The sequence below is a fragment of the Amyelois transitella genome, chromosome 21, assembly GCF_032362555.1.
Source record: "Amyelois transitella isolate CPQ chromosome 21, ilAmyTran1.1, whole genome shotgun sequence".
In the NCBI taxonomy this organism is placed as follows: Eukaryota; Metazoa; Arthropoda; class Insecta; order Lepidoptera; family Pyralidae; genus Amyelois; species Amyelois transitella.
Window position 1 is genome coordinate 4991256 of NC_083524.1, and position 563031 is coordinate 5554286.

The following is a 563031-nucleotide window of genomic DNA, read 5'->3' on the forward strand; positions in this document are numbered from 1 at the left end:
GGGACCGGTCCAAATAGTGTAGCTGGCGAACTGATTTACATGGTTCGAAAAACGGAGAAGACTGGGCGTCTGCGCTCTGTGGTACAAATGATAAGTGACAATATTTCGACTGGACTGGACTGACCAACATTGTATATTTAATTTTGAAAAGTATGGGAATCTCAAGTCAGAATAAAGTTAGTTAATTTATAAACTGGGATTCTTCGTATTAATTATTAAAATTGTGTATAATAAAAAATAATAATAATCGCATAGGCATCCTAAAAATAATTAAGAAGATCAAAAATAAATAATTAAGATGGCAATGATTGCATAATAAATACAAAGTTTCATAGCAATTTATATTAGTATATTCGACTCTTGGGACTGAGATTTTTCAAACTTATTGACTTAATTATTATCGAGTCGACACCGTTTAACTGTCCTCTGCACTTGTGCGTTGTGACTTTTGCCAAAGATTCTTATCTTAACCCATGCTATCTCATCTAATCATTCCCTTTCATGATTACTGTTCTCCACGAAACCCTAAAAAGTTCTGGCACGCAGTCGAATTCAAAATTCTCCAAGAAATTGCATCAACTGGCCCAAATAACTATTTGGCACGTAGAATCTATAAATGGCAACATTGTTTTAAGCGGATTGCAGAGTGAATTACAAATTTGAAATAGCTTCAAGTTGGCCAAACAATATTAAAGACTTTTTATTGTTTTCTTGGCGTTTTTGTCTCACTCCATATCTGTTACTGGATGATTTATCGCATAATCCTTACTCTGCCACCTCCAGTCAGTCAAATTATCAAGATATAAAGCCAATTTGATCCTTTTTCTCTAACTACATTAGTAAATAATCTTAGGCTTCGTCTTGTGACTATTGGCTCTGTTCACCTAGTAATGATACAGTCGCAATGTGTGTAATCTATCTTGTTTTTCTTCTGGGTAGCTACATTATGGACAACTCGGCCTCGGTCGTGGTCGTTATGTCCGGTTTGGTCGTCGTCATTCATCCTTAAGACCTATCCTTAAGATCTATCCTTAATACTGCTTTTCTCATATAATTTACTTCTCTTTACCTTATCTCAGAATTACTCGGCCGCATTCCTCAGTCATTTTATTTCGCTTTTATCGTCACAGTCATGTAACAAATCCGAACAAACAAATATCGAAACACACACAAACGTTACAACAAATTGCTGCATCTGACTAAATTCAAAACCATATCGTTTTTCCGACCACAACGTTTTAATCTACATCGATATTTTTCCGCCGCTGATACGTTTTTCATAAATGCAATTGGTTGGGTCGGAGCGTGGTGTAAGCCTAGATTAGTCGAGTCGCCCTGCCAACTAGGTATATTAAAATCGTCGAAAAGAACTGGGGTAACAACTTTTGATTATTTGAACCTATGATTAATTAGTTATCAAATATGTTCTTTGTATGTAGGTACATATATGTTTTAATATGGCTATGTCTACTCCGCAAGGTATATAGACGTGATTATTATGTATATATGTTCAGAACCCTCTCGGAGTTACACTCTTGCGGTGTTTTTATGTTACAATTTGGGGAAAGATGGCCGGCGTGCTTGGATTTTTTCAAAAGGTTGTGCATAATTAGACCTTTTTAATTATGTTCCAGCTGAAGGTGGCCTTTGAGTATTAGCTCTGTTTACACCGTAAAACACAAGTATTACATGTATATTGGTATGTGTTTTAAAACAATAATATACAGTAGCTTTCATCTTCCAAAAAAACATCGATGTGTAAAAGCGCTTAATTTAATTAATTTGCTTTGAACAAATTCAAACTAGCTTTCGCAAACAAAAATAACTTTTCTTTTTATAATATCAAAGATAGTATGGTTGTAGTAAATTAAAGTCGACACAGTAATCAATTAAGCATTTTTGGGCTCATCGAAGATAATTAAGATTCCAAAAAAGTGGCATTTTCTATGACTATTTTATCTGTAAGATTATTCAGAAAAATCTTTAGCTCGTTCCCATCTGCCCCATCCGTAATCTGTGGGAATACTTATAACAGCGATGTAATCAAAAAGAGAATTTAACGCATTTCACATATTAAAGTTATTTTCGCATCGAAACTTCGAAAAATTTAAAATGTTTCTCAACTTCGGGGTATAAGTAAAAAACAAAACAATAAAAATATTTTCTTTGCAATTCTGCAGCATTTTGCAGATTCAAAGTTGAACGAACTCAGCTGTTCGGGGCGACCAATGGCGTGCCCGCACGCGCAATGCGACGGCCTCATTGGCGGTGCACTCTTAGGGCGCTATCACACTGACACGAGAGATAATTGAAAAAAGGACAACATTTTTCACGCTTTCACGTGGTCAAGAGAAATGTTTTATTTTTATTTTTACAATAATGGACTGTGTTGATGCGAAAATCTACTTATATTATTCGATTGAGAGATATTCGCTTTTATTCCTAACTTCGATATGGAACAGTCCGAGAAGAAGAATTAACGATAGACACGACTAACCAATTTTCAATGAACTTTTGACAATTAATATCTACTACAATACATACTTATATTACAAATGAGTTTGTATGTCGGATTATTTGTTACCCTTTCACACTAAATCTGGTGAACGTATAAAACTTTACAGTAGTTTACAGTAACACAGCTTAAACAACAATTTACACGCAAGCGAAGTCACAGGCTCCACCGAAGCATAGAAGCGGAGCAACTGAACTAAACACTGAGCAAAACTAAGAGGTCGTTTCAAAAATAACCGTGTAATGTCCTGTTTCCGGTGATCTACATCCCCCATTTCCCCGAGCTACTATTTTACTGAACGCTTCTTGAATATTTCACCTAAATTTAAATTCATTTTGAGCTCTCGGCCAAAAATTTGAGCTTTATAAGTCTGAATACCTCGCAAACTTTAAATATGCTTACCGAGTATGAACTGCACTTCTTCTTTCAAACTTTATCATGTAAGTATAACTTAACTATCTCACTTACACCCGAATAAGTTCCGATGATATTGATATTACACATTTGTAATACAGACAAAATATAAGGTAGACGTAATAAATTAAACATACAAACGTTAAACTAAAATGTTTGGTTGTTTAAACGTATATTAGGTGAGTTCTACGAACAGTGCTACGATGCTACGAACTTATTAACTCTTTCGTAACACTGTAGTAGTCGTAGCATTTATTCTGATATTTATTTATATGTACTTTCATCTCACAAAAAACTGATCGTTTTGAGAATAAGATCAGTAAATTTCAAATCGATTAGAAAAAAATATTTCTATCAAAATGAGGTAAATTCATCGTAAGGTAAATTCAGATTTCTAGAATTTGTAGCGGGAGGGAAGATCTTCCGCAAGGATAGGTGTTTTGCCTAGGGAACCGCGGCTTCAACGTTTCAGAGTCGGATGCTGTAATATATGCTATAATCCATAGAAGGTTTGCTTTAAGTTTTTTGTCATGTGGCGATGTCGCCATAAGCCAAAAATCACAAATTTTCGTTAGCATTTTTTCAGAAACCACTAACATAAAATGGGCAACTAAGTAAAATATAATCTAATATTATAAAGCTGCAGGGTTTGTTTGTCTGTTTGAACGCGCTAATCTAAGGAACTACTGGTTCAAATTGAAAAATTTTTTTTGCGTTGAATAGACCATTTATCGAGGAAGGTTTTAGGCTATATAACATCACGCTGCAACTATAAGGAGCAAAGAAATAATGGAAATGTGAAAAAAAAACGGGGAAAATTATTCCTTGAGGGCTTCAATGATTCCCAAAATAACTATTCCACGTGGGCGAAGTCGCGGGCACAGCTAGTAAGTACTATAATTTAGCCAAACGACCTGTTTTATGTGCCTAATCCTCCATTTTCCCACTCAATAATGAACGAACGCTATTTCCGCAATAGGTCAGACGGGTCAAAGAACTGTAAGTATAACTCACCGAAAATAGAAGTCACCACGAAAATTGATGATGTCGGCATAAATCTCTTTGTTAAGCCCGCTTCATACTTGTCGAGTCGATTGCCCGAAATATTTAGTGGACATAAATCGAGGATCGAATCTTATTTCTTTTCGATCAACTGCAATACTGAATAAATGGATTGATGGCATATAAATAAATATAAACCGATGTTTTTGCTGACATTGATTTATAGGTATTTCCACTTGGGCTTCGTCCTGGTTACATCCTCGTCTCTCTGCAGAAGAGCTTTTTAACCATGATTCTTGATTGGGTTAGTCAGGTTTTTACACGAAGCAAGTTCCCACATCCTCCGTCACTGTTACACGGGAGCTCAACACATATTGGATCATGGTTACAATGCAGTTGCCTGAATGTGCAGATTTCCTCTTTTAATTTTCCTACACACGATATCAATACAATCGGGAACACGCCATGATAAGGGATACTTCAATACCGATCACGCATTATAAAGAAAATATATAATAAAACCAATTCCCAAAAGACATTATGTTCAATCGATGAACTCTTCGACAATAAATGCAATTATAAACACGGTGCAATATCCCTTAGCGCATTCAGGGCGGTACAGTCAGCAGCATATGAAACTACCGAAACTCATAGCAATTTTATTTGCAAATAACACGACAAAATGATTGTGTTTGGTATTTTATTAGACCATTCAAAAACTGACCTGCTGCTTTAAAATATATCCATACGGTAAACATCATATTAATTCAATTCGTGTGTTAATTGTAGCCGTGTGGTTCCCTGCACTTAAAAAGGACATCTCCATCTCTTTCCCATGGATGTGGTTAAAGACTATAGAACGATAGGCTAATAAAAGACTTGGGTATTCTTCTTATTCAATTCTAGACAGGAATTGCAGAGTATCATCCTACTCGCAAAATATGACTAACTTTTTCGAATGTGTAGTTTAAAATTTTTGCTTCTTTATTGTGGGAATTTCCAAGAATAAATATGTCTTATCTTTCTCCTATATATATCCTATCTTTCTCCTGGTAGTCTAGTTAACTTCTGTGGAAAATATCATCAAATTCAGCTTAGGAACATTTGAATTAATTTGTTACAAACAAAAATGCCAATAACCAAAAATACAAACATTTCGACTTCAGAACATTATTTAGGCGTTAATTTGCAATGAAATAAATAATTTTCCGCTTTCAACGAATCAAAGCTCATGCAGGCTCGTTTTGCTGCCGACTGTACCCCGGGCATCGGGGTGAAGGTTCCGTGGTGACCTGGATTCGTCCCAGATGCGTTCCCATGACAACGCAACGCGCATCGACCCCCACCCCTCCTGCACCGATAGTATTCGATTACTCTGTAACTATATTAGAGTGTGCCGTGTGGTTGCCGGCACTTAAGAATAGCACAACTACATCTCATTCCCATGGATGTTGTAAAAGGCGACTAAGGGATAGCCTAATAAACTTGGGTATTCTTTTAGGACCATGCATATAGTTTGAGAGTATCACTAGTACAAAGCAAAGTAGCTTCCCGCGTCTGTCCCTATGATTGCATGCATGAATGTATGTGTGCGTCTTCCTTTTTTAAAAGATCTTTAAAACTACACAACGGCTTTTCATCCAGTTTTTTAATAGGTAAAGCGATTCAAAAGGAAGGTTTAAATGTACAAATGCTACCGAGCGAAGCCGGAGCGGGTCGCTAGTCTTTTATATGAGGTATTATAACAAATACATACAGCTGATAACAAACCTATGTAGTTTATCATCCTTTCATTCACATTCAGCACTCTTTATGCAAGCTCGCCTGTTTAAGGTAAAAATAATATAGGTAGTCTATACTGAAATAAGGTCAAAGTTTTTCATAAAACAATTCAACATTTCATTGGAATATTTCAAAAGAGTTTTGCAAAACAAGATTTGCCATTACAGCGAAACATAACTTACTACTAAAATAGAACCAAGAAGCGCATTCACAGACATGCCATTTCTATATTTAGAATACAATTTTACTTATACCATAGAGCCTGAATAGTTGAATACACAATAGAATTTCCTTATCTTGGAATCACATTATCTGTTCCCAAGTTTATTGCTTTATAATAATGGATTACAGACGGCCTTGGTCAAAAGTAAATTAAAACACACCTCGACTCAGCCAAAGAATATAGTCAGCTATGAGTGTGTATAGAATGTATGAAAACATACAGAAGAGACATATCTATACATACCGTTTTTGTTTGCGAAATCCATTTTTCCGTTGTGTCCCGCCAATACCTATATGCAGTACGACCAAGAGTGCAATAAACCGCATATAAAATTAAGTCCTGCATGGAACTCTATGACGCGGCAATAGAGGTGAATTTGCAGTGAATTTGGGTTACTTGATATGCTATTCTGTACATAGTAATATCCCGTGGTCCCAACAGTGGGATAAATCGGTAGGACCATGGGTATCTACAATATGGACGAATGAAATGAATGAAAAAATCAATGAATGCACCTGTGCATTCATAGATTTTTCCTTAGACGAGTTTTTAATTTAGACAAATCCTTTTATTTTATATATCGACGATTACCTTTTTGCCCTTCCGTAATATTTTCTTCGGACTCAAATAGATTTTTCCAAAAGTTTGCATTCCGCCTCGCAACAAACCTAATAAATCACATAGTAACCTTTAAAAACACGTGTTTATCTATATAGTACACTTATCACGAGTCCCGGAATTCAAATAACCTGTAATGATAAGAAAGCCCCAACTTTGATAATAACGTCCGCCTACTGACTGCCTATCCATCAAAATAAGTTCAAAGCTTATAAAGTGTTAGGTACACGCAAACATATTGAGATAAGGGTAGTTTTTCAAGTAATGTTTAAATCTGTGGGATAGGTACATATTTTGCAATGGATCTAAGGTGAATATAATACTCTACTCTAACGACTTCATCCTATTAATTGTTTCACGACTGAGCAGTTGGAAATATTTATGTAGGTACAAACTTAACTTTTAATTCCATATAAGTCGAAGGTACCTATATTCGCATTTGTATAAGATGCTATACCGTGTGGTTCCGGGGCATTTTAGAATAGGACCACTCAGTATCTTTCCACATGGATGCCATAAATGGCGACGAAAGAAAAAGGTAATAAACTTGGGATTCTGCTTGTAGGCGATTGGCTATCAACCTGTCACTATTTGAATCCAACATTAAGCTTAACGTGGCCTTTCATTTATATATATATGTATGTATACACTTCTGGCGGACTATATTAGTGCAAATTTCAATTAAAAGAAAATCCTTAAAATTAATATTATTGTTTTCTACTTCAACCACCAAGTGTGCCCATAACCTAACTTAACCTCACATTGTTTCGATTCATTCCGTGTCCTAACGACTAGCAACATTTGGCCACATGTGACGGCCAAATCGCTGTTTAAGCTATCCTGCACTCTACTCTCACGGACATCTTTTTGTTTTGTTATTGTTTCACTTTTCTTGATTTATTGGGCTGTTATTGAATACATTTCCGATGAAATAGTGGGTCGACCAGTATAAAACATTTCATATTACTTAGTATTAAATTAATTTAAGTAATTTACCTTTCCGACATGTCTTGATTCCATTCTTATCTCTCTGGAGTGGAACCTGGGTCCATTTGCAACCTCAACTATATCAAACCAGTGTGTACGCTTTACGCTTTTAGCATTTTTAAAGTAGCTTATATTTTCTGGTTTGGTAACGAAAAAAAAACATTTATCTTTTCATTTATTGGCGTTACTTTAATATTCCTTCTATATACTCGTTACGTATTTTATCCACTTCTGTCACTCCACGTGTTAAAAGCATTTATTTCTAAGTAATTAAGTCGATTCTCTAAGGTTTAAAGTCCCTAAGCTATGCCAGTTTGCCTAAAGTGTTCGATTGTGAACTCGTACGTCACTCAATAGGTAAATCCCCGAGCAGCAAATATTCCAGGGAAGAAGTAAGCAATAAATAACAGACTGCATTGTTTGATAGAAGCTATTTGCTCGAATACACGAGCAGTCGAATCGTATAGACGTATGTACTCAGTGAACAGAGCAAACATGCTACTTTTAACTGAAAATGCCGTGTGGCTCCCGGCACCAATACAAAAAAGAATAGGACCACTCCATCTCTTTCCCATGGATGTCGTAAAAGGCGACTAAGGGATAGGCTTACAAACTTGGGATTCTTTTTTTAGGCGATGGGCTAGCAACCTGTCACTAGTTGAATCTCAATTCTATCGTTAAGCAAAATAGCTGAACGTGGCCATTCAGTCTTTTCAAGACTGTTGGCTCTGTCTACCCCGCAAGGGATATAGACGTGACCATATGTATGTTATGTATGTATGTTTAACTGAAAATATTTTATGAATAGTACTTTTTTGTACAAAGTAGTACCTAGTAGTACATTTTGATAGTTTGAAACGAATAATGAAAGGACTAATACGAGTATTTATATTAAACTTCCGAATTAATATATGATATTTAATGCGACGCGAATGCGATCGTTGTCGTATTAACAGACAGCTACGTCAAGCATTCTTGTTCAACTTATTCCATTATAAAAATTCATTAGTTTCTTGGGAGATAGGTACCTACATATAATATAGGAATTACTAAAAAATCTGTATAAATCTAACCAAGTACAAATAAATGCTAAAAGTATTGAGTGTGTTACCGTCAAGGTATTTTAGTATGAACAGCAATTGTGAATCGAGCAAACAAAGCAATAAAACATGTTTATAAGTTCTACTCGGTGCAGTTAAGTGCTACTTATTGCAACGACTGCAAGAGATGAACCACTCATCGTAAAGTGCCAAAAGTTGAGCGGTGTTATATGATGTACTAGCTTTTGTCCGTTACTTTTGCTCTCGGAGGTTTGAAAATAGTGTTGTAATCTGAATCAACTTTGTAATATACCTACTGACCTATGGGTAACACCTGCTTGAGAGCACATTTGAAGAGAAAATTTCCTCGGGACGGGAACTAAAAAGCGGTATATATAGCAAGCAAAAGTAAGCAAGATAAAGCAAAAGTAATGCTTATCCCTAATTTTCGCATGTCCTTGCATCCTCTGTCGATATGTATATCAGTTTCCGACATTTCTATTTCTACCTTCGTATACCTACTTACCTCGTATTGTTCGGTCGCCCGCCATTGACTCGTATATCATATATGACGACTTCAAATCAAAGGTCTAATAATAATGTGCCGTGTGGTTCCTGGCACCAATACAAAAAAGAATAGGACCAATCCATCTCTTTCCCATGGATGTCGTAAAAGGCGACTAAGGGATAGGCTTACAAACTTGGGATTCTTTTTTAGGCGTTGGGCTAGCAACCTGTCACTATTTGAATCTCAATTCTATCATTAAGCCAAATAGCTGAACGTGGCCATTCAGTCTTTTCAAGACTGTTGGCTCTGTCTACCCCGCAAGGGATATGGACGTGACGTTTATATGAATTTTTGTCTTTATTTTAGCGCGGTGCAATGGCGGTACGGTGATGGCGGATGGCTGCGCGGGCGCGGCGGCGGACGCGGCGGGCGAGGCGGAGGCGGGCGCGGGCGAATGTGCCGCCCGGGGCGCCGCGCTCGAAAGGGCGTATGTCCACGACGTGTACGAGCAAGCTGGAGAGGACGGTGAAGACGCCCCCCGAGCGCCGGCCCCGGGCGTACAAGCGTTCTTGTCCGAACTTGAGCCTGGGAGCCTTGTTTGCGATGTTGGTTAGTATCTTTTTTGGACTATGAGAACAGTTTTCTTGAATACTATACAACGGGACATTTACAGACGTGGCTTTGACGGCCCTCCGACAGAAGTCCAGTCTTTTCGTAAGAGCGCGCAAGTGACTCTCCGGTTGAACAAACCTTAGTCGCTCTGACGCTCTTTTAGCCTACTAACGACTCGACATTTATATATAATATCTATATATATTTTTCGAAATTGAGCGCTCTTTCAGCTTTGAAAAATTCGTCGCAATTTTAGGCCTTAACATTGGAAATAACTGTTTTATAAATTAGATAGCAATCATTTGTTTGGTTTATGACTCCTAATTGAGTTACATAGGTAGTTACACAGTGATTGATTATTTTGTCTGTAGGTACTATACATTTATTTTGAATCGCTGTAGATACCTACTTGTAGTACTTCTTAAAACCCACTTCTTTAAAGAAACGCCCACTACCTAGATACACAACCTAAGTTCTTTGTAGTCACTTTGATGATTTACTTACTAACATATACCTACTTATTTGTACACGATTATTGCATACCTTAAAACCATCAAACAATTAATCAAGTATTATTCGAACTAAGTATTATTAATTGTATTATTCAAAATACATGTTTACACAATTATTAATAACCCACACACTTTTCTGTCATCTTGTAAGACTGGCCCACGTACTGTAAGACGAACATAACAAGGCAATTAAGATTGTGCCTTTGGGAAAATAAACATTATAATATCATTAAATGTCAGACGTGGGAGGCAGTAGTTCGTTTGCTAGTAGATAAATACCTAATTATTACAAGAAAATAGATCTCCCCTACTAAGGTAGATAGGTATGATTTCAATAAGTTACGTTGTAAGCAAGTGTAGATATGGATAGTCAATAACATCAATTTCTCCAGAGATTATTTATATCCATCTTTTCGTTATACTTTATTCACTAAAGATACTGATAGCTACTTATTTCAATAGTACTTATTTAGTCTATCTAAGGACATTTTGAAGATTACTTTTCAGTATCTTACTTTTGTATTTTTATATCCTAACTTAATTATTATATAGCCAGAGCTGTCGCAGTGCCGGGAAATTCCTGTATTGAATATATGTATCTTACGTACGTTACATATAACAAATATTAAAAGATAGATAAACTCTTTATTGCACCAAAAAAAAAAAAGAAAATCCGGAAAAAAACACAGGTTTCAGGTACAAAGGCGGACCCACAAAGTACAAACATACCAAAGTATTATTAAGCAAAATTATTTTCCGATAAATTAATCCGAGAATAATTTTGGTTATATCTGATTTTATTTCAATTGTAAACAATTGCGATTGGTATTTAATCAATTGAGCCTGGGCATTACGCAGGCTTGCATCCGATTAATAAGTATCGATTTAATTCCAGATAAAATAAATGTCTGTTATTCGTCCCGCCCACGCGCCATCCGTATTTAGCGATGTTTGCCGGTGATGTCCAAACGCCAACGCTTGTTTTGATATCCCTTTCGACACAAATAAAGCAGTTTTACCAAGAAACAGGATTAAAATTTCCTTTTTCCTCAATCTTTCTCACCTGCGATTGGTGCTACTTGCCTACCTTTTTGATCATAATGTATCTTTTGTACGGAGGCAGCATTCATCTGGCTTTCTTTCATGTCTCGACTGATTATAACTGTTCTTCTTTGTAAATACTAAACCAACAATAAGAGACGCCCTAGAAACCGATACTCAGATTGAAACTATTCCCCGATGATATTTTGGGATACAGTTTCATTCGTTGTCAGATGTTGGCGAATGGAAGTAGAAGTCCATCTAGCCTCCTACTTTTCTGTCCTGTCGCCCAATCTCTCGATGACATGAAGTAACCGAACCCATTCATGAGTAAAACGAACGTCAGCTAACAGTTTAAGACTCATTGATACTGTGCTTAGACCTTGACTTGCGATGCGATTTAAAAGAAAAACAGATTGGCCATCGCATATGAAAGATCGCGAAAGAGAAAGAAGACAAGGAAAGTCGATTCCGGATAATAGGAAAAGGCTGAGCAAAAGAAGAATTAAGTAACATTTAAATGACAGAACTGATTGGAATATTGGACTCCACAATAGCAATAACCATGCGTACTTCCCTAACTTGTACACTTTGTTTTCAGGTTGCGGCAACGGTAAATACCTAAGTGTGAATCCGTCTGTGTTCTCGGTGGGAGGAGACCGCTGTTCCAGGCTGACTTCGCAAGCTCGCCAACATAACAATGAGGTGAGCTCCTATCTCACTCTCATCAAAGTGATGAAGTATTTTTCCGATCGCAATCTCGACTGGTAGCTGCAAAGTTCTGAATCCAAAAATCACACCCAATACTTATTAAAATGTGGGTCGCGTAGCATCTTGGTATGTGAGCTGATCCAACGTTCCTACTATAAGCGCGGCCCAGCCAGAGGCCAGAGCCATGACCATTTGCAATGCTGCACTTTAAAGATAGCATAATGACACCTTACACACCGTGAAATGATTTGGTAGTTTTAGGATGGACTGATATCAAAGGCCCATGGGTGTAATCGCATTAATTTCAACAAGTTTATTACGTGTCATGTCCAAAATGTATCAATAACAAGATTTTATTATCGTTTGGTAGATCCTTTCCTTTTCTATAGTTTCCAAAAACTACTTGCCACTAAGGAACATAGATGCCTTATTTCAGCTACATGCGCCCAATAGATTCAGCCGTGCATTGCCTTTCAGTCAGTCAATTACTATTTCATATAATTTTTCAGGTCGTGGTATGCGATAACCTCTGTCTACCGTTCCGGGACGAGTCATTCGACGCGGTGCTGTCCATCGCTGTGGTGCACCACTTCGCGACGGTCGAGCGCCGCGCCATGGCTCTCCGGGAACTGGCCAGGGTCACCAGGATCGGGGGACGGCTGCTACTTACCGTTTGGGCCATGGAACACGAGGGGAGAAACTTCCATTCACAGGTAATACAATTTTTGTTAGATACATATGTAGCGTTGGCGATGTTTCAGGTTCTACCGCTTTCAAAAAGAAAATCTTCCGCCAGACTAGGTGGTAGTGGTAGGTGGTCGGGGGTTGTATTCATGCTCCAATAGCGCAATTAAGAATATTTGCTGCTATTGGCTGATGGCGAAGCGTGCTTCGCTGTCGTTGGCTGATATGCCTTGTAGCTTAGAGCTGTCGCTACATTTGCAAAGGTTGCAAAGGTCAGAGGAGTTGCTTCGTGTAAAAGCCTAACTTACCAAATCCAAAATTATGGTTAAAGGCGTACCTAGAGATCTCTACAGAAAGGTGAGAATATTACCGGATCTAAAAGAAGATTGAATTCATGAGCATCATTTCAAGTTTTTGATTCCGCCCGCGACGCTTGAAACAGATTTATTACCTTGTATAATCCACTGTTTTGTACCATGACAAAATCATCAAATAATCCGTTTGTTCGTTCCAGGATGTATTAATCCCTTGGCATCGACCCGCTACCTTATGCCCACCTACACAAACTCCAAGGTTCCTTTCTGTCGATAACGATCAGTAAGTATCTATTTTCATATGACATTATTCTGATATTCATTAAAAATAAGTTTGTTTAGATAAAACATTACTTTTTGCTGGAAATAAACCAAACGAAATCATCTTTTTTATTAAAAAGATAAGAGCGTACAAAATATTTTCTAATTCATTCAACATTCAATAAAACTTCGCTTTAATTGAAATCATAAAAGCATCTTCTTGTTTACAAGACGACCAAGAAACACCTGCAAGTACATAATAAACCTTCATAATTGTTTGCAGATATGCCGAGCCATGGAAAAGTCGCGACGGGTCACCTGGTTCCTCATCTTTGTCGTCGCCAAACGAAACCTGTTACTCATTTGTGAGACGAGCGCTGCAACGATTAGCGGGACGTCGTTCGTTTTTGCCCTCCTGGAGTATGGGATCACGCATGCCACCTCGACCATGCTCACGCCCAGAGCCTCCCGCTGCCGACTTGCCCATTGAATTGCGTCGACTAGACGAAGTTCTCCCGCCTAGACTGATCACACAACAATCCGAATCGTCCACCATCAAATCCCAAAGCCTAACTAATATCGCGGATGTAGACCGTCGAGCTTTAGTACGATCTCGATCGAGCCTACCTAGCCTTGTCATTGATGAGAATGCCAAACTATTTCACGAAAACGCTATTGTTCCCGACTCAAACGAACCACGGAAGAAACCGCGATTAGTCAAACAAAAGAAATCGATAAACGAAGACGACGCAGACGAAGACCTAGACAAACCAACAGACATGAAAAGTTTAGTTGAAGAAATGCCTAATTTCAAAATTCATACACATAGATTACAATCTAAAAAACCCGGAGTATTCAAGCAAACATCGCTAAATGAAGAATTGATGTCAGTAGAACGACTAAGAGAAAAAGAACGCTTGAGGAAAAACATACAAAAGCAAGCATCATTGAATGAAGAATATCTTTACCGACGTCCGGGTGCTCTAGATTCAATCCGCGACTCCATATTTTCTACTTCAGCAACAACAGCTAAGAAATTTCAGTCCCTTAAAAATGGCCTCACTAGTAAATTCAAAACTTCTACAACGAATATAGATAAAGTAACAGTGTTTGTACGAATGCTCCAAGGTTGGAAGAGTCACGGACCAGTTCCTGAAGTTCCTACACCGAGTGATAATAATACTCCAACCGAAAAGACGTACCCAGAAAGACGACATTCAAGAGAGGATGGATCCGATTCATCTAAAGATAGCAGTTTGCAAAGTGATACTAGTGTTGATTCAGAAGATAGTTTTGCCTCCGTTATTTACGTCCCAAAAGCAGACGGTTCTGGAGATCCCTTGTCACCGACACCTCTTTCACCGGGTCCTACTTCACCAAGACTTAAAGTGTCTTCTGTGCCGACATCTCCAAGAATGAAAAGTTCACCAGGTCTTCCTTCTCCAAGGATAAAACAAGCTTTTCCACTTATTCGTCCCCCACCTTCACCTAACAATGTACAACCGCCATCTTCGGTAAATAAAATATTAGTGGCCCAATACAGCTTAAAGAATTATTCCACAAACACAGTTTGTGCAGTACCTCTTAAACCTCAATCTAAAAGTCAACCTAATTCTCCGCCTAAATCCGAATCTGAAGATTGTACTATTAAGCCTGAGTTGCAACATATAATAAATAGAGATATTTACATGGACGTCTTTGACGAAGTAGATCCTATACCACCAATTCTAGAAGAAGAAGAAACTCCAACTGAAGTAACCAAAGAATTGATTGCAGAAATCAACAAGGATATAGAAGAAATACATAAGCTTACAGCTGAAACAAATCAATTAAAGCCAAGAGTAGTACTTCAAGATGTTAAACCTTATCCAAAAATTACATTGCAAACAGTAGCTGAGTTACCTGAAATACCACAGTTCAAACCAAAGGAATCCAATAAATCACTTGCAACTAACACATTAGATTCAACAAGAGCTGTTGATAAGAAGAAGAAAGAAAGAATTAGACAAATTAAAGAAATGCTGAACAAGGGTATTCCCTCCGTTAATGTTGGCAGGAGACCACCGTTTCCAATAGTTCGTGCAAATAAAGCCGAACCAATCGCTAAAAGCCGTCCGACACTAATGTCTTTAGAACTATTTAATCCAGCTACTGATGACATGGATAGTGACTCGAGCGGTGTTTCATCGCCAGACTCGGTCGATAGTGTTATCAGCGTGGTACCAGAAGAACTTCGCAAAACAGCCATGGAAAAAGGTAATATTCTAATATTTGTAACTATGGAATGTTTTGTCAGTCCTAAATAATGTACGATCGCGTTCATATCTGCAGTCATAGTTTTAAAATTCTTACGGGTTAAAATAGCGTGCACTGTGGTTCCACTAGATACACACACACATGCATATTTAAAAAGAATAAATATTCCTTCAAATGAATACGGTCTTTAATACCAATGATTACTAAGTAAAACAGTTTATTATTCTATGACATATAACATAACAAAACAGAAAGAGAGGGTAATCAACGATGTCCGAACTGGGCCCGATAATTGTCGATCGAGATATCGTCGTCTCTCATTATTTGCATAAGATTTGCCTATAGAGGGAAGCCTGCGACTGCCAGACTTATGTCATTTCAATAAAGTTGAAAGTTTGTCTGCACACGACCCTAACATAGGTAGTGGTTCCTTTGAAAGTTATTGGGTAGCAATTTTATTACTTCGTTTGTGCAAGTGAGATCTAAGATATATTAGATAATCTCGCTTGCTCACACTTGCTTGTTCTAGTTACTAGCGGATTCCGAAGTTATTCAAGGAATTTCTGTCTATTAAAAAAAAAAATATTGTTACTGACAATTTTTAATGTTTCAAGGTGCCATTTGAACTAAGTAACTGACTGACTAACTAACTAACTGATATCTAAGAATTACGATACCCGTGTCTTCAAACACGGAAATCAGCAAGAAATATTAAACAAGAGGGAGCAAAATAAAACACTCAATAATTAAAATTAGTAAATTTTATTGAAACAGTTTACCTATAGTGTTGTTTACATATTGATGATTATATAAAGGTATACATACAGCATATTACACTAATTTACCTATCTCCTGTCATTAAGGTTACAGCTTAATTATTCGTTTTCATAAAGAAAAGATATTGAAGCTGTCCTTAAAATACTATCTAAGTAGTAGTTTTAATATAAACTGGCAGAACCTTTCACGCACTATATGGACTCGATACACAGGGTAGTTGTCTTGCACAAATGATATTGCATATCATTAATCGGATAAATACACCGCACAGTTGCTACCTAACATGGTTTCTTCCAGCACTTGCACATAATGAGCAGCTGTAGCGCGTCCTGCTATCTACACCTTTTCCCCAGGTCCAGCAGCACTCATCCAGCCCCACATATTTACAGATATGCGTCCAGACTCCATATTTGGCACAATATTTTTTTCTTCATACCCAGTTGCATTTCTTCGCCATAAATGAAGCCTACCGTGTTGCGATGACGTAAACGAACTTTTTGTCCGTAAATATCGCCGTGTTCCAGTCAAAATCCAAATACTGCCGAGCAAATTCTAAATGTTTTTGCTTATTTATTTCGGATAAATACGGCTTTCTTGCTGGCTGTCTGTGGAATAGTCCCTCACGGTGCAAACTCGACGAACAGTAACCACTGATGTGTCGAACTGTTCCGCAAATGTTCTGGTCGGTATGAAGCCATTATTTTCGTACTGTTCCACCATGGATCTCCGCTGTGTGGCGTGTCGCTGTGTTGATTAGCGGACGACGGTCGCTGCGCGGTCGACTTTTTACACTACCCTCTTCTTGATGGCGCGTTACCCAACGCTTAACCGCTTGTTGTTTATTGTGTTATTTGTGTGAATGTGTGAGTGACAGCGGTGACTGCAAGCTATAAAGTTTTGCGAACTATGACTGCAATTATGAACGCGACCGTACATCAATAAATAAAATAACCTAGTCTGATCAATGATAGACTAACACTTAGATCAGTCACATGTAATTTAGTTTTATTTATTTGTAACAATAAATGTTAATACTTGAGGGCGGTGTTTCTTTTGTAATTATTAAGCTGTTATTCTTTGTTTCAGATCAAACCAATCTCACAATAACGGAATCAAAAAAAGATGAAACAACACTAAAAGAGAAATCACCATCTATATCTCTAGCTCCCCAAACACTAATTGCCGCGGCAGCTGAAGTGGCACATTCTTTGGATGAGACGTGCGAAACAGTTATTCAATCAAGCCCACGATCTAAACGACGTCAACTCGAAAAACTTGAAAGCGCAGAAGCCATTGCAATCATTCAAGGTACCTCTAGTAGTAGCAGTAGCAGCAATTGGAGTTTAAATAAGCTTTCTCCAGGCGATTTAAGGATTCTGGAAGACAAATCCCGATCACATACCAGTTCTAGTGGAAGCTCATCAAGCCTAGAACGCCTCTCTCCTGGCAGAAGGTCAAAAGATCGATCTCCGAAGCTAGGAAGCACAAGCAATTCTACATGGAGTCTCAACCGACTATCTCCAAATAGACCAGAAGGGCGGTCGCTTGATGAAAATTTAAGTAAAAGTCACAGGAGTCCAACTCGTCTCCAATATGATTCTATTTCAATATCCAGTACTGATTCAGAAAAATCTATTTCGAAATCAGAAAGCTTCAATAGAATACAAAATGAACCATTAGTCACGTGCAAATCAGATATGTTAGCTAAAGAGGAAGACTGGGTGGTGGACCAACAAGATCGTGGCCAGCACCTTACTGAATTCGCGGAGAAGTTAAGTGAAAAATTATTACAAGAAATCGATCAATACTCAAAGAGAATAAATGAAGAAGACTTTGATTTGCCTAGCAGTAGTAGTAGTGAGAAGAGTATTTCTCTTAGACTGAAACGAGAAGAGGAAGACAGAAATACACAAAAGATATTGGATGAACTTTCAGATAGCTTGCAACACTTAGAAGACCCGTATGCAAATAAATTAAGTACAGAAATGCAAGGTCTAAATAAAGTAGGTGCAGAAATTCATGAGAGGACTAAATATCTTACTTCAATTAACGATACACAAGAGACTGATATAAACAAATTGTTTCCTAAATGTGGCACTAAGACAAAGAGCAAAAAGAGATCAAAAGATGTGGATCCTATTATAAACAAATATAGGGAATTGAAAAAGACAATGAAGGTGACAAGCGATGAAGATTTATACTTGAACAATTGTGCCAATATCCAATACAATGTAAAACCAAACACAGACGAAAAATTAACTGACATAGACACGAAAAATCCAGACGACGATAGTGCCATATGTTCTAGCAATGGAAATCCTGAGATAACTATAGATTCTGGTGCTTACGACACCAGCCAATCACTTGAAACTGGATATTCTTTAGAATCTGAAATTAGTGTAGACTCTTTATGTACAAGCACAGACAAAAGGTCGTCCCTAAAAGTCGGGCAGTCGACTGATTCGAGTGATTTGGACAAAATGGAAATAAGTCCAGAATCTATAACATCTCGATCTAGCGCGAGCACGGCGCCACTGAAGTCTGGATTTTCAATAGAATCGAGCGATACATCAGCGGGTAGCGACTGGAGCAGACGAGATAAAACTGGAAGTACTGCTTCATTGGGCTGCGCTAGTCTTGCTTCATTGCCATCATGCAGCGAGAGTTCAAAAGACAGAAAGCTGCTAGAAACCCGTTCATCATCTGAAGACACGGCTCCGGCGCCATCTGTCCCGGCGCGAGCTATACCTCACGCTCCTCTCCTGCCCTCACTCAGTGATGGTTCAGATAGTTTACCTTCAGAAGGGGGAGCGGTTACTTACCATAGATATTACCATGTTTTCAAACGAGGAGAACTCGATCAACTGATCGAGAAATACGTGGAGAGTCTCCACGTCGTGTCGTCATATTATGACCAAGCCAGTTGGTGCGTGGTTGCAGAAAAGGTACAAGTGTGGACCATTTAGGTTTCCTTTCGTTATTTCTAGGAAATCTCAATAAGTGTGTTGCTGGTCTGGTCTTGCGTAGAGCATTAATGAATTGAAATCTTATGAAATAGTGAACATTGTTACAAATATTGAACTTACTATAAACAGTACTTTATGCAGTGATTACATTCAAGTGACCTTCCTAACTAACTCTTAGGCCTAGCGTATGATGACTATACTCGTACACCACGGCAGAGGATGTTTGTACATTTTCTGTAGAGCAGCTTACCTTCCATACAATCTGTAAATATTAATCAAATGAAAAGCTATTGGTGAAAACAATTGTAAAATCCGTTGTCATGGTGTACCATCAATGTTCGCGTGACCACAGTGAGTGTTGAGGACATTATAAAAATTGATCAACCCTATGAATTGCCAAAAGCGAAGCTTTTGTTTTGAATAATTCTAGTAACATTATACAGGTTATCTGTTATCTCTTACTTTGTTGCCCAAAACGCAGCACTGTAGATGCTGTTCAAAAAGTATTATTTATTCAACAATATCAAATTAATATGTTTATTGATTGACACAATATTCAATGACTGAGAAATAAAGGCATATCTGTTAATTTTGTTGTCTTTTAACTTTGCTGGCTTATTAGATTATCATTAAGATTTTGAAATTCATAACTTATTGAATTGCACTTAGTAATGCTGCGACATATACTAAGGGCACTAGTATTCTATGCGGGAATAGGACTCGCATAAAATGAAAACTAAGAGCTTTAAATAGTGAAAATTAAATATAAATATATTATACACTTCAGTGGCTCAATATATATGATAAGCTATTCGTAGCTTGTTAACGATACTTTAAAAATCATGTGTACCTACCCAATGAGTACATCCGAAGACATTCTCTCATTATTGTACCCTTAAATGTACCTACCATCCTTCAAAACCAAAAATTTTATTAACTTTCGAGTAATTTTATTATTGAAGTCACCATCTTCTTCAATAAACTTAAAATAGATATTATTCTAAGACAATAACGAGATTAGTAAACTGTTTAAATAGTCTATTATTAAAGTCTTAAAATATTAATATTGTTTAGTTTTGTATGTACCTATAATACGATATATTTTTGGTTTTGGAATATGGTCTACTATTTCTTTCTAATATCTTAGCGTTAATTAATTGAAATAAAATGTACCATTACGAGCTGGCCTCTCAAACAAATGGAATATATGTAAATTATGTATGGGTCCATGTGAACATTTTTACATCAGATTGTGTTATCTTCAATGAACTCATACTAAATTTGGACCATTTAGTGAGGTTAGTGGTGTAGTGGCCGTAGTGGCATTAAGATCGTTTCCCTTGCCTACTGTCAACAATTGAGAGTACAAATACATGCATAAACCAGTTTGATTAATACTCAATACAAGAATGTACTTATTACTATTAAAAATCTAAGCCTTATGAAGGTTACTAACCAATTTTCTTCCGAATGTGTAAAGGCATGTGTAATGTACCCCATTAGCATTCATTTTTATACGTGTAATTATTTTATATGAAAAAAAAAATAATTTACTTTATAGAGTAATTTGTCACAAATCGATTTATTATAAGTGAAAATAACGAATTTTAAATTTCATTTTTATTGACGTATTATTTAATGATAAGTAATTAAGGTATGTAAGTTAATTGATACGACTTTAAACCCTACAGTAATTTATCTAACAATGTATTAATGGTACCCACACATTAAAATAAGTGTAAGTTTTGGTGAACAATAATACGGAAACATTTGCTTATGCGGTAAAAGAAATTAATATTGACAAAAATTATTCGGTATGTTATTGTAAATAATCGCTATAAGTATATAAAGCTATTAGAAATTAATTATGTTATCAAAATCAGTGAGATTAAAATTAATATATTAGTGTAGTGATCATGAACACACCCTGTATACTCCATATTATCTGCTATATGTACAAGAATCTCATATATTATTATAAAAGAAACTATTCAGTATACAGGGTAGGCATAGTTCTTGCATTGTCATTAGGATTATACGCAATTAGTATATAAATAATCAAAATGTAGAGACTAGGAGGAAATAATATAAACTGCACAACTGTTCATTCTATAAGGCAAGGTGTTTGCAGTTCAGTATAAATATTAGACCAATTAATGACGAATGACGAATATAATTTTTAAACATATTCAGTAGATAAATACAAATAAAGAGTACTTAATTAAAAAAGTTGATGCTGAAATATTTATACTACTCGTAATGCCTACCTATATGTAATATATTAGTCAACCAAAGTTGCTGTCTATTCAAAATTGATCAGAAATTCTTAAAGCTATATTTACTGAACTGCAAAGTTTGACAGCAAAAATCAACTTGATGTGATTTCTCAAATACACATTAGGATATTTAAATAAAATTATTAAGGATTTAATATTTTCTAATTTAAAATCTTGTTTGACGACATATGTATTACTCCGCCCGTGGGGCGATAAATTCATTTTCGAATGTTGTGACGTTTACAAAGCATATCAGTGCTGTTTGTCTATAAGAAATTGGGTATTTTTTCCTATTTTTGTATAATTGAATTGCGTAATGTATAATTTTCGTGAAACATACAGGGTGTCACTGTCACAGACGTGAGAACGCACATGCACTTAGAAAATGTATAGTAATTAATCTTTTATTCTCCATGTGACCAAAATTGACACCGATTGGGAAAATCAGTACTTACGAGGTTAATAATGAGCAAAATTACTCGGAACAATGTGACTTATCGAAAGAGCAAAATATTAAACATATTAACATGTCTCCATCAGACAAACGAAACTTCGAACAAGAAAAAACTCGGAAGGCCAAACATAATATTGATTATGAAAAATAGTAGTTACTATAATATACGAAATTAATCATTAGTTCCGTGCCACTTGTGTTTTTTAACTTATTTAAGATTGTTTTGTGTCTGAGCGAAAGGGCGTTGCCTGTTTTCTGCACTTAAAATGCATAAAAAGAGTGAGCAAAGAAAATTGATACGAGAAGTCTGTAACGTGTACCAATAACAATACACTGAGTTGCAAAAATATATACTCAAACACTGAGAATTTTGCTCGCTATTGTCCAATCAATTTATCATAATCTATTAAAGATTCTGTTATACTTCTTAAATCTTTTCAACATAATATATCTGTACATAAACAAACGTATGTTAACATTTTATATTGCTGAGTTTCACATTGGCTTGATCTGTGATACCTATTATAATAAAACACGGCACAGACCCGACCATATCTACGAATCTTTTCTTAAAATATCGTCTCAATTACCATTTTGTCTTAAAAGATGTAAAATACCTAAATATTTATAACGATTTTTATATAATAAACAAAAGCGATCATTTTTAAACTTAAACAGAGGATCATTGCGCTCTTTCTACATGGAGCCCAATAAGAACTAAAGATGTTTAAAAATGAACGTACAATTTCATTTCATCGGGCTGTGTGATATTATTTTTAACTGCCTGATATTCCGTAGTGGATTTTTTTTGCAATTTTTCATCATTGGCAACATTTAAGGGAAGTTTTATAATGAAAATAAAATTATACCACAGATTGTAAAAATAAATATATAAACTAAACAACGCATGTTAGTTAAGTCTTTGAAGTGAAATTGGTTAGCACAATGTAATAAGATACCTATATACTGATTTATGTTGTATGTTAAATTTTACGCACTGTATCAAATTGTTCAAGATATAATAAAAGAAAGATTACGCTGAACATTTCACAATGTGTCTGAAATTTGATTGCATGAAACAAGTTGTCAACTGAAGCAAAAATAAATAAATCGGACGAAGTAAATTCAAGTTTTACAAGCAGGGAATGTCACGTTAACTTGCAATAAAAAATAATAATTTTTTCGTAAACAAAAATAGTTCAAGAGCCTATGTCCAAAAATGTTAATAGGTACTTATGTAACAAAATATGTCAAGTATATGTGTGGTGTTTATGAGAAACACTACAATATATTTAAATTACTATTCAATAATCGGATTTTTAATCCATATTCTTAATCAACATGTTTGATGCAACCTTATTGATGCACCTAGCCAATAAGTCTCCGTTTTTACGAATCATCGAGTAACTTTTTTCTCTAAGGATACGAGAAAACAGTGTAATTGTAAATGTAACAGAAATACAGTAATACATTGTAAGCTTACGTCGTACTGTACCTATACATTATACTAGGTGAAAACCTTCACAATAAAATGAAGACTTCAATACTGGCGCAGTTTTATTTTTGAACCAAATCATTTTTGACATAAGAAAGCAGTAGTCAGTAGTATTAATCTAGGCTTAGGCAGACCTTACACGTGTAAGTATTACTTGCGATACTAACGTACACCAATCCCATTGCAAACACAGTTTATAAAACGTTACTGATAAATTGCTTAATTTCTGATAAGTCATTATAATATAAAATTTAAATGTTCCAGAAAGCGGAAAAAAAGAAAACATTATCAATTTTTTTATCCTATATATTTTTGTAGTGTTTTCAGTCAGCTGCTTGATGTGCTTAGCATAATTATGCCATAAACGAACCCCCAGCTTTAAATCCTTATATTATAGCCACACAGAACAAATACAAAAAATAAAATCCGATTTACGGTTAGAAACGTTTATTCCACTTACAATAATAATAAATAGTCACAAAGAGTTTTCATATAAACCTTAACACATCCAAGGACATTATATGCTACTAGCGTCATCCAACTTCACACGTGTTAACTTTACACTTAACCCATGATTCTCTTGAAGTTTGTCCGGATGTCTACTCTCTGAAGAAGAATCCGAGATTCGACCAGTGACACCAATCCAAGAGTAAGTCAAGTAACTACATGAAGAAACTTTCATCTGAGTTCATCACCCTATTAATAGAGGAACCTAATCCTGGATCATCACCAGAGATCGGAATAGGTAGATTGATTTTATGTACTTGCATCATGAATTACCATAGAAAGCATAAAATGGATATGCCTCTTTTCCGGGATTGCATTTCAGTACTTACACTTACAGTAAACTACATTGGCCGCGGGTAACATAGGACTACAATTTTGGTGAACGAAGTCGGGGGAAAACAGCTACCACTAATATATTCTTCATCCCACTTGTATAAATTCCGGAAAAATCTTTATAATTTACAAATCCCGCAATCCCGGACGGAGGTATGTCCATATTAATATATACGTTTCAGTTCATTGACCCCAATTCAATCTACCTATTCCGATCTTTAATCATCACACACATCCTTACAAACTTTAGAATTTGTAATATTAGTGAGATTAAACAACCATTTGCGCTAAGAAAGTTAGGAATTTATAATAATGTTGTAGCTGAGTCTGGCACAAAAGTATCCTTATGTTAAAGTAAGTAAAGCTTCATTTCCTGAGATAAACTAATGGAAAAAAATAATAATATACAGATCTTATTTGTATGTTGAGTGCATCAAACCAGTACACCTCATATATTAGTAGGTTGGTAAAGCGATTGGTTTGCGCTTATCGATGATTTTGAAGAAAGTATAGTATGTATTATGGTATGAATTCTGTGGTTCAGACGAAGTAGGCAGCGAGTTGCGCCATCTTGTCCTTGGGCTGCTTGTTGCGGTGCTTGTTGACGCGCGCGCGCCCGCCGCGGCCGCGCGGCGCCGGCGCACGGGACGACACGGCGCGGTGTTTCTCCACCTGACGAAAATCAATTAATCATTTATTGATAGACTTTAGGACGATCACGGCTCCACTAGTGTACGACATAAATGTTCCTGTTAATTTCCATTTTAGCGGTAATTTCGTGAAATCATTATAAACCACATTACCATTATCATAATTAAATGTGTGCTGTGAATCAGTCAAACAGTCACTAAGTTTACAATTTCTAAACTATACATCTGGGATTGATAAAAAGTTATTGATACGATTTGATTTGAATGAAAAGTTTATTATTAGCAATATTTATAAGCCCATTCCTTAGTCGCCTTTTACGACATCAATGGGAAAGAGATTGAGTGGTCCTATTCCTATTTTTCTATTGATGCCGTTAACCACACGGCACGAATTATACTATCATAAATAATCATATATGGTCACGTCCATATCCCTTGCGGGGTAGACAGAGCCAACAGTCTTGTAAAGACTGAATGGCCACATTCAGCTATTTGGCTTAATAATAGAATTGAGATATATATATATATATATATATGTTCACTAGTAGGTATACCGACCAGGGCGCTGAAGCTGGGCTCGCAGTACAAGCAGGCCGCCATCTCGGTGAGCGCGGCCGGCAGGCGCGTGCGCTCCGCCCTGTACTCCACGTGCACCAGCTGCGCGCCGCACGCGCCGCACTGCTGCTCGCACACCGACACGCGGGTCGCGTCCTCGAATATGTTGATTATCACGTCGCATCTGGATTTAAAGATTTATTGATATTTGTTGTAGATTTGATTAAAAACGGGGTCTCATCAAACACTTCGTACAGTTGGCTACAAAGTAAAATATTCCTCTCTCGCAGCTTAAACTATTGAAGATGTTTTTCTGTTTCGCAAAATCTATTCTTTAATTTAATTTTTATCAATTTTTGTCTGGAATTTTGAGGAGACCTTTTAAGTGATCCTTAATTACAGATAACTAAATGGAAATCACTTGAGTGCACGCCACTTCTAACCAGTCAATATTTTTGGGCAATTTTTAAGCAACAAACAATTTTATGTTGAAAATGATTTTATGAGGCTGAGAAACTTTGAGGTCTTTTTTCTTTGGGGCGCTGATTTCTCATTGAAATACAAACATATAATGGAAGTAACATGCGGTTTATAACTGTCAACATGCGAAAGGGGTACTCAAAAAGCAATGTTACCATATCATAAAATACCTATAAAACCTTGCAACAAATACACTTAGCTAACCCCATCGCTGTCGGATATAAATCGCTAACTTAGTGAGGTAGTCTCTGCTTACCCCTCCGGGGAAGAGGCGTGATTTTATGTATGTAACAAATACACGTATCAAACTAGGTCCGTGTGGTTCCCGGCACCAATAGAAAAAATAATAGGACCACTCCATCTCTCTCCCATGGATTTCGTAAAAGGCGACTAAGGGGTAGGCTTACAAACTTGGGATTTTTCTTTTAGGCGATGGGCTAGCAACCTGTCACTATTTGAATCTCAATCCCATCTTAAAGCCAAACAGCTGAACGTGGCCTATCAGTGTTTACGAACTGTTGGCCCTGTCCACCCCAAGGGATATAGACGTGACGATATGTAGGTAAGTAGCCGCACGCACCGGTTGCAGGCCAGCTTCCAGCGCGGCGCGGCGGGGTCCAGCACCAGCACGCCGGCGCACTCGCCGCAGCCCGACACGCCCGTGGAGTTCACGCCGTACGCGCACGTGGGGTGCGTGCACGAGTTGCAGCCGAACCCCTTCTTCATGTCCCTGTTCCGGTCAATATTTATTACAAACAAAAAATTTCAAAGGATTTCCATGAAAATTTTCCTTTTTTTTCTTATCTATACTTATATTAGAAAGCTGAAGAGTTTGTTTGTTTGAACGCGCTAATCTCAGGAACTATTGGTTCGAATTGAAAAATTATTTTTGCGTTGAATAGACCATTTATCGAGGAAGCTTTATAATAGCACGCTGCAACTATAAGGAGCGAAGAAATAGGGTGAAAAAAACGGGGAAAATTAATCATCCTTGAGGGCTTCAATGATGCCCAAAATAACTATTCCACGCGAAGTCGCAGGCACAGCTAGAAGTAAATATAATAAGAGCCTTTAGTTGTGTCCACGATTAAAAGTAAGTCAGAATTCTACACGCGTCTAACCGTAACCAATGCAGAGGAATCTAACCCATATTACATCCAATTGCCTGAAGGTGTTGGTTTCCTCACGATGTTTTCCTTCACCATAACGTTGACTTGCCCTTATACGAGAACACACAGTATTCCATTATTACATTACAAATTATACTTTTCGCGCTGGAATTAAGTAGAAAAATTTCCCAACTCAATTATTTTTTCTGATAATTAAACTATTTATTTTATACATACCTAAAAGGCGGATGGTTATAGCAGTAGGGGCACAACGGAAAGCTCTTCCCCTTGTTCCCTGAGGACCAGGAGAGCAGCTCGAAGTCGTCCAGCGGACATTTGAGCTCGCGATAAATCCGCACGGTGCCGTTTTGGGGGAGGCCGTATGTGTCGTCGCAGTGGGAACAATGCAGACGCGCCGGCTTAGCCTGTTACCAAATTATATGACAAAAATAATAAATATGGAAATTATTTTATTAATTTTTTATAATGAAATCTTTCAATATTTTATGCCCCAGGGCCTAAAATAATTAAATACACCAAATTTAAGAAGGCACAGTTAACGTTTATTATTGTCCAATATTTACAATTAATCGGGCTAATTAAAGTTAGCGGTTGTAAACGTTTTTTAGTCAGAACATCATATTACGTACTTAAGGATGGCTTGGGTACATTTTTTCAGTTTTCAAAAAGATTTAAGATTAATGGTAGCAGCACCAACCCTTTTTTTAAATATCTCGCTTGAACAAAGGTGTCGTTCTTCCCAGAAACCTTTATGAAAAGAAGTTCACCTCAACTTAAATATCTCACAAAATACTGGCAATGTCATTTCCTCGTTTACTTCTAAAACATGATAACAGATGGCAGCACTGACCGGTATATATCTCATGTAGCGGCGACATTTCCCACACCTTGACAATGCTTTTCCGCTGGCTTTGAGCAAGGAGAAAGACACTTCAAACAGTTGGTCCATAGCCTCAATTGACCTCACAAAGAACTGGAATTTTCTACGGAAGATCTCCGTAGTGTGCGAGAGAACCGCTTGGAAATCCGCTCGACCGACAGCGATGAGGTTCAGCTGTTGCTCAACGGCCGAACGCATCGTTGGTAACACCAGTTCTGGGTCAATCTGTAATGAATTTGTAAGAGGGTAAGTTACGCTCGTCCCTATATTATTCATATTTATTTTTATTTCTTTACGATAAATAGTAAACATTTTGTATCTGAATTCGTAACAAATCACTACATGGTATAAAGCAAAGGCGCTTTCCGCGTCTGTCTCCATGTCTGTATGTATGGTCGGGTCTTTAAAACTTCACAGCTGATTTTGATGCAATTTTTTTAATAGATAGACTGATTTAAAAGGAAAGGTTATATCTACACTAATATTATAAAGCTGAAGAGTTTGTTTGTTTGAACGCGCTAATATCAGGAAGTACTGGTCCGAATTGAAAAATTCAAATGGCTGGGTTCCTCGATCTCCAGAACATTATGGATGTAACCAGGATAGAAGAAGACTGTCATCTGTGCACGAGAAAAATCCGATTGATAATAAATGATTAAATCCTTGATTGTTAGTACGGATACATACATACATGCATACATAAAATCACGCCTCTTTCCCGGAGGGGTAGGCAGAGACTACCTCTTTCCACTTGCCACGATCTCTGCATACTTCCTTCGCTTGCTCCACATTCATAACTCTCTTCATGCAAGCTCGGCGGTTTCGGGTACTTTTGACATACAAAAAAGAATAGGACCACTCCATCTCTTTCCCATGGATGTCGTAAAAGGCGACTAAGGGATAGGCTTACAAACTTGAGATTCTTTTTTTTAGGCGATAGGCTAGCAACTTGTCACTATTCGAATCTCAATTCTATCTTAAAGCCAAATAGCTGAACGTGGCCTATCAGTCCGCTCAGGACTGTTGGCTCTGTCTACCCCGCAGGGGATATAGACGTGATTAGAATTGAATTATTGAATAATCATAAATCAGCGTTTTGCACATCAGTTAGTGCAAAAATTCCGCTGAGTTATGACCTTTTCTACTTGCTGCAGCACGCAAATGCATCTCAACTGTGTTTTTTTTTATAATGTTTTGTTTAACTCTGTATTATGTGTCTGTAGCATCTGAATAAACGTTTTTATCTATCTATCTATTATATGTATGTATGTATTAACTTTTTGATATCCGTGCACGAGCACGATCCCCAGGTTGGTGGGCACGAGCCGGCGGCCGCTGCCCACCGTCACGTAGTTGCGCTGGCAGATGTTGTTGATGTGCACGGGGATGGACGCGTCCGTGCCGATGCCGTGCTTCTCCATCAGAGTGATCACCTGCAGATAATACAATGGAGATGTGGAATGAAAAGTATCTAATGTGAAATGAACAACTTAAGTACAAATACAAAAGTGAGGTTGTACTAAAATATAATAATAGGTTACTATCTAAAATATCAAATTAGTATAACCTATTACTAGAGGTTATACTAATTTGATATTTTATGTATGTATTTATTGTTATTTATTGGCCATTCAGTCCTTTCAAGACTGTTGGCTCTGTCTACCCCGCAAGGGATATAGACGTGAAAATATGTATGTATGTATGTTTTTATTGTTATAATGTATTTTATGTACCTTGTATGTATTTAAGTATGTATTTTGTTTGTAATGTATGTATTTTGCAGTATGCATGTACACTTTATTGCATCACCAACTTAAAGTTTTTCAGCTGGTGAACTGGTAGAAAATATCAAACGGCATTATCTTCCGTCTGCTCTTTATACATTTTTCTATGCAATAAAGTTTTTCAATTAATAAATAGAAGCACTTAATCCGTGCCAGCAAAGTGGAACGCGATGTTTTTTCCCCAAATTAGTTCTTGTATAAAGAATATATCACTATGTACACTACACTATCTCAATTCTATCTTAAAGCCAAATACGTGAAGCCTATCAGTCTTTTCAAGACAGTTGGCTCTGTCTACCCCGCAAGGGATATAGACGTGACCATGTATGTACCTCGGACTCGGTGAGGTAATCGGGCGGCGAGGTCTGGCACTCCACCAGGCGGTGATCGTGCGCGCGCAGCACTTCCTCCTCGTGGAGGGGAGGCACGAACTCGTCTTTGCCGAACGCCTGAACAAAAAAAAAGATGGCGATTGTGCAAAATTTCGATCTTATGTTATTATTATTATTTAAGTATATCACAAACACAGAATGCAGCTCTAAATTTAATTCGAGACTGGTGTTTTAGTATTTTTTACTTATCTTTTTATTGATACGAACGTTATGAGAGAAACAAGTAAATTTTCTTCTAACTAAATAATACAGTGCGAGTGAGATATCACTAAGTAAAAATCTAATGGCATTTTTCAAAAGATATACAATTTTATCTCACCCTCCAATAGTAACTAGTATGTCATCAGATAGATACTTCCGCGTGATGTATACAATTACATGACACGTAAGTTTATTAAAAAAAATAGTACAATAAATTGCCGTGTGGTTCCCGACACCAATAAAAAAAGAATAGGAATATTCCATCTTTGTCCCATTGATGTCATAAAAGGCTACTAAGAAATTTAATTATAAACTTGAAATTATTCTTTTAGGCGATGTGCTAGCAACCTGTCACTATTTGAATCTCAATTCTATCATTTAGCCAAACAGCTGAACATGGCCTTTCAGTCTTTTCAAGACTGTTGGCTCTGTCTACCCCGCAAGGGATATAGACATGATGATATGTATGTATCTACAATAAACTGACCTGCCAGTGCATAATTTCCGTGTAGCCCGCGTCCACAAGAGTGTTGCCAGTGTAATAGAAAGTCTCTGTCCCAATTTGGAACGTTATGGTCGTGGAGAGGTACTTGCAGTCTCGCGACAGCGTCGCTATGAAATGTCGGGTCACGTAGTCGTAGATACGCCACATGTCGCCTTCTAGTTCCGATTCGGCTGGAACAAATTATATTGTATGTACTTTTTATTTATCTAATATTATACTATCTGTAAATCTTATGAGAATAAAGTTATTCTAAACCTTATTTGTATTTTACACTAAAAAGCTGACCTCTTTTATTAAGGGGGAGAAGACATTTTTATATACCAATTTTTAGAGTTGAACCAAGCCTAACACATCTGAGGAAACTGTATTTAAATAGTTTTCGCGTGATGCGAGTACAAAGATACAGACATAAATTCAAAAATCACATTTTTGGTTTCTGTTTACAATATATCTACCATTATGGATTTTTTATGTAACCAACATACTTCAAGAACTCACATCGTTCAATTACTATTTTATTATATACTAGAGGCCGCCCGGGACTTCGTCCGCATGGAAACCCTATCAATCCCGCGGGATCTCCGGGATTATATAAAAAATAGCTTATACGTTATTATGGGTCTTCAGCTACCTACATACCAAATCTCATCGTTATCGGTTCAGTAGTTTTTGCGTGAAAGAGTAACAAACATCCATATTGACATCCTGACATACAAACTTTCGCATTTATAATATTAGTAGGATATGGATACGAATTAAGTAGTAGGGATTAGTAAGAAAGTAGGGTACTAAAATTTCATGTACCTATTTAAAAAAAAATCTTTAAACCTAACCTAAGTAAAGGATTCCCACGAGAAGGCAAATAAAGTTATAACTCACAAGCGGCCCTCATGGGTGTGATAGGGGGGTGGTCGCCGGCGTCGTGCCCTTTCTTGGGCCTGTTGATGCCGCTCGAGATCAGCGCGCGCACCTCCGCCCCCCACTTGTTCGAGTTCTGCTGTTGCCGAAGAGTGCCGCTGATGGACAAAACATACATACATACTTACATATTATCACGTATTTATCCCTTGCGGGGAAAGGCAGAGCGAACAGTCTTGAAAAGACTGAAAGGCCATGTTAGGCTGGATGGCTTTATAATGGAGTTGAGATTCAAATAGAGATAAGCTGCTAGCCCATCGCCTACAACAAGACATCCCAATTGGCATAAGTCCACCATTATCTTCTAAATCCAATAATTCTTTTTCTGTGCAATAAAGAGTTTACAAACAAACAAACAAGACAAAATATTGAAATAAATAATTTAAATTATATCATATAGTTATACATTTCATTAATAAATAACCCTATAATCGGATTAAAAGTAATTGTTAAATTATTTACACATTCCATTCCAGTCATTTGCATCTCGTCTTGTGTTTGGTTATGGCAAATTTCTTTTCTAATTGGCAAAAATCTTCTCTATTCTTTTCAATTTCTGCTTTACTTCATGTCCCACCATAAAGTTGCTTTTTATAATATATTTTTTTAACTTACATGAGATCGAAGTTCTCAGAATAGCTTGTAGTCTCTGTACGTGGATACGAAATGTAACCCTGTGTGTACAGGCGTTCTGCAATCTGGAAAAAAAATACAAACATTACTAATACATTGTACTAAGTTCACATTTGTGTATGTGTTATACTAATTAATCATCTTCTTGTCATTATTGGCAAATATCAGCCACCTCCAGTAGCCAGGAGAAAGGTGGAAACAGCCGTGTGTTTCCAGCACTTTAGAATAGGACCGCTTCATATCCTCCAATAGAAGTCGTAAAGGGCGTCTAAAGGAATGGCTAATAAACTTTGGATTCTTCTGTTCTTCTGAGCAACCAACCTGTCGCTATTTAATCATATACATAAATATCTCAATTCCATCATTTAAACATACAGCTGAAAAGGGCTTTACGAGAATTTTGTAGACATGACATTATGTACCTTTAGTTGTTTAGTTCTTTTGCGCAATAATTAAAGGAATTCATTCAAACCTGCATAGCATGATGAGGGCCCATCCCCAAGCCAGCAGACGCCACTCTCATCAGTTCGACTGTATTCAGGGCAGCCGGACGAGGCTTCACTTTCTCTTTTGCTTGAATATTGACAACACTACAAAAAGAAAGCATTGTTATACCTATTCTTTTATTAATACTATGGTTCCTCAATTTATTTGTGAAATGTTTAAGTCACTTCTAGGATGAGACGATTTTCTCAAGTATTACAACAACAACAATATCGGAAATATATATTATACAACAATGTTTAGATGTATGACCTTTAAGCCCATTTCTATTTCTCAATATAAAATAGCATAAATAATACTGTTCAAAAGTGTTAACTAATCTGAAACTAATAACTTACGTTGCCTCCTTAATTTCCTTGATACCAGCAAGAAACATATTAGCAATATCCTTTTCAAAACTCCTCACTCTCTTCCACTCCAGTGGCAGCTCTCTTCCTTCCGAAGTAGATGCAGTTACCCTTAGTACCCAATAGGTCTCTGGTTTGAATGTCTGGATATCATCGTGACGTTGGACACAGAAACCGAGAGTTGGGGTCTGGCAAGGTCCGTAGGATATAAGGGAAGCATCCAGATCTCCGTATCTACCTGTCAATTTACATTTTCATTAAAAAACTGAAACACAATACAAAGTATATTGATTTATAATTTGTTTTACAGATATTTTTATGTATACCTCAAAATCATACATGTTTTTAATCTATATATTTACATACATACATATAATCATAGACATGAAAACAGTCAATGCTACAAAAGCAATAAATACCTTGAAAATATTTAGTCTGGAAGCGAGTAAAAGCACATCCAATCCTCAAATCTAATTCCTGTCTAGCATCTACACTCCGAGACTCATTCTCGTTGGGTCTGCCGAGGTTCAGCATGGCTGCCTTGATGTCCTTGTCCGTGATAGCAGAGAAGTGGGCTCGGTAGGTGACCAGGGGAGAACAAACATCCCCTTTCATATAGGGTGCTACACAACTCATCACCTGTAATAGCACGGTTATGTCACTCTTCACTCTCAGGGAACTAAATAAAATCACTTTAATGAAAAAGCTGTTTGCAGTAGAAATACCAATACATAGTGTGAATTAACTTTATGGTTAAAAACAATAAACATGTCACTCATAAGTGATAGCAAGCTTTGTAATGGAGTCTTTGAATCTTACCAAACATATTTACCTAATTATAACTAATACTTAAAAAATTATATTCAACATTTTAATTCGCATATTATATCTTATCTCAATTTATGGACCAATTTAATTTTATGTACTATGAATTTGAGCAAGTAGTTTTTACTTTCAGTGGTTTGCACATTTAGCAATAAAATTAGCATATTAGATTGTCTATAATTTATTAATGTGGCATAGAATGATAGACCAAATAAATAAATAAATGATTTTGATGTGACTATTTACATTCATACCTCAAAGCAAATGTTCTCCCCTTCCTTATCACAATCAAGCCATAGGATAAGATAATCACAACCCCTAGCTTCCTGAGCCAGAAAGGCAGGTATTCTGAGCCGAGGCATAGCCTCTTTCTTCTCAGTTGGGCAGCTGAAAAGCTCGATGGGATCCACTTTATCCCAATTATTATATTTGCCGGTGAAATCCAAACTCATAACGTGACCGCAAACTGAAGTCATCTTGAAGTGAACCGGCTCATTTTTGAAGTTACCATTCCATTCGTGGATAGAACATGCCGAATTTGAACCTACAAAGTAAGATTACGAATGAACTTAGAAGTACAAATGAGATTTTCAACTCTTCTTGCAAAAATTCAATAGCATAACTCTCACCCTTATTGGTATTGCATTTTCCATTACTGAGTATATTAGCGAGATTTTGGGCCAGCGACGGCTTCTCGGCCACCATCAAAGCAGTCTTCATAATGAATGCTTTTTAAATAACGTAAATGTGTTAAATTTCGTTAATAAAATCATTTACACTCATAACTCAGTCAGTTCTCACTCATCATCCCCTCTTTAACCTATATATTTTTTGTATTGTTTTGACATTGACAGTTAACTTTTGACATTGATAGGTAAAAATGCTGTAGGCAGGATATTCTTTCCAAGAATATGGCATTCGACGATAAGTATTAATCCCACGGATATTAGTATTAAAATGAATAGGTCATCTCTCAAATTTAGTTCATACGGAACTACTTACAGCAAACCCTGGAAGTCTGAATTGATTTATCCATCTTATATGGACTCTTTCATAAATTTACAGAATCTCTCATAAAGTTCCCCTTCCTCATTTAGCATGATAGACAACGTCTTGTCACTTACGCAGTCTGAGTATATGGGTAGTCCCACCCAAGTATTTAGCGCTCAGTTAAGACTCACGAGTCATAACATTGGTGTGCTAAAGATTTTTATATTAACCGTAGCGGTTTATGCCAAACATGGCAACAATTCATTTCTGTATTTTCTGTTCTGTCAAATCAATCCAATCAAATCAATCAAATGTTATTCGCACTGGTACAAGCTGTGCCTGGTTTTTTGAAATCCTTGAAATTTAACAAATAATGCGTGATCTTTTGATGAATTTTGTGTAGATGTTGAAAGCGTGATCGCACTATTTCATAAGAACGTAACGTTTTCATAATGGAAACCTATAATCAATCAAACATGGTACGTGTTCATTGCAGTGGGTTCATATTGCAGTAATTTGTTTATTTATGTAACTCTTGATCACTGATAATATGTTTTGAATGCTATAGAATATCGTATTGTTTACAGAACCAACCTCGAGTTGAGAACTTGGGGCCGACAACACATTTAAGAGTGATGTTGCCTTCTTCAATGGAAACAAATGTACCTCCTCAATTTATTGATATAAGTAAGTGCAGCACAATATGTTCTTATCTGTTATTTCTCACGCTTATACACATACCAGAGTCATGATTAACACAACTAATATATTGAGAAATTGGAAAATTTAATAACAAAACATCTTGAGCATCTTCATTATGTTGTATTATTGATATTTATATAATAGCTAGATAGAAAATAATATTGAGAATCGTGAACAACTTGAATAACCCTCCATTACACAATTAATGGAGGGTTATTCAAGTTGTTAAGAGATAATGAAACTGGCATTATAGGCAGGAAGAAGAATACATAGGTATTTAGAATAATGTGTGAAAAGTGTTTTTCATAGTTAAGCAGTTGATAAGATTTTACGCTTTAGCCAGCGTTATCTCAAGACTAATAGATTATGTTGTTTGATTAGGTTTCTTATGTTAATATTAGCTGTTTTTGTGTTTATTTATAGAATTTTGGCCTCTTAAATGAGGTGTTATTTAAACATTTTTGACAATTAGCTTACACATATGTTTGTCATCATTAACAACCCGCCACATCTTTGGACATGGTACATACATAGCATCTAAGACTTGTAGATTATGTACCTTTTTGACTGCTTAAGAATTTTCATGAAGATTAGCCCTTACCAACAAACAAAGTAACAAACATTACCTCTTTATAATAGGTAGTAGGTATATGTAAAACTGAATCTGTGATGCTTTTTCTAATAATTGATCCAGGAAAAGTTCATGTCCAAATGTAAAAAGGCAAATGGTCTGATTATTTGGAATTAAACAAGGGCTGCATTGTGGGGGGTCCAGGACTGCTATGCCTAATTGAATTTGATGTATTACTTACATGCAATGACACATGACAATATAAATAAGCCAATGCCATTCCCACGTATATATTTTCCTCCTAGGCCTACTGGAAGAAATTTCTTTAGTAATAAGTAGTGTCCTTGTAAAAAAGATTTTCTAAGCCTAAGTTGCTATGCTGCTTTTTCTCTTTATTTTATACACATATATGTATAGACAAATAAGTTACTATTTTTTAATTTACTACAGATACTATGCAGGACATCCCCCCACCGCAGGCGGACTTCTCCGCTCCACCGCCGTACGACGTGGCCACCAACTCCAAACTGCCCACCTATGAGGAGGTGCAGCGGGAAAAACAAATGGAGGGGGACGGCCCACCACAGGTGCCTACACTTAGACTTAGGCAATTTGAGTGTCAGAGAACCTAAAATGATTGAATTTGTCTATTCTTATCAATCCTTATGTAGTACTAGCTGTGCCTGCAACTTTGTCCGCGTGGTATAGTTATTTTGGCCATCATTGAAGCCCTCAAGGATGGATATTTTTCCCTGCTATTTTCACATTTTCCATTATTTCTTCGCTCCTTAAAGTTTCAGCATGATGTTATATAGTCTAAAGCCTATAAAGATATATGTCATCACAAAATGATCTTTAATAGATAAAGACGACAATCTTAATTTGCTAAACATGTACACCTACATACATTTGTGGTTTTATAGTTTCTGAGTAATACTATCCTTTGCCAGTTACAGGTGTGTAAATATAAATTGAATGAAACAACGAAAAATTTCCTATACTATACAATTCATACCTACCCGTGACATGTGGTTTATTCAATTGTTTTGTTTAATCATATAGTTATAACGACCGACTACTATATTATGAGTAATCAAGAATTAGTTTTGTTTATCTTTGTCTTAGCGTGTACCCCATTGCACTTCGCCGCTTTTCTTTGAGACATCAGCAATTACATTCAACATAAAACCACTCATCTTTCCTGGAGGGATAGGCAGAGACAACATCCTTCCACTTGTCACGATCCTTGCATATTTCTTTCGTTTTATTCTCTTCATGCCAGGTCCATTGGCTTAGGGTACTCTTAACCTGATGGCTTATTCACGAACATTGATAGTTAATATGTCTTTCTGCCTTCTCTATCTATATTTAAGGTAATGTAAAATATTAAAAAGAGAGGTTTTGTCTAACAAAACTGAACCTTATCTCCACAGATGCAAGGTCCACCACCACACCACCCCACGTTCGCGGCGTTCGTGACAGTGGACCGCGGAGACGCCAGTACTGATCAGCTCGACCCTGAGAATAGCCTGCTGGGAACAGATTTCATGTTCTTGACGTCATTCTTTGGTGAGTTTAACTGATGTTGTATGTAAATTATTGCTTTTTTACTTCTGATCCTGTAGCCATTGACTTATGTCATGCGAAAATAAGTTTGTATGTTACCTCTTCCTATTTAAACCACTTCTACATGAAAATTCAAGAGTACAGAAAGTTGGTTTTTAGTATGTTTGACATGTGTGTCAGAATGGCGGGTGTACCTCACGGATTTTAATATCTGTTTTGGATTAAAAACGTACCTGATGTGTACCTCAGTGTACCTCTCCTAAAAATCTGTGTACCTCCTTCTATGTAAAGATTTTAAATAAAATAGGTACACCCGCCATCCTGACGTCAGGACCGCGGGTGTACTTCTAGTTAGCATAAGTAGGTAAGTAAACTGTATATGTAGATTTGGTACCTTTTGTGTACCTGCAAAAGCAAATATTAATTAAATAAAAAATATTAAGGGTGCTGAGAAAATGAAAAAAATTTTTTTTTCTATGACGTCATTTTTAAGGTTACGTACCCAAAGGGTAAAACCGGACCCTATTACTAAGCCTCCACTGTCTGTCTGTCTGTCCGTCTGTCTCCAGGCTGTAAATAAACCGTGATAGCTAGAGAGCTGAAATTTTCACAAATGATGTATTTCTGTTGCCGCTATGACAACAAATACTAAAAATGATAGTACGGAACCCTTCGTGCGCGAGTCCGACTCACACTTGGCCGATTTTTATTGCATAAAAATAACTAAGTACAGTATTAATTACTTAAAATAAATTAAATTAATGACACCTGTTATAATTAATTTATTTTTAGTTACTTATACTGTAGTTATTTTTATAAAATAAAAACGACGTCAAAGAAAAGAAACTTTTTTTTTTCATTTTTTCAGCAACCTTAATATTTTTTATTTAATTAATATTTGTTTCTGCAGGTACACAAGAGGTACCAAATCTACATATACAGTTTACTTACTTACATATGCTAACTAGAAGTACACCCGCGGTCCTGACGTCAGGATGGCGGGTGTACCTATTTTATTTAAAATCTTTACATAGAAGGAGGTACACAGATTTTTAGGAGAGGTACACTGAGGTACACTTCAGGTACGTTTTTAATCCAAAACAGATATTAAAATCCGTGAGGTACACCCGCCATTCTGACACACATTGTTTGACAGATTTTTCTCCAAATAATTCTACTTTACAGTTCTAGTCTACTTGTCAATGTGCTTTTGTGTCCTTTGGTCAGCACAGTGTTACCATACATACCTGATAACAGAATTAACTATATAACAATACAAGCAAAATTGGCAAATCTTTTGTAATGAAAATCAGCCTAAAATAATAGCTTTAATAGATTTTTAAAATGTTTATACCGATTTTCTATTATATTTATTTATTTATTTTAGTGGCATTCCTGTTCAACTGGATCGGCTTTCTACTCCTGATGTGTTTCTGTCACACGGTGGCCAGCCGCTACGGAGCCCTGGCCGGCTTCGGGCTGTCTCTGGCGAAGTGGACGCTCATCGTCAAGCACTCCACCGAGCTCGCGTCGCACGAGAACTCCTGGCTGTGGTGGCTCATCATGGCTTTTGGTTGGTGATCATCATTGATACTTAATTATAAAGGGAAAAGATTTCTGTTTGCGATTTTTGTTCCCCCTTCTGGTGCTATTCCTGGAAACATTCTAACCTCATTGGGGTGGAGCCCAGGGTGCGTCTTTTGACCACGGTCCTGGATTGAGGAAGTCAGATTTTTAGATAATGTAAGAAATAGAGTGGCCCCACTCTAATGCCCTACAAATTATTTGATCCACAGATTCCCTTAGTCGCCTTTAACGACATCCACGGGAAAGAGATAAAGTCCTAAGTCCTACTTTAATGCCTTACAATTTATTTGACCCACAGGTATTCTTATCTGCATCCGTGCTGTAATCCAGTACCTCAACATCAAGCGCGGATGGCGTCTGCTCTCTGGCACGGCTCAAGAGCGACTGCTGTTCTTCTATTAGATGTCGCACTAGCTTTCTCTCTCACTCTCACCTAACGTGTGCGGTTGTGCAAGAAAGAGATGGGTGTAAATATGTTCGTTCGTCTAGATGTACACACGTTTAAAATGTTCTAAATGCATTAGAGCAAATGTTAAGGCGTGTTTTACTGTTTTAGAAGAATATTACGGGCTTAAATTATTTTTTAAGAAATCAAATTTCTTTGAAATTTTATGACAATATTTTTTATTGTTTTTATGAAGTAGTGTATGAACCATAAGGTATGTCAATTTGTTATGCTACAAAAGCAGTGATACTTTAAAAGCATGCTGATTTATAGCAGTAAACATGCAAGCTGTACAAGGATAAAATCTGTTCATATTATAAAATCGAGTTTGAGTTGCCAGAAACGATGTATGATATTTTATTTGCGTTCTATAAAATAAAATTGAATTATTTTTATAAAATCTGATAAAGCTAGGGCTTAAAAAGATGTCTATAATAATGATAATACAATATTTAATATCATTCGATTTATGAAGTAAATATTTCCGTAAAATGTGATTCGTCAATGTCCACACTAATGTTACCCAATCAAATTTCTTCATTCTACGCCTACCTAATATAAATTAATAACATTTTAAGTATAATTCGTACCGATAAAAATTTTAACTTGGTACTTACTAAAATAAACTAGACTTTACTCACTCATCTAAGATTAAATCAATATTTCTACCTATTTGGTCTTAACCAATTTAACATTAAAAAGAATTAACATGTCATCTTTAACAAATGTTCTCCACTGATTGTTCTTCTTTATTATAAAATAAAGTTTTATTAATTAATCCCCATGGAAGTGAATCCCCGAGGCATAGCCACTGGATTGTTTTGCTCACAATTATAATAATATTTTAGTATTTACGTCAATACCCACACTTAATTTATAACACCTCTTTTTGCGTCGGTGGTTAAGAATATTTTTATTTTGTAACAAGGTTATAATGGTCGTGCCACATCTGAAAATTCATAAGAAACACATCCAGCCATAATTTAGATTTTATTTGGGTGCTTACTAACATTTACTTTAAGTGTCATACTAACTCTCGAATAATGTGTGATGATAAAGATCATTCCAATAAATAAAGACAGGTACATTAATATCTATCCCTATACTGTAAATATTTTATTTGTACAGGGTGATTATATATTCACAAACTATGTAATTTTCACCTTTCTCAATAAATATTAAAACCAAAAATATTTTATGCAACTTCAAATTTTTGTGCAATAACTGTGACATATGGAAATGTTAAATAACTTGTGTAAGTATGAAATATTTTATATCATAATTATGTGAAATCAAATTATTGTACATTACATACATATTCTTATTCAGGTCTAAGCCAGCACGTTATTTCATCGCAAAAATTGAGATGTGTAAATGGTGCATATTAACATCACTCATACATTTGTATGATTAAATAATTCGATGTACCCTGCGCTGCTTGTGAATAATATGGAGTTAGCCACAAGAACATTAAAAGTAAAAATGAAAATTGAAATTAAGCCTGCGTTGAAATGAAAGCCTTGTGTTGTAATTATTACGGTTTAATTTAACAAAATATACACTGATTTTTTTCGCCATGAGCTGTTGTAATTCTCCCGTTTCAGAAATTCTACTTTAGGGAACACGACATAAAGCTTAAAATTACTAACGCAAGGTAAAGGTGAATTTACAACATAAAATAAACCATGGTACGAAGGGATTGTCGAATGAAATGGCAAGTGACAGAATGAAGGACACTAACACACGTAAGAAGTGGGATAACTTAGCGAAGAAAAAGTACAGTCGAATTGGATTTAGCTTGACTAATGTAAAACGTTTAAGAACAAAAGGACAAAAGTTATATTTCGATGCCTTATATTGAATAGGTGTTCAGTGAGACACATTGGAAATTATACATTTGAAACGTACATTTTTCTTTGTGGCCCATTGTACCCGAAATAATATGTATTGTGGCTAACCATGTCGCGTTCACATGGCGTTTGGTTCAAAGATTTTAGTAAAATAAGTGTATATTAATGTTTGAGGTCTTAAATGTGAGTCGCTTTTACCAATTTCGCACCAAAAACTGTATATTTTATTAGAATTTGATTTTAAATTAATATTATACTTTTGTTAGTGCAATGATGTCTAGTGCAGAATTTTTAGGTGTAATAAATATGTTAAATATTGGATCCAGAACGTGGTTTTAATCAATCATCTTTTCCATATTTCTTGGACAATTACGGTTCATTTTAGATTCGGATTAGTAGCAATAGCATCTCGTCATGCACGCAACTCGTCAGGCATGCGTAAAATGTCACATTCGTTACTCGTAATTAGAGAATAAGACGAGTTGCTACTAATCCTTCGATTCTTAGAATAAACTCAGAGTTTATAACATCAAAGGTCTCGATGCAAGCTGGTTGAGTTTCCACGGAGGTCAGAAAACAGGCGCTCTGAAAATGACGTTACTGCCCGACTACTTGATCGTGATTATATTATGTGGATCTGAAACCCTTTCCAGTGAAGATTGGACCGATACTCATGACGTGGTCTTTCAAAAGTTTCTTTATTCATTGTCCATCAAGGATTACCTTAAAGATCTTACTAAAGTCAAGTATCCTCTTCACAAATAATTATTAGGTGTCAGGAATTAACTATTTAAACAAACTATTTTTTTCGAATAACCATATCAATCATTTTTGAAATGTTATCTAAGAAACTTTCTTTCAACTAAAAAAAACTACACAAAAAACTGCTGCAGCTTTAAAAAACTGCATGCAACCGATAAAGGTTGAGTGCCAAAATGAAACCAGTCTGCCGCCAACGTCCGACCGGGGTAGACGCTGTCTAGCGGCTGAAAATTACTTTCCCCGTTCGAAAATAGTTCACTTCGTGTCCTTATGAAGAAATTAATTTACTTGGATATTAACTGTGGATCTGGGAATTACCTTAGTTTATTGGATAACAATTTCTACCGGATATTAGGTAAGTTTTTGTGAATTGCAAAGGTAATCTATCCTGCACATCTAGGTTTTACAATTTTATAGGGAAACCTCTATCTGTGAGGAAATGGATACAGATTATAAGGAATAGGTACCTTAGAACAGTTAAAAATCTTTTATTTTTTCGCTACAGAAAGTGTTATCTAATACTTTTTATAGCAAAAATCTTATGTCACCTTTCCAAATAATTTTTAATAACTTTAAACTTTTAATCCAAGAAATTAATAAAAATATACCTACACACAAAAGTATCACGTCTTTATTTTACGGGGTAGACAAGAGTCATAGTATCTGTATCTGTCCAGTTTTTATTTATTTACATAAAGTTTGCCTCTTAGAAAGTTCTTTTGTGGAACTAAAAATAACAAATATGTGTAATGTGTTTGAAACACAAGGTCCTAGATCCAAATCATGTCATGATGAATAGCTTACTTTTTCCGAACGACGAAAATGTTATCATTGAGGTGTCTCATAACATAAGTCTCGAACTTTCTTTGAGAAAAGCTCAATCTGTGTAATTTGTCCCGTATTGTATATACGGGACATAAATTTATCATCGTTTATAGTGTCGTGTGGTTCCCGGCACCTTAGAATAGAACCACTCCATATCTTCCCGTGGATGTTGTAAAAGGCGACTAAGGAAAGGCTATTTAACTTCCCATTCTTCTTGTAGGCGAACCTGTCACTATTTAAATGTCAATTTCTACCCTGAAGGGGATGTAGTCGTGACTTTATGTATTTTTTTATTTACTTAGCCGTATGAAGGAATTAAGAGGGCCACTTACAAATATTTCGACCTTGACCGCTAGCAGTCTGCCTGCATTCAACGTCTTCCTACAACGTTTGTAAAGACAGTTGACCACTTAGTAGGTTGATGTAGGTATGTCCCATCTGCTGATCAGACCAATATGAATACATTGAAAAATAGTAGCATTTAGTTTTGTTATGTTTCTTATTTATTACCGTGCGGTGACCTTCGAAGTTAGTTTAAAAATAAATGAAATACAGGAGACAAAGCAAATATCTGCTTCCACTTTCTACCAACTAGTATTTTTTACGTCCGAAATTCTCGTAGCAATGTTTCATGCGAGCTACGAAGGGGCTACGCTGCGGCTCTTTCGTGCTACGATCTTCTACGAGTCTAGGTCTTGTGCTACGATTTGTGCTACAAGTCTACGACATATTTTCTGAGCTGAGTTTGACATATATTGTTATCTTTTTTTATCTACATAGATATTTTCTTATGACTTTTACGTTTTTTTTTTCTCATACTGAATAGATAGAGCCTCATTTTGTTAATTCCTATGAACAGAATTTCATGAAAATGTATCACAGCTATGTATGTATCTACCACGTAGGCACGTCATTCACGGGCGATTGTTAATTTGATATTTCAACTTTATATACATAATAATATCACTTTATTGCCCCTTGCGGGGTTGATGACGACAAACTAAAACTTTGGAAAAGATCTGAAACTTTATAATACAACCGTATTGTACTACTAATACGGGAATTCCTGCTAAAACATGTGACTGGGGTGAATGCACTGGTTTTCCACAAGCGCCGATTTTACTTTGTTATTATTGGTTAACGTTAATAAATTAAAAACATTTCAGAACAGTATCTTTGTTACTTTTTTATAAGATCAATAAGTTGATCCTTTCATCACATTAACAAACCTTTTTACGATGCTCTTCCTGGAATGTTCAATAACAATTTATACATTTATATTTCCATACGATTTCGAAAGTCTGTCTGTTGCGCTTTCATGAAATGTGATCAGCTTTTGACGAAATTTTTGATAGATACCTAGTTAGTTACTTTTTTCAAGACCTATTACTACCGGCTACTTTTATTAAAATTACGCCTCCGCGCAGAAGCTATTTCTGGCTTTATCTACCTATAGAAATTCTTCTCATCCCAAACACCAAGTGAATCGTCCGATTCAATTCTCGCAAGGCACCGTGTCGATTTGGTTCACCCGTTTTGACTGTGCATTAGTTTTGGTGTAGGTACCTATGTGAATCACCTTAATTTTTAACCGACTTCGAAAAGGAGAAGGTTCTCAATTCGACCGTATTTTTATAATTATGTCAAAGCATGCATTCTTTAAATGCATATTATGGTAAAATCAATTTCTTGTTAACATGCGAAGGGGGTGAAAGCCCTAGTTTTGACGGGCGTCGTGGCGCCGTCGCGCCGCCGGGGTAGTGTATAACTTGAGAATTTTATGATCTCCATTATTACTGTATTGGTTACGCTATTACGTACATCCTTTTATTGCTTTCTTGTTAATAACAAGGGATTTTATAAAGAGAAAGGCTTTTAAACTCCTTTCTGTATTGATTCTTCTTGTAGGCGATGGGCAAGCAACCTATCACTTTTACAATTTTATCATTGACCATACAGCTGAACGTGACTTTCTAGAATTTTCGGGATTATTAGCTTTGTCTCTCTCTATCGTCTAAGAGATAAAGACGATTTGTAGGTCTGTTTAATTTTTGCATCCTCCACCGTTATCACAATCATCAAATTATTCGGTTCGTAAAAAAAAGGATTTAACATCTTTTTAATATAAATAACTCGAATAAGATCCCCAAAGTTTAATAATATACTTTTCAAATTAATGGAACTTACATGGTAACCACGAGTCAAACGAGGTTAAGGACAATTCGCAAATCAAAATTCGTCAATAAAATAATTTGTACTGCTCTATTTTTGCTGCTCGAATCGGTATCAAGTCAATTTCCCACTGTACCTTCACTTTGTCCCCCACATGGTGCACAGTTACACCCAACTGCATTAGGGGAGAGAGGAGGTATGACGCAAAATGACGTCACAGGGGCAACGTCAAAAAAAAATTACGTAACACCAACGTCAACGGATATTGCACAACCTTACTACAATCCCACAAATGCACAGACGGTTGCGTCTTGAATGAATTGTGTCCGAAACACCTGCCCTTATTCCCTAGACCAGAAGGTGTATGATCGCGCGGGAAAAATTATAATAATAGCAATAGTCTGGCAAGTGCACTTGGCTTGTAACGGTGTCCCATTATAACCAGCCTAATCAGAACACTAGCTCAAGGGCTAAATGAAATTTCTTCGGCCCGTCAACACGCGCCTTACTGATATTTTTTTCAGTTTTTCTTTTAGGGAAAATAAAATATGACATACACAAAATCACGCACGCGCCTTTACCGAAAGGGTTGACTACATCTTTCCATTTGTTTTAATCGCTGCGTACGTCTTTCGCTTCATCTTCTTTCACTATTTTCTTCATCAATCTGATTAGGTTTAAGTTAAGAGACTTGACCTAACCTGACCTTTCGCCGAGACCGATTGTTGACTTATCGTGAGAAATAATACCTAGCTGAGTATTGCTGAATGCTAGTTTTCAATCAGTTCAAAAGTTTATTGCTATAGCATAGTTACAATTTTTTCTGCCAGATTTAGTTTTGAATCATACCCTGAATAACTAACCTAAAATTTCCACAATTAAACTATTCGACACAGTAGTCATGTTATGACTGTAACTTGTCAAGCCTGATTGTAACTTTTCGAGTCAATCTAGGTCCAATTAATCTTAAGACCCTTGTCGTATTTGTGACTTAGCCTTCGTAAAAAGACATATCTAGTAAATTAAACAGAACAATTGGAGGCTTTATTTAAATTTCAATTATACTTTCAGGCAAATTTTAGGTAGACAGATATTTTTATGATAATGTGGCATTTTTTGCTGATCAGGAAAGATATAATCAAATGCCCCTGCTGTGCTTCTTCTTTATGAATTTTATTGAGAACTTAAGAGTGTAAATAGGTATGTTGAAAATTTTTTAAACAACTTTTCTACAATCTGCATTTTCGTTCTAACGTGGTCCTTCCCGTACTTTCGATGCAAGTGCATGGCGCAGTTACCTTGTTTGTTCTACGAGAGCTCCAATTGACAGATAACAGGTATTTACAGATGGACAGTCATGTCATCTGAACAAATATTAGCTAGATTTCCACTCAAAAACGATTACAGGTACCTTTATTGGTTTCCGCACAGGTTTCCTGTTGTAAAACATCCATACTTATACATTATCCATCCATACATACATATGATCACGTCTTTAACCCTTGCGGGTAGACAGAGCCAAGTCTTGAAACGACTGATAGGCCACGTTCAGTAGTTTGGCTTAGTGATAGAATTGAAATTCAAATAGTGACAGGTTGCTAGCCCATCGCCTAAAAGAAGAATCCCGAGTTTTCCATTCAGCCTCATCTCTTAGTCGCCTTTTACGACAAACATGAGAAATATATGTGTGAAGAATATGTAGCTGAACAGTTAATTCACCTTAACGCTCGTAGAGACCCTTTAGAAAACGGGAAGAGTTTTGACCAAATTACTAAAACAACTATTTGTCTGACACCGCCTTAGGAATATTAAATGGATTTATTTGTTACTAGTGGATTTGTTCTTTTGTCGCTTCTACGATATCCATTGACAAAGACGGAGTCGTCAAGTAACCACACAGCTATAGAAATCTGGATCATAAAGTCGTATCTTATATATGTTTGTATCTACACCCACACACATCACGTCTCTAAACCCTTAACGGGGTAGATAGAGTCATAAGTCACATGACTGGTATACCAGGTATACTTATGACCACCAGTATGGAAAATACCAAAAAAGATAAATTCGCGACAAAAAGGGTTATAACATAGCGGTTACACAACTTGTGACCGAAATTGGCTCACGTCCAAACCATTCTTTTGGCTTCATACAATTTGCATCCTAGCATGAACTGATAGTTTGGTTAGATTAATGTTGTATTTGTTTATTATCTCTCATATTTTTTATACCGTAGATCGTGGAATATCTATCAGAGATAATTAAATAAGATTAGACTGCTTTAGGGAGTGAGCGATCTTGTGATCTAGTAAGCAGTTTTACTTAGCTTTCATATATCTACTGAACTATTCATTAGATATATCTAAGTAATATCTAATATATCTATATATCTAATTTCATATATGAAAGCTTTTTAAAGATTCATTAGATATATTTAGTCTATACTAACAAAGCTCATGAAACTAGAAACGAAAATATTAGGTATCTGCTTATAATCATTATATATTATATATTAGAAGGCTTTGAAACTACAGTGCAGCTTTCTCCGCAATGCGGCGTTGCCTATGTCATTGCAAGTTCGCGTATAATTCCTACTCCTGTTTTAAAAAAAATATTTAACTAGGCGTATCAGTAAATGTAAAATTGTTAAGTAACGGGTACAAGAAAATTCCATTAACCGTTAAACAGATAACCATCAAAAATAGGAGGCATCTGAAATAAAAAAAAATACAATTTTAAATCTAACTTTTATCAAGTGCTCATGCTCAATTTATGTAACTTACTTTTTAAATTTCTCGTGTAAAAGCGAATGAAACCTTTGATCTTACTTACCTATTTAGATTGCCGAGTGAGGAGGCGGACAAACAGAGTTATTGAATTCGTGGATGGGGCTAATGCCAGGAAAATCCTACTTCCTAATGTCCTACTACACTATTTTTTAAGATAGAAATTACTTATTATGTTAGGGCTTTTTTCTTACAGATGAGATTGAAAAAATATGTGGCCTCATGGTGGCCCATGTGTCATTAGCATAACGATTTCATCAGAGCAGAAATTATTTAATATTCTCTATAAGCTTAATATGATACGTACACATAAGACGTTATATCTTCTAGATCATTCAAGATATAACGTCTTATGTGTACTTATAAACCTTCTTTACAAAGAGTTTTTTTTTAATGGCTTATAAAGTTATTAACCAATTAAGAGTAAGATTAGGAAAAAAATATAAGAATTGTCTTAAACATTTCCAGATTCCTACCAAGTCATATTATCTACCAGCCATTAACAATTTCCTGTTTCTGGATCATGGTCTTAAGCGACCATTGGGCTCCGCCACAGGGACGCAATCGCAATCTTTTACGCCAACGCCTCTTAATTAGAACACACCTTTAGACTTACATACGTTTGTCAAATCCTGACAATGTCTTCTAAATATCTAAATTCTTTGGTGCTTCTAAAAATCAAAACATTTGTACACAATAGATGCAGTAATGTTATTTTGTATTCACTATAAAAATCGTAAGTAACAATACGCCAGTGTAATTTTATATTAATAGGTATACGTACAAATACCAGGAAACATACGTCAAATAGGCAGACTTTGGGACCGCAATCAGGACACACCCACAAATACCAAAGATGATGATAATGAATTATTTATCCCAGTAATTGGTATATTGGTAACACAAACGCTTAGAAATTATTGTTTGAGATCGCCCACGTCAGAAACTGATTTCTAGACGGCCTCGCCTTTATCAAAGTTGCATTTTTTTCTTGCATTAGACTGGTACTCGTAAAGTCTACCTCACCATGCATGACGACATAATACATTTTCATTATCAGGAATGTTTTACATTTAAAAAGCTACATTATAAGAGGCGTGATATGTAGAACCTTAAATTGAAAATTAAGAATAGGTCCACTTAATTCTAATTAATTTTCATCAGTTAAATTACGACTGGGGCAGAGTCCACACACAATTTTCGAACGTTCTATACCCGTAGTCGTATAAAAGGATTTTCCCCTCAAATGGTGGGGCGAAGTGGCGTAATGCAATATTAAACCATTCTCATTTTCCAGAGCGGTTGACCCGAGAATGAAACGCGATGAGTCCTTAAAGACCATTCACCAGAGCCGCCGGTACAGCGCCGGGGGCACCAGCCAAAGCATCGGCATCGGATGGCGGCAGAACTCCATTACTATCAGCACCCTCGCTCAGCAATCAGCGTACTTGGCTGAGAAGGCTTTCAGGGATAAAGAAGAGTAAGCCTTGTTTATTGTGTCGCTATACAACCATCCAACGGCCTCGTTCCACGGTTACAAGAAGCCCAATTTGACTTACGTCAGTATATATTTTTGCTAACCGTGCTCTTACGGTGATAGAAATCATTGTGAGGGAAACAGCACATGACAACTAAAAGATTATATCATGATTCAAGTTGGCTTAGTTTCCCTGCAGGGTCACAGAGGGTACCTACACGAAATTTGACCATTTCCTCCATTTAACTTGACTTAGGTACCCACTCTAGAATCGTGGTATATCATCATAATCGAGGTATATAACGTATTCCTTGGGGAGGACCCCAAGGAATACGCAACCAGGAGATATGCCAGAAAGATAATGATAATTTTTCTATGCATAATCTTGTTTGTTTTTAGGGCTGATGAGAAAACACGCCCGTCTCCGTGTTCTTTGTTCAGCCTGGTAAGTACGAATGTTCTTTTAAATTGTACCTACCTACATTATTCACTGTACTTATATAAATAAAAGAATGTCAATAACAGTTTTACATTCAACGAAACAGTAATAAACTGTGTTTAGTGATGTGCCATTGGAAAAAGGCTTTAAATATATATCACTAGTCGCGGGCGGCCTCCGCGACTTCGTCCGCGTGAAATTAATCCCGCGGGAACTCCGGGATAAAAAGTTTTCAGCTACCTACATACCAAATCTCATCGTAATCGGTTCAGTAGATTTTGCGTGAAAGAGTAAAAAACATCCGTACTGACGTCCTGACAAACAAACTTTCGCATTTATAATACGAGTAGGATTAAATCTAGCCACCTATCAAACGATTTAAATATATTTGCCTTTTTGTTTTACAGTACAGATTTGCATTAAAATGGGAGCTGGCACTGTTGGCCCTAGGCGTTTTCATGGCCAGTCTCAATGGCCTGTTTGTGCCCATCGGGGTGATGGTGTACGGAGAGTTCACGTCGCTCCTCATAGACCGCACCGTGATGATCGGCACTTCGACACCCTGTTTAATTCTTGACATGTTCGGAGGTGGGAAGAAATTGTGAGTAACTCTCATACGTTTTTAAACCTGTGAATAAGCTACAGTGGAATAGATCAGAATTCATAAACTAGAAGAACTCGGATTCAATTTCGCTTACGACAACATTATTAACTACTTGCGTTGAGTTAATTTAATGCTAATGTTTTTTTGGAAAGTGAAAACATCGACTCATCCAAAATTTACATAAATTCTTCAGATTTCAAAAATAAAAACCAAAAAATTCTTATCTAAAGACAAGACTTTGCTAACAGGACAAATGCGACAAAACAAGAGAACAAGGATGCATTGATAGAAGATTCGGTGGCTTTCGGCATCGGATGTGCCGCCACCTCGCTTATGCAGTTCATAGTGGCTGCAATCAGCGTCGACCTCTTCAACTATGTGGCTCATAGGCAGGCAAGTAAATATTTATGACATTTCAGCAGGAATTACATCAGCAGCAAAGCGCCAAAAACTGGTTATGGTTATTTATGGTTTTTCTTAGAATGTGACTCTAATTTCATTCTGATTTGTAATCTTCGTGCCTACCTATTACGTCGCAACTTATCACTATTCGAAACTCAATTCTATCTTAAGTCGGACAACTGGACGGGGCCTTTTTAGTCTTTTTAAGAATGTGATGTATGTATGTACTTACCTATGTCTTTAAGACCATAGTCCTGTTCTTCTATCGATGTAAGACTCTTGACATTTTCCCAAAATTTTCTAGCTACAGATTTGTGACTGTTTGATTTTAAGTTAGCAGATCATCTTATATACGATTTTTTTCATTTTTAGGTGGAGAGATTAAAGAGTAAATTTCTGGAGGCGGTGCTGCGTCAAGATATCTCGTGGTATGACCTCAACACCACGATGAACTTTGCCACAAAAGTTGCAGAGTGAGTTATACTGCCTGAACTATCAGTGACAGAAAATTTCTGTGTCGAATTCAGGAAATCCTTTTTAGGTACTAGGAAAGCCCGTGCGTCTCCTGTTTTTCTTCAAATCATCGCTAGAGAGTATTTTACAGTTAGTTACAGTTTTATATGATAATTGTGTTGTGGGTGCGTTAAACACGACATGACAAATTTATATCTACGGCTGATAGCAATTTATTTTACTTTTCAGTGACGTGGAAAAGTTCCGAGAAGGCATTGCAGAGAAAATACCCATGCTGGTCTATCTGCTAATGTCTTTCGTGACCGCTATTGTCATTTCCATGATTTACGGCTGGGTCCTGACGCTCGTCATCCTGTCTTGCACACCAGTCATCATTCTGACTACAGCCATCGTAGCCATGGTAAAACAATAAAATTTACCATAAAGTTATTACCATCATGTTAAGATTCATTAGTTACCGACATTACGTTCAAAGTTATTTTTCTCATCATTAAGCTCGTCGCCACGTCGCCATGATTCAGAAATTTGAAAAAACACCTAAAATCGGTGTTTGAGTGAACAAAGAAGTAGAATACAGATTGGGTATCCCTGCAAAGGTAGCAAATGTCAGACATGTCATTCCATCTCACTCTATAGTGGTAGAAGAGTAAGTTAGTTTTCTTAAAATTTAAGTAAGTACATGTCCAAATACAGGTACAATCCTCATTGACGTCGAAGGAGTTATCGGCGTACAGCATCGCCGGCGTAATTGCTGAGGAAGTGCTGTCTTCCATCAGAACAGTTGTGGCTTTTGGCGGCGAGGAGAAAGAAGTCAAAAGGTCAGTCAAATTTGGAGATCCCCTGAAATCTAAACAAATGCTCCAGGGGCGATTTATTAATGTAGATAAGACATTGTGTATTTAATATCTTCCCTATTTCTTTTTAAGGGAAGTTGAAAGCATATATACCTTGCCAATATTCGGAAAAATACGGCAGATCATAGTTTTTGAAACTGCAACACACTTTTCTGACGGAACATCTGAGACAAGCTTTTAGGGAGTTATATCACATGTACATAGTGTTTCAGTTCCCTTACGGAAATTCGGTGGCATGCAAGTAGAACAAATCATTTTACAGTATGTTTTCTGAGTCTGATCTGTCTTAAGCAGTCTTGATGTTGTCTTCAACTTCTGACCCCAGAACAAAATCTGGTTCCGTCTTGTATTAGGTGCATGAGCATGCAACAAAAAAACGTTGTGAAATATATTAAACAGAGTAAGTACTCTGATATCTGCTGTTTTGTGGTTTCCAGGTATTCCGTCCGCCTTGATCCCGCTAAAAAGACGGGAATCAAGAAGGGGATCTATTCAGGTATCGGAAGCGGAATGATGTGGCTAATTATATACGCGACCTATGCCTTGGCCTTCTGGTACGGAATGGAGCTGATCATACAAAGCAGGAAACAAGAAGTGCCCGAGTACACCCCTGCTGTGCTGATGATTGTAAGATATACATATACGAGTATACACAAGTAACTATGTATGATATCGCCAGCCCATTTCTCAAGCTTAATCAGGGGCACATACCTACCTAAAAAACTTTTTAAGTCAAATTCAAATTTTATTAATTATTATGAGACATTTATCATGACTTAATTATTTTGATTTCAATCAAATTTTTAGTCAACATCATCCTCTTCTAATTTATCTAAGTTACGTGATTTTCCCACAAGTGAGACCATGTCAGTAGACCACAAGTTCTGCCAACAGATGTGTCAACTGAGCCAAACGCCAGGAGGATAATGATGGCTCACATATCGGTTAGAAAATATTTCCTCAGACGTATTGGCATACTTACCTTTTCTATTTTAAGGTATTCTTCAGCATCCTCACAGGCGCACAGAACGTGGGTCTCACCTCGCCCCACATGGAGGCCATCAACAGCGCGCGTGCGTCAGGAGGCGCCATATACGCTGTTCTGGACAGAAAGCCGACTATAGATGCCTTGTCTTTGGAGGGAGATAAGCCGCTCTTGACGGGAGAGTTGGAACTGAGAGATGTGTTCTTCAGATACCCGGCTAGAGCTGACGTACAGGTGAGTTTTAAAGTATATGTTTTTCACTTTATGATTTTTAAATGACATTTTAATATCCTTATGCTTCTGGCGTTTGAATATGTAAGTATCGACCCACAAGGCGAGCAGGGGAGAAACTGTTAAGAGATTTAAAACTGAGAGGTGTGGTCCTCTGATACCTGGCTAGAGTACCTTGTCTTTTCAAACATAATATCTTTCTCATACTTTTGGATCTTTTTAACTATCTACGATTTGAGTCATCACATCTCCTTGCTTAGCTGAAGGAATCAGTCGCTATGTGTTCTTAATTATCTGACTTAACCACTCCTGAGTCGAGATAATAAGGACTTTGGGCTCTGTGAAGGAGCGACCGGGGCAAACTCCAATATAACGTTATGTCCTTTTACAGGTACTTAACGGCATAAACCTGAAAATCAACGCAAACGAAACGGTTGCCCTTGTGGGGCAGAGTGGATGCGGAAAATCGACCGTGCTTCAGCTTCTGCAGCGAATGTACGACCCTGACTCTGGCAGCGTTTCGGCCAACGGGAACGACCTGAGAAACCTCAACGTGCGACATTTGAGAAATCATATTGCGGTCGTGGGGCAGGAGCCGGTACTGTTTGCTGGCACTATAAAGGAGAACATCAGGTATTTTTTGTATACTTATATTTATATTTGTGCCGTGTGGTTCCCGGCACCAATACAAAAAAGAATAGGACCACCCTATCTCTTTCCCATGGATGTCATAAAAGGCGACTAAGGGATAGGCTTATAAACTTGGGATTCTTTTTTAGGCGATGGGCTAGCAACCTGTCACTATTTGAATCTCAATTCTACCATTAAGCCAAATAGATATTTGGCTCTGTCTACCCCGCAAGGGATATAGACGTGACCATATGTATGTATGTATATTTATATTAGATACTTACTGTAGGTCAAAACATTTTTTTAAAATACATGTGACTTTTATTTCAGAATGAGCAACCCATCGTGCACCGACGACGAGATTATAGTGGCTGCCAAGCAAGCCTACTGCCATAGTTTCATAAAGAAATTACCGAATGTGAGTTTAGACTTAAATCTTTTTACTTCTATTGCCAATTAATGAATTGAGCGTTCGTTATTGAGCGAGAAGATCAGTGTGTGACAACCGTTATACTGATACTTAAGTACTCGTACTTAGCAGCAATATAGGTAACTTATAATAAGCACTTTAAAACCTATTTTTCTACACTCATATTTCCAGGCATACGACACTATGTTAGGCGAGCGCGGGGCGCAACTGTCAGGGGGGCAGAAACAACGTATCGCCATCGCTCGGGCGCTGGTCCGGAGGCCTAAGATCCTGATCTTGGACGAGGCTACCTCAGCCCTGGATTCCCACAGCGAGGCCAAGGTCCAGCGGGCCCTGGACGCGGCGGCCCATGGACGAACCACCGTCATGGTGAGCCACAGGTAGATAATATATGGTGGTAGGTAAGCAACGGCTGCGTTTTAATACACTTATTTGTTGAAATTCAAATTGGACTTTCCTAGGGGTCGAAGATAGTTTGGCCAGTCCGGGCCACTTGTCTGACAAAGAAAAATCTTGAAATTAAAGAAAATAAGAGGCAAATATCAGCATGCTAATACTTTAGTCTAAATTTGATGGCTTAATAAAATGTTGTAGGTAATAAATTGAACATTTATTGCTTGGAAGGTAAAAATTAAGATATTTTCAAATATAAACCGATTTTTTATTGATCATCGATTCTTATCATGACAGATTAGCAACAGTGTTGAACGCGAACCGCATAGTGGTAATCGACAAGGGGGAGGTAAAAGAAGAAGGTACACACGAGGAACTCCTAGCAAAGAAGGGGATGTACTACAACCTGGTGCTGGAGAATGACCCTGCGCTTGCGCCGCAACCGGCCACGGCTAGCGATACACAATTGGGGAAACGTAAGGATTGTTCATTTCCAACGAAGAAAGCGACATAATGATAGAAACATAGCGGCGGAGGGTGCAACTGGGAACTCACAAAGATGAGCGAGATAGAAAGAAGATAATTTTAGATAGATTCACCTCACGGGTTCCATAAACTATCGTATACGGAGAGCTTGACATGCCTCAGTTGCCTCAAACCACATATCTAAAAAGGCTTAACTAATTAATTCACCAACGGTTGTTTAAACAACCATGTCTTTTCGGTGAATGTAGAATTTCTTCTAGATACAGACTTGACTTGGTGGTGTAATTTCCCATGTTAACAGGGTCAGGGTAAGGGATTCCGAGTTGCTAAGTATTACTAACTCCAGCGTTATGGTCATAGTTAAACCCCAGAAACCTCTTCAGGTAGGATGCAACCGGTATAAACGCTGCAAAAACCATGATGAAAAACAACGATAAATATATGAAACACATTATCTTTCAGCACACGCAAAATTCCAACGTCGGAAGCTACAAAAGCTGTCCTCTGTCGACTCACTTAAGAGCACCACCTCCGAAGACAGTTCTGGTTCTGAAGAGAGCATACCTGTCGAGAAGATTCAGGAGGAGGTTAGCCCGAGCACGTGGGAGATCATGAAGCTGTGCGCCCCGGAGAAATACTGGATGTTAGGCGGAGTGGTCGCCGCTGTTGTGGTCGGCGCTTCGTTCCCTATGTTCGCTGTGCTGTTTGGTGAGACTTATGGGGTGAGTATACTTAAAGTAACAGGAATTTTTTAGTCATATCAAGGTTTTTGAGACCTAAACTAATATTCGACGGTCGTTTGACATAATTATGTAATTCTTTTAATCTTAAGACTTTTCATCTCGTTATTTGTTGACGAATGTTTTGAAGATGAACTGAAATACCGTTACTGATTGGTTTAATTCCAGTTACTGGCAAGCCAAGACGCCGACTGGGTGCGCAGCCAGGTAAACGTGATCGCGATATACTTCCTGCTGGTCGGCGTCTGCACTGGCACCGCGATATTCCTGCAGATTTTCATCTTCAATTTGACTGGGGTCAGGTTAACAGCACGATTGAGGTAAGAAACCTATCAAAATTCAAAAAAAAAATTGAGACACGTCAAAATTCCGTATGATATCCAAATATTTACGTACCTACCTTCAATCTTATATAGAGACCTTGGAAACGTATGAGACCATCATATAGTCGGAGTTAAGAATCAGTCTTCTAACAATTTACAATACCTACTATCTGATTTGCCAGAAATGCTACTGTCACTACTAAAAATATATTTTATGGAGACTTTTTATTTTAGAGTGGCTGCCTTCGCCACCATGTTGAAACAAGAGATCGGTTGGTTCGACCGGGCTGAGAACGGGATTGGAGCGCTGTGCTCAAGGTTGGCGGCTGATGCTGCTGCAGTCCAGGGCGTGAGTATCAAATCCAATAATAGATAATAATCAGAAGAACATACATACATACATAAAATCACGCCTCTTTCCCGGAGGGGTAGGCAGAGACTATCTCTTTCCACTTGCCACGATCTCTGCATATTTCCTTCGCTTCATCCACATAATTCTGCATATTTCCTTCTTCAGAAGAACATATCAGTTATAATAAATAATATGACACAAAAATGAGTCATTGATACTTCATCGATTAGAAACCCGTAGATTCTCCCTAACGCGTAGGCGCCTGATCTCGTCTACCGACGCCTTCGAGAGATCATCAATCCCGCCCGCTTTAACTTGTCAAGCAAAAAATCACTGAAGATACAAAAGGCCTACTGCTTGCATGTTTGAGATTATAAAAATCATAACGTTATTATGCATTAAAATATCTTCAACAGGCGACTGGCACCAGGATCGGAGCACTTATGCAAGCCGGCGCCACCATAGTCATCGGCATCTCCCTCTCCTTGTACTGGACATGGCAAATGACTCTCATTTCCCTCATCTCTGTGCCGATGGTGATAGGAGCCGTGGTGCTGGAAGGCAGAGTGCTGTCAGCCGGCTTAGCACAAGTCAGAGAAGCTTCGGATAGGGCCACAACGATAGCAACGGAAGCTATCACGAATATTAGGACTGTTAACGCCTTTTGTAAGTTGCTTCCGTTTCATGCATGCTCGCTTATACTCTGTAAGCGACCATTGGTAACAATGTCACCCCCAAAACCTGCTCGATTTGGTTTCACGAAAGCTTGAAATTATTTCCAAATTAAAACTCGTAGAACTACTATTTAAAGAAAGCTGTAATATGTACTATGAAAGCTCTAATATGCCGTGTGGATCCCGGCACCAATACAAAAAAGAATAGGACCACTCCATCTCTTTCCCATGGATGTTGTTAAAGGCGACTAAGGGATAGGCTTACAAACTTGGGTTTCGTTTTTAGGCGATGGGTTAGAAACCTGTCACTATTTGAATCTCAATTCTATCATTAAGCTAAATAGCTGAATGTGGCCATTCATTCTTTTCAAGGCTGTTGGCTCTGTCTAAACGGCAAGGGATATTGACATGACCATATGTATGTATATGTATCTAATATGTAATATGTAATGCATCAAAAAGGCGGTAGATGACACATGGGCCACGCCATGACAAAAGTTATGCGAAATAAATCACACAGCATCTGTAGCGGCATTAGATAGCCTTGAAGCTAATTCGCACAGCAATTTGTACAGTGTCTCTGTATCTAAACTTAGTGCAGGAGTTATTAGAATTTTTGTATGCCATCTGTAGGTGGCGAACAGGGCGTGCTCGCGCGTTTCACCAAAGCCAGCATACAGGCCCGTAACACAGCGATCAAGAGTATGCGCTGGCGCGGCTGTGTGTTCGCGTTCGGTCAGACAGCCCCTGTCGCGGGTTACGCGTTGTCATTATACTATGGAGGGACTCTTGTCGCCAACGAAAAGGTGTCCTACGTTGAAGTCATAAAGTAAGTTCATTTCTTTGATATACAGGGTGACTTTTAATTCAACTGCATAAATTTAACTGTTAAGTGTACTCATCTAAAGGATATTTAAAAACGTTAAAAGAAAAATATTGGTTCATATTTCAGAAAGTACGAAAAAAAATAAAAGTATCAAAATCCACGATCCTAAATACGTAATATCACCCGGCCGGCGGAAAAGCGACGCGTAAGATTCAGAGGTCAACGACACAATTCATTCAGCTGAGCAATCTCGACAACTCTGTACTTGATCTTGATACTAGAAAAATAATTTATTTTTCAGACATTTATTTCCATGTTTAGTTTTAATTTCTTTTTGTAGTATTGGTCTTTAATAAAGCGTGTAACATAGTTTTTAAGGGTTTTTTAAATGTGAAAATGATGACGTTTAATTTAAATAAAACGGCTCAGAAGCATGGGTATAGTCTAAGTTTAAAAGGATGCAGTTGTTTTAAATGTCACCCTGTAGATTCTTCCAAGATTGCCGTATCTCGTTACAAGCGCTTCAGAACTTTAAAGACTATATTATCCTATGGAAGAGGGCTATCAAAAGCGTGCGCTGGCGCGCTTGTGTACGCGTTCGGCCAGACAGCTCCTATGGTTTACACGAATTCATTGTACTAAGGACGGATCTTCGTTGCCAATAAAAAGGTGTCTAACGTTGAAGTGATCGAGTAAGATATTCTATTTTCAAAAGGCCAGACCTTGGTCTAGGCTTATCAGAATCGAATCAGTTACTTTACCATCATGACCAGACAGACTTAGACGCGACAGTAAAATCACTGTGCATGGTTGTGCAGGCTGCCTGTAAGTTTAAGTTTAAAAGTTCGTCCTTAATGCTCCTCACTCTAGTGATATCGAGATATAATGGCTCCTGTAATAGGCTCTTACTTCTCAAGGACTTTACGCTTGTGTGAATAAATTTCCAGGGTATCAGAAGCGCTGGTGTTTGGTGCTTGGATGATGGGTCAAGCATTAGCGTTCGCGCCCAATTTTGGAGCGGCAATTAACGCGGCCGGTCGAGTCATGACCTTGTTACAACGACAACCCCTCGTGGAGAGCACACATGCGCCGGCTGTCAACGAAAATTATGTTAGTAGATCTTGAGCAGGTTTCCTCACGATGTTTCTCACCTTGGTCATTGAGCATCGGTTAGCAATCAGTTATGTATGAAACTAGGCTATTAAATTTATTAGTCAAGCTCTTAAATGTTATACCACCGACGTTGTATAGAATTTTCAAACCAAATTAATACAAATATTTCTGTGTCTACCTACATTGAAATGGTTAAAAAAATTGTCAGTGCTCTTCGCCCAAGAGAACACAATCAAGTAAAATATTTATACCTACTTATTTCAATCCAGATCGCCCAAGGGAAGATCCAGTACAAGAGCATTAAGTTCCGGTACCCCACCCGACGAGAGGTGGAGGTTCTCCGGGGCCTGTCCCTGGCGATCCCGAGCGGGAAGCGAGTGGCGCTGGTCGGGCCCAGCGGCTGTGGGAAATCCACGCTCATACAGCTGCTACAACGGCTTTATGACCCTGACGACGGCAATGTGGTGAGCTGCTGTCACAGAACTTACTTGTTCGTAGAGCTTGTCACTAGGGTAGGCATTTGTCACGAAAATCTATAAAGTTTATACATACATACATACATATGGTCACGTCTATATCCCTTGCGGGGTAGACAGAGCCAACAGTCTTGAAAAGACTGAATGGCCACGTTCAGCTATTTGGCTTAATGATAGAATTGAGATTCAAATAGTCACAGGTTGCTTGCCCATCGCCTAAAAGAAGAAACCCAAGTTTTTAAGCCTATCCCTTAGTCGCCTTTTACGACATCCATGGGAAAGAGATGGAGTAGTCCTATTCTTTTTATTTTTTTTTAAAGTTTATCTTTTAATGTTTATCCTATAAATTATAGCCTTAATCCAAAGACCTACCACCGTAATATAATGCCACCGTAACAAAATATGTACTACCGAAATGCTGGTAACCTTAAGACTACGAGTTCGGGATCTAAATAAGCATGTTAAATTTGTTCGCAGTACCTAGACGACTACAGCATCACGGCCGACATGCGACTGACGACGCTGCGCCGCAACCTCGGCATCGTGTCGCAGGAGCCGGTGCTGTTCGACCGCACGATAGCCGAGAACATCGCATACGGCGACAACACCCGCGTCGTCACCATAGAGGAGATAGTCAACGCAGCTAAAGCGGCGAATGTGCATAGCTTTATATCGGCGTTGCCTTCTGTTAGTATTTTGAGTCAAATCAGTTTTTTCAGAATATTGTGACCCTATTAAAGTCCTGGGAGCAAGTCATTCGGTGGCCTGACAGCCATGAAGAAAAATGTGGGCTACACGCTTCCTCCAACCAAGCAAGGTTTTTTTTCCTGAGGAGAAATTGGAGACTTACTCGTTTCGCTCCCGTCACAGGCAAACAAGAAGTTTGTCTGTATCTTCCACATCTCTTTTGTTTATTCCTTTTTTCGTTAAAATTATAATTATTTGCATTAATTATTTAATTCGTTAAGACACAAAATCTTATATCTGAAACAGTTTAATATATCCTGTATTTTTTCACAGCTCTAAATAGGACTTCGTAGTATTTTCCAATTTATCTCTCTTTAACATCGACAATTCTATTACAGGCCTACGAAACGCGGGTAGGAGCTCGAGCGTCCCAACTCTCCGGCGGTCAGAAACAGCGCATTGCCATTGCGCGTGCGCTCGTGCGGAACCCCCGCGTGCTGCTGCTGGACGAAGCTACTTCTGCGCTTGACACCCACAGCGAGAAGGTAAGAGAAGAATCAAATGGTGTGAATCGCTGGTGGCGTCTTGTGAAATGCTACAACTAAGTTCATTTACTACGTTATGATCTAAAGGCTATATAAACTACGGAATCAGCCAATCGTAGCGAATGATAGTGAAAGAATAGCGAGTAATTGAAAATCCCCTTTTGTGTGATAAGTGCCAGCTGTGCGCAATGGTTCTAGCCATAAAGTCCATAATAAAAATGCGATCCATATTTAATATGGAAAATGATAGGAAGGTGTTCTTTGCAGGTAATTGAGTACGTTAATACTATAAAACAGAATTAGGTTGACTGAACTTGTTTTGCAGGTGGTTCAAGAAGCTCTAGACCGCGCCAGCGAAGGCCGGACCTGTCTGATCATCGCTCACCGCCTGGCGACCATCCGGAACGCGGACATTATCTGCGTGCTTGACAACGGCGTCGTCGCCGAAATGGGGAACCACGCCGAACTCATCAAGAGAAAGGGAATCTACGCGAGGCTCTACGAATTGCAGTGCGGTTTCGTTGAGGAGGAAGGGGAAAGCACTGAGGTCCTCGAAGGAAAGAAACCTTCCAAGTCCGACCGACCGGGCGGATCGCGACCTGCGACCCCACCGCCGCCTTCGGGCCAGCAAACATCACCCACATTATCCTCATCAGATACAAGCCAACGTCCCCCCAGGTCTCCAGCATCACGGCGCCCACCCACTGACCAGCCTCCTAATAATCCCTGAATTTGGGAATTCCATTCCTCTCTTGTCTTTGCGTGTTGCAACTTCCGCCACTTTGCTTTGAGTCCCAAAATACGCGTGGATCCCCATTCCTATCCTTGTCAATTAGGGACTTTCAATATGATGGCTGCGCTCTATACAAGGGTGATTCAACATCAATTCCTTCGGAAATTGTAGAGTGCCAACATCGCTAAAAGCGACCAACGCGTTCGCCTGTAAAAACGGCGGTGTGCAAATCTAAATTAATCCCGTGAAATGTTTCCCTTGACGATCATCAATGGTTCCTGGATAATTTGAAATGAGATTTTTTCTGAGAAATGCGTCGTGTAAATACCAAAGTCATTATAATATCTAGTCAAATAATCAAAAAATATATTACCAACTAGCAATAAAATAATTAGTTAAAATAAGTCCTTTTCAAACCTGCTTTTTAGGACTGTTTCAAAATCATTCCTCAGCCAATTGTTAAATAAATTTTGTCCTGATCTCAACAGTAGGTATTTAGCCTAGACCTTAGATATCAAACATTCCCCTAATCCATACCCCAACATTCCCTTGGAAAGACAATGTATCCCATAGATTTCTACATTGTTATCTCTACTCTACTCGATTGCGTTTAAAGTTTGCGTGAATGTGAGTCAATAGGCTGATTTTATACCATTTCAGAATTGGCTAATTAGTGCCTTCATCTATGCCTAATCATTGTGCCTGCAATATGTAATAATGATTTAACATTAGGCTTAGCTAACACTTGAGAAATTTTTCACTATTAACGCATTAATGATTTTTAGTTTTCCGATTCAAGTACCATGTGTTAGCCTTGCCTGGTACCTATGGCTTCAGTATTTCTAAAAGCATCTTTTTAGCATTTCTAGATTAGGAGTAAATAGTGAAAATACGTATCACGTATACTAACATTATTGTATTGTGTCGTTATCAAATTACGCGAAGTTAATTGTGCTCAAATGTTAAAATTAAAATATTTTTATATTGTTATTGTATTGGACGTGTGTTTTAAACGTATTTATATAGAAAAATATATCAATAAATATTAAAATTATCTTAGTTGTTTTATTTGTTGTCTTCGTTATCAAACGCTACAAGTTTCAATCGCAGATTATTATTTTGAATCTTAGATCAGTTTTCAACATATCTTTGGTAGGTAAGGAGTTTTCGCATACCTACTAGTCTTTATTCAGACGACGTTATTTAATTCAGAAACTTATTAAGACAAATAAAATTTCACATGTTTTTATAATATATATTTACTGATTATTTTTCACTTAGCTAGCTTAATTCCATAGGTCGAAATTACATTTAATAAAAAGACATTTAAGTCATAGCATTATACTAAAAGATTTCATTTCAGACCCAAGGCTACCCTGAAGGACACCCCTGGGAGTGCCATGCGGAACTTTACTTCGTGCATGGCAACCCCAGGCGTCATATCTATACAACAGTGTACCAGAGGCATTAAATTATAAGCGGTAAATATTGGCGGCGACTTTTCCGGTTTTACTTCTTTTGGAAAATCTGGGCAATTTCTATCTTTGGGCAAATCTGGGCAAAACGTGGAATTCCCGTATTCCAAAGAAACTTCTAGAAATACGCGCATGACAAACAACAAAAATTTTGAATATTTCAATGTAAAAGAATTAATGTTTTAAAATAAACTCAGAAAAATTGTGTAATGCATTTTATTGCGCGTATCATGTTATTACTTACGATATAATTTATAGCTTTACAAACATCACTTTTCATTAGACCAATATTACCTACAGTCTCTCTCATTCAGAAAATTATAAAAATTGTACATATCGTATATACAGGACAACTTCTCAGGTTACTGGTTTGAGGTTGACTTTTTAAAGCCATTGGAATAACAAATAGCCTATGTAAAAAATCAGTACAATTTTTTTTGTAAATGTAGCCTTGACTAATATCAGTTTATTAAACCCATTCTTCGCGATGAAAACTCTGAGTTAAGAGAGTTTCTAAAATGGTTTTAATTTTAATATAGAGTGATCTAACTCCACCGAAGACTTCATATTATTTAATCATCTTTTAGAAATAGAATTAGTATTATTTCTTGCAAAAAATGGCTTTAAAAACTCACCCATTCTAAAAAAGAGAATTGTATAATGAAACATATGAACATTTTGTACATAACATTTTACAACTATAATGACACTTTAATCCTATACACTTTGCTAAGCTTCCTTCGTTATAACAATTAAATAAAATTTAATTCGAATTGGGTATTCCTAATTTCGACACGGACACGGATACAAAAAAATATTGCTTTCGATAATAATAATGTAAATATTTATCTAAAGTAAAATTGAATTAGCAAATAAATATATAGTTTCTCATCATCTCAGTGTCCCCTGGTTGCATCCTCAGCAGATTTTAGACCCAGGGTCCACTATCTAACCAAGGTGATTCGCCAAGGTTACTGTTATTATTCACAAATATAGTTTTATAATTGAGCTTACAAAGACTTAATAAATAAATAACGTAATATTCTTAAAAACAATATATATATCCGCGTAATCTCTTATACCCAAAACTCGTTAAATAACTAAAGTACGGTAACAGATAATCGTCCTTATTCCTTTGGGATACAGGCTAATAATTTCTGGCGGCAACATTGATGTGTTCGAGCGGCGCGTTGGGATGGATGCCTCGGATCTGCTTCTCGAGGCAGTTGTAGTAGATGTCGCCCGAGAGCTCCTCTGTGCCGATTTCGGGGTCAGATTTAGCCTGCTTCGTAGCCTCGTCCACTTCTTGGCGTACTCTTGTGTCGATTTCCTGCAAAAGCAATATAAAACATACTACAGTGTGTAAAACAGATACTTTTATCAAACCATATTTATCAATATTTTCAAGTAAGTTTTTCGGTTTATTTTCTAAAGATACGACAGTCAGTCAGTCTCCAATATACATGTCAAAGCACAGACCAAACAGCTGGGTCTAAAAATTTTAAATATGGCAGATGTTTCTCATATACATAGTGTAAGACAATAGGATAACCCGAAAATCCTTCGAGAATTTTCGTTAAACACTGACGCATACCTACTTAATAAAAAAAATATTAATGTCACCTTCAACTGATCAGGCGTGGCCAATTCGTTGCTGATGATTTTCTCCTTGAAGGACGTGATGGGGTCCCGGGTCTGGCGCACCTCCTGCACCTCGTCCCGCGTCCGGTACGACGTGCCCGGGTCCGACATCGAGTGCCCGGAGTACCTGTACGTCTCCATCTCCATTAGCAGAGGACCTGGTTAACAAACATATTTTTACCACCAAGGGGAAAGATGAAGTCCGCGAATTTCTACGAATGTACGTATAAAATTAAATAAAAAATGGGGGGGCTTGGAAGGAATTAAGTCTTTTTTTACAATTTCCTGTTATTGTGTGAAAATTTTATAGAGCTGTGTGTTTCCAGGTTCTTTAAAATAGGACCACTCCATCTCTTTCCAATGGATGTCTTAAGGAGACTAATGGATAGGCTAGAATCGATGGGATGTAAGTGATGGGCTAGAATCTCAATTCCATCATTAAACCATACAGCTGAATGTGACGTTTCAGACTGTTAGCTCTTAGAGATTGAAGACCTGATCGTAATAATTAAATTCCAGTATTATCCAATTAATTTGTGTGGGATATTCCTATTTAATTTTTTTATATACATACATACATAAAATCACGCCTCTTTCCCGGAGGGGTAGGCAGAGACTACCTCTTTCCACTTGCCACATTCATAACTCTCTTCATGCAAGCTCGGCGGTTTCAGGTACTTTTGACCTGACCCTTTACCAGGACGTCCTTAATTTGATCAAGATACGTTCGTCTAGGTCTTCCCACTCCGACCTTTCCCTCCACAAAAAAACCATATTAACAAAGCCCAAACAACTTTTGAGTGTAGTCTGCAACACTGACCCTTGCCGCTGGTGCAGTAGTCGATGGCGAACCTGGTGGCCTCCCTGGTGGCGATGACGTCCATGCCGTCCACCCAGATGCCGGGGATGTAGTCCCCGCGCGTGTAGTACTCCGTGCTGGCGGCCGCGCGGTCCGCACTCGTGCCCATGCCTTCACAATATACATATTTCATTCATTCTATGCTCTGATCAGAATCACTACATAGTATAAAACAAAGTCGCTATTTTAGTCTGTTTGTCTGTATGCTTAAATCTTTAAAATTACGCAACGGATTTTGATGCGGTTTTTTGCAACAGGTAGAGGGATTCAAGAGGAAGGTTTTTATGTATAATAATATTTATAATTTTGCACCCGTGCGAAGCCGGGGCGGGTCGCTAGTAAAATATAAAATTGACAGTTGTGATACTTTAAGATCCATTTTCGAACGGACACACAATTTTTTTCAGCTGGATTGTTGTTTTATATAAATGATACGAATGGAAACATTGGACGGGGATGGGCAAGACAAATTAATGAAATCGAAAGGTTAGTGGGGTTAGTGCGAGTTTTACTCGATCATACGTGTCGAAAAAATATACACGAATTTCTATGGAATCGCATTCGTGCCGTCGCGTTACCGCTAGGTGGCGCTGATTATATCACGTACAAATCCGCGTTTACTCGCTCAAATCGTTTGATAGAGTAAAACTCGCACTTACCCCATTGATCAAGTGTACCTTAAACTGACGAGTGTTAGTACTCTTGATCAATGGGGAATTTTTTAGTCAGGATTGGGAATGCATGAAGGGAATTTTTTAGTCAGGGATCGTGCAATAAAACAGTTGGAAAAATATACCTCTAAATACTGATATTTCCGTTCTACATTAAAAAAATTAAAATATAAAACAGTTTTTTAATTCCTAAGATTATCCATTTTAAGATTGGATACGTGTATCTATAACTCACCGTATCCGTTGTTCTCGCACACGAACACGCAAGGCAAACTCCACAGCTTGGCCATGTTGTAGGCTTCGTACACCTGGCCCTGGTTGGCGGCCCCGTCGCCGTACAACGCGAAGTTCACGCCGCCGTCGCCTTTGTATTTGTGCGCGAGGGCTATGCCCGCGCCGAGTGGCACCTGGAAATACATTAAATTGTTAGAATTTAACTTAAATTAAAAGTAATTTTTTTAGATTTATTAATTGATCTTATATCCTATATTAACAATAAATAAATTGTAATCTGTTAAGTTCATATTCTTTAAACTAATATTAACAGCTAGATAAGTTTTTTCTTTCTTTCTTCACGTTAATATTAAAATTCAAGCACGAGCGTTTCATGTCCCCTAGCACTGAGGTCAAATGCTTATCTCTCAGTCATAAGTCATGGGTTGTTTTTTTTTTACTGCCGGTGAGAAGTGGTCTTAGATTTATATAATAAATACTTCATTTATTATAAAATTAGGTTAATATGTGCTGTGTGGTTCCCGGCAACAATACAAAAAAGAATAGGACCACTCCATCTCTTTCCCATGGATGTCGTAAAAGGCGACTAAGGGATAGGCTTACAAACTTGGAATTCTTATTTAGGCGATGGGCTAGCAACCTATCACTATTTGAATCTCAATTCTATCATTAAGCCAAATAGCAAAACGTGGCCATTCTTTTCAAGACTGTTGGCTCTGTCTAGCCCACAAGGGATATAGACGTGACCATATGTATGTATGTATTAGGTTAATATCCTATGGCTTATAACACTAGTCTCTATCTAACTACAACTATCTCAAAAAGTGGGATTTCTTAAGACAACTAAACAACAAGAGACATAATCCTTATGAACAAATACACACCTGAGCGCCAACAATGCCGTTGCCGCCATAGAAGTTCTTAGCGTACAAGTGCATAGAGCCGCCTTTCCCCCTGGAGCAGCCCGAGCGGCGGCCCGTGAGCTCGGCCAGCACGCCCAGCACGCTGACGCCCATGAGGTGCGTCCAGCCGTGGCAGCGGTACGCGGTGATCACCGAGTCCACGTCGCGCATCGCGGCTCGCATGCCCACCGCTACCGCCTCTTGACCTGGAAAAGGAATAAAAATTTTTAATTAATTAATAAGTATGATATTTTTTCATGTTTGTAATGTTTGGGTTTAGTATCTTAAGCTAGCTAGATCAACTTAGATTTTTATTTGTATAACTATAATTGGAAACTGTTTAATTTACTGTGTGACTTATCAACACACATCCTAAAATGCAGGTCTGGAGATTTAAAAATTGATTATATAGGTTCCATAATTCTCATGAACGATAATTTGCGGTTTTTTGTTTTAAATGGCCAGAACTGTGGATATATCTTAGTTAATATAACACAAAACATTGTTTATGTGTTCTATTTCTTAATGGTAAATATAATGTAACAATTGAAACTAATAAATTTTAAAATTAACACTGTATTAATTGGTAGCTGTAACAGGAAAATATATGATAGGATACATATTGTAACACTACATTCTTGTCTTTTTAATACAAGGAAATCATAACTATGTAGGTATAAGGTAGAGCCTCATAATTACCTGAGTACAAATGACAGAAGCCACGGATAATCTTTTCCTTGTACAGATTCCCCGCAGCCGTTTCAATTCGTCGTAAAACAGCCAACATTTCATATAATTTAATAGCATCTTCAGCAGTTAATGTCGCCGATAATGCAGGGCCTTTATCCAACTTGTGGAGTTTATAAGGCTGGTGACAAAATATTGAATTTAATGTAAATTATTCCTACATACCTGCTTAAAACTAATTTATTAAACATTTTTAGTCTTTTCAGGTCTATTGCTCTGTCTACCGTGCAAGGGACAAAGACGAGATTGTATGTATGTATTAAACGTTAGAATGGATGTACTGTAGATTTTAACGGTGTAGTTCTTGGTACTTTCATATAGAACTCTTCTCATTCCAAACAATGTTATGAAAGCAACTAAGAGAACAAGCACATTCTCCTTGTACAGATTGATATAGTTAAGTGATAATAAAGAAATGGGCCTATAAACTTGGGCAATGGGTTAGCAACCTGTCACAGTATGAATCTCAATTTCAAAGAGCAATTTGTGTTGATTGCAGCCTCCAAGTATTTTCGACTACAGGCTGCATTGAAAGAAGTGTTATATATGTATGTAGCAATACTTACTTATAGTAACACTTTGTTAACTATTGACTCATTACAATGTGTTGACCCTATCTAGTAGACCCTAATAGAGGAACTATAACAGCACAATTCATATTTTCTTTCTCTCACAGAACTTAATTTTTTAAAATAATCCTGTGTTATAAAAGGACACCAAGGGTAAAGCTAATAAGCTTGAGAATATTTTTTATAGGTGGTGGGCTATCACTTTTAAAATTACCTACCACTATTAAAAAATCATTTCTATCATTAAGCCATACAGCTGAAAGTGGCCTATCAGCCTTTTCACTTTTGGGTCTGGCTAGGTAGCCAGGTTAAAAGATTTTAAGGGATATTACTTAAAGTGATTATACATATGTATGTAACCATAAAACTATGTATATAATGATGAAGTCAAGTAGTAGCCTGCCAGTTTTTCATTCTTCTTAATTAAAACATTTCTGGGCTAAGGTAACAATTTATTTTACATATATATAATTATACTAGTTGGTAGAAATTATTATCAAAAGTGATAACATTGCCTTCAATTGTAGATTAGTTTGCACTGGGCCAGCCACGTCTGACGTACGCGGCATACAAACAAGCGCGGCTCTCCTGACATTTGAAGGTTAAGTTACATAATTATTAAAAATAATAATAAAACCAAAACTAAAGTAAACTAGTAAATCACCCGTGTACAAGATACCTGAATGACTTATTTTAACATAAGTATTTAATAGAGTTTCTCACCTTAATTTCAAATTTTGCTTCAGATTTAGTGCTGTATTTGGCAGAGGCTTTAGCAGCAACTGGGGCCGTCGTTTTCTGAAATATTACAATTCAAATTAGTGCAAATGCAAGGGGATCTTCGAAATTCACCAAAAGAAAGAAACCTAAAACTATTAATATTCATGAAAAGTAAAATAAAATATTACTTACCGTGAGTGTGTTACCTATGAACACATTAACTGCAGAGGACATTAATTTACTCATTTTTTCAATAGTTTTTCCTATGAAACCCAGATTTAAATATAAATCCTCAAATGGGATTTCTTTAACAAGTGAAAAAGCGTAGTAAATAGATAAAAAAGGGCTCAAGAAATATCCCCAAACCCCGAAGCTTTGTTGCCTCTGGTTGTTTAATGTTGATTTGACTGACGGATTTGACTTTGATTTGACATTTACCCGAAGTCAGTAGGTGAGGTACCGTGGTATGTCTATTCTAGATACTCGGGTAGGTGCCGATTTTGCGTGGACTTCTGAGATTCTCTACGTGTAATGATAACAAAATGATGATTTAAAGAATAAGTCCTTATAAAACCATAAACGTTTAACGCATAATTCTACCATTACAAACGTCGATAACACTAGTCTACAAGGTTCGGGCAACAGAACACTGACCTATATCACGATGTAGCACTAGCATTACTGATTACAAATATGCTTACCAAAATCTGTCTAGACGTCTGGTTTTTTTTTAAATATTTTTTTTTTATAATTTACCCGCATACAGGCTAAGATAAAAATGTAGATGATAGTCAACTATTTATTTGAGGGTATCTTTATAATTCATATGATATGATAGATAGACAAGTATAAAATGAGGGTATCTTTATTTTTCTTATGACACTACTACACAACAAATACTGGCTTTGCGTATTTTCTGTAATAACTTGGTTATATTTAAAATTTGTTATTAAAATGAGTGAAAATTCTGATAAAATAAGTTGTGTGAATTCCCCTGATACGTTTTGCTTCATTTGTGGCAATTTTACACCCGTAACTCAAAGGAGACCAGTAAGTGAGAATGTTAAAGTGATGTACGAAGCGTATTTCGGTTTTACAATTGGTCACCAAAATAAAAAATGGGCTCCTCATATTTGCTGCATTACTTGTGTTGCTAGTCTGAGAAAATGGATGACTGGCAAGCGTTCTTCGATGCCGTTTGAAATGCCAATGATGTGGCGTGAGCCTACTGATCACAGCTTGGACTGCTACTTTTGCTTAACTAAGACCAGTGGACATTCCAGGAAGACGAAAATCAATATTGTCTATCCTGATACTTCTTCATCTACAAGACCTGTTCCGCATGGCCAAGAATTTCCAATACCGGTTCCACCACTCGATATTGCTTCCACTAGTGCAGATTGTATCAGTAGTGCACCTTCAGCATTTGATCCAAATTTTGTGATAAGTACTAATGAACCCCACTTGATAAATCAAGCTGAACTTAACGATTTAGCCCGAGACCTTAACCTTACAAAAGAAAACGCTGAACTTTTGGGCTCCAGGTTACAACAATGGAATTTATTAGCAAAAGAAACAAAAAAAAGTGTGTTTAGAGATCGTAACAAACATTTGTCTACGTTTTTTACTTCTGAAAACAATGTCTGCTTTTGTACAGATCCAGATAAACTAATAGAAAATTTAAATATTTCTCATCAGCCCAATGAGTGGAGATTGTTTATAGATTCCTCTAAATCGAGTCTTAAGGCGGTTTTGTTGCACAACGGAAATACAAAACCATCGATTCCTGTAGCTTACGCTTATAATATGAAGGAAAATTACGAAAATATGTCCCTTATCCTTAGATCTATAAACTATGATCGTTATAAATGGCAGCTATGTGGAGATTTAAAGGTCATAGCTTTGTTACTGGGTCTTCAGGGAGGTTTTACCAAATTTTGTTGCTTCCTTTGTCTCTGGGACAGCAGAGCAACTCAAAAGCATTACATTGTCAAAGAATGGCCTAATAGAGATTCTTTTGAACCAGGAAAAGAAAATATAAAATTTGTGCCACTTGTTGATCCCAAAAATGTTCTTCTGCCCCCTCTTCATATCAAGTTGGGACTAATAAAAAATTTTGTAAAAGCTCTGAACAAAGAAAGTACTGCTTTTCTATATTTAAAAAGCGTTTTTCCTAAATTGAGTGACGCTAAACTGAAAGAGGGTATTTTTGTGGGTCCGCAAATAAGAAAACTGATGAAAGATGAAGACTTCGAGAAAAAGTTAAATGACACCGAATTACAAGCTTGGAAGTCATTTCAAAATGTGGTCACAAACTTCTTAGGGAATAGAAAAGCAGAAAACTATAAAGAACTTATAGAAAATCTGCTGAAAAGCTACCAAAAAATGGGCTGTAGAATGTCGCTGAAAATTCATTTTTTGCACTCACATCTAAGTTTCTTCCCCGAAAATTTGGGAGCTGTGAGTGATGAGATGGGTGAAAGATTTCATCAAGACATTCTTACGATGGAAAAAAGATATCAGGGTCGATGGGACTCCGCAATGATGGGCGATTACTGTTGGTTCCTTACAAGAGAATCAGATTGCGAATATAAAAGAAAATCTCCACATTCAAAGGGAAAAACAACTTTAGAATAGATTATATACATTATTAATAATTTTATGTGTTTATTTTTTATTAATTACAATGATTTCTTGCTATTTTATATCTCGGTTTTTTATTTTTTCTGTAACAAATTGTACAATTAATAAACAAAAAAAAAAAAAAAAAACCTGACGTCTAGGCAAAATTCTAAGCTCAGATTCGAATTAAGCGTGGTCGTTTTACCTAGAATATCATACTCTGGTCTCTGTTGCTCTCCTTAACTTCAATTTTGTTGGGTAGTGTAATCAAATCACTCCTGTAAGTCTTCCTACATAAGCTTTCATTTCCTTGTCTATGAAAAAGTGCGTAAAGAGTTGTTACTTGTCAATGTCAAGATATTCATTTATCAGCTGTTGAGTTGAGGCCCCGCAGCCCGAAACCCCCGAAATGACTTGTTATGTCATTTCGTTTATGTGTCAGTCATTGCCATTGCTTGGCCATTGCAAAGAAATTGTACTATGTATAGTATGTCATTGTCATCCATTCATGTTTCGTAGTAATTTCGTCATAGTTTGTAATTCGACAAGCTTGAATCTTCAATTTTTGCTTGATCACTATTGTGAATGACGAATAATTGTCGCTTAAATTGGTATATAGACATGATTCAACGTCATTGCTGTGTAATTGAAGTGTAATCTTTGAAACGTACAGAATAAAACATTTGCGATACAGTATGGAGTTTCCTCATATTGGAAAGAATTGTTCCTATCAAGCTTGTAATAAATTGGGTAAGATCATGTAAATCAATATTCCAATTGTAATCTTTTTCCCACTTTTCATGCATGTGGTTAATTTTGATTTTTATTGTTAAGGTTTTTTGGTGATTTCACCCTCATTTTTTTAATTCTTTACAGATTTCCTGCCTATGAAATGTGGTGCTTGTAGTGAAGTCTTTTGGTGAGTTCTCGTTTAGCATTTTAAACTTAGGAAAACTTAATCTGTTTTTGTTCACAATATCTCAAGGTAGTTCAGATTTTGAGCAAAAAAATATATCGATAAGAGCAATTAATGTGACAGCTAGATTATGAACTGAATCAACAGCTTAACAAATTGATAAACTATTATAATTTTCAGCTCCGATCATTTTGCATATGCCAAACATGACTGTCCTGAGCCTAACACTCGTGATGTACAAGTTCCTGTATGCCCATTATGTGGAGCTCCGGTCCCAGGCCGCCGAGGGGAGCCTCCAGATGTGGCAGTAAGCGCGCACATTGACAATCAATGTACCTCGGACCCAGCAAGAGAGAGAAGGAAAAAGGTTATTTGCATATTTTTTTTTCTTATCAGTCTACCTATTGGCTAATGACAACTTTCTATTCACAATCAAAGAAATAATAAGTTGCAAATATTCCTTTGATTATATCTTTGATACAAGACACTGAAAAACTTTTATACACACATCAATTGACTTTTAAAAATGTGTTTGAGTAATTGAAAATTTTCTCAATTACAGATTTTAATGTATGCCTACCCTGTTCTTCCTTAAAGGTTTCATATTAATTGTATATTTTGTCATTGTTCCAGGTGTTCACCAACAGATGTTCGCACAAAGGCTGCAAGACGAAGGAGATGGTGCCTCTGGTTTGCAGTGAGTGCTCACTCAACTACTGCTTGAAACACCGGCACACAACCGACCACGCCTGTGAGGGGAAACTAGCAGCGAAGAGAAGGCAGGCTGCGTTAGTATCTCCTTTTCCATCTTGTTACTAAATCTCATTCTTAATTTTGTAAATCAAGTTTAAATTTTTTTTCCTACTTTTCTCGGTACCATGTCATAGAAAACCCTTTTCATTGATTTTTGTACTTTGTTAATAAAAATTCTTTGATATCATGCCAGCTTTAAAGAGATCCTTAGAATCAGTGATTAGTATCATTATACTTTACTAATTTCACTACATTTGGGTCTAAAAAGGGTTTTATTAGAATAAACATTAACTAGAGATATTATGGTTATCCAAACATTATAATAAAATAGTAACTTAAATGTTGTTGAAAGGTATGTGTAAAATATTTTTAAGAGGATTTACAGTATAAGACTTACATGGAAGGAAGTTTATGTAAATAAAAAAATCTTATTTCAGGAACGCGGCGAAGGCGCGACTAAAAGCGGCTGAGAACAGAGTGAACGCGAACCCGCCAGCGGCGACACCTGTCACTAGCTTCTCCGAAGTACAGGGGAATATGGTAAGCGTTTTTTGTTTGTTTATTTCAACTGAAAGTTAAGAGTGTTTACCACTTTTATAAGTTACACAAGATGTACTTACTCAACAATTTTGTATGGCGAGAAAATATTTGAGTGGTTGAGCCCATCAGAGCGAGTCCTGTATGCAACATTTTAAAGTTTTTTTAAGTTTAATTTAGTTGGTTATGTCTGTAATAGCTTTCGACATACTATACACACATGTATAACATCTTGAGACCGTACGGGGTAGACAGAGCCAATTGAAGCCCACCATCACTTGCATGGCATGATAGAATTGAGATATGATAGGTTTCCAGAAATGCCATAACATACTTTTAACTCTGCAGTAATCTTAAGTCTAATGTTGTTTGTCCAATAAATAACAAAACTTATTTGGATTATAAAAATATTGTAGTAATTTGCTTGTGCTGGGACCCAAAGTTAGTATTCTGCTTCTTTTTAACTCCTCATTTTTTGTTATTTACCTATACCTACATTTTTTTTCAGACGGAAGACGAAGCCCTGGCCCACGCCCTTGCATTGTCGCTGCAAGAACAAAACTCGAACATTCGCGATCGTGATAACAACTTCGCTCGGGCGCTGACGAGGCAGCGAGTTGGAGGGGAACAGAACTCAAGATGCACCGTATCCTAGCTAACTTCACGTTTGTTTATACAATTTGGGCACCCAAAATCAGAAGCAGGAATACAAAGAGAAGATGAACCATTATATGCCTTATATAGAAGCCTAGTCCAATTTTCTTAGTGCACTAGAGGCATGACTCGTCATTAGATGCAGATTATACTGACCTGTATACATGATTATGTCTAGAAGACAAATAAAATTTTGACGCGCGTATCAATAGGTACTTATCGTACCACATCGCAATGGTCGTCAAATCTGGGGCACAGAAGTGCCTCCGGTAAGACGAGCCGAGCGAAGCGCAAGGGCACCTAACCTACATTACCTCGAAAAGATTGGTCGTATTTTTAACTTATACAAGACATCGCTGACCTAAGCTAACAGGCGGGTAAATATAATTCGTATTGATTGATTGATCTTTGACACATCGATATATTTGCCAGATCACTATGTAGCTGGACGCATCTTGAAACGCCAATGACCATTTGGCTTGGGTTGCAACATTTATGTTGCTGTAATTAAATTTTCAATACTATGGTCATAGGTTATATTACCACAGAAGTTTTATCTAAACTATAACCAAGGCTAGGTACACCTTGAGTTAAATACACAGTCGATCTAATTATTCATATTCATAATAGACATTCCAAAAGAAATTTTAATTTAATTGAATGATAACAGAAAATAATAATTAACCGTAGTAAGTAACATTCATTCTATGATTAACCCTATTAAATTCTATTATTAGTCTATAAAATTTATAGTTTGAAGGAGTTATGATTACTCATTTTCTATGAATTAACATATCCATGGAAATTATTATCAATTTTGTTGGATAGATATAGTTTTGTTATATTTCAGATTGTAGTCTTCTTTAAAATAAAAAGGCTTTAGTAATGTAGTAGAGCGGAGGCTTATTACTTATAAAATCAAAACTGTACTCTGAATAATAAATTGCTTATAACTTATATCACATTGTAATTGTAATCAATATTTAACTTTGACGCATAATAAATTAATCCTTGTTAGGTTAAGATTTTTTTATCCAAAAGTTACGTATTTTCTATCATTAAAATATTTTTGTGCTAAACTAGATGATTTAAAAGATTTCACAGTTTGAGACAGTCATTTTCTATGTCACTATATTCTAATTATATCAATAACTTATCACATAATGTAATTTAAGTGTATTTTCTCATTATAAAAAAAGCTATTTACGACTGAGAATGTTGTAAATGGCATAAATTTTTAACTAAAACGATTTTTCCATAGTTAAGCTACGGCGCGCGGTTTCCCCCTCTTTTGATCCTCTTGTAAGCCAAATGTGATTTTTACCTAAAGTAAACTACTGTTTTACTGCAAATAAATTGTGACCTCAATTTGTGATAAGTACTTAAAGCTGACGCTAAGCTGATATTAAAAACGCGCCCAGTTGTAACTGGGACTTTCAAAGTTCGGTTCAAAGTCTATTACCTTACATACATACTATCTTGTTAAGGCATATTCGTTGTAAGTTACTAGCTGGGCTCGTTTTCACTAGACCTAATGTACAATTTGCACATATGCAACGAGTGATAGTATATTTTTAAATAGTTCTGTAATATTGTTATGCTTTGTCTTGAATTAACCTTTTAAGCGCTTGGCTAAATATCAATTGTCGTGCCCCTAGCGCGCAGCTACAAATCGATAAAATAATACCTACAATAAATAAGGAGGAGTAATCGTTGTATCGATAAAAAAAAGTCAAAAAGTTTTTTATGTTTTTATTTAAAATCAGCCTTCTTGTATCACAATCATTCATCTTTAAGGTAAAAGCTTATCTCTAAGTGAAAATTAGTAAAATTTCCGAAATCTAACTTATTTTGACTAATTCTTTGTGACAGCCGCGCTGGACTAACTAGAGAAATGTGTTGCAAGCATAGCCGTCTAGGGATGGGAACTAACGTCAAATGTTGGCGTTATACAAAGATTCTGAGGGATACTTTTCTTATGAATAATAAGGGAAAAAAATAGTAACACAAGACAATATGTTAATTAACTTTATTTCGTATGACACTGTTTATTTCATGCTGAATGATGCATTATACCTGATTATTTAACTGTTTGTTATTTTGTTTTTAAAATGCGCATTGCATTGTATCCCATCCCTATGGTCATATTTATGCGACACGCGCGATAGACACCGAAGAAAAGTCCGAGCTGCCAATTACTTATTTTTGTTTAAGTTTTTTCAATGCTTAGAGCTATGAAACATAATTTTAAGTAATTGTTGTAATAAATAGCTCTATTCAATAATAGTTTTAGTTATACCACGAAGTTAATAGGACGATAATAGAACAAAAAAATCATGGATATTCTCTGTCGCAGAAATACGACACGGGCGGTAGGGGCACGGCAATATTTGTCGCATATATGCGACTCGCGCGGTTAAAAGGTTAAAATAAAGAATAATGAGACGACACCTAGCTTTGAGCTGTGTTCACTTTCGTATTAAGAATTTAATATTTTTGAGATAAATGTTAATATTACTTTACAAATTGTGTTTTATTTTGTATATTCTTTAATCCCCGCTTAACATTAGTCAATGGACCAGGTGAAAAAATGTACACTTTGAAATGGTTTAAATTAATTAGTAAATAGTTATCTTACCTAGTGCCGTGTGGTTCCCGGAACCAGTAAAAAGAAGAATAGGACCACTCCATCTCCTTCTCAAGGGTGTCGTAAAGGCTTCTCATTCTTATAAACTTGGGATTCTTGTCGTAGGCGAGCTAGCAACCTGTCACTTTATGTGACTCTCAATTATATCAGTAAGCCAAAAAACTGAAGGTGGCCTATCAGTATTTTCAAGACTGTTGGCTATGTTAACCTGACAAGGGATATAGACGTGATTATATGTATGTATCTTACCTATCGGAGACAACCCTTAATTACTGTAGATTATATATTTCAAATAAACCATTAATTTTCCTATTTAAAATTAATTTTATTGGCACTGCAGAAATATGAAGACGTGTGATATAATTTCTCATGTTTTATTGATAACAAATACATATAAATTCAACGCTTATATATTAACATAGGTATGTATAGGACAACGCTTTTTCTATCACAGAATATTTTTTTTTTATTATAACTTATTTTAGATACATTTACTTTGGCCACATTTTTCTAATAAAAGCTTCTTCCATCTAGTTATTTAATCACTAGTTAAAATTATTATTGATTGGAACAATTATAAAAGCCTTAACAAATTACAAATATTAGGTAGGTACCCAATTAAATAAAAATCGCACTGTCGAAATTTAAAGATTTCCCGAAATAAAAAGTGAAAGGCGAAAAACGGGAGTTTATGTTTTACGCAGACGGGGCTGCGGGCAAGATAAGTATATTCGACAGTGTTTGTGATACAGTTCGTACAAACTACTTATAAGTAGTTACATGAACTGTGTACATATTTTTTTGCTACAAATTGCTAAGAAGCGCCTTATTATGCAAAGTTCTGAACTTGTGGTTATCGTTCAGATAACTGGTGATGAATTCCGGGGGGTTCCTCATGAGAAACAGCTCCATGCTCATATATTTGGCCGCCGTCAACCGCTTGCGCTCCGCGTTAGACCGGCAGAGATTCTTGTGCGCGTGCGCCGCGAAACTGGCGGCCGTTTTCTCCACCAGAGCTGGTGTCACGTGTTTGTTCGGGACGTCTTCTAGAGGAGGCTGTAATCGAAACAAGAGTTATCATATATGTAATTTTAAAACATGTTTCCTCCTTGGTCTGGTATTCCCTTCCCGTGCAGATTGTAAAATCAATTAAATGTCAGACACGAGATCCAGCAAGTAGTCGCCTGAGGATACTACTTGGTGAACATTGGAGTAGTCTAAAAGAGAAGAGTTTGGGGTCCGTGCGCGCGCTTTTACTCATATAGGGTCCCCGGGCGGTGATGAAGGAAACAGGGGAGACCACGGCAGCACGAAGTCGCAAAGATATGTCTGATAGGTACCGCCAGGGAGACATAACTATCAAATCAACAATTAAATAAAGAGACTCACTCCGACTGCGAATCACTCGATGACCACGGATGTGATTGTAACATGATTCGAAATGTGCGAGACAAAAAAGGTACCTTACCTAAATTACGTGCGCGTTAAATACTTGTATTATTTAAAAAGAGTAGATATGTGGCGAAATCTATACGCCACAAGTCACAAAAATAAAAGAATCACGCGACGCGAGCCGCGGTTCCAACGATGTTGTGTCGGAGGTTGTATATATAGCTCCAATCCGTGAAATCTTTGCTTGCGCGATTTAGGTTTTTCGCTATTTATGACTCATAGCGTCGCGTGATTCTATTTTTTATTTTTGTGACTTGTGGCGTATAGATTTCGCCACAAGTATAATGCAACGCGAAAATCAGTTACAACAATTAAATCAACTCGAATCTTACCTTGAATCGTAGCCATTGCCATATCTGGCTCCTGGATATCTCAGCTGTGGCGGAATCCTCCACATTTCCGCTATAGAAGAAATGTCCGATGCCGGCCAGCCAATGGTATATGAACAATATGGACACCGCCACGTTGTGTTTCAACCCAGCTGACGTCACCCCCCCGCTGGGAATCCTCAGCAAATCCTGGGCTGTGATGTTCACTTTCATTTTACGGTGTATCTGGTTTGGAGTAGAACCGTTTCTCTTCCACAGCTGAAATAAAGGTGATTTGACTTCCTTATACCTACATGTAGACTAAACCCATGAACGCATTTTGTTGTCATTGCTGGCTCACATTTAATACTTAGTAGGCCCATTATATTGAAGCACCCCCCATTTTGGGTTCTGAGAAACATCACTTTGCGAATAATTATAAATTGCAAGTCAAACAATAGGTATTTGTGAAAATGAAATGTGATATAATAGATTTGAATAAGTATTTTGTATGACCCAGACATAACTAACAAAGTTGTTCACGGTGGTATACTGAGTGTTAGTAAAATTGTCCTATCAACATATCCGCAATAAAAGTTTACTATTGATGTTAATCCTAAAATAAGACATACATACTTATTATCAAGTATATATATCACTCGCAGGGTAGACAGACCCAACAGTCTTGAAAAGACCGAAAGACCACGTAGGTACAGCTGTATGGCTTTATAATGGAATTGAGATTCAAAAAGTGATAGGTTGCTAGCCTATCGCCTACAAGAAGAATCCCAAGTTTGTAAGCCTATACCTTACTCGCCTTTTACGACATCCATGGGAAAGAGATGGAGTGGTACTATTCCTGAGTGCCGGAAACCACACGGCAGACAAGAAGACTTTTATTTTTTAGAGTGGTCTTATTCAAGGTCGGGATTACGGTAAACGCGTTTATGTACAATAAATCATTCCATTACTTTTTTTTCCTATTTCAATACAACCAATTGTGTGAATTAAAATTACTCTTTTTGCGGTTAGACACTTTTCCTACAAAGTAATTTATTTTTTTCAATATTTTTTTATTGTTGAACGGATCTTTTATTCGTAAGTATTGTATAAGTATAAAGATGAATTAGTGTCAGATACCGAAGGTTATGCCGCAAAGGTTATAACTAAACATTTCCTGTTGCCTTACCATCCATACTAATATTTTATGGAGAAGAGATCATAGTTTATATATGTACATCTGGCTGATTGAATGTACGGAAAATATGTTTAGATGATATTATCTTGAGAATGAACGACAGTAGGTTAACTTATTAAATATTCAAAAAGCCATTCCTTTAGATTGTGAAATAAAGGTAAACAATATTGAAATGTAATAATTTTTTAAGTTCAAATTCGGCTGAATGATGGAATTGAGATTCATATAGTGACAGTTTGCTAGTAGCCCATCACTTTAAAAAATAATCTCAAGTTATTAAGCCTATTTTTAGACCCATCAATGGAAAAGAAATAAAGTGGTCCTATTCTGAAGTGGCGGGAATCACAAGGCATTATACATTACCTCATTAATGTAGGGCACCACACGGGCATCATAAACCATAAAACCATCCACGCCTGCATCAATTTCCTTCAACTTTGCTTCCAGAATCTTATTAATTATCAGCTTCGATCTAAAACAAAGTATCTAGTTAAAAATAAATGTTTAGGGTGGACAACCCTTATCACTAAGGGGTACGAAAATAGATGTTTGCCTATTCTGGACCTACTTACTCAATATGCTCACAAAATTTCATGAGAATCGGTCAAGCCGTTTCGGAGTAGTAGGTACGGAACGAACATTGTGACACGAGAATTTTACATACATACATATGGTCACGTCTATATCCCTTGCGGGGTAGACAGAGCCAACAGTCTTGAAAAGACTGAATGGCCTCGTTCAGCTATTTGGCTTAATGGTAGAATTGAGAAATTTATATACAAGATAACGTACTTAATGGTAACTAAGCTTACTCTTTATTATCGCCATCGACGCCGGGTTTCAACATGGCTGCCGCCATGCCGCCGGTGGCGGGGGCGCTCCGTTCGTGGCACACCGCCACCACCAGCTTCAGATAACTGTTCAGGAAATGCTGATCCATGTTCACGTACTTGTTCCTGTCTGGCAGCAAATACTCTTCACGGTCCCCTGGAGTGACATGTAAAGATCCTTAGACTTTTCTCCATAGAAAGAGCAACGGTTACAAGTTTTCTATCCATACATATGATAAAATTGTAACTGACTGATGTCGTTACATTAAAAATATTAACAAAAAATCGATGTGAGAGATCTATGTGACCAACAGAATCCAAAAATGTGTTTTTTAATATTAAAGTACGAGTATAAATAGGTGATTCTCAGTGTGACTGTTGCACGAATGTTTGCACGATATATCGATATTATCTCGCGTTTCGCTGAACCGATTTTGATGTGGTTTTTCAGGAAAGTTTTTTTTACACTTAGGACAAGGTTTTAGAAACTTAACTAAATTCAAAAAAGAAGAATGTCGATTGGAGGCGGTTCTCTTATTAGGTTATTATTAGAATTTCTGTTTATTTGTACTTGCATCACGACTCACATCCGATTTGAATGCCAACTTAAAAAATTATTGGCCCAAATGGCTTAAAACATTACTGGTATACAAATATTTCTCCCCTCACCCTTCTTAGGTATCATAAAACCTTGACCCTTGTATTAAACACAGAGCTTTTATGTATTGAGATTGAAGGCGAACTAAAGCCGCTATTAGAACATTCGATACTAAGACTATCTTAGTCTTGAAACGAATAGTGTAATAATGGTTAGACTCTGAATTTCGACTGCAAGACCAGGCTCGACGAATCTTACTGTCGACGAGTCTGAATATCGAATAGTGTAATAAGAGTCTTAGTCGCGGGCAATAGCTAATGATAAATATGATAAATTAGTTGTTACCAAATTTGGCTATTATAGACGCGCAGTAATCCCATATGCCGCAGTTAAGACCCAAAGAATGATCTTTCAAAGCAAACAAAATTTCTTCTAGTTCAAATGTTGATATAATATTTTCAATCAGCACACATGCTTTTATAGTGCCTTGTGGTAAACCCAACTTTTCTTGAGTACATACAAATATTTCATTCCATAATTTCGCCTCAGAAGAGCCCTCGAGTTTCGAGAGATAAAAGTATGGGCCACTTTTCGCTTCATAAAGTTTTTTTGCATTGTGGTACATCAATATGCCGAAATCAACAAGGGGTCCAATCGCTTCTTTGCCATTAATCTAAAAGATAATGTGTGTTAATTGGTATATAATCAATTAATTCCATGATTAATTAATGTTGCATTGACAAATATAGCCAAAACAACATGTTATGACACATAACACTGAAAGGCCATGTTCAGCTGCATGACTTAATGATGGAATTGAGATTGAAATAGTGACAGGTTGCTAGCCCACCGCCTACAAGAAGAACCCCAAGTTTATTAGCCTTTCCCTTGATCGACTATTACGACATGCATGGGAAAGATATAAATTGTATGTAGAGTGTTTCGTAGTGTTAGGCTGTTAAGAAGATTATAAAAATTTGGAAAGGCATGTGATAATGACGGAGCTTTTGAGTCAGTAAAGAATGCTTATTTTATATACGTTAATCATACTCCCCCGGCCTTGTAGAAATTCAAAGAAATCTTAGTAAAGACTACATTATTACCAGAATGTTATGTTCTATCATGTTCCACGCTCTAGGTCTAAGCATCAACACTGGACACATGCTTATATTAAGAGGGGCTCCTTGTAATTTTCCATTCACAACAAGATTGATATTTTGGTAAGCCACAAGCTGATTCCTCCATGTTGGGCAATGGCCATCGTCAAAATCAACTTGGATCCCTTGAACATCTTCTTTGAGAGCAGCGACAAAATGAGACGTGTTGGATGCTGACACGTCTCCGAGATCTAAATGACGATTTCTGGAAACAAATGTATGGTGAATCTAACAAATATGGTAAAAGGGAAAGATATAGTTTTAGTTTACCACTACAGGGAAAGTGGCGTGATTTTATGTATATATGTGTATACATAATGTATATGTGTAAGTTATAAACACACATACATTTAATGTGTATACACATACATACATAAATTCACAGGACACTTTTCCTGTATACCAAGCTATTAATTGTAATCTCCTCTGGACTTGAGCACATAATATTCTCCTGTGGTATTGTTTATGACACAACAATGTTGATTTTTGAAGTGAAATCTACAAGTATCCTGGATTTAATAAAAACCTCAGATCATTATTTAATTTTGTGAACATGTTCTAGCACATAAAAATATTTCATCTTATTTAACAAGTTATAATATTTATTCATTCATATTAATTTATCATATGATTTTTTTTTATTAAATAATGTAAATGAGGCATGAAGAGGATCATGCAATTATATTATATATATAAGAACCTATAAGAAATAGTAGTGCCCTTTTTCTACTTGTATTTTTTATGTACCGTGATGCACATAAATATATACATAGAATAGAAAATAAAGAGTAGACCTAAGATAACTGAAGTTGAGATATTAATGCAAAGGTGATGAATGAAGTGGAAATGGACAGGCCCCATGATGAATAAACTACAAAAGGCACAATCGATCATGGACTGAACCCCAAGGTGTTGAACAGTGAGAAAGAAAGTTTAACAAGAAGAAGATGGGCAAATAATATAAGACATACCACAGGTACCACATTTGATGACTTACACAGGACTGCAAAATGTGTGAAGATCTGAAGGCCTTTTTTTAGAAGGGCATAATGATGCAAACTTTTATGTACATATATACAAACAATGAATGTAAATTATAACAGTAAAAGGATTTAAAATTGAAATATATTTTTGATTGGAGTAGCAATGAGTACATCTTTAACATGACATAATTCCTGCATAATTTTTTTGCTTCATACACATCATTATCAGTTAAACGTCAACCCGTGACTTCACTTCTGGCCAAGAAGTATCTGTGTATTAGCAAAATTAGAGAAGACAATTTGAAGAAGCCAAAGGTATTAGTTTGTAAACCTAAAAGTTTACTTACAGTAGTCTTGTGGGTAACTCAGCAATGGACCACGATTTGTCTCTCCTTTCAGGAGACTGTTTGATGTCTAAAAAAGCAGTATATTTAGCTTCTACTGTCCTTTGAAGACGTTTTCTATACAATTCTTCAATATCGGCGTCAAATTTTGAGTGCAAATCTTCTAAGAAATTTAAAGCATCTTTACTGAATATTTTTTGCTGTACGTCTTCCAACTTTGGTGGTGGTGATTGCAAAAGTAGAATATTATTCATTTCGTTAAAATTTGTTTTAAAGTCCGATTATGTTACAATAATTATTGCAACTATACTGAGTATATGAGGGTATTGAAGATTAGATGATAAGTCACTGTTTAATTTTATTGACTTTGGCCGAGGCTTGGTTGAACTTATTTATCATATCATTACTAAATAATAATTTACCACTGAACAGAACTGATAACGTTATCACAGAACATTATATTATTTCACACTGCTAGGTACACACATTTTTATAGTAGATAGTAAGTATAAAGTTTGTTTTTTGTTTTGATTACTTTTGCTTGACGTTTGACGTTTCATTTCATTTCATGGTTTGTTTGTAAATTAGGGATGTGCGTATTTACTACACTAGGTGTTGAGCCCTGGTATATATGTAGTAGTATGTAATCCAGTAGTTTGTACTTAATACTTGAAACTCAAAAGTATAAGGCATGCGCCTTGTAATTGTACTGCCAATTAGGGCTCAGCCCGTAATTTATTCGGAAGGCCTCGACGTGCCTTTAATAGAAAATGGATATTAATATAATTTTGATCATAGTCGTGTGTGCAACTTTAAAACCATCACATATTTTTTTGCCAACCCCATTCTATGCTTCAAAATACTTTCAAAGTATTTGACTCAGACGTGCGTCCTGTGATTACACTGGTACTTCTAACGGTAGGAAAATAATGTAACTGACAATCGTAAGAAGCCTGACTCCCATACCACTGTGAAACCTTTAATGGGGGCCAGCACAACAGACTGTTGTGAACTCATATTTATTCAATATATAATATAAAACGATATTTGTATTTGTATTGATATAAGTAGTGAATACTTTTTACAATACAATATCGATTTTTTTGGTACTAAGTACATAGTCGATTTTTCGATTAATCGATCTCAGATCGTTATGCCAACAACAAAGTATTTCATCTCTATTTGGTTTGTGACACTGACAGGAACTACACGTGAAAAAAAATTAATGCTTGGTTAGTAAATATTTTAGTTTGTGTTACGTTAACTACCTAAGCTAGGCTGGAAGGTGTATTTAATTTAACCGTTGGTACGTACATGCGCTGGTGGTGGTATTACTTACTACATTCTCTATTTCTCTTCTTACTGGGTTGACAGTAACCGAGACGGACCTACACTTAATAGAAATTAAATTGGATTAAGTGCGTTTTTGCCTAATTATAGGTCTACAGAACCTGAGATCGGTGCAGGTACTGAAGAAACTAGTAGACTGACTCACAGATTGGCAAAATATCTGGGTATTTTTTTATAGGTAGGCTGGCTGAGCTTCTGGCAAACATTGTAAATTGTACAATAATTGTACCTATATGGTACTACTATATAATATACTATACATACTGTGCCAAACTGAGTAAAGAAGGGAAAAGCTAAAGACAAAACAAAATACCATTTTACTGAATCCAAAATATCAACATTGTTTTAATTTACTATATATTTTGTGTCTTTTCAGTAACCTACAATTAATCTAGATGGAAGAATCTAAAAGCCAGGATGACATAGAAGTAAAATTTAAACCTAAAAAGCCTAGAAATTTAAGAAAAAGAATAAAGGAAGAAGAATCTGACGATGAGGAAGTTATATTGGCAAAGTTGGAAGAGGCAAAGGAAATACAGAAACTAAGGGAAAGGCCAAATGGTGTGAGTATTATTGCATTAGCTACAGGACAGAAGATAACTATAGAAGAGGAGGTCACATGCAAAGATCCTTTTAAAGTGAAAGCTGGTGGAATGGTCAATATGCAAGCATTAAAGAGTGGAAAAGTGAAGCAAGTTGATGATGCATACGACACAGGCATAGGAACTCAATTTTCAGCAGAAACAAACAAACGAGATGAGGACGAAGAAATGATGAAATATATTGAGGAGCAGTTAGCTAAGCGGAAAGGTTAGTTTACATATTTTGTCAATAGGTGATAATAATTGAGAATATTTGTTCACAAAATTTTGTAATCTGTAAACATACTTAGCTTTTTATACCACAGCTCCTAACTGTCAACACTAAAATTTTGAAAGTTGGAAGCTGAGAGCCATTAAGAAGGACCACAACTTTCAGATTGTTTCACTATTTAAATTTCATTTCTATTAATAATTAATAAAAGTATGAAAAACATTTACAGCTGAATTGGCTTGATAAACAAACTAGTTTTTCTGTGTGTAATATCAAGTTAATTGTTATTTATTTTGCAGAAGGACATAGCGATGAACAAAAGGACTCTGAAAATAATGACTCATTGAAGTACTTATCCCCGGAGGAGGCTGCCTTACTTTCTCTCCCTGAACATTTACGAGTCTCCTCCACTCATCGTTCTGAAGAGATGTTGTCCAATCAAATGCTGAGTGGCATCCCTGAAGTAGATTTGGGGATTGATGCTAAAATAAAAAATATAGAAGCTACAGAAGAGGCAAAAATGAAACTTCTTTGGGAGCAACAGAACAAAAAGGATGGACCATCTCAATTTGTACCTACAAATATGGCTGTGAATTTTGTACAACATAACAGATTTAATATTGATGATAATGCTAAGAAGAGAAGAGTGGAAAAAACTGAAAGTGTAAAGCCTGAAAACAGTGTAATAGACGCTAATGTAGATAAAATTGTGAAAAAAGCTAAAGGCGAAAGGGCGACTGATGACTATCACTATGAACGATTTAAAAAGCAGTTCAGGAGATATTAAGCTGCTCCGTACAATTTTTAATGAAGTAATTCCAATAAACTACATGATCAAGTGTCGTTATTCAAATTATTATTAAGTGATGTTCGAAATGTTGTATGTTGTAATTTATTATAAACAAAAACGTTTTATACACTATTTTTGTAGAAAAATAAAATATAAAGGGTGAAGAAGTATGTAAAATGCGTGCTTGCTAAACTTATTTTGTTATTTATAGTCTTGCACAACTGTATACAACTCTTAAACGTAATAAAGATAACATAAATACATACCCTTGCGGGGTAGACAGAGCCAACAGTCGTGTGAGATAAAGATAAACTCGATAATAAACCACCATAATGATCTACGTACGTATACATATCTTGTCCAGAAGTTAAGTGAGAGATAAATACTGAAAACTTGGACATAAATATTGAATTCTAATTAAAGCGTTTTTTAATATTAATTAAGATTTGGCTTTTTTTGAACAGTTTCGCCATAAAAGCTCGAAGGCGTGCCACGTACTGAGTGATGCCTGAAGTGGTGTAGTCATCATCAGGAGCGAGAAATTGGCCAGGCAACTGAAGCGGCTCGCCAAGCACGAGTTCGGGTGGACTGGCATGGAGATCTTCTTTCCAGGAACAGGCCCAAGGAGGACCAGGGGAAGAGATTCTGTCCACTGCGAAGAGTAGTGACACATGGTGGCGGCTTTCAACAGGCGTTGCAGAATGAGGAGTGGCGTCAGGCGCGCGCTGACATAATTTTTTATTTTCATAATTTAAACGACACGCTACATATTAATAAATATGTCACTGGCAGTTTGTAAAGGAAAATGATAAAAATAATTTGTTTATCCACCAGCAGCAGAATTGGACTCGAGCTACCTGTAGTTAGGCCTGCAGAGAAAGAAACGTTGTGAAGATACCTATGAATATTATAGTATAATTTGAAATAAAATAGGATAAATATTTCTATTTCTGCGGTTTATTTTACGTACCTATAGTTTGCCATAGACCTTAAAAAGTTAAACAATAAAAGAACTTCGACGCCACGTGTGAACAACTCGACAATCAAAGACCTATTCAAAAACTTCGACCAACAATGATGAGATCTCATATCACAGATGAGAGCAAAATAAAAATAGACGTTCTCACTTCACGTCACTAGAAGACGCCCGTAGCTCCGCCGCGTATAACGAACAATCCCATTATTTTGTTAATTAGTACAACCCTACATCACACAAGGAACTTACATGCCAAAATAACAAGATTCTAGACCTAGCGGTATGGGCTGTACTTTACTGTCAGTCAGTCAATAGTCATTCAGTAAACAGACAGATAAAGGATACAATCCTCTAATGTAAAAGTTTTTTTTATTATTTCGGACAATGAAAAACAAAAAAAAAGTTTTTTTCTTTGACGTCGTTTTTAGGGTTCCATACCCAAAGGGTAAAACGGGACTTTATTACTAAGCCTCCACTGTCAGTCTTGTGTTTTTTTTTTTCATTTTCTCATCACCCCTAATATTTTTCATTTATTTAATATTTGTTTCTGCAGATACACAAGAGGTACCAATTCTACATATACAGTTTATTTACCTACATATGCTAACTAGAAGTACACCCGCGGTCCTGACGTCAGGAATTCGGGTGTACCTATTTTATTTTAAAATCTTTACATAGAAGGAGGTACACAGATTTTTAGGATAGGTACACTGAGGTACACATCAAGTAAGTACGTTTTGTTGGCAATCGTGATTCCGGCGGCTGTCGACTTCGAAAAATTGAAAAAGATAGCGCCACTGCATCGAGCCGGAAGTCAAAAATACAACGGTGACGATTTACGAAGAGGGCGCTACTGTGGCGAGCTAACGAAGTGACCGCGCAGTCGCCCGAGATTCATTGCTTTGTCGGACTTCGTACTGTGAACTTGCTCCTCACGAAATATTGTCATATAGTTGAATTAATAGTGATTTAATAAAGTTCTACTTACTCAGTTATCGCCCGTATTATAATTATCTAACAGTTTTTAATCCAAAACAGATATTTAAATCAGTGAGGTACACCCGCGTTTCTGACACATTATTCAGCGGGATCGTGAGTCTGGTCAGTGTTTAATATCCTCCCTGTTTATAACAGAGAAGGCGACCAATTAGATACACTGTCATGCACAACGCTTTTATAATGGCGCAACAAACAACTGTTCAATGCTTTACACTTTTATTACTTCAACAAGTATTTATGTACAAAAATACGCCATTCATCCTAACATACAATAACTATGAAATCACCATACAATATTTTTAATGCACTCATTAATGAAACACGTTACATATGACTAATACATTATTTACAGTTTCTTAACATATAAATTAATTTAAACTACAAGCATAATAACATTCGCGATTTCCTCGTGGACTAACTATTATCAGCTCATATAATAGCATCCCAGTTATCTGTTTGTAAAAACTAAAGTTGCAAATAGTTGTGCCATCTCATCTGAGTGTTCCTAATGGCATCATCAATCATCCTTTTGGCGTGAGTCCTGGATGCGTCCTCGCTTCTACGACCCGGGGGTCCGCCTGAGACAATGATCTGGGTAAGTCAGGTTTTTACAAGAAGCGACCCCCGTCTGCCCTCCTAAACTTTACAGAACCTAATCCAATTTGGATCATGGTTACACAGACACAACCAGTTACCTAAATATCCAAGATTCCTCACGATGTTTCCCTCACCGTAAAAGCATCGGTTAACGTTTATATACTAACTAAAAAAATAGGTACAGTCGCCGCACATAAACATGAACCACAGTTTATTTAAATTAATCAAACTATAGGTTTTCCTACAGGCGACTGAGCTGCGGTAGGATTCGAAGGTACTAACGTTAAAACGAGCACGCTTGTTTGTATCCGGAATCTTAGCCGATGCTCTAAAACTAAGCATTATTATTATACCTTCCTACTGGCCATTGTCCCGGATATATCCTCACCAATATGGAGAGGATCGCCGGGTACGCCAAAAAATACTATGCACTATAACATGCAATCTTTTATCAAAACATTTTTTATGTAAAAAAAAATAAAGCAATGAACAGAGACAATCCCTCTGTCTCTGTTCTTTACGGGAATATGAGAAACGTTCCGCACATATCGCATAATCCCATAAACAACGCGTGCGCATATGAACTCACAAGAATATGTCTGCGGTTCCCTTTAAGTGCGCTTCATAGTCCACATAAGGTTAATCCTTAATATGACATTTATTGAGATGTAGGTTCCATCTCAATAAATGACATATTAAGGCCGTGTGTCTTTCACGATCGTTTTCAAGGCATATGTAGCCAGAGGTTCACCTAGTTCAGTCAGATAACTAAAGACATAGAAAGAGTATAGATATGTCTATTTAAAACTTCGTGAATAGACATCTGTATTTCGCGACGGCGGCCCAGTTGAGACACGAGCTAATTTGGGAGTAATAATTTTGAAATTTGTTAGTTTTTTGTTTCTAGTTTAAAGTCATCATGTGTGTTTTATTCATGGTTTGAAATTGGTTCGTTTTGTTTCTAGTTTGAAGTCATCATGTGTGTTTTATTCATGGTCGGTTGTGTGAGTCCTCGTAATGTTGACGGCGGTGTGGGAGCCCGCCTACCGTCAGTATCATTGCTTGCCGCGCTTGCCGGGCGGCTTCTGCAGCTGGAAGCTGGGCGGCGCGGGCGCGGCCGCGGGCTGCCAGCCGGGGCCTGCCATATATATACATTATTAAACTAGAGCAAGATCGTGGTAAAGGAAATATAAATAAATATATACGGGTATACGAGCCTGAAAGTTTGAGATTTGTGTTAAGAGATACTAAACCCAGTAGTATAGTATGTACCATGTTATATAGTAAGTATGTTGATTATACCTACATTATTTATTATCACTCACACCAAGATTTTCTGCTTAACCATTTAAGTCCTATTAACCTATTAAGTTAGCATTAAGTATACTGTATTTACAAATTGTAATTGTTACAATAGGTAAAGAAAAATATTAATATTTTATAATAAATACTTAAATAGATAAAAATCAAAGTTAAAAGAAAAGTTCCTATTGCCTTAGTCGCCCCAAAAGACATCCACGGGAAAGAATAATACATAAAGAAGACTTATTTTAGTGTTGGGAAAGACGTACGTTATGTCAAATTAACATTTTGCAATATTATAACGACTTACCGCTAGTATCTGCAGTGGGGAAAGTAGATATGGTGTTCGCCACGTAGTTGAATGGAGTTGGGCCCGCCAACTGTTGTATGTTGCCTGTAAATGGAAATATATTGGTGAAATACATACAAACATACGTTTTTATTCCTTGCGGGACAGACAGGGCCAGCAGTCTCGAGAAGACTGAAAGGCCACGCCCGGCTGTATGGCTAAATGATGATTTTGAGATTCAAATAGTGACAGGTAGATAGCTAATCGATTAAAAGAAGAATCCCAAGTTGCTTTTCCTTCGATCGAATTTTACAATCTGCACGCGCAGAGTAGCAGCTAACGCACATTATGTGTTTTCTTCGTTACCAGACTAGATTAATATGCCTTTTCCTTTAAGTCGCCTTTACGACATCCATTTTTGTATACTAGTTTTTAAGCTGGACAAAGCCTAACATCTGAGAAAACCGCCCGGTTCGAATCGGAGCAATATCGCGTGACGGGACTACAAACACACAGACAGAAATACTAAAAACATATTTTTCGCTTCTGCTGATATCCCTCACCCCATATCGATTTGTGCCAAAATCATATAACTTCAGACATCAGTAAGCTACAATTTTATTATATGTATACTAGCTTTTGCCCGCGGCTTCGCCCGCGCAAATTTATTTTAGATTATAAGGATACGCCATAAAATTTCTCCCATTTTACCCCCTTAGGAATTTAATTTCCAAAAAATTCTTTCTTAGTGTATCCCTCCTAATTAAAATCTACGTTCCTGTCAAATTTCATCTTTATTGGCTCAGTAGATTTTGAGATTTCGTGATTCCTAAATGAGTGTTTTTCGCTTTTATATATAAAATTCGGGTGTTTTATTTATGCATACCGATTACGCCGAGATTTATGGACCGATTTACGTGATTCTTTTTTTGTTCGGTAGAGTATACTTTCAAGTTGGTCCCGTTGTTACCTAGTCAGGATCTGATGATGGTATTCCAGGGAAATCAAGGGCAAACCTCAAATTTACAGGCAATTACGTTTTTGACAATTTCATAGATCTGTTTAAGTATTTGCGTCTGATAGTCATCATCCCATGTGAATGAGCTGATGATGGAAGGTACAACTCCTCAACGGTTAGGAGTTGAAAGAAAATTCTTACGAAGTTATACGTACATGTGAGGCTATTAGGTTGACCTGATAATAAAAAGTAAATCTCATTAACGTTAAGAATTTAGGTGAAAATGGATGCGGACAAATTTCGTCTCTTCACTTGTTTCCTTTTAGCTGTTTGTATGGGTAGTGTTAACACAAAATAGGGATTTAAAGGCGTGATGTTATTAATGTTATGCATGTATGTACATAATTATGTATGTTATTATGTATGTTAAAGAGACGACTGAAAGTTGTCATACAAAGTCTTTTTTTTTAAGGATGGGAAATCATCAAATGACCTCTCCCGCTCTGGGTGGAACGGAAGGGAGTGTCAGACTTTTACTGACTAACACGGTATCTCGTTAGAACTTTCCCGCAGCCCCGGCTCAGTTTATCCCGTTTCCCCCCCTTGGGGGTTGACATTTCAAAAATCCCTTCTTAGTGCTCACTTATGTTACTAAAGGAACCTCTGTTCAAAATCTCAGACTCCTATACCGAGCGGTTTCGGCTGTGCGTTAACAAATCAGTCACCCAATCGCACCCCCTAAATCACGATTGGAGGGTAGTTTGAAAAAACTTATAATGTCAAACATATTTACTTGCCTATGTACGTGTTCATGCCAAGTTTCAAGTTTATAAACCCAAGGAATAAGATTTTTCATAGAAACGTTTTTACCCCTTTTCCCCCCCTTGGGGGTTGAATTTCCAAAAATCCTTTCTAAGCGCTCCCCTACATATCCCAAGGAACCTACATTCCAAATTTCAGCTGTCTACGACCAGAAGTTTCGACTGTGCGTTGTCTGTCAGTCAGTCACTCAGTAACGGAAGAGTTTTATATATATATGTAGATGGATTAGTTAAGGGACTATAACACGTTCTCAATTATATCATAATGCCAAACAGATGAACGCGGCCTATCAGTCTCATCAAGGCTGTTGGCTCTGTCTACCCCGCAAGGTATATAGACGTGACTATATGAATGAATGTAGACGTGATTATATTATTATGTAAGCATGTATTAGTTACCAAGCGCTGCTCTAGGATCGCTCAACACCGCACTGCCGTAGGAGACATCACTCGATTGGCCGAAGTGGCTGGTCTTGGTCTTCTTCTTTGAAGATTCAGCGTCTTTCAGGATCTGGTCGAGACTTGTACTATCTGGAATGACAGGTGAGAAATTGATGACTGATGATGATGAATTAAAGCTTGAACTTGAACAAAAGTTCGACGCTGGCAAAAGCGCCGACCATATGGTGCGCTGGTTCAATGATAAAAGATTAAAAATTAGGTGCGACGCGTTGTTTGTAATTATACCTGTCCGTAATGTGACGATCTTGATTTCTGCTTTACCAAAAGGTTAAGCAGAAATCACGGCCGGGCGACGTGATAAGATTTAAGCTAGCGAGCGATGTGGAACATTTAACAATACTCGTAAATGCATGCTTCTATCTGACTTTTCTCCAAACACAGTCACATTACTCATGAAATATTAAAATAATGAGATATCCTGCAATGTGGACATTGATATATTTAATTGCAGATTACGTAAATTTAAAACTGATATATTCAAGATTCTCTGCACAGCATAGTCTGGCATTGTTTTTGTAATTGTTTGTGGTTAACTGTATTGTATGTATTTGTAATTTTAGTACTTTATTATTATAACTGCTTGCTCATAACAAGTTTTATATTAGTTATTAAGCTTAAGCAACTGCGCATACGCGTTTAGGATGCTAAGTTGGAACAATTTTAATTATTAAGAAACCTTGTATCTTATTAGTTAGTGTCTGTTGTGTTGCCTAATAAATAAATAAATAAATACTTTGCTAACAACGGGGTTTTGACGGACCCAATCCACACTAATATAATAAACGTGTTTTTTTTTGTTTGTTTGTCATCTTTCAAGTCAATACCACTGAAACAATATCCATATAATTTCGCATACATGTTGAGAATGGAGAACATAAGGTATAGCAAGTTAAGCCACGGTCGAAAGCTAGTAAAAATAAACTTACAAGAGCGCGTTTCAAACACGTTGCTAGGGTCCTTGAGCACGTATTTCCTCAGATTGAGGTACTGTTCCTTCTGAGCTTCAACTTGGGAATGCACCGTTTGCAGACGCCCTGCCAACGCCACTAGAGACTCGTGCATGCGACGAATACCCAATGTCAGTTCTGTGAACAAATAAAAGTAAAAATTAACATAATTAATCATTCATAGATTTAGTTCTGGTTACATCTTCACTTCTCTAGATAAGGTAGGTAACAGATTTCTAAACATAGCAATTTCAACCTTTGCAAGAGAACTTTTATCATTCCCTGAATGTGTATTGGATAGTATTAAACCTTATCTAATGCATAACTTCGAAAATAGTCATTGGTAGTTGTCAGCTACTTTCATGTCTTCGAAATGTGATCAACTGTTGCTCTAACTTCGCCACTAATACTTAAAGCTGAACCATTTCGAAAAACTAATGCACTTCTATACAGTTCAGAATAATGACAGAAAAACATAGCGTGCACCAGCTGTTTCTGATCCTGTGCAATTTTTTTAAGCCAATCAAGGACTGGTAATCTTTAAGTCAATATTCTAGCAACTTGTCATTTTTCTAAGAATCTAAATACTTTCCAGCCAAAAAAGTGCCGTGTAGTTCCCGGCACCAATACAAAAAAGAATAGGTCCTCTCTATCTCTTTCCCATGGATGTCGTAAAACGCGACTAAGAGATAGGCTTACAAACTTGGGATTCTTACTTAGGCGATGGGCTAGCAACCTGTCACTATTTCAATCTCAATTCTATCATTAAGCCAAATAGCTGAACGTGGCCATTCACTCTTTTGAAGACTGTAGGCTCTGTCTACCCTGCAAGGGATATAGAGGTGACCATATGTATGTATGTAAAAAATTGTTCCAGTCTTGTGACTATTGTCTCTGTCTACCCCGTAAGAGATAGAGATACATGACATGTTACCTTGTTCAGTGAGCAGCTTGGGCTCGGCCTGCATCTGCTTGTCGGCGACGTCCATCTGCCGTCGGAACGTGATCAGCTGTTGTTCTAACTCCGCCACTAAATCTTTCACGTACGGCGGCGGAGCGGGACTTTCTAGCTCTAAGCCTGTGAACATACATTGTTATTTAAAAAAACGTACTCGTGAACATTGTCGTTAGTCGTATATAAGAGATTTTGCATAATTGTAAAATTTTATGTTTTAAAAAACATATATAAAATATATAATCACTGAAAGGTTACGTTCAGCTATCAGTGACAGGTGGCTAGCCCATCGCCTACAAGAACAATCTCAAGTTTATTAGCATATCCTTAAGTCGCTTCTTACGACGTACATTGAAAAAATATAGAGTGGTCCTATTTTAAATTGCTGGGAACGGCATGCTTCATGCTATGTATACATTGCTTTATATTGTATAGTGATAGGGTAAGGGTTTAGGCATCATATAACCCATGAAACTATTCCTATTCTAGCGTTGGTCATTGTTTTCCTTCAAGTTACGGAGGTGAGACGGTCAGAGTCTGTGTAAATAGAAGTAACCTCGTCAAATCACCTAGGATAGGATAGAATAGTCCCGGGCTCTGCTGCAGGGCGTTGTAGATGCGCCGGGAATACATGAATAAAAATACTATGTAGAATAGATGTAAAAAAAAGGCAGACGGAGTTTTACTATACGGCAAAATGAAGCACCAATAGTATGCCGGCTCACTGTAAATATACAAGCCTCACGCACACACTCACCACGGCTGTCATTACGTCATAGATAAATTCCACGAAATGGAGAGTTTTTTGTCACTCACACATGCGTTCAACGCCGCCTCTACGATGCCTCACTTTATTTGAAGCCACACTTCGTCCGCCTTTTTATCTACATGTAAACTACGCAGTGCGACCCTGTGGTGAGTACCTGGCGTGTGGTGGTCCCGGGCGGCGCCGTCGGCGGCGGCGAGCGCGGCCGCGGCGCCCGCCCGCAGCCTGCGCGCCTGCGCACGCGCCTTGTTCACCTCGCCGCTCAGCGACAGCGCTAGCCGTAGTGTGGACTCCGCTTCTCGAGACACCTGTACATGTTATAAACTTTTTAAATCTGTCCTAACTTATGAAAAGATTGATTGTTTAATAATTAACCAAACATAAACACATATAAGGATGGAATATAATTTGAACAAATTGAATGGTAAAACCTATACATTCAGGCAATAGGCTATTTGACTGTATTAAAAATATACATTTCTTTTATGTCATCAGTCTTAATATAATTTTTTTGGAGCGATTTGTAATAACGCGAGATAAAAATATTGCATTATTTTAACAAAATCCGTCTCAGAAAATCAATGTAAGTATATCTTGGTAACCACTGATCTTAGATCATGATCTAAAACCACTTCCTGCGAATATTCAAATCCATCGGCATAGAAAAAAAACAGTTTCGTAGGAGATTTTATTGTTGTATTAGTGCATTGAGGCACTGCACAACATTTATAGGAACTCATTTTAATAATTTTCACACATATGACGTGGCACAAGTTAAATAAAACAAGAGAAAATAAAAACTTTTCGAAACACCAACAAGCTTTGTATGATATTTACACGAAATTTACGTCACTGCATGCCATGGCCGCCATATTGCTAAAAGTCGCGTTTTGGCGGCATATTTGAATATTTAATTTCCTTTTTTGATTTTTTAATAAAATAGCTGTAATAAAGGCAGAAAAGTATTTTTGTAGGGCTCCTTATAAACAAATAAATACCCTAAGATAGTTTTTAGAACTTTGTCAAATAGCCTATTATCCCATCCTCGTGGCAGTAATATAATACAGTTACAAGTATATTTACTACCTAAAGGTGCATACAGATTTTGTAACAATATTGTATTACAATACTGTACACATTAGAATAACAATGTTATATTACATTTAGTGTCCACATTACTGAAACATTTTTGAATAAAGTTATATTTTAACATATTAACTTATAATCTGTAAGCACCATTACAATAACCATGGCTAAACTTTATCACTATTGGATCAAGGTGAAAAGCACACCCTGGGCCGATGAGAGTTCTAAATATTTTTTTTGTAAATTGACATCATTTAATAAATTGCCACAATGAAATTGGTTCCACCGCCTCTTAAACACTTGCGCTTTTTAAAGCAGAAGTAACTTTTATTATATATTTGACTTTAGCAAGTAATTACCTTGTATCAAATGTTAAGCAATAGACACTGAAGCCATAGATCATAAAAGCCTTTACATTTTTCATCCAAGAGAATCATCATAAAGTATACAAAGATCATTTACCTTATGAAGAGGTTTGATAGACACCCGCATGACTTCAGAACTGAGTGATTTCTGTTTCTTCACAAACTCTTTGAATGAGTCAACTGTGGTTGAAATCTCGTTTGGCAGTTTAGTCTGCTTTGGGGGCTCAGCTGAAAACAAAATGTATATTTTGTAAACACGAAATGAACACGGGACAAAATGGCATTATAGTTATAAAGCAGTTTGATGTTTTAACTAAGATCAAAGTTATGTTCGTCTGTGGCTTAGCGGTGGGTCCGGATTCTTATCCCGAATCCCCAGGGCATGACAAGAAACAAATAATTGGTTGTTTACCCATATAAGTATTTTAAATATAGTATCGTTAAGTTTGCATTTCGTAACAATTCTTAAGCTTACTTTTAGGTTAACTTCATCTGTGCAATTTGTCTTGTGTGATAGAATACAAGAGTCGGTCAAACTCGAGTTTGACGAAAGTGAGATTTGCTTTTTACCTCTTCACATTTTATGTACCGACTTAAAGATAATTAGCACACGTTTTATTTTTTCATTCAGAAAAAGTTAGTGTGATTTGCAGTTAGAAGTTACATGCGAATCACGCTTCATCATGATCGTACAAGTGCGCAAGCTTAACTGTCAGATGACTAAAAAAACTGATTATTTAATTAGATATTACTCACTTTTTGCATCAGTAGCATTTGCTGCCCCAATGCCTGTAGTAGTTGCAGCGACACCACCAAGGCCCAAGCTTGGAGTAACTAGAAAAAATACAAAATGGTTTTATTATTCTTCTACAGTTACCTTATAACTTAAGCAACTAGAAATGTAATGTTAGGGGGTTGATACACGAACATTGATAGGACGAAGATGCCTTCTCTCTTTTTCTTACTGTTTGGTTAAACAGTAAGAAAAAGAGAGACGGCCTCAAACCTCAAAGATTAACGGCAGAGATGTTAAAATATATTACTTTGCAATATCAATGTTCGCGAATAAGGGGGCAGGTTAGATGGAGGTTGCTTGTAATCTAGCACCCCAGGCTCCTCTCCAGAGAGGTTGCGACTAACTTCAGGAGGAAGAAGCTAATACCACACAGTTTGAAAAGCAAACAAACTTAACAGATTTAACAGATTGAAAAGCAAACATCCTATATTTTTATTTCAAAACGCATACCCAGTTTGCCAATTGGTACAGTGATCATGAAATTGCATTGCATTCTTATTATGTAATTTGTGTTATTATAAAAAACCTTTTTCAAAATTTTATAAAGCATAAAAATTATATCTAATATTTTATTTTACCTAAAGTTGTCGGCTGTGTACCAGTAACTGAAGTTGTTCCTAAATTCAAACCTAAAAAAAGAAATAAAAATAAAGAAAAGATAAAAACAAAAGTTAAATAAATGTAATAAATAAGGTTTTTGTATGAATTAGTTTCTATAGGACAGACATTGTAAAACTTGGAATATTTGTTAAAAACTTAAAAAAAAACTAATAAACTGCATTTTGATCCTTGATATATAAGGTGTAAAAACCTTAAAAATAAATGATGAATGAATTATGAAAATCTCACTCTGCTATCATCAAATACCTACTTTTGATAAAACATCAACTACACACATTTTTCTCTACTAAATTAAGCACAAAATATAAATAAGAAAAAAGACACATTTGTAAGTTTACTACACAACTTGAACAAAATTCTCACCAGACGAGGGTTCAATGAATCTATAGCAATCTCTTTTAGCACACTTTAATTCCACTTTATCAGTTCCCTCCTCGGATCTTATAGGGCTGAGTTCATGGATGGGAGCATTCTGGATAGGGCATGGAGCTAACATTTGGAATGTCTGGGTGATAGGGATGAAGGGACCAGTGTAGGGAGAACTTTGTCGTGGGTGCATTTTACTGGAATCACAATTAATATATATGGGAAAAATTAAATAGATAAGGCTTGTCCCTATTGAATAAATATAGTTTTAAATACCATTACTGAAAAATAAAACTTAATCATTAAGACTTAATCATTAGCTGAACATGGCCTTTGTTTTTTTAAGATTGTTGGCTCTGTCTAGCTCACAAGGGATATAGACATGACTACATGTATGTAGGTATGTAATACTAAAACTGCTTTGACTATTGTAAAATAAAAATGTATCAAAATTTATTACGACATAATGACTGACCCTTCTATAAAGGTATGAACCACTTTATTTAACTGAAGTTGGGCATGTAGTACGTAGAGCTTGCAGCCCTGGGTGAATCATGACTGACTTGACATGTCTTCAATTACCCCATTTGCATACAACTACGAGAATCTAAGAGTCACCTTATCAATAAGACAGCCTATAAAATAAATATTTATTTCCTTTAAATAAATACAATAACAGGAAAAATTACCAGTGCTAGGCGCTGATAGGGTTGAGCCAGTGCCAAAATTCAGTCCACCACCCAATCCTCCACCTCCAAGTCCTCCACCTCCGAGACCAGTGCCACCAAGCCCTCCGCCTCCTAAACCAGTGCCAAGGGTATTTGTAGTCCCAAATGCAGAGGTGGTTGTTGCACCTGAAACATTAATGTGTAGGTTAGGTTGTAATTGATAACAATAGACAACAATATAATGCATCTACTGAGAAAATATTTCTTAGTTGCTATAGGGTTAAAAGGTTATACAGGGAGATCACGATTGCTAGTGGATGCATAGATATCCTACTAAATTTTGTCACTTTAGATGACAACACAGGCTTTTACATTTTTGTAAAAGTATTTTTAGAGCAGAAGCATTACAGAGAAAACTTTAATGAGAGAAAAGATTGTAAATTAAATTACAAATAAGACATTCCATACCAAATGCTGGGGCTCCAGTACCGAATGTGGGAGCAGTTGAAGTAGTCCCAAAGGCTGGAGTCGTGCCCAGTGCTGGGGTAGTTCCAAAAGCTGGGGTGGTGCCTAGAGCAGGTGTGGTTCCAAATGCAGTTCCCAATGCTGGAGTAGTCCCAAACGTGGGAGTACTACCCAATGCTGGGGTAGTACCAAATGCAGGCGTAGAACCCAAGGCTGGAGTAGTACCAAACGCAGGTGTGGCACCCAGCGTTGGGGTAGTCCCAAACTTAGGTGTAGTTGTTGCCCCAAATCCCGTTGAGCCAAATGCAGGCGCAGAAGTAGCAGGGGTCCCAAAGAGACCTGTTGATGCTTGTGTTGTAGCCGTTAAGCCGAATCCAGGCGTTGCTGGTCTATAGAAAATAAGGAATACGATGTAATTTTCTATTTTTAGGTTATGTTTATATCACTGCCATACAAAGGGTTCACGAAATTAAAAAGAAACCTTTATTTCTTTTTTATTTTTTGATAAGCAACAAAAGAAAGGAGGTTCAATACTTACTTAGCAGCAAAATTAAAACCTCCTGAAAGTCCGGTGTTGGCGGGAGCACTAGACGGGGTACCGAATGAGAACGACATATTGTATGGATTATCTGGCCGTAAAGAAGTAAGTTTATAGTACACACACACACACGTCAGATTATAGTAGACATAAAATTCTGAAACGACATTTTCGAATTAAAGAATGATAAAAATTGACTCAACGCAACGTTGAAGTTTGAAGCGTTGAAGCCAATTGTCTCGACTTGACACAGTGACATTGAAGAGACTTGGGTTTGACATTTACATCCAAAGCCAGTGTTTCCCACTAACTCAAACTGGGACTATCCCTTCCGACGTTCGCATTCTTCTTGCTTTATGTAATAAACCTACTTTCTTATAGCATTGATCCTCGCTCTTTATTGCATGTTATATTATATACAAAACAAATTAACAGAGACATTTTTATCAAAATTTCATTAAAATCAGTCCAGCGGTTTAGCCATGATAATGTCACACACCATTCATCATAACAATCAAATTGACGGGCTCAGCTAATAGCAGCGAAGCAAAAAATTCACGGATTGGAGCATTAATACAAAATCTCGCGGAATCATCGCTCCTGCTACAATACCGTACAAACAGGCAGACTTTCGACTTAATGTTTAGTGTCGATATGAAGTTAACTTCATGTCGATACTAATCTATGCTTGTACGAACGTTACCTGCAAAGTACTCTATACTCACCTTATTTGGAGGGTAGGTAGGTATCTTAATATTATTCGTGACGGATGACGCGAAACGTTATCGTGATTGTATGTGTTAAACAAATAATATTTCTCATATGTCATTAGTACTGTCATTCATTATAGGAAGCGGATAATATTTTAAACAAAAAATTTTACAATCATTTTTGTATTGTTATTGTAATAAATACTTACGTGTAATTGATATAAAATGAATCATTTGGCTAATGGCGGATTTCTGTCAAGGTCTTGCAGGGCTCTCTACAAGGCTACTCCTGTTGCGTATGGCATCGCCTTTACTCCGAGGTCATATCCTAAATCCCTGGTCATAGAAAATCGACCGAAGGTAACGGTGGCCGATGTTCTCTTTGATCGGCTTTATACAGGGAACATTCGAGCGGAATGCGGCATCACAAAACCTGGAGGCATATACGGGTTCACAACGTTTTGATTAATTTTTTAATAAACAATATTTAAAGTTTATTACATTTTGTTTTAATTATAACTTTAGAAAGTAACTTAAGTCCTTTTTTATTTTTAACGTGTAAGTAACGTGGACAGGGAAGGAAAATAGAGTTTGAATGATATTTTCATTGTCCACGCAAAACTGATCAGAATAGTTTTAATAGAGATCCTAGTCGAGTTTTTATTCAGGCAGCTTGTCAATGCCGTGAGGTTTCGGCAATTTAAAATCATCTCATCTCTTTCATTTGAAGCATAGGTCACATATCACATTTATGGTGATCAAACAGGCAGGTTAGATGTTTTCTTCCCAGAATTTCCCCTATTCCTCTTCTTCTCCCAATGTTCTTACAGTGCATAGGGAGCGATCATACATATAGTCCCGTCTATATCCCTTGCGGGGTACGGGACCGATCATCCTATTCCTTTGTGGTCAGCTGCCTGCCCAAAATCCAACTTCCACTGTGACAAATGCATCCCTCTCACGCATCGATCGCACACACACACTTGCGTCGAGACTGGGCAAATAAAACAAAATGCATCCCTTGTCTCGGCGCGAGACAACAAAGGGTGGCTACGCAAACTTATTCTACAACGATTCGTACAAATGTCGCCCCTAATGTCATCACTCAAGGTTCACATCAAACGCTAATTAATTTGCATTGAACACAGGAAGCGTTGAGTGAAGTTAAACTTAATTGCGTTTACAGATTTTACGGTAGAAATGTCGGGGAGTCTGTGCTATGCTTTGAGCTAGGTTTTTCTAGCGCTAACGAGTTAGTAACTAGAACATTTTTATTAGTAAAAAAGACTTAGTCTGCTTTATTTTTAATGTCATAATACCTACTTTTTATAGACACCTTCAACAATTTTTACTTACTTACGACAAACAAGCTTTAATCGATTGTATGACAAGCGAAAACAGATATCTTTCACTCATAAAAGCGTATTTCTAATTTGCATTATATGCAGTGACTTCTCGGTTAAAGACTGAAAATACTGCAACAATATTTTACATACTTGAAAAGACTGATAGGCCACCTTCCGCTATTAGCAATATTTTAAATACCAAATAATCATTAGCTCATAAAATATTCGTTCAAAGCAGTAGTCACCGACAGAAGTTCCTTCGTTAAAAACATTTCCAGGAATGAAATATCAACTTTTTCCGACCAATTGTAAAATCCACAGTTACGCGGCGGTGTATCTTCCAAGTTCGTAATTAAAAATCTCGAAAGTCAATTAAAGTTGCCCCAAGAAGCCAGGCTCCTCTGGTTTTCTGCGGATTGGAGTAGAAATGAACCGTGGAATTTCCAACTCTGTTATTATAAAGAAGGGTTTCACTGTAGTAAGTGATTATCGATTGCACAGTCCTTTAGCCTAAGTTCATCAATATCTGATTTCTGGCCCCGATAAGCAACTATTTGTTGCACAAGAAATGTGTGTTTGAAAACAGTTTTATTACCAAATAGAAAATACCTTACCTTAACCCGCTGTCTTTTTAATATATTTTTATTGCAAAATCATAACGGAATATCTCCACTTTAGCTTCAAAATTGTAACCAAATTAAAACTGCTTAATTACTTAACATTATATTGAACTATTTAGTACTTTACATATGCGACAAATGTGTAGGTAGACCATTAAAGCTTGATGATATAGCATTAGAACATACAAACTATTCCTACAAAATTACTTTGTGGTTAATAGCTGTGTCCCATACGTGTGCTCACTAATTTATTCTAAGTGCTGTTTTACATGTATATGTGTATAAGTATCAGAACAGAAGTTAACTATTGCATTACATATGTTTTGTGCATAACGTTGGTACTATTATATTATAATAATAAGATTGTGACTAACTGACTGTATACTTACAAATTTTGCATTGTATTGTACAAGTACGTTAAAACTTTATTCTGCAGTCGTAAATACTGCCAACCTGGATATATTAAAAATGTCTGTCCCTTTTCCGTCACCTCGGGTGATAACGAGGTTCCTTGTCTGATTTTTCCGTCGTGGATAATTGTAATCTATGCCAAGGGCATATCGGCTGGATTCTTCTGGATCGACGGCTTCAACCAAGGTAGCAGGAAGTTTTCCAGCACGCTCTTATTAATTGCATGCACATTGTAAACTCTTTATTGCACATAAAAAGAATAATAAATTACAAACCAGTTATTGGATTTAAAATAATATGTACATTGGCGGACTTATGCCAATTGGGATACACATTGCATGTCTAACATCATATATGTATATATATCTACATAAAAATCAAGCCTAAGTCTATATATCATATCACAAGTATATTTTGACTCTCGAGTCTTAAATGTATAAATCTATACGAATATTATAAAGCTGAAGAATTTGTTTGTTTGAACGCGCTAATCACAGGGAACTACTGGTTCGAATTAAAAATTTCAATTATGCCCAAAATAACTATTCCACGCGGACGATTTCGCGGGCGCAGCTAGTACCTAATAAATACCAATAATAAATCTTAAAATATTAATCCAATGTGTACGTACGTTTGTCACGTAGTTTCGCCAGTGTATACAAGAGTCCATAATGATATCTAAATGTTATCTTTCTGGAAAACTTGTGAAAGTTTGAAAAGTTAAATTTATAATTACCTTTACTTTGTTAAATATACATCTTGAACAATGGAAGGCCAATATTTTCCTAGTATTCTTGAAGTGAAGACTGCTTACTAATTAGTGTTAAAAGGTGAGCTAGTGCAACGCCTGAACTCAAAGAAATGTAAGCTAGCACGTAATTTATGTGTCTGAGTTTCCTTCGTTTGGATTGGCATGCTCCTTTTGTACCTTTTTTGTTCGCCTTCTTGATTTTAAAATAATAACAAGCATTCTTTTGACAAAACCGTAAGTTCTTAATTTAATGGTATAGAAATTGAGATACTGGATTTATTATTCGATAATCTTTCAGGGAACAACGTCAAAAATTACTTATTATTACTTATGGTAACTTTATCTATAAGTAATTTTTGACTTCCATATTCTCTCAACAGTCCAAATGAGCAAAGTTTACTCAGTTGGACTGTTGTCCACATATGTTAATAACTAATAATAGTTATACTCTGTCGCTAAAATTTTAAGACATAAATAATTTGATATGAATTTGCGCTAAAGTTTACCTGCCTTCTTTGTAACTAACTATCATATTTCTCCCAGTGGTTGCAAAGGGAACAACGGCTGAAAACATTTTGTTCGAGGGATCGGTAATGCAATAAAATGCAGGCAGACTACCACAGATGGTAAATTGTTACGCGTGCGATGAATAATAACAAGAACGCATACTTTGTTTCCTTGTATTAAACTTCCAGGAAGTTGGACGGAGCTGTAAAATTATGTACCAGAGTATTCTAATTTTCAGCATCTGTGTTTTGTTGACGAAGGATGGGAGATATCTTGTATATTTTAGGAATGGGCTGCTATTTATTATATAAGTAGGTAGGTATTATACTAACTAGTAATTAAATTTAATATTTTTTCAAGAAAACACTCTACAACGATTTAGAGTTATTTGGTAGGTAATGGTAAGTAAAGGATTTAGATATCACGGTAACAAATATAAAATTTTGATAAAACGAATATACTAGAACTGAAATATTGTGTTACTATCACAGGATGATTAAAATAACTCGGCTGAGAAAAACTTAACCAATTGCGAATACCCGAATTGCCAATTCAAAATTTACTTATTTACTGATACTTGTTATGTTAACGTGTTTCTTATGGCTAGGAAGTCTGTCATTTTTCTAGTGCAATAACTCTGCTGTATATAAACTTGCGATTTCTCCGCAGTCTGCTAAAACTATCAGACAATTTTATAGCTGCGAGACCACACATTTTACGTGCTACCGCGCAGGGAAATCCGCCACAGGTGTCGATCGATGCGACGAGACAGACCGACGGAACGCACTCATCTATTTCTAACTATGCCTTGCTATAATATAGTAGTAGATTTTTAACTAACCATGGTGAAAAGTTTACGACATAACTTTATGAAATACATATGTGTGTATGGGGCTTATATTATATCATATTTTACTGGACAAGCCTTGGTCCCCTCTGCAAAGTAAGATTTTGTGTATCTAAGTCCATTAAAATTGTTTTTGTAATCGATGTTTACCAGTGGGGCTAGCATGGAGCTAGAACAGGACAGCGATAGTTTATCGTGCTAAAAATTTCGATGCGCGTGACATGCTAGCCTTGCAGAACGCGACTTGGAAAGTATAAGGACGACGTGCAGGAGGTATGAAAAATAAAAGATTCTATTTTATTCTATTCGATGAGGATACTGTCTATTAAGGTATGATTTACAGACTGAAAATGAATTGGTTGCACAGCGACAAGTTTTAGTAAGAATACTGCAAAATGACATCACCACATCATGGTTACTCAAACGAAATAGTTTCCATACCTTTTTTTCTCTAGATATTGTTTGCATACATGACTTACTCAATCCAGAATCATGGTCGTAAAGGCACACTTGGGCTCCTCTCCAGAAGGGAGAGATTTACCCGGAACTGAAGCAAGAGGAAGAGGAAGATTGTTTGCCTGCATGTTATTGTAGAACAAATCGGTACCTAAGCCAATGGGTGAACAAAACAAAAAACCTTTTCTTTGCACTAGTCACCCTTAGTCTGAGGAGACCCGATGGAGGAAGTCTAAAACTGGATGAAAGACTATGCTAAAGCAAAAAAAAAATCTATCTCAAAACTAATGTGTGTAGAGGGAAGATGTTTCATGTAGTGATAAATGTAATGTTCATTCATTTGATCGAACAAAAGACAATTTTCGTTACAAATTCCATCACAAATATTGCAAATCTCATAAAACACCGTTATCAGATCTTCCTCATTTCATTCGCAATCATAATCATTTCTTCTCCTCCAATAAAAAGATATAACAGCAAGGCTCCGCCGTTTGTTTTTCTTGGCATTCGTTATAGATCAAAAAATAATAGATATGCTAGTCTGTTGCAAATTATAATAACCTTCTCTTTCGCCTGGTTTTAGTCCCGGTTGCATTCACACCACTCTGGAGAGGAGCCTGGGGTATGCCTTTAACCAAGTATCCTGGATTGGGTACACAATACACACATTACCCGAAGCGACTTCCATGACCTTCGCAACCTTTGCAAGAGAACTTGACCCGTATTGGATAGATCATGGTTACATACATACACATGCAATTGCCTAAGGGTTGCTACACACATAGGCGGGTCGGCACTGTCGGTTCGGCAGCATTTGTCGATCAACAAAGCCGACCCGAAGTAATCACTGCACTTGTTCGGCTTTATTCGGCTTGTGCCGATCGGGTAGTTCATTCGAGTAAACGCATCATTCGATTCGGCAACTGCCGAACGGTATTTGTGGAACGAAAAAGCCGACTCGCAACTACTACTACAACATTCGGTTTCATTCGGCTTGTGCCGATCGGGTATATACGTAGTTCATTCGGGTTCAATCGGCACAATTCGGTTTTCATTCGGGCGTCACGCGTCGGCGTCGTCTCTGAATGTTTGTGGTCATTTTGTACATGCTTGTCGTAGTATACACACGTAAAATGGAGTGGTCGCAGGAAAAAACAATCCAATTTATCGAGTGCTATCGGTCTTACCCGTTGTTATGGGATTCAAAAGACGAATTCTATAAAAATAAAATCAAAAGACATGATGCCTTAGTAGAAATTGCAGCAAAGTTTGAAGTCGAAAAAGTTGAAGTTGAGAGAAAAATTAAAAACCTCCAAAGTCATTTTTTAAGGGAAAAAAAGAAAGAACAAGACAGCAAAAAGAGTGGATCTGGGGCCGATGAATCATTTACTTCGAAATGGTTCGCCTACAAATCTTTATTATTTTTATCATCCAGAAATAAACCTCGCAAGACTATGGATTCGCAAATGGTAAGTTGTCTACACAATTATAAATGGCCTTTTCTGTCTATGTTAAGTGTATCTGTGTTATAGATTAGATTAACTGATAATATCCATTCTCCTTATCCATCCCATCCATGTAACCCTTATCCTTGCGAAAGTATCTGTCTGTCTGTTACCTTTTCACGTCAAAGCCGCTAAACCGATTTACTTAGTTGAAAATCTAATAAAGTGCGGGCGAAGACACGGGGCGGGAAGCTAGTCCAAACTAATATTATAAAGAGGAAAGATTTGTTTTTTTGTTTTTTTGTTTGTAACGAATAAACTCAAAAACTACTGGACCGATTTGAATGAAATTTGGCACAGAGATAGACTTAACCTTCAGGAGTAACATAGGCTACTTTTTATCCCACTGCTGGGCATTGTTTGTAGTCCACGCGGGTGAAACTGCGCGCGGACCGATGATTTTTTACTAATCAATGCCCAGCCTAAACCATAGAAGCTATAAAAGCGAAATTTGGACAGTAGCTTATGTTATTAATGTTATGCAATAAAAAATAGGTTTTTTAAATTTGACTTTAAGAAAAGACCAAATGAGGTTGAAAAGAAAAATTTATAAGAATCCTATTCAAAATTTCGCCACCTGTAAGTATCATTCAATAGCTCAGTGGTAAATGCCAAGGGTCATATAGTTGATGTCGATGTCGATGGTTCGATCCGTGGTACCCGTGTGTAAGTTTTTTTTTTTTCATTTTATTTATTTTTATTGATTTTTAGAAAATATTTCTTATATTCATTGACATTTTGATTAATTTTTATTAAAATTTGAAATTTTGCCCGTTTATAGTATGGAACGACAGAGGGCGCTATTAAAAAAATTAAAATGTGAATAATTGCGTTTTCGAATTAAATATTTTTTTTTATTAAAGGTGTATTTTTATGTTATTTTTTTAAACCGGTACTTCTATTTAAAATCGGCTTAACATGCAAAATTTTTTTATTAAAATTTGAAATTTTGCCAGTTTATAGTATGGAACGACAGATGGCACTGTTAAAAAAATTAAATTTGAATGATTGCGTTTTCGAATTAAATATTTTTTTTTATTGAGGGTGTATTTCTATGTAATTTTTTTAAACCGGTACTTCTAATTAAAATCGGCTTAACATGCAAAAATTTTTATTAAAATTTGAAATTTTGCCAGTTTATAGTATGGAACGACAGATGGCGCTATTAAAAAAATTAAAAGTGAATGATTGCGTTTTCGAATTAAATAAATTTTTTATTGAGGGTGTATATTTATGTAATTTTTTTAAACCGGTACTTCTAATTAAAATCGGCTTAACATGCAAAAATCCAATAGTTACATTACCGATAGGGATCCCAATGATACCGACGGATTTACCTAAGTATATACTTTGAAAGGTTACAGTTTCCTGTAAAGGTCTCATTTGCCCTCACTATAAATAAATCCCAGAGACAAACATTTTCGATTGTTGGCATCGACCTCAGAAAGGAGTGCTTTTCGCATGGGCAATTATATGTTGCTCTTTCTCGAGTAGGATCTCCAGAAAATCAATATGTTTTGTTGCCACTTACAAATACGACGGCCAACATAGTTTTCAGTGCAGCATTACGTTAAAATAAAGGAAATTTAACGCAACCGAAGCCCCGGTCGATTGCTATGTTATTAAAATGTTTGTTCCTGGGATTTTTTTTAAATTGCCTATGTTACTCCTAAAGGTTTAGTCTATCTTTCAAATTTCATCAAAATAAGTCCAGTAGTTTTTGAGCCTATTCATTACAACCAAACAAACAAAGAAAGTTTCCCTCTTTATAATATTAGTGTAGATTAGTGTACCTAGACTACATAGTATAAAACAAAGTTAGCATTTGTATTTGTTTTATTCAACGAAATTAATTGCAGTTTACATTATATTCAAACAGTTTATTCTCGAAAGTTTTTTCATACAAAACATAATTGTAAGAAATCCCCGTGCGAAGCCGGGCCGGGTTGCTAGTTAGTAGTAAATAAAAAACTAAAATCTATACTACAACATATTTATTTAATTATCAACACAAATCTAGCTAGCTACACTGATTTTAGTACATATTAATAAATTTTAATACTTATTTTGCCAAGGAACTTTTCCTTGATGCGAGCAGAAATACTCAGCAAATTCATCCCTGACAATTTCACCGGGCGAAAAATTGTACAGCATTATTGGTTCAATATTTGCATTTTCAGCGTTAGTTTCTTCAGCCTCTCCTACGTTTATTCCCACGTCATTTGTGGCATTTCTTCTATCACCTTGAAACGCGTAGTATTCGTATAAATGCCTCGATTCATCATTTCTTCGGAGAAAATTGTGTAGATGTAATAATGCCATCACAACCTTTGTTACTTTGCTAGGTTGTAATTTGAACGGTCTTCGAAAGCACCCATACACTTTACTTAAAATTCCGAAAGTACTTTCAACCATCCGACGTGCTCGACTCAAACGATAATTGAAAATTCTAATTTTCGATCCCTTTTTCCCTAAAGATGTGTATGGTTTAATAAATCTTTCTGTTAAAGGAAATGCATTATCAGTTATAATTACGTATGGTGTCCGGCACGGTCTCCCAGGAAGCTCACTGTCTTCTGGCACATTCAATGTTTCTATATTGTCCAATATAGTATTTGAAAAAACTCCGCCGTCTGATATTCGACCTTGGCATCCAACATTAGCATACAGGATATTATAATCAGAATCTACAAGTGCCATTAACACAATACTAAAGTATTCTTTAAAATTGTAGTAATCAGTGCCACTGTGAAATGGTGCTTCAATTCGCACATGTTTCCCATCTAACGCACCGAGACAATTCGGAAAGTTCCATTTATCGTTAAAACCCTTTGCTATATTTTTCCACTTTTCTTCGGTATTTGGCATCTGAAATGTAGAAAACTATTTATTTATAAGTAATTATTATTTTTTCAGATTGATTACACTGCTGAAGACAGCTTAGATAGTACGACTGCTTGCACTGAAACCTCAGATGAATGCCGAAAGCGTTCACGCAACGTGGGGAATGTCAACGAAAAAATTTCGAGTGCATATTCTATTATGACGGAGGTATACAAAAATCGGAGTGACAAAGATGAATTCTCCTTGTTCGGTGACCAAGTAGCTGTGAAGTTGAGAAAAATTTATTGTCCTTACGCAAGACTTACTTTGCAAAATAAAATAAATACCCTTCTAATGGAGGGGGAACTCGGAGTATACGACTCATATAATTACTATCGACCAGACACAAGTACCAGCTCTGCAACTAATGATGGTACTAATAACTTTGTGCCAGATTCTGACAAACAAGGATATATTTCCATAAATAACAATAAACCAGCTTTGATTGATAATTCTCAAGAAACGCAGCTTTCCGTTCCTAAAGTTATTGCAGAAGAACAATCACGTGATCCTTTAGCTTAATGTCGTGCATTTAGTTTGTTCAAAGCAACATGCTAAAAATGTGGTGTTTATGTTGATTTATGATGGATGATAGTTCTTAAGCGACGCAACTTTCCATTCCTGAAATTATTACGGAGTAATATTCGCGTGACTGATAATTTTTTAGTTAAAAGCTAGATGCTAAAGTTATTTTATGTTGACTTTATTTGTTAATTTTATTTGTGATTGATTTCGTAATACCAAAAAATGTTTCCATTTTTTTTAATAAATAAAAAAATAAATGCAGATTCTAATTTCGAATATGTTCCTTTAACCCAACAATTAATCACCTTGAATTATTTCTTACCTGCATAAAGCTCTTCAACTCTGTGATTAAAGCTTGACTTACTACAGGTACTATTTCAGAAACACTTTGCTGTGAAATTTTGAATGTCTGCATTAAACTTCCAAATGAGTCTCCAGATACATAATATCTTAAAGTAACTCCGAGTTTTTCTTTTGCAGTTAAAGCAGTTCTCCATTTTGTATCATTTTTGTTAATTGATGGTCCAATCAGTTGAAGAAGTAATTCAAAATCACTACTTGACATTTTAAAAAAATCTTTGAATCCACCGTTGCTTCTGTATTCTAAGTTTAACACATCACAGTCATCTTCTTGTAATCTATTAAGAAAATCTTCATTGTCACGATTTTGAAGGCCTCTTCGCACCCAGAATCTTCGAGGTTTTCGTAGTAAAGAGCCGGCAATAACGACAAAAGCTGCGGAAATTAACAACACGTCGTCTTCGTCCCACATTTTTAGCACTACTGAACAAAAATTGTTGCCAAAAGCCGATCGGCATAAGTCGGCAGTTGCCGAGCCGAGTGATTGTGTGCGGCTCCGAGCGGTTTGTGATTCCCGAACATTATCTGCATATATTCGATTTTACCGCCCGGTTTGGCCGATTGTTCCATTCGGCTGTTGCCCGGCCTTTGTAATCGAGCGGCAAAGACGAGCGGCTTTTTTCCCGAACATTCATCTACACATATTCGATTTTACCGCCCGGCTGTGCCGATTAATGCCGGCCCGATTATGTGTGTAGCAACCCTATAAGAGAACGCTGGATAAACAGGTCGCATATCAACATGATATTACCAATATTGAAGTACTAGTACAAAACTTAAAGTCTTTTGTTCAAGGCGTGAAAATCGAAGTAGTTGAAGATTATCAAATAACAGAAAAAGACTGGCTTTTGCCCAAAGACTTGAAAACGTTTGCGGGAACTATGAAAGTTCACCAAGTGGTTTGGTCTAAAGAGTCGGGGAACCGTTTGGCACTTCGTCATCTATCCTGTGTTGAAAGAGAATGCCTAAATAAAATCGTAATGTGCCCTCACGGCAAACATTTAGGTTTTCATGATTTAACTGAGACTCAATTACCTACTTTTGTAAATACTACAAATATGGCACAGCTGCGTCCAATACAACTAACAGAGAAGTTGGTACTACGTCCCAAACCATCCAAAGAAAAGAAACATCCAAAGAAAAGAAGTAGTATTATAACTGAACTATCAATACACTCGATCCAAAACATTGACATATCAGTTCTTAAGCCCTCAACATCCAAATCTCCCGTTGGAATGAATAATCAAAAAGAAGAAACTGGACAGGAATCATCAATGATCCCCAAATCACTACTGGAAAAGTATGAAAACTTCATTGAATTCAACACTCCCTCGTGTTCATTTTTTGATAACCCTGATACTGCATTACTTGAAAAGTATGAACAAAGTAACAGTGACAGTGAACAGGAAATCAAAACTAAAGTCAAGAGGAGACCAGTAAAAAGATTATCATCGTCTTCATCGACTTCAGATTTGAATATTTTTGATTGAACTGTTGATTTGATTTTTTAAAGTAAGTAGTTATTCGTTGGTTTCGTTTTTTGTTTTTTTAAGTACTCGACTTGTTTAATGCACGAATGAGCCTGATTTCAAATGCATATTCCCACTTAAATACAAGCTTGCTAATGTGTGGGCTATCTTTCTTAAAGTGTGGTAAAACTTGTAGCAACCCATTGGATCATTCGTGCGTGAATATTTATACTTGTGATATTTGCTATGTTCCTATTAAGTAGTAAGTTAAACTAATGGAGAATTATAGTATACTTAATTATAATGAAGAAGTGTTATCATGTGATAATAAAAAAAAAAACATTTGTTTACTATATATCTAGTTAAGAACCAATATATACATATTTAAAGTCATAAAAAGAGGCTGATTAGCGAATTAGAGACATAAGTTACATCTACGTACCTACTTAAAAATACTGTTTTATTAAGGCTTATAGTTTGCAATAATAAGTATTTAGGCAGAAAAAAACTGCATTCCTTTTTTTTTATTAGATACTATACTGTATTGTTATTAGTGATTTAAGATAACGTGATCTCAATTAAAAGGGTTTTAAAGTACTTAGCTCGTCTGATATAATTAGATGTTTTATAATGTTTCTTATCAAAAAATATAAGAGTTGATTTGTTTAATATAGAAGTTTTACTTATAAAATACTAAATCCCACTTATCACCTTTAACTACTTGCTACATTTGACCGGGTTAAGAGTCACGAGGGTACGTATCTGCCTTATTCCGTAAAGAAACTGTTAATTCGATGAACTCTCCAGTGTGTAACCTTTCTGTTTTTTTTTTAATTTTAACTTCTTATAACATTTTTATACCTAAACGAAGTTCTTTACCTGCTCCATATTTTGGTGTTAAGGCGCTGTGGCAAGCAAAACTAGCGCCACCAATGAAAAAAAAAATCATATCTCAGTAAGTAATGAATATCAAAAATGTACAACACCCGAATACTAAATTAATACGCGCTTTATTTTTTAAACATACTAGGAAAACTGTATGTCATTGTTTTGAGCAACAGTTTTCATCAAAGGAAAAAACGGCCGCTTTTAGCAATAATGCTTTTTGTTTCTCAACACAATGAAACAAAGTTTTCTTATTATTTCTAAAAAACAATGCATAATATGATTATAATACTTTAGTGTTCGGGTGTTGTACATTTTTGATATTCGTACTAGTTACTGACATATTATTTTTTTTCATTGGCAGCACTAGTTTTGCTTGCCACAACGCCTTAATGCAGGTAGTAAAATAAATATTAGCACGCTTTTATTATGGTCGAGCTGTAGGTAACTAAGTGTGTAATAAAATCTAAGAAGCTTAATTATAGCAAACTTCATTATTTACTAAAAATATCACAGTTACTAAAATGACTTTAAAAAAAATTAAACGTGCCTAAAATTAGTCACAGTTATTTGAGTAAAGAAACAATGAGAATAGTCTCAAAGAAAGATATTATAACAACAACTAACTGTATCTTCTTTAACTAAGAATATGAAAACCGAACTTAAAATATTACGGAACCCTTGTTCCGCAGCACGGTTGTTCTTAGCCGTATCATTTCAGTGGGTTTATTTCATTTCGGTGCACATTTAAATCATTTCGGTGGGTAATTTTCATTTCGGTGGGCTTTTATTATCATTTCGATGGATACTTATCATTTCAGTGGACACTTAAAAATTCAACCTTAAATATATCTGCAAGTTTCGATGATATTTGATGACCATTCACGCATATGTTATAAAATAGCTTAAAGTTTTATTTATTATCAAAAAATTGTAGAATAGCATTGAAATAAAAAATCTCACCGAAATGACAAAAAAAAATCACTTGTTGAAATCCACCCATTTATTTGGTACAGACATCCATTTCAATGTGGTACATGGTGTGCCAGCTGCTTCTCTCTGCAAGTCAATCAAGATAAATTGTAATGTTAGACCATCTAAATATGTCTGTCCGCGAACATTCAAAATACAGAACAAATGTGTATCTCTTGGATAGGCATGTTACATCTTCGTCTTCATCGTCACTTACTATAAGGTGAGATGAAACATAAACGCCTTATCAAATATTGAATTAAAAACACATAGCTGATGGTGGACTTTTAGTGTCTTCGAGACTATTGACTCTGTCTACCCTGTAAGGGAATAAATACTTTTAATATATGTAAGTTTGTAGATTAACGTGGAATATACGAGCCTACCTATTCAGCGGTGAAATGGAGCTGTCTTAATTTAACTTTACCATAACAACAATAAAGGTGGAACCCTCAAATTGTGCGAATTTAATTGTTTGCTATATCGCATAAACAGCCGCCTCCTGCGCCTGTTTAGTTTGACAAATCCGCTCGTTAATTGGAAGACGCCATCGCTTTGTTAGGTAGTGAGCATATTAATGAGAAAAAAGCGAGATTAAGCAATCATCCGTACTAAGATTATATAAAAAGAATAATTTAACAGTTTTGTTGTTAATGGATAAATAAACAACATTCCTAGGTAATTTAGATCAAATAAAGCACAGTCCTTTTGGAGTAAAAGTAAATTTCATGGAAGCGGAGCCGGGAAAAATATCAAATCCAACAATAATATAAAAATATAAACAAAAAATTACCATGCTTTGATCTCGAGATACATCGATCAGTCTCTTTATAAAATTGAAGAGCTAATGAGCGTAAATACTCCATAAACCAAGAGTTACCCAACCACGTAAGTGTTAAAATATACCTATACAATCATATGTTAACATGTGATTATATGTATGGTTGTTGTAAACTTTTATTTTTGTTTAGAACTTAACAAAACAATTAAGAAATTCATATAAACTCTATATTTTTGTTTTAAAAAAAATACTTTAAATCGAAATAAATATATGTAGATAAATCGCTTTCACCTCTGCCACTAACAACATCGATTCAAACGTTTGTTGGTAGTTACTCAAATTATCGTTTTGGGCTTATAGTATTATAACTACATACGAGTATATATCTTTGTGGGAATATATATATTCTATGAGTAATATTCTGCTTCCTGGGCTCATAGTTTGGATTCGTGCCAATGGTTGACCGGTAAGTAGCGCACATGTATAACGATATCATAAGATTATCTAGCACTTTTCTACACGACTGGGTACGTTTTGCAGCTTTATATAAATATTGCGTTGAACCCGTTCAGAATCAAAGAAATTAAATTTATTCATTTACTTAATTGATTTATGACTTAATTTATGAGATACGATATCGAGTTTCTGTATTTATTATTTACATGTATGTACCATGTATGTACTTACTTATTTCAAATTTGTAAATAAGAAAATAATATAAATAAACTTTACTAATAATAAAATGGGTACCTAATGAAAGTAAAATAAAATATATCAGTTCAAAATTATTGACTTAATTAAGTATTAAAATACGTTCAGTTTTGATAAACTAAGGTCCGCCCGCAGCTTTGTTCACGTGTCAATTTTTGCCTAATTGTTATTCTGGTGATATAATATTATCGGGAAGTGTTAATCTCGTCCGGAAATTTTTCGTGAATGAATGACAAATGTACTGTACGCAGATAACTACTGCAAAGTTTCGCAATTGTAATGACAGCGTGGTCATAAAACAGTCTGAGATTAGGACAATGGTGTAAATTTTATAATGACTATTTAAAAATAGCTGGTTCTTTTTTTTTAAGTTTCGTCGATCGTTTAATTAAAATAGAATATGTTTACCAAAGAGTACAGTATGTATCTATATTGTGAAAATAAAACAGTAAAAACTCCTTTCCTCTACTCTTTCCGGGAAAGCGGCGTGATTTTATGAATGTATGTACAAAAATTCTATATTGCCAAAACACTCAAGCATGCTCTGAAAATACCCATCTTCGTATACAAAAAAAAATCATTCAGAAACCTTAATATACACTTAGAGGCACAGTGAAAATAATTACAGCCGCCGCTAAGTGCCCGTCAGACAAATGACTCAACTTTCAGGGCAAAAGTCTTTATTTCTGAGCAGATAAGGCTTTGTTGAAGAGCAAATGTCCGAGTGAGAAAATTGAGTACATATTTTCTGTTCAAGTGCTTTGAACTTTGTTATCGGCGTTAAGCGTGCCAGTGGAAATATTTTTTTTTTCAGGAATTCTTTCTTATCCTTTGTTTTTATATATAATCTTCTTAGTATATAAAAGAGGACACTGACTGACTGATTAACTGATATCCTTGCCAAACCCAAACCGCTGCGTCTAAACACATTAAATTTGAAGCGTAGGCTCCAAATAAACTTGAAAGCCAATAAACTTGGGATTCTTCTTGTAGGTGATGGGCTAGCAACCTGTTACTGTTTGAGTCTCAAGTCGATCATAAAGCCATACATACAGCTGAATGTGCCCTTTCAGTCTTTAAAAGACTTTCAACTCTGTCTACCCCGCAACGGATATAGATGTGACTATATGTTCCATATCTGGTCTCTGGTGTAGTAAGAGTGGATTCGATTAATGGGAACGAAACGAATTTTGTAACACGCGGGCTGAGCTCCGGGAGTACTCTAGTATCATACAAATATAAGTTACTTATAAGCACTGTACATATTTGCCTAAAATGTGCAGGTTTACTAACAATGGCAGACTTTATAGGCTCTTAATTTAAAATCCTTCATCAGCCACCTAGTTTAACATTACCTTCCAGTCTTATAAGTTCTGACTCTATCTACCCCATATAAGATAAACACGAGATATATGTTTGTACCTACTATTTCCGAAAAACAAACAACCACGCTATCTCTGTTATCGTAGTTTACAAAACTAAAACAATCCCAACAAACATTTCACTAAATTGTGCGGATCGCAAACTGTCCGTATGTCTAAAAATCTTTACGTTGCCTCGTTCCTAGACGGGGATCGGGGGTTTACCGTTTTCATTCCAGTTATTGTAAACTTCAGGTCAGCGGTTTGGTTATTCAGCAATATTATTTGATTAGAAAAATCTAAAGAAATGTTATTGTTATTGACGAAATTCACCTTTTCTTTGCGTAGTCTGTTTTCAAACATTGCAAGAAATAAAAATCACCTAAATGCAATTGATAGTAGAGAATAAAAGAAATTAAATTACAAATGACTAATTTTCAATTATTTGTGGGGATAGTAATATTTATTTTCATTTAAAAATTAATTTATTGAGTAAACATTTGCCCAGAAGCCATTTATGACTTTTAAGATTATTAGATATCATTACCGATTGAATTAGGTGTTTCATTTACTAATTTATAAATATTATTCGATATCATAAAATACATTTTTTTAATACAGTTTCTCCTTCCTACTGGTGTTACTTCTAGTTACATACTCACTACTCTAGAGCCATGGGTACACCTTAGGCACTGATCCTGGACAAGTGAGCGCTGAGAGAAGTCAAATGACCAAATATCCCTCACATGGTAAACCGATCTATAGGTCACAAGACAGAAATGATGAAATTGAAATTTAGAGATAGCGTTAATTACAAACGGAAAGCCTGATAAAATAACTAGACGCTATCATCAGCTAGCTCCCAAACTAACATGGAGCTTATTCAAAACAAAAGAGGAACTAGTTTAATCGCGGCCATTAATAACGGATCTTATTTCAATGCGTTTAAGTCGAAAGTCATTTCTATGCAAATTTTAAACCGAACATAATAGGTGCTTCACTCACGGCGCTCAGTAAATTTCGCTGAAAAGTCTCCCTCTGATTTATTGAGACTTATCGGACTGAATTTTGTCGTCTCGCATGGGAATTAGATAGAATTAATGTGTTAATTAAAATGTGCATGCGAGTAACTTTTTGATAATAAAATAGAAATGGTTTGGAGATTAACTTGTGAAGTTGAAACATTAGTAAAGTGAAATCATAGACATTCGATATCCTATAATTTCTTCACTATTAGTGTAGCTTATTTTATCGGTTATAAAACTAAAGAATACGATTAATTATATAATTAAATTATTTACAGCCTATCAACACCACAGGTATATTTGATGATTCATAACAGCTCTAAATTTTTACTTAAAATAACAAAACCAAAATATAAACCCAACAAAAAATAAAAGTTATGTCCAATGAAAATTAAATAACATTATAAAATCTTTCTGATCGAATGAACACCAAGAGTTGTTAATATATCGTCTTCAGCTTCGGAAGCTTCCAGGCAGAAAGTTTCGAAATGTTATCGCCCGTCTCGTAATTTTGTAGCGATAAACGCCAATAAATCAACTCCTAACTTTTGATATTGACTGCAGTGTGTACCAATTCATTTTTGAAGTAATTTTATTAATTATTTTCGTATCTCCTTTGAGGAATAAGAGTTTGTGGAGTCAATGTTACAGAGAGTTATGTGAAGTTTTAATCTGAAGCTTTAGTGACAATTTACAGTAGAACTTGATGATAGTAAATTTGACTATGTGATAAAATTATTTTAAAAACTTGCCTTAGCTTTTTACTATATGTATAACTTCGGTTGTAAATCGTTGCGAATCAGATTGAAATAACGCCAGGATTTAAAAGGTACAGACAATGTATAATCACGTTTATTTTCCGGATGGATAGGTAGAAAAAGTCTGTTATAGACACCGAAACTTTTTGGCAATATTTACGACACGAATTATTAAAACCTTGTCACACGACATTTTCATGAATAGATGAAGCAATCCTTTGAAATTACGCTGCTCATCAACAAGAAATTTCATAGATTGATTTATATTTTCAAGCAAATTACAAGGAGATTGTGGAAAGAAATGTCTAATAGGAAAGGCCTAGACGAAGGTACCTTGATCAAATTAAGGACGTCCTAGCAAAAGGTCAGGTCAATAGTACCCGAAACCACCGAGCTTGCATGATGATACGATACGAAAGAAGTATGCAGAGATCGTGGAAAGATGCAGTCTCTGCCTACCCCTCCGGGAAAAAGGCGTGATTTTATTTAACAAATTTAAATTTTTCAGTCGTTGTATTTCAGAAACGGTATAATTAAAGACATTTTTCCTTTGAATTTTAATTTTCACATTGAACATTCGTTTTGTCTCGAACTCAACGCAATTAACTACTACGAAAGAACGTTTTAATAAAAAGTAACTTAATTAGTAGAGCACCTTCAGTTATCTAACTAATTATAAGACTGGGCAATAAAGTTAGCCATCGCTATTCTAGATGGTAGTCGGAAATTTGCATGCAATTGCAACATTTAAAGATACAGGTGAACTATATCTACTATAAACTAACTATACTCCTTACCCGGAGGGGTGGTCAGAGACTAAATCTTTCCATTTGAAACGGTATCTTCATACTTCTGTCGTTTCATTCACATTCATAACTTTTATCATGCAAGCTCGTCAGTTTCGTGTCCTCTGGACCTGACCTTTTGCCAGGAGGTCCTTAAATTAATCAAGGCACGTTCGTCTATGCATTCCCACCTCCAGCTTACTTTTCACACTCTCCTTGTATATTTCTAGGGTTAGATGGGTTCGAAAATAGCATTTAAAGTAAATTAGTGAATTTGAATAATCTTTAGAAAAAATATCCAAATATTTTTCCAGGGCTGTTCGGGATTGATTTGTGCCCAATGGTTTTATTAGTGTTCCAAACGATTTTCCCTCAAATGTATCTATCGCCTTGAAGTCCGCGATTCGCTCATTCAGTTGAACAGAGGAACTAATTGGATCATGATCATCCACGTGTGGTTGAACTCCGTTCTGTAATGTGTGTGATCCTTGGATTGGCCATGGTGTAATTTTTTACACGTCGGTCCACTCCGGAGGATCTGTGTTCGATTTCCAGTTTCATAAAAGTTCTCTCGCTTTTGTAATCACACCATTTTTTTAATGATTTTTCAGCTGTAAGCTTCGAAATGAGAACCCACTACGAACAGAATCTTCCAATGCACGCTATTTTATTTTATTTTTGTAAAGAGAAGACGAAGTTCATCAAAAAATCCCTACGGGTAGCAAACGGGTTCATTCAATTAATTGACAAACCGACAAACAAAATTTTACTAACAACCAATTTAAAACCTTCAGTTGACAATGACTGTTTTCAATAATCCCTGGACAATACGCCGCGGGCCAATTAATTACGTCCATCACTGACAAATGCATCCCTTAATCCTAATTGATTGGCTACCGTGCATCCCTCTTTTTGTCCACATTTGTAAAGCTACACTGTATAGTTATGTAAATTTAAACTTTAATAACACCCGCTTCGGTAAATATAGTTCAAAAGTATGAAATAGAACTATATTAATTAATAAATAATACTAAGATTTCTATGAATAGAACGAATTCAGTCTCTTCATCTACCTTTTGGCAAAATTTCTGGTAAGGTACATTTTAACCTCTCAGTTTGAGATGCAAATGCGCATCCATGATCCTGAATTGGGTGAGTCAAGCCAACTCCTATCTGACTTCCACAACCTTTTCAGGGAATCAAAATCCATATCATGGTTAATCATCCACTTCCATTATGCGAGGGGCACCTCACTTATCTCAGATCTGACCTTACAATAATCCAAATTCTATGAAAAAAATAAATAAATGACTATAATATAAGCGAACCGTAAATATCTCCAGTGAAGCAAAATTTGTTTGGCACAAGTACCTAATTATTTTCATATGTTACTAAAGTGCTTATTTTAACTTTTTCTTTCATAACCCTTTCGTCAACTTAAGTTAGAAAGTAATGCCAGTAATATAAAAAAAAACTTTCATACGATATATTGCCCTATCTACTGTTCCCCTATCTCATAGCTAAAATAAAGGTACGAAGGAAAATTCCATGGGGGACGCTGACTATCGATTTTTGGTACACTATAGTGCAAACCAATAGGCGCTTGTATCGTGGGTCTGTAGGGTAGGGAGTAGCCCTCGGCAGGGTTGCCTATAAAATTAATCTTCAAAAGTAGGAAGGTAGTGATTTACGTTAATGTAATAACTACGAGGTTTCGCTCGCAATTTTACTTGCGCAATTTGATACTTGCGACGTAGACAGAGCCAACAGTGTTTCTATGTCACCGAAAATGTAGACGTAAGCTAATAGAATTCATCTCTCGTTCAGAATCCTACGAAAGTTTCATAATTTTCCGAGGTAGTTTGTAAACTTGCTGTTTTTGGTGAACTTGTTGGTTTGTCCGGTGACATATACACTATATTTACGCAAAATTTTATGAAGATCGGTTTAGTGGTGTTAACGTGAAATAATGACAGAGAAACAAACACACTTTCACATTTATAATATACATACATGTGTATGGATTAATACAATAGTTTGGATGGATAACAGTATGGACTGACTATATGTGAAATTAAAAACTATTGACAATGCATTGTATCCGGGGATCAGCGGGTCACAGTCGTATTCACCATCCCGGGTAATCCATCGGGACTATTGACAGTTCGTGACTAGAATCCGGGAAAGTTGTAACGACTCCTGTTTGAGTCCCGGCCTGGCACAAAATATGGTGTAAACAGAACTGCCCTCTAGTTGCCGACACTTTGAATTGGACCACTACATTTTTTCCCCATGGATGGATGGTCGTGAAAAGCGACTAATGAATAGAAGCACATTCATCTAATGCAAGATGAAAGCTGGTGGAAAAATCGTAGTGTGTGCCAGTTTCTTCTTTCCAAGTTTGTATCTGTACTTATTTTTTTGTGATTCCTGTTTAAATAGAACGGTCAATCAAGAGCCTTTAATTCTTAGAAAAGTTTTCAATTTGATTTCGTCCAATGTATTACAATCTTGTTATTATTTAATCTGATCAGCGAAGATGGAGAGGCAATAAACTGACTAAAACCTGTTGTAAAGACTATAAATACAATTATTAAAGGTAATATTTACTTATACTTTAGAGTACACCCAAATAAAATGAAAAATCCAGGTAATGTCTGTTTCTCGAGAATTCTAGGTATTCCTGTCTTATTGCACCCTAAAATGACTAAATTTCAAACTCTGGGCCCAATATTATGGGCTGTTCGTTGAGATATCCGTCAATTAGTCAGTCAGTAATATATTTTATCAGAGTGACAACCCTAGTAGCAGACCATTTGGCGTCCTGTGCATCGAGCGCTGATGACGCGATCGCGTGATGGATCCGCTCACATTTCACCCCAAATTCTCAATCAATTCCTGTAGTTCTCACAAGATGGAATACGGGCGTGAGAGATTGTGTTACGATATTATCTTTCAATACAAAAACATATTTTTTCTTTGGAGAAATGTCTAATAGATTAAATATTAAAAATAAAGACGCAGGATTGATTTTGACAGTCTTATGCGTCGCATAGCTAGGCGCTATAAGGTAAAAGCACCTATTACGGAGGTATTTCGCAACATTTGAAAGTAAGAAGCAAAAATAAGCATAAGTAAGTATTTTTAAAGGTTCCAAACAAAATTATTATCTAAAATGGAATTTAAATTTTGTATTGCTGTTGAGTCTAAGTATCCTTTCATGCGATTTCTTATTTAAAAAAAATATTTAAAAAGGCAGGTCGATTTTCCCTAATACGGAGGTATGATTTTGGTCAGAGCCTATTACTGCGGTAGACGGCTCCTAATACGGAGGGTCAGGAAGTACATTAATTTAGGTTCCGTACAAATAATATGTATAACAATAATAGAAATGTGTAAGTACCTTTATTGTAAGTTTTTCGTTCATTGACTATTTAATTACATTATTTCACTTTAATGAAATTAAAGACGACTTTGAATTTAAAGTATATTATTTATTTAAAGTATATATATGTATACATATATTATTATTTAGTGTTTTCTACACGCGTGTGTACAGCTTTCACGGATTTAACAATATAAAAAAATGCAGGTTCATTTAGGAATTAAGTTTTATTTTTTATTAGAATTAGTTACTTTGGCTAATAAATAATGACGAACAATAACAATCATCTAAAATCTTTCAAAAATCAACAAGTAGAGGAACAAAAAGTAACAATAATGAAATATTTATAACATCAGTCTTTCAAAAACTAACACTCCGCAGAGGATAGTAAACTGTAACTAAAAGTTTTACATATTAAAAAATAATCACTTTAGTAATGGTAAGTGAACTTAATATAAGATACCTAAGTAAAGTTTAGGGTCAATTCAGGCTGCAGTTACAGTGGTCGACAGCAGCCCGAAGAGCATTTACAGCTTCGGAAGAATTTTAAACGTTCGCTACTAGACTAGCTTCGCTTCAAAACTGCTGGCTGTCGTCAGCAACCGACGCCGCATCAGTCACCAACAGTTTTATTTTTTCGAGCGATTACTGGTCTATAAAATAATGAAAATAAAGTTTAAAACTCTTTTAAAACTTGCGTCAATGCTGCCCGCTGCCACTGCTGCCTGAATTGAGCTATGAAAAAATGAAAAGAACAATTACGTAGATTGCATTAATTGATATTAAAATATTTAATTATTTCAATGTTTTTGATATTACAAAAAAAAAAAACATTTATAAAAAATAAGAATCAGAAAAAAGACGATTTTTTTATTTATTTACGAAACCCTAAAATCTTGTGATTTTCTGTTTAATTAATAAAGCCATAATAGGAAACCATATTACCTAATACAGAGTTACCTGGAAATAACTACCACCGTATTAGGAAAACTACTCGTGTTTTTAATAATCCTAATTCTGACCCATCAAAATTCCGATTAACAAAAGAGTGTAAATTTTTAATCAAACGACAACTATTTTGTGGCTAAGATGTGTAAAACTGAAGTAACAGTTATACACAGGATATTATTTGTGATAAATTAAAACACACCTCTCAATTTTTACCCCTCCTAAGAAACTAACATTTTGTACTCAACAGTTTTATTATTTAACTAGATTTCTAATTGAGAACACATACCTCAGAATATGGTTATTAATTTATGAGATTAATAATTATTTCAATTGAACTTTTAACTAATTCAAAAACTTAATAATTTGAAAGTTATAAACAATTAAATTTTATCAGTATTTTTCCTATTACGGAGTTATACCACCGAGTTAGGATTAGTCTATAAAATTCGTATCCTATTACGGCGGTATTTTATTTCTTATTTTTTGGGTAAAAACTGAGTTACAAACGTGAAACATGCTATTTAATTTAAAAATTTAAAAGTAGGGAAATGCTATAAGTTATTCATAAACAAACTTGAACGGCCTATTAATACGAAAAATTGCCTTTGTAAATATTAGTGTGCTTACTTTTGTTGTTCCGCGTTTGTATGAAAACACCTGTCCCGTCGATGCCGTGACACAAACTGATTGATTTTGTTGTGTTGCCAATGTGTTGTAGTTGCAAATGTTAGTTAAGTCGTGCCGTAATAAATTTAGAATAACACATTTGCGTTATGATGTACTTACACTGAATAGAACAGGAATAAAACGAAGAAATATAAATACCACCGTAATTGGAAGCGATTTCGACTACCGCCGTATTAGGAGCTTTTACCTTACCGCTGAACAAATTTTGGTGAAATCTTAAACGTAGATTGGTTGGACTGATTTTCGTTAAAAAAATTTACTACAACAATTAATTTATTCTTATACATTAAGACAAATTTAAAGGTTTCCTTATTTTATTGTAACCTTCACATAAAGCAACTCTTAAAATTATTTAAATGATACATTATACAGAGAGTAGCAATTTCTTTTTTAATACTTAATCATCATGAATGTTTTAAATATGTTAATTATTGTTTCTAAGTTTATTGTTTTACTTCGGAAAATTTCAAACATGTATTGAGATAATTTTAAAGACTTTACTCCCTTGCATCAGAACCTATACTCTATAAAAGGGTTAAAGCGAAATAGTTCTAGAGTTTTCGTATTACTGCAATATTTATGGCGGGAACTACTCGTGCGATGAAAACTTCGATTAACTTTCTTATTTCTAGATAAATAAGTTTTATCTCGTTTGGTGCGACGGTGGCGAATATCAATAAGGCTACATTACGAACTAAAACGAAATAATATAATATGCTACGAATAATGTAAATTTATTTTGTTGCAATAAAGAGTTATTATATTGTATATGAATCTCCATTCCAGTAAAGCCTGAAGAGTAATACGAAGACCACCTTCTGATTATAGTTTTTCTTAATATGATATTTCCTGATCTTAATGTCTTTTTAGTCGCTTTACGCTTGGCAAACGGTCTTGGTCACAATGAAGCGAAGACAGATTTCCTCACGGTAAGCGCTGTCTGGTAAGCGATTTTCCCCTGAGGATTTTCGTCTCCAGTAAGTGGGACGGTTTTGACCCAGAAGTACCGTGGAACAAGTGACAGTAATGAAACCGTCTTCACTTGGTCAGTCAAGCAAATAAAAATGGTTACATGTAGTATAGACTAAATATTATCTATCAGCATCGAAGACCCATCTAGTAGTAAACCAGTGAGTCAGCATCTCTCCCACCAGGAACTGCCAAAGACAATCTGATGAATAAAACTCTACTACATATTAATAATTTAATGCAAATTTCGCTCTCGTCCCTATAAATATTCATGTACTCGCCGTTGCAATTAGACAGATGGACTTCCGAGTATTATGCAAATTCTGCTCCTTTTTAGCCGAAATAATATTAATAGGTTCGTATAAGTTAGCCTGACTTTGACAAACTCATCTCACTTTTTGCCGGAGAAGCTACGTTATTTTTATAACGATTTAGGTTAAAATTGAATTGTGCTAGTTTTTATATAGGTAAGTTTCTCTTTTTTAATTGAAAAATTGATCGGTGATCATAATATCAAGATTTCTAACATCTCTAATTCCATTATTAAGCTTAACGTGGTTTTCTTGCCTTATTCTGATCAGTCTACCCCGTATGGGAAAAAGAAGTGATTATAAAGATTTATGTGTATTTCCAATTAATATATATGCCGAATTTCAACGCTCTAATATTTACTGGACCCAGTTTTTGTTTTTCTACCTTTTCTATTGAAGATTCCTTGATGTCAAATCATGTTCTGGCCTTCAAGCTTCGACTTGTCGCGTCTTTCGTCTACATTTAAATCAATAATAAACTAAACCTATTCAGGCTCATGTCCGAAGAGTACAACATGTGAAAGATAAATCGATTCAAGAACCCGATTCAATTCCGGCTCGCACTGCATTGAATTATTCGATAATCGAGTCTGTTCTCGCGATAGCCAGTGAATATTCATATCTACGCTCGTAATTGGACTGACGAGTAGAGGACTGTAGTATTTCTCTTCCACGCATAAAACGAGAATCGATTACAGCACTTACCACCTTTAATTCAATGGAATAAGGTTACATATCGTGTGTATCATACTGTCGCGTAAGTTTGCAAACATTTCAATGTATCCTCACAAATATATATTTGCGGATATTTTCCTTTCTGTAATTTTAATATCTATGTAAGTTTAATAGAGTGAATTGTAAAGGTATTTAGCATGATTTCACCTTAATTTTGTCACGGCAATGGCAAATTACTGTGGAATTCTCCAATCCAGTGCTTGAGATAATTACGGATTACAATATAGTACAAACTATTGTTGTCTAAGAGCTATTATAATCTGCACTGTAGTGACATTATGCTTGTCTAATAAATTAATTACAGATCATTAAATGTAATACTATCGTTTACAATTAATCATTGATAATCCGTATTAAGAATATCCGAAACCGACGAGCTTGCATGAAGAGAGTTATGAGTGTGGATGAAGCGAAAGAAGTGTGCAGGGATCGTGGCAAGTGAAAGGATGTGGTCTCTGCCTACCTCTCCGGGAATGAGGCGTGACTTATGTATGTAATCATTGATCCTTGATACACAGACAGAACACATAACGAAGTTTGTTTGATACAAAAACTTAATACTGAACAGAATTTCGTGTGATTCTTACTAGGAAGTTATAATAATTGATGGCAACAAGTGAATTATCAAATAGATACACTTCATAAAATGTTGTCTGTCAAATAATGCAGTTAGCATTACGTCCGCACAATGTAAGAACATTGTTTGTACAATGAATTTCAAATAAATAAAATTGGTAGGAGGCTGATCCCATAATGAGGGATCAGACGTGGACCCTCTGGTGGCGTATATGGTGCTGTGAGAAGAAGAAGTTTAGTATATTCATAAATCTTATAAACTTTGAATTATTATTAAGATGATTGGATTACAACCTCTGAATTCCATCCATTTGGTGGTAGCCTTAGAATCTTTTCAAGACTTCTAGTTCTATCTATCTGTAACTGATAAAAATATGTAGGTAGGTCCACACATCGCATAGATCCAAACGTCCTGAATCAGCCTCCAAGCGATAGTTGCCGATACCAGACAAACAATATTAAAAGCGAACCTTTGACAACATCCAACAATATTGCCAATCAACTCCACAAAACGCAGCCAGAACTAACCGAGCCACCCCATAGACACCCCTAGTATTTACACCACCGACATTTCGTCGCCATTTATATTTAATAACGGGGGTGAACAAATCGATATGGCTGTCTGGGAGGGTAGGACCCTCAAAATCCTTGCATCAAAATATCTGCATCTGAATGGCCGACGTGCGTCGAAATTGTACATCATTCAATCGTTGAGGCGTTAAAAATAGCCTCGTACATGCAATATATCAATGAAATCATATATCTCTTAAGTTAATAAGAAAAAGCAAACAGTTTTGCCAAGTGCAAAAATTATGATCCAAGTTAAAAAAATCAGATTACCTGCAAATAAGCAGATTTTCTTTAACCTGATGAGTATAGCAAGTTTTATGACCTTACAGAATCTGTTACTTGCACTAAATTATCGTCATGTTTTTTGTTCCTCTAAGAACCGATAGGCGTGAGAATCGAAGGCCACGTTTTGATGTTTTCTTTGATACCGGCGGCCTCTGTGACGCAGCGGTAGTGCCCTTGTCTGTGTCACCGGAGGTCCCGGGTTCGAATCCCGGTCAGGGCATTTCTCTGATTGGTCTGGGTATTGGATGTTTATCTATATACATAAGTATTTATTATAAAATATAGAATTGTTTAAAATATACGGGACAAATTACACTGATTGAGTTAGCCTCGAAGTAAGTTCGAAACTTGTGTTACGAGATACTAACTCAACGATACTATATTTTATAATAAATACTTATATAGATAAACATCCAAGACCCAGGCCAATCAGAAAAAGTTCTTTTCTCATCATGCCCTGGCCGAGATTCGAACCCGGGACCTCTGTTGTCACAGACAAGCGTACTACCGCTGAGCCACAGAGGCCGTCAATATACATCTATCACATATCGAATACTTTAAAACCATTCCATTACCAAGAGGTATCTTTATCTGCTTTCCGCGATTCAAACTTAATGTGCTGACATAACATCTTGAGCTGTCGGTGACATGCTTATGCAAAAGTAAATCCCGTGAGACACATTCAATCTTAAAAAGCAAATATTCCATTTCGATTCCGCTCGTGTATTCCTTTTGCGATGTAATTTTAATCTGTCGTTTGTCAACACACGTTTAATCTTCGGATATCTGTGTTAAGTGCAAATTAACATGCCTGGAGGCGGGAATATCGGAGGTCTCGCGGTCCTGATCTTTAAGATATGGGATCCGAGGTTTTGAATTGCGTTCAAGTTGAATTAACGTGTGCGGATAATCGCTACTTCCCTGTTACAAGTGGGAAAGTTAAGAATTGATAAAGATAAATTTTCAACGTAGTTTACTCTAATTTGCGAAGAAACTTTTGAATTTTGATTTGAGAGAATGATTAAATTAGTTTTAAAATACCACGAATGAAAGCCACCAATTTTTAAACGGTTGCACGACAGGTTTGTTGCGCTTTTGGACATAAAGTAATTTTTAGATTTTAATAAGAAAATTATAGTCTTTTGTGGTATTCAAGGCCGATTTGCACATTACTCTATCACATCGCATACTATTTAGTAATAAAATGGCTTTAGAAAAAAAGAACGTAACCTCAGAAAAAAGCATTTCAGTACCGCAGTGTTGGTATCATAACTAGATCTACTGATTACGAATTTTGTCCTTTATATTTCCAAATAACTTCAATCGAAATTTCGAGATAAGCAGAAGCCTGTTCACCTCTATTTCTTGGATCGTATCGAACCTCGATAACTGAGATAGCCGTACACCCTTGAGAATCGAGGAGAGGCATATATTGGATTTTGTTTGAGTTAGCTTATACTTCGTGTAGTTCGTGGGAAGACATACTGATATAAATTCCATATATTATTAACTTTGTGGTTCTGGTTATTGAGAACAATGTATAGGGTCACGGAGGTCAAATGGCAGTCGTTACGTCTATGACATTGCCCAAACGCAGACCTAAGTTTTACTCCTGGGGTGAACGTTGTCGAGTCAAAATACAAGGCCACATTTAGCTGAACGTTGATATATTTATAGCATTTTTGTTTTGATACGTACTTTTGCAAACCCTGGGCTCAGAAACCGATAACTAAAAAAGCAATTAAGAATTTGTGATGAACCAGAGTGCACAGATACTCGTAAAGCGAGCAGACCACGTCGCGATCGATAGTTTTGCCCTCGGGAATGAGGGGAGAGGGGTCGATACATGAGGGAGCTTGTCTGTCCAATCCGAGTATTATCAACATTGGTTTTATGCGTTTATTTTTAAGCGGTTCGTTGATGAACCAAACTTGGATGCTTATTACAACACTACCGTGCGGTATTTTGTACTCGGCAGTTTAGAGTAGGACCACTCCATATATTTCCCATAGATGTCGCAAAAGGCGAGTAAAGGAAAGAATAATAAACTTGAGATTCTTCTTGTAGGTAATGGGCTAGCAACATGTCATTATTTGAATCTGAATTCCATCATTAAGCTGTAAATGTGGCTTTTTAGTCTTTTCAAGACTGTTGGCTCTGTCTACGAGTAGGTACTTTGCAAGGGATATAGACGTAAACATTCCTACACTGCGACGTTTACTCACCGAAGTCAATCGTGATGAGTAATTGTACTTAACTTTTTTCTTTTGTTCAGGCTGCAGTGATACAATTATTTTATAAAATTATAAAGGTGTATTTTATTATTTAGTTATAATTTTTCTTTTAAAGATCAAACGATTTGTATTTTTTCTGTTATTATTAGCGAGGACCTGTAAATGACACTTTGTATCCTTACCTGTTTTCCTTATAAAACTAAATAAAATTATATGTATGTAAGTAAGGTAATGAGAAATACGGAAAATAAAATTTTGTTAATTATGTATTTTTATTTCACTCTCATTCTACAACTGTATGAAATGTTTTATACAAATAAAAATATTATTATCACAGATAAAGCCACAGGCAGACCAGGGTTCGATCGATAGTTTTACCCTCGGGAAAAAGGGAAGGGGAAGACATGTCAGGGAGATTGTACGAGTACAATGTAATCAGCATTAGTGTTAAAACCTTCGTTTTAAAGCTCTTTGTTACTAAAAGTCTTATCAATCTTAAAGTTAAATTTTTAAAAAGTTTTTTAATATGAATAAAAATAATTGAATCTTATCAATCAATCTTATCAATGGTCTCGTCATCTCTTCTCCCGCTTCCATCGTAAGAGATGACTGAGGACATAATGCCGCCAGAAGGATGGCTTGTTCTTAAGATCATTAACTTCATCATCATCATTATTTTACTGGCGTTAATTCTGGTAGCATCCTATCCATATCCATAGTAAACAAGATCGATTCAATACGGGTAAGGTTCTCCTGCAATGGTTCAGACGAGAGTCGTTTCAAATTCAAATTCAAAATTTTTATTCATTATTATAGGATACCATTTATCGCTTAATAATTGTCGTATGGTTTAACAACATTGGTTGACGTCAAATAAATTACTTTCATCAGAGAGATCAGAGTTCGCTGATGATTATCCTGGATTAGTTACAATTCTCTGGGTAAGATTGCTCTGTACTATATATCTATGGATTTGAACCAAGCATTGAATATAATCATAAGCTCATATTACAGATTTACAAGGAGTAATTGAATAAGTCATCACTGAAGCAAATAATTAGGTTAATTGGGCCGTTCAAGCCTAGCCTGCTGTCAGTACAGTACTTTATATCGGCTCGTGAGGATATTAATTTTAACATACATACATACATACATATGGTCACGTCTATATCCCTTGCGGGGTAGACAGAGCCAACAGTCTTGAAAAGACTGAATGGCCACGTTCAGCTATTTGGCTTAAGATAGAATTGAGATTCAAATAGTGACAGGTTGCTAGCCCATCGCCTAAAAGAGGAATCCCAAGTTTATAAGCCTATCCCTTAGTCGCCTTTTACGACATCCATGGGAAAGAGATGGAGTGGTCCTATTCTTTTTTGTAATGGTGCCGGGAACCACACGGCACTTAATTTTAATGATGATAGAAAATTGTCTGCGGTAAAACAGCTATACCTATTCTGTTTCTGAAAATTTCCACGGGATTGAGAAATACAGGAATTTATAATGAATACAGTACAACAAGGGCAGAGCCGCTAACTAAAATCGAGTGTCAACATATTTATAGTTTAATTTGCATTGATGTGAGTTTCTCTCAAGTGAAGATGTTTCAAGGAGAGCACGTTTCCAAATACGAGTACAAAATATAGCAGACGACAAAGGCGAATTCTTTATATATGTTAAGTAAAGGCAGCCTCGGGACACCAGGATACAAATGGTGGGAATGAACGACTGGAGATATAACGTGATTCGTTCAAACTCGTCACTTTAGCTATTTTGTGATTTGCATGTATGGATGATTATTTCCCTTAGGGAAAGAGGATAAATCACACAAAAGACAGCTAATTTTGCAATAATAGAAGAGTCTTGATTACGATAAAAGTTTTTGAGTACCTATGGCCTAAACTGATGGCGAAATATATGAATCTTAATTATTTATCAAAAATCACTGTCATCGAAAAAAAACTCGTGCTAGTAATTTTACAATAACACATATTGATTTGAGGTGATGAAAACGGAGTAGTCGCGTTACATCTATAGATAAGTTAAGGCTACACCTGACAAACGCATTCACCTCTCAAATAAGAAATGGGGTATCTCCAATGGTTTGGGTGATTTTTTACCTGACCGCGTCACTTGCTCGAGGCGAGTCCTCTTTGGGTAGTACAATAAATACTATTAAATAGAATAGACGAAATATCTTCCTTCTTGGCATTCAAGTACGAAATTATATTTATCCGGAACTTTTATATAAGAAAATCTAGAACTTTACTACGAATATTTCAGAATGTATTTGTTGTATGTGATTGTCTGTTCCTTTTTGATTATTAGAAAGCATTTTATCAAGCTTCTTCTTATTCTAAGATTCTAAACTGTCAAACTTGCTTATTGAGAATGATGATGAGGATGGTAGAAGAATTATAAATAGAAGTGGAAAATTGAGTTTTGGCCTACCCTTCCGGGATATATTTTGTGTGTGTATTATTTTTCTGCCTGCGATACAATCTCGATTCTCAAGGTCGGCAAACATCAACGCTGTTTGAAGGTTGAAAGTTTAAAGAAAATAATAAAAAGTTTCAGCAGGTGTTTGAGACACAAATTTCCGAGTACAATCTTCGGCTATCAAGATGGACAATGAATGTCTGTATTCTATTAGCATATAATTCGGTTACGTAATCAAAATTTATGGCAAACAACCTGGAAGCCACCAGCAGACAAGATGTGAATATGGTATATTCCACACTGGATGTTCAACTTCACTTCACACAAAATGATGTCAAAAGTACAGATTGTGGGATAAAGTAACAGAGGATTGCTTAGGCAATAGGCTAGCAACCTGCCACCATCCAGGTGAAGTCGGCCTTCAAGTCTTTTAAATTAAATTGATAAAGATGTGATACCTACTCGTACATGTATTTACTTACTTATTCCCCAGGTATTAACCTCAGCAATGAAGAACACGTCGCTAGGAGGTCGTGTCGTCTAGTACCAATGAAGTTTCTTTTCTGTACTGTTCCTATTTGCGTCACGCTTACGCGTTGCACGTGCGTGACGCAACGGACCGGTCACGTGCACTTGTTAAACGTGCAACTTATTTCGTGCGTCATTCAGCTGAGTTCTCTTTATTGTAAAGTTTTCAGACCTTGTATTGCACATTTTAGAATGAAAAGAAAATCTTTGTAGCTTTTAGTAGGAGTTTGTATATTAAGAATGATTTCGAAAATTACCGGTCTTTGATGAAATTTGGAACAAGGACTTTTTGTAACATCTATGTAATCTAAGCAAAAGGTAAAGGTTATACTTATAACCATATTACCATAAATCGACGACCTTGAAAAAAGATATGAATGTCGATGAAGCAAACGAAGTATGCAAAGATAAAAAAGTCTCTGCCCATTCGACGGAGATGGAAGCGTGATGGATTTAGGCCTTAGCCCGGGGTTAAAAATTGGTATGTTTGGTTTCATTATACTCGTACATCCAACATACTTTTAATACTCCTCGATAAGCGTTTATGCAAAGATTTAGGGTACATACCAACTCTTGTCTTTGATTTATGTATTGTCATATTATTTCAGCCACGTAACGTATAAATGGTCGAACTTAAATTCGTGCGCTCATCAGTCAGTCAAATATTTTTACAAAGAATCTTTTTTAATATTAATTCGTAAATTCGCCTTTTAATTTTTTTAACCGAAGGGCTTGTCAACTATTTAAATCTTTTCATCATTAGCAGAAAATTTGCTTAACGTCTCCTACCCGTGAGGGATGAAGACGTTACTGTATGTATAGTATGCTCAAATTTGGATTTGTTGACAATCAACCAATTGAGTAATGCTACCAAGTGAGAAATTAAGTTAGAGCGTCAGTGGTCGAACGGTTAATGTAAACGTGATACATTGGTCTTTTCGGAGTAATGTTCTTACATTTATTCGATTGCTAACTGATGCTCTTACAGTGAGAGAGACGTAATGAGGAAACCTGCACATTTGGGAATTAGATGTTTTACCATGATCCAATGTGGGTTTATTTTCCCTGCTAAGATTGCAGTAGTTAGACCAGACGGGAGTTGCTTCGTGTAAAAACCTGATTTACCCAATCCAGGATCAAAAGCTTAAACTATTAAATACTTATTTTACTTAATTATTAGAAGGTTAATCTGGAAATAAAACCCCATTTCAAACCAGTTTCTTTATTTCGTGTTCATCATTTTAATACAACATACAAGTAAATTATCATCGGATATTATTTATCAATTCTTACTGACTAACTTAATTACGACCTGAGTAACAAGTAGGTATGTATGTATGAGTATATCGCAAGAGTCCTGCAGACGTACTAGGAAAGTAAGATTTCCAACCCACACATCAAAAACTAAACGAAAATCAACAATTTTTAACCCTTCTTAATGGAATGTACGGTAAAACAGATAAGAATTCAATTCCAGGTTTCGGCAATAATTTCTTATTGTGTCTCCATGATATAAGACCGGTCTGCCGAGTTCAATAAGACATTAACTGCATGAAAATCCATTTCAAAATTCATTATTGCAAAATTTGCCTTGTACAGAATTTTGTTAACAAAAAGATTTATTTTTTCATAGAAAGTAAATGCCTAGTTGAGGCTCAACAAGACCTGTGATTTGTAAGAAAATAAAACATAACCAAGGATGAAAAAAAAAAGAAATATTTAGCAGTCTTCTACCGAAGTAAGGTACTTTTTGCCATCGTAAAAATACTAAATATAAACTTATAAATGCAACTGGAACAGTTTTAACTATATTTCTATCCTTGGTTGTAACAGAAGAAATATGAATGAATTCTTATTTATTATTTTATTCAAACGTAAGTGATATGATTCTTGCTTCTGTTCAATGCACACCAAATTATTGAAAAATGTATGCTTTTGCAGTTGAATACATATTTTTAAATCAAAAATAGAGCATATTACTTTTACAACCATCATTCAAAACATTTTAATGTTGTAAATAGCGAACAATTGAAGGGACAGATAAAGAGGATAATAAACTACAATACGATGAAAAAACACATAATGAAATGCGACCGCTGTGACTAGAAGACAATAGTCTCGGAAACTCGGGGAAACAAAATTAAAGATTATCCTTATATAAGAACCACGAAAGTTACATACAACTAAACTCATGAAACTAAGAAGAAACTTAGGGCTAATCTAATCGAAACTTGGCTGACTAGCGTCGCAACACACAAATAAATTATGTTGAAATAAATAGCAATAATAAATTATTAAACAAAACATTATATTTTAAGGTCCATGAACGTAACAATTCAAGATGGACCGATTTAAATGTCGGTAAATATACAAAAAATGTGGGTTGATATCAATGAGTGTGCGGAAGGCAGAAACAGGTGAAGTATTGGATCAAAGATGTTCGGAACTGATGAATATAATCTAATGCAACATGAACACTAAACAACTAAATCATTGTCACGATCTGAAATGCATTATTGATTATTATAAATGATTAGTTTTGACTAAAACTTACTTCTGTTTGCGTTATTTTTATACTTAATACTTTACTACTGTTTTGGTTTACGGACACTTTAAGGAAACACTGTTATTGTGCGATAAATAAATAGAATAAAATCATTTAAGTCTTTGTTATTTAGTATTGAAATATTCTACAACCAAATCGTGACAAAGACATCTTTTACCACACGTTAAGTTTAAATTCCTACACAGATATAAACCTTAAGTATCGATTAGCATTCAAGATCATTATGAAAAAATATATCATTGGAAATATTTTTCAACCTTTCTCCTTAATTTCAAACCACCCAAGAACAACTTAATTATGCATGTGACAACCGATTTTTATAACTACATGTTTATCCCTAACAACACTTTGGCAACAAATAGTATTTCATTTTTTGAGATTTCACCATCAATTTTAACAGTAATGTCAACATTATTGAAGTTAACATTACCGACTGTTTGTGATCTTTCATCGATTTATTAAGAATCGTCTTAAGAGATAGAAGAAAGACAGGATAATATCGATAGAAGACTTGTGTATATTAGCGATACCACTGATGAACTGGATCTTCTCGCTGTATAATTTGGCTACCTTAATTTTGCTTATTATCTCTACCCATCCAGTTTATCTTGTGATATCGCAAGAATAAACTCAACGTCTACCTAACTGAGAAACAATATCCAGGACTTTGTTTTGTATTTTTTTTTCTTTTACTGTGATCAGTCTTAAAATTGAGTCATACTTTCTAACTAAGAAATGATGAACCCTTATATTACCTTAAATCATTGCTAGGCCAGAACTATCTGTATCTGCTGTGTGATTTTGAATAGTGATTTAGATAGTGGAAGTATAAACTATTTTAAGGGAGATATAAAAAGGTAGTATGTTAGTGTAGGAGACGATTTTATTGTTAACATTATCACCACGCTCAGACAGCCTAAAATACATGTCCTCAAATTCTTAAATCTTCTTAAATTCAACAATATTTTGCTTCAATATTGATGAACGTTTGGTATCATTTTTAAAACTGCTCTTCCATTGATAATTTTATGTATATATTAAAATGTTAGGATATTAGAAGATCTGACCGTGGTGTTTACATATTATTGTTGTTCTCATTTAACTTTCTCAATTATTTATTTCGTCACATTACCCACATATCCATATATTACGTTAAACGGGAAAGGGATTTTTTTAACTGTCTAAGGAAAAGGCTTCTCGACTAGTAAGGCTCTCGGGGAAACTAATTTACACCATCCTTAACGCATACTTATTGGTTTTAGAGTAATCAACATTGAATAGTTTTTTTTTTCATTTTAATATTAATCTTAATACTAAAGAGTACAAAAAATAAAGGAAATATTATGAATATATGAAAAACAACAAGTTATCAGCGAAAACCATCGCATCTCATATAAGAACAACATTGTATTTTTTCGTTACAGTAACATTAATTGTATTATCCTCGCTTACGAAGTAGAGATGGGAAGTAATAAGTCATCCACTCGATGACTCTCGCTTCAGGCCATCAGAAGCATCTCTCTCCTTTGGGTTATTCCTCGCAAAATCGCGACTCCACTTACCAAAATCATTGGAGCCTTTTGCGGGCCACCCAAACACTAAATTCATTATCTACACATCTTGATCGTTTCCCTTTGATTATCCTCAAAGTATCAAAAATATCTGCTAAAACAGCCCTTTCCCTTAGAGAAAAACTCGATAGAGTAGTACATTTTGAACAGTCTCAAAGTAACTAATGAGTAGGTAACAATTATCAAACGTGTTAAAATGGGGATATGCACGAATTGAAATATTGAAATTAACAATTATCATTAATTTAGGACGTAGTTTAAAGCGATACCTACACAGAACACTACTGCAACGTCTAACCTAGATAAGGGTTACGATACAAGTGAGATATATTAGCACTTAATTTAAAACAGTATGACAATGCATCATATTGAATAAGTGAAACATACAAAGGATTCCTTAGTTTGTACAAAATTCAAATGAATTATCAACTTTTATAAAAGGTTTAACACATTCCATCAAATTTAAGGCCACAGCGCAAAATGGTGTTTCAGTAGATTACAGTAAGATTACTGAATTTTACATTATGTTTTTAAAGATGTCATTATTTCCTAGACTGGCCTTACTTAGAGAGTACGTATGTGCTTACTGTGTGAAGTATTGCTTCTTCCAAGATTGAAGACATAAGCCTCGCGTGTCATTGCCAAATCATAACGCTGTGCAAAGCTTGTTTGTGCTGAATTTAACAGCCCAAATTACCTCTTATATCTACGATGACTAACTACTATTAAGGAAAGCACGGCTTGAAATTGATTTACATTAACATCACTACTCGTATTTTAAAAAATATTGGTGACAGACTCACACAGTTCAAAGCTCAAGGTGTGTCTTAATCACTAAACTAACATAGACAATGCGATATCTAAAAATACACACTACTTCGTATGCTAAGTAGGATATAATTTATTTTAGTTCATCATAAGCATGTGTTCTCCTTATATCTGGCAGGATGGCATTAAGTGTGTAAAATCGATTTCTGTGTGGACAATTTAAGCATCATATAACTAATTTAGGTTTAAACTTACGTGCATACACATATTACTTTAACATTTAATTATCTAAAAGCAATTTCTTTTGCGACTAGCTTCGTATAGAAAGATTCCAAACTTTGCCTTTCTTACACCGTCATCAACCAACGTCTTTACTACAACACCTTAACATGAAATTTGAATTTGGTCTATTAATTTTGCCTATTTTCAAATGTCACCACTTAGTGGATGATATGTTATATTTCCGACTTTGAAACAAATTCACTATTAAAAATTTTATCATTTTAACATCAGAATATTTCGAAACTGTATCAATATTGTCAGATAGAGCAAACAAACTATTTGTTAGTTTCAGTATAAGTACATCACTAACCGTTACCATTTCTTCGCCTTCATATTCAAACATTTAATAATAAGCCTTACTTGATATGTCATTAGCTACACCATCGTTTACTCTATGCCATTTCATTTGGAATCTTTCCCAGTGTAAAAACCATTGGTATTTAAAACTAAAATCACACACTTTATAATTGTAATAAATTACCTAACACTTTACGAAATAATTAAATATTGAAAGTTGTAATTAATTTATGTCTTCAGCTCCCATTATTTGAGAAAGACTCAAAACTTAATCTCACAAAAATGAGCAATCCGGCATATATCAAAACCATAGAAATAGCAACATTAATTACTACGTTATAGGTATAAAGAAAAGAAACTTGTAGAATCATAGTAAGAAGTCGATATACCTATGTATAATCAATATTTAAGTACCATAAATATTATACAAAACACCTAAGAATTTCAAAACTTCGCCATTCAAAAATTATCGTCATTGTGAAAATAAATACTATTATTTGCAAACGTTTAACTAACTTAAGCGATATTAAATATTTTTTTACAATAAAATGTATCATAAATTCAAACGTGAGTCAAATTTAAACATTCAGCGTAGTTTCTCTGAGGATGGATGGTTTGTGCTCATATGTGCTTTGTTTACATCATCTAAACTTACAACAATCACAATTTTGAGAATTCACGTATAGACAAGAATCTCTATTTACCAATGAGGTATTATTTTCACTCGCTCGCAAAAATTGTTTTTCATATAAGTCTCGTCTACCACGACATTAACGAATTTTAATTCTCATTCATTATCAAACTCAACTTCAGTCATTGATACAGTAAAATCATTGAATACATCTCTTTCAAGAAAAAATACATCAAAAATTAAGTGAAATACCAACGTTCTGTGCAATTCACTAAATTATTCAATTAGCGAATCAATTAAATTCAACAATGAGACAACTTCGTCGCTTTTAATTACAATAATTTTATAAAAGCGATGACAAAAATAAATGATTATCAAAATTTGATAATCCAATGTAGAAATGAATACAATTCCTGAGCAAATATACACGTACGTGAGTTTGCATGCGCGCGCGTCGACTATGGCTGCCTATGAAACGAACGTAGAAGCGACAATGATATTTACAAACTCCGCACGGACTAACGTATCGTTAACGCAAGTTCTATAAAATTCAACGACGCTCTACTACGTAATATAATAAGTGACCAAACCGTTAACCACATACAATCTGACAAGCTAACATTGATACTTTACTTACTACCTTGATGAATACATTAACAGGTGAATTTATTAACTGTCACAAAATTACCGATTTCAAACAATGTTAAAAGTAGACATACAGCTATCGATATGGTTACTGTAAACCCTTATAATTCGAATCTAATCCTGTCAAATTCGGATATTCCCTCCGTTCATACTGCTTCAACAATTCCTAGCCAGTTTAAATGCATTCTCATCTAACAACGTAGCTTCAATTCTAAATAACATCTTACAAATAGTTACCTATCGTTGATTCAAAATTTAGTTTCATTATAAAAATACACACTCTTTCACGCTACATTCATCACTCAATTTTCTTTATCCCATCGTTTCAATACTTGTTCAGATCCCGGCATTCCTTAAAACTACGTAGTAATATTACCAACATCATTATTCTAAGTCTATTTACATTATTTTTCTACACACTTCCTGAATGTTGTTTATAAAATAAAAAATGTTTTTTCGGGAATGATGGGACGAGGTAAAAGCTTGAAATTTCATCAATGATCAGTTAAGACTACATGTTTCTTAAGTTTGTTAAGAATGTAAAGGCAAGAGAATTTTATTACAGGAATATTGAAGAAGGAAAGTACAGCAGCAGTTGTGGATTGATTGATAAATATTAAATATGTGATAATATTAAGATTGGCAACTGAGACTGATGTGAATGAACGAGATTTTTTTATAATTAAGAACTTAAGTGTTGATGAATCTTATTGATTAATTACAGCACAGAAATCATATTATAGGTGTGTCAAATCTTAATTGTAATCTTAAGAAAACTTGCTGAGTATAAAATTATAAACAATTTTGTAAGCCTAGCTTCGCTTACGTTACTAGTAGGTGCTACAGTAGTAAAATGTTCCCTATAGTAATTGACTTGGAAATAGTGGGTTTGGTTAGCGCAATTTTAATTATATCCAAAGCAGTGCTGCTGCTGAGAGAAGGGAATTTTCAAAGAATCCTAAAAAAGGTTTCAATAGCTACTTCTTTCGTAGAAAAGTAAAGCTTGTTTGGAATTTTAAGATCTTACGTTAGATATACAAATAGTTCCTTATCACGAAGTTTATAGCCTACCTTCATAAGAATATGTATTTATTTAGTAAGTTTTTCATGGCCTTGCCAACTGAACTATAAAAACGATGAATTTAAGATATGAAACAGAAATGGCGCTTCATTAGATTGATTTTATAGAATTAGAAGAAATCAGCAGCCATTTTTGTCACTCCTTGTACCGCCTTGAGAGTACCGCCTAATTCACTGAGAAACTGCGTCATGGGTACTAATTCACTAAAATATTCATCTAAATCTAATTTGTTGCCAGTCTATTTTTCACATGATAATAAAGGCCATCGATAGGTTTTTTTTTTCATTAATAAATAGATAACTCATATAATTCGTTCTTGTTTTAGAAACAACAAACGGTTCTCATTAGATTGAATAAAAACATCAAAGTTTCAAGTACAGATTTTGAAATAAATATTAAAAGATTTGGATCTAATATGTCCTATTTCTAAGGTTCTTTATTATTCTTGTAGGCTACATTTAGTCAGGCGTGTTTCAATGTAAACTAACCAAAAATAAGCACTTAACACTAAAGCGATACTTACTTCTCATGCCATTTGTTCCCAATCACCAACTGTGAGTTTTTTTTTATCAAAATGCACACACAAACCCATGGAACACTCCACTATCACCATCACACTTATGTTTGTGCCAAGCAATCGCCACAGTGAGAATTTTGCCTGCCTAATTTATCAGGCGCTTATTGTTGACAAACCTTCAGCTTCTTTTGAACAAATTAGCGTAGGTATATCAGAAAAGTTTCCCGTACCAGTAGTTACAAATTTATTTTTTTAGCATAAAGCTAATTACATTAAAACAAACTGAACTACAAATAATCGAGACAAAGCATGCGAAACTGAAGATTTACTGTAATAATCATAATTTCATCAGAATGTATTTAATTTTGTTTTAATAGTAATCTGTTTTGGTATTGCATGGATATTTGAATATGTATAATCATGTCAGCCTGAAGACTGGATTCATTAGCACAAACATGCAGATTTGGACAATACGAGTCAGATACAGCTAACTTAGTTTATACTAAATTAGGTGTAACCAAATCTACGCTACGGAAGCTCTACTTGGGCAAAAAAAGAAAATCAAAATAAAACACACAGTAAAACTGCAATGAATTGGTATTATTATAAAAAAGCAATTATACAACAAAAATAATTCAAAACAAAACGATGTACATTAATTTAAAGAACAATTGTTTATACAAATAATTAAAAAAATATAATAATTATAACAACAAACATCGACAAAATATATTTAAAGACAAAACATTTTCAATTTTAATCAGTCGAACCTTCAGAAATGCAATTTAAAGAATGAAATGTTTCCAGCAATGAAATCATTTTGCTAATAAGGTACATATTATGCAAATACATTAAAAATATGTGAACGAAAAATAAGATTAAAGTAATCATTAAAATTGGAACTTAAATAAAAATCATTTTCGCTATAAATAAAAGTAACCAAATTTCAGTTTGACATAAATTTATCAACGGTCAACAGATAAAAATTACAGATGGTTAGCAAATGTAAGAATGGATAAGAAGCTCAAAGGAAAGAAGAAGTGAAAAGTGCTGACCTCACGCTGACATATATTTGACAAAAGAAAATAAGGCGGTGTTTTAAAAAATCCTTTAAATGTGTGAGCTTTAGTGGATGGCGTAGTTGTCTACTTTAATACTTAATGAAGAACTAACACTATTACTACTTAATTAAATATAATACGTCGATCTGAATTAAGTGGAAGCGTATATTGTTACCAAACTAATTTTATTCGCAAAGTATCAACTTCATCAAGTTGGATGCAAGCGCTTAATTTCACGAATAAAATCATGTATAATTTAAACCTAAATATTACACAATAGTTCTAACATAACCTCAGTTTATTAAAACAAATAAAAATAACATAGAGGTACATAGGTATAAATTCATATTATTAAGTAAATCATTCTTTCTATAGATAAATGAAATAAAAACATGCAGTCGAAATAATTTGTGATAAAAAACTGAGGTGAAGCAGATCCATCGACGCCATGATTGAAATAACATACTACGATTAAGTAAGTTCAACACCAGTAGATTAAGCGCAGTACAATACGACCTGATCTCAGGTATAATTAATTAGGAACAGGGCAGTCTATAATAAAATCATTGGTGACAAATCACTGAAATTTTGACACTAAGATTAGATTCTTATTGCAATTCACCTAATCTAGTGGATACTTATTAAGGGCAAATAACTAATAAAATCGAAGACACGTCAAGACCTTCCCTTTCTGGAAGCACGATTCTTTGCAATGTCATAGAAGTAACGGGAAATAAACAAGAAATGGGCCGTCCATCGACATGATTAGTGCTTAAATTTATCATTTATTCGATTCACCGATCAGAGCAAGTAAATTCGTTAGGTTTATAAAAATGATTGGGTATAAAATTTATTGGTCCTCTTTAGAGTCGTTGCAATAATGAGGTCGGACTTGCACTATAATGCCGTTAGATTTCAGACCTCGATTAGATTTATCATATGAAAATATGGTACATATTTACAAACAACTAAATATCACTTATTAAATCACAACATGATGTTATGGCACATGTGACGCAGGTGTAGCAAAGCATGGGTGCTTCAGTGGCGGTCGACGTGTCTTCAATAACGATTATAAGGAATATCATCGAATCAAATCGCAAGGACTCATTTCCTAACAAAAATGCAGATCAAAAGAACAAAGGCCCACGATCGAGATGGTATTCCGTTTCAGATCTCTTTATTGTCATAGATTCAGCAAAAAATACTAAAAACCATTATTCACTAAATAAAAAACCAAAACTAATGAAATCAAACTAAAATAATTCTGCTAACACACACACACGGCAATAAAGAAAAAAATTGTAGCACAATATTCATAAAATACGAAAAACCTAAAATGTACACATGCACCGTAAGTCTACTTACTACAAAAATAAAATTGTTTCCATATAAAAAATATCTTACCAGAATAACAAAGTGTATAATTACTTTTAACACACGAGCTTTAATATATGTAATACCTAATGTCCGAAAAAATCATCAGTTAATAAAAAATCTAGCGAGACGACGATTTTCTAAAGTACGCTATGAGTTACTACTGTCCAATAAAAAAAAAATCAAATACTAGCATGTATAAAAAACGAACAACATTATTATCAACCAAATGTTACTAATCGTTAAAACAATGTAGAAACTAAGATCCGTGGGCTCTCAGTGACTAGGCGGTAATGACATCGGTCAGTCAGTGCAGATAAAAAATATTGTCCGACAATGTAAAAAAAACTTCAACTTGTTTATTTAGAAATAACGTAAATCTAAAATGCTTTATAGTACTCAATTCTTCGCCTGTTTTTAATAAAATACTAGGGTACTAAGACTTCAGAAATAATTGAAGTATATAAAACATTTAGACTCGATCACTCTTTGTGATGCTAACTGTTCTAATATTTCGCCATCAATAGTTCTTTAGTGAGATTTCTAAGGACCTATTGCAGTACGCAAGGAACGCCGCAGTCAACTTCGTCATTGATAAAACCCCTAACATCACATATCCCTAAAATTTTGTAACTACATTATGAGGGGTAGTAACTAAAGATTGTCCATATCAGCTCAATCAATTTAACACTTACCTAATAATAATGTAACAACATCTTACTTAGTTTCATAATCATATTTCAATCGACACAGAATAAGTGCTAATTAAAAACAGGAAGTGCCATTGTGCCGAAGAATTCCCTTAAAACTAACAACAATCCGCTCGATGCTCTCTTATTACGATAAAATCACACGCTTAACGCCTAACAATTTGTTAAGTAATAGTTAAAATATTGGTCCAACAAATGGGCTAAATAATACAAATGCCCTTAATATTCATCCCTAATTTAACGATGTGGGATATGAAAAAATATTATTCAATAGATTAAAAATGATAGGGTCGAGAACACCGTTCGCAATGTTTGGATCAATCCAACGGAATAATCTCTATCCTTCAATAGGTACTCGAATAACAATGTCAATACTATCAACTAATCTCATTACAGTTTTCATTAGAAATACAGAGATCTCATTGATCGAGGAAAACGTAAAATTCTCATCGTTAGTCATATGATCACATCGAGACAGCCGTAATCTTACACTTGCACTAATACATATTGCAAGTTCCATTCGTTTACACTTTGTATCATCACTTGAACTAATCAAAAATTGACACATATGGCCAGATCCGTTGATTTCATCACCTTAATTACTTGCGTTTGTAAGTGTCGATTTTTGGCTTATGGTTCGGTCATTCCGATCTCCTGTGATCAGAGCGTGAGGCTCACATACCTATAGGCGGGACTTGCACGTAGCGATAGATGTACAACCTATAGTCTTTGCTGGCGAGCACGACCGAGCCGTCGTCCATCAGAGCGACGTCGAAGCACTGCGCATGTTTTACCTTACTCTCCAATGCTGACACTAACTGCCCGTCTTGTGTAAATATTGTTAAATTGAAGTTGTTGTGATTATCGGCAATAAGAATTTCACCAGCAGCGTTGATGCCCACGCCAATCGGGTAATTTGTCACTCCCTCTCCGCCAATCTGGCGCAAATAAATGCCTTCATAATTAAACACTTTTACACAGTGCGCACGGTTGTCGCTTATAAATATTTCCTGTTTGTCATTTACGACCACGCCGTTGGGGAACTCTAGGTGTTTAGAACATCCGAATTTCTGTAACACGTTGCCGACTTGATCAAAAATAATAACGCGCATCACTTTGCATTCTACGACGACAATGCGTCCTTTGTTGTCTACCGTGACGCCGCGAGGGTGCTGTAGGATGTTAGCGCCGAATTTGCGAACAAATTGACCATACTGGTTATATATTTGAATTTGGTGTGTTGGAGATCTCTCAGTGACAATTATATCTCCAGATGTACGGACTACAGCCACTCTGTTCGGGTACAAGAGCTGACCATCCCGTTTGCCACATTCGCCAAATTGAAATTTGAAACGACCTTCTTTGTCAAATATTTGTATACGATGGTTGTTGGTATCGGCAACGATTATATCGTTTTGGGCATTTACTGCGACTCCACTCGGTTCAGTAAACTGCCCCTCCATTACCCCAAATTCACCAAACTTGCAGTGATAAATCATTTTTTGTCGTTTTATTTGAGATTTAGGGGGGAAAATGGTGGTAGAGATTAGTTTATTCGTAAGGTCTAAGATGGGATCATTATGTCCAGCAGATGTAAGAGAATAAGGATCCGCAGCAGTAGGTGGGAATAGGGAGTCGCAGCCACCGTTTGACCACTTTTCGTATGGATTGATTCCATTTAGGTTGATGTCTCCAATTGTCGTAGAAAATGGCCCTAGACTGGTGGCGCTGTTAAATCTTTTCGTGATAATATTTGATTCGAATGGTGAAGTAGATTGGCTGGTGGGGCCTAGTAAACCATTAGTGTATGGGCGATCTAGTACGCCATTGAGCCCAGCTGGCAGGTGGATGCCGCCATTGAGGCTGCCCGAACTTCCATTGACGCTGCTGCTACTAGATGAGGATCCACCATTAATTAAGGAGCCGTTTGTAGGACGCGCAATTGGCGGTTGTTTAGTAGGTCCTATATTTGCTTCTGTACTAGTGCGCACGTAACCAAACGTGTTTCTAACTCCGACTTGTATCGCTTGATAGTTAGAGACAAATTCCAGCTCGCAAGCAGTTTGCACACTTTGTTCAGGATTAGAACTCATCAGTGTCTGTAGTTTTGTGTCTAAAAGCTTTCTGAACATTAATACGTCTGCAATATTAGCGCATTTAGTCAGTCGTTCCACAAAATCACAGGTTTGGTAGATCTTATCAACTGTTTCTTGAGCCTTTTGCCCGACAACAGTAAGAGCAATTTGCTTCGTAGAAAATACACTTTCTAGTTCCTTTAACAGTTCTTGCTTGCGTTCTTCAAGCATGGATCGGTAAAATTGAAACGTGTCATTAATTTCATTTTGAGCTTTATGATATTGGACTTGTAATTTGCCTGCAGCGTGTTCAACAGTCTTGACTACGTGCCTTATTTCAGTGGCGCGAGTTTTAGCTTCATTTACTGATTGTTGCATAAGCTCTAACTGTTTAGGCCCAGCATCTGCTAAATGCTCGTAATCATGTAAAGCAGCAGGATGTTCTATAATCGTGCATTCTTTGCATATTGGCACACTGCAGGTGCGGCAGTAAAATTTGAGTATGTCATTTTTGTGCCTTGGGCAGAAGGCTGTCTTTTCTCCACTCGATGATAGAGATCCAAGCATACCCTTATCGTCTTTCAGATCAGTAAATGCCAGAACACGATGGCCTTCGAAGCAGTGCATAAATTGGTGCGCCATGACGCAGTTTGGGCAAAGGAAATTAGCGCAATCAACGCAACGCGCTACGGCGTCTGATTCCTTTGATTTACAGCCCGTGCAACGAGCCGAAGGCGAGTTGGTCTGACGAGTAGATGGCAGAAGATCAGCGTCCTGTTCAACGGCTGCTGCTATCACCAAGTTGGTGAGGAGACCGGGTACACCACCAGGAGGGAGCGAGCTGTCTACCCGGCAAGTAACACAGGTAACTTTGTCTGGGTGCGTTTGTTCCCTCTCCAGACAAGCTCGACAGAAGGTGTGAAAGCAGTTTAATACTTTTGGGTCGACGAATGTTTCTCGGCAGATTGCGCAGGTTGTATCGAGTCCGTCGTACTCGCGAAGGTCACATACGGCGGAATCACTTGCAGGGGGCGAAGAGCCACTGAGGGTCAGGGGCGATAAAGAGCCACGCTCTAGCGAACCTATAGAGTTGGCACCGGGCAGCGACTCAAGGGACGGGGTGCGTGAGGCCATCTTCAGGAAACCGGCATCCCTGAAACAATTTAAATGAATATATCAATATCATAAAAAAATAAATGTCCAAGGACATTCTAAAATATTCAAAGGCTCGTTGAAAATCGAGCAGTAAAACAAAAGTAACAAGTTCAGTTAAGAATATCTCAACATAATATTACGACTCCAAATGCATTTTCCCATTTACCCAGCCCCTGACCTTAGATACAGTAGAGCCGAGTCATAAACGTGATAAATAGACAAGCTTTGCTCAATATTTTTGGTGAATTTACGAGCACCGAAGCGAGACACCGGAAGGAGCCGGGTCTGGCGGTGAAAACATCGCTAAGGCGGTATTCCATTGCAACGTAGCATGAATGTTTATGCCATATCAGCTACGTTTGTTGGGTATTACAAGGTAACATCGACCTTATGGAGGTTTGAGCTGGACAACTGTTTCTAGTAAAGACACGCGATCTAACTACATAGTAGACGGGAGCAGTTGGACTGATCGGCACTGAAAATAAAGAGCTTTAAATTGTAACTCTTTGATGGAATTCCATAGAAGATCTCAGATCTTCTTTATCGTCCTCATAAAGACCCCAACACCGAAAACTGCAAGCCCGGAACGTCACTCTGCTTATCTCTGTGCGATGCAGTTCTTGCAAAGGGCCCGTCACCATAGCAACACAGAGCGAATCGTAAGGGGATACTTCGTATTCGAATTAGGGTGAGGGTGGAAATTTATTTTGACTCCCCCTTGTTTAGCAATGCTACCTAAGGGGAGATATTTGCGAGGTGAACGCCCTTGTTTTGTATTAGGTAGTTCAAAATTATAGTACAGAGGCGGCAAAATTGGACGCATGCTACTTGAAAGTTGGACAATGCTACAATTATCGCTACTCTGTGTCCGTAATTCGAATAAGCAACTAATATTTTATTTATATTTAATTTTAAGATATCGTAAAGCTCCAAGAAATTTGTGTCCCTCTGCAAAACAGAAATTTTAATTAAAACGAAGCCTTTTTGAATTGAACCGAGTATTTTGCTTTTAGCAAGCGCTGGAAAGCCACAGAGGACCGAAAATCAATTTTCAAATCACAAAAGCGCCGTTAGACGCGACGGCTCTGAATGTTTGCAATCGGCGTAAGCCCGATGCATCACGGGGAGCCTATATATCTATCTAATTCCCTATACGTTTGGTTGGCTGTAGAGGAATTTACGTGATCGATGCAAACCCGGCAATACATTACACGACCGGAGTTAGTCCCCCGTGACAACGGCGCTCGATTGCATTGCCTGGCGATGGTGCATTTGGAATTACCACATTGGGAGGCCGATGGCATCGGCTAACGATAGCCGACCAAATTTGTATGCTCCATACTGATTTACTGCTTTGGTTATGAAATTTATTTCATAATAGTTGCAGTGTACTTTTCTTCACTTTTTTTGGTATTGCATTTTTGTATTACTTATAATATTCAGGGCTATCTTCGTATGATTGATCAACGTAAAGTCGGTATATTTTTAAATAGAAATTATTACACAAATATGCTCAATCACAAGTTTAATACTAAGGCATTTGAATAATCACCCACCGCGGCTTGAAACTTTTCGCACCTCCTACATTCATTGAAATCTATTTTTAGCAGAATACGCTATTAATATCAGCAAATTCATTATTGTTCCCAATTTCTTATCAAATTGAACGGAAAGAATCGTTTCTGACGAGCAAATTTGTCATTTCCTTTAACGAAATAAAGGACGTCAAAGCATCGCTGGATTTTGGGGAGATAAGAAAAGTTCATTGTTAATTATATCGTGTCACAGAGTTTCTCGGAGGTTTATCACGCTTTTTATTAATGCTACTCTATTCGTCATCGTTTATGATAATTTGTATGGATGTTACGCATTTTCAACAATGTAGCATTTTTAACTAATTCAATAATCATGTGAGCAAATATTTTTTACATTTGAAATTACAATTTAATTCAGAGTTGAACTAAATTGTGTGTGTGTGTGGTTTTTAAATTCCGGGAAAGAGGCGTGATTTTATGTATGTTTGTTAATAAATAAGAACGATTAAAAATGCATCTAGAAAAAAAAAGAAGTTTTACTAGAACCTTTATAACACAACCATTACATTACTACATCTTTCCACTTGCCAAGATCCCTGCCTACTTCTTGCGCTTCATTCACAGTCATAATTCTCTTCATGCAAGCTCGTCGGTTTCGGTAGTCTTGACTTGACCTTATGCCAGGACATCCCAGTTTCTGATCAAGGTACGTCTAGGCCTTCCTTCCTTTATTTATTTTTGTCAATCAATCTGCTTTCATTCATCCTGTCCATCTCTCTCATCCAAGCCTTTCTATTCCTGTCACTTTACCTAGAGATAGTCACTTTATATAGATACGTAATAGCAATATGACTATGACTATGATACGTTCTAGGATTGTCAATTGCACAGATAATAATCAAAATGTACAAGGTAGCTGCTGACACTGAGTCAGCTGCATATTGGACCGTGTTCCCAGATCAGACGTGATTTGTGTATCGATACGCCTGTGCATTCATACTCAGCGTTTTCATTCTCGTGACACACCGGGTTTGACTTTCACGATCATTGAACAGCAATCTTCAATGTTTAACCGAATATGACGAACATTTTCGGTCTTGGATGTTTATCTCGATATTGAGTTAGTATTTCGTAACACAAGTCTCGAATTTATTTCGAGGCTAACTCAATCAATGTAATTTGTCCCGTATATATCTATTTTATTTATTTTAGCGGCTTCTGAGCCCCGAAGCATAGCGGTGGAGAGTGCAATCGGGAGCACCCAAAGATGAGAGAAAGGGGCCATAACTTTATTATGTCATATGTCATGCCAGGGTTTTTAAGTTATAAGTCGATTGTTTATGTAATATAAATGTTCTACAAAATATTATGTTATAACTACTTTCATTATCATAATTTTATAACCAAAACCTTATTGTACAGAACAAAAGGTGGACTTAAATGAATGCCTAATAACTTTCTCCCATCAACTAAAAGATAGATATGTACGTAGTTCGTTTCACCAGTAATGATTACTTGTTTCTTAAAATGAACCAAAAATATATCATCCATTCTTACGAACCGTGTGTATAGCAAGATGATGTCTGTCTATGTCTACCTGACTCAGAGATGGAACATTGAACGCTAATGTATTGTTTGCTCAACATGTATGCACTGAATGTATCCGCCATAGATATTATGTCACAGCATAAATTGTAGAACAAATCTTACAAGTTCAAATCAAATTCGATACAGTGATAAAATATAGACTGTTATCTGTCTGATTGAAACGAAAGTGGGAGTAATATTTACGGGACAAATCATATATATTGAGCTAGTCCTAAAAAAGTTCGAGACTTGTGTTATGGGATGCTATCTCAAAGATACTATATTTATAGATACACCTCAGAGGCTCATTCGACAACTGCGCTTACGTCAATGAGAAGAAATGATAATTTCAGGTGATTCTACAACCATAAAGAGAGTATTAAAAAACCGTATAAAACTATAGTACTAAATAAAATCAATAATGACATAGTCATTATGATATAGCAGTCGAGAAAATAAATAAGAATGATTTGCAAACAGTCATTAAACAATTACAAGTTTAAAGTTATTACAGGCTGAGGCTTTGTACATTATACTATAGTTAACTAGCGATCCACTCCCGCTTCAAACGGTAGCATTGATACATACATTCCTCTTGAATCACTATGTGTTGAAAGAAAAAACTGCATTAAAATGCGTTGTGTAGTTTTAAAGATCTTAGCATACATACATACAGACATAGGGTCTGGAAAGCTTTATACCATTAAATAAATAAACTACGTATATGAAACCGATACAAAATTACAAGAAGCGTCGGCGTTAGGTAATATCGTTAGGAACCCAATTTAAGTTGAACATTGTATCGGGGCAGGTCACCACAATGGTCGAAAATTGTATGCCATTGTACCGACAAATCTCCGGCAGGTTCTCCCTCGGGCGAAGATATGGGATCGTCTACTAGATGTGGCAATTCTCAGTTGACAAGTATAAATTGACATGTGACTATGGCAAGTGACCCATTGAGCAGATTACTTATTGTTAGAAATGTTACTTCAGAATCTTTTTTTATAATATTAAAAGTGAACCATTAGCCCTAGTGAATCTTACTATGATCGTGGTCAAAGACATGGAGCATAAATAGGCTCTACTCCAGGTGAGAGTAAGGACATAGCTTAAATACTTGTTATTTATATTCCAAGTAAATAATTTTTATGTAAATGATTGCTAAAAACTTAAAGAGTTGGTGGTGGAGATTGTAAAAGTAACGTTGTTGCATAATTTTGTCATGACGTAAAATTATTGAAGGCCAAAATACTTATTTTGGGTCATTGATCTCACATAAAGTAAAGAACCTACGTAAAACTCGAATCATTGTACGAATACCAGGATGAATAACAATGGGAATCTTCTAGAAGCTGTATATCTATGGTCCATTCCTTCTAGCGCTGCTGTTGGGTTGGGAGCCCATTAATTGCGATCGGGTCCAAGCAGATTACAACCCGGGTAGGTTCTTCGAACTGTTGTAAATCAGACCTCAATTTGCTAAAGTGGACTCTAAAGACGAAATGCTAAAGTTTACTTTTCTAGAAATTATTTGGGACAATTGAAATCCTTGGGCGAGAATCGTGGTGGGCTCGGAAGGTGAAGTATTTTATTTAATGACAACATTTGCTAATTTTGGTATTTATATTGATGGTGGGGTGTCGGAATTGGAGTAAGCTCTTTAAAGTTAGCATACCGACTATTGGCTACAAATATTAAATGCGGTTTCTTTTTGTCTGTCGTCATTTGAATTTTTATGTGTGGAGATATCCTCTCTTTATTAGTCTTTAATTTTATTGCATTTCAAAATTCATATTGGAAACATTCTTTACCGTATTGTACAGAATTCATTTCGACGTGATATATTTACATGGCAACCCGACGAGCGCCTGATTTCAACCAAAGAATCACCCGTCACTTGACTGGGCGTAGACAAATTTAGTGTTGTACTTACCGGGAAAGGCGCCATTCGTCCGACCATTCTGCCGGATGTTCGGATACACGGCACCTTTCCCGGAATATCCCAAATAGGTATCCGTGGAAAAAATATATTGCCAGTTACTTTGTTATGTAAGACAGTTGGTGAGAAGTGTGCATTTTTATGTATGCTGTACATTTGGTTAGGTTGTACAATTTTATGTTACAATCAGATTTTATTACGCCTGTACATGTGAGGAGACGTGTGACATTTCAGTACACCTACAACATTATTTTTATCGTCTCAAGTAAATAAGACCTCACACGAATGGCAAAAACATTACAGACTAAGTTGAACTGGGAGTAGCGTTACTTGACAGCTTTATATATTAATGTAATAATGCGCATTAGAATTTCACGTTTATTTTTTTTTATTTCTAGAAGATACAATAAGAAAAGGAAGCATTTACACAAAAAATCCATCCTAGCTGACTCGAATTATTTTTTCGTAAAATAGATAAACTACAAGAGAGCTAGTTGGAAGTAGATACATCTATTCAGTTAAATAAAACTGAAGCTTCATAATACAATAAAAAAGTACGAATAAAGAAAAGAATTGTAGAATCTAAAACCTTTTAAAATAGAGTAGAAAGTGTGAATATTTCGAAATACTAAGAAATTGCGAAGTTTGAAACCTTACACCCGTTAGATAGGACTTTTCAATAGATTGAAAGGGCAAGGGCGTTTGACGACGAGTACCCATATCATTACTTCGTAACTTTTATACAAGTTTCATCGTGTAATATTATAAAAAAATCTGTTTTGGTCCTACAATAAGTGGAAATTGCATTTGTGTATGGTAAGATTAGAATTCTGAAAAAGAGTTCATTTTTCCAATGGTAAATAAGTTTGCAAATGATAATCTCTTTGTAAATGATAGTAATTTTATTTCAACATTTAATAAAAAAAAAATTGGTTTAATATTTAATTTCTGCATGTCAATTTGATCACGAAACAAAGACTAAGTTTTGTCACATATGTATAGTTGACATGGAATATTTATTATGTGAAAAAGAATAAAGCTCGAAATAGACCATCGATTCACTCCTATCCTAAAAAAAGTTAAAATTCATGACGAACACAGGACAACGTATTATTCACGCTGGCAACATCGCCACGTTTATGACGTCACGTATTAAGTTAATGTATTACTGGCAACCCTATTTTTTGCATGTACACGAGAGTTATGATATCTTTTTGTGTGTATGTATACTCATAACTTTTTAAAATTGCGTGCCACTTTCTTTTGAGTCCCAGGTCGCCATTTAAATATTATTTTTTTGTTTCTTTTTGTCTAACATTAGTTTTATATGTTGTGTTATCAACATTTGTTAAGCTTCAAAATAAAATGTACATTTCATACTATTGGTTATGTCTACCCCGTTTGACAAAGACGCGGTATTTGTGTGCGACCACATATTCAAAAGGATTTAACTGTATGCATTTTAATTTAACCCATACAATTGTTCAAATCTTGAATACCAATTACTATATTTATTTTTTGTTAACCCAAAATATTTCAAGTCAAGTCACGGAACTCCAGAGTTGTATCAATGTCCATATTTAATGAAAACTTTCGGCATAATTCAGTCTTCATAAACCCGGCTTAATTTTTACGAGGCGTTCCCCCAGTGACGGTGCCATCTTTAATATTGAATGACAAGATATAAAAGTTGTTCAATAAACCCGCAGAATGCAAATTCAAGTCCTTTTATAAATAAATAATGTATGAACAGACGATATCGAGCCTCTGTTATATCATAAATTTGCTTTCATAAAGTTTTGTAAGGGACTACACGATTTATGTAATATTAGACTTTTTGAAGTAAAGAAGTGTTGGTTACTTTTAAGATTAAGACTATTTCTGTGCCAAATTTCATTAAAATAAAACATATCTTTATAATATTTGTATGTAATATAATAATAATACTTTTAAACGTGGGAGTAACCAAAAATCCTTTCATCCCTAAGACAGTATAAAAATCTGTATGCTTATTTTCAGCGAAATACGTTCAGAAGTTGCACTTGAATAGCTCAAAATAGCCATCTTTAATTTTTATGTACAGAATATTTATTATATTGCTCTTATAAACTTTCTCATAGTGTTTTATGAAATAGAATTAATTTTAACAACTGAAAGAAGCTAGGTTGAGATATGTAAATTATAACTTTTGGAAGGTTGAACGTCTAGGGATTATTTTTGCATACCTTTATAAACCTTACGAGAATTTTCACGATACATTTTTCTGTATAAAGACAGTAAATTAAAAAGTTATAAGTTTTCTTTATAAAGAAACTGGAAATAACAAGCTTGAAAAGAAATTTCTTTACAAGATAGTTATTACTTTACTAATTCAAGAAAGTTTTTACAAAAATTAATTATGAATGTGACAGGCGACGTATTACACCGAAAATTATTAAAGTTTTTCATTCGAGGGATTATGGACAACTTTGCGTATAAAAACACAAAACTTGGAAACATTTTTTTATGCTTCATATTAATTACATACAAAATTTCACGCCTCTAAGAAAGTCGGGAATTCTAACAGACATAATATAGTGTGAATGTTGAATCTGTTTACTCTGTATGGGATAAAGATGTGATATATGTATGTACATATATATGTCGTCATGCTATATCTTACATAACGCCGTCTACATGACAATTAGTTTCCCACGTGCACTCGTAATGTGTACTAGATCATTAGTCCCACGCGTCGGCTAAACTGTGGATGTCTATGACCTAAGGCTATACACACATTGGCAATTTATAAATCGAACTACCGCTCCCGTGGGAAGTCGAAATAGTATTGAGTCTTTAATAACTAAAATATAAAGTCGGTGGTCAATGGGTTATAAGGATTAAAAATGCGACAGGTGCGAAGACAGATCTTACCGCGGCAATGGTGCTAATGTCTTTTTAGAGTTTTAGTTTGCCTGTTATGCAGGGGAAAGCTTCGTAAAAAAAACCTGTATTCAGGCAACTGAATGAGTCTAATATTGGTCACGTAACCCTGCAACGGTTACGGAGGTAATACGGGAGTTATTTCTTTACAAACCAAAAGGTAAATAAACAGTTGTCGCATATTTATCCTTAACTATCCTTTACCGCAGCTACACCCACGCAATTTAGCGTCAACTACAAAAGAATACAGGTTTTTCGCAATTTCTATTGGAACTAGCCTGTGTAAAAGGTACTCTAAGACCTTCTCCAGACTCTTAATTATATTTCAAGAAGATAGGTTCAGTAGTTAACGCGTGAAGAGATAAAAAGAAATTTACTTTCGCATTTATAATATTGCTTAGGATTTGTCTACATTCTAGGTAATATGGCGTCCACACGTAGTGCAATCTTTAGTGCTTGCCTAACAGTTAACATATATAACGAAATTAATGACGCATTATCTGATAGATAAACACGATTAACAATGTACAGTCATGTAGCGTTAATCCGTCATTAATCATTGAATTAAATGTAATGTTTATGTACATTCTATACACGAGGATAAATGTTTACTTTACACAATGAAGCCTGTGCCTTTCGAATTAAGGATTATTTATTTGTAACAATTTAACGGAAACTGTTTGTTGATGTAAACGGTGAAATAACTTTATTATTGGAGGTTAAATTTAACGTTTGCACTGTAGGCTTTCAGGCGCTGCGGTTATCATTAATTAGGTCAAAAATAATTATCTGATGTAATTTTTACTTTATTCTGACGCAACTTAAAGTTAGAGCTCTGTAATTATTATTTTTTTAAGTTTAAATCTGCCTAATTAACTGTTTATAGTGTAAATTTTATACCAGGATTTTTTATTATCATTTCCTTAAACGCTGTCATTCATTCATTATTTAATAGAAATTTCTTATATGTCATATACGAAATAGATAATGAACGAAGTCCTCCAGAAAATATCATTGGCACATCAATATACTGCCTTACACTTAGCGAGGAACATTTATGCCAATATTTCAGCTTCCTGATCCAAATAAAAACTTTACGTAGCTTCTCAGTTCTACATGTCCTCTTTTAAACACCTTATGTAAATATGTAAAAAAGCAGCCATAGCAAAATGAGTTCCAAGAAGGGCATTCATTCACGGGTGACATCCCAAAAGCGTTTTAATTAATAATTTCGCTGGAGTAATATTAATTATAGCTTATAGACAATTATTTTCGCGTGAACGTCACAGTAAGGCGATTACTTGGAGCGATAGCGCCACACGGCGGCGTAAATTGGCGCCATTAAAATTCTAAGGATTCTAAATTCGAATTTGTAGCAGTAAATCTGTGTGGTGTTTTGAAAATGGAACGTTTGAAACGAGACAAATTGTGTTTTGATTTGTTTTTTGTTGTTACTTGATCGGATGAACAAAATATCGTGATGGTTGTACCATAGGTGAATGACGCTTAAGGAAGGAGCGGAGTTGAAGTGGTGAAAATGTCTTTCAAGATTCTAAAGCAGTATTAGTGCTTAAGGCCACAAGGTACAAACAACTGAGCATACTACAGCGAGAGAGACACGTATACACGTAAAGTAATTGTGCAATAAGGCAATTCAAAAGAAATTATTTCTTTCTTTGACGGCCGAAGTAGAAGAAAATTTTTTCCCCGACGACGCAAGCACGAAATCGGATTAGACGTGTAAGACTTGTCGCCAGCGGCTTTGCCACTTGTTTACATGTTTTATGTCGATTCCTATAGAAGCGCCTTAGCTCCGTGTTCATGAATGAGTTAAAGAGTTGGATATAATATGTATGTACACACATAACGGCAAATTATTATGAAACGTCCATTTAACTCCGTGTTGCCTTTTGGATGTCTGGCCCGTAATGAATAAAGATACATACATACAGTCACGTCTATATCACTTGCGGTGTAGACAGAACCAACAGTTTTCAAAAGACCGAAAGACCACGGTCAGGTTTATTTATGGCTTTACGATGGAAAAGAGATTCAAATAGGTGGCTTTCTAATCTAGCCTTCAAGTGGAATCCCAAGTTTCATATGGCTTTCTCTTAGTCGCTTTATACCACACGAGTGGTTCTATTCTTAAGTGCCGGCAACCACACGGCAAGAGTAAATATGTTTGGAAGAATACATAAGAGATTATATCTATGTTTACCTCAATTGTCCGGGACACCAGACTGTTTCACTTCTTTGCAAATGCTCGAGAAACTTACCTGTAAAAAATAAATATTAAATTTGTTAGAAATGATTGCTTCACTATATACTTCTTACCCAGACGGTCATGTTGAGTCTATTTGTTCTAAGACAGCAACAAATATTCTTAAATTATACTCTCATAAATTACAAATTCTATCTAACATAAATATAATAAAGAATTCTTTAATTACACTTTTATTTGTATTCTTAAATGGATCCTAGCTTATTTTCAGGGTATATTATAAACATAATATAAATAATCATTTGCAAAAAAAAAACTACTTCAAAATTTTTAAAAACACGTAAAAATAAAAGAACTAAATAAAATAATAATATGCATGAAATAAAGAGTTACATTAATTTGAGTTCTTCAAACACATCTCAAGCATTCTAAGGCGTAAAAGAACAGTAAAACAAACTCCTCGGTTATTAAAAGCGTAAAAATAAAACTCTTAATGCTAAACTCATTAGAATATTGGGAGTTCGAGACAGTAATCCTGTTATGGCGGGAACTTTTTAGTACCGAAGCGGTATTGGACACTCGAGAGGTTTTTCACTTTTTAAAACGGCCGGTTCGAATATTGGTTGCGTAATGGGGAAATCGGTTTGATGAAGCTTAAAAATATGTCATTTTATTTTGCATTTCAAATAAATAAGACCAGTGATATGGGTAGTGAAATATCTTACCAATGCAATTATGAAATTTTTTTTAAACTTTTATATACCTCTTCAAATTTTTTCGTTTAATATTTAATTTAAGAAAGGGCACTAATGTAGGTACTTTTATTTAAGTGAGCGTACTTTACGAAAATTTAATTTTGTTTATTCATTAAATTTTAATTTGTATTTGTTTAAATCCGCCATCTTATCCAAAAAATCCAGACATAAATTTCATTTTCCAAAACTTGGTTCATTCACTTATTCAATCAAAAAAGTCTGAATGAAATGTGGGTAATGCTACGGGCGTTTGTTTTGAAAGAAATTAAAATTCCAAAAGTGTGCGGAATAAATTCGTGCTTAATTAAGCTAAATACTCTAATTAGGAGGTATTTTTGGGAGTTTCTGTAGTGAATATGAAATGGTTTTGCATAATTGCTTTTTTTTTTTCTTAAAGGCCGTATGATACGCTGGGATTTTGAGAATCGCAGTCAATATAAGATTTTCAGTTTATATATTTTATCACGATAGGAAAAAAGATGTAGTCACTCTGGAATCAAACAGTTTTACATTTTGTAAAATATTGTAGTAAGTCGGAGTATATTCAAGATCACGGGTCAAAATCCAATATTTACAGGGATATTACAACTTTGGGAAGTGCCTAATATCGTATGTAAACTTGTGAGCCAAAACAGACTGCGCAAGAATACCGAATTCAAATCACGGACTGTAAACGTACGTGTTAGTTCAGAAATTGAGAACATACGGGTCTAATTTATAGTTGGGCGCGCCTTTACTGTGGCACAAATTAAAATTAATCACAGATAGGGCTCTTCAACTAATATTTCAAAGGTAGAAGAAACAAATATATCAAAAATAGACATGATTTCATTCTGGCGTCTTGATTGGCAATTACCAATGTTGTGACACCAAAAGACGAAGTGACAATTATTAAGTGATGTTCGAAATGTCCCATAATAATAAATAAAAAAAAACATTGATTTGTTTTGAGTTCTTATAGAATCACCTCGCCAGGCAAAGGACCGAGATCTGTCTGTGATGAATGTTAATCAAAGAGAGGTGTGGATCTTTTACTTGAGACTCGTTATTTTAGTTACTCAGATTTCATTGATGTATCATGAATTTTCTATTCCCTGGTTACTATGCAACAGTATGGAAGTATCTAGCGAACGTCCTTTGATTTACTGTAACTAATTTTGTAATTTCGTTGACTGAAAAATGATAGTCAATAACCATTTTATTAAGAACCCTAGCCACTATACTGAACATTACACATTGAAGAATTGGGTTAGACCAAATAATATAAATTATCTTTTAAATTAAACGACGTACAATATTGGCATAGCAAAAAGCATATTTTGAATTATTTCATTAAAATATATGATTATGCACGAGAATTTATTTTGGAAGACTTTGTCTGGAAGATTTTTCCTTTGCTAACCCATTTCCATTATGTGGTATCAGGTCTGGTCTCGTTATCGGCATATTTTGAATCATGGTCAATTAAGTTCTTATAAAGATAATAACCAACTTATGGGAGAACCTATTTATTACAGATTCTTAAGGAGTGTTCAACCAAAACACGAAAGAAATAACTAAAGAAAAACCTTATATATTTTGTAATAAACTTAAATAGACTGCCTAGAATGTCTAGGATTTCACTAATTTTAGGACATTATAACATTCTTACAATTATTACGTCGTATTATTTTATTTAACCGACTTCGGTCGGTTAAATAATACGACGTAATAATATTCCTACGTTTATTATTTATTATTACCCACAAACGATCTCTGATTAACCTAATGGTAGTCTGTTAGATAATGCTATTAGCATTACGTCCGCCTATTGTATTTACACATTGTAATTTATACAATAAAGAGTAAATAAATAAATTCATTATTACATATACTTTAATTTTTTATTGTCCTTTCCTTTAGTTAATACATTTTTAAATTTTGATTTTACCAACATTAATTTAAGATGGCAACTTATCTGTTTCACGTCTGTGTGGGTGTTGCTCAAACACCTGTTTTTAGTTCATTCGGACCGGGCAAACAGATCTAATATTAATTACTTCATGCGTCAATGATATCGATTATTTCGCTTCCTAAAACTATGCTATAAATATCAAGTTTGCTTTGTAAATACACCTTTAGTTACCTAATGTGGTTTGATGAGCTTATTAAGGTTGCAAAACGACGTTGGATGCACTCATCCTCCGACCAGCTTCGATACTTCAGAATGTTGAGATAATAAAAAATAAATAACCTGTATTTATACAAATTATATAGATTGAGTTAGCCTTGAAGTAAGTTCGAGACTTGTGCTTTGTGAAGTCTTTGCTGTTAAGATTATGAAACATCATCCTATTTATTCAATTCCCTTTTAAAACAACACAACGTGGAAAAATAACTACAGTTGATTAAAATGGGTCTCCCATTTTAATGTCATACGTTTTTATTTATTAGGAATAACAAACAATTATGTTGTAATAAAAATAATGTTCATGCTGTAATAAATGATGACATACCACACAGCGTTATCGCAGGTGACTTGACAGTGGGCTGATAACATCACATCAAATTTAAAACCAAAGAAAATAATTAAAAGGACATACATATATATACGGTAATTGCGCATATTTTCCACAGAAACCTAGATTACAATCCAGGTTACCTATTACCTGATTGCGATGTTTATATACTATATCTATAATCCACTCTCGAGATAAGTCGACGATAGTACGCATTCATGTCGGCGTTATCGGGTTATCACGCGTGGAAACAATCGATCGATACTTTTCAAACCACGTTTAATCTAAATCTGACCAATTCAAATCTTCGATTATTCAAAGATCAAGTGACAAGTTGTGATCCAATTATTACTATAACTTTTTGAGTATTGAATGTTATTTCATAAAAATGCATGCAAAATATACCTACTGGCTTTTTAAATCTTTTGATAGAAACATTGAGATTGAAATAGTCACAGATTGAAATTAAAATCGTTAAAGATAGGATAAGATGACTTGCCAATATGCTTAAGAAGAATAATAAAAATATAGAAGTAAAATAAAATTTAATTTGTGTTGTTCAATACATTTATAAAAGGTTTAAATTGTTATGCACTTCAAGTGAGAAGCTTTCGAGAGAATTCAGCACCAGCAGGTGAAAATACAGTGTTTTCTGAAATCTGATATAAGTTTACTTCGTCATTTTGTCACGTCATCGGGCCCATTTACTCCGACGGCGGAATAGAACATGTTTCGTGAAAGTAGGTCACTCAATGATACGTAGTTACGTAGTGCGATAAGAGGGAATAATTTGATAAATATAGTCTACTAGCTTTTACCCGCAACTTCGCCCGCGCGAATTTAGCAAATCCTACGAAAACTGTACTTTTTACCGGGATACCCTATTTCCTTTTCCAGACTCTCAATCATATGTATATACGCGAATTTCAAGATTATTGGTTCAGTAGATAACGCGTGAAGAGGAAACAAATAAATTTACCATTGCATTTATAATATTAGTTAATATTTTTTAAGTAAAAAAGACGTAGGTATCAAGATTGTTTATCTTTATTCCAGTACGTACAGACATGAACTTTAAGAGTACTTGTTGTAGAATAGTTACGAGAATGATTCGTAGGCCGTAGACGCCTACGATTGTCTACGATCTAGCTACGACGTTCTATGGCTTAGTTGTAAACTCGTAGCTTATATAACGCTAGAAAATTAATGATATTTTTTTACTTTTTTTAGGGATACAACTGTAAGAAGCATTGATCAATAGTAATTACTGCTTATTTTCCTTAAGGATGTACATGACATACATTTGATAAAATCACAAAGGCAAGCGAGCTTTAGGAACGTTGGAAAAAGCATGTATATTGGTTAAATCAGAGAAAATTTCTCTGATTTGGTTTTGGTCCAGCGTACCCCGAACCGAAAATTTGACTGAAAAGACTTGAATGAATATGGATGAAAAAAATAAAAATAAATATGCAGGGATCGTGGCAATAGGAACGATGAAATATCTGCTTACACTACGCCTGCAACAGCTGATAAACTTAAAATAAAATACATATATCAATACCTGTCACTCTTGAAACAACAGCAATATGTCATCCAGATAAACATTGATCGCGGTCTAATCTATATTCAAAAGCGTAATATAAGTTAATTATATCATAAAAACGGGACGACGCTCCCGAATTAGGTCAGGGAGTAAGATTGATTGATCACATAACAAGCAATATGACGTTTTAATACCCGAAGATGCCTGTATACATTAAGGCTCTATACACAGAGCGAGTCATTCGGCCAAAATTGGGAAAGGCCACTCGAAGTTCATAAAATAAATATAATCAAAAATACAGAATATCGCACATATTTACTAAATTTTAATACCTTACTAAAGCGTGCCTTGCAGTTCCCGGTAGAAAAAGACCACTAAGGTATCGGCTAATAAACTTAGAATTCACTATTTAAATCTCAATTTCCTCATACCGCTGAACATGGCCTTTCAGTCTTTGTGAGACTGTAGCCTCTGCCTTCCCCGTAAGGACTAAAGGCGTGATTATATGTAGGTATATTATTAAAAAGATTAGGGGTAAAAAATGTTATACCGACTAACGGACTAGCGGTCCCCGGGCTCCAAGTGAAGTGCAACATCTGAAGGTGCCACTGGGAATATGAGAAGATTCGAGAAAAAATCTCTTACAAGAGTTCTTGTAAGATATTATGCAGACTGTAAGATGTAGAGGATTTGGTTAGGATAATACGAGCCTAACGTTTGGGCCAGTGTTGAGATAATATTAGAATTTAATGGAGGGCAATCCTAATACCCTTCACGTCACCACAGGGAATTAACAAATTTTATCAACACATGTAGGTGACAAAAGTTTCCAGAAGTGAACTTTTTAAAACAATTGTCACGATTTCAGGGGTAACATAAAAGGAGCACGTTTCATTTTGAGGAATTGTTTTGAAATTGTTCACGTTATCGAGCTGAAGTATAACTGACAATATGTACTGGGTTTAATTTTGCTACTTTTATTTGGCAATGTGAAATTTGAGTCGAATAAATTCAGTAAGTCGTTTGTGAAAAAGACAATATGTAATATGGTCTTTTACATTAGAAATTACAGAAATAAATATAGGTAAAAATTTAATGTAAAAGGACATATTAAAATGCATAAATCAGTTTGGAAATATATGGTAAGTAATGCTTAACCTGAATAACAGAATCTAAGAAAACATACAATGTAAGACATGTTTGTAACATTACATCGTGTACGTGTGTCGTTACCTTTACTACTCACATGAATCGTTTTAATTAAGACGTCACGACTGGGATTAACACATTTAAGCAAGCTTTTGAGTGCGCATCGAGATGGAGACATACTAAATAGTTAAACAAAGTTATTTTACAGTCGAGGTGTACTATTTTACACTGTATCTACCCCAGATAGGGTCTAACCCAGATACAAGAAAACCTTGCCCGCTAGTTTTAATGAGTAATAAGGTCGGGACGTGTTACGACCACAAACTGTTGTATTGTTTGTGCCAGTTCTATTTACGTATTCAGTTTTTAAAAAAACTAGCATAAGGTGCGACTTTTGGCAACGGAATTGCCATCAGCTGACGTCGTCATTTTTTGTGTTCATAAAAAATAATAAATTGCCTCGAATTCGTTACAGGCGAAAGTCGTTAGTCACTTGAAAAAATCGGGAGTGAATGACGAGCACTCGAACCGCCAGCTGTTTCCGTCGCACAGCTGATCGACCGGATATTGGCTGTTAAGAGAGAAATCTGCCCTCTCACTCACACGTGAGCTTCTATCTCCCTTGCGGCTTTTAATTTTTCACTCTTCGGCCCATTAATGAGCAGACGATTTTCAATTCAGACTTTCGAGATGAGAACCGTTTGAATTTTTAATAGAATATCACGTTCTGTTATCTAAAAATAAATAAGTGTTCTTCGAATTAAATTATTATACTCTTCCGTTGTTATGCGAATAATTTTCGCCGTTTCCGTTTGCGTGATAGAAAACTTGAAACATAGTGAGTTGGCTAAATAAAATACGTTCCCGTGCCTCGAATCTCGTGTTTGAAAAGGTAACACTGGCCAGCACGCGATTAAAATGCGGTGTTCGAAATTTAAAAATTAAAAATGCAGAGCTGTAGTTTAATAACGAATTGATATTCCGCTTATCTTTGTGATGAATCGAAACGACAGAGAGCGCAAAATGCCATTTCATTAGTTACGTTTCGAGTAAGGGTTACAATTTGCCACCGCCAGGTGTCATCGCGCGACTTTAACCACAAAATTGGAGTAATAGAATACAAATTCGCGTACCTTCAATTGTATAAGTCCGGAACACTGGGATTTTAAGTGGGAAGTTTTGACAGCGGTTACAGGCTGCTGTTTGTGAAGTTAGGAAGTTTTAATATTTAATGGACAACAAAATGTTTGGAGTAATGAATTGATGTATATTTTCGTTCAAACAAAAGCGAGAACAACTAGGAAAGTTGAAATATTTGAGGATTCAAAGTTACGTAATATCGCCGGAACAAGGAGCTGGCCGTTTACTTTATTGTCTTACTAGACTTTTGACCATGGGTTCGCTTGCATGGAAATTTCCGGAAATAAAAGTTATAATCTATTTAACTATTGAAAATCTAGTCAATAAATATCCTATTATTGTAGCTTTTGCATATTTCGATAAACAAAAGAAATCTACTACATACATAAAATCAAGTCTATCATCCCTTGCGGGGTAGACAGAGCCAGCGCGGTCTCAAAAAGGCCACGTTCGGCTGTTTGGCTGAATGATAGAATTTAGATAGTGACAGGTTGCTAGCATCGCCTTAAAGAATCCCAAGTTTATAAGCCTACCCCTTAGTCGCTCTTTATGACATCCATGGGAAAGAGATGGAGTGGTCCTATTCTTTTTTCTATTGGTGCCGGGAACCACACGGCAATCTATGAAAAGAAATCTTTCTCGTCATATTAATAGTATTATTGATTACGTGGTGGAATTAAACCAATTTGTCGTAATATGTAATAGTAAGACATCAAAGTATTGGCGACCATTTTGATGCAATTTTCATTAAGCGCGGAAAAATTACAGGTTAACTTACACAAGTTAAACGCTTTATGGAAGAGATATGACGATGTGGCTTTATAAACGAATTTCTACTCTATTCTATGGTCGTAGAGTACTATTTTAAAGAATTTGCAAACTCCATCGCGTGTATTTCTTTATAAATATGGGTAACACAGTATTCAGTGTTTCAAACTACAGATAACTTGTTCTTAGGGAACAAGTTATCTGTAGTTTGAAACACTGGTTTTAATCATTTAAATCATTCTTTAAAAAAGGAACTACGAATAGGCAATTTATTTCATTCGCTAATCCATTCAAAGTGAGTAAAATTATAAGCGCGAAAGTAATATTTTATTTTTCATAACTTCCGATTTTTAAGAAATTTTGTATATTAAATGTAATGTTAGTTATCCGAGGTCAAACAAAGAATTTTTTAGAAATTCAGTTTTAATGGTTAACTATAACATTGTCATTTTAGCATTACTCATGCAAACTGAATGCAGGTTTTAGAAAATAAAATAGCACTGCGTCGACGTAAAGTATGCTGTTTAGCAGTATGCATATGCATAATTAACTACAATGGATCACTTTAATTGGTTCATTATTTCTCGTAAATTGTTGCATAAATTTTATTCTACGTATTTTTTTATTAAATTGCTTTCTTTAATTTCACTTTGCCTTATTTTTGCATTGCAATGTATATACATTTTTCATACAGAAAATTTTCATGTAGAAAAATGTGTATCCACTTCAATGCAAAATTAAATACGAATAATTTTTAGGCCTTAATATTAAAATAAAAGTTATCACGTCTTTTCATATCATATATTTGCCGCAGCCATTAGTTTATAAAAAAGCATAAGCAATTCAATGCCGACAACTATTAAAAAAAAAAACTTCACAATTCTAATTCTACTCGTGCAGTTATCGCGCCTACATTTTAGCCGGTTCGTGCTCGCCCATTTAGTTTCTTTGGTTCATTTAGTTGGTGGTTTGGCGATATGCACTTAAACAATATCGTTGGATACCGCTCGCCGCAGCAAGCAGTAGTATTGTCGACGACTAAATTAAAATGAACAGAAATCATATTTTTAAAGCCTTACAAAAATCACATTACGTTATGGCGCCTATATTTTTGCAGGTTTCGTGTTCGGCCATTACATTTGTTTGGTACACGATATGCACTAAAAGCAATGTCATTGGATACCGCCCGCCGCAGCCGCCTGGGACCAGCGCATTGCGGCTGCATGCACGCAGTACATTAGAACATTGCTGGAATACTACCATCTTATATTTGGATCAGAAAAATGAAATGGAAATGAAGATACTAGGGCATGGGGTTGGGGAAAATTTAGAGTGCTTTTTTGTTCCAATATAAAAAGGGTATAAAATACAAAATTTTTATTAGTTATTATAGGATACTTCATATCGCTTAATTATTGTCAAAACTTTCGGTTTCACAACATTGGTTGACGTCAAATAAATTACTTAAATACTAAGTTTACTGCCGCTTCCAAGGCGTCAGTGCAGAAGAAGCGGTAACAAACTGCACTGCAGCAAACTGCACAGTAGTATATATGTTATCTAGGTTAAATATGAATAAATGGTCTCACAATTCGTGTTAAAATTTTGAGAAAAAAGTAATTTTGTAATTGTAAAAAAAAAAAGAATGTTGGATACAAAATTGCGTTGTCCCTTGAATAAGCAACCGAAATTACAATTTCCACAAGAACTACGTCCATTTTCGCGTCATAAAAAACAAAAGCCTAATTAGGTCGTCCCATGATTTTTCACGTGTAGCAGTGAGGGGACAAATTTCGTTTACTCCTAGCGGTTACAGGGACAAATTTAATTCTGATCCCTTCATTTGCAAGCGGGCCAGCAAAAAACAAGGGACCAACAAAACCGCAACGTTGGTCAAAAATTAATACGTTAATGTAGGTATACATATAACGGGTACATATGTACATTTGTTACGCAGCGTTTTTTACAAGTTAATTAGAGACCTAATACAGTTTTATCGGCTATATGGAATTTGGAATTGTTATAAGCGTATTAAATTTATGAATTTATTTATGAAAGTGACAATGGAATCACATGCATCTTGTATACAAAATAAATAGTTTTATAAGTGACAAGGCTAACGGAACTGCGGTTTATTTTAACTTTAACAACATACACGACTTGAATTATAAATCTTACCAATAATTACTGAATATAAATCACAAAAAAATCTTTGTAGTTCGTGACTAAACAAAGAAATTAGTACAAAAGACGGCAGTTAATTGTAACCTCGTCGTCCAGTTAACAACATTCTAAACAGAACGCTGTGGTATAAAGTCGAAAGATTTTAATTGTTTAATTTGCTGTGCATTTAACACAGATTTTTTAAAATTTTAATTTTCATTACAATTTCTTTCCAGTGATATTTTTAAGGGTTAAATTTCTTATGTGTTAGGTAATTTGATTGTTTTTAATCGAAGCTTTTCATTAAGACAGTGAGAGGTTCTTGGCCCAATGTTTAAATGAAGGAGTCTTTTCATGGTAACATGATACCTCCGTATGTGAGGGAAAAGTAGAAACTGCAACTACGTATTTTTTTTTTATTGTATAATCGTGAAGACATGATATTTCAGTACCGGTTCCGCCGAAGCCTATACATATATAATGTATAACTAGGTACCTTTACAAACTTATCTTCATTTGTCAAATTTTCGGTTAGTCAGAATCGATTAACACCGGGTATAATCGAATACCATTTATCGAAATGCCGAGTCACATTCTGGCAATATCCGACCCCTGGGTCCGCAGATGTTCGGTGACATTTTAGCCCATTTGTGAACGCCGTATGCCATTTGGGATTAACTTGTAAACCTACGGGAATCGGATAAAAAATCTGATTTATAGGCTACAGAGTGATTAAGAATTTGACTTTATTTATTACTTACGAGAAAATACAGCAAACCAAATTACACACACACATTACGTCTTTTTTCCTCACGGGGTATACAGAGCCGAAAGTGTTACGTTCTGCAAGGTCAGAGAGGCAGCAGTTACGCTTAAGGACAATTATTATTATAAACAAAATTTAACTTGTAAAGGTATATATGTACACGTTTCAAATTTCATTCAGTATCGAGCATGAAACAAGTGAAATAAGAACCGTTATCAAGAAGTGTTTCAGTCGTACGTGTCTCGACTGTAGGGAACTTTAAGCTGTCGTTACACTGATAGCTTTGACTGCTACTTTAATAGTTCACATGTTTTCTTGAGAGAAACTCGCATTGCTGGGAATTCTAGTTGTTAGGAGTATTGCGATTTCAGTTAATAATAAATACACAATGTTCAGAGGGATTTGAAATGTCTTTATATTGTAAAAGTAACATTTTCAGAGCAGAAAACTTACATACATAAAATCACCCTTCTTTCCTGAAGAGGTAGGCAGAGACTTCATCTTTTCGCTTGAAGCGAAAGAAGTTCTAAATCTACGTAATATTCCTTAAAACAAGCAAACCAGCAGAGTAAAGTGAATTAGAAAAGTTACAATGTACTTTCGACACCACACAAGCTCACCAAAATTCGCATATTTTGAAACGTAACAGTGAAACAAGTTCCAGGCAAGGCAGTCTAATATGCTGACTGTACTTTACAATGTTACTTGTTTTAAATTTGGTTATTTAATTAACTGTTAAAATTTTATTACAGCTGTGTGCTTGAAGTTACAAGGTTTTGTTTACACGATATGCATTAAACGAGGGTTTAAATTTCATTCAGACCTTTAATTTGGGCAAATCTTGAATCAAGATTTTATCGTAATTTAAAAGAGCATGTTTAAAATTCAGTTTCGTTTTATGCAAAAGTGGCATTTTTTCGTGTAAATTAGATGAGCATTACAGATATAAGTTGCTGTTATTAAATAGAGGTCCTTGTGAAATTTTTCAAAGCACACATCTTATCATTACATTCTTAATCTATATTATTATTACTCTTTGCGATATTTCAAGAGACATGTACCTCTAGATGATAATATGAACCTATTAATTTATTTCTTACACGTGCCAAACATGTTTAAAGTCAAGTGTTTTTAAATCATATTAATCCTAATATTCCATAATCAACATTACGCATCCCATCAAAATTTTGGCTTCCAGCTCTTATCCCGGGATCACATCAATTTAATCTTAATATCGTTAATATTTAACTAGACATCAAACGGGATGAGAGGTTGCGTATCCCGTATTAACAGTTCAAGTAACACACGAGAAATATTGGGTTTAAACGCGTACTTAGTAACACTATGAAGCAATTAATGAGGAAATGTTTAGTGAAAGACTGTTTATAATTCAAAGTCTGAGTAAAGAAACAATTTAATATGGCATTATCTAACAAGAAAAAATATTTTAACATACAAAAGGGTCCACTGGTAGAGAATTCCTTATGGTAATAAGTCCAACTGTTGTACATTATTTTAGATGCAATAAAATTTAAATAAAAGAATATGCGACCATGGTTATCATTGAAACATAATTTTACGAACAAATATACATACATCCTTACAATACCATTCAATGTTTACTTCGAGTGTCGCAACTTCAACTCGGAATTGCGTGAGTAGGAACGGTGCGCATATTGATGTAACCATAAACTTCGGAAGCTCGTGAGGTACTTGCCGTATTCGAATTTCCACGACTTTTTATTGTCTGGGAATTTGTGTGACGAAGTTTGAGTGCACAACTTGTGGTATGATTCTTACTCGGCCTATCATATGGTAGCATTGAATACTTGTATCAAATGCTTTAAGAAATGTATGTTTTTAAAAGTGTTAGTAAATAAGGAAAATAAGTAAATTTTAATTTTTTAATTACGTAAATATTGGTTTAAAGTATGCTAATGATGGAAAAATTGCCGACGCGCGGCGGTTGAGTCATCATCGCGCAGTAATTAGGGTTGTGAATTGATATTTATTTTTATAGTATTAATTAAAAAACAGCATAGCAGCCATGTTATTCGGAATATTAATATTTCGATTTCTGTGATAGCAGGCGCTGTAGTGTAAATAATGGTAAAATAAATGTGCCATTTTTAAAAAGGAAATTCCCAGAATCCATATCAAGTTTTATAGGGAAGCTAATAAAACGGCACAAAGGTTTTGCTCTAACAATGGATCCAGCGTACATTTTATTTGATACTTGACACAAACATACGTCTCTAACGACCACGAAATATTTTACGATGATATATTTTTATTTTTACCCAAATCCATACTTTGTTTGCTAAGCAAAGATGAATCTTATGTAAAATTGTATGATACCGACACCGTTTTGCGAAATTTCATTCGATTGAAAAAACAACATGAGGTGCGATGATGAACCATTACATAGAAATTCAGATTTCTACGAAATTAAACTATTCAAAAATGCAGTTTTAATGGATATTATACAATAATATTATGAACAAATTTATAATATGTACATAATATTAATGACTTTTCACTTAATCGTGATTTAACACCATATATTGTTATATTTTAAATAAAATTTTGTTTTCGGAAGTCCAGTCAAACGAATACATCAGAATTTTGGTAAAAGGAGCAAAAAACGTAAATGTGAAATGGCGGCTCATGTTTATACCACTATAAATTCTGGTTAGAATCCTGACAGCCTTTTAAAGCTTGCCATAGTATTGCAGGTTGTAAACCCAAAGCCCCAGAGCGATACATTAACTGATTAAATTGCATCCAGGGCCGTCACGACATTTCGTCTTTTTCGAAATCAAAATTTTACGATATTTCTATTTACTTCGAGGATAAGAAGAAATTAATAAGCTTCACTCATTTAAAACACCGAATTGGCTGAGAAAATTTTACGTTTTAATAAATCACGAATAAATATTTTTAATAATACATAAGCTTGTAGAATGTAATGAATTCGAAAATTTGTCGATTACAAATCGTGTCAACACAACAATACGAACAATTATCGAGTCAAATGAACATGGAAACGGTAAGCGAAAGATTACGCTTTTGTGAAATCTATTACGAAAACAACTCTAAAAGGACTCGATCAATCATCGCCGATCATCCATCATACATTCAACAAGTAAAAACAAAACTGTTATCGGGCCAACCCTGAATTCGTGTCACAATGGCAACACCCTATAGTCTATAGGAAGCAAGGTGTGTGCGCGTGTGTGTGTCCCTTTGTTTGTGTGCGTGGCGGACCGTGTCGGGCGGAAGGGTGCGTGTGTGGTGTATAGTGTGCGCCTGTTCACGCTTGTGTGCGTTCTAGGGCTGGCAGATGCGACGTTCGCACGCAGCTGTCGGTCTCCCCTTAAGCTGTAAAGTACTGTATTAAAATATGGCACGCGCTGTGCTTTCACGTAATTATGCATTATTATTACAACTTTTTTAACGTATTATTACTCCATTGTTTGGCGCTGATACTGTTGCCATGTCGCTTTCAACGTGCGTGTTGTAGACCTGACCTAAACGTGTTTGATCCGTTCAACTTTTTTACTATTGTTGTTGCTCCTGCTTAGATCTAAATTTGAAATTATTCTTTTTAAATCGTTCAAGTATTTTTAGTATGTATAATGTTAAAATAACTAACTATTTGTAGCAAAATAGTCTATCAATCAATACAACGTGCACTTATATGTCTACGTCTTAACGAATTTTTATTCTAATTTGAAATTGAACTTCATAATAGGCAACTATAATTTAACATTATGACAATATGTGGATGGTTATAAACCATCCACATATTGTCTTAATGTGTTCTTCCATCTCACTTCAGTACTTGTACATGATGTATATCTATCTCTGTCCAAATTAACGTCGGTAAGCCCTTTCAGGTCTATTTTCTCAAACAAGCCATGAAAAATAGTCCCGCGTCTGAGAATCCTGTATGTTCATGATAATATATTAGGCTGTATACAGAAGCGAGAAGAAATATCATAATATCCGAGTAAGTGCGTAAACTTGTATGCAATATATCACATAACTATATTTGTCATAAATATAGAGTAAAATATCGACTAGACAAGACTTTTATAACAATGGCGGCCATTTTCTTAAGCAACGACTTTTATGAAAAGTTTCTATCATTAATAATTCTGCTTTTAGTGGAGAAGTTTTATAATTATAAAGTTTCTTGATACCTTTACAAGTTTATAACTTAGATAACCTAATACTGTGAATCGTAAATTCGTAAGTCTACTTACTATTTAGGTTGATTCGGGTTCGAGCTTGTCTGTAAGTTTTATATTTATAATTCATTTCAAAATTAAGTATTTATAGTCACGTCTATATCCTTTGCCAACCAGAGCCAACAATCTTTAAATACTGAAAGACCATTTTCAATTGTATAGCTTTATGATTGAATTGAGATCCAATTAGTGACAGATTGTAGCCCATCGCTTAAAAGAGGAATTCCAAGTTTATAAGCCCGTTCCTAATTCGCTTTTTACGACATCCATGGAAAAGATATGGAGTGGTTCTATTCTAAAGCGCAGAAAACCGCACGGCGAAAACGAAAATAAAAAACTTTTCCCATCAAATTCATATCATTTCCATAAATAAATTTCGGTCTATAGAAAAATCACTTGTATACGGCTTTTGTCACTTATAACACGGTAAACAAAAAAACCATTAACAGGATTGGATCGAAATACACATTAACAACCTCACGAATGTAGATTATTCATAGATATGTTTTTAGTCAATTTACTGGCTGTAACAAGGAGTATAATTACCAATAACGAAAAGGTTCTTAAATGTGATACTAAAAATAGATACATTCAAGATACAAATTTCTTATCTCTCGTGATATGTGTAATATTATTATTTAAAACCAGTTAAATTAAGAATCACGTACTTATTACCTTCTTTATGTTAATTTGTTTGTAATGTTTTTGTTATGTGCGGTAAAGAGGATTTAATTTTTTGTCGTTTGTTTCTTAAATAAAAACAAATGTCACATCTTTATAATGTAGAAAAATCCAGGCGTTTCAAAGACTGATTTTGATTTGATTGTTCTAGATATAGTCACGTTTATATCCCTTGCGGGGTAGAATGAGCTAACGGTCTTAAAAAAATCTGAAACGCCACGTTCAACTGTAATCTATTTCAACCATAATAAAATATTTATCATAATAAACAAAGATGTTTAAGTTTGATATAGAACTGTAGGTACTCCTACAATAAATATTTACATTATCACAACGCAAACAAAGTGTCAAAGTAAGGTGCGGTTTAAAAGTACGCCCAGACGATCACATTACAATCGATAGTCTTCGGTCATTAAGGCGAGGCTGCACGACGGTAAGTTCGAATGAATTTCGGATTTCGAACGTTTATAAAAAGAAAAACACTGGCCGAGCACTTTTTGTTCCCAAAATATGTAATCTTTGTATTACTTTTTTCCTTGTCAAAGGATCGTTGATAAATTTTATTGTGTTCACAAGGTTATGTCTCAAATTTATCCCGTTATCAAAATAACATCTAATTTCTATTTGAACTGAAGCTTTATTTCATACTTTACAATCCAAATAATGGAGTTTAATGGATTTCGAGGAATTAATTTAAACTTTTTAAGATAAAACAAGCAGACGCCTATCACAGCTAGAATTGGGAAAGAAGCTACAAATAGGTAGGTACCTATAACCTATTCTTCACAACATACAAAAAAAATATGGTCGAATTAAGAGCCTCTTCCTTTTTTGGAGTCGGTTAAAAAGAGTATGCATAAATAACTGTTCGAGTTTCGATCCCGAAATGAAGATACGTCGTGTAGTCTATAGAATTTTCCGCAGAACCCAGAGGATTATTTTATTACTCATTCCAGCCCTCACTTCATAAAATGCCAATGTTTATGTCTGGTTTCCTCTTATTTCTGCTGGCGCAAGCGTGAAAGAGAGATCCGAGTATTACCGAAGCAGGGAACACAAAGGGCAAATTGGTTTCGCTAGGCGCCCCTTACAAACGCACCCTGGATTTTGTATGACACGTGGCCGTTTTAAGGGATAATTCTGGGATAGAATGAAAAAGCAACTCATAGGGGTGCTGCCTGCCATTTGGTAAATATTATTTATCGTTGCATACAACGAGTTAATATTTTGGAAAAGTCTTTGTATAAAGAAATATGTCGTCGGCGGCGGAATAGGAAAGGATTCTTAATTATAGGATCACACCAAAACAGATATAATTGGCAATTATAGTCAGAGCATCAATGTGGGAAGGACTCTGCTAGATAAAGACAGATGAGTAAAAGCAACTCATTCATCTTCCTCTAAAATAGATTGATGTGCAAAATGCCACCACAATTTAAGTGCTTCGCGTACTTGGCTCACATTTTAACACACATGGATAAACCCGGTCTATTCTACATGAGTGCAGCAAGATTTTTCTGAAGAAACGCATCTTCGATTTTTCAGAATTGTATAGCGTTTGAAATTATTTGAAATTCGAATCATTCAATCGTTAATGATTAAAATATCAAACGATTTTACTGCCATATGTGTAGTATATAGTTAAATTGTCACGATTTGTCAACAGATGGCGTTCCCCAAAATAACCGTGAAGCATTTCAACAAATGTCGTATATTTCTAATAATCATTGTATTTAATCAAGAGCGGGTCACGTGCGGGGCTGACGCGGGTCCGGAGGGATCAGACGGGAGTTTACTTTGGTCCATTGTGTTATACAGTTTATTGGACTGTATGGAGATACTACGGCGGCGTATTCAATTGAATAACTTTATGTAAAGATTGTCGTAATGGGAATGAGTTTGTTCTTAAACTTCGAAAAGTAAATAAGAAAAAAAAAATTACACAAAAATTGTTAAAAATAAACTCATTCGAAATAATAAAGACGATGTTAAACATCTAATAAGGAATTTCAAATACGTGGGTGTTAAGTTAATGTAAAAAAAGATTTTGATGTGTTAACCTCCACTAAGACCTAAATTAAAAATACCGTTAGCCTTTAGTTTGCCTCCACGCCAGCAGTCACGGACAAACAAAAATAATCCCGACCCGTTCCAATATAAATGGTTTAAAAAATCGGAAAATACAGAAAGGAAATCTTTCCAAAGCCGTGGTAAAGGTAATGGAATCCTCAAGTATAGGAGATATAACAATAGAATGGTAGGTAAGCTTTTATCCATAAATAAAGATTCTAAGGCACTATAGCTCTGAAAGGATTCCCGATATCAGGACAGGGACATTAATTTTCTGCCTACTTAAATTGCAAAACGTACAATTTAAAAGAAAATTGCGATTTTATTTTCATCCTTAAGAGAGTTTCGGAACGTCTTTGTTCGATTCCGGTATTACTTTCTATAGGATATTTTATATATTAACCATTGAATATAATTTGTCATTTAGTTTGTAATTAGGAAAAACGAATTGGACTTCTTGGTACAGTTTTTATCTACTTTTTGACTTAAGAGTAAATCTTTGAAAATCGTAAGAAGTAATAGTTATTTTTTTTGCTAAACCACACGTTACTACATACATTTATATTCCTTGCGGATTAATGTCTCTCTATCAGTTTATATCTTGCCCCACACCCCAGAAACACTCGTTCAGTGCCACCTGTCATGGAAGTCCGCCTTAGGATTTAGCGAACCCTTCCGCTTAACCTGTCCTTAACATATTGAATCGAAGAACCGAAAAATGTGTACTCTATTTATACCCGCGATGGAAGTTTAATGTTTTTCCTATATTAATCTGGTGATAAAATATCGATATTTTGACTATAAATAAATTTATATTGTAAAAATATAAAAAAATGTAAACGAGTCAAATGGGTTAATATGACCAGCGATTCTAGGTATCATACTCGTATCCGTGTTGCAGGAAACATTTATTTTTAAAATTAAAACCACAATGTAATCTGTACAGTACACACAGAAACATTAGATTAGTTTTTAAGTAATTTATTTTACGTCAACCAATGTTGTTTAACCATACGTTTTGACAATTATTAAGCGATATATAGTATCCTATAGTAATGAATAAAAATTTTGAATTTTTTTTTTTTTTTTTTTAATTAAAGTAAAACAAATATGTATTAAAATTCTTGTAAGAAAGATTTGGATAAAATATTTGAAAAGAATTTGAAACCCGTTGAAAATACAGAAATTTTGCTTAATTACGTGTTAACAAATAAAATTTCGAAAAATAAAATGAAAAGTTGAAAAGTTGTTTCTTCGAGATGTAATAAATGTTCGTTCAAAAATTCTTAGAATAGGCTTAAGAAATTGCGAATCTTGTTAATTGGGTATGCCTTTGGCAAATTATTTTTCTTGTTATTATAAGGCTAATTATCTTGTGGGTATATTTTTTTAGAAACATATTTAATTGATACCTTCTTAGCCTTCAAATAGAAATGAGTTCTCGTACTTACCTGAAAAAGAGAAAAAAAACAAATTAGAATAATTGTATTTTGCTAAAAGCTGCGGTATCTTAATATTACGACAAAATTTACCTAACTTTATTATAACAACAGGTACTTATTTTAAATTTTATTACAAATAATTGTGTAAGTACCTACATGAAAAAAGAACATGCGAATTATGTTTCATGTCTGTCCGTAGGCACAACTACTGGTTATCACACCAAAGACCACATTACCCTGCGGCTTATCTTAGTATTTCACTTAGAAACTTAATTAATAAATGAACAGTATTGATCGAGTTATGTAACTAAGAGGCCTACTTAAGTTAGATATTCTGGTGACGCCATTTCTGAGAAAATACGATCTCGACCTATCCTCATAAATAAACTAATAATTAACACGACCCTGAAAGCCCCAGTGTAAACAGGACGGTCAAAAATTAATAATGTTAGGGCAAGATAAACTTAGAATTGATGAAACATTCCGTCGAATTATTTGCGGAAAAATTAATTACACTTTCCAAGTATTTCCATTTTGCCGATCCACAAAGTCGCCATTAGAGTATTAAAAGGAAAGGTGAATGAAAAAAAAGGTGGTCTAAATTTGTATTTCAACGCGGACCTTGGAATCGAATAAAACTATGAAATTCTTATTAAAAGAAAATATTACCAAGATTGCGTCAAAGTTTTAATTAAATAAAGATAATTAAATGAATGGTTTAATTTACAAAACATAAATAAATATATGACAAACAATAAAAAATGATAAATTTACGTGAATTGAAAATTTTCAAAAAGTAATTTGAATAAAACCGTTTAAAAATACAAGACATGCCATGGATAATCTTTTAATGTTTTCCTGCGTCATTATGAAAAAAAATATATATTAAATAGTTCGTGAAGCCGAGAGAGCCGGAATTGGCATTAAGAGTGGAGGTTTAGGGGCCGCTTCTGGCCGGTGGCCAAACGCCCCTTCGTTCCTTTGCCACTAAAAAAGAAAGGTGAAATACTAAAGCGTATACGTGGAAAATTTCTATCGCACTGAACGAACCATACGCCCGTGTGAACACTTTGAAAATGACGGCGTTTCTTTTTTTTTCTTAAAATATTCCTTCACTTTTGTTCCTCACGCCCAAAAACGATTCATAAATTAATAATTTAATTTAATGCATATTCATGCAACAATAGAAATTTCAAAGAAAAACTCTGAAGTTATTGCGGTAAAAAATTAAATTAGATAAGAAAACTTTTGCAATTTCAGAGTGTACACTATGCTTTATTAAAATAGCTTTTTTCATTTCTGACGCTGCCCTCTTTCCTATCTACTTAGTTTTATGAAGAAGTTTTGGGATCAGAGCTTTGTCCTTGACCTTTGACAAATGTTTGAGCCAATGAACAAATATTGGTCAATCCTTAACAATGTGGACAGTGTGAAAAGCTTACAAACTTGGATTTGGGGGATGAAGACAAAACACTTACATGCTATGTTAAATATAAATTTATTTATTGACTAGTTGTTCGCCGCGAATGAAGACGTCTTGAGAACATTTAATTTATTTTTTGTTATGTTCTCTGAATATTTTTTAACACTATTTCAAAACTTCACTTGTGATGACAGCAAAACTAAATTTTATGAGAATTTCTTTAACAAATTACTATTATTAACATAATTTAGATGAAACAAAAAATTGTAAGTTCCGTAAAATAAAATAGTAAAGTTCTGTAATTAGTAAACATGGCGCATGCTCGCTCTACAGTTACAATAAACTGCAGGGGCAAATAACGCCCAATCGGAGAAGGGATCGCCGCGCCCCGAGGGCTACAGCATTGTAAGATTTTATTCGTTCGGAAATTGGGATCAATGGGACCGTGTAGGTCCAAACTGACACCGGCTTAAGTAGAGTACGCAATTAAGGGTTAATTAAATTATGAAGGCAGATTGCTTTCCGACTTAATTAATGCGCCGAATAGAAAACTCGGATTTGGGCCCATAAATATGCTTATAAAGCTACCCTTTCTGTCCTCAAGGTAAAAGGTTTTGAAATTGATTATGATGTATTCTGTATTACCCGAAAAACCTTCAACATTATCGAATTACAAAAGTAATGTAAATGTATATATATACATTACTTTTGTAATTCGATAATTAAATATATATATATATATATATATTTACCTGTATATCTTGTATGTATGTAAGTAGTATACAATAAGTATCATATTATAGAGAATCTATCTGACATAAATAAGGCAACACTATAAGTACAATAGACAGGCTCCTATCATACAGTTAGCCAGTCTTTGTGACTAACTGACAGGACCTACGCTTGCTTTTTATGGTGCAGAACCCAAAGGAACGAATGTAGAATGAGAATATATTTCTGGAGAAACATCCATATTATAAGAAAATCAACGTGTGATACTGAATTCGTCTGTCCGCTCCGCTTCCACGGAGCGAACTTTAAAATAACATTAGTTTCTTTCCAACTCAAACGAGTTTACTTCCTCAAGGCGGAACTGGATTATGTAGGTATGTTTAGGTTTGATTAAACTATTTTTGAATCTTAAATTTTTTCTCTAGTGAAATCATTGAAAGGAGATTCTTAGATGTCATCTATAAGTACTCGTATGTATATATAACATATAGTATCGATGAGTTATGTTATGCCGTAACAGAAGTGTGGAACTTGAGATATGGCTCAGTGTGTGTAATTTGTCCGTTATATGTATATAATAAAATCGAACATTATATGCATACATAATCATTTTAAATGGATGACATAAGGGTAAGGGTCCATCAGAGATTTTTTTAAGGCTGGGTTTATTATTTCTAACACCACAATATTACTATCTTAGTTAACAAGACGTTGGACAAATGACGTTCCACAACTACAAAATATTACAAGCAAACTACTGCTCCTAAAAGCTAACTCCTTTATAAGACACTATAAATTCCGGCTTAACAACCGGTATCAACCACGTATACTGTCCACGAAATAACTAACAGCATATTAACCGTCCGCTTCCGACCAACAGGTGGTGGAGAGAAGCACGTACGCGTCGCCTATTCTAATTTATTTGTCTTTAGCTTGAAGGTCTTATGAGGTCGCGTTGTTAAGAACCTACCAGTTTTTGCAATGGATTTTTTATACAGAGTACATTGTCGCTAGGGCAAAGATATCATAATTGATATAGGTACATATTTGTCATTTATTTGAAGGTCTTGTGAGGTCAAGTAGCAAATTTTAAAGATAATAAGCTAAAAGTTGGCTGATAAATTATGGTTTTGCAATGGAGGAAATATCACTATTAACAAATTTTAGGAAAGTAACGACGTTGGCAAAGTTAGCATAATTTATTTTTTCTTTAGCCTGACGGCCTTTATTAGAGGTCGTGGTGCTAATAAGGGCTACTAGGTTTTGATTAATTATTTAATAACAAACATTGGTGGTTGTCTGTAAGTTTTTATAAAGTGCTACCCCAGGAAACAATGCCTTTCAAATGTTTCATTTTTTAAAAAGGCGTCCCCGCTTCGCAACTATTTCTTACAATACATATGAATTATGTGATTGGCCTTTTATTACTATTATCTTGTTTTGTAGCATTGTATGTAATGCTGTAGAATTTCTGAAATTATAATAATAAATAAAAAAGAGGAATTAGGAGTGGAATGATGCATAGTACCTACAGAAAAATAATTATATATAAAAATAATTTGATGAATGCACGAGTGCAGAGAAAACGTGGCAGTTTTTGTAAAGATGTCATTTTTAGACAATCTAAATAGTAAAATGACACGAGGACCTAAATACCATTTAAAACTTTAGTAAAATTTAAACATTCGCAGTTTTCCGCAATCTTCAATTATTGCCTACATTGTTAGTCTAGAGGAGAAGTTTCAGAATTTTTACAAATTCATTACGCAAATGATATTGCTACGGCTATATTTACACTTCAACTAATATAAACACACGCATCGGATATAGGTTGTAAAACTGAACAAATTTAGAAAATTAGGTCAATCTGTATTCAATGGCTGTAAGAAATTGATATTTCAATTTCTTTACACATGCCGTCATCCTCCTGCCGTTAAAACCGGCTGAATCCTCATCTCTGGAGTGGCCTGAGGTATTGTGACTACAATCTTGGACCCACTCCAAGGTCAGGTTTTTACACGAAGCGACTCCTGTCTGACCTCGGCAAGTATTTTAAGGGAAATTTAATCCAATTTGGACCATGTTTTCCCCCAAGTAATTTCTACATACCTACAAACATGTGTTAGTTACAACAAAAAGTAAAACTGAAATTAACCAAGTTAAGCCAAGTATGAATTAAGTGATAAAGAATTAAAGTAACATCAAGCGGAACCCATATAAAGCTTCAATATAAGTTTTTCAATACCCTCCTGAGCCGACTTCCTCCTATATATTACACAGTCAGTTTTCTACGCCATTAACGCGCTCCACTCGGCTTAGCATCGATTTTAATTTGTACCGATTCGAGATATCGACTCGAGTCGTATTCAAAACTACGTACTGTGATATACGCTCTAGTAATGCGATTTCATCGGTCTAGTTGGTATGAGAGTCTCGTTCAAGTTTTGTTATGCAATGTTTTCAATTAATATTGATTTATATTTATTGGTGTGTTATGTAAAGTTATACACTTGAATATTTCGTTTAAGGTTAAGGTTTTGTTTTTCTATTAGAATACACATGTCGAGGAGCCTCCGTTTAAGACAAAGTTACCCTTCATAAGCGTCTTCAAAGACCAGGCTTTTCCGTTTTCGATGCGACGATCAAGCTTGCAATCCTGTCTAGGTAGATGATACACGTCGACATATTGCAATGACTACCCATCTACTTCTATCGTAATTTAGGAATAATGAAATTATATTGTTATGTAGTCTCTGCATATGAATAATTATTGATGCTTAACAAAAAGCTATTGTATTCCTAGACTACTGTAAAGGACTGTCTCAAGACTAGCTCAAGGGTTCATATTTTGAACTGACGATTCCAATGTCCACCTGAACGTGGCCTTTCGCTCCTGTTTACCCAGAGAGAAAAAAACGTCCTGTATCTATATCATTTATAAATTAACACTATTCCAAACGCATACAAACAAACATCAACAATTTACAAACAAAAAGGAAAACTAACATCGATATTCCTTTGTGCGCTACGTTCGAATAATTTCCATCAGCACTTCGAAATTTGTCAGGCATGTCGCCATGCAAAACACGGCCTAGGCTGCTCCAAAAATAGTGTTTGTTTGAGCAACAAGTGCGACCCAATTGACCCCCCCACCCCCTGTTTGCCGACCGCGCCTTCTGAAAGCATTAGTCATTGCCTAAATAAAATAAAAAAGTTTGCAAATGGTTGCCATATGACAGCGGCGATCGATTAGACATGCAATATTTTGAAACTATTCTAGAACAGAATGTGGTAGAAATTAAAATCATTTAAAAAATGGTACTTTATTTTTAGGCTATGGACTAGCAACTAACAACTTTTTAAAAGTGTTTATAACATATACATACCACACTAGATATTTCACGATGTGAATATATATGACCTCGTTTGTTTGCGCAAAACACTCCATAACAATGAAATTATAGGATCAGACATTACACAAGTTTCCTAATGTGTGTATTCAATGATTTTACCGAATACAACACAAACATATATCAAAAGTAAATACCCCGGAGATTTCAAATTAGACGGTAGACACGCAAGCCTTTCTAATAATAGCAGGGCTTATGTCGAAAATAAATGAAACAACATAACTGTAATTGCGTAAAAACAACCAAAACATTTAATGAACACCGGAATATATAAACATTAGACTAAACGTAAACTTTTGATTAAAGTCAGTAACGACCAAAATAGAATAACGAGTTACTTGAACTGACCACAAATATATAAGGAGAACTAGAGGCCGCCCGCGACTTCGTCCGCATGGAAACCCTATCAATCCCGCGGGAACTCTGGGATAAAAAGTAGCCTATGTGTTATTCTGGGTCTTCAGCTACCTACATACCAAATTTCATGGTAATCGGTTCAGTAGTTTTTGCGTGAAAGAGTAACAAACATCCATACAAACTTTCGCCTTTATAATAGTAGTAGGATGTGAATGGGAAAGTTGGAACGGGAAGACCTAGACGAAATCGGGGACATCCCAACGAACGCCAAGAGAGAGAGAGAGAGTCAAAGGTCAAGAGTACACTGAAGTGACGAGCTTACATGCAGAAAGTGATAAAAGTGGATTCAGTTCAAGCGAAAGAAGATAGTTTTTAAGAACCGTGGCAAGTGTATAGATAATAATCTTCTTCTTCTTACTGGGATTTATGTATGTACTTATTTATTAACACCTCGTTCAAAAGGCGTAGTTTGAGGATCAAGCTTCAGAACAATACCTACCCTGAATATAAGTTAAGCCAAATACAATTACAAAAGGCGCATACAAACTTGTGGAATTTATTCCTTGTGGGAAAATCAGTGCCTATTACTATAACAGATCGTTGTCACGATAAAGTCATAGGTGCAGTACCAAAAGAGAACCACGGGCCTAAGTACAAGCAAAGATAAGAGGGACCGGTGGTACCAAAAGTATACAACACAGTGTAGATTCTAACAAAAGTTTAAAAGTAGCCGATAAAAATATACACGGCCTAAAATAAATTGAAATTGCTCACTGATATTGAAAATGAGGAGCCATCGAAGCGGATGATATTTTAGCGGTTAGCAATCAATTTTATTGGAACCACCACTTTATATATACGGACTACATGGGCATACAACGAAAAATAGATATTGTTTTACTGAATATAAATTTGAGTGGCGATGACTCGAATGTTGAGAATACCGGATTCAAATCCCACCGCGGCTATCTAATCAATGGCAACTCTGTTTGACAAGATTATTTCCCGACGATTACGTGATTTGGAAATTGTTATATATAACCACGATGTATATATATATTTCCATCACTTTAGATCTTTCTAATGTTTTATTATTCATTATATAAGTTTCACCTGACCCGTGTAGATGAAGCGTCCAAAGAGAGCATATAACACTGGCACGGTTTCATAATTTAAAATTGCGTCCTTTGTAACTTTTCCTTAAACAGACCAGTGTCGACCCTTTCAAAAATTAAGCCGTAATGAACAAAAATAATATGACGTCGCCCCCGTTACTCTCCATTTAGCCAACATGGGCTAAAGTAAGATTTTTATAACTAAAAGCAAATAATGGTAAGACCTAAACGGATGTTTAAATCTTACCCTTGATTAAATCGGGAACGTCCTAGCATGATTTAATTAACGTATAGAAATAGTATCGAATTTCAAGTATCGAATGTCAGTAATGTATTAAAAAAAATAAAAAATCTGTAAAACTCATTTTCATTAAACCAAGCCCATAGACCTATCCATAATCTAACCATAATAACGAATTAATTCACTCAAATACGTATAGAACACGCAATTTTGTAATTAAAATATGCAATTGCAGACGCCGCGACACCAAGTCTAAAACTCCCAATTAAAATCTAAATAAGCCTACAAAATCGGCCTCGCTACGTCGAAATTGTGTTCACAATTTAGTAAATTCATCTACATTTAGATTAGACGAGCGCCGCCGTAGTACGGGAGTCGGGATTAATTTTTCTCTCGTCTTTACTGTATTATGTTTACGAGGGTTATGATATTATGCGGGAAAAATATCTGATGGGTTTAAGAGATTTTTTTCAGGTTTCGTTAGAAAAAAGAGCTGACGAAATAGGGAAGTACATCGGCGTTATATTTCTTGCGGTAACTTGGTGCATTTCTAGCTTTTGCCTTAAGCTTTATTTCTGTGGGATATTTTTTTTAAATTCTTACCTTTGTGTATCCTTACGTTATCATATTAACTATCGCCAAACTCTATTTTTATTTCCGCTGTGCGATAATATTCCTGATATTTCTGACACCTTTTGAATTAGCGGTGTGAAAAAGTATAAGTAGAGTGACTTTCGCTTTTTATAAATATTTTGAACGAAATGTAGTATGAGTAGCGCGTGCTATATAACATTTCGATGTTCCCCCTTCACAATTGATACCGCGGAAGAAAATTAGAAAGAAAAGCCTAGAAATGTTCTAATTTGAATAAAGCGTATATCGCGTGGTGCATTCGTAAGTCAAATTTTACAACACCCAGCCACGACATGGTAAAAATTCATATTGTTCATGGCACCATATGTTTATGGGGTGTTTGTGTTTTTAACCTCACGCATTTCCTTGTGGGCTGTTGAATTTCAAATTTGGTTATATGTTGCACACTTGAAATACACTTTTTCTTCGTACTGTTTGAAGATTTGCTGAAGAACCTAGTTTTGTAAGACAAAATAGAATTTGTTTCAAAAGAATTAAAACATGAAAATGTAACGTGATATTTTAATAACGAGAAATTACTGGTTAAACGTTGGTATTGCAGCAACATAAAAACAGATTAGTTACAACAAACATTCTTTTGCAAGATATATGGTACCTATTAATTTGCGGCCCATTCATTTATAGCAAATGTATTTTCTGTTCACCTTTTACATGGTTCTTTTGTTGCGAACTGCTAACTATGTATATTTTCGTTATTATTAAATATGGGAATAAAAAAGTCTTTTCGCCATGGTGATCGCACAAAAAGTAATGTAAAATTCCGTAAATTAAAGCAACCATAAAAACAATTCTGGTAAATTTAACAACAGATGCAATAAAACCTTAAAAATTGTTTTAAAAAACCGTTACTAGACGCGCCGTCTTCGGCAGCCATCTTAAGATTTGAAATTCTCGAAAGGACAGGTCTGGGACCCCATGTTCTATTGTTCGAAATTCAAATAGACGCACCTGATCGTGTGAACTTGGTCATAGACAAATAGGGGTGTAGACCCCTGGCATAGACTTCTCACAGAATTCTTAGGGTAGAATAAAGGAATAGTTTAATGGTTTAACGGTCACGGATCCCTGAATTAAACTTACACCATTTTTTTTTCTTTTTAACGTTAGAGTAAGTGCATTGTGAGAGCAACTAATTTGTGTTATTTGCAACCATGATTTAAGTCGTGAGAAGTATTGTTGTGTGAGTACCTTTCTTATTTTTTGATAACGCAAACTGGTCTCATTTTACCTGGCTGTTGGGCGTTGTCCTTTTTAATTTATTCATCTTATTTTTTAATGGATAACAGCCAAAAAAACGAACGCACAACGAACTAATTTATAGTAAAAAAAATTGATTAAAGTATTTTAATGTAGGTAATGTACTCGTAAATAAAATTTCAATGTTTTAAAAAATTATAACTACCATTAAGAAATATTGCCTGGCCACGAGTTAGATTATAAATTCCCTATCTAGAACATAATCCATTTAGTTCTTTACATGGCTCCCACATCGCGATTTAACGAAGTTAATATAATTCGCTTAGAGCCCGCTGCTGCGGAACGCAAATAGACCTATGCGGAAACTATTTCATGGAAATTGAGCACTCATATTTATGAAAATTAACTTTTTTTTTAGTATATATAAACAAATACATAAAATTTCGCCTCTTACCGGGAAGCGTAGGCAGAAATAACTTCTTTCCACTTGCCACGATTCCTGCATTATTCTTTCACTTTACCTAAATGTATATTTAACTGAAAAGGAGTCACCGATAAACTCTGAAACTACTCAAACGATTTAATAAGTCTGTAATTTTGTGAGTATTTGGTGAGGTTATATAAATTTTACTATGACTGCGATATATATACCAGGGTGGCTGGATTGGTATAATGGTATATCCTCCTAAGTACTTAATGTTCTGCGAGTAAATTTTTCAATAATAACAAGACGGAATATAAATGTCTGAACATTTCGCCGCTTGAAATGATTCCGCCGACGTTACGAGCCCGACAAAGTAACGTCATCAAAAATCCACACTTGTCAAAATTACATTTCCGCAACACTCACTTTATATAGGCTTTTATTGCTCCCGGCGCAAGTCACAGGCGAGCGTAGGGCCTCGGTCTGTCAGTGGCGAATTAATAAATGCGTAACTAGTTAACGATATCGCCGGCTATTGGTGGGTATTCCATGAAATGAAATGTGTCAAATGAATTTTGGATAAATCACTAATTTAATGCAACGTTTTTGAGTTTATCACGGGACCGCAACGGCCGGTATGAATACGTAGGCACGACGTCAAACAACGCCTAGCCTGCATAGAAATCGGATTCTGATTCGAGTATTCCCATTTATATAAGCTAGCCGGAATGTAACTATACACATGTAGTACTCCGATGCTAAGGCGTATAATAAAACAAAAAGATACATATGGGATCCGATCTCCCAAATATTATTTTGTTAAAAAAAAAACCTTAAAAACGTTCAGGAGTTGGAAAAAAAATTTATAACAGTGATAATATTTTTCCAGCTAAGGTTTTATCACTTGAGACAGTCCAAGAAACGCTCCTCGCTAGGAAATGAACGTAATTAATTTGATTAATTGGTGAGTGGCGTCTTCCAGGCAAGATGAGTAATGGGAGATTCAGTTGGTGCCTTTTTCCTCCAGTGCCTTGCTGATGGCGATACAAGCCGAAATAGTCACTCATATTTCTTACAAAGAGACTGGATTGATGATTCCACTGTTTTGTAGATTCATTCCTGTTTTGTGTGCCTAAATGAGGTTTATACAATCAAGTTTACGAACGCGACTGAAACAGATTGTTTCAAATATGTATTAACACATTTAATAATCAATTGTGTATGAAAAAAAATTGATTCAAACCTATTTTAACAATGATGCGAACAAATGCACCAATAATAGGTCGTCATTTTTCCCTGTGCACATTTTGCATTAATTTTATTAAAACTGAACAGACAAAATTCATGGAATTACAAAAATATACCGGCGATGTATGAGCTCATCGTCGTGATACAAAAACTTCTGGTGAATGACCAGAAAACTTGTCTACGTGAGAAACGTCTGCAAACATGTTTTTCCTTAGAATCATACCTAGTGTGAATTGTACTAATTAAATATAACAATCGTGTTATCATGTCATTGGTTCACGTTATGTGCGTTGCAAGTACCGTGCACAATTTTTTTTAAACAAACAATATCTTGTTTCACTCCAAATTAATGACTAAAATTACATTCGTGTTAAATATAGTCGACTGTGTAATTCGCTCAATATGCAGGAGTATCTATATGACAGATATTCATTATCCAGTAAAGTACCAACAGGTAAGCTCCACTGATTTCAGCATCCTAAATCACGGGATCTGTTTCCCAACATTTCAATACATAATATCCATATAATCTACTGGCTTAATACTCCGAAATCTGTTGAATAGGACCGTTTATACGGTCGATAGCCCCTATAGTCGATATATTCATAACATCGATTACGAGGCGAATGTCCGTTCGAATATAATCGGTATTCCTAACGTGTGAATTGCGATTATCGGCTGATATCAATACTGATTAATGGTCGTTCTTATATTTGTTTTTTCTTATTACGTTGGTTATTATTTGTTACGTCGAGTGAGACGGAGATTCAATATAAGGTCAAAATGTGTTGTTGTTATAGAAGTAATATCTCAATGTTATTTAATTAAGAGTAACGTAAGTAGTACCTACGTAGTAAGTTTAAAGATCTTCAACATGTTGCTTTTTTATTTTTCGTTGCGAGATAGTTAAAATATAAGTAGCGAATTTCTGAATATTAACAAAAATATAATTTAAAAAAACTCACCATAGACATCCAACCCACCATAGATTTCTAATTTAACAATTTGTATAAAATGTTGAACAAAATAAAAACAAAGAAATAAATACGTGGAAGCCAGTCAAGAGCCTCTAAAAGTTTAAAAGGTAAACTTTAAAAGGTGTACTGAGGTTCAGTATCACATTTATATGACGTGGCCATTTATCGCCACTTCTACCTGAACTTCTTTCAAGACAAAGGAATGAGAACCCTCGAACGAAAACAGGTAAGAATACCCCAAGACGAGACTTCGACAAACCTGTTTTTGCTGTCAATAATCTTAAAAGCGAAAGGGTAGTTGAGGCCAGACGAGTTTCAAAAGGCAAACTCAATTTTGTATTGATATTGGTGGAGTTAGTCACAAACATCAATATCCTTACCAATAAACTGCAATTTAAACAATATCTTTTGTCTATGACAGAATATGGAATAACAACATGTGCAGTTGAGATATTTTCATGCTTTTAAAATTACCCAAACTTACACCTAAAAAGCCATAACAAATGAACATGAACCAAAATCCATAAGAATTGGAATAATCACAATAATATTAATGAAGAAGGAAAACATTGAATCGATTATTTGCCTTGCAAAAACTTTAAACTTTTTAAGGATGTAAAAAATAAAATAGAAAGAACCACATGCTCTATTTTATAACATGTACAAATTTAGTAAGAAAAAACAGATCACAAGAATAATATTACAAAATAAAAAACATTGAAACGTCAAGTAGAACAAAAATAATTGACTTGGTAAAACTAAAACTTCGTAGGATAGCAATAAAACGGAATGTATCACGTGGCCTAGTTTATAAATCTGAACAAAGGCAGGGAGAAACAACGGCTAGGCAAGTCATTAATCAAATCAAGTCGAATGGTTAGTTGAAATCTGAATAGCAAATCCGTAGCGCAGGCGTTGTGCAGAGAACATGTTGATGAAAGACGCGTGGAAATTGATGGAAAGCTCTAGACATTCTGCTCAGGACAGATATTGCAACTAACGACAGAAATTCTTTATAAGACAAGAAATTTTTGTCAAATAGTGTATGAGTTGAGATGTTAGAAACAATGCTAGGATAAATAGAAATTAATGTCTCTTTTATAAATATCTTTGGGTGTAGGTACTGTCATAAAAATTTACAGAAAAGGTGACGAAATTATCATTGTCACTTTGACTCAAAATCTACCATTCTTTCATCGTCAAAGGTTCCGATAGTTTATGGATCTGAAGGTGATGATGACTAATGGAGTGGACAATGAGTGAATGTTTAATGATAAGATTGCACTACACTTTTGATATTTGCTTTGTTGTATATTAAAATCTAGCTCCGTGCATGTAACCACAACCCTCACTAGGCGAGGAACTGGGACTAATAACTATTTGAACAATCGTGTGATAGAGCGCTCCCACGCGAAATCCGGAATTCGCCACTGAATTGTTAAGAGCTGTTTTGTTTTCTGTGCAAACTGAGGCGCTGATGGAAATATGTTTAATTCAAGATTTTGATTTACTCGTTAATCTTGTTATCATTTGAACAAAATGTGAATGGAAAGAAATAACAATTTGAAATAGAGCAAAAATCACTGGAAACAAGGTAATTAGTGTTAGCTATATTCAGATAAGTGTAACTAGGTAAAACAAAGCAACACTAAAAATGTGTGAATATCAAGTAATTGAAAACACGATATGTTATATTTTTAAAATACTAATCTAGGTAAATTTATGAATAATGAAAAAAAATAAGAGGTCTTCTCGCAAGAATTGAAATAATTGTAAAAGTCGATGTTTTGAATCATAATAGTCGGAATTTTCTTTGAAATGGCTCAAATTGTCACTCCAGGCGAAACGGGGCTGCGACCTGGTCAAATTTAATTGTATTCGATTGTACGTGACTATTCCTTCGCAGTGCCAGCTAAGCCATATTTAGGGTTACCACATCTAAGAGACTTTAACAAAGAAAATGCAAAGAATTTTGTCGATATTCATTCCTATAGTTACAGATAAAGGTAAAAATCCAAGAATTTATTTTCATCATTTCGGAATCACGTTACTTTTCTCAGTATGAAATATCTAAATGTAACAAAGAGGGATATCTAACAAGTTCCTTAGAGAATTGGTTTGTCTGGCATTACGTAAGTTATGCCTTTTGTAATCAAGCAAATCACATTTAGCTTATATCACGTTGTCAACCCTAAGACTGTCACTAGAAGCTGAAATACAATTTCTGTGAAAGGTAGTAAGTGGTATATTGCTTGGACAATGTCCCTGAGCAGTCTTGGAGTACAAATAAAAACACGTGGAGTAATTGAATTAAGGCTTCAGAGGTTTTAACAAATATTATAAAACTCGTTACAGATAATAATTAATATGGGAAGATAAGATGCTATAAAGTAAGACGATATATTAATAATATAGCTGATAATATTTTAAACAATTAATAATCTCATTGTAATTTTTACATCATGTGTTTCATAAATATTTTAACCCGCCATCGCTTTCACTCGAAAACTGTCTTACTTCCAGCATATATTTAAAATTTTGTGATAAACACAGCTAATAATACGAAAGTTAGTCACATAATGCTAAAAATTGTATTATTCTCCTTACACCGTGAAACATTAAGAAATCGTTAAGAAAAAAATTAACCGCGGTATCTCCTCACATGTTACTTTTCCAGATGTATATGGTTACTTTTGGTAAGCACACAAAGAGCATAAATCAATATTTAAAAAAGTAAAACAAAACACCAACCGGCATTCTTAGCAGTCAGCAGCAACTTACCAAAGCAAGCCAAATCCGTTCATTAAAACAACAGTCTTCTTTATAACTAGCTATAGATAAACACAACCTATTAAAATAAGGGGGCACGAATTAAACACTAGTCCGTAATACTACAATTTTGGACACAATGACTAGACTTTAGGGGCGGGAGCACACGTCCGTCCGGTAGAACGGCAGAAGCAAAACTGAGGGGTCCAAACTTTGGAAAAAGTTCCAAGTGGCAGCGCCCTACCGTACGTTGCGAGATGAGTCACAAAAAAAGACCCCTTAAATATTATCGACCTAGTGGTTCTCAAACCTAAAGTGCATCGTTTTGCTGCAATTGTTTATTATTGTATTTTTTTTTTCTAAAACTGCACTTTGGTAATCGAATTTTTATTTTTTTAATTTCAATTAAAAATGTAGTCAATTGAATGAAAAAACAATATTTGAAAATAAACTAAAATCAACAAATTTTTACTTTCAGTTTTCTTTTATTTTACAAGAAAATACAAATTTTGTATGCTATTTGAGGAAAATAATATATTTTTTGTATCGTACAATGTAGATATTACAATCATATGAAAATGTGGTGAGGAAAATAATATATTTTATGTATCGTACAATGTAGATATTGCAATCATATGAAAAACCTCGACATTTTTAAAACATAAAAGCACCTTATCAAAATATGATCTCATTTTTCGCTTATCAAATCACCTCGGGTTTTAGTCATGATTTTTTTTTTCAATTAGGATCAGGTTTTCAAGGTTATCGGGTTTCGTTCGTTGTCCTCAGTTTCACAATACTTGTTCTAAAATTATATCAATAAGATTAGGGTACTGTAAATTAATTTGATTCGTCAACAGTCTATATTTAGATCAGTTCGGATTTATTTAAATTCATATTAATTTAATCAAAATCAAAAGTTGGAGAATGGAATATTCGTAAAAGTATAATTTAAGATCAAATTTCGTTTTAAAGATTTAAATAACGAATAAATATAACAAAATAAGAATTTCTTTACAAATTACACAAGAGCTGGTAAGTAATAAATTGCTTTTGTCTAGACTTTATTTACCAAACATTCACTCTCATTATTATTTGATTGATCAAGATACGTCAACATAACGAATATTGTCCTGCGAATGACGAATTAATCGCAAAAGAAAAACAAAAGTGAATGAACGAATGCTTAACATAAAAGTTAGGCATAGACTCTATTTAATTTAATTTAGCGAACGCCGCCGGGGTCCTAGACAGTTAATAATAAAAGTTTGGAAACCACTTGGATCAAGTTTTGCAGCTGCCGTCCCCACGCATACACACACGATTTCAGTGCATGTGTGTGTGAGCGTACAATGTGTGCAAGTGTGTGCGTTAGGGGTGCCCGTTAATAATGATCGTTTTTTGTCATGATCAATCGATTTTTTGACGGTTAATTCTGTTTTGTTTGGAAATAGGAAAAAAGTAATTAATATTGATTAGTTAGGGACAAATTGGAGCAAACTTTTTTAAGCTATGATTAAAAAAATATTTTAAATTTGGTTAGTTTAGCTTTACACCTAACGCAATACTTAATTATTAACATATTAAAAAATTATAATTGTTCGAAAATCAAATGTATTATTTATTCGATAAATATATTATCAAAATCGACCAAAAAATTGCTTAAAAATTACGATTGTTGCATAAGATTTAAAAAAAATAACTTTGTTGTTATTTAATTATTTATTTTGAAAGATCATATGCAAGTTAATATTCTGTTAAAATTTTAAGTGTCTACCTGTTACTGTAATTAATATTGAGGAAAAAATACGAAAAAAACACGTTTATTGTATGCACCCTACCCCTTAATACTTTATAATTTTTAAGTATTTGTTGTTATTGGGGCAATACACAATTTGTAAAAAAAAATCCGCTTTCTATCACGGTTTTAAGATACAGCCGGGTCTCGATTTTACGTTTTAGGTATGGAATAGGGGCCCTAAAGAGTAACAAGAAGCTTTTTAAAAAGATTAACAAATACTTCAAATTATTAGAAAAATATTTTATAACGACTGTAATATAATTACCTAGTACGGGTTTTGACAAGCAACACTAATGACCTTTCATTAGTAAAATGAATGGTCATTAATAAGAAGTGATTGAAAGAAATTTTTTACCAAAACAAAATGATTAGGCGATACGCCTGCAATATCTGCATCTCATTTCCATCATTAAAGCATTTAGTTAATTATGGCCTTGTGTGTTTGTTTTTGTTAGTAATTATGCTATTTATATAATTTTTTTGCCATCACTCAAATAAGGATAAAATATCTATACTTACTAATATTATAAAGCTGAAGAGTTTGTTTGTTTGAACGCGCTAATCTCAGGTATTACTGGTTCGAATGGAAAATATTTTTTGTGTTGAATAGACCATTTACCGAGGAAGGCTTTAGGCTATATAACATCACGCTGCAACTATAACAAGCGAAAAAATAATGGAAAATGTTAAAAAACGGGGAAAATTATTCATCCTTGAGGGCTTCAATGATGCCCAAAATAACTATTCCATACAAGAAAAGTCTAGTTTCTGCAACTAGATTTTTGCAGATCTGTGTAAATGTCCAATTATTTTTAACGCTTATAATATATAACTGCATATTTACCCGAACTTTATATTTATTTATTTATAAAAAAAATTAAAACAAAACTTCCCAGCCAGCAAGTAATATGTATAACTTTAAATAAATTCTAGTTCCAGGACTGATAACCAACATTTTTTTTACACTAATTATTCTGATTAACTCCACATCATGTGGTTACAAAAAAAAAATCTTGTTTCCAGCCAGCAGAACATGTAGGTACAAATTATCCGTATGACAATTTCGACTTCAGTGAGTGAGGCATAGAGTTAAAAATCAGTTAGTTGAGACAGTAAAACAATGTCAGTGTATGGCACGCCAGTTGCATACGAACCACCTGTCACATGGCGACATGTTGAGGTAGGCCGGATATGCAATTACCTATAAATACCTAAACCACCATATAGCACGGGGTCAACGGCCGGTGAATGACCTTTAGTGTGACAGGTGACTTTTTGAATTGTGGGAATAATATATAGGTTGATGTAAAAGGAGCGTAACTAGGTGATGAAATTTATATTTTATTTGAATATTTTAACGTAGGTAATATGATTTTTTTGAAAATTATTTTAATTTCTTATTCACTGATTGTTGTCATAAACTAAAACGCCATGAAGATGATAATCAATTTAATTAAAATTAAAAGAAAAACTGTAGGTAGATCATCCAAAGAAAAAATTACCGAAATATAACAGAATAACAGATATTTTATTTGAAAATAAAACTAAAATAGGCATTTAAATGAAAATCTGTGTCAACTTCATATGACATTATTCAAGTAATCTTTGAAGACATGATAAAATGACGCAACTCTCATACCCATACTGCACTTCATCATGAAACCTATTTCCGATCGAAGACGTAGTAGATACTCGTACGAGACTTCGAATTTCCTTAGATAAATTTATAATACTTGGGGCGTAAATACATTCTTGCTGTAATCAAAAATATGATGAATATATAATAATCGAATCTTGTATGTCCCGGCGAAAGGTCAGGTCAGGAGTGGTCACCCGGAACCGATGACATTACATTAATAGACTTACAAATGGCAATGAAGCGGAAGAAGTATGAAAGGCTTGTAGCAAAAAGAAAGATAAAGTCTCTGTCTATCCCTCCGGCATGATTTTATGTTCCTAATACCTACATAAAAGACACAGGCCCAAATCTACAATTAACACGTATATCATTAAAAAAAACAGTAAATTAAGTTAGCTTCCGCCATAAACCAACAGAGGGCGTTACTGTAACACTCGAAATAATGAGGAAAAGTGATGAGTAACGAGTCAATGCACTACTTCTAAGTTAATGGTCGGTTCTATGGCCATAATGGCGGTTTTGTTCACGTGTTTACTTGGCCACACACGCCGCGGTCTAAGTACTAGAGTAAACATAACAGATAAGCGGGTTACGTGGACTACAAGCTACGTTGTCAGTCTTCAGGGCGTGGGATTAAGTTTTTATACTTAATATAGGTACTTAGGATTTGTCTCGATTTAAGTAAATTTAAGTGCCTCTGCAAGGGTTGCGAAGGTGAGATGGGAGTGACGTCGTGTTGAAACCTTACCCAATCCGAGACCATAGTGAAAAGGTAAGGCCGTAACCTGAATTAACGCCAGGAAGAAGAAGGAGTAAATACTTAATTTTTCAAAGAAAAGAGCAACATAAATTTATATATCAAATATGTACAAAGGCGGGCTTATTTCTAAGTGGAATCTCTTCAAGCCAACTTTAACACTACCAACTACCAATAACTAAATTTTGCACTGAAAACTTGCACATTCCGGTAACTGAATGTATAAGTATGTTACACTATGGCTTAGTGTTTATGTTCCCCTGCAAAGGTAGCGGGGGTCAGATGAGAGTCGCATCATGGCGTCATAAACCTGTTTATAATAAAGTGTTACATTACAACAACAAAGCAAACATAAGATTGAAAACACAATTCAATTATATTTGTTATACAAATAAAACAAAGGGTTCGTTACAGAAAGCAGGAAAATTATGGAATTTACCTCAAAGGATGTCTTTTGCGGAAAAAAAAACGAAATGATCGTTACGCAAGTCTGCAACAATCGCAAGTCCTTCCGTTTAGTGTTGTGTTACCCCCACATCGATATCGGTGGCCGTAACTCGATTCTTTGCATCACTATCGATTGCTAGTTAAGGATGTCGAGGTTGAGTGTTCTAGGTGGAAAAATGTTGCGGGTATGCAAGTGAGTATCATGTTTATCTAATTGAAATCTAGACGATTAATAAAAAAATAATAAAATAATAAAATGTTTATTTTCAAAAACTCTTTACATAAGTAACACAGTTGTAGATTGGTGCCTCCTTTTAAGCTTGACGCCTGTGCCAGGAGACGCCGCTCTTCTATTAACTACACTACTTATAGCTATAATCTCAATTAATAATATTAATAAATATATATATATATATATAGACTGAATTTGAAATTGATTAATGGAGCAAATTAATATATACACGGTACTAAGGAAGAAATGTACGAGTAAGTGTAGCTCCTTCACTTACCGTGCAGATTCAAGTGAAAAGTTTACTGCTGTGATGTGTGACAAGACAATGATGAAATTGAGATTCAAATAGTGACAGGTTGCGAGCCCATCGCCTACAAGAAGAATCCCAAGTTTATGTTATAAGAATCTCAATTCCATCACTAAGCTATACACCTAAACGTGGCCTTAATTTGGTCCAGTGACAATCGACTCTGTACTACCGTTAGAAATAAAGACGCAATATGTACGTTTTTCTCCTATTATTATAAACCATGGATTTCCATTAACTGAGATCCTTCCAGATATCCGTTTCGTTCTTCTCATCATTCTCAAGATATACTCTACTGGACGTTTGCTCCTTTTCCTCATTAGATAATTAATTAATATCATTCATCATTTTGACGAAGCATGTTGTGGACATATTATTGACGAATCATGCTGTAGTCGTGGAAACATTCGTTTCTTATTAAAATAAGTAATACCTACAATAAAAAAGTTTATTAAGTCAACAAAACATACTTTTGGTTCAATAAATGAAAGGAAAGCATGCAAGACCAATTTGATTTCCTTCTCGCTTGATACGCCAATAAAATGTGCTTCGTTCAAAATTCGGACGAACTCGAATGAGTAAATATAAAAATCGGTTTATTTTCGTGTCAAAATGCAATTTATTCCCGCACAATGATCGGAATGTTCGAGTTCCAAATTTAAATACGAGAATCGCTTTAGTGAACCAATGGCATGAAAGAATTGCTTTGTAAATATTGATTGTCTTTTATTATGTGCAAAATAGAATTTCGTTCAAATCTTTTATCTCACGGTTCTGTCGAAAATACCAGATTTTTTAATTATTTTTTGTAATTCCATTTTTTATTAAGGACGAAACAAAATTAGTACTGAGTTTATGTTTGACAAATATTTTATTTAGTGTCTAGACTAGAACACAGACAGGCAGTACATTTATTTATTGATGACTCATGCTTAAAAATAAAAAATAACCCCTGAACTTTCCGCTTATGCCTAATATTTGTCATATATTTTTAAGACAAAATTACGTCCTATTAATTGAACATGAAATTGTAAAAGAAAAAGGTTTAATCAAACTAAAAATGATGAAATTTTAATTAATACTGATTTGCTTAATCAGTATTTATTTAAATTTAATTTCATAATTCTCATATTATTTCACGACATCGTAACAAGCTTACTGCGGCACGCGATATCAAAATACGTTAAAAGTTACAGCTCAGTCGTACAAATTGTACGATTAATCGAATAATTAAAACGATTACTCGATATTTCGCGTGTATACGAAGAAAGGTATAAATCTTATTTGATTGACAAAACAATTACTTAAATTAAAAAAGATGGACGTCACGCGATCTTACAACAAATCGGTACAGTCGGGAAAGAAATGGCTTACTAATTTCTATTGTTAGTTCGTATCATGAAAATATTATAAATGCGAAAGTTTGTTTAAAACCACGTCACGTCTATATCCCTTGCGGGGTAAACAGAGCCAACAGTCTTGAAAAGTGACTAATAGACCACGTTCAGCGGATTGAGATTCAAATAGTGACAGGTTGCTAGCCTATCGCCTAAAAGAAGAATGCCCAGTTTATAAGCCTATCTCTTAGCCGCCTTTACCGACTTTCATAGAACGAGATGGAGTGGCTCTATTCTTTTAATTGGTGCCGGGAACCCTACGGGACGCGAATCTTGTCACTATGTATAACTCTTTCACGCAAAATCTACTGAAAAGACTTGGCTCAAACTTCACAGTAATACACTTACGTAGGTATGGGGTAGACAGAGCCAACAGACACTTTGTTTTCACAACCATCTATGTATTTCATGAATTGTATAGTTGCGAAATGAAAGTGAGACAGCGATGTACGAAAATTTTACTCCGAAGACACTGTGAACTGTATCTTCAGTTTGTTTTTCTTTACAAAGATTTGACAAGAAAACGTGAATGCCGTTAGTCACAATAAACCAAATAAGGCGTTAGGAAAAGGGCGGGAAGCGGGAATTCAGTTTATCGCGACATTTCTGGATCTGACGTTGCGTGCCGGAAATTCACAGGGTCCCAAAATATAGATGCTGCAGAAAAAAATCGTCTTCAACATATTCTAAGTTCTAACTTTAATTCACGATTGCATCTCGTTGGACTTCTAAAAAAGCCTAAATTGTTATAGTTTTAATTTAGATAATCAACTGTATCCATACAATTTTGTAATGAAAATCGGTCAGCCCAGAAAAACAGACACAGACAGGTGACAGGCAATCATTCGCGTTTATGATTTAGGGGGAAAATTATGGATAGTAATTTCAAAATCACACAAGTCTGGTTATGCACGAGTATATAGTAGAATGAAATTCTTCTTTCTAGTATCAGTTTTATTTCTTCCTGTAGATATCGTAGAAAGCGACACAAGAACAAACCTAGACAGATTTGTAACGATCGTTGGTAAATTCATAGGCTCCGGAAAAAACAGACGTGACAAAATATATTTTTTTTAGAACTAAAGTTGACAAAAGTTAAAACCGAATATTCATGTTTAAGACAAAAATGACAATTTTATCTTTAATATAATTTTTAAAATAATCTTCTGAACTCTAATCATTTTATGTCATGGTCGTGATTGAAAATTTTCGGGAACAATCTAATAAAAAAACACGGATTTGAACTTCGTAATCAAATTATTTGAGAAAAATATGAAACGAAGTTAAAATAAAAGAATGTGATAACCATATTTTTCTTGTTAATATTACATGAAGCTTATATGGCAATTGGATAGATGTAGTCAGTGATTTTATGTGCATGTTCGACCGCCATTTTAGTTTATTTTATATCACTTTACCTATGCCCCATCTAGTTTGAAATATAAAACAATATTGCAACATTTTTCAGTATGTATCTTTTAACAAAGAATAATTCATTTAAGTTAATATTGTATTTGTAGTCATACCACTGAACAGTTTGTTCGAGAGTGCCCCGTAAGGACGTGAATTCAGACGTGCTTGCAAGTATGTGTAATTATTCTATTTCTGACTCATATAATAATGTTAATTTCAATTTTAAATACTGCTTAACACTACAGATCAAGCAAAATCATACAAGTAGGTATATTCAAATACATTTGTAATTTTATCACAATCCTAAATAATGAAAGTAAGAAATAATTAATTACTCGCAAGAAACCCTATTATGAATTTCAGTTAACCCTTACATTGCCGAATTAATTCAATCCACACCTTTGTCAAGTACTAACAATGTCAAACGTTATATACGGCGAATTCATCATTCCAGTACTGTGACTGCTAGGGTTACCAAACGGGTTGACCAAAATATCTGGACACAATTTAAAAAGTTCGGTATTTTTTTATACTGGCATAAATTAGTATAAGGGACAAATAACACAGATAAAAAATACCTTGAGGAGTGAAATTACATACGACTGAAGTCGTGAAAAATTCATTTTTTATGATGACACTATAGCTATGTCAGTGTAATCTTTTTTTAAAATTGACAGTATTTACGCAGATAATTCGATCGATGTACTGAATTCGTCGAAACAATTTCGACGAATTCAGTACATCTGGCAACCCTAGTCAGGGTTAATGCATACAAGAGAGACAATTTGCAAAATTTCAGCCGGTGCGTCACACCTAATTATATCTTCAAAGGGTAGCTTTGTTGTCTGGCTTTGTCTGCATTATATATCCTGGCAGAATACGGTTCATATACATATATTATGTATGACGGACGACGGGGTAGTAATAAAATAGGTATACACTAACTGTGTAAGAGGTAATTGTTATTTAATTACGTCTCTATATTTTCCAATTAAATGTATTAAGCCATTTAAAAATAAAATATTTAATATAAATAAATAACAGTTATGTTGCTATGGGCAGGAGTGTAGGAACTATCTATTGTGAACATATATCAAAATGAAAAGACGATCATATTATTATGAGTACAAAGTTTGTAATTAGGTAATTACTTACATACATATATTCAGCTTACAGCGAAGCTAAGGGCAGAAGCTAGAATATTATAATAAAACTAGCTGTCCCGGCAAACGTTGTTTTGCCATATAAATAATTTTAAGGAATTTGTAGTTAAAAAAATGTTAAGGGTGGACAACCCTTATCACTGAGGGGTATGAAAAATAGATGTTGGCCGATTCTCAGACCTACTCAATATGCTCACAAAATTTCATGAGAATCGGTCAAGCCGTTTTTGAGGAGTACGGGAACGAACATTGTGACACGAGAATTTTATATATAAGATGTGGGTAGCTGTGAATAGACGTCCTATAGAGGATCGTGTTTATGTAATAAAGAGACATCGGAAACAATCTTACAGTTCTCAACTTTTGGGTTCAATTTATGCACTCCGTTCGGATGAACATACACTTATATAATACACGATAACACATATACCTACTTATTGTCATGATGTTACAAAAGCGACAGGTTACTTGCTTCTAAGTCCGCCTTTTGTTTGTTTATTCCCTCATTTCATTAGTCCATGCATCCAAGTCTTTCCCAATTTATATATCAGGAAAAGTGGCGCCAATTTATGCTTTTTTAGGCAATTTATATAAACGCAAGTTGAATTTAACATAAGCAAAGTGAGAGCATTCGACCGCTACCAATAACTTAAGACGCTACATATATCAAACCTGTGAAAACTTAAAAGGTTTTTGTCACACTGTAGTGTATAGCAGTTTTTATAGGAACAAATTAATAAAAATAATTTGTAATTATACTCAATATTTTTTGTGACTATTTTTCTTTGAATTCTATCATTAGTCCATACAGCAGAACGCGGCCTTTCATTTCATTTTTACAGTATTGGCTCAGTCTACCCCTCCAGGGAAAGATAAGTGATTATGCATGCAATAAAAAATCCCTATGTTCCGGAGGTAAGAGTCAGTGAACTCCGAAACCTATACCAACGTTGCACTGTACGTAAACAGGGAAACGCAGCCGGCGCCGGCGATCGATATGTCGTGGTAAACACGGCGGTTGCCATGGCGACGAGGCGGGAGATTTCGTCACTTCCTACCCCCTCGACTCCTCTGCGTCCCTGGTAGGGCTGGCACAAATTGTTTTTCCGATTATACTTAACCGTTGTTTGTTGTCAAGACAGTCACGTACAACCGAGCAAGGACTAAACTAGTAGCGGTAAACCTTACATTCGGAGTTGTGTAATTCGGTAACAATTGAGAGCTCCACGTAATAGCCCTAGATTGCTAGACTGGTTTAGGAAAGTTATAAATCATAACCTTGAAGACAGATAGGCAATATGTATTTTCTATTTACAAATATGAAATCGTATTTGAATCTCATAGGACGAGTATACCTCGGTACAGCTCCAGAAGAAATATTTATTCCCATAATAGTTTATACCCATAGTTCTGTCTACTTTAACACTTATATTTCTAGTTCCCGTTTGAATTTCGGTATATCCTCTATTACTGCTTTACTGCGGTCATTAAATATAATATACGTTCTAACTCAGTCAGCTAGGCAAGTCTTACAGCGATGTTTAAATAAGAAACAAAATAAAAAATAGTCAATAGCCCAAGCATAGTTTTCACCGATTGGAGCATCACATTATCGGAGACATTCTGGCGTTAAGCCCTGAAAATAGCTCCTGCTACAATATACAAGTATTTCGATCACGTTACTGCAGTCATATAAATATATTCTATCTTCCCGGTTGCACCCTCAACCCGCACTTCTCTAGGCCCCAGAATCAGCCTTCTGACTTCCATCAAATACGTCATGGAAAATGCTAAAAACTTTTATCTAAGTATATTTCCATGGTGTTTAAGCGCCAACCCTACTATGAGTTTGCCCCCTCATCGCCCAGAGGGCGCTGTCCGCGGCATCCTTTGTGTGTAGTGCTGTGACGCGGTATTGTGCATTCCCAATGTTCAATTGTTCAACATCCAATTGAAATGGTAATTGAACGTTTTCCTTAATTCGTATTAATTTGTATGCACATTGAGATTTTCGCGACAAACTACTTGAAAAATTATAAATTATTGTTATTCAAATAACCATGTCAAGTCGCATCCTCTCAGGATCTCACAACTTATGAACGGAGTTTCATTTGATTTGCATCAAAGTATGATTCATACAGGTTCTAGTTTAGGCGTATGGAGATGCAAGAAACATTTTAAACAAATATTAGAGATGTGTTCAAAGGTGTTCTCAATTCAAATGTTACTCACGAATCAAGATTCGCCAGAATAAAACTTACCTGAAAAAAGAAACGACAAATTAACAAATGAAACGAATGAATTGAAACAATTGACAAGGATTTACAAAGGTATTGTGTGCGAACCCTTTCAGCTTTCTGGACAATTCAATTATTAAATTAATAGACTATTTCATTTTGTAAGACTTGAGTTACTTCGAAATGACTAGTCATGTCATCATCATTAATTTTACTTCGTGTACTTGTTTATGGCGTATTTCCTGTCTAGATCGTCACATCTCTGTGACACGGCACGACTGGCTTTGTCCTCTTTATGGTGTTTATATAAAATTGCCTATATTGGTGATTCATATATAGATAACGAAGAATCAAGGATTAATATTCATCCAAACTTTGCAGAAGCATTTTCCATACTCACAGATATAATATACTCAGTTATATATAGTTTCTCTAATATTGTCTGTAACCTCAAAGTTGGAGCCTAAGGACCTTATGCTAATGAGAAGACGCGACTATGGTTATTAATTAAACCATATTTGCACTTTATACGTTCATTTGCATTGTGTGAACAGAATTATGGAGATGAATAATGTATTAAGTTAATGAAAGTCTTGAAAATTAATCATTATGTTCTGAAAATAACTTACGAAATATCAGCTTAGTCATATGAAGACAAGTCAACAAATGTAAGAGCAAAGTGGAAGCAGTACATTAGTTAAAAATGTGCGAAAAAGTAGACGTTGATGAAGAAAAAAGAAGTTATGCACTGAGTGACTTAAGACCCCTCCTTTTTCAAGGTTGTATTATTTTTTAAAAGTATGCAGTGATCATCGCAAGTAGAAAGATGTATGTAAGTACAAAATTAAAGGTGACAAATTTCCTACATACCGGGAATTCGCAAACATGCGGGTCAAAGAAAGAATATTTTACCCTCATGCAGTCAGTCATTCAATCAAGTTACCAAAAAATCAATGAATGAATTTGAAAAAAAGTCTTGAATGTAACTTGAAATAGCCACTTGAAGAGCCACTTTTAAGTTCCTTAAGAATATTTTTTTCATAAAATAGGGTAATTCTTCTTTAAGGACACTGAAATTCGCTGAAGTGGAAACATCAGCTTTGTGATAAAGTATATAACGTAACACTTGAGTGGGTTACATTTTTTAAACGTTGCTTAATATGAATTTGTTCTAAAATGGAGCACGTATAGCGGAATTAAATTATGTAGTTTACTAGCTTTCGCCCGCGGCTCAGCCCACGTAAAAAATACTCTTTATCCTCATCTGTAAGCTCTATATTTTATTTTAATATATTGGACACAAATGTATCAAATTTAATGGAGATCAATTCAGTTGTTTACATTTTTTATATTAGTATGAACTATTTAGATAGCTGGACGGCCGCCAATCATAAAACGTCATTTGACTATACTTCAGTATTAATTATCTTTCTTACTCAGTAATTACAACTGCCTCAAGGACTGCCATGTACGCATGTAAGTTAAAAGTATGGCAATAATGTATAATAAACTATTATTTTTTTTGCTCGGAATCAATGAGGTACTACAATCACGTAGGTACAGTCAATTGAAATTCAAATCATACTCAAAATTAAATGAAGTATTCAACGGCAGTCGAAAAGCCGCAAATTATTTGTTTCTGAACCCATTTGAAAAACCGTCAATGACATCGGCCGTACCTACAGTTTCCGAAATAACCGCAACCACATTACCGGAATTGTGTACAAAATCATAATTTGTTTAAATAAAAGTAAATCTAGGATTTTTACGATTCGGAATTTAACACTACTTGTATGAAATTAGATTTGTTGGAATATTCAAAATTTAACAAAATCTAGAAAGCAATATCAAAAGCGCATGAGAATCGCTCTACAATACTTTTTTTTAAATTTATCGTATTCTTTCAGTTAAACCAACCAGCGTTCCACAAAATTCCATTCTGAAACAAAATTAAAGTACATACTTATGCAAAACACTGTTCCTACCCTCGATTATTTCTTCTAAAAACAGATTACGACGAGAGACAAGATGCTCCTGTTACCATAGACAAAGAAGTGTCTTATCGCGCCACGTTGAGTGCTCCGAAAACGGAATACGTTATTCGAAACTCAAATGGCTGATGGATGAAACGGAATGAATAGAATTTTGTCTATAGCCTTTTAAGCGTTTGTTTTTGGAACGTCTCAAACAGAAGATAGACAGAGGGATTGATTTAGGGATTATTTACGAAACAAGCGTTGTCGGGATTTTATGTTCGACTAACGACAGATTATTGTGTAACATTCCTTTTATCTTAAGATCTTTATTTGAGACTTCAATTATAAATTAACAACACTAACGACCCATAATAAGTTTCTGCATTATTCCTCAAGTAATAAATTAAAGACAACATATTTATACAGGCTGTTATAGATTCAAACATAGCATTAATTAGTGATTAAACATTATTTACCCAATTAAAACGGGTATAATCCTCTCATCAGCCGGTTCGTTTTGATCCCGATAATTCATTTATCGATGTTTATTGAAAACTAACGCATGAATATTCCATGTTTTCAACTGTTTGCGTCCAAAACGAATATTTGCTTTGAGCCTGTTTATTTACGTTACGACAAAAAATACAGTAATGTGACATGTGCCGCATTGTATTTTTATACGAATTCGAAATTGAGGAGGTTCTCAACTCGTGTGAATGATTATGTATGATTGTTGCGAGATTAATTCGGCTTTGATGATCGGTTTTTCGTTTGAAACGAGATATACAATTTTAAAATATAAAATTAATATACTGTTAGAATGGTGTTCGATGAGTTCTTGCAATTTTCCAAAAAAAGGCATAGTGGTTGTCTTGGATATAATTTCTTCAGCTATTCAGACATGTGATTTGGAAGGCAACTCAGTGAAGTGAAGTCAAATAAAAATGAAAAAATTAACCGATGTGAAGCTTAATAGATTGTATTTTTGTAATTCATTTACAGCACGACTTATTTTAAAACAAACGTTGTTATTGTTAATTACGAATCCAATATCGCTTATCGTAAAACGCGGCGCTCTATGTAAACAACGCCGAATAATTAATTCCAAATTAACTCCATTGGTATAGAGAAATATGATTTACTGTACGGAATAGGTGGCACGATGCTATCTTGACGTGGAAATTACATCTACTGGAAACTCGTTAAGTTTTATTGCCTTAGGTAAAGTATTTCAATTCAATTTATGGTAGTTTCAAACCGATTTATAACATGTAATTTTTTTCATACTTAAATATTTTATGTTTTGTACTTACATAACTGGTGCTTTTGCCTGTAGAATTTGGAATAATAAAAGCTGTTGCCAGACATACTTTTCAACATTTCTCTCTTCAATTTTCGTTTTGGTTTTAGTTGTGTGCATGTTAATATCATCTTTCACGACGTCTAGCCAGTATTTATTCGGTCTGCCTTCTTTCCACTGGCCCAGGTTCTACAAACCTGGGACAGGCGCGGGGGCTGCATGGCTAGACACTTTACTTGTTCTAAGGAACAAATGAACAACATTAATATCTTGCAGGTTTTCACTAGAGTGATTCGGTATCAACGTAGGTATAAATTTAGCGGTGTTTGTACTTCCTACCTTCTGTTCTTTATTAAACCCACATATAGTTACCTGCCTGACCCAATCATCTGCTATTTTTTGTAGGACCTCACTGATTTAATTGTTGAGGAAGGTTTACCCCGTTGTGATTAGAATATCTCTTTTTTTACATAAATAATTTGAGTGTGTTTGATCTCATTCTGTCTGGTGGTAAGTAAGATGAGGCCTTAGGTGATGAGGCCTAAGGCACGCAATGTTTACTCAAGAAGTCGCAGAAGAAAGCTACAGGTCAAAAGCACTAATAATTTTTGAAAACAAGAAAAACATAGATTTGTACATATCACTACATATTATGAAGTTGCTCTATTTTCTCTATCTGTATCTATTCTGTTTATATCGGAAATCTGTGGACAGATTTTGTTCCTATTTCCAATGTAGGAAAAAGGGAGGTTTATGTCTATAAATGCTATCCTTGCGAAGCTGCGGCGGGTCGCAAGTAAACAAATAAATAATAACTTCAACCAAACACAACGAAACACAGGGATTTTGATCAGCAAATTTTCATTACAAACTTAAGATTGAGGGATATAAGTAGGACTCTCACATCAATCGGATAAATCAAACACGACTGGTTTAAGCCGACCCCGGACGGAGCGGAACCGGAAAGGCGCCAGAGGACCGGGATAAGGCTATTGTGTGATTTGTTGTTTCTATTGAGCTCCCGAATGGATCAAACGCCAAGTATTCGACGTACATAATTTACGGAACCGCTTTCTAAATGGAGCGTAAATTATCACAGATTTATTAATAGAAAGGACATTTAAGTCTGGTCGAGATTTTGATGTTTCATCGATTCAGCGAAACAAAGATAAGGTTACATCATTTCCATCAGCTAAACGTGCTCGACGTGTCTTGCGAATATAGGCTTTACCTCGTAAGGGATAAAGACGTTAATGTGTATGTAAATAATAAAAGTAGTGACAAAAGAAATGTTTTTATAAATTATGAAATTTTAAGGAATATCTTCTAGCTTTTTCCTGTCATAGACATTCATTTATTAAGATAACTGTGGGATTAATGTAATGTATGATAATGTTCAAAAAGGATTTTTTCATACAGACATTATTTTTTTATTTAAAACTTTGCACAAAAGAAATGAACAATAGGTAAAATTTTAATAAAAAGTGAACTTTTAACGCTTCATTTACGCTCAGCGCGCCATCTTTATTTCAACCCTTAAAACTATATTCAAAATTAAGACGATAGATGGCGTTAACAAGAAAAAGTTAAAAGCAAAACATTCTAAATGAGCGCAGACGCGGTATTAAAAATTAATCTCGGTGTTGTTAACTATAACGTATTTAACTTGCAAACGGGTGAAGTTTAGATTAATAATAAATTCAGTTCGTGCGAAATGAATATTTGAATTACGAGGCTCTTGGCAAACTTCGCGTTATCTAAGCTTGGTTGCAAAAACTGATGTATAAATAATATTTGGAAACATATCGTGAGTCGTGTTCGAAGTTTCTTCACGAATGAAATTGTTTAGTTATTATGAATATGAAATAAGACATCTCGTCTAACTTTATGTCTTCATAAAGCTATTCTTTACACCCTTTTTCTTTTGTATTTTTATTCTTTCTTGACAAAATAAACGTCTGACACAAAAATTTAAATACGTCACCAAAAATTAAGCAAGATTCCTTTAATCAACGGAGAACTTGCACCGGAACCGACTTTATTGTCATCCAATTACAGTCTTAACTTGCTAAGCAACAAAGTTGGGGTATTAATTATACAATCATTCCCTAAGTAAACATCAAAACCCTAAAATTTGTTTGAATAATTATTACTGTTGGATTTTCCTAAACAATGCGAGTTAGAAATGTTGGATTCCTATCAGAGATATGGAATTTAATTAACCACAAGTTTTGTTCTGTGATTAGGGTAATAGTTGTATGTAGGAATTGACATGATTTTGACATGTCCTAATGGCCCACACAAGGGGCGGTCACCTCATCGCACGAATATAATAATTGACTAGTAAATCTAGTAGCCACCATTAGGTACATAAGTTGTAAATAAATCGAAATCATATTGGTGACATATATTGTTAAATTGGTTTCCTGCTCGCTATATTGTTGCTGTTCTTGAAATGAATGATAGAAAATTCAAACAGTATATTAAAGTTGAGCTTTGTAGGAAAGCCTATTACAGCACGGATGATTATATTAATGATAAACATGTGTGGCCCGAGCTGGACATAATGGCGTCTTAAATGCTTGTGTATTTTTGACATGATCTGGACATAATTTGTACAGTATGTACATATTTTATTTTATATTTATTTTATTTGACGAAATATTCGTATTGACATAATCAGTTCTACATTCATACATGTTTTTTAATGTAGACAATGTGCATTCGTCCACGATTTAGATTTAAGAGATCTATATTTGTAAATTGACGTCCTATGAAAATGCTGCAGTGTAGTTTGTTCCGCCGCTTCTTCTACACATGCGCTTTGGAAGCGGTAGTAGTTATAATTAGATTTAAGTTATGTGACGTCAATAAGTGATACCTTGTATCCAATTTTGAAAATAAATCTATTCTATTCTATTCTATTCTATTCTATTAATGAGTTTCCATAGAAAAAAAAAAAATATATTTGTTGTATACATTTTTTTCTTCCATTAATCATTTGTTAAAACAATTGCTATATTTAATGAACAGGGAATCGGTTAATATAAAATCTTAATCTATCTCTCGATTACAATTTGGCAAAAACAAGCGATGGTTGGCTAATAAGATTCAAAGTAATGTACGTATCTTCGAAAAGAGCCTGGTGGTACTTAAACCTGTGCCTTTACGCGCAACACGCATTGGTAGGCCATGGGTATACTGGAAGAGATTTCTATTGAAATAAATAAGCAACTTTGTACTACAATTACTGTATTAAATGTTCCTGTATATTATTTTGTGAACATAAACCAATAAATAAAAAAATACTTACGTTTCGATATCGTTTGTTCGATATCTAATTCATTGTCGGTAGCCAGCGTGGTTTCTTTCTCAGAAACTGCAACAAAAGAAAAGTTACATTTAATTACTTGCATATAATTTCATAGATGTTATAGTTTAAATTAAAGTTTGTAAGAGACATTTGAAGATGAAACATTTTGGATGGAGAGGGACTTTAGCGCTTTTCCTGGTTAATTATGGCATCATATATATCATTATAATATAACTTAAATCTAAGTCACTATAGTGTTTAAAATAATAAATACTTAAAAGAACTTTTGCAGTGCGGCGCCAAGTAACATGGAACTGCATTGCACCTTCGCCATCCTTGTTGGATATTATGCAAATTCAAGTTACATAGAAAAGGAAATTTAATTATTAAATACACAGGAGTTTTCTAGCTAAAGATTTCATTTCTGATATGGGTCTGTTGTTGGTCATGTGTAGGTACTTTATGTGACAAAATTTTGTACAGATTATGCCTTTGGTCTTCTTCCTTGATCACTCTGGAGTAGAGCCCGGGCTAAGCTTTTGACCATGGATCGTGGATTTGGTTAGACAAGTTGATTGAGATCCTCAATCTGAATGGGAAGAGAAGCAGCTGATGGAAGTGAAGATTAAACCAATCTGAAAACCTTGGTCGAAAGAAGTTCACTGAAGAGTGCTAAACGAACTCGAGACGGATTACTCAGAACTAACAAAAAACCTGACATCTCCGCTATTAACTGTTCCGAAATTCGAAAAAAACTATAATAACTCAGATGATCCTATTTTGTAGGAAGCAGACACGTCTAAAACCGTTGCCTGGAACGCATGCGACCTTGGAATAGAAATAAATAATACAGTAAAAACAGATGCAGGTAGCAACGCACCCGAAAACTAATCCGAAAGGCATGTCTGCCTGCATCAGGCAGACGTGATAACCACATTTGAAATGTGTCTAAAAATATGTTAAATAGCGACCTTATTTCTTGAAGAATAAGGAGCAACAGCTGATGATGATATGCATGATAATTTTTGAACATGTGGTGGCCTCAGACGATGCAACCACATTTTTTTATCTTACTGCGGCAAAGACAAAGGAGGGTTATGGCCGTAGACTGTTTGCTTATAGTGTATTTGGTTTATTTCAATTTTGATTTGTTTATCAGCCATCCATCCCTCGAGTCAATGCTGAGCGTCAATCGTATCCCTGTGATTTCGACAAGAAAATTAATTGAAATCTGCTGGTGAAAATATCCCAACGTTACCAATACGAGTGTAGGTGGCTTTATTGAAAATTAATTAACAAGTTACTTCGCTATAAATTTTTGTTTGAATATAAAGTTTGGTAATTAATACATAATTGGCAATAATCGCGATATAGGTATTGCTAATCATTAAATAGTCAAAACTTTTCACTATTGACATAACATCAAGAATTATGCAGGGATCGTGGCAAATGGACAGATGTAGTCTCTGCTTTCCGAAGCAAAAGAGTTTCCGAGAAAGAGGCGTGATTTTATCTAAGTATCTATGTATTTTATAAACCAAATCCACCAAATTGCGATCAGTGGGTTGGGCTGTTCACGATAATTTTAATTGGGCATTGTCTTATCTCTATGTATATCTTCTGTTCTTATATTTTAGTCCGTTTAGTTGGGGTAAAGGAAAGCACTGAAGAAGAAATATCTAATAGTAACCTAAACCTACAACATAGCGACATCTGGGAATACGCACAGAGGACATACATACATACGAGTACATTCACGTCTAAATCCCTTGCGGGAAAGACAGAACCAACCAACCAAAATAGTGTCAGGTCGTAGGACAACCAGACGTTTTAAACCTGCAGATATTCTTACAATTAGAGCGTTTAATTTACAAACTACTTCTAGCCTTAGCTCCCGGGAATATTACGATATAAAGAACAAAATTTCTGAGCAACAAAATGTAATAAACATCCATTTATTCATCGATACTAGTACCTTAGGTTTTATCATGCCAAATAGTTCTTAGAAAAACTTCCCGCCATCTCAAAAGAATAAATCAACATTGGCAAGCGAATTTGATCTATAAACTTATTTATTTTGTAATTTGATCAATGGAATACATTGAATACAAATTGGAGATATTTTTAGTACCAAGTTTTCTTTGATGAAAAAATGTATTATTTCTCAACATTCCTGGAACGATATATACCTTTTGTTAAAAAAACTGAAAATGTAAGCATTTCGAATACAATTGTGCCGAATGAAAAGATGATGGTGACGATGGAAAATACATTTTCAGAGTAGACAGACTATGTTGAAGTAGGTATATATGTTCCGTTCAATTTCTTATATACTGATGGTATTTTTAATACATACATACATATATATGGTCACGTCTGTATCCCTTGCGGGGAAGACAGGGCCAACAGTCTTGAAAAGACTGAATGGCCACCTTTAGCTTAATGATAGAATTGAGCTTCAAATAGTGATAGGTTGCTAACCCATCGCCTTTCCCATGGATGTTGTTAAATGCGTATAAGGGATAGACGTATAAACTTGTGATTCGTCTTTTAGGCCATGTGCTAGCGTCCTGTCACTATTTTCATCTCGATTCAATCATTAAACCTAACAGCAGAACGTGGAACCTATCAGTCTTTCAAGACTGCTGGCTCTGTCTCCCACGCAAGGGATATAGACGTGATAATATGAATGTATGACTATATGAACGAATCTCATTAATTCCCGAACTGTCAAAAAAATAATTGGTGTAGTACTACAACATTTATGCATATCGACCGTCCATCTTTTCAGTCAGACTAATTGCATTAAGCCGATCAGTTTTGCATGACAAATTACGTCCAATCAACCTAATTGAATCATAGATATTGGACTATCATATGATAGACTTCGATGCATTAATCTATATATATAAAACTCTTCCGTTACTGAGTGACTGACTGACAGACAACGCACAGTCGAAACTACTGGTCGTAGACAGCTGAAATTTGGAATGTAGGTTCCTTGGGATATGTAAGGGAGCACTAAGAAAGGATTTTTGGAAATTCAACCCCCAAGGGGGGGAAAAGGGGTAAAAACGTTTCTATGAAAAATCTTATTCCTTGGGTTTATAAACTTGAAACTTGGCATGAACACGTACATAGGCAAGAAAATATGTTTGACATTATAAGTTTTTTCAAACTAACCTCCAATCGTGATTTAGGGGGTGCGATTGGGTGACTGATTTATTAACGCACAGCCGAAACCGCTCGGTATAGGAGTCTGAGATTTTGAACAGAGGTTCCTTTAGTAACATAAGTGAGCACTAAGAAGGGATTTTTGAAATGTCAACCCCCAAGGGGGGGAAACGGGATAAACTGAGCCGGGGCTGCGGGAAAGTTCTAACGAGATACCGTGGCCCCGGAACGCAAAGGGCAACTGAAGGAACGAGGTGGGTTTTAGTCAGTAAAAGTCTGACACTCCCTTCCGTTCCACCCAGAGCGGGAGAGGTCATTTGATGATTTCCCATCCTTAAAAAAAAAGATGGTGGTAGATAGGTGCCGTGTGGTTCCCGGCACTATTACAAAAAAGAATAGGACCACTCCATCTCTTTCCCATGGATGTCGTAAAAGGCGACTAAGGGATAGGCTTATAAACTTAGGATTCCTCTTTTAGGCGATGGGCTAGCAACCTGTCACTATTTGAATCTCGGTTCTATCATTAAGCCAAATAGCTGAACGTGGCCATTCAGTCTTTTCAAGACTGTTGGCTCTGTCTACCCCGCAAGGGATATAGACGTGATCATATGTATGTATATATGTAAAAAAAAAGACTTTGTATGACAACTTTCAGTCGTCTCTTTAACATACATAATAACATACATAATTATGTACATACATGCATAACATTAATAACATCACGCCTTTAAATCCCTATTTTGTGTTAACACTACCCATACAAACACTAAAAGGAAACAAGTGAAGAGACGAAATTTGTCCGCATCCATTTTCACCTAAATTCTTAACGTTAATGAGATTTACTTTTTATTATCAGGTCAACCTACTAGCCTCACATGTACGTATAACTTCGTAAGAATTTTCTTTCAACTCCTAACCGTTGAGGAGTTGTACCTTCCATCATCAGCTCATTCACATGGGATGATGACTATCAGACGCAAATACTTAAACAGATCTATGAAATTGTCAAAAACGTAAATGCCTGTAAATTTGAGGTTTGCCGTTGATTTCCCTGGAATACCATCATCAGATCCTGACTAGGTAACAACGGGACCAACTTGAAAGTATACTCTACCGAACAAAAAAAGAATCACGTAAATCGGTCCATAAATCTCGGCGTTATCGGTATGCATAAATAAAACACCCGAATTTTATTTTCTATTAACTATCACGAGGCTACATCATCCCTGAGTAACACAGGCTATATTTAATTCCAGTTGTAACAAGATTTCAGCCTGTGGAAGAAAAAGCCCTGTCGAGATCATTAAAAAACGCTATATATAACCGAATTACACGTGGGCGAAGCCGCGGGCGGAAAGCTAGTTTAGTATAATGGACAGCTATCATAGAGATTAAGAGAGCAGCAGGTTCTCCAAATGACATTTAGCATAGTGACAAACTGGCTTCGCAATGTATTCTGAAGGCATTACGGAACGCCTATAGACTACGTGAATAAAAAGTTCTAGAACTTGAAAAGAACTGGGTTTGCTTGTTTGATTGTAACAGTCTTCTTTATCTCTTTGCTCACAATTTGTAGTGTAGTTCACGGCGTAGTAGGAGGCATATACCAAATAATATTAGCGAAAGTAAGTTAATTTGCTTGTTACCTCTTCACGGGTTACGAGTATCAACCGAATAAATCTTCTCGAGTAAAGAAGAATCCAAAGTCTTCTCATTTCCTTTGATTGACGTTTAGAAATAGCACGGGAAGATAAGAAAGCCAAGCTATGTTTTTATTCGCTACCAGGCAAGTATGGAAACTTTAAAAAAAGATAGAATGAAAAAAATTACATTATATCACTATCAGCTTTTCTCCACACAAAATGGGGGGCAAAGATCGGTAATTTCCACTGCTTGCGCCAAATTACACCTCAGACTAAAAATGAGTAATTGATAAAACGGCGTTTGAAGATAAAGAAATAAAAAAAGGATATTGGCATTGTTATCTGGAATTCGTACAATGTCAGACCTCTAACGGTATAAAAGCTTATAGAATTTTGCAAATCCTAAATGTCCTTTATGAGAATTCCAGCCACATAAATACAAAACAAGAAAATATCACACAAACGAGCTTTGATGACAATTTTTACTTATGTTTATTAGTGGTTTCCGTCACAATAAGACCACTTTATATTTTTCCCATATGAATGTAGTAAAAAGCGACTAAGGGAAAGGTGATAAACTTGGGATTTTTCTTATAGGCGATAGGCTAACTACTCTGTTACTATGTAACTATGTAACTAACCTGTCAGTATTTGAAACTCAGTTCCGTCATTAAGCCAAACAGCTGAACGCGGCCTATCAGTCTTTTCAAGACTGTTCGCTCTGTCTATCCCGCAAGGGGACGTGACTATATGTATCTATGTATGTATATATGTATCTATATTTATTACTATTAAAGTCTATAATTTATTAGTAGCCTGTAAATCTGCCTAAATAAATAAATAACATACAAATATGGTTTGGAATCACTAAACTGAATCTTTAAAGTTTAGTTTCCTACGGCTTTCCCTTCATTCATTGTAATGCTTACAACATACATTACGACACAGCAAATCAACATACGTATTCGAATGTACCTCCCACGCTTTTGTGAATTTAGCTTAGCATTATTAAATTTATTTTGCCATCAAAGATGGCTTCGGAATAAAGAAATAAACGTATAACTTTCTGAGTATAATGAAGATACACTTGTTTTGGCGTAATGACTTTACTTTGGTTTCAATACGATGTTGAAAGAAAATTGAATAATACACAATGTATTGACATCGATAAATATCTTTATAGAAAAAAACGATTGGAAGCCATTAAAATATCTATTTCGTAAAACGTTTTTGACGCAGGAGAAATATCTTGAAGAACATTTTTTGTATATTTTGTTTCAGAAAAAAAAATACGGTCGAATTGAGAACCTTTTCCTTTTTAAAGTCGGGTAAAAAAAGATATGTTCTTCGTAAATGGCTAATAATTTAATGATTTCTTATATTTTTACAGCATGAGGTTCATATTGGAATAGAAAAGAACAATTTCTAAGCCCATCGTGAGCTAAGGATAAGAAATTATATGTTGTCAATAAATTATCACCAGCGAAAACGATACGGAGGCTTTGTCCGTCCTGTAAGAGATAATGCCTTTATCTAAAGCTAAGAATCTTTAAAACTTAACTGTACAAAAGATCTTCGTAATCAATTCTCTAACTTATAAAGCAACCCAAACGACGAACCATTTAAGACTTCGTTGATTTTCCTAATTGATACAGAAATTCTCTTTTTGCCAAGTTCCCCGGCGGAGTGCCATAGCTGTGTCGCTTTTATCATTAATTTCGCTTCCAAATTTGATTACATTGCGTGGATTTTGATTAAAAAGTTAGCTTTGTGACTTGTGTGGAGTGGGGTATTAACATATTTTTGAATGTATCCCGTTTTTGGGCGCAAAAGTTTAAAGAGCTTATTCTGGGAGTTTGCTTCTTTAAAAATTAAATAAAACCAGCCCTTTTTAATGATACAATCTTTTCAAGACATAATCCTGCTCTGAATTTGTTAAGAATGAATTACCTGTCTTAGTCGTCACTGACGATTACGTTTTATACGAAATGTAACAAGCCAACCAAAATTAAACAACCGGAGTCGTTGCCTATTATTAAGTATAAAAACGTGACGACATGGTTCATAATTTTAAGAAAAAGAGGTAACTAACTGACTGCGTCATATCAGCGCACAACTGATACACTACTGGTGCACAAAGAGAGGAATTTCCGATATCCCCCGATAGCGGAGGAGCCGCGCTCGTAATCTAGTAGATAGTTAAAAAGTAGAATATTATTTCTATACCCCGGCGTTGATCTCCGTAACATCCTCACCTCTCTGGAGATGAGGCCAGGGTTCACGTTTTAACTATGCCCCTGGCTGGATGTAAATAAAATGTAACACGAAGAGACTCCCTTCTGACCTCCGCCACCTTTTTAAGGCAATCGTATCAGATTTTAAATTATGAAGCTGTACTAGATAATGTGCCTATTACTTTCAACGCGCCGGTAATAGTAAAAAATATCTAAATAATATCGTAATGACATCAGAAATAATCACCAGTTCCCCAGATATTTTGTGTTATGTGTGTGTGTGACACGGGTCCACTCTGTCACACAGGGTGACATCCCCATTTCATTACTGAATCGGGCGTATTAAGCATTGAACCCTAATTAACTCTGGGTTCAGCCTAAATGATGTTATTGTGCCAAATAATCGTCTGTTTTGTACTGAAATACTCATGTATCGTAATGTTACAATGTGCCTGACAAATATGTTCATTCGCTAGATTATGCCCGGGGCTTCGCTGCCGTGGGAATCCGGTTTTTAGTAAGGTATGTATATATCTATTGTACTAAATAGTTTAGTTCCATAAGTTCCTTCAATTTCAGGTTCAGTTTTCTCAGTCCCTGAACTACATTGTAACTTACGATAATGACGTAGGTATAATTTATTCATAAATGATTTCTTGGAAACAATCATTTTCGAATAAAGGACTACATAAACAAGGCTTTTTTTATCTAAATACAAAGGGCAAAATTTTGTTAGTGACGGAATCAAAGTCATTACCAAGAGTTAGGCTTTAAATATGTCGCGAGATTTGTGATCATCCATCTATGAATATAATTGGGCCTTTACCGAGACGGCGGTTGTCTTGTTAGCTTAAAGGAAAAGTTTCACTTTGATCTCTTACAGAGGTAATTATGTAAGGAAGACGAAAATGTGATAAACTTGTGCAGAGCTAGCGAACAGATGGTGGACTCTCGGAATTTGGAGTAATTCTTAATGAATTCGATAAGTTTTTAAAACAATTTCATTATTTTCAGATTCATTTACTGATGAGCTTTTATTGGTCGGGTACTGAAGAAAAATCAATTTCTGCTACTATTCTTTTATTCATTCGTATTCACGTCTATATCCGTTGCGGGGTATACAGAGCCAGCAGTCTTGAAAGACTGATAGGCTACGTTCAACTGTTAGGCTCAATGATAGAATTGAGATTCAAATTGTGACAGGTTGCTAGCCCATTGCCTAAAAGAAGAATCTCAAGTTTATACGCTTATCCTTTAGTCGCCTTTTACGACATGCATGGGAAAGAGATGAAGTGGTCCTTTTCTTTTTTTACATTGATGTCGAAAACCACACGGTACTGCTTTTCTTCTCACACAGGTTGTCAAAGAAAATTAAAAGAAAAAACTTACAAACTTGGAATTCTGCCTTGATCTAATTAGCTTACAACATGTGATCTATTCCAATATTGCCATCCTGGTGAAGGTGGCCTTGGAGTCCTTATGAGACTATTGGCTCTGCCTAACCCGTAAAGATAAGTATGTAAATTTAATAAGTAATTCATATAAAATATTCCAACAGTCGCCTTAACAAAAGACGATAAATAAAAAGCGTCACAAACAGAGTGTTCGGTGATATCGATCGAGAAAATATCGTAATAACTGTGGACCGTGGGCCTAAATAAACATTGTTATATGTAATATGCCATGTTGCGTCTCCGAAACTCAGAAATACATAACTAGAGTATTTACACGGGATGGGAGAGTTAGGGTGAGTTCCCATTGAAGCGGTGCGGAGCTGATATGGGACTTGATAAAAATTATCAATAATGTTGGGATAACCACAGCTCTAAGTGTTTTTGCTTGAGCACGACGTAAAACGTCAAAATTGTAAGTTGTTGTTAATGTTAAATGTGTAAGTTTTATTACCCGTCTCAATGGAAACGCACCCTACTTCCATATTGATAATGTTCTATTGGCTTGTATTACGAGTAGATGCCATTAGATTTTTAGATGATGACAGCTACTAGGGCTTCATTACTGCACACAGAAAGAAATATAACAGAACAGGGCCTGCTGGAAGAAATTTATCTAAAAATAAGAAGGGCCCTTGTATTGAATTTCTCTTTAAGTTTTATTCCTACATACATACATATAATCACGTCTATATCCCTTACGGGGTAGACAGAGCCAACAGCCTTGAAAAAACTGATAGGCCACGTTCAGTATTTGGCTTTAAGATAGAATTGAGATTCAAATAGTAACAGGTTGCTAGCCCATCGCCTAATAGGAGAGTCCCAAGTTTATAAGCCTACTCCTTAGTCGCCTTTTTCGGCATCCATGGGAGAGAAATGGAGTGGTCCTATTCTAATATCCTATTTCGGTACCATTCAATACTTATTGCGCCTTGGTTAACCGGTGTAACGTGAATAAAAAGCATGTAAGTACAATTTAAAAATTTTAAACTGTTCCTGTTTTTAGTCACAGTCACTTCGCTTAAATTGCTTTTCGCGTGTCGACCGGGATGACACAAACACGCGAAAAAAGCGTAAAAACAAGTGCAATAAACGTCTATCAAACCGACAATCCAAGTGATAGTATCGAAATAGTTATACTTTTGTTTGGCCGAGTTCGTAGTTTTACTGTGATTTGGGCAATTTGTGAATCGCCTAGTGGATTGGACAGTAAAATGATGAGTGCACGTTAAATCAACAGAGAAGTTTTAACTTTTGATGTTGTTGTTATATACATATATCATCTTAATGGCATTGACACGAAGCTTTAAGGTGACTGTCACACACAAAATAAATAATATTTTTTTAAAATTCTTACTAGCTTTCGACCGCCGTACCCTATGTCCTATTCTCCGTACTCCACAATATATGTATGTTTGCAAAATGTCATGGAGATCGGTTCAGTGATTTTTGCGAGAAAGAGTAACAAACACACACACATCTGTACACCCTTAAAAACTAGTATGAATTATATTAATAGGACATTGCGCGAGACTTTCATCATAGTAGATGCTTCCATCGTTTTTATTTAAATTACTGAAACTTATCAATTTTCAACAAAAATGTGCAGCTGCTAAAATAAAATAAAATCTCAACGACTTTCAATGTCGGGAACATCAGTCCCTGAATATGCCCTTGATATGGGCCCATGCGGGTACATTTGCGTAGATAAGTGACAGCTGTTTGGATCTGGGCCACTTGTCACAGTTTAACGTCTTTTTTGCACAGAAGACGAGAATATAGATTCAAGATCAGATAAAAAAATATTTTAAACTTGCGCTTAGCAATTACTATTTTTAGGGAAAAATGGAAACTAAGAATAAAACCAAATAAATAAACTTATTTATAAAGATATAGAGTAGTCAATATCAACTCCTAACATAACATGTTACAAGGGTTCCTCTTTTTTGAGAGTCATCAACCTCAACAACATTTTACACAAAATATAAATTGTTCTCACTGACCGAGCCGCAAATCACTAAAAGTTTGTTAGATCCATTAACCCTTCGCTTAAAGTTACACAACCAGGTCAGTTTTAATTTAGATGCAACACTAATAAATACGGGACCGTCGTAAAAAGTAACACCTTCCCTAATTGCGATGTGTGGCGTGCACAAAAATATTCTAGGAATTTCCCAGCAGGCCACCAACGACCGAGGAGCTCCAAAAAGGGTTAAAACATTTTTCAACGCGCCTACAATTTTAGAGTTATCACGAAAACGAGGTAAGCCGATTGCTCATTTTAGACAGGAAAAGTTAAAATTTTTAATTAACATAAACTATTTTACCAATAACATGGCTGACGCTGGTTTCGCAATCGCATTTGACGCAAGAAAAGTGTTTTAAAGTTCATTGTTAATAAACTATGTTCATATTATTACAATAGACTTTAGATTGCTGCAACAATTACATTCTTCTCCTTCTGGTTGTAATTTATATTGTGAAGTCAGCTGTTTCATCTCAAATAAATCGCGTGTTTTGAATCAATTCATTAACAACCTCCATTTATAACAATCCACTTATGTGAGAATTTATCAGGGGTCTTAATAAAGTGGCCGATGTGACCTGCCAAAATGGCGGTGACCTCACGCGGCTTGTTTTTATTCAAATTTAGAATGCGGGACGATTTATATTTTTCATTAAATTCTGGCCAGTTGTTGAATGACTGATTGCGGGCTGCGGTCACATTGTCACAATACCAAAAATGTGAACAAAATTGTAGGGAAATATATCTTGATGGACATATGAATAAAATTGGCGGGAGAGTAGAAATGTAGAAAGGGGTCTCTGTTACTATATTTCTTTAATAAAAGGTAAATATTTAGTAAATTAATGCATAACATCTAAAGCCCGTTAATTACACATAGGTCAAAGTTTAAAAATTGTTGACGTGAAACGCCGACATTTGCAGTTTAAAAAGACATTTATTTTACTTCCTTTGTAGATACGAGTCAAAGTAGAGTGACCGTAAAAAATACATTAGGGTTATCTTATGATCAGATAAAAAAATTACCGTATCCATATAAGCACCTTTGTTTTGAAATGTTAATATGTAGGCAGTACGCCTGCCCACTATACCTCGGTGTTGAAAATACAATAAAATGTCAAATAAAAATAAATTGAATAGATAGTCGTACCTTTCCATCGTTTAATTGTCTACATAAAGAAAACAGAGTTTGAACATAAACTTGTATTCTCAGTAGAATGTCAATTAAAACAAAGTATGTTCCAATTAAAAGTTTTACTAAACACAATTTACATAATCCATTGAATTCATACTACCTACCCGAACTCATCTTCTATAATAACAAAGCTACAATAACTCATAAAGTAATGGAATATAGTGTACAATCGCTTGATTTTCCTCTTGTCAACTAGAGTTATACCTTTGCGTACAGACGGGTACAAAAGTGCTTATGAAGTCCTAACGAGTAGTGCACATGTGACGATACGGGCGCCCTCTATCTCAGACAATACCTTCATTATATATGCCATTAAAACACAACATTGGACCTTATCATTAAAGTGATAAGTCGCAAACTTGTTCTATGTAATCTGAGAACAAAGGGCGAGTTTAACAAAGAAAATCAACAGATGGCTCTGTGATAAAGATGGGGACATCACGAATGAAGGGTATTCATTATGAAAATAAAGGGTCAGGATCAGTATTTCGATGTGATAATTTTGCCGGGACAAGCCTCTGGGTTTCGGTTTGATGCATAGATTAACATGATTCACAAATTTTAATTCTTTTGATGTAATACTTGGCTATTTGCTCATCCTGAAATTTTAATGTGTTTTAAGTAGAATGCGCACTGATGTACATATATATCGTTGAAAATTTAACCTTTAATGATTTTACGAATATAATTTCTGTATCAAATAAAGTTGTATACTTTACTCGTATTATGAAATAACAAATATAAACAGTTCAGTTATATTTAAAAAGCAAAATGAATATTTTGATTTAGTTGAGATACTTGGCTTTGTTATGGCAATTATGTAAGTTAAATAAAAGATATAATAGCCGCTTTCAACGAGACATTAGATCATAATAACCCACTGGAATTATTCAGAAAGCAGTCAATCATACCAGTAGCTTACAAGCCACGCGTTAATGTCCTCTATCTACAACTACAGCCATATTCAATTAACAAGTCCCCAACTATTCCTGATAACTCCAAATCTGTAATAACGGCTATTAAAAACAGATTTACGCCCGAAATGTAATCAAGTTCCTTTAGCTATATTTTATTAAACATTTTTGTTGGTAATTATACTTTCACATGAACGATGTTTTTTGAAGACAATATTATTTATATGTGAGTCGGTTGCAGATAAAATTTAAAAGCTTAGAAAACTAGTTTCCGCCTGCTGGTTTGCCCGCTTGTGATTTATAGCCAATAAGTATGTTATTCTTGTAAAGTTTCAAAGTAATGTGCTAGCACATTTTCGCGTTTAATTACCATCTAAGTTAATATTGATTTCTGTTAGCGTAACTTAAAAATGAATTTAACTTTTTACTTTTAATTGTAACTTTTTTTTCGTTTTGAACAATTTACCCTGGGAAATGGTTTTATTATGGGGAACATTAAGCCTTATTATATAAGGTCCACGTAAACAAAGTCACGGGGACCAGTATGTCCCTGTAGAACCCTCAAATGCCTTTAACAACAAAATAACGGCCACAGGATAAAAAAGTGCCGGTTTTATGTGTACCTATATCCCATTAATAATTCATTCCTAATCCATGTTAGTAGTGAACTAGAATGGGGTTTACGTCGTTATCTCCCTTGTTTTATAAGTAAAAGTATTAAATAAAATTCCAAAGATTTTGTTTCAATGATTTTTCGGTGCAAAAAAATAAATTTTCAAGCCCAATAGGGTTAATAATGTACTTACCTATAAGCAGTGACAGTGTCTGTAATTTAATAGATATGCAAATGAATTGAATTTGTAGGGTTTTGGCATGTTGTTAAACTGAATTACGAAAAAAGATTTTATCTAAAACTTCAGTGTTTCAATATTTGGTGTAATAATTGTTTATGGAATGGCATATACGTCATTTTGCATAACTTTTTTTTAAAAACAAAATTTTTTACGAAATGCTGGTTATTCTAAAAAGAAATTGCAATGAAAATCGATCTTATGGCAAAAAACATGAACTCACTTTTAGTATTTTCCAATTTCTCGAAAGTTTGATGTAATGCTACTATGTATATATCAATTGCTAGAAATATTTTTTTTTCTCCATTAATTCTTAGTTAATTGGGGATGCAGCTGTAAACGATTATAAATATTCCAGAATAAGACTTAGCCTGTAATCAAAACCTATTTATTTCGTCCAGTGGTTTTTGAGATTTATTGTTAAAAAAATATTAACATTGAACATGTCTAACAGATATAAAATAGAAACATATTTATTATATAATAATGAAACTAAAGAGTGATCGTAGCAACTGGAAATATGACTCTCAGTTGTAAAGTCGAGTAACCAGCCCCGGGAAAGAGGCGTTACGAACGCACATACTCCTAAGATAGAAACAGCGGACAAAAGTCATAAAAACGATATGCTTATTTTACAAGCCCATTTAACGTTATTTATCTACCCACCTCTGTGTCTCCACAATATAAATCATGAAAGAGAACGCGCGGAAGTGCGTCGCGTTATCATCTGGCAGTCAGATACTAACTTAGCCCATATTTCTGTGGACGCGGAAATTACAACGCGAATTAGCGCGCGTGATTACAGCAAATACGCTGTGATTACATTTTGGTCTTGTTCGGGGCTCCTGTGGGACATTTGGGGCTACGTTTAAAATCCAGGGAAAACCGAGAATAACGTAACGCAAAGTATGATAGTGATACAAATAGGACAAAAAAAAATTATAAAATTAAATTGGAAATATAACAAGACTTGTCTTTCTACTTGCCACGATCCTTCCTGCAAATTCTTTCGCTTAATGCAAATATTGATAGAAGAACTAGACAAAATTAAACAAATCAGAGATTTCCTGTCGAAAAGGCAGCTCAAGATTACCTAAAGATGAGCTTGCATGAAGAGTGAGCGAAAGAAGTATGCAACGAATGATGCGAATGATGCGAATGATATGAGTAGAAAAATGTACGCAACATATAACTCTGCTATAGAGGCATGATATTTTTAATTGAAACAGCCTAAAATACCGCGTCTATTTTTCCACAATCCGCGGTTGGTTCATTACCGCTCAGGGCTAAAGTAAACAGGGAGAAAGAATTTTTTCATCAAAATTTGACTTACGCCATCTGTTCGTAATCTGCGCTTGACAAATATTTGCCTCCAGAGGCAGAGGATGTCATATTTATGATTTAGTAAAAAATGTACGACTAAATGATGGAAAAAGTGCTTCTCTGGAATGTTCTGATAGCGGAGCTGTCTAGATTTTAACTTATGTTATGAGAACATGACATACATTAGACAGATACGCATGCATGCATATATGTATGTATATATTAAATCACGCCTCTTTCCCAGAGAGGAGGCAGACATCATTTTTATGGCGTTTCTCTCAATTGTGACCTCTTAGAACGTAGCCGTACTGCTGAACGTGACCTTACAGTCCTTACGGGACTGCAGGCTCTGTGCTAGCGAGGGTGTAGGCTACCAAAATCTGCTGCATATAAGTTGATGGTGTAATTGCCGTAGCTTATTTATGAGATAAGGTTAACAATGCAGACATACGGACTGATTTGCTCGCAATCCTGAATCGCCAGTACCTGGAAACGAAAATAATAATTTAGTTCATGTTATTTGTGAAACATTATATTTGAATAAAACGATCTTTTATATACGAATATTAATCTTCTAATTGGTTTATGCATTAAAACAAAAACGCAAACCCCTCACACAACAGGTCTTCGATTTTAAGAGCATATATATTTTTTAATTTAAACTGTGAATACGAATTATTTTATTTCCATTGGATCTTGATCATATCACACACACTATCATGATTTAACAAAAACGTTAGAATTATAAAAAAAATCGCACAGGTGCCTGTATGGTCCCACCCTTTTATCACAAATGCTGATTTCTCACACCACATCAACTATGAAATTGTCACACACAATAAAGAAATGTCTCTAAACAACAAAATAAACATTTACCAAAAACATTAAGAGAACATCCCTCAATATCTTTTTAAGCTAATGCAGAAGTCGTGTTAATGGATAAATATGAATATTTCGGCATTCCCATTCCATTAATAGACATTATTATATGTGTCATATCATATACAAATGCGAAGGTTGCTCAGAGGAAGGAAAATATACATATGAGTATATTACTTAACAACATTTGGATTTCTCTTTCTACTGTTCGTCATATTTATTTTCCAGACAATGATCCATCCATCCATGTAAATAGGATTCTTCTTTATTTTGAATTTGAGTACGTTTGACCTCAATTTGCCTGACAGTAAGCAATGTCTGGGATTTTTCTTTTTCTAGGCAACCCTTGAAAAAGAAGTCGTAAATGTAATTAACGGTATTTTCAGCAATGTTATTATTCTTCTCTCTTAAAAAAGAAGATATCTTTCTTTTCACAGATTTGACCTAAATTCATTGCGAATTGCAACCCCAGTATAAATCTCTATTGGTCTTGATTCTTGATACTTTTCCAATATAATCCAGCTTAAACCAGTTAGGGCCAGATAGTGCGGTGATTCTTAAGAGAATCTTTGAGCCGTTGTAAGGTTGCTTCAAATTGAAATTCTCTAGAAAGAAGCTTATACCTTTATCTATGTTCGCATTATGGACTTGTCTCATAAATTGCGCCACTGCACAGCTATTGTTAGCAGATTACATAACTGGCTCAGTTTGTATTTTTAGACTTTTTCTCTAAGGTCAAAACAATTGGTAGAGATGCTTAATAGAATAAATTGAGTATGATTCAAGACAACAATACAATGTTAGCTAAAATCAGAAGAACAATGTTTTTGAATAAAATATTATAAAAAATAATATCGCGTAGGTACGTTCGGAACATAAAAACTATTTCGGCTTCCAAACAACAAATAAAGAAGAATCGCTTAATAGCAAAATAGTTAGGTAGGTACCACATATGTATTTTTTGTCATTCTTTTTTATAAAAACATTTTGCGTCCATATACTTAAACATGGAATGCCAATGTTAGTGGCTTCATCGACTAATATAATTAAGCAAAAAAAAAAAAACAATGTATGTCAATGTCATCTCTTTCAAAAATGGAAGCGAAGACAAGAAGGCGATGTGTTTTACTTTTTAAAAATCAAAGGCCAAGACAAGCGGTGCAATGGCAAGGCACAGGCACCCCACACGTGGCCGAACACACGGCTAGCTCCAGAAATACTCAATGTAAACACCGCAATATGTTCACAAGTAATGAAACGAACACTTGGCCCAAGTTATAAATAGATAAATAAACTACGCCGAACGCGTTGCTTTTTTTAATTTTAAAGTAAGAGGAGGTTTGTTTGTTTCGACAATTTTTGTTTACGAATCATAAAAAATTGTAACTCTTTATGGTAAAAAATTTTGAAGTTGATTCGAATTTATATTACCTATATGTTTTTGCTAAGAGCCTGACGAACGTTATTGTAAATCTTGAAACATAGGCATCTACGTAGACTTTACATATAAACTAAAAGATGTAAATATACATTTTAGGTTATTCACCGTATAACCGTAAACCGTATGTTTCTACTAACATAAAAGCGGTGAGCAATAAAAACGACGGTATAAAAGGTCCTAAAGCCGCGATTTCCTATCGAATGAAATGGTTTCCACAGCACATATGTTCATTTTTACTGTTTTATAGAAGCACAGGTCACATTACTTATTTATTTAAAATCAAAGTAATTCCTTACTGTGACAAATATCAAAATGATGTCGCCAGTTCAAACGATTTTTTTGATAGGCAGAGTTAAACTTTCTCTTAACCCTAAAACTATGGACAATTTAGGTATCCGACTCACACTTGGCCTAATCAAAATGATACACATTAAGTCATCCAGTTATACCTGGCCTTTGATTGTTAGGACCTTTTGATCAGTCTACTCAGAGGCGTGATTTTATGTATGTAAGTACTCGAAGTATACTTTAAGTCGGTCGCCAGCCGATCTTAAGTTAGATCTGGGAATACATATTTAAGGTCCAAACTGTAGGTAGTGAATACCCCTGGGTGTATTGTAATATTAATCCATTTATGTAGGGATTTTATCTTCTGGCGTCTGACATTGATGTCGGTCGGCTCGTCGGGTTTCTAGGCTTAACGACAGAAACCTAAATCACCTGTGGCCTCAATATAAAGAGTCAATCAAAGGTAAAAATATTGGGTCAGGAGATTCAATTTAACCTTTAATGTTTTTGTGGAAGACGATTAAAAAAATCTTTACAACTAAAACATTAAACACAAAACGTTCTATGTTAATATTATGAATATTTTTTTACGTAAAACAATTTTATATAAAGACGATGACATCTGTATACATAAAATAAACATCAATTTAAAATGCAATCAAGCGTCACAAAGTACAAAAATAATAGTTCCATAACAATAATAGTTGCAGCAAAACTATCTCCTTGGAGCAGACATCTAAAGGCAAAACGCCTTGTAGCCAGCGCCGTACAAGAAAAAAACATCGAACCCGGCCCACGGACCTTTGTTGTCGTGGTCAGTGCCTCGACTGAACAAAAATAAAACAAAACGGGACGAAACAGGTCGCGCCTGTGGGTACCAGTCGGGCAAGTTCCGACCACTTTTCCGATCCCACTTATCCACAATTTTAACATCGCAACACGACGAACACAACAATTTCTTGACGTCAAACATATACGGCTCAATTTCGAATGCCTCTGTTTATTTGGGAGTGTTCGAATTTGGAAGCATGTTCAGCTATGATTTAGTCGAGTTTCGATTTCTTTAGGAATTCGGGTGAACTGTTATGTGTCAATAATTTAATTATGTAATAAACCTGATTACCTACATGTTCTGACTAAGGCTGGGTGACATTGAAATCAAAATTATAATGAAAAAAAAAACAGTTACATATTGAAAATATCATCATTATAATAATTTTGTTTCGCAAACCTTTAATTTCCACGAAATCTGGCCTAAGGGTACGAAGTAAATTTAATGCCTATTGGTAGGATTAGATTGTAAATAAATCCAATTTCAATATAAAAGGCTGAAATCGAATAACATATTATACTGGCATTTCCAAATGAAATTTGTTTTATACTTGGAATTCGAATATACCAACCAAAAGGTCTTATTGGTACGAGTTAAAGAACGGAGCGAGCGATTAATATTATGAAAACTGAAGCAAATAAAACTGAACAAATGGAATTTAAAACGAAGTGTACGAGAGAAAAACTTACACCTATAAATAACAAGACATCAACCCACGGAGCAGAGACCAGACATTCCTTCAAGGCCAGCAAAACGACCAGAAAACATATGGCTTAAAAAAGAAACTTACAACAGACAACCAAAGTATGTTGATCCCTGCCGCCCGGCGACTGCTTTTATTTAACCTTTAAGTGTGGAGTTCAATTCTAGGAACAATTTTGAATAAAAATTAATAACAAGACGGAATTGCCGACAAAAAACTAGCGTCTAGTTTGTTCTGGGCTTTTCTTGTTCTTTGGGAAATTATAAAATAAAAGTTACCTTTATTTAAGTGTTCATTTTCATGTATACTTAAAGAAGTATGAATAGTAGCAAGGGTCGTTGTAGTTCTTAGAAAATTGGTAGGACCAACCGTCCAGTGGAAGAAGGTCTTCGATTCGCAACAGATTCTTTACTAGTAGAAGCTCTAGCTCAGTTGGCAGAACAGTCACCCTACAAAGGTCCCTTGTGGTCAGTGACCATCGCTGAGGATAGCGCAAGTACCTGCTCCGTATGACGTCACAGTCGCACTCGATATGAGAACAAGATAATATGCTGTGGAGTTAATATTATAAGCAAGTTATTGGATGCAATATTGCATACCTGATGCTCTAACTCAAAAATATGTATTGCAAATTTTAAATGCAGTTATAAAATCTTATGGTTTTGTTTAATCGTAATTCAAAACTACATAACATTTCAGGATGTTGTACATTAAAATTAAAACATTACATCAAGATAATCCAACAAAACTCGAACTTGGTTATTTGGTAAGTTTTTAATTAAATTTATAATATTAAGTATATATGATAAGTAAGTAAATATGATAATTGGTAAATTAAATTGTTCGTTTAAAGTTTCAGCATCGTTTCTACTGAACTGATTGAGATAATAAACGTAATTAGCTCAATATCATACAAACATACGCCTCTGTCTAAATGAAGTAGATAGATACTTAATACATCTTTCTATTTGTTATGTTTACTTTTTTCGCTTCATCCAAATTCTTTTCACGCTCATCATGGAAGTTTGTAACTTTATGTTCTGCACAATGATTTGTACGGATACGAATTAGGATATGTCATGAATCTACATTGACAATATTTTACGTTAAACTTCAAACGTATTTCGTTCAACGCAGCCCATTTATGCCTAAATGCGACGGGGATATCGCATTTAACCATCCATACGTTAACTATCTCTACCAAGAGACAACCCTCACTTGACGTCAGAGGATTTATATCCCAACGAAATTAACCTTAAGACGAAGCCAAAGATTTATATGGAGGAAATGAGCCGAGTTTTTACAAAAGTCTTTTACATTTCAAAGGGAAAAATTATTTGGGTGATATGAAGCGTGATTTTAGGCATAGGAATGTGCCATCTTGTCTTCATAGGGATGGCAGATTAGAGAAGCAAGATAGACAGAATTCATTCTATTTACTGCGCACGTCATGCTAAAATACCTGAAGAATATGGTTAAAACCTACAGCCCTGAGCACACAATAAATGTTATTTTTATCCTTAATACGTTTAGTTGAAGAATACTTTTAAATTATGACCATATCTTAATGAAGCATAATCGCGTTGGCGTCTAATGCTATAAATTAAAATACCACTAACTAAATTTTATTAATGCGTGTTTCCGCCAATAGACAATGAGAATAATGAAAAAGTTTAATAATTCTTTAAAACTAATCGATTCAAGGTGCAACAATATCGAAACAGATTTAATAAGTTCCAGTAAGCCAAAACAAAATAATTATCTGATTCAAAGGAAGTAATCTTACATACCGAAGTCGCGAATAAACATTAAGGCAGTCTTAATTACATATTATTTCGATATATAAGTAGGTATTTGACATTGGCGGGTGATATTTGACCGCGACCGACAGCCTACGATTATTATCACGTAATTTTTAACCTTGCCAAAAGAAAAAGTAGACGCCTTTGTACAGCGGACTTAAAACGGATATAATATAAGAACAACTTAATTATGGATAGGTAAAAGAGATGGCTGATACTGCTCAATAAGTATATGACAACATGTTAAAATCTTATAATTTTTTAGATTTGCTTTTCTTGAATGCTTTCAAACCTATGAAATAATAGATGTGGTGTAATATATAATAGAGTTAATAATTCTATGATCACCCACAAACTAACTCGTGCCCTTGGACCTTATTCAATTGTAATTGAGTCCATTTTAATGTCAGAATGAGTGTTTTGAAGTTGATTCATGAAGCCTCGATTGATGATTGTATTCTGAGCCACCTGCATCCGCTGTCTTGACTGTTGCCATTTAAATTAACTTCTCTATAACTAACTAGTGTTGCGAAATAGTTCCTTATAATTTGTTATTAAAATCTTTATTTACCTTCATATAAAGGTCGAAGATCATATAATTTATTGGATGCGTAAACTAAATGTAGGCGTGGGACAATTTATTCTTCTGTACTATAGGGACGTGATCAGAAATTGGATTAAACTTTACGAAATGCGCCGCTGCTACCCCAAAATACAACACGTTCTACATAGAATTTTAATGAAAATACAAAATATAAAAATTGTAACATGTCGTCTTCAAACTACAAACAGAATACGTAATAATATCCTTCATAATTTCAGTATGCGAAATACAACAACGCATATCTTTATTCATGACGCTTGCTTTATGTACCGGAAAATTTATAAACAAATCAGAATAAACTAAAAATTAAAATTTAGATTGCACATTCAGCATTCCATTGAAATGTTGCAATGCAACAAGCATAATGGCCAAGTGCACTGTCGACTTCTTTCATTTTAATAATCACGAGGTTAGTAGGTCAAGGCGCGAAGACATGTGTTAAAGGCAGAAATAACATAATGAGACCAATGGGACTACCAACAAAGGTGCAGGTTGTCCAATTAGTCTTCTGTGAATGTAAATACAAAAAAAGGGAATAAATAAGAACACAGATGAGGCTAAGTGACAATGAAAAAGCAGGATAGTTCATAGTTAAGACTCGTGCGAGAAATTTTTGGCGTTGCCATAACCAATGACTGTGGTAACCGCTTTACTTGCACGTAATGCTGTTGAAGAATGAAACAAATCTTAGAAACCCCAAAATAATAAATGACTTAGGATATGGTTTAATTACTGAAAGATAAGTACCAGGTATTTTTACATCTAGATAAGTTAAGAGTACGTAAAATAAAAAAAAACAGTCATCTTTCTAGAGGTATTAAATTATTCAAATTCCAAAATTACAAAACAGAAATATAATATGTCAATGCTTAACCTAGTTCATCGCGTATGAAGTGAAGTGATGCGGTGGTATGGCATAGTGCGACTTAGTGGTGTTATTCCATTAAGATATTAAATTTCATGCTCTCAATCTCAATTACAAACAGACCTACAATTTAAGTAAGAGTACAGTTTCAGTTATGTACTTACTATAAAGGAAACGTAAATATAGTAAATTGTGCAAAGTTATTTGTATATTAGTAATATTTATAGCAGTAAACAATAAAAAAAATGGGTAAGTCTTTGAAACAGTCATTCGTGTTAATAGGAATGTAACAGATAAGAATTCAAATTCAAATTTCTTTATTTTTCTCCACAATCTAAACATGACACAGACTTATAGTAAAAGTTACATGGTTTAACTTATTTAAGATTGTGAGAGTAAGAAATACCTCTATATAGATTTCAAGTGGACATAATTAATAATTTATTAATCACTCGATATCGAAGATAGAGTAATGTATGACATAACTAGCTGCACTCCGGGGCTTCGGTCCCGTGCTAATTTTAGAGTAAAAATTACATATTGGTTATATACTATCCGTGTAAAATTTCATCAAAATTCATCTAGTCAATTTTGCGCGAAAGTGTGACAAACACACATCCTTATAAACTTATGCATTTAAATATTAGTAGGAGTAGGGCATCTTTTTGAAGCAAGATATGACTAGGACTGAAGTACGGGTTTAATCATCTATTTCGATGTTTGGGTCTCGTAATCATAGAGAATTTAGTTAGATAAGCTTTTGCTGACCATAATAAACTTTGGGTTATTGTTCGTTTTAATGTCCTTAACTTTTCAAATTTACACCTGAGGTGGTCTAGAACCATTATAGACAACTAAAAACAAAATTAAGCATTCAGGCCGCATAGCAACCAGCAAGAGATCCATTTGAAATTCAAAAACGCAAGCAAAACCTAGGGTTTTGAATTATAACTTGATTTCCATACCCAAATGAGTTACTTGATTTTTGAAGTAAACGAAAACGAATGAAATTACAGAATTTAATATCAAATACGGTTAAAATAGATTCAAACCGAGTTGCTCAATCTTAAATCGTATTGCTCTAAAAAGTATGGAATCTGAAGAACATTAAAATTTAACTAAAACCAAGCTATCAAATGTTCGATTAGTTTTACGAGTACTTGTTTTATTATTTAAAGGAGTTCATAGCTTAAAGTTGATGTAACCCTTTGCTATTTTCCCTTATCTTTTTTTAGTAGTTTAACAAAAAAATAAGACCATATCTAATTAAAATAATTGTGCAAGACTTAATAATTTTAATTTCATGGTACTTTGAAAATGAAAAGGACATAAAATCCTTAACGGTTCTACGGCAATACAGTTGGCTTCAACCTTTTCAGCCTTCCTCGAAATCTCCAAAACGACCTCATGAAATATTTAACCACCCCAACTCATAAACTTCAACTGGTTCGAGCTAAATTTTGACGAAACATCTTATATCGTATTGAATTCGACCGCCCACATCTTCTACGTTTTTATGTCCCCGGTTCCCGAACCCCGACGCATCCTTTCCTTAGCCGCCATATTGGAATTCCATAATAACCCATCTTAATCTAATTTTAGCTTTAACGCCATTTAAATAAAGTCGAAAACACCTTATAGCGTGTTTACATGAAAAGGGCGTAGGACGAAATGAACTTAGGTGTGTTTATGATAAAGTCCTTTTTAAATTATCAATGATGGAGTCCCATTGTGGCACTGAATAGACTGTGATTCGGGGTTCGAATGATGTGACGTGTCATTTTTTTTTTATTTTTTAACCTGACACAGGAATACACCCTGTGGATTATTAATCAAGTGAGGGATAAAAAAATCCTGTTTATATAAAGGCAACGGAGGTATGTCCTTTTCGTGATCGACTGCGTTTAGTTGCGTCACGATTCGGAACAAAAACTGGCTTTGTATTTTTTCACCTCTGGGTTTACAAAGGTAAATAAAATCTCATATCCTAGAGATTTTAAGCGGAATCTTTGAGAACCTTATCAAATCTTTGTCAAGAAGCTTTTGAAGCAAGAACGAGGTTGGGCCTGGAATTTGCCAGAAATAAAAAGATCTAATGTTTCTTCTGAAGTTGACCTGTGTGTAAAATTTTGATTATCAATGTACTTTAAACTAACCTAGAGTTCTTAGACAAAATTGGGAATCATGTGCCACGATCAATAATTTTTATGTTTGTCTTCTTAGACCAAGAGCATATACAGTTGATTGAGATCTCAGTTGTGTTACAGTTTTGATTGGGTTGTGAAGATAATATGATGAATTTGGGTGAAGCAAAAGAAGACCACGCGGGATCATCGCATGTGGAAATATATACGTAGATCCCCGGGAAAAAAAGGCGTGTTCATATCTATGTTACAATGTTTGGCATAAACAACAAAATAAGTGCAATGTTTGTCATCCCGTCCGACCCTCGAATGTCATCAATGATAACATCGTATAAAAATGCTTTAATGAACCACTAATTTATTCACAGTTCGTACTGATGCCTCCGCCGCAGAGAGCGTTAAACCCAGTGCACAGAGCACAGTGGCCGAGTAAAAAGGTCAGTAGAATGTCGAGTGGGAGGAGTTCTGTGATATCCATAATACGTAATGTTTTACTTTTGATATCTTTATATCTTATCTCTAGATATTTTATCTCCAAATTATTTTACTAATACTAATTTAAGGCTGCGTCTTGGAACGAATTACATTTTTTTTACTTTGCTTGTACATTGAGCTTGATTACATCACAACCGTAATTAGAAAAAAGAAATCAAAAAAAGTCAAGTAAAGTAATATGAGCATATAAGTAGACGTTTATTCACATTATGCCACTTAGGCCACCTAAAGCTAGTTGATCAGTAGATTTAAATCAATTTGACCCAATATTCTAAAAGATACTCTATTTTTAAAATCTTTACGGCTTCAGATTTATTATTAAAAGCCTCAAGATTGGAGGTTTCATTGGTGAAATGGAGAATTTATAAAATGATCTTAAATAGCATTTAAATTATGCATGACAAATTCTGAGGGATTAGCTGAGATTTGGAGGAATCAAAATATCTAAATGTTCATTTATTTACGTTTCAAGAATCTGTAAGGAGATTAACAAAGAAGTAATTAATAAGAAATAAGTGAGTTCATTAGATTTAGATAAACCTTCATGTGTTATGATATAAATATACTTCCATGCTGGTCTAGAAGAAGAAAAACATAGTGTCTGCCAGCTGTGTCTCTTCCAGTACAGATTGTGAAAGCCAATCAAGAAAAAAAAATAATAAATTTGGTTGGTATTCTTCTTTTAACCGGTGTGCTAGCAACCTGCCACTATCTCTCTCATATCTCAGTTCCATAATTAAGTCATTCAGCTAAGCGTGCCCTTTCAGTCTTTAAAAACTGTAGACTGTGGGCTATATCCGAGGTATCCTTTGGGGGGTCCCAAAGGATAAAAATATATGTATTTATGTATGTTTTTGAGGTGATTATAGATAAATGGCACTTGTATAGGTATTTCAATTAAAGAAGAGGTTTTATACATATTTTTAAGGTAACAATACCTCATCCGTTTTTGAGCACTCCACCGCACGAGACCACACCATTTCCGCCCATTGAATTATCTAAATGTAAATGCCTGGTTTCGATTTTTTCCCATTGGAAGATGGCGCGGCGCATAATAATTAGGTTTCCTGACGAATATTAATGTACGTGTCTATTTTGAACGTTTATGTCCTTTTACTGTTCGGGAAGGTAGGAAAAGTTTAAAGATTAATACTATTTAAGACTGTTGGCTCTGTCTACTCCACACGAGATAAAGACGTGATTATGATATGTATGTACGTATTAATACTTTCAATGTAGAACTCTAATGTTTTTGAGTAACAAAAAGATAGACAACTTTAAAATTACATTCATACATACAAAATCACGCCTTTTTTGCAGAGGGGTAGGCAGAGACTACATCTTTCCACTTGCCCCGTTCCCTTTATACTCTAAATTTGAATATGTACCTATATTCATATAACTTGTATGTATGGGATTTTACAAAATTCACAAAGAAGATTTGTACCTGGATGACCTAGAGGTCTGACCCCTGTATCATATTTCTACAGTGTTCGCATTTAAAAACATATTTCATTTAAGAAGTAACTATAAATAAATATGTATGTGCTATTTGAACGACAAACGACCGTCATGACGCAATTAGAAGTAAGTATATAGAAACGCTGATAAATAATATCCAAATAAGTACATCCTAGTCATTAGAAAAAATACAACCTTGCTTCAAAAGCGGATTATGAGTAATAAAATTATCAGTTTTACTTCTTGGTTGTAGATATTTAGAATAAGTTAATTTAAATAGTTTTAAGAGCACATAATAGAATAGGCTAACTCAACCTGTGTAATTGGTTTAAAAAAAATATGTAAAGCATTGTCACCGTAAGACGGGAGTCGCTTCATGTGAAATCCTGTTTACTTACTCCAGGATTATTAAAGGTTACACGGGTACCATTTAAGTGAGTACGCAATCGGAACCAACGCCAGATGTATGATACATTTTCACTAAATGCCTAACAAAATTCATCATCATTTCTTTCAGTACCCAATGCTGGCTGATGTATTGGTCTTCCTCATCATCCCTTAGGAATGGATAAGAAGAATGGACCATGCCTCACCATGCGAATTACCCTACATGCCTTAAAAGCGCTGAAGCTTTAGACGATAAGAATAATTTTTGGTCACTCATCATTGTTGCTTAACCTCAACGACCGAAGTTAAGGCGCCTAAACCACTGCGCCACGGGCTCTTTTATAAATATCTTTGAATTCTCGGATGTAATGTTCCGATCTAACTAAACCTGTCAATAGCAGACGCAGTACGTACAATTACATAATGTTATAGAAATGGATGTTATGGTTTAGCTTGGATGTTTAATATCCTTGTTTGAGTTACGTGTGAGTAATGGCGTTTCATATATAAATGGTTTAGTATGTCTTTAATAAAAATACGTAATTCAAATACAAATGTCGCGTTTCAGTCTTTTTGAGACTGTTGGGCCTTTCCACCCCGTAAGGGATAAAGACGTGATATATGAATCTTCTTTCTCCTGGTTGTACTCCCGGTTACATCCCCACCACTCTAGAGGGGCCCAGGATACGTCTTTGACCATCCTGGATTGGATGAGTCAGGTTTTTAAATGACGCGCCTCCCATCTGACTTTCGCAATCTTTGCAGGGGAACCTTACCCACATTGGGTTACGGTTACACATTCAGTTGCCTGAATGTGCAGGTTCCCTCATGATGTTTTCCCTCAACGTAACAGCAGAGACGTGAAATATGTAGGATGTATATAAATAATATTAAAACTATGATCCAAGTTTGACCAAAAATAGTGTTCCCGTTAGATGTGCGTAAATATACAATGAACGCGAGCGGACTCGCAGGCAGAAGCTAGTGGTTAATAAATAATATAACAACCTAAGACGTTTTCGCTTATCATAAGGCCATATTTTACGAACGTCATGTTTTCAGGTAGACGTTTGGCAAATGGGACTTTTCTCAACCTGCGGTAAATGCAAAATGACTCCCAAACATTCTGGGAGTCGGCACACCGCATATTAGCCGGCATTCATATCACGTGTGGGAGATTTATGGAGTTCCCCGCGTGTTGGCAACACCAAAGGATATACGTCTAATATTGTAACGCCTGCGAGGGCAACAATGGTAGGTATTAATAAGAAGTATTAATGTTTTTTTCAGAAGTTGATCGGGGATTAAGAATAGGCGATATACATATAATAGATTAATAATCGGATTAGGAATTAATTGTGAATTACAAATAAATTTGAAGAAAAATGACATACTTGATTTAGTTTTTAAAAACTTCAAAATGTGACATTGATCATGTTCAAATGTGAGAATACTCTTAAATATGTATCTCTCATATATTTAAGCTAAAAATAAATGTAACAAAAAACTAAAGTAACGTGATGACATGTGGTGTAACAGTCCTAATAACATAAAGCCATTACATTCTACTTACGTGTGATTTTATTATAGATGTAACAGTTATTTCGCAATCGAGACTTGAGATTGACGCTTACCTGAAATAAAACAAAAAAGAAGAATAAGCTTGGTTTTCATAATCTTTGATTTGAAGTATTAAGTTCGTCTTTTGTACATTTTTGTGCAGTAAAGTTTAAGATATATGTATAAACCAAAAGTATAAATAATATATACCAAAGAAATGAAGAATGATCTGGAGTCTTTTAGGGTCGTCTTTAAAACTGATTCTGGTAAAAAATTCTGGACTATATAAAATTTGTCGCAAAATAAGTTTTGAATTTTGACTGCAGAGCAGAACAATACTTAAGAGCGAAAGAGGCAGATTAAAATGTACATTATTGCCAGCTGTATAAAAATATACATATATACGAGCAAATAACACAGATTGCTAGCCCCAAAGAAAATACGAAACCTATATTTCGCTAGGAATTAATTTTTTTTATTTTTTTTTTTTTTTTAACGGGACAAATTACACAGATTGAGTTAGCCTCGAAGTAAGTTCGAAACTTGTGTTACGAGATACTTACTCAACGATACTATATTTTATAATATAATAAATACTTATATAGATAAACATCCAAGACCCAGGCCAATCAGAAAAAGTTCTTTTCTCATCATGCCCTGGCCAGGATTCGAACCCGGGACTTCTGTTGTCACAGACAAGCGTACTACCGCTGAGCCACAGAGGCCGTCAAAATAATTATTGAGCCCCATGCTATCAAATCCTAGGCCAGTAATTATAAAATAACAAACAAAAAAGGAAGAACCCTTGATAACGACGTGATAAATGGTTAAAGACTAATGAATAATAAGTATTTGAACAAACCGAAGCAGTAAACAAAAGCGTCGACAGCCTAAGACACCATCTGTCAACCATAAACAATTTTATCCGGGCGCGACACAAAAACGGGTGCCCTGAGTGGAGATTTCCTCCTACCCGCAGATTAACAACTGTAAGGCCCTGCGCACATAGACCGCACACGTCTACACTACAAATCCTTTGTTTATGGTACATTAAGCTTTTTTTACTGTAATTTTGTATCTTAAGTAGGTGCATTGTTTATGTTGTAGTCGAACGTTTTAGAGACGGTGAGCCTATTGTGATTAAAGTAAGGATTGGTTGTAATTAAATATGAAAAATTTTAATGTTTTTTGTAATTTATCACATGCGAAAGTAATTTTGTTTGTTTGTAACATCTTCACACGATATTAACTGAACCATTCTTCTTGAAAAAAAGTCTAAGCTCATCCAGGTAAAAACATAGTTGTTCCAGTGGAATTTGCGAAAAACCTGCATTACTTGTAGGCAGCGCTAAATTCGCACGGGCCAAGCCGTGGGTTAAAGCTAGTAACGCATATTTTATTATTTAGCTATTTCTTACTTGGGCACAGATTTAACTCTTCGAAATAATTTCCCATAAATTCAAGCCAAACATCTAAAAAAACAATTTCAAAATAACCAGCCAAAAAATACATAAACAGGGAAAGCTTGAAATATATTTATCGCGGATTAAAAAAGGTTTATCTTCAAGGAAAAACAGTTTAATTAAAGAAAATAAACAACAAACATTTTTGTATAATATTTCAGGGCGATACCTAAGGCTGTTTTTACATAGAGTTTTATAAGTACGGGTTATATTTTTAATTGTTTTTTGTAAATGCACTGTTATCCTATAAGAGAACGTAAACTGCAGATCAGATTATTATTACATCCATTTATAAGTGAGAGTTTTTACACGAAGCGACTCCCATCTGATTTCCGAAACAGTTTAACGTTATCCATATTGGATCATGGTTATACACGTTACTTGTGTTATGACATTGGTTAGCAAATAAAATCAATCACAATCTTTTAGTTATTTGATATTTTATGTGGACCTTATTTTAATATCGACAAATTGCCATTTCTACTTCAAAAATTCAACATTAGGTGGTACAAATAATTTGATTTCTACGAGTAAATTGTCAAATAGCTTAGTACGAGTATTATATTACTATGTGTCAGCTCTCCACCTTGGCAGATCTTGAACCGAAGTTACGGCGAATAAACTTAGGGATAAGACGTTATTTATGTTTTGTGTTTGTTGTCCTATATATTATCTGAGGGAATGGAGTGGCTTTCTTGCGAGGTAAGTACCTACACAGTAAGTAGGTCATCCAATTTTGTTTCCTTAAGCGATTATGGGATTTTTTTCCGTATCTCTACCAGATTTTTGTATGGAGAAACAGTACACGTTAAAACTGCAATTTGTAATAAAAGACTCTTTGAATCCTTGTCCAGCAATGAATCATTAAGCATCTTCGTCTTTATCGTCGCTTACCATCTGGTAAGATGGATGACAAATGCCTGATTCAAAATTGAATAAAAACATTTTTAATTATCTGCTTTGATTGGTCATTATCAATTTATTATTAAATCGACACTCGCTGTACAGTCCATACTACTCTGTCTGAAGATATATTTTGTTATTTGTTTAGTTACCTTTTTTTTTAATTGATGGTTATTGTCCAATTCACTAAGAGTAACACAATATTGAAATATCAGTTTTAAGACATTTTATGAAAGAGATATACTGATAGCGTTATCATGTACAGCTCTAGCGGAAGACAACCCCTATTCAATTTGCTTAAAAATTTAAATTCCTATTTATTTTCAAACTAGCTTTTACTCGCAGCTTCACCCGCGCGAAATTTAGCACCAGCTACACGCGCGTTATTAGCGCCACCTATAAAAAATACTGGTTTTACGCAAATCCAAAAAGAAAAGTACCCTATATCCTTCTCCAGCCCAAGTTCAGTAGATTACGCTTGAAGAGACAACAACAAACAAGCTTACTTTCGCTATTATAACATAGTAGTGATTCAAATTCCACATTGCAATCACAAAATAGAAGACGTATACAGACAAGCAACAGGTCGGTATTTTCCTCACCTGAACCGCGGCGTCTTAAAAATAAACCCTGTCTATTTTTAATCTGTAAACAGCGAAACTGTTCTATTTCCTTACCACACAAGCGGCGATCAATGAAAGTAAGAGGGAATAAGATTCGTGCACAAACACTTTGAGGTTTTAGTGTTTACTAAATAAACGGATCTGACCAAAGATTATAATTATATAGATTATCTTAATCAAATGCCTATTAATTTGTCATAATTAGGTCATACAGCTGAACGTGGCCTTTCAGTCTTTTAAAACTGTTGTCTTTGTCTACTACGAAAGGGATATAGACGTTATTATATGTATGTAATTATTATGTTCTACCTGTGTACATACAATAATTTTATGCAATTATTGACGTTCAATCACTTCTGAGCCTTGGACACGAGCTCCCTAGGGATGACCCAAGGTCTACCTATGCCCAGGATATGATAAGGCAGGTCTGTATATTACAGAGCAATAACTGTCGTCTGTGACTTTGTATCAGGGAAAATCTGACCAGACATCGAATGTAACATTACGGTCAGTAATTGAGCTTTGCCAACCCCGTAAGAGATTCAGACGTCATATGATTGGATTATTATGCCAAACGCTTATTACTTAAAACTGGCATTTGTCCCGGACTTTGCTCACGTTAATCTAGTTACAAACAAGATATTCTTAAATCAATATCCTTTTATAATTCGAATCTTTCAGCAAACTTCAAACAAGCAAAGAAATTCCTGTGAGTGATTAATCACTAACTAATTACTTGGTTGCCACGTTGTGCAAGATTAGAAATAGCTGTAACCTATATTTAGAATAACGAGATGTGATGCTGTACGGCAGTTAACGACAGTTTCCCAAAATTCCCATTTTTATCATACATGAGAATTTTTTAACGGGTGATATTAAGTTGATACATTTGAGATTCGCTGTTGCTTGTCTTCCTTTAGTTATCACTTCATTTCTTTCATTCATTTCACGAAACGAAAACGGTCTGATTCGACGTAAAATTTCTTCTGATATATCTAGGTGGTCCTACCACTAATAATAAGTTATAACTAATTAATAATAAGGCTGAAATAGTTTTTGTATGCATCAATCGCCATTCGAATTTTCACGTCCTGACGAAACCATTTCTCAGGTGGCTTCGAAATAAGGGTTAAAATTTATCGATATGATTGTCGACATCGACCAATCCCTAACTTTAGCATAACAAAGACCAGGGCCGGACTGTCATCGACCATTGTTTAACCCAGACTTTAATTTAAATATCCCGCTCGGCTCAGACGAATTTTTAACTTTTTTTTTTTAACCCGGGATCTGCGTATGCATGCATTTGGATGGAATAATTTAAGGTTGCGTGGGCAACACCAACATGTGTGTACAATTGTAAGTGCATGCTTACAAGAACGAAATTAAAAGATAATGTACACCACTTAAACTATGACAGATTGTTTATAACTCTTTTATTGAATGTCAATGTTCTTAATCGAACGAAAATCCAGGCCAAAAGTAACCTAAACATATCTAGTTTAAAGTAGGTATTTAGTACATGATGCATGTATGTAAGTCTACCATTTGAATCTCAATTAGTCGTCTTTTCGAGATTGCTGGCTTTGTCTACCCCGCAAGGGATATAGACGTGATTACATGTATGCAGGTATCAAAATAAGAGTATTTCAAATTTTGAGTGAAATTTATCATTAACTTTATTATCAGTGAATTACTACGAAACGAAACGTATAGACATACAGTATATGCTATCGCAATCTGCACTACTGTAGAATCACAATTGAGGTCAAAAAAACTTCAATGCAGCATTTCAAAAACTCGTCCTCAATTTCAATTTTACACGGAGCATTCGTTGATTTAATAGCGCCGCGAAATATTTTGCTAAATGAAGGAAAACGAGGTTAAGGCAAAACATGAAGAACTACAGAAATCACGCAACCCTGCATTACTCGTGTGCACACATTCAATGTCATGTAATATTTCTGCTCATTAATCAGAGCATTTAAATTAACTTGTAAATATATATATATATTAAAGGAAAATTATATTTATATGCGACGAATTCACATTGTTTATGTAAGCCGTTGAAGCAATGTATGATGCAATTATGGTTTTTGTTACATTAAGTAAATTTTTGTTTTTCTGTTTATTTATTTTGCTCAATATAATTAAATTTCTCTTTGTCTATAGACTAGAAATTACATAAATATATTTTGTACTCAATATGCGTGTAATAAGGAAGTGTAAAAATGTGTAAATAAATAAGTTCTAATGTTGCGTAGGAAATTACTTGAAAAGTTTAACTTCTAGTTCATAAATGACTTAGTTCTGTGTATTAATGTAGTTTGACAGATTATAGTAATTAAAACAACCGTTACACATTCATATTTCATAAAAGAAAATAAACGCACGTGTCCCTTTATCAAAATACGAGACGTATGACTGGAACAATGGCATAATGTTACAAAGATATCAATATACAGACAGACATTGCAATCTCAGCCTTATTTCTAGATCAATGAGGTTTATACGGACGATATTTTATTTGTTTTAGTGCGTTCGGCATAACCTGTTTTTTATTCTGTGACGAGTAGTGACGTGCAAGCATCGATAATTCTTCATGTTATGTTAACGTGACATTTTATATTAGTCATACGTTTTTATATAATACCGGCTAGAAATAGCAATAACCAAGCAGACTGCCGACCGCTTTTTTTTAACAGCACCATTTTCGGATTTAACGTTCGCCCACACTCTTTTATAAGGTCCGTTTCAAGGGCAAGTTAAGAGCGATGAAATATTCATTCATTAATACCGAGCAAGAATTCTGGTTGAGATTTATTGGAAACGGTATACCGTTTCCATAAAAATATATTTTTAGCTGATTGAGTTGGTTTCAATAAGTAAAATTTTTATTGATTCTGTCCCATTTTAATAATAATCATACAATAGCTCTCATTTTGTCAGACATACAAAGCCAAAGTAATTTTATGAATGCACTACTTCTACGGCACTTCATTCAATCGGTAAAAATTTTGTTTCTTTTCTTAATCTGCCCGGGAATCTTGTTACTATGTAGTCATTACATCCGATTTGAGAACTCAAAATGATACGGGTTAACACTAGATAACACTTTAAAACGGCCAAAAAGACCCAACGGACCAAAAGTCCATTCAGTAATGAAAACTTGCGTGATAATACGAAAGAGGACAGGGGCTGTCATAGACACCCGTCCCATATCACACTTGACGTATTGTAATTTAAATTGTGCAGTCCTTCAGTGAATTTAGAACGAAGTTTTAGGGTTAAGATGGAATGCATTATGTAACAGGTGCGCAAGGAATATATTTCGGGAAAAATGTTTTGTATTTGGATTATACTCGCAGTACACTCCAATGTTTTTGAGTATTGTTGTGCCCGTGGAAACATGTTCGTGAAATGTATTTCTACTTGCTCAGGTGAAATTTTGGATATAAATCAAAATAGCTCTATTTGTGAGACAGATTTCAAATGATTAAAAGTTGAAAGGTGTGTGTATTTTTGTGTTCTTATTAAAAAAGTGGGTGAATTCGTAGCAAGAATTAAAGATGTTTTTCTGAAATCTATTGAACAAAGGTAAACTAATCGAAAGAAAACGTATTTTTCAAAGACGATTCCACGAATTATATAAATGTGGGCAGCCGGAAAATCCATTTTTGTGGCGAGCCCATTCAGCCTAAATAATATTAAAAGATTATCATTTCCTATAGAAGACACGTTGGCGAAATGTGAATTTTTTGTCATATTGTAAGTGAGTGTTAAAATTGATTTATTGTCATTTCGTGCGATATATATGGGTATGATTCACAAATTCAATCTGCAAATGGCAGCACAAAGTTAGGTATCAGTAGGTAGGTAAGAGGGACTTATTATATTTTATACCGTTTGAAGCTTTTGATGGATTAACATCATTTGAAATCACTTTCCAATAGCACTTCATATCAAATCTTCCTGAACATAAAACTGTTTATACAACTACACCTTTAAGAATTAAATCACAAGATTAGAAAAACGATGGAATTGTTATTCAGATATAGTAACAGATTGCCAGCCTAAAAGAATAATCCCAAGTAGAAGCCGGTCCCTTGATTCAAATTTTTATTGTAACGTAAATCTCCTCACATTCATGTTCGTCTTCAAACAAAAATTGAAACATACGGCGTACTCTCGGGAGCGTGAATATGTTAGGAGTCGTAAACTTCCAACACTATCTTGCCCATCTTAACATAAACATGAGCCAGAGTCTTAAAATCTCTATGTGATAATCGTGACGGCGCCGACGATAAAGTTTCGGCGGTTGAGGATCAGCCATATGAAAGGCAAAACGACCCTTGAAGTGGCTGAGAGACAGGTATTTTTTGGACAGGGGACTTATTCACGAACGTTGTTCACTCTTTCTACCTTATGACAAAGCCAAGGAAAGTGTCCCACCAAACCAGCTATTCACTAATATTGACAAGACATATACATAGTTTATTACTGATTGATTGTGTTAGTAGATTTGGGGAACAGAAAAAGACCTTATCTGAGAACTGATATATTTCAGATGTATCGCGACCATTTGAACAATGTAATGAACTAAGAATGGATCCCCTTCATCGCACATAAGAAGTTCAACAATGTAATTGATGCGCAAAATAAGACTGTGTTGCATTTGGCAAGCAAATTTTGTACAACAATTTGAAGATTTATAGTTTATGAAAAAAAAAGTACATACTCGTATTTCATGCTAGAATTAAAAGTATAGCTTTGACCTTTCTCCCGTCACCCATCTTTGAATTTATTAAGCAGTTTCCTTTTTGTTTAACATCTTTAAAGGTCAATGTGTAGCATCTTCATTATCACGGCAAAAGTCTATAAAACAGCGCAATTAAGATCTAATCTCTGTTTAACTGTAGAATTTCGATAAACAATTTAAACTTTGTCCTGAACGGAAGACGGTAAAATGTGGGCGCGTAAACTTTCCAACTAACGTTCAATTTATTTTAACTAACTGAAATAGCCTCGTTTCCGCTGCTCAGTTGAACGGGGGGTTAAGGGCAGTCAGTTACTTGAAATGACTTGCGCGTATTTATAGAGTAACGACTGAGAGCCGGCAACAGTGTATGACGAGTTTATGATGAAATGAGTCTTCATTGGAATGTAGGATTAAATTTATTCCTAGTACTAAGTACTGACGAGAGAAGATATATATAGTGTGCAATTAGTGGCAATCGGCTGACAAATTTCCAAAAAGAAATAAACATTTATGCTATCATCCTGTTCAAAACATAATAAAATAAAATGAACTTATCGATTAGAATAAGACTACCACTAAAGAAGAAATGCTTATAAAAATAAGAACTATGAGTAAAAAATAACGTTTCACAGATCAATAAAAAATTCACGTTATACCATATCCATACTTACTACCTCAACAAAATATTACTGAAGAAAATATAAGGCGCGCTAACACTTAACAAAATATTCCGTAACAGGTATAAACGGTAATATTCCAAAATTTTTAAGCGAACACGTCTTGAATGGATCGATTTTAAAATGCATTAGCGACGTAATGCCCGACACGGTCCCTCTCCGGTTACCTGCTGCAAAAAAGGGCAGCTATTAGGTATCCAATCCATTACAACGTAATATAAAATATTTATAGCGTTATCGTCTTGGATATTTATAGTTGCAGTTGTTTCTCTTATATCTTTTTATCTAGTGGATATGAAATCATCTAGTGATGCACACCCCAGCTCACCAAATTTTCTCTGTTTGATTTTCCGTTGCTGCGTTTATGGTAATGTACCATGACAGTATTAAAGCAACGTTTAAACAAAGGTATGTGATGAAATAGTCCGGTTGACACTGACATTGGTACTTAAATTTTACATCACTTTTATTTATTGCTCTCGAAAATAAGAATAACTCATATGGCCTAAAGTTAAACGAAAAAAAAGTTTAACTGAAATTTAAAAAGTCATTGAGTGCTCTACGTGCGTTTTTTTTTATAGCTTGAGTGGTGCTTCTGTAGCTGCAGATGGCAGTGAGCAAGCGGCCTAATTCGACGAGCCTTCGATCGAAAAATAGTGCTATAAAAGTGGAATGGACCGTCGATTTATACAGTCTGGGGGCTGAAGGTACACCATTTAATTTATCTTGTTATCATTCACTATTGCGGTTGTGGTGCCATTGCAGAACGTTTTCATCGCTGTGGGTGTTTCTTTATTCTAAGGCAACTAACTACCTATATTTAATTTTTCGTAGTCAAATTACATTTATTTGAAAAGTAATACTATTACCTTGAAATATGCAAATGACACGCGTGCTTTGTAAGAAAATTATACTAAATCTAAATAGACGGATTGATAAAAGAAAGATTCTGCAATGAATATGATAAACTTACTTCCCAAACTCACTTGAAGTTTCAATTCCCACAAAAGCGGAGGCTCGAGAAACACCTAGTCACAAAAACTTCGTCTAAAATAAGGGTGTACTTACCAATTAGGCTTCTCATCTTTCCTAATACAATTTAGCGCAAAGCACATTTCGTGACTGAACATAATCCTATTAACTTACATCTTATGATAATACGCTTCCCTATACCTACGGGAAACTCTTTAATCCCTATGATCCTAACCTTACATAATTCAGAATTATGAGTAGGGAAATGCCACAGGAGGGTAGTTTGGGAAACATGAAGAAACATTTGTGGCGGTGTAACATTTTATGGTGATTTATATTGTGTATACTGTATTTGTTATTGAGTAATGCGCTTTTGATGGGGTTACCGGTCTTGGTCAGTTTTATACATAAGACTCTTTTTTAAATTTCTATTTGCAATAAGACTTAAGTAGGTTTTTGATATTTTTTTATAATATTGATTTGTGTAAAATGTGTATAGAGTAGGAAAATACCTATAAATACAGCTCTGATTAGGGATTCAAAACATATTAGTGAATGTAAAAATCTACTAGACACTTTGTTCATTATTCTGAGTTTTAAATTTTAACGTCTAATGTGTGGTCTTAGACGGACCCTAGGTCTTCCCCAGGAAGAGAGAAATCTAGTTACACGATATAAATGATGATGTTATTAAAATCTTCTAAATGACCATACTGACCATAACTCAATGACCTATTAGATATTTTATATGAATAAAAAAGATTGTTGGAGCTATATATACCTATATGGCACAGACGCAGGCGCATAATAAAATCAAAGACCACCGCATCCAATTTTCCGGGTCAGTCACCCCAAAACCTTCATCTAAGTAATTTTATTTTGTTCATATCGATACAGTATAATTTATCCGTTCAACCACCGAGAGGTCAAGAACTTAAGACACCGCATTTTTCGTTACATTAATAATGTACAGACGCATGCAAAATACATGAGTATAATATTTTAACAAGTTTGGTGATTTTTTATCGGATAATAATACTGAATCTTTGTGTTGCTGACGATTCGAAATTACAACACAAACTACCTCAGAGATTACTTTACACGTGGTCAATGAAACGGGAAGAAACGTATAAATAAATAAATTATCTTGCGGAGTATCCTGGTAATACAATTAACTTTTCGCGCTGCGCCCACTTGTTTATTTAATGTTATTCATTGAACCTTGCTCGAAATCTGGCTTTCATGAGGAATGTAAGAGATTTGACGGACTATAAATAACTATGGAGTCAAGCTCAAGCTACTTCGTAACGCACGAAGTGATGATATTATTATATTTTTGACATTCGTTCCGACAATAGGATAAGGAAGGATAAGCTCATATACTTGGGATTTGGGAAGAAAATATAGAGAAGGCCATAAAACAGGTCCAAGTTGAGTCAAAAAAAATGTAAATAGTATGCTATTTACATTACTACTACATACGTAGTTGTTTTTTTTGCATAATCATCGTATAGCATAACATTTTACATTATGAAAATTTTAACGAAACTATGACTTTTAGTTATGCCAAAAATAAAAGTTATCAAATAATGCCAATAAAATTTCCGGAATCCAAAATGGCCTCATACAAACATACGAGTAAACCTTTGGCGACGACTGTACAATGTTCAGTGTGAATCATCCCGCTTACACATGGGGATGGTACGCAGGTAGATTAAAAAAACAGGTACCGTGCGAGCGAGATAAGACATCGGCTGTCTCGTTCAAGCGTATCATCAAATTAAGCCATATCACGATTTAGAAAAACGCTCAAAAATGTTGCCTTGAATTTTTTCTTTGTTTTATTAGGCGTGTGGACTAATCTAACATGACTGTTATTTTTTTTTTAAGGGAATGTGGTAAAATACAAGATGGGGGATATATTTTATTATTTACTGGGGCACTTTAGCAAGGCTAAGTTGGAAATAGAAGCACTCTTTTCCCGTGATGTTGTAAGAGGCGGCCAAGGTACCTTGAAGAAGTACCTTGCGCACTAGCAATCTTAATCTACATTCAGAGATTCACATCCACCAGAAAGTTTGATCGAATCAATTATTGTAAGCCTTAATGTGAATTGTAAATACGATAATAAATTTTTCATAACACCGCCGGCGCACGATTCTGCCCACATTTTGTACTGAACTCGCTTGAGTAACTATGGCCTTAATACCGTTGAGAGAAGCAAGGCCTAGTAAAAATAATAAAATGTAGATTTAAGAAGTATATTTCCCTAATGTCGATTGAAAATGTTTTTCTTTCAAAATATTCCATTTCCACGTGTTATCTGTTTATTTATCATTGAACTGCGTAGTTTTCCGAAATAAAATTAACAGTTACGTATTAGTTATGCGTATGTCATATATATGTATTGAAAACGGTCAGTACTCTCGTCTATACGTCAGTATGACACAATACCAATACAGGGGCTAAGCCGGGTTGCTCAGGTTGGGGGTCAACGAACTCTGTATCTTTAGTACGGAAATGTGGTGTTTATGGAAAGATCGGCGGCTCATTACGTTTTGAATCTTATAGTTTCAGCAATGAGGTTTATTTTTGAAAGATTGTTTGGAATGTGAATAGGTATACGTGGTGTAGTTGTTGATCATATGTGTCGTTTGTTGTGTAATTTTATATAAAACATTTTGTCAAAATTCTTGTTACTATCTCAGAAAAATACAACATTTCTATGAAGTCAGCTCGAATTTCCATAATTAAGTCGGATTGTTTTAGCGTGATTTAGGATGAACAAAGCAGGGTGCTGCAGTGTAGATAAAACATTTTACATGCTAATTAAGTCAATTTCAGGTGTTAATGTGTTTTATTTAAATTCATGTCAATGTATATTTGACGATAGATAATTATATTTTTGACGATGTTAATCGTAGCACATTTAACTAATATTTTATAAGTCATAGAGTAGTTACTCCTATTCTTTTTTAACCAAATGCGACAGAAAGAGGGTAACATGTATAGAGTGTATTTACTCTTGCAGTAAGCATTATGACTAAGCAAATCAGTAGGGTTTTGGAAACTGACAATCGAATTCGAGCTATAAGTTTTCGAGGAAAGACCATAAAACGAAATGATATTAAAGCGTAGTATTTTTTTTAACCAAAGCATAGACAAAAATAAACAAGTGACAGTCGACCATTCTCAGAAACACCATATTCTCAATATTCTCAGAAGTTCTTCGAAATTGTTTAATTTTATTTTGAAATAGGTAATTTATTATTACTAATAAGTTGCCTACCTTGATCTAAGCTAGATATTTTAAAGCTTTAAAACAGGTAACAAATTAAGTGAGACCTAAATTGACATCAATATTAGTAAGTTTTCTTTACTACAATTATCATTAATTACGAAACATTATAAATTAACAAAGTTTTATGTTATAAGCTCACTTTGTTGTTAAGTTATTCACGTTAATATTACGTTATAGTGAAAGGTTATGACTAGAAAACGTAGCAAGAGACACATTACTTTGAAAACAGATCTGCGATAATAAATTTCTGAAAACTCCAGCATTTTAATATGGATCTACGTACAGTCACGCACACACGTCGGTTACAAATAAAGAACTATTTATAATGCGTATAAAAACACGCCGGCAACTCGCCGCGTCCGTACCTCCGGTTAGATAAGGTGAATTATTATCATTATATTCACGTTTCAACGCTTTAAACCCTGTTTTACAGATCAACCCTTCACATAAAAACGTTCCCGGCACCAATACAAAAAATAATAGGACCACTCCATCTCTTTCCCATGGATGTCGTAAAAGACTAAGGGATATAGGCTTACAAACTTGAGATTCTTTTTTAGGCAATGGGCGAGCAACCTATCACTATTTGAATCTCAATTCTATCATTAAGCCAACTAGCTGAACGTGGCCATTTAGTCTTTTCAAGCCTGTCTCTGGCTCTGTCTACTCCGAAAGGGATACAGACGTGACCATAATATGTAGTCTATTTTAATTTCGACACCACCGCAACGGCCTCGATGGTCCAGTGATTAGTGCGTGAGACTATGAAGTTGGCGGTCTAAGTTCGAGCCCCAACAAAACAAGATATTTTTTTAATCATAAATATTTTTTTTGTGTTGTTTGAGTATTTTATTTAAAAAAACTGAAATTCAAAATACTACATGTAATAAAACGGTAAAAATATTTTGTCTGTACATTTAATATTTTGACTGAAACGCATAGAGAATGTGTTTTTTACATTTTTTGACTGTCTGTATCTGACAATATGATCAAGATTCAACTCGAAATTTACGCGGACGAAGTCGCGGGCAACAGCTAGTTTATAATATTAGTATGGATTGAAAGCCATTACTGAAATCAAAAAAATAATTTGACTCGCCATCGTCTCCACCTTAACATCCAAGTGCTAAACAGCAACCCCGTCCAACATAAAAACTGTTAATACCACATCTTTACAGCAGTGATAAAACATTGCCCCCTCCAAATTGAGACATTTTATTATTAGAAATACACTTTTGACAGTCGTAAAAGCAACGTCGATCTCCTAGTTATTATATCAGTTTACGATTTAATATCACAATGCCCAGTTTTATGCACGGAATGAAATTATTTCAAATAACGTTTCGAGAATTTCTATAAAACTGACTAGGATATGATGCTATGTATCATTGGAACTTCCGTTTTCCGCGTTGAATATGAGCCAATGTCATTGTCACTCTTGTTGTGTGTCAGGCAGAGTGGCGAATGTGACAAATTGTAAAACGGCTGATTCTCGCGGACGCTAAAATAATAAGGTGCGCTAATTTGCTAGTGCTACGTGTCAGTGAGTCACGTTTTTTCATCTGTGACGCAGTTTTCCTGTCGCTCTGCGTACGACCGTGACATTTGGATGTCTGACCGATTGTGCGGCCTTCGCGGCTTGCCTCGCGGTCATCAACTCCGCGCGTGAGTCGGTACATTACCTTACACTGCGTTTTCACTAACCGAACTAACTTCCATCCCGCTCACTCCTATGTCAACAGACAGAGAGATTCAATCTTTTGACCTATGTACAAAAAACACGTCAGAAACAAAAACTAAAGAAGTCGTTACAGTGGATGATATAAGTCGGTTGGTTACTTTGAATAATGGTCGTTAGGATGACGAAATGGAATTCGAGACACAGGAAACGCGTGGTATCTGTGTTCAGATCAATTATAATGTAAAACGAACCAATTTGTATCGAAGCAAACAATAGATCATTTTTTCAACCATAGTCGGGTTCACACACTATACATATAGAACTTTTTTACTTGGCCAGTATTGACTAATAAAGGGTGTGGAATGTTCTGACCATTTTAAAATCTCGTGCGTTTTTATGTTGAAAAGTAATATGGGCATAATAATAAGAGGAGGATAATAATCAGCAAAGAAATCGTAAGAGGCAAACAACTCTCACATATCCAATATAACTGAACAACTAAATTAAACGGACCGAGATCGGGCATATCCTGTCTAGTCAGATATTGATTTCGCTAGCGGACATCCGCTCATTTCGATGAACCCACGAATCTGTCAGAATATATAATTTACGGAGACTGTTGCTAACAAAACGTTTGTATTTAATATGCAGGCATTCAGTTAAAATATTCGTATCTTGATTCGACTGCTATGTTTCAGTTCATAGATAAAAAAAAAACTTTCCAGGAGGGGTAGGCAGAGAATACATATTTTCAATTGCGACGATCCTGCAGATTTTCGCTTTATCCTCATTCTCTCTTCATGAAAGCTCATCGGTTTAGGGTACTCAGGACCTGACAATTCGCCAGGACGTCCTTAACATAATGATTATTTTACCATTTAGGCATTTAACTTCAGGTATTGGAAATAACATGAAAGAATAGAAGGTTAATTAAGATAATAGTGACAAAGACTGTCATAGTTACACTAAGAAAGGCTGAAAACCCTCCACGGAAGTAATTTCAAGGAAATATGCCTTGTAGTACACTGCAATACCCGCAAGGTTACAAGTGAAGGTAGTCTGCATGGTTAGGAAATATTTCTCATTGCTAAGCTCTGTTTCAACTCCATCGCAGTATTTCTCAGTGAGTGGGTCGAGCTTAATTTATTTACTAATGACACAATGAATAAATGGGTATACGACGTGGTGGGTCCAAAAACAATGGGTTTGCTAGATCGTGGAGTCAACGGTCTTCAAAACTGAGATAATCTACCATTTGTGCCTCTACCTCTTGAATGATATACAAAATACGTGACTTGCAAGTCATTTTTTACTTCCTTCGTTAAAAGGAACACTTCTTAAAATAATACATATGATTTCACACGTCATGTTTGCGTTAATATCGCCCCAAGGAAAAACAGAATCTTGGCAACTGAACAGTCTGGATATATACTATATACGATAATAGTCATGAAAATAATCTGATAATAACAAAATCGCCATATTCATTTTGATTCAGTTGAAATTTACAAGAGGTATAATTTTTATTTAAAAGAATGTATAAAGTTATCATATATATATTGTACATAATATTGATATCATCGGCCGATATGTGCGTTTAACTGAGAATTTAGTGCAGTAAGTTTAGTGTTGCAAACGGTCAATATACTCAGAGGCCAGCAAAACATTCGGCTTGTGTTTAAACGCCTACCAGAAATGCACCTATATTACTTCCAATAAATTCGAAATGCCTGCCATAACGGATAAATGCTCACCAAATTGTGTATCATAAAATATTCTAGAAATAAGGCTATTTTGCTTTTTATTACATTCTATAAAAATAAATACACACCTTTAAAGTCAATTTGAGTCCAAATTTTGTAAATTATCGCCAAGGAGATGTTACCAATATTTTATTTTATTACTTTCGTTTTAGTTATCTATGCTGAGGGAAAAAATGACAGTCAACCGCAAATATTTTTTTCATACCAAATATAATATTGATTACACCAAACACAAGTTACATAATTAATGCATTATGCATATAATTATATATTTTTATGCAGTTACATAATTACTTTGTTGTCAATTATTGCAACACATAATGACTAAGGTATACAATGAAACAAACCATTGGTAGATGAGGAAATAAAAAATCTAAATTAAAACAGAAATTTTATTAAAGTGTTCATAAGATTAATTTAAGAATAATCAATGGCACTTCAAAAGGAACACAATAATTACAGTCTTATACAATCTTATCTTATAAGATTAATTTGTACTTAAAAATAATCAATGGCACTTTATATTTTACGTATATATTACGTTTATATTACGTAATCTTAGCTTGACCATAATATATTTTGGATTTTGGTTACATAATTTGATTACAATAAAGCAAATTTGAACTGTACATTTAGGTATCAATGTTACTGTTTTAGTGAAACAATATTTGGTGAGCATTTATCCATTTTGGCAATCAAAAAGAATATTTGTACACAACGTACGATTATTTTGACGTGTGTATACTTATTTTGAAGCTTAATACGTTTTACTTTGGGAAACTAAGTATAGATTGATTTTAATTTATATGGAGTTAATTTATTTTACTGGGTACTAAAATTTGGAAAACAAAAGCTATTTTGGTGAGCCCTTAAATTGTACCCAAAACATTCAACAAAGAGCGGGCGATGACTAATTTACTCGCAACTTATGAGTCAACCCGACACTACTAAATCGGTCCAAACGAGGCATAGGCCTGAGAACTGACTTGCGTGGCGTTACGCTTCTTGAACAAAGAAAAAAGGGGATGTAACGACACGGGCGATGACTATACTAGTCTCTGAGAATTTGTCTGCCCACTATAAATTGACTCACCCTCCCTCGCATGTGTCGCTCTAGTATACTCAGAGGTAAAGCCCCAGAGGTGAGTTCGGAGGTCTTTGGATACTGGTCGATGTTATATAACAAAATCAAAAGGGGAAGGTGCGTAGAAAAAGAGCATTGGTGACTGATTACTACGATTCCCATGTCTGTTTAACGATTACTTAGCAATTACTAGATGTCGTAACTGAGTTTTTTTCAATGTCAATAAACGAGAAAATTAATTCCAGCACGGTTGTAAGAATGTTAACGTTTTAATGACTCCAAATGTGTTACCAAGATCATAAAAGCAGGCCATCGACCAGAAGTAATGACATCAGACAAATTAAAATAATTAAGAGCAAAAAAATAATTAAGTCTACCAAGAATTTGGTTGGATCCATTTCAATTTCGTGAAATTATCGCTTTTATTCAGGTTAAATACTTCTAGAACAAAGAATTTAAGAACTGTAATTACGTGGTCGTAAAATACGTAAAAACCTTATTTTTCGTCTAATAACTAACCTAGAAATAGAATTATAAATCGGTCATATTAGTTCGTGTATTCATGAATATGAAAATAAGCTGTATTGATATCAAAGCAATATAGTGTTCAAACAATAATGATGGGCCAAACTTGCTATAAAATTCTTTACGTGTTTGCATGTATAAAAACGAATGAACTAAGTAAATTATATTTTTAGTGAGATCTGAAAATAAATCGTGACCATGGCAACGGTCGACATTTACTTGGAACTGCCCGCACCCTAATGTACTGGTAATTGAATGATTGTCCTTAATTGCAGTCCTCCAGACCTTTTAATAAATGGCCGGGGATGTGGTTTAACGGCTACATACTGTCGCCTGCCATTTACGAGGGAAATGCGTATCCCCAAAGTTCTTTACCACACAACAATGAGAAGTGAAATAGAAAAAGTATTTTTTTTTAATCAAAAACTAGATTGTGCGTTAGATATTTGTAACTAGTTTTTGACTTCTTGTGGAATATACACATGTCACATTTAAGAAAAATAAAAAAAAATTAAGAACTTTACATATTAGGTATATTCGGATCCTATGACACATATGCAAGAAAAAATGTAGGTGTCAAGTTCTAATCGAAATCTGTATCGAAAATTCCCACGGCCAAATAAATAAAAACCATGTATCGAGTAAATTCTGTCATTATTTATTTTATTAAGAGCAATTCCGATATCTTAAATGTTATTATAAAAACGTAAACACTGATAATTCTGACATTAATTATTATAAATGGTGATAAAGACTGTCGCTTTCATAGTATTGTTGAGGGTGGTCAGGGCTGTTATCAAACTTTAAGATAAACTTCAATAACATTGGGAAAACTACAGGTTCTTTACTGAAAGTTAAGTGCCGGTTGAACCTCTCTTAAGAAGAGCAAGGGATTCATCTAGAACCGAAACGAAGAACGAAAAGAAGAATTAATATTAACAGGAAAACCAAACACAGCTAATTGATGGTGGTTTTTTCTTTTAGTAGTAACAAATATTATATGTATAAAGAAATAGTCACGGGACCGATTACATAGATTGATTTAGTCTCAAGTAAGTTCGAGAACAGGTACTAACTCAATGATAAGTATTATTTTGTATACTAAATACATGTATAACTAGATAAACATCCAAGTCCCAGGCCAATAAGAAAAAGTTAGTCATTCATCATGCTCTGGCCGGGAATAGAACCAGGTACTTTTTTGGTTCAGAGTGAAGAAACCGACAACTATAAAAGTATACTATATTTTCTATGGTAATATAATCTGTGCATGGTCTCATTGTATTTGCAAAATATTATGTAACCAGCAGTTTTGTTTCCTAACTGAACTGGTTTATGTGACTAAGTAGGTTAAGCAATAACATAGTTCTACATTTGATATCAAATCTGGTCCTGAGTAGATCTAATTTCAGACAATGATCGAATGTTATTATAGCCTTTGAATGAATACAAGACAATAAATCACTTATATTAAAAAATACAGAAGTTGTTGTTTTGTATTACGGTCAACCGATGTAGTCCATTTAGCGTTCATTCCCGTGCAAATAAAGTGGCAAGAGAAAAAGGAAATTTTTTGTAAAACCCAGCGGTTACTAGTTGGTATATGATATGTCAGACAATTTAATAATAATGGACATAGTTTTAATAGTTGGTATTTATGTACTTAGGTATTTAGATTATATATTACATAAGCTGACGGAATATCAATCGGTCAGCGTTTGCTAAAAAAAATCTTTATGAGTTCATTGGTAGGTATTATAATTTGCATATCTTCAGTGAAGTCTCCATTTTATATATTTGATTGATTAGAGGGAGACGAATCATCAAAGACCAAAGGTCAAATCGTGTGGACTTTTTAATCAGTTACGTGATACGTGTCTATATGTACCTTGTCTTAAATATATTCATATCATACTATGCCAGATCAGTAAAAACGATACCCTTTGTATTATTTAAAAATTTGTCTCAGGAAAGTTAAAAATTAATTATTGCTCTAACTGTAAGGTAATATACGTTCAACCGCATATCAAGTTACTAACATGGAACTCTATAACGCAGAATAGAATTAATTGGGGAGGTTTATGAGCTATTGACTGTACCTGCGTCGGCAACTCAGAAACGTCATCAATATATCAAGCTATAGGTACTTATCTACTTCCATATTGTGTTGCCTAGTCATAGCAAAATGCAACATAACGATTCCTTTCTTATAGAAAGACTGGAACCAGGAAGGCAGTAGTAAGTAGGTAGGTAAATAGGTACAAAGGTTCCTAGTTACTTATTACGTTATTTTTATTATTGTATTATCTTACTCATATAGGCAAATAAACGAAATATAATCCTGAACGCAAAAATAACTTACGTATCTATTTATTTAACTACCTATAGAAATCAATATCAGACTGATAAAGGAGATAAGTAGCTATCTTTAAGGCATCTTTTGCCTATTCTATGGGGAAAAAATCATACTAGTTATATTACTCACAGATAAAGGTTCAGAATTCAGATTAGATATTCCTTATTACATTAGTTTGTTGACGTAGCCGTCACGAACCTAACATATGGCCGAATAACGGCTGGCAGCAACAAGTAGGTATAACCGATTCTATGAATTTGAAAGGCTGTATCAAATGGCAGACAAAAGGTTACAAATTATATAAGGCAGGGTCGTCTCAGTATGCAACAGCCAACAATCGCTTAATTACATACACACGAGACGAATGAAGTTATGCAATACCAAGTTGCATAAAAAAATTAGCAACCTACCAACCCAACTAATGCGCGGCTATCGAGGGCGTTGACCCAAAAACAGACATACATGCGACATAGTATGGCAACTAGTGCTTTTAATATGTAATTAAGCATGCAATAACGTTGTATTCCACCATTAAAAACTAACTTTTTGTACCGGCCATTATGAATTTCAAATTTCGAATGCTCAACACCTGATCTGATTGGACACAGTTCAAGAAGTTCAAACATACCTGTGGAACGCTGAATGGAGCACGTTCGTTCACCTTTAGACAATGTAAATCTTTTGTTTTACACAAGTCAACGTCTCCCAATCAATCCCAATCCCAACAGTTTATCTGGAAATAGAAACGACTTATATTAATGTGGGTATTGCCTTATGATTCATACGACCGCGCGGACGTACCCGTATATTTAAACCCCGCATGCCGAAGGGAGAAAAAAATAAAGAAACACATGTCTACATCAATAATGTAACTACAGATGTAAACAATGAACATGTGTGGAACGCAGCCGTTGTAAAAAGCCGATATAAAGGAGATACGCACCGTTCACGTTTCTAGAAACACACAGTCACAGTTTTTTTTGTCCACAAAGCACGTAAAATTTGTCAGAGAGCACAGTGGGGGTGATCGGTCCGGAACAAAACTAGTTTATTTTTCCGATCGCATCGCAGCTGGCGAGGCGACCGTCCATATCAGAGGTCCGCGCGAGACTAAACACGATTGAACGCGAGTAGCGCCCTCTCATCCGCCCCGCGCCGCGCATGTGTGCGTGAGGTTTGAATGTATGCGAGGGTGTTACCGCCCTGCGCCCCATCCATTTATTTATTTTCGAATATGGGGTGTATTCAGTGCATTCTATGGCTAGTTGTATTTACGACTGAGAAATCTATTTTGTTTACTCAAAGATTCAGCAGCGTTATGAAGCGCAGTACATCTTTTTAAACGGCCGTGAACCGACTCAGCGCCGGCGGTCATTGCCACGGACATTGATATAAAAATATTCACGACACACACACACGCACACTCCGTCACATCTGTTTATGTTTTCTTTTCAAATCACCTTTTTTATTATCGATATCGCCTAGGTTACTGTAAATAATTTACGTACTACATTGTCATCCAGAACCTAACTAGGGTAAACAGGTAAGTAACTAACTAACTTACTTGTAAAATAGAAAGGAGATATAAAATAAAATAGGTAGGCACTTTAATTATAAAGAAAACTGTAGTATCAAAATATATACGTCAATCTAAATATATAATAGGTATATACGGTTTGAAATTTTTTGATAATTACTTATTCAATATTGTCCTATATCCTATAGGAGGCGGTTAAAAATTTCTAACTGTCGGTCAGAGCTGACCGTAAAATCTGAAAACGGGTAGCTATGCCGGAATAAATACTTTTTACATGCTGTATTTAGAGATGCTGTGATATTATGAAGGTGTTTGTATTTCCAAAAAGTTGCCTATGTCACTTCTGAAGGAAGAAGCAGAATAGGTCCAATAATTTTATATTCTGTTTTTACTTAGTTATCAAAAAACAAAAAAAAAACTACTACTACAACACTAAAAACAAAAAAAAGTAAGGAGTAATTCCGGTTACATCCTCACCTCTCTGGAGGGGAGTTCGGGATGTGCCTTTGACCATAATCCTGGATTGTAAAGGATCAGATTTTTTTAAATAATACATTTGAGTGTATTTGACCTCAATCTCCTTGGTGTTATCAAGATGAATACACGAAACGACTCCAGTCTGACCTCTCGCAACGTTTGCCGGGAACATAAACCATAGGTATCCTACTTTTTTACCAATATTATAAATGTGAAAGTTTGTAAGGATGTGCCGTGTAGTTCCAGGCACCAAAAGAAAAAAAGAATAGGACCACTCCATCTCTTTCCCATGGATGTCGTAAAAGGTGACTAAGGGATAGCTTTTAAACTTGAAATTCTTCTTTTAGTCGACGGGCTGGCATCCTGTCTCTATTGCAATCTCAATTCTATCATTGAGCCTAACAGATGAAAGTGGCCTATCAGTCTTTCAAGATTGGCTCTGTCTACCTCGCAAGTAATACAGACGTGATTATATTTATGTACGTAAAGATGTTGATGTGTGTTGTGTTATTTTTCACGAAAAAACTAACGGACCGACCGATATCGTTAAAATTCAAAAAATACATTTCGCAAGCTTACAATATCAGATTTCAAATACCTATATACTTTTAAGAAAAAAAAGTACCACTCAATCATTCCTTTGTCTGTTACAAGTACAGTTCATCGCGTGGGTCACTATATATAAAAATAGTTCATCTGTCCGTCCTTGACAATGACACACTTAACGCTCGTAGTTGGCTCAGGCGAGCGGACTCGGAATTTCTCGCATGTATGAGATATCTCACTACTTGCCTTGTTTCGCGTGGAAATTTTAGGATAATAATTTTTATTGACGTCTTTATAAAACTACATATCTACGTACATAAAATCACGCCTATTTCCCGTGTATTATATGTATGTAAGTATATGTTTTACTAGTCTGCAAAAAGGAAAAAAGGATGATAAATTATTATATATATATATATGTATATATATACACAAACATACATGCAGTCACGTCTATGACTCTTGCGGGGTAGTCAGAGCCAACAGTCTTGAAAAGACTGAAAAGCCACGTTCAACTGTATGGCTTTAAGATGAAGCTGAGATTCAATAGTGGGAGGTTGCTAGCCCATCCTCTATAATAGGAATCCCAAGTTTATAAGCTTATCCCTAAGCCGCCATTCACGACATCCAAGGGAAAGATATAGAATGGTTCTATTCTAAATTGCAGGAAACTACACGGCATTGTTATATGTTCGAGTAAAAATAGTGTTAACATTTGTCATGAAGCGTTTACTATCAGAATGCAGTAAGCGGTAAATATCCGAAAAAAATATAACTCACCGTCCACAGTTCCACACGTATCTAAATTAAATTTTGGTTTTTCTTTGTACGTTGCAAGCAAAAAATGAGTTTTCATTTTCATAGCGTAAATCATATCTTCCGCTTTGTTCGAATTCGGTGTTAAATTTGCGGGAAGTTTATTGCCAAATATATCTTTTGGTATTTGTTTACAAACGTTAATTGTGAGAAAAGCCGTAAAAATGGTAGTTAACAAGATTATGCCCATTCTAGCTGTTGTCCGCGACTTCGTCCGCCTTAAATCAATTTTAACTTATTATCTCATGTCTGAGGTCTTATATTTTTGCAAAGTTTCATAAAAACCCGGTTAGTAGTTTTTGCGTGAAAAAGTTACAAACACACATCCTTATAAACTTTCGCATATATAATATTAGTAGGATTTTCTTTAGTTAATTTTACGTGAACGAAGATCTCCTTTTGAACTCCATAAGCAGTCTTCCGAGAGACTACTCTTAAAACTCAAATTCTATTAGTCCAAATTTAGATTTTTTGGTCCAAAGATTCTACGGGCAGGGAATGGCTTGTGGCATTAAGTCTACCTGTTGTATATTTTAAGTGCATTAAGTTTAAATAAATAAACTCACGTGAATGTCTAGTTTCTCGAAAGTAGCAAACAACAAACAACCCCTAGATATTTTGGAAAATACTCTCCTAGTTCTTCCTTACATTTATTAAAGCAATAATTCCAGCGTTCTACGAAACCGCAGTTTCCGCCTTGTCTTATTTGAAAAGTATCGTTTTACACTAGTCTTGACCTGAATTGACCTGACCTTTTGGGTTTGCACAATCTGTGTGATTTGTACTAGAACATGCCGGCAGCTTCGCTCACGTGAACTCTAATTTCCTCTCTTAGTGCACCCAGAGACCAGATGACAAATATCGAATCTCTAGATCCTGTTATTTGGGCTGTGTTTGTTGGAATATCAGTCAATGCTCTATCTTATGTATATAATTTAGATTAATTTACTTTTTTTGAAGAGACTGATAGGCCACGTTCAGCAGTATGGCTTAATGATAGAAGATTAATTAAGATTCAAATAGTAACAGGTTGCAAGCCCATCACCTTAAAAAAAGAAACCCAAGTTTATAAGCCTATCCCTTAGTTGCCTTTTTCGATCCTTGAGACAGAGATGGAGTGCTCTTATTATTTTTTCTATTGCTGCCGGGAACCACACGGCTTAAAAAAAATAAGTTCTGCGTAATTTGATAAAATTTTCCACAAAAGCCGACAAAAAGGTATAAATTTTATAGTCAATGACCAAACATCCTGCGGCGTCACGGCTGACGGTGTGCGAGTCAAGATGAATGATAATTTACATTCTAAAGGTCGCACACATGTGCCGCACACGCACACAGGTGAACAATTTTGTGTGTACGTGTACACGAGCATGTATGCATAATAATATGAGTACGGTCGTTGACAGAAGTGTCTGCTGAAACGATTAAACATACCGTTGATACGTCCGGGTTCAAAGATCAATTTATAAATGTTATGAGGATCGTAGGACTTTTTATAGCGAAATTATATACATATTAATAGATTTAGTGCATCCCGATAAAGTTAATAAACTTTTGCTTTATTTAGTAGTTAAAAGATTTATTTATTTACTAATTTATGTGCACAGAAAACATCAAGAATGATAAATACAAGAAACAAAATTACATAGGGTCTGCTTTAATAAATTTAAGATATAAATTTAAGGGAATAAAAAAATATTAAAATTCAGAACCAAATATAACAATTGCACAATCAATTCAAATATTTCTATTTTTAAGAACACTTGTGTTTCATATTTCTTCGTAGTAAACGTAAAGGTGTAGTTAATAAATTACTTCTGTAAACATACCAAAAATTACGCCTTTTTCAGGGACAAAAGTTAGTTCTAATGGATGGTGTCTATATGTCAAAGACAGCATAAGTACTTATTCTTGTACAACATTTGAACATATTACTTGTTCCACAAATAATGATGGCAGTAAATCATTACTTTCATACCAACAAAGCCTAAAATTACATCTGATTCGTCACGTACAATCTTTCACGTAATAATATCTGTGAATCCAATTTTGTTAATGGCTGTACTAGATGCACCCGACCTACCTCAAAGTGAGGTAGGTCAGAGATCTATTTAAATGGTATAATTTTAAATTCTTTAATGATATTCTTCATGTTTACATGTGATTGATTGTATTATATTAATCTTAAAGTGTACCAATATGAGTGATCGAGTTGGCTTGATAAGGTATAAACGTTTCTTTTTTTTCTTTTTATTAATCTGAAATGATCAACTTGTGGAGTATACTAGAATATTTTATCAATGCAAGCTTCGGTGGACAAGTGGTTAGGATAAAGTAGCAGACTCAGAAATGTACAGACATGCTTAGGCACCAATTTTCAAATCTCATCATAGCCATATTTAGTTATTCATATGGCTTTTTAGAGTTAAGGCTTACCAACCTTCATTTTCCAATTAGGTAGATAACTTAAAAAAATTAAAAATTGCCTTTAATCTGGCAGCTATTTTCCCTAACATTATAAAAGCTAAATGGAGTATTTTCAAATTACTTTTGGAGAGAAAATAGAATGGCGGAAAAATTATCGTTAAATGTTTATTACACTTTTAAGCATTATGAATAATGATTAAGGTAATTATTACTTTGAATTGAATTTAAGGTAGATAAGGGGTATCTAATAAAAAAGACATACGATAAAAGTAAAAAAAAAATGCTCATATAATTTTATAAGAAACGATCAATTCATATCTCCTCTCATGGGTCTACTGGAAGAGATTTCTTTTGAAATAAGTAGCACCTTTGTACTATAATAACTGTATTGAATGCTCCTGTATATCATTTTGTGTACATAAATAAATAAATAAATAAAAAAGATCAATCTTTGATATAAGCATAATGAAAATCAAGGCAATCTTGAAATAAAGATAAAATGCTCCTATATTATCTCTCTTTCTACCGTTTTGGTTAATCTCAGAGTAAGAGCGGGGTAGACATAGGTTAGATAGCTCCTCGGTTACTATTAGTAAGTATTTCTCTTACAATCAAATGTGACGGGATTAGTTATTTAGCATTTAATTTCTTATCTCTTTATTACACATCCACTTCAGTTCACTATTTAAACCTAAAGGTTGACTTTTAGATAATGCTTCTCTGTACTTCCTAGTGGATAGATACATATACTCGAGTCTATATCCCTTGCGGGGTAGACAGAGTCAACAGTCTTGAAAATTATGATAGGCCACATTCAGCTGTTTGGCTTAATAGAATTGTTATTCAAATAGTGACATTTCGCTAGCCCAAGAAAATAATCCCAAATTTAGAAGCCTATCCCTACTAGTGGATTAGTACAATAAACCTTATATAAATAAAAAAGTAGGAATAGGAAATCACCTCTAGTTTCTTCTTGTGTAGTATACGATATTTGGCTGTATATTGTGTTCCACTCAGCGGATAGTGTGAAAGGTCTGGGGTGTGGGCGGTAAATCTTCCGGCAGAGACTTCTGTTCACCTATGTAATCTATAGATGCGAGGGTGAAGATCTTAGATATAGTACTATGTTATGTTGCTGTTTTTTTATATTGGGTACCAGAGTACAATCGAATCGAAAATGCTTGTTTTCATGTTTGAAAATTTCGAGACATCCTTTCTTAGCACCTTTAAGACAAAATGGAACCTACATTACAAATTTCAAAATTAATGATAACCTTGTGTTATTTTACGTTATGTATTTAGATTAAAGATCGTTAATTTTCGATATTTTCATAGCTTAGTTCACGCGAGTTGCCGAGAAATCGATTGGCCATGAGCCAGAAAATAAAAATGCATAAGGTGCACATCACAATCGATCATTAGAGTAGCCTCAGCTATATGTTTCCGTAATGAATAGCTGCACTGAACCATAACATCACAGAAGAGAGAACTGTTGTTCCCGTTATCATAGAATTTTCTGGAAATCCTATTGAGTACCTACTCTAAAAAAGACACACATGCGAAACTTCAGTTTGCTTCGGTGGTAGTTAGTAGTTGGCAATGCACGCGCGACGCCGTTTTTATCGCGCGAAAAACTATAGCTGCCTCTTAGCATGCCATACTGCAAAGTCAAATAGCGAGAGTTTATTCGAGTTTCAAGAACCTAGCCCAATAAGGCAATGCACGTTACACCCTTAAACCTAAACTGAATATATTGTAAAAAAATTACATGTATAGAAAAAGGTTCAATTTCGATTGTTGTGTAAATTAAGTATGTTGTTAAGTTGCAATAAAATCACACCAAAACCTTAAAACTCAAATGATAAATCTGACGTATCTTTCCCTACCAATACCAATCATGCCCTGAATAATCAAAATTTGTTCAAACCCGAATATTACCTACTACTCGTAGGGTTGTCAGGTATCCGGTTAACTGAGATTTCAGAAGTGAGACTGTCCGGCAGTCAGGCTTATAGATCGCCTGCTTGGGTTTTTTACATTTACAAATCAAAGATACATCGTAAACAATTCCAATACCAATTGATACATACATACATAAAATCACGCCTCTTTCCCGGAGAGGTAGGCAGAGACTACCTCTTTCCACTTGCCACGATCTCTGCATACTGCCTTCGCATCATCCACATTCATAACTCTCTTCATGCAAGCTCGGCGGTTTCGGGTACTTTTGACCTGACCCTTTACCAGGACGTCTTTAATTAGATATTGATACCAATTGAATATACTAAAAAACAGTGACGTGATTGGAATTTCAAGAAAAAGGCGACTAAAATTAAGATGTCCTTCCGGCAAGCATGACACTAAAATGCGGAGTGTCCGGTGTTTATTCCCAAATGTTAGAACAAACTATAATTTCTGTCCGGTTGTTGCCCTCAAAATGGCAAGATAGGCACATGTTGGGGTTTTAGTGGGTGGCACGTTAGGTGACAGTAGTCCCATATTCTCTCGGGTGAAGATGATTTCCGCTTCGATAATAAAAAAATGCCGTGTGGTTCCCGGCACCAATACAAAAAAGAATAGGACCACTCCATCTCTTTCCCACGGGTGTCGTAAAAGGCGACTAAGGGATAGGCTTATAAAATTGCGATCCTTCTTTTAGGCGATGGGCTAGCAACCCGTCACTATTTGGATCTCAATTCCATCATTAAGCCGAGCAGCTGAACGTGGCCATTCGAGACTATTGGCTCTGTCTACCCCGTAAGGGATATGGACGTGACTATATGTATGTATGTATAATAAAAAAAAGTTCAGTCAATCTATAACGTATGGCGAACTGTTAACCCTACGTACAGCCACCACAATCCATCGCTACCCTATAGCCTTCCCTTCCGTACAGCCAGCCAGACGGCGAGACGTCGAGACGGGGGGCAGTGCTAAATGAAATCAGCGAGAGTACATACAACTAAGTACATTGTCCTGTGGCTTTAGTGCACTTTCATTAGAACGAATTGAAAGGTATAAATCTATGTTCATGTGCTTAAGAAGAAGAAGGTACATTCATATAAATTAAAGCACCTTGTTGGTAATTATACTGTGATATTCGGATGCCAGTTAGATTATATATACATACATACATATAATCACGTATATATCCCTTGCGGGGTAGACAGAGCCAGAGGTTAAAAAAGACTGATAGGCCACGTTCAGCTGTTTGGCTTAATGATAGAACTGAGATTATATATTGTAATGAATTAAATCAAAACCTACGATTTCATCAAAACTAGCGCTGGATTTGTTCAGATCTCCAGAATTTCAGAAGTGACAAGACTAATCTCTGCTAAAATAGACCTATTTAATTTATTTATTTATTTAAACTTCATTGCACAAAATACAAATGTATAGCACAAGTGGCGGACTAAATGCTAGAAGCATTATCTACCAGTCAACCATTGGGTCTGACAGAGAACTTTATGTGGGGTCAAACTAAATAAATATATTTATACCTACATAAAATATAAAATAAAATAATTATAATACACATAATATTGTTTATTTATTGTACTTTTGAACTACAACAAATAAACAATATACATAATTAAATAGGTGCAGCGATTACCAAAATGAGTGAAAAGACTTACAGGTATTAAATACCCTCGCGACTCAAGAGAAACCCGTATACCCGTGATTTGAAACTAGAACGACTAGAATTCATTCTAATACGAACTGAACTACTTAATTTTACCTAGAAATTACCTAAAAAACCACCTGCCTGTATGGACCACGACGTTCAACAGAGCTGTGGTGCAACAATAATTTTAAACGTGATGACATTTATATTCTGTGATCTTGTCTATCTTATACATACATACATACATACATATGGTCACGTCTATATCGCTTGCGGGGTAGACAGAGCCAACAGTCTTGAAAAGACTAAATGGCCACGTTTAGCTATTTGGCTTAATGATAGAATTGAGATTCAAAAAGTGACAGGTTGCTAGCCCATCGCCTAAAAAGAATCCCAAGTTTGTAAGCCTATCCCTTAGTCGCCTTTTACGACATCCATGGGAAAGAGATGGAGTGGTCCTATTCGTTTTTTGTATTGGTGCCGAGTACCACATGGCACTATCTATCTATTACTAGTCTATCTTATCTTATCCTTTATGTCTTGTTCAGATTTAAGTGAGAAATTTCAATCATAGACGATAATCATTTAAATAATTAAAGACATATCTTCTATTTATCGGTATTCTAAAACAACCGTCAAATTATGCGTGGTAAAAATTCCTCAATACAAAAGGACGCATATACTTATCGTATTCAAGGAATGCCTCGTCTGAACTATGAGGGACTAGGCTCAAGTTATAAAATAAACAGCGATTAAAAGGCTCTCTTGAAAGTTGTGATGAGAAACAAAAAACATATGTTGACAATATATTTTAAATTCGTCTGAATTGTCGCATTGATTAATTTTATAAGCATAAGAAATAATAATACAATTTTTAATTCAAGTGTATTCAAAGATTAAAATGTCATTTTAAATTACATCTAATTTCAAGGCTACCTTCCAAACCTGTATTATGTTTTTCTTTGAATCGACATTTCTAGACATTTTATACACCATACGATTATATCATATGTATAAATGCTTTGGTTTTATATAATAATATAAATATTTTGATGTCATAAAAAAAGAAGGGGGGTGAAAGGTTGTTTCCACGCGTTCCTTATTTTGCTCCCAAATTCTCAATTATGTTAATGTCGCCCTGGAATGTTGTACCATTTATTTGACACAGCCTGTGGATGGTCTTTTATATGTCCACGCCGTGCTTCCTAAGGGACGATTTATTACTGGAGAATATTGTTTGACACGGTACTTACCTATGTCAAAGAATAAGTGTATGTGTGACTATAAAGTGCCGTGTGGTTCCGGGCACTTTATAATGGGACTATACCTCTCTTTCTGATGACGTAAAAGGCGACAAAGGGTTAGGATAATATAATATCTAATAGTGACAAGTTGCAAGTCCATCGCCAAAAAGTACAGTCCCAAGTTTAAAAGCATTTCCCTTGATTGTCTTTTACCAATATGCATGGCAAGAGAAGCAGCTGGCATAAACTATATTTTTTCTATGCTGCTAGACCAGCAATGAAGATATTGTCACATACACGAAATTGTTAAAATTTGTTGTAGCGTTATAACGGAACCTTTAGTTTTTGTACATTTTCTGCAATGCACGAAGGAATACTTCATAAATTTTTATTATTAACCTGAAACCTTTGAGCGCAAGGCTTTTAAGTGGCAATTTATTTCATACCATTCCGGCCGATGTTCGTGGAAACTCCAAAGTTATTTCTGCAAAAAATCAAGCGCAGTGCGCTTCTTCAGAAATTTTCTTATAGACGCCTCATAATCACTTTGGAGCCTAGCGGAATTAATGCTAATGGCTCAAATGATTTTCTTATTTCATTCACCATTAGTAAGGTATAGGATTTTTATGTTTTCCCGCAAATAAGCTCTCAAATATCAAATATTTATCCGTTCCCCTGGATATTGCTAAAACCAAAATATGCTAATTGTCGCTTCGTTTGTATGGCTTCATTGGTGACATCCAATTATTTCCATGGCATCCTAGATTTTTCTGGGATCATCAAAGTTGACGAAAGGAATACGACGAATAGAAAAACAAAACAATTTTTTTCCAAATACTTCACATAATAATACCAAAATCACTTAAATAGTTACTGTCTAGGTCTGCGATCTGAGAATGCAATCTGAAATAGACTGGACATGCATACCAACAATCACGACTTTATCCCTTACGGGGTAGACAGACTTTTACAATCTGCACGGGAAGAGAGAAGAACTGGCCCACTCTATGTTCTGAATAAAGTCTAAAATGGATGAAATAAATAACCAAATTCGCTACCTTTATTCCAGTCGACAACTTCAAAACTCAAGTAACAACGTTCTACTTAATTAAATTATGGGTCATACATTATGGGCAACTTGAACATGCAACTTAGCAAAGTGCAAGTGCTTACCTACGGAAACTGTCTAACTTACTCACCCACTTGTAAACTTAACCTGTGCGGGCAGCTGAAATTACGTCGGGAATTTTTTGCAATTTTATTTCATAAACCGTAATTATGCCTCTACAAAGAGAGGGCTGTCGGTGAAGCAATTGTAATTTATTTTACCGCCGACTGTACTTTGCTTGTATCTTTAATAGAAGGAAATGTAATTTGCCTTGTGTGTGCTGAATGGAAAATAATGAGACAAATTGAAAATTGAAAAACTTTTTAATTTCAAGATTTAAATGACAATATGAAGTGTTACCAACACAAAACAGCTAAACGTGACCTTTCAGTATTTATTGAACTGTTAGCTCTGTTTACCCCGCAAGGGATATAGATGTGACTATATGTATGTAGGTTAACAACACTGGTGTGGTGCAGTTGTCGTGGTAACATGCAGGTGATTTTGATAACAAATATGTCAAATTATTTTGACAAAATATCTTAACAGAAAAGTACTACGCATATTTCATAGGTCATTCCTAACTCAGACATTTCTATTTTAACGGAACGTAATAGACACTTTACGGCAAACGGCAAATGTTTCATAATTGAAAAATACTAATTACTCAACATCCACACTCAGTTGTAGCAAACGATTTTAATACAATTTGAGCCTCACAACAGTTTCTAACTTTAAAACATTTACATTTGCGACGTTTAAAACTGAAACACATTCGGGCATTGTACGAATTTCGCAAATTCCATTTCCAAAGCTTTGTCACAAAATAAGTTACTTGTACCACTTAACGTCCTCGTAATATCAATTCGAAACACGATCTCTAAAACAATATTCGTTCATTAACGGTCCACCAGTGCGATGAAATTAAATTGTGTAATGTTAACCCTAATATAAACACAAAGGTTTTAATTAAGCTCGAAAATGCGAAATGTTTCATCGGAAATTCAGATTTATCGATATATTTACATGGTGTGTCACATCACTAGGCGTTCTGGTAAAAAAAATATGATTGAAAGGTTCGCTCCCTCGAGTTCTAAGTTGTTTGCGTTAGATGATAACGTAGGTTAAGCACGTTTGCGTCAAACCCATTTTTGCTAAGTATTTTTAAGCCGATGCAAAGGGCTATAAGAGGCTTGGAAATTTTGGTCACGAGAATGACCCCTTATTCCTACTTGTATAAATGTAGCTATCTTTTGAGATGAAAGAGAAAAAGGGTCGGCAAATATAATACTTTAATTCGACTTTTGATACAAATAAATATAAATGGGAAAAACAATTATTTTGCTTATTATTAAAATCTTTGATGTAATCATAAAAGTTTTTTCGAGATTGTTGGCTCTATCTACTTCGTGAAGGATAAGGATGTATGTATTTTGAAGACTGACTTTAAGAGCCAAGAAAATAAAATTACTTATATGAATAGTTAATACATACTAACATAAAATCACGCTTCTCTCACTTTCACTTGTACAATTCGTATATCTTTCTCTTCATCCACATTCCTCATTCTCTTCATACAAGGCCGTCAGTAAAGTAATTACTAGCATAATGGAGTCGAAATAATCAAACTTAAAGTCTAGAAAATTTAACGACTATTCGACATTAAGTGGTCCACAAATATCGATATCGATATTTAATGTCACGTCACCAAACTGATCGGCTTCAGTTTGGTAACTGGAAGCTATTAACGTTCCCCCATTCACTTAGCGTCTCTGGAACTAAACAATGCCGCCATTATTGGACTACCCGCATAAAAATAAAACGACGTAGCACACCCTAGCCTTGGTGGGTCAAACTGTCTGTGTTATTATTAACAAGAGAACGGCCGCGACTCCTCCCGTTCAAACTAAAAGTCCTGTTAATTTGAATCCCCACGGGCATTTGCGAAATATTCTTTTGGTACACCCCAAGATCACATATGTAATCCACATGCTGAACAATAGTCAATAAGGAAAAAGGCTTCTTAGCTTGGGATTTTCTCTTAGACGATGGGCTAGCAACTTGTCACTATTTGAATCAATCTTTAAGCCATGAAGCTGAACGTAAGCTTTCAGTTTTTTCAAGACAGTTGGCTCTGTCCACCCGGTAACGGATAAATACGTGATTTTTTGTATGTATCTATCCTAAACAAACGTATAAACCTAGTGGTTTGCCTTTTTTAACGATTAATTTCTATTATATCAAATAACATTTGATATGATGAAAATTAATCATTATATGAAAATTAGTAACTATTCAAAAATATATGTACTTATGTATAAACTTTAGGAACTAGTTAAAAATTTAGTATTTTTTTTTATAAAATTTTCTATTCCCATTCAGTCTCGATTTTCAATTAAAATTTGCACCAATTGCAGTGAACTTTTTAAAACTCGCATGGCTCTGTCAATGGTACACGAAAAACTGCAAACTAGCAGCACGGCAGAGTTCCGGATGGCTGCATATCGATAGAAGTGCATCGGAGTAGCGAGAAGCTGCGCATTTCCAAACCCTTTGACTGTTTAGCGGAGATAGCGTTCTAAACTCCGGGAGGTTTTTCAGCACCTATTCAGAAATTTTTGTCACTCACTTTGTTCACTGAACTTGATAATTTTTCACATTTTATATCTGAAACGTGCTTCAATTCTTTTTAATTACTTTAATGTATTTTGTATTTTTAAGTAGTATATTAAGTAATGAGTATGAAGCTGTTAATTACGTTTTTATGAGTGCGTAAGTCATTATGATCGCCATATTGTCGCATGATCAGAACGTGGTGTACCTACATATATACCAAAAGAGTTAATAAAAACAGGCGAGCGTTACTATCAAGGCATTGCTTAAATCGAGTAGGGTTTATTAAATCGAAGATAGACTTTTCTTATAGTAAAACCTAATAGGTATCAGAAATATAACAAGTGTGTTATATAGAATATTGTACAAGTATTTACATCACGTCATTGGTCGTCCAAGTACATTTAGCGTATTGTGTATTCCAAATTACATGCTCTTTTCCTTTGCTCATGTGAATTTCAAACAGTTTTCAAAATTGAATGCACTTGAACAAAATGCGATATTTAAATTTTTGCTAATTTAATTGCGCTTACTTAGTAAACGGTTGTTAGTTTTCTAAACAAATAAAATATATATCTCATTTTATTCAGGCAAAGAACTTTGTTCTACATCATACATGTTTAGTGGTATAACAACACATCATAATTAATTTAAATTAAACATTGAAAACAAAGTGTACATTTGGCATATAAAAACAAAAAGAAAAATTAAATTAAATATCCCAGAAAGTTTGGTTGTGGCTTGATGCCAGAACTCCACCTACATACCAACCTCAACTACCTACTTTCTTCATTTGTTGTGGTCATTGTTAAACACACTGATATCCAGATAAACTACTTGAATCACGACTGAATAAATACAATTATTTCAACCTCTTAATAATTTTCACTGTATTCCGATCTAAATATCAAAAGGCTACATTGATAGTTTCAAGCGCAGTAAATAGAATTCTAAAGGTTTGTATAAAAAGCAGAAAATATTGTTAGTTTCAAAGATATTTCCAGTTTCCTTTGGCTTTGATATCAGTATTTTTGTACGACTCAAAGATCTAAGAGGAGCACGATTTTCATTTTTCACTTTTCCATTCAATTTCCATTAAAAACGCAAACACAGAAAATAAATATCGAGATTTTTGCATTCCAATATCATCAGAATGCAAGGTAGTATAGGGTTGCCAACAACATATAATTATTTAAATTTTGCCAACTCGCAAATGTTTTGTTATGAATATTTTGATACCTTTAGTTAAGTTAATTCAATTTACCTTGTTTAAGTTTTCTTATCTTGCAAAATGAACCAGGTGAAAAAATGTACACTTTGAAATCATTTAAATTATTAAATAATTATCTAACCTAATGCCGTATGGTTCTCGGCACCAATAGAAATAAGAATAAGACCACTCCAACTCTTCCCTATGGATGGGATGGCGAAAAATAGGCGACTAAGGGATAGAACGTCACCACCTTATTTTACTCGATGGGCTAGAACGTGTCAATAGTTTAATCTCAATTCTTTCATTGGGACTTTCAAGACTATTTGGCTCTATTTACCTCGCCTGGGATATAGACGTGATTACATGTATGTATATATTAAAAACTTATATGAGTTGAGTGTATATGAAGGTTTGTAAGACGACAACTTTAGAGCCGACGGGTAGATTACCATGAGATTAGGTAGATACATACATAGAATCTTTAATATACATACATACATACATATCGTCACGTCTATATCCCTTGCGGGGTAGACAGAGCCAACAGTCTTGAAAAGACTGAATGGCCACTTTCAGCTATTTGGCTTAATGATAGAATTGAGATTCAAATAGTGACAGGTTGCTAGCCTGTCGCCTAAAAGAAGAATCTCAAGTTTATAAGCCTATCCCTTAGTCGCCTTTTACGACATCCATGGGAAAGAGGTGGAGCGGTCCTATTCTTTTTAGTATTGGTGCCAGGAACCACACGGCATCTTTAATATAATTTTCAAAATTAGTAGTTTTTTAAGAATTTCAACATTAAATATCACAGAAAAAAAAGAACCGAAATTTCTTACACTGTAGCATTTAACGACAAGTTTCAATTAAAAAATCATTTTCCTATTTTAATAGTGACGGTTGCCAACCCTACGTATCGGGGTTGCTGAAACGTTCAAAACGCGGCAAAAATTTGAATATCCGATACTTCGTGCCCGACCTATCCCAAGCACTATAAAACTTGATTTATGATAAGGCGAACATTTTCAAAGGTCGCCGTCGCAACGCGTAGTCACGTAGCGGCGTCACCTTTTTAAAATGCTGGTTAATAAGATGATAGACCTTTACGACAAATATTTACCTATAGTTACTGTAATTGGTTTGTAATAAATGAATAATTTGTTAATATCACGATTTTTAAACAAGTAATACAACTGAGAGGTTTTTTAATATAATATGTAGATATTTTTTGTAGAAACAGCAAAAATAGTTTTTGTACTTTTGTGATTCCATAGACATGAAGTTTGTTACAGTAGTAATCGAAAAGTTATTAATAATCATAAGTCATTAGGATATAGGGGGAAAAGTGACCTTTATTGGTATGGTATGTGACCAAAAACAAATGAGTACGACATAAAGGACCTAACTTCTTTAAAGTTAACATTACACAGCACTATTATTAAAATGAACACGTTAACTGTCACAAAGGGTTCGTCACAGAGCAGAGAAGACGTCATACATTTGCTCTGTGCGCTGATATATTCAAATAGGAAAGGACACAGGAAGATGTTCCATACGAGTGCGTCTACGACTAATGGGAGGGGGTGGAGGGGACAGGGGCTGTCTCGCTTCGGTACCAACGTGTAATGGACTACGACTGTAGAAAGAATATTATGGATACTTAAAAATAAGAAAGAGTTTAGCAAGTGAAAGAATTTATTTATCTACAATCAACTATAGGTATATATTAAACGTGTATTGGTGAAATTGATTGGAATTCGTGTAACAGGATAAGGAATAGCGTGATATGGGAATATTGTTATGTGAAAGATGATTTAGTGATAGGAATAGAAAATGGAATGCTTAGATAGTTTGGTCACGCGGAGAGGATTAATGAACTAGCTAACTAAGCAATAATATACAAAGACAATGTGACATATAATCACATCCATACATACATACATACATATAATCCGTTACGGGGTAGACAGAGCCAACAGTCTTGAAGACAAAACAGTTTTCAAGACTGTTGGCTCTGTCTACCCCGCTATAGGCCACGTTCAGCTTTCTGGAAAATGGAATCTTCTTGATCAAATCGAAAACGTCCTGTTGAAAAGTAATTTGACGTTGAGGTTGCCTGTCCAGATTAGCTTTAACCGATGAGCTTGCTTGAAGAGACTGACGAATATGGACGAAGCGAAATAAGTACATCGTATAAGTATCAGTCTTTACATACCCCGGGGACAGTGTTTGATTTTATGTATGTTTGTTACTCTCTAACAACTTACTGCTATCAAATTACATGCGGGTCTTATCCATACAAATCTTGCCACGACAGAGTAGCTGGAGCGAGTTTTAGTTTCAAGTTCAATGCTGCCCGGTCATTAGTTCGGATGCCACTTACCAGTACTTGGCCTTCAACTTATTACATATATTATAACGCATAGTTTAAATATAATAACCAATATTTCATAAGTAATGTTATCGTGTGAGCTTTACGCCCATTGCTGACTAATGAGTCTGAGTATAATCATCTTTCTAGTGTATGTTTCCTTGGGAAACAAGGAATCTTTTGTCACAGAACATAGGTATGCGCCTCCGCCAGGGCCAGGTATAACCTCCGCCAGGGCCAAGTATAAGGGGCTGGTTGAAGAAATAATAGCCTGACGTTGCAGACGACGCGAACCGGACAAAGTGGAAGGAAAAGTTGACTTGAGGCCCTGAAGCATTGTGGTGAAAGGTGCAAAAAAACACGCATAGAAAGAGGAAGATACACACGATTTACATGTTTCTAAGGGTGGAAACACCTTGAAACCAGAAACCAGTTAGTTATATGATACTCAACATCACCAAAACTATACGGTGCCAACGTTAAGGGAAAGGAACCAAACCAAGCTTTGAACATGATTCTTGCCAAGTGAAGTTGAAAGCTTGTTTGCTATTATTGCCTTGTTGAACATTAAAAGATGAAGTGGTTCTATTACGAAGTGGTATTTTAAATTCTGTGGCCTCTTCCATAGTATAGGGAACCACATTGCTAGTAAGTAGGTACTGGATACAGAAGAACATCCTACTTTCCTGGACAGGTAAAAAAAAACTTCGTCTTTCCACTTGCCATGACCATCGCTTCATTCCCATTCACCTCATGCACGCTCAACGAATTGGGGTACTCACGACCTGACTAGGCAGGGCGATCCCGATTTAATCACTTTAATAATATGTAGGTATATCTTTCATCACTCGCTTCATGCAAGTTCATCGGTTTAGGGTTCTCTTAACCAGATTTTTACCAGGACGTTCCTAATTTAATCCGTTCCTAAATATCTAGTATATCCAAAGAGTATCTGTTTTCGAATTAAATCGACTCGTTGCATCCAATAAATCTTAGTTCCAGCTGTCCAGCAACTATGTTAGCTACAAAATAGCATCAATACTGAACCAAAGCAATTACTTATCAAGTAAGAAGGTCTTAGACAGAAAGTCTTTGTGGAGAACTTGCCTTTACCCAACTTCGGCTAAGTAAATTCCTCCATCTCTCCATCTTTGTGTTTTACCTTTAAGTGAAGAATATAGTAGTAACAGAAATTACAACACGCTTTGTTGCTTTTGTTGGTTTATAAAACCACTCTAATTTTATGTGCAATATAGGGTATTCTGTCTATCTATACAATATTTTTAAGGCTGCGCTCCGAAATGATGAAGTTGAGAATAAATTTCTTGTTAAAAGACGATATAAGGATAAAAAAACTAGTACCTCGAAAAGGCATAAACGCGGTGAAAATAAGGACGTGAAGTATGAAGTATTCTCGTGTGAAGTTGAGTGACATGAAAAGGGGAATCTCGTCAGCTGAAAAAAATAGGTTGATTTAGGAATTATTCAGGCCTAAATATTTACTTATGTCAAGTAAATATGAATTGGTAGTACTCGTAGTGAGAAGTAAAAGTAAGTGGAAGAGGAGGCCAAGACAAATGTATACCAAATCAGGTGAAAGGTCAAGTCACGCGTACTAGATTTTTTGTTTAACAAATCTGTCTCATTATTATTTTTATTTCCTTTAAATTATTTTTCAGTCTTCACAGGTGGAACTTGTTTTCTTTCCGTAGAAATGAGGACCCAACCGGGACTAAGGTTAAGAGGGTGATCATATATCTTTCTTGACTAAACTTAAACATTATTAATCCTATTACTAATCCAAACTTCAGTGATACCATTAATTTTACAGCCAGGTAATCAGAGCCTGGTGAATGCAAATTGCAGTGAACTGGAATTAGCAGAAATTATCAGATTTCAGCATGGTTACTCCAAATTACGGGATTCGCTTTGGCCTCTAATAGTTTGCAATTTGAAATTCATTACTATTTAGTCTAATGTAAACTAGTTGTTGCATCTATTTTGAGATTACTTTCCAGAATTAAGTGTATACTAATCTGGTCATAACGAAAAAGCTTTTCTGATTGGCTTGGTGATTGGTTAAGTAAGAGCTTAAGTAATTGGGTGACATAATTGATGGATTCAATTTTATACAAAACAATCAAACACTTAATAAGAACCATTTATTATAGGATTTTTGGAAATTCTGACGGCAGCTGAAACTATTATATTAATAATACTAATATATTAAAATAAGATATTACATCTTAATCGGATTCAGTCAGTAAGACATCTCAAAGTCACTCGCAAAAGTTATATCTCGCATTACAGACATAAGCCTAACCTACCGAAGAGATTGCAGAAAAGGCGGAGCTCCACTTTGACTTAGCGTTTTTATGCAGCTCTAAAATGGGGTGTGGTGTTAGATGAGAAAGTTGTTTTTATTTATCAAATAAATAATGTAATAATGTAGCAATGAGAAAGTTTGTGAGATGTTAGCCGTCAATAAATTTTATTTTGTATCCCTACCTGGCACACACAATCTCTTGGCTCTCGAGAACCATGTTTAACTGGACAGAATTTAAATCCAGATATAGTGATAGATTGTTAGCTCATTACCTAAAAAAACAAGAAATCCTAATTTTATTCGGCTTTCCTTTGACTATTAATAGATTGAATTTATCATTCCACAATTGAAAGTGCAGCCTTAATCTTTAGCAAAAGCACCGCTGTAACTGCGACCACACCCTATCTCCACGCAAAGCAGTCACCACAAAGGGAGCCTATCCTTTACCCATTCAGTACATTTGATGAGAAATGCAAAACGGATGAAATTTGTTTTCGACAAACGGTGGTGCAGCAAGATTGAGTTCCGCTTTGTACTAAGAGTAATAAGATTAGGTGTAATCTCGTTCGTGGTCTTAATTTAAAATGTGGGGGTTGCAGGGTTGCTAAGTTTGTATTGGCGACTTAAACCAAGTTTGTTGCAGCTTTTACTGAAAATCTTAGGTGCCTGTGTAGAATGGAAGCGCTTCGTCTCTGACTGAGAATTGCGGAGACTGTGACTTAAGTGTATGGCATTAAATACTGTTGCAAAATTGTCAAAGTATCAAACGACTGCCTAAAAGTTATTCAATTTTTTCACAGAATACATACATACAATCGCTTCATACACCTTGCGGGTAAGACAGAGACAGTCTTGAAAAGAAACTAAACTTACTGTTATATCTTCTAGTATTATGACTGAGTTTAACATTGAAAATAATGAAAAAAAATTACAGCTTTTCTTAAGTTTTTGTTTTAACGATTATAAGAAAATTAAAAAATGGCATAGTACACAACATGTCACGAAAACTTCTTATGTAAGTGATGTTAAATCCCAGGTGTATACAAGGTTGATTGCAGTTGCAGTAGTTCTTACATAAGCGATTTTTTTTAGTTTCGTAAAAAATATTTACCATTAAACCTTTTTCATTAAGAGGCAACCGTACCTGTTTTAAAAATAGTATTTTTGTATGTGTTCGTAATACGAAGATTAGTTTAAATGAAAAACGGCGAGTCTGCAGAGGTAAAATCGTTTATGAGTGATATCTTTAATAGTTTGAACACATAGTTTTAGATCGCAGGAGATGACTAAAGAGTTTAAAACAAATAGAAACTGCAATCAAATTTCTGGAGATGTTAACTTATACTTTTCTCATATCATTAGCCTGAATATTAAAAATCATGTTATTTCTTCTTCTATTTGTAATGTCATAAGGTTTCGTATCTAAATGGTAAAAACGGGATCCTATTACTAAGCCTGTCTGTCTTACATCAAATTGTATGCTAGTTAGCTATGCTAGAAAGCTGAAATGTTGTCTGTTTATGCCTTTGTAGAATTACAAGAGATATATATATAGACTGGTGGACTGGACCCATATTGAACTTTTATTTCTTTACCTTAAATGTTTCGCAATTACAGTCCGTACGTGTAAATGTTTTATTATACGATTCATTACCCAGATTTGTGGCTTTAAGACGAGTTTCTACAGCACTGCTTAATTTACGACTCAGTTGGTGGTTGGTTAATTTAAGCCCGTATTTCAGTAGAGTGTTATATGACATGTAATTTAGCGAAAAATATGCAAGTGCTACTTATGGTTATAACTTCCTATTTCGCTCTTTATTTATGTATTATATTTGTTTTTTTTTTATTTATTTACTTACTTTGAATCCATAATTCTATGGCGGTTCCAAAGCCCAAATCATGTAGCCTAATATATAAAATGGAATCTCAATCAAAATTAATGTTCACATGTATGTATATTCCATAGATGTCGTAAAAGTCGACTAAGACAAAGGTTAATAAACTTGGGTTTGACTATTTAAATCTCAATTTCACCATTAAACTATACAGCTGTACATAGCCTTTCAGTCAAGACTGTCTCTGTCTAGCCCATAAGGGTTATAGACATGATCATAAACTTATGTATGTATAAATATTAACCAGTACCTGAAACACTCACAGTAACAATAAAACGGCGAATAAAATAAAGGTTTTTGAGCAACAGTACATTCGTTAAAAGTTTTGATTGGTGTTGTTGTATTTTTATTACACTTTGTGAACAAAGTTACCTTACCGACTTTGTGAGCACTAGTATTTTTAAGCTACAAAAAAGTTTTAATAAGTCAAGCTATTGTTTATACCTTAAAAATTCATAACACTACACCGAGATTGTTACATAAAAAGCGAGTTTACATTGACCTATTTAGTGGAAACTTAAGCAATTTGTAAGAGGATTAATAATTTAAGTAATCTGATACATATATTATTAAAAAAGAAGCGTTTGCCTGTTGGCATTATTTTGTAGAAACTGCTGAAAGGATTTTCATGTGGGTATTACTAATAATCCCAATCAATCGTCAATGTGCAGTTTGAAAGAATAGAATAATTCCATATCTGTCCCACGATGTCGTAATTGGCGAGTAAGGGAATAGGCACATTCATATATCGCAGCTTTTACCGTGATACATTATAAGTTAGGTAATCTGAGGTAAAGTTATCCAAATATGAAGAAATCAATAAAAAGAATCGATATAGCCATGTTTTAAGTTTAAAGAACTGTTTTTTTTAATGAAACCGGCTCTTACTGTTAAGAAATCTGTTGAAAACCAAAACACAGTAGGTCCTTTATGTGCCAAGTTTCTTGGGTTTAGTCGAAAACGTAGACTTTTGCTTACAACTAACTTACTTTTAATTTTGTTTTAAGACTTCTTACTGTATGTTGAAATAGTGCAAAGCTTACAGTTGAAGAAACTATGAAAACTTTAGTTTTCCGGCAACTGCTTTTAATATTTACTCGAAAGATATTTCTAAGACGAGAACAATTATTATAATGCAATTTTTAAAAACACAGACCTTGTATATAGAGTGTATGTACTTACTTATACGAGTAGTTATCCGCCTTTCAGAGATTATTCTTAGTACCTGAAACATGAGAGAAAAATAAGAAATTATGACGTTTATCTAATTGAACTCTATTAAGCATTCTCTACCAGTCGACTGTATCGATGTTTTGTTGTAGATATCCTATCGACGTAATCAATATGTGAGATTTATTTATTTATTAATAATATATTAACGTAATCTCGCCTTCCTTGTCCTGCTAATTCCTGGATTATTCCAAATTTATTAAACATAAGACAAAAAAAAAATTAAAACTTCTTTACAATAAGCACATAAAAATACTTAATTGAATTATAAATCACTAATTGTAAAAAATGAAGCACAAACCTTCCGTACGTAACCAACAGCAAACATGCCTCGGCTACAAATATTTACCCTTAAAATTTAACTAACAGCGGCGCAGAACTGGCGAAATTCACTAAATTTTTTCACTTAAGTTAAAAATTAAGCGGTGAGGCGACTTAATGAGTATCAAACGAGGTCAGGACCCACCCACTCACTGGTTTGTTCCATTTGAGCTTCAGACATTTGATCCCATTTTACATTTTGACTAGACTAGGGAAGAAATTTAGTGATATGGGTTCGCCTGACGGAAAATCTTTATGGGCTTTGTTTAATCACAATTTAAAATAAAAAAATCGGTTCAATTGAGAACCTCCACCTTTTTGAAGTCGGTTCAAAATATAAATATAACATTTAAACTCATAATTATATAAAATACCTGCGTTACTCAATGACTGACTGGAGGACATTCTACAGCCAAAACTATTAAGCGTAAAAAGTTGAAATTTGGTACCTAAATAAAAAAGGCACAAACTTATAAACCAAAAAAAAAAAACAAAAGAACATTAAATGATAAATACATATATGTACGGCATTTTTCAAGTGTAAATATAAAATGCTTTATTGAGCGTACCCTTATGCATGTAGTTTATAAAAAATGAGGACAAATGTAAGTTCCTATGCGAACATACCGTCTGAACCGCTGGGACGACGCTGTAATTTCTGTACAGACAGCTATTGCAAACATTTCGTCCAAACGTTCACTAACTTCACTCGTGAATTGTAAAGGCTTCATCATCAGGATTTTATTTAGTTTCCATCTCAAGAGAATCCTCTTCTACCAAAGCCACATTTGGTCTAAGCAGTCAGATACATATAAAAATAATTCGTTGTTTTATATTTTCTCTTATTTTTGTGTATATAATATTTATGTTAATCTTCATATATGATAATTATAGTTAGGCTTCGGTCGGGTTTCGTTTTTATAGATACTGTGATTTTAACTTTTCTTTCACGTATAGTAAAATTATAAATCAGTTAAATTATGAAATTTCTTTGAAAATAACATAAGACATAAAAGGTGGCCTTTCTTCTTCGAGACTGTTGGCTCTGTCTACTCTATGAGAGATAAAAACGTGGTTATATGTGTGTACGTAATTTCTTTGACGCGCAGCCTTCGATTTCTTTAATGTTTGGATTTGTCTATCGTGTATGGCATATATGATAAATACGTGTGTATGTATAGACATTTTTTTTTCTGTGCCACAATTTTAACGTAAAGTTTCTGTGTTCATATGTTATATTGCACTAGGTTTTGAACTAAACATCTCAGCCCTCATCACTTAACTTATATTTCACTTATATTTTAGTTCTTTAAATAGCTAAGCTCAATCTGTGTATACTTAGTATATAAGGTGAAATTAAAGTGACCTGTTTGTTGAATGCTGGTATGAAAAGAGACAGCATTTTGAATTGAATATGACTTAATTCCATTATTTTTATTATAAATCCAAATCTTGGTGGTACTGTTAATAAAATTGAGGGTTGTATGGCCGTACGTATGACGGAACGCAAAATTTATTATGTACGCGTGTTTTGTTTACATTTACGTTACAAGCCTTTGAATATGTAATGCGTTTGTTCTTGCTTTTACGGAATTCGCGGTACATTATTTTAACTTTATTACGCAGTGAAATTTAAATTAAAAATATTAAAAAGGTTTCATTTGCGTATAAGAACATATAAAATCATACTGTATTTTTTATGAATATGTTGAACGAACATAGACGCAAAAAATTACAATTATTATATATTTTTTTTATTATACATTTCTCTCTTGATTTGCATAGAACTTTTAAAGGCAAAAAACAAGTCCTTTCCTGTCAAATTTACTAAAGGTATATTGTACTTGTAAATGTAAGGCAGGTATTCCTAATTTCCAAAGTATTCCAATTAAACAGCACAGTGGCGCCCCTGGTGGGGGAGAGGGGCAACTCATGATTAATTGCAAACTCCATGTGAACACGCAAATACTTTCAAGTTGTTTTCCTTTACGTACTTAGCTAGTTAAGGCGCCGCATGTAATAACCCATGAAAATATTCTTATAACCCCCGACGGAAAAGAGAGTTATTACAAATTTGAGGTGTCTGTCTCTGGCATCATAGCTCACATACCGATGAAGCGATTCCAATTTAGTTTTTTTTGGTTAAAGGTAATTTACGTGCGAGTGTGACATGTTTGATCAAAATCGGTTGATCCGTTTAAAAGTTATAGGAATTGAAAGTGGTGAAAGAAGACCGAATGTCGGCGAATAACCTTCTATATTAATGGGTTATAAGTGTGCCTGAGTGTGTCTGTCTGTCTGTGTGTATGAGTTCTCTGAAAGATAATATTGATAGATTGATGATTTCATCACAAAGTGTCCCAAATTGTCAACAAGAATAAAGGTATATATACCTATAAATACGTAATCTACAAATACATAATCTAGAACTACTACATTTTCAATTTTACCAACAGCGAAAAGCTTACTATTTATCGAAACTGGATAAAACCGTTACGTTGTACGCAGTTTCGTGTTGATTCGCACAAAATAAAAACAGGATTTCGTGATTAGAGGGTAGAAAAAGTACGACACGAAACACGAAACGACTCGGAAATAACAATGTTTGGTTTGACAATCTCAATACCTGTAAAAATACATACGGGACAAATTACACAGATTGAGTTAGGCCCAAAGTACGTATGAGGCCTATTTTTTAGATACTAGGTCAATGATAGTGTTAATCAAATTTAAATAAATAAACATGCAAGGCCCAAGCCAATCAGAAAAAAATATTTTCCATCATAACCTGATCGGGGGTCGAATCCGGCACCTTTAGTTTCAGAGATCCCATCACTCCGCCGATTTTTTGTCTGAAACCCATACGTCATGGTGTTTAATTATATTTAGCTAGAAAAGTGTGTTAGTTCGACTTTAAATGATTTTTTGGTATAGTCCTAGAGTAAGTAAGTAAGTCTCCCTTACGAAGTATTATGAAGGAACGATTTTTATAACTCTTTGCTTAACTCCAATCCATTGGCCCTTAGGCTCCAATCAGAATAAAATCTTCCATTAATGTTGCAATCACTACACGGACTCTTTGAGAGGCTTTGAAAATAAATAAATTAAAGCATTCAGTGAGATTGAGCCATCTTCAGATTGGTTCTTATTTACGGCTATAGTACAAATTGCTTGGAGACCGTCCTAAGCACGAAAGCTTATGAAACGGACTTACTAATCAAAATTAATTTTTGATCAGTGTTAGCTACTAGTGAAATGTTTATTGATCAAGGCAAATTCCGTAAAGATAAAGATATAACGTTTTTTTACTATTAATTTTCTTAGTTATGTTTAAAAAGCTTTTGTTGGTGTAGCCGCTCGCTAACAGAAGTGGTTTATTGCAAATTTTATTTCCATTTTCTGAACTAAACCTAAACTTGGTAGTAATTTGTTATTTGTATATAGGCTAAGTACATTTTCATTTTATAGTTTAAATCAATCATGATCAAATTAAAAAATCCTTAATAAAACTAATTAAAGAAAATTAAAATAAATAATCCTAGCTAAAATATAAACCTACAAACTACATATCTTTTGAGCGAGATATTTTATTATTCTAGAATATCTGCCTGTCTGTCTGTAAGTTTGTACTAGCATCACGCTAAAACTATTGCTCCGATTTCAATGCGGTTTTTTTAGATGTGTTCGGCTTGGTTCAATTCAAATATTGAATTAAAATTTAATTTTTCAACGCCAACACCTCTAAGTGGTCAACTTTTTTATTGAGATTGATTGCAAACTATTGGTCACACATATGTCGCTTTATAGCGGAGGAGTCGTGGTTAACAGCTAAGTATATCATAATTACAACTTATTCTTAAACTAAGTTTAAAATATGTGTATATTTCGAGTTAACCTGTAAATATTTTTGCACGTCATAGAACACCTGGGCTCATGTTTTGGTCAAATTGACTTTTGACCTTGTCTGCCAGGTCATCCAGGCTATTCAATACATTCAATAGAAGCGTATATTCCTAGAAATCCCTCCGCTCAGTATAGGCGTCCACAGAATTGGATTTTATTGAATTTCTGTTGGAATTGGAAATATTTACCTCTCGTTTTGATAGAGAACGGTCGTTAGTACAGTTTGTAGTAGAGGTTTATTTTATATATATATATTTTTTTTTAAACTAAGTTATTGTTTAATTTATCTCTGACTGAAAGTTTGATAAAATAGTGGCAAATGGAATAATTTTGTCTCTGTCTAGCAATATTATGAGAGATAATTGTAATTTAAAAAGTATTTATTTTTGTATTATGAAAATTATTTCCAACGGATGTTGCTATCGAGTTGAAAGATCATCGTGATGTTTCGGTGTAAATTATTATTAAGTATTTTTCTAGCGTCAAATACAAAAATACATACTTATATTACGCTTTCATTCTCTCGGGTTAAACAGAGTCAATAGTGCCGAAGGTCTCATTCAGGGATAAATACTTATTAGATATTTTCAATACACTCATTTCATTGGTAAAACATTAAGGAGAAATAATTTACAGACGTTATTGAAAGAAATAGGGCGTCAAATTCAATATTGGGGAATGCCTTCAATATAATTAATGTTTTGGCCATTCCAAGAACTCTGAGAAATGGTAAAACCAGAGTGATTTGAGCCGAAATTATCGAACTTCAATTAAATAATAAATGAAGATAAAATTAAATGAATAATTGGAATTTTTTATAATCTGAAAAGAGATATTGTTGTATTATGCTAACTGATCTGACGACGAGGGAAAGTTGCGTGAGGAAATATTCACATTTTGCCAACTGAATGTGTAACCATGATCTAATACGGGTAAGGTTCCCCTGCGAAGGTTGCGGAGGTCAGATGCGAGTTCCTTTTTGTAAGAACCTGACCAACCAAAATTTTTTAAAGAACCTACTAACCTAATTCTGGATCTTGATTAAAAAGACTCTCCAAAGAGGTGAGGATATAAACCCAACTAGTGACAAGAATAATATTAGAAATTGTAAAAAATTAAAGTGAAAAATGCCTTTCCACTCTTTCATGCATTTGAATTGCCATTCAAATCTAAGATGTAGAATTGGCTACGAAGGCAGGTAGCTACGGCGTAGCACGTCTACGAATCTACGTCGTAGAACGAGAACGATGGCGTTGTAGACATAAACCCGATCGCTTTGGTGTAAGTACTGTATTTAACTCCTTAATTTTAAATACAGTACTTATTACTTTTGACTTAATTTATTAAAAAATAATTGCATTTTTTACTTTAAAAAAAAACTGGTGCGAGTATCGATTCGATTCTTTAGACTACAAATGCAAAACCTGACTTTACACATTGTAAAGCCAGGCTTTTGTATTTGTAGTCTAGCCATAATTTAATCCCAATAGAAAAAAGAAATCTCCTTCAAGACTTCACAAAAAGCATAGCCTGTTTTTATCACAGTGCAGTTCTGGATAGTGTTGTGAAGCCACCGATTTCAGTGTGTTAAAGAAAAGGCAAATTTGCGGTCAAATTAACCTTTTTCGTTGAGACATGTCTCAACAAACACAAGTTTATATGTCTAGCTTAGCTAAGAGAAAACTGGAGGAACAGGAGAAATTTTGAGACAAAAGAGGTAAATAAAGGATCGTGGTAAGGTTACAGTTAATCTCTATGCCTACTCCTCCAGAAGGGATTGAAGTTCAAACTGGTTTCAGTCATAAAAGATAAAAAAAATGAACCAAATTTTATTTACCAAAAAAAAAAAACAGCTTAAATCCTAAAGCAAAATATTTCGATTTTGTGTAAAATCAAACTAGAAAATCACAAAACATGTTAAACAAAAGAATTCCTGGTAACGTGTCCCGCAGTACGCCAGCGAAAAGGAAAAAAAATAAACGTTAAAACGTTCCGTTTCACGGTATTAATCCGTTTTTAATAAAACAATGTTATTGACTATCGGATAAGTTGCTAGCGAGTTAAAACATCGAGCTGTATTACATGATAATACGGATTTAAATTTATAGATTTTTATTTGTTTTATCTAGCGTAATGGATTGGAATAAATGATTTTATTTGTTCAATTGAAACCTGATTTTTAAAGAAGTTTTATTATTTTAGTTTTAGGTGGCCTTCAAGTTTAATCAGGATTATCATAGGATTGATGTTGGTATTACGATAAATCATAAAGACTGAGCTAACTCCAAATTAAGTTTCAAATTTGTAAGGGAAACTAAACATTCGAATCATCGTGACTGAACCGAAACTGAATCCTTGAGACTCAGAAGTACTTACTGTAAGAACAAGTAATTTTTTATACAATCTTGATATAAGATAAATTGCTTTCGTTAAATTTTAAATTTATTTGAAGAAATAGAAGACTACTATTTTCCCTCTGCACCATTCTATCGTCGAATACAGCATGGATAGGGATTCAAACCATGCAATAGATATCCCTACTCAACGCTCCTCGCTATATCCGCCCGCTCACTCACAACTTGGTCACTTCTAAGAGTGAATATTTAAGCTTGCTTGTACCTTACACCCACCCTAAATCTCTGTTCACTTTCCATCAGGCAGATTGAGGTTAATCGAACTCAAACTTTCAATAAAAAATTATATTCAGACCAAGACAACTTGATCTGATCAGAATATTCTAATCCTTCTAATTTTCCTTAGTAATAGAGTTAAAATAAGTACAAAGTCTTTTATATTTTAAGTTTATCCTGAAATGCCTGGTCTTAAGTTAATGACCTGTAAATTTCGAGGAGACAAAAATTATTACGAACGCTTCCAAGAATTTTTAGAGCGCGTTCAAGTAATGAACTAAAGGGGTGGGGGGAGATTAATGGAATATTTTAGTTTAACGTCGTTAGAAGCTACGATACGGAGAAAATGAAAGAAAAATATTTGTTGTGATATTACATAAGGGACACATACATACATATACTTACATAGAATGTCTCAAGTTTGCAGTCTCGAAAAGACTGTAAGGACTGGTTGCTAGTCTATTGCCTAAATAAGAACCTCAAGCTTATTCTATATATGTACGTTACTAGCGACTCGCTTCGGCTTCGCTCGGGTAGCATTTATGGAGCCACCCATCGCCTTAAAGAAATAACCAATTTTATTTTGTAAATAAGTGTGATTATCACCATTTTGGAAACAGAGTATCTTCTCTTCCTACTATCAAGATCCACCTAAATCATGACCTGGATATAATTACCTTATAAGTAAAGTAATTCAACAGAGTGGTTTTCGTCTGACCTCCAAACTTTTAACCTTTACATTCGTATGTTTTCGGCAAAATAAAGAGCACTACTTCATCTCCTATTAGTGTAGGAAAAAAGCAGTAATAATTGAGCCAGCAGCCGTAGCGTGGCACGCGCGACGCCGTTTTTATCGCGCGGTAAACTATCGCTGAACCGCTTCACTTCATAGTAAAATGCGAAACAGCGAAAGTCAGATCTTTACACGACATTTAATATGTCACTTTTTATCGGAGGTTCAGCTTAGAACCGCAACTGAAGATGCAATCGCAAACCCCCTGCTATAAAAGAGGGGTTCCATTAATCTTTAAGTCTACGGCGCCATCATAAAGTTTTAACAATGGCCGCCGTTCCATTTGCGCTGTTAACAAGGCTCTTACAATTAGCTGTATTCATCTGCAATTGGCTTATCATCCGGATTGTTCTCGGATCTTTGATATTATATAATAATAGGGATTTATTGATGGATTCGCAATAGGTATTAACAATTTTAAAAAATAAGTTACAAAAATAAGACTCTTATAAAAGATAGCGGCCCGCCCCGGCTTCGCACGGGTGGACATATTTTTCTACCTGAAAACTAATTTATTTCAGAACAAATTTATGCCTATGTCACTTTTGAAGGTCTATTCTATATCTGTGCCAAATTTTATCAAAATCGGACCAGTAGTTTTTGAGTTTATTCCACACAAACATACAAAAATACAAATCTTTCCTCTTTATTATTAGTGTGGATGTGGAAAGACAATTAAAGTGAAGTTAAAAAATATTCTAAATCCCGTTAACTTCCGTTCTTGAAGGAATTTTGGGAAATATATAAATTACTTTGAAAAATGATAAGTTGTTGCCATAGTTCAAAAAATTACAACATTCATGTGGTTTAAATAGTTCAATGTCAGACATGATACATATATCAAGTCTATTTATGAGGCATATAGAGAAAATATCTTTCCCATGGATGTCGTAATAGGCGACTAAGGGGAAGGCTAATAAACTTGGGATTCTTCATGTAGGCGCTGGGCTAGCAACATTTCATTATTTGAATCTCAAATCCATCTTAAGCCGAACATTAGCTTTGTCTACCCCGCAAGCGACATAGATCTGAGTATATGTATGTATGTAAAGTTCGGGACTAGTATTTCAGTTTCTTAGTGTTAATAATGCTTTTAGCACTATATACACGCAATACAGATTGTATCCAACAATACTGAGCAAAATGGTCTGAATTCAAATATAATGAAGTAATAACAGCTCATGACAATATAACCGAACTATTAAAAAGTTAATAATCTAGAAAATGAGCTGCACACGAGCGTCCTAAATGCTGAAATTAGCTCGGAAATGTGTCGGAAAATGCCTTCATTTTAACCCGGGGCCGCGAAGGCAACCGTTTATTTTCTGACCGGGGTCATTACCGAATGTGGGTACATAGAATCAATTAACCCTATGCACGCCCGTCTGGTAATATTTGAGGCTGCATACTAATTACGTTTGCCTTCGTCAGAGTTAAAATCACTGGATATGACAATTTTACGTACTTACTCGTACTCATGTAAGAAGGAAATTTATATCAAGTAAATGTTTTATTTTTTCTGAAACACACAATTGTTTTGATACCTGCAATATATTTAATTCTAGGAATTCTTATAAATTCGTCAAGTATTATTATAATTTTATTTTTATTCCTTAAACCCATCGGTTATTTCTTGGATCGCATTTTATTCGTTCATGCCTTATGCGTTCCCATTGAACGCCGTATGGTAGAAAACTGTTTTTGTTCAGAATACAATTTTATTCACTCCTAATTAAAACAATTTAGTTCGTCGTAGAGAACTTAGAATAAACACTCATTAATTAAAAAAATTAATAAGCTCTTCTTGCATTTTATTTCTTTGTTTTTTGTAATAAGGCGTCGCAGGGCGCCCGGGTAATATTACTAAATATTAGGTAGGTTCTAGTTATATTATCTAGCTAATATTAATATTAGTTCGGCGCGCCTGGGCGAAAAATATATATACTTATTAGAAGTCGGAAAATATTTTTGTGTGCGATGTTAGTCCAATGATATTCAGATGATTCCTTTATGTGGAATAAAAGAATAAATGGTTGGTTTGATACGCGTAAATACAATATAAGAATATAATGTCATTTTTATTGTCCTTTCCAATAATAGTTTCCAACACATTTACTAAAATAACACTCGGTATACAACAAACTATACTCGAAACAACCAAATACACAAGACAGTTCTAAATAAAAGATAACTTATTTGGCATCTTAATATGTTATTTTCGCATGTTTGTTGTTGAAATTAGGTATTTTTCCAAGAACTTTCGAATTGTTCTGCGGACCCGAACAAAAAACAACTCAAAGTTAATTTTCTTTGCTTTGCCGAAACAAAGAAAGATGGAGAAAAAAAAACATTTGCCTCCACCTCTTTGTACGGAGCGAACTATTCTGAAATTGTTCACAGGAATTAACCGAAACAAAAAGAATTTGGCACTTATTTTGGACGGCTTTGAATGCGTTGTGAACAAGTGCGGTAAATAAATAAGTATGCGGAATCACACAGATTGAGCTAGCCCCGAAGTAAACCTGGTAGTAGTAGTAGTACCTAACTTAACAAACAATTTTATGAGGCAGATAAAGTTAATAGTCCCGAAAACTGAAGGCCGTTTTAGGATAGCTATACATATCTTAATGATATAGTTAAGATTTTAAGAGTATGTCATGTTGCTAACCTATTGTCTCAAAGAAGGATCCTAAGTGTATGAGCCTTTTACCTTGATTTTTTAATTTTTTGCGAAGTTATCTAATAAGATATCTAGAAGATATTCCTTGTATCAATAGATACAAGGAATGTTTTATGTTGAATAATAATTTGCCATCTTTTTCTTATTCTTATGAGCTACTAAATATTAAACATTCGGGACAAATTACACAGATTGAGTTAATAAGTTCGAAACTTGTTACGAGATTCTAACTCATGGATGCTTTATTTTATAATAAATACTTATGTATATGAACATCCAAGACCCAGGCCAATAAGAAGAAGTTTGGTTTCTCATCATATCCTGGCCGGAATTTGTATTTGGGACCTACTCTGTCGCAGACAAACTCACATCCGCTTCCGACAATAATTAAAGAAAAAAACTGTAAAATTAAATCTTTCTTTACAATTTCAATTTATATATTTACTGCTAGCAAAGAAATTGATGAAATAGTAACAGCATTAGGGTTTACCATTTCAACATTTCCAGCAAAACCTTACACAATGGATGTAATTACTTTACCTCAGTCACTTAAGCCGCAGATCTAACTGCTCACTGGTAATAATCCGAGATTTCTACACGTTCCCAACACTACTGACCCGGGTTTTAAAAATGCACAGGATTTCCCTTTCGCCTAGAATAATCGGATTTATTTTGCACATTTCCCTGGGAAATAAGCAAGCTATAATTACCTAAATCCCTTACATTTGCCCGCAATGCGGTGGGCTACGGTAATTTGTGGAATATTGTAATTCTGGTAAAAGTCTGTGAAATATATGTCTTAATAGTGTGTCAATATAAGGTCAATAGTCTAAGTGGAATTGATTTCGACATATTGAGTTCAATTTAGTAATTATAATAGCGATGTGGAGCAGACCTCCCGATGGAATAGACACACTATTAGCACATTATTTTTTTAAGACTTGACCGCCTGCTAAGGTTATACAAAACAAGGTATACATATCTAAGCCTGCATCATTCTTCTAAACCCCACCCGTTTAATATAAGCATATATTTTAAATTAATCTTTTATGTTTTCTGTGTACATGAATACAAGTTATGTATTTAGCCACTATGGTAAAAGAAATCAAAGTACGATATAAAAAGCATCGGTTAGAAAAAAAAACATATACGAACGAAAATCGTTCGCACATATACACAAAGATAAATGTGGAAAAAAAGATTATGTTGGCACGAAAAAGACTGCAGAAATTGTCGTGTAAGTAAAATAAATTCAGAGGCGAAAAATGTAAGAGATAAGACTACTATGTTTGCGTTCAAATAAGTGGAAAAATCCGGTCTGAACCGGTTAAGCTTGGGACTGCCTGCAGCCGGCAGTGCTAATGCGGAGATTATTAAGTGCATGTGCACCCTTTAGGATTTTAGTTCGCTTAATAATTTTTAGCATATTTTATAATTAAGTAACATTTCACACACACATATATGTTTGTGGCTTTCAAACCTCGTGGCTTCACAATCAGCCCATACGGATTAGGATATTAAACACATAGTCCTCGGTAGTATTATGTATAATGTTATGTGATGAAAATATTATGTGCATATCTTGTAAATTTTCTCAATTATTCAACAAACCATAGTTTTTGCACACAAATCTACGAGTAGTTTAGCTAAGCTAACATACATATCTATTTATGTTTTTGTTATAGTATATCGAATTGTTTAGTTAACAGTTATTCCATAACATAATGTTGTACAAATTACGTTTATATGGTTTAAATCCTAACTAATATTAGAAATGCGAAAGTTTATTTGTTTGTTTGTTGTCTCTTCACGCGATATCTCCTGAACCAATCTTTTTGAAGTTTTGCGTATAATATATAATTAAAAGTCCTGATAAGGACATGGTATACTTTTCATCCTGGGAAAAAACTGTAGTTCCCGTGGGATTTGAGAAAAACCTGTAAGTATGTATATCATTGTAGGTGGCGTTAAATTAGTGCGGCTAAGCTGTGGGTTTCAAGCTTACTCAGGGACTAAGCTTAATCTGTGTGATTTGTCCCGTGTATATTTAGATATATCTATTTAACCACATACTGCGCGATTGACTTACAATTTAATTTCTTCTGTATCCTACTTATTTTGTAGTCCGAGTTAACGAGCGGTGTAAAGAAGTTTAATTATTCGTTCAGGTGTAGTTAGGGCAACACACAAAATTTTAATTAGAATTTTATGCTGTTGTAAATTATAAAATTAATTTATAATGTTGCCATATTTTATTAAAATTTATGTGTAGTATTTGTCATCATCGTATAATAACTTCTATATCCCTTTCGGGGTAAACAGAGCCAACAGTCTTGAAAAGACTGAAAGAGCATATTTCGCTGTATGGCTAAGTGATGTAATTAACAGAATTATCGCAAGTTTGTTAGCCTTCACTTTAGTTTCCTTTTACGATATTGTGTAGTGTGATTTTGGGATTTCTTTTTCAACCTGCCGTCATCTCTAAATCATCATGCAGGTAAATATTTCCTTCACTCCGAGACTTAGTCTACCCCGTTAGACATAACGACTCTATAAATAATATTCTCTTGTAAGTATAGATGCTACAAAATAACATGACAGCTCTTGGGCTTAAAAGAAACGTGCGAAATGGTTTGACGAATATAAAGAGTCATTCACAGCTGTAATAGAAACTTGATTAATGAAACTTCGCTTTACAGGATGTACGTAGAAATTATTTGGTGATATAATAAGTGATTTATGAACTTAAAGTTGTTCAAGGTGTCAAATGGAGGTCAGTTCACGACTGAGAACGAATTACGAAGTCTATTTTTACAGGTTATTTTGGCACTAATCTTAAAAATCTTTCTCTCAGAAAATACTTAATGCTTTGTATACACAGACAGTTCACGTCTTTACTCCTAATTAGGAAGACAGAAGAAAAATTCTCGAGACAGGTTTCTAGCCAATTGCTTAATACACCGTAAATAACATTACCAGTCTTATCAAGACTTGGCTCTGTCTACCCGCAAGGGATATAGAAATGACTGTATGTTTGTATCACAGCGGGAAGAGGAACAGCTGGCACACACTATATATTTTCTTCGTCATTACTCAAACATATATTATTAAAAAAAAATTAAACCATTTCGAATTCCATTGGAACATTTGTAGGAAACCTCGTGAAAATGCACGGATAAAATATAATTACATTTAGTAATTTATTTACACTTTTCCGTACTTCTGTTAGCTCAGCTTATATTTTCTTTAAATTTAAACATTTACACAATTTACGGAAGGAACGACTCGTATATAAATAAACATTTATTTATTATTATAATAAAGTAGGTACTTCGTATGGTTTACTTTTCGAAATGGAGAGCAAATTTTGATATTTCATAACTAATTGATGAATGTTGTTGAGACAAAAGAATATTAGCAAGACGAAAGAAGTTTTATTCAGGAAGGCAAACAATCATTCATATATAAGAGGGAAAGACAGATACTACATCTTTCTACTTATCACAATTCCTATAGTTAGGTTAGGATAATCTTAACTTGACCAAAACGTTTCAAATTTGATCACAGTAAATCAGATCACATTTAACTTCCGCTTCCAACATTTCTATCAGTTGTAAATTAAACGAACATCATTAAATAACGAAAATTTATATTTTAACAAATGAAATTCGCAAGTTTTAATTGCCTCTGTAATAAACATACCAGCAGGTAAAATTCTTGTAAAATAAAACACATTACAACGAAGCACATTTTGAAATTGTTTTATTTCAACGCGTGCTCGGGAAGAAATCTTCTATTATGAGTGTTTTAGTACTACAACCTTTTAGTGGAAAAGCTAATGAAGGGAAAGCTTTCTGAGTAATGGATATGGAGCTTTTTAGATGAAATTTAGACTTTTGTGCTTTTATTTACAATGCAGGTTGAAAAGCTGTGAAAAATAAATGGTCCGCAACGTTAGCCTACACTGCTTTTAGTTAAAATGACAAAAACATTTTTTGCTTTACAATTTCATTTTTATTCCTGAATGAAATTCAATGATATAAAATATTTAAACGGTCTAGACTACATAATTAATTATCCTTTTATCTGTCTGTGCAAAATAGGTAAATTCAAGGTAATTTCAGTATGGAAAGTTAGGAATTTTTATGAACCGATCTCTTAGAAATTTTGCATTCATAGTACGGAGAAGGACGTAGGGTACATTTCAGGCGGGCGTATCTGCGGGAGCACAGCTAGTTATAATTTTCAGCTAGTAGCCAGTTTTAGGAAGTGCATACACAAGTAGAAAGGCTGTCATGGAATGAGAGATAGCCACATTCGTTTCGCAGTTCAAATAGACCTCACTATTGCATTCATGGCTTTGGATAAAGCAACGCCTGAAAATTCGCAATCTATCCAATGAGTGGTATGTATAGAGCCGACATGTTCATAGTCTGTTAAGGTAAGCATTAAGAAAAAGGAATAAACCATTATAAATAGAGACATCCATATGACATCTTATTAGTGTCCGACCGAAGCTTCGGCTTCGGCTTCGGCTTCGGCCACCTTCGGCCAAAAAATCCACCTTCGGCGAAACATTCGGCTTCGGCCCAAAATCCGGCCGAAGCCGAAGGTTTCGCCGAAGGTCCGAGCGACCGTCGAGATTGAACGAACTGTTACGAAAGTCATGAGGCGGCGGGGAGTCACTGTCAAAATATCACATTGCTGATTGCATGCATCAAAACAAGTCCGTACGTGTATTTAAACGAGTGTTTTTTGTAAGAAATCAAATCATTATTTTTACCAGTAGGTAAATCACAAACTTTTATCTATACATATAATAAAACAGTAAAAATATTTTGTCTGTACATTTAGTATTTTCGACTGAAATGGATAGAGGGACACTTAGAATGAATAATAGAAAGCAAAAATATTTTTTTTTAATTTCTTGTCTGTCTGTCTGTATGTATGATCACGATTATCTCCGAAAGTACTAAACCGATTTACTTCAAACTTTCACCAATTGCTTTGTTTTAACTCAGAATAACATTAAAAGTTTGTTTCATCAAAATCGGTTCACAAAAAAAAAAAGTTATCGACATTTGAATGAACTCAAGGCATCAGTATAATAAGTTACGAAATTAAAAATTCAAAGTCATTTATTATTATACGACGACATTATACCTATAACATATAAATATAAGTGAAAGGCGACTAAGGGATGGGCTTACAAACTTGGGATTCTTTTTTAGGCGATGGGCGAGCAACCTATCACTTTTTGAATCTCAATTCTATCATTAAGTCAAATAGCTGAACGTGGCCATTCAGTTTTTTCAAGTCTGTTGGTTCTGTCTACCCCGCAAGGGATAAAGACGTGACCATATGTATGTAGTCTACTTTAATTTCTACACCAACGCAACGGCTTCGATGGTCCAGTGGTTAGCCCGTGAGACTGTGAAGTTGGCGGTCCAAGTTCGAATCCCAACAATTACAAGATATTTTTTATTATTAAAAATATATTTTTTTTGTATTGTTTGAGTATTTTATGTAAAAAAACTGAAAATCAAAATACTACATATAATAAAATGGTAAAAATATTTTTTTTGTACATTTAATATTTTGACTGAAACGGATAGAGAATTTTTTTTTACATTTTTTGTCTGTCTGTATCTGACTGTATGATTAAAATTCAACTCAAAATTTACGCGGACGAAGTCGCGGGCAATAGCTAGTTTATCTCTAAACCAACCACCTCTTTGATTTATCATCAACTTCTATATGAAACAGTCAATATATAAACCTTCAATATTGAGGTTTTGAAATGATTTTAATATTAATTGTAGCTTGTAGACAATATTGAACAAAATTAATTACTGAGTGCTGAGAGAATATAAACCTTCGGCTTCGGCTTCGGCTTCGGCCGAAGGTTGTGGCGATAGCCGATTAATCGGCTTCGGCTTCGGCTTCGGCCAAAAATAGACCTTCGGTCGGACACTACATCTTATATATCACCCTTTAATTAATAAAGACATTGTATTGAAACATTTATAAATGAAGAAAAGAATAAATTACTCACATATAATTATTTAAGGCCAAAAAAGGAGGTTTGACCAGATCTGATCTTATAATCAATTTTTACATATAAGTATTTTCTTCAGCTATGTTTTACGAGTAGTTTTATTGTTTCGTTATGTTTTTCATTGCTGGACAAACGTCTCTAGAGACGTCTATCTATCTATATGTATATATTTCTAGATAAAAAAGTCTTTATTAGGCTTTTTTTGTGATAATAGTTTATTTTACATACATTAAATGTCTGTTCTATAGCATGTTACGTCATTGTCACCATCCCAGTTTATTGACCATTGTTTGTGCTGACAAAAAACCGTTTGAAAAATGCCCCTTGAAAAATAGAGTGTCGCGAAGTTCAATCATAATCAATCATACAGTTTGAACGTCGGGATTGTATGAAAATACCAGGATAGTTCGGAAGACAATGGGTTCGGGGAATGGATTTGTGGGTCTCATTTTGGTGTGCTTTTGTCTTATATTGTTTTGTAAAAGTTATTCGTTGCTTCTTTTGAAATCAACCTGTTTCAAAGGCGTTTTTATTCCTAGATTATGTATGAAAGCGGAAACTGATTGATTGATTTACTGAATGAGTAGTGTCCGACCGAAGGTCTATTTTTGGCCGAAGCCGAAGCCGAAGCCGATTAATCGGCTATCGCCACAACCTTCGGCCGAAGCCGAAGCCGAAGCCGAAGGTTTATATTCTCTCAGCACTCAGTAATTAATTTTGTTCAATATTGTCTACAAGCTACAATTAATATTAAAATCATTTCAAAACCTCAATATTGAAGGTTTATATATTGACTGTTTCATATAGAAGTTGATGATAAATCAAAGAGGTGGTTGGTTTAGAGATAAACTAGCTATTGCCCGCGACTTCGTCCGCGTAAATTTTGAGTTGAATTTTAATCATACAGTCAGATACAGACAGACAAAAAATGTAAAAAAAAATTCTCTATCCGTTTCAGTCAAAATATTAAATGTACAAAAAAAATATTTTTACCATTTTATTATATGTAGTATTTTGATTTTCAGTTTTTTTACATAAAATACTCAAACAATACAAAAAAAATATATTTTTAATAATAAAAAATATCTTGTAATTGTTGGGATTCGAACTTGGACCGCCAACTTCACAGTCTCACGGGCTAACCACTGGACCATCGAAGCCGTTGCGTTGGTGTAGAAATTAAAGTAGACTACATACATATGGTCACGTCTTTATCCCTTGCGGGGTAGACAGAACCAACAGACTTGAAAAAACTGAATGGCCACGTTCAGCTATTTGACTTAATGATAGAATTGAGATTCAAAAAGTGATAGGTTGCTCGCCCATCGCCTAAAAAAGAATCCCAAGTTTGTAAGCCCATCCCTTAGTCGCCTTTCACTTATATTTATATGTTATAGGTATAATGTCGTCGTATAATAATAAATGACTTTGAATTTTTAATTTCGTAACTTATTATACTGATGCCTTGAGTTCATTCAAATGTCGATAACTTTTTTTTTTGTGAACCGATTTTGATGAAACAAACTTTTAATGTTATTCTGAGTTAAAACAAAGCAATTGGTGAAAGTTTGAAGTAAATCGGTTTAGTACTTTCGGAGATAATCGTGATCATACATACAGACAGACAGACAAGAAATTAAAAAAAAATATTTTTGCTTTCTATTATTCATTCTAAGTGTCCCTCTATCCATTTCAGTCGAAAATACTAAATGTACAGACAAAATATTTTTACTGTTTTATTATATGTATAGATAAAAGTTTGTGATTTACCTACTGGTAAAAATAATGATTTGATTTCTTACAAAAAACACTCGTTTAAATACACGTACGGACTTGTTTTGATGCATGCAATCAGCAATGTGATATTTTGACAGTGACTCCCCGCCGCCTCATGACTTTCGTAACAGTTCGTTCAATCTCGACGGTCGCTCGGACCTTCGGCGAAACCTTCGGCTTCGGCCGGATTTTGGGCCGAAGCCGAATGTTTCGCCGAAGGTGGATTTTTTGGCCGAAGGTGGCCGAAGCCGAAGCCGAAGCCGAAGCTTCGGTCGGACACTATGAATGAGATATCAACACGGAACCTCTGGGCGTATAATTTGAATTGTGGCATGGAAGCTTTAAGTGGTCTAGGGATGCACAAAAAGAGAATTATCTGAAATCCCCACGGGATTGGAAATTAACAGTTTGTATGTTTTTTTTTGTACGCGGAGGTACCACGTTTTTTGTACCACGGGCTTATGTTAGTTTATGTATGTTTGTTACTCTGTCACGCAAAATTTACTCAAAGGATTCAGAAAAAATTTTTCAGTAAAATAGAGAAATACACAGACTTAAGTTTACACGTGAGCGAAATAAAACATTGGCTTTACTTTTAGGGTTCCTATTAAAATAATTATTAAAAAACAGGGGTGATATCGTTTTTTTTTTATCTTAGATACACAGCTTTAAAATGATATAAAAAAGATCAGATAAAAATGTAAGAAATCGGTTACTCGGAAACATCACACACTTCATAATGTCATACTTAATTTCTCATAGCAGTAATGAGGGCAAATTTTTCCACGACTGCGTACAAAATTCACATGAAGGCAACAAATGAGCCATATGGCCGAAACGACCCATGTTATAAGACATTCCACTGATTATGGCGCCCTAAAACCGTTACGACCTTATGAACGTTAAATATCTTGTACTGCATACAAACTAGTTCATTGCTAGATATGACTTCCACGCGAGGAATAGGTTATATTTTTAGGTATCGAAGCGGTAGTGCGATTGCCTCACAAGGAAGGAACAATCTTCTGTCTGGAAGAATTTGTCAGGTTGATTAAGGTTTGTGATAAGCATCGACAACCTTGCCGTGTGGTTCCTGGCACTTGAAAATATGACCACTATATTTTCTCAATGGAAAATCAGTTAATTCGTTTAGTGCAAGATTCAGAGTACTGAATCTAACAGAACATCTTACCAACCAGACCAGTAGGTCTGGTTGGTAAGATGTTCTGTTAGAAGTCACTGAAAAGAACTCAGTAATTTGAGATTGTATTCGTCATTCGAATGTTCATCCTGCTAGCGTATGTGGTTCATCAAATCAAATCATTAATTTGCTTGAATGTATTAAAATGGTTAGTGACCGGTTACATATACCGGTTGGGTTCTCCCTAGAGACGAGCTCGGGGCCTAAATATGACCACGATCTACGAGTAGGTAGAAAGGTAAATGCACAAAATGACTCCCGCCTGACCTTTATAATCCTACTGAATTAGAATTGATTAAAAAATATGTATAACCACTTTTCAACATTCAGTTTTCGATATTCAGTTTATAACTTTGTGATTTAAGTTCTGATATAAAATCAAAACTTTTTGATGGATACCTCTTTGATTTAAAGCTACTTGAGATGACTTGCAGACTAAAGTACTTATTTTTAAGCACATAATTTTATTTTTAAGGGAAAAAGAGTCGTTGGAAGTTTTAAAATTATTTTTCGTAAATCGAGTACAAACTCGATGATATAAAGCGGGTTTATTTGTTACTTGTGGAAGTTAACGAGATTTTCCGTTTTACGCGGGCGTTTGTTAGTATATGACAAACTGAAACAAAAAACTACATAATACCTTAATTATTTTCAGCTTGGTTGATAAATTACCTGAAACAAAAGAAGTTTATGAATACTCGTGGAGCCATCAACTTAGCTTCTCGTTAATTGGGAAAGTTGGAGATCAGCCCCGTAATTACATATACAATTAACATACAGCCTTGGCCAAAAGTATTAGGCACCCCCAACTTTTATTAAAATAATGAAGTAAAACAACTTTTATTTTCTATATTTATTTATTTCTTAAAAATTAGGTTAATATAAACAAGAAAAGCTTAAAATTTAGTAGGTCCACCTTTAGATTTTATTACTGCACTGATTCAAGCCGGCATGCTGCATACTAACTTTGTACACTCATTCCTAGAAATACTGTTCCATTCTTAAACTAATGCATTTTTAATGCACTTTTTGATGAAATACTATGCTCCTTGATCCTCTGCTTTAAAATACCCCAAAGATGCTCAATTGGGTTGAGGTCTGGAGACTGCATCGGCCAATCCAGCACCTTAATATTATTTTCAACAAACCAACGCATCACAATCCCTGACTTATGACACGGTGCGTTGTCTTGCTGAAAAATGACGCCGTCTAGGTTGTTGTCACCGTAAATGCTTATTAGCGATGGTATTAGAGGAGTTTTCAGTACTTGGATGTACTTTTCACTGTTCATACGACCTTCACAAACAAACATTTCACCAACGCCATCGGCAGCCATGCAGCCCCAGATCATAATGCTACCTCTGCCGTGCTTGCCAGTAGGTACAACATAATCTGCATGGTATTCTGCGCCCATACGTCGCTACACAAAGGTCACACCCGGTGTCCCAAAAACCTGGTTGAGGAAAAAACAATACCTATTAGGAAATTGATTATAATTTGTAATATTAGAGTGGAACTAAAAAGGAAACGTTCTTAATTATAAGAAAACTACTAGAATTGACTCACCTTAAAGTTAGATTCATCAGACCACACCACATTAGCCCAATCTTCCTCTGTGAAATGTTGGTACTGTAAAGCTATTCTAGGCGCTTCTTTTAATTAGTTTCTGACAGCCTAGGCTTCTTCCTGGCTTTGCACCCTTTTAGGCCTGCTTCCCCGAGTCTTCTTGTGTCGGTTCGCGAACTTATTGACTTTCCAGCTTCATCTGACAACGCAGCAGCAAGCGCGGAAGAAGTTTTCTTCCTATTTTTCAGTGACTCTCGAACCAATTTTCTATCTTCGCGATCCGTAGTCACACGTTTTCGGCCTGCTCGTGGTTTGTTGTCGTGGGTACCGGTCTCAGTAAAACGTTTGATGGCCGACTGTACAGCGCAACGCGAACATTTCACCAACTTGGCGATTTCTTTCTGGGATCGCCCTTGTTCGTGTAAAAGTTCAATTTTCACTCGATTTTCAATAGTAATTTTACTTTTTTTGGGCATTTTAGAATTAATATGATGTCAATTTGTCACTCAAAAAAAATTACAGCTCGTTTACTAGTTGAAGTCTAGAACACAACTGGTCATATAATCACTGATGAGATTACAAAAAACTGAAATCTTTTGTTTTCGGTGACCAGGGTTTTTCATGACCTCAAAATATGCCACCTACTGTGCCAGGTAACGTTTTATGACCCTGACAATACATTAAAGATAAGTATTTATTCATTGTTTCAATAGTAAACATGCATTGTGTATTTTTAAGGGGTGCCTAAAACTTTTGGCCAAGGCTGTATGTATGTAAAAACGGCGGGATCAAACGGTCGGTAATAATTACTCCCGGTTACGTGTCGTGTTTTGGATTTTAATTACACTGTAATAAACATTATTGTGTATTTTTTGTATGTAAGTTACACATACATACATATGTACATATGTATAATCACGTATTTCGGGATAGAGAAAGCCAACAGTCTTGAACAGATTGAAAGACCACGTTCAGCTGTTTGACTTAATTGAGATTCCAATAGTTAAAGGTTGCTAGCCGATTGTCTAAACGAAGAATCCCAAGTTTATAAAAGCCTATACCTAAGTCGCCTTTTACAAAATTTATGGGTTCTATCTGTGATGTACCAATTGAAGCTTTTACTATTCTAAAATTTGCACCTTGACAGAATTTTTCTATGAGAATTGTAAGAAAATCATTACGTGCATTCGTTATTAATGGGTGAATTAGTAATTAATAGTTACGCTACGGTGTAAGCGGCGGCCATACTTGATGGCAGTTCACCCATTTTAATTACAATTATAGCCCTTTTATTACGGCTCCATTTGTAATGGCAACGAACGGTGAAAATTGAGTTTTGTCGGGGAATAGCCGATTTGTCAGATGGAAGATTACATTGTTTTTCATGAATCTAAACGGATTAAAAGACGAGAGATACAGGTTGTAAACAATCAGGTTACTGAGGTTCGTATTGAATATGAAAGGTTGATAGTTGTTTGTCAGTTAGTCACTCAGTAACGCAAGAGTTTCTGGGTTCGTAAAAAGTTTAGTATTCTTTCTTTACTATAGTAAAGTAAAGTAGCTATAGCTAAAACCAAAAAACTAAATATCGCAATAGACGTCGAGAGATTATTAAACTTTATGTTACTTTATACTTCGAGGCTAACTTAATCTGTGTAATCTTAAAATCGAGACATTAGTATGAGTTGGGGAAGATTAACTGTACAATATGAATATTTGCCGTAGTGGACATATTAATAAAATCAACGTGAAAAATATTGATATTCTTTAGGAGCTAGGCTTGCTCTTTGTTTATGATTTGAACAATTAATAAAAAAACATTCATGCTTTTAAGAGGATATATTGATAACAAAAAATAGGTCAAGAGTACCCGAGCTTGATTATGAATGTGAATGAAGCGAAATAAACACGCAGGCATCGTGTCCAGTGGAATGATGTGCTCTCTGGCTACCCCTCCGGGAAAGAGGTGTGTTTCATACACACCTCTTTCCCGGAGGGGTAGCCACACAAAAAAATGCTGGAGGGTAAAATTCCGTTGTAAATGTTGTTCCATTATTAATTATGTTACAGTCTCCACGAAATATCTAGCTTAAGATTGATGTTATGTTTTATGTTACTTCTTTGTGTATTTTATGAAGAAATAAATAAATTTTTACCTTTTTTTATTTTTTATTAATTATGTGGTGCCACTGCAACACACATTAAACTTGTATTTATGCGAAACAAAGTATCTCATCTACACACTTGGGGACAAAAAATATTTTTAATTTACTTCGCGAGGGAAAACAATGGCGGTCTGTGAAAGGAAACAAATTGCTTGAAAGTGGAAAATAATTAGTTTTTCTCGCGAAATACGACGGTTGAATGCGATGGTGGCGACAGGAGGCTGGCTCTGTTTAGTATTAGAATTTTATTATTAGAAATACATAGATCATGCTAGTAGCTATGCCGGCGAGAGTTAAAAATCTCGTTTATTTTCAGTTCCATCAAAATATCTCAATTAATGACTCCAATCTTCCGGTTATACGAATCATATGAGAAGCTCTCGCGTTTGCTCTGTCACACCGTTTACCCTTTCTTGACATCCTAGAAAATCGTATCCATATATAATTATGTATAAATAATTATACAAGTATATATATATAATTATATTCAGTATTATTCTACGAGGGAGGTACAAGCCATGCTATCGCCGAATGGCCGCCCTAATCTGTTATGTAGACAGTATTGTTCAAGGATTTTAATAGTTTCATTATCGACAAACTCGCACCTTACATGGTGTCCTTCCCTATGGAAACTTCCACCCTGCAGCGAATTTAAAAACGTTCTACGTATAAAGTTGAAAAAAAAATGTAAAGTACCAGTTGTCAGTAGAAGTGACAGTCATTCAATATGCCTGGTTCAATATTTATTAGTTATTATTATTTTATATCAGTTGTTGATGAGCCCGGGGTCCGATTTCCATCATGTTCGGTATCCTGTGCCGTGTGGTTCCCAGCACCAATATTATAAAGGATAGGTCCATTCCATCTCTTTCCCATTGATGTCGTAAAATGCGACTAAGGGATAGGTTGATAAACTTGTGATTCTTCTTTTAGGCGATGGTCTTGCAACCTGTCACTATCTGAATCTCAATTCTATCATTAAGCCAAACAGCTGAACGAGGCCAGTATTTCAAGACTGCTGGCTCTGTCTACCCCACAAGGAAGGAAGTGATTGTATGAATGAATGAATGTACGGTATCCTTAGCTTTAAGTATACGAGTATTACGTTTGGATGTTGAGTTAGCGTGGTTTAGCTGTAGTATGTTTTTGCGATGAATTACATCTCCTTTCAGCCGCCATGGCAACTCAGTTTCGCAACAAGTAATGAAAAAGACTTTTTTATTTTTTTGGCTACTAATTTCGATGGAAGATCCTGCAGTCAGTAAAAGTGATATAGATAGGTATGTGAGGCAATGAGATTGGATAAAAATCGAATGGAAAGTCTCGCAAACGCCACGACAGCGAAGACACAGGCAGAAGTCAAGTTGAAAATAAAGATCTTTATTTTTCGTCTGAAGCAAAATTTTCTCATTGTAAAGAATTTTGAGGACAAGGCCGCTTACGAAAGCTAATTATGTATATATTTTCCAACGAGACCAATTATTTATTCTGCAATCTGATGAAGGTTGATAAGGCTCGATTTACATAAACGAGTAAAAACGTACTTCCGTCAACAATGTAATTCCCTTTGTCTTCGCTTTGTGAATTCTAATGGCGACAGTCTCTATGTAAGGTAGTGGTATGTCTTCTCTATATATAGCAAACACTTAAGAGTTAGTATTACTGTAGAACGCGCATTTAGGTTGAATATATAATCCCAAGTGCCGTGTGGTACCCGGCACCAATACAAAAAAGAATAGGACCGCTCCATCTCTTTCCCATGGATGTCGTAAAAGGCGGCTAGTAACCTGTCACTATTTGAATCTCAATTCTATCATTAAGCCAAATAGCTGAACGTGGCCATTCAGTCTTTTCAAGACTGTTGGCTCTGTCTACCCCGCAAGGGATATAGACGTGACGATATGTATGTATATATGTATATAATCCCAACATCTACTAAATTAATCTTCTTGAAAAATCACATACATATAATTAAGTGTTTGGATAAGGACATAGGGTTTACCTTTCATACCAGTAAACACTACAGTTCCCGTGGGATTTGCGAAAAACCTTTATTCTTTTGTAGGTGGCGCTAAATTCGGTGCTTTTTTGTAAGTGGCGTTTAAACGCAAAGTTAGTTATTAGTACATTTGTTTTTTTTTTATTATTGTTCTGTAGTTTAATAACCAACTTAATGATTACTCACTAAAACTGCCTATAAAAGAAAAGAAAAATTACTCAATTGCAGTTATCTAAAATAAAAATAGTGTATTATTATCGAAACTGCAAAATGCAAGGTCAGGAAATAGAAAGGTATAATAGTGAAGGTCAACTAGTCGTTGAATATTTTTCTTCATTTTACGGTTATTCTATTAGAAATTGTTTTATTTTGTTAGATATGTAAGACGTTATTTATATAAAAAATCATAGCAGCGATTGTAAATCCATACTTAGTTTAATCTATTGTAATGCGCACTGCTTAAATTTGGAATACCGCCCCTCTTCTTCTCAGTTCCCTGATACTTTGACATTATTATAAATTTTCAATAGTGAATAGGCATTATTTAACCTTGTGTACACTATCAGGCAGACTGAGGTCAAAGGCACTCGAATTCTTAAAAAAAACTTTTATATTTACATACATACCAGACTCAAATAGTGACTGATTGCTGGTTCATCACATAAAAGAAGATTCCCAAGTTTATTAGCCATTCCCTTGACTGACTTTTACAATTGGCACGGAAAGAAGCAGCTTAGATGCTATGTTTTTCTTTCGCCACCGGACCACCCATAGGTACCCATAGGTACTAATGACTTATTATAAATTTGTTATTGTTACTGTTGACCGTGTCTAATCGCTAGGATACATATATATATAGTCACGTCTGTATCCCCTGCGGGGTAGATAGAGTCAGTAGTCTTGAAAAGACCGATAGGCCAAGTTTAACTGTTTGGCTTAATGATGGAATTGAGATTCAAATAGAGACAGGTTGCTAGCCCATCGGCTAAAAAAGAATTGCAAGTTTATAAGTCTATCTCTAAGTTGCCTATTACGACATCCATGGGAAATAGATATAGTGGTCCTAATCTTGTTAATTTTGGTGCCGAGAACCACACGCCACAATTCCTATTCAAAATCTCATTAATACCTATCATGTATTATATTAAAATATTAAAACAGCGAGTAAACCTGATCAAAAGCATATTCAAACATCAATAAATAAAAAAGTGGACATAACTCTTACGTGTAACTCGTAAACATCTTGTCCGCCTGTTCACAGTACCAACCTTGTAACACTGGCCTTAACTTGCTTTCGTTGCGACCTCAATTCTATACTTTCGCTGTTTTGACCCACTGCCGGGACCTTGATCGTGGTAGTGACACAAGTTATTCCTTTTTTTTTACATTTTCATCGATAATTGCATCGCTGCTTTGCTAAAAACTAAGTATAACCATCTTTATGCCTAATTCGCTATTTGATTTCTGGCACTTATAGGAAAAAGAATTGGACTACTCCAACACTTTCCCATGGGTTTCGTAAAATGCGATTAAGGTATAGATTAATAAACTTAGTATTCGTCTTTTAGGCGATGAGCTAGCAACCTGCCGAATTTGAATCTCAATTTCATCATTGAGCCTGAACGTGGCTTTCGGTCTTATCGAGACTGTTGGATCTGTCTTCTCCGTAAGGGATTTAGACGTGACTTTATGTATGTATGTAGTTCCGTTACTATCTTACTAGGCATTTTATATAGTACACACATAGACGGGACCAGTCGTAAAAGCGATCTATTTTTAGAAGGAATCGATTGCTGGGATTCGACGCGATTTTCTTGTTTGTTGTGCGTGAGGAATTCAATACCCTATCTACTTCGTGTATACAAGGCTTATGTATAACCTACTCTGTACCCCGCTTCCTAAAATAAGGGGCTTTTGAAAGTCGGAGTGATATTTGTACGCATTATTTGAGCTTGTGAGTACCTCTCACTTCCACTCCCATCTTACTTACCATCAGAGGTCAAATGTCTTATCATAGTTAGGGGAAATAAACAATAGATCTATAAGAAAAAACTGTAATCGCAACTCTGAATTTTATTATTCTAACTTGTATTTGGAAAATAGAGCTACAAAATAAATAAATTTGATATTTTTCTTAGAATATTTATTTATGCCGTGTGGTTCCCGGCACCAATACAAAAAAGAATAGGACCACTCCATCTTTTTCCCATGGATGTCGGCTTACAAACTTGGCATTCTTTTTTAGACATTGGGTTAGCAACCTGTCACTATTTGAATCTCAATTCTATCATTAAGCCAAATAGCTGAACGTGGCCATTCAGTCTTTTCAAGACTGTTGGCTCTGTCTACCCCGCAAGGGATATAGACGTGACCATATGTATATATGTATATTTATTTAAAAAGGTGACATTTTTACTACCAATAAAAATACTAAATAAAAAGTTATGCGACTTATTTTGTATGTTCCAACATTGCTACAACTTGTCAACTTTTATTTAGCGGTTTAGTTAACAAAGCCCTTAAACCTAACCGTAAGACCCCGGCATTAAGTTGCCATCAATAAAAACTAATGAACATAGCTGGCAACATTTGAACAACGTATTAAACCTCTTTAAACAAAGGAAACGGAGTTATGTTCGAATTACACGCGCATTTAGTTTTACAGCCCCAAATTAGGACGCACGCAATAAATTGTTGAAAGTTAGATGTTACTACCTGCATTAGGTACTTCAGTTATTTAAATTTTAGGGTATCTACGATGATATTTTTAAAATACTCATTTACAAAAAAAAAAAATATTAATTTGTGACCCAAAACGCCTAATCTTCTTAAGCTGATCGGTGATTGGTTTTGGTAAACGTAGTAGGGAATTCACTTATAAATTTCCCTAAATTGCACGGTAAATAACAAAGAGGGGCTTACTTCGATATGCAATCTTTCCCAGATAACCTTAAGAACATTGCGTGAGGAGATTAAGGTGGTCCTGTGCATAAATTGCAGGTGTCAGATGGGAGAGAATTTGTGGGAGAGTCAAAACCTGACTTACCCACACCTATCCAGAGAGGTAAGAAAATAACCAGGAATGACTAAAGACAGGAGAATGAACAATATTAAATAAGTTAAATTTTATTTTGTACTGTATTGTCATCTTTTTACGAAGTCTAGTAACAAGACATTATTAATTCATATAATCACGTCTATATTGCAGGGTAAAAAAGGACATACCCAAGTTTTTAAGCATATCCTTTAGTCGCCTTTTAAGACAGATATGGGAAAGAGATGGAGTTGTCTTATTCTTTTTATCGGTGCCGGGAACCACACAGCGCAGTAACAAGACACGATGCCATAAACACATCCCTAACAACCCAGATTTATGTTTTGGCCCAAAAAACACGATCGTTTGGCCCCACACTAATAGTGCAGCATCGAGACATTACCACTTAGGGGTCATAACATCCCCGATTGACCCCGGACCTTAATGGTGGGGCGTATGTGGTCTCATTTGCTTTTATGTGATCGTATTTAGGAGACCTAAACTATCACTCGAGGTCGGCTCATGATGTTATAAATTTGTTTTCATATTGACACTGTAATCATGAAGCTACCTACAACTACATGTTTGGTTTCCAGTTACTGACATTGAAATACTTATTTAGATTTTTGTGCTCCCGGCAAAGATAAGAAATGGATCACAACACTTATTTCTTCTCCCAATTCTATTAAATAACTAGAATAAATATAAGTTAAAATTGGCTAGCAGATTATTTATTACCTACGTAACAATATAAAGGTGAGGCGAAATCGCTACAAGTTACTAAAAACAATCACGCGACGTTATCAGCCAATAATAGCGAAGAGTCTAAATCGCGCAAGCAAAGATTTCACGGATTGGATCATAATATACCACCACCTCCGACATCTATACAAACAGCCAACCCCCCATATTTTCTATCATAATCGGCGACAACGGATGACCAAGAGTAAGCTTCTCCGCCTCTTTTATACGAGTATTTTGAAGTCAACTGCCGACATGAACTAATGTGCTGAAATTAAAGTGAGAGGGAGATCTTTCCCCCTTGAAAGAAGGTGTCCAATTCATTTGTGCACTTTAAGCTCGTGTTAAATACAAAAACAGCACTTGAAATTAAATGTAAGTGCTTTAATTTAGTTATTAAGGCAACCCATATTTGTCTATCATCCAGTTAATTGCTCCACGCATCTATCACCGAAGATGACTTCATTTAAATGACGATGCATAACGTACCAAATGTGGTATTCAAGGGACCCATCCTCTTGAATGACACAAATTGCTTAACTTAATCATAAATGATTAACATGTACAACACAGAAGGGAGATACAAATAAGTTCACATTGTCCGATTTAAGTAGTCGAGCAAATCTGTCTCTCATTATAGAGTGCGCACACGTGATAATGTGTGAGCTGTGTGGTTCCCGGCACTGAAGAATAGGATCACATCTTTTCCATGGATGTTGAAAAAAAAAAAGACTTCAAGGCAAGGGTAAGGGAATAGCTAATAAGCTGGGGATTCTTCTTGTAGGCGATAGACTAGCAACCTGTCACTATTTAAATCTAAATTAGATCATCAATATAGCTGAACTGCTGTCTTTTTATGACTGCTGGTTTTATCTACATCAAAAGGGGTATAGACTTGATAATGTGCGCTATAATTCACAAAACTACTAAGATTACGATTTGATTCGCTACATATGTATCTTAATGATGGAATTCAGATTCTGAAATAGTGTAAAAATTTCCAACCTATCGCCTAAGAGAAGAATACCAAGTAGTCTTCCTGATGACTGGCTCTTACAGTTATAAGCAGCTGGCACTTCGGTAACAGCAGATTACATTCACAGCTGTTTGAAACAAGCCTTGATGTAAATGAAGTTTTAGGGTCTCCATCTATAAAAATAAAATCTGGCCAAGTGCGAGTCGAACTCCCACACGAAAGGTTCCGTACCATCATCACGTTTGTTATGTAAATATTATTTTTTATATTCACGTTTCTATCTGTTTATTGAAATCAACCAAAAAATTGCTTAAAATATGAAGAAATGCCAAAAGTCATGCAATTTCTTTCAGTCAAAACAATGCCATCTAGCGCACACCGGTAGAACTAAAACTTTTGTTTTCCTAAGTTGAACTAAGTGTCAAATCTACTCGGCTAGCTCAATTTGAACTAAGCTTAGAGCGAGAGAGACAAAAGTCTTAAGCGGGTTGTAACCCCATCGTTAAGCCTGACGACATTGGTAATGAGTTTACAAGTTTAGACTGCACGAACACACGTTACATTGATGTGATACAATTTGTATAGAGACGCCATCTCGATGATAAGTCGTACAAAGAGAACGGCCATTTTTATAATCTATTTTAGGTTCAAGATTATACAAGATTTAATGGTTTTATTACCAAAAATCTATATTCTTCGGAATTTAGTGTATGTGATGATAGGTAATGAAAGAATAATGTAGATAAAGCGAAATAAGTGTGCGGGTATTACGATAAGCATATAGTTGCTGTCCCTTTGAGAAAGATGTATGATACTTGTACTCAGCTTAACTCTGAAGTAAAATAAAATTGAGTAAATGAATAAGTAACATTTCCAGGTAAAATTCTATTTAATTCCAATTCTTGAATCTGGAAATCGATAGACTTGTCTAGCCAAATATCTCAATGATTTATAACAAATGAAACCCATCCAAATAATGAAGTCGCCAGTTGATAAGTTTAAACAATTACCAGTAAGTGTATGGGCGTTAAGTAAATTAGCGATATAAATTAAAGTGAGCGATTTCCAGCGATTTAAGTAAAGCAAAACGGTTAATGTGTACATTAGACCGAAATTAATCAGTTCATTTCGTTCAATGTGTATAGTTAAATTATGTTAGAGGTAGGTAGAGGAGAGGAGGCTGTGTATGCAATAGATAAGGTAACACACTTTATTGTCCATTAACATTGCCTAGTTCTTCTTGGTTGTCAGGAATCATGGAAAATGCTTATAAACTTTTATATTATTTGTCGTCCTAGGCTTATTAGGTCGGCACTTATCAAAATCTCATAAACCAATATATATACATTCATAAATACATGCAGTTACGTCGATATCCCTTGCTGGGTAGACAGATTCAACAGTCTTGGAAAGATTGAAAGGCTACGATCAGCTATTTAGCTTTATCATGGAATTCAAATAGTGACGGTTGCTAGCCCATCGCCAATAAGCAGAATTCCAAGTTTATTAACTTTTCCTTAGTCGTCTTTTACGATATCCATGGGAAGATGGACTAGTTCTAATTTTAAGTGCCGGGAATCACACGGCGCTGGGAACCACATATATTAATATGACGTAACTAATGTGTTAGACTAACGGCTTTGTCTTTCGTACTACGAGTAGAGACGTGATGATTTTTTTTAAAGTGTGATTTTAAAGTTTTTGGATTGAACAGGTAATAATAGTAAGTACTTACTTACACATGAACATCATGAACAACACCAGTCGTACTGCATAACTCCGAAAACAGCGAGAATCCAATTTCATTTTCTAAAGAGTGAAATGTATTATATTTCAACAGGGACGCAGATATGACACGAAAAGCTAATAAAATATAACATCTGGGGCTACAACAGACGACACAAATTTTATTTCATACAAGTGGAAAATTTCAAAAGCGCTACGAAAACTTACAGCCGTCGGTTTACTTGTGTAGGGTTTCCAAATACTAAGTTATTGCTGGGACAAACAAACAAACAAGGTATTGCGAAATAGCGAAGAAATTACATTCCAGTTGCCAAATATGCTTTATTTTTATCACATTTGCCAGATTTGTGAGTTATTGGGATGTGTTTGAGATTCTTCAGTCCACCGTTGCGGTGTAGTGATTAAATGAAAGACTTTCCATAGACTGACGGATTGAGTTTGTTATGTTTGATAGTAAATAAAAATACTCAGCGCCATTATTTCATTGATAAAAGGTGTTTTTATTATTCTTTTTCACTCTTCATTTGTTATCATCCGGTATCACCCGAATAATAAAGAACATTACAGAAAAATATATAAATATTTTGATTTTTTTATTGAAAATTTTAATCTGTCTAGCTTTTCATAGACACAGGGACATTGTTTTACTCGTAGATAGTAATCTAATATCGTGTAGCGAGCTGGTACTCTTTACATGTTATGGATGGATTAAAAATACCCGCCCTTGCGGTGGAGTAAAAAACCAACACGGGTGTTTGCCAGCAATATGTCGTAAATGTAATATTCATAATGGACGTCCATAAAAGGCCCATAGCTTTAACGTATCATTTTCGAAACACTTTGCTAAGAAATAAATATTTATACACCTGCCCCAATATGATTTTATTACGTGGTTTATAAATCCTTTTTATAATTTGGTTTGTTTATGGAATAATATTAATAAGTAAGTAGTTAAAGTAAGTTAAACTAGGATGAATATGGAAGTTCCCGCCCTCCATAGTATGTTAATCTTTTGATATTTAATTCTATTTTAATCTAGTTTCGCTCTAAGCTTGAGAAAAATAAATTGTTTTAGATATTATACATAGTTTTTAAGATGTTATGCTTGTATGGTAATCCACCTATTGGTCGTTAGTTTAAATTCGCGTTTGTTTCGTGTAAGTTTATTACAAACCATATATCGTTGAGAAGAAAATTGTAGCGTTTGCGTAAATCTGATATAATGAGAGAGCTATAATTCAGTAAATATTCATTTAATTTGTTTCATCATGATTTTACATGAAAGAGTAACAAACATACTAACATCTGTATTCCTTAGCTATCCCGTTTATAATATTAGAAAGGCTTGTAACTTGAATTAAGACGACTTGATCGACTTGTTCTTTCGCAGCACGTAGCATTTTTCTATATTATCTTAGAGCCATGGTCACCCGACTGTGGAGCTACATACGTGACCTTGTGCGATTCAGAACTTCGTGCAGGAGTAATTTTGACATACGGATAGAAAATACAGGTGACGATGATAGGTTTCTCTCAGATTTAAAGTAGCTTAAGTTAGCTCAAAAGATAGCTGTGTCACCTAGCTTAAGTTGGTGTATGGGATGTGGCAAAGGTATCTCTTGAGCAGTGTGTACAAACTTCACTATAAGAGCCGGGGTTTTATCTAATTACTAATAGTATGTTGTTCGTACAAAAACTATTAGCACTTATTATATATTTTTTTAATGTGCTAATTTAGTATTTTCTAAAGACTACTAGATGCTAGTTCATAAAAGAGAATTTCACTTTCACCAATATTCAATCCTTTTCTTAGATTAACTTAAAAATCTGTGCGGGAAGCAAATCAGCTGGATGAAGCTATGGTTTGCTACTAAACCAGTATAAAAACAACTAACGAAATCAATCAAAATCTCAACTTTCTTTGGCTTATCTTCAACCTTTTTGCCCTTCCTAAAAATACGTTACCCAAACAAAACACACAAAAAACTTTGCTAAGCCGTCGAACAACCGCAACTTCATAATTAGGTGGGCACGCAGTAACAATAAAAACTAATGAAGCGCCCTCTATCGTCTATAAAAGACATCCCAGTTTGCCAGATTTCGTTTTATTCTGTTATTTCTCTAAGAAACTCAGCTGTTTTTGCTACAGTGATAAAGACCGAGTTTGAGATTATATCGAGCCACAGAGCAAGGGAGTGAAGGTCGCCGAGAGGGTGTTACAGTGCTCTGTGCTCGTTACGTTTTACAATATCGTGTCCTTTGACGGTTAACCTTGAATTCTCTTTGTTCGTTCCAGTCGGAGTTATTTTATATCTAGCCATAAAGTTGACGAAAGCGAATACTAGTATCAAGGGTGAGCTTAAACAAAATTGTGAACTAGCTTTTATGTTTGAAGGGTTGATCATGTGGTAATAGGTATCACTCTTTCTTAAGCAAATGTACGTCTTGACGTGCTCTTGAGATACCTCCTATACTCCCTCCCATCCTTGCCTTACAGCCTATACAAGTCCACAGCTGGACTAAATCCTTTGTCAGATTTCTAGCCTGGAATAAAATTTGTACTAGTTCTCATGTAATTGCCGTTGCATCCTCTTATCTTTTCCTTCCTTAACCTCCATTGTAAGATTGATTTATACACCTTAGAACCTGCCAAAATCAATTCCGTCATATAATCCCATTTCGACAGTTAATGTTGATAAATGACTCGCGGAACGGATTTACTGCGAAAATTGAGTGATCCGAAGGTAATCTTGAGGCCATTGACCCACCTGCTACACATGTCCTGACAGGATTGATGATTATAGTGATATAACTGTGTATAATTTAATTTCATCATGACCTTATTATAAATCCTTTACAAAGTAGACAAAGCTGTATGGCTTAATAATATATTAAAAATAGTGTCAGGTTTAGAATTAGAGTTAAAGAAGAAAGTACGACAAAGTATTTCTTCATTACTACATATTATGAAGCCTTATTTTTATTTTCCAAACGACATCTATTTCAAGTTCAGTCATATCAATCATAAGTGTATTGACTTAATTACATAAAGACTCATAGGATGATGAACATATAAACAATTTTATGAGGTTATTGTTATCCTTTTTTTTCATTGTGTACTTAAAAAGCTTTGACTGTTGTACGTTAAATGGCGTGTTTTTGTATCACACGATTATGCTTGTAAATAACTTTATGAGGTTATTGTCACGATACATATCTTATATTTTAGCTAAACGTCGGCCTTTCATCATATAAGTGTTTCAAGACTGTTCTGCTACCCCACAAGGGATATAGACGTGGTTATATGAATGAATGAATATATATATCTTTCGGAATGTAATCGAAACTTCGTAGTATGAAAATTTTCGAGGCGACTCCTAAAGTCTGGTTATATTCGGGTATCGGTCAAAACATTCGAAGCAAATAGTCGGATATATCCGTCCGTATCCCGTATTGCGAACACGCGTGTGCGTGACGAGAATATGGCATAGTGAACTTACAGCCCTAGCACACCGCTTTTGTTTTTAATACATACGTACATATTATCACCTCTTTAACAATTACGGTGTATACAGAGCCAATAGTGTGGCGAAGACTGTATGCCTTAATATGATACATACATACTTACATATGATCACGTCTATATCCCTTGCGGGGTAGACAGAGCCAACAGTCTTGAAAAGACTGAATGGCCACGTTTAGGTATTTGGCTTAATGATAGAATTGAGATTCGAATAGTGACAGGTTGCTAGCCTATCGCCTAAAAAAGAATCCCAAATTTGTGAGTCTATCCCTTAGTCGCCTTTTACGACATCCATGGGAAAGAAATGGAGTGGTTCTTTTCTTTTTTGTTTTTCTTAATATGATGATTTGGTATTATTTATTTAATGTGAGTGAGTATATGATATGAGTGACTATTAATTAGAAGTTGAAAGCCTGTCAGTCAGGCAACTGGATGAGAACCATAATCCACTGCATAGATAAAACTTGACGTATCCAATCCAGGGTCATGGTCAGACGCACACCCTGGGCTTCTCTCCAGAGTGCTGAGGAAAAAACGGGAATTACCAACAAGGGGACGCTTGCTACTACAATCTCAATCTACGAATCAGTGCAAATCATCATAAGAAAAAGGCGACAACTTTTTATTTGTTTGGAAAATGTACAAGCGCTTTTATATCTTTATAGTGGCGACTAGATTTCGTCATGGTTTTTGGTGAGTGAAAATTATATCCGCTAAAGATTACGGGTCGAAACAGTTTAGGATGAACGCACTGAATTTTTGTGGGTTTTTCGCTCTTTTATTGAAAACTTTTAAGAGGCTGTAAATGGGATTCGAATTTGTCTGTAAGCTGATGGCACTATATTAATGGACAAGGATTTTTTTATTAAGTGAAAATAATTTATCAAAATTACTGTGGTTTCAATTGATGGTATAATTTTGTGAGAGATATATTTCTCTTTTTCTAATGATAATAACCTCAAGTTAAGTAGTATAATATTAATTAAGCTGAAGTCATAAAAACATCATCTTCCGTAAACAGGTTTAATTTTCTGTTTTACGTTCATTCGATATTTTAATCACTGACAGATTCCTGCCATTAATTTAAACACCCACTTAAACCCGGTCGTAACAAGCTCATTCAAAACATTTGTAACAAACACTAAAACGTAATCGAGAAAATTATCGACATCTGTTAACATCCCTAATCTATTTCGTACGTCATTACATAACGCTAACTACGGATATTACCGCCGTCTTAATAGGGCTGGGAATCGGTTCTCGATTTAAGGTATAACTGCATCGATTAAGATAAGGCGCGTCGATTAATATTTACTGGGGTATTTATGGAACGTAAGGATTGCAATCGATTTTTGGAAGTAATGATGGGAATGCCCTAAGGGATTGTGGCGTGTCTCGCATATTCGTCCATCCAAACAGACCCCATAAAAGTTGACATAATTATTTGTTACAAACCTGCAGCTTATAGGTGAACACAAACCCATGGGAACAATCTTTTTCCCTTAAAAGTTCACCAATATAAGTAGTAATTATGTAAGTAATAAAAAAGAAATTTACTTTTAAGTTGTGTTGTATAAAAAAATTTTTTTTCCTACATACGCCAAAACCGATGTTTCCCACAGAGAAAAAAATAACATGTCTGAAGAATAAAAACGAGCTAGTAGTTTCTTCTCACCGTTAATGATTCACCGTCAAGTTCCGCGTCCCGGAGCGCCACAAATCATGGATACAGGAATGGAGAATGACCCTACGATGAGATAAGGCCCTGAGGTAACTCGAGGGACTTATTTTTCTCTTGTTAGCCGCGTGGTTTAAGTTATGACATTTGTATATGTAACAGTAAGATTATTATCTCTCACACAAACAACTTAGTTATATTTTCTAATCACTAGGTCTATAAAAATATGGTGGAATTGGAAACTTCTTTGTTTGTTTTTCTCATGTTTTGGATCATGGTCATATATTATATAGATTGTAGGTACTACATTGTATTCACTGTAATTTTGTGTTCTTTCGTATATACATGTCATCTCTAACGTCACACGCCATCACCCAATTACAGCGAAGAATACAACGCGCTCAGCTAATGGCAGCGAAGAGTATAAATTGCATAATCCATTGAGTTTCCACAGATTGAAGCATAGATAATACCTCCAACTCAATATCGTCAGTCCTCTGGCACCTACATACGTTTGAATATAAAAAAAATATTTTATAAAGCACGCTAACGCTCATCGCTTGCTCCACAATCTGTCCTTTGTTTTCCCCAAGCTTATAATAGTTTTTCCCATCTCTATTGTTCGATGTCCGGGGTAGGTGCAAATAAATAATACAAGGTAACCCTGGATGATTTATTATATTTTCGACAGGCCTATTGTTTCACGACAGCCGTAATTATCTTCACCTTTTTAGATAACAATTTCGGGATATAAAAAGGTTCCAGTTTTCCTTGCTTGCTTCAGAGGAGGTAAAATTAAATAGAGTGATCGCTCATTTTATAATATTACTTTTTTAAACTTTACGTGTTTAACACATTGGTCTCGTCACATGATGTTTGCAGACAAATCAAACAAATTGAGGAACCGCTGAAGTAAGTTTGGGACTTGTTTTAAAAAAATGGAATCGGAATAATTCAAGTGCATAGAATAATACTAAAATCCATCCTTCCATACTGGCGCGAGGCTACTTTTTTGGAAATTCCCACGGGAGCGAAGCCCCATGCAAAAGCTTGTACAACTTCATAGTCCTTTTTATTCCGATCCGATGGTAACAAATTACGTACTAGTGGGTCTAAATTATAACATTATAATAAAATAATAATAACGAACACACGTAGTTATAGATAAACATCGAATACCCAGGTCATTTTTTACACAATATTGCGTAATTTGCGACAATAACCTGCGTACTATCATCGTATACCAAATAGCATGGCCTCTAATTCATTTTGCGCAAAATAGCACTCTATTACGTTCTGATAAGGAAAAACTATTGTACGAAAATTTGCACGAGTGTAGAACCGAAAAAAAACCTCTACAAGGTCATAAGTTGTCATGCCTTGATGTGGGGTCACTGAACTTGTGGAAATAATGGCGTAATTAATAATATAATGGCTTAGGGTCGATGCCATGTGTTTTTTGGTGTAACGAATAAACAAGTAAAAAAACCCGGATTTACTCAGATCTATTATCAATAGTCTTTGTCTATCTGTTAACTGGTTAGGAGACGTGATTTAGGCCAAACATACATATAGTCACTTCTATATACCTTGCGGGGTAGGCAGAGCCAACAGTCTTGAAAAGGCTAAAAGGCCACTGTCAGCTGTAAAGATTAATGATGGAATTGAGATTCAAATAGTGACAGGTTGCTAGTCTGTCGTCTACAAGAGCAAACCCAAGTTTATAAGCCTATCCCTTAGTCGGCTTTAAGGACAATCATGGGAAGGATATAGAGTGGTTCTATTTTAAAGTGCCGGAAGGCAATAAATAGAGTAACTTAAAATAAATATCTACACTCGAAACATAAATTTCTTGTCGCTTTAGCAAAGATTTCACAGATAGGAGCATAAATTCAACATCCAATTCAAAATCTCAACATCGTCGGAGCCACGGTCCAAGCATCACACCTAGCCTGGCAGAAGATCTGCCCTTTGTCGCTACAAATCAACAACAAAGTCGAGCCTGAATCCTCACTCTCGCTACACCCCAAAACCAGAAAAAAAGGTGTTGTTATTCTAGCCCAAATTGGGTATGAGTCAAGTAATGATATTAATTCTATGACGCATTTGAGTATAAAAACACATACTTATAACACATTTCTAGTGATGTGTGAGTTCGTTGCCCTCTGTAAGGTCAGACATGACAATTGTAAGTTGAAAGAACTCTGAAAACGGTTACTTTTAACCGACTTTTAAAGTAAATTTTTCGAAAGTAACAAATATTCAGTTGAGAAAATTTGTAAATGTATTTTCATTAATTGTCTAAGTTTTTAGTAGAGCTTATTATACAAAAGTCTCGTTTATATTTCACTAGCTTTTCCCGCAACTTCGCTCGTGTGAATTTAGCGCTACCTACAAAAGAATATAGGTTCTTCGCAAATCCCACTGGAACTATATTTATTTAAAACAATCCTATGTCCTTATTTTTCCGTACTCCACACTACAAGTACGCATTATATTTCATTTATATCGTTTCAATGGTGTAACTGTGAAGAGGTAACAAATAAACCAACACACTATCGCATTCTTAATATTAGTATAAATTCGACGCAAACTTTCAGTATTCTTTAAAGGAAAAAATATTCTACTAATTAATAAATGAGTTTGTAAGAATGTGCGTTTGTATTTTTTCTCTTTCAAGCGAAAACTACTAAACAGATTTTCATGAAACTTTTAATATGTAGACATTGAAATAACATGTTATATAAAAATTTATAGAGATTTAAGGCGAACGAAGAGGCGGGCTATAGTTGGTACTAAATATTACCATAGTGTGTTTGTAAACGGAAGTCAAACTTATACATTTATCATGTACAAGGGCCATTAAATCCAATAATCCCTGGTCTGAGGAAACGTCCGAGATGCTATTAACACGAGAGCACTAACCGGTAAGTGTTCAAGACTCTGACAAATGGACGTTAGTTTGAGGCGTTAAGGGGATAGGTCAGTTTATTTTCAATGGAATCTAAAAATAATCCAAATATGTAAATCCGAAAAATTTGACGGCCTCTGTGGCGCAGCGGTAGTGCGCTTGTCTGTGACACCGGGGGTCCCGGGTTCGAATCCCTGCATGATGAGAAAAGAACTTTTTCTGATTGGCCTGGGTCTTGGATGTTTATCTATATAAGTATTTATTATAAAATATAGTATCGTTGGGTTAGTATCTCGTAACACAAGTCTTGAACTTACTTCGAGGCTAACTCAATCTGTGTAATTTGTCCCGTATATATTTATTTATTTATTTAAAATCCATACCACTTTATATTAAAAATTTATGAGAAAGCCTATCTTTTACGCGTTAATAGTTAAAAACTGCGGGAATTATTTTCACAACATATCACGTCTATATGCCTTACGGGGTAGACAGAGCAGTCTTGAAATGACTGATAGGCGTTCAGCTGTTTTATGATAAAAGAAAGAGTGGTCTGTTCTTTCTTCTATTGATGCTGGAAACCACACGACCGCGGATGTCAACCGGAAGTTGGTTCGTGTTAAAACTTGTCTTACCCCATCCAGTATCACGGTCAAGGTCGGCGCACTCAGGGGTCCACTCCTGAGAGTTAAGATGTGTTTGTAAATTTAAAACGACAGAAAATCCAAGAAAACATAGTTTTATTATTTAAGTCAACACAATGACACAAAGCGAGTCAATTCAGTGGGTTTTAATACTAAAAGCATATTGCCGCGAGGGTTGTCCAATAGACATAGCTATTAAGGAGCGGTGAGTGTTAGACTGGACCTCATGCGATGGTCGACAACTGTTCAAGCACCTATACGCTGTTAGGTCGATTATTGGAACGTTTACCCTTTTAGAGTAACCTTATAGATACAGTGCCGTGTGGTTTCCGGCACCAATACAAAAAAAATAATACAAATAATAGGACCACTCCATCTTATTCCCATGGATGTCGTAAAAGGCGACTAAGGGATAGGCTTACAAACTTGGAATTCTTTTTTAGGCGATGGGCTAGCAACCTGTCACTATTGGAAATTTTACTTCTCGACTTGTATATTGTATGTCAGTACGTCATTTATAAGGGTCATTAATAATGATTGTGTAAATAATTAATGAATACTTTTATAAATCATACATACTATGCGTACAAACAGAATATTTAATACATATACTATCTTTTGCCCGTAACTTCATCAACTGTATCTCTGTGCCATATTATTAGTAAAATAGGTTCAGTGGTTTAGGCGTGAAAGCATAACACATAGACAGACAGACGGACAGAGTAACATTCACATTTATATAAAGTAGGGATTTGGACGGATTCTGCAGCGCAGCGGTAGTATACATACATATATGTATCTCACTGAGGCACAAGGTTCTGAATTCGAAACACAGCTAAGGCATGATTTTTTTTTTATATGGGACAAATTACACAGATTGAGTTAGCCTCGAAGTAAGTTCGAAACTTGTGTTACGAGATAATAACAAATGATAAACATCCAAGACCCAGGCCAATCAGAGAAAGTTCGTTTCTCATCATGCCCTGACCGGGATTCGAACCCGGGACCTCCGGTGACACAGACAAGCGCACTACCGCTGCGCCACAGAGGCCTTCAAACTAACTTTTTCTATTTTTTGGAGCTAGCTCAATTTGTGCACATTTTATTTAATTAATTTTAAATTAAATGTACCGAAATATTCCGGTAAGTAAGTGTTAGTTGAACTAGAATAGTGATGTTCAACAGACAATGCTGTTAGCGGCACCGGTAAGTGTTTGAGAGGGCTTAACGTCGATGGTCCTGAGTTACGAGTAGGTACGTCGGTACACTGAACATTGGCTCATTTACCTTTGACATTTGCTGTATTGCAGTCAATCTAACCTCTAAATTCAAAGATAAATAATTTTTAGGAAATGCCTTTCAAAGTTGAGGTTCTTCTTGTAGGCGATTGGCTAGCAACCTGTCACTGTTTAAATTTTAATTTTATTATAAAGCCATAATGGAACGCGGCCTCTTAGTCTTTTTGAGACTGTTGGTTCAGTCTTTCCCGTGGACTTATTTACAAAAACAATTGACCTCTATAAACGATGACATAAAAAATTTATCGAAAATAATAGGGTTTGGTTTATAACTATTATTTCGTACAATCAATGACCAAAAACAATCGTATTCACTCGTTTCCATTCAATTAATTTATGTATTATAGTATGACCTATTCACAAACTAATATTAAAAATAACTTTTTTTATTTAATATGTGGTGTTTTAGTCTTAGACGCCTATACAAATTATAACGTGGCGTACCTGTTTCGAATAATTCTGTTAATTTTCGGCAATGAACAATGTACGGGCTCTTTCATTATGCTGCAAAATAATTTATTGGAGTTTAATAATTTCACTGTCATTATTATACGAAATATGATTCGCGCATTATCCAGCTAAAAATATAGTAATTACGTACGCTATTACGTGAAATTTATCCATTTTAATCACATGCTTTTCCCTAGATTCAGTTAATAAATTACAGTCGCAGAGTAATATGATTAAGCTGGCAACAGCAGATTAAATATTAATAGCGGGTAATTCAGCCATGTTTCAATTCGATATTTAAAATTCAGTTACACATTTCCTGATACTGGCCGGCAGGAGATATTCAATCATTTAGTGTCGCCATCGGCATAATAAAATACACGCATGACGTTTCATTCCACGAACCGACTTTTGAATTTGGATTGTTTAAAACTGTAAGCTTGTTCCATATTTTATCCGCTCCAATTTATTTTGCGCTACATTTCAATCTTTGTTTTTCATGCTGTGTGAAACATGTTAAAAGTATGATATTTTTCCAGGAACAACTCTGCGTGGTAAAATGATGAATTTTTATTTCAGATTTAAAAATTTTTTGTGATATTCATTTAAAATTTCACAATGAAAATGTTTTATCGATTTGATAAATTCAATGTTTGGATAACTTGCCATGCCCAGTTGGCAAAGTATTTTAATACAGCTGAAGAATAAAAATTTCTAAATTGGCCATATGATATTGTAAGTCCAAACGGGATAAGTCAGCTTTCATAGAAAACGTGTTTATTAAACACTACCTGTTTATTAAATTCGACCAGTAATTCAGTTTGTTGTATGGGAGCTCCCCTTTAATAATAACTTTATTTTTATTTAATTTTTTTATTTTGAAACTTACATAATATACAACTCAATATTCTGTGATCATTTTAAACGTCTTTTGTTACCGTTATTAATATTGGCAAAAAAAAAATACGTTTATTGTGTGATTGTTATTATAAATACATAATTTGTGAAAATTTCAAGATATCACGATTTATGAGATACAAGCCTGGTGACCAATGGACGGACAGACAGACTGATAGCGGAGGCTAAGTATTGGGGTTTTGTTTTTACCTTTTGGGTAAGTATCCCATAAAACAATCGAAATAAAATAACTGACTGTTCCGGCAAGAGTTATTATTTTATTTCGTTGTTTTAGGGTAAGTACTTACCTATTTACACAATTATCAATAGATTCGGCCTTGTTCAATTAATGCATAAGGTGATTTTTTTATGTGTAGGTATCTAAATGTACCTATGTATGAATTAAATATTATAATATTAAACTTTTTGGCATACCAATTCAAAGGATTAACAAACCGGCATTGACTACCAACCTGAAACAACGAAAGTAATAATTAAATAAGTAGGTATATGTATATGTATGTAAATACACAAGCCTGACGATAGATGGACGGGCAGACAGCAGAGGCTTAGTATCTAATGGGGTTTTTACTCATATATTCTCATCATGCATTTATTAAGTTCTTCTTGTGTTCTTCTGATACTTCTGAACTGTAGAATAGTGTAGCTTGTGGTTCCCAGCACTTTAATAGAATAGAATAAATTGACCTCTTTTCAGTAGAAGTCTTAGAAGATTACTAAGGGAAAGGGCACAATCCAATATTGGTGAGTTTTTCAAAAGTGCAAGATTGGGGAGGTCAGACGGTCGTTTCGTGCAAAAAACTGATTTTCTCAATCCTGGATTAAAGACAAAAGACGCGCCTTGGGTTCCACCAAAGAGGATGTAACCAGGCTTTACGGTAGGAAGAAGTACAACATAATACATAGTTATATATGGGTATCATTTAAGCTATCACCAATTTAATTAGTTTTGTGTTTCTTAAATAATAGGGTTTGTCCTCAACATAGTAGATCTGTCACCAAAATGTAGTCACCAAACAATGCAAAATCAGTTCCACAATAAATCACCTAAAATCCTGAGATATAAGGTCTAGTACCAAATAAATGTTTTTGTATGTATTATAATAGGTGTGTCCTAATAAGGATTTAACCAAACTAATTTAAAGAGATCACCAATAAATCATATTATGTTACTAGAAAATTGCATTAAGTTCAAATAAAAAATTAGGGTTGTCATCATCGTTTCAACCAAAAGATTCTGCTACTTAACTAGACTCCCAAGGTTCTAAATTTCCACTGGTAGTATAAATTATATTTAAATAGAATTTTTAGCAGAGTAGTAAATAAAATAATTAAAGATAAAATAATCAATATTTATTGTTGAAAATAATTACCACTGAACAATCAGCGCTGGTTTAAAATAGCTGGCTTATGGCTAGCAGAATAGTAGATAAAACACTTAATTAAAGTTAAAATAATCAATATTTATTCTTAAAAATAATAACCACTGAACAATCAGCGCTGGTTTAAAATAGCTGGCTTATGGCTAGCAGAATAGTAGATAAAACACTTAATTAAAGTTAAAATAATCAATAGTTAACTACTACCCATCGTTGAGGCCGGATTGGTCAATTTTTAAAGCGCGCCAATTTGTCTCCGCCCCTTTGATAATTTTTTCATTAAAATTATAAATTGATGTATTAAATTGGTAACGAATACTATTAATTTAATATCTGAACGAAATAAAATGTTACTACTGTATTGGTGACAAAATATCAAATAAAAAGGAGTCGCAGTCAGGGATCGATAATCGATTTATTTGGTGACAGATCTACCATTCTGAGCACAGAGCTATTATTTAAGTAACAAAACTATTATTATAAGAACGAAGTTTATATTCATGTAATTCAATATAATTTTATTGGTTATCGATCTCTTATTTTACACATATATTAACATTAATTTGATAATTCATACCTGGGAACAATATTTGTTTATCTGAGAACGAAAATATTTCGTGGCGATAGATCTATTTATTAGGTGATACAACTTGATATGCCATTTATGCTATTTATTAGGTGATATAACTTGACGTGCCGTGTGGTTCCCGGCACCATTACAAAAGAATAGGACCACTCCATCTCTTTCCCACGGATGTCGTAAGAGCCGACTAAGGGATAGACTTGGGATTCCTCTTTAATGTAAATCCCTGCCAATCTAAGGTCTGCCGCGCCGATGGATGCATGGCTAGGGGCGAGCCTAGTCTCGAGCGTGCCACTTCCGCCATGGGGTTGGGCGACCCCCAGGTAATGGCTAGCCTTACCCTGGCATGCGGGGCTCTGCTGGGGCGGACAAAATTTTTCCCTAGCGTCTCGTGGGAATCGCATGGATGCAAATCTTTTGAAAGAGCACCTAGATGGCGGCGATGGTGTCCGCACCCCATCACGTCTCGTTCCCGGCGGGAGCGGTATGCGGTCTGCTGAAAGCCGCTTTGCGACGATGAATGTAAGAGGAGGAATGAAGGATAAGATTGAGGAAGTATGCCAGATGATGGATGAAAGACGTTTGGATGTGTTGTGCGTGAATGAAACGAAGCGGAAAGGATGCGACGCGACGCAGCACGGCCCTTACACGGCGTATTGGTCTGGAATTTCCAGTACCAGCCGAGGCTGTCAAGGGGTCGGTCTAATTCTTTCTGCACGAATGGCTGAGTGCGTGAATGAGTATGAGTGTGTCAGCCCTCGTCTTCTATGGATTAGGCTGAAAGTTGGAATCACTCGGATCTTCGTTCTAGGTGTGTATGCACCTTGGGATGTGGGTTCGAGGGGTACAACATCAGCAAAAAGCGAAAACGAGGAGTTCTGGAATAGTGTAAGAGAAGTATTGAAAGTTACCAAGCCAAATGAGAAGATTATTATGTTAGGTGATTTTAATGGATGGGTGGGTGTAAAGCGTGATGGATATGAAAAGGTGCTTGGTGCGTTTGGTGACGAAAAGGTGAATGATAATGGAAGAAGTGTATTAGAAATTTGTCTAGAGTGGGATCTTTTTGTGTCGAACTCAATGTTTCAACATAAAGAGATCCACACCTACACAAGAGTGGAAGGTATTTTAAAAAGTATGATAGACTTTGTGATTGTAGATGAAAGATTGAAGAACAAAGTGCTGGATACCCGTGCATATCGCGGTGCTGGCATTGACTCGGACCATTTACTGGTGATATCCCGGATAAGGGGTATCTTCAATCGCTGGCGGCACAGGGTAAGGGAGCAAACCAGCGCTTTGGAAAGAGTAAAAGTAGAAAATTTGCAAGATATGGATGTAGGTAAGAAGTATATTAATAGACTGAAGGATGAATTTGAAGATTTAGAGGAAATGAGCGATATTGAAGATGGATGGAAGGAATTTAAAGAAAGAATTGTGAAAGTAGCTGTTGAAGTGTGTGGTGTAAGTAGAAGAAGGAAAGGAAAAAATCACAAAAATGCGTGGATGAGTAAAGATGTGCAAGAACTTGTGCGATTAAAGAAGAAAGCATGGCTGGATTTGTTAGCAGCAAAAGCTAACTTAAGAATGCAAGAGGTTATAGATGAAGATGTGAATGAAGCACGTAAGGAATATAAGAAAATGAAAGATTTGGTTAAGAAAGCTGTGATTAGAAAGAAAGAAGAGTATAAAGAGGATTTTGATAAAAGGCTATCAGAAGACTTTCAGTCAAATCTGAAAGTATTCTGGAAATCCGTAAGGTCAGCCCGAGGAAATACTATAACCAGAGAGCTGACTAGGATCAGATGCCAGGATGGTAGCGTTGTGAAAGGAGAAGAATGTGTACTAAAGATATGGAAGGACTATTTTGAAAGTTTATTTGAAAAAAAGGAAGGAAATAAGAAAGATTTCTGCTATAGCGAAGAAAAAGAGAATGAGATGGAAGGCGAAATTGAAATGTTCGAAATTGTGGAAGCACTTAAGAGTATGAAAGCGGGAAAGGCTGCTGGGTGTGATAGAGTGTCGGTCGAGATGCTTAAAGCAGGAAAAGGCGTAGTAGCTAGTCAGTTGTACTGCCTTTTCAATTTGTGTTGGAGAAGCGGCCGAGTACCAAAAGATTGGTGTAAGGCTGTTATCGTGCCACTTTACAAAGGAAAAGGGTCACAGCTGGACTGCAAAAATTATCGTGGTATAAGCCTGCTTAGCGTCGTCGGCAAATTGTATGCTAAGGTATTGATTAATAGAGTCAGGAATGAAACTGATGACAAAATATGGGATGCTCAAGCGGGATTTCGAAAGGGAATGGGATGTACTGATCAGGTCTTTTCCTTGCGGTGCATAGCCGAAAAGTTTTTGGCCAAGAGTCAAAAAGTCTATTGCACATTCGTAGATCTGGAAAAGGCCTATGACAGAGTTGAGAGGAATGAATTGTGGTCAGCACTTTCTATGCATGGGGTGAGCAGTCTCTTAATACGAGCACTGAAATCCTTATATGAGGATTCGAGTGCTTGTGTCAGGATAAACGGAGCGCACACTGAGTGGTTTAAGATTGAGAAAGGCGTTAGGCAAGGATGTGTTGCGTCACCGTGGCTGTTCAACCTATTTATGGATAGCTGTTTGACAGATTTGAAAGAGTCTAAAAGTGGATTAAGGATGAATGAGTTACTCGTCAAATGTCTGCTCTATGCCGACGATCAGGTTATACTGGCGTCATCAGCGGAGGAGTTACAGGAGATGGTAAACTGTATGCATGAAGCTTTAAAAGAGAAAGGAATGAAAGTGAACGTAAGTAAAACTAAAACACTGGTTTTTGAAATGGAGAAAGAAATGACAGCATGTAATATTTTGATTGGAGGAGAAAAAGTGGAGCAAGTGAAAGAGTTTGTATATCTAGGATCAAAGTTTACATCAGATGGCAAGTGTGATAGTGATATTGAAAGGAGAGTGAACGCGGGGAACATGGTGAATGGAGCTTTGCATGCCTTTATGAGCAGTCAGAAACTATCCAAAAAGGCTCGACTGGCTGTGCACAGGGGCGTGTTGGTCCCGACATTAATGTATGGGAGTGAAAGTTGGGTATGGCAAAAGAAGCATGAAAGCAGAATAAATGCAGTGGAAATGAGAGCGTTAAGGAGTATGATGGGTGTGAAATTGAGTGACAGGATAAGGAACAGCGTGATAAGGGAATGTTGTGATGTGAAAGAAGATGTAGTTACAGGAATAGAAAAGGGTATGTTAAGATGGTTCGGTCATGTGGAGAGGATGAATGAAAGCAGGTTGACTAAGCAGATATACAAGGAGAGTGTGGAGGGAAAGGTCGGAGTGGGAAGACCTAGACGAACGTATCTTGATCAAATTAAGGACGTCCTGGTAAAGGGTCAGGTCAAAAGTACCCGAAACCGCCGAGCTTGTATGAAGAGAGTTATGAATGTGGACGAAGCGAAAGAAGTATGCAGAGATCGTGGCAAGTGGAAAGAGGTAGTCTCTGCCTACCCCTCCGGGAAAGAGGCGTGATTTTATGTATGTATGTATGTATACAACTTGATGACAAATAAAAATTTTGGTGATAGAAAATATAGTTCCCGTTATATATTGCTCATTTCGGGTCGACAGAAAATTACCACACATATATAATTAAACCGCTTAATAATGTAACAATAACCATTATTAAAGCCGAAAAACGGTGATACGAAGTTAAGCTGGACGACAAAATGGTGAAATGGGCGAGCAATCAGCAAACCATTACGGCCCGGAAATGAATTCTTGCATGGTCGATTCGAAGCTAACGAGACATGGATGGTGAACGAATTTTTAGACGGATGCGGTATAAATAAAAAAAAAACTGTGCGTTTGTGAGTGAACGAACGGACTGTCAGACATCGCATACTGACTCTAAACCGCTGGGTGTACATAAATATAGGGTAGGACTCAGGGAAATAAAATGAATTTTTACATACATACATACATACATATGGTCACGTCTATATCCCTTGCGGGGTAGACAGAGCCAACAGTCTTGAAAAGACTGAATGGCCACGTTCAGCTATTTGGCTTAATGATAGAACCGAGATTCAAATAGTGACAGGTTGCTAGCCCATCGCCTAAAAGAGGAATCCTAAGTTTATAAGCCTATCCCTTAGTCGCCTTTTACGACATCCATGGGAAAGAGATGGAGTGGTCCTATTCTTTTTTGTAATAGTGCCGGGAACCACACGGCTGAATTTTTACATTAAATATAAATATATACGGGACAACTACATAGTTTGAGTTAGCCTCGTAGTGAGTTCGAGACTTGTGTTACGAGATACTACCTCAACGATACTATATTTTATAATAAATACTTATAAAGATAAATAAATATCCAAGACCACGTCAAACTTATAACATCATTGTTCATAGGGGGTGAAAATTTTTCCAGGTTCTTTAGATTTAAATCTACGCATATAAGTTACAGCAAACTTTTATCTTATCCTAAGTTAGATATAAATTAAATTAATGACTTACAAAATGAGTCTCAAAACATAACCTTATATTAGTTTTAGTGGACGATATTTTCCAAATATAAAAGTTGCCAGCTATAAATAGTCTCGGTGAACTATTAGTGTACACAATAAATATAAATTTTAAGTTTGCCACAAGAACTGTAAATTCTAAAGCCAAAGAAAGTACATAAATCGTGTGGTACCTACTGTGTAAAGTTTCGCCTTCGGGAGATACGTCAGATGATATAAGAGTGCGGACGTATCTACTAAGAAACTTTGCTACGTCCATATTTTTTAGGCTACCTAATTTTTCAACCGTATGTCGTGTGGTTTCTGGTACTTTAGAATGGGACCACCCCTTCTTTTCCCCATTGATGTCTTTAAAGGCGACTACGGTAGAGGCAAATAAATTTTGCGATTCTACGTGCTGAATTTTAAGACATCATTTCGAGACATGAAGCCATTTTGAACGCAAACTTCACACAGACGCCTGCGAAAAAAAAAGAATACGTAATTTTAAAAGCGAGAAAGTCAATTGTACCGCATCCAAATAATGAGTCAAACAATTTTAATCTTCAAGTTAATCGGGATGGAAAAAAGGCGGAAATAAATACGTTGATACAGCAGAGTACTCGTCCGCTGAATATTTAACAATGCTCCATACAAATTAAACGGATTAAATTATTTTATTAACCCCGAACTTTAAAGAGGGGTGTTTTACATCAGACGTTTTTTTACCATCGTCCTTCCGATGTTTCTCCGTCATGATACAGTTGGTTAATCAAGTTTACACGAAGTGACTCCTGAATGACCTCCGTGACTTAATTAATCTTACCTATCTTCGATTATCGGAATGAGATGTTGCAGTGTACTTTCCACCGCTACTTCGTCACTTTAGAAGCGGTATATTTAGTTGTTAGTAATTTTTTTAGGTTTTTAAACGTTAATTTATACACTTAAAACATAAATAAAGAAGTATATATTAAAAAAGAAAAATAAATCCAATAAGCCTTACGTCTCTTACTCCGCGATATACGCGCATACGGAAACTCCTCGAGAGCGTATTGCAAGTAAGATGTCAGTATAAAATATAGCCGTGGCACCAGACCAGCGAATAAGGGATAAAGTGCTCCCGAACATCTGGCTGGGACTCCGAGCACACAAGTGGGATCGATTGGAATTCAATAAAATTAAAGATTCAGGAAGCGTGCTTGGGTAAAGCCTGGTAAATGTTTAGGGTGCAAGTGAACGGCGGATGCGGTGTGGTGGTAACGTTCGTGATGTTAAACTGGAGGTCCCGTTTTTGAAACCCAGCCACGATTTTCCTGATGGAGGTACATATGTCTTGGGTATGTTCAATGTCGTAAAATCGCAGGACTAGGAAAAAGACTTCCCTTAATTTATGAATAAAACAATCTCATACTAAGACTATACGATATAAATCACAATATTACGACATACCTATGAGAATTTGAAATTTTTTAAGTTTATGTACAACAAGATATTTTTTTACATAAAAGCTAAAGAAAAGAATTATTAATTATTGCAATCACTTTGAAATTCACTGTTATTTGTTTTGTAATTTGACCAATCTAGAGGAATTTTAATTTTTATAGTATAGTTTTAAAACCACCATTGTTGTAACTTAATAACCAATAAAAAGGGTCTCTATGATACTTTTAGGCCAGTTCTATCGTTAAAATTAGCTCGTAAAAGGTTACATTACGGACTTATCAAATATGGGTTACGAATATGATCCAGATACAAAAATGGTATCACTGGGCGATGAAAATGTCTCAGAACTCTAATCATTCACTCTATTAATCCGCTCATAACTTAAACCGCACCTTGTGGCAAATCCAGCGGCCGCATTCCCACTTACGGCTAATATGTTTATTTACCAAGTACTCCAATAGGCCGAAACTGTCCTATATACACGCCTTATTTACGCCTACGCCCGTCAGATGTTTAGACTACCCTCAATTTGTATTCTCCAGATCATGAGTGTTTGCACGTCTTCTCCTTAACCTTTTTCTGGCAACTGTTTAAGGTGAAGCAGTACGGCTACCATGAATCTTGCCATATGTTAGCGATCGTGAAATAATATATATATAAGGAAATGATAATGAGTAACTTGCTAAAAACCATAGGTAGCAAAAACTGAATAAAAAAATACATATTTACCATACAAATTGGTTGATCAGCTGATCGGTCGTAGTATAGTACCATCTAAACATTGACAAAATCAATACATTTCACATGTATTGCTTTTGTCAATACATGTGACATAATTACTAACTTTATCTATTTCTGAAATTTTAAAAAGAAGAAATTCACTCGAATTTTTTTCAATTGTATGACGATGACGTAATATTTAAATAAAGATATTTTCTTTACGCCTCCAACCCCGCAGGGAATAATCCCGATGGTCCACGATTTCACAAATTACATTTTAAATAAATAAAAATCAGGGTCCTGTGGGATGGCAGTAACCCGAGAAAAGAAAACATGATTAATTTTTAAGATATCTCATTTTTTCCCTTAATCTCAGGGAGTTCACTTCCGAACTCAAAATAGCTTTATGCGACTACGTAATTTGTTCCATGAGATTCTCTAGCGTTACTACGGAATAGAAAAGGTATGGCTAAGATTTTTTGGCTATGTGGAGAGGATGAAAGCAGGTTCACTAAGCAAATATACAAGGAGAGCCTGAATGGGAACCGTGGAGTGGGAATGCATACTAACGTAACTTGATCAAATCAGAGTCGTTCTGGCAAAGGGTCAGGTCAAGAGTACCAAAGAGCTTCCATGAAGAGAGTATGAGAATGAAGCGAAAGAAGTATGCAAGCAATGATGCTTGCATGCCATGAGGCAAGTGGAAAGATGTAGTGTCTGCCTACTTTTTACCGGGAAAGAGTTCGTTACTAAAGAATTGAGCGAGTAACGTATAGACAACATAAAGTTGAAACTATAGAGCGTAGGAAGAAAAAATTTGGTATGTATGTGTGTTCCTTGGGCAGTGTAGTAGAGCGTTATAAGACGATATCCCGAAATTAAAAATGGCCAGAAGTAGAAGCGCCCCGGTGCTTCGATCCCCAGTGAATTAAAGGGGTAAATTCAAATTCAAATTTTTTTATTTTATTCAATATTATATAGGATACTTCATATCGCTTAATTATTGTAAAATCTTTTCGTTTCACAACATTGGTTGTCGTCAAATAAATTACATAAAACTAAGTTTACAGCCGCTTCCAATGCAAATTACTTTCTTAATTTATATGTTAAATTTAAGTACTAACTTATTATGTTATTCCAGCCCCAGTATAGTGGCGCGTGCGAAGCCGTTTTTATCGCGCGAGAAATTATCGCTGTTCGCTTTTTGTTGTGACGTGAAAAGGGATAGCGATAGTTTTTCGCACGATAAAAGAAGGCATCACGTAACGGTTATTTTTTTTTTTAAATCCGTTTAGTAGATTTTGCGGGAAAGAGTAACATACATACATCCACTCATTCTTAACTTTTGTGTTTATAATATTAGTAAGATTGGTATTGGTATAAATTCTCAATAGAGCCGTAAGGAACTATTCAGACATTCAACTTCATGATTCCCAGATTAGCAGCGTAATACACAATCCGACAACACCTAGACAATATTCATCAAAGCCATAATCCGTAGTTATTAAAGTTTTACAAGCCCCAACTAGCGTGCACGGCAAACTTGAGCCAAGTTCCAACGTCTTGTTTGATGTTTCAGTCTAATGGATTCCATCCGATGTGGCGCGGTGCTAACCGCAAGAGGAAATTAATTCGACCTATGTACAGATAAGTAACTTGGGGATTCATTATCCTACTTTGAGAGATAAAAATGTATAATAAGACATTGTATGTAATAAGAACTTGTGTGTTTGCGTTTGTTAAGATTTGCGAATTTTTTTTAAATTTATTTATTTACTAGAGTATGCCTAAGCTATGACCGCGTGAAACGAAAATCCAATGGGAATGACACCTTTTATATATGAAAAGATTTATCAAAGTTTTAGGCTTAACTACCATCTTGTTACGCTTGCTTGTCCTATATTAGCTTATTACCAAATTTACATACATACATATCATCACGTCTATACGCAAGGTATAGGGTAAGGGGTAGACAGAGCCAACAGTCTTGAAAAGACTGAAAGGCCACGATCAGCTGTTTTGTTTAACGAACGAAATGGTCTTTTATGACATCCATGAAAAAGAGATGGAGTAGTCCTATTCTTTTTTCTATTGGTCCGGCACACGGCACAAATAGGAAAAAGATTAATAGAAAATTTACTCACACTTAATTTTTGTATTTATCGTAAGCGGCTGATAAAACATAATAGATAACTATTGAATACTTATATGTCTATTGCTTTATCAACCCGATTATCCACCCTTAATTTGTAAGGACATGTTTTATGTGTCCCATAAAATACAGTATTTTATTCCGAAAAGACGCTATTGCGACAGCCTAATTGTAATCGTGGAAGCGTATGTATGTTATTTGAGTGAAACAGTTTAATGGGTCATAAAGCTGTAATCGATCGAATTTTTATGACTTGGTCTTTTAGTTACGTGTCTTTGGGCTGTGGATGATGTATTGCTTGTTTTGCAAAGCTATGTATGGAATATGGAATAAACTGATGCGAGAAACGACAAGGTGACAGAAAGACAAGTTAAAAAATTAAATCTTATGTCCCTTTTTTTAATAAAGCGTGTTACCAATGAGTTTCAATTTCATTTAAAACATGTTGCTGATAAGTCATAATGGCTCAATAACTAAAAAATTTTATTTTATGTCCATACTTCCTTTGTCTCTTAGAATTGAATTCTGAAAACAAAAAAGGAGTACTCCTATCGGCTAAACCGTCGATATTGAAATTTTTGCAACCGAACTAAAAATCAAAAGAGAAAATCCTAAAATGAAAAGTTAAGTGGAAAACAAGGCAAGTTTAATTTCCAAAAACCTTTCGTTAAATATTAGTGGTGCACTCGAGGCGCATAAAGGAATTCCCTTTCACGGCTGCCTGCATCTTGTTGAAATATTGAAGTCGCCAACAACGATGTGGTCCCACCGCGAGCGGGCGAGTACTGATATATAACGCCCTTATAATTAAATAGAGAATTTATTACTTTATTGTAAGGTTAGATAAACAGACGTAAATGTTTTAGTTTTGACGGCCTCTGTGGCGCAGCGGTAGTGCGCTTGTCTGCGAGGTCCCGGCTTCGAATCCCGGTAAGGGTATGATAAGTAACGAACTTTCTCTGATTGGTTTTGGGTCTTGGATGTTTGTCCATATAAGTATTAAATACAAAATATAGTATCGTTGAGTTTGCATCTCGTAACACAAGTCTCGAACTTACTTTAAGGCTAACTCAATCTGTGTATTCTGTCCCGTATCTATTTATATTATATATTTATTATTTATATACAGTATTTTATTTTTTATTTATATATATATATACTGTTCCTTTATTAAAAAGTTATTAAAAACGAAGCTAAAAAGATAATTAAATTTATTCTACTTGTTATGTTAAGTGTGATTAAAATAAATATAACTACTTTTTGTCTATCAAATCAGTCTTTAATAATAAAACTCTTACTGTCTGACCTCACCGTTACATTCGACATTAGTAGCTTAAATTTGAGAAATAGCTATTTCGAAACTATTGGGATGTGTCGTAAGAGCACTTAGAGAAGATATTTTGAAATTTCCACGGGAATGGTATTTATTTGAGCTTTTTGTTTTACTCGAGTCAAAATTATACAACCAATATTTTTGCAGGATAAATTTGACCGCTGTAACTGAGACCACGCCTTTACCAGTCGTTAGAGCTGAACCTCTCATTGGAAGCGGAGGCTTATTGCAACGTCTCCCGAACTTATTAAATTAAGGAATATTGTCTTCAGCTATTTTGAGGGAACCCTAGCTCGCAACGATAGCCAGCAGTTCACAAGCAATTTCATTATAGCGTATAATGGAATGGATACAAGATTTTACTTTTAATGTTATAGTCGCTTTAGAATATAAGATTAAAACTGCAACATTGTCGCATAATATTTAGATAAATAAAAAAAAATAGTTGACTTAAGCCAGAAAATAAAAATTTAACTATAAAATAATATCACTAGGATCTGATCCGATTATATTAGGATGGATAAGCCCTCTAAAAAAGATCGTCGGTGGTCGCATCGGTAATTTGCAGGTATGCACATTAGTTTGAATACTAGTGTGCTTGCTTGTGCTTGTAGCTCTTACGGGGAGGGAAAACATCGTAAGGAAACCTGACCTGAACATTCAGCCAACTGGATGTGTAACCATGGATTCAATACGGATTAGGTTTACAAGCAAAGGTCGGATGGGAGTTGCTTCGTGTAAAAACCTGACTCACCAAATCTATAATCCATGATCAGAAGCATACGCCGGGCTCCAGAGAGGTGAGGATGCAACCGGGACTAAAAACCAGGAGGAAGAATGGTTGCGTTGTCAGTCTATTTTGTGGTGGCGATCACTCACGATAGAATTAAGTTTCAGATGATAACTTGTATTGAAAATAAAAGCTTTGTAGAGCAAATTATCAGATTTAATATAGTCTTTACTGAGTACACGTGTATTTTCTACGACTCCTAAAGCCGTTTTGGCTTTAAGTAAGGTCACATCAATATGAGTACGTCAAGTGTGCCTCAAAGTTGTTTCGTAATTACACAAGCAAACTGAGCCGAACTTTAAGTTGCAACACAAACTTCCATTATTAATGTACAATGGACTTACTGGAAAATTTTCCTTCATATGTGTTGATGTCGCGAGCATTGCGCGAAACGCGACAGTTTGATAAACGACCGCCAAGTTTAAGGAAGAGAAATCTACAGACGTAAATTGTATTTTCATAGTTTGGATTGATGAGAACTGAGCGTTTTAGGAGTGTGATACAAATACTAATAAATGCTTTTAGAAGGTATGTTGTTTGGAAGAAATCTTCGCTCGAGTCGAAATCGGTACCTACTATTACTTACGAGTACTATACATTTGTATATTTTCTCATCATTTCAATACATTTGACATTTCGATATGCATTTCCAATGCGTAAATGAGTAATTTTCAGTCGGTAATTGTTTGTAAACCATTCGATAACTACAACGTGTGCGCGACTCGATAAATGATCACGTGGTTGTTATATGGTAGCAGGGTTGCCACTGTATACATATTTATAATCCGATCTTTATTCCTTACGGGGTAGGCAGAGACAACAGTCTTGAAAGTTGTATAATACCTACAGCTGAACGTGGGCTTTCAGTCTTGTCAAGAGTGATGGCTCTGTTCACCCCGCAAGGGATATAGACGTGACTATATGTGTGTATGTAGGAGCGCTTTCATTTCACATTACTGTTAAGTTTGTTGGGAAACTCTGTTAAATTTTATCCACTTATGGTTCTGAAATATTCAACGTTGATCGGATTTACGAAATGTGGGACCCTACAGCGGCTTACTGAAACCAATGATCCCATAAGCCATTATCAACACAGATATGCAATTACCTGACATCGGATTTTCCATGCTAAAGATATAGTATGTGGTCATATATTTGCATAATAAATAAGTATAGTCATAGTCCTAATTGTTATTTGTCATCTTTGAATCTCTGTATGTTTTTGTCAAATTGCACATATGCTAGCACAAAAATTGATCCGAGGTTTGTTAGATTTTATGTACCTTAACCTTCCGGTTCTACGAGCCGAATCATAAAGAGAAGAGAGCTGTGTTCTCGAGTTTATTCTCCAACAGCGCACCCTTTCTTGAGTCCCAACAAAATCTTTATACTGTCTTTTAGTTTTGTGTTACTCACCTCATATTCTAGCTAGAACTGACGATTTTACTGACATCTAATCTCAGTGATCCTTGTAACCTGAGTGATCCATTTCAGGATAATAGGGGAAAAGTCAGGAGAATCATAGTCGTCATCAAGGATTTTAAAAGATTCAAAGCAATCAGAAATTCCTGTAAGAGATTTCTCTAACGAAAAGCTCGCCATTCTAACGTCTTTAATTTTTATGTGCTGTAATCTAATGGTGTAATATGTTTTATCTTAGTATCTTTAAAGGTCTGTGTCCCAGTAGGTTCCGAGTTCAAATCTCGGCCAGAGCATGATGAGACACGAACTGTCTCTGATTGGCCTGTGTGTCTGGTGTTTATTTATGTATTTTTTTAAATTATGGTATATTGAGTTAGTATCTCCTGTCACAAGTCTCGAATTTACTTCGAGGCTCACTCAATCCTTGCAATTTGTCCGGTATATATTTATTTATTTTAAATATAACTTGATGGAGAATTTGGCTCTTAATTTTAATGCCTCAGTTGTAAGTATCGGCTGCTTGTCGAGCCGAACTAATTAAGGACACTTGGATGGAATGGACAAGTTTCATGCATCTATCGCAGCTTGCCAAATTGCTAGGAGAAGTTTGGAGTCTCAGGTAAATGACTTGCCACTTGAACTCTGCACTGTATGCAAGTATTATATAAGTATTTGTTCAAGTACACCATGTTGTAACGTTGAACTAATGAAAAGTTTGAATTTTTTTTTATTGATAGGAACATGGACATTACGGCTCTAATGTAAAGCATTCAAGGCGATTCAGGGTATAAACACATACGAGTACATTAAGTGCGAGAACTATGACCTAAGCTAGCAAGGTTCTCCTGTTGGATGGGACAACAGAGATGCGGCCAGACAGAAGAAGTATTTTATTGACGAACTCATTAACAATTGATTAATTCTGCAAATCTGGTTTATCGCATACACATACATACATACATACATACTTACATATCGTCACGTCTATATCCCTTGCGGGGTAGACAGAGCCAACAATCTTGAAAAGACTGAATGGCCACGTTCAGCTATTTGGCTTAATGATAGAATTGAGATTCAAATAGTGACAGGTTGCTGGCCCATCGCCTAAAAAAGAATCTCAAGTATGTAAGCCTATCCCTTAGTCGCCTTTTACGACATCCATGGGAAAGAGATGGAGTGGTCCCATTCTTTTTTTGTATTGTTGCCGGGAACCACACGGCACTGCCGGGAACCACACGGCACATACTATATGGTCACGTCTATATCCCTTGTGGGGTAGTCAGAGCCAAAAGTCGTGAAAAGACTGATAGGCCACGCTCAGCTATTTGGCTTACATAAAATTAAAATCACTTGCTTACGATCCCTACATCCTTATTTCCTTTTCACACAATTCCTAATTGGCGACCAGTCAAGAGTAGTACGAGTGGTAGCAAATAAAAGCAAGTGTTTCTCAACAAATTGAAATATTTTCGTTTCTCAAAATGTCGGAACATTTCTCTTCGCAGCTGTTCGGTAACAAAGCGCCAACTTTTCGATCCCGCATCGATACGATATCTTTGTCAAATTACTCTCCACGCGTTGGTTTGCAGAATATGGTACGTATTTTCCAGTGTAAACGGGTATTTTTCTAGAAACATCTAGAATGTTACCTTGTTTTCTCTGCGTCAGCTTGAGATAGGTAAAGTAGTTATTTTTTTACTAGTTTTTACTTGCGACACCGGCCGTCTTATATTATAAATTCCATGGAAACACTCTTTTCCTTTTTTGAGACCAAAGGTATGGTAAAGTATGAGAACGCGAAATTTTATGGACATTTTAACTACACTAAGGCCTAAATTAATGTTTTTCGTTCTATAAACCGAATATTAAAGTTATTAAATGTAAATAAAAGGTAATTTTTAATAAGCAAGGAAGTTTGTGTATATTATTACATTCTCTCAATCCTTATAGAGTCAGTCTGAATTTGAAAAAAGTGTAGATAAGTTACTTCAAGTTTTTATACACTCCCTAATTATTCTAGGTACTAAATAATCCTACGTCATTTACATTGTTGAGTTTGTCCCACAATTCGCAAAGGTATAAAAATGCCACGTTATTAACGAAACTATTTTGTTGGGTGAAATTTATGCGAAGGCTGTGTTTTATATATAAACATTATGGCGTATATTTATTTTATACAAAAGAGCAGTTCTGTTATCGTAGGCATTGTATAACTGGATCTATATAGGTTGACCGAGCTTACATAAAGCTTATCGTGAACCTACATACGGTCGTGACACACGGTCGGTAAGTACGTCAGAGTTTTGAGTTTGAGATTTGAGTATTCTTATTTTTCATAACTCCAGAATGTGGTAATGGTACATTAGCATAGCACGCGCGACGCCGTTTTTATCGCGTATAAAACCATCGCTGTTTCGCTTTTTATTACGATGTGAAATGAGACAGCGATAGTTTTTCGCCCGATGATAGAAACTGCGTTGTGCGTGCCATGCGACTGGGGTAGGTTTTCCGCAGGGAAAACGGAACCAGGGCAAACCCTAGAAGGCCATGCATGAGATTTTTTTTTGGTTAAATTTGTTGCGTATTTTCAATTGCATTACCAGGCGCTGGCGTCGGAGAAAGAAGTATGTATTTTATTTTTTCAATTTATCTATCTATAAAAATAAAAATTTTTTTTTTTTTGCGGAACTATCGACAATTGACCTCGGAAATATTACATCGATGTTATCGATACTGTCGATACTATTGCTTTTACTCGAGCGGTAATACTAGTTTCGTCATTCAGGCGTCGAAGTAGACAATATCGAGTGTACTAAATAGTAATCTATTATTTTAGATTGTCAAGCTTGATAAATTGCGTACAAATTTAATGAAAATGTACTGATAGACAGATAAATAGACAGCCGAACATCAAAGCGATCCCAAACGGTTCAATTTTCCTTTTGATGTTTCTGTCCAATCAATGGCTTTGTTTTCGTAATAACGAAATTATAAGCCAAATCTATAATGTAAGTAGGTATTAGCTTTTGCCTGGGACTTTGCTACCGTGCCCTTGAGAATATTAAGATTAAATGTCCACGTTATTTTTATGTGTAGCAAATTGACTGACTGATGAGACGATGACTATGAATTATGGCCTTCATTTTATAGTCTTTTTTAGACACTCGATAAAAAATATAGGTTAGGGTTCTTTCGTTTATCGTAAGAATTTGTTTGTAATTCCAAACGATATATCAATAATTTTTCCAAAAGCTTCTTATAGTTAGAATTGTCAGAGATTCTTCATTACGTAAGACGACTCTACGTGACGTGAGAAAAGGCAAAGAAAAAAAAACTAGAATTTTCGGCTGTTAATCTGACAGACAAACAGTTAAATATATTGATAATGACGATTTCTCCAATAACTGAACTTTACGTAAAAGTTGTACAAGGTTCAAAGCCGTGTATCCCGTGTTATCACAGGTTATATAACCACTTTATAGGGTTGGCTCGTAATCTAGGTACTGCCTGTTGCCTAACTACCACTGATGTAACGCGCTTATGAACTAAACTGGTGTGCTCCTTTTAAGACCTTAGAATTAAAATTAATGTTCATATGGAAACATGTAATATCAGGTATTTTTCCATACGGGGTAGACAGTGATAACAGTATTGAAAAGACTAAAGGTCATGATCAGATGGATAGCTTAATTATGGAATTTATTGCGGCAACAACATATTGTTTTATTGTAAAGTAATATATATAATGAAACATATGTTTTTAAATTTCTTCATATTCGTGGCATCATCAATGCAAATGAAACTAGTAAATTTGCTGAACACAAATGAGATTTCATGAGATAATCGGAAGCGGGTATTTGTTAGGCGTTTACAATCTTGAACCTCATTTTGCTTACCATCAGGCAAAAGGCACTCGATTTTCGTTAAAAATCATGGCTAAGCCACATGGTTTTTTAATTTGTCAATGTATGTTCATATATTTCTATAATCACGTCGTTATCACGAGGAAGGCACAGTCAACAGGCTCGCAAAGACTGAAAGGCCAAGTTGAGCTGTATGGCTATGATGGAATTGATATTCAAATTGTAACAGGTTGCTAGCCCATCGCCTAAAATCAGAATCCCATGTTTATAAGCCTTTCCTTTAATTTGTGAATAAGTGTCTTGAAGCCAAGGGTTAGTGGCTCAAAAATACCACATCTCCACACAATGCACAGTGTTACTAAACTACAGATTATTTGATCAGTGCAAAAGGGAACACACCAAGAAATCCCGTTTGTTATACACAAGTTGGAAAACATCCTCTGACGAGGCTGATATCTTTAAAAGTTTGGAGTTTACATGCTTCATGAAGTTGGAGTAATAACTCTGATAACTAACCAGTCTCTCGCACTGAGATAAAATTTAAACATTTTTGAAGGGTTAAAATAATAATTAAAACATGAAAAAAGACTATTGTTTATTGAGATTGTCTTATCTCTTTATTATGTTGTAAATACAAAATTGTGTAATCATTTTTAGTAATTTTGAACCTGATATAAGATTTGTTTTAGTATGCGGCAGCTTATGATAGCAAATGTGCAGCAATATTATAAGAAAATGTATGCAACAAGTAATAAACTTTCTTATCACATTTCAGGAAATATGAAAAACATTTTCAATTGAAAAAGACCATAATCAAATTTATGCTATTTGAATAACCGTCTTCATTTTCGCACAATCCGCGTAAATCTTCCAAGACAGTCTTATCTGAGTCGCCAGACTTCCTTCATTATACCTCCAGAATTCTCAGTTATTATTGCAGAGAAAGGGAATGCAATAAACCGAGAAAAAAACGTAGACTAAGCTTTACACTCGGGTGACGTTGAAAAGGCGTATTCGTCTCGTGCCGACCCTTTATATCTTTCACGAAATTTCCCTTGTCGCTCATTACAATATGAAAATCTTTATTACCTGAACGCAACATTTAAAGCCTAATGATGATTTAATAAAACATAATAATGTCATACAGATTTGAATTCAGAATTTCAATAATTAATTCGAATAATTTTTCACTGGTGGACGTCAAACTCAATGGCTCGAGTATTCTCATTGGTGTATTTTTCTTTACGGCAAGCAATTTAGCAAGGGCCGTTTTCAAACGGTTGAGTTAATGTTACTTTTTTATGACACGAAGTTTTCTATTACTGCGGAGTCTATAAAACTTTGTGGTCGGTTAACTTTATTTATGTAAAAGAATCTGTTTCAGGTGGTTCGACTTATTTATTATAATAGGTTTTAGTAGCTTCTGAACTGGAGCATGTTATAGTTTATTATTTTTGAGTTTACTTATGTTAGATAATTATTTGTAGGGTTAAATAATGCTCTTGTGCTGCAGACACTGAAACAAGGTTACTAATAGTAAGCGTAAAAAAGGTTGTGTACTAAAAAAATAAAAATAATGGTATTATAATAGAAATTATACGTGATGAAGATGACTTAGTTTGTTTTCGTCTTCTTTCAGCTTCCAGCCTCAACTGCTTTCTCAAAGTCGTAATTTTTCTACCAATTTCATTATGAATCCTTTAAAAAAAAACTTGAATAAATGTTTTTCCGTAAACCCCATATTTTTTTTGTGACCCCATATGTTTTTTCCACACACTATGCATATAACGCGAACAAATCATGTGTAAGCCCTTTTTTATTTACTTGCTTACCTAAAGTTACTATAGAACACTACCAGTGACGTTTAAATTAATTTAAATAAGCTGAGGCACCACTATCTAGCAGGATTAACAGGCACAGAAACCAAATTGAACTGTAAACAATCTAAATCCTTGTTATGATATAGTAACCCAGAGCCGGTTTACTGATATGTTCCGTTTGATTCCATTGATTACACCCCAAGAAATCAAAAATATTATTATATCTTTCTGTATCTGAATTACATTTTTATTCAGGATCAAAGGTGTTTTTATAAGGCGTGATGAGGAGATTTTCTGTGATATCACACTTAAAATTTCTAGCTTCTATAGGAAAGCTGGAAATTCAAATTCAAATTATCCGAAAAACAGTCGCGTGGCTCCAATAGGATTGGACCAGTTTGTCGTAAAATAAATTTGTAAGACGTGTTAACAAATACATATTTAAGATATAATATACATGATATAATTAAAACCAATAGTTTAGGATGTCAAAAGAGATATGGACCGTAGAGAATAAAAAAATACAAAATGTTTTTTTATTTTTTATTATCAATTAATAAATATTAGTTAATATTATTTAATTAGGTATAATTGGAATTTCACATATTAAGTAACATCACATAATAATAATATAAACCATATTTCTATTGACTAATCAGGGAGGTGTAAATCAACATCAACATAACATTATAATGCAATTACACGTGCCAAATGATCATAATGGGAACTAATGAACAATCCCAAAGGGAATGCCTTGTTTTAACAATATCAATTTGGGAAGGATCAACCGGCATTTATGTGGGTAAAGTAAATTCAGATATGGGATAACCGTCTATGACGAACTACTGAATTAATTTTGATAAGTTCAGAGTTTCAACAATGGAAGATGGTAGATAGAACAGTTGTGTGCTGATTTTGAGGAATTGAAAGGTAGGTGAGGGTTACCAATCAGAAGAGTTCTTTTCCATCATGACCTGACCTGGGATTGCACCTGAGACCTTTTGGTTCTGAGGTGAGAATCTGAAAACTGCGGTAAACATTCCGTTCCTGCACCCTTTCCAAGGTGAGGTACGAATCTCATAAATAACTCTTTTTAAATATTTACCTACCTAATTGTTTTCGTATTTAAAACCACACGGTTGTTGGGGCTTGTTTCTTCTAAAATTAAAAAAAAAATTGCTTTAGTGAATGTAAGTTATCTTTGGGTCGAATTCCTGAATTCACAGTGACAGACATACAAAAAAACATTATTTAATAATAAAAGAAACATTATTTAATCTACCCAGGTATTCTAACATTACAGATTTACAGGTGTTAATATATTAAAATCAACATTAATTAACAGTTACGAAAACAAGCTACGTCAAACAAATATGTATTTACGCATTTCTGTAAGACTAATTAAGCGTTTGAATTGTTCAATCTTCGTTTACTGAACATATTATTAATTAAAACGACATAATAACATTATACAGTATAACATAATGAACTATTACGTTGTAAAGTTATCATAAAACAGATTTCCAAATGTTAATTTATTCAGAAATAATTGAAAATGGGAAAATTGAAACCTTCATTATGGTATTAATGCAAATTGCCTCACTGTTTAATGAGATTAATTGGGTTTCAGCTAACAATAATACCTCGCTTCAAAAACATTAGTAAAATTATTTGTGTTAGTTACAAGAGAGAGTTATTGCTTCAACATGATTTTTATATTAAATTCTTTTTCCTCAGGGCGCGCCTTTGACCATCTTGGATTGAGTGAGTAAGGTTTTTATGAAACGACACCACGATAAATGCTAATGTAGGTTACATACATACATACACATTGACAGCTGCTTCTCTTCCCTTGCAGTTTTTAAATCAAAGAAAAGGCTAATAAATACACTTTGAATTCCTTTTTTAGATCTCAATTCCATCATTGAGCCATACAGTTTAGCGTGGCCTTCCAGTCTTTTCGAGGTTGATGGCTCTGTCTACCTCATGAGGGATAAAGACTTGATTATATGTGTATGCATGTACATCCGAAAAACAAAGGGGTCACAATTTATGCCGGCTGAAGCTAGTCCTGTCACTATTTGAATCTCAATTCTATCATTAAGCCTAGCGGCTGAGCGTGGCCTTTCAGTCTTTTGATGTCCGTTGACTCTGTCTACCCTGCAAGACGTGATTATATATACATATATGCTAAAGCTAGTAAACTATGAATTTATAAATATGAATTTATCAAATCCTCGGTTAACGTGTGCCTTTTACCCGGTATTGTGCGGTTATCTATTTGTTATTCGGAAATTAACATTGTGGTTGATATTCGATTGGAATAATATGATTTTTCTTTAATAATATTTGTTATTGTTTCATGGCTTAACCATAATTGTGGAGGTATCCCAACAAACTGCGTTTAATGAATGTTATTTATCAAATATAAATAAAGTGTAAATTGCAAGCGTAAGTTCGGTAAGATAATTTAGTGAAAAGAATTAAGTCGAAAAGCGAGCCCTAGGATCTAAGGCGTAGCGCCGAAGGGTACATATGGGTGCACGACAAGATGAGATAGAAATAATGTGCATTGCACACACTTTGTTTTTTCTTCGCTAGCAGACCTTAATTGAAGCTTGCACTAGGTTAAAGTGCTCCTACTTCCTTAGTCGCCTTTTACGACATTAATGGGAAAAACATGGAGTGGTCCGATTCTAAAGTGCAATGTAAATAACATTACATCAAGCGAACGTTGCCTGTTAGTAACTCAGTGATATTCCTGACATTGTTTTTTTGTCATTTGTTCACAAAAGTATTCGTAAAATACTAAAGATGTTATCAACGAATACTTCTTTGAAGACAAAGCTATTGTATGAAAAAGTTACCAAACTTTTAATGGGAGAAAAACTATTAACGAAAAGATCAGAATCAACTTTTGTGGAAACTTCGAGAAAACGCGTACAATGATTAAGACTTACACACACTATTGTCTATAAGTCTATTCTATTTTATTGTATGACTTTAGTTTTATCTATTTAGCGAGAAAATTCCATCTTTTTATAGATTTAATTTTGTATATAAAGCGTTTAGTGATTGAACTTGCATTTTACATTCTCATAGTAATTAAAATATTGGTTGTCGCAGTAAGTATATTTGGCATCAATTTTATCATTTGCACTTTATAAAAAAGACACAGTATAATCAACACGCAGAACAGTAACTACGTTACGGTTCCATGCCAGTCAGCCGTCATGAAGTTCCAAAGGGAATGAACGTTGGACAATTTCGATATGGACGCGTCATTGACATTTATATGGCTTTTGATTGATATCGAACTTATAACTTTTTAATCCATTTTTATCATCGTTGCGAAATATACAGGACGAATGTAAATTGAAACGCAACGGGAAGGCAACGTACATACGTTTCTTGATCAAATTGGGAATGTTCTGGTAAAAGATCAGGTCATGAATACCTGTAAACAATGAGCTTGAAACAAGTTGATGAATGTGGATGAAACCGAAGATAGTGGTAAATGGTAAGATGTAGTTCTCCGGGAAATAATAACTCAGAAAATAGTCATGAGTACGAGGCCACCGTTGAACTAACCGAACCTTTGTAAATATACGGATTTTTACACGAAGTGACTCCCATCTGATCTCCGCAACCTTTGAAGGGATATCTAATCCGTATTGGATCATGGTTACGCAACCAATTGCCTGAATGTGCAAGTTTCCTCACCATCTTTTCCCTTACCGTACAAGCACCCAGACTAATGTATTTGTCTTATAAAATAGCTATTATAACCTTTATGCGCATCACGCATTTAACCCGGGCCACCTTACCGATTCGACCAGCGACGGTCTACAGGCCGCACTAATATATCATGGGGAAAAGCCTTTTGGACACGTCATGTCATGACGTCATTTGACATTTATGAGGTTTTTGATTCATGGCGTACTGTGGTTTTTTGAATAACTGCCATTTTCGATTATTTATTGCACTGTACATATGACAAATGGAGCGATTTTTTCTGTCAAGTTGCCAAGTATAGGTACATATATTGGCTTGTTTGCTAAATAACCTAAATTAGTTTACAGTATGTATCAATACTAATTTTATATATATATATATATATATATATTTAGTTGTGACAAATAATTGTTCTTCTATTAATTAAATAAAAACCTTTGTGAACACATTTATGCAAACATAACGAATGGAAATAAACATAATTTTTGAAAATGTCATATTACGGTTTTTTGAAATAATAAGATTTTTTGTAACACATAAAATTAATGCGACATATTTTAATATTACTATATTTGATGATGAGATGTTACTACATATGCACTGCAAAATTTTCCAACAAAATCTACCTTCTCCGAGCCTTGGCTAAGACGTGGATAGAATTCAGACGATGATAAAGTATGGTTTCACATGGATGGCGTACCTGAAACAAAGAAAAAATTTCTAAGTGTATTGTTAAAGAAAAATGCTTCGTAGTTTTCAGTTTCTGAAATGAGATTATTTTTAAATTATTTATTTACTATGGGAATTCTAAAAAGTCCTTCCTAAATAAATTACTTATGGTTTCTGGAAAGATTCATTCGAGATCAAAAATCTATTCAGTGGTTAAATGTGGCCGTCGAGCCTTGTTATTATTTGTTAAGCCGATTTAATGAAAGAGAAAGACAATATAATAAAAGTTTTACGTTTGTGTGTTGAAAGAAAAGTCAGTTATCTTTATATAACGTAAAAAAATAAATAATGTCTTTTTCTATGTTTAATATTCTATCATTATTTGGGAATAAAACTCATAATAAGATGTGAATAAACTTCTAGTGACATTTTCCTTTGGAAGCGAATGGACTGATAAGAATAGAACGCGTTGGAAATTCCTCGGATATCTGGAATAACTGACCTTGCATTCCGCGGATATCATTCATATAGGTTCAGCTATGAATATAAACAATATCATTGCATACTTGCAGTATAATACAATAAATAATTATATTAGGTACTTGTATATACCGGCAAATTCTGCATTTACAAATAGTTATGAACTTATGTAAATTGTATTACAATAGATTGAATAGTCGCGGAACAAAGTTGTACCTTAGGACTGAGTTTCTTTTTTTATTTCTTAATTTTAAAATGAACCATAACATGGGTTGGGGGTTTTTTAATTTTTAAATTTTGTAACAAATAGGTAATTACTTATAACTTATTGGTAACTTGACTTAACTTAAACATTTTAAGTTCCCTGGAAGTTATCAATATAATTTTCAGGGAATTACTACGAGTTAACAGAATACAATTTTCTGTAATTAAGTTCCGTCAAGGTGATTGGATGATTTGAAAAGAGGTCTTCGAAAGCATCCAAACTCAGGATTGCCTATATACTAAAAGTTCGAACTTAAACTCAATTCCTGATTGAGTTTCGAAAAGTGACAGGTTGCTAGTCTATCGCCTTTACACTTTCACGTTTATAACATTAATGTGGATTACTTACCCACATTTCTATTTGTTTAGTTAATGAAATATTCTTTAAATATTTTTCTTAAAAAATATCACCTTTTTCATTAACAACATATTAAGTACAGTTTGGCAACCCTATTCTATCCTCCAGAAAAAGACGAAAGATTTATATAACCAAATGACGTTCATTACCAATATTCGTCACTCGCAATTGATCTTACAATTTTCTGCGCGACAGTACCGGGCCACTGTCTGATGTCTGTATGCTACAGTCATAAGAATATTGATGTTAGAAAAGGGAGAAAGAAATTAGTAATATTTAAATTACAATAAGTTTTGACATAAAATTCAACAAGTTCATGATAATAAACATTTTTCTAGAAAAAAGTTGTGCCCTTGTACTGAATTTATCTTAAGTTTTATTTCTTATATTTTTCCCCTTGATGTAAATAAATATATGAATTAATAATAAATAAACATTTAAGTACATACATATTTACATCTCATCCATACTAATATTATTGAAGTGAAAGTGTGTTTGTTTGTCTGTCTTTTGTCAAAACTACGAAATTTCCATACATACATATGGTGTGTGTTTATTACCAGTAAATCTTTTGAGTGTTTTGGTTTTAGGTACATAAACATAAAAAGTAAATTTAAATGTAACTTTATGTAACGTTCCTATCAAATTGAAACACGTTCAACCTTTAATTAGTTGCTGATAAATTACATTCATTTCATTTTATTTTGAATAAATTGCTGGCTCTCAATTACATATTATAAATCCGTTCATGCAAATTGAAATTACAATATATCTGTAACAATTGTTCTATTTTTCCTACAAAAAATAACTGGTGTATGACTGGGCACGGCTAAGATGATGTTGTTATCTGGTATCATCTGAGCTGTCATTTTGTTTTCGTCATCAGTTTCCATGCTGGTCTGATGATTAAGAAAACACGTAATGTGTGCTGACTGACAATGTACAGACTTCACGGCTGTGTCTGGAAATTAAGCATGTTGGTTATTGATGTTGGTTGGAAATTACGAATTTAGGTTAAAAAAAAATATATTTGTCAATTGACGTCTGGGGAATATGCTGCAGTGTAGTTTGTTCCGTCGCTTCTTCTGCACATGCATACTTTGTATCCAATTTTGATTATAAATCTATTCTATTCTACTGGGGTTTTCCGTTATACTCAAAGCAAAGGCAGAGCAACGAGGCAAACGCTAGTAATTATTTAAAATTGTTAGCACCGCTTATCACTTTAAATGTTGAAACTTCGTTAAATTTAACGAGCCCAGTTAATTTCATCGTGACTGCAGAAATATACGTACAGAACAGGTTGTACCAAACCGGTGGAAGAGAATACATACTGTCTCTTTTTTCAAGAGTTTTGTCTAGAGAAAACTCAAAGGCAAAATTTTGTGTATCAGTTTTTAACTTGTCTCACACATCTAAGAAAACCGCATTCTAATTTGAATTAAACAGTTGTCGCGTGATTCGAGTACAAACACACATACAGAGAGAAATTATAAAAATCTAATTATTGGCTGCTGTTTTTTTTTTAATATTAAATGTAGATCCTCTATATAATAATATCAGTAGAGACATAGGTCACAATTCAAGTTATCTACGAATATTATAAAATAAGATAATTAATTAAAAACAGCTGCATTATTAAATGCCAACTTGAAGTGATATCTGTACTTTCATTATTTTTCACGGAAATCTACGTTCGTGCCCATCCATGGAGAATGATAACGTTTTATACTCCTAAAATGAGCTTTTTACATAAAAATGGTAGAGGTTTTATTATTCAACATGTTGTTAGGTATACGAGTATGTGGGTAAGTCTCGTTGTTGCCAACCGAAAAAAGGCCTCAGACCTTGAATAAACCAAGAATCGTATTACATTACGTTACGCAGAATGTTCTGCTACTTATTTTCTACATAAATACACACTGTTTAATGGATCATAATGATAAGAACTTTGTATTTATATAAATACTTAATTCTCCTATTAGAATCTAGGAATTACCACTACGTTTAATATTTTAAATAAAGTAAAAATTAGTCAAGTTTTTGGAAAAGTGAGCAACACACGGCGAGTGCGATCCATGTATTTTAGAATTAATTGCATGTATTTGTGGCAGAAGAAGCACGAAAATAGAATACACGTGGTGGAAATGAGATCGCTTAGAAGATGATCGGTTTATAATTGAGTGTTCGGATAAGGAACAGCGTGAAAAGAGAATGTTGTGATGTGAAAGTAGATATAGTAACAAAAATAGAAAAAGGAATGCTTAGATGGTTTGGACATGTCGAGAGAATATAAGTATAAAAGCAGGTTGACTAAACAAATAGGTATACTAAGGGAGTGTTTTCACACTGTGCTGTGAAAAGGACTGGTATAGTGGAAGGCCTGGACGAACATATCTTGATCAAATCGGAGAAGTTCTGGCAAAAGATCAGGTCTAGATTTCCTGAAACCGACGAGCATGAAGAGAGTTATGAATAAAAGGGTTATGCATGAAGAGAGTTATCAATGGGGATGAAGCAAAAGAAGGTCTATAACAAACCTTGGTTCTGTTAACCCAAATTTGAGTTATCGAAAGCGATTCATTCTATATTCAAATTTAAAAAGAAAACGTTCTTCGTTAAAATCTCAAATATCATTGTCAGCTGGTTTTTTTTTCATAAATTTCTTAATAAGAGCAATGACCTCCTTCGTCGTGGTGTCTATACTGGCCAGTTTCTTTTCCTGTCTGACCATGCTGTCCCCAGAGGATGTATCAGGTTTCCACAACAGCTGTCGTTTTAACCTCTTAAGTTTTTATCATTGCCTTTGTTCACATGAATTTCAAATTGCATGATTTTCGATCGATTATTTTGCAATATTAACTTTAATATACTTCACTTTCTTTTACCTACTTAATTCTAATGTAAGATGCTTAAACAGTAAGATATGTGAATATGGAGAAAAAATCAGTATTATAATTTCATAGATAAATAAATTTATGTTCCCATTTAAATAAGCAATTATACCCCAAAAAATATACGTTCATGGTATATCATGCCATACATATTCATACTCGTATGACTAGAAGAATTAAGTAAATCTCAAAAATTAACCTTATAACAATTGTCCTTGTGAAATTTCGTCCCTCAGCCGACTACTCAGCGCCTCCCCAAAGAGACTAGTCTCAATCAATATCAATAATGAAATCGGAGAGTTTCGTCTGAAACATAAATCAACTTTCGACTTTCGACCCTGTTGATGTTTTATTGCGTGTTCATCGGTGAAATTTGATCTGTGACCTAGCTTTATTCCAATTTATTCATAACCAAAAATGGTTTATTCGACTTTGAACCTCGTAAAGCTTATGCTTTACGAGGTTCAAAAAAACGTGATTTCATGTATCTATATGGTTTTTGTTATAAGAATTAGTACATACATACATATAATGACGTCTATATCCCTTGCGGGGTAGACAGAGCCAACAGTCTTGAAAAGACTGATAGGCCACGTTCAGCTATTTGGCTTTAAGATAGAATTGAGATTCAAATAGTGACAGGTTGCTAGCCCATCGCCTAAAAGATGAATCCCAAGTTTATACCTTAGTCACCTTTTACGACATCCATGGGAGAGAGATGGAGTGGTCCTATTCTTTTTCTGTTAATGACGGGAACCATACGGCACAAAAAAAAAAGTTAAAGTTCTTTATATACACAATTTCAGCATTCCTTTGCTTCATTCACTTCTTCATTCGTCAAATGTTTTCATCCAGGCTCTTTCGTTCATGGTACTTGTGACTTGATCTTTCACTAGAATTTATTGAATTACCTCGATTTGTACTTAATACGCTTGAAGCAACACTATTGGAATTCATAACTGCATACATATAACCTTTACGGGGAAGATAGAGCCTACTTCAAAAAACTCCAGCTGTATAGCTTAATGATGGAACTGAGATTCCATCTGCAGTGACAGGTGGCTCGAGTATCCCGTAAAAAGCAAGTTTAATTAGCCGTCACCTTGACTTTTACAATTTGCACGGGGAGAGAAGCATCACCTGGCACATGCTATGTTTTATATTCGCTTCCTGCCTAACTATTATATACTATTCTTAAGTGCCGGGAACCACACGGCATCAAATAATTACAAGGATATTTCTTTCGCAATACATAAAACAATTATTTTGATATCAAAGCTATTCACTTGCAAATACAGGAAAACGGAACGTTTATCTGTTTTATCAGTATTAAAGGCCATGTTACCAAACAACGGTGGAATACAAACAAACATGCCGAAAATACAACTGCCGAAAGACAACCGAATAACGAGATTACGCCAAAATGACGCACAATAAAAACATGAGCGTAAGCTAATTATGTTATAACTCCCATAATCCGATAACAGAGTAACATTTTATTTATTCGAGGACACGAGAACACAAGGTAACTAGATTTGCGCGTATCTTCGTAAATAAGTATTTTTGGCGTCCTGATTTGATCTATTCAAACGTTGAATGCGCCAATTTGGGGACGGTCGTTTTGACCCTACCGTTGTGTCAGGAAGCAAGTTTTATAAGCGGACTGCGACAAGGTTGAATGTTCTACGATTGTCGCAATTTCGAAGATTGATTTTGAAATAAGAACGTTTTCTTTTTTAGAAGGTAAAGGCCTATAATTGTTTGTTCTGTAGATAATTAAAAAAAAATTAATAATACCAGTTAGCTCTGTAATGCCGTATTAACTTGTTTAACAGTTTTAAGCTAAACCTGGACTTTTTAGTCTCTTAGAAACTGTTGCCTCTATCTATCCCGTAAGGAATTAATAAATGATAATTATGAGCCTTTTAGACGCTGAAGGATTAGATAGAATAAAGATAAAATGAAGACTAAAATTATTTGCTGTTACTTTTTGTTCCTCCTGACTAGGGTCAGTGACCTCCACTGTGTAGTCGAGGTACTATCATCATAAAATTACAAATGTATGCTTTCTCGTTCAATTTGGCCCAAAATAAATAGCATCCTACTCAGGTAAGCGGATCACGCGTATGGGTGCTTCAACTAAGTATATTATCCGATTTTATGACACTCGTAAAGTTACCCCACCACTCCCTATCACCCCCTATTAGTCCAAGAATTGGATATCCTGAGTAGATATTTTTTTATATAAATATATTAGCCATTTTGCAATCAATTCGGATATTGTATTTATCAAGGTTAACGTTAATGATATATACATACGTATATTGATTTTTGGTATCGATAATCATGAATGTGCCGCTCAGATACGTCAATATATAACATAAGCAACATAGACTCCTGAAGCTAGACATTATTTATGAAAAAGACTATATGTGACTATCTGTGACTAAATCGATTTTTAATAAATTCGGAATGAAGGCATATATCCAAAGACAGACATAAGCTACAAACCTACAAATAATAACAAAAAATGGTTTAAAAAAAATGTTTCTTTACTCTTGTTTCGCGCATGTCAACTGATACTGTCACGACGAGCCTCGAAGATACAGTAATGTAGTTGTTTTTATGTGTCTCGTAAAGACGGTGTAATTGACGGGTCCCATTGGGTTCCCGCCTTTTGAGGTCCTTATTTTTACTGCTAATAAGTCTGCCGTCAGACGGCATTTCACTTTACTTTGTTTAGAAGCTTTGAAGATGTCAATTGATAGAACACGTTTCATTTTAAAGTATTAGGAGAACGTAGTGCCAACTGATTCTCATTCCGTGCAGATTGTAAAATGCAATGAAAAGCAATGGAAAGGAAATAAATGAACGATTATTTTTTTTAAGCAATTATTACAAATTGAATTTTATCTTTACCACATCAAAATATCAGTTACATCACTGAGACATCTAGTTAAACATGCCCTTTTAGTCTTTGAAATACTGTTGGCTCTGTCTAATCCGTAAGGGATAAAGACATCATTGTATGTACAAGTGTTACATGTCTTTGGCTGGGGGCTTCGCTCCCTAGGCTCCCTTCTAGAATGACAAATTTTTAGAATAATATTTAGTCGTTTGATGCCTTGTTTGATATCTTTCCCATCGATATTGAAAAAGGCGACTGAGGGATAGGTTTATAAACTTAAGATTCCTCTTGTAGGCGATGGGCTAGAAACCTGTCACAATTTGAATATATCAATTCCATCATGATTCCATACAGCTGAACGTGGTCTTCTTCTTCTTTTCGAGGCTGTTGACTCTATGTACCCCGCAAGGAATAAAGACATGACTACATGTATGTATGTCATTTGAATACATGAAGTATTATATTCAAAATCATTTCGCTTTAATCAAAGAAGGTAGCGCTCAATTTCAGAAAATTAGTTCGTAAATCTTTGCGCTAGCCAGGAATACCTGAAAGCATAGCTATAAAACTGCTAGTAAGTCTAAAAAGATTTTGAAAGTTAAGTCACAAATAAAACTAAGCTAAACCAGGTCACCTAGCTCAATGAGTAAAGGTCACAAAAATAGGGTTGTCATGCACGCACGCTATTTTCTTCACATATATATCACGTCTTTATCCAATACTGGGTGGACAGACCCAACGATTTTGTAAAGATTGAAAGTCCACATTCAACTGAATGGCTTTATAATTGTTTAGTCCATACAAGTAATTCCCTATTGAATAGTTATTTATCATCTTTACACCAAGATCCAGGAATAGCTTTGTAAGGTAACACAGAAAGAAGTGTCATTCCCTAATCCTGGAGAGATTAACCCAGGTTGGATCTTCGTGGTGGATTGATATGCGATACTAACGATTCCACAAAACGGTAAGAAGGACGCGCCGTTTATTAGGTGGGCCAGCACAATAGGTGCCAGGAGTACCACACATCCAAGAGCGATGAAGAAATGCTAAGCAGTTTCTTGGATTTTTTAGGTTTTTAACGGCCTCTGTGGCGCAGCGGTAGTACGCTTGTCTGTGACACAGGAGGTCCCGGGTTCGAATCTCGGCCAGGGCTTGATGAGGAAAAAACTTTTTCTATACCTATAAGTGTTTATTATAAAATATAGTATCGTTGAGTTAGTATCTCGTAATACAAGTTTCGAACTTACTTCGAGGGTAACTCAATCTGTGTTATTTAGTCCCGTATGTATTTATATTTATAAAAGTGGAAAATAAATGAAAATAAAATACGAGCTTGCATGAAGAGAGTTATGAATGTGGATGAAGCCAAGGAAGTATGCAGAGATCGTGGCAAGTGGAAAGAGGTAGTCTCTGCCTACCCCTCCGGGAAAGTGATTTTATGTATGTATGTAAGTGGGAAATAAAAGGAGCATGGGCTCGTCGCGTCGTTTGATATTTATTTCTTCTAATTTTGTCATCTGGCAACCCTACACAAAACGCAAAGTGCAGGTGAGAGTTACATTGTGCAAATGCATGTAATTTTACGATGTCGTCAAGGTTCACGGATTGCTCCTGCTTTTCAGAGTTGAGCACAGTATGTTTGAAACTAGAGTTCATTCTATTCATAATCACTTCATTAGTGTTTCCGAACTTTTAGACAGTTGACTTCGAAAATCATTTACCCTATCGATAAGTCAAAGCTATCGATAGCTCAGTTTGGTACAATAGCATCAAAGACTACAATACTATCGATAGTTTAAATCCATCGATAGTGAATAATATCGAAAATGAATAGTATCGATAGTATAGCCACTATCGATACATTAGCTTTAACTCAACTATCGATAGTAATAATCGACTATAGATCGACAACACTACAAATGACTGCTGGCTCGTTTATTTCTGTAACACTCCTACGCTGATATGACAACATCGTCCAAAATCAATAGATACTGCGGTCACCAACCCGCCTGCCCAGCGTGGTGACTATGGGTGAAACCCCCCCATCTCTGAAGAGGCCTTGGTCCAGCAGTGGACTTTTATGGACTGTCAAAGTAAATATTTATATTGCTACAGTATCATGTATCGTGGCAAGTGGAAAGAGGTAGTCTCTGCCTACCCCTCCGGGAAAGAAGCGTGATTTTATGTATGTATGTATGTATATATAAATAAATAAATAAATATATACCGGACAAATTACACAGATTGAGTTAGCCTCGAAGTAAGTTCGAAACTTGTGTTACGAGATACTAACTCAACGATACTATATTTTATAATAAATACTTATAAAGATAAACATCCAAGACCCAGGCCAATCAGAGAGAGGTCGTTGCTCATCATGCCCTGGCCGGGATTCGAACCCGGGACCTCCGGTGTCACAGACAAGCGCACTACCGCTGCGCCACAGCGGCCGTCAAGTATATATATATGTATCATGTAAATCTATAAGTAGGTACTTCCAGATACTTGAAACTGCATAATCACTATCAGCGTTCACCAATACTAGGAACAATGTAAATCGATAATATTGGTAAACTTTGATCTTGCAAACACGAGACCACATGTGTATACACTTACGAGCATTAGTTTTAGTAAACCCGGCGCCTGCCGTGGCCACATTTCTAAGAAATACCTGTTCCACACGTAACATTTACTTGGAAAACGTATTAACACGTATTATGTTAATAGGTTTGGAAATAACTATCTCAAAAATTTCTGTGACTTGCAATGGATGAGGGAACTGGATCAGAAATTTTTGTGGTTTAATTGAAGAGACTTTACAAACAAACTTACGTTTATAATAGCAGTTAGTTATATTTACAGGAAATAAACATATTGTGTCTTTAATTAAATTAAGAATGTTTTTTTACCAAAAATAATTTAAATCTCTCACTGCATCCTTGATAATAACTAATGGCATAGAAAGAGAAAGAAGATAAGGCATGTCATCACTTTGTATACGTTACATAAATAGCTTTAAAGAAATTTTAACAGCACGTTATGACGATGAAACAGTTCAAACGTGGTATTTATTTAAAGAATTTCCTAAACGAGTAAATATTTAAATTGTAAACCCACCATAGTAAAAAACGAGTCAATACAATATTTATTTATTTAAACTTTATGCACGTAAAATGTACAACAGGTGGACTTAATGCCACAAGGCATTCTCTGCCAGTCGAACCTTTGGACCAAACTGAGATGTACGGAGGTGCGATAAATGTTAACATGTAAATTATATTATAAATATGAATAATAGGTGACTTATTACACTTACATATAGCATGCTTGCATATGGCCATATCCATATCCCCAGCGGGGTAGACAGAGCCAACAGTCTCGACAAGACTGATCGGCCACGCTCAGCTATATGGCTTAATGATACATATAGTTTGCCATAATCTAGCGTTACATTTTATAACAAAAATACGTTACCACAGATACATGATACTAGTATATAAGTTCACATAATTTATAACCTATTACTCAGTGGGTGTTCATGTTCCGTAGAAATCCTAGAACATTATTAAGCGTAACGGTTCCGGCCAGTATAATAATCGTAACTAGCTACTTACAGTACACATTAGCGTACGAGTAAACAAAACAATAAAATAAAACGTTATTTGTAAAATAATTATACATACGAGCTTTTAGAAGTAGAGATTTGAAAAATGAACGGGAAAATGTGAGTGTGTGTTTGTCTCTTCTTAATTCTGGTAAAAGTATTGTTGCCACGGGGTTTATGCTAAATGACAATGTACGCAAGCTTAGCCGTGGGCGAAATTTGGTTTAATATAAATTAATATGTATCGACAAATCGTACATCGCAATTGAATAATAGGTAATAACTAGGTTCAATAATAATCTTATGTATAAAATTCTCGTGTCACAATGTTCGTTCACGTACACCCTCTAAACGGCTTGAATGATTGAACAATTCTCATGAAATTTTGTGAGCATATTGAGTAGGTCTGAGAATCGGCTAACATCTATTTTTCATACCCCTTAGTGATAAGAGTTGTCCACCCTTAACATTTTTTTTTAACTTGAAATAACTTAAAAAATATTTTTATGGCAAAACAACGTTTGCCGGGACAGCTAGTACTTTTATAAAAAGTATGCACATACGATAGTATAAACGCAATTACGCACATAACAAAATATATATCATATAAGTACTATACAAAAAATAGCAGTTATAAAGGTAGAAAAATAAAAAGTAATACGAATACAAAATCTAGAAGTAGGTATTTTAAAAATAATGAGAATGTACTTGGCATCTACGAAAGCAATAAGGCAACCCAAACAAATGAAATAAGTACTTCTTTCTGAAGAAACATTCTTACTCGCCCTTGAAAACCCGAACGGAAACCTAATGGTTGAATTGTCGGGAACCAAGCAATTCGTAGGCCCGAACTACAAAATATAGAAAGCATAAAAGTGATACCACGTCGTCTGTTGAGTGTCTTATACCAAGAAAGATGGAGAAAAGTTGAAAAGAAAGTTAAAGTTACGACGCGATACACAGAATTTTATAATAAATCATAGTATTCTAGCTCATAATACTTACATAAAAGAACTAAATTTTGACGAAACTTAAAAATATTGTTTTGCGAGTGGGTCTAGACTTAACTCATCGGTTATTATATTTTATTACACTATAATGCTTCAGATATATTACACTTTATACTCGTATCTTGAGTTTGAATTGAGTTATCGAGCGATTTTAGCAATATTGGGGAAGTAATTTAGTACCTCAATGATATATTAATATGATGGACCTTTGCTCAACCTTTCCCTTTGTTACTGTTTGTTATCATGTTGCTAAAGGGCTCTTAAAAATTTGAATTTATACCGTTCAATAACCCGAGTTACAATCCGTGCTATATTTAATTTGCAACAACCAAGTTATGACTTCAGGGCCTTAAGCAATTTGTAAGGATTCAAGGCCATTCAAATAAAATTTTGCATCTTGAGAACACTTTTTTACCATTATATAATGTAGGCATCATGAGAATTTATATTTTTGTTTTTATTATATCAAACAACTGCAACTTTTTTTTCGAATATTGAGTAGGTAGTAATGTATTTTTTCACTTGAAGAAACTTGGCATACGCCTCAAAAATCAAGACATTAATGATCGTTTTATTTTTTATCTATTTTGTGACAAGATATATCTTACAGTGAATAAAACGTAGTAATATCTATTCTCTTATTCAATTTAAAAGAAATACTATGTAACTTTAAACTAGTTTCAAGATGCCGTAATCTTTCTTCCACTTATGAAAATGTCATCCACATAGGAGTTAGCCAAGCTTATTAAGCAAATACGTTTGAACATAAAGCCAACACAAATAGCTACTCGGCGAATATTTGGAGCAAACAGCGCTGGTGTAAGTAAAATAAATAAAAGCGAAAAGCGAGTACGCTTTAGAGATGTACAACTTGCATTGTAACTGGAAGAGCCACTCATGCGCATAATAAAACTTCATACAATACTTGCATGGGAACAGAGTAACAATTTTTGTCTGGTATTGTATTTCGGGCCGTATGACTCCGACAGGCAGAATAGGGCCACTCCTATACTTGAATGGAGTGCATAATACACGAATATTTCAGCAGGTCTAAGGATTTTCCCTTCATTTTATTCAACTCTCAATTCTATTATTAAGCCAAACAGCTGAACATGGCCTATCAGTCTTTTCAAGACTGTTGGCTCTGTCTACCCTGTATGGGGTAAAAACGTGATCATATGTATGTATGTATGCATGTATTCAACTCTCCATCTCTCTCTAGTCGTTCCCTCACTATTGAGGATCGTGACTCCGATGGAAACGCAGCAGCAGGCTTCTCCATCTACTGCGGTCTTCTGGAGAGCTTGAGACATCGGCATGTGGAGTTCCTCGACCACCTGGTCGGAACACCGTTTAGGACTCCTTCCCCATAGACTTCAGACACTTTAGAATAGGATTAGTCCGTATCTTTGCCATGGATGTCGTAAAAGGCGACTAAGGGATAGGCTAATAAACTTATATTCAAGGGAGTCACTATTTGAATCTCAATCCTATCATTAAGCCCTACAACAGATCGTAGCCTTTGAGTCTTTTTAAGACTGTTGGCTTTGCCTCCCTGCAAGCGATATAGATGTGGCTATATGTTTGCATGCATTTTTTTTTAAAAACTTATTCCGCATCATTTCTAGTATATTTCTATCGGTAATACGAGGTGGCTCGTAAAATTTTGAACAGCGGTGCCTACACCTAACGTTGTAAATAAGACTTTACAACTCCCCCCACCCCTCCCTCTATTCCACTGGGAGCTTCTGAACCTGCGAATTCAAATTAACGGTGACGTAATAGTTAATTAATTGGATTGTTACGTAATTATTGCTTGGAATTGAAGCGATTATATTCAATTTCGAAGATAAAAGCACGTCTGTAGGTACAGAGTAATTGATCTGTTTACCATCTTATCGTTATGTAGCTAGTATTGTAGGTAGTGTTCTTTTCTCTGTGGCACACTGTACAGTCAACCGCATATCTATAAAGTTAATAGAGGCAAATCTGCAGTGAATTTGGGTAGGTTGATGAGATGTTGATTGTACCTATAGAGTTTTTCTTTCAAAGGACCTGCATTATTACTACCCGTACATCCTTTTCAGTTTGGTCCAATGTCATTATGTCATTAATTGTCAAGGTGGCATTAAGTCCACCTGTTGTACCTTTTACGTGCATAAAGTTTAAATAAATAAATATATAAATTTTTCCATGTGTTTGATAACCTGATATGCGGGACCGTTCAATAACGTTGACAAAGCGTAATTATAACTTATTTTTCTTCTCTCTCTAACTTTTCAATTAAGCTTAAAGTGCAAAAAGAGATGACATGTTTTATCAAAGTTCATGCATAACCCCGTTGAGTGTGAATCAAAATATATCGTAGGAAGCTGTAATTTTGGCAGATTGTTTTAAGGGAAGCTTAGGGGAGCACTCACGCAGGATAACATTAAACTCCCTTAAGGGATTTCACTGATAATTCAACGTCTTTCTGACGAAGAAAAATGTTTACAAACCAGAAAGAATAGTGTGCCGTGCAGTTCCAGGCACCAATACAAAAAAAAGGGACCACTCCATCGCTTTCTCTATGGATGTCGTAAAAGGCGACAAAGGGACAGGCTTACAAACTTGGGATTCTTTTTTTAGGCGATGGGTAAGCAACCTGTCACTATTTGAATCTCAATTCTATCATTAAGCCAAATAGCTGAACGTGGCCATTCAGTCTTCCAAGACTGTTGGCTCTGTCTACCCAAGGGTTATAGACGTGACCATATGTATGCAGAAAGAATAGTATTAAATATATCGGTATTCCTAACCCCGTTTCTTTACTACACCTGAAGTCATGAATTTATGCCAATCACCAAGTGGTTTGGGGGAAATAAAAATGTTTTTAGTACCTATAAAGTGTAAAGTTCACCTGCGAAGACTTTATTAGGGGGGGGTTTTATCACCTTTCGGGTAATTTATGGTGTAACGATATATTTGGTGAAGTTGACATCTATATTTCATTGGTTAAAAAAACAAAGCCTATACATAATATGTTTTAAGAATGATTGGTTTGTTACATGCTATATACATATGATGTGATGCTAATTACAAAAATACTAACTAAATATGGGCCTAGGTAAAAGTTAAAAACCCCTGTTGTAGAGAATTAAATTCGTAGAATTAAATGTTTCCTATGTCAATTAATGTGTATGAAAAACGTTCAAGTCCCGGAAGAACTGGCTCTTTTTATCCAACAAACATTTAAAATACATAATTATATCTCATTTGTATTGGAATCGACTTTTGGTCTCTTTCAGTGCACCCATCACAGATTACCCTCAAACACCTATTATTCAACAAAAGCAGCCTACGTTCTAAATTTCAGATTTCTAGACCTAGCGGTTTATATGTGCGTTGATATATATTAAGTCAATCGAACACGTTTTTCTTTTCAACATTTCAACTTCAAATTCAAAATCAAATCCATTTCAAAAGTTCCTCTTGTTTTTCACATTACATTTTACACATTACATTTCAAACAGCAACAAAATCCGTCCATAACTTTCCGAGAATAGCGCATACATACAGACAAGAAAAAAAAGGACTTTAAAATGTAGTGATAAGTATAGATTTTATGTGTATTAAACTTAAACTTGAATACGATTCAAAGATTACTTACGAACGTTTTCACTCGTAAGTACGAACAAATATTTGCTTGAAGCAGCAAACTCGGCTATCACTCAGCCAAGGTCGAATTTAATTAAGCGTGGGAAATCGAGATGTTATCAGAGTATTTTACGACTGCGATGAGCACTTATCCGAAAATCGATTCGTGCCTAATAAATATCTTCGATCCGATTAAGAATATATGTAACGAACGACCTGTATTTTCGCAATTGTTTTTCATTAGTTTGATTTGACAGAAACTAGTTTCGAAGTAGAATTCAAATAAAGAAGTAAAAAATGATATTTTCTCTATGATTAATCCATTCAATCACACAAAACTCTTATCTAGTTGCAATCGAATTCAAATATTCTTAGAATGAGTTCCACGTGCAAACGATTGCGTAACTTCGTAATAGGCGTAACAGATTGTATAATATCGGAGAAAATAGCTGCGCTGACATTGGCATTACTTAGTGAAAGTATAGCCTACTTACTCGATACCGATGCATTCCGACTATAACTCGAGAGAAATAAGAGTTAAAATCGATTGTATTTTAATACGCATCAACGGCCACCACGGTCAGTCAGCTGTTCTTTTTTTCAAATTTGTCTTCATGGCCAGTGATGTCATTTTCATTAAATAATTCAATTTAGTGTCGTGGAAAGTGGAATTTGCCGTTCTAATATCGAATAGCCATTTTGGTTTTTAAATTTGCGGCTTTGGCTTCCAGTCTTTTTTTATTTTATTATCTTGCTTCTCTCCAAGGACTAAAGACTATAGATGGTAGTCGGAATTTATGGAGTAGAAAGGGGATAAAGTGTGTCGCTATAGATTACACTGTAAGCAATGTGCGCTGCGTAAGAAGTGGTGCTAAATGTTGCAATATTTTACAAAAATAAAATGAAAACGTCGGATGTTTCTGGAAATTTTATTTATGCGTTTCATTTTTCCGCTTACTCGACTTTATCGTTGCAGGATTTTTGGAGATTAAATTTAAGCTTTGTTACGGAGTAAATTACGATAGTAGTGATAATGTTACAAGTATTTTTAGTAAGTTATTTATCTCGGAATTGTAGTTTCTACCCGTGTAATTTTACTTTTTATACTCTACTAAATACTTTTAGGCGGCCTTAATATCTGATACCACTGCTGGCAACTTACATACACGAAAAATTAAGAAAATAAATAAATGGTATACCATTTATTTGATATATTGCTAAATTTCTAGTCACATTTGTGTGACGCAATTGCAAAGTGCAACAAAGTGCGCGATAACAGTTGAGAAATAGGATATTACGTGGCAGGATGTTGATAACTCAACTAGAATCATTGGTTTTGTTAGAAATTGGTCATTATATTGTTATTTAGGATTTATTTTATCTTGCCGACGATCGGCGTCCGACTATGGCTACTTCCAGCGATGCGATCTACCAATGACTCTAAAAAATGTAATAGTTATACCAATAAAAAATATGAGAAAACTGACTTATTTACTAACATAGCAACAGCCCAAACCGTTAGGTCTAGAATTCTAGAGTTTCGAAGCTCTAGAGGTACATAATACTAGATCACTATCACCTTAAGTATTCTAGGGTGTAGGTACTAAGTAAAGATATATATAAGCGCTTTTCTAATATTACAGACTAAAAAAGGTAACAAATGATAGACTATTAAAATTGCAGTTTCTTCTTTGGGCTGATGAGCTGACGCTTGCCACGATCTCTGCATACTTCTTTCGCTTCATCCACTTAAGAGTTATGGAGATAAATAATTCGACCAAAACAAGAAAGCTTGGACACCCGAGCGTGCATCTATACTAATATTATAAAGCTAAAGAGTTAGTTTGTTTGTTTGAACCAGCTAATCTCAGGAACTGCGGTTCGAATTGAAAAATTCTTTTAGCGTTGAATAGACCATTTATCGAGGAAGGCTTTAGGCTATATAACATCACGCTGCAACTTTAAGGAGCAAAGAAATAATGGAATATGTGAAAAAAACGGGCAGAATTATTCATCCTTGAGGGCTTCAATGATCCTCAAAATAACTATTCCACGCGGACGTAGTCGCGGGCGCAGCTAGTTTTAGATAAGCTGAATACAATTAGTGCTTATTTCGAAACGCGATGAGCCAAGGAAAGTTGCTCCATGGCTATTGTTACACCATTTTGTGAAATCGCCATTACGGCAAGCCTACGATGAACTGTTTGTGATTCAATTACGACCTTTGTTAAGCCTCAATACTGGTTGAATAACAAACTTCTGTATACGCAAAACGTCCAATTAAAGGAAGGGTTTTAAAATTTGTGATCGTTCTGTGAGGCGATTTGCAACCAGATACTATGTCTGAGATCCTATCATTCAGTCATACAGCTTAGTGTGGCCTTCGGCAGTTCTGACTATTAATTACATTTACTCCGTGAAAGACAAAAACAGTCGCAAGTTTATTTTATAAGGATGAATTAGATAGAAGTTTCAATGATAGTAATGAGTAAAAAATTTAGTAAACGTGATTTTAAAGGTCCGAGTTTATCCCGAATATATCCGTTGTTATTTGACACCTGATTCGAAGTCATAAAATTCGAAAAAAGTGGTTGACAGAGGAGAGTTTATGAATGTGGATGAAGTAAAAGAAGTATGCAGGGATCGTACAAAGATGCAGTCTCCGCCTACCCCTCTCGCTTTAGCACAAAAATTAATAAACTATCCATGAATTTCCACTAAAACTATTCGCATCACTCTAGTTTTTTTTCACGCTAAGCACTCAACTTGTCGTAAAACAAATTGACGAATTACTCGCTTGATTGATCAGCTCGTTAGAAGCAAGATTTACTGCAGCTGAAATAGATGTTAAACCCTTCCATAAATTGTAGTAACTGGCTGTTTTCAGGTGCTTTATCGGGGATATAAATGAGGTGTATAGTTAGGATATTGCCTTGTTTTTTTAGTTTTTGTACGTCAAACGGTTAAGATGGTTTAAGACGAGTTACGGTGTCTGAGTAAGTGATGCGCAGCTTGAAAATTTACCGCGTCGATGTACGAATTACTATTTTCTGAGGTACGTAGCATTAGTTTGATTAATGTGTGATACCTGACAACGAAATGTGTTACATGCAATCTCAAATAACAGAAACTCTAATTCTTATTGTAGCCAATACTCTTATCTCAAAACATCGTGAGAATACCTGCACATCCAGGGAACTGGATGTGTTACCATGAAACATGGCTTTATGTAAAGTTTGCATAGGTCAGACAGTGGTAGCTTCGTGTGAAAGCCTAACTTATCCAATCCAGGTTCATGGACACCTCTGGCTTATTTCCGAAGGTGAGGAAGATGAGGTGGGAACTAGGAATAAAGCCAAGAGGAAGATGACTTAACATGGTGTATTATTGACTCTGTTTCAAATCATAGTACCTTTTTTATTTGTTTTGCTGTGACTAAAAAAACATAGGCAGTAAGTACATTAAAAGGTTTTTGACTTCTGAATTCCTTAGTCATCTTCAGCCATTGTCCTCTAATGGAGTCTTATTGTTCTAAGTTATTTTTTTGCACGAGTTCAGAATAAGTTGTTCTGCTTGAATCAATTTAAAATACTTTGAATTGGCTCTTTGAATCGTTACGGCAAACGTAATAGGTATTACCATATAGTGGTCTTTGCCACGACTTTGTGTAAAGTAGAAGTCATTATTTTTTAATTTTGTTAAAATCTTTTTAAGTAGACATTTTATTTATTGTTTAAGGTATTTACATACACTTATAATACTATTCGACTAGAAAAATAACTGAAACACGAAGCCTGAAATATGTACTGCCTTCAATACTACCTTAGTTACGAAATTTATAAAAAGCATTACAGCTAAAATTGAATATTTATCAGTAAAATATACTCGTAACTCTCTTGATGCAAGCTTGTCGCTAATCGGTTTCGGGTACTCCTGACCCTAGATTATTTTTTTATTTTAACAATATACATTAAGTACAATACAACATTTGTATTTCAGTTTACATAATGTACACTGAGTTTTTCAACGAATGAGATAAAAATACTGAAAACTGATAAGTATAATTTAACAAATACATAGAATTAATGAGGTCGTTAGCCCAATAGTCAATGAACTAACAATGTTGGTTCAAACATAAAAAAATCCGTGGAAAATGAGAAAATTACCGCGCAGAGGCGTCAAGGCCATATCATTATGTTATTCAGTTTCAACGAACTTTGATATGTAAGGGTGACTATGTGTTACGTGAAATCTTTTCTCAATTAAATGCTATGAAGAGGCTTAATGAGTAAATGAATCGATAGAAGTTTGTGGGGATCGTGGCACGTGGAATGATGTAGTTTCTATCTACCACTCCGGTAAATAAGCGGTTATATATGTATGTTTGTAAGTGCATACCCTCACTTTTTGAAGTGGAGTCAGGACAGCCTTAACGTGAACGACGACATATTATTATATAGTTCTTACTTTGATAATATAAATTATTATATTAAAAAATTGTCGATTTTTTGTTCCTTCTATACCAAACGCCGATTTCATATGAAAGGATCTAATATATCCCTGTACATGGGAATACACAGCAGTGCCTTTCTCTGAGCTGATAAACAACTTAAGCCGTTTGTTGGGCAGCATCGTTCCATCTATTAAAGACCACAGTGACTGATTGACTGACTTATATACAAAGATCAGCCCATACCGTAGACATCTAGAGAGTCTAGAGATTTGAAATCAGGCATGAAGGTTTCATGCGTAAATAGTGGTGCGCAAAAATAGGATGTCCCAAAGTTCCCACGGGAACGGGATTTTTCAATTTACGTGGGTGAAGCCGCGGGCGCCCACTAGTTACTAATACAGAAATAAACCTTGAACTTGATATATGGTAACCCTAGGTAAGATATGATCGGCAAAACGGCAAAAACAGCCCAGAATTTGACCTCCAAAGTCTCGTTCGGAGCATTGACTTCAGAAAATCTCAGTTGATAAGAGTTCAAGGATCAAGCCGGTTATTTCCTTTGCCAACTCATTTGGATGTCAAAAAAACTGTCAAACAATTTTAAACTTTACAAACGTTTATTAGAGTTTAATAAATTTTGAGTTGAAATGTTTGTTAAGCGGAAATGCCTGAGTAAATTTTCGCGTAGTGCGTTGACTTTTGAAGTAATTTGCAAATTATGGAAAAACAAATACTTATCTAAATATATACGTTCTCTTTATTATTAGATCAAGATAGTTTATTATTTATATTAACATTTCTAATGCAGGAATTGGCAATGTTAAAGTGTCTATTACACTTACTTACTAGTATATTTTAGGTACTTGTCATTTATTATTTGTGTGTGCCTACTGGTTCTTCCCGTGAAAATTGTAAAAGTCAATAAAGGGAAAGAATAATAAACTTGGGATTCTTCTTTTAGGCGACAAGCTGGTAATCCTATCTTTTCCTTTTTAGCTACTAGCTTACCTAGTCTTTTCGATGGCTCTGTCTACTCCATAACGGGAAAAGATCCTAATTAAGAAGTGTGTATATACGAATTGAGACTCAAATAGTGTCTTTTTTTAATTTGTTAACGTACCTAAGACATATTGTAGTTTTAATGGAAATTAAGTTTAAGAATAGCAAAAACATAGCTATAAAATAATCTGGCAAAGAATATGCTATGACGGAAGAGGATTCATATTCACAGATCACATTTGCATTTTACGTCTCCATCCCTTAAGGGATAGACAAGATACAAAATTTAAAAGCTACTTTTAAAGTTAAATAGCTTATTATGCAACTAGGTATAATATGAAAGAAGAACTAAATTAAAAACATCATATTGAAAATGCAGCGCTTTACGGAATCTCGTGTAGGAACTATCGTGTCAAAGGCATACTTTTGCCTTCAGAAATAGTTCGTTTATGATATATAGTTGTGTATGTATGTTTGTACGTACGTGACATGCCATTCACATACGGATTTCCGTTTCCCCACTGAAATGTTTGTGGCTGAGAGAAAATTATGATGCTATTGGCTGTCGTATCTTCCTTTGAGTCATTATAGAGCAACAAGCTTAGTGATGAAATTGGTTCAATTAGATGAAATTTATCGTCTATTTTGATTATAAATCAATCGCCGTGTGGTTCCCGGCACACAGAAAAGAATAATCCACTCCATTTCTTTCCCATGGATGTCGTAAATGGCGACTAAGGGAAAGGCTTATAAACTTGAGATTCTTCTTATAGGCGACGGGCTAGCAACCTGTCACTATTTGAATCTCAATTCTATCATCAGGCCAAACAGCTGAACGTGACCTGTCAGACTTTCAAGACTGCTGGCTCTGTCTACTCCGCAAGGGATAAAGACGTGATCATATGGATGGATGGAAGGATTTGATTATAAATTCCATCATTAGGCCATACAGCTGACCGTGGCCTTTAAGTATTTTCGAAACTGTTGGCTCTACCTACCACGTTAGGTACGTGGCTTTCTAAATCGAACGTACAAATATCACGTTTATATTTCCTACGGTGAAGACAAAGCTAGTTACTTAGAGCAAAGCCGTTTATATCGCGCGAAAAATTATCGCTTTTTATCATGACATGAAGCGAGACAGCGATAGGTTTTCACGCGATAAAAACGACGTCGCGCGTTCTATGCTACAGGGGCTTGTTACCCATCTTTACCTGTGAAATACATTGTGAAATAAAGGTTTAGTTTAGTTCTAATCTCATGTAGGTACTGCCCAGCAATTTTTCCTACACGCTACATAGAGGAACTTCTAATCTCAACTTTTTACCCGAAAGTCTGATTAGATCAAGATTCCTATTCCAACTATCCTTCCTACACAGACGAATAATGTTATTTTATATATATTGTATTAAATATATCTTACATTTACATGAAAAGTAACGAGAAATAAAACTCATATCTCCGCTCAAGGTTACACGAGTACATATCCCAATGGGCTCCCCTAATTGAGGGATGGCTTTTACTTTGACAAGGTGACAACCCACGCGATAACAGCGTTAGTAGCAACCCTGGCATAATAATTAAATACAATTACATGCGCGCCCGTTGCTTTTGTTCAATGAATTTGGATTTTTTTTAATATACATTTTTTTTAGCTTTGATGTTGAATTTTGATGTGAAAAGGTTTTATGTATTAAAAACAAGGGTTTAAGAATAAGAAGGGGGAATCTGAACATCCGAAAGCATGGTGAAATTTATTGCATTTTATAATATAAATCAAATAAGTTAGCCCTAAGGTAGTTACTCCATTGCGTCAAACAGGTCATACTGCCTCTTAACCATAGTTTATTGGGTTTGAAGCTATGATGAATAAGATTTTAGTCTGTTTTGCCTGGGTCTTGGATGTTTATCTCCAAGTGTTACGGCCGTTCAGCCTCCAAAGGACAGACGCTTTAAGGTGATAAAAAATGAACAAATCAGGAAAAAAAGGACAATAGTCTGAATACAGACGTACCCTTTAAAATTCTCATAAAGTTAATATCGCGTAACACTATTCTTGAACTAACTTTGGCGCTGTGTAACTAAATCTGTATAAATCGCTGGAATTCAGAAACCTCACGAGAGCGTAACCCCTACAAAAGCCTATAAGTGCGGATTTGTTCCCCAAAACGCTAAAATTAGAAATTTCATGTCGCAGTGAGTTATTCACTCATTCCATTAGCTATTCTATTAGCATCCACGACCTTACCCTGACATTGACACTACAATACCCGGAGGAACAAAGGGCACTTTAATTTTAATGCGTGAGATATGTTTCACCCTGAGGGACACTGACCTCGTGTCGCCGTGTTAGTGTCAAGTCTAATTCGCATGTTTAATCTATACTCTGCACAATGATCAAAGGTCTTTTGAGAAATTGTGTTGGAAATATTTGATTGGAACATTGGACTTCATTAACCAGAAGCAGATGTTATTAATTCGAGGTCATTGCCTGGGATTGATACGAGTTTTGAAATGATTTTTCGTAGGCACGTTTAAATTAAATTCATTAACGTACCCGCGGGAATTCTCTCGTAGTGCTTACATGGTGCCCTAGACCATATAAGGAACCTACATGTCACATATCAATTTTTACAACAAGGATTGAAATATCAGTCAATTAGTTAGTTTCCTCTTTTATTATTTAGATTTAAAATGTTTATTGATAATCATGTAAGGCAATGTGCAAATATTAAATCGTATTAGCCGATTTAAGACAATTAATTTTTCATCAAGACATGACTGAGGATCGCCCACAATTTAACCAAAGTTTAAAGGGCTCCAAAGAAACTAAAAGGACCTTCCAGCACTTTACTTGTTGAGCTAAATTAGCTAAAACTAAGAGTGTTACCCCCTTGGGAATGACTTTGGGAAATAACCTTGAACTTCTAACTTTAATTTAGGGTTTTTTGGGTACTCTCGTTAGTCGTAACGTAGCCGCGTATGAGGACATTATCTTAGTAAATTAATTTTCTCTTTACCATGGTCCTATAAGGGTTAGGCTAGATTAGTTAAGCGGGAGTCGCTTTATGTAAAAACCTGATTTGCCCAACACAGGATCGGGGCCACAGGCAAAACCCAGGCTCCTCCGCAGAAAGGTGAGTAAAAATCGATCACGACAAAAGAGTGGAAGAAAGTCAGGAAACCGTAAGTAATCCTGTTAGGAATACTTGTGTCGCAAATAAAAATTAACTGGATATTAGCGATCAATTTCAATGATACATACATAAAATAACGCATCTTTCCCAAAGGGGTAGGCAGAGACTACCTTTTTCCACTTGCCACGATCTCTGCATACTTCCTTCATTTCATCTACATTCATAACTCTCTTCATGTAAGCTGTGCGGTTTCGGATACTCTTGACCTGACCCTTTACCAGGACGTCCTTAATTTGATCAAGATACGTTCGTCTAGGTCTTCCCACTCCGACCTTTCCCTCCACACTCTCCTTGTATATCTGCTTAGTCAACCTGCTTTCATTCATCCTCGCCACATGACCAAACCATCGTATGTTAAGATTCTTTGATAATTTTCAATGATAGAAGGAATAATAAATATTATTCTGAAGTCTATGTTCAGAAGTAGACTTGTTGCAGCTTACATAATTATGATCCTGTAAATGTAGTACATATATTGTGAAATACACATCGACCGAAATAGAATGTTAGAAATAACCTCATCTGAAATATCTTTGTATCAACAAATTCTGACCGCACATTTCGGACATACCAATCGAGTTACAACTCTGTTTTTAACTGTCATTAATGTTTTTTTAGTGCGTTTGACCTCAATCTGCCTGCAAGTTGAGGTCTAATCTAAATCTGGATGTGACAAGCTGTTGCCTATCCTATCCCTCTGAATAAGAGACCTGATTTAATGTGTGCAAGATTATGTGGATTTATTTATTTTCCGTATAGTTCTCCTTCCTTTAGAACATGACTACTACATTACTCCGATCCACCACGGATCTCGAATCACAATACGCAACTAATGGAAAAAAATACTTCTTTCTAGTATTATTCTTCCATGTTAGTTTAATTACGATCCAGACATAACAGGTACCTAAACCTCCCAAAATAATCCGATAACCATAAACCTTTCATTACCTTATACTAATACTACATTAAACCTTATACTAGGGTATAAAACATAAAAGTAATAATCAGCTATTGCTTTTCTTAGTATTATTTTTCTTCGCGCACAGATCAATATTAATTATATTTATAGGTTTACATTAAGGTACACCAGAGTATTCTTTCCCGGAAAGAAAGTTAATTGAATTATTTGAATACAACAAAGTCCATATTTTCCTCTGAAATTCTAGACTTTATACAATTCTCCGAGTAACTTTGTTCACTCTGAACTTGCAAATGCAACTCGGCGCATGTAATATCCCCATAAAAGTTTATGGAAGTGGTCGTAATGCGAGTCAAATGGACCTCTTGAAGTGAGGGAATTACTTGCATTTTGGCATTTTATTTACTGTTTAAAATAATATTATTTTTAAAAAGAACAAGTTAGAGGAAATGTAGTTTTATTATAAAATGTTACTCCTACATACACTTCTTACCTACAAAGTCTTTCAAGACTGCAAGGCTACATCTGGATTGAATTCTAATTCTTATTTTAAATAATTTGCTTAACATTATTATACATATGTCAGTTGATACTGCATATCCGACATTATAGGTAGTAGGCAAAAGTACTATAAACTCAGCATGGATCTTAAATATTCATGATAAAATATATACGAAACGAGTGTTTACAGATTTATTAGCGGATAGTAAACACTGAGTAATAGTTTAAAACAATAAAAACATTAACATAATCCTTTCAGCTTGAAGTCGGCTAAAAATAGCCGAGGTCGCTGACTTCATATGAAGAGAAATTCAGATCAAGATGCCGAGACAAGATATATTAATATTGAGAGACTAACTGTTCATGTTTTCGTAATCATCCAAAACTTGCTAAGTTTTAACAAACTTACATAAATTTTATCTTTGGTGTAGGTATTTTTTTCTGAAAGTGAAAAGAAAGCTTCCGAAAGAAGACTGATCTGATTGTGCTGAAATAATGTAGTATGTGTCATAATAAAAAGCGCAATAGCGATAGTTTTTCGCGCTATAAAAACGGCGTCGTTCATCCCATACTATGGGGGGAGGTTGTTAAAATCAATTGAGTTGATGACGTAACCGGGAGTCATCCATGTTCATCAGTCTTTTCATTTAAGTTTGTCAGATTAGGTCACTTTCAAAAGTAGAAATATTTACGTGGAAAAACCTAAAATAGCATTTGGTGGTCGGCTTTTACAACCGCCCGTTAAAGGGAAAACAAGGTTAAGGAGAGTATAAGGAACAATCGGAAAGCATAAGAGAAGCAGATTTTTAAATTGGGTTTTTTTTAAATGCCTAGTTCAATTTGTATGATAAGCACGAAGAAACTTTACCCCTGATATTATCATGCATGTAATTATTTAAGCAGTTTCCTGCTTAGCATTTATATGAGTACACCAAGCAGAAACTGGAAGTGTTATCGAACAGTAAACATCTTATTTTATCTCACCTTTGTACAGCTTCCGAGCCCGAAACCCTCGCATCAAAGATTGAAAAAAACCCACCCCATGACATAGACTAAAAATAAAAGAAAGAAGTGCTCTACTGTTTCAATAATAACAATAAAATTTGTTTTTTCGGCTTAAAATTAAGAGGAAATCAAATTAGACTAGTTCTCGTCAATGTCCACGACATTACAGTCTGATTAGTTTTTTTTTGCAGATTTGTTTGTATTACATGACTGAAATGTTTGAATAATTTATAATAGCTTGCACGTAAAGCTGTAATGAAATCTTTAAAATATTTTAGTAAGTTTATATTTTTTTCCCCCAAAAGTGAGTAATTTTTGATTTGACGACTAATTCTAGACATTTTTCGATTCGAACGAAGATTTCGACCACTTAATTTATTACAGAACATATTTGTGCTTATTAATTTTCCTTTCAGTGAAATATTTTATTAAACTCTTTTATTTTTTAGTAGGTACACGATAAAAAATATATTGAACGTTAGCATGATTAAAATTTCTAAGAAATTCTATCTAGATTTTAATCGTGCTCTATGTTAGAAGTTCATATTTTGCGTTCGCTACGAGTTGTATCTACATTGGGACTTTTAATCTTAGCAACAGAATTGAACATTTACATAAAAATGGGAGCCTTTGACCCTTTTTCGCTTGCCTACATTTGTTTTATTTATTTTCCTGTCTTGTCAATTTACCTCTGAATGTTTCAAACATATGCGCCACGTCTTGTTTGAATAGTGGAATATTTATGCTGCAAAACGGAACGTTGATTCCGAAACGCCTGGCTAATCTGGAAGTGATGAAAAATGGAACGTATTCTAGTTTCACTCGCGTGCATATTTACCGAGTTAAAAGTGCAGCCGTCTTTTTTTGTATTTTTTAAAAAAATATTTACAAAATGTTTTGTTTTTATTCGAAGCTTATAAATTTTATTTACATTAGGTTTGCAAATTTTTATATTGGAAGCAGATTAATAACTTCTAAAACACATTTATAGATCTCTACTAATGTTATAAATGAGAGAGTAAGTCTGTTACGCTTTTACGACTAAACCTCTAAATCGATTTTGATGAAATTTGTAAAAGATAGAGAGTTAACCCTGAGGAAGAATTATATACTTATTGTGGCGAAAAAAGGGGAGAAATTATTAAAAGAGGGAATGAAAGATTGGTAGTAAACTTTAAAACTTTTTCTTGTAAAATCAGAAGAGTTAACAACATATGATTTTAATGGGTTTGAGTCTCATAAAACTGTTCGCCTTCCCGAAGCTTCCAAGGCAGACGCAGGTCTTTACACAAAGGTTTGATGGTTTGAAGCATAACCGGTGCGTACCTATATCGTACGAATATGTCAAACGATCTATATTATACATACATACATATAATCATGTCTATATCCCTTGCGGGGTCGACAGAGCCAACAGTCTTTTCAAGACTGATAGGCCACGTTCAGCTGTTTAGCTGAATGATAGTGAACGGAACAGGTTGCTAGGCCATCGTCTAAAAGAAGAATCCCATGTTTCTGAGCCATCCCTTAGTCGCCTTTTACGACATCCAAAGGAACGAAATGGAGTGGTCTTATACATATTGGTGCCGGGAACCACACGATACAATCTATATTATATAGTCATATCTATTTTTATTTATATTTTATTTTAAAAATAAATCTACGTAGAATTTAAAAATAATGAGCGCTAAGTTCTAATCGGTACCCAATTCAATCGCGAATACACACATATTTTGTATGCCTCTGAGGTAATTTATAAATAAATAAATATATACAGAAATTTACATAATGGGCTATGGAGGAGATAATGATAATACTGCAATCGTGAAAAAAATAATCTCATTGACTTTTCAATTTGTACATACAGCCATTACAATATTACGGCCATACATGGTGACTTCACCACACAAATACGTACATACAACCCACATTCCATGTAGATAGGCCCTGTCTGGGACAATACAAGCACGCACAATGGCCGGGACAATCAATTGGAATTAATCAAAATTTACATAATATACTTAGTAAATATTCATGAGATAACTAATGAAAATCATACCGAGGACGCGCGGCCAATTCGTTGTTACAAATTGGTTTGAGTTTTATTGCATGATGTCGAATCATTTTAATTAATTTTGTTGATAGCTAATCAATATTACGTATGAATTTGTGGTATTATAAGGTGAGCGTGAATGGGAACGTTCTCGCACTTGAGAATAGAACCACTCCACATCTTTCTCATGAATGTCGTAAAAGGCGTCTAAGGGAAATGTTAAGAACATGAAGAATCCCACTTCTTGTAGGCGATGGGCTGTCACTATTTAAATGTCAATTCCATCCTTAAGCCATACAGCTGAACTAGGCCTTTTAGTCTTTTCAAAACAGCCGTCTCTGTCTATCCCGCAAGGAATATAGGCTTGATTATATGTATGTATTAACTTATTGCAAAAAGTATTTTCACACACCCATTTTTAAGACAATAAAAGAAGTAATTCGAATAAGATTCAAAAAGTTAGTGAAGTATTTCATGTTCTTACTATCAAAACGCTCCATTCAAGAGGCATCTCTCTCATCTCACATTCAATTAGTTCAATGGGTAGCGAGTTTGATTCCATGCCAAGAACGTACTACGAAAATGCCAATGACTTTTTTTGACATGCCAACCTAGCTCAATGAGAGGCTAATAGGTTCAAATTAATTCATCAGGTTATAGTTCATCGTATTTATATTTATAATTTCACAAGTTGTGCCTGTTATAAACTACTTTTTGGATAATGGTTATCTTACTATAGAGGAGACCGAATCACACCATGGATTTTAAATTAGATAAGTCAGTTTTTTAAACGAAGCGAGTCCTATCTGACTTCCGCAACCTTTACAATGAAATCTAGTTTGTATTGGATCATTCCATCCATTGCTTGTACGTGCAGATTTTCTCACAATTCAACTCTTATTGTAAGAGCTTATTGTTATCATAGCTTCAAAAGGATCATTGGTGTATAGCCGAGGATTTGAACTAGTGTTTCTATGCGCATTTTAATCAGGCACCATATCTACCACCATAGGTCCAAAGACATTTATTATCTGATACTCAATCCATTATGGCGTGTCTTTGAGTCTCTTTACAGGGCTAAAGATGTATTGTACTAATGCATTTCTAAGCAGGATAACAATCCCCAATTAACAATCAACGTAGAGCGGCCACAGTGTCGATGTTTACTGCTCTGTGGTCATGCACATAGACATTCATGTATCTAGATGCCGCATCTTCAAATTTATTTGAACTGCGACATCTATATATTTGAATATCTCCCTTTGAAAGGTGGGGGATTTTTTCTAGTTTATCAGTTTTTAAGTTGAACTATACGAAAACACATCTGAGAAAACCGCATTCAAATCAGAGCGAAACTTTTGGCGTGATGCAAGAACAAACTTACAGACAGAAATTATTCAAATCACATTTTGGCTTCTGTTGGTCAATATCTTTTAATTATTATTATGGAGTAAATCAACCTTATTTTATCCATTTTTAGGCATTAGCCGGAATACAACAAGAAAAGAAATAATAATTATATTTAATCACTTCCACATTTAAATCAACTGAGATAACTTTAATTCTAGGAACTACACTGACCCGTTTGTATTGTCAAGAACATCCATTGATATAAATACATATACCTCTATGTATATGTCGATATATTGATTGCAAGAGCTCATTATGTTGCCTAGAGGTTAAGAGTCTTGTTTTATATATACAATTCCATATTATCATGCAGCTTCGGTGGTCAAATCAGTAAGGCGCTTGGTTAAAATGCATGATGCGCAGAAAGGCACATGTTCGAATCCCACCTCGGCCAATAACCAATGACTATTTTCAAAGTTATGCATATTAGTTTGGATACTAACCGATGCACTAACGGTGAGGGAAAACATCGTGAGGAAATCTAATTCAGGCAACTTGATGTGTAACCATGATCGATCCAATACGGGTTAGGTTTACCTGCAAAGGTTGCGGAGGTCACATGGGTGTCGCTTCTTGTAAAAACCTGAGTCACCTAATCCAGGATCCATGGTCAAAGGCATACCCGGGTTCCTCTCCATAGTAGTGAGGATGCAACCGTGACTCAAGCCAGGAGGAGGACAATATTATCGTAAACCAGGACATTCTTTTCTTTTATTTCTAGCAGGTACAGTCGCAAACGCAAATCAAGTTATCCTGGATGCAACATAGAGTTGAGCTCCCGTAATAGCGGCGATTTGCAATTTGCCTAGGTTGATATTCTGTTTACTGTACGTATTCTAATATAGGTATACGATTGGTTTAACAGCGAAGCAAAATTGAACAAAGATTTTATTTTACACATAAGTTTAAAAATAAGAGAAAATTGTTATACTTACTTAAACACTTATTTCCATATTGTACCTATATAAATTAGTATTTATCTACCCCGCAAGGAATATAGACGTGATTATATGTATTCATTTATGTTCAGTAAACATGTACTCAACATACATTTTTTATCAAAGCAAGCATATCCTGTGATATCAATAAAATGTGAATTGAATAAGAAGCACATTTCCTGTGTCCATCTAAAAAATCACTTCGTCTAAGTCAAGAAACTAATGGTGATAATATTCTTGCAGATTTGTCTTGTTGTTGCCTAATAGCGCCATTTTGGACACGTTTATAAGTAAATATAAATATACTTAGTAAGGACATACAGGACATAACCACAGGAAACCGCCGAGTAAGCATGAAGAGAGTTATGAATGTTAGTGAAGCGAAAGAGCTATGCATAGATAATGACAAGTGAAAAGATGAAGACTCTGTCTATCCCTTATGTACTCTTATGTATATTTACTCATTTATGAGAAAAAATATCGCATGAAAAGATTGAGGAACATGTAAGGATTGTTGTAAGTGAAAAATTCTCATCGGCTTTTCTGACGGTTTTCGGGAAAGAAGGTTTTCTTTTGTTACGAATAGATTAAAAAACCTCATGACCGATTGGTATGATATTTGGCATTGAACCGGGCAAAACTATTATATCGGGAGCAATATAGGCGTTTTATACTCACGGGAGTGAAGCCCGACTAAAAGGTGATAAAAAAATATTCCTAAGCCATTCTGGAATTCTGTTTTATATTAAAAAGTATATAAGGAGTATACTTTTAATATTGTGTTCAATCAATTGGAGTATGAATTAAGCCTGAATTTAGGCAATATTCTAATGTGACAGTAAACGAATCTATCGGTTTTTTTACCGGTAATAAATCACTGTGTAGACATAAGAGATAAGTGTTATAGATTATTCTGATGGTCCAAGTTACGGGAGGCAGATTAATTACATTTTATTTTTAACATTGGTAGATATAAACCTTTCTCAGGAAATCCTCTTTCCAATATTTCAAACGGAACAAAATCCGTCCACAACTTTTCGAGATTAACGCATACATACAAAGAAAATAGGAAGATTTTATCTCACAGTTGTAGAATGACTTTTTAACACTTATTCTATTAATCTTAAAACATAAGTCATTCAGTCTTTTCGAGACCCTGTCTGGATAAGAACGAGGTTATATGTATGTATCATTTCGCCTTTGACTTGGACCATACAAGCAGGATTTGCGACGTAAATTATTTCTTTATGCGTTGACGTAAATGTATCTTTTGTAATTTGGTGATAGAGTGTGCGACGAGAGATACCGCTTATTAGTCTTCTTCTTTGACGGATGACGGGGACAGAAAATAATAAGAAGTTATTTTTATGTCATGAAATTGATTAAAAAGAAACTCGTGACCAAAATGCTGATCTACTTCATTAAAAAAATAAGTAAGTATCGTGTTTTAAAGAGACAATGGATACAGCATTTTGGGCACGTTATCAAATTTAAAAAATCGTTTTTCCTATTTGCAGACATTTAATGTCTACGAATTTGTCGATCTATATTTTTGTTTTTATTAATTGTTATTTTTAATTAAAATTAAGTTTTAGTTTATTATTTATTTGTTTTATTTAATTATCGCCTTAAGAAAGTTATAACATCTTCATATGATCCTTATGTTAATTAAATCACATTATTTTATAAGCGATTTAAAAAGTTCACAGTTCTCAGTTTTAGCTTCGTCTCCGTGTGGGCTAGCTAGCAATAATATATTTTATAGCACGATAAATTGATATAAAAAAAAACTTCGTCTGTCTTAGCACTGTCATGATGACATTATATTAAAACTTTAATTAAGAACTTACCAAAATTTAGGATAGCGTCGCAATTATTCGAACTTTAGTACCTGAAAAGAAAAAGATTTTATTACAACATTAGCTTTTACGCATGACTGGGCTCCCAGAAAATGAGTGGGTAGCCTACATATGTCACTCATAAAGGGTTTGCCAATCACTGTATAAAATATTTACAAAATCGGTGCAAACGTTTCGAGATTTTTCGTTATTCAAATATTATCTGTACATACTAATTTCATCAAGGGTTTCTTTAAAGTCATAGATTCGATACAGTTGGGATTATAAGTAAAAAAGAAAAACCAAGTGGGAAAAGAATCTTTCTGGCGGTACACAGAATTTAGTTTTTATTTTATATTCTTGAAAAATATTAGTAGCCTTAAAAATCTAAGACTTAGCATATATTATTCTGATTTCTATAGTTAGTGCAAATAAACCATTACTTTGTTACAAGGAGTCGAAGTACCTATGTTCTTTCCTGTAACATTCTGTATTCCGTTCAAGGTGATCCGTGACGTCATCGAGTCACATTACTAATTACTTGCCGATTACCGCATTGTGCCAACGTGTTATTTATTTAGGGCAAGGTTTTTTTTATGTTACTACTTTTTTCAGGGTTGTAATTTTGCTGACCTAGAATACATTTTTTATGTATTTAAAAAGATTGTAAAGTTCTAAATATCGGTAAAGATTCCGGTCAAATTTCTAGACTAAAACTTTCAGAGAGTTCTTAAAGCGATAAAAAAATCATTTGGCGTTTGCTTGAACTCTAAAAAATCAAAAAAATGTTATTAATTGCTTTTAAAAACACCTATAAAGCTTACCCTTGGCCTTGTCTTGCATTTCCATATGCGGGCCCCGCGTCCGCTATGACATTGGCTCGTCATTGCCTCTGGTTATTTTTTCCACGCCTTTATGATAAAAACAATTTTCACATCACATCTTATATAATCACGTCTATATCCCTTGCGGGGTAGACAGAGCCAACAGTCTCGAAAAGACTGATAGGCCACGTTTAGCTATTTGGCTTTAAGATAGAATTGAGATTCAAATAGTGACAGGTTGCTAGCCCATCGCCTAAAAAAAGAATCCCAAGTTTATAAGCCTATCCCTTAGTCGCCTTTTACGACATCCATGGGAACGTGATGGAGTGGTCCTATTCTTTTTTTATTTGTGCCGGGAACCACACGGCAACAATTCTAAATAAATAATATGCCCTTTGGGAAATTACTTTGGGTTTTAGGAAACATGCAAGTTTGGGCATGGATGCAGATGTCAGACGGGAGACCATATCCAGCTGAAAGTTCTTTCTGAGTCTACTCGTGGTATTGTCTCTGGCTACCTCGTAAGGGATAGACATGATGTTTTTATGTATTTAAAATAAAGTAAGATATCGAACGAAATAATTTTGAAGAAAGAATATTTTTTCCTGGCGATTTCCCACGGCTAGAACATTATAGTCTCTAAGTAATCACGGGGACTAGTTGTGGCTATGTCTATGGCCTAAAACAAAATAGCTACTAATTAACAACTTAACATGAACTGTGAACATACACTAGAATAAACGAAAACAAAAACAAAAGGTGTCTCCAAATAAAAACAAACATTTCGAGTGCAAGTTCACGATCATGGCATGACCGACAGATGAACAAACAAAACTATTTATATACGAAACGCACGCGACGTTTATGATAAAAAAAAAATGTCAAGTAAGATTTTCATTCGCGTCTTGAGTGTTCTGTTTTGTGCTTTAGTACATATAGTCACGTCCATATCCCTTGCGGGTTAGATAGAGCCACAGTCAGTCAAACAGTCTGGAAAAGACTGTACTTATGTGCTTAGTTTTATCAACCTTTTGCCCTCATTAATAGTGTCTAATATTTTTTATTAAGATAAAGGCCTAAAACAGATGGAGGAGTCCTGAGTTACCAGAAACATAGAGGTATTTTCTCTCTTTCTATCACGTTTTCGTAGGTTGCCTACACCCCTACCCTAAATTGCAATGATTCGGAGATGGGGTACCCGTTTTTATTGGTTATCAACTTCCTATTCATCTGTCTACCCCAAAAGGGGTAGTAGGCGCTTTTTTTTATATCTGCGAATGTGGCATTCTCCACCGCTGAGTCTCGAGGCCTGGGTCTGGTTTTCTGACACATTTCCTTTCTATTTGGTAGGAAACGTCCTCAGTATTCAAGGCCATTGTCGGGTCTATCATTTTTAGCGACGATAACCTTTGTTTTTCGTATAAGTTATGGATTTTACTATTGAAATTTAAAACCCGATTATGAACACATGAAATGACGCAATAACTGGCCCAAATACGTTATCAAGACCAGTCTCACTACACAAACTGCCAATTTTCCTAATTAGAGCCCATTAATCAACCGATACGAATAAAAAGAAAGTGAAGTCATGACCCTACCACAATAAAAACTGCATGAAGCCATCCGGGCTAAAATTGTAATGTCGACGCACTCTCGCAAAGGATGACCTTAAAAAACCTCACACCAAAACATACTCTACTTGCAACACTTAAAATTCACTTTCGAATAATCGCCACAAATCAGCGGTCCTTTCAGAAATAAACGACTGTTACCATTCAAGACCACCCAGTTTGAAATAGGGCGTAACAACAATATTTTCACGATGAACTACCGACTTTAGCGTTAAGCACTTAAAATACAATTTCGAACAGTTCTTCCGTAACGCATAGCAGGACTCGTCGATGCCTGGATAATGCCCCGTGTGGGTCGTTCCAATTTTTTGAATCTCATCTTAATCACATTGAAAACAGAACTGCTTTTTGTTTGCAATCGAAATTGTTGTTTATTTAAAAAGGACATAAGTTGATTTATAAGGGTTAATTGAAATTGCGGCTTGTTGCTTCAGTCTTATGTTTGCGAGTTGTTTGTTGTTGTTCATGGTAGTGTCATGACATTGCATTCCAGGCGATGCGAATGACTCCGCGATGACAACGTCCAGACAAGGGCACTGCTCACACCGAGGGCATCGCCTACACATATTGATTTTCGCATGTATATGTATGAACTGATATGGCTACCTTATTCGGAAGTCGATGTCAACATGTTTTGTTTTTAATTTGGGTCTAAATTAGGAACAGACGTCACAGCACTCGATTTGTATGGGTGCTAACCGCAAGTACTAATGTAGGTACAGACCGGATACAATCCGTACCGTGAATTTGACCGGCCCTGGTAGGTAATAAGGTATCGTGTAAGGAACTTTTGTATATACGAGTATTACTAACTTGACCAAGTTTTAATCTTGAGAAAAAAAGGAAACTGATTGACTGGATCACTGACACTTCACTTGGAAGAGAGAGAATTGAAATTTAGCTTATAGATTCCTTATTCGTCTCTTTTAAAACAGATTAGTAAGTAAACATGAACATACACACACACACACATCTTTAGTTACAGGGAGACAGCCTATTTTCGCATGATTCGAAGGCCACATGTTGCTGGTTATTTTTTAATTCTTTAATTTACTTCTCTAATCGATCGCTAAAAGGTTGCCTGGAAGAGTTTGCATAATGCGTTGTGATCATTCTTTTGAAAGGAAAATTCATTCATTCAGTCCCAAAGATGCCTGCTATTATATATTCCGAAAATGTTGATCTGTATCCTAAACGATATCTCGCACCACCTCGTATGTAGATTTCTTGCACCCCTTCCTATCATAATTCCCAACAAAGTCCAACTTCCCCGTATCCAAAATTATACGTCAAGTTCGTAAAGATACCTAATTTGAATTCACTTGAATGCGGATTCCGAACTATTTGAATATTGCATGTTAGCATTCTGAGATTCAAGAAGATGCACTAATGCGAAATTAACGACTGTTTTAAGTTGGATCACATTTTGAATGATGACATCTGAAAATGCTTTTATTCCAAATGTTGTGCTCTTTTTCAAGAAAATTTTCTATGCATAAGAGATTTTTTTCTGTAATTACTTTCATTTGTAATCTTCTATGATAGCTACCTACTCGTACCATCCGTCCAATACTAATTTAATGATGTAAACGCGGTAACAAAGCGATCCATAGAACCGCAAATAAACCCGTTTGCATAGTAATAGTCTAATCTTAGTGTCAAAGCATTATGATATGTACATTAGAATTGGCCACTAATGACATGTCTGTATGTATTTAGAGAGTAATCTCAACTAATATTTTTAATGCGAAGGTAATTTTATTAGCTCTTAACTTAGTTTTGTACTCAACCAATCTTCTTGAAATTTCGCGTTTATATAATAAATAGTATGAAGAAGAACATAGGGTATTTTTCCTCCTAATAAAACCTATAGTTCCCGTGGGATTTGCGAGAAACCAGTATTCTTTCGTAGGTGTTAAGAGACTTATGTTAGAGAGATACTAACTCAACGATACTGTATATATCACATACAATTTTCACGCGAAACTAAAACCACACTAAATACGAGTGAACATAAGTCGTAAAAGGCACGCGACACTTCCTTTCAGTCTCCTAATGAGTCAGTTTTGACTAACTTGTTCAATTTTCAGCGCTGCCCTGTGTGCCTTTATGGGTCAAACTTTAAGCTCCAGAAGTTGTGATGTGAGATAAAATTAATTAGTACTACACAACAACACGTCATTGGAAACTTTCAAGGCTTTTGTTTCATGTTAATTATCTTTAACCCATACTTCACATCCTTGTCTCTTACTTGGTAGACAGAACTAACTGATACAAAACTCGGAGGCCTCGCTGGATGGCTAATTGATAAATACCACTTGTCCACAAAATCTTTAGTAATACTAGTAACAGTATTTTCTGATTTTGTCTTACCTATCAGTTACTTTTAAAGAATGAGTTAAGAATTACTAAAAATCTAGTTTTTAAATAACAGTCGTGCCTCTTAGTTTACCGGTAGGAACATCGCTAGGGAATAATTTGCTTCCAACTCCAAAGTTTCAAGGAAACATTGTTGTTTCGGAAGGCTTACCGGTATAAGTTTTCTAAACCCTAAACTGAATAAAAGGTCAAATGTAACGTAAAAAAACGTGCCGTTTGTTCCCTTCACTTTAATAATATTGAACAACTCTTACTACTGGAAATGCGCCTTTATGGACCATGATCCAAAATTGGGTGAGACAGGTTCGCTTTTTGTTATAAAAAAATGTTACTAACTTTCAAAATAAGTGTAAATGTAATAAAGATTGTAAAGAGTCATCAAATTTATCTATAATATGTAACTAAGTCCATCAGCATGCCGCCATTTTGACGACATCCGCCATCTTGTGCGACCATATTGTCAAATGAGCACTGCCATCCGTTGCGGAAGGAAACTCGGTACTTGCACGAGTTCACAAACACATGAATGAGAATTTGTAGATATGTGTGCGTAGATTACATATAGACATACAAATAATCACGTGAGCATCGGTAGTCGAATCGGTAAGGTGCCCGGTTAAAATGCGTGATGCGCAGAATAGCACAGGTTCAAATCCCACCTCGGCACTGTACCAATGACTCTTTTCAAAGTGTACCAACATTCGTTTAATAGTAATCGATGCTCTTACGGGGAGGGAAAACATCGTGAGAAAACCTGCACATTCAGGCAACTGGATGTGTAACCATGGATCCAATACGGGTAAGGCAGATTACCAGCAAATTTTGCGGAGGTGAGTTGGGAGTCACTTCGTGTAAAAATTTGACTCAGCCAATCCAGGATCCATGGTCGAAGGCATACCCCGGGCTCCTCACTAGAGAAGTGAGGATACAACCGGGACTAAAGCCTGAGGGAAGAAAAATAATCACATCTATATTCCTTGCGAGGAAGACATAGCCAACAGTCTCGAAAAGTCTGATAGCTGGTTTGCTTAATAATATAATTGAGTTTTTTTACTTATAAGCCTTCAGTTGGAATCTTTTATTTAACATCCAATTATTATTAATGATTGTATCTATTATTTTCCTATCATGTTATAGATTATCTACACAGGCTACTAAGGGATAGGCTTATAAACTTGGGATTATTCTGATAGGCGATGAGCTACCAACCTGTCACTATTTGAATCTCAATTTTATCATTAAGCCTAAAGTATATTAACAAAAGTAAATTTAATAAAAGTATATTAAAGACGTGATTATATAAATGAAGGAATAAACAATTTAATATCGTTTATATAGAACAAAAAGTGGGGATTGTTGTAGAACTTTATTATTTAACTTGAAGTATAAGTGTGTATATATTAGTCTCCGATTATTCAAATATTCTATGCCTATAAAAATATTATAATTTATAACACAAAAAGAACTGAAAAAACCGAATATTGTGAGCTGTTACAATTTATACTATACGTACAGACTTGAGATTTCAACCAATATTAAACTTCATACGAACTTTCTGAGAACTCTCACTATATATTCTAGCAAATTCAAGACAGCTTCATAATAATATGCAGATTTCGCCTCCCCATTCATGTGAAACTCCCAAACCATTTCCTTCCGCAAGATGGCCGGCGATGTGACGATATGATAGCCATAAATTGTAGGTAGTTTTATATACATTACACACAGCCATATATTTCCTATCGATATCGTAAAAGGCGACAAAGGGAAAGGTTAATTAATTTGGGTTCTCCTAGTAGGTGGGTTAGCAATTCCATCATTTTGCCATACAGCTCACCGTGGCCTTTCAGTATTTTCAAGACTGTAGGCTTTGTCTACCGAGCAAGGGATATAGACGTGACTGTGTGTATGTATGTATGTACGTACACACATATTGACTTCATCTTTACATTTCCCATGATCTCTGCATATCTCTTTCGCTTAATCCACATTATTTACTGAATTTATGCAAGCTCAGCAGTTTTGGGTATCCTTGACCAGACCTATGTTGATATTGTGCTAAGTACAGTTTACAAAAAAAGCGGTATTTGTGTACATAAAAAACATCGTAAAAGGCCAATGAACCGCACTATTATGAGTGTATGAGTCACCAATTGTGCAACTAAGTGAATGAACGCTGTGTACTATCTATTAGCGGGTTGCTAATAGGCACAGATAATATATGCTGTTACTATTTGAGTCAGCACTCGCTTCTGTTTACTACGTTTGTACACAGAAACATATACAAAAATAAGCAGCTTCTCCGGAGGGGTGGGCAGAGACCCCATCTTTCCACTTGCCACAATCATTCACATCCTCAAACAAGCTCGTCGATTAAGGGTTGTAAAATCTTCACACACTAATTGACTAACGATCGCATTTGTTATCACTGTAAAAAATCTTTCATAAGGTTCTTTTGTTTTTTTAAGGGCACATTTTCGGGATTTCGCTAAATTTCCGCGCAGGTACCTAATTTATACAAATTTTCGCTTTTCGTGGGTGGAGCCGCCGGCATTCTTTAGTATTTTTATCATAAGTGCTTAAAAGGGAAAATTTTAGCCATATATCAGATTGATTTAATTGAAAACAATTTCAGTACACTTCGACTTCAAGATTGCCTTTGAATTGCAGCGCTCCCTAAAATGTAGGAATTTTATTAACCTTCGCTTTATTTTATGACCATGTTTCCTAGGGGTCTTTGCTGAAAGTTATGAAAGTTTCAAGTAGCAATTTAGCTGTCTGAGATTTAACACTTCTGTCCAAAAAGAAATGCCGGGATTTTAGGTATTTTTAATAACATGAGGTTATTTATTCTGCGATAAATGTTATATTACACAGATAGATAGGAAGATATCTGGATTAATATTTATTTGCAGGTAATAAATTTATGAAATACCTTTACTTAGATAAAATGCTAAGTGTTCCACCGCTTCTTCTACACAGGCTCTTTGGAAGCGGTAGAAATATACTCGTAATTAGATTTAAGCGATGTAACGTCAATAAGTGATACCTTGTATCTGTAATTTTGTGTAGGTATGTGTTTAAATGAAAATTTGTATTTGGAAAAAATTCTATTCTATTCTATAACCCATTACCAAGTATTTATTCCACTTGTCTTCTGGCTTCGGTTAAAACAAAAAATATCGGATAATATCACACGTAATTACCCTACATAATTCATAAGGCATTTTCATTTACCTAATAGAGATAAAGTATCTACATAACTATTATCTGAAAAACATTATTACACCGTGAACATCCCAAAAGCTTTAAATTTGATTACAAATTCGAAGGAATCAATTTTAAATAGAATTCGAAAATTCAAAATCGCACCGGAGGCAAACATTAATCACAAGAAAGAGACTAAAGAATTGAATTTTATTAGGCAATTAAAATTCATAAAAATACATTCGAAAGCTTTCAATTGAAGGGTGGCACTCCATTTCATTAATTTTATTTCGCGCTGAATTCTTTTTGCCTTTCCCCCCGTAAACTTTGATTAATATCTTAATTACTCAAAAGAATTGTCGCCAGTATCTATGGTTGTTTTTTTTTAAATTCAATTTATGTAAAGGGTTCGAATTTGTCAAGGACAGATATTGCATTATTCTTTGTATTTCTTTACATCAAGAATTTATTGCTTTGTTTTATTTGTATAAAACTGTATTGAATCGTAAAGCTAGAACAGGTTAACATACTCGTAAAAATAAAATGAAATCGGAATACACTGGTGATGAAAAAGCCTTCAATTTTTCGACGAGAATAAAGCTGAAGTTTAATTTCAATAACCTTTTAAACAACTTAAATTAACTCACTTTCCCATTTTTGGGAGATGAGGAGATCCAGAGATCAAGTGTTTCAAATATACATACATAAAATAACGTCTTTATCCTCAACGCGGTAGACAGAGCCAATAGTTTAAAATTACTTGCCAAACGGGATTTCGAAAGGGAATGGGATGTACTGATCAGGTCTTTTCCTTGCGGTGCATAGCCGAAAAGTTTTTGGCCAAGAGTCAAAAAGTCTATTGCACATTCGTAGATCTGGAAAAGGCCTATGACAGTGTTGAGAGGAATGAATTGTGGTCAGCACTTTCTATGCATGGGGTAAGCAGTTTCTTAATACGAGCACTGAAATCCTTATATGAGGATTCGAGTGCTTGTGTCAGGATAAACGGAGCGCACACTGAGTGGTTTAAGATTGAGAAAGGCGTTAGGCAAGGATGTGTTGCGTCACCGTGGCTGTTCAACCTATTTATGGATAGCTGTTTGACAGATTTGAAAGAGTCTAAAAGTGGATTAAGGATGAATGAGTTACTCGTCAAATGTCTGCTCTATGCCGACGATCAGGTTATACTGGCGTCATCAGCGGAGGAGTTACAGGAGATGGTAAACTGTATGCACGAAGCTTTAAAAGAGAAAGGAATGAAAGTGAACGTAAGTAAAACTAAAACACTGGTTTTTGAAATGGAGAAAGAAATGACAGCATGTAATATTTTGATTGGAGGAGAAAAAGTGGAGCAAGTGAAAGAGTTTGTATATCTAGGATCAAAGTTTACATCAGATGGCAAGTATGATAGTGATATTGAAAGGAGAGTGAACGCGGGGAACATGGTGAATGGAGCTTTGCATGCCTTTATGAGCAGTCAGAAACTATCCAAAAAGGCTCGACTGGCTGTGCACAGGGGCGTGTTGGTCCCGACATTAATGTATGGGAGTGAAAGTTGGGTATGGCAAAAGAAGCATGAAAGCAGAATAAATGCAGTGGAAATGAGAGCGTTAAGGAGTATGATGGGTGTGAAATTGAGTGACAAGATAAGGAACAGCGTGATAAGGGAATGTTGTGATGTGAAAGAAGATGTAGTTACAGGAATAGAAAAGGGTATGTTAAGATGGTTCGGTCATGTGGCGAGGATGAATGAAAGCAGGTTGACTAAGCAGATATACAAGGAGAGTGTGGAGGGAAAGGTCGGAGTGGGAAGACCTAGACGAACGTATCTTGATCAAATTAAGGACGTCCTGGTAAAGGGTCAGGTCAAAAGTACCCGAAACCGCCGAGCTTGTATGAAGAGAGTTATGAATGTGGACGAAGCGAAAGAAGTATGCAGAGATCGTGGCAAGTGGAAAGAGGTAGTCTCTGCCTACCCCTCCGGGAAAGAGGCGTGATTTTATGTATGTATGTGTATGTACTTGCCAAACATGCTTTCATAAATTATAGTTTCGAGTCTTACAGTTATTGTCCGTTATTAATTTGAGTAATCTAAATAGAAATTGACGTTGATTGATGTTTCGGATACCTGAAACTTCCAGAAATTCCCACAGGCATGCAACCTTATCATACGTACATTTGGGTCAGGGGAACGCAATTATAATTAATTCGGGCCCTTGCCAATTCCGCCCTATGTCGCCTCTGGAATGACCTATTAAATCCTATGAAGGTTGGCTTACAACCTAAAATATATTTTACGTGATGAGTTACTGCGAGTTACATAAATATAATCACGTCTTTATCCCTCGCGGTGTAGACAGAGTCAACAGTCTTGAACAGACGTAAAGATGGAATAGAGAATCAGATAGTGACTTCGTCTTCGTCGAAGAATACCCAGTTTATAAGCCTTTCTCTTTAACAAATTTTCCATTCAAAAAAGCAATAATATAAAACACTTGCTTCTATGGAAAACAACAGGAAAATTCCCTGTAATCATATGACCTTCAAAATATATTTGCTAAGGACACAAAAATATCAATAACAAAGTAATTTTCGGCTTCCAAGAAGGCAATCATGTCAACCTTGTAGTCACGAATTACTTACTATTTTCGGGACTTTTTGTGTGTTAATATTATCAGTTTCAATATACAGTTATTGTTATATCTCATCACTACATAGGCTGAAGCAAAGAAGCCATTGTCTGGATGGATGCTCAGATAAGATAACGAATTTGAAGTTTTTTTTATACATATAGAGTTTCAAAAGTAAGGCTTATATGTATAAATTCTGTAGATAAATACTTACATATATCACGTCTTATCACCCTTACAGAGTCTCGAAAAGTCTGAAAGGCCACTGAAGAAATTCAGATTCAGATAGTGAAAAGTTGCTAACCTTTTTACTTAAAGAAGAAAAGTAATACACGGTTATTAGCCTTTCCTTTTATTGGCTGTTACAAATTGCACGGAAATTCGAAGTCCAAAGAAACATTTTCAGGGTATCAAACATGAGTATTGTAACCATAACATAGACGAGCAAAGCCCCAGGAAATAGGTAATAAATTATATTTTTGCATGTATGTATACCAAGAAACGAGTCTAAGAGCCATCATTCCGTAGATTTGCATAATATGCATCCAAAATTGCAATGTAAGCGCCCTGCACTGCACCATTGCACAAAATTCCTTAGTGTCGTGATCTACACCTATTATTTAGTCTTTTATTTGCTGACGAATTTCTATGAAATCATTTAAAGGTGTGTATCGACTACATGCAATGTCGTTTTTAATGTACCAATTATTTTTAAGAGTTGCATGTAAGGGTAAGTTTTTATACACATACATATATTACTTGGGGGTAGACAGAGCATAGAGTGTCGAAAAACCTGAAAGGTTCAGCGTGTGGCATAATGATACATTGTTCTAATCTCAAAAAGTTTGCAGCCGTGTTTAAGATAAGAAGTGGGTGTTAAACATATTACAAATAATATAAAATTATTAATTAATTATAAATAATTCTTATTAATTCTTCATATCGTACTTCCGACTGACGACTACACGCCGTGATCTAATTTTTTTTATACAGTCGGCTTGGGAAGATTACAAGTGATGGTACTGATGGTACTTAGTTACGTTAAATTTGTAACATAACTTATTACTGATATTGAAAGAAATTCATTATTTATTTTGTAAGGCGCATAATATGAAATTGCTCAATCTGGTTGGAAATAATATGAAAAAGAAAAATAAATGACGCATTTTTACTACGAAAAAGTAAAATATAGCAGCTATGATTGGAAGGATATATATCTCCTAACGTAAATAAAAGTCAAGCCGCACCTTTACGTCCTTGCTTAAAATTCTCAAATTTTTGTGCACGCGAATATATCAAATTGCTATGATTTCGTTCGTAAATTTGAAAATTGTATGTAATTATTTGTGGAAATTATAATTAGCTCGAAATGTATTCGACCTTTAAGTCTAGAATCTTTTAATGATGTCACTGAGTATTGAATTACATAATTCTACACATGGCACGGCGATTTGTGGTTATAATAACAATTAGTCATATATATTTTATATATTGCTTGTATCAACAAACGCACAGCTGTGACGACCGTAGAGTAAATATGTATAGATTAAATGTCATTGATTTTCCATAAACATGTGATGGGCAATTTATTATAAATATAAATATATACGGGACAAATTACACAGATTGAGTTAGCCTCGAAGTAAGTTCGAGACTTGTGTTAAGAGATACTAACTCAACGATACTATATTTTTAATAGATATTTAGATATCTACTTATATAGTTAAACATCCAAGATCCAGGCCAATCAGAGAAAGTTATTTTCTCATCATGCCCTGGCCGGGATTCGAACCCAGGAGCTCCGATATACTACTACTGCTGCGCCACAGAGGCCGTCAATTTTTTTTTAAATCTATTAATCTTCATCAAATTTTGACCATGTGTAACCCGCAACATAAAACTCTTGTGTTTTTGAATAACTGAGAGAAAACATAAAGCTAAACGAAACTACCGAGAGTAGGGAGATGAATTTTGTTTGTATGTATGTGTGTGTTAGACATGCTTGTTCATTGTGTTAAAGACCCAAACCAACCCAAAATGTTTGAAGGAACGAGAACTAATGTTTTTCCCCGGGTTTAAAATCTTTACGGTTTTAAAATCTAGTATACTCTACTATAATTGAAGCCTTTGGTCCACTGGTTCAATTTTGGATGGACTATAAGCGAAAATTCATTAAAATTTGCAAAAAAAGTTTGACAACACAACAAATAAAATAAGTAATATAGTCACTGACTTATTTATTAATACACAGTCTCCACCAAGTATAGATCCGTCCGTGAGAGTCTACGGTACTAAGAGAGTATTTCATAAAATTTTCGCTGGAACGGAAATAAACAGGACTTTTTGTTTCACCTATGTATATGGTTTGTGAGATTTTGATAACGGCCACCAGATGGCGACCTAATACATAAGCATATGCTTGTGTCTTCAAAACAAAAACACAAGCCAACAGGATTGAGTTGCGTTTAATAGCAAACAAACCCGAAAGCTATAGAAAATTTTTAACATAGCCACAAAATATAAATAAAAAACCGATAGCTAAAATTAATTAAAAAAAATACATAAGCAGCAGCTGGATATAGGCAATAAAGAATATATAATTTGTTGGAAACAAGTTTACAGAAATAAATCCACATATTATGTGCCAAAGAAACAAAAAGTACTTAAAAAAAGTTTCGGTCTAACATAACTATTCAACAAACTAGTTCACAATTAACCTTCACCTGAATGCTATTGCAAAAAATAATTACGAGTCTCAACATTACGTGGGTAAATAGCTTATGTTCATTTACCTGTGATGAAAGTTGATTATTTCGTACACTCTGAATATACGATAAAATCGATTCTCAAATGCACTTTCGAAACTCGATTACGAGTCACTTCACAGAGTCGTGTGCACTATCCCAACCACTGCATAATCCTCGGTCACAAACTATTTGAATCGCAGTGTTCTTAAAAAAAAGAAAAACTTTTCAAATTCCGAATATCGCCGCTAGAATAACTAACGTGGACGCGCGGGCAAGCGTCCAAACGCACATTGAGACTGGATCGAACGATAACCGATTACAACACTAGTGACGCGCTAGTGCGTAACATTTTATCGATAACGATTATTTATGAGAACGTGCGCGCAATTTCATTTCCCGTACGCTGACCGAATTTACTATACGTCACAATTTTGCGATACTCGGTTATATTTCCACAGAGGATACAAAGAGAATTAACTGTAGTTATAAAGTAGTGTAATTTCATTTCATAAACTTATCGTCTCCAACACAAGTTAATTGCTTTATCTTTTAAGTGTTTATGGTATTGTAAAGATCGACACAAAGTCTGTTTCTTATCAGCGCTGTCCAGACGTGGCACAGACGTATCATTCATTTATATCCAAACGATGTTTCATTTTGGCTTTCTTGAAGATACGATGTCGAATTCGGTTGATACGGTATTGGTCCTATAGCTTAATCAAACAAATGCTAAAAATTATGTCTTGCATTGGTTTTTAAAACAACACCATAGTGCTGTTCCAATAATATCACACCTTCTCAAAAGAGGCAGAGTAACTGTTTCAGTCACATGACTTCAGCTTGCAAAAGATTTAGGTGAGTTCTCAATGGAACACTTGATAATGGTTAATTACATACTTACAATCACATCTCCATCCCTTACGGGGTAGACGAAGTCAACACTCTTGAAAAGACTCGAATACCATGATCATCTGCATGGCCCGATGATAGAGTCAAGTCAAATCAAAAGATCAAAGAAAATCCGAAATTTATAAGCCTGTTTCTTGATATATTTTTACAATCTGCTCGGGAAGGGAAGCAGCTCACACACATCATGTTTCTTTTCACTAAGACCAGTATGGATGATTTTTGATAATGTAATAAATTTTTTGGTGTTGTACAGATGTTTCGCACAAAAAATTAAAATAAATAAACATGGTTTCGAATCTAAGGCCGGTGTTGTTGCAAATGAGGCGGAAAACCTGATACCTAAATTTATGACGTGATACCAAAATATTTGAACCTTAAGGGGTAGAAACTCTAGGACCGTGGAACCCATCGGTCCACCAGCTTTTCCGACAATTGTCGAAAAGGCTGATTGAGGAATCTCGTGACCGGAGGTCTCGAAATTATTTGACTTAGAGAATCAGCGTTGCCGTTCAAAATGGCAATGCTGCCAGCCTTTTGGGCACGGGAGTGTGCAAGTAGTTTATTCTGTGCAGGGACTGTAAAATTTGAAAATTTTATATTAGTTTGTTATCATAATTTTTTATAAGTACCTATGTAGTTTTAGTTTGTATAATATATAATTGTGAATGACAAAATAAATAATACATAGTGGAATTCTTGCTGTAGCAGATAATGATGATGACAAATTAATCATAAACACACCGAATCGAATAATTGTTCTTAAAACTAATGACAATTAAAATATTTGGCAAACAAATGTAAATGTTTACTTTGTCAGTTCATTAAACTTGAATATATATTATTATGTGATTAAGATTGAATGTCAATGACACCGAATTTTGTCGTGTATTAATCTTATCAAATAACAATGTTCTGTTTTATGTTCTGCGGATCAAATAAGTGAATGACCCGACATGCAAACGAAAGAAGTTATATTTATCCACACTTATAATGAAGACAAATTATTTGTAATAGCGTATGTTTATAACGAATAAACTCACACTATCTGGACTGATTTTCACGAAATTTGGCACAGATATATAGAATTTTCCACGGGAGCGAAGTTTCGCGCAAAAGCTAGAACGTATTAATATATTTCATATCATAAAGTAATATTAATCATATATTTCATATCATAACATATCATTAAGCCTAACAGCTGAACGTGGGCCTGTCAGGGTTTCAAGACAGCTGGCTCTGTCTACCCCGCAAGGGATATATAAAGCTATAAGAAAATCAACCATCACTTGCGTTGCAACGTCACATTTACCAGTTTTTTTTAAACTACATACATACATACATATGGTCGCGTCTATATCCCTTGCGGGGTAGACAGAGCCAACAGTCTTGAAAAGACTGAACGGCCACGTTCAGCTATTTGGCTTAATGATAGAATTGAGATTTTTTTAAAACTAATTTTATATATTTGTATTATTTCAAATTATACTTAAAAACGATATTTGCTAATAATGAATTGTGTCCCCATCCCTATCGCAGCGTTCGCGTGGTATCGTTTTTAATATTCACATTGCATTTTTATATCGATTACTCAGTAATTTGCGATGACGTAAACGTTGACGGACGAACTCGTATGTGTTTTTTTATGATATGTAACAATTTTGAGTTAACTGCACCTATATAAAAATTTGCACCTATATAAATTTGTGTCGATCTAAGAGTGAAACGAAATCCAAAAAGTGCAACTTTTGGAAAAAGTTATTTAATGGATTAAGGTGATTTTACTTTAAGTTTGCCTTACGACCTCCGTAACATTTTTAACAAGGAAAGTAACACTCTTTTGGCGATTACAACCAGGACCCGAAGGTCCAAAAAATAAGGGAAGATGTTCTAATTAAAGATATACCATATAGATATACTTAGTCTATGAAGCTGTCAGGAAACCTGCTATTCAACCTGATATTCAGTCAACTGGATATGTCACAATGATTGATCCAATACGGGTTAGGTTTACCTGCAAAGGCTGTGGAAGTCAAACGGGAGTCGCTCCGTATAAAAACCTGACTTACCGAATCCAAGCTCAAGGGTCAAACCTTTGGCTCCACTCCTGTCAGGTGAAGATATAATACAATACAAATTATCTTTATTGCCCATAAAAAATAGCCACGTTCAGCTATTTTGCTTAATGATAGAATTGAGATTCAAATAGTGACAGGTTGCTAGCCCTTCGCCTAAAAAAGAATCCCAAGTTTGTAAGTCTATCCCTTAGTCGCCTTTTACGATATCCATGGGGAAGAGATGGAGTGGTACTATTCTTTTTTGTATTAGTGCCGGGAACCACACGGCATCGGCACGGCAAAAATACATATGTAGTAGAAAATACATTAAAAATTCAAGACTTATCTCAAGAGGCAGGAAAGTAGTGATAGTAACAAAAAGAAGCTATCTCTACTACATTTTCTAGATTTTGCCACACTCGGCAGCCGGTAAAATTAATTCTTGCAGAACGTGTAATCTCATAACATAACACGATTCTTAGATTCTTATCCACAATCTCGGTATTAGTATTCCGAGGATAATCTTATTTTGTAACCACGAGTGTGGAGTAAATGGATTTTCAACGACTGCCGATGCTCTTGTTGAATTTTTAATCCGAAAGTTTTTGTGGCGTGATAGTTAACTTTTATGGGTGTTGTGCAATTTCCTTTTTAATTTAAAAAAAGTAAAATTTATAGGAAATTCTAAAAAAAATATTTATAGAATAAATACTTGGAATTGTGAAATATGTTTACGATCTTTTTTAACGAATTCAAAGGGAGATAGAAAAAGTAATGAGTAAAGTTAGTCTGTATTATTGATTGAACCTTTGTAATACTCGTTGTAACTAGTCGTTCGTCACGACAGTTTCTAATAATAATTCCATTGTTTATTGAATCTATTTCTAAAATTTCGTGGGAATCAGTTTAGAAATTTGATCTCTAGAGGAGAACAAACAAGAGATACAAAAGCTTTTTTGGCCGATTAAAAAATCGTAAATAATGAATCGGTAACTTTACTCGATTTGCTCGCTCGATCAATAAATTATGACTTTACTAGCTGTAGCCCAGGGCTTGCCTATCGTGGGAATTTCGTTAAATCTTGTCCAGGTCTGATATATTCATATTCAGGAAGTAACATTGTCCGTTCTCTCAGCGGTCATTTAGCAAGTTATTATGTAAATTTTAGGAAAATCTTTATGGTCGGAGTGGGAAGACCTAGACGAACGTATCTTGATCAAATTAAGGACGTCCTGGTAAAGGGTCAGGTCAAAAGTACCCGAAACCGCCGAGCTTGCATGAAGTGAGTTATGAATGTGGATGAAGCGAAGGAAGTATGCAGAGATCGTGGCAAGTGGAAAGAGGTCTCTGCTTACCCCTCCGGGAAAGAGGCGTGATTTTGTTATGTTATGTTATCTTTATATACTAAGATAATGGTATTTTATTATTCTGCGCAAAAGATACAACCAACACTAGGGGATAAAATCTCTCAATCTCCTTAAACATCCGTCATCATCCATACATTTCATTAATACATTTACAACAATTGTAAGATTAGATTTACACGTAATTGCTTATAATGAAATCAACATTCAGTCTCACACTAATGAGTTTAAAATTGATTAAACAGATGTCGACGCCAGTGACTGACAATCTGTGAGGAATACCAATTGTTGGTCCTTGAATATTGGATTACATCAGATATTCCTTGTGGAGAGCGAATCACTAACATAAGGACGATGATACACGATAATTTGATGGATTAAAACATCTTATATACCTTCAAAATCTACGCAGTATTTGCTAGCAATATGTCGCCATCTCTAAATCGCAACTCCATCATAAGCCATCCGGCTAAACGTGACTTCTGCGTTTTGTAGCTATAATGTGTCTACCCCGTAAAGGATGAAGACGTGATAATGGTGTATGCGTGATTGTTTATATATGTGAGCTATATCTTCACAGGAAAATATTAAAAAATACTCGATCTAAAACCTGACTCCAGTTACGGATCTTTTTAAGTAAGAAAAATAGTGAGTAAGAAATAGAAAACGACCCATAATTGTCGGTAAAGTAAAAATAGGTCAAGGGTGATCCACGAGAATGGGTATCTTAGGGTCAAAAGCTTAGTACAACAAGTTAATCGATCAATATAAAGAACACTTGACGTACTTAACAAAGCGACCTAACTTTGGGCTTAGCTTGAACTTTATGTTCGTTTAACTCCTGTCCGACACGATTTTAGACAATGCAATACAGGGATAGGCTTATAAACTTGGGATTCTTCTTTTAGACGATAAACTAGCAACCTTTCACTATTTGAATCACAATTCTATCATTAAGCCAAACAGCTGAACGTGGCTTATCAGTCTTTCAAGACTGTTGGCTCTGTCAACCCCGCTAGGGATATCCCGTAATTATATGTATGCATACAATACAGTTACTTATATTTTGTACTAGCGACCCGCCCCGGCTTCGCACGGGTGCAAAATTCGGAAAAAATCAATTATTTAATAGATGTTATTATACATAAAAACCTTCCTCTTGAATCACTCTACCTGTTACAAAACACCGCATCAAAATCCGTTGCGTAATTTTAAAGATTTAAGCATACAGACAAACAGACTAAAATAGCGACTTTGTTTTATAATATGTAGTGATATGCCATACAGCAGTAAGTAATACTGCGATACTGCACAGTCGCCGTCGACAGTCGCGCAACAAGAAGTCGTGTGGTGTGCGCTCGCCCTAATCGAAGTCACGAGTATTTAGATTAGCAATCACAAATTCATTAATCGCCGGGTGCCTGCTGTTCACAGCCGGTACGTGTTGCACAGGTAGTCTTCGCAATAGCTAATGATAATTTTGTGGTATAATTTTGAAACGCTTGGTTTCTGCCACGTTAGATATTTTAATATATATTTACCAATTATTATATCCTACTACTATTATAAAGGCGAAAGTTTGTATGGATGTAAGGATGTTTGTTACTCTTTCACGCAAAAACTACTGAACCGATTACCATGAAATTTGGTATGTAGGTAGCTGAAGACCCAGAATAACACATAGGCTACTTTTTATCCCAGAGTTCCCGCGGGATTGATAGGGTTTCCATGCGGACGAAGTCGCCTCTAGTATATTATAAGAAGATGTAGTTACAGGAATAGAAAAGGGTATGTTAAGATCGTTTGGTCATGTGGAGAGGATGAATGGAAGCAGGTTGACTAAGCAGATATACAAGGAGAGTGTGGAGGGAAAGGTCGGAGTGGGAAGACCTAGACGAACGTATCTTGATCAAATTAAGGACGTCCTGGTCCTGAAGATAGTTATGAATGTGGATTAAGCGAAGGGAGTATGCAGAGATCGTGGCAACTAAAAAGATGTAGTCTCTGCCTACCTCTCCGGGAAAGAGACGTGATTTTATGTATGATTAATATAACATTTTGGAATAAGCAAAATTAAAACTTAAACTACTTATAAGAAATAAAATTTTGGAATAAGCAAAAAAAAAACTAAACATGATGACAAGCAAAAAATTAAATACAAATTGTACAGTCCCTGCATAGCATCAACATGCGGGAGTGTGCCCAGAAGGCTGGCAGCATTACCATTTTGGATAGATTTTTTTTTTAGAATGTAATCAGTCCATATTCCTATGGATGTCGTGAAAGGCGACTGAGGACTACAAACTTGGGATGACTCTTGTATACCGTAGAAAGTGTCCACAATTTGACGACGTCGCACATACTCGTACATCGATTACTTCACCGTTTGACATATGGTCACTGTGACACAACCATTCGCGTTGTGCAATATGTGAGTTCCCACGCAATGCAGTGTAACGCATCGCTGCCTTGGTGCAGTCGTTGCTGGTTCGAATTACTTGGCTCTGTACATGTATGTTGTGTGACGGAAATTATTATTCATCTTCTGTTTCATACTAATTCATTCATTCATTTATATAGTCATGCTTTCCCTTACGGAGTAGACAGGGCCATAAGTAATATATGTCGTTTCATAGTAACTTTGTTTAAATTATTAATTTACTAGAGGCTGCCCGCGTCTTCGTCCGCATGGAAACCTACATACGTACGTACGTCACAAGTCACGTCTATGCCCCTTGCAGAGTAGACAGAACCATCAGTCTTGAAAAGACTGAAAGGCTACAATATTATATTTACATACGTCTATACCCCATGCGAGGTAAGCGAGGCTACAATCACGAAAATACTGGAAGGTTCAAATAGTGATAGGTTAAAAAAAACTATTCGCATATATCATATACATATATGATACCTTGATGACCTATTTGGTAGAATCTCATACAACTTTTTTTTGGGAGGCGAGTAATTAATGGCAATGATATTTATGCACGCTATCATTGTGCTCAATTTCCAACTACAGACATGTTAGATTACCAACCTTAATAAATTAAAGATGACAGCTTAAGATAGTTTTTATAATTTTTTTTATACAATTATTATCCAAAATTGTTTGAAAATTGGACACAGGCGCATGAATAAACTTAATAAAGCTATGGCGAGTGCTTGTTTAAAACTTAATAAAGCTGTGAGCTTAACGTAGCTATTAAAGTGTAACTGGGAGGGCATTGTACAAAGAGGTTTGGGGTGAGACTTTAGTGTAGTGAGACAGCGAATTACCACAAAGCAAAGGAAAGATCAAACCAGCTCTAATGGTTTGATACAAGCTGTATTTATAGATAAAAAGTGGTTAAATAACCTATGACTTCAGTAAACAGCTCCAGCCCCCGTAGTATGGCACGCAGGAAGCCGTTTTTATCGCGCCAATCGCTGTTTTGCTCGCTCGCTGTTACGCTTTTTATTATGATGTGAAACGGGTCAGTGATAGTTCTCTTCGCAATAGAAACGGCGGGCCACGCCACGGGGACAGAGCGAGGTACGTAAGTTGACCTAACTAGTTACAGCGATAATAGCACCAATACAGACCATCGCCAAAAAAATTGCTCACAGGAGGTTCTAAAGGAGGTGCGGTTATTTTAAGTAAAAGTATTAATCCAAAATTTTTGGACAATTTATTTTGAGTAGTTCACGTTTGTATATCAATTAGGTCCCGTACCATCAAACAAACTTAATATGGTCCTACTCGAGCCCCCTTGATATTAATTCTTTTACTTCCAATTTAGTCGGTGCGGGTTCGCACTTCTACAACCTAGTTTACGTATTTATTCAAATAAGTCGATTCAACCCGCTACATCTTCCGCTGTCGCTTATCAACAAACATGCACCCTTATTTTTCCCAACAATTGCATTTAGAATCCCATTTTGTGTAACACAGGTTTTTGTCGTAACTATTTGCATAGAATTTTCACGCAAGACGTGCCATCTCGGATATAAGACACTTTCATAATGCACACTTTAGTTACATACAATATCATTTAATCTGTTTCTCATGAGAAAAGCAAACAGTTTAAGGCGAAACATATTGCCCCTTATTTCAATCTAGTTGTATATTTTTCAATTAAACATGGTAGACAGATCCAACAGCCTTAATGAGACTGATAGGTCACGATCAGCTGTATGGCATAATGAGGGAATTGAGATTCAAACAGTGACAGTGACAGTGACTATAATGGGCTTGGTTTTACGTTTTATAAGAAGAATCCCAAGTTTATAAAGACTCTGCAAAAAAACTTGAGTTTCTTCTTTTAGGCGATAGGCTGACAACTATTTACTATTTGATTCTCAATTCCATTGCTAAGTCACATAGCTGAAAGTGGCCATCTAGTCTTTTCGAGATTGCCTCGAATTAACTGGATAACGACTTGATTATACGAGTATGTATTACTATAACCTACACTGTACCATGGCCTCTACAGTGTGACCACAGAACGATTTTAAATTTGTATAATTATGACTTTCAGAACCCCAATTGAAATATAAACATGAAATTCTTTTTTTAATATAAAAAGGGCTATTGTAAATCCTTGAATTCCATACTCGACCTTTCTATTGTACGTTTCAACCCTACATTTCCTGAACACAATGAAACTCAAAATTATTGATATCCAAAGCAAATTGTTTGAACAAACGCACGTACCGACATTTTATTGAAAAAAGTAACTTCGGAGAATGAAAAGTACAACGGGCTTGTTAATTTTTTTTCGGCCGAGTTTCCATTGTATGGTTTCGGATCGTTCTTGTTATCTTTTATTACGAAGTTAGTGATGGGAAAATATTGTACTACGGTTTAAATATAACTTTAGATGTACTTTCATTTTGACTGACCGAACTAAATGATTTAATGGGTTAACAATTTTTACATGTTAGGTATTTTCCTTGAATATTAAGTTAACATCATTATGAAAAATATATTTGTCAGACCCTACGAGTATATTGACATTAACTTATCAGTTTAAAGCTCAGGTATAGAATGTATTTATATAAAAATCTTGTCAGTCTTTCAAAATTGACCAAAATTTGTGCTGTGAGTACTTTTAAGTGAGATTAAATAAGAAAAAAAATATAAAAAAAAATTTGTAAAATAAAGTAGTCTAAGTAAAATAATTCAAATTTGCTGAGAAAATAATTCTATCGAAATATGTAATATCGACTCAGTTGTTTCCCATCTCTATATTATCCCTTAGAATATTAGACATTATATTCATCTATTTATTTACTTTTACACCTGTTTGCGCCTTTATTGGAGGGTGATTCCCCCCGAATGTTTTCATTAAACTTTGTTAATTTTCTTTGTCGGCCTCCCTCCTTTTGTTCTGTACATCTACTTTTAAATGAAGCGATGATTTTTTAGGTGTGAAGGATTTTCTGCGAAAGTATAACGGATTTCGTGACAATACTTTGGATCAAAGCAACGTTATTTGAGATGAGATTTATCTTTGTATAATCGATATTGTGAAATGCTGCCGCTTTTAAACGAGAAACTTTTTAATTATTTCCAGGTTGTTGAGGGCATTCGATTATTAAAATGTCTGGGTTCTGTAGTGTTGTAGTTTATTAAAGGAATTACATTTGTCCAGCCTTTACCGATCCTGAAGAAATTATAAATATCTTCTGCAAAAGTGCTTTACGATATTTTATTCTCCTCCTAGCTCTCATATTAACAATAGGTACTTAAAGCGTAAAACGGAGTAAGTTGTACTGAAATTCCTTTATTTTATGTAGAAATTTCCATTCATTCAAAACCAAACTAAGTTTAAAAGAAAATACGTAGGTACTTAGTACTTATAAAACAAATCGAAAAATTATGAAAGTCCCGAGTAAAAGTCATAATTCAAATACTTTTAGATCCTCTCAAAATGTCAAGTTTTATTCATTTATCATTTAGATTCAGCGAAATTTTCATATTAATTCACCAAAATGACTAGATTTATTGGCGTTCAGTAACTTAACGTCTTTCTGTCCAGGATCTTTAAGTGCGATACTTTATTTTGGAAAATGAGAACATATTCGATTCAATCAATGCTTTTAAATATAAGGATCTGTTCATATTATCTCAAAGACTTTTAGTGGGTTGGTTGCCTATTATAAATTTGCCTTTTTTGCATGGCCAATATTGTGAAACCAAAAGTTTTGATAATTATAAAGCGATGTGAAGTATCCTATAATAATTAATACAAATTTTGAATTTGAATTGAATTTAACATTCAAAAAAAGGGAAGTAGGTACTGTGTGGTTCCTGGCACCAACAGAAAAAAGAATAGGACCACTCCATCTCTTTCCCATGGATGACGTTAAAGAGCGACAAAGGGATAGGCTTATAAACTTGTGATTCTTATTTTAGGCGACGGGCTAGCAACCTGTCTGTTTATATTAATCTCCATGCTATCAGTAAACCAAACAGCTGAACGTGGCCCTTTTAGTCTTTCGAGACTGTTGGCTCTATCTACCCCGCAAGTATGTATGTCAAATAGGGAAACTATTTTAAATACTTGGAATAAAGAATGTAACATACATTTTTAATGATTTTTTTTGTAGATTTGTGGAAACAGAAGTACAACTAGATAAGCAATTTAGAAAATGAACTAAGCGTTTTGGAACTTTTTAAGCAATCACTAACTAAATTGCTTTTTCTAACCGTTCTTCTGTCTTTACCCTCTACAGTACAAGCAATAAGTATGTTCTATAAATACTAACATGACTTTTTGTTTTACAGATCAATTTCTTTGTTTATTCACTACAAACTTACAAAACAGATTATTTTTCCTCTGAAATTTTGAAGTTTAATTCATTGACATTGTGACCGAGCCTTTACATCAAATTCGGAAGTTTAAATCGAAGTTCGAGCGGTATCCGATGAATTCTCTATAACAATTTGTCACGGCCTTCTGTTTATCTGTTTCAAAAGTTTTTACTCAGTCTGTCTGGATCGAATAAAGATAGAAAGTTCTACTGGAACAGTTCTCTGAATAGTAAATAGAAAACGAGTTGAGACATATATAGGTTCCGGTTTTAGGGAAATTGAGGTATCGTATCCGGCGCTCAGTTTCGTTGTTCTCTTCTGATAGATATAAACTTTGCATTTGGGTAGTTGCATTTTCTTTAATAATCTTTTTTACTATTTTTGAGATGCATCCGGCCGGTTTTGTGCAGCTTGTATTCTTGCCTATTACTTACACACGTATAATCACGTCTTTATCACTTGCGGGGTAGACAGAGCCATTCTTGACAAGACAGAAAGGTCGCATGCAGATATATGGCTAAAATATTGAGATTCAAATCGTGACAGGTTGCTAACCTAATGCCCAAAAAAAAGAATCCCAAGTTTATAAGCCTTACCCTTACTAATACTTAGCGGAGCCCTCGCCTTTTTGAATGCAGAGGTGCACTTTGAATGTTACTTATAAAACTGAATTTTAAGTTAGCAGTATTTATGTAAACATCTTTACATGAAACTTCAGCAAAACTTAACACATTTATAAGCATTATTAATACCTTACTGAACCAGTTGAACAGTTGCTCGGAAGATACCATTTAGAGATGGGACATGACATACATATATCGGCAAGTTTAATTTTTCAAGGCTCAAATGAAAATCGGTGTATTGCTTCCTAAACAATATTAAGACTAAGCTACGATAAGTATAAATGTTGCAAACATAGAAATGACATTTTCATTTTAGTTTTATTATTTTACAATTATACCTATCTGTATTAGAACCTATAGAGTTGACCACAAGCTGTCACCGGCGTCATTCACAAAAAGAGATGCATTCTATGCATAGATCTTTCATAGATTCACTATCACGATAGATTTACCCTACCGAAACCAGAAACCAAAACTGTATTATCGATAAATTCATTTATCGATACTGTGCAAACTATCGACATTTCCCATTCCATCGACGTAAGTCTGGGTTGAAGATTGCCCGGGGCTACACGTAAGAACACGATGCCCTGACTTAACATCCGTGCCTTGTACAGAGTATATAATATATTATTTACTGCCAGGTTTCAGATTAAACGGCAATTTGACCGGCAATATCTAGTTTCGTACTAAATATTCTAAACTGGTTAATGAATATTTTCTAAAAGACAATTGTTGTTAGGGTGGAAAATAAATTGAATAAAAATATCGATAATAAATGATGTTTTATGCTATTTAAAATAAAAGCAATTTGAGAATAAAAGCAAGTCTTTGTAAAAATAAAATTTCTTTATAGACACTGAAAATGCAAATGGTTCGGACGATGCCTCGCTCTAAAACTACCAATATATGTATAACCACGTCTTTATCGCTCAGGGATAGATAGAGCCAATAGTCAAAAAATTGTAAGGCCACATTTAGCTGTATGGCTTAATGTTGGAATTGAGATTCAATGGCGATTGGTTGCTAGCAGATCTCCTAAAAGAAGAATCCCAAGTTTATTAGCATTTCCCTTGATTGACTTTAACATTGTACTCGTGAAGAGAAGCAACTACCTTAGTCGCCTTTACGACATCCATGGAAATAATATGGAGTGGCTCTAGTCTAAAGTGCCGAGTATCACACGGCGATAAAAGTAGCTTAAAAATAAAAGCGTGTAGTAGCAAAAATAATAACCCTATTTCGAACCCGACACCCTAACAAATTGAGAATGACCAGTAATCCTGGGGATGTCGATTCAATTTTTCCTCCATTGTGGTGACATTAACGCGGATGAACACGTCTACATTTGTGAGGGACAATCCTCTTATATGGCCGGTCCGAACTTAAAGAAATGTCGCAAATTATAGACATGAACAAATATGACACGACCAAAGATCCATAAAAAAACCCAAACTGAAATAAATTCCCTGTTAACAGGTCACCGAGAGCATTTAAAAATATGAGAAATAAACATCTTAAAAATTAATAAATTAAATATTTTTTACATAATATATACTTAACAATGCTGGTCTTGTAGTAACTTAGTGAGTGACAGCTGCTTTTATTTTCGCGCAAATGGTAGGTCTATCAAGGGAAAATCTTCTCTTCTTCCTCCTGATGTTATTACAGGATCCCCACCACTGTAAAGAGAAACCTGGTGAACGCAACCATGAACCTGTCCGTCACTCCTACCTTACCTTTCAGGGAAACCTTACCCATATTGGATTTTGGTAAAAGCCGCACTAGATGATGTATCTGATGCATGTATCGATATTGATTGAAAAGACATGAAGTGAACCTATAGTGCCGAGGACCACAACATAGTCAATAACTTATTCATATCAAATTTGTCTTTTGGGCTATGAGCTAGAAACCTCAGTGTTTAATTTCCATTTCTGTAATATTATATTAAATATTTAATTTCCATTATTTAGCCTTTCTGCCAAGCTGAACGCGGCATTTGAGTCTTTTCGACATTATTAACTCTGTTTACCTCATAAGGGATATAATGTGATATGTTTTGTCTAAACTACCTACCTACCTACTTAGCTACCATTTTTTATGTATATTTTTATAACATAAGTTCTATTTCTGTAATATGGACATTTTATAAATTAAGCACTTTTCACAATAGAAAATAGGTCAATTTGAAAGAACATTAACCGACGATAGTGGGTTATAAAAGGTAATGGATTTCAGAAGCATTAGTTTTTAGTGACAGATAGAGTGGTCATTAGTGTGAATTTGTTAATTCTTGTGATAAGGATTAGGAATTTGTCATTTGGCTTTAGGTGCTTACTGTTGACAATAAAATTATGTTACCACTATTCTCCACGTAAAGAAAGAAGTATGCAGGGATCGTGGCCAGTGGAAAGATGTGGTCTCTGCCTACCCCTCCGGGAAAGAGGCGTTCGATTTATGTATGTATGTATGTACTATTCTCCACACGTTTATTTTATCTTACCTTATATGTTTATGCTCTTTGCACTTTTGCTGGAATTAATCCTGAAACAAACAAATTGATTTCAGTAAGTTAAAAAATTTACGTACTTATTTGTTACGAAACAAATAATCCTGTTCCAAAGATTCACTTTCAAAACCATCAACTTAGAAGACTTAAATCTTTTAACTTTATTTTCTGAAAGTCTTAGAATAATTTTTTCTTGAAATTTCACTCAGGTATTGATTTAAAGCCCGGCTCCCATATCATACCAACGGAAGATGCCAATACCACTCCTTTTACGACTTTTGAGATGGAGTTATCCTATTCTAAAATGCCAGGAACCGCCCGATACACAGGTTTCTAATAAATTATTGTCAAATATATCCAAACACATAAAAAACCCTGTAAAATTGATACCATAAAGCCCAACAACTAAATACGTAAAAACAGTTAAGTGAATAAGATCGTTTTTTACCTGACCGCACATCTGTCATGGCGGCCCAGGGGATGATCTGTCGTTGATAAACGAGCGTACTAATGCCCTATTTTCACTAACTGGCTACTCGCATTAACCCATGAATATTTGCCTGAAATATGATTTGGTTAAGGAGGGCGTGTACAGTATAATAAGACGGCCGTACGTCGTCTTTTCAAAACGCCTTATTTTTTCGAGTTTTAACCCTAAAGGCTGACACAAAAACGACGGGTGTTATCCATTTTCCATGTAATAAACGTACGTTTATAAAAATCAGTCTTTTCTTTTTAATTTTCAACAATTATCATACTTTTTTTTTCGAGTAGGTGACCATAATGTCAATCATAGTAATTTTATCAATTTATGTCGTGGTTTAGGATGTCCTTTTATAATTGTTACTAATTACTGTAATTCAACATACAAATAACCACGTATTTACCCCCTACAGGGTAGACAGAGCCAACAGTCTTTTTAAGCATTTTCGAACTTTTCATTTCAATTAATCCATGAACATTAATCAGTCCTTAACCAAAAATGCTTAACCAACTGTTATTCTCTTATATCTTATTTCAAAAAACCGCCATTTACCCGGTATTTAAAAATCATCCTTTTCAAATACGTGTCAACGTCCGATTTGATCTGACAGTAAGTGATTTATAAAGGTGGATGGGATCTATGACTCTTATCGGGTGACATGTCAATCTAAAGGCTAGTGGTTGGAGGGGTACTGTCAGACCCTATCCCGCGGGATGAGGCTGATGAAATTTATTTCTGGATTGGACGACCGATTTTTAGGAGACGATAGTAAAGAGTTGGTAAGATTGATGTTATATTAGTTCAGCGAATGGAGTGTAGTTATTTAGAATTTTGAAACTGCATAATTTAAGTAACTATAATTTTTACTGTATTTTATTCGATAAGGAAATTTCCATAGCATGTTCGGACGATGACACTGATTCATATATTTAAACTTTATTGTACAAAAAACAAATGCACAATTTGTAGACTTAAGTGCATTATATAGCATTAATGCTAACAGCATTTTCTACTGGCTAACCATTGGGTCTGACAGAGAACTCTATGTGAGGTCAAACTAAATAAATGTGTTTATACCTACACAAAATACAAGGTCTTGCCTTTATTCGGTCACAAGTATGGGAAAGTGAAAAACATATCTCTTTATTAGTAGACATCTTAGATTACGGAAGCCTTATCAAGACATCTAGTCTAAATCTCAAGGTATAGGACCAAAAGCAATATTAAATTAAAAGTAATACCGAACAAAGTATACATAATTAAGAAATAAAGAATTTTGCTGGGAGACTTAAGCACTTATCCTCTGATCCATATCATATTCTACGACGATGATTAAACTCAAAAAGCGACACTTTATCACGACGAAACAATAGCAAGGACAATACAATGACAAACGTACATCATAGCGTTAATAACGTCATTTCTTTTACGCACCAAACCATATAATACGCAATTTCACCGACAAAGCATTCCCTTAGAGTTCGCTAAAAAAGGGCCCACTAAATTCACTTTTCCTTTACTTTCGGGAGCGACTGCTGAACTGTAACACTGTGTATTGGCAATTTTTTAAGCAAATAAAAAGCGTTTGATAATATTCATAATTAAGAAAGAATTTATACCCGCTTGGTAAACTGAAATTAATATTAAAATATGAGAAGAAAATAAGAGCTTCAGCAATATTAATGGATCTTCGTGTGTATGTATAGAACTTTTTATTTTTAATTATTTTAATAATCTTGATTAATAAGTCCGCAGGGACGTTGGATGCAGGCCGCTTTCAACAGAACGAGGTGGAAGTCATTGGGGGAGGCCTATGTACAGCAGTAGACTATGATGATGGTAAATTAATATGATTGCATTTCCTATAGAACTGTTCCATTATAGATGATTTTGACTCGGTTATAGTAAAGAGAGGTCTGTTAAGAGAGAACTTAAAATTGAAGGTTTTTTTTGTTAGATTTACAGTAGGTACGAAATAGCATCTGTACTTTTTATTGTCAGAGATATGTTTCTACGAAAATGCAACCAAAATATATGGAAAAATAACACCCTTACACCTCACCTTTAAAATTCCCAGTGTACTTGGGAGAACAGAATTTTAAATATTAAACGATCCACAAATCGAGTTCATGCCGGTAAAATTCAATATTTACTACAAAAGCCCGTATAAATATTCTACAAACCCATTGTCAGATACTGGGTTATACCGATAAGCCGTCGTTCATTGAATTTTCCCCACAGCCTCCAATACTCCGATGTAGGGTGTTTTAGAGATATTACCAAGATGAGCTCTACAAATATGTTTTATTTATAGGAAGTTCGACGCTTTAATAGATCTTTTTTCGTCTTGTAGAAACAAAATAGCATATTTACTTCTTGAAAAATTATTTTTGGCCAATATCAATTTATGGGATTAAAATTTAAGGATACAAGGCTGCCTTATAACCTTAATATAAGCTAAGGATCGATTTATTGTTATAATTTTAATTGCGACGTGCGCGAAGTTATTCAATCTAAAAAATAGTTTTCTACTGTTTATAATAATATCAATATATTTCTTTCTTGTAGATGTCGTAAGAGAAAAAACATGCATACAGTGAGACTACAAGAGCAATCCCGAGTTTATAAGCCTATCCCTTAGTCATCTTTCACAACATCCATTGCAAAGACGTGGAGGATTTTCCAAAAAAAAAACGTTTTTTCTTTCGCACATACATGTTTTACAAATTGAATAACAAAATAACTTAAAATTTATGAAGTTTTTAAGGCAGACGAAGTCGCGGGCATCATCTAGTTACACGATAAACCCATCCGATGTATCCGAGACTGTTCAAAGCTAAGCCTAAATAAGTGGAATCAGAAAATGTTGTACAATTTGTTGCAGAATGTTGCCATTAATCACTAAGTACCATATTTCCGGCAACTATGCGGTCACTGTGACATATGGTGTTGCCTAAGAGCTGCCACAGACGTATGGATTTATTTTTATAAGAATCAACTTATATCAAAAATCTACAGTGAAGTCGAGTGAGGAATGATTTTATAAAACGTGTATATGTGGTTTTTATCCCATGGATGTCGTAAAAGGTGACTAAGCGGTAGGCTTATAAACTCGGGTTTAGGTGGGATAGCAACCTATCAATATTTGAATCTTAATTTCATTAAAAAAGCTATATAGCTGATCGTGGGCTTTCAAGACTGTTGTAGGCTTTGTACGTATGCTTTTTCTCTTACGACATCTACTAGGAAGAAACGTATTGATCTTATTATAAACGCAGTATTAAACTATTTTTGTTCCACTGTGTATATATCCGCGTATGTACTTACGTGAACTTTCAATAAGGCTTCTAACGTGTACGTACAAACTGGAAAAGTATTATTTTTATATTCACCTCAATTTAATCAAGACTTTAGTAAGGTAATATATACTTTTTTGTAGCCTATTCCTACACGGAATGAAGGAGTAGTGTGCGCAATACCTTAGGCAGTGGGACCGAAAGGAAGCGTACTTGGCCTAGATGGGGTGTCGAAATAACTAGCAATCTGAGATCTAGCCAGAAGTGAACGGTGCTCAAGGATGTAATCCAACAATTGCTAAGGTCTGGTGCATAAATGTGCAGAGATTTATGCATAACTTGATGAATTTTATAACTGCACTTTATAGTTTTACGAGTTAGTCATCTCAAGATGCAATATGATAAGTTTAACTCGTAAATGATACGATCGTAATGTGATATATGGTTATGTCATCTATTTACTGGCGTTAGCCCTTGGTGCGTCATTAACTCCTTGGATAGGAGTTCGGGGTGCGTCCATATTTACAATCGTTCAGTAGGATTTTACAAAAAGCCACGTTTGAAATCCTCTAGCAGTTTATACGAGACGCTTTTCTTCTAGTAAGAAACTTGGGATTTTTAAGGACCATTTTCCCAGATACGGGGAAGGCTGTCTCTGACTTCCATTGGTTTTTATTTATGAAAATTTACCCGGATCATATCTTCATCAAACGTTGAGATCCATATTCCTGAAGTTCACACGATGTTTCCCATCACCGCAAAGCATCGATTTTGCATCGTATTAATAGATAGTTAAAGAGAGGCTTTGTTTATTTGTTAACCCTTTGTTGCACATAAAAAATACAAATTACAAAACAATCATTGGATTTTAAAGAACATTCCAATTGGGATTTCTATTTGATTGATTGATTTATTTATTTTATTTATTTATTTCCGGCTAAGTTACGGAGTAGACATAGCGAATAACGATATTCATAGTAACTTTTGGTAATCTAATTGAGATTCATATAGAAATATTCACAAGTTTTATATACTGGTAATATAATCTTGCTTGCATCATATACAGAAAGGTCAAGTTGTATGAAATTGGTATAGGCAAAGTCATTATATTGCAATTAGTATTTATGAAACGCTTAATGTTAGATTAAAATAAGGTTTTTTCATCATTGTGTTGTTAGAATTAATTAATCAATCATTACTTACAAAGCTGTTGCGTTATTGAGATACTGACTGACAAATAGACAAATTCAATCGTAAATGCGAAGAGTAGAAAGCAGAATTCTGTCATTTTTAGCTATTCTTGCCCAATCTATTGTCTTTCTTTTGAAATGTAAACCTACGAGGTTGCATAAAAAGTGTAATAAATATAAATAAATAAATATATACGAGACAAATTACAAAGTGTTGTGGTACGAGATACTAATTCAACGATACTTCATTTTATAATAAATATTTATAAAGATAAACATCCAAGACCCAGGCCAATCAGAAAAAGTTTCCAAAATAAAAAAAACGGATTCGAACCCGGGACCTCCGACCGGTGTCACAGACAAGCGTACTACCGCTGCGCCACGTGGGGAGATGTAATCTCTGCCTATCTCTCCGGAAAAGAAAGCATATGTATGTGATTTTAAGTAAGTGTACGTGTAGGTTTATTAACTTACACCTTTAACCTTAATAAACATAATTAAACCTAAGATTACATTCGCGGCTAATGTAATTTCAAATCTCTGCCCCGTTGGTATGATAGTCAGTCAATCAATAAGTTTCCTCTTTAAAGTTAAATGAATCAGGATATAGGTAGAGGTTTGTATAGTGTAAACAAACGCTTACTTCAGCCTAATGATCGCAGCTGGTAAATTGCCACTGAGAATTGTGTAAGGTCATGCATCCATCCACGTTTTTACACGAAATTACCCTTTTCTAGATTGATGGATACTAATGAATGACGTAATAAACATTTATCCAAATACCTATGTATGTAAAAACTAGAGTATTTATTTATTTATTTATTTATTTAAACTTCATTGCACAAAATACAAATGTATAGCACAATTGGCGGACTTAATGCTAGAAGCATTATCTACCAGTCAACCATTGGGTCTTACAGAGAACTTAATGTGGGGTTAAACTAAATAAATATATTTATACCTACACAAAATATAAAATAAAATAAAATAATTATAATATATATACATAAAAACTACAATAGATAAACAATATACATAAATAAATAGGTGCAGCGATTACCGAAATGAGTGAAAAGGCGATATTAAATACCCTCGCGACTCAAGAAAAACCTGCGTTAAAGAAGTACATACGCGTAAAAAGAAAAATTGCGCTTATTGTAGACTAACTGTGATCGCGACTTCGTCCGCGTGTATAGTGCGTGAATAGTTATTTTGGGCATCATTGAAGCCCCCAAGAATGAATAATTTTCCCCGTTTTTTTTTCACATTTTCCATTATTTCTTAGCTCCTTATAGTTGTAATGTGATGTTATATAGCCTTAAGCCTTCCTCGATAAATGGTCTATACAATGCAAAAAGAATTTTCATGCTCTTGAGTGGCTGACTGACAGAGTTAACAGCCAAAATAACTAGAGGTAGGAAGCTAAAGTTTTAAATGTTTGTTTTTCCTTTCAAGCGATAGACTGGCAACCTTTCACTATCTCCTTCTATCAATTCCATCAGCATCCATTAACTTAACATAAACTTATTTTTTTCTTATGATAGACGTTTTGACGTCAACTAATGTTGTGAAACTAAAAGATAATGTGATGTTAGAAATTTCCCATAATAAAGATATATATAATATTCTCGTGTCACAATGTTCCGTTCCCGTACTCCTCCGAAACGGCTTGACCGGTTCTCATGAAATTTTATGAGAATAGGCCAACATCTAATTTTCATATCCCTTAGTAATAAGGTTTGTCCACCCTTACCATTTTTTATTAACTAGAAAATACTTAAAAAATATTTATATGGCAAAACAACGTTTGCCGGGATAGTAAGTAAAGAATTAAAATTTTGTATGATTAAAAAAACACATACCACAATATTATAGAATCTTTCTTTGAATTTATCAGAACCGTATCGCAATAACTCAACTAAGAAAGCAAAACAAGCTCGGTAGCTCTGTCCCTTTCGTTTTCAATACTATCTCATGTTTTCCCTCTCGTTTGTAACCGGTTACATAGCACATTGTAATGCAACAATGTGGCTGGTAGAATTCTCATTATATGCAATGAAAGGTAAGTTTCATGGGTTTATTTATAACTAAGTATTATCTAGTCTTTATATCTAACTAGCTTTTGCGAGAGGCTTCGATCATGTGAAAATGAAAAAAACTGGCCTATGTCACTCCCGCAGGTCTATTCTATATTTATGCCCAATTCCATTAAACTCAGGTCAGCTGTTTTTGCGTTTATTCATTACAAACATACAAAGATACAAATATTTTCTCTTTATCATTAGTGTGGATATATGTATAGCGGGAACAATCAAGTATTCCCGCCGCTTTGCCCGCGAAAATCGGATTCATTCCCGTTCCCGTGAAATTGTTTGAAATACCTCTCCTCTTTCAAAGTAATATTTCCGCGGCTATTGATATTTATTGCTAATTTCACGGAAATAATACTATTTCGAGGATCAAAGATATCCTAAGTCCCTTTCAGTAGTCATGACGTAAACTTATAGTATGTGAGCGAAATTTTCTTATACATTGGTAAATTAAATAGGTATCCTGTCTAAAATTATTTTGGTCTATGAGAAGACATACAGGTTTTCCCATCGGACCAGTCTTTGTGCATTCCCGGCTGCATTCCGGAATACACGTAGCTCTACTAATTGTAAATAATTGGTCGCAAAACTTCCCTTATTACCTGTCGGCAAAACGTTGCTAAAGTAACGACACCTAATAAATAAATAAATATATACGGGACAAATTACACAGATTGAGTTAGCCTCGAAGTAAGTTCGAGACTTGTGTTACGAGATACTAACTCAACGTAAAGACAAATATCCAAAACTCAGGCCAATCAGAAAAAGTTCTATTCTCAGTATGCCCTGGCTGGGATTCGAACCTGGGACCTCCGGTGTCACAGACAAGCGTAGGTACTACCGCTGCGCCACAGGGGCCGTCAAATTATATAGGTTTCGTAGGTAGTAGATTTAAAAGTTGGTGATTATCAGCGTTTCGGTTTCTCTCCTGGTTGCAACCCCTATAGGACCGTATTTGACCACGGTTCAGGAAAGTCAGCTAATTACGAGAAAGTGGTTTATTCCACTCCACCCAGGTGATATCACCTGGGTGATCAAATTCCACATTTTTGTGTCCTGAAATCACCTAATGGCAAAACACCTGAGTGATCAAAATCAACAGGATTTGATTCCACATTTCTTGTTTGTGCCCTGTGTTTCATTAGTGCCGTGTGGTTCCCGGCACCAATGAAAAAAGAATAGGACCACTCCATCTCCTTCCCATGGATATCGTAAAAGGCGACTAAGGGATAGGCTTACAAACTTGTGATTCTTTTTTAGGCGATGGGCTAGCAACCTGTCACTATTTGAATCTCAATTCTATCATTAATCCAAATAGCTGAACGTGGCCATTCAGTCTTTTCAAGACTGTTGGCCCTGTCTACCCCGCAAGGGTTGTAGACGTGACCATATGTATGTATTTCTTGTTTCTTGTAATCACCTGATAGGAAATCACCTGGGAGATCCTTCAAAGTCCACAAGATTGAAACTATCTTCCTTCTGATCTCCATAACCACAGATTCATAAAGGAGAATTAAGTGTCGATTATTATAAGTTACACGAAAGTATCACAAATCGCATAGAATCGGTAAATTTTTCCAGGAACAAAGGTTTATACCTACATCTATTCTTCTTCGAACTAAGTATGTAAAATTACTTGACCCAGCGGTTTAGACTGTGAGTTCAGTTCTGTCAGTCAGACATTAGTAACAGAAAAGTTTATGTATAAGATGCCCACTTTGCAAATACTTGTGCCTTAAAAAACTAATTCGTTAAACCATGTTTGATTCCGTTTTAAAAATATTATCATACACTGCACCCAAACAAATTAATACAAAGTATTCATTCAGTTTAAATATTTAATTTTGGAACATAGAACTCCATTGAGCAGCTGCGTTCCGAATATTGTGTTTTGTTCGCGACAATCGCATCGGGAGCGTTCGAAAACGCTCATTCATTCAATCCATTGAAAAAGGTGCTTTTTCATATGAATGGTATTTGTTAAATGTTAAGGCTATTTTGGTAACTTATTCTTTTATTATACATTGGATTTATGTTTTTCATAGTAACATTAATATTCGAACCTCAGTATTCTTTTTAAGCAAATGCCTTCTTATTCACCATTATTCGACCAGCGACGACCATTAAAATTTTTCATAGTTAATTTAACATGAACAGCGTAAAATTGCTGAGACATTAATTTGTCAAAAGAATAGAATAAATACAGTTTTGACTGAAAAAATCCAATTTTATTAGAAAGCAAGAGAAACACACACACACTAAAATCTTTACAGAAGAAAACAATTATCATCATGACTCATTTAAAAACATATAACTGCCCTTAAAAATTAACTCCCCACACAAATATCACCACTTTATTCTTGATTGGTTAGACAGAGTCCACAGTCACAAAACTCCAAAGCCACGTTCAGCTACAAAAAAAAATTACTCCAAATCCATAAATATTCATATCCGAATACAGACCATTGAATAGCTTCCGAAACAAACAAAGCCGCTAAAACTCCGATTTAGTTCAAATAATTCAAGTCGTTTTATTAAACAGCTACAAATGAACCACAGAACGTTTTGCCGCAGACGAGTGATCAAAGCATGATTACTGCCGACTGGGCGACTCCGAAAGTCAATAGCTTTGTTCCGACTCGAATAAATGAAATTGTAGATGGGTAACGTACAGAGTTACCTGAATTGTGGACTAAGATTCAGATACAGAGGTGGCTAGGCAAGAAGCCAAGAAGATTCCGAAACTTATTACCCTTATACCTGGGACTCGCTGCTTCTACAGAAGAACTTTTTGCCGCAGACGAGTGATCAAAGCGTGATTACTGCCGACTGGGCGACTCCGAAAGTCAATAGCTTTGTTCCGACTCGAATAAATGAAATTGTAGATAGGTTACGTACAGAGGTACCTGAATTGTGGACTAAGATTCAGATACAGAGGTGGCTAGGCAAGAAGCCAAGAAGATTCCGAAACTTATTGCCCTTATACCTGGGACTCCCTACTACTACAGAAGAACTTTGTGCCGCAGACGAGTGATCAAAGCGTGATTACTGCCGACTGGGCGACTCCGAAAGTCAATAGCTTTGTTTGGACTCGAATAAATGAAATTGTAGATGGGTAACGTACAGAGGTACCTGAATTGTGGACTAAGATTCAGATACAGAGGTGGCTAGGCAAGAAGCCAAGAAGATTCCGAAACTTATTGCCCTTATACCTGGGACTCGCTACTTCTACAGAAGAACTTTGTGCCGCAGACGAGTGATCAAAGCGTGATTACTGCCGACTGGGCGACTTTGAAAGTCAATAGCTTTGTTTGAAATGAAATTGTATATGGATAACATACATACATATATACGGTCACAACGGGTAGACAGAGCCAACAGTCTTGCAAAAACTGAAAGACTACGTTCAGCTATGTCAGCTAGAATCTCAATCTGTATGGCTTACAGATGGAATTGAGATTCTAATGGTGACAGGTTGCCTTCAAGAGGACTCCCAAGTTATTTTACAGGTCCTCAGCTTCACCAAGTGAAAATATGAAACAGAGCCTATAAAATATTACTTTTAATTCATCAACACGAGGTCGATAAGTAAGAATAAGAAAGAAGTCAACTGAAGCCAGATTATTTTTATGGCATACTTTCTCAATTTTATACACGTAAGCATACGATTCGCAAAATTCACGTAACAAAACAAAATATAAAAAGGCAATGTGATTCCCCTCATAACTTCGTAATAGTTGTATTATGAAGAACGCTTCTGACAGAAATTCCGACGAAACACAATTTTCTTTTCTGAAACTTTTTTTATTACGCCGCTCTCAAACGGTAAGGGAATGTAATGATGTTATTCGCTAAAATAATGCAATGTGAATGCCGTCCATTTTCTTTATTTCAATTTTCAAATCGAATTTCAAAAATTTTTCATATTTTTTTTTTGTTTTTTCTTTGTACTTTGTGAGAGAGTATAAAAAACAGATTAGTTATTAACGACTTCTCAATTTTTTCTTGTTTGTTATTTGTACTATGCTATTAGTACTAGCGTTATGACTGCTCAATCGATACTTACTACTGTTTTTATATCGATAAAAAGTGTTGCTCTCTCGTAAAAATACTTTGTTACAGAAAAAATTGCCAGAAATTATTCGAGTTAACTCTCCATGAAATCTGGCCATTAATCTTACAACTGCCTCCATTTGCGCTGAAAATAAAGAGGATATACATTTAAAGGAACTGCGAAGATCGCTTTTTCTATGGTATATATGTTTCCACAAACCTATATGTTTCTCTCTGCCTCATAACAGCAGAATAATTTGTAGAAAGAGAGAGTTAGATAACAAAATGTCAGAAAATAAACATTATTTTGATTAATTTATTAACCTAGTTCATAATATGGCTTGTCTTATACTTTACTTGCTTGCAAGATGTGATTTTTGATAAATCTATAACGCGAATGCCTTGTGATTTCCGGCACACCAGAATAAAACCGCTCTATATCTTTTCCATGGATGTCTTAATAGGCGACTAGGATGAGTGATGTGATTTCTTTAGTTTTCGGGCATAACCTTGTTTTTCATAAAATAACATTCCATTTTTGAGTTGATATGACGTGAATGAGATTTTTTTTAAATCAACTTAAATATTGAAGAGAGTTTCTATTTTGAAGAGCGTTCCGTTCAGGACGCTAGCCTCAGCGGGTTTAAATGCTTAGGTAGTTTGTAGTCTTTGACAAATGTGCCTGCGAAGGCCTATTTTTCTGAATGAAACATTTATTTTGAATAAAAAAACATTTAAACACATTTGGCGACTCGGTAATTTACGTAGGTACAATAAGTTATCTATGCGACACTAACAAATAAATCTATGATATATTTGAAGTATACTCGTAGAGAACTTCCGAAAATGGTATTCAATCTGAAAATGCCTCTCATTTATCGCCGAGACGTTTGAATGGGTGAATGATTGGATGAGAATGTGAATGGTCAATGTAATATATGTATTTAGACGAGTTTCTCGTGTTGTAACAAGACATTTTTTACGATAGAGGCGCGTAAAATAGAAGTAAACAAATACTTTTGGAAACCTTGGTCACGATTGATAACATGCGAGTCATCGGAAAATTGATGACGCTGCAGACCGGTCAAAGCGGAAAAAATACACACAAAGATACTCGTAAGAGAGAGAGAGAGAGAAATTTAAACCGCTTCATCAGTTTGTGAGCTATGATGACACAGACAGACACGTCAAACTTTATAACACCTCTCTTTTTAAAATGGTAAAAATATACTGATTCTGAACAAAAAGAGACAGCTTAATCTATGTGGTGGTGCTCTTGCCTCTTAATTACAGGTTCGATACCTGATCAGGCTATGATGGGAAACAAACTATTTTTAATTGGCCCAGGTTTTTGGATAAGTTATAACTTTTCAAACATAATGAACATTAAACATTTTTCCAAATAAAATGTTATGTTTGTATTTTCCTTGCAATACGTAAAGTATCTCATAAACCGGTATTTTAAACTTCCGTCGCACAAACAAACCGACTAATAAAACCGAATGTTTACCAATCGATTCGAGATTCGTTTCGCGATATCGATGATTGATTCCCATTCGATTCTAAAGCAATTAAACGTTTGAATATATCCTCGATTGTGACTTTATTGTACAAATTCAATTCCTAGAAATTCACTGTGATTAGATTTGGCTTGGAATCGGATTTGGAAACGATGTTAATCGATTGTCAATCAGTAAGTTACCCGGTTAAAATGCGTGTTGGCTTAAAGGCACTGGTTAAAATCTCACATCGGCCATCTTACAAATAGTAATTTTGGAAGTAATGTACATTAGTTTGAAAACTAACCGATGGTCTTACGGTGAAGGAAAATATCGTGAAGGAACCTGCACATTCAGGCAAATTGGATGTGTAACCATTAAGGTCCACCTGCATATTGTCTGTTTATATGGTTTCAATAAATTTTACATAATGAACTTATACTTATTATAACGTTTTTTTATTGTTATTGTAACGAAATTTATGAGAAATGAATTTATTCAATTAATTTCATATAAAAAAATATACACAGCACATCAATCAGAAGAAAGACAGATCCACTAGTCACGAAACTACGTTTACCAATACACACGAAACAGAGAAAACGAAACAAATAACTTTTATGTAATAAAAATCTTATGGAACCAATTTAGTTATTTTGCAATGTCTTCTCCAGTCATTAAACTCAATACCAGTTCGGAAAATAACAATATTGTACAAAGCCGAGTTTATTACCCCTGAGATATAGATCGCAGTCACGACGTCGTTATCGCCTTTGTTTGACTCCAATTGACAGCTCGGGGTCACGAGAGGTCAAGGTCATTCATGGTCCCATGTGGGTGATAACACAAATTTGTGTTATAAGGATTTCGTAAAGTTCGCAGGTTATTCTCATTGGCGCAATGGTAAAGATAAGTAATAGGTTTATGTACAGGTGTAATTCAGTCCGTGTAATTTTACTTGCTGGTTCATATCCCGCAGGAATCAACGGTTTTGTTACGTTTGATCGAAAACATAGGAACCGCAGTCATTGTACGTATTACGAGTACGCCGTACCTAGAGCATGTCTATGATCAATATTCAGAAATCTTAATCCTTCATGGTTCTTTACGATGTTTACTCTAACCGTAAGAGGATCGATTATTATTTAAACTAATGTATATAATATCGAATATAGTCATTGGTACATTTCACATTGGGGACCGACTTATCTATTTGTCACCAAATAGTCTATTTTAGGATGAGGAAAGTCCTCATACACAAGTATACGTTGATCGCCATGCAAAAGTGATGGAGGAACAACCTTAGAATTTATTTTCCCTAAAATAACAAATTTAAAGCTAAGACTTCACGCGTGTACTCGTACATACTCAGTTATAAAACTAATACTTAAAGCAATAAGGTTTCGCATAGAACTAGTTACAACACAATACTATACTCCCACGATTTAAGCAGAAGCGGAACACAAATAACTAGCTACGTGGCTCGTCCAATTGAGTTCGGTGGCAACGCTCGCTGCCTGGTCACGTTCTAGGGTCAAGATTGTCATAGAATAAACATTACGTGTCTTGCGGTTTTGTGGTAACTCGCTTTTGTCTCTGAGAGGAAATTACAGCCAATATAACGTACGTATATATAAAATCACTACTTTATCCCTATAGCCAACAATTTTTAAAAAACTGGAAGTGGGGTTTGCTGTGTATGAATAGGACTTGTGAATAGATCAGCTAGTGCCAGAAAGGAAGTTTACTCTCAGAATGTAGAATAGTATGATGTTCGTAGGAAAATGGGGGAATATTAGCTAAATATGTAGGTATCCATTTAAGTCTATATCAAAATATGGTTTACTAAAATATTTTGCAATCTAGGGATCATAAGTCTGGTCATGCATCTTTTTCTAGGCGCTGATAGAAAGACCAGGTCGAAAAAATCCTGACTCCATCATCAAAGATGATAATGCGTGCCCATAGAGTCAAAAGTGAAGACGCTGAAGAGCTGACAAAGCGAAAAGAAATAATATCGGAAATCAGACTCCAAGCCTCAAAGCATATTTTTTATTGTTCACAAAAAGCTAGCCACTTTTAACTTAGTCGTTTTAACTGTGTTCTTATAAAAACTTTATATTTACTTAATCTATGACACAGTGCAGTGGTGCTCCGAGTCCGATGCCCTTGCCCTATCTGCTTCGAGTTGAGGTAGGCTTGCACTTTTGTTGTTTTACTTGCATACCACGATAATAATGCAAGGGTATCGTGCCTACTGTTTATTCATCTATCTTTATATTATAGGAATTGCAAAAAAATATAAGCAGAATATTCATAGGAAATGTTTGAGTTAACTAATGGGTCAATATTAGTCAAAATAATAAATATTAAGTTTTTTCTTTCTTTATAATATATTTTAGGTAGGTTCACGCTGGTGCAAATAAATATAATTTTGACATATGTAATTTAAATTCAAAAATTGTTTTGCGATAGGTACGTATTATTTCGTCTATATCCCTTACCGTAGGTAGAGCCAACCGTCTTGAAAAGCTGAAAGGCCAGATGTATGACTTAATGATGGAATTGAAATTCAAATAGTGACAGGTTGCTAGCCTATCGCCTACAAGAAGAATCCCAAGTTTATTATCCATTTCCTTAGTCGCCTTTTACGAGGAAATCCCATCCGTGAAAAAGATATGGAGTGGTCCTATTCAAAATTGCCGGGAATATCTTTGTCGTTACCTTTTCCCACTTTTTACGTGGGGGTGGGCACTTCTTCATCGGCAAAAAAGAAGAAAGAAGAATTCCATAATTCAGCCATCCAGCTAAGCGTAACAGTTAAGACTTTTTAAGGCTCTGTCTACCGCGTTAGGCACAAATACATGATACATGTACGTATTAACCACTTGTACAAGTGGATTAACAAAAGCGAATGCAACAATGAGAAAGATTGACAAGAAACTAAGATACATACAAACAGATGCATGTAAGGTGAAGCGGCCGCCTCATTATAAGGAGAGTTTCAAGTACTCTCTAACACTGGCACTAATAGGCCAGCTGGGAATATTCTGGAAGCCAGCTTTATTTTACATGTCAGAAGAGAGAATAGTAAATTTGAGGGAAGACATACAAACAATTAATCACGTCTTTATCCCTAACGGGGCAGACAGTGTCGACCAGTCTTGAGGTGACTGAAAGGCCACGTTCAGCTGTATGGCTTATTAGTTTAACGCGCGGTAAAAACAAAAGAAAAATAAATTACAACTTTATGAAATTTCGCACTGCCTTCTTTTTTTATATAAAAGGTCTTTTTCAAAGTACAACTTTGGCAAAAATAATACAAGATTGAATCGTACCTGCTGACACGTAAAAAGTAAAATTTCACTACCTAGCGTGTTCCCATTGAACACTAAAACGAACTTCAATCACAGCTCTTAATTCCGTGCGTACGTGACGTGATTGGACAATTTTTTCACGTCTCCGCTTCCTCAAAATACCTTCCTAATTCAAAGATCGTGCGCTAAACGGGAGAATGAAAACATTCCCTTTACTTACAGCATGTAAAACACCTGAGATCAGGTAAGTACCGGGCACAGAGCGCAACAGTCCGCCTCCCCGCTCTCTTCCTTGCTCTGTGGGGGAAGCTATTTCCAAGAATAAGGCGGCTTACAAACGCGCGACTCAACAGTTTGCATATCATTAGCTTCCCGTCGATAAGTGTTCTTTGTGCCTACAATACTTTACTAAGACCTTTTGTGATCATCATTTTGCAGAATAGGTTATTTTTAACCTTGATTGTAGATGTAACTTCTTTTAAAGATAAATAAATATTTATGGGACAAAGTACACAGACAGAGCCTCAAAATAAGTTTGAGACTTCTATTGTATGAAAATATAATTGAAGATTATCATTTGGCGATGGTCTAAGAAACCTTTAATAAAATCCCAATGCCATGTCTGTAAGATCCACTTAATCACTTTTTACGGCATCCATGAGAAAGAAAATGGATGCCTGGAACTATACGACAGTATAACATACATACAATATACGAAGTTATAAACTTTGCTTAAATATATAAAAGGTCTTAATCTTAACACGTTTTGAAATGGACTATACTCCTAGTAGGTATATATTGCTATAATAGGCACCTACATAGTACTTAGGACATTCATACAAAGTCACGACTTAGCTCGTAGTCTGCCATATCGTAAAGGTGGATGAGGGAAATAATATTTGAGTACCTTTGAGGCGTCGTTTGCGGTGCCAAGTGATTCCACGAAGCGCTCGCAATAGGGAACTAAGTGCCATTTTAGAATTACTTTAAAAAGGTTGTACGTATGTATGTGTGTGACTATTTTTAGAAATAATATTGTATTTAATTCGATTCCGTTTCTTTTTTATTTTTCCAACTTTTGTTTCTTTGTTTGTAAATACAATTACTTTGACGAAAACATTACGTACAACGGCGGACCTATCTACCTACCTACTTATCCCTAGGAGAGACTTAGGGCACTAAAAATATATTTATATGAACGTATAATTTATCAAATTTGTTCTTAGTATGTAGTTCTTAGTATTTATATCTAATTTTATTGTGATATTCTTGTTTAACATCTGCTTTTTTTACTTTTGTTAGCCTATAAGTATTATCTTTTCTTGGGATAAGCCCGCCGTATCTATTAATTTTTATGTATTTTAGCAATTTATTTATATTCAACACAGAAAACAACAGAAATAATAATTATCTGCCTCAATACAAATCTATTACCACTTTAAAATTTTACCAAACCAAAACACTGTGTTTTCCTTCTAAACAAAATACTTATCTATTGTAAGATTACATACATTTCCACGTGTCATTACACCACGGACCCCTAAGCGAGCGCGGCGTGACCCCGCCTGACCCTTGGTCACGATTTTCTGGACTTCCGCACATTGTAATTTACTACTCATTTAGCTAAGTTTTATCGGAGCCGAGTTATCTATTATGTCGTATACGCTACTAGGGACTTACTCGCACTTTGCCGACTGATTGTCATTGAATTTCATCAGTTAACTATGTCGAAAGAGTCTTTCTATTATATTTTTTAATACTAACTGTGCACCGGGACTTCGCTCCCGTGGGTTTTCGGGATGAACAGTACCCTTTGTTATTCCAGGTTTTATTCTACTGGTGTACTTAATTCTGAAGTCTAGTAGATATTGCGTGAAAGATTAACAAACGTATAAAAAGTTCAGCATAAGAAATCTATTTCTTCACTCATAAACTTATAACGTCTGTATCTCATACGGGGGAGACAGGCCCAATAATCACAAAAATCGAAGGGCTCAGATGGCTTAGTGACGGCATTGTAATTCAGAGTTAGTGAAAATTGCCAGCCTTAAAAGCGAAATCCAAGTTTTTAAGCATTATATAAAGCACAAAATATAGTATGTAGCACCTTAAAAGTTTATTTTTTACATAAGATAGCATAATAGTTAAAGCATAATACTTTTATATTAAAACTTTCTAAATTTTTACAATCACATACTGCTAATATTTCTACTCTGCCACTGGAAACCACATAGCTAAGGTTTCACAGAGAGCTATACTATAAAATAACATATCTTATATGACGGTAGTGAAATACAAAAGAGCATTCGATACCAAAGGACTTTTCCTAGAAAATGAATAACTGTATTCATACAAAGGAAGGCGTTAGTACAAAGCAAAGAGAATAGACCGTTTTCTTAGAGCTTCTGAATATTGTTCTAACATACATAATATCTGTTGAGAACATACCAAACTATCCGTACTTACAATTGTAGAGATTTCATAAAGCATAAAACTCAGCATTATGTTGATAAGATTATTTCATAGATACATTTATAATTTATACTTTTTGAGTAACACATGGTCAATAAAATCTAAAAAACTTGAAGACCTTGTTCGGATGGATGGCTTAATTATGAAGATTCAAACTGTGACAGGTTGCTAGCCCATCACCTGAAAGAAGAATCGCAAGTTTATAAGCTTTAGGAAAAAAAGTCTTCCTATTTTATCGCGCGAAAACCGATCGCAGTTTAGCTTTTATTAAAACGGCAGTTTTTCGCGCGATAAAATGGCGTCGCGCGTGCCATGTTACGGGAGCTGATCTGCATGGAAGATGTACAGTTAAAATTACATACACACATAAAATCACGCCTAACACCCGGAGAGGTAGGCAGAGACTTCATCTTTTAATTGCCACAATCTCTGCAAGTTCTTTCACTTCATCCACATTCATAAAACTCTTAATGCAAAGAAATATATTCTGTTTTTTATTAATTGTTAATTAATTCTGTTTTTATCCATCCTCTCCATATGTCCGTAAACCATCTTAACATTTTTTATAATGTTTAAAAATATTATTTTATTTATTTCAAATTATATGACGTGTCAAAGGCAACCTTAATTATCTTTATCCTAGCGTCAAGACTACAAAATACTAACAGCCATCTGACAATGCAACATAGACAGCCTTAACGTTGTATGCCATTACAAATAACTTGGATATTAGACAAATTATTGCCAGATTTATAACCAATGTTACGTGATGAAAGGTTATTAAAATTTGTGATTCATTTCAAACCTCTACTTTTACGTCCCAATAACCTTTTATTGACAGTAAAGCTTAGGTCTAGCCAGAATTTCTCAAACTTATTGTTTCACGTAGTACGTAGACTTTATGGGCCTTCAATGAACTAAGTAACAAGCTTTCCAAAAAAAATGTACTTACCTTTATACTTAATTTTACAGATATATCTATACTATCTAAAAAGTGATCTTAATGTATTACAATAAAGCACACTTATCCTGTAAAACTCTGCATAAGGTGGTAAATTCAAAAGGTATCACAAAAATATTACGAGTTTAACGACCTCTAAATCTACGGGATTAGAGAAATATCCGATGAGACTTCATATTTTATGAGTCCTAAATTTAGGAATCCTATTTAAACTTGTCGACAGCCCAATTGGTAGGGCATGCACAGAAAATTAAGAGTCGATACGACCTGATAATGTAGTTGTGACTCATTGGCTGATTAACGAATGAGGCTCTTCGGATGGGCTTACCCCGAGTTGAAGGATTACAGGCACTTCGCAACTGGTAAATTTATACAGTCCTAAAATTAATATTTCATATTCAGAAAATAAGCCATCGAAGGCATTTTCTACATTATTTTACATTTAAATAATGTTAATGTTCGGAAGTGTGGGGTAAGTACAATGCAACCCAATTGAAAATCGAACCCAGTGCGCTTGTAAGATAAGAAGGAATCGAAATTTTGATAAAAAGTCCTTTTTTTTTAAATCGGTTAATAATTGTGCCGCCGTGTGGTTCCCGGCACCAATACAAAAAAGAATAGGACCACTCTATCTCTTTCGCATGGATGTCGTAAAAGGCGACTAAGGGATAGGCTTACAAACTTGGGATTCTTTTTTTAGGCGATGGGCTAGCAACCTGTCACTATTTGAATCTCAATTCTATCATTAAGCTAAATAGCTGAACGTGGCCATTCGTGGATATAGACGTGAACATATGTATGTATGTACGGTTAATAATTATTGATTAGCACCCAAAAGAAAATGTTATTTATGAACCTTTTATTCGTTCGATATTGTGACCAAAGATGGCGCCACATAATTACGCCACACATTCTCACTTGATTTCATAAGCGATTTGGTTTAATAATTTTATATAATGCTATTACCGTGTAGTGCCGTGTGGTTTACGGCACCAATGGACCACTCAATCTCTTTCCCATGGATGTCATAAAAGGCGACTAAGGGATAGACTTATAAACTTGGGATCCTTTTAATAGACGATGGGCTAGCAACCTATCACTATTTGAACCTCAATTCTACCATTAAGCCAAACAGCTGAACGGGGCCAATCGGTCTTTTCAAGACTGTTCGCTCTGTCTAACCCGCAAGGGATATACACGTAAATATATGTAGCTCGTGACATAATTGCAAATCGCTCCCAGTGCAACCCCGCCCTTACCCGGTTGGTTGCATAACCCGTTTGAAGCGTGCTGTAATTATTCCTATGGTTTTCGAATGATTACGTAACTAAAGCTCCGGCTAGGAAGTTCTACTGTTAGCTTTAGGTAGCCATCGAAAGCTCCGACCTAATTCAGCTTCACTTTTTGTTCATTACGTATTCGAATCGTTAGTTCTGTGATTTATGTTTATTATTCAGTGTGAATTAAATGTGCCTTGTGGCTCTCGGCACCAATAGAAAAAGAGAATAGGACTACACCATTACTTTTCCGTGGATGTCGTAAAAGAAAATCTGCTTAGAATCACAACAAATGAATGTATCGAATTACTTTAACCTCTTATTCCCGCCTCTTTGCTTGCGTAAACCGAGAAATGCCGTTAATTTTCGTTCCCGCGGGAATTTCGGGAAGTCCTATTTTAGTAAGTACATCCCTAAACCACTATTTACATGTTAAAATTCATGACTCATGACCTCAAATTTTGACAGTGTTCTTTAACATATACTAGTAAGTCATTGGTGTATGACATAAATACATACATACAATGACATCTTTAACCTACACAGGATAGACAGAGCCAACAGTCTCGAAAAGACTGGTAGACCACGTTCACCTGTTTGGATAGAATGATATAATCGATATTCAAATAGTCACAGATTGCTAGTGCATCGCCTAAAAGGATAATCACAAGTTTATAAGCCTTATCCCTTAGTCGCCTTTTACGACATCCATGGGAAAGAGATGGGGTGGTCCTATTCTTTTTCTATTAGCGCTAAGAACCACACGGCTCGATCCGGCCGCGCATTGTGCATGACCCGTGTGGTTTATATTAGTAAAGACAGATACCTAAGTAGCTTTAAATTAATATTCGGTGTAATGACAACTGTACGCTATAAATTTGAATTCGCATTAGTTAGTCAACGTTTTGCTTTGTATCTTGTACAGTTTAGTTTGTTTGTTTGTGCAACATCGGCATGTTTTGCTGAATGACAAAATAGTTCTGGATTTCACGATTTCATTAGTAAATGTTATGTAATTACACAGAACTAACTTCGGAACACACGTTTGGTTAGGACTAAACTCTGGGACCCAGGGACCCAGACGCCATCTTGCATTTGATTTATGTTCAAGCATTGTTACTGGATTATCCTTTGCATTGACCAAGTCCAATTGAGTATACACATACGCCTTTTTCCGTGTAGGTAGACCAATAGTCTTGAAAAGATTTGGAGGCTACGGTCTGCTGTATAGTTAAGCTATGATGGAATTGAAAATAATCCTTAACTACGCGAAAGTTGTAAGGAAGTGTGAATGTTGTTTAAAAAATCCTGAAAGAAGAATCTCAAGTTTATAAGCCCATCCCTTAATCGCCAAGATAATTATTGCTGTCATTACATCTTCTTTTTTTAACTGTGTCAAATAATAACATACATACATACATAAAATCACCCTCTTTCCCGGAGAGGTAGGCTGAGTCTACCTCTTTCCACTTGCCACGATCTTTGCACACTTCTTTCGCTTCATCCACATTCATAACTCTCTTCATGCAAGCTCAGCGGTTTCGGGTACTCTTGACCTGACCCTTTACCAGGGCGTCCTTAATTTGATCAAGATATGTTCGTCTAGGTCTTCCCACCCCGACCTTTCCCTCCACACTCTCCTTGTATATCTGCTTAGTCAATCTGCTATCATTCATCAAATAACAATTAAAAGAAAATTCCAATGTGAAGTCACTCTTACCTTTAGCTAGCCCGTTATTAGTTCAACCAAGAAATTTGTTTCCCTTTGTTTTCATTGCACGAAGTTTACAACTGAAACACATTATTTCTAGTTCGTTAATATCGCAAAACATTACTGGCTGTTACCAATTTGCTTCAAGGAGGTAATTAGATTTTGTGCAACGAAACTTTACCCATTATGGAATATTGTAATATTATGTAGTAGTTTTAACGAAATGTTTTTCCAACAATCAAAGAAAAGGGTTAATGCTTGGAATCTTCTTTGAGGCGATGGGATAGCAACCTGGCTATCTTTAAATCTCAATTTTATCCAGTTTACCGAAGTTTTTGAGCCCTGTGACGGTCTACCCCTAAAGACGAGCATTTGTGCAATTTTAAGAATATTAAGATTTTTCAATCTTTTATTTTTGGTCCTTTTCATTGTAATAAAATTTTCTGTAAAATTAAGAATAACTTTTTATTTTTTAACTATTTCAGGTCATAAATTGCTTATTTTTTTGGAAATTGCCACGGGAGCGAACCCCTGGGCCATCTGTTGGTTTTTAATTAATTAAATTTTAATTTTAATTTAATTTAATAGGATCTTTTTCCATGGATGTTGTAAAAGCCTAATAAATTTGGGATTCTACTTTCACTGTCACTATTTTTATTTCAATTAAATTTTTGAGCAATTCAGCTGAGCGTGGCCTTTTTGTCATTGCAAGACTTTTGACTCTGTTTACGCGTGATTTTATATATATTATTATTACGTCGATGTATAAAGCTTCTATTGTTCTTAAAATGCCTACTATGTAACATTACATAACAATTTATATCCTAAAACAGATTGTTACATCACTATGTTCGTTATATTGCGGCGGCATTGACCGGGTCGAAGGATAAGCAGTCACGATTTAGAATTTTTGATGGTCATAATATGCCAATGCCTTTTATGGCGTGTGACTTACCAAAATAACAAGCTGGAATGTATGAAGGTACCTGTGAACAAATAAGTTCTATTTATATGAATGAACAAATTAATGTTTATTCATTATTGCAAGTAATAATTACAAAATTTATTGCACCATAAGAGTAAAACATACAAAACAGCACAAAACAGATGAAGATGGTACGAAGGCGGTCTTATCGCTAATGCAATCTCTTCCAGTCAACCTTTGAGTGGAAGGAAACCAAACAGGAGATTGGCGTTGGCGCAGAGCAAGATAAATAAATGTTTAAACATAATGAAATGCACACAGAATATATATACATTCTCTTCGAATCACAAGAAAATAGTGTGAGAGAGTTAGAAAATTTTTACGGATGATATAAAATGTCTTATTCCACCTTGCATCCTTACCTCTCTGGAGATGAACCTGGGGTACTTTGGCTTGCCTTTGAACCATAATCTTAGATTAGATAAGCCAAGTTTTTACACGAAGTGACGCTCTTCGTAACCTTCGCAGGGTTATTTAACCTATATATTAAAGTTGTCAAAATATATAAAAATTACGGTCAGAAATAATGATTTAACGTGCCTACTACAGTATAAAGAAAATTGTTAGTACCTTAATACTTACTACACATAACGAAGATCACAATACACCCTTAAACAAATAACAAATTAAGTGCAATATAACAAACTGATCATGTTCTCGTAAAGTTATAAATAACTTATTATTGCTATTTCCTTTTACAGTGACGTAATCGCCGAGTGTAGGAAATGACATCAGGTTTATGTGAGTATAATTCTAACTATCGGATAATTGAGTGTGATGACCCCTAGTCTAGACTTTGACTAAAGAATTATTAATAGTATCTTAAAATAGTATGTGGCAGTTTATTCTCTGCCAATCAACTTAGGGCGAAGAATTTTTAGGTTCATTCATTCATATAATCCCATTTATATACCTTGCTGGATTGACATAGCAGTCTTGAAAGACTGGCAGGCCACGTTCAGCTGTTAGGCTTAATGATAGAATTGTTTGATAGCCCATCGCCTAAAAAAGAAAGCCTTTTACGTCATCTGTGGGAAAGACATGGAGTGGTTCTATTTTCATATTGGTGCCGGGAACCACACGGCACATTTTATGTTCATGCAAATGTTGAAGAAGAATATTCAGTTTTTCTTCTATTACTCATAGACGAAAAACTGAATATTCTTCTTGTGTTATTAACACATATATTTCTCGGAAACGTCTTAAGATTGAATGAATGCTGAACAGTGCTAAACCTCAAATATGTAGAGTCCAGGAACGGAAGGTTGTGAATACCAGCGCTGAGAGCGGTACCCTCGGATATGTTAAGATGTTCGTATCCACTGTTTGGGCTTAAGGCATTCCGAACAGTTAAGTTGAAGCTCAGTTATAGTCTAAGAGACTCGCCAAATTTATCCGTAATGTTTTACTATTATGCTCGCGGTTCAATCTATGGGACATTCTAGAAAAAGGTACCTATAACCTAAATACCTTAAACTTTATTTTATCAAATCAATAGCTTACTGTCATGTTACTAAAATTTTTCGTTTGCATGAAATTTACTATGTAGATACCTTTATAATTCAACTTTTGAAGATTCGTATAACATTTGATCGAAACTTGTGCATTGTTATGGCGTATAAATTTTATAATGTTTTTTTCATCTTGGATAAAAGCTCTTTTGGCTCTTTCGTCCAAGATCGTGTGCTGAGCAGACGTGTTACTCGTTAATTTCCCAATAATTGAACTTGATTTATACTAAACTCGCGTTTAAATCAACGTGTACAAGTGCGAAAATACAAATAGCAATATTTATTGCACCTGCGACGTTCTACGGCAAGTTTCGTGGCACGGCAAGTTGAAGCGAGCGCGGGGACTGCATCTTCACCTCCGCGAAAGGGTCAAATATATTATTCTTCTCACTCCGTTGTGTGCATACGCTACGACCGCAGCTACGACTAGTGCCGAGTGATACCGAATGATTCCGGCTGACGCATGAGCTTGAAGCTACGACCCAATACCTACTACGAGTCTACGACAGGGGCGCCTTTGTACTGCTACGAGAACGCTTAGCTACTTGTTACCGTTATTTTGTTTTGCTTTGACTAATAGCAGACTTAAAGTATGCCTAATTTAATGCGCTCTCCGCCACTAAATAAGTCAGTAAGTTTTTCGGAAACGGACATGGATAAGGTGGGCCAGTTTTCTGGATCTTTGGAGGATGTTATTAACATTACGCAACGAGATAACAAACGGCGCCGGATTACGGACGAGTGCATGGATAGCACCTCAACAGATTTACGGACTATAGTTAGAGAAGAGTTATGTAATATAATGAAACCCCTTCAAAAAGAAATAAAAGAAATTAAAGATTTTAATAAACAAATTCAAAATTCTATGGATTTTCTGGTGGAGCAAAATAAGGAATATCAGACGAAGATAAATGAGCTTGAAGTGCAATCTAAGAAAAATAGAGATTATATTAACATCCTGGAAAGCAAACTCGAAGATATTCTTATAGCGAGTCGTAAAACAAACTTTGAAATAAAAAATGTTCCAAAGATGAACCCTGAGACTAAACAGGACCTCATAGAAAATGTCACAAACTTGTTCAAGACTGTGGACTGCTCATTACGAAATTGTGACATTAAGGACATTTATCGAGTGAGAGGAAATCATCCTGAAAAGAAGAATACTCCAATTATTGTGGAGACTAACTCTGCTATTTTAAAAGCGGAATTCCTAAAGAAGGTAAAATTTTTTAACATGAAACATCAAAATAAATTATGTGCCAAACACATGGGCTACAAAACGCAGGAGGATACTCCAATATTCGTATCAGAACACCTCACAGCAAAAGGAACACGTCTCCATTTCCTAGCCCGTGACCTCGCTAAGTCGAAGAGTTACAAATTTTGTTGGACGGCTTATGGAAAAGTATTCGTTAGAAAAGATGAAAATTCTCCAATAATAAATATTAGGACTGAAGAGCAAGTCCAAGGCTTATTCCAAGATAAATGACTATTTTTGCAGCTTAACGTGTGTATGAATAACGATGAACTATATGTACGTCTATGGTTAAACTTAATGAAGGTAATATTTTTTATCTCAATGTTCTTAACAAATTTGAAAAGACAATTATCACTCACAAAATTCAAAGTCACTCAACAACTACTTAAATATCCATACTTGATTTATAACAATAATAAATTAAAGCAATTTTGCTATTCATTTGTAATACATGCATGTTTACTATTTAATATTAAAAATGTCTATGTGTACACTGCCTTACTTTTGCCTAGTCTGTTGTTGTTAATTGCTAACTCTAGGGGTAACATACATATCACTTATGATAATTTCAGTCTCTTATTCTCACTTATATGGAAAACTTTTATTAGATATCAAAATAAGCTGATACAATCATATAATAATAATTCATTTATAAAAAAAATTCATTTTATTACATACCATCAACACGGCTTTTGGACTATATATACATATATATATAACAGTTATATACATATATATATAACAGTTATATATAACAGTTATATACTTAAAATATACAATTCAAATATATATTTAATTTATTATAACGGATCTGTGCACTTTTTGAACTTTCGGATTTTTTCACATTTGGTGAAAGTATACACCTTCTGTCATTTGTCTAAACAGCCCTTATGTAACTATTTCTTAAATACATATTTACGTTTAAAACCGATTGAACATCTAAGTATGCAAATAATGATAGTAAAATCGTACAAACCACAAAATTCAGTAATTATTAAAATGAAATGCATTTACTGTATATGTCACATCGGCCTTATTTTGACGTGCAGCCTAACTTATTATCATAATGGATGAACGATTGGTAACGTTAAATGACATAGACAATATGGAGATAGCCACTTCCACTATTTGTAGCCCTAGTGAATTTAATTCAACTATTAAAGTAGACAAAAGGGACCTTACTGTAATAACACAAAATATAAGAAGTATTGATCACAACTTTGACGATTTTACCCTTACTTTGGCTACTTTAAAGACTGATATAGATGTTGTTATATTGACAGAATGTAGATTAAATGATAATAAAAACATACCTCAAATGATAGGCTATTGCATGTATCATAGTACTCGTCACTTAAACCAAAATGATGGTGTTGTTCTCTATATTAAAAATACACTTAGGCACGAAGTGAAGGAAATCATACTTACCCATGCTTCCTGTATTCAAGTCGATGTACTGGGCACTGTCATTTTAGGTATATATAGGTCTCCATCACAACAAAATGCCGAACCGTTCATAAATTCCCTAGAGTCCCATCTAATATCTTTAAATTCTAGAAATAATATAGTTGTCGCGGGTGACTTAAACATAAACATTAAGTTTAAAACTAAAGAAGAATCTCATGAACGCAAAAACAGAATACTATACCAGAATATGTTATCTAACTATGGGATACTTGCAGGACATACTTTTAAAACGAATGATAAAAATTGCATAGATCATATAATGCTCAAATTAAATAAAGTAAAACATACCGCACGTATAGTTATTTTAGAAACTAGTATAACAGACCATAAAACTGTTTTTCTCTCCATCTCCTCAGTACCGCGTTGTTCACAGGTGAATAAATCTAGAACCAAAACTGATTTCGGAAGTGCCGTAGTTGCGTTGGAAAAAAGCAATGTTAATGACTTACTGTTCTGTGATGACCCCACAATAATAATAGAGAAGTTAACTAAATGTATAAAAAATTGCTTGGATCAAAATTCTGTTACCACTAATATACCTAAATCTAAAAGAATAATAAAACCCTGGATCACCCCAGGAATATTGCGTTGTATAAAAAATCGGAACAAATTACAGAAAGAATGTAAAAATAATCCTGGGAATGAAGTTACTAAAGTCATTTATAAAAGATATAGGAACTATTGTAATAATCTGATTAAAAAATTAAAACGAAATTATGAAAAAGAACTTTTATCAAAATCTTTAAATAATAATAAACAACTTTGGAAAAATATTAGAAGCATTACTTATACTAACAAAAATAATAGTCAAAACTCTGAATTGTTGCATATTAAACCCTCAAATCAGGAATCTGTTAACTATATAAATAAAGTGTTTGCAAATGTTGGTAAACAATTAGCTACGCAGATTCAGACAAGTTCTGAAGCTGAACTTAATACAATGTTACATAATATTCCACAACAACCTAATACATTTGTGCTACTGCCAACGGATTGTGATGAAGTGAGCGGTGTACTGATGGGTCTCAAATCGGACAGTGCTCCTGGATGGGACAACATATCCACAAAATTCCTGAAACTAGGTAAAAATGTAATTGTTCCGATTCTGACTCACCTAGTAAATCTTTGTTTTTTGAAGGGAATATTTCCGTTGCCACTAAAAAAATCCATTATCACACCTATACATAAGAGAGGTAATAGAAACGATGTCAGCAACTATCGGCCAATATCTATTCTACCAGCTATATCGAAAGTTTTGGAAAAATTAATTAACATTAGATTAATAAATTTTCTTGACAAATACCAAATACTTTCGTCAAAACAATTTGGCTTCCGACGAGGAAAATCGGCGGAAGATGCAGTAATTGAGCTGACAACTCTGGTTGCACGTAATTTAGATCTAGGCGTCAAATGCTCTGCTGTATTCCTGGACCTGAAAAGTGCTTTCGACACCGTTTCTATCCCCATTCTTATACGGAAGTTAGAACGAATAGGTATCAGAGATGTGGCACTCGCTCTGTTTAAAGACTATCTGAGTAACAGACAGCAAACGGTTAAAATTGAAAACTGTGTGAGTGAGGTAGAAAATGTTACATATGGTGTTCCTCAAGGGAGTGTACTGGGTCCCACCCTGTTTCTTTTGTATATAAATGATCTCTGTGAAATGAATATTCCAAATGCGAAAATCTTTTCATATGCGGACGATACTGCCATTGTCTTCAGTGGCACTACATGGGATAGTACACGTACACACATTGAGACAGGGCTAGCCCAGGTAGCACGCTGGCTCAAAAGTAATTTGCTCACTCTTAACACTGCAAAAACTAATTACATCTGTTTTGGTATTGACTCACGAAATCAACCTAATCAAGGTTACCGTATAAAAATCCATTCTTGTAACCAAAATACTGATCTTCCTGACTGCTGCTGTCCTATCATCGACAGAGTAGATAAGGTTAAGTACTTGGGTGTACTGGTTGATCAAAGATTATCATGGTACCCGCATGTAGATCACGTAATAAATAGAGTGAGAAAGTTGTCCTGGATATTTAAATCATTACGTTATGTGGTACCCAGAGGTTTAGACGTACAGTGCTTGTTTAATATAGAACTATTTGATGATCTTTGTTGGAACTTGTTTTGAAAGAAATTAAAACTGCACTTTCTGAAATAACTGGCTGAACTTATATTTTTAGTATTTGGTTTACATATTAGATATTAATCCATAACATTATAAAAAGTGAACTTCATTATACATATATACGCGCTTCTGACTTTTTAAATATTTTTTCCAATATTCTATTTTTGTTCTTTTTTTTTTCTTTGTGGCCAGCAGTACCACTTTCAAATTACTGTACATGCCGCCTCCCAAGGACATCTATTGGCAAGATGTCCTTCATAAATAAACAAACTTAATTATTAAATTGATGAACCTTAACTGTCTTTACAATTTTGCAGTGTAACATAACAAGATACTTTAATCTATTCACTCATTTTGGTCTTTTGTTGTCTTAAATCTAATACGTAGATAATCTTTATAATTCTAATGGACTTTTTACTCTTTGAACATACCTACATGCCCAACCTCTCAATTTTTTTGCTAACTTTATTTACACATTATTTACAACACCAGAAATTAGCCAACCAAAAACTGTTTCCTGAGCAATCAGATCACCTTCACAATTTTTTAATAAACCTTCTTTTATTATATAACTGTAAATGTTTGCCCCTAAAATCATGTCCACTTGACTAGACCTATTGAAATCTGGATCAGCAAGATGTTGATCAAACCAATAAAAATATTTTTTATCAATTTCTTTATCTGGTAAGTTGGAAGTTATACTTTTAACAATGTGTGCATCGATTTCAACATTAAAACGACAAACATTTGAATGAATAGGTAACTTAACTATATGATTAATATTAATAGTTTTATCATTTCCTAAACCGGAAACAGATCCACTTGCAGGTATCTTTTTAAGACACAGTTGTTGTACTGCCGCTTCTGTTATAAAACATGACTCAGAAGCCTGGTCTACAAGGGCACGCAGCACTCGGGGTTCACCAGTTTCGGATCTGGTGTGGACTATAGCAGTGGGCAATATTACTTGTTTTGAATTTATTTTTTTACAGGCACCCACTGACTCATTTTGTAATTGACTTGCTACATTTACTTGAGACTTTATGGTGTTCCTTGAACTATACATTTCCGATTGATCGGTATGCAAAAGTGAATGATGGCGTTTTTTACATATTTGACACGTACTAGATTTCTTACAATTAACTAATGTGTGATTACCACCTAAGCAATTATAACAAATATTGTTCTTATTTACAAATTCTATCTTGTGCTCTAACTTAAGTTTGGAAAACTTTTTACAAAAACATAGTTTATGTGTTTGGGAACAATACTCGCACAGCAATCTGAGCTGAACTTTAGTAAACATTGACTTTGAACTATATAAATTATGTGATCTATTAGGCTTACGACTTTCAATACTGGCTTCCACGCATTCCAAAGCTCTAAACCGATTTTCAATAAAATACTGAAACTTTTCGAAGGTCGGTAATTCATTTGCATCGTAACTAAATGCACTCAGCTCCCACTGCTTGCGACTCTCCGGGTCCAGTTTCTCAGCAAGAATGTGAACAATGAGAATGTCCCAAGTACTCACATCAATTTCTAAATTTTTTAGAGCACTCAGACAATCACAAGTGGTATCTAAAAGCTGTTTTAATGCGGTACCTGATTCTTTTAATATATTATTTTGCCCGAATAATCTTTTTAGAATACTGCTAGCCAACTGTTTTTTGTTATTGTACCTGCGTTCTAATTTATCCCAGCATAACATATAATTTGAACTTGTGATGGGAACATGCCTTATCAATTGTTCAGCTTCCCCTGTGAGGTGACCTTTGAGATAATGCAGTTTCTGTACATTATCAAGTGATATGTTGTGATGAATAAGTGACATGAATAGATTTCTAAATGTAGTCCATTCTGTATAATTGCCTGAGAAAACAGGTATGGTAAGTTTCGGTAACTTAACAGAAGAAGCTGATTTATTTAAATTACAGGGAGACTCTGCCGAAGAATGAACCATACATAATGCTCTTAATGTTATTTTCATTTGTGTTTTGCAAGTTGTATAAATATCCGCGACCTCATCATATATACAATTACTTACATAGTCTGTACATTCTAGTTGTTCTGGATTTGAAGTACTGTACAATTTGTTGTCATTTTCTTTATACAAATTCCAATCCTGCTCTAAATTATTTAACACAACCTCTACATACTCTGGGGTTAGATTTTCTTGTGGATATTTTTTAAAATTAATAAACGACTTTGTTATTTTTGATTTCAGTTTTGCCTGTAAATTAAGTAATCCTTCCATGATATTTACAAAAAGATAAACAGTCACGAAGTGATATAAATGTAACTTATATAATATAACACTTAATATTACCTGTACTAAATTATTTATCCATCTAATAATTACACTATATACATTAAATTTCGGTGGGTTTAAAAATTTGGATTTTTGTTGAACGTCAATGTTATTTTTAACTAAGTGTTACAAATGTACTCACGATTTTCACTGCTCTCATTATTATTACACAAATCTTCTTCTTAATTTTTGCACTGAACAGATTGTAGGCACCCGATGTACGCGTACCTATTCTTCACGAAGAACTATTTCTTTTACCTCTCTCAAGGTTGTCAATAATCTCCCTTTGCCATATTGTATTATAGAAATAATTGTTGTAGTGCTAAAAGGGAAGCAATCCAGGTTTCTTGTTACTTCAGAGTAGAATATGCACTTACGAATTTGTAAGTAAATGGAAACAAAAGATGCTGCACTCTGCATTTATCTCATGTTATGTATGTGACAATTATATTGTAAAATTATTTCAAACGAAACTTGAAACACCAAAGAGCTGGAAAATTATGTGGCTCGATTGAGGACCAATGTTTAATATAGAACTATTTGATGATCTTTGTTGGAACTTGTTTTGAAAGAAATTAAAACTGCACTTTCTGAAATAACTGGCTGAACTTATATTTTTAGTATTTGGTTTACATATTAGATATTAATCCATAACATTATAAAAAGTGAACTTCATTATACATATATACGCGCTTCTGACTTTTTAAATATTTTTTCCAATATTCTATTTTTGTTCTTTTTTTTTTCTTTGTGGCCAGCAGTACCACTTTCAAATTACTGTACAGTGCTCATCCAAAAACCTTCTGAACAATATTTATATATCACTTGTGCAGTGCATTCTTATTTATTGTATTTCAGTTTGGGGAAATGCTGCAAAGACTCATTTTATAGGATTAGAAAGAGCACAGAGATTCCTGATCAAAATTATGTATTTTAAGAAAAAGCGATATTCAACTGAACTCTTATACAATGAGTGTAATCTGCTTACGGTTAGACAGTTGTATATTTTGCATTGTGTACTGTATAAGCATAAAACTACAGAATATGATCCTAAAGTTGAAACAAGAAGAAGGAGATACATAGTAGCTAAAATACCACAAACTAGAACATATTTTGCACGAAGACAATTCTATGTAATATCAGCCCAATTATATAACAAAATTAACAGAGTAAATAATATATATAGAAAATTGTATAAGGAATGTAAGTTTGTGATTACTGGATGGCTTAAAACGAAAAGTTATGAACAGACTGAGGCTTTACTATAGTATAAGGATAAATGTATATTAACATAAATATAAAATATAGTTTACCTTAGTATACGAATCTAACACTTTTTCAAATGCACATTATATATTTATTTAATTACCTTACTCGTACTTTACAAGGTTAATTTGCTTTTATGAAAGAGCGGAGTCTCCTGGCACAGGCTTGCACGCTTAAAAGGAGACTCCAATCATATTTCTTGTGTCATGTGCTTTAAGAAATAAACGATTTTGTATTTTTGTATTTGTATTTGTAAAAGCGTTGCATCCAAATATAATGTACATAAATATATACATAAAAAATTACGTTTTTATTCTTTACAAAGTAGATAGAACTAACATTTTTATTCATTTGGGATATTTCAACATCACTTAATAAATTGTTATATCTTTTGGTTTCACAACATTGGTTGACGCCAAATAAATTACTTAAAACTTAATTTACTACCGCTTCCAAAGCGTCAGCGCAGAATAAACGGTAACAAACTGAACTGTAGCATCTTCTTCAATAACGTCAACTTCACAATATTCAAACTAAGAATACAAATGTGGACGAGAGAATAAGTGTTATTGAGAAGATAATAACAATGATTGAGGAATTGAGGTAATATTGTCGGTGTATTGATAATTTTTTATTGAAATTAAATGACTTCGGCCTCCTAGACTACGCCATATCTGAGATCACTCGCGTTGTCTGGATATCGAAGTAGCACCCAATTTGCTTGCGTATGCGATACAAAGAGCGATTGAACTGTTAGTAAATTTATTCCGGAATTTACTTAATGCATTCCTTAGACACAACTATTCACATAAAATTAAGCCTTTTCTCCGGAGGGGAAGGCAAAGAGTAGTCAGCAATGGAAAGGTATAGTCAGTAAAAATGTTAGCTAATAATTGTATAGGTAAATTTTTAGGGTTTAGTTCCTAAAAGGTAAAGACGTGACCCAATTGCGTACTAATTATAACACAAGTATGGATATATGACAATATGTTGGGTGAGGTACCTTTCGCAAAATCGTAAACTTAATAGAATTCCTTAGAGATAGATTTCAGTACGTCCCCGTACATAAACAGGAACATGCGTCTGACAATCCAATTTCATCTCGCCGCCTCCTGGGCACAGGATAGCCGGATTCCTCGCCCTTTCTGGATATTGAGTCTAGAATTTTCTCGAAGAATTCCTCTAAACGTGTAAATGGGATTTCAATATGTCGGCGATTTTGTAAAGAATATATTTTTAGCTCGACATTTTGTTTGGTCAGGTTTTCGTTTGAGATTGTAGCTTTCTAATCTATGAGGTCACAGGTATTAAATTCGATTTCTAGTGCGAGTCAGTATTTGTACTCTCTAAGTTAGCATTTTCTAGAACTGAAGAATAAGAAATACGAACTTACTCGTAATAACTTGAATGTGAAACACGAGTTAAATTCCTGGAATTATCAAAAACAATTTTCAGCAAATATAATTATTTTATCTAAAATGTAAAGTGCCACAATATAAATAAACTTACTTTTGCATTAATAATCTTAGTCGGGATTTGGATAATAGAACCACTTAACACCAGAAGTGTCAAACCGGTGTCGGTAACGACCGCTCCAGTTGCGAACCGGTTACATTTCGCTCACACGCAACTGGTTACATCACTGTCTCCAATAGTTTCTCGTTAACACTCAGGATACACACGGACGGTAAGTTTGATTATATTTTTTTGTAATGTCATGTGGTTGCATTTTTTAGGATTACTTTCTGTCATCCTTCATAATTATATTCAGTGGACAACACATATCTGGTGGTACCTTCGTACCGTAGGTGGTAAACTTTTCCATGTGCCGAGTTTTAATAACAAACGAGTTTATTAACAAGCTGTAAAACCAACACGAAACAAAAATACATCGGTAAGAAAAATAACCTGGGCTTCCAGTTTAATAATTTGGCTTTTTGTTACATTAACGCCATCTATTAGCAAATAAATTACACTAAATATCATGGTAAGACACTTCAACCCTCATATACTTTCTCCACATGACGTTGCTATTTTTTTCTCAAATAACCAACATAACATTCCAATTTTGACGGCCTCTGTGGCGCAACGATAATACGCTTGTCTGTGACATCGGAGGTCCCGGATTCGAATCCCGGTGAAGGCATGATGAGAAACGTAGGTACTTTCTCTATATGGTCTGGGTCTTGAATGTTTATCCATCTAAGTATTTATTATGAAATATAGTATCGTTGAGAAAGTATCTCGTAACACAAGTTTCGAAATTACTTCGAGGCTAAGTTAATCTATGTAATTTGTCCTGTTTCAATTTATTATTTGTATGGAAATATGTTCAGATCCAAAAACTCAAGGTGGTCGTTGTTGTCAACCATATTTCATAAATCCCGCAATCGCGTTAACTGTGAGTCACAATTGCAATACGACGCAAGCGCACGTGCGATATACACGCGCAATTTCTTTGTTTGCTATCACATTCGCAAGGCCGACTTCTTTCTTCACAGCTCCGATAAGGGATGACGCATGGTTTTAACCGACATCAGAAAAAGCAGGGTCTCAAATTATGTACAAAAGAAACATTATGAATAGTGGTCAAAGGCAAAGGCTAGTAAAATTGAGTTTCTTCTTGAAGACAATAGCCTAGCAGCCTGGCTCTTTTTGAATCTCAATTCCATCATTTGGCCTTACAGCTGAGCGTGGCCTTTCAGTATTTGCGAGACCTTTGACTCTGTCTACCCCGTAAGATAGGTGATTTTATGTACACAAAAATGGGAAACTCCAGCTTTTTTAAAAATCACACTGCTCATTTATTATGTCCTTATTATTATTACTTCCACAGTATTATTGTGGATTGTTCTGTTGTTTGTGACGAATAACTCTGCAATACTAATTAGATGATTTTAAATTAATTTGACACTGATCTAAATAGGACCATCAAGACAGAGTAACAGAGGCTACTTTCCTTCTAAAATTACTCACGGCAGTAAAACCTCGAGCAATATATTATATAAATAGGGCATTGAAAATTAAGTAAGTTTTTGTAAGTTCGGCCCACATAAAAAAAACCACTGCTTATAAATGAAATAGAGACGTTATTTTCCCGTGTTATTGATGTTACAGTAAACTTACTAGTAAAGTGGAGTTCGTATGAATAAAAACGTTTTAATATAAACACCACATTAGCCTTTGAGTTTCAAATGAAACCCGTTGCATAGAGGAATCACAGAATTAATGTGTACATAGTGACTTTATATTACAAGCAATGTATATTTAATGCTTTCGTTGCTGTTATTTTAGTTTTTATTTCCTTTGGGTGGTTATTTTCTGCATATCAGAGGTTGTGACTGGAATTCTCATAAACGCCGATTTATAGACTTCTCATAACATAGAAACGGCTTTTATTTTAATGTTTAAATACTAGAACGATCCTTTATGTCTTGGCAAGATAGTTGGACAACTTAAAGTATACATCATGTCGGGTCTAAATATATCTTTCGCTACATGTAAGCCCCACTGACCCTCGTTTCCACCTATCTTATTGCCATTCACCGTCGCAGTTCACTATATTTTCAGGACCCCAACTCTGCCAAAGGACGTGGCTAGAATGTATCATGTCTAACTTGAACTGACATTGCTAAATTTAAGTGTCAGGGTGTTACCATTGAGGTGTTTTGCATAGAATAAAAAAATTAAATATTTTATTTATTAGCTGAATGTGGCCTTTCAGTCTTTTGGAAACTATTGGCTCTGTCTGCCCGTAATAATATGTATTTTACTTATTAAATAAAGAAAAATTTATTCGATTTGAAGATGAAGTGGCAAGATGCCTGCATAAAAGCTTAAGCAAAGATGAAATGGATAAAAACAATACTACTCGTATTTCTATCTTTAAAAGCTTAAAAAAAATTTAAACAATTTCAATTATCGGATTAATTTTGTTTCAACCATTCTAAATAACAAATACATTTAAAAAAAACTATTACAGTTTTACACTGACAAATAAAATGAGTATTTAAGCACTATAGAAAGGTTACCATAGGAAAGTTAAAGGAAAGGTTAAAAATACGACAGTAGAAATTAAACAATAAACTTTATTATTGTTTAAATTCTATTTCATATATTTTTATATCACAACCCAAACACGAGTATTGAACATTGTCAGTTCTTTTAATAAACTTCAATGTGAATTCCCTTGTGTAACTTTTGCTTTAAATAAAGATGTCTAGGATTGACTAAGTCTGTTATAAATTTCATGTACTTTGAAAAGATTTACGAAAACGTTCACTGGGAGAATGGAGACGTGTGATAAAACTGTCACTTTATTATAAACGTTAAATACCTTAATAAATTTGAATTTATAATATTTGACTTAAAATATAAATAAAAGAAATTTTTAACACTTTGAATAATTACTTAAAGATAATGTTAAGGATACTTATAATAAATGATCACATTTTTATTATAACGGGGTCTTCTAATTTTAATAGAGCTAACGGTGAAAATTCTCAAAAATTACATTTATTTATTTCAAGGATTGAAATTGGGATTCAGAGACAGGTTGCTAGCCCATCAAATAAATCAAGAGTCTCAGGTTCACAAGCCTTTCCCTTAATTAACTCTTAAGAAAAAGAGAAGTTGGCACAAACAATTTCTTGTTTCTGATAATAACACTAGTTAATTTTACTTGGAAAAGGTTTGCTTTTTAATTTGTTTTAATATGAACTAGATTTTGTCTGCAGCTCCGCTTACGTGCATCGTTTATCACAAATCCCACAAGAAAGTGCTTTTTTCGGGATCAAAGGTACCTTATGTCTTCTTAATATTTCAAAATATATCTGTACTAAAAGTTCATTGGTCATGTAGATAAATCGTGATATTGGGCAAACTAATGCACTTGTATTTATTGAAATTTCTAAATAAAAATCGTTCACACGTACCATTTCAAACTCAACATTGCAACCCACACACGGTTATCAGATTAGCGTTGTAGCTTTAAACAAAAAAAAATGAAAACTCCGAATTCATAAAATCATTTCACTCGTATCTACTACCAAAAGTTTTATAAATCCATTTAGAAATTGGATTTTGACGTTTTGTATGTTTGCAAAATTATTTTTATATTATACTCGTACTCATATATACAAAATTGCTGTAGGCAAATTACGTGGTAAAAAAGCACTTATATTTTTATGTGATGAATTGTACTACATAGTTACCCATGTTCATGTAAAATAAAACTATTATATCATCATCACCTTCCTTGTCCAATACCTATGTGGAATTATCCAACACAAACAGATCTCTTATTGACTCATGATTCTCTCTCTCTCTCTCTCTCATCTTTGCATGTACAGTTGCACCCTCCGCCAGAATGCTTCGGGACCTGGGGTCGTATATCATAATGATATCACATCCATTTGATGAAAAAGGATTTCAGAATATGCAGGTTTCCTCACGTATTCTTTCGGTGTTTCCTCACCATATTAATGTACGTAGCTCAGAAAAGATCCACCCTAGGATTGAAACTACCCTATGGCTAGGAACGGTTTAGTTATTAACCGCTCGACCAACGACCCTCTTGTATAATAAATTCTGGCTATAATAAAGAATTCTTGTCTCGTTTGAGCCGAAAACAAAAATAAAGTGTACAAGCAGGCTTTGATTAATTGACCGTCGCGAACAAGAGATTCTGATCAGCGGTTATGCCACGACACGACTAATTACACTATTTAGCCAAATATCCAACAAGGCAAATTGCTTTTGCCACATTTAATGAACATTTTAAGAGATTTTTCTTTTAAATTAAGAAAATTTCCTGGTCTGTTAGTGAAGATAAAACATAGTGTGTTACAGCTTGCGTGAACCGATATGAATTTGTATGATGCGATAGAAGATGCAGAGATTGTGACAAAATATGGCTTCGTACTCCTCCGAGAAAAAGGTGTGATTATAAGCATGGAGAAGGCTTCTAAACTTGGAATTCTTTTTAGGTGATGAGCTAGCAATCTGTCACTAATTGAATCTTTCAATTGAACGTAACCTTCAAGTTATTTCGAGACTTGTCTTTGTCTACCCCGTAAGAGTTAAATACTTAAACGGTTCCACCGTTTAACAACACCGAGAAAACAAAATATAAGTGTATTTTACGAGCAGAAAATTTAAATGAAAGTGAAAATCTCCAAGCACTTTTTTAAATTTGAAAACCTATCTACTAAATATTGTATTAAACATTCCCCATAACGGTTACGACCATCCATTTTTATTACATCTCATAAACTGTATATTGACCATTAAAAAATAATAAACTACTTCGCGGGATAGAACCTTTTATCAACAAACGGGGTCACGGGAAGGTCATCCCGCAATTTTTCAGGGAATAAGATATTTCATTGATACAAAATGATTCTATATGTACACAGATCACTTTATTTTTCAAGTTATGGAATAGTTTAAGTTTATTTATTTACTTTGGTATTACAACACTCAAATACAATACACTTATCTAATGCCCTAGATAATTTTATAAAGCAAAATCGTCAGTGGTCGAACGGTTAAGATGTCCGGCTAAGACGAGTTATAATGCGTGTGGTCACCAGTTGAAATCCTACCTCGGTCCTACACCAATGACTGTTTTCTGAGTTATTAGTATGAGTGCTTACCGATGCTCTTACGGCGAGAAGAAAAATAGTGAGAAACCTGCACATTCAGCCAACTGAATGTGTAATCATGATCTAGGTCATGAGTTAGGTTCCCTTGTCAAGGTTGTAGAGGTCAATGGGAGTCGCATCGTGTAAAAACCTGACTCACCCAATCAAGGATCATAGTCGTAAAGGCGCACTTGGGGCTCTCATCCAGAAATGTAAGAATGTGACTCATACTAGACCAGGAGGAAGAAGACGTGAAACCAGCGCAATACACTTGTGATTCATTCGAGTGGTCATTGGTCAAAGTTATTATTTTGATTGTTTGGTAACTCTGTGTATATTAATTGTATTATAATGTTATGATAACCAGTGATGGCACTCTATTGTCTTACTTCCTTGTATCATCAAATGTTTGACCAAACAATTGCATTAGAAATATAATTTTATCCAGATACTAGCGACCAGCCCAGGCTTCGCATGAGTGGAATTTATAGATATTTTACCTTCTCTAGAAAACTCTTTGTCCAACATTTCAAACAGAACCAAAACAGACGCATTATTCATATAATTACGTCTCTTTGCCTGATGAGCTTCTATTTCTATTTGTATATTATCCTATCTTATTGTCACCTTCGAGTCTTATATCTATTGGCTCTGTCTACCTATGAAATTTCTTGTGGTTGCCTACTAGAGATTGTATAATGCGATATGGCCGCCTTGTGTACATCACGTAAGCATAAGTTCAGGTTATGTTATTTTTGTTTTAATTTATGTGAAATAAAGGGTATTTATCTATCTATGAAGCGGTCTTGTTCTAAAATTCCAGGAACAACGGCCCACAATCGTCAAAATGACTCATAAGAATTAGAGAGAGGACGAAATGACCTCTAGGCATTCGGTCGAGGTGACCTGCGCTAGGTTAACCGACAAATTTAAATGATTAAGGATACAGGACATCCTTTGTTTCCAATGGGATGTTTTTTCACTTGGTCTCTTTATGCGACTTGACTTCTAAGTGGGTTGTCGTCGAACAAACACAAAACAAAAAAAAGCTTTATATAAGTATGTCCGATTTATATGTGTTATAGATACAGTTCTATACTTATTGTCTCGGTTGATAGTTAATTTAAAGTAATATTATAAAAAAGATTTTTTTTAATTTTTGTATAAATAAATACATACAGAAAATAACGCCTTTTTTCTCGGAGGGGTAGGCAGAGGCTACATCTTTCTACTTCCTAAGGTCTTATTCTTGAAAGCACTATCAACTTTGAGTAATTTTCATTAAAGTGCCCAAATAAACAAATCTATATCTCTATACTCGTACTTTGTAGTCTTTAGTGTCAATTAATGCAAAAATAAGTCGAATTAAGTTTTTGAATAAGACATTAAAAATAAACATGGAGTTCTTATAAGCGATGAGTTAGGAACCTCTAATTTTAAATCTCAATTTCATTATCCTGCCCTACAGCTGAAGATGGCCCTACAGTTTTTCCAAGACAGATGGTCAAGTATAAGGACTTCAAACAAGTATATGCTCTAAGTACTTGTCAAGTATAGCATAGCATCTGCAGAATGCTATTCATATTATTGTTCGCGATTGTGCAGCAACACCCCTACTCGATGTTATCGCAAGAAACTCGAATAAATGTAAACATCTGCACTTTGTTCACTTTTTTGGAATTGCTGTAATGATAAGTTATTATAGGAGCAATAAAGATTTTGTGATTATTTATCTTGAAGTACTTACAGACAAATTAACTATATCAAAAAAACGTTACATTTTCAGGTCTCCGAAAGGATGCAACTACAACAAAAAATGGAATAGACGTCAGGATAATATTGGTGGATTCATTACACACTTAAGAAAAGTCTTCACTAGAGATTTTGTAGAGACAAAATAAGTAAGGAGTAAATACATCTAGTCCTTTGAGTGTAGTATACTCACGCCATTACTACACCACTACTAAGTACACTACGCGTTGCCATGCCATCGCCGAATTCCCGAATCTTATATTTCGTGTTTTGCAAGTAATATTCGAGAACTTTTGGTAATGTTTCCCGCTTACGTATCACTAACGAATCTCAACTATTGTTCAGCTTCTGTTGACGCCGACTGTAGTGTCCGTTTTGCATAGCGGAATATTAAACAGCGTTTAAAATGCTCAAAAAGTATTGTTTCAACTATTTAATGCAACACTGCATTTTGTTTGCTGAAGTTTATTGTATTTGTTTATGTACACAAAATGAATTAATTTGTACTGAATGAAAGCATTTGTAGTTGACCTGTATTGTTTCCTTTTTATCAATTTAAAACTTTATCACACTAATATGACATAAATAGTGTATTCTCCTTCCGAAATTTGCTACTAGTCAAAAAACGAGGATAATATTGATACATGTAACTAACTTTTGCGTAACTGGCGTGTTAGAAGTAAATTTCTGAGAAAAATATCCTATATTAGACCTCAGGTAATTAGCTACAGTCCTTTGGAAAAGGTCAATTGGATTCGGTCGAGCGGCTTTATTATGAGGCAGAGAGTCGCAGCAGTCGCGGAGTTGGAAACTTCACGTGTCACTTCTGAAGGCCCGTCTGATAAAAATCATCAAAATCAATCTAGTAACTATTTTAAATTTTAACATACTTACTGTGTGGTTCCCGGCACCAATACAAAAAAGAATAGGACCACTCCATCTCTTTCCCATGGATGTCGTAAAAGGCGACTTAGGGATAGGCTTACAAACTTGGGATTCTTTTTTAGGCGATGGGCTAGCAACCTGTCACTAGTTGAATCTCAATTCTATTGTAAAGCCAATTAGCTGAAAGTCAACGCCATTCAGTCTTTTCAAGACCGTTGGCTCTGTCTACCCCGCAAGGGATATAGACGTGACCATATGTATGTATGTATGTACCTATATATATTATACCTATATACTCGTGGGTATTATCAATTTGAATAGAAGAGTATTTTTTTGCATTTATTCCTTGCTATTTGTTTTAACTTTTAAGGAAACTAAATCAGTTACATGTGACATGCTGTGAAAATTTCTTAAACGAATGAAATTTTTAAAACCAATTAGAATTCTGAAACGAATATGTACGTAATAAGTAATTAAAAAGTAAAATCTTACGTAAGTATAGTTATTGTTAATTTTTAAAAATATTCCCATATAAAATTCTAGTATTGATATACTAAAAAAAAACAATTAAATGAGTCGCAACTTCATTTATAGACAAGACTATTACTCACACAGGCAGTACCTAGTTAATTTGATAAGAACCCTTAAACAGGCAAGTTTATCAGGAAACTTATCGCCGTCCTTCGACTGGCAGACGACCTTGTCATACTTTTAAATCGGCCATCTTGCTAGGTGATTGACTGTTTGAAAACCGGTCTAGAATCAACAATTGTACTTAGTTAGAGATTGCCCTATGCTTAAAAAAGATTTCTTGTACTTTAATTTTGCGTCCCTTTTTAACTTTGCATGAGGTAGATCTGTCTGACACGGGGAGTAGTTTAAATTTTGTTTTAAATGTAACAATATTTTTTTTCATTAATAAAGAGTTAAAATTAATTAATGGAACTTCTTATGGACTTCAATCGTAAAACAGTAAACATATCTACATTATCTTAATTACATGACTATCATTTTAATCATTGATATAAAAAAATAATGATTTTAGAATTTTTAATCATATATATTATTATGAAAATCCAAAAAGAGAGTCAAATGTTCTACAACAGGGGGGTTGAGGGCCAAATGCCTCGGTCAACTGTAAGTTGCCTCTGCTTCAGAGGTTAACTCTGTATAATCCCCGCAATGGGCCATTGGTCTTTACACGACCATTCCTCAAGGTCCCCCGTTGGGGGCTGTAGAACCCAGGCGCAGCCATACCTGGTTCATCGAACTTGACAGGACATCCTGTGAATCTGACAACAATAGCTTTGAACAACCGGAGCGTATTGCGTCCACGAATATGGTTGGAATTAGGACAGCTCTCATCCATCAACCACTGTCTTCCTGTGTAGAAACTGGACTCCCCGCTGCCCACGTGTTAACAGTTATATTTATGCTACGCAATAAGAAAATGTTGAAATCGCGATTTAGAATATCTACAAATCTTCTGATAATGCTCAAGTTACGTAAATTGACCCTGATGTATCGTACAATGTTATTGATAAAAACAATGTGTAATTGAAGAAAATTTTCTAAATACGAGAATAAAAGAACAAAAAAGAACCAACTTCCCGCGCGCAAAGGACGAATCGATACAAAATGTAAAAGGAAGGACAGAGACGGGACGAATTGTTGATAACATGCGAAAACAACACCGCCATCTAACGTTAAGGTTTGGAACTATTTATGAATAGGTATTCAATTGTCATTTTAATGTAAAACAAATGATGAATAATTTGGTACATATTTGTGAAGAATAATAATCTGATAATTTATATTGTTATGAAAACACTTATTCCGCAGTAGTGTTTCTAAAAATAGCAATACCTAAATGGCGCATCCTAACAATTTGTTGCTTGCGCAATGCCAATGTATCGATAAGAATTATACTTATAAGTATCTTATCAAATGATACTTATTAAAATAAGTGAATACATCTAGCAGTTGTGTGTATTTTTTAGGAAGTTTACAAATTTTTATGCATACAAATTATTATATACATATTTCTCTCTCTCATACATTTGCGTGTTTTGTTCCCAATTGTAACCCCAGATCCCGGGTTCCCGGGTTTTAGATTAAACAATTTTTTTAGAAAATATGTCGCTTTCATGCAATATTTGGAGAAAATGTTATTTTTTATAATTTTATTTTATTAACATTTTATTACAGAAGGTAAGAAAAATGTACGTACTTAAAAGTAACATACAGACAAAGGCTCCCTTTCGTTGCTAAAGTTTCAAAGGGATTATATAGGGAAGTTTATACTAAAGTACTACTATACTAGTAAGTGAAATTTGGCATGTACATAGGTTCCTTATGTATTCTTGGGATGCAAATATGCACCAAGAGAGAATTTCCCGAAATTTCTTTGGGAACAGAAATTAACTAAAATTTTCGATTAACATAAAGCTGCGGGCGCATTCCAGTTTCATAAAAAGGTACCCATGATCTTGTGACGATGAAATCCTTTGTGAAGAGCAGCTGGTAGCTTATCATCGCCAGCTAATGACGATTGAATGACGAAATGGTTTTACTACAGAATATACAAATGATTTGATCATACTAAATATTATAAATGTGAAGTTTCCATTCTTGAATTTCAAAGTTTCAAGCATTTCAGGCTTTAGAAGATACATTACACGAATATACATAAGCGATAAAGAGTAGTTAGTAGTATGTTTTAAGAATTTTCTTGTTACCAAGTCCTATCACCATACCTGCGTGACGTCATGCACGTGTCGACTTTACGGTTTTAGGGGAAACGTGCGACGAAAGAGGATTAGCTTCAGTTACAGTAATATTACCTAACTGTTATAACATAATTATTACTTATCGAAAAGTTACCCGTGATGTGAGAAAATTATGAAATGGGTTTAACGCCGTGATACTATAATAATAATGTAATGGTGCCGCCTGGTTTCCAACTGTTTAGAATAGTACCACACCGTTTTTTCCCATGGATACTGTAAAAGGTAGCAAAGGGACTACATTGTGGAGTACTGGACTACAAGGAAAAACATAACTTGTCAGCTGCTTCTCTTCTCGTGCAGATTGTAAAAGTCAATCAAGGAGAAGGCTCATAAACTTGGGATCCTTCTCTTTAGATATCTTACCATCGAAAAGAAATATGACCATATCTTGTGAATCATATAAAAGTTCTCTGAATCCTAAGTGTTGTATATTTTCTCGTTATGTGGTCCATTTTATTGGCTATAAACGCGTCAGTCTACTTAAAGAGGTCGTTCAGGACAAATATGGGGTAAAGAGTAAGATTTAGCGGTTTATTCAGAACATATTATCTGAGACTTTATGGGTCATCTTCACCTCAAAATCAAGGCAGCTCAAATACCACGTTATCACGTCTTTTTTCTTTCGGGGTAGACAATGCTAGCAATCTCGAAAAGACTGAAAGGCTACGTTTAGCTGTATGGCATATTGATTGAATTGAGATTCCAATAGTGACTGGTTGCTAGCCCATCGTCTAAATAAGAATCCTAAGTCATCTTTTATGTAAAATTTCAGAAAAATTGTAATGTAGTTTCGTTACCTTCAAATTACAAATGTACAATTTAAATTAATCTTCTGCCTTTATTTTCTCCACTTTTACATACCTAAATCAAGCCTGTTTCTCGGAAGGATTGGCAGAGATTACTTCTTTCCGCCTGCAATGATCCATGCATAATTCTTTCGGCCAATCGACATTTATAATTTTTTTTATGCAAGCTCGTCAGTTTTGGGTACTCTTGGCCTGACCTTTTGCCAGAATATCTCTGATTTTATCTATTTCAACTTCATTGCACAAAATACAAATGCATAGCACACTTAAAGAACTTAATGCTAGAAGCATTATCTACCAGTCAACCATTGATTCTGAGAGAGAACTTTATCAAACTTTCTGTCCGTTTAATACTAGTAAACCATTAGGTGTAACTACAATACAATACGCATTAAGCTATAGAGCGCCCCAATCTAAAATACTTGTTCGATTCGCATCGTCTCATAACTTGGGCCGCGGCGAGTCAATAAATTAGCGCAAGAACCCGACAGTTGCGGAAACCTCGCGTTATTGCGCGCTCTGCCACCTTGCTCGTTCTTGCTGAGTCTTATGAATTAATGATTCTCTTATGTCTTTGATTTATTGTTAAAGAAGTATTAGTATTTTACGTGTTTATGAGCGATGGATGAGACTAGATGAACAGTCACCTCTTTTTGATAGCAAATGTTCATAAAGTTATAAGCTTTATCGGGAACTGACGAGATTGTATGAAATGATTGATTAATGTAGTTAATAATAAAATATTATACACTCCATATTTGACTTAATGTCGAAGAAATTGCTTTAATACTCTGAATGATTGCATCATTACTTAAGCATGAGAATAATACATATATAAAGTCAAGTCTATATCCCTTACGGGAAAGACACAACCAGAAGTCTTCAACCGACTGAAAGGCCACGTTCAGCTGTATGGCTTCATGATGGAATTGATATTCAAATAATGATAGGTTGCTAGTTGCAAGTGGAACCCCAATATAGAGAATTGAATGAGAATAATCATTGCAATGTAAAGCAAATAAAATATAGGTACCTACATCTATGAGAATCTCCTATGACCCCTTTTAAAAACTATCCGATGTAAAACGAGGGCCTAAAAAACATAAAACACCACACAGCCAGCGAGCACGGCAATTGAAAGAAGACAATTGCCGGCAGGAAATGAGCGCTGAAAAAAGATACAGTGCACAGATAAAAAAAAGGGAAAGAAAAAAATACGAACAGTGAAAACGGCGCAGTTTGACGTTTTGTATTATATGCATTTATATAAGGTTTTGCTGTTTGTGAAATTTGTTAAACTATCCAGCTAAACGTTGCCTCCGAATGTTGTGCCTAGTGGCTCTATCTACCTCTTGAGATCTATTTATCTGAGGGAAAAATATCCCTTACGAGGACCCCTTATTATAATCATTATCATTCTTCTAAAAATAACATTACATTTTAAGCTCTCCAAAGATGTTTACTAATTTTGTGATTTTTCAAAAAGTTTTGTTTAAAGTTTAAAGTTTCTTGAAGACAAATAAATTACATGTCAAAAGAGTTATGAAAGCAAATAATTTCCTTTAGTGAACTTGAAAATTAGTAATTATTCCTTATTATAACGTCAAATATGCCTAATAAATAGAACTTTTTAGTAATATAATAAACTAAAGAGCACCTGCGACGTACGAAACGGGAAATCTCTTCAACTTCTGTTCCCGTGGGAATTTCAGAAATTCCTTTTTTTTTAGTACACCCCTAGATCATGTATAGATCCTATGTATATTTTTGTTTACCTTCGTAGTCACATTGTAGACTTTTACCTAGAACAATAAACAAAAAATTTATAACAAATTGTTTACCCAATATTTTGTTTTTACATGATTACATAAACAATCAAGTTACCTACCAAATATTGTAGTTTATAACGTTGTTCTGTGATTACAAGTAAAACAATGCAACCCAGTCAACATCGACACTGGAAGGCCACGTTCAACTGGATGATTTAATGACAGAGCCATATCAACGCCAGGGCTAAAAAAATTAATGTTTTTACTTGATAGACCTTTTAAATATGTGCGGGAAGTCCAGTTCCAGAATTCCACCATAAAGCTATATAACTAGACTTTTTGTATTTTTAATACTGTTTATTCTGTCTACCCTGTAAGGGATAAAGACGTGATGGCAGGTATGTATGTAGATAAACAGCGTGTATATGTATACTATGTCTTTTACTTCGTTTTTAGACTGCCATTAAAATGTTTTTTCGAGTAACTGTACTCGTATTATTTTTGCATACAGAGATCGAAATGGTCAATTTTTAGTCATCATTCAATAAATTATTTAACTAACAATAAAGAAACTACTAATAAGATAACGCTAGGCATGAGTTCAATGCCGACGGTTTTATCCCTAGGAATAAAACTCGATCACTAATTAATTTCACTGCACAATAAACGTATTATTCTGCAATCGTTAATTTCTCTCAGCCGAAAAAAACTTCCAGAAAATAAGGGGCATTATTAAAACCCCTCCAGTCGTACATATGTCCGAAATGGTGCTAGAGAATTTCTGAACTGTTGAAAAAGCCAATGTTAAAATCTGTTAGGTGGACGTAAACGAGCGAACGTATTACGAGACAAAAGGCGGGAAAATAAAAGGTACGGACACAAGAGCGCAAATTGAAACAGAATTTCCTGGGGAAATGGTAAAGCTGGAGTTGTAGAAAGTTCACATATAGGAGGTGACGGCGTGTCTGCTCGAGTTTTTGTACTCAATCGTGAATTTCTGCTTTTATTTTGTTAGCTGGCATTCTTTTCACGTCAATTTGTTTTGCTTGAATTGTAAGTGTGGGGGAGCACACAACAGCTAGGACTGTATTTAAACAATTATGACTTTATAAATATCTAGTTTGAAACTCAAATCTCATCACAATAGGCGAATTAAAATGTCATAGAAATCTTCAAAATATACTTTATGATTATGTATAAAGAATTTAAAAAAAAACTTTTTTTTTTTTTTGCTTTGTGGTTCCCGTCACCAATAAAAAAAAGAATAGGACCACTTTATCCAGCTTATGAACTTGGGATTTTTTCAGGCGATGGGCTAGCAACCTGTCACTATTTGAAACTCAATTCTATCATCAAGCCAAAAAGCTGAAAGTGGCCTATCAGTCTTTTCAAGATTGTTGGCTCTGTCTACCCGCAAGGAATATAGACGTGACTATATGTATGTATGTTTATCTTTTAAAGCGTCCGTCTTGTTATTTCGGTCAAATACTTATGCTTAATGTAAAGACAAAATTTTCTTATTATTCTATTATACTATTATAGAATACTCGTATACATAACTTACGTCGAAGTAGACGATGATTCTCATTTACTCTTCCCAAATAGTACACAGCTTTCGCGATATTTCTGAATAAGTCAAATGACTTACCCAACCCCTTTGTTGTGATTTTTATCAACTTCCCAGTTTTATAAGTAAACCAGAAGCCTAATAATTGACAAAGAGAATTAACTTTCCTTGAAACTCGTCAAAACAATGAATGGTTTCGCCGGAATGGGGTAGCGTACGGAGAGACATTTTGTTGTCAAACTCGAAAGTTTTTTTTTAAACTGTTGTTTTCGAAACCTCATTTCAAGTTTACAGACATTTTGTAATCGTGCTTTCATTTTTATGAAAGCTTTTATTTTTCGGGCAAACTTTATAATTGTACTTACTGAGGTTTTTATTATTGACCTACATTTACAGAAATCAATTGTACTTTTTTTTTTGCTAAAAGTATACTCCGTCTTATCATAATTTTGCAGAGGCATATACGGTCAAATTACAATGTTAAATGCATGTATTCAATGCATTATTATTATGGAATATAAAATTCTAGCAACCCTCTCATCTGGTGTGTTATCTAGCTTGAGACTTTTGGTTCTCTCCACCCCATAAGCAATGAAGATGAGATATATAAGTACCCTAGATTTAGTGACCAGATGGGACATATTTTGTGTGATAAACCAGTGACCTCGCTTAAGAAGAGAATGTGACCCCAGACTCTGAGTCAAATAGTACTCGGATTATAATGAATGGTTACCAATACGATAAAAAAAAACAGTTCCCGCAGAATTCAAGATACAACATGCTAATTAAGTCGCGCAAAAATGTAGAATCTACTACTTCTAAGTATATTAACAGAGACCACCTGAAGCGGGAGAGGTCTATTAGGATCGTAGCAAATATATAGTCTCTGCCTACCCCAAATGGTGATGGTATGTATGTATATTAACTGATTTTATTTGCATTTCAACGTCCATAACTCTCGTCTGAACGGCATTATGGACGGCGCAGCCTCGGCAGAAATTCTATAAAAACATCCAGGAGAAACACTCTTAATAACAGTGAAAATCTAATTCCGTTTCCAAGAACTTCAATCAAAATTAAATTTTTAGAAAGATTTAAAGCTGGAACGTCGATATTAATCTGGATTAAGTTGTCTGAATCGAATAAAAATAAACATTAATAAGCCGGAAGCCACCGTGGCGGTCCCAGGATGAATTGGCAATCAGGTAAGTCAGTCTTCATTCCGCTCGCTAAATCGCGAACACTCTATTTTCACCTCCAGTTTCCTTCAATTTTGTGACACACGGAATTTGCGTTTGGTGAATATTTAAGGCAAGAATAATAAGAGCCTTTGTGATTGTTCAAAATTAATTTGGCGCGTAAATGCGGGTACCAAACAAGAGATACTCTCTCGATTAATTACGTCTGTGTGATTATATATGCTAAAAACGAGCTATATCTTTATAAAAGTTTTTATACGATCGGTAATGTCTAAGTCATTAATGTACACAATACAATTGTATGGGGAGTAAATAGTTACAATTTTTTTGACATGTCTTTTAAAAGATTTGTCGTTTCGATTTATTTATTGAATTCATGGAAAACAGAATAATATGCTTCATAGGTATATTCTGAATTCTATTATTAAAATCATGTATAACGAATTATTTCATTAATATTCGCCGTTTTTATACAACGTGTCCACCAAATGATAGGATCGGTGTAGCTTTACTCGTAATTTACGAGTCTGCGAATGTCGCGCGACTGCTGATTTTCCCCAGCTCCTCAAACCTCATGAAATCAGGACCTAAGTACAGTCAACAACACTGTCATCATACCTGACTGTAGTCCACATCCTTACTTCTTTGGAGAGGAGCCGGGGGTAGGTCTGTGACCACAATCCTAAAGCGAGTAAGGGGGAAACGGAACGGTCTTGCCTTCACAACCTTGCAGCCTTGAGAACCTAACCCATCTTGGATAATGGTCACATACCCTGTTGCCTAAATGTGCATCATGATGTTTCCTCGTACCCTAAAAGCGTAGTACCGGTTAGCAAGCAAACTTATATACAACTCATAAACAAGTTAAATTGAGTTAGTTCATACTACATAACCAATATCCAATATTAAGTATGTATTAGGTGCCTCTACAAGACTACTCCTTAGAGAGGTGAGGAAGCAGCCAATTACCGTCAGAAGCATGATGACTTCTATTTTAAAACATTAGAATACCAGCTATATTAAAAGTTAAATGTCTGATTGATAAAATATACTTAATAGAAATGAACAATAAACGCACAAGTTTATCTTTTTACCTGACTGTACCGAATTAGTAGACAAATTGAAACACTGTAAATTTCACTTGATTTATGAGTGGATTTTCAACCAATGAAAGTTTTCTTGGCGTTTGAATTTTAAGCAATGACAAAAATAAATAGGTATTATAAGAAATAAATGGAACAATTTGTAAAAATAGGGTATAGAATGATATCCATATTGTGATATGTGCATAATTTGTTTTTTCTGCTTTTTTCGGCCTCTCTCTGTAGCCTCTCTCTGTACATCTCTTTATTTTGCAGAGACAGATCTCGATTCGATTTTTGGTCAGGTTAATAGACACATAAACTTTATTCAGAGATAATACAGCTAATAAAATCATACAAAAACTAACGTAAGAATTTAAAAGAGAGGAGGTATTAAGCTCTTTTTTTAAGCTAAAACTTTATTAAGCTTACTTAAAATAATATTTATTTCCTCGCACAACTCACTGGCGTAGAGTACGAGAAAATAAAAAATAAATTCTCGACTTTAAATCATGCCAATGAGACGAGAAAATGTCTTGTAAATTTCAGCGCCTTTGAGTTGAAGTAAGACTTATTTGCCTCGGGGTTTGAACTAAAAAGACGCTTTTATTTAAATTTGTATTATATTTTGTTACTGTATTTTCAAGCACTTTAGATGCAATACGAATGTTGTGTTATTTATGACTAGACGAACTTACTTTGATAAATCGGTGAGGTTTCTCGGGAAGGAACCTTTTGTAATAGAGGCGAGATCATTATAATGTATTTATTTATAACACGATTGACGGTCAAATCGAAGAATGAGTTTGAGACCCTGGTTTTACGTGCTTGCGAGCAAATGGTCTTAAAACTGAAGTCGCTGCAGACCAAACGGGAAAAGATAAATGTAGGAAAGCGGTCCCTAGACCCAGAAGTACTAAGGTGGGGGGTGCAACTGGGAATGCGCAAAGAGAAAAAGAGAAAGAAAGAGGATTGATGTCCTAGTACCAGTTCTGTCTGTGTGTATATAATACTTCATATCTTCCCAAACCACGTTAGGAATATTGCTGCGATCATTTAAAAAATCCAGATATTAACGGCAAAGAGCATCATATATTTGCATAGAAACGTAAGCACGAGATAGTTACAACTACCCAGTTATTACAAATGTCAAAGCGAGCTGAGTTTCATCATAATAAGTATACTATACCATAGTAGAATATATTTCACTTGCCAACCCAATTAGTTGCCCCAAGTGTCGGCTAGGAAAGTTTGCGTTGTTAGCGCGTTATCTGCAGGACAGTTCCATGAATTGCTTATTACGCACTCTTTGTACGGTACAAGGTGGAAACTTGCAGCGAATATTGGAAAGTACGGAAATTATACAAAAAAATAATCAGAGATTTTCCACCTCATTAGTTTCGGGTTCATTTGTCTATTTCACTTACCAATAAAATATAAATGGTTATTTTGCTGGGTTTTTAATATGGCTGTTCCATATTAAAAACCCAGCAAAATACCAAAATAACCATAAGCGAAATTAATTTAATTACAGGACTATTCACAAAGAATGACAACGTAACGAAAAGAAAGTCAATTTTTAACAAATTGTTTTCACTTGATCTCGTAGTTATAATTAGTACTCCAAAGTAGCTATAAACTAGGACACAACTATGAAGCTCTAGCTGGTGACATATCTACAGAACAATTCTATGAATGTTGATTACACAATTATTTGGTACAATTTAACAACTTAGAGCGTCTAAGTGGGATGATTTACAGCAGAGTAGAATACAAAAAAAAGCGAGCGGCTAAACGTTTTTAGAAATTTTAGAGGTTATACGTACTAAAAATTGGATCAGTCCGTGAATACTTTGTTAAATATTTTTAAGCATATAAAACGATAACTTAAATACTATGGCATTTAACAGATAGACAGTGAAGATTATTGAAAGGCTAATTAAATTTAAAATAATTAAATAAAATTAAATTACGGGAAGAAATATAAGTAAAACAATCACGAATACTTCACATCTACTTACATTCACCCTTTTTTTAAACTTGGAATCAATAAGTTTTTTTTATAACTTCGAAGATAATAAAAAAAGAAATAGAAAGCCCAAATCACGTGACCCGAACCTGTTACTGGTTCAAAAGTATATTTGTTAATATATAAATTAAAAATTAATAAATTCCCACTCTCGTGTAGCCTAACACTTGTACCACCAAGCTGTTGTCGGCTTTCTGCTTATCGCATTTCCTACTCTACGATGTGGCGCGACGCACAAAGTAAGCTTATTACGTCCCAGCAGTGGGACTACGCTAATTGTCACTGTTTGACGTAACTTTGAAGACCTTGAATGTCCTTGGTAAAGTAACTAATTATGTGATCTTTCACGCAACGCTTTACAGACCTTTTTTTAGGGAAATGCTTTAAGGATTTTTTTTGTGGCATAGATGGGCAAAACCTGGTTATGTCATAGTATTCTGGATGCGTCCCATCTCCGGAGAAAGGACCGAGGTGCGCATTTCACCACGGAACTGGATTGGGTAATTAAGTCTATACACGAAGCTACTACAGTACCTACCTTTGTCATCTACACGGAAAACCTGAACGCACCCTTTCAAGACTGTTGGCTATATCTACCCCGCAAGGGATATATATTTGACTATATTCAATATGTACGCAGGAAGAAAAGCAGCTGTCTCTCCGCTACCACACCAGTATGAAAGCACATCCCACATATTACAAAATACGGCCAACGGCTCATAGATTACAAACAAAAGGATTAGATAGCCAAAAATGATTTAGTTTCCATTGCGGGTACAATAGCTAACATACAACGATATACATATGTTTAACATACAATGCTGGCCGAGTTCTTGGCAAAGGACCAATGATAGGCATCAGATGAATTAACACCTACTCTGCTTGTCAAAGAAAACAATCTCGGTAAAAATCGGGCTTTAATACAGAATTTTTAAAACTGACTGATTTACCGTTGGCCTTCTAGTCTTTTCAAAACTGTTCGCTCTGTCTTCCCCGCAAGGGATGGTGACGTGATTAAATGTATGTAAATATGTTTTCAAGACTGTTGTCTCTGTCTACCCAGCAAGGGATATAGAGGTGATTATCTGTATAAAGAATTGCGCCAGATCGAAGTTTCTTTATTTATACTACCTATAGGATTTTTAAACAATTACACTTTTGCTAATTTTATTGAGAACTTTTCTAAGAAATCTAAAGTGAAAATTTGAAAATATTTTTCAACGTAAAAATAGAGTGATCAAACGATTCAATTTGTATGAAAATCAAAAAATGCAAATTTTCCTTAATTACAGCGTCATAGAGTTTAAGTTACAGGTAACTTGATATGCGGTTGACTGTACCTAATCTACAATCAATATTTGTATCCTGCATCCCAGTATACAAAAAATATTTCTTTTTACTCAAACAAAACCTAAGTATACCTTGTTACAACTCAAAGGCGTAAAAATATTTTCCTGTTCCAAGTCTCATTGGCATAATTTGAAGACGGGGATACATTTTTATTTTCTTAGATTTTGATATAAGTTACGGAATAAATTAAATATCGTCAAACATCGTATATTTTCTAAAAACAAGGTTGGATAACTATGTATATTTTATAGACCATGGACATATGTGCTAATTTCATTTGTCAACGTAAAAATAGAGTGATCAAATGATTCAATTTGTATCAAAATCAAAATATGGAAACTAAATTCAAAATTTTAATTAAGTAGGTACTCTAAGGAACAACTTTATAATTAAAAATATTACTACACTCATCGGGCCGTAATTATAAAAACTTGAACAAAACCATGCAGTTTTCTCGTCAGAAGTCGAAGTTTGAAGCTAGTTTCTGTAATGCAGTCTGTTGTTCGTTGTTCCGTAATCCTAGAACAATGGTTATACGCGCCGAGATAAGGCTAAGTGTACACAATCAATATTTAAAAAAAAAATCTTTTTATCATGAAGCATTTAAAAAGCCTCGTCTTTCGTTCGTTAAGTTCCTACCCAACGTCTTCTCAATTCATCCGATGTATAAAGTTTATATAATATACATATGTATATGATACTAGCTGTTGCCCGCGATTTTGTTCGCCTTAAAAGGTCACTGACCCTTGACCCGATATTTTGCCCCAAAGCCAGGAATTCGGAAAAGTACATTGGGAACTTATCACGCGGGCCAAGCCACCGGCGCAACGGTGTTAATATTTATAATTATACACGTAAAGTCAATTCGAACTTGCATGAAGAGAGGTATGAATGTGGATGTAATGAAAATAGTATGCAGGAACCGTGGCTAGTCGAAAGATGTAGTCCCTGTCTACCCCTCTGGGAAAAAGGCTTTATTTTATATATTTATGAATGTTATACGAAGTCAGGGCAGATGACTTGTGCAAAAATAAATGTCATTGCGGTACTGCGGAAGAGATAAAGTTAGGAACGAATCAACCAGGCAAAGATTGCATTCACCACCATTTTAATTAAAACAACTCCTTTACAAGATTAAAAATTCCCTTTAGTTTTGCATTCAACTCGTTCTTGTCTTGCTGACCTATTATTGTGATGCCTGGACTGCAATACTTGGGTTGCTGAAACTACTGACTTATCATTATAAGTTTTCGGTTACATTCGGTTAGTCATATTTAAATTGATTATTTCAGCAAAGGTGCCCCAAACAGGTTTGTTGGCATCTCGCCTCTTAACGAAAAGGTCCCGGGTTCGATACACGGTCAGATCATGATGGAAAAAGATCAATCTCTGATTGGCCTAAGTCTTGTATGTTTATCATACATAGATACAAATAATCACGTTTGTATCCCTTGTGAGGTAGACAGAGCCAACAGTCTCGAAAAGACTGATAGGCTACTATTTGGATGTTTATCTATGTATGTAAGAATTTCTTCTTCTTAAGCATATATTCGCCCACATCTAGGCATAATAAATGAACAAAATTAATAATGTTGGTATTTATGATAAAATATTGTATCGTTGAGGTATCCTAGGATACCTACGATAGGTTAAAGCTATAACACAATTCCGCACATACTTTTGGACTCGTTCACACAGCGTGATTTGACCCGTATACATATACATATATTAAAACTATGACTTCTGACCGTCATTTGGAACAAACATTCTAAACAATGTTACCACAAGCACCCCATTCATCAGACCCTGGACACTTGATGTACGCGAACGAAACTCCTGACATATCATTTTTCAGGCACCCGCAGCCGATTTGTTTTAGGAGGTTAATATTAAAAGCGGACATGGAGCTGTTTGGGAATCGGGTTTGGTATGTGGAAATCTGGTGTTTCGAAGTGTTAAAATGATTTGTGTGAAAATAAATGTTTTGTGCGAAAATAATAAAGATGCCGTGTGGTTTCCGGCACTTTATAATAGAACCACTCCATATCTTTCCCATGGATGTCGTAAAAGGCGACTAAGTGATAGGCAGTGGGCTAGAAACCTGTCACTATCTGAATCTCAATTCCATTATAACGCCACACAGCTGAACGTGGCTTTTCAGTGTTTTCGATACTGTTGGCTTTGTCTACCCCGCATGGGGATATATGTAGACGTGACTAATAATATATACATGTATGTATTGAATCAAATAATTAAAGCAGGTCAACCAATCAAGTATACAGGGAAATGAATGTAAATATAAATGTTGGCAAGAGAAAAGCGTAGTCGTTTTAGCAGAAACGTAGGTCACATATTTATCCCTTATGTGTAGACAGAGCCAACAAACTCGTAAAAAAAAATTATAATCCATTAATGATCGACCTACTGTTTACAAATGCTTATAATAAAATACATAAGTTCCTTAACAAACGTCTTATTAAGGAATCAACCCGTCCGGCCTTCCAAGTTGGAGCGCGATTGACCTCTATCAACTTAATCACTTGATAAGACATCAAGGGTCGAAGTTTAAATTACAATTTGAGGAAACATTAATCATAAGGAAATTTGGAAACAGGTGGTTGACTGGTTAACAAAAAATGTAGAAAGACACTTGCTTATTAGTAGCTTTATTGTTAAGTTGCTGTTGAGAGAATATTGAAAAATTGAAAGATATCGCTTAACGTTTATTAGCTAAGTTCGTTCCACAAGACTCAAGAGTTTAAAGTTTTTATCTCTGCCACCTCAACTTATCAGTTTATTGTTCTAATATGTTAAGAACCATACGTTGAACATACATACATCTCTTACGAGGTAGACAGAGCTAGCAATCTTAAAGAAACTGAAAGGCCACGTTCAGCTGTATTGATATTGAAATATTATCATGTTGCTAGCTTTAAAATCATGTAATATTCAGTAGTACCATTCTTTGGGAAACATCTATCTAACAATTTGTACAGAAATGAGAGCCACAATCATGAGATCATAAATTCAGTAACCCTTCCGCGTTGGTACCATGACGCGAGTGTACCATAAGATAAGAAGTGTTACATAAATGAAAGCCTACTCCGTTGAATTGTAAGTCGGTTTTGAGACAGTGTGCATGGTGTGGGGAATGTTTCAGCGACGTTTTATTGTAAATTATCGATGAAACACAAGAATTTCTTTTTAAACTTCCAACTCCATTTGCATTCAATGTTTAACAAGTATTGAGGACAATGTGACACGGTACTCGTAAAAGCTACTTGTAGGAAGGCAAGGCGTAATTATAAGAAAAGATATATTCTGTTTATTATATATATGATATATATGACAGACAATGTTATAATTTTTTACAATATTTTTTATTGTTTGTCAGTAAATTAGTATTACAGCTTGTCAGTCCTAAAAAGTAAACTCATAGTTTTCAAGAAACAAGTTAATTTTGTGTGTCAAAATTAGAAGAAATGTAATAATATTAAAACGCTATTATTTTTCTTTACTGGACTAAATATTTACTCTTATCGATACAAAGCATTCCCATCTCTAGATCTTACGTAACTTCTAAATGGCTCGGGCGAATCCCGGGTGTCGTACTATCAATCATACAGTACCTTCAGATATTATTGGGTAATTCTAGAGGGCAATGAGTGCTTCAAATTGTTTGTACGACTTCAAGGTTCTCATTATATTATCTGTATACGCCTGGCGAGTGACGCCCGCCATTTTAGAATGGAAGGACTTTAAAGTATCTTTCCCATGGAGTTCGAAAAAGCTACTTTGAAAGACACATAGTATATTCATCAGACCATCTAGTGCAGATATTACGGTGGTCCAATATGGGTAAGGTTCCCCTGCAAAGGTTTTGGAGGTATGACGGTCACTGCATGTAAGAACCTAACAAACCCAATCCAAGACCATGATCAGAAGGCGAACTCCGGACTCCTGAGAGGTGATGATGTAACCAGATGAATGCTAGGTGTAAGAACTCTGTCTGCCGTAGTTGTATAGTGTTATATCTGGAGAGTACAAAAACATCCACTTATAACTTCGCCCTAGGAGGGGGTAAGTCAAGTTAAAGTCAGGTCACGTTCCCATCTGAAACCCGTGGCTCTGTCGAAAGGGAACCTTACCCAGGTTGATCATGATACTTGAACTATATGATTATTTATACATATTCATATTCACGTCTTGATCCCTTAAAGGATACTCAGTTAACCAGCAGTCTTGAAAGCGTATAGTTTAATTGAAGAGAATTGGAAGATGAGAATACGCAAGAAAATTCACAAGTCATAATTTCACAAATTATAGTAGAAGAAGAAGGTCTGCAATTTTTTTGTAACGAATAAAATCAAATCGATACGATCCGGTAGGATCGATTTTAATGATAACAATGGTTTTAGCACAGGGTATTTCTTTTCCTGGAAAAACTTAGGGCTGCAATCCGAAATAATTAATTATTTGGATCCTGACCCGAAATCCTAACCCGGCTGTGGGCAAGGTTTGGAAATCATGAGTAAAAGACAGATTATCCGATCAGTACAGTTAATCCATGCATAATATTATGTTCATTCATAGTTCAAAATATATGGAACGTGTAATCTTAATCTTATCTCGTGTAAAGGTAAATGACACATCTGTAATAGGAGTATATTGCACTATAGGTAGCTTTCCGCCTATTACACGGTGCTAGATTTTAAAAAATATTTTAATGATCTGTTGTCTTGAAAATTGAAAGTTTCTTTAAAATAAGCATGTTGTGATTTAATTAGCTAGCTTTTAAGCTTTGAATCGACATAAGACAATAATTCTATAAAAGATTTGAAAATATTTTGAACCATTAATAAATTAACTGACCAGATGATCAAGTCAATAAAAAAATTTAATGCAGCAGTATGGTGTCGATAAAATGTCAGTGGAATAGATTTTGACATACATACAAACATAAAATCACGCCTCTTTCCCGGAGGGGTAGGCAGAGACTACCTCTTTCCACTTGCCACGATCTCTGCATTTGATCTCTCTCAGTTTTTGACATTTTGTGTTCAATTACTATGGTGACAAAAACTACTCTTTTAACAGACTATCGACAACCATATTGGCATTTACTTTTGGTACTTTCAACAACCCTAACTTCCAATTCGTTCAAAGTATTCATACTAAAACACGCCTCCTTTAAAAAAAAACTTATTCAAATTAACTTCTAAGTTATAATATACTAACCCTTCGGTAACACACTCCATGATGATAATATTTGATAACATACTTACTCTGTGTGTGTCCACCATGTTTACAGTTGTTATATTTGTAAATAAATGTGAAAACATTGAAATGTTTTATATAATACAATATTTACTCAAGTTCAGTTTATACATCGACCTGGTGTTACGAATCGGTGTGACAGGCAGTCACTATCCTGAGGATCTCACGGCTGTTTCAAGTCGGATACGACACCCACTCTCAATGAGTTATTGTGAAGCCTGCAAAAAATATGGCATTCCGATCTCACGTGCGTTAAAAGTAACGGAATTTTACTATTCGAATGTGTTACAAACATTTATGTATTGTTAAGGCATCAATCTAGCTATCTTATCTTACACTTAGATCTGGTAGTTAATAAAAAACGTATGTGTGCCTGCTGATTCGCTTCCCGCGAAAATTGTAAAAGTCAGTCAAAGGAAATTATTAGTAAGCGATTTAGGGTCAATTCCAGGTTGGCTGGAAGGGCTCTCACTAAGGGATAAGCCCCGCCCATGGGCTATAATATTTCATATTTTTAATATGCTTAAAAGTTAGTTACCTACTAACTTTCTTTGTACATACATAAAATCACGGTCCTTTCCTGGAGTGGTAGGCAGTCACTAATTACCTAATCCTGGTTTTAGTGCAGTCAAAGATTATATATTTGCAGACAGAAGCTGAAGCTTTAACCATTCTGCAAACATTCAACAAACCTACAGTCCTCAGAACCTGGCTTTCATACGTACACTCTAACGCAATTTCCATCCATTGGAATAGTCCATAGTATTTCCATAAATGCATAATGCAGCGGCAACGGACGCGGGGACCGTTATCAAATTATAGACGTCATTAATGATCGTCCTTTGCGATGTATATTGCTTCATTCGTTGCTACGGATACACATGAGAAAATAATTAGAAAGAATTATTACGTTATAATTAAATTAAAAACTAAATATATGAAACAAAACTTTTTAACATCATACACCATTTTTTCAACGAGGAACGTAGTCACAGCCTTTTCAAAAGACTGTTGGCTCTGTTTGCCCCGTTTAATGTATGCATGTATAATAATTTATATACTAAATACTTTATCACTATCCCAGTAACTTTTTTTTTGAGGGGGAAGCCAGGATCCGCTTGTAACCACAAGAACCAGACGTGGAAAGTGAGGTAATAACTTCAGACAGACTCCCTCTGAAACCAGATCTAGTGGGACACTAAGGGAATTTGTAGGTAGTCAAGAAAGGGCGCTCTCTGATAGCAATCACGAAAATAGCGAACCCCTCCCTTAATATTCTCCTTGTATGACCAGAAAGGTTGGCAGAGCAATGGGTGGTGGTGACTTACCGCCAATCTGTGGCCTTCCATAAAGAACCCTATTCAGTTTCGATTATGGTTCAACTTTGTAAACTGAGCAGCAAGTTTCCCCGAAGTGACGACCCCAGACGGCAGACAATGCAATTAGCAACACTGTTAAAAAAATTAAAATAAAAGTATATGTTAAGCGGACCCCAAAGTGAACGACAGATACAACAATTGGAAAAACTTAAAATGGAAAAGCATTTTAATATAATAAAAACAATCCCTATTTATGCCGTGTGGTTTCCGGCACCAATACAAAAAAGAATAGGGACACTCCATCTCTTTTCAATGGATGTCGCAAAAGGCGACAAAAGGATAGGCTTACAAACTTGGGATTCTTTATAGGCGATGGGCTAGCAACCTGTCACTATTTGAATCTCAATTCTATCATTAAGCCAAATAGCTGAACGTTGCCATTCAGTCTTTTCAAGACTAGTAGCTCTGTCTACCCCGCAAGGGATATAGACGTGACCATATGTATGTATGTAGGTATCCCTATTTATACCTACGCCAGAGTTCAACTAACCACTAGGCAACAAGTTAGCAACATAATTTCCGTTTTAATCGCCACAAATGCAAAGGCTGAATAATTACTAGCCGCATCGTGTATTTACAGCTATTTCATTGTACAAACGTATCCATTTGATTGCTAAATCAATTAGGTACGTGATAGATTTTTCAGTAGGTTTTATTTCTTAGTTAGATTGAAATATCTTTTTCCTTATGAGGAAAGTCGAGACTAACCTTACATTATACAAACACATGTGCCGTGTGATTCCCGGCACCAATATGAAAAAGTATAGGACCACTCCATCTCTTTCCCATGGATATCGTAAAAGGCGAATAAGGCTTATAAACTTGGGATTTTTCTTTTAGACCATGTGGTAGCAACCTGTCATTAAGCCAAGCAGCTGTGCGTAGCCTATCAATCTTTTCAAGACTGTTGGCTCTGTCTACCCCGCAAGGGAAATATGTATACAAACACATAAAATCACGCCTCTTTACCGAAGAGGTAGACTATATATTTTTACTTGCTCCGATCCCTGTATATATATTACTTTCGCTTCATCCACATTTCTATCTTCATACCTTTCCTATTTAACCCAAAAACAGTGGCCGATTAACCGATGACTTTGAATGATTTTGGTCGACGGTGCTTAAGGTATTAAAAGCAATCAAGATGGCATAATTTGTTAAATGCAAAAACATACCAAAACATAATTATGCAATCTAACTTTGTAAGTGACAAATCTATCGCCTACATAACCCAGACATCAACATAACGCGAACAATCGCGAACGATTCTCCATCATTCGACCTAAATGGCTTAATCGTCATAATTTCAAGACAATGATAATTATTTTAATGATATATCATGCGCCAGTATTTATCGCCACACCATTGTTCAAAGCGGAACATCTGTTAGATAATTCTATTCTAACGTGTCAAGTCTAAGAGCTGAGAATTTGTGTGAACGTGTCATTTTATAAAGACTAAAACCGTTTCAGAAGAAGACAAACTGAATATTTTATATTTAATATAAAAGAAATTGAAATAAAACAATGCTGAAGGTGAATCTCAAACTTTTTAGTCTAGTCTTTTTATTCGTTTTTCAAATGACATTCTTTTAAAAGACTCAAAGAAAACAAGCATAGGTAAAAACATTTTCCGATTGTCGTAATTAATACACTTCATAACACACCAGAAGAACTAAAAAAATACACAGAAATTAATGGACGACAAAATCTAGCGATATTTTCTTACTTAAAATAAGGTATTAAATTGCCCGTATGAAAAAAAAACAAATTGCGATGATTTTCTGTGCAATAAACTTTCCTGACACTATCTCTTATACTAAACTGCTCGACATAACTCCATTCAACGTAATAGTGATGTGACAGTGACGCAAAACGTAACTCAGCGTAACTATGTAACGTAATGTTACAATGTATAAAAGCACGTTTGCATGACATCTGAATCACAAGCGTAACGAAAAATTAAAAGCATATTAGATTGACTGTGCTTGTGTAAAGTTATTTAATTTTTTTCCATCATCCAGCAAATCAGCATCATCATTCCAGCAAAGAAAATATGCCTACCAATGGCTTCTAAGTCTAGGGCACATTGTAAAGACTGACAGACGTTTTTACTTGAAATTATTGTTCAGGTGATAGATAAGTAGTAACTTGCAACGATTTCTTTATGTGAATTCCATTGTCAAATCATAGATACACGTGGCATTTATGGTTCGTAATTTTTGGATATTAGATATATACCGTAGAAGACGAGATATTATGTGTGTCTGTGTATATTTTTCAAACTATCTTTGCAGATTTCGCATTTATAAAGTGTTAACGGACAAATAACGATCATTAAATATTTCTTTGGCTATAATCTCTTAAAAATTACGGAACTGCACGTATTAATTCAAGGATACACATACAAAACGCAATCTGAATACAAACTGCCCTTGTCCACACATTGTCCGTGATAAATCTAGTCTGTATGTAAATTATAACAGTATATCTCATAAACTCTTTAGTCTTGTGGCAGACAGCCAAGTGCACGCTCGATTGCTGTGCCCAGCCAACAGAAGAATGTCTTGTCAAAGTATTTATCAATTTTGAGACAACAATATAAACCACTAAAGACTACATTCCCGTGAGAAAAAATGGTTTTACATATATACGTATACATATAGTTACGTCTATAACCCTTGCGGAGTAGACAAAACCAGCAGTCTTAAAAGACTGAAAGGCCAGCTTCATTATAACTTAATGATGGCATTGTAATTCAAATTGTGCCAGGTTGCTAGCCCATCGACTACATGAGGAAACCCAAGTTTATAAGCCTTTACCTTAGTCACATTTTACGACATCCATGGGAAAGATATGCAGTGGCTATGAGGATAAGTGAGCTGCTAGATTAGGTCAATCAGGGATATTTGTAATACAAAGATGAATTTTGCATTGGGAACGGACACAACCAAACGTATCTCGTCTATATATTTTACGAGGCTGACAGAGCCAATAGTCATAGGGCTCACGGCCATGTTTAGCTTAGGATTCAGAGGATTTCAGGGCGATATCAAAAGAAAACATATACTAAGTACTTAATATTGTGAAATGTATAACTTATCTACAAAAACTAATAAACAACTACTACAACGTTAGCAAAAAAGTATAAAACATTACCTACTTATCTACAGTTTTATAGTTTTACCTAGATATACTTATACATATATCACCAAAAACCAAGTAGATTTATATATGTAAATACGTTCCGTTCGAACTCCTTTCGAAAACTTAGTAACGTTCATACGAAAAGTTCCAGTCAATAGAAGTATATCAAGTGAGACTTCAAGTCTTCAACTACGGTTTGTAAAAGCTCCGCGATGCAAGGAATATTTAACTTGCCGAAGATTGAAATGAAGCGATATATGAAACTCTAACTCGTGTATGTTGCTTTATAAATTCTTTTCCTAGGAGAGGAATAAAGTTGAAAACTTTATTTCAAGCTCCTTTTAAACAAACCCTTACAATGCAGTAAAAATTTATAACTTCGAAATGTTAAAAAACAAGGTTTCAAAATTCTACTTTTTTCGCCTCCTCATGTATACTATAAACATAATATAATCTAAAAGATTGAATGGATTTGAGATTCAAATAGTTACAGCTGCTAGCCCATCACCCAAAAGAAGAATCGCCTTTTACGACATCCATGGAAAAGAGAAGGAGTGGTTCTATTTTTTTATTGTTGCCGGGAACCACACGACACATTTACAACATCCATGTACAATATGGGTAGGTATATACGCATTAAATGCGTTCATCCACAATCCCAAAGGAACTTTACATAGAAATCTCAGTTTCCTTCGCTTTATAATTTTGTCTGTACTGACAGACTAGCTACTATAATGATGAATGTGAATCAAGCAAAAGAAGTAACCAAACATCGTTGAAAAGATGTAAATTTTGTCTTTATTTCCTGTTAATGTTTTAAGCCTTGAGTTTAAAAATCCTTTTCAAATTATACGCTTAAAAATGGTTTTGCAAATATTTTACGTCACGGAATTTTTGATACACGTCGTCACGGAAAATGATTATTGATATTATATAAAAAGTATAACAACTTGAAAAATATAGGCTACTCAAATATAAAAATTAAACTACCAACAATGCACTCTTTCATAACACATACCTACTTTGTAAACAGATAAGTACTTATATATTTGACAAACACAATTCATTCTAAGCAAATACGAGGCAAAAATTCGTTTTATCGAAGTTTACAGATGTTCATGAAATTTTGTAAGCATTCCTAAGCATTCGAACTTTTTATATCTTAAACCGATGCCCTTTCGTCGACGGGTTGTGGACCGGCAGTCAAAATAAAACTAAAACATACATACACACTTATGATTACAAATGTATTCCTTGCGGGGTAGTCAGAGCCAACAGTCTTGAAAAGATTGATAAGCCGCAGCTGAATTGAGATTCATATAGGTATGTAGTGACAGGTTGCTAGCCCGTCGCCTTAAAGAAGAATCCCAAGTTCATATTGTTAGTTTTAAAGCCTAAAAACTAAAACAAAGAGGAAAAGCATTCATATCACAATTTATAACTAAACAGTTATGAGTACCTTAAGCTAAATGTAAAAAAAAATCGAAGACAAGACCGTAGGATAAAAGTTAATGCCGTAACCATTGGATCATTATGGCATACCTATGTAAGCACCTTTTATACGGCGAGCCATTTAACCGATATTTTCGGACTGTTTGGTAAATCATGATCAATGATCTCTTAATAATATTGGGTAAGTCTGATTTTTCACGAAGCGACTGCCATCTGACCTCCACAACTTTTCCAGTAGTACCTATGTGATAATATATAAGTGTCTACAATGTAAATATAGTCTTTATGTCTGTAATGGTAGCATCATCGTTTAAACCATTGGGACGTTAGATTAAGATCAGTCAGGGTAAACGACCAGCTCAGCTCAGAGGGCTTATTCACTAACGTTGTTAAATCATTATATCTCCTCACTCTCGGGTAACCTTAGACATTGAAAAAGTGAGGAGATACGACTTATGTTTTATCAACTCTCTCTCCTCTTTGCGTGTTCCCAATTGCACCCTCCGCCACTGTGCTTCATGGACTTACCCAAATTGGATTATTGTTCCGCATCTATTTGCATGAATGTGCAGGTTTCTTTACGATGTTTTCCCCGTAATAGCACCAATTAGCATTTAAACTAATTTACATAACTCAGAAAAGGGTCATTGGTATAGTAGGCCACATAAAAAAGTATAACACCAGCGATAACTCTACTATATGCAGGTGGTGGCACTGTACATGACCGTGATAGGATTTGAACCTGTGCCTCATTTTGCGTTACACATTTTTATTCGCAAATCGCGACTATCGACGCTTTATCTTATCAACATACATACATACTCAAATCATGCCCCTTTCCTGGAGGGGCAGGCGGAGACTACATCTTTTCACGTTTGTCAACGTTCGTGAATAATCCCGCAGGTCAGTTTGCGCCGCCTCGAAGCGGTCAGGGTTGAATTCTGCCGTTGCGGATGTGGGTTACGAGTTATGAGCCATTGCGGCCGCATACGCAATATATCGAGGCGATATTAAACTGGCCAGAATAATGGAATCTCCACAAGCTAGGACCTATGTGTCGATACGTTAGCAACAAGCGTCACACTTTTACCTAAACTTAGTTTTAAGTAATTTATTTGACGTCAACCAATATTGTTTAACCATACGTTTTGACAATTATTATGCGATACGAAGTATCCTATAATAAATAATAAAAATTTTGAATTTCGAATTACCTTCATAGTGTAAGTATGTAATGTACTTACTATATTAATATAGACTGTTTACTTTTATGGGTCTATTGTACCTACATTTATTGTTAATTAGCGATCCGCCCGGGCTTCACACAAGTAGCATTAATACATGTAAACATTCCTCTTGAATCATTCTATCTATAAAAAAAACTGCATCAAAATCTATTGTGTAGTTTTAAAGATCTAAGCATACTTACAGATACAGGCATAGGGACACACGCGTGAAGCGACTTTGCTTTATACTATGTAGTGATGAATTAGAAATATAAATCTTAAAACATTGAGCTATCTAGCTGTTTGTGACCTTGTTGAAGAAACTTGAGATTTTTCGTGTCTAGCTTTTAGCTCTTTTTGCCCTCTAATGGACAAAGACTCGATATATGTACCTAGTTATGTAGAATGCAGATTAATCTGAAAGATAAGAATACTTTTCTTTATATGAGTTCCCTGAAGTCTGAAACAGAATAAAATGCATTTTTTTTTTTTACTTCTTAAGCATCTGCTAATGTTTGGGTAATATAGAAATGTGTAATTTATGATCTAGTTTTTGCAAACGAAGCCGTAGACTCGTAAGAAAACATGACTAGCCTTGCTTCTGTGCCGTTCGCTTTGCTAGTTTCGCAAACCAATTGTTTGAGCGGGCTCCAATTCTATAGAAGTATTCACAGCTTTTATACAAGCGATAAGATTGGATTGTTGAGTATGTGCTCAATTGAAGACATAGAATTAAACATCTATAGAATTGGCTTAGTGATTTTTTTGCCATACGACTTTTATGGTATTTATTTTTCATAGGAGCGCACGAGGATTCTTTACGAAGAAGAGAAAACCTCTAACATTGAATCGGCCCAATACTGCATTTTTATTAATTTTGATCATAAAGATTATTAATTAGGTACTGTTTTCTGAGATACACTAAGGTGGGAAATAACTATTAAGTTGAATATATATTAGAAGTTACCTCCGTCGATTATCGATATGACTAACACACTCTAAACGGAAACCTGTCCCCATTACCAAAAGTAAGTTATCTAAACAATGGTCTCAGCTGAAGGAAGTTTAGTCATGTTTCACCTTGAGCCTAAGAACCGTTGGCTAATGTTTGTAATATTAAGACTTGGCCCTAGATGAAATACCTACAGCGAAGAGTTGATCATTGCTGATATGGTACACGAGTATATATCTATACATATATGACCAGAAGCAGATTAAAAAATAAATAATTGAGGCGTTTTGAGCGTTTTAACAATAAGGAAATGTGGTCGAATCGAATACCCGCAATTAAATTGCGAGATGCGCATGCAGTCACAAGTTCAAATCCCACCTTGGGTTAGGTTCCCCTACATAGGTTGTGGTAGACAGACGGGAGTCGCTTCGTGTAAAAAATTGACTTATCAATCCAGAATCTATACTAATATTATAAAGCTGACGAGTTTGTTTGTTTGAACGCGCTGATCTCAGGAACTACTGGTTCGATTTGAAAAAATATTTTTGTGTTGAATAGACCATTTATCGAGGAAGGCTTTAGGCTACATTACATCACGCTGCAACTATAAGGAGTAAAGAACTAATGGATAATTTGAAGAAAACGGGCAAAACTATTCACCTTGTGGGCTTCAATGATGCCCAAAATAACTATTCCACGCGGACGGAGTCGTAGGCACAGCTAGTCATAAATAAAAGGCTTCGGGTTGCTCTCTAGAGAAGTGAGAATGTTACCGGGAACATACGTTTTCAATAAATCACAAAATTAGTTAAAAAATGTAGCTAAATCTGTTTAGTTTGATGTTGCAGTTAAAACTGAAAATGTCATGAATACTAAAGTTAGTTGGTTAGGTCACTCATACCTCGAGAACTGTTTGTGGAAAGTAGATTTACAAAGGATAAATGACGTCATTAAATTTATATATTCATGTCGAATATACATACATAAATATATAATCACGTCTATACCCCTTGCGGGGTAGACAGAAACAACAATCTGATAGGCCACGTACAGCTGTTGTTTGGCTCAATGATAGAATTGAGATTCATATAGTGACAGGTGCTAGACCATTGCCTAAGAGAAGAATCCCAAGTTTACAATACCACTATACTATTCCTTAGTCGCCTTTAACGTCATCCACGTTAATGAGATAGAGTGGTCCTATTCTTTTATCTTTTGATGCCAGGAATCACACGGCACCGTCAATTATACATATTTGAGTATAACTATTAATATACAATTAGCCTCAAATCATTGATGATGGAATTCTGATTAACATAGTGACAAGTCATCGTCTTAAAGAAGAATCCCAAGTTTATTTGGCTCAGTCATCGGCATTAAAAATCTGTACAGAATAAACTGCGAGACCCCGCCATATAATCAAATGTTGTTACCTCTTTATAATAGCATTACATTGAATGGTTATTTAAAACAATGAGAACAAAGGTGCATTTGGCGCAAGGCCGAACAACGGAAGTTGTGTTTGTTTTGTACATAGTGTAACCAAAACTATTCCTAAGACCATTGTGGAAACACTGCGCTGGAGAATTGCACGGCGGTAAAATGTAAAAAAGAATAGGAACACTCCAGGAGTTGTAAAAGGCGACTAAGGGATAGGCTTATACTCGTAAACTTGGGATTCTTCTTTTAGGCGATGGACTAGCAACCTGTCATTATTTGAATCTCAATTCTATCATTAAGCCGAACAGCTGAACGCGGCCTATCAGTCTTTTCAAGACTGTTGGCTCCGTATATTCCGCAGGGATATAGACGTGACCATATGCATGTATGTATGTATGTTAAATAAAATGTAAAGAAAAGATTTCATTCGTTTGCCTCTTTTATATTGGTAACAAACAGCATATTATTTTAAAAACATTTTTTACAGTCTTTTATAATCTCTGACTACCCTTCCCGCGGGAAAGTAAATTTACTTGCTTATGTGTTTTAAAAATGATATTTGCCTATCTTTGCTTTGTTTGTGGTCTTAATTTTTTTGTAATTATTACAGTTGGAAACAAGATTAAAATAAAAATATAACCATCAAAAATGTAATAATGTTTTTTTTTTATTTTTGCCAATCAATAAGTTAATTCCGACATTTTGTACAAAGCAGCTGTTTTCCCGCGCAATCGATTCTAATTTCTAGCATAAAGCTTTTCATGTTTTTGAATAAAAGATGAACAGGAGAGTGCACTTTGGTAATAGTCATCAGCTCAGCATTCGTTTTGACGAAAATAAGACCACAAATTTCCAGATTTATCGGGCAAACACTGGATTTATCCGATTACGTCCAGTTATCGGGAGTCCAGATCCATTGTTAGCTTTGTTAGTAGCTGTTCGTAAGAAAATATAATCTAAGAGAAATATCTAACAATATAAGCATACATTAAAACGAAATTCAAATTTAAATTATTAATAAACTAAACCCTTTTTGGGAAAAAGGAGTAAGAATTATGTACTGAGTATATCTATAAAAATAGAACTCAAACTAAAGATAAATTTAGTACAAGTGCACTTCTTATTTTTCTATTCACTGAGATAGATAAATGCTTATTATGGTCATCCCTTCTCCTTGTGAGAAGAGGCTTTTTGCATGTACACATTATTTACATATTAACTCAACTGTACAGCTTATTATGTTGATTTTAAGGTGTTTCCTGAAGTATCTCCCACATAAGTACATTTATGACCAGACCTATTTATGTATAACCAAATTTCTATGGTAGCACACGAGCACTCTACTCTTTTGAAAGCAAAATGATTTTTCAAATCGCAATAAAATTGCCGGAGATATGCCATAACATACATAAAAAGGTCGAATTAAGAACCTCCTTTTTTGAAGTCGCTTAAAAAAGGGAGTCATATTTTTCTACATCAGGTGTGAACTTTTTTATGGCGATTTTTCTTCAGTCTCTATGCGTGTTTGCAAATTTTCTATAAAGTTCCATACGGTCTCGGTCTGGGCTTATAATTGGATTTAGGACAGCTCTCATCCATGAACCACTGTTCCACTGTGTAATTTGAATGAGACATAAAGAGAGCTTAAACTTATGATTGATTAAATCACGTGAAAGATTTATAAACTTGGGATTATTTTTATTTGATTCTATCGTGAAGCCGCACAGCTGATGTGACCTTTCAGACTTTTGGAGTCTGTTGGCTCTGTCTTCCCCGTAAGGGATAAATTCGTGATTAAATGTACGCAAATATGTTATGATTTCAATAATAGGACCACTCCATCTCTTTCCCATGGATGTCGTAAAAGGCGACATAGGGATAGGCTTACAAACTTGGGATTCTTTTTTAGGCGATGGGCTAGCAACCTGTCACTATTTGAATCTCAATTCTATTACTAAGCCAAATAGCTGAACGAGGCCATTCAGTCTTTTCAAGACTGGTGGCTCTGTCTACCCCGCAAGGGATATAGATGTGACCATATGTATGTATGTTGCAATAATAAAGTGAAATTTAATTAATTACGTACATTTAAAATTGAGTGCATTATGTGGCTAACCAAATAGCATTAAGAAGATGCACAGATGCACTTCAGTTCGGGCTCGTTTAAATTCCCCGACTGGCTGTGGTCGCCAGCCTCCTTTGTTACAGTAATCCAACTAAAATGCTCACTATTTAGAGAAAATGTACGAAGTTAAACTCAGTTTTTAACTCCCATGCCGAAAAAGGAAGGTAGGCAAGGTGAAGGGATTTTAGCGAGTTACGATGAAATGATGAAGTGATATTTTCAAATTGATTTGAAGGAAGCGACGTTTATAATACAAAAAAAAAATACTAAGGATGAAAACTTTGAAATACAGTAATTTATATCTTACATTTTAAAAAGTTACGGAGGTGGGTAGGAAAACTCAATTATTTAGCATTAATTAGCTTTTATGGTTGATTTAGAATTAATTATCTGAGTATTAATTTTCGTATGACAAATATTTAATTAAAGGCTATATAATAAACAAAAGAACTTCGTTCAACAATGACATATGCAGAATTTATAAAACTGTGCCGCAGCGCAGATGTCATAATATAATAGAAGCTTGCAAAAACAAGAGTAGTAAATGACGCGTGCATTTATTTTGCAGGAGGTAAAAGTGAAAGGGTACAATTCCGACTCACCGGGGCATCAGTTGCGACACGAAAATCATGCAGAATTGCACATTAATTGTGATGTCTGCTCATTACAGTTTACGAAACATCATTATTAGATTGGGTCTTATTTGATTTGTTTCATGCTTATAGAAAATTAACAAGCAAAACCGCGGGTAGGTAAACGCTAGTGCTATATTTGTCATATTTAAGACAATGATTGCTCAGATTTTTAATTATTTGTATGCTCTTATGCGATGGGCTTGCAGCCTGTCAATATTTAAATCTTAATTCCATCATTCAGCCGTACAGCTTAACGAGGCCTTTCAGTCTTTTCAAGACTGGGCTCTACGTCTCACCTGTAAGTGAGAGACGTATTTTTTTTGTCCGCCTGTGTCCCATGGCAAGATGTGTGTTGTTGGGAAAAAGACGATTAAGAAACGACGATAGGAATTAGACTTTTTATTTTTTGTCGTTATCGTGTGATTCAATTTTCACTTGTGTGTTGCAGATCCAATAACAGAAGACTTTGAGGGCATCAATGAAAAAGACATCCGAATTGAATTTACATATGGAAAGAGGTGCAAAAATGACTTCGAACGTCTAAGTCTTTTAACTTCATTATTTCGCAGGTATTTAATGGGAATGGTATAATAATGGTTACTTCATGGGATAAGTTAATCATTTCGGTTTATCTACATAACTTACTTCTAATGTGTACATTATAAAATTATAATTATAACAACAACAAGTTTTTGTTTTTAATTAAGAGTAAGTGTATGTTTATTGATTTTGTTTTCTAACAGAAACTCTGTTCGGAGCCCACTTATGACGTAAGTTCTTCAAACCAAAGAGTGGTTGCCACGCGGTCGGATGGCCTTCTACAGCAAATTGTAAACTACACCCTTTAGTTACAGAAATAAAGGTTACAATTGAATAAATATAACTTGTATGATACCAGAAGCTTATATTCTCGGAGTGACACACGATATAGTGAGTCATGTAATCCGTTTATAAATCAGGTATGTATTAATTAGTGTAAAAAGAAGCATATAATCACGCCTTTATCGAGGGATAGGTAGAACCTACATCATTCCACATACCTCGATCCCTTTATTCTCTTTTGCTTCATTCAAATTTTTTGAAAATAGTCATTTAAGGTACATGGCCGAGATGGGATTCGAACCTGTGCCTTTCTGCGCATTAGGCATTTTAACCAGGCACCATACCAATTCGACCACCGGCGCTCCAAATACCGACGTTCCCGGTCATAATCTTCCTGTATTACTGCTTAGTCAATGAGCTATCATTCATTCTTATTTTTCTTGCCGTTATTAGGTACGTAATGATAAGTTATGTGAAAATAGGAATGTTGTGAAATAAGATATGATATTATCTTTTGGTGCCGTGTGGTTCCTGGCACCAATAGAAAAAGAATAGGACCACTCCATCTCGCTCCCATGGATGTCGTAAAAGGCGACTGAAGGATAGGCTTATAAACTTGGGATTCTTCTTTTAGGCGATGGGCTAGCAACCTGTCACTATTTGGATCTCAATTCTATCTTAAAGCCAAATTGTTGAACGTAGCCTATCAGTCTTTTCGAGACTGTTGGCTCTGTCTTCCCCGCAAGGGACATAGACGTGATTATATGTATGTATGTATTATCTTTTCATTCTTACATTGTTCCTTATACTAAAAATGATTGCGTTTAATAAGTAAAAATATCGTGGTGTTTGTCTCGATTGTGTTTCTGTCTTTATTTCACGTTATTCAATTCACCCTTTTCAATATTCATAATTAAACTTTATTTACAAATTATATATGCACCTACTTACAAATTATTTATTAATTTACAATTCATGTACCCATAAAAAAAGGAATATGTATAGGAAACACTAAAATTAAGAAAAAACAAGGTATATGCGGTATGAAATTTGAAAAAATACGTTCGACTTGAGCACCTCCTCCTGCTTTGAAGTCGGTTAAAAAATACCAATACAAATACGTTCAAACAACAGGTGATTTTCAAAACCGATAGTAAGTTCTTTCAACTCAACATTTGCTCTTATAAAATAAATAATATGTTAAAACAATATTTAATCAATAAAACGTTATATTATTAACTCGTTATTATTGAAAACAAACAATAGCTATGAGCACAGCTGTTTATCAGTCTACGGAAGTTAAATGTCATTATTATCATGTTTTCCTGTCTACACCACAACTAACACCATAAACTTCCATTACGTCATATGTATAAGTCCTCTCTCATCAAAAACTAAAGCTTTTACATAAAAAGAAACAAGATCTATTTCGTAATTTTCAATCTACGAGCTCACCTGAGTCAGCACGCCAACCGATCGATAACCCACGTGTTGACACCACACCTCTATTCGGCGTCCTTATAAAAAATAAAGTAAACCAAACTTATACGCCAAAACAGCAAAACACAACGTCCCAATCCCAAATAGTTCTCAATCTTCACAAAGCAATGAAATAACACCGAACGTTATGCGTGTAACACCGAATTCCCACCCGGCGTTTTCCCGGTCAAAATAAAGGAACGAAAACGTGGAAACAAAAGGAAAACAAAGAAGAAGGAGGGTTATTACAGCGTCTTGTTACTATCCAACAGTATAATCGTAGTTTTTATTAAACAAACACGGATTTTGTGCTGAAATATCGGCATACAATGCAACGTACTGTTATTATTCGTACTGCGGCAAATCGACACGGCATTCGCGTCGATGGCGCGGGCAATACTGAGTACAGTGCCTGAATAAAAAAAAAACAACATAACCGGCCGAGTAGCGTGGTCCTACACAGCGGGTGTTAAGCGGGAAAACGCAACGGGAAAATTGTATACGTCTCTTTCCCACGCATTGTCTGAGCTAGTTTCAGGGGATTTTCCATTTCCCTCGTTGGGCTGCTTTGGAACCGAGTCATCTAGTGTTGTGCTCCTATCCGGATAAGTGCCGGTTTAATAAACACGGCAATATCTACGTGCATAATAAGTCTGCATGCTTGAGCTTCTACTTGCGAATTGTGTAACTTGAGTCTAGGAGTTAGGTGCTAATTTGAAGATAATATAGGTGTAAGTGTTTCTTACTAAGAATGTAGGTACTTTGGTTAATTAATTTAATTGTAAAAGTATCCCTAGGTAATCCCTAGATTCTAGATATGTAGGTTAAAACAAGGATTGTATTCTAGGCTACCGCTCCCACCTATTAAAAAAGAGGAAATCGGTACTTCTTGATGAAATAACATACATACATACATACAATCACGTTTTGCTGGGTAGACAGAGCCAACCGTCTTGAAAAGACTGATAGGTCACGTTCAGCTGTTTGGGTTAATGATAGAATGGAGATTCAAATAGTGACAGGTTGTAGGCACATCGCCTTAAAGAAGAATGCCAAGTTTATAAGCCTATCCCTTAGTCGCCTTTTATGACATCCATGGGAACTAGATGGAGTGGTCCTATTCTTTTTTATTGGTGCCGGGAACCACACGGCACAACTATGATGAAACTATTATTGAACTTTATCATTAAAGTAGAGTGCCGTGTGGTTTTCCGTGGTCCAGCACTTTAGAATAGCATCACTACATATCTTTTCCACGGAGGTCGTTAAAGGCTAAGGGATTGACCTATACAACTTAGGATTCATCTTGCAGGTGATGGGCTAGCAACCTGTCACTATTCGAATCTCAATCCCATCATATAAAGCCGTACAGCTGAATGTGGCCTATCTCTTAGTCGCCTTTTACGTCATCCATGAGAAAGAATTGGAGTAGTCCTATTCTTTTTTTCTATTTGTGCCGTGAACCACACAGCAAATTTATTTGAAATAATAATGTAAGTACAATTTAGGTTTTCTGTGAGCTCTAGGGATGCACTAAGTGAGGATTATCCGAAATTCCCACGGGAATGGCAAATGACACGACAATTCATTTTACACGGGTGCAACCGACATTTAACATGCTCCTGTTAATTTTTAATTATCACAAAGTACCTACCTATTCATCGATATAATTACACATTTCATTGATTTTCTACTTATCTTGAACATACATATGATCACGTCTATATCCCTAGCGGGGTAGACAGAGCCACCAGTCTTGAAAAGACTGATAGGCCACGCTCAGCTGTTTGCTTCCCGGCACCATTACAAAAAAGAATAGGACCACTCCATCTCTTTCTCACGGATGTTGTAAAAGGCGACTAAGGGATATGCTTACAAACTTGGGATTCCTCCTTTAGGCGATGGGCTAGCAACCTGTCACTATTTGAATCTCAATTCTATCATTAAGCCAAATAGCTGAACGTGGCCATTCAGTCCTTTCAAGACTGTTGGCTCTGTCTACCCCGCAAGGGATATAGACGTGAACATACGTATGTATGTATGTATGAATCTTGAAAAATATTTTAATTTGAATTGTTGTATGTTACACAAAGAAAATATCTCAAAAGAATAGATTTAGATTGGCATTAGTCCTTGGTTTGTCCGTTCACTGGCCTCACTTCAAACCTACAATTGAGAGGCAATGAAAAGGCTGATCATTACCAAAATGCATTATTACTTAGCTTTTGTTGCATACGACTATAAATATATTCTGACCATTTTAATAAAAGGTTCAAGTCGTAAATTAATAGGTGTGTATAATGTTAAAATTTTGATTAAACATTTAGAATTATTCCGGAATTATTACGGGTTAGGTTTGCCTGCAAAGGTAACGGAGGTCAGATGGGAGTCGCTTCATGTAAAAACCTGACTCGCCCAATCCAGGATTCATGGTCAAGAGTCTCTCCAGAGTGATGGAGATGCAACCGGGACTATAGCGAGGAAGAAGAAGATTAAGAATTATTTCCCGGTACATTTAACTTACGGGTTTTTACGGCAAGAACAGAATATGAATTATTTTAAGCATGTGTACGTGTACAACCTTAAACGCGTTATGATAAGTGAAAAATTAAACGCACTCATATTTTCTATATAAATTATCTAAGAAAAACAACGTGTTTATCTTCAAACTTTATTAGGTAAGTATTTTTAAATAATGGGCAAGTTAAATGTTATTGATAAACATTGGTGACTTAGGTCAGTCTGAAAAATAATGAATATTTTTCTTATATACTTTATCCTGGTGATCAAGTCTGTAAAAAAATAATGAACAACTATCTCTTACGATCTACCTGGGTGAAAAATAAGATTTAGTGACAGGAATAGAAAAAACAATGCTTAGATGGTTTGGTCATGTGGAGAGTATAAATGAAAGCATGTTGATATACATATATGTAACAATTATTTATGAAATACATATGTAAAAAGCATGATCGAGGACGGCCTGGCAAAAGTTCTGGTCAAGAGTACCTACCGGAAACCGACGTGCTTACTAGAAGAGACTTATAAATGTGAATGAATCTATTTTAACAACGACAAATTAATCACTTTATCACTCGTCTAACATCATTAAAACAAAGAAGTGTAGAATAACCCAACAACAGTAGTTAAACCTGGTATTCGTAATTAAAGTTAACTCGCAGTTAAAATGAACCGTGTTCTTGTATTAAACAGGTGGAATGTTTAGGAAACTTTAGTAGTATTAATTAATATACCTAGTTTATAGTTCTACTAAACATGAAGTCATAGAATGTTGTACATTCTGTTGCCAGTTTGGATGAAACTTTACAAATGAAATTAAAAACAAAACGTTTTTTTTTTTTTCAAAAGGTGTCTGAGGAGCTTTCTAAATAAAAATTGTATCTATTTCTTAAAATCTAGCTACCATCTTATTTTCGGTATACTTTTAAATAAGTAATAAATATGTGGCGACATCTCTACGCCACTCGTCACAACATCCAATCTCACAACAACTGTCAATCATCTCGAAGAAATCGACGTGCTCAGCCAATAGCAGCGAAGAACCTAAATCGCGATTTCAGAGATTTCACGGATTGGAGCTATATATACAACCTCCGACACAACATCGTCGGAGCCGCGGTTCCCCAGGCATAACACCTAGCCTGGCGGAAGATCTTCCCTTTGGTGGCGGTCGAGCCAAATCATCGCTCCCGCTACAAATAATAGATGATATTGATGTTTTTTGTTTTTTTTTAAACCTTTGTTTTGATAACGGCAAATGGCAAAATAGGCAGAGTATCTACTTAAATAATGCTTAAATGCGAAATCCAAATATTTTCTAAAGTAATTAATGTTTTATTCATAGAATTTTATTGCTGTTTATAAAAATCGGCAATATTGTGTTCCACTTGTTTGCTATTGGATAAATTACAGGGGTTGTATTAATTCTAACAACATTACAAAGATACGAATGCATTCCCTTTAAACAAGTAAGTACAACAAATATCTTTAATAACTAACTAGAAACCTAATTTGTTTTTTGTCACAAGGATTGGTCTCGCCGTATCGTTACCTACATAGGTATAAGCTCGTTCTCATCTTCCTGATATAAGGGCCGATTATATCCTCTCATCACCTTTTTGAAGAGAGCCCGGGGTGCGCCATTGACCATGAGTTTGGATTGGGTAAGTCAGGTTTTATGTCGAAGCAACTCCAGCCCGATCTCCACAACCTTTGCACAGCAAGAGCAACCTAACACATAGGTAAGTATTGGATCATGGTTACACATCCAGTTGACTGAGAGTGCAGGTTCTTTACAATGTTCTCTCGCCGTAAGAGTATCAGTTAGTAAATAATCAATACATGAACATACAAAACTCAGTAACTTGTACTTATATAGTATTGTGTTATATAATAATGGACACGGTAGATAAGTACCTAAGTATGATTTTTATTGTTGGGCCTAACCACCGTAAAATCCACATAAATCAACTCCATCACTAAACGCGTACTACACTACGACATTTGAGCTAGCAACAATATTCCATCCAATCATTTTGCTCTTTACATCTCACAGGCGCTGTGCTTGGCTCATGACACCATCACAGGCTAATCAAAGCCGAGTAAAGGTTGTCAAAGTTCGTAACAAGCTGATCGCAGTGTGATCGAAAACTGCGGTTGACTGGAAAATTGTTGTATTAGCGGCAAATGGCGTTTGCGTACACACGGCCGATAGAATGTTAGGTTTTAAAATTAAGGAGCTGTTTACCCGCAACTTTGTCAACGTAGAGAAACCAAACAAGTTATATTTAAATCCGACAGCATTTAAGAGACCCGTAATTAAGTGGCAAAAAAAAACTATTTAAGTTTCGTCATGTTTATTTCGAACTTGGATCTTTAATTGTGCATACTTACGTATACCACACAAAAGTGCACCCAAAATTTGCCTGTCCAGCGTTTTTGACATTAACGTGTAACAGACTGACAGATAGACACTTCTGTAATTTTCCTCTTATAATAATGAATAGTGGATTAAGTAGCAAAAAGATTCATAAAACAAGATCACATTTTGCCTTAGAATCAAGCTTTCAAAAATTAAAAAACTGCCATATAATTAACGTATAATAATTACGAGTACCATGAAGAGTTCGGATAAAGCTGGACATTAAGCTGTATGTGAAGTTTGATGCAAACCGCAGGCCAACGGGTCACTCACGTCACGCGGATACGCCCGGATCAGAGCCGGATCAGAGCCGGATTTACACGGCGGCGCGTCAGAACCGGATGATTTATACGGTTCAGGTCCGGTTCAATACAGTAGTATGCATCATACATTCAGTCAGAAAAGTATCGGGAATGGATTATTTATTTATGGTTCCAAATTCAAATTTTTGTTTTTTTTTGTTGTTGTTAGATTGGCACAACTGTTTTCCATTTTGGCGCGGAGTTTGAGTTGCATCTGTTGTTTACATTAAATACATTGCTATTTTTAGTTATATCATATCTAGTGTGTATTGCTAATTTCATAATGGATAAAAACATCGAACAAAGAGTTTGTCTTAAATTTTGCATTGCCAATGGAATATCGTGTTCGGAGTCACTGAAAATGTTACAGAAGGCTTACGGTGAATCGACTTTATCAAAAACTCGTGCTTATGAGTGGTACAAAGCGTTCAAAAGCGGTCGAGATGTGATGGAAGATTTGCCTCGCTCTGGTAGGCCATCAACGTCTGCAACTGAAGTTAACATCGCAAAAGTGAAGGAAATAGTGACTGAAAATCCTTATTCAACTTTGAGAGAGATAGCCACCGAACTTTCTGTATCTCACGAGTCGATCCGTACCATTTTAACTAATAATTTGGGTATGAAACATGTTGCCGCTCGGCTAGTCCCAAAAGACCTGAATTTTTTTCAAAAACTCAATCGCATGAGAGTCGCTGAGGACATGCTAGAACGAGTCAATTCCGACCCAACATTCATGAAACGCATTGTTACTGGTGACGAGACGTGGGTTTACGAGTTTGACATGCAAACTAGTCAACAAGCTTCGGAGTGGCGTCTTCCAACTGAACCGAAACCGAAAAAACCACGCCAAAGTCGTTCAAAAGTCAAAGTCATGTTGACTGTTTTCTTTGACTATCGCGGTGTTGTGCACTCGGAATTCTTGCCGGAAGGTCAAACGGTAAATAAGGAATATTATTTGAGTGTTATGCGGCGTTTAAGAGAGCAAATCCGACGAAAAAGGCCAGATTTGTGGAAAGAAAATTCTTGGATTTTGCACCATGATAATGCACCTTCGCACAAGGCCATCATTGTGAACGAATTTTTAACCAAACACTAAACAAATACCATCGAGCAACCACCATATTCACCAGATATGGCTCCAGCCGACTTTTTTCTTTTTCCTAAATTCAAATTACCACTTCGTGGCACCCGTTTTCAATCGGTAGAAGACATAAAAGAGAATTCGCGGCGAGAACTGACCTCAATTCCGGAAACAGCGTTTAAAAAATGTTTTGATGATTGGATTATTCGTTGGCGTAAGTGTATCGTTTCTAAAGGAGCATATTTTGAAGGTGATAAAATAAATTTGGATGAATAACAAACAGTTTGTGTATTATTGATCTTTTCCTGCTACTTTCTTGACAGAGTAGTATTTCTTCAAATGCCTTAGTAATCTGATTCATAAGAATCCAAGATTCATAAGAACACTATTTGAATCCAGGTTACAGGTGAACGTGGTCTTTCAGACTTTTCAAAACTCTCTCTACTCCGCAAGAGATGTCTACTCTCTACTCTGTCTACCCCGCAAGAGGGCTTCAGGAGCTGATTCTTAAAGTCAATCACGGAAAAGTACATTTGGGGGGTCCGCTTGTCTGCCTAGCAACCTGTCACTATCCCTGAATTCAATTCCGTAAATAAACCACCTACTGCATGCTCTGTCTACTCCGTAAGGCAAGAAGACATTAGGTGGAAACATACTGATATAAGTACCTACGTTACCTATGTATACCTACGTACTGAACTTGATCAAATCGGAGATGTTATGGCTAAAAGTCAGTCCAAAAGTCTAACACCGACGAGCTTACGAGTACATGAAGAGAATTATGAATTTGGACGAAGCGAAAGAAGAGTGCAGTCTTAGAAAATGGAAAGATGTAGTCTCTGCCTACCCCTCAGGAATGAAGGAGTGATTTATATATGTGTACGTTTACGTAGGTACCTTATTAAGTAACCACGTAGGTATAAGGTTTTAAACAGGTATAATTTTAAATCTTTAACTGAAGAACACTTCACATATACACTTACATACTTCGATTCTCAAAGCAGTATCCAACACAATAACTTACCCATCGTAAATTGAATTTGGACAAAATATCTTTCATCTTGGCACCACTCCAGAACCCATGCTGTTGCGGTTTTGTTCTACATCGTATGCTATGTCTTCATGTATGCAGTAGCTCTCGCCCCTGGGTCCCCTTGCCTGTAAAATTAAACGTATGTAGGACATTATGAGCAATTTAGGTAAAACATTGACATAGAAACAGAAAAGAAGAAATAAAGAATATATAAGATACGTCTTCATAACATGGCTTGAACTCATTTCGAATAATGAATAATATCTTATATCTTATTCCCAAAATACAGCGTTATAGTTTTGGGAATAAAGTGAATCACGATTATCTATGTAATATGACTTTCTTTATAAGTAGCCACAGCAGCTGTAGTACTGTGCCGTGTGGGACCGGCACCAATACAAAAAATAATTGGACCACTCCATCTCTTTCCCATAGATGTCGTAAAAGGCGACTAAGGGATAGGCTTACAAACTTGGGATTCTTTTTTAGGCGATGAGCTAGCAACCAGTAACTATTTGAATCTCAATTCTATCATTAAGCCAAATAGCTGAGCGTGGCCGATCAATCTTTTCGAGACTGGTGGCTCTGTCTACCCTGCAGGGGATTTGATTATGACCATATGCATGCACATTTTTTGACCAGGCAATCTGCTTTATGGGAACTCTTCATTCACCTGCGTTCCTATTATTTACTCTCACCACACGAGGCACAGGCTTCTTTAAACTCTGCTATTGAGTAAAGCAGAATTTAAAGAATAAATCATTTTCAAAACCTGCAAACAATTTTCGGAAAAATTATCGTGTCATTTCGTTAATTCTCATACAATGCAGATCTGTAAATGACGCAGTAACCACAATGCGGTTAGCGTTTCAGATTCATCTACCATTTCCGCGTAAAGCGATGTCACGAAACAGTTCTGTTGGTTTTTTTTGTCGTTCAAACTTTGTCAAATCTTTCCAGGGCATGTAAAGCTATAAGCTATCCTGGGACTATTATTTATTTATTTTATTTTATTATTATTATATATTCTATTAAAGGCCCTAATCGAGTGAAAGAAGCAATTGATTCTTACTTCTCCTAGCGTTAGTCTCGATTGTATGATCACCACTCTGGAGCAGAGACCGGAGTATGAGCATAAATTTTTTATCGAAAGTAAAAGTGGAATACGCAATTAGAAACCGTTACTCCAGAATAATTACTATCTTTAATTTCCTCTGTGTTTTGTATTAGAAATAGGAAAATGTATTGTTCGTCACTGTTTTAACCTTTTTCCTTAGCCATTTATTATTAGGGGTTACCTCCTGAGAAAGACAACCTTTCATACCCTAAAAGCTGCGCTATAAAAAGAAAAAAAAAAAAAATTAATTAAATACAATTACAACAATTAATACCACAAATGGTGGCTAACTCACTTGTAATTAGAATCATTTGTAAAAGATTTCAGTTTTAATTTGTTTTAAGATAAAGTCATCAGGAACGGATTTCAGCCTACTGCTAAGCCAGCAATAAGTACCAATGTCCCACATATTTTCTTTTGATTGGCACATTTAAAGTGAATATATAATTAAGTAGATACTCAACGTATAGGTCATTTTACGTGCCGCGAGCATTACCTTTTTAACACTTACCCTAGTATTCATAATCCTAAAATATGCGCCCCAACGAAAAAGCTCCCAACATTTTAATAATACATTACGGCTTTAAGGGCAATAAATATTTTTTTATGATCGTTCACCCGGCAATGGAGGGGAAATGCGCATTATGGAGGTGATTATGTAACTGTTTCAGCGTTAAAAGTATGGGGTTTAAAGGAAATTGTTGACCTGTTGATTTTTTATTGCTCTGGCTACCCCGTCGTAAGCGAAAACGCTGTGGTGATTGGCCAGTAAAATTTTACATTTTTAGCGCACAATTTGCATGTGAAAGTAATATTGACTTAATAAAGTAGTATAAAGTAATACTAATGTAATAGTACTAACTATTGATTTTAGTCTGGTAGCAAAGAAAAATCATAATTATGTAATCTTCTAACAACAGCGTAACATACATTTTACATACATACATATGGTCACGTCTATATCCCTTGCGGGGTAGACAGGGCCAACAGTCTTGAAAAGACTGAATGGCCACGTTCAGCTTATACATTTTGTATAAAACAATTGACTGCACTGTTCATGTTCCGTCCGGTCATCAGTAATCTTACAGTGATGCTAAGTCTTATTGGCCCTAGTTACACATACATACACATAGGTACAGCTGAATGTGCAAGTTTTCTCACGATTTTTTCAGTCACCCTAAGAGAATCAGGCACGATTCGCTCTAATGAGATTATCCCTTGACCGGCCATAAGGCATGACACAAATCGCGCACAAATTCGATCGGGTTATCCGGAAAACCGGACGTGCGGTTTTGTTCAATCGTGCATCGGCTCTCTCTAATTTTCTATCTAAATTCACATTGTACAAACGGAATTTAATCAAAATTAATTTTATTTTAAAGTACCATTCGGTAGGCAGAACCCGGGCCCCGAAACACTGTGGAGGGTGCAACCGGGAACACGCAGGGATGAGTGAGACCCTACTATGATAGTTTGATTTTTTTTTTTGTTTGAAATTACTGATAACGGTAACTGAAATTTTTGAAAGATTTGTCTGGGATTCTTTAGTTTCTCTTTTTTGTGCTCCGTCTAACTAAAATGAAATATCGCCATAATTCTCGTTCCCGCGGGAATTTCGGGAAACCGTCTTTTAGTTCACCCCTAGACGGTAGCGAAGTCTCAAATTGTATTCTTCTCCATTTTCCTGAATAACTTTATGTATAGCTTTAAATTTTTAATTCAAACTCACAATCCCTATACACAATACTGTTCAGGCATGTGACCCAAATGCACCTTTAGCATCCCGCTTCGAAATATTGAAATTTCAGAAAGTAAGCACGGTTTTATGTAGAACTCTTTCTTTCTCTCTCTCTCTCTCGAGCTGAATTTATGCTTTTTTTTGTACTATGTGAATGAATGAACTAGTAACTAGAATTTTAGTTAAAACTAGGTGTATCATTGAAATCTCAATAAATTCAGCCAATTAGGTAGGTTTAGATTGGAGTCCCTGAAAATTGAAAACCCAACAGCATTAAATATAGATTTTTATATTTCTGAAGATAAAAGTATTTAGTACCTTTTGACGTTGAAAAATATCTACATACATACATACATATGTTCACGTCTATATCCCTTGCGGGGTAGACAGAGCCAACAGTCTTGAAAGGACTGAATGGCCACGTTCAGCTATTTGGCTTAATGATAGAATTGAGATTCAAATAGTGACAGGTTGCTAGCCCATCGCCTAAAAGAGAATCCCAAGTTTGTAAAAATATCTACTTTTATAATATTTTTATTATCTGCTTTGTTTCTGTACAATGTTTGGTTCTAGCTGCCGTTCCAACCGTGTTCCAATTTGTACCGGAAAACCAGACTTGTGGCTTTAGTCAATCATGAATTGGGACCTCATTTTAGAAATTTAGACGAATTTAAACATACAATTCAAGTATTTACAAATGGTTTTGGTATATACATCATATATTATTATGATAGAGTGGGCTACCCGCAGAAATTTGGGGAATGCAGGAAACTAGTTGTGTAACCATGATCGATCTAATATGGGTTAGGTTCCCCTGCAAAGGCTGCGGAGGTCAGACGGAAGTCGCTTCATGCAAAAACCTGACTCACCCAATCCAGGATCCATGGTCAAAGGCTAATTAAATCACATAAAAAATCGCGTTTACTTCCTCGACGCGTTTGATCGAGTAAAACACGCACTTACCCCTCTCGGATATCTGAAACTCGGGACATAGGTATATCATAGACACTATTTATTCTGGCAAAATAAGTAGCTAGCTTAGCTAGGCTTTGCTCTTATTGGAATTACAAGAGAAACAGATACCAATGTTAATATTTGACCTTAATCATATAAAATTTCATCAAATTCGGCCCAGTGGTTTAGCAATGAAAGCGTAACAGACATAAACACGGGCCGTCAAATATAAGTATCTCTATTAAAGGAAGTATAGATACCCTTATTGTATACCTAGTGTATCCTATGTGGTCTCATTTGAAATGGCGTCCAAACTTCGAATACAGATCGATAGTTTTCTTCATGAAAAGCTACGTGACTTACTGTCTAATCATTCAATTTGCGTCATCGACGGGTTTTCCCTCTGACGAGCCGAATTCATCCTATAAAGCCTACGTGACTCAGCAGTATTCGACTTTTCCGATATTTCTACGCTAGGAAAATTACGCCTTGATGAGTAATACAGTGTGGTACTCGTATATATTACTACCTTTTAACCGCGGCTCTGCCTGCGCGATTTTAGCGCCACCTTCAAAAGTACAGTGGGGTTGGTGCGAGTTTTACTCGATAATTGAGTTGAGGAAGTAACCACAAATTAAGATTTTTAGATATGCGCCAACTAGTGGTAATGCGATGACATTAATGCATTTCTATACAAATTCGTGTTAACTTCTTTGACGCGTTTGGTCGAGCAAAACTCTATCTCTCAGGTCAGCTCACCCGAAGTTAGCGCCAACTGCAAAAAAGGAATATAGAGACGCTCGCCCAAATTTAGCGGTCACAAATCCCATGGGAACTTTAGTATTACCCGGGATGAATGGTACTATAGAATAGAATAGAATAGAATAGATTTATTTTCAAAATTGGATACAAGGTATCACTTATTGACGTCACATAACTTAAATCTAATTATAAGTACTACCGCTTCCAAAGCGCACATTACATACATTACATATATCCTTCTCCAGACTCTTAATTATACATACGATATAATTATATGTTTATAAGATTGATGCAGAAGATAACGCATGGAGAGATAACGAACAAACTTACTTTAGCATTTCTAATATTAGTTAGGATTGTTTTTATCTTAATACCTGAGCTGAGTTATCTCTGTATCACATTTGCATGCTTCCAGTCGTTTCCTCCATGATTACGCTTCAGGGCTAAGGTCTGATAGGTTTTTGGTTTTAACACTTCTTACGACGCAATAGCGACGAAATAGCTGAACGTGGCCATTCAGTCTTTTCAAGACTGTTGGCTCTGTCTACCCCGCAAGGGATATAGACGTCACCATATGTATGTATGTACTTCTTACGACGTCAAGTGTTTTCTACAGATTGCCTAAAGTACCTAAGTCAGGTACAGGCTCCATTCTCTTACATTTGTTCCCCAGACAGCCTGTGAACTTCCATCATAACCGTCACAGAATAGACGTCATAAAAGTAGGCGTCTCCCATACATTTTGGCTACAAGATGCAATACAGCCATCTCTATCTTTTTCTTTTTCCTATGATATCTCTCTATCTCTTTTACTCTGATTAACATGATCCCAGTTACATCTATAAATTGACCCTTTTATCGATCTTTGATTGCGGTACGTACTTAGATAAATTAACCAGATTACGTCATTTTTGTATGGTCTTTTAGCAGCTCTCAGACTTGAGGTCCTTTGGAACCTCATCACCTTATATTTCTTTAATATAACTGGTAACTGTAAACATTAACTCAGAATCCACAATCAAAATGTAAATTCGGTAACTCCATTATAATTCTATTTATGTGTAGGAATGATGTTTCGGCGAAATATCCTCCTTTAGGGATGGGGTAGATAGATTTATTATGCGTTGGTTTTTAATACTGTTTTTCAACATTATGTGTACGTACATTCTATTAGAGGAATGTTTACCTGCAATGAAACGTAAATGGTTATACATACAAATATTATGAGAGAATGAAAGTTGGATAGTGTGGAGGGAAAGGTCGGAGTGGGAAGACCTAGACGAACGTATCTTGATCAAATTAAGGACGTCCTGGTAAAGGGTCAGGTCAAAAGGACCCGAAACCGCCGAGCTTGCATGAAGAGAGTTATGAATGTGGATGAAGCGAAGGAAGTATGCAGAGATCGTGGCAAGTGGAAAGAGGTAGTCTCTGCCTACCCCTCCGGGAAAGAGGCGTGATTTTTATGTATGTATGTACTAATATTATAAAGCTGAAGAGTTGGTTTGTTTGAACGCGCTAATCTCAATAACTACTGGTTCTAATTGAAAAATTATTTTTGCGTTGAATAGACGGCGGAAGGCTTTTGGCTATATAACATCACGCTGCAACTTTAAGGATCAAAGACACAATGGAATATGTGTAAAAAACGGGGAAAATTATTCATCGTATCGACGAAGTCACAGCTAGTTTTCTTATAAACTCTATATTGCACAAATGAAAACATAATACATACAATACTGTAACTGGAATTAAAAAATAAGTTAAATGGTGGACTTATTGGATACAAACTGTTCATATAAACCAAGACGATAGGGTAGGATGGTCAAACTTCTCTAACCTTTCCCTTAGTCGCCTTTTATGATATCCGTGGCAAAGAGATGGAGTGGTCATATCTCCTTTTCTATTGGTGCTGGGACGAAAACGGCCCATATTTCTATTAACATGCTATCCCGATTAACATAACTCTATAGTCTGCTTTAAATAGATGTGTCTACCCCTTGAGGGATAATACGTGATATGTATACGTATTTGCTATAATAGGTAAAAACATTACTTATAAATCGACATCGAAACAGCTCTAAGTCTCAGTGTTCAAATCATTTTCCTGTTACCAACAACAATTCATTTTGTCCAATTTATATTGTTCTTTAATTCGTAAAGTTTCGGCTAAGAGTCGCTTCGATGTTAAATTAATACAAAGATACTGAAGACATAATTGTATTCCCTGACGAAGTGGGTTGGATAATTCAATCGTTTTTATAAATATTCATAGCAGTCAACGGGATTTGTTCGGGATTATATTTGTGTTGCCATGGGAATTTGTTTTATAATATTCAGATAGATTAATTGATTAATAGTCAAACCATTAAGTGCCCGATTTAAATGCGTGATGCGCATGGAGGCATAGGTTTAAATACTACCTCAGCAATTCCATCGTGAGAAAACTTGTACATTGAGGCAACGAGAGATGAGAGACTTTGGCCCTATAAGGGTTAGGTTCCTTTACGAAGGTTGCAGAGGTCAGTCGGAAGTCGCTGGGTATAAAAACTTGAATAACCCACTCCAGTTCTGTATTGCAGCGTTGAATCAATGAACCCGATTCTTATAAAAACATTTTTGATTTTCATAAATATGGTAACACCATCTTCGTATCGTTGACGTATCAAAATGTGTATACCTTTCTATGTGGCCACCTATACTTTTATGGATGGTAGAATATATACATTTTCTGTTACTATTGTTAATGTTGTAATGTGAAAGAAGATAAGGTAACAGGAATAGAAAAGGGTATGTTAAGGATGGATGAAAGGAGGAGAGTGTGGATGGAAAAGTGGGAGTAGGTAGACCTAGACGAACGTACCTTGATCAAGTTAAGGACATCCTGGCAGATGGTCAGGTTAAGTGTGCCTGAAACCGAGAGTAATAAATGAGGATGAAGCGAAAGAAGTATGCAGTGATGGTGGAAAGTGGAAAGATGTAGTCTCTGCCTATCCATCTGAGAAAAAGGCATGGTTTTATGTAAAAATACATACATAGTAATAGATACATGTTTCATACTTACAAAACTTAATGTGGTAAAATCTGCCCATCCAAAAAAGGTCTTTAGTAAAACCGGAAAAGGGAAACATAACAAAGCCTGCCCACCGGATATAGCCGCCGCTGGTTTAGTTTCAGCCGGAAGTGGCGGTTATTACCGCGCAGATCTATTTCCGGTAGTTTTGCCGTCAAATGGAATTTGGAATAGCGGATTGTGGTAACGTTGTTTTATTATGATAGGGCTGTTTGGTCCACAATTTATGGTCATTTAATATTTTTATAGTAATTTATAAACTAAATATGTGTTTCGATTGCCTTACCTTGCAGATTTTCAATCTCAGAATTTATTGCAGATTTATTGCAGCCCAGAATTTCAGATTCTCAATCTGCCCATCATCTTTATAACTAACTTGGGATTCTTTTCGGCAATGGGCTAGCAAACGTGATCTTTTTGTTTTGTGCCTATTGTCTCTGTCTACCCCATTCATAATAAAATATGTATGCGTGATGCGTGCAAGTGTATAATTTAACTAAGAGTAGTATAGTAGAACTTAAGTAAAGACCACTCTATATATTTTAATATACCGAGTGGTCTAAGTAGCACGAAGGGTATGGCTTTCATACTTGGAACGATGGGCTAGCAAGCTGTCACTATTTGAATTTGGATTCCATAATTGAGCCACACAGCTGAACGTGGCCTTTCCCTCTTCGCAAGGAACAAAGACGTTATTATATATATCTATATATGAGTAGTAACAAAATGGACGCCCATTTTACACTATCATTCCAAGAGTTATACGCAAAAGCTGTTATTTTGGAGAGATCCCATCTAAACCTGGTCCCGCCGTGAGCAGCAGAATTGAGAAGCAATTTACTTAAAGCTAGCCAAGCAATATCACAATGGAGATACTGCACGTCTAAATTTCGTGGAACTTACTGGAAGGTACAATATAAAAAGTTAAAAAATGTATTAGATAATAGGTTTTAAAGAATTCGGAATAATATTAGACCATAGAAATAGTGTGATGGTTGATGCACCCTTATGATTTTATATTACATTTTAGATTATGTAATTCTTTTCATCTCTTGGATAGTCTCCCTTCGTTTGTATATATTTTAAGTCTTTTGTCCCTTTTAAGTTTATAGGTATAAAGCTAAGTTAATGATCTAAAGGTGCGTACAGATAAAGTAACAATGTTGTATTACTTTAAATGATAAAAAATTGGAATTAATCTTTAATAATATGTAAATAGGTAAATTAAGTAAATAATTAAATTAACTTTAAATGGTATAAATCCGCCTTTGTGTATTTTGTTTTGTTTATCTTTTTACTACGCTTTTATTAGCTTGGGTTGTATGTATGTATGTATGTATGTATGTATGTATGTATGTAACGGAATCTTTGAGCTTAATTTTCACTGATTTCTAAACGTCTGATCAACTTGAAACTTTGCACACGTATCAAGGACCGATGACAATGCAATATTTTGATAAGAGTTTCTCATTATCCTTATTAAAACTGCCAGGATTAATAAATTCATTTTTAGATCCTTCGTATGAGAGTAAGAGAGACAGAGATAGCACCAGTGCCAGTAATCTCCATACAAGAAACCAAGAAGTTCTGACGTATAAGGAGTCCAAAAAGAGATGTAATATATTTCCATATAATGTTACTATTAACCTGAGGCTTTTTTATTTCATCGCATCGCTCCATTTAGAATTACCATTAGAAACAATAGTAGAATTAGTAGAATATTTTAAAACAATAAAAAATATATAAGTAATAAAACAAAAGTAATAAATGAAAATTGAACAACTAAATTTACAACAATACAAGAATAAAGTTACTACCTACAGAACTTTGCGATATTTAATACGTATTTAACATATTAATGCGATTCTTGAATTAACATTATGTAACTTTTGCATATTTATAATAGCAACACTGTAATACTCGCTTGGAAAATGAGTGACAGTTTGTTTATTTATGTAAAATAAGTTTTGCAGTAAGTTTTGAATTCGATTCTAACACCTGTAAACTTTCTTTCTGTTTTTTTACCGGTGCCTGTGTATTTACCTATTTGCACTTTGTTTTGTGCTGATAACTTGTCGTTATTTGGAGTTTGGAATCTTCCGTTGAGTCGAGCTTTGTTCTTCCGGATATTCGTGTGATTTTATCATCTGAGATTGTACTCTGACTGTGTTCACTGTGTTGTGCAGATATTTTGAGATAGGACTCCTGTAAAAAGTACCTGATTATTTGAGATAGGAGTCCCAAGTTTGTGTTTGTTTTTGTGAAAGACAGATTTTACTACAAAAGTGCCACGATGTCTTCAGATAAACATTGTTGCGTTCCTGGTTGTAAAGGCAGTGGAGGTATGTTTGAAATATTTTTGTTCCTGTATCAATCTGCCTCTTAATCTTGTGGTTTGATTCCTGGCAAGGCCACAATCGAAAATTGTTATGTTTGCTGGATAGTCAAAAATATTATTAACAGTGATTTATCACTATAAAATTCTTTTCAACTGGGTTTAACAATCATCATACATACATGCATACATATAATCACGTCTATATCCCTTGCGGGGTAGACAGAGCGAACAGTCTTGTAAAGACTGATAGGCCACCTTCAGCTATTGGGCTTTAAGATAGAATTGAGATTCAAATAGTGACAGGTTGCTAGCCCATCGCCTAAAAAAGAATCATGATGATGAGAATATTATGAGATTTAATCCAATCAGGCCACATATAACTTTAAGAAAGTTAGTTGTGAAAACCTCCGGCGATGGGCGCATGGTTGCGAAAGTAATTTCTAGTAAGATAGTTATACAGCGTAGTAGAAGAAGTAGGAAGTTAACACTTCTACCAAAAAATAATTGTATAATAAACTAAAAAACTAGGCGTTTTATTGCTAATCAAACTAAAAAATAGAAAATAAATAATAGTTTAAAAAAAACTAAAAAACTACGCTTTATTGCTAATCAAACTAAAAAATAGAAAATAAAATTTAAAGACAAAGGAATTATAAAACAGTAGTAGCAAGTCGAACAATCGGTTATAGTCAATTACCTCCGATTAAAATTATAACAAAATTAAATTTATAAACAAAACAATTTAAATCAGAGTAAAAAGCGTGGGGTGCATTTTACTTCATTTTCATAACTCTCTTGTCATAAATATATGCTAATAGAATGATTTTAATATTTACTACATCAGGCACCCCACGCTTTTTACTCTGATTTAAATTGTTTTGTTTATAAATTTAATTTTGTTATAATTTTAATCGGAGGTAATTGACTATAACCGATTGTTCGACTTGCTACTACTGTTTTATAATTCCTTTGTCTTTAAATTTTATTTTCTATTTTTTAGTTTGATTAGCAATAAAGCGTAGTTTTTTAGTTTTTTTTAATTTATTCTATTCTAAACATTGTAACCTGTTACATAACGTAATATTTAGCATGTCATGTTATAAATTTGTACGCACCGTTACACATACTATGTGTATATATATAATTCAGTTTTGTTATTTTACTTCAAAATTCGTTGTGTCAGTAATATGATCATAGTAGCCTTTTACCGCATCTATGGAAAAGAGATCAAGTTTTCCTATTCTTAAGGTCCGAAAACCCATATATACATAGTTACCTAAACATGTAGGATTTTCGCAAAGTTCTCTTCATAGAGTAAATGCGAAGGATTATGTTAAATGAAATAAACCTTGGTGTTGCAACAACGACTTAAAAATAAAATGAGAGTTTCCGCACGCGATCAAAAAGCTAGAAACCTAATTTATTTTCGAGAGAACTGTTGATACTAAGAAAAGAAAAGGACAATATTTTCATCGAATTACCCTTCTATTCCGTACTATATCTATGTACTGAGTGTTCCCACCGTGACAATACTTTTCCTTGTTTCAATTTGATTATTTTAAAAGTATTGAACAATCCACTTCCTACGGTCCCATACTCACAATGATGAATGTTAAACAAATGTATATTTACTCATGTGTTTTTTATCCAACTCCGTAAATTAGAAGTTCACGAAAGTTTTGTTTAAGTAATCAATCGTAAATCTGCCTATTCATATAAATAAATTAATGTCAATCGATGAAAATCTTTATTATTTAGATCTTTTTATTTCTGTTTGAAACGAATAAATATATAAATTATTTTTTTTTTAGGATAAATTCGACAGGGATATATTCTAAAAATCTACTGAAGTAGTAATGGCTACTAACCGAACTTCTCTTCCCATTCAAATTTAAAAAGTCAATCAAAACAGACCTACTAACTTGGGATTCTTCTTTTTGGCGATGCGATGGGATATCCACCTGACACATAACATCATTAAGCCATCCAGTGACACCTTATCTTCCTGATAGGTACGTACAATCAGACGACTATATATGTTATCTACTTAAAATTGCAGAGTAAGACAAGTCCAGACAAGTCAATTTTCCAGATAAGAGAAAAGACAGAGTCACACAAAACTCATTCCTACCTTATTTCTTATTCTATAAAGTACACTTCTCGAGATTGAAAATTTCGTAGTGAAGGCTTGAAGCATAAATATTTGTGCCATCATCTTCTTGGATCTTTTGAACGTGCCCGTTGACGTGGAAACTCGCTTCGTTGCATTTTACTTGTACATCTACGTACATGAGACTCTCAAGATATGAACGGTTTGCGATATCGCAAAATGTTATACGGAATGAGATGAAACTGAAAATTTTTCTATAGCTGTAAAGAAATAAGATTTTGAGCGTTACCTTTAGACATACATACATATTACCGCGTCTATGAACCTTGCGTTTAAACCGTAAACGCGTAAATAACCGATTTTAATGCATTATCCTAAGGTGTGTGCCGGTTCCAATCCCAGCGTCGCCGTATACAAATTACTCTTTTCGTAGTTCCGTAGCTTTCACATAGGTTAGAAACATGCACATTCAGGCAGACAATTAGATTAAAAATGTGCTAGGTTCCCCTTCAGGGTTGCAGAGGTTAGTTGAAATAATTTTTTATTTAGATTGTGGTCATAGGCGCACCCAGGGCTCCGGGACACGCAACCGGGAAAATTACCAGGAGAATAAGAAATTATTTTATTACGAGTTCATTATTTGGTTGCTCTTTCTTTGTAGAGAAGATACGTAAAGTAATAAAACAATATAAAATAATCTATCATTAATATAGATAAAAGAGTTGTATGTTTATTTGTTTGTAACGACTGGGTTGATTTTCACGAAATTTTGTCACAGATCTAGAATAAACACTCGGGATTGACATGGCATTCTGGAATTTCCCACGGGAGCGAAGCCTCTTGAAATAGCTTGTATTATATATTTTTCATAAACTATAACTATATTACTATAAAAGCTCATTATTTTATGAAATTTGCATGTATTCATTAAAATTATAAGTGGTCCGTTAGTAGGTAAAGTGTAAGAGCTTCTCAAAGACTCCAAACTTTAGTCGCCACGCTAAAGAAATTTCTGGAATAAATTAAAACTTTAAAATGGCTATTCCGCCATTTTACATAACAAGAGTGTTCTATTACTATGTAAAATGTCGATTTAACCGTAGAAACTTGCTAAGTGATTTACCTAAGTTCAAAGGTACTTCAGTGAACAAGATTTACTCATAAACTCCTCACGATAATCCCGGTCACACTGTCACCTCTCCTGAGTCCTGGGTGTGCCTTTGGCCAAGATCCTAGTTTAAGGGTATAGTAATTTTTTACATGAAATAACTCTCATCTGAACTCCGAAACTATTAGGAACCAAATCCATTATGATCAAAGGTCATAGGTAAACGTTAAATTCCCTGAACGAGGAGCTTTCCTTACGATGTTTTCCCTCACCGCAAAGGCGACGGTTGACACTCAAAGTAATGTACATAACTTAGAAAAGAGTACTCTTAATTAGTCTATATCTAGAATAGGATTGAATACCACCGACACTGATAAATTAAAATGACATTCCCTTAGTTAAGTCATCTAGCATGCACGTAAATCGTGCTACCCTGAATATGAGTCACATTGTTTCATAATTTTAGAGCACTACAATTTGTCACACCATCACACCGGTCGGCGCGGTTGAATTATGAACGTGTGACAGAAACCAGTGACCATAGAGCTAGTCAAGTAATAACGCACTGTACACAGAAAATTATGTGAAACCGTAGCGGCTTTTTATAGTCCTGCGCCGTTGATTTTTGTCATGTCACTTCATTAATTATATTTCTGTAAATAACCCGTAGGAGAGAAAATTACACTGAAAACTTATGATGACTGATAATTTTCGTATGAAGCCAGATATTACACATATCGTTTCTTTTTATTTGCCAGCAAAAGTTAAAAGAGCTACTCCATTATACTACCTACATATATTACCATACTACCATTTCTCTTTTCTTTCTCGCTTTTTTTTTTATATTTTACTCTTGAACTCCGTAAAATAACTCGTCATGTCATGCATTCACAAAAAGGTAACTGTATTTGTAATATGAAACGTTTAATTTGAAAATATCTGAAAATGAAGAATGCGCAAGGACGTCCAATAAAGTGTGTGAACTTTTGCCGATATCCACCCCACTTCCGCAATGAATAAAAATCTATTGATGAATAATATATTCAAATAAAAGGTCACCAACACAACAACCAACAGTGGTCAACACCAACAATGATTATATTCGCGGAAGGCTAATTTCTCACTGTTCCCATGGACGGTTAGAAAAACGCGTCAGTTTCCCAAATACAGTGCGTATGAAACCGCTCAATGTTTCATAGGAGCGGTAGAGGTAACAAATTCATGCGGACATTGGCTCCATTGTGGAACTCGTTACCGACTGCTGAATACGGAATTACCTTGTTACTTCATTAGGGCGTGATTATATTTATGTACTAGCTGCATCCCGGGGCTTCACTTCAGTGGGAATTTTGATAAAAGTACCCAAGTATTTATTCCAGATAATATTCTAATGTACTAAATTTCATCAGAAAATCAGACGAATTCGCAAGTAAAAAAAATATATTTTCTTGTTTTATTAGTTTCTTAATCAGATATTTAAGCAAGGTAGGTTTGATCATAGCTTGGTATTTTTGTTTGCTGTAATAAACTTATTTTAGTTAATGTACATGAATTAATCCAAGTTCCACCTAAAATGCCAAACAGTTTCATCAAAGTCCTTTTTGATTAATTTGTTTGTTTATTATAAACATCTTTTATTACATCCTTTGATGATTTCATTAGACATGTAATTGGCTGACTGAAATAACATAAATTGCCGTTTGTCTTTTGTTCTCTCATTAAATTAAATGTATCTTTTTTATTTTAGTCTAGCTTCTATTATTATACTGACTTCGAGTTGGTTTTTCAATTGAAACATTTAAATACGTATGCTCTCTCTGTCTCACACCATTTTACTAAATACATTTCCCGCCATAGGCTTTATAACTTGAAGCCGTAAAAATAGAATTGGCGTGTAGAAGTTAGCGGGCGTTAGCTAGTGAAACATACAACTTATTTGAATTTCCGACGCCGTTGTAACGAAACAAAGGGTTGACTTCTGCTTTAACCCTTTCTGCGTCACGTACGTTCCAGCAAATTACCTGCCTGGAAACTCTGCAGTTTTTCTTGCCATCGGCAATTTCCACTGAGCCTATGTCAACATCGGCAGCCAAACGGTTGAGTTACCGGCTTTTTTGTAACACCGTATGGTTCGAGCCTGTGTTATCGACACAAACGAACGAGAAGCTATGAAGCAAATATTTCACCAAATATTGGTAAATATAAGGTAGTGATAGAAAAGCCACGAGAGCAGATAAATCGCGATGAAAATGGGACTGTTAAAAATCGGTATGCAAAATTGAATGACAGGTTAAGGAACAGCGCGATAAAGGAATTGGGAATATAAAAGAAGATGAAGAGACAGGGACAGAAAATTGAATATTTAAATAATTCGTGCAGAGGATGAATGAAAGCAGGTAAACTAAGCTCTGTGAATGGGAATGTTTGATGAGAAAGGCTTAGACGAATATATCTTGATCAAATCGAGGACGTAAAAGTCTGGTCACGAGTACTGTAAACCGATGAGGCTGCTAGAAGAAAGATACCGCTCTGAGAGAAAACGTGATCTGATTATATATTATTTACTAATCCATGTAAAAAATTTAGTAAAATGTTACTACATAATCTGTGCAAAAAATGTGTTTCTTTCTCTCGAAATCTGCGCATGTTTTCCAGTATACATATTGGCGACTTTTGACAACAGCCCGCTGAACCGGATATGACCGGATTTGCATCCGGATGGTTCGACCCCGGCTCTATTCATTCCGAGTATTGTGAAAGGATTTAGCTCCAATGTATTTGTAGTTCACTTTATATATATATTTTTCAATAGACCTAACTTTGACTTTAACTCTTTTTATTGTATTTTTTTTATGTAAGCTCATTATTATTATTATAGGATAATTATTTTGCTACTGAAAAAAATTTTGCATATTGTTTAAAAGATTGATGAATTTTTTTAACCAAATCTCTGGTGCTAAAATCAATTAATAAACCATCAATATAAATAAAACTGAGTGACTGATGATAACGAAATTCCCACGGGAAAATCGCTTGAAAAGCCGCAGACTTATTCTGATCAAAGTATAAGAATAAACATGAATATCTCATAGTAGGTGAGTTCATATCGGGTTAAACCTTTTTATAATATTCAGGCTGAGTGTAGGTGTCGCGTCTTAGCCCGAGGCAGAATCTTGACAGCTCTCTTATTCAATATTCCCTTATATAACTGACGTGTCAGGATAGTGGGACACTGAATCAGAACTTATATATATATCTTTATTTCACCATAAACAGAGTTAGGTAAATAAATATAAAAGGTAGGTTACAAAATGAATATGGTGGGTTGACACCTGAACTAGGATAAATCCTGTATCTCAGGTTGCCAACCCTCCACCCCATATAATGGTCTTAATAACTAGGTAACATTATTTCTGATCTTAATACAGTAATTATGATTATCATTTATTATTTATTTATTTATTTATTACAAAGCTTGGAGGGTAGCAGCACATTTGTTCATCAGTAAGTACCAGACATCGCATACACAAAGTGCGCAGCGCAAGTGACTTCTGGCGTATGGTACAAGTTATAAGCTGTTAGTTTTAACAAACATTTTCAATTTTTCTTTTAAGAAGTAGTAACTCAATTTACTACCGTTATTATTATTTGTCTTTGCAAAATTGACAAAGAGAAGAAAAAAAATATATAAAAAATAAATAAAAATTAAACCATACAGAACTATAAAAATATATAACATACATAATAATAAAACAGTGAGTATTCAAAAATTGAAATTTGCACTATCTAAATTAACTTGTAATCTTAAGTATGTTTTCCGTTTCAAGGTAGTCCAATGCTATCAAGTTATTTTTCAATGACGTTTTTAGACTTTTTCTATTCATATTGAGAATTTTATTTAAATTATTGAAGTGTCTGTATAAGAAGGGACCAGTGAATGAAGCTTGCCGTTGGGCGAATGCAGATTTGAGTGAAGGCACATTGGTTCGTATTCTTCTTCTATGTTGATTTATTTGGGAGGGTACAATTGTTTTGTGATGGCGGAGAACTGACTGAAGAATAAATAATTGTCTTACCGTAAGCATTTGAGATTCTTTGTACAGTGTATCTGTAGGGTATCTTCTGGGTTTGCGTAACATAACCTTAATAACAGCTCTTTGAGCTCTCTCTAACTCTAATAGGTGTGTTACAGCAGCTCCACCCCAAACAGGTATACAATAGGTTAAGAGGGATTGAACAAGGGCAAGATAAATATTTTTAATTAAGTTAATGTCAGCAGATTCCCTAAGATTTTTGAATATATGGAGCAGTTTACGAACCCGTTTACTGAGCTCAGAAATATGTGGTTTCCATGTAAGGTTTTTGTCCATTACAATTCCTAAGTATTTGTGGGTGTCTGTATGAATAAGATTCGGGCAGTGGCAGGTAGTGTTCGACTGGGGGTCTCTGGTACAGCTTAAAGTGTGGGCTTGAATATCAAAATCTGGTGGTGGTTTAGTTGCTTCTGAAATTCGAAAGCATATATATTTCGTTTTAGGAACGTTCAATGTTAAAAGGTTATGATCTAGCCATTTCATAACAGTAAGTAAACCAGTTTCTGCCGCTTCTTTTACTTCTGTCCACGAATCACCCCAAAACATCAAGGCAGTGTCGTCCGCGAATGCTAGAATATTACCGCTACTCAGTTTAAGATTACACAAACTATTAACATAGGCTAAGAACAGAGTAGGACCAAGTGTGCTACCCTGGGGTATACCGTATGTAATAGGTAGACTTGTGCTTTGAACATTAGACACTTTAACTACTTGACTTCTATTTGACAGGTAGTCGCGGAACCACTCGAGTGCCACTCCCCTTATCCCCAAACCCTCCAGCTTTAGCAAGAGTAATGGTATTGATACGGTGTCGAATGCCTTTTTTAGATCTATAAAGATGCCTATGCATCTCTTTCCACTATCCAAGGCTTTAGTGACAGTATCCGAAAGATTTGCGACAGCGTCCTCTGTGTTTCTACAAGAGCGGAATCCATATTGGTTATCAGCTAACAGTTGCTTATTTTCCAAGAAGCTGGTTAGCCGGGTGTTAATAACCTTTTCAATATCTAAGTATTGTATGTAATAAGTATTTTTATTTGACAAGGATCGTTCTGTTATGGCGTCAAAAAGGCTAAGAAAGGCGGTGCTTTAGAGCAACACGGCCATTCATCACAAAACCACTATCATTTGCTTGATGGACAGACAGACAAAGACAATTTTAACGAATAGGAGAAAAAAAACCACTAAATTGACAAATAACGTATTAATTTTTTCTTAGATCAAATTTTACCATCCATATAAAAATGATTTCTCCAGGCATTTGAAAGCTACACTTTTAGAAATATTTATGCAGATGGAAAAGGAAATTAGGGGAACCTTTGAACTCTGCATTTATACTGTTTATTAAAATAATCTATCAAATGCAATGGACATATATGCGAATAACAGAAACACACTTTCACTGACATTCGTTTGTGACGTCAATAAGTGATACCTTGTATCCAATTTTGAAAATAAATCTATTTTCTATTCTATTCTAAAAACAACGAACATTTCAACTGTCGCTTTTCAAATCGATTGTAACATAACTGATTCAGCAGTGTATTTTCAGACCAAGTCTATTTAAGTTCCCTTTCACTTTCTAGTAACAGAAATAGACACAGTGTTGTTGATGCTTTATGCTTTTAGCTTTCATTACAACGAACCAGCAAAGGTCAGGGTCAACTGTAAGTGTTAACTGTTACAGAAACGGGTTACTTTATTTTTTTTTTTAATTCGGGTATTATTTTAAGTAATTATTTCAATGAATGTTCATTTAAATGTTACTTCTAGCAGCACATTGTAATTTTTAAAGAGAACTGGTAAGTTTATCTGAAACCTTGTTAGCATAGACTTTACATGCCGTAAATTAAATTGTTAATAGCTAGCTTCTTTCCTCAATTCCCCTTGTGTAATGTAGCCATGGAAAAGACTGGGATGGGATAACCTAACCTAACCCAACGATACAACATTTTATGACGTACCTACTTATAAACGTAATACATAAACATCCAAGATCCAGTTGAATCCTGATGAAAAACATCCAATCCCATAATTTTGATCACCTTCTACGACGTCTATACGAATTCCTATATATTTTGTCAAAAATCTTCAGTCACATTTTAGCCGTCGGACACTACATCATATATCTTTATCTTCAAGCCTTTAATACACAATTTTTCAACTAATTACTGTTTTTAAGTAAAGGGGAAGTCCGTTGTTGAAGCTATTATTCTTGTTTAAAACTTAGTAGAACTTTGATCCTAACTCGAGCGCTCATGTAAACTTATCAAGTAAATAATGATGCACATAGTTCGTGTAATCTTTTTCTCTTTATTTTATACAACTTAAACGGTTGTGCTCGAGTAGAGATTAGTATGCAGATACTGAGGTTTATTAAATAAATATACATATAAGCACGTATATATCCTCAGCGGGGTAGAGGGAGCAAACAGCCTTAAAAAGACTGGTTGGCCACGTTCAGATTTTTGGCTCAATGATAGAATTGAGATCCAAAATAGCTTGCTAGCCCATCTCCTAAAAGAAGAATAACTAACTCATGGCCCTATTTTTCTATTAGTAGAGGGAACCACAAGGCACATTTAAATAAAATTAAAAAAGTGATTTAAACAATTAAATAAAAGGTGTAAAAAAGGGGCTAGTACTCCTTATTAAGACCTTTTAGTTCCATAGTATATATAAGGAATTTATACACGATGGCGTGTTACATGCCTTAAATTTTAGAGACATATAAAGGCATTTCAATAAGGTGACTTAAATCACCTCAAATCCATAACTTAATTTGAACACATCAATCGAAGATCAACATAACACTGACAAGTACATAGCATTTTGAAATCACTTTGTGGCAACACTTGATCGTTAGACAGAGACGTCAACATTCAAGACAGTAGAGACCGAGAGGGATGGAACGTATGAAAATTTCATGTAGCTCCAGTGTTTACCGCTGAGCGCAAAATAGATAGGTATAGAAGTCAATCTACGAACAAAACGTGCTCTGGCAATGCACACCTTAATATAGATTTATTTTAAAAATAGAATACTCGATACTAAATAACGCCACAACTACTTTTAATCAGATCTACTGTATATTAGTAGTTAAATGTAGGCAGAAGTTACTCAAGAAAACGATTTCTCAATACGGTTGGCACCGCGGCGAGTAGCTATATCGGATTATTCATATTTCATATCAGGGATCTCCATAGGAATCAAAGTGAGGGAATGAGGATATAAGACATATACCTTATAAATATTTGTGGATCACTTTGAACTTTGTTAATGCCATCCCCTTGAAACATCATCCTGTGATTCATTGTTTTCACGTATGGAGCCACAAAAATGTATAAGTTTTTTAAGGCTAAAAGTGAACGGTTAAAATTCAACATTCTTTGGTTGATAATTTTTTAAATCATGACAATGATATGCTACATATGCTAATTTATGTCATAACTTTCTATAATCTACAGTAGTCAGTTGCAAACATAATTTTTGTTTATGTAAATTCCTAATTTCTTTTTAATGTCACTTATAGTTGTACTTGATGGTTAGACAAAGGATTTAGAGTTAGGTTTAAAGAGAACAAAATAGCATATAACTATACTAATGCGTCTGGAAGTAATTAGGATTATTAATAGTTGACAACCCCAACGCAACTGCTGATTGAAGATGTTACAAGTGCACAGAAGTAGTTGCTAACATATGCATTGACTTCTGTACCTACTGTTTTGTACCCTGAGCCTTTCAGTTGTGCAAACGTACGAGATTATTCGGTGATTTCGTTTGAGATGGCAGATTGATTTTCAATGAGATGGTTTATACTTGTGAGGTGAGATCTAAGATAGGCTTTACCGGGTGAAGGTTGGAAATTAAAGACGACTTGGCGAGTGTTCTGTATACTGTAATTGATGTATGTTGTTCTGTGTACTATAATTGATCTATCTATGTGTTGTAATTGATCTATGTTCGCAGTTTCTTTATTTCTTTAATTTTTATTAAACATTGGCGTATGGTACCCGGTAATTTAGAATAGGTCGACTCCATATCTTTCCCATGGATGTGGAAAAACTCGACTAAGGGAAAGGCTAATTAACTTGGGATTTTTGTTGCAGGCCCTGTCATTATTTGAATCTCGATTGCATCATTCGATTTATTTCGATTTATTCCATCAGAAAATATCAAAGGCGAAGTCTTTATAATTAATAATACTTATTAAGTACAATCTAAAAGCCTACATTATAAACATAAATTAATGAATCGGGTGTACAGTCACTTGAATAATTGATTAAGGAAGTCAATTACTTTGCATGTAGCTAGGTGACTGCTAAATACTACCAAGAAAATTAATGAAATTGAAAAGTACTTAATGTAACATTACTTATTTAATCATTTTTGTATTGGAAATTTTGCCATGTGTAAGTAAATTGAAAGAAAATCCCCCTATTTACTCTGTTTGTATGTATGCGCTAAGCTCGGAAAGTTGTTAACGGATTTTATCCCTGTTTGAAATGTTGTGAAGAGAAGTTTCTGTGTAAGGTATTAATCCTACCCGTGCAAAGTCGGGGCGGGTCGCTAAAAAAATAAGAGCACACATGATTTGCACACATTTGGGATTTTCTTTCCAATGTTTTAATTTGACTTTATTTGCCATCATTTACTAACACTATTTTTCTGTCCATAACTAAGTAGATAAATTCTCTAAAATAATTTACTACGTTCTCGATATAAAATCCTTTTCATTATTCCCCGGCTGAAAGTCACTGAAAACTGAAAAACATAATCTCAAATTTAATATTGACATGTACCAATATAACTTGTCACGTTATACTAAAACCACATGTGGAAACAATGTTAACAAATGATGCCAAACTATCATTAATGACTACAATTCGTACACTAGCACTTCAGCAAATAAAACAGTGCGGTGATAAAGTGAAATAATGAGTGAAATCGATTGGTTGCCACAAAATTTTATTCATTTCTTATCGCCATGCACGCGAGGTTTGTGTTTCTCTTGTTTACTTTTACAGTGAGTGCATTTTTTAATTTATTTTTATTGTGTCTTTTTTTTTTTCAAAAAATTAAAGACGTCGTGGTAAAGGGTCAAGTCAAAAGTACCCGAAACCGCCGAGCTTGCATGAAGAGAGTTATGAATGTGGATGAAACGAAGGAAGTATGCAGATATCGTGGCAAGTGGAAAGAGGTAGTCTCTGCCTACCCCTCCAGGAAAGAGGCGTGATTTTATGTATGTATGTATGTTTTTTTTAATCCACATTTTGGCGTGCATAGATGTAGGTCTGCACGGAAAATCTCAGTTCTATTATTAAGCCATATAGCTTACCGTGGCATTTCAGTCTTTTTGAGACTTTAGTGTAGGCTCTATCTGAATATATCCCTAATGTCTATCACGCAAGGGATTAAAATGTGATAACTTGTATGTATGTAATGCTGTTCATTTAAAAATTTGTCCACTTCTTCTTTTGCTTTTAAAATTAACAGATCAAGTTACAATTAATCAAGCACCAGTAATATGTGTCAATAAAAGAGCTATAAAATGATTTTGAATGATTCGATAACATTTATCGTAATTTCCAGATCACAATGGTAGATCTAAGAGCAATAAAAATGAAGTTTGATGCGGATAAACTTCTTTTTTGGAAAAATGGTAAGTTTGTTTGAGTATATTCTTATTTATATTACTTTCACCAAAAAGTTTTCACTACCAGCTACGCCCCGAGACCAAGAAGAACCTTATCTGTCATCGGTACAAACTTATATGTATATATTAACGGCTATATCCCTTGCATAGTAGACAGAGCCAACGGTCTAGAAAGACTTTGAGGCTAGGTTCAGATGTATGGCTAAATGAGGGAATTGAGATTCAAATAGTAACAGATTACTACCCCTTCGCCTTAAAGAAGACTCCCAACTTTTTTTATTTCATACATACATACAGTCACGTCTATGTCCCTTGCGGGGTAGAAAGAGCCAACGGTTTTAACAGATTCAAAGGCTACGTGCAGCTGTACGGCTTATAAGCAGAATTTAGATTCAAATTGTGAAAGAACGCTTGCCCATCGCCTTAAAGAAGAATTCCAAGTTTTTTTGTTTATTTGTAATGAAATAACAATTAAATTGACAAATAATAGTAGTTACTGTCTGATCTCTATCATTCTAAATGTATATCATCGGCTGTCATTGAGAAGGGATACGTTATTTGTTGCCATTCAGTATTTTAATATACAAGTGACTGTTACGCACAGCAAAGAGATGAAGACGAAGATGCCGGAAACCACACGGCAAACTTCCTACTAAATATATTTTTCTTCTTTTACAGATGACACCGAAAAGAAGTGTGAACCATTCACAACTTACCTTGTTGAGTGCAATAAATGTATTTGTGGTGCCGACAGCACGGCTTATTGTACCAGGATGATATGCCATGATAAAAGTAAGTTAGTCTTTCAATCAACTGCTTCTCTTCCCGTCCAAATTGTAAAAGTAAATCAGGGGAAAGGGTAATAAACTTGGGATTCTTATTATTCTTATTTATTGGTGCCGTGTGGTTCCCGGCACCAATAGAAAAATAAAAGGATCTCTTTCCCATGGATGTCGTAAACGGCGACTAAGGGACAGGCCTATAAATTTGGGATTTAAGGTGATGGGGTAGCAACCTGTCACTATTTAAATCTCAATGCCATCATCAAGCCAAACAGCTGAACGTGGCCTATCAGTCTTTTCGAGACTGTTGGCTCTCTCTACCCCGCAAGGGATATAGACTAAATTATATGTAGGTATGTTCTTATTTTATGCGATGAGTACGCAACCTGTCACTATTTGAATCTCAATTCCACCATTGTGCCAAACACCTGAAAGTGTCAATGTGTTACTTTTTTTTTTTTTTTTTTTTTTTTCGGGACAATTTACACTGATTGAGTTAGCCTCGAAGTAAGTTCGAAACTTGTGTTACGAGATACTAACTCAACGTTACTATATTTCATAATAAATACTTATATAGATAAACATCCAAGACCCAGGCCAATCGGAAAAAGTTCTTTTTTCATCATGCCCCGACCGGGATTCGAACCCGGGACCTCCGGTGTCACAGACAAGCGTACTGCCGCTGAGCCAAAGAGGCCGTCATACTAAACGGTTCTTGAGTTTTCCATCTTGAACCGGATTCGGGTATCTAGCCCGGAATTTGAAACCTACAGACAATGATTTATTCCACTGCGCAGAAGCTATAAAAATTTAATATTCGATCTTCATTTTTTTAATTTCAGATAACTTACGAAGGTTCCTTGAAAGCGAATCCGAAGTCGAGTACTGATTTGATCAACATGATAAATTTTATTTTATATATTATTTATATAAAACATTATTAAGATTGCCTATAGATAATTATTTAATTATCTCAATCCTTCTCATTTGGTCCATATCCATTAAACCATAAAATACAAAATTAAACAATAATCAAGCACGTTTCTTATAAGAAATGCCTAATCAAAGGTTTGAAAAGTTAGCAGATAATTAATAAAACACAGTTAACATAGAAGATTAATTTATATAAAAATATATAATTTTAACTTTTGGACATGTTCAAAAATCATCTTATTTAAAAAAGGGGATGACCGAATATCACAATGCATACAGATAATTACGTCTTTATCCCTGACGGGGTAGGCAGAACCGACAGTCTTGAAAAGTCGATCAGCTATATGGCTTAACGATAGAGTTTGCTAGTTTTGTTTCCCTTGATTGAATTTTACAATCAGCACAGGAAGAGAAGCAGCTGGCACACACTATCTATACTAACATTATAAAGCTGTAGAGTTTGTTTGTTTGTTGTAACGCGCTTATCTCAGGAACTACTGGTGCGAATAAAAAAATTATTTTGCGTTGAATAGACCATTTATCGAGGAAAGCTTTAGGTCATATAACATCACGCTGCAACTATAAGGAGCAAAAAAATAATAGAATACCTGAAAAAAACGGGGGAAATTAATCATCCTTGACGGCTTCAATGATGCCCAAAATTACTATACCACGCGGACGAAGTCGCGGACAACAGCTAGTAATAAATAAAACAATGTAATGCCGAATGTAATTATCAACCGTTGAAATCCTGCGGGTGTCCGCAAACCCGGGGCGTTCCCGGTGGATTCCAGGGACGGGAAACATTTTTAAATTATTTCCCATGGAATTGATGACCCCGGCGGGATTACGACGCTTCGTGCCGTATAAAAATTTAAAGGTAAATAAAAAATAATTGTCGCTTTAGAATAAACCGAAAAAGCTGGATGCAAAGAGCTTGAACCCTTCAAGGTACCTCTTTATCATTCTCTAGGCGTTTGTCTCGGTTGCGACTTCGCCTCTATGTAAGGCAGTTTTTACACGGACCTACTCTCTTCTAACATTGGAAAATTTATAAATAAATTTCAAGATCACTGGTTCTCACACCTTAGATAATAACTATGCGAAATTCCATCAAAATCGGTCTAGCTTTGAAAGCGTATCTGACAATTACATTGTAGATAAACTCGATCATTTATGACTCATAAAAACCAACTACCTAATACAACTTTTGTCTGTATTTGTAAAAAAATATTCAAAATTTTAGTTCAGTCCTAAAGTTCACACGGAAAAAAATAACGGATTTACAAAATTCCAACAAAACGTTCTCACACTCACGTCCTGGATTCGATTCCCGTGAGAAGGGTGGGGCACAGAACAAAGCCTCGAGCCGGCGCAGTCTTCCCTGCTCTGTGTAGGGTCACAATGACACGCGCCTATGACTCTGACATTGTTCATAGCTTTGTAATTTGAATGGGTGTGTTTTTGAGGTTAATTTCACCCAAGCTTGAATAATTTTGATTTTGACAAATTTTTATATCTATCTCAGTCATATTATTTTTTTATAAATTAATTAATTATAGAAGTTTTTTTAAGAAAGAATTGTTCAAGAGATATTGTACATTCACTTTTAGCATTTTTTTTATTAAAGTACAAAGTTGACTTAGTGAGTAATGGCATTCTCTGCCATCTATCATTAGTCTATCGTTAGTCTTTTTATTGGGTAAAGAGATGGCCTTTGATTGAATATTTACAAAAAAAGTTAACTAAGTAATAAAAGGATCATTTTATGGCACACAATACTATAAGGTAAACCTTAAAACGTATACAGTGACCACCAGTCTTCATTCGACTCCAGATTACTTCATTAATAAAATAGATAAAGATATTCCTACATAGTCCCTAAAAAAATATCACCAACAAAAAAAAAACTCAAAATACCTATAAAAAAAATGTTCAAACATGTGAGTACAGGATCTGTTCGCATTTCTCAGGGTTAACTGCACCGCGAAGGGGTCCCAATGACACGTGCTATTGACGGGTTAATTCTGAAAGATTAACCGGTCGCATAAGTGGCCTGTTTATTTTTTTTACGATAAATTTAACGGTAACATTGAGGGGTTGCGGGTAATATGTTCACAATTGATGACAATGATTCTATTTGAATAGGATTGAATTTTAATTAGTTTTGAAGAGATAAAATTACATTAAAAAAATCTCATTTCTAACTTTGGACCTACTTAATCTGTACGATTTTTGTCTCTCTGGTCGTTCCTTCATGACTGAGGATCGTGGTTAGCTTCAGGATTGCATCTGGAACGAATGATTTGCCAGCGCCCATCTATCCAGCGCTACTTTTTAGGAGAAGCCTTAAGTAAGTATTTATATTGTACATACATTTATACATATGGTCACGTCTATATCGCTTGTGGGATACACAGAGCCAACAGTCTTAAAAAGACTGATAGGCCCCGTTCAGCTATTTGGCTTAATGATAGATTGAGATTCAAACAGTGACAGGTTGCTAGCCCAACGCCAAAAAAAAAGGAATCCCAAGTTTGTGAACTTATCCCTTAGTCGCATTTTACGACATCTATGGGAAAGAGATGGAGTGGTCCTATTCTTTTTTGAACTGGTACCGGGAACCACATTATATTGTAAGCACATAATAATCTCCTATACTACAGATAATTGGAACAGTATGGACACCCGAGAGTCATCGACGTCTTGGAGACGGCAGTAAAAAAAAACATACGCCGCGCAAATTTTAAACTTCTCTGACAAAAGAACATCTGACAAAGAAACATACCTCTTAAACAATACTCACCTTGTCCCATAAAACTCTCAGGAATATAAATCTCGACAATACGGAAGGGGATATTATCCCAGGTAATAGGACCTTAATAATTTAATTCTCCGCATAAAATCCGTTCAATTTTCCCAAGGGTGCGGATGTTCTCTTTGGTAACAACGGGAGAATCTTGTAAAACTTCTGAGGTACGTAAGATACTGAATATGTAATTGAACACTGAATTTGTGTTCACGGTCGAATTCGAAAACCCCTTCTCGTTAAATACCTATCAGTCACGTCTCTATCCCTTACGGGGTAGACAGAGCACACAATTTTGAAAAGACTGGAAGACCTCATTTAGCTGTATAGCTTAATGATGGAATTGACATTCAATAGTAACAGGTCGCTAGCCCATCGCCTGAAAGAAGAATCCCATGTTTATAAGCCTTTCCTTTCGTCGCCTTTGGGTGATCCCAGTCTGAAATGCCGGGAATCACATAGCACGTTAACACATCACCTATTCTCTTAATTTTGCTACATTATTTCCTGCAGGCGTTTCTCAAAATCATGTTGTTGCTTGTCTACGCTTCTAAGGGACCGTATTTTTTGGAATTTAAAATAAAAGAATGTGTTCTGCGTGCTAATGGAGGTATATTCGGAAGAGGAAGAGAATAAATGGCAATAGTCAAATTTTACAAGTATAAAGCGCCATCTAGTTAATGCCTTGGGTACTAAATGCTGCCCGTCAAAATAGCACATCGAGGTGCTTTTTAATGTTATTCATTGAATAAAATAGATGGCGCGCAACATTGCTCTTTATTTATGAAGCGCTAATAGTTGTTATCTTATTGGTGAGTCATTAAGATATTATTTCAAGTGCATAATCTTCAAAGTCGCGATCAGCAGCTTATTTTCAGCTTTTATTTTCAGTTTATATTTCGCTTGCTTTAAGCAATTTATTTCTCAGCGTGAGTCTTTATAGCGTGACTACATAAAGAAAAACTTATTACCTATAAATAATAAAGGAGGAAGGCAAAAAATAAGTGCCCCGTGGTTTACGGCGGAGTTGTATTATTAATGTTTTTATTTTTTGTAAATGTAGTAAAAAACCTACTTGAAGAACAAAAGATGGCATACCTACAATAAAACTTATGAAGACTAAGTACCTACTTAAATTATGTAAATAAGTCTATTTCTCTATTTTACACTAATCACTTTCAATTTAGCTATTAACATCCTATTATTTCACTGCTGCACATATAAGGAAAATTATTACATTATAATCTGTGAACAAAAACCAGATATGCGATTGCGCAACACTACGATAAAGTTTTTTATACATTTGAAGATCTCACTTATCGCCCCTAAGTGGCTCGTGTCAACTGTATTTCCCACCCTTACTCCCATGTGAACCAAAAAAGCACCGTGTGAATTTTAACCGTTCATATCATTTCTTTGTCGCTTTACCCCTTATGGGGTAAACCCAATGTCATATTAATTATAACTAATTAAATATGTGTACGAATGTTGTTAAACACGAAACCAAACCTTTGAGCCTTCCTCTTCAATTATTTTCCCTTAGTCGCCTATTACGATGAGACAACGATGAGAAGGAGATGTACCGCTCCTATCCGTAAGTACGGGCATTTTAATAATTTAACAAATGAATTAACAAGTAAGATAATATAAGACTTAAAATACTTTCCATCCTTAGTTAAAAAGTACCATTAAAAGTGGATTTAACGTGACGAATTATAACCATCGAATAAATTATAAGGCGCGTGTCACACCCACGCTCGGTTTCACTACACTGCTCCCAACATGCCCACTTCCTACCCTCTAAGCTCTGGGAACTACATTGGTACCGTGTGAAAATCCAACGGACAAACTAAATTCTCGTGAGATCGTCTTTCTTTTTGTTTGTAGGAATGTTAATGTTTGGAGAAGCCAATTCGTCCTTTAAAATATGCATGGGATGCATTATTGTTTGATATTTATAATAGACTTTTTAATATTTTAATTACATCCATCTGAAATTTATTATCACTAAACCGACAAGACTTGCAAGAAAAATCTGATTAATGTACTTATAGGTAAGGTATTCTATTTGTTTAGATACCTAACTACTGTAATAAAAATAAACAATCTTGGAATGTGTTTTGATCTAAAAAATACATTTGTTAAATAAAGTAAGTATGGTAGTATAAAAAGTAAAACATTATCTATATCGACGTCACGTTTATAAAAACTAAAACATTGATCAACCAATATATATTTTAGTATTTAGAAACGTATGTTATTGATTGATCAATGTTTTAGTATTTAGAAACGTGACATCGTGACCCATAAAAAAATCAAAATATCCATTTGAGTTGACACGCTCTCAAGTTATTTTTCAAATACTTTTCACACTCCTAACCGCTTCGAATTCCACACGGCGCGTGCCTAAATTCTCATTCCCACCAACCGCCTGGGAACCACATCCGTCTCGTGTGAATAAGGGGGAATCAGGAAAGGAAATATTTATGCCACTGTGAGAACCAACCTTTACAAATTTTTACTTGTGACCCAAGTAAACTAAGTATTTCTTAATTTGTTTTTTTGCACATTTTCAAGCTAATGAAAATTTTATTAGTATGTAATTATTATTAAAATAGTACTATGTAATTAATAAAATATATAAAATATATAATAATAGTTAATAAAATATATATGTAATTATTTATAAAATGTTATTAATACTATGTATTAAGGAGGTACAATACAAGCCTAACAATAAAAAAAAACTAATAATTTGCCTTAATAAACAAGATTTAAATAAAATCATACACTACAAAACATACAATTGAGTTAGCCAAAAAGGGAGCTGAAAACTTAGTAATAAGATAAGAACTTGAAGAAGAAGCCTGAGGTGTAATTTTCCACATCAACGAAACAAGATTTAATATTAACAAATAAAAAAAATAGATATCCCACACCAAGACCGAAAATTGACCACAGGACCTTGTGACTTAAAGGCAATCCCACTACCGCGCAACAGAAGCCAAGTTATTGAAAAAAAAATTGTGCAAATGTTATGACACGTGCCGTGCGGTTCCCACACTAGGTCCCTGAGAACCAAGTTTATCCTGTGTGACTGAGGGGGAAACGGTTACCTGTGGGAACGTAGATAGAGCCAATAGTGACAGGACTCGAAAGCCATTTTAGATGACTTTATTGTGATGGAATGAATGAAATTAGTGCTTCATTTCGCCTAAAAAATTTGGTTAATCAGTATCGATAAACCAATATGCCAAGCTCTAACACAATACAACAAGCGAAATCAGCAACAATAAGGAGAAAACGTAAAAAAAATTTAGTAGGTACCTATTCTTCACAATGTGCCGTGTGGATCCCGGCACCAATAGAAAAAGGTTAGGGCCACTTCATCTTTTTCCCATGGGTGTCGTTAAAAGCGATTAAGGGGCATGCTTATATACGATTCCTCTTTTGGTCGATGGGCTAGCAACCCGTCACTATTTGAATCTCAATTCTATTATTAAATCAAACAGCTTAACGTAGCCTTTCAGTCTTTTGATGACTGTTGGCTCTGTCTACCCCGATAGGGAATTAGACTTGATTATATGTTATTCACAATCTTGAATTATAGAGAAGTAGTACAAAAAACCACACTGGAGTGAGTATAGGCTGTGCTTAAATTACGTTACTGCACTGCACCCTTTCTGAACACGAAGCAACAAAAACCAAGATATTTCTGTTAATTCCCTAAACCTAAAACTAAAATATAGGACGAGAATTGAAACAAGATCGGTTTTACCACGGGCGAAGCCGGCAGGCTACTAGTCATTAATATGTACGAAATAAAATAGCCGTTTACATTGCTGTGTGGTTCCCGGCACCAATACAAAAAAGAATAGGACCACTCCATCTCTTTCCCATGGATGTCGTAAAAGGCGACTAAGGGATAGGCTTATAAACTTAGGGTTCTTCGTTTAGGCGATGGGCTAGCAACCTGTCACTATTTGAATCTCAATTCTATCATTAAGCCAAATAGCTGAACGTGGTCATTTAGTCTTCAAGACTGTTGGCTCTATCTACCCCGCATGGGATATAGACGTGACCATATGTATATTTACATTTCATATTTCATATTGTTCACACGGGATAGTATCAGTTCTCAAGACATTGGTGTGGGAATGGGAATCGGGGTTGCGTGACACGCGCCAATATTTGGGGTGACTCTACACTGTTAAGTGACTGGTTATATGTACATATGTTAATGATAGGACTTTTTTAATCTTGTAATTTGTTGGTCACATTTCACATCACTACACGGCTGTATCTATTTAATTATAACCTCCCACATGGAACCTGTAATTCCTATTGTCATTTTTATTTTGACTTCAGTTATTGCATGCCCGACAAAAAATATAAGTTTTCAATTTCTTTTAAATTTTTCACTAAACAAATATAATTTTTTTCTTTTAATTTTTGGGTTTTTCTATTAAAATCGGAATAAAATATGTATAAGATACTCCCGGAACGCTTCATCAAATACTCGTAATACAAAAAAAAATATCCTTATTCTGTTTGGTCAAAATACCACAAAGCAATAGCCATTTATAAACATTACACGGTCACCCAGACAGTCGCTTGGTGACCACTGAACATTGTAACATGATTCGAAATGTCCTAAATAAAATAAAGGTACGTTACGTGCGCGTTTAATACCTGTATATATTTTATAAATAGTATAATGCAACTCGAAAGTTTAAAATCAACCAATAGCCGCTAAAAGGCATCGTAAGAAAAAAAAATAAACAAGGAGACTCCGTGTCGTTCCAGGCGCAAAGGTTCCTATAATGTTTGCATGGTCTACACGCTTTATAGCAATATAAATCCACTGAGAAAGAGTGCGAGACAGCCGTGTGGTTCCCGGCACCAATACAAAATAGAATAGGACCACTCCATCTCTTTCCCATGGATGTCGTAAAAGGCGACTAAGGGATAGGCTTATAAAATTGCGATCCTCATTTTAGGCGATGGGCTAGCAACCTGTCACTATTTGGATCTCAATTCCATCATTAAGCCGAGCAGCTGAACGTGGCCATTCAGTCTTTTCGGGACTATTGGCTCTATCTTCCCCGTAAGGAATATAGACGTGGTATGTATACGTGTATGTATGCGTGTATGTATGCGTGAAAGAAACTTCACAGAGCGATAATAAAGATATAATTCGAATTTTATGATCTGATATGACCCCAAATATTGGCACGTGTCACACAACCCCGGTTCCCACATAGATGTCTTGAGAACCGATATTATCCCATGTGAATGTGTATTGTAACAATACGCATAAGTGACAATGTTTGTTAACGACTCTTTCTTTCTTAATGGAATCATGTTTTCTGAAATGACCAGTGCTTTCTTTCGCTGTTTGCGTAAAAAAAAAAGTACAGCTGTTTAATTTCCTGCGCAGATTATGAAATTTCATAAAGAGAAAAGCCTTCAAGCTTAGGGTTTCTCTTTCAGGCGATGAGCTAGTAACCTCTGATTATCTCTGAATCGCAAATTCCCCATTTAGTTATTCGAGAAAAATACTGCGATTAAGTATTTGCTCGCGCAGTTCAAACCAAACGGAAAATGATAATAACACCAAAACATTGAACATACAAATTATCATATTGACGTCACTTGCGGGGTAGTGCGGTGCGGGGTAGTCCCAAGTTTATGAGCCTTCCATTCCCTTAGTTGCCTATTACAACACCAATGTGAAAGATATGGAGTGGTCCTATTCATAAATGCCAGAAGCCGCACCGCACAACATTGAACACCATAAAATATATCCTTTATTTAAAAACAATAACATTTTACGTATTCCTTTTTTCATCAAAATAACTAAGAAGCAATTGTTTCTTTTTCAAAACAAAAGTCTTACAAAAGAAGCGTGCCGTATAGGCAAGTACGTCGGCTCTGACACATTTTAATTTCAAAAGGCCCTCTCGGGAATCCTCATAAGAAAAGTGTTACACAACAAATTTTTTGAATACAGACGAAAAGGGAAAATTCTTAACGATAAATCAACGGGCCAGCCCCGAGGGACGAGTGGAAGGAATCGCGGAATCGTCTCAAATGAAATTTCTCACTGTAGGGCGAATAACATATATGAAAAATTTCTAAACGACTACGAATATTATGCCCTAAATATTTGCGAATAAGGTTGTGAATGTAACAGTTCTCGCGAGAAACTTTCGAGCGTGAAATGTATTCGAGTGAGCAAATTGTACACCAAATATAGTGGAGGAGTCTAACCTACGAAGTGAATTCTTGAAAGACTATATCAGATACCGAATATTAGTATTCTATTTTGGACTGGCAGTGAACGAAAAAACATAAGCTAAAATGTCTCAAAAATTTTAAAGCATAATGGTTTAGAATTCAACTTAAATACCGTATGTTAAAAAAGACAATTTAATATACATACTTAAATCTGTTACCCACTAAGTACGTGTCTTGTCTTGTCGTATCTTAAACATATGGAAGACGGTTTAGTGAACGCTCAGGTCCAGTGTACCCGAAATTGATTATGATATTGATCCCAGAAATTATTTAGTTATATGACACTATTTATATTTATTGTCTAGAATTTCGTATAAAATTGTTCTTTAAGTACATTATTTTCCTTATTTTTGTCACCTCCATAAAAACGTCAAATTTGCAACATTCAGCATATAAATATTCGGTTGAAAATAATATCGTACCACGTGCAAATTTTCCGTCAATTTCCACGTTTCTACGGATGAAAATATGTAACAAGGACTCAACAACTAAATAAATATTTCTCTTGGAAATATTCCCCGTTCTACATTTGAATTTCTAATGCCAAGACAAAATGTTTGAAACTCCTTGCAATAAAAATGTGTAAAAGCGTCAGGCGCTTAGATAATCTTTTTTCATTTTTTATCTTGGTTACGTTACGTCTGCAGAGATTTTATTCGCCAAAGATCATAATTTGAACTGTTATTGTCTGTCTATCAACTTGGGATGAAAATACATTTTATGTATGTATACATACATACATATAGTCACGACTATGCATCTAATCTAAACGACTAATATCCCTTGCGGGATAGACAGAGTCAACAATCTTAAAAAGACTGAGAGGTCATGTTTAGCTATACAACATCATGATGGAATTTATTTGTATATTTTATGTTTGTAATGCGATAACCATTTTGTTAAAGAGTACGTGAGGTCTAAATTCACGACGATATTTAAAGAGCGTCACTTGATGATAAAATGCGCTTGGAGGTACAGTTCTATATGATGATTTTAAGACATAAAAATGTTGATTTTGATCGCTCCAGTGATCATAGTGGAAAGAAATCGATTAAATATGGGTTAGGTTCAGGAGAACCTAACTCATATGCATAGCCTGCAAAGCTTGGGTCAGAAAGGAGTCGCGTCATTTTAAGAAAATCGGCTGATCCAATTCAGGATTCTCCACCCGGGCTCTTCTTTAGAGGCCCAACGCCAAAAGAAGAAATTTATATTTACAAAGTACTCTGAATTTGATAGTTTTTTCCTTTTGTTTGACCGACCGAGTAAAACAAGTGAACTCTACAAATCAACTAGAGGCAAAAATCGGTTTAGTAATTTTGTGAAAAATAAAAGTGTATTTTTTTTCAGAAAAAAATTAAAAACCCTTCGAAAAAGTAAACTTACCGAATTGATGAGACTATAACGTGAAAATAAAAAGGTAAGCTAAGCTCCAAAGTGTTATTAAGAGCATATGCATCCTTTACCAACAAGATTCTTTAACACTTCCCAATAAAGCGATAACTCAGATGGTCTTATAAAGGCTTTTCACAGCCCTCACAACTTTACTTTAAATCATTAACAAATCTATTATGACCTTTTTTGTTATTCATTTAAGGTATAAAATTAAATGGCTTTTGAATATTGGACGGAAAATTGTAATTTGGTTCAACGGACAACACATTACACTCCAGGGCATGCCTTGGTATAGACCGAAGCTGTTGTTTTTATTTTATATTCGATATAAAAGAATAGCGTGCACATAATTTCAAAACAATACCTCCTATTTATCCATGTAAAAAGCAAGTATATTTAATTATAGGCTCCTTATGGAAGAAAAAGATATTAAAATTTCTGCTTGTTTTAATCATGTAGAGGGGCATATAGAAAGAATGTATTGTAAGTATGAGTCACTTCTTTTGGTCAGGGGTTAATTTAATATAGGTACTGGAAAATCAAGGACTTAGAAAGTTGCTTTTCGCAAATTTAAATTATTCAATTGATTTGAAAGAAAACTGTTTTCCGTTTCATTGGCAAAAACTTTTCACCTAAAATTTAAGTCATTCAGGTCGTTGCAAAATTATTAATGGATTGTAATTGGAATCCAATAAGGCTTTTTATAGGCTCAAAATAGGAATTGAAACCGGATCTTAATAATATTAATCTTATCATTTTCTTGTCAATTAAAAAAAAATTGGTTCAGTATAGTCATTTGTGATAAGAGCGTGGGTGGCCGAATCAGTAGGGTGCCCGCTTAAAATGCGTGATGCGCAGAAAGGCACAGGTTCGAATCCCACCCCGGCCATGTACCAATGACTATTTTCGAAGTTGAGTAAATTAGTTTAAATAATAATTTAAAACATAGTTAGGAAACCTGTACATTCAGACAACTGGATGTCGGTGTGGGATTTGAACCTGTGCCTTTCTGCGCATCACGCATTTTTAACTCTTACCGATTCAACCACGGACGCTTTAAAATCTTACTACATGTATCACGTCCTAAAAATATACTGCGTGTGGTCAAATTCTTCAGATAAGACACCTCATGCATACGTGGATGCTATCCACAATATATCGTCTTAAAGATTTCAGATTGCACGTTTGTAGTAATGAGCTATAAGTAGATATCTTCAAGTGATATGTAGATATGTTGAAAAGATAAACTGTTATTTATTGATTGTAGTACCTAATCATTATAAATAAATAATTATCAACAATTATTCAGCATTAAATCTAACAATCTGGTAGGTCTGTCTGTACCTACTTACAGCCGAAATTACAAATTTGGCATTGATGTTATTTGGGTAATACATGGACAATGAGGAGAGCTCTAAGGGAGGATATTCGAGTTAAGTGGAAATAATTTGGAAAAGTCTTGTGAACAGCCTCACATTCAAACCAACAAAAGATAAAAAAATATCTTATTAAATTTAATTGTAAACAACATTGATAAAAATTGGTAACAAAAATTTTCTTAAAATACTTAACTCCATACAACAATACAAAAATGTTAAAAATATAGGTATTTTTTTGAAAAATAATACTAATATAAATAACCCCATTGAAAGAACATTAACATTTCCAAACATCGAGTGACTTATAGATGTTCATTGATCTTATATTTCTCATCCTATATTCTCAATAATACCTACGAAAGATGTGTAAAAGAAATGATCAACAAATGGATTAATAATTGCTTATTTTCCAGTCTGTTCACCTAATTACACTTATTATTTAGTAATTATTACAATAAACCACTATTATGTTTGACTAGCTGTGCCCGCAACTTCGTCCGCGTGGAATAGTTATTTTGGGCATCATTGAAACTCTTCAGCTTTATAATATCAGTAAAGATTTAAAATTTAAGAAAAACCCCGACAAAAATTTTACTTATTCATCTCTTTTTTTGCACCGAGGGTTAAGCTAAGAATACTCTTGATCAAATCATCAATATTCCCTAATATATTTAAAGACAGAAAGAGGAATCTCTGTCTAAACTAAACCGCGTACGTGAGGCAGGATCTGAAGTACGTTTGGTAGATCCCGAGCTTCGTCCTCAGGGGGAGGCTGGAGGAGAGAACTGCGTAAAGTCTCCCCCTGGCTGCCTTGGAATTCGCCACGACGTCTCCAACATGTTGCTTGAAAGCGAGACGCCGGTCGATGGTCACTCCCAGGTATTTGACGTGCGGCCGCCACGGCACCGATTCGCCGAGCAGTCGCAGTGGAGGCGGCTGGGGTCTTGTCCCCGTCACGATTGCTTGAGTCTTGCCGACGTTTACCGAGAGCCTCCATTTGGAGAGCCAGCCCGGTAGAGCATCCAGATTGGGCTGCAGCCCCTTAACAGCGTACAGCGAGCGCATGGATGAAGCTTGCGCTCGCCTCCCGCCTCTTTTCTACCCTGCCGCCGCGAGCCGCGTCGAGACGCGATGGCTTGTTAGCGTTTTTAATTTCATGTATAAGTTTGGTGTTTCTATACCGATTTCGATGATTCTTTTTTTATTGAATAGGTACTTATATTTATTTTTAAGAATTACGAATGAGTGTGAGTGTTATTGGTATTATAAACGTCAGAGTAAAGAAATATAATCGGAAATCTCCGAACTGCTAAGGTATTAGGAGTTATTGTGAGTCAACCATAAAAGATAGACTTATGCTGTCTTGGGATATTTTTTTAATAATTTTATGTAGAATATTTTCGTAATACATGGTTTTGCTGTAGCTTTAACCATTAAGGCTGCACACGCGACGGAAGCTTAAAAAATCAAGTAACTTCTCCCGTTTTCCCAACATTTCCTTTCACTGCTCTGCTCCTACTAATTGTATTGTAATGAAAAGTATACTATAACCTGCTCAGGAGTACGAAGAATAACTGTACCAAGTTTTGTTAAAATCCGTCAAGTAGTTTTTGTTTCTATAAAGAACATACAGACAGACAGACAGACAGACAAAAATTTTACTGATTGCATTTTTAGCATCAGTATCGATCATTAATCACCCCCTGATAGTTATTTTGAAAATATATTCCATGTACAGAATTGACCTCTCTACAGATTTATTATAAGTATAGAAGATTACAATCTTAGCAAAACAAATAACGTACGGCTTATAACACTTTAGAAATATAAATATACCCAAGCAACATCACTATTTACTCGATTTTGTTTGATATATCAATATTTGTGTTAGCAAAGTATACGTTACATGAAGTGAATAATAATGTTAATTTGTTCGTTACATTATCGTGTTATAACACATTAAGACATTTATACACAAGTTTTATCTTGTTTAGTAATTCGTTTTATAATAACAAGTTATAATATATTAGAGTTTAGTAGTAATATTTTAATCTTGTACCTACTTCTTTTTGTAAAATCTAGGTTTTAGAAATCAATAAACCCAAATTCTCGGAAACTGTCAACAAGACCGACCAATCTACTTCTTAACTCTAAACAATTTATTTTTGAAATGATATCGGCCGCATTTTGCAGAACTGCGTTCATATCTTCACCGGAGGCACTGTCTGCTAACTCTTTGAAGGCAGCAGCATCTTCTGGTTTGATAAACATAAGGGCAAACATAAGAAAACCAACGACAAAATATACTTTGGAATATGTCCGAATATCAGCGTCATATTGATTCCTGGAATAGACTTCGCTGACCTTAAAACCATGGTTGGCCAAACATTTGTCTAGTTCGGAATGGTAAAAGGCCATCCATTCGTTGAAATATTTGTGTCTGGTTTCGTGGTCAGTACTTGTGCAAATGACGTGAAGGACGTCGCAGGCAGGGCTACCAAGTTTAGATTGCTGATAGTCAATGAGAACACAGTCTACTTGACCGTCATCCTGAAAATAAATATAAATTTGAATACTCGTATGTACATATTAAAACATTTAACTGTATATACATATATCAAAATGAACTAGCGCTTATCTACGGTTCCGCCGCGCGAACTTAGCGCAACCGACAAAAAATACCGGTCCACCCTCGCGAATTTGAAACAAAAGAACACGGGTTCTACGCAAATCCCACAGGAACTTAAGTATTTACCATGATGAAAGGTACTTATGGCCTTCTTCCAATTTCAACAAAATTGGTTCAGTAGATAAAGCATGAAGATAAAAACAAACAAACTTACTTTCGCATTTATAATTTAAGTAAGGACAGTTGGGATTCACACATTCGATTAATTCATACATTCATAAATCTGTCGCTGATATGTGGTAGTGGTTTTACTTTATAGCAAACGCTTTTTATTGACAAAAAGAAATGTCACTTACTTTATGTTTGAACAAAACATTGTTGATCCAAGCATCGCCATGAATAATTACGGTGTATTTTGATGTTTCTTCATCTTTAGTCAATTTCTCTAGCAACGTAGGCCACTGCTGTGTTAAAACATCAAAAACTTTACCATAATCATTGTCATTTATTATTGCCTTAGAATTATTTAAAACTGTTGCCAAATACTGATCAAATCCAGGCATTTTGTTCATGTTGCAGTATATGTTGTAAAGCTTTTTCGAAGAATTTTCAAACGTACAAGGATTTTTTTCCCTCATTATAAATGACAATGAATGGTACACAGCAAATTTTTTCAATATACATTTTACACTTCCATTCTGCAGTGGCTTTGCTTTATCTTCTATTACAAACCCAAGCGGCTCCAAGTCTTCTAGCAAAATAAGCTCATTTGGTTCTTCACTCAAAATACCATAACATTCAGGAACTCGAAGTAGGTATGACTCATCAACTTGTAATTTTTGTTGTAGTTCCCTGAATTTTGGAAATATTTCCCCATAGAGTACACTTTCATTTCTGAACCACACAGGAATACCAGAAGCACGAGCAAATTCATTAGTAGGAGCAACTTTTGCAATCATTTTGAAAATATCGCGTCCATTATTATTGACAATAACTCTCTTAACATTTGCTACATAATTATCACCAGCTTTTCCAACTGGTTCAATACAAATTTTACCATATTTATATCTCCTTTTCTGTAGCACTTCAATAATATACTCTTGTTGTGTTTTACTTACACTATTTGTGTCCCCTTCGAATACTAATCCTGCCATGTTGTAGATGCACAAACGGTTTGTTAAAAAATAATAACAACAAGTTCTATTTATAAGGATATAAAAGGAAGTGAAACAGGATCTTGAAATTTTAATCTAATCGACTGCTTGTCGAGTGGTGGTATATGGCGCTATATGATGCTATCAATGTTTGTACACATAAACAAAGAGCTGTTAAAACAATTAAACACCACATTTATGATCAATTTGATAGTAGACTAAAATGTTATGAGATATAAACTCACTTATCCACATTTACGTGCGCAAGGCAAAGTATAACAAGATTGTTTTAAATCTAATATCCAATGAAGTGTTCGCCTGCGCTATTAAATAGGACTGATGCAGGTTCACTTTGTTTATCAATTCTTCCACCGGCCAGCTATATGTTTGATGACCAACTTCATGGTTAAACACCATCTCGTTCAATATGTTTGAAAAGGAACGGGATGGCAATAATCTAATTTTAGAATCCAAACAACACGTGAACTAATGACGAGCAACACAGCATACATCGCAAAAATAAGAGGCTCACAAAGTACACTGAAACGTGTACTATTTACTGAGAGTTGATATATATTTAAGTCTTTATCCTTTACAAGGTAAGCCGATATTCTTGACAAGGCTGAAAGGCTAGATACTTTCCCACTACAAGATAGTGATCATAGATAGGCACGCCGTTAGATGTTTATTTGATACTAACTTTACACGTGAAAGCGAACAAATAATTGTATATTTTTATTGACTAAGCTTCATATCTCTACAAAAATAAAAGTTTTATCAAAAATCCTAGAGTTTGTTGTAAGTTCCCACGGGATCTTATTAATAATTTGGTGATCAACGAAACTTCTCATACTCTAAATCTTTCCATAATGTATAACATTCTGTTTATCAGTATTGTATTCGAACCACGAGATAGAGAGAGTATCTCATTGGATACACATATATCTGGTACCCACGACTACTCATAATGAAATTAGAGTTAGAACTTGATGAAAAAAATAATAAAAGCCTAGGCGGTGACTAGATTAAATAGCTTTGAAACAAATAGGAATAAATTAGTTCAATGGTTACAAAGAATAAAGTTAAAACACGAATCTCACAAATTTTTGGATATAGTTTTATGCATATGACTTTATTTAATGTAGTCTTACAGTTCAAACCATTTGTATCAAATTGACATTTTCTATTTTTTATATAAATATTTTCATAACATAATAAGCTAGGTTATTGAATACTTTGGCATAAAAATTATGCAAAATAAGACTTTACTTTAATTATGAATAAAAACAGTGACTTAATCAATATACCCGAACTCCTTAAAGCTATCAATTAATCCCTCTATTTTACTCTTGAATAAAGACAAAGACTCCATATCTAAATTGCTCATCTGAAAGGTCTCTAGCATATTTTCATACTTTTCTCCTTCTTCAATAGCTTTCTTTACTTTAGCGGCATCTTCGGATTTTCTAATAAATATCGAAAATAACATCAATGAATTATCGAAAAAAAGCTTGGAATATTTCTTGAGATCATCGTTTAGCTCGCTTCTTGTATATATATTATTAACTTCAATACCAAAATGTGATAGTGATTCTTCAAGTTTTAAATAATAGTAATCGATCCATTCATTATAATATTTCTGACGGGTTACGTGGTCAGTACAAGCAAAAATCATGTACAGAATATCGCAGACAGGATTTGACACTTTTGAAAGCTGGTAATCTATCAACACGCAGCTCACAGGATTCTCGTCCTGCAAGTAAATAAAATATTGATGAAAAAAAACCTCAGTGCATTATTGTGTTTGTTTTCTTCACCAAATAAAGTTCCGTGTGGTTTCCTGCACTTGAGAATAGGACTACTCTATATATTTCCATTTGCTGTCATAAAAGACGACTAGGAAAAGGCTAATAAACTTGCGATTCTTCTTCTGCTAGTTAGGTCTTAGACTAGGCGATCGCTTTTCGCGCGATAGCGAGATTGCTCTTCAAATAATTATGGGCTAACTATTCTTTAACAACTGGAAAACAATATATGTAAGTAATTCAAATATAGATAGTCGAAAAATACGTACTTCAATCTGGAACATAATATTATTGGTCCAACCATCTCCTTGAATCAATACTGACTGTTTCATTTGCAAAACATCTTTAGCAAGGTTCGCTAACTTTTCTGGCATTTTTGAAATAGACCCACGAACCACATCCTTATACTTTTCCTCATCTAATACTTCCAAGGCGTCTTTTTCAATATTTTCTAAGTAATACCTAAAATCGTGGGATTCACTGAGCTTAACAAAAAAGTCTATAAGGCGTTTGCAATATTTAGAGAAGGTTTCCGGGTTTTGTTCTTTCAAATACAATGACAGAGAATGAAAAATTGCAAAATTCTTAAGAACCAATTTAACATACTCATTTGTTAATGATGTGAACCGATTCAATGTAACAAATCCTGATATTTTTAAGTCTTCCAAAAGAATCATTTCATGAGGTGCCTCAGTCAAAACTCCATAACACTTAGCATAACGAAATAAATCTTCTTTGGGTACATCATGTACTTTCTGTAGATTGACTAACGTTGGCAGAATTTCTTGGTACATAATACTTTCATTTATGAACACTACGTCAATTCCTGACCTGTCTCTTGCTATTTTATTCGTTGGCGCTATCTTTGCAATCATTTTAAACTTTTCACCATTATTATTTATGATGATTCTTTTAACGTTGGCTATGTAATTATCACCAGCTTTCCCGACTTCTTCTATATTTATGTTATTATTTTTGAACCCAAGTTTCGCAACAACATTGCAAATAAACTCTTGCTGTCGCGATGACAAACTTTCAACTTGTCCTTCGAATATAAACCCAGCCATACTTGCACCGATGAAATCCAACACTAGCAGTGTTCACTCGGAGATAATTGGAACAATTATGAAGATATGCTTTTATCACAATTTTATCTTAGGTCAAATAAATGACTGATAATATTGTATATTTATCAAAATACAAATGTTGTGCTTTAAATGTTTATAAAACATACAATTAATAAATAATACTATCACCCGAGTAATTTCTCTTATCAATACGAAACGATAAAACGTTTTAGAGATTGTTCTGTAGAGTTTTTATAATACTTTATCGCATCAGTGGCAAGCGGAATTCCAATCAGTTTTTATTTATGATGCAAGAAGTCATCTTTGCTGAGTATAAAATGTATCTGAAGTAAGCTTGAGCTTACTAAATTACAAAAAACATTTACATTGCATTTACTTTGGTCACGTTGATAATTTTAGAATCATCATCATCCATGTAGCGTTTACTACATTTATTTAGCGACCACAGTGAACTCAAACCAATGTATCTTGAAAAGCGTAGGTACTCTAATATACATCGGACTTAAATTTCGTTTACCGATCCATCGGCTACTGCTGAACTAAACCTAAAGTGTCTCATATCAAAAAATATAACCAGATTATGAAAAAAACTCTTTTCGATGTGCCTTCCTTTTGTAAATCAAATTAAACCTAGATAACAAATGTAAGGATAAGGTAATTTTTCTTTCGATTAATAGATAAAAAAGTATTTTTGTTTCTGTGTCTAAATCAAGCGTACACGGTCATCATGAATTGCAAATTTCGAAATAAAGTTCGAATCTTATCAAAACGCTAACGGGCCATAATCTATATCTATACATATAATAAATCTGTAGAAAGGTCAATTCTGTACATTGAAAATATTGAAAAAATAAATAGCAGGGGGTGTTACTGGATCGATACCAAACACAAAAATGTGATTAAAAAAATTTTTGTCTGTCTGTCTGTATGTTCAGGCATCACGTGAAAACTAACGGTTCGATTTTGATGAAACTTGGTATAATTATACCTTATTATCCTGGGCGTAAAATAGGATACTTTTTATCCCGAAAAAATACGAAGAAAAAAAATCTTAATTTTTCAGTTTATCCATAGACGTTGTTCTGTAGAACCGCGAACACACGTTGCGTTACCCGCAGTGGATTTAGCGCCGTAACCTGTAGCGCCGAAAGTCGGCTTTGGCTTGAACCGTTTGCTGCACAAGCGGGCCGCTACTAATTAATTCCCATCAAGCTGAAAATGAGTATAATTATTTAAAACACAATCAAAAGCATTATTTCAAAATTCCCCATGATTCCGGTTTAAGGAAAAAAATTTACTCACGGTCAAAGGTAAAAAATGGGTGTATCGCAATTTTCTTTAAAACGGTAAGTTTTTCAAATCGGAAAATTACCTCAGACATAAATTGTAGATCATAAAGTTATCTATAAAAAAGGTATGAATAATTTTTTTCAACAAAGCTACCGTTTCTGTGATATAACGATGCAAAAAGTTGCAAGCGTCATAATATGCATCCGTTTCCTTGCCACCTCTCAGGTAGTGTACTATTAGCGCGTTTTTTTTTAACATTTTTATTATTAAACTTGAAAAAGTCTGAAATAGGTTAGAATAAACACGTGTTTTCACTACGCAGTGGCACTCAAGACTAATTTTCGCATTTATTATTTAAAAAAAATTGAATAACCCTAAGTGAAGAAAATCATCTTAGGACAATAATAGAGATTACAATTATCAAATTCAATGCAATAATCAAATTAAAACTAAAACTACTTATAAAAAGAAAGAAAAAAGATCAAACTAAAATTTAATTTATAAATTGTACAGTCCTTGCATAGCATCAACATGCGGGAATGTGCCCAGAAGGCTGGCAGCATTGCCAATTTGAATGGCAATGCTGATTCTCTAAGACCAGATAATTTCCAGCCCTCCGGTCAAGAGATACCTCAATTAGCTTTTTCGACAATTGTCGGAAAAGCTGATGGGCAGATAGGCCCCCCGGTCCCAGAGTTTCTACCCCAAAAGGTTCAAAAGTATAGATATTACCGATAACTACATATTTGCGCCTTTTGAGGTTTTTTGCCTCATTTGAAGCAGAACGGCCTTAGATTTAGTAACCTGAAGATGAGACGGCGCAAGTGTGTCGACACAAGTAGCATCCCACACCAAAGGCCGCCCCAATCTCCAGGATACCAAAGTCATACCATCCGGTCTCTTGGCATCATCCCGAGCCAGACCGTTTGGTTCTAGAACGGCTGGAACATGGATGGTGGCAAGAGCACGGAGGATTATATTATTTAGGGCGGCATGGCGCCCTAAACGGCCGGCACTCCTAGGGCATGAGAGGCCGTGGTGTCCATAGCCGACAACGGTATCCCCGCAAGGACTACTATTATTAAAGACTAACGGTATTTCATGTGTTGAGCATTCTGAGATAAAGCAGCTATACGACCCTAGCCACGTACACAATTACACAGAGAGACAGATGTTGTCTCAAGGTTTCACTACAGTATAAATGAAGGGACTGGGTTTCATTATACTTATGTATATTTTATATTTTGAATTCAAGTTAAAATTACCGACAGAACAATATTTTTACTTATATTACTGCTACATAGAGTATATACGAGACGTGCTTATGCATATTATGACGCTTGCAACTTTTTGCATCGTAATATCTCAGAAACGGTAGCTTTATTGAAAAAAAATATTGATTCCTTTTTATAGATATCTTTATGATCTACAATCTGTCTGAGGTAATTTTCCTATAAAACTTACCGTTTTGAAGAAAATCGGGAAATTTTCGAAATGACAAAATGGATTTTTTTACATTTGCAATTAAATTTTTATGAGTAATTATGATTTCTATCAATCAGCTGCACAGATAAATGTGGCCTTCCTGTCATTATTGGCTCTGTCTTATCCGTTACAAATAAATACTTTATTCTGTGTTTGAAAATAATCTATACTAATATTATAAAGCTGAAGAGTTTGTTTTGTTTGTTTGTTTGTTTAAACGCGCTAATCTCAGAAACTTCTGAACCGATTTGAATAATTCCTTCACTGTTAGATAGTCTATTTGTCGAGGAAGGCTATAGGCTACATTTAACCTGGATTTCCTACGGGAAACGTCAACAATGATGGTGAAAGTTGAATGAGTCGGCCATCTGCGAGCTTTCCACGCGAACGCTGCGCAAACCAACAAAGATATAGTAAAACAATGTACTAAAGATGTGAAGTACTCATTTTTTGCCACAAAAAAGTCCGCGAGAGCATATATCTATCTCTTAAGGTTTACTTACAATAACCACTTTTATGTTCATTTTTTAAGATTATTTTTTCATTATAAACATAAGTTATTATGAAACCAATTTTCTTTAATTCAGTATTAATCCTTATCCAAATAAATATGTTTATTACTTTCGGCTTTTCATGTAGACTAAAATTGCCATTTACAGTATATAAATTACACGAATAGGTTTTGAGATATAGTCGTTATAAGCAATTTGCAGCGAAACATTTAATACGGCGAACCAGCGTTCTTTCTTATACGCGTGACCGCCTGACCGCCAACACACACAACTGTCTTTGATATCACTTAATTTCAATGAACATCTTAGAAGATATTACTATTTTAAAGTAAAGTATCAGCCTGTAAGATCTCACTACTGGGCAAAGGCCTCTCATCTCACTATACGGTCTCCGTTCCGTCGCGGGTAATGATGTGGGCCAAGTCGTCGCCAAGTCGCATTACAATTAGCAGCTATAATTGATAAAGCCGAGGAGGATGTTTGCAAAAATAAATATGATGCCCAAAATAACTATTCCACGCGGACGAAGTCGCGGGCACAGCTAGTATACAATATAATAAAAAATTTGTAACTCTCTAGGTTTCATGTTACAGCTACCTGTACATATAAACGTGTTACAGCTTCATCATGATCGAAGGGTGATTTAGTAGCTACGACTTCTGACGTATGTTATGGTCAAAAATTATGAAGTATGTACCCATTAACTACATCCAAGAGATCCTTTCCTCCTACCATAAGTCCTGTTACATGAGATGCGCATTTACGACCGTGATCCTGGATTGGGTGAGTCTGGTTTTTCAGGACACAAAGCGACTCCTGTCTGACCTCCACAACTTTTTCAGGGGAACCTAACCTATCTTGGATTTTTTCTAGATATTTTTACTCACCGTAAAAGCTTCGGTCAGCACTTGAAACATAACGCCATTTGACACGTAGGATATGAACATGCTTTACTTGCGCATTTTAGCCAAACGTCCCTTTTCAGCGTTCTATATCCGAGATATATTACCAAGTATATTACTCTCATTACAACGAAATCCTCCTTCAAAGCTCGCGGTTCACTTAATAGCAGAAGTGAAACTATGCTCTGGGTAAAATTTCGTATTGTCATTTACAACTTTTTAAGATTGGTTACTGCTTGACACTAACCCGATTTCAAAATAGCTTTGTATCATGGGCTATAAAAAAATGAGCTTTGCACCCATTGTGGGCTGTGTGCCTGTTAATTTTGCTAAATCCTCAAAATAAAATGTTGATGCTAACCTTTCTAAAATTCAATCAAACGATGAAGAGAAAATAAATGCATTTACTAGCATACAAGTATTATAACTTTATTAAATATAATTATTCATTCATAGTTTGTTATTTATATCAAAGCAAAATTACATGAAATATTTTTCTAAATTTTCTAAATAATACCTGATGTACGTTTATATCAGTAGCAGTTACTCAAGGTAACCCAGCTCACGGTAGCTATCAACCAAATCTTCAATCTTCCTTTTATACAATTGAACAGAATCTGAATCTAGATTTGTCATGTGTAGCAAAGCTTCAGCTACATCTTTTGCTTCTGCAACATTTTCCATTGCCTCTCTCATTTTAGCTGCATTTTCTGGTTTTTGTATTAACACAGAACATAGTAAAATTGCTGAGGAGAAGAAAAATTTTGAATGTCTTCGTAAATCAGCATCGAGTTGGTCCCTGGGATAGACATAGTTGACTTTCAACCCGAAATTGGCCAAAGATTTGTCCAATTCGGAGTGATAAAGGTCTATCCACTCGTAAAAATGTTGGTGCCGTGTTTTATAATCTGTACAAATGAATATCATATATTGAAGGTCACACACGGGGCTTCCGACCTTTGACATCTGGTAGTCGATCAAAATAGCATCCACTGGAATGGATTCCTGTAAATAAAAATAAACATTTATTTTACTAAAATTTATGTTTCAATGTTTTACTATTCAGCAATATGTCAATTAGTTCAGGGGTGATAGAGAGATAGACAATTCATTTATTTGATTTGCTACACACAATTTACAATTTCACATGAAATACAAATTAATTAGGTAAGTACAGTAAGTTCTTCATTTATCTCTTCAACTGTGTTAACTAAACTATTTCCATATAAATAAATAAATATATACGGGACAAATTACACAGATTGAGTTAGCCTCGAAGTAAGCTCGAGACTTGTTTTACGAGATACTTACTGAACGATACTATATTTTAGAATAAATACTTATATAGATAAACATCCAAGACCCAGGCCAGTCAGAGAAAGGTCGTTTCTCATCATGCCCTGGCCGATTCGAACCCGGGACCTCCGGTGACACAGACAAACGCACTACCGCTGCGCCACAGAGGCCGTCAAATTCGTCCGTCTACGGCCATATGATATGCCAAATGTGAGTTACTTCTATGTTTCATGAACATACATACATACATACATATGATCACGTCTATATCCCTTGCGGGGTAGACAGAGCCAACAGTCTTGAAAAGACTGAATGGCCACGTTCAGCTATTTGGCTTAATGATAGAACCGAGATCCAAATAGTGACAGGTCGCTAGCCCATCGCCTAAAAGAGGAATCCCAAGTTAATAAGCCTATCCCTTAGTCGCCTTTTACGACATCCATGGGAAAGAGATGGAGTGGTCCTATTCTTTTTTGTAATAGTGCCGGGAACCACACGGCACTGCACTTTCATGAAATAACTAACAAAACAAACTCTCTCACCTTCAATCGGAACATTATATTGTTGGTCCATCCATCCCCATGCGTTATAACGGAATATCTAATATTACGTTGATTTTTAAAAATCTTTATGCCGTGCTTCCATATTTGAGATAAACTGCCGCGTACCGCTTTTTTGTATACATCGTTATCCAATATTGAAATTGTTTCGTTCTCAACATTAACTCCAAATTTTTGGAAGTCAGGATTTCCAAACATCATCGATGAAAGATCTATCAGCTTTTCGGCATAGGTTTCGAATGTGTCTGGTTCTTTTTTCTTTAACACAAACGATAAGGAATGTAGTATCGCAAACTTTTTAATTATCTGTTTAACACTTTCATTAGTCAATGGTGTAAAACGATCTAGCATTTCAAAATTAGAATCCTTCAAATCTTCCAAAAGTATAATTTCACTTGGAGGTTCCATAAGGACTCCGTAACATTCAGGGAAAGGGAATAATTCTGCTTTTGACAAACCAGCTGCACGTTGTAAATCAACAAGTCTGGGTAGTACTTTACTATACATTAAACATTCGTTTGCAAAAGTTATATCAGCGGCCATTGTAGCTCTTAGTACTTCATTTGTGGGTGCAATTTTAGCTACCATTTTAAACGTTTCCCCACCTTCTAATTCTGCTGTAATCTTCTTAACATTAGCAGCATAGTTATCGCCAGCTTTTCCCAGAGTTTCAATACGCACTTTATTTGCTTTAAGTCTTCTTTTATTTAACACTCCAGCTATAAATTCTTTTTGCCGTGCCGTTACGCTACCTATCTCTCCTTCGAACGCAATACCTGCCATGATGCCAGCCACAAATACTACTCGTATCGTGTGTATGTTAAATTACCGTGTATATATATACTGATCGTTTGATATATATTGATATATATAATGATAATATTAATCTGTTTATTAAGGATGACAATTAATTTAATTGTTAAAACGTACAGCAGAGAAATGTGTAATATTATTGTAATATTACTTGGTCATTGATGGCATAAGCCAGTACAAATGTTATTCCCTAAATGTTTGATGTAATGAATGTGTGATCAGAATTAATCCTCACTTGAAAAATTTGAGTAACAGATTAAAGAAAAACCTAAAAAAGAACATATATAAATCAAATCGGCAGCAAATTATCAGGACAAAGTATCTCTAACGGTGCCGCGTGGTTCCCGCCACTTTAGAATAGGATTACATCATCTTTTTGCCATGGATGTCGTAAAAGGCGACTAAGGGCTTACAAACTTGAGATTCTTTTTTTAGGCGATGGGCTAGCAACCTGTCACTATTTTAATCTCAATTCTATCATTAAGCCAAATAGCGAGCGTGGCCTATCAGTCTTTTTAAGACTGTTGGCTCTGTCTACCCCACAAGGGATATAGACGTGACCATATGTATGAATGTGTGGGATTCTGCCGAATCTACCTTAAACTTGAAAAGGCTATCCCCCACATAGGACATTTTCTCTTTTTCTGCTAAAATCAATGTATTTTAGACAACTGTGCTTTCTTGGTATTAAATAAAAATAAAGACGTATAAAAATAAACTTAGAAACTCATAACATAATTTTATTTATGTTTAAAATCATTTTTATCAATCACAATAGATAAATAAATATATGATTAACAAGTAATACACATTAATTAATCAAGATAGCCAAATTCACGGTAGCTGTCCACCAAATTTACTATTTTGCGTTTGAATAAGGCAACGGATTCAGAGTCTAATGCAGACACTACTAATTTTTCATTAGATTCAATTCCTTCTTTCATTTTAGCGGCATCTTCTGTTTTTCTTACCGACACAGTGAATAATAAAATCGAAGAAGAGAAAAATACTTTAGAGTATCTTCGTAAATCAGCATCGAGTTGGTCCCTGGGATACACGTTGTTGGCTTTCAAACCAAAGTTGGCCAGACATTTGTCAAATTCCGAGTGATAAAAGTCTATCCATTCGTAATAATGTTCATGCCTTGTATTGTAGTCTGTACTGCTGAATATCATATATTGTAGATCACACACTGGACTTGCAACTTTAGCTATTTGGTAGTCAATTAAAACTGCTTCAACTGATAAATTTTCCTGTAACGAAAGATATTGTTATTCGTGCAGTCATGTTTAAAAATCATTCGCGAAATCTCGCCATAATTCAATACGTGGTAAGGTTCCCGTGCAAAAGTTGCAAAGGTCAGATGTGAGTCGTTTCATGTAAAATCCTGACTCCAAGGAGCACTCCAGTTTTCTCTCCAAAGTGATAAGAATGTTACTGGAACTAACTAACCCCAGGAGGAAAAGAAATAAACAAATAAGTAGACAAAATTTGATTTGAAATCTTATCCTATTAATATTTCTAGGCAATTTTGTTCCATGGCGCAATCTTTGCAATAATTTTACATTCATGACTATTAGGTATGCTTATAAAGCTTCTGTTCACATTGGTTATGTTTTTTTTCTTTTGTATTGATTACTGTATTTTAATCAATGCAACTAGCTCAATAATAACGCAAATAAACTATTAATGACGTGTTTATAATTTTCCGTCACCGATGAAACCCGACACCGAATGAACCGAATGAAGTGTTCACGAGAATACCTATTACTTGAACGGTCACGGAGATATGTTTTTATCTCACGTCAATTATGTGACTGATTATTATAATAGCATGTGTACCTATCAAAATATTTATGTTATACTAGCTGTGCCCGCGACTTCGTCCGCGTGGAATAGTTATTTTGGGCATCATATTTATTTTTGCAAACATCCTCCTCGGCTTTATCAATTATAGCTGCTAATTGTAATGCGACTTGGCGACGACTTGGCCCACATCATTACCCGCGACGGAACGGAGACCGTATAGTGAGATGAGAGGCCTTTGCCCAGTAGTGAGATCTTACAGGCTGATACTTTACTTTAAAATAGTAATATCTTCTAAGATGTTCATTGAAATTAAGTGATATCAAAGACAGTTGTGTGTGTTGGCGGTCAGGCGGTCACGCGTATAAGAAAGAACGCTGGTTCGCCGTATTAAATGTTTCGCTGCAAATTGCTTATAACGACTATATCTCAAAACCTATTCGTGTAATTTATATACTGTAAATGGCAATTTTAGTCTACATGAAAAGCCGAAAGTAATAAACATATTTATTTGGATAAGGATTAATACTGAATTAAAGAAAATTGGTTTCATAATAACTTATGTTTATAATGAAAAAATAATCTTAAAAAATGAACATAAAAGTGGTTATTGTAAGTAAACCTTAAGAGATAGATATATGCTCTCGCGGACTTTTTTGTGGCAAAAAATGAGTACTTCACATCTTTAGTACATTGTTTTACTATATCTTTGTTGGTTTGCGCAGCGTTCGCGTGGAAAGCTCGCAGATGGCCGACTCATTCAACTTTCACCATCATTGTTGACGTTTCCCGTAGGAAATCCAGGATAAAATGTAGCCTATAGCCTTCCTCGACAAATAGACTATCTAACAGTGAAGGAATTATTCAAATCGGTTCAGAAGTTTCTGAGATTAGCGCGTTTAAACAAACAAACAAACAAAACAAACTCTTCAGCTTTATAATATTAGTATAGATTATTTTCAAACACAGAATAAAGTATTTATTTGTAACGGATAAGACAGAGCCAATAATGACAGGAAGGCCACATTTATCTGTGCAGCTGATTGATAGAAATCATAATTACTCATAAAAATTTAATTGCAAATGTAAAAAAATCCATTTTGTCATTTCGAAAATTTCCCGATTTTCTTCAAAACGGTAAGTTTTATAGGAAAATTACCTCAGACAGATTGTAGATCATAAAGATATCTATAAAAAGGAATCAATATTTTTTTTCAATAAAGCTACCGTTTCTGAGATATTACGATGCAAAAAGTTGCAAGCGTCATAATATGCATAAGCACGTCTCGTATATACTCTATGTAGCAGTAATATAAGTAAAAATATTGTTCTGTCGGTAATTTTAACTTGAATTCAAAATATAAAATATACATAAGTATAATGAAACCCAGTCCCTTCATTTATACTGTAGTGAAACCTTGAGACAACATCTGTCTCTCTGTGTAATTGTGTACGTGGCTAGGGTCGTATAGCTGCTTTATCTCAGAATGCTCAACACATGAAATACCGTTAGTCTTTAATAATAGTAGTCCTTGCGGGGATACCGTTGTCGGCTATGGACACCACGGCCTCTCATGCCCTAGGAGTGCCGGCCGTTTAGGGCGCCATGCCGCCCTAAATAATATAATCCTCCGTGCTCTTGCCACCATCCATGTTCCAGCCGTTCTAGAACCAAACGGTCTGGCTCGGGATGATGCCAAGAGACCGGATGGTATGACTTTGGTATCCTGGAGATTGGGGCGGCCTTTGGTGTGGGATGCTACTTGTGTCGACACACTTGCGCCGTCTCATCTTCAGGTTACTAAATCTAAGGCCGTTCTGCTTCAAATGAGGCAAAAAACCTCAAAAGGCGCAAATATGTAGTTATCGGTAATATCTATACTTTTGAACCTTTTGGGGTAGAAACTCTGGGACCGGGGGGCCTATCTGCCCATCAGCTTTTCCGACAATTGTCGAAAAAGCTAATTGAGGTATCTCTTGACCGGAGGGCTGGAAATTATCTGGTCTTAGAGAATCAGCATTGCCATTCAAATTGGCAATGCTGCCAGCCTTCTGGGCACATTCCCGCATGTTGATGCTATGCAAGGACTGTACAATTTATAAATTAAATTTTAGTTTGATCTTTTTTCTTTCTTTTTATAAGTAGTTTTAGTTTTAATTTGATTATTGCATTGAATTTGATAATTGTAATCTCTATTATTGTCCTAAGATGATTTTCTTCACTTAGGGTTATTCAATTTTTTTTAAATAATAAATGCGAAAATTAGTCTTGAGTGCCACTGCGTAGTGAAAACACGTGTTTATTCTAACCTATTTCAGACTTTTTCAAGTTTAATAATAAAAATGTTAAAAAAAAACGCGCTAATAGTACACTACCTGAGAGGTGGCAAGGAAACGGATGCATATTATGACGCTTGCAACTTTTTGCATCGTTATATCACAGAAACGGTAGCTTTGTTGAAAAAAATTATTCATACCTTTTTTATAGATAACTTTATGATCTACAATTTATGTCTGAGGTAATTTTCCGATTTGAAAAACTTACCGTTTTAAAGAAAATTGCGATACACCCATTTTTTACCTTTGACCGTGAGTAAATTTTTTTCCTTAAACCGGAATCATGGGGAATTTTGAAATAATGCTTTTGATTGTGTTTTAAATAATTATACTCATTTTCAGCTTGATGGGAATTAATTAGTAGCGGCCCGCTTGTGCAGCAAACGGTTCAAGCCAAAGCCGACTTTCGGCGCTACAGGTTACGGCGCTAAATCCACTGCGGGTAACGCAACGTGTGTTCGCGGTTCTACAGAACAACGTCTATGGATAAACTGAAAAATTAAGATTTTTTTTCTTCGTATTTTTTCGGGATAAAAAGTATCCTATTTTACGCCCAGGATAATAAGGTATAATTATACCAAGTTTCATCAAAATCGAACCGTTAGTTTTCACGTGATGCCTGAACATACAGACAGACAGACAAAAATTTTTTTAATCACATTTTTGTGTTTGGTATCGATCCAGTAACACCCCCTGCTATTTATTTTTTCAATATTTTCAATGTACAGAATTGACCTTTCTACAGATTTATTATATGTATAGATTTAGTTTTTTTTTATAATTACAAAACAGAAAATTAATAAATACTTATATCACACTGGCTTTTTTAATCAATAGGAAATGATAAAAATACTCACAATCGTTTATGATTACTGTTGATTACCCTGACGTCGAAATTATGACTCCATGTGTGACTCAATCGTGCATAGGTCACCATGAATTGCAATTTTTTAAATCAACTTCGATACTCATTTAGCATATAAAATTGTGTGCCAATATAATATAGTTTAGTCTGGCTCTTTGCTCGACAACTGTCAGCAATCCGTACTTATAGTCGTACTCATATTGTACCAAAAAGCGGTACATCTGCGACTTCTAGATCGTCTGCATCATTCTCTTCTAAATTTAACTATAAATAAAGTTTATGAACACGATTTTGTTCAGAAAGATGTTCTGTCTCATCAAAACGCAATCCGTATTAAATTCTCAGCAGTCTGCATCATAGCTTAGAACCCCAAGCTAATAATTACGTTCATAAGTGATACCTATTGCGATATAAAAAGTTTATTATTATTGGTAAAAAAATTGTGAAAGTTTTATTCAGCTTTGTCTGAATACTCACCGACATCATAATATCAGAGATATATATACTATTCCTGCTACAATTTTCCTAACATTTTTAACACTTCAAGTAAAACAGACAAATGTACAGACTTACCATGTAAACCTGAAAATGTTTCATGTACCATAAGATATAGTCGCGATATCTTTTTTTTTAACTATATCTATATCTTTTACTCAGAGCTTAAATTTAGGTTAAAAAATAGATTTCGTTAAAGTTTGTTTTATTTTTTTCTAGAAAGTCATTTAGGACACCTTGTTAGAAAAGTTAAAAATTTTCACCTAAAAGTGTCCATGGCATGGCGGCAAAGTATTAAAACCAATTATATCATGAGAGTCTTTATAAGGGTCCAAATGTTTCTAATAGGTCGCACATACGTGCACCAAATTCAAATTCAAAATGTTTATTAAAGGATACTTCATATCGCTTAATAATTGTCAAATCATTTGGTTTCACAACATTGGTTGACGTCAAATAAATTACTTAAAACTAAGTTTACTGCCGCTTCCAAGGCGTTACTGCAGAAGAAGCGGTAACAAACTGCACTGCAGCATTTTCTTCAACAACGTCAACTTCACACCCTTGATAGAACCTTCATATGCTGTTTCGTATAACCATATATTTAGTTTGAATTCAACAAAACAATGAATTTAAAATTTGAAAAATATTATGTGTTCACATTTTTTAATAGCAAAAATGCATCAATAAACATATGTTATATCGGTTAATCAAGGAAACCTAAATCACGGCAACTACTAACCTTTCAACTAAAATCAAAGTTACAATTCTACATTCGACATACGATGTAAGAAAATAAAAGAAGCTGTCTTTTAATTTCGTTTGTTTTTTAAGAAACAAAGCGTAAACATACATTTATATACTAGGTGCTTAAATTAGATCGACTTGATACTTGATTGAAATAGACATTGTTATCATAACTTTATTGATTAAACAAAATCTTACAAAGAACAAAACAGTATTGCAGAAGCGGACGTGACCATGAAGATATAATCAATGCAGGAAGAATTGAAATTAAAGATACCGAGGATTAAAAAAAATACTTATTTAAGTGTGTGACGTGACGTTGATGTGATAAAAGGCGATCTTTTTTTTTAGGCGATGGGCTAGCAACCTGTCACTATTAAAATCGTTATTCTATCATAATGCTGAACGTGGCCTATCAGTCTTTTCAAGACTAGTGGCTCTGACTACCCCGCAAGGAATATAGACGTATCTTTATGTATGTATGTATATATTTTAGTGTATAGTCCACTATTGATAGTCCATGATATTGATAGTATCGATACTATTGCTGCTTACCTTGCAACTAACTACCGACAATATCGATAGTATTAATCGGAGTTTTCTTTTGAAGGATCGATCGATAGTGAAGATAGTTCGGCAACGCTTCCTTATTTGATAAACTTATTTAATTGTTTATTTATTCCCGTTTGCTGCAGAGCCTAAGCCATATATTTATTTCAAATTGCTGCAGGATCCAACACCTATTTCCAAATTTCTATATAGTCGCATGCAGAGATCGATTACAAAAATAATAAATTACTTAAGTCCTAGGATAGCTAAAACCTTGACATACTTCTTTGAAGTTCTTTTTTCTCGATTAACGTAAAAGTATTTAACTTTTGTTAACACGGTCTCTGGAGGGGAGTGATGTAGGCAACCTTCTTTATGTACGCCATAGCGACGGTTGCCATGGTTTTGTTGGTTAGGAAATAATGTTAGAGTTTTTCTTCAATTTATTTCAGTTTATATTTATTGTCAAATATTTTTAATTTTATTTCCATAATAAAGTACTTTAAATTTGATTATTTCTGTCCTCTTTTCTTTGGTTAACTTAACTTTGCGACTATACTTCCTACATCGATGACATTTAATAATTAACTAGCTGTCACGGCAGGGCATTTTAACGTAATTTCTAGTTAAAAAAATGCTAAGGGTGGACAACCCTTATCACTAAGGGATATGAAAAATAGATGTTGGCCGATTCTCAGACTTACTCAATAGCTCACAAAATTTCATGAGAATCGCCGTTTCGAAGGAGTACAGGAACGAACAATGTGACATGAGAATTTTATATATAAGACTAGTCAAGATAGCCAAATTCGCGGTAGCTGTCAACCAAATTTTCAATTTTGCGTTTGAACAAAGCAACTGATTCCTGGTCTAAAGAAGATGTTTGTATTGTTGCTGATATATCTTGTAAATCTTGATTAGATTCCATTGCCTCTTTCATTTTAGCGGCATCTTCTGTTTTTCTTATTAACACTGTCAATAATAATATCGAAGAAGAGAAAAATACTTTAGAGTATCTTCGTAAATCAGCATCGAGTTGATCCCTCGGGTACACGTAGTTGGCTTTTAAACCAAAGTTGGCCAAACATTTGTCCAATTCAGAGTGATAAAAGTCTATCCATTCGTAATAATGTTGATGCCTTGTATTGTGGTCTGTACTGCTGAATATCATGTACTGCAGATCAGTTACTGGGCTTGCAATTTTAGATAATTGGTAGTCAATTAAAACGGCTTCAACTGGAATATTTTCCTGTAATGAAATAATTGATTGATAATTATTTACATGCTTTAAAGAATCCATTTTTGAAGTCAGAGGCTTGATGAAAATTGATTAATTGATCGGCTCAATCGCAATTTCTTTTTATACTTTTAATAACAAGAATTAATATTAAAAATCACGTATAGCTTCTGCATACTCTTTTACATTAAGCATTCATCAGTCTGTAAAACTTTTATCAAGGACCATCTTTATTTTTTGTAATGGCTCAAGGTACTCTTTTCCATTATCTCCGTATTAATCCTTTCAGTAATTACCATAAATTTTCAGTTTATTTCACTATATTGTGTGTTTTAATACACGTAACACTGCGATTAACTTAATCGATAGATATAATCTATGTTGATAAGTTATACATATAGAATTTTTTAACCACACGTATTCATTTGGTTTATTAACCTATTAGAAGAATGATTTAACACTGTACGAAATATACTATTTACGGCCGCTGTTTGAAATAAAATTAAAGTAAATAATTCATTTTATTACCATATCAACTGTAACCTTCGTGTTATTCTGAAATAAACATGTACAAACTTTTGCATTTTAATATTAAGTAGATACCTAGTAAGAAGATAAAAGATATAGTAAGTAGATACCTAGTAAGAAGATACACCCACCTCTAAACGGAACATGAAGTTGTTGGTCCATCCATCACCATGAATAACTACAGAATATCTCAAATTACGCTCATATTTGAATATCTTCGCACTATGCTCGACTAGTTGAGATATACTCCCACGAACTGCCTTTTTATAAACGTCACTATCCAATATCGAAATCGTATCTCTCTCAATACTAGCTAAATACTCCCGAAATTCAGGATTAGCGCTCAACAATGCGAAGAAATCTTGAAACCTTTTACTGTAGGAATCGAATTTATCTGGATCTTCTTTCTTCAATGCAAACGATAAGGAATGCAGTAGTGCAAATTTCTTGAGAATCTGTTTAACAGCTTCATTTGTCAAGGGAGTAAAACGGTCAAGCATTTCGAAATTTGATTCTTTCAAATTCTCCAAAAGTAAGATTTCGTTTAATGGCTCCATCAAAGTTCCGTAACATTCAGGAGAACGGAAAAATTCTTCTTCTGATATACCTGCAGCACGTTGTAAGTCAACAAATTTAGGCAAGACTTCATTATACATGAGGCACTCGTTTCCAAAAAGTACAACTGTGCCCATAGTAGCTCTCACAATTTCGTTAGTAGGTGCAACTTTTGCTATCATATCAAATGTTTGTCCATTTTCAAGTACTGCTATAATCTTCTTAAAATTAGCAACATAATTATCACCAGCTTTTCCGAGGGTTTCTATTTGAACCTTTTGAACTTTAAGTCCTCTTTTTTGTAATAGTTCACTTATGAACTCCCTTTGGCGTGGTGATAAACTATCAACTTCTCCTTCAAACGTGAATTCTGCCATGTTTCCTTAAATGTAAGTTCACTTTAAATTCCATACATATTCAATTGACTTATATACTTCCCTTAGCTTATCAGCTATGATAAAATTAATCATATAATTTTTTATCGTCGATAGCATTCCACTTGATTAATATGTTGTACAGAGCCATGTGGCTCCCGGCATTTAAAAATCAAGAAGAATATCTTTTGCATGGTTATCATCATTAAACCATACAGCTAAACGGGGCCTTTAAGTCTTTTTTACCGCGCAATGTACCACGTAGTTGATATAGACGTGATTATATGTATGTATGTTGTACATAATAACTTTTTTCAATAAATTTCTTGAGTTGCTTTGGTTGGGTGTCATAATATGTATATTATGACACCTTAATTATTATAAGCCTAACAACAAGTCAACCATTACAATCGATATTGAAGTTTTCATCTTCTTTAACATCCTCATGAAAAGATCATTGGACTCCTATGGAGTCTTCCTAACTGAAAACTACATTTCTTAGGTAACTACGTAGTTTGCAACCGTGTTTAGATGATTATTTGTGACCGCGCATCAGCAAGTATCAGACTATCTTTAATGTATATACATTATATACTTATTTCTCTTTTTTTGTGGGCGAAGGACTGGTAATCTGTCACAATTTGAATCTCAATTCCATCTTAAAGTCCTACAGCTTAATGTGGCCTCTCAGTCTTATCAGAACTCTTGGCTCTGTCTACCCCTTTAGAAATATAGACGAAACTATATGTACGTATGTATCTTTTGCCCTCAACAACAGTTGATATTCTTTCTGATGTTACGTAGCTTCTAAACTAAAAACGCTATTAGCCACCTTGGGTAAAAAAACCTTAATGAACTCAACACTTTCACATTACTACAAGGTTTGTATGAAATAAAAAAGTAAGTTTTGAAGTGTTATTTAAAAATGTATTCAAGTTCCTGGTGATTTTTTATTATAATCTTCATACTATAGTCAAAATAATCAAAATTTACTGTATTATACTAAAACTTAATTTTCTTTAGTTATCATCTAGTCAAGATAACCAAACTCGTTATAACTATCGATTAAATTTTCCATCTTATTTTTGAATAAAACAACGTATTCTGGGTTTAAGTTGGCTGATTGTACTGTTTCCATTAGTTCTTTTAATTCTGCGTTAGAACTCATTGCCTCTTTCATTTTAGAAGCATCTTCTGATTGCCTTATTAACACATTAAAGACCATGATTGCGGTACAGAATGACACTTTCGAGTATCTTCGCAAATCAGCATCGAGTTGTTCCCTGGGATATACATCACTCGCTTTTAAATCAAAATTGTTCAGAGATTTATCCATTTCAGAATGGTAATAATCGAGCCATTCGTAAAAATGTTCATGACGTGTGATGTGGTCTGTTGAACTAAATAGCAGGTACATGAGGTCATTGACGGGATTTCCAACCTTGGACATTTGGTAGTCAATCAAAATAGCTTCCACCGGCACGTTCTCCTGAAACAAGATAATAATAATCGAGTAAGTAGTGCAAACATGGTATAGAAAAGAATTAAAGTATCATTTCACAGTAATATAATGCACAGCAAGTTTTGATAAAATAACAGAATAAACGAGAAAAAAAGGAGTGAAATGCTTTCATATAGATAGCAGGTGATGGGCGTATGTCAAGAATTGTACTCTGGAATCCTACAGACGTCTTTAACAGAAGTGACAAAATTCCATGCTCTCAAACCTATATTTTACCAACACTAAATTTTGGATTTAAGTTACATCATTGATATAAGTGTGAAAATTAATAAGGGTTGTTTAATACTGATTAAAATAATTAATTTTTCTATAACCCACCTCTACACGAAAGAGAATGTTGTTGGTCCATGCATCGCCGTGTGTTACTACAGAATATCGAAGGTCCTTTTCAAGAGCGGATATCTTCTGCCAATGCTCCGCCAATTTAGAGATAGTACCACGAACTGCTCCTTTGTAAAAGTCACTATCCAACATTGAAATCATGCCTTTTTCCATATTATCTAAATATGCTTGGAAATGTTGTTTACCGCTCAACTTTGAATAGAAATCTTGAAGCTGTTTACTGTAAGCTATGAATTTATCAGGATCTTGTTTCTTCAATGCAAATGATAAAGAATGTAAAACAGCAAAGTTTTTAAGAATATGCCTTATACTTTCATTAGTTAAAGGCGTAAATCGATCAAGCATCTCAAACTTTGAATCCTTAAGATCTTCCAAAAGTAAAATTTCACTCAAAGGTTCCATCAAAGTCCCATAACATTCAGCAAAACGAAAACATTCTTCATGGGACAAACCAGCAGCTTTTTGTAACGCTGTAAATTCAGGCAGTATTTCATTATATATGATACACTCGTTTCCGAAAAGTACACTTGCATTCATTGTTGCTCTTAATATTTCATTTGTTGGTGCCACTTTTGCTATCATTTTAAATATTTTTCCATTATCGAGTACTGCAGTTATCTTCTTGACATTTGCAATGTAATTATCGCCGGCTTGTCCAAGTGTTTCTATCCGAACTTTCGTAGCTTTAAGTCCTCTTGTTTGTAGAACTTCGGTTACTAAATCTTTTTGTTTTTGGGTCAAAATTTCTACTTCACCTTCAAACTTAAATTCTGCCATGTTTATTCAGATGTCTGGACACTATGAGTTTGAAGCTGAAACAAATAAGTCTTATATAAAGTATATTTGACCTTGATATAGCTAACGGTCTTGATAAAATTAATAATTTAAATTTTTATCACAATGATTGTTCACTTGTTGTAGATTAAAAATTAAAATAAACAATTACAAATGGAAATTCTACTCCTTTTAATATTTTCTTATTCAAAGAAAATAAAAAAAGGGCGCTCACATATTATTGGATAATGAGTTTTATATGCCTTAATGAACTTAAATTTATATCAGTGCAGACTTGCGCACTAATACCACCAGGAAAAAATATATACATACATACATACATACATATAATCACGTCTATATCCCTTGCGGGGTAGACAGAGCCAACAGTCCTGAGCGGACTGATAGGCCACGTTCAGCTATTTGGCTTTAAGATAGAATTGAGATTGATTAAAATATATATTTTACTTCAAAGTATCATCATTTTAATGCTCTTTATCAATTATCAAAACACAATAAGCGGACTTAATAATAAACGTATAAAATACCAATTAGCTATTAAGTACATAGGTCGAACGGAAAATTTTAACGTGGTTGTTAAGAAACAGGGTAATCTTATACATTTATATGATTCTTGTGTCACAATGTTTGTTCCCGTTCTCCTTCGAAACGGCTTGACCGATGTTGTGAGCATATTGAGTAGGTCTGAGAATCGGCCAACATCTATTTTTCAAACCACTTAATGATAAAGGTTGTCCACCCTTTACATTTTTTTTAACTAGAAATTACTTAAAAGTTATTTATATGGCAAAACAACATTTGCCGGGACAGCATGTAATTTTAAAATAATCTTTAACAAATATACTTAATTCTGAATGACGCGAAATAAGTATGCAGGAATAGTAAAAAGTAGAAAGATGTTATCTCCAAGAAAGAGGACTGATTTTATGAATGAAAATATACTTATACAAAAACGAAATGAATGGGCAGCAGTATTCAAAATTTGAAGAAACAAGACTGCGACGTGCAGATGATAAGTTTACTTAATAAAGATGTTACAAACAAAAAAAAAGTATTAGAAGTAAGCCTTATTATAACTGATCATCAAGACTTAAAAGGAAGTGAATATGTTAGCAACCAGCCGGCTACTACAACTAGGGCTATCTTTAATTCTAGATCTAATTATATATAAAAAATATTTATTATATATAAAAAATAATAAAAAATAAAATAATAGTATAAAAAATATTTATTTTATCTTTTACAATATTTTTTCTTACGTACTCAATGTGACTTAATTACTTTGATGATAATCATGGTAATAAGGCAAAAATAATGTTATTCATCATGATCGTTAAATATACTTTTGGAAGTGTTAAAATATTAACGTCATGATTCCGTTCCTTAAGAATGACTTTGAATTTTTCCGTTGGTATAAAATACATTCTTAGGCGGTTATATAAATAGGTGGAATGTGGATGATGAAGTGGAGAAATGTAGTCTCTCTCTTCCTACTTTTCCATTTTATTTAATTTTATTCACTTTTTCCATTTTATTTAATTTTTTTCACTTTTTATTTACGCAAAAGTAAAGTCAAAAGCAATTAGAAATTTTGGCATTAACAACAAGCAGCCTTTAGTTTGGATGCGAGATTCTTATTTTGTAAGTAAATGTTCCAGGATCGAATCTTGGCACAGTGAAATATTTTATTTTTGTGGTTATTCCAATTTTTTTTTCTTTTATTTTATGAATCCCAACTAATATTATAAATGCGAAAGTTTGTTTGTTTTTTGTCTCTTCACGTGTTATCTACTAACCAATATTCTTGAAATTTGGCGTATACATAACTTGCTTTAGTGCGGGACTTAATTCCCGGGAAAATTGTGGGAAAAAGCCTATGTCACTTCCGAAGGTCTATTCTATTTATGCGCCAAATTTCGTGAGAATAAGTCCAATTGCTTTTTAGTATATTCGTTACAAACATACAAAAATACAAATATTTTCTCTTTATTATTTGCGTGGACTAAGATGAATCTGGAGAAAGACGTCGGGTACTTTTCATAAATGCCGCAAATACTATAATTCCTGTAGGATTTGCGAAAAAATTTTGGTCTTTTGGCGGGTGGCGGTAAAATCGCGCGGGCTAAACGGCTTTTTCTCAATAGATGGTGGTTTTTTAAATATGGGTTTCAGGAATTCTAATAATTTTTAATTACGCGAAAGTACGGCGAAAGCTACTTACTTACAGGCTCTTCGCAAGAAGGAATACTCACTCTTTCTGCCCACCCCTATTGGATGATTGATTTATATGGATATCAGTGCATTATGATAAGATATATTACCCATCAAATAAATGGATTTAAGTATCTGACCTCCTGCCTCTCTACAAGCCCTCTAGGATGAATAATTTTCCCCGTTTTTTTTTTCACATTTTCCATTATTTCTTCGTTCTGATAGTTGCACCGTGATGTTATATAGCCTAAAGCCTTCCTCGTTAAATGATCTATTCAACACAAAAATAATTTTTCAATTCGAACCAGTAGTTCCTGAGATTAGCGCGTTCAAACAAACAAACGCTTCAGCTTTATAATATCAGTATAGACTAGACTAGCTGTCCCCGGCAAACGTTGTTTTGCCATATAAATAATTACCATAAAAACGATTCTTGTGGGTTAATCTTAAAAGATGGACATATACTGTAGCGGACATTTTTTAGATTATTTCAAGAGGAATAATACTTATATACATATATTTTTGGTATCGGGAACCGTTTTCGCAGCGCACGCAACGGAAGCCCTCAAGGATGAATAATTTTTTCCGTTTTTTTCACATTTTCCATTATTTCTTCGTTTCTAATAGTTGCACCGTGATGTTATATAGCCTAAAGCCTTCCTCGATAAATGGTTTATTCAACACAAAAAGAATTTTTCAAATCGAACCTGCAGTTCCTGAGATTAGCGCGTTCAAACAAACAAACAAACTCTTCAGCTTTATAATATAATATAGATTATTATTATAAATTATAGATGTCCAAGATTCAGGGACCTAGTTAAAAAAATCTATATTTTCCATGTTGACCTGCTCGGGATCGAACTGGAGACCTTCTGACAGACCACGCCCCTGATGCGTCATCGTCGATCGACGCCAACCCGCTACTTGGGACGTTGGTACACACCGGAATTAAGATTAATTTATTGGCTATACAGATAAGCCGCGACAACCGTGTGGTTCCTGGCACCAATAGAAAAAAAAAATAGGATCCCTTCATCTCTTTCCCATACATGTCGTAAAAGGCGACCAAGGGATAGGTTGTAAACCTGGGCTTACAACCTGTGACTTTTTGAATCTCAATTCTATCATAAAGCTAAACAGTGGAACGTGGCCTATCAGTCTTTTTAAGACTGTTGGCTCTGTCTTCACCGGAATGGATATATATGTGTATGTATGCTATACAGATAAAATAAGGTAAAATAATCACAACTTATTTCGTTTCGTAAAAAGGTGTAATGTGAGAAATTATTAAAATAAAAACACTTAGTTCTAGAATCAAGATGTCAACGCACAATCTCAATCCCCTAGCCAAACATACGAGTAAAATCCATCGTGTATTTTTTATTGGTTAGAAACACAAATTCAAAATAACGTATATTTTTACACTAAACAGTTAATATTAAAATAAAAACATTTAAAAGTGCGAATAAGGAACACGCTAACCTAAATAAGAGAAAAGTACCATTGGACACATTTTATTGTAAAATTGAGTTACTATTAAATAATTCATTAGTCTAATAAAAAAAAAATATAAGTCCTGTAAACTGAGAATACTTTAAAGAAAACAGTACAAAAAAAGATCATGAAAAATTTTCACCACCTCTAGAAGTGAACTTGTATATTATAGGAGAGAGTCTCTTTTTTTTTAACGAACACAAGGAAGATTTTTCTTGATCAAAGTTTAAGACTACTGTTTTGCAAGCTAATTAAGAGTGATGAGGTTTTAACAATTTTTACTCAAGATAGCCAAGGTCTCGGTAACTCTGAATTAAACCTACTATCTTTCTCTTAAAAAGACCAACTGATTCAGTATCTAAATTAGTGACTGACAAATCTTCAGTCATTTTCTTAAAATTTTCGGGATCAGAAATTTCTGTGTTCATTGCATCCTTTAATTTAGCAGCGTCTTCTGATTTCCTAATTAACATCGAATGAGACATTATTACTACAGCTAGATATAGCTTAGAATATTTTCTCAAATCTGCATCAAGTTGATTTCTGGGATATACTTCGTTAACATCGAGATTAAATTTTTGGAGACATTTCTCTAATTCTGAGTGATAAAAGTCTATCCATTCGTGGAAATGCTGATGCCTTGTATTATAATCTGTACAGTTAAATATCATGTACTGAAGGTCATTTACAGGACTTCCTAACTTAATCATCTGGTAATCGATAAAAACCACCTCCTTTGGGACGTTTTTCTGAAACATGATAAGAGTAAATTTTAATAAATACAAAAATAGACTGGTCACAAAATTTTAATACATTCTACTTATCACTATTAGAGAAGTAAAAATACACATTTTGACGTGTCAATGCCTTACAGGATAGACCGAACCCGTACCTATTTGTCTATTTATAAATGTGTGATTATTCTTGTGTATTAAGGAATGTGGGATAGCAATACATCTGAATCTCACTTAGATCTTACATCTTGTGACTTTTAGGTATGTCTAGTCCGTAAGGGATAATGACTTATTTTTTCTGATTGAAATCTGTATTATAAGTACATTTACAAATTGGTTTCTTGTTAGGTGTCATTCGTTCGATTTTTGTTTTTTTAACCTTCACAGAAAGTAATTATAATGATGTTAAGACCCATATACAACGCATTTTCATAAACTTTATATTATTTGAATAATTGAATAGTGAAGGTATAACCATAAAACTCACCTCAAACTGGAACATAATGTTATTGGTCCAAGCGTCACCATGTACAACAACAGAAAACCTGGAATTGAGTTCTTCTTCATAGACCTTCTCATGGTGGTCAAACATTTTAGAGACTGTACCACGTACTGCTTCCTTATCTAGGTCACTATCTAGTACTGAAATCGTGTCATTCTCAAGATTTTTGAAATAATACTTAAAGTCAGGATTGGCACCCAAAAATCTGTAGAAATTTCCACCTAACTTGCCAATTAATGAGTCGAATATTTTAGGATCTTGTTTCTTTAATACAAACGATAATGAATGATAGTTTGCAAAGTTCTTGAGAATAACTTTGATGTGTTCATTTGGCAGTGGCGTGAATCGATCTAGCATTTTTAATCCTGATTCTCTGAGATCTTCCAGCAGTATAATTTCATTCGGTGGTTCTAAAAATGTTTCGTAGCACTCGGGGTAACGAAATATTTCATCATTTGGCAATCCTGCAGCTCGCTGTATGTCAACAAATTTAGGTAATATATCATTGTACATGACACACTCGTTTCCGAAAAGTAGGACTGTACCCATTGTATTTCTTAATAATTCTACAGTGGGTGCAATTTTTGCCACTATTTTGAATGTATCTCCATTACGAAGTTCTACAATTATTTTTTTAACATTAGCAGCATAGTTATCACCGGCTTGTCCAAGTGTTTCAATGCGAACTTTTTCAACTTTTAGACCTCTGTTTTCTAACACTTCACTTATTAATTCTTTCTGACGTGGCGTCAAGCTATCAAGTTCTCCTTCAAACATTTTTGCCTTAATATTTCGACATAACAATAATCTTTTGTAGACATAAAATTGGCTTTTATACTTTTCTGCTATCAGCAAAGTATAAAAGCCAACTTTATATCTACAAAACCCTATGCTTTGATAAAATAATGTACACAATCATCATAAGTTGAATATTTTGTTAATTTGAGTTTCATTAATGCTAAAACAACTGAACCGATAAAAATATAAGGTAGGTATTTATATCACAATCAAAACATTATATTTATCCTTATCATAATTAACCTATTAATTGGTAAAGATGATGTAATTTGTTATAATTTTGTTACAAATTGTTAAGATTCAAACAAGTTAATAACAAACACCTTTTACAGCATTTAAGTTTTGACCAACAGAATAATGATTTAAAAGAAGCGATCATTTTGATTTAATAAGTAGGTATCTTTGATTATTTTTTCATAAGTTATTTGTGTGTCTCAACAGAAAAACAAATATATTTTTTTTTTAAAAAAAGTGTTTTGCCAATGTTAAATTTCATCAATATCGGTTCTGTGGTTAAGGCGTGAAAGCTTAAATGGTCAGAGTAAGTTTCGTATTTATGGTATAAGTTAGGATTTAGAATGTACAGTAAAAGTAAAAACATAGCCAAAATGCAGCTCTCTCACCGCTGAATGCAAACGATTAAAAATTGAGATTAAAAGCTATTACTTAATTTTCTTTGAATCATCAAACTAAACGTGCCCTTCGAGTCTTTAGACTATTGGCTCTGTCTACCCCCATAAGACCACCTACAAAAAGAGACAAATTTATGGCCACTACAAAAGAATACAGGTTTTTCGCAAATACCACTAACAGGAACTATCGTTTTTACTGAGATGAAAGGTACCCTATATGCTTCTCCAGACTCTTAATTATATACGTGATAGATCAAGCAGATTAATTTGGTAGATAACCCGCGAATGGTAATTTTACTGGTTATATACTGAATTAATCTTAAACTATAAATCATTTTTTTTAATATACATACAGACTTAAGTATTTACACATCTATATCCCAAGCGGGGTAGACAAAGCTAACAGTCTTGATAAGAACGAAAGGCAAAGGGCACGTTCATCTAATATTTATAATGAAATTGACATTGAAATAGGGACAGGTTGTTCGCCCATTGCCTACAAACATAATCCCAAATTTGTTAGCCTACCCCTTAGTCGCCTTTTACGACATCATAGGTAAGACACGGATTATAGATAGTAGAATAATATAAAAAATGAT

At 35.0% G+C, this 563031-nt stretch overlaps 18 protein-coding genes across 40 annotated transcripts; 7 read left to right on the forward strand and 11 right to left on the reverse strand.

Moving 5' to 3' along the window:
• The first annotated feature begins 9478 nt into the window (after window positions 1–9478).
• LOC106135543 (protein piccolo) lies at window positions 9479–23155 on the forward strand. Its single transcript, XM_013335889.2, has 6 exons — window positions 9479–9698; window positions 11856–11959; window positions 12475–12678; window positions 13164–13246; window positions 13508–15480; window positions 17344–23155. Exons 1-6 carry the CDS (start codon window positions 9479–9481, stop codon window positions 19221–19223), a joined length of 4464 nt encoding a protein of 1487 aa, XP_013191343.2. The 3' UTR covers window positions 19224–23155.
• A 729-nt stretch (window positions 23156–23884) lies between these two features.
• LOC106135560 (DNA topoisomerase 3-beta-1) lies at window positions 23885–34906 on the reverse strand. The gene is made up of 15 exons (XM_013335907.2): window positions 34722–34906; window positions 34347–34636; window positions 33687–33906; window positions 33259–33505; window positions 32889–33006; window positions 32399–32481; window positions 31745–31881; window positions 30848–31035; window positions 30100–30216; window positions 29261–29416; window positions 27954–28208; window positions 27320–27507; window positions 26554–26703; window positions 25497–25677; window positions 23885–24960 (listed from the first exon to the last, which is right to left on the reverse strand). The coding sequence occupies exons 1-15, from the start codon at window positions 34810–34812 to the stop codon at window positions 24829–24831; spliced, it is 2553 nt and encodes an 850-aa protein (XP_013191361.1). The 5' UTR covers window positions 34813–34906; the 3' UTR covers window positions 23885–24828.
• Window positions 34907–35366: 460 nt separating this feature from the next.
• On the forward strand, window positions 35367–42131 carry LOC106135611 (NEDD4 family-interacting protein 1-like). The gene is made up of 6 exons (XM_013335967.2): window positions 35367–35561; window positions 35670–35769; window positions 36806–36942; window positions 37789–37924; window positions 39309–39494; window positions 39807–42131. Exons 1-6 carry the CDS (start codon window positions 35535–35537, stop codon window positions 39908–39910), a joined length of 690 nt encoding a protein of 229 aa, XP_013191421.1. The 5' UTR covers window positions 35367–35534; the 3' UTR covers window positions 39911–42131.
• A 7530-nt stretch (window positions 42132–49661) lies between these two features.
• Window positions 49662–63217, forward strand: LOC106135544 (multidrug resistance protein homolog 49). The gene is made up of 22 exons (XM_013335890.2): window positions 49662–49828; window positions 50677–50865; window positions 51117–51261; window positions 51643–51743; window positions 51973–52144; window positions 52438–52562; window positions 53036–53225; window positions 53596–53817; window positions 54206–54447; window positions 54775–54862; window positions 55046–55254; window positions 55565–55743; window positions 56216–56475; window positions 56662–56813; window positions 57051–57165; window positions 57585–57834; window positions 58476–58671; window positions 59616–59778; window positions 60051–60245; window positions 60735–60944; window positions 61343–61489; window positions 61815–63217. Exons 1-22 carry the CDS (start codon window positions 49662–49664, stop codon window positions 62217–62219), a joined length of 4122 nt encoding a protein of 1373 aa, XP_013191344.1. The 3' UTR covers window positions 62220–63217.
• A 680-nt stretch (window positions 63218–63897) lies between these two features.
• Window positions 63898–70431, reverse strand: LOC106135595 (probable pyruvate dehydrogenase E1 component subunit alpha, mitochondrial). The gene is made up of 8 exons (XM_013335945.2): window positions 70233–70431; window positions 70044–70118; window positions 68704–68872; window positions 67987–68210; window positions 67104–67275; window positions 66159–66308; window positions 65321–65496; window positions 63898–65027 (listed from the first exon to the last, which is right to left on the reverse strand). The coding sequence occupies exons 1-8, from the start codon at window positions 70284–70286 to the stop codon at window positions 64845–64847; spliced, it is 1203 nt and encodes a 400-aa protein (XP_013191399.1). The 5' UTR covers window positions 70287–70431; the 3' UTR covers window positions 63898–64844.
• Window positions 70432–73150: 2719 nt separating this feature from the next.
• On the forward strand, window positions 73151–77138 carry LOC106135561 (AN1-type zinc finger protein 2A). Its single transcript, XM_013335908.2, has 6 exons — window positions 73151–73412; window positions 73539–73581; window positions 73759–73945; window positions 74212–74366; window positions 74769–74871; window positions 75377–77138. The coding sequence occupies exons 1-6, from the start codon at window positions 73358–73360 to the stop codon at window positions 75521–75523; spliced, it is 690 nt and encodes a 229-aa protein (XP_013191362.1). The 5' UTR covers window positions 73151–73357; the 3' UTR covers window positions 75524–77138.
• A 259-nt stretch (window positions 77139–77397) lies between these two features.
• LOC106135610 (malate synthase) lies at window positions 77398–85606 on the reverse strand. The gene is made up of 7 exons (XM_013335966.2): window positions 85043–85606; window positions 83659–83917; window positions 82901–83228; window positions 81940–82114; window positions 81491–81599; window positions 79954–80208; window positions 77398–79225 (listed from the first exon to the last, which is right to left on the reverse strand). Exons 1-7 carry the CDS (start codon window positions 85291–85293, stop codon window positions 78974–78976), a joined length of 1629 nt encoding a protein of 542 aa, XP_013191420.1. The 5' UTR covers window positions 85294–85606; the 3' UTR covers window positions 77398–78973.
• A 563-nt stretch (window positions 85607–86169) lies between these two features.
• On the forward strand, window positions 86170–88939 carry LOC106135566 (splicing factor C9orf78). Of its 3 annotated transcripts, XR_009657313.1 has the most exons (4): window positions 86209–86345; window positions 86766–87199; window positions 87502–88333; window positions 88457–88939. XR_009657313.1 is itself a non-coding variant. In XM_013335915.2 (3 exons), exons 2-3 carry the CDS (start codon window positions 86785–86787, stop codon window positions 87987–87989), a joined length of 903 nt encoding a protein of 300 aa, XP_013191369.1. In that variant the 5' UTR covers window positions 86170–86271; window positions 86766–86784; the 3' UTR covers window positions 87990–88939. The 3 variants fall into 3 exon arrangements, 2 of the variants coding, with proteins under 2 accessions (XP_013191369.1, XP_013191368.1); XM_013335915.2 differs by having other exon boundaries at window positions 86170–86271; window positions 87502–88939; XM_013335914.2 differs by having other exon boundaries at window positions 87502–88939.
• A 1233-nt stretch (window positions 88940–90172) lies between these two features.
• LOC106135597 (nuclear pore complex protein Nup58) lies at window positions 90173–102207 on the reverse strand. Of its 2 annotated transcripts, XM_060950289.1 has the most exons (12): window positions 101970–102207; window positions 101435–101820; window positions 100988–101152; window positions 99890–99940; window positions 99272–99349; window positions 98613–98743; window positions 97222–97372; window positions 96278–96421; window positions 95323–95481; window positions 94334–94465; window positions 92177–92260; window positions 90173–91702 (listed from the first exon to the last, which is right to left on the reverse strand). In XM_060950289.1, the coding sequence occupies exons 1-12, from the start codon at window positions 102044–102046 to the stop codon at window positions 91620–91622; spliced, it is 1641 nt and encodes a 546-aa protein (XP_060806272.1). In that variant the 5' UTR covers window positions 102047–102207; the 3' UTR covers window positions 90173–91619. The 2 variants fall into 2 exon arrangements, with proteins under 2 accessions (XP_060806272.1, XP_060806273.1); XM_060950290.1 differs by lacking the exon at window positions 99890–99940.
• Window positions 102208–108382: 6175 nt separating this feature from the next.
• LOC106135599 (uncharacterized) lies at window positions 108383–112859 on the forward strand. The gene is made up of 2 exons (XM_013335950.2): window positions 108383–109086; window positions 112039–112859. The coding sequence occupies exons 1-2, from the start codon at window positions 108703–108705 to the stop codon at window positions 112525–112527; spliced, it is 873 nt and encodes a 290-aa protein (XP_013191404.1). The 5' UTR covers window positions 108383–108702; the 3' UTR covers window positions 112528–112859.
• LOC106129657 (uncharacterized) lies at window positions 109763–113302 on the reverse strand. The gene is made up of 2 exons (XM_013328267.2): window positions 112853–113302; window positions 109763–111990 (listed from the first exon to the last, which is right to left on the reverse strand). Exons 1-2 carry the CDS (start codon window positions 113300–113302, stop codon window positions 111178–111180), a joined length of 1263 nt encoding a protein of 420 aa, XP_013183721.1. The 3' UTR covers window positions 109763–111177.
• A 31017-nt stretch (window positions 113303–144319) lies between these two features.
• Window positions 144320–486847, reverse strand: LOC106135600 (brain tumor protein). Of its 20 annotated transcripts, none has more exons than XM_060950278.1 (8): window positions 486449–486847; window positions 411374–411414; window positions 283773–283815; window positions 240296–240356; window positions 227273–227307; window positions 212011–212076; window positions 160248–160305; window positions 144320–150038 (listed from the first exon to the last, which is right to left on the reverse strand). In XM_060950278.1, exon 8 carries the CDS (start codon window positions 150017–150019, stop codon window positions 147485–147487), a length of 2535 nt encoding a protein of 844 aa, XP_060806261.1. In that variant the 5' UTR covers window positions 150020–150038; window positions 160248–160305; window positions 212011–212076; window positions 227273–227307; window positions 240296–240356; window positions 283773–283815; window positions 411374–411414; window positions 486449–486847; the 3' UTR covers window positions 144320–147484. The 20 variants fall into 20 exon arrangements, with proteins under 20 accessions (XP_060806261.1, XP_060806255.1, XP_060806268.1 ...); XM_060950272.1 differs by lacking the exons at window positions 227273–227307; window positions 240296–240356; window positions 411374–411414 and adding exons at window positions 261018–261122; window positions 303823–303854; window positions 434685–434715; XM_060950285.1 differs by lacking the exon at window positions 160248–160305.
• Window positions 304838–305224, reverse strand: LOC106135546 (uncharacterized). The gene has a single exon (XM_013335893.1). The coding sequence runs from the start codon at window positions 305222–305224 to the stop codon at window positions 304838–304840; it is 387 nt and encodes a 128-aa protein (XP_013191347.1).
• LOC132903126 (uncharacterized) lies at window positions 437091–437714 on the forward strand. Its single transcript, XM_060950493.1, has one exon. It carries the CDS (start codon window positions 437091–437093, stop codon window positions 437712–437714), a length of 624 nt encoding a protein of 207 aa, XP_060806476.1.
• A 44942-nt stretch (window positions 486848–531789) lies between the features above and the next one.
• On the reverse strand, window positions 531790–537834 carry LOC106135547 (uncharacterized). The gene is made up of 4 exons (XM_060950494.1): window positions 536233–537834; window positions 535456–535911; window positions 533361–534254; window positions 531790–532925 (listed from the first exon to the last, which is right to left on the reverse strand). The coding sequence occupies exons 1-4, from the start codon at window positions 537028–537030 to the stop codon at window positions 532461–532463; spliced, it is 2613 nt and encodes an 870-aa protein (XP_060806477.1). The 5' UTR covers window positions 537031–537834; the 3' UTR covers window positions 531790–532460.
• Window positions 537835–541757: 3923 nt separating this feature from the next.
• Window positions 541758–543922, reverse strand: LOC106135577 (uncharacterized). Its single transcript, XM_013335927.2, has 2 exons — window positions 543079–543922; window positions 541758–542245 (listed from the first exon to the last, which is right to left on the reverse strand). Exons 1-2 carry the CDS (start codon window positions 543877–543879, stop codon window positions 541784–541786), a joined length of 1263 nt encoding a protein of 420 aa, XP_013191381.2. The 5' UTR covers window positions 543880–543922; the 3' UTR covers window positions 541758–541783.
• A 6386-nt stretch (window positions 543923–550308) lies between these two features.
• On the reverse strand, window positions 550309–553446 carry LOC106135578 (uncharacterized). The gene is made up of 2 exons (XM_013335928.2): window positions 552605–553446; window positions 550309–551957 (listed from the first exon to the last, which is right to left on the reverse strand). Exons 1-2 carry the CDS (start codon window positions 553403–553405, stop codon window positions 551499–551501), a joined length of 1260 nt encoding a protein of 419 aa, XP_013191382.2. The 5' UTR covers window positions 553406–553446; the 3' UTR covers window positions 550309–551498.
• A 927-nt stretch (window positions 553447–554373) lies between these two features.
• On the reverse strand, window positions 554374–561858 carry LOC106135581 (uncharacterized). The gene is made up of 4 exons (XM_060950495.1): window positions 560988–561858; window positions 560049–560515; window positions 555243–556047; window positions 554374–554891 (listed from the first exon to the last, which is right to left on the reverse strand). Exons 1-4 carry the CDS (start codon window positions 561777–561779, stop codon window positions 554433–554435), a joined length of 2523 nt encoding a protein of 840 aa, XP_060806478.1. The 5' UTR covers window positions 561780–561858; the 3' UTR covers window positions 554374–554432.
• Window positions 561859–563031: the final 1173 nt, after the last annotated feature.

Bases quoted from the DNA above. Each gene is read 5' to 3' on its own strand.
- LOC106135543 (XM_013335889.2), top strand. From the start codon at position 9,479: ATGGCGGATGGCTGCGCGGGCGCGGCGGCGGACGCGGCGGGCGAGGCG. The intron at 11,960-12,474 runs GTGAGCTCCTAT...ATAATTTTTCAG, and splicing joins CTCGCCAACATAACAATGAG to GTCGTGGTATGCGATAACCT. The intron at 12,679-13,163 runs GTAATACAATTT...TGTTCGTTCCAG, and splicing joins GGAGAAACTTCCATTCACAG to GATGTATTAATCCCTTGGCA.
- LOC106135560 (XM_013335907.2), bottom strand. From the start codon at position 34,812: ATGAAGACTGCTTTGATGGTGGCCGAGAAGCCGTCGCTGGCCCAAAAT. The intron at 33,007-33,258 runs GTAAGTTATTAG...TTCTTTTTGTAG, and splicing joins AAGGAAATTAAGGAGGCAAC to TGTTGTCAATATTCAAGCAA. The intron at 25,678-26,553 runs GTGCGTGCGGCT...CTTTAAATCCAG, and splicing joins TGGAAGCTGGCCTGCAACCG to ATGCGACGTGATAATCAACA.
- LOC106135611 (XM_013335967.2), top strand. From the start codon at position 35,535: ATGGAAACCTATAATCAATCAAACATG. The intron at 37,925-39,308 runs GTGAGTTTAACT...TATTTATTTTAG, and splicing joins GTTCTTGACGTCATTCTTTG to TGGCATTCCTGTTCAACTGG. The intron at 39,495-39,806 runs GTTGGTGATCAT...TTTGACCCACAG, and splicing joins GTGGCTCATCATGGCTTTTG to GTATTCTTATCTGCATCCGT.
- LOC106135544 (XM_013335890.2), top strand. From the start codon at position 49,662: ATGAAACGCGATGAGTCCTTAAAGACCATTCACCAGAGCCGCCGGTAC. The intron at 54,448-54,774 runs GTATTTTTTGTA...CTTTTATTTCAG, and splicing joins ACTATAAAGGAGAACATCAG to AATGAGCAACCCATCGTGCA. The intron at 56,476-56,661 runs GTGAGTATACTT...GTTTAATTCCAG, and splicing joins TGTTTGGTGAGACTTATGGG to TTACTGGCAAGCCAAGACGC.
- LOC106135595 (XM_013335945.2), bottom strand. From the start codon at position 70,286: ATGAGTAAATTAATGTCCTCTGCAGTTAATGTGTTCATAGGTAACACA. The intron at 68,873-70,043 runs GTGAGAAACTCT...TTTTGTCACCAG, and splicing joins AAGCAAAATTTGAAATTAAG to CCTTATAAACTCCACAAGTT. The intron at 65,028-65,320 runs GTGACATTAATA...TTGCTTTTGCAG, and splicing joins CCACGCCTGATCAGTTGAAG to GAAATCGACACAAGAGTACG.
- LOC106135561 (XM_013335908.2), top strand. From the start codon at position 73,358: ATGGAGTTTCCTCATATTGGAAAGAATTGTTCCTATCAAGCTTGTAAT. The intron at 73,413-73,538 runs GTAAGATCATGT...AATTCTTTACAG, and splicing joins TCAAGCTTGTAATAAATTGG to ATTTCCTGCCTATGAAATGT. The intron at 74,872-75,376 runs GTAAGCGTTTTT...ATTTTTTTTCAG, and splicing joins CCGAAGTACAGGGGAATATG to ACGGAAGACGAAGCCCTGGC.
- LOC106135610 (XM_013335966.2), bottom strand. From the start codon at position 85,293: ATGAATAATATTCTACTTTTGCAATCACCACCACCAAAGTTGGAAGAC. The intron at 83,229-83,658 runs GTAATAATGTAG...ATTATCTTTTAG, and splicing joins TGATAGAACATAACATTCTG to ATTAATGGCAAAGAAGCGAT. The intron at 79,226-79,953 runs GTAAGATTCGAG...TTTCGATTACAG, and splicing joins GGCAATGGCTACGATTCAAG to CCTCCTCTAGAAGACGTCCC.
- LOC106135566 (XM_013335915.2), top strand. From the start codon at position 86,785: ATGGAAGAATCTAAAAGCCAGGATGACATAGAAGTAAAATTTAAACCT. The intron at 87,200-87,501 runs GTTAGTTTACAT...TTTATTTTGCAG, and splicing joins GCAGTTAGCTAAGCGGAAAG to AAGGACATAGCGATGAACAA.
- LOC106135597 (XM_060950289.1), bottom strand. From the start codon at position 102,046: ATGTCGTTCTCATTCGGTACCCCGTCTAGTGCTCCCGCCAACACCGGA. The intron at 99,350-99,889 runs GTAAAATAAAAT...TATTTTTTCTAG, and splicing joins TACACAGCCGACAACTTTAG to TTACTCCAAGCTTGGGCCTT. The intron at 91,703-92,176 runs GTAAGTCGTTAT...TATATATGGCAG, and splicing joins CCCCACTGCAGATACTAGCG to GCCCCGGCTGGCAGCCCGCG.
- LOC106135599 (XM_013335950.2), top strand. From the start codon at position 108,703: ATGTTTGTGGTCATTTTGTACATGCTTGTCGTAGTATACACACGTAAA. The intron at 109,087-112,038 runs GTAAGTTGTCTA...TTATTTTTTCAG, and splicing joins AGACTATGGATTCGCAAATG to ATTGATTACACTGCTGAAGA.
- LOC106129657 (XM_013328267.2), bottom strand. From the start codon at position 113,302: ATGTGGGACGAAGACGACGTGTTGTTAATTTCCGCAGCTTTTGTCGTT. The intron at 111,991-112,852 runs GTAAGAAATAAT...TCTACATTTCAG, and splicing joins AGTTGAAGAGCTTTATGCAG to ATGCCAAATACCGAAGAAAA.
- LOC106135600 (XM_060950269.1), bottom strand. From the start codon at position 163,589: ATGTATGTCCTTTTAATTATTTTCTTTGGTTTTAAATTTGATGTGATG. The intron at 150,039-163,500 runs GTATGTCATCAT...AAATTGTTTCAG, and splicing joins ACCTGCGATAACGCTGTGTG to GGATGCCGGTTTCCTGAAGA.
- LOC106135546 (XM_013335893.1), bottom strand. From the start codon at position 305,224: ATGCCCAAAAAAAGTAAAATTACTATTGAAAATCGAGTGAAAATTGAA.
- LOC132903126 (XM_060950493.1), top strand. From the start codon at position 437,091: ATGGATTTTCTGGTGGAGCAAAATAAGGAATATCAGACGAAGATAAAT.
- LOC106135547 (XM_060950494.1), bottom strand. From the start codon at position 537,030: ATGGCTGGGTTTATATTCGAAGGACAAGTTGAAAGTTTGTCATCGCGA. The intron at 534,255-535,455 runs TAAGTCACTGTT...GCAGTCGATTAG, and splicing joins AGGAGTTCGGGTATATTGAT to ATTAAAATTTCAAGATCCTG. The intron at 532,926-533,360 runs GTAAGTGACATT...ATTTATTTTCAG, and splicing joins ATGTTTTGTTCAAACATAAA to GATGACGGTCAAGTAGACTG.
- LOC106135577 (XM_013335927.2), bottom strand. From the start codon at position 543,879: ATGGCAGGTATTGCGTTCGAAGGAGAGATAGGTAGCGTAACGGCACGG. The intron at 542,246-543,078 runs GTGAGAGAGTTT...TTTTATTTACAG, and splicing joins ATATAATGTTCCGATTGAAG to GAATCCATTCCAGTGGATGC.
- LOC106135578 (XM_013335928.2), bottom strand. From the start codon at position 553,405: ATGGCAGAATTCACGTTTGAAGGAGAAGTTGATAGTTTATCACCACGC. The intron at 551,958-552,604 runs GTGGGTGTATCT...ATTTCATTACAG, and splicing joins ACTTCATGTTCCGTTTAGAG to GAAAATATTCCAGTTGAAGC.
- LOC106135581 (XM_060950495.1), bottom strand. From the start codon at position 561,779: ATGTTTGAAGGAGAACTTGATAGCTTGACGCCACGTCAGAAAGAATTA. The intron at 556,048-560,048 runs GTAAAAATTGTT...AGACATCTGAAT, and splicing joins CGAGACCTTGGCTATCTTGA to AAACATGGCAGAATTTAAGT. The intron at 554,892-555,242 runs GTGGGTTATAGA...ATCTTGTTTCAG, and splicing joins ACATTCTCTTTCGTGTAGAG to GAGAACGTGCCGGTGGAAGC.